At 42.8% G+C, this 576,716-nt stretch overlaps 8 protein-coding genes across 18 annotated transcripts; 5 read left to right on the top strand and 3 right to left on the bottom strand.

The window, feature by feature from the left end:
* Nucleotides 1–98,412: 98,412 nt before the first annotated feature.
* Nucleotides 98,413–363,823, bottom strand: lrp1bb (low density lipoprotein receptor-related protein 1Bb). Of its 2 annotated transcripts, none has more exons than XM_085250161.1 (92): nt 363,432–363,823; nt 293,345–293,464; nt 268,833–268,970; nt 252,267–252,386; nt 251,546–251,674; nt 248,688–248,945; nt 247,539–247,701; nt 243,830–244,052; nt 242,308–242,500; nt 242,056–242,199; nt 240,109–240,345; nt 239,716–239,896; nt 232,315–232,534; nt 231,478–231,667; nt 230,273–230,395; nt 229,840–229,983; nt 228,201–228,326; nt 227,271–227,384; nt 222,868–222,948; nt 222,419–222,589; nt 219,737–219,919; nt 216,856–217,056; nt 215,103–215,348; nt 212,465–212,662; nt 211,425–211,629; nt 208,012–208,176; nt 207,512–207,756; nt 202,648–202,779; nt 202,284–202,511; nt 201,360–201,534; nt 200,985–201,079; nt 195,055–195,204; nt 189,462–189,602; nt 189,255–189,380; nt 188,971–189,102; nt 182,604–182,738; nt 182,202–182,331; nt 181,294–181,420; nt 181,013–181,164; nt 180,237–180,361; nt 179,657–180,028; nt 174,742–174,931; nt 170,911–171,115; nt 159,758–159,950; nt 157,822–157,947; nt 156,947–157,075; nt 156,725–156,844; nt 155,998–156,111; nt 155,762–155,911; nt 155,424–155,546; nt 151,904–152,023; nt 151,117–151,245; nt 150,657–150,779; nt 149,289–149,429; nt 148,873–149,060; nt 147,617–147,800; nt 147,453–147,538; nt 144,704–144,826; nt 142,622–142,803; nt 142,106–142,305; nt 141,710–141,898; nt 141,483–141,631; nt 141,217–141,310; nt 140,918–141,034; nt 140,414–140,533; nt 139,512–139,631; nt 136,682–136,798; nt 133,305–133,411; nt 130,005–130,137; nt 129,650–129,756; nt 128,690–128,822; nt 128,236–128,358; nt 127,921–128,043; nt 126,691–126,834; nt 126,310–126,444; nt 125,716–125,835; nt 125,369–125,610; nt 124,989–125,212; nt 124,419–124,525; nt 121,307–121,423; nt 120,869–121,042; nt 116,001–116,126; nt 115,636–115,800; nt 108,017–108,178; nt 107,310–107,484; nt 106,913–107,017; nt 104,525–104,638; nt 102,893–102,969; nt 102,281–102,371; nt 101,863–102,013; nt 100,233–100,307; nt 98,413–99,560 (listed from the first exon to the last, which is right to left on the bottom strand). In XM_085250161.1, the coding sequence occupies exons 1-92, from the start codon at nt 363,520–363,522 to the stop codon at nt 99,420–99,422; spliced, it is 13,932 nt and encodes a 4,643-aa protein (XP_085106287.1). In that variant the 5' UTR covers nt 363,523–363,823; the 3' UTR covers nt 98,413–99,419. The 2 variants fall into 2 exon arrangements, with proteins under 2 accessions (XP_085106287.1, XP_085106288.1); XM_085250162.1 differs by having other exon boundaries at nt 126,691–126,831.
* Nucleotides 363,824–378,903: 15,080 nt separating this feature from the next.
* LOC146557294 (uncharacterized) lies at nt 378,904–379,530 on the top strand. The gene has a single exon (XM_085250556.1). It carries the CDS (start codon nt 378,904–378,906, stop codon nt 379,528–379,530), a length of 627 nt encoding a protein of 208 aa, XP_085106682.1.
* An 83,491-nt stretch (nt 379,531–463,021) lies between these two features.
* On the bottom strand, nt 463,022–471,509 carry LOC146557293 (eIF5-mimic protein 2-A-like). The gene is made up of 12 exons (XM_085250195.1): nt 471,357–471,509; nt 470,630–470,702; nt 467,683–467,859; nt 467,388–467,482; nt 467,245–467,310; nt 466,963–467,098; nt 465,406–465,515; nt 464,998–465,168; nt 464,556–464,702; nt 464,142–464,280; nt 463,755–463,877; nt 463,022–463,620 (listed from the first exon to the last, which is right to left on the bottom strand). Exons 2-12 carry the CDS (start codon nt 470,691–470,693, stop codon nt 463,589–463,591), a joined length of 1,260 nt encoding a protein of 419 aa, XP_085106321.1. The 5' UTR covers nt 470,694–470,702; nt 471,357–471,509; the 3' UTR covers nt 463,022–463,588.
* A 791-nt stretch (nt 471,510–472,300) lies between these two features.
* myo1b (myosin IB) lies at nt 472,301–526,069 on the top strand. Of its 6 annotated transcripts, XM_085250189.1 has the most exons (32): nt 472,301–472,592; nt 479,683–479,829; nt 484,656–484,771; nt 496,852–496,946; nt 498,244–498,348; nt 499,812–499,858; nt 501,337–501,400; nt 502,908–503,006; nt 503,769–503,872; nt 506,015–506,162; nt 506,751–506,869; nt 507,357–507,443; nt 507,543–507,608; nt 510,084–510,188; nt 511,886–511,948; nt 512,296–512,496; nt 512,683–512,909; nt 513,144–513,344; nt 515,053–515,146; nt 517,147–517,296; nt 517,381–517,449; nt 517,544–517,630; nt 517,960–518,046; nt 520,574–520,660; nt 521,444–521,530; nt 522,267–522,341; nt 522,425–522,559; nt 522,663–522,769; nt 522,888–523,020; nt 523,399–523,551; nt 523,764–523,894; nt 523,979–526,069. In XM_085250189.1, exons 2-32 carry the CDS (start codon nt 479,704–479,706, stop codon nt 524,109–524,111), a joined length of 3,501 nt encoding a protein of 1,166 aa, XP_085106315.1. In that variant the 5' UTR covers nt 472,301–472,592; nt 479,683–479,703; the 3' UTR covers nt 524,112–526,069. The 6 variants fall into 6 exon arrangements, with proteins under 6 accessions (XP_085106315.1, XP_085106316.1, XP_085106317.1 ...); XM_085250190.1 differs by lacking the exon at nt 517,960–518,046; XM_085250191.1 differs by lacking the exon at nt 521,444–521,530.
* Nucleotides 526,070–542,023: 15,954 nt separating this feature from the next.
* On the top strand, nt 542,024–544,968 carry LOC146557291 (uncharacterized). Its single transcript, XM_085249730.1, has 3 exons — nt 542,024–542,703; nt 543,522–543,682; nt 543,879–544,968. Exons 1-3 carry the CDS (start codon nt 542,238–542,240, stop codon nt 544,221–544,223), a joined length of 972 nt encoding a protein of 323 aa, XP_085105856.1. The 5' UTR covers nt 542,024–542,237; the 3' UTR covers nt 544,224–544,968.
* A 380-nt stretch (nt 544,969–545,348) lies between these two features.
* Nucleotides 545,349–558,867, top strand: cfap65 (cilia and flagella associated protein 65). Of its 5 annotated transcripts, none has more exons than XM_085249736.1 (35): nt 545,349–545,478; nt 545,611–545,693; nt 546,627–546,814; nt 546,891–546,993; nt 547,204–547,370; nt 547,500–547,705; nt 548,048–548,184; nt 548,267–548,492; nt 548,627–548,895; nt 548,965–549,159; nt 549,247–549,458; nt 549,572–549,728; nt 549,867–549,986; nt 550,112–550,363; nt 550,456–550,595; nt 550,737–550,821; nt 550,922–551,068; nt 551,233–551,398; nt 551,486–551,614; nt 551,729–551,942; nt 552,156–552,284; nt 552,444–552,534; nt 552,641–552,726; nt 552,853–552,919; nt 553,384–553,494; nt 553,584–553,775; nt 554,404–554,562; nt 554,646–554,807; nt 556,564–556,680; nt 557,348–557,482; nt 557,563–557,613; nt 557,706–557,923; nt 558,017–558,133; nt 558,250–558,618; nt 558,729–558,867. In XM_085249736.1, the coding sequence occupies exons 2-35, from the start codon at nt 545,613–545,615 to the stop codon at nt 558,775–558,777; spliced, it is 5,247 nt and encodes a 1,748-aa protein (XP_085105862.1). In that variant the 5' UTR covers nt 545,349–545,478; nt 545,611–545,612; the 3' UTR covers nt 558,778–558,867. The 5 variants fall into 5 exon arrangements, with proteins under 5 accessions (XP_085105862.1, XP_085105861.1, XP_085105860.1 ...); XM_085249735.1 differs by having other exon boundaries at nt 545,354–545,401; nt 549,250–549,458; XM_085249734.1 differs by having other exon boundaries at nt 545,354–545,401.
* Nucleotides 558,868–559,256: 389 nt separating this feature from the next.
* LOC146557289 (FAST kinase domain-containing protein 3, mitochondrial-like) lies at nt 559,257–564,695 on the bottom strand. Its single transcript, XM_085249739.1, has 10 exons — nt 564,683–564,695; nt 563,468–564,281; nt 563,144–563,294; nt 562,834–563,021; nt 562,564–562,732; nt 561,601–561,686; nt 561,268–561,436; nt 560,147–560,216; nt 559,845–559,959; nt 559,257–559,569 (listed from the first exon to the last, which is right to left on the bottom strand). Exons 2-10 carry the CDS (start codon nt 564,263–564,265, stop codon nt 559,420–559,422), a joined length of 1,896 nt encoding a protein of 631 aa, XP_085105865.1. The 5' UTR covers nt 564,266–564,281; nt 564,683–564,695; the 3' UTR covers nt 559,257–559,419.
* A 2,617-nt stretch (nt 564,696–567,312) lies between these two features.
* Nucleotides 567,313–573,544, top strand: LOC146557288 (uncharacterized). Its single transcript, XM_085250243.1, has 2 exons — nt 567,313–573,225; nt 573,446–573,544. Exon 1 carries the CDS (start codon nt 567,375–567,377, stop codon nt 572,691–572,693), a length of 5,319 nt encoding a protein of 1,772 aa, XP_085106369.1. The 5' UTR covers nt 567,313–567,374; the 3' UTR covers nt 572,694–573,225; nt 573,446–573,544.
* Nucleotides 573,545–576,716: the final 3,172 nt, after the last annotated feature.

Below are 576,716 nucleotides of genomic sequence, written 5' to 3'. Positions count from 1 at the left end.
CGGAAGCGACTAGTTGTAGCTCCAATTAAGGAAAAGATGCTCGAGTCTCGCCTGAGGTGGTATGGACACGTGATTCGAGGCGATGAGAACTCTGTAGCAAAAACGGCTATGATGATCGACCCAGAAGGACGCCGGCCTCGAGGCAGACCAAAGAAACGGTGGATGGACAAAATTAAGGAGGACATTAAGACCGTCAATGCATCACCTGAGGACGCCTTGGACAGAACCAGATGGAGAGACCTTTGCCGAAGAGCGGACCCTGCACCAGCGGGAACAGATGAAGAAGAAGAATGAACTTCCCAAACAGTTTCTCCCTGATCCTGAGATTAAAAATGCCTGTTTTTAAAAATATCAGATATATTGAAGCTTCACAGAAAAACAAAAAACAAACAACAGATGTTTGTACATGAAACTGGAAACATGGATCAGTTTCTTTTCCACAGACAAGAACCAGAGTTCAGTAATACGGCTTCACTAGTTTTCCCTTCTTGCTCATATATTTGAATAAAAGTCATTTTGATCCAGACACGCATCCGTTTTCTCGTATATGACGTGAACCGGTGACTGTCTTAGACCCTGATGTTAGAGTTTAACAGCACAGCCACCGGAGAGAAGACGTCTGGGCACATTTTGTTGAAGTGTCTCTTAAAATAATGAGAGCGGAGCATCCAAGAGGAGCTACGTCACATTTAGCAATGTGTCTAAAATTCAGAGTTGGAGGATGAGATTTGTGTCAGGATGGTTTGCTTGTAGTACCTTACCCTTAAATATTAGAATGAGCAGGTAGTGTCATTCTGCCATCAGCATTAATAGATTATTTTTCATTAAATATTCAACCAGAAGCCACAAACCAGAGGCAGTCTTCCAGGAATACAATTCAAAAGCTCTTAGATGCTATTAGAAATGAATACTCGGCTTTGACTGTGACGGTGTTTAATGTGGCACCAGAAGAGCCTGACAGTTTGGAAATGTATCTGCATATCTAGGGACCATGGTACGTGATCTCAGTGAGGACTAACATAAATGGTTGTAACCAGACCGAAAAGCAGCGCACATTTCGGTGCTTTTTTTTCCTGAGATGTCAGACACTTTGGATTCTAGCCAATCATTTTACCTTTGCAATGATAGTAACGATACCCATCCCTAATGAGGACTTTGACCAAAGTATGTTGAAATGATCTAAACAACAGAATGGGCTGATGGATGGATTTCTTCTAAAAACTAGTTCATGCATTTATTACTTCCAGGCTGGACGACTGTAATTCATTATTATCAGGAAGTCCAAAAAACTCCCTGAAAAGCCTTCAGCTGATCCAAAATGCTGCAGCAAGAGTCCTGACAGGGACTAGAAAGAGAGCAGATTTCTCCTGTTTTGGCTTCCTGTTAAATCCAGAATCCAAAATCCTGCTCCTCACATACAAGGTCTTAAATAATCAGGCCCCATCTTATCTCAATGACCTTGTAGTACCATATCACCCTATTAGAGCACTTCGCTCTCGCTCTGCAGGCCTACTTGTTGTTCCTAGAGTATTTAAAAGTAGAATGGGAGGCAGAGCCTTCAGTTTTCAGGCCCCTCTTCTGTGGAACCAGCTTCCAGTTTGGATTCAGGAGACAGACACTATCTCTACTTTCAAGATTAGGCTTCAAACTTTCCTTTTTGCTAAAGCATATAGTTAGGGCTGGACCAGGTGACCCTGAATCCTCCCTTAGTTATGCTGCAATAGACGTAGGCTGCCGGGGATTCCCATGATGCATTGAGTTTTTCCTTTCCAGTCACCTTTCTCACTCACTATGTGTTAACAGACCTCTCTGCATTGAATCATATCTGTTATTAATCTCTGTCTCTCTTCCACAGCATGTCTTTATCCTGTCTTCCTTCTCTCACCCCAACCAATCACAGCAGATGGCCCCGCCCCTCCCTGAGCCTGGTTCTGCTGGAGGTTTCTTCCTGTTAAAAGGGAGTTTTTCCTTCCCACTGTCGCCAAAGTGCTTGCTCATAGGGGATCATATGATTGTTGGGTTTTTCTCTGTATCTATGAAGCGCCTTGAGGCGATTTGGTGCTATATAAATAAAATTGAATTGAATTGAATTGAATTAAAAAGCAAGTTCCTGTCATGAAAATAAAGTTGTGTTTGTTTCAGAGACTTTAAAAAGATACGGCAGAAGGCTTTGCTGTTCCAGCACGTTCAAATCCCATCTGCAGAAATCAAGGCTGACCTCCATTAGCTGCCGCTTGATGCTAAAGCAAAGCACTAAAGCAAAAATGTTGGACAAAATAAGTGATAGTAATAGGAAACTGAACATCCAAAGACATCGGTGCTGATATTAAATGGGATATCTGGCTCTGTCCCAAGACTCACACTCGTGGTTTGTGGATTTTTTCCAGGTTCCGACCTGCGTTTCAGGTTTCTGGTAATTACCAACGATGTTAAAGTGATAAAGTGAGAGCTGTGGAGGTTTTTCAGAACAGGTTGGGACGCACCGGGACAATGAGATCAATCCTTCCCTTGGGCAAAAGCACTACTCACTGTCACATGATTTTTTTTTCTCCTGGAAATACGATCGGCTATGAATAATACATATGTGCAATTACACTCTTTGAAAAACATCCAGCCGCGAGCTGGACGCATGTCTCACAGTTTATAGTTCAATGCACTTGAACCTGAATTCAGACTAACTTCATTTTTTGGGGTTTTTTTTGCATTTTACCTCATTTCTTCTGCGTTGCTGCAAACACAGCTGTCAATCAGCTTTGTCCCCTTATGACCTCTGAGCTGACAGTGCATGGACTCAAACACAGTCTTGTAAAAAGTACATGTCCCTGAGTTAATGACAAACAACAGAGAAGGATCTGGAAGCCGTGGTCCTCTGGATGATGCCTCGTTGATGCCTCGTTGGTCCAGGAGAGAGGCTCCTCCCAGTCTGATCGACTAAATCTAAACTAAACCAGAGAAAGTTGCTGCACACAGTTTACAAAGCGTCTTATTTCCATTGACACGTCATATGAAGCGTGTCCTTGTGTCTGCTCTTCTGCTCCAACCCTCGACGTTTTTTGGGTTGACAAACAGGGATCGTGGGCTCCACCCCGTTTATTGGTGGCGGGTCAAACTGTGCGCCTAACCTCGCTGCACAAGGAGATTACTTCTGACTGGATCCCTTCCAAACTTGTCCTGCGTCTCTACACGACTTCATGAATCCTGATTGGGTCTTGAATCTCTTGTATCTCCATCTTACAATGCTGTGATTGCAGCCGTGCCCCACCTCGGTGAATGGTACTCATGGACACTGATCAATAATCTTTGATCAATTATCATGACAGTTTGCATATTAATGATCAATGAACTGACCTCCCAGCCCATTGTTCCCTCAGTGCTGGTTTCTGTCATTGTACAAATGATGATGAAACGTTTCTCCCACTGAGAACATCCAGATGACCAGAATCAACATTTTGGATTTCCAGAACATTTTCATGGTTTTTATTAGTCGACGACGGCGTGAACACGTGTTGTTGCTGCCGTGGGACGGGTCATTCACACTGAGCATGTGCAACAGCCTGGTGACGCTGTCATCTGAACATGGACCAAAATCTCTGAGTGGTTCACGTCACTCTGTGGTCTTGAAGGCAGTGGGAGGTCCAGCTTTATCAGTGCGTTCACGTCAGTCACATAACAAACTAGAATTCAGTTGTTTTAATGCTTTTTGAATCCCTGTGCAAAGTGCCATAAAACACGTTTAAAGCTTAGAGGCTCAATGGGCCATCTGGCACAGCAGGCAGTTTCCCGGTGGGCTGACAGACCTCAGGGACACATACAGCTATTTTCCTTTTTTTCGTTCTCTGAACAGCTGATAAAAACGTCACTATCTTTTTTCTTTTCATCCTTTTTGTTTCACCGACGTCAGTCTGGCCTCGTCAGCTCTGTAAAGCCTTACGCTTTGGTTTCAGTTTCTTTACGAGTGCCAGACGAGGTCAGTGCACGGGAAACTGTAGGGTTAAAAAAGAGAGCGATGGGGAATCCTGTTCAGCACCCGTGGATGCTGTTAGTCAGGCAGAGACGGTGAAAGCTGAGAAAATGTGGAAGCTAACGATGGGCCGACTGACTCAACAATATGAGGATTGATTAGTTAGATAATGATGATGAGGTTTACTTCACCAGAGTCCAGAAACTCACACAGATGAATTAAAGCGAGCAAAGAGACAAACTAGCAGGTGTTTGTAAAGGTGCGCTGAGGTTTAGTGTCAAACAAACTGCAGGCTTGGCTTCACGTCTTTGTTGCTCTGCGTGTGTTTGTGTGTATTTATCCATGCTTTTCTTGCTATGTAAATGAAATATTTTAACCGTCTCTCACAGGATGCCAGTGACTAGTTTGTTAAAGTGTAAAATCGCCCCGAGCTGCGAGTCCACCTCCACCCACTGCAGAATTTTAAAAAATGCTAAGAGGTGTGAAAAAGGGGCTGAAGAAGAGGAACTGATGTGTGAGGCAAGAGTTGTTCATTTTCCCTGGGCCAGAGGAAAGTGGAGAGCGAAACAATCACACGGCACCTGTGCAACAGAGGATAGATGAAGAATCCCCTGAAGCAGGCATTAGTGTGGTGGAGGACGCTGGTGGATCAATTTGAGCTCTTCTCTGCAGCTGCAATAATGCCCAAAGTCAAAGCCGCCCCCCCCCCCTCCCCCCTCTCGTTCTCTGTCCCCCCCCACCCACTATCAGGGGACCGTCCTGCATTTCTGAGCTGTATGAATGTGTGAAAGAACAGAATGTAGCCCAGCCGAGCTTCTGCAGCCACAGACAGCACACGTCTGAACCACTGCAGAGTCATTCGCAATCAGGACCAGGTTACTCAATTACCTGATTGAGTAACAGATTACAGTAGCATGTTACTGTAATCCGATTACTTTTTTCAAGTAACGAGTAAAGTAAGGGATTACTATTGCAAAAACGGTAATTAGATTACCGTTACTTTCCCGTAGGAACGCTGCGTTACTGAAACCGTGATTTTTTGCCAGAATGTCTCATGACAGTGACGTAAGCGAGTGCGACGTTCGTGACAACAGCTGTGTGCAGATCAACAATGGATCACATATCGAGTGCAGAGAGAGTATGAGCGTGCAGCGTTTAAAGCGTGGAAGTACTGACCTTACTTTGAGTTTGATTCCATAAAAAGTGACAAAAACATTAGTGTCCGCTGTGCGTGGGAAGAAAACTTCTTTTTACAGCGAAAAAAACCCCCTAAACTTCCGAGCAAGCACCGAGTAGCTACGACGTAATGGGAAACTCACAGAGAAACTCGCGGATTCTTCCACTGACCGCGGCACACCTGCACCAGGGTAAACCTCCGCCTACCCCAGTCCTGCTTTACAGGTGAAAATAGAGCAACAGGACCGCTGAGTCTTTGACTTTATTTATTTTCTGCTGTGTTTTACTTGCATCTATTTGAAAGACTGAGTGTAAACACAAAAAATATTTTATTTTATGAGCTGGAATGTGCAGAAAATAGGTTTACATGTTAAACTAACTTCTTCCAGTCAGAGAATGTTGCAGATAATTAAATTTTTGCTTGATGCATAAAGTTAAAAGATTAAAACTAATAAAACAAGTTTTAAAAAGAGACTTTTCCATTTGATTACATTTTGTATGATGATGATGCAGAAAAAGTAGAATTGGGCTGAAAGATCTATCGCTTTATCACCTCTTCAGGTTGTAAATCGGGTTTTTAAAAAGTAACTAAGTAATTAATTACTTTTGAAAATAAGTAATCAGTAAAGTAACGGGATTACTTTTTTGGGGAAGTAATCAGTAATTAGTTACTGATTACTTTTTTCAAGTAACTTGATCAACACTGATCAGGACACAGTTTTAGACGACTGCCTCTGTGCAGCCCAGCCGCGTCTGGATCAGGAGGATTTAAAACAGTTAACATGCAAAATGATATACTGTGCACTCGCTGGCCACCCACAGCGTCCTGTGAGATCCGGTGACTGTGGACGCCGCGTGAACACACTGTCACGTTCAAGAGAGCAGTTTGAGTTTCAGCCCTCCATCAGAGGACGGACACGGGCAGCTCCAACAGTAAAGTAGGTGGTGTTGTTCAAACTTGGTTGGTGCTAAAGAGCCTAAAGTGTGCCAGGAAACTGTCCCCGGCATCATCACACCGACTGCAGCCTGGACCGTTGATGCGAGGCAGGGTGGAGCCACGCTTTCATGTTGTTTGCCTCACGTTCGGACTCTACCATCAGAGCGCCACGGCAGACATGGACACTCTTCAGCGCCGCTGCTTTTTGTCAATGATTTGCTTGACTCTGGTGAGCCTGGGTGAATATTGCCTCCTGTTCTTAGCTGTCAGGAGCTGCACTCGCTGTGCTCTACATGCTTTCAGATGTTCTTCTGCATATGTTGGTTGTAATGAGCGGTGATTTGACTTACTGTCGCCGTCCAATCAGAGCAGCCTGGTCGTCTCACTGCTAGCATCAACAAATCGTTTTCAGAGAACTGCTGCTCGCTGGATGTTTTCTGCTTTTTTCTGCAACTCCTGAAAAGTCCGAGCAGCACGTCTGGGACCGCCAACCATGCTGTGTTCAAGGTCACTTACATCACGTTTCTTCCCCTTTCTGATCAGATTGGTATTCAGCAGGTAATCTGGGCCACGCTGAACTGCAGATTAGACATTTGGTTAGTTAAACAGGTTTTCCTAATACGTAGGTGGTGAGTGCACATTTTGAAAGAGTTGTCAATCAACACCGGCTTCATCTCATGGCAGTAGAGTCACTCAGGACTGCGTTTGACGGCGTGATGGATGCAGGTCTGACTGGTTCAGATGCTGAACAGGATCATCGTGTGTTCATTGTGTTTTTCATGAACGCAGGTGTAATCAAGATGATTAATTAAGGGGAAAATGAATTAAGTTTTTCCACAACAAAAGGCTAATATTACTCATTTATTCACAGATCACAATATTTCTCTTCTAAATATTAAAACTGATCCAACCAAATGCAGCTTATGATAACCTGACACTGCAGAGTGAGAGCGTGGCCACCTGCACCGCTGTGAGAAGCATGAAAAATCGTTGCATTGCTGTGAGTCTTTGGGACAGTAGGGACGTATAAGAAGCCGTACGATGCCACACGAGGTTTCCTCCACCTTTGGGAAGCAGCACTCGTGTCCCCGAGGTTTTCCAGTCTGTGTTTGTCACTGAGGCTGTGCAGTGAGGATGTCGTACAGCAGCTGCTGTGTTAAACACTTGGCCTAAAATATTATTCTTGGCACCGTACGCTGATCCTGCATCAAACTATTGTTGAAAATGTGTTAACTGTTAATCATTTGCAGGAAATCGCTCACAGAGGGGAATCTGATTACATTTAGAGGAAACATGGCGAACGTCTCTCATATGCTGGTCGCAGCTACATTTCTTTTACAGAAATCGTCTTTATCAGAGTCAAACACTTGTAATCTGCTGCCATAAGAAGCTGCAGGATATCAGGATAGATTGATGTGTGAGATTTGAATATTCCTGCCACAGCTTCCAGAAATTAATGCTCATTTTGGAAATCATTGTTTCCAGTGCGATTTTTGAATGTGTGCTTTTCAAAGTGAAAGCAGACTCTGCAGAATCTGCTTTATTTACATCATCAGCTACTGGTTCATCTCAGCATCCGCCCTGGACGCTCCCTTCAGTTCTTACTCTAATTAAGTGCAATTAGACAATAGGCATCTAAAATATTCATGCTGTGATCAACCTCAGCAGTCGTTTCAACATATAATTATTACTGCAGTGGGAACTGCGATGTGCTTCTTGAGTGTCTTAATGTCAACATGTATGAAACAGACCTGTAAGTGTCTTCGAGGCTCTGGCAGTATTATAGCAGCTGCTGACTGGAGTTTATGCATCATGTTCTCAATGATAATCAAAGGACAACATAAAGGGACAAGATGCCACTTGGCAAAGGCAGGACACACAGTGTATGATTGTGGACGCTCCCTCTTCACATGAGAGGTGCAGTGACCATCTGACAATTTTGGCTCACAGTGATGTGCTCCACTCCCACACAGGCACAGAATGGATGGATGTGTTATTAGTGTCCTCGTATTGTAATCCCATCTGTCTCGTGGCGGGCCGTCGACGGGTTCGCCACCAGTTTGACTGTGTGGGTTTTTTGCCCTTTGTTTTCTTTCCAAAGTTAAAAGAAATGTTTTAATGATAAAAGATTAAAGAGGCGAAAACGCCGCTGACCACGAATGCGTCTGACGTTTAGTAATATTCACAGCGTGACTGAGTCCAGGCAGCAGCTGCATGTGAAACACCTCCAGTCTTTGTCACAGAGCGTAATGAGAGTTAGAAAAAGGCTTAAAAACAGAGCTCACGTTGGCAAAAAGCTTCACAACACAAATGCAATAACTCACAGGCTGTTTGTATATTATGTGTCAGTGCCCATGTTTGTTTGTATTCTATTAAGAACCGCTCAGTGCTTATTATCGTGCCTTGAAAAGAGTAGAGGTCAATTTTTCTCCCTTTCGCTATTGAATTGAAAACAGTCAGATAATAGATTCTCTCTGCATATTCCTATAAACATAATTTATCACCAGGAAGGCAAAAGAAATGAGGTTTCTGTGCGGTGTGAGATAAACAAAAGAACCGATATTACATGAGCAGCACACACGGGCGCGTCGATAGGTCGTCTGAGGTCTGGGAGGAAATGCTGGTTCCCGGACAGCTAACACACATGTCCATTTATTATGTTTGCTTTACATCAGCTGATTTATTGTTGCGATTTGAGGCAACAATAATGCAGACACTTCTTGGCAAACGGTTGCTTATTTACACATCTGACGGTAACACTGTGATTTATTCAGAGTAGATTTTCTGACCATCTGGCAAATAAAGCCAATATTTATTCTGCCGCACTTTTGTTTCTGGCCTCTGAAACACTTTTTAGCTGCTAAATGCTCCATTATGTAAATAAGCTAGCCAGTAAGTTTCTCGGATTTTGGGTGCTGAATGGATAATGCAGGAAAACAGCAGCGCAGTGAGGAAGCTGAGGCTGGAGCAGGGAAGTAAAGTGCAGCTGAAATTTGCTGTAAAACTCCATAAAGCCCGAGGTTGATAATGACGGTTGGCCACTGCGAGCGACCCCTTTTAAGTTGCACGTTGTTCTTTGGCCTTTGTTACATCATTATTAAAATATTGATTTTGTCCACTTTAAAGCAGTTCAGAAAGTGTCTGTGCAGGAGGGATCTCACTGGACGGCTGACAGCGAAACGCTCGTCATTAGACCAAGTGGCTGCTTCACTGCAGACTCTCTGAAAGGAGACTCGCATACATGCAGATTTGAAGCTCTCAGCAAAGCGCTTATGATAATTTGACTTGTTAAATTGTCACAAAAAAGTCTGACATTTACAAATTAGTTTGAAAGATTATTTTAGGAAACTTGTGCTTTAATTTCTTTTCCCAGTCAGGTGTAATGAATCCCTCTGATAACCCTCAACCTTCTCTTTTATAACTTTCCCCAAACTTGTCACAGCACTGTCACAAGTCAACAAGAGTTTAATTAAACGGTGTGATTTCTGTGTTTCCCACTCTGTGTTCTGCCACTGATATTAGAGCAGTCGGGACTGGATGAGGCCAGATTCTGCCTGTAAGCATTAATCGTGCGTCTCACAGAGTCTCTCGTGACACGAGCAGGAATATTGCGAGTGGGAGCAATGGACTGTGTCATTTTAATTTCGGCTGGAGCTCAGACCTCCCGCCAACCAAATCAATTGCTTTTTCACTGCTGGGCATTTGTTGATGAGTTATGTCAGACAGAAGAAGCAATAAGCCTTAATCAGGAGCACATTGTGTTCGCCTCCGACACATGAAGACATCTGGAAGTCTACAGATAAAAGATATTTAAGGGTTAGGGCTCGCTCCGGCCGACCAAGAGCCCAAAATCCAGAATTCATTTAGAAAGAAAATATCCTCCGGTATGCCGTCGTCCGTGTGTCAAACCCAACCGGAGCACATCTGTACCTGTTCTGTTCATGGAAATGATGATCGCAGTAATGACACCTGCAGGGTTTTCTCTGATTTCGAGCAAACACTTTGATGCACATCGCCGTGCCCCCCAGCTCGTGTGCATGCACCACCTGGCCACTGACATGTATGTGTTTTATCCTCTAAGAACCACAAAATTAGTGCTGAGAGAATCAGACGTCTGAATTAAAGTGAGTAAAATGTCAAATACAGGAATTAAATCTGTCGCTGTGAGAGAGGGATGCTGAATACTACAGCCTGCAAGCTAAGTTAGCCCAGCCGAAGAGTCCTCGAGCAGCTGATGAAGCACAGAAGAGCCAGAACATCTGCGTGAACGTGGAGTGAAACAGGCTAGAAACTGTGCGGTGACCACACATGAAGACGTAACCTCAGACTGATGACTGTCAGCGCCCGCCTGCTCCGAGTGCCTGGAGCTGCTAACGTAAAGCAGTCCTCAGGTTTCCTCAACATGACATAAAAATCAAATGAATAATTCAGACTAATAAAAAGGATAGTAGCAGCAGAGCTGTGCTGATATTTCTGTCCTTTCCTTAAACAGCTGTCAGACAGTTTTTAGTGTTTATTATGAAGCAATCACAAATTCAGAACTTGCTAATTATGAACAGATGAAAGCAGCAGTAAGCTGAAAAACCAGAGCAGCTATATCAATATTGCATGTTATGAGGAGCTCAACATTTGGAAAAAAGTTTTCAATGAATTTTAATTAGACTCAAACAAACTTTATACGAGCACGAGGAACAAGCTGACAGCGCCTCTCCGTCATTGGCTGACGATTACCTCACAAAGATCCATTAGTGGGAACAGCAATGACAAAGTGCAACCGAGATCCAGTTTATATAAATCTTATATATTTGTTAATCACCACAAGTCCTCCTGTCTCCTTAAATTATCCTGAGAGTACGGCTGACGAGACAGTTTTTAATGATGGATGCCATATTGTCTCCATCTTGGCATGCTCATGGGAAGCCTAAAAACGATTTCTAATTTTAATGGTATCATCCTGTGGCAGATTTCCAAGTGACATTTATGAAATATTTAAAGAGGAACTAATGGGCTCATTGTTAAACATGTAGTAAAACTGAACCTGGCAACACTGCCTGTCCTCAGAACTGCCAAACACTTATTTCAGTTTATACATTATTATTCATTTAATTCACTTTTATTTATACAACAAAGTACAGAATACTATAGGATATGGAAATCTGTAATCAGATAATATGCTACAGTTGGAAAGTTGGGAAGAAAAACTCCCTTAAACTCCTCACAGTGTGTCTGGAGGCCAAGATTTGTTTGTTTTTTTAGAGATTTATAAGTCTCAGAATCGGCTCTCTGAGCAAAATAATGACAAGACCACGGAACTGAAGGTTAATAACATCATGGGAAGCTCGCGGTTCTCCAACGGGAGATTGAGAGACCAGTGTCGGAGTGTTAAAGAACAGCTTTGAAATTCTCATGAGTTATTGCAAAAGACAAATCACCATCATAATGCTGCTAGCCCTTCGGTGCCAGCTGTGGGCTCGAGGCTGGAGCTGAACAACAACACCCTGATAACGACTGTGTTGAGTCTGTTCCTTCCCATTCCCTACAAGGCCACCTGGGTTGGCTGGAAGACTGTTTACTTAGCCTAGCAGGGCGAAGGACACTGTCTCAGCTGAACTCTGGACACGCACACACACACACTGATACTGATAAGCACTCACTGACGCATCACCCTCTCTACCCCGGATCCAACGCCACCTCCAATGCTTAGGTGTGATCCCACATGTACAACAAGAGCATCTGGGCACAAGGATTTCAATAAAGGACTGGATTTCATCTTAATGGAAATGAAATAGCAGTAGATTTAATTTCATTAAAGTCCATCAAAATAAGCAAACAAAAAGACTTAGAAGAAAAACTTAGCAAAGCAGAAAAGGAAAAGCAGTGTGACATGACATCAGCAGCAAAGCTCATGTGGAACGAGGGAATTCTGCAGGACTAAAAAGTTAGTGTGCTCAAATTAATAAGAATAATTTGCATATTACAGGTAAATCTCTCAGGTGTTTCCAGGCCAAAGGCAGGTGAACAAAGCACAGTTATGCATAGCATTAATGTATTCAGAGTGTTTCACATGACCACACTGTGGACTCATTAACAAAAACAGAAGAACTGAATTTTTACTTATGCTGGAGAAAAATAATAAGAAAATGTGGACTTTGTGTTTTTAATATTTAAGAACATTTAATAAGAAGCTTGCAGAGACACACTCGTGTGAAAACCCTTACTTTGTATTCAGTTATACTGCAGCTGGACTGAAGTGACTGGCCCGGGGTCCATTAAAACCATCTCATGCTGATGTGAGAGTTTTAATTGGCAGCAGTGGTAACATCCTGCAGACGCGAGGCATCGAGCCGCAGGGTGTTGGTTTCATCCACATATTGGATGGACGGAGAGCTGTTTCATTAGTCACCAGAGCCTGACTAATGCCAACACATAGACCTGTCAATTAAACGCTGATATCGGTCCGACGAGATATGCATGAGAAAGGGCAAAGCAGGGGTTAAAGTGTCATTTGATATTAACCCTGAAACTCCTCTGACGAGGTAAGAAGTCACTGTTTGTAACTCAGCACCAACACCTGGCCGTATCATGTTCTCTAAGAGTTGTACTTCAGTAAATGTAAACATAAGACTGGAGTCTGTCCCAGCTGTGGAGGGTAAGAGGTGTCCCGTCCATCACAGGGCTAACGCAGACAGACACACAACCAATCACATGCAGTTCAGGTGACGCGATGGCGCCAACCACCATGACAGCGTGACAAAGAGTAACTGTGCAAAACTAACTGTCATTACAGCCGGACGTGAAAGTAAATGCTTGTATGGTAAGCTTTGGACATTTTATGAGTTAAATTTATAATGAAATGTTAACATAATGATATTCAGTAATCACATCCTTTGCTTTATTTCCACTAATTAAACAAAAATCTGCAGTGCAGTATCTCTCTTCAAAGTCCAGAATCACTCTGAAATGACTGCAGTCCTCTCAGGCAGATACAGAGGTGTAGCCTGCTAGCATGCTAGTGGAGGTCATGCTGCTGGTGTCATAGCTGTTCTGAGACCAGCTACCTGGAGTACGTACGTATTTTAAAATGTTTGGCATCTCACCGGCCCATCCTGTGCTTTTGGCTGATCTCATTAGTTTGCCACCCGCTGTGATGTCATCATGAATAAACACAAACATGTAATGCAGTAATTAAATAGTTACAGAGCAGTATTTCAGCTGTTCTGTCTTATTTGGCATTTTTCTTTTCCTGCTGAAACTCTGCGAGTTTTCGGCATCGTGCTGGTGGAGGCATCGCTTTAAAGGGATCAGGGGATCAAGCTGATGTGTTTGGTCACAAGTGATACTCTACTAGCCTCTAACCTGCCTCTTCCGCTGAGTGCGATAATATATGATAATAGATTCCTTCAAATCCCACCCTGTTTTCCGAGCACGACGCTGGTTTGCATCTACGCCTTCATATTTCACTCAGCTGTGGGTTCTGGACATAAACAACAAATCACGCAGGAGTGAACTCTAATTCAGGTTATTCTACGTCAGCATGAATACGATCCCAGAACAAATAATAATAAAATAACACAAAATGCTGTAATTTACTAAATTACTCCCTACTGGTGTGTTACTGGAGGGCACGGGTGCATAAAACCTGGTTTATCCGCTCCCCTTCGGTTTTGTCGGGGCCCAGCTTCCCACACGTCCCTTCGGTGCATAATTTCTGTGAGTTTGGACAGTAGTTGTGTGTTTACAGACCTGGATCAGAAACACATGACTGTTTAACTGCTCAGAGCCCTCCTACAGACATTAGAGAGAGCAGTGGGAGTGCTGGGTTTGAGCAGGCGGGAGAAGGGGTCAGGTGCTCGAATAAGACAGCAGCTGTAAATCTTTGTGCTGAACAGCAGCTTTTTGCTGGTGGCAAAATAAAACACACTGGCTGACTATATACATACAAACCGTGTTCGTCCTGCAGTGTGAGGAGATGATGAGCAGCAGACAACAACTAACTTTTAAAAACAGCCGTTGCTGCTCTTTGCTGTGGTTAGAATAAGGGCGGCGACATCGTAATGCAGGGAAAATAAGCTCACCATCACCAGTTTCCTACTTCTTACAATATGATTATGTTAAAAAGAACTAATGTGATTGAATTTAGTCGTGATGTTTAGGATTAATGTCAGAGCGGTTTGACCACACTTCTCTAAGCAGACCCAGTGACAGCTGGTTCAGTCAGCAGCATTAAAGAGATGCTGTTCCCTGTTAGCGCCGCGATCCTGAACAATTTACTGAGAATATTTTTGCAGCATCGAGATAAAGAGGACCAGAAACTCCACATCATTAAAAAAGTGCGAGTGCGCTAAGAGCAGGCTTTTAAGAACACAGTTAACTGTCATTACAGAGCTAACGTTCAGCCTCTCAGGGGAAGCCAGAACATCCTTTCCTCTAAGGCCACAGAGTCACAGAGGCTGCTGATAAAGCAACAGGAAGACTGCACTTGGATTACAAATGTGATTATCTGATCATGGCAGGATTGTGCTGGGTTGTTTCTTTCAAAGACATAATTGAATTCTTGCATATTAACTGGAACAAGTGAGTTTATTATCTGGTTGACTAACTGAAATATGTTGTTGTGTTTGCCTCTGCACCAGCAGACTTTTAGTAGCACAGTGACTGTCATTACAGAGCTAACGTACAGCCTTTCAGGTGTAACAGTGAAGCCAAAAACATCCTGTCCTCTAAATAAGGCCTCAGAGTCTCAGAGGCTGCTGATAGACGACAACAGAAAGTCTCCCGCGTGTGACTCTGATTACAAATGTGATTATCTGCTCATCTGTTCATGGTGGAAGTGAGTCGGGTTGTTTTTGCATTGAAATGATAATCGAATTTTTGCATATTAACTGAAAACATTGAGTGTATTATGTGGGTGACCAGCAGAAATACATCTCTCAGTTTATGTGTTTTTACATCATCAGTGTAAAGGACTACAAAATAAAAATGCTGTGAGTCTGTAGCAACGAGGCCCGTCTGAGATATACGTTCAGTATTACCCAGAGGAAGTAATATTAGACGACCAGGCTAACGCAGCAAATACAAGTCAGTGTCTACACAAGACTACACACCGCTGGAGTCACAAGTTCGATTCCCACCCGGTATCCAGTAAGGGTCCTGGCTAGACCCCCCATGCTAAAACCAAGCCCTGGAATGACGCAGCTATGTCTGCAGCCTGTCTGCAGCTCAGACACAAGAATTTCACTACGTTGTACTCTGTATAATTGTGTATGTGACAAATAAAGGTTGTTTGCTTGTTTTAACGTATCTATTGTAACAAGGAGATGATGAAAATCATATTTTAGCAAATGTGAATGTTCAGTGTTTATGTTAGCATAGCAGCTGTTAGCATAGCAGCTGTTAGCATAGCAGCTGTTAGCATCGGTCACCTGCGACGGACACGCAGGAGTTGCTGTTAGTTACTCGTTATTCACCATCGCAGGCTCTAGCAGACTTTGCACGTCGTTGTGACAGACAGGTTCATAAACATTCCGTCACACTGTAATTTCACCTGTCATTTTAATTTTCATAGTAAGACATATTTAATAGCTTCACATTTTCAGGGGCGGGGAACAGAGCCGGTGTGCTCCTAGTGCCGGTCAGTGTTGCCAACTCCTCAGTAAAGAAAATCACTATTGGCTGTCCTAAAAGTCGCTAGAAGTCGCTAAATGACGTCATCGCCTAATTTGCATATTTGGTCATGCTAATGTAATTGTAACCTACGTTGTTGGAGAGAGAAATAACATCGTGGAAGAGACATAAAGTGAATAAAAAACATCCTAAATGCATTTAGAGTTTATTTAGAACTACAAATTAAATTTCTTTTAGCAATTATTGGTTTTTTATTGTCACAATTCCAACCCTGCTCCTTTACCCGGGCCTGGACCGGCAAAAGTGACCCGAAATTGGCGCTCTGGTGGAGTTTCTCTGTGTGTGTGTTTATAAGTAGTTTTAAACCTTGTGGTTCACAAAACAGCATCAACGAGTCTCCAATAACACCAGAAAAAGTCGCCAGATTTGTCACTAGTCGCTTTTTAGAAAAAAAGTCGCTAAGGGGTCTGAAAACTCGCTAAATATAGCGACAAAGTCGCTAAGTTGGCAACACTGGTGCCGGTCCCAAACACAGACAAGTGAGCGGAGCTGCATCAGGTCAGGCATCCAGAATAATGTCTTTGTGTTCATAGAGGATCAGTCGGGATCGTGAGGTCTGACTGTGTCAGTGTGTTTGCTCCACGGAGGAGAAACAGGACTTCTGGAGTAAGCTGGATAAAGTGTTAGAAAGTTTCTTTAGCGGGGAGAGCGGTGGAGAAGACTTCAGTGAACATGGAGGTGACGTGAACAGAGGTGTTGAGTAGGTGTAGTGTTAGGAAGAGAAATGGACAGGTGGTTCTGCAAAAAGGAACAAAATGCCTGTGGTGAGCACACGCTTTAAGACGATGCGATGCAGGCAGGGTGGAGTGGGTGGAGGCGAGTGCTGGGGGATTGTGACAGAAGGATAGAGAAAGAGAGGCGTAGAAGATGGTAGTGAGACCTGCTGGGAGACGGTGGCAGTAAGGAGGCCTAGTTGAGGTGCTCAGTCCATCAGACGGACAGCTCAGAGTCAGAGAGGTGGAGGTGGGCTGGACATGTGCAGGGGGACAAAGGCTGTTAAAGATGGAGGTGCCAGGCTGGAGGAAAGGAGGAAGATCTCAGAGGAGGGTCATGGATGAAGGAGGACATGCAGAGGGTTGGCGTGACAGAGGAGGATGCTGGGATAGGAGATCATTCGCTGTGGTGACACATTAAGGGAGCAGCTGACAGAAGGAGAAATTTCCCAAAACAACACAATTACAATAATCAGGATAGAAAAAAGATGCATTTCTGATCACATGGAAACAAAAAAGAAAGTTAACCCAGACTGTGTGATCACACCTGCAAGAAGACTGTTAGCACTTATTGCACTAACGCTAAGTGGACCTGCATGAGTGTTATTAAAATAGAGATGTACAAGTTTTAATTTTAATACATTTTTAATAAATCTAATTCTCCTCCTGCCTCACAGGAAACTGAAAAGCATAATTTCATGCACAGTCGGTCAGTTTCTCCCACAGAAGCCATCGCTCTCTTTTATACTGTTGCAGAGACGAGCTGTCAAAATGAGACACAGCTTTCAGATTTCGGTCTTTGTTTGAATAAATTCCATCAGTGAAAATCTGTCTTAAAGTGACCTGCTGTTCTTATATAGTCTGCTTTGGTGCAAAATGTTTATGGAGCTCTTACCCACAGCTCCTTCTTCATTATGACAGCCAGGGTTTCTCTCCAACTGGGGTAATGGTGTTGCAGAGAACAACTCTGTTATTAGAGGGAGTGCTTTACCACACATGTTTTGAAATTAACGTTGAGATTTAATCACAGCTTGGATCAATTCCTTTGTATTGTGGTCATCATCCAGCTGTTAATAACGACTGCATTTGTTGAGTTAGACAGGACGCGTGCAAAGGTTAGACCGTAGATGCTGAGGGGATGCTTTTGCTTCTTTTTTGTGCGAGGGGAGTGCAGACTGTCATATGTGTTTCAGAAAATGCATGTGTTTAACCTGCAATATATATTTGTGTGAGAATATGGTGAAGCTTTTTTAGCAAACAGCCATCTTTAGACATCTGCACTGAGACAGTTGGTTACCAAATCCTGCAACATGTGGCACCAGCGTGGACACCAAGCAAGCCCATCGGTGAGTTTACACCCTTTTTTTGCCTAAATACCCCAAATGTCATCATAGCTCTCATAAAAACAACCAGAGTAATAGTAGTCCTACTAATGCATTTTAGTTTTACTTCCTGACATCATATTTGTCTGCTGGTGATGGTGCAGGTCAGAATAAATACAGGTTTAATGGGTGCACTCACACAGGGATGTTGCATGCTTCAACAGCAGGAAGACGATGAAGACGTAACTTCATAATCCAAGTGAGTGGTGCGGATTTAAAACACTCTTTACACAAAACATTAGCAAGCAACGGTCATTGCTGTTACTCAGAGAGTGTTAATGTATATGTAAAGTGTAGAGGTAAGTTTGGGCGCCTTTGATACACAAAGTGTTTGCAGGGGCTGCGGCGCTGGTACCCATTTGGTGGTTGTATCTTTTGATGTTTGCACATCTGGATGTTTGCACATGCATGGATGTGTTGAATCTACCTAGTTGTTTTCCCTGCATTGGTCCGAGTGTGGGGTTTCCCTGGCTTCTGGGTGGCCAGTGGGGTGTTCGTGAGGTCAGGAAGTGTTCGGTTGTTGTTGCTGTGTGCTGGGAGAGGACAGGCTGCTGGGAGGTTTGTCTCCATCTTGCTGTTTCTGGTCATTCGGAGAGATTCCAAACCACAGCGAGTCCTCACGTTACATATATTTGTCCTCTGAATAGCAGAAAAATGTTGAAAGTGTTAGCCAACATGGGGACTGCTAGAGGTTATTACAGTGGCTAATTTTAGCAGCTAGCTTTAGCAGCTGCCAGCCAGGTAGCTGCCAGACGTTAACGGCCAGCAGCTTAGATTCATTAGAATATTGTTATGAACTGATTTACATCAAGTTATGCCTGACAGCACAAAGACTGACAGACAGGGACAGACTGCAAAGAGAGAACAAGAGGAAACAAAGGGCGAAAGCAGACGTCCACACACATAATGCCAAGGAAGCATCCTCATCCACTCATGATGTCACCCCCCCCCAGTCGTTAATATTAACTGCAGAGCATTGTATGCTTGATGTTATTGTCGGGTCTCACCTGTAAAGATCTGCTTCTAGAATTTTCCACGCGACGGCTGAAATCACAAATCTGTAATCGCTGCTTGTTTTGTTTTCTTCCACCCGTCTTGGAAGCAGCTCAGCCTGTGAGTACGAGGTTTGCATAAAATCCCACCCAGTGACTTATTCTCTCACAACAGAACCAAGAAAAGGAAGGGTTAGGTTATGTGTTTCACATCACAACGAAATGCAAAAGTATCTGCAGTCAGACATTATCAGATATCTAAAAGCGTATTTTTACCGACATTTACTTTCATTGCATCATCTTATGAGCAGTCTTCGTATAAAAAGGTGAGTTATAACTCAGCTGCAGTCATGTTGAAACTGTAACCATCTTGCAGATGAAAAACAAAATCCACGACTTAAACTGAGGTCTTATCAAGCTAATCAAGTTCGCAGACGACACCACCGTCATTGGGCTCATCTCGGACGGGGATGAGTCTGCCTACAGGAGGGAGGTTGAACGTCTGGTGTCCTGGTGCAGCCACAACAACCTGGTGCTGAATGCCCAGAAGACAGTGGAGATTATTGTGGACTTCAGGAAGCACACAGCCCCACTCCCCCCCATCATCCTGACTGACACCCCCATCACCTCTGTGGACTCATTCTGCTTCCTGGGTACCACCATCACCCAGGACCTGAAGTGGGAGCCCACCATCACCTCCGTCATCAAGAAAGCCCAGCAGAGGATGTACTTCCTGAGGCAGCTGAAGAAATTCAACCTGCCAACACGGACGATGATGCAATTCTACACTGCAATCATCGAGTCCATCCTCACCTCCTCCATCACCGTGTGGTACGCTGGAGCCACTATCAGGGACAAACAGAGACTGCAGCGTGTTGTGTGCTCTGCTGAGAAGGTGATTGGCTGCAGACTCCCATCTCTGCAGGACCTGTACACCTCCAGGACTCTGCGGCGTGCAGCTCGGATCTCAGCTGACCCTTCTCACCCTGGACACAGTCTGTTTGACCTGCTCCCCTCAGGCAGGAGGCTCCGGTCCATTCGCACCAGAACCTCTCGCCATAAGAACAGTTTCTTCCCCTCTGCTGTTGGACACATGAACAATTACCACATGACTGTCCCCACCACTAACACATGACCCTACGCTGTGTCACTGCATCATTTCATGTTTGGCACTGATCACCACCTGCACTCATGTATATATCTTTCTACGTAGCACTCATAATTCTTATTCTCATGTATATATCTCATGTATATCTCATGCACATATCTTTCTTTCTACATAGCACTTTAATTCTTATTGTCTGCACTGAAGCACCGCAGCAATTTCCTAATGTTGTAAACCTCAACATCTGGCAATAAACCCATTCTGATTCTGATGTGTGACCTTCTGTGTGCTGTATGGGTGAACTACACAAGTGTTGGAGCCAGAGAAAGCAAAGGGAAATAATATTCGGAGACAGCCTGATGGGAACCATGAGACCATGAAATGGAACCTCAGTTCTAGTGTGTCAGCTGGCCAATTTTCCACCGCGTGAGGTCAGACAAATTCACAGAAAGCTTCCCGATGCCTTTGTGTAAAATTTCACAGGAGGGTAATTCTTCAGAAGATCTCTCAGGATTGTTGTGGCTGCACGTGTCAGAACCTTCACTTTCTTTTTCTGTGTTCAAATAAAACATGTTCAGTCTCAAACCAACACCAGTTTTATGTGTTTGTGTGTTTGTGAAATGCAAATGGACTGTTGTCGTCCTAATATTTGCACTGAAAAGAAACCATCTGTCTGATCCATGTGTGCTGGATCAAAATCTCGATGCATTCATCGTGTGCCAGACTGTGATTTCTGCTAGACATGAGAGTTATACCAAAACGCAGCGAGCGTCTCTGATTGTCCCGATATTAACTTGTGATAGAAACGGCAACATTTTGCACACAGCACAGGCATCACCACTGTGGAGATATGTGATATTTAACGTAATAACATGTTTTGTCCAGCAAACAGTCTTGTTTGCTCGTCATGTTAACCGGACACTAACCTTCAGCCTGCGGCTGTGTTGGTGAGATGAACGGATGCGTCGCTGCACAGGCTGATGGACGGTTTGCATTAACAACCACTGTTTTTCTTTGCCTTCATGCACTCGTTGTAATACAGTCAGTGATGAGTTTTCAGGTGGTTGCATAAGCTCCTTGTGCTGCTCTGTAGCACACACACACAGACACACACACCTCTACAGCACTCTGCATGTGACTCCTGTTAGCTTCAGCATCTCCAAACACGGGACGAGCTCTTCACCTCCTCTTTACTGATCAGTTATTTGTACTGTGACTCAGTCAAGATACATACAGGGAACAGCTGCAATGGCTTACTCAGGCATGGGCAGGTACTGTTGGTGGAGTATACATTTTCATTTAATTGTGGGAAACGACTGAGAATAAAATCACAACTGTGATATTACAGGTTATTACAGGTCATGTATAGAACACATGAAATGCTGGGACAATCGTTACTCCTGCTGCGTTCATGTTGACAGTGTTGATACTGACTTCTCAACTCTCTGATGAATATCATGTGATTTTTATTTAGTGTAAAAGTGCCAATGATATTTTTTTTAATTGATCTCAAAGTAGCATTTAAAGTATTACAGTAAAACTATGAAATGAAGGGAAACCTTTGATACTGGTGCTTCTTCTGAGGTCATTTCTGTTTGACTAATTAGGATTTCAAAATTGTTCCGTTTTCTTTTTTCTTGCTTGTTTATTTTCTAAACCAATGTTTGATTTCAGTAAAGATGAAGCTTGAAGGTCGGCTGTCAGATAACCAACTAACATTTCTGCAGAGCAAATAATTACTGGAAATGTCAAACGCTAAACTGACTTCTATTTATACAAGGAAGCGGTAACACACAATTCATAATTAATTACTAATCACACCCTTCAGAATGTGGAAAAGGCATGCGAGACAGCTTAAAAGGTAATTACACTGTGATGGGTTTTTTTAGTTTCAGTCACTTTGTGGTTGCTCGAGCCTGCAGACACATTTGGCCTCACTGCGTTTAGAATGACATCAATATTGTGCAAAAAGGTTTCGTTTGACGCTTTAAATCTGCAGGATTTATGGAGACAACCTACAATTTTCCTTCGTTCTGAGGAGCCACTATAATCCCAAACACACTGTCTAATAATTTACACTAACTTAATTATGAAATCACTTGGTTGGTATTTAGGAGGTTTTTCTCCTTGGATCCATCTTTTTACTGTTTGTGCTAATAACACGTGTTTTTCTTTATGTTTGGCTGTAGCGAGCGATGAGACTGATGTTTGCTACAGAGGTGCACCGAGTGTCTGTGAAATATCAATACTTTGCATTAAACCAGTGTGAACACAGTGGAGACACACAGCAACACAAAGGAAACTAGAGCCACACTGAAGTGTTTGAACATTGCATTAATAGTCTTCACTCACTGTCTTTAGGGATTCACTAGCTTGCGAAGCTATTAGCGTAGCTCTTAGCGTAGCTGAATCACTAGCAGTAAGGCTTCTTCATCCGTCCTCCTGCACTTTCCTGCTCAGTATGTTAAATGTTTAGCTGTTCCTTGGGCTCCTTTTGCAACAGTGATACTTATAATATGGCCTGTTTATAGCTGTGGAGGCCAAGCTCAGCGAACCAAGCTCTGCACCCTTGAAAAACCAGACCCTTGTTCAGGTTCAGGCAAAGTTAACCGCTAATAGTTAGCTGTGACGTTCTCCTTTATCTTATAGTGGACAGAAATTATTTTTTGGTACAAATAATTTGTCTGGCATCTTATTTGATGCAGAGCAACTATATAATTGGTCCTGCTTGTCTGTCTGTTTGTTTGTTTGTTAGCAGTCTTATCAGTTTTCAAGAGCTCGAGCTAATTTAATTTTGGTGAAAATAAGTCAAGGTTAAGTTCACATTAGCTGTAAAAATTAAAATGTCATATTATTATTTGTGTTGCAGCATCACTGCATATGACTCTGGATACTGTGGGTGCTTAAATTAAAAGTACTTGACTCCCTGGTATAACGCAAACAGGGACCTTAAAGCAGATCAACAACCAGCCATCAGCACATCTATTAGAACTCCTGATTTATACTTTGATGTTAAACATGATCAAGAAATGTCAATTATCAAAGACAGTAACCACTGATCATTACTATTATTATTGCCATTATTATCATAGTAGTTGAATCTATCATTCGCCATATTTGCTGTAGCATAGGTTGTGATAAATTGTTTCTTAGGGCTGATGGCTGATCTAAGATGATTCACAGTAACTAAAGGACGAGAGTAAAGAGCAGCATTCCTGTTCTGTTCCTACTGTGGATCCTGACTATCTGACATCATTTAAAGGCTTATTGGACAAGCGAATGGAAGTAAGACAAATAATAATTATAATAATAATAATTATAATAATTATAATAATAATAATAATAATAATTATATATATAATTATAATAATAATAATAATTATATATATAATTATTATAATAATAATAATAATTATTATTATTATAATTATTATTTCTGCCAAAATTCAGCAACTCAAACTGTCAGCTCTGAGATATGTTGTATTGAAATAGTATTTGTATAGAATATTTTTTAACTGTAATATTTTTTCTCCTGTTGTTGCAGTTTTTGTCTCGGCTGGTATCAGGCTGGAGTTTAGATCAGGCGAACTGTTTTCACATTTGAAGCAAATTATTGACGTGTTTTGAAAATGTTATTTTCAACAGATCTCTCTAAATTCAAACCGCAGCTGCTGCTGATCTTTTGGGCAAATCTCACCCATTATGTATTTATTTATTTATTGTCATTGTCAAGAACAATGAAATTGCGTTTGGGGCTTCCATACAACCCAAAAAAAAGAAGAAAATAATAAATACCCCTTAAAACCCAAGTGTACATATTTAACCCAGTGTGACTCCAATGCAATAAGACAATCCTTAGCAATAATGTTCGTAGAAATTCAGACAAAGACCTGAGAAACATGACAAAATACAACAATGCAACCCATTCAATATTATTGTACTGTGAGATATGATATCAGATATGATAGTTATCTATTTAAGAAAGAGGGGGGGGGCAGGAGGGGGAAGAGAATAAAGATATGATGCACCAATGCAGACCAGTTCATTGCTATTAAGAAGTTGGATATGGTTATTGTCCGTGAGAGGGGGGCAGAGAGTTCAGGAGCCTCACAGCCTGTGGATACAGGCTGTTGGCCAGTCTGGATGTTCTGGCCTGTATAGACCTGTACCTTCTCCCTGAGGGCAGCAGATGGAAAAGGTGGCGCGCAGGGTGATGTTGGTCCCGCAGGATACTGTGCACCCTCCTCAGACAGCGAGTGGGGAAGATATTACTGATCTCTGGCAGACTTGTTCCAATAATTCTGCCAGCTTCTTTCACCACCCGCTGGAGTGCTTGCTGATCGGCCTTGGTGCAGCTGGGGAACCACACTAGAAATCCATACGTCAGAACGCTGCTGATGGCACAGTTGTAGAAGTTCAACATCAGAGATCTGGGAATGTGTGCGCTCCGCAGTCTCCTCAGGTAGTAGAGGCGCTGTTGGGCCTTCCGTACAACTGAGGTGATATGGTTGCCCCAGGACAGGTCCTCGGTCACAGTTACCCCCAAGAATTTAAAACTGCTCACCCTCTCCACCGCCTCACTGCCAATGAAGAGAGGCAGATGGTTATTATGACCCCTCTTCCGGAAATCTACAATGATCTCCTTGGTCTTTTTGGTGTTTAAGACCAAGTTATTGTCGTGGCACCATGACTCTAGTTGTTGCACCTCTGTCCTATAGTTTGTCTCATCATTGTTGGATATAAGTCCGAGCACTGTAGTGTCATCTGCAAACTTAACAATGAGATTGGACGCGCAGGAGGAAATACAGTCATGGGTGAAGAGAGTGTATAGCAGAGGGCTCAGAACACACCCCTGAGGGGCACCGGTGTTGACCACAAGGGTGGAAGAGGTGTTCTTACCCACTCTGACACTCTGTCTACGGTTAGTGAGGAAGTCCACAATCCAGTTGGAACTACACAATGGGCTTTATTTTCACCTCAGACTTCCAACACAAGTTATAAAGTCAATGTTGTCGTTTTGCTTTTCCCGACTCTCAGCCTCTTTACAATCCAACTGAGGCTCTGACAGACTCACACACAGTCTGTGAGATTAGTTTCCATGGTTTTATCTCCTCGCCCAGCAATGCTAACCTGCACATTTTTTCACTGCCAACATCTCAGACTGACCTCTGCAGAATTTACATTTTTTTCATGTCCTAATGTTAACGTAAAAAAATAAATATATAAATCCTTTCATGGTCTGTGATTCATGGCAATCAAGAAACAACAACAATGTGACTTTGAATTTCATATAACATTATTAAAATGCTTTGTGTTTTTCCACAGTCACAAAAAATCATTGAGAAATTAGGTTAATAAAGGATAGAAGTGCAGCTTTATGTCCTCTTAGGTTATGGAAAGCAGGTGTGTGTGTGTGTGTGTGTGTGTGTGTGTGTGTGTGTGTGTGTGACCGTTTGTCTGATCCTATTCCCAAATATATCTCTCGCCTGAAGTCTCACCAAAAATAAATTAAGAAATTACATGAGGGAAGTAAAGGAAACAAAGGTTTCAGATGAGGAGCGTCGTGATTTATTACTGGTTTAGAAGGTGGCCCCAAGTTAAACCACGGCAGAGCACAGGAATAAATCTCCCTGATCTGACTGAGCCTGACTCAGATATAACAGTCTGCTTGGCCCCCGTGGTCGAGTCCACTGGCCTTTGGTCATGGCACTATTTAATCTTCACTCCTTCAGCTAAACTAAAGCTTGGATAATCCAGAGTCCCCTCACATTCACACAGGGTTTCTCCAGCAAACCAGTCTTCACGGTGAAGCTGGATCTCCATCTGTAGCTTTGGAACTATTTGGAAAGACAATGTGGGGCGAATTATGCTGAGCAAACAGAGCATTGTCTAATATCTTGGGGGAGATATGAATTTCTGCAAGAAGTGAATGACGATCCATCCAGTACACGCCAGGTTATTTCTCCAGAGTGCAGAGCCGCACATGTGAATTTGTGTGGCTCTATGAAAAGTGTGAGGATCCACAGTGGGTGTGGTGCATCGTTCCATCATGAATCAGATATTTCTGCCTGGACCAAGAACCTGACATCTTCATGGATAAACACTGTTGGCTTCATTGTATATGAAATGCATGATTTCATTTATGACACGTCGCTTTCTTTATTTGACCTCTTTAGATCAAACCTGAAATGCGTAAAACACCCCACCTTCTAATATTTGCTTATTCATGCAGTCATCTTTTCTTTGATGTCTCCTTCTAATTGCCATTTCCTTTTGAAGTCATGATAAATTAAATGCTCAGCTTTGATTTCAGCCGGAGTCATTTCATCTTTGGAGCACTTGGTTATGGTTATCTCCCTACCTCGGATGCACCGGGGAGGACCGTCCTCGGGGTATAGCATCATCTGACTTACATTTTTAGCCGTACTTTATTTTATGCAAATAAAGGAATCTGGTGCCTGACAGCATTTCTCTCACTGTCCAGGTGTTACTCACAGTTTATGACCCTCGTCAGTGTTTGGAAGTGTGTGTGCGACGGGGTCGAGGGAGCCAGAGCGGCAGACAGAGGACATGTAATTGAATTAGTAATGATTGAGTTCATTGACACACACAGTCCTAATCACCTAGCATTTAAAGGACCCTTGAGTAATGGCCATGGTTTGCAAGAGGGCAGTGGGCTAAATGTCAAAGGCAGACATAAACCCCCCGATGCCCACACGTATCTGCGTCCTTGCACAAGAACACTGTGAAGGACAAACCCCGGCCCACATTTAATTTAAAGTAGACTGTATGTGATATTTTTTACCAAACAATAAATAACAGTGATTTTCTCCATCGCTTTCTTCCTTTCAGCATTTGCTTGCATTAAATTTCATCAGCTAAATTCCCATTGCGCACTTACAGCAGCCCAAAGACAAAAGTCTAGTTTACAGCTGTTTACAGAGGTTTAGTGCAACACTGTAAATCTAGGGTGAGTAGTTTGACTAGTTTGTCCTGATTTTTTAACCTCAACACATCTCAGCTTGTTTAAAAGGCACAGCATCTGCCTCTGCATACCAATGCTCCCATAAATTAGTCTTTGTTTCCACCTCCTAATACTCGCAGCAGGTCTCTGAAGAATTTCAATGTTTTTCTTTTTATACGCCCATCACATAAGATGGTGAAGATTTGCATAAAATATTTTGGTTATATGTGCATCGTGTGCCAAAAGAGTTTCGTAGAAGAAAACAGTGTCGCGATGATCATCAGCTAAAAGCCGTCTTATTGCTCTTATTCCCAGCGAGCCTGACAGGAGCTGTAAAGGACAGACATGGCCGTTATATTCATGAGGAACAGAGGAGCTTCAGAGCACAGAGCATGAACTTTAACAACACAACTTTACTTAAAGAGCCACTGTCTTAACACCAAAGCTCACAGAGCCACAAAGCATCACAGAGCCGCAGACACAGAAGACAAAAAGATTCAATCACACTGCTCCAACACGCCATAACCGCAGCTTATTACAGGGGATAAAACGTTGGAGAAAGGGGAACAAAAGGGCTCAGCTAGAACAAAGAGACTTTGAACAACCTTTTATATGTTTTTTAATATGCGACTTATGGCGTTTCAACCCATTCACACAAACGCAGTGATAAAAGTATAATATCTAATAATTGATCCCTTCAGCAGAAATTGACGGCCTTGGGCTGAATCAGCTTGCTTTGGTGAGATTAGCTGATGTCCGCTTCATTTAACAAAGGCAGTCGTGGGCTAACAAACAGTCCAGGAGACAGTTTGGGGCGGCTGCTCGTAAACAACATATGTGACCTTTTTGAAGGTTTTTTAAACTAAAGTCCTCACAAACAAAACTTTAGTCTGTCTGTGCAAGTGCACGCAGTGAGTGAATGTCCCTGAATGTCCCTGGGGGTTCATCTCCTCCTTTATTTCCCTTCATTAAGACGCTGAAATGAGCCCTTCTTACACCACACGCTCCACCTACTGTATCACCTGTGATACTCTGTTGATGCCATGCACAGAGCGCTGAGGAATCCACTTCAACTGGCATTTTGTCAGCATGCAATTAGAAGAACAACAAGGACCTAATCTTGATGAACAAGAAAATCACACATTTCACAAACACACAAACTGATTTCCACACTCACAGAAGTGTGAAGGAGGAGGTGGGTGGGAAACAGCGACACCTTCTGTAACAAGTCTGGACAATGAGGATGGATCATATCCACACAGTGGGAACAGACGACACACACATAGACAGATAGATATATAAACTGAACTAACATAATTATTATTATATTTTTCTTTCTTTTCTGTTTTATGAACTCAAACCTAGATCACGAACAATGTTTAAATGCACATGGAGAGGCGTGACTTTAGGTATTTATTGTGTCCTCTTTTTTCTTACCTCTGACAGAGTTTTTTAGAGAAAGTTGTTCACATCTTTAGCTCAGTAGCTTTTTTCGGTTAAAGATAACGCAGACCTGCAAATATGCATTTCCTTTTCTCCAATTCTCCGCCGAGCGTCTGTGTTTCAGGTCCAGAGGAATTACACCGCCTGGCTGAAGATAGGAGTAGAAATCAGAGTTGTGCATGCATGTAGAGTTTCATCTGAATGTGTGTGTTTGCTTTGTGTGTGCATACAGTTTCAGTCATGGAGGTTTGGGCAGAAATCCCAGTTAAAAGTCGACAAATAGCAAACCAGCAATGTCACTGGGAAGGGTTTGTGCTGTAGAGGCATTTTACAGGCTGACATCAAAAGCTCTTCACAACATCATCAACAATAATAACAATAAATGATTACATTTGGTCGATCTCGTGTTCACGGTCGTCTCGTTGTGTTGTTTGCTTCCAGCGGGACTATTTTTACATAATTCATCCTTTTTGCACTTTCAGTGTCGTCAAAGCCACGCAGAGAGTTAACCTCATGTTCTGTTTCAGACTGACCCAAATTTCATGTGCAAACTTATATTTTTAGTGTTATTTATTTATTTATTTGTTTTTTCAGACACACACAGAAAAAGATTTTTTGTGGTGGATCACACTTAGTAAGACAGCAGAGGGGAGGTTAATGACTTTCCTAATCAGGGCATTTGCTCTTTTCCACACAGCACTTCCTGGTTCTGAATCACATGCCATATATCAGCCAATCAGAAGCTAGTAGTTCTTCACCTTAGGTAAATGTAACCAAGATACGCCGGTGGATTCAACAGATTACAGCAGGTATTAAAAATCTACTCATGCAAACATAGTTACTCCTGTAACCATCATAAACTAATCGTTTGTAAATGAACTAAATTATGAATATACTTAATTTGGAGCGATCTAAAAAAAAGCAGCCCTGCAGGACTTTATGTATATTTAGATCAGGTTAAGATTCTGGACCAACTCCCAGAACTTTTTTATATTCTTTGTTGGACCTGGAGAGCGACAGATGCACTTTGAGCATTAGTGGGCTGAAAGCGAACGGGTAGTCGAACGGGTACAGGGTTTTGCTTTTACTCTGCCCAAAATAAATTAGTTATTTAAAACATAAAAGTATACCACAAATAAATAAATGAGCTGAACGGAAAAAAACAAAAACAGGTGTTTCAGCAAACCGAACCCAGAGTATAAAATTTATGAAAGAGACCATGAAGGACCGTTGGCTCAGTTCTTCCCCAGAAGCAAAGACAGCACCAGCAAAATGTTGCTTACCTGCAGTTTTCCATAAAAAATACATTTGATTTATTTCTTTTCTTTCTTCTTCACGTCTGCACCTGCAGGTTAATTTCCTGCATCAAACTAACATGTTTGTGGAGAGCCTGCTGAGCCTCGGTATATGCCAGACCTTCCCAAAGTGTGGGGCCCGCCCCCCCGAACATGCCTTTCTACAACACCATTATATATTATAATACAATTATACAGACAAGCTTTTAATGGATTTGTTGTTTTATACTTTTATTGTGAAGTGTGTGTGATTTTTATCTGTGAAAGATTCTGTAAGTAAATTTGATTCAGTTGCAAATGTTGATGGTTTGAGACGTGTACTTTACAGGGATGTAAAAGTAGATTTCAAAGATTCAATATATTTACTTCCCAAAGAGATCTGACTCATATGGGGCATAAATAAGATGAAATATTAGATTTGGTGCTTGGTTACTTACTAATTTATTCTTCAAGTAACTAATTTCTGTATGACTTTTGCAGTTTCTCACATTGTTGTGGAGTTTTACAGTGTTGGAGTCAAAACCTGACTGGGCCAATCCAACACACTGTGTTTCCTGACACGTGTGGTTGGTTTTTGCCAAAAATGGTGCCGTGCATTATGGTTGAACATCTCTACTGTGCTGTTGTCTGTCCAAACAACACTGTTACACACATTTTGTGTTTTCAGGTGCATCTGTGCAAACCTAAGCTGTGCTGCCATGTTTCTTTTTAGACAGAGGAGTTTCTCTCCGGCAGTCCTTCCAAACAAGTCGTACTTGAGTGTTCTTCAGATTGCATAAACGTTAACATGCTAACCGAGCCTGCAGAGTCTGAGTTCTGGGGTTTGCAGTTTGCACGGTTTGACTTTAGGGCGAACGTTCTGGAACATTCAGTCCTGTGTTGTTTCATCAACACATACGTGAATGCTCCAAACCAGAAAACTGCCAAAAGCTCTGCTCTTATTACACTTGATGATCATTAATTAATCAAGTGATTGTGATTAGCAGCAACTAGCTGCTGCTTACCCTGTTAATCTGTATGGAAACAGTGAGATTCATATGTAATCTTCTCTGTTTCTTTTCCCCCCACAGACCTTGGATATATTATATTGATATTATGCAATAAAAGCAGTTCATGCTCACGTGTATAAATGTGTCTTTATCATGTGAAGGCTGACAGTTAATAGCATCACAAGAGGCACAAGCTCCAATATTTGTGTTCAGGCAGAAAGAAGAAGGCACAGCAGACTGTTAGCGATAGCATGCAATCAAAGTATGATTTGTTTTGAAGCATGACATCCTCTCTGTATACTAATTACCTGCACGTCACACTCGCTGCTCACTATCAGTGTCTGTAACCTCAGACCAGGATTCACACCTGGAGCTTGATGCTGCAGTCTCGTGCACTGAGACCAAAACTGCAACAGTGGAAGAACACAACACCCCGCTCCTCGCTTTAACATAACACACGCTGCACGCCGCGCATGCAAACAGAGAGTACCGTGGAATACATGCGGCAAAAAGCAGAGTCTGGATTTCTAACATTATGATGAAGCAACAGACAGCAGAGTTGTGAAAGCGCTGTCAGACATTAACTCGGACTTTGGGGCCGCTGAAAGGTCTCAGTCTTCCATTCTACCCGTGGCAGTGCCTGAGCCAATGAGATAAAAGCTTCTGTGTTTGTGAGAGCCAATCAGTAATACTCTGAAGAGACCCAAGCCAATTAATCTTTCTGGTGACACGAGCTTTGGAGGAATGGCCTGGTTAACTCCTGGTGGCGTGCTGAGTCTTCATCGAAGCCCCGCTGCTTCCCTTTCATCTCGTGACAGACAAAACCGACGTTCCCTGCAGCAGAGCGAACTTTGAGAGGTTTTGTCTCTGTTTGAAACTCTACCTGTTCTTTCAAGCACTGAAAAGACGAGCTCTATCCTGGAATCGCTTCAACAATCTTTTGAAGAATTTGCTGTCAGAATAATTTATGCATGGGGAGTACGCAGCTACTTACTGCATCTTTTCAGGTCTTTTTTATTTCTGTGTAGTGAATACTAGACTAAGTGGCAGACCAACATGTCTACTCTCAAACCTCCCGGTAGATCAAAGTGAAGGAGACAGTCCTCCGCTTCTGGATGTCACGTTGAATCGTGCCCTTTATCCTCAGCGTCTTGGAGATCCTCACAACAAGGATCCTGGGTCTAACGGTTTGAGTCGGCCCGAGGCAAACAAGCACCCTCAATATACAGTACTGTCAATTATAGTGACTGAATCAATGGAGTCTTTGGTGCTAAATGATATGAATAAAACAAGCATCGTAACAACGCTCGACACCATCTCGCTTCATAGCAAACACTGGGATTTCTTGTTTATTTATTTATTTCGTTTAATTATGTGATTTGATTGAAATGTAATTCATTTAGACAACGAAGCCAATCGCACACTTGAACTCATAAGCACCAATCGAGTACGTCTCTCTGCCAGCACAGCTGTGGCTCCAGCAGCCAGATTAGTGCTGTAAACATATGGTAATGTACACAGGGCTGTTCAAGGTGTTGGCTGTCACAACTGCACCGAGTGGGAGGAAGAAAATATCGCTAAGGCTCGTGGTTCGATACGAGACCGCACTGTTTGGAATAAGAGTGACTTTCACAGTTTTGCAGACACTTTTCTAAACAATGAATTTTAAATATTGCGTTTGGACTTCGACTGGCTAGACGGGCACAGGGATGCACCATTCGTCGGGTAAATACTAGGGGTGCAACGATACTCGTATCGATATTGAACCGTTCGATACAGTGCTTTCGGTTCGGTACGCATATGTATCGAACAATACAACATTTTTTATTTGTTTTATCAACTTTCCTTCTGACGATGCTGTCTGTGTTGAGCGCTCAGTGGATCTGCGCTCGACTACTCCGCCTAGGCTGCACTGTCCAGCGCAGTTCCACTGAGCGCAGCGCAAGCTAGCAAGACAGAAGCTAAGCTCCTTGCAACATGGCAAACTGAACCTCCCCCACCCTCATTCAGATCTGGTCTTTGGAACTATCTTGGTCTTCATGTGACGTATGACCCTGAAGGTAAGCGCGTCATGGACTAAAGTAAAACAGTATGTTGGATGTGCCACGCAATGCTCAATTACATGGTGGGAGCTAGTGTGTTAGCGCAGTTAGCTCGTTAACATGTTGACGCCGTCCAGCCCCACGCACGGGGCGATCCGATTAATGCTGACAGCACTAGTGGGAACACAACGAATATGACTGCACATTTACTCCGACAGCATCCTAGTGCAAAGACAAGTGGAAGCAGACAAAAACAACAAGCAGCATGCTACAAACTTTACCCGAGTCATTTAGACAGCCGTTAGCACAGGATTCTCCTTATGGGGACCTGATATGTTTAATATGCTGCTGAGAATATAGCCCAGAAGAAGCGGATAGTAGAGCTTTTATTTTGAAAGAGCCATTTCTCTGTAATAAACTCTCTTTTCCAAAGATGAGGGATTCCTCCATCAGATAGATTATTTTTTATTATTTTGTTGTTTCAGCAACAATAAATTTTAAAAACTGTACTTTTGAGTTAAAATATATATTTATAATTTTAATAAATGACAAATGAAAAAAGCATGAACATCTTTTTGTATCGAAAAAATATCGAACCGTGAATTTTGTGTATCGTTGCACCCCTAATAAATAGGTGAGTAATAGTGAAGTACTGTAAGGTTTTCCACCTTATTACGAGATGGTAATAATAACAAGTTATTGCACAAATCCTAGTGCTAGTCCTGAGAGGGAGGTGATCCTCATCAACAAGTGATATCTTGTATCAACAGCAGTCAACACTGGAGGCAACAGTGTACAAACAAACATTAGTACTCAGTATAATCTGTACACATATATAGTTTTTAATAACTTCACTCTGAACTGTAACCTGGTTAATTTTTTTTTTTTTTGTGTCCCTTTTGGATCTTTAGCATCAGAATTGTTGTCTTAAGGCCAAGAAAGATGCCAAGCGGATTTATTTTACCAAGTGGATCATCATGGCCTTGCCATATTGGTCCATTTGATTGACCTTTATTATAATTATGAATTTATTTTATTTTCAGTTGCTACAAACGGGACAGACATGACTGGGGGATAGGACAGGGAGAAAGAATGAAAGAAAGAGAGGGAGAGAAAGAAAACCAAAGGGGAGAAGAGACGGTGAGAAGGGGGGAAGAAAGAATAAAAACAAACAAAAAAAACAAAACACCTGGGTCACCTGTATGGAGAAAAAAACAGAAGAGAAAGCAAACAACAAAGAGCAACATAATAAAAAAAACGGCACCATCACAATAAACTAGCTAGCAGTAGATATCAGTAGATACTAAATAATAAACGATATTGTGCAGCACGCAAGATAGACAGCGCACAATGTGCTTTGAGGCAGCAGCCAAGAAAGCTGTAGTCCGCGTCTGTGAATACCCGTGTGTACACCTGTGTGCATACCTGTGTGGATCAGCATGCTTGCATTCCAAAGGTTTCTCCATGTAACGATCTGCTAGGGAGTGTGGGGGGGCCACAGCCCCGTCCTCAAATCAAATCAAATCAAATCACTTTTATTGTCACATCACATGTGCAGGCACACTGGCACAGCACATGCGAGTGAAATTCTTGTGTGCGAGCCCCACAAGCAACAGAGATGTGCAAACACAACAACACAAACGAGCAAAATACAAGAATGGCCAACCTGAAACTAATAAATATATGTACAATATATAATAGTGTATGCATTTCTGGATGTGTATACTAAATATTTTCCTACGTGTGTGTGTGTGTGTGTGTGTGTGTGTGTGTGTGTGTGTATATACACATTTTTACAAATTAAATAGTAAAAAAAAAAAAAAATAATAATAATAATAATAAAATATATAAAATATACAGAGTTGAATATGTGCAAAACAAGTGGCATTTATATACAGTGTGGAGTGCATAATGTTGAAGTTCCAGTAGTGAAGCTGAGGTGTCTATGAAGTGTTCAGCAGTCTGATGGCCTGATGGAAGAAGCTGTCTCTCAGTCTGCTGGTACGGGACCGGATGCTGCAGAACCTCCTTCCTGATGGAAGCAGTCTGAACAGTTTATGGCTGGGGTGACTGGAGTCCTTGATGATCCTCCCCGCTTTCCTCAGGCAGCGCTTCCTGTAGATGTCTTGGAGGGAGGGAAGCTCACCTCCAATTATCCGTTCAGAGCACCGCACTACTCGCTGGAGAGCTTTGCAGTTGTAGGCGGTGCTGTTGCCATACCAGGTGGTGATGCATCCAGTGAGGATGCTCTCAATGTCACAGTGATAGAAGGTCCTGAGGATGCGGGGGCTCATGCCGAATCTTTTCAGTCTCCAGGGCATGAAGCAGGTATGGAGGAGGTCAAAACTCCAGACATCCAGAGGCCCCAGAGTACAAGGACCCGAGGAGGACCACCAAAGGGTGGTAACCTGGTTAATAATTATATATTTGTTAATGATACCAGTGCATAATGTTACATGTGTGAGAGCCAAACCATCCTCAGAATCAGCCTGACATATGAATGAGAACGTGACATAGGGGGGGGCGGAGCAGCGGCGTTGTCTTCACGCACTCGGGGAACGTACCCGAGCACTTTGACCCCGCTGCTGCCCGTCAGGCCTTTCTCCACCTCTGCGCTCCGTCCTGGACAAACCTGCATCAAAGAGAGGATGATTGAAGATAATCTGGTATCCTATCATGTTGAGTAAGATACTTTGTGACACTGTGGAAGAAAATGAAATGCACGTGAAAAGAAACAAAGAGACATAAATGATGTTTAAACAGGAATAAAAGCCCCCGGCTCAGTGTGGGAATTGTCTCTAAAAGGGACGTATCTGCTCTCATAAGAGGTGTCTGTGTGTGTGTGTGTGTGTGTGTGTGTGTGTGTGTGTGTGTGTGTGTGTGCGTGTGTGTGTGTGTGTGTGTGTGCATGTGTGTGTATGGAGGCTCTGAAGCTGCATTTCACAAAGCGCAGTAATTCATCATCACACTGCCTCCATTTTCAAAGCTTTTCTTCTCAGCAGAAGATAACGTGCTGCTTGCTTTCCACACAGATGCTGTCCAGCTCAGCATCGTTGCAATCACAGCTCGCTCGTCTACAGCTCGACATCACAAAGCTTCTAACACCATTTTGTCACCAAATGTAAATTTTATTTTTTAAAAATCACATCTGATTATTTGCATATTACAAGTCTTTTTGTGTGTTTTCATTAATATTACGGTTAGACAACAGCTGTGAAGTTGGTCAAGCATGTAGAATAATATTAAGATTTACAAGCACAACCTCCCCCAGCCCAGTGTTATGAACGAGCATATGAATTTTACGAAGGCTGTGAAGTTCTCACAGCAGCTCCCACTTTAGGTCCAATAGACAGACGTGGCTCTGCTTTTCAGACGGGCTTAAATGCAAAGCTTTTTTGATAAAGCTTATAGTCGGGTCTGGGTGAGGTAACCCTGAACCAGTCTATATTAATACTGCTGTGGGCTCCAGCTGGAGGACTTCCCATGATGCACAGAGCTCTTCTCCTCCACATCCTGCTTTTATATGCCACTATTGCACGCTACCAGCTTTTGTCTTCCCTCTCCTGAGGTTGTATTTTGTCCTGTTTGTTGTTCTTGACATTTCCATGCTACTCGTTGCTCCTCTTTAATAACGTAGGTCTTTACCTTACAATCTAAAGTGCCCTGAAGTTACTGTCGCTGTGCTGCTCTCTCCAAAGTAGAATTAAATAACACGGCGTGCCATTTAATACTTTGTTTTCCACACCTTGACCTTGAATTTAACCCGAAGCTCTTTGTATGTCATTTAAAACCAGAGAACTGCTGTGCTTTTTATACACAGTCTGCGATGTGTTCAATGACATTCAAGCCTCCGCTCTGTGCAGAAGGCCGATCATTAATTTGTTGAAACAGGACATCAGCTCTCTCCTCAGGTGAGATTATAATGACGCTGACTTCAAAGCTCTGATGTAAATCCTCTCTGGCTCTGGGCTCAAACCCCAGCTGTCTAAATGCAGGCATCGGTTTTTCACATGACAGTGAATAAAACAAGATTCAGAGGTCCAGCGTACTTTGATTGAAACATATAAAAACAAAGCGATGTTTCCCAAAATCACAGCGGCTGATACGGTGAGTCCATCAGTCCAGTCAGCTGTGACGTGAGCTTACGTGTCCTAAAAACACACGTCAGCCTGGCTGATGGTGACATCATACACTTTATATCTGAGAGCTTATTTTTCTCTTTGGCGGTTAAAAGCTTGCTGCTTGTCCTGCCGCTGATAATTACTGTTGACTTTACAGTTGTGACATTTCAGCTGTTTACAGTGGGACTGCATGGCGCTCATATCCTGCACAGCATGAGGGTGAACGGAGATAACGTGTCGTGGTTCTCGGTCCTTTTGACCCAGCATTTAGAGTTTCTTGTGTTTCTTGATATTCTGTATTTGGTTTATGTTCATCTTAGTCTGTTTTGACTTTCTTACACTCCCTGTTTAGTTCCTTGATCATTAGCTTCCTCCTTGTGTCTTTGTCCTCTGTGTGTCTGTGTTTCATTCTATGTTCCCCATCATGTCTCCTCTCGTCTTCCCTCGCTCCCTCTCATCTGGCTTTCCTCCACTACTCTCACGTTTCAGTCCTGAGTTCCTTTGTTTCCTGTTTTATTGTGAAAGTCTTGCGTTCCTTATTCAGTGTGTTTAGTTTTGTTCCCCTGGTCTCGTTGTGTTCGTTGGGGCTAATTCGGCTCAGCTGTGTTCCCCATCTGTTCCCTCGTGTTTAAGCGCTCTCTCCCTCGTTCCCCGCCGTGCGTTCTGCCTCCCCACCTGTTTAGTTTCATGTATATTTCAGTTTTAGTTAGTTCTGTGTTTCTGCTCCATTCCTGCCTGCTTCACACGGCTAATTCATGACATCAACCCGTGTGAAGCCTGGTCCAGTCACGCCTTCGCTCTGAGCCAGTCCTGAGTAACACAGCTCTGCATCCTATCACTATCGCTGAGCCTCTTTGAGGAAACTCATTTCTGCTGCTCATCTTATTCTTCAGTCACTACCCACAGTATTTGCCCTCTTCAGGTCAATTCAGGCTTATTTACACGGCAGCAACAACAGTTGCCTCGAGGTTGTAAGATAAAGATGTTCTTTCTCTCTGTTCTCTGTTTATTGTCACACTTACATCATTCAGATCATCAAACACATTTTAATATTAGACAAAGATAAACTGAGTAAATACAAAATTCAGCTTTTTAATTATTATTTAATCAACTAATGGAAAAAGTTACCTGGCTGTGTGAAAAGGTGATTGTCCCCTAAACCTGTTGTTGTGCAGTTATGGGAAAACCTTTCAAATCAAACTGATGTTGCTGTGGAGGAGTTCTGGTCCACTCTTCTTTGCATAGTTGTTTGAAGTCAGCCGCATTGGAGGGTTTTCCAACATGTTTAACATCATCCAGTATCTCAAATCCTCACACTGATTCTGGTTTGTTTTTAAAACCATTCAGAGGTGAACTTGCTGCTCTGGGATCAGTGTCCTGACTCTCCAGCTTCAGCTCATGAACCGATAATTCGGATATTTTCTGACAGAGAGCAGAATTTATGGTTCCATCAATTACAGCGAGTCGCTTCATATTTCAGGTTCCCTCTGAGATGATTAAAGAGTGGTTGTGGTTTTGTGGTTTGTGCATCATCGTAACCGTCGCTCTGTGACGCGATGGACTCAGCTTCTCTGGTTAGTCTGAGATCACACTGATCACGCAGCTTTCTGCAGTGACTGAAAGACAACATCTGCACTCTGATATTTCTGCTTCTGTCATTAGACAGGATGTGGATCAAAGTCCATTTAACTATATTAACTATAACTTTGTTGTGCTCAGCTGGCACAGGCAGGAACCATAAATATGTATGTAGCTGTTGTTGTTTGTAGAGGAAAAAACAGACAACACAATGATTATTGGTGCTCTGCAGCTCATAAAACAGATTAAAACCAGCTGGAACAACATGAAGCCGCTGCTAACCTAATGTCCCAAAATGTGCTGTTTCTGGAGAACCCCTGTAGACGCTGTTACCTCAAAGACTACAACCCTGGAATTAAACCTAAAAGCATTAAAATGGATATTAAATCAACAATACAAAAACCGTCGCGGTCCTCCCGGATATCTTGTGCTAATAATAACTGTGCGCTGTTTATTTATTGATTTATTTTATCTATTTGTATTCTATTAAGGTTGGACGGTAGCTGTGCGGGTGCTGTAATCGATGGGTGTGCGTCTCCCAGTCAGACTCACTGAACTGGACTCAGTTGTGTTTGTGGTGCTGATGCTTCTTGGAGCCTTTTATGCCTCGGCTAATATGATTTTCTGTGCAGTAGGACTATTTGTGCTTCGGGTTTTGTTGCTTTCTATATTGCGTATCACATTAAAAACTAATACAGATGTGTGGGAAGCAGCTGTGGGACACTAATGATATTATTTTTAGAAAACATTTAATTTAAGAATAACTCCAACAAAGAAAGAACCACACCTGCAGAAGGACAAGTAAAGAGATGCTCAGAGTAACAAATGATGTTCAAGTCCCTCTGGCAGAGATGCAGGGAGCTACAGCCCACGGGGATAGCTGGGTGGGCGATAATGTCTTCCCAGAGGCCCCGCTGAGCCCAGCACCCGACTCCCCCATAGGAGAAAGGATAGGTTCAGTGCACGTACACAAACAAGTAGAGTTATTCACCCAAGAGACTCCCGAGCCATGCAGGTAAGACCACACGTGTATCACTTCAATTTATCATTCTCACAGGGCAGGCTTTGCACACACGGTGTAGCTGTGCTAGATCAGCTGATATGAAGCACGGCCAGACACGAGCAGCTCAGCGAAACAGCAAACGTGCCAAACGGGGATTAGGTCATCGTGGCTTACAGCAAGTATAAACAAATGCATAGTTTTGGTATGCGTCCATGCAACGTTTGTCTCGGTCCTGAAAGTCACAGTGTGACAATTTATTCTAAACATTATAGAAATAAATCTGAACTTTATTTGTTGGTGAAGTCATTTCAGACCAATTCACCACACTGATTCAAGAGTTCTCCTCACACTGTTGCTGCAGACACACAAATGTTAGCCTGTTTTATTTAATGTATTCATCTTATTGTTTATATATCCAGGAAACGTGAGGGTTTCTTCGTCAGCGAGCATTCAGCTACACGTGGAAACGTTTAGAAAAAAGGAATAAATACGGATAAAATGAGTCTATTAAAAAGACGTTTGCTGTATTTTTAACGGTGAGTTATATTTATTAAACGTCTGTGCAATGAGAGATATATTATAGACGTGTACAACAAAGCATTGCTGAAGACTCCCCCCACGTTACACATCACAGTTACTCTGAGTTAAGCTGAGCTTCCTGCACACTTACAGTCTGATTGCAGCGCGAGTGTTCAGGAGAAGGAGAAAATAGTAGAGTTCACCACTTTTGAGGAGTGGAGACATTATTTCTATTTTTATTGCACAAAAGGACGAGAGCATGATGGTTCCTGGGCAGAAACAACTCTCCTGCTGCTGGACCCAGAATCGAATTAACGCCGAGCGTTTGCCGGCACTCAAAGCTCGAACCTGAGACTGAGCAGTGGACTCACAACATTTTCTTTACAGGCTGGTTTTGCACACTTGTGTTATATTGTTAGCTGCTAATTATGTGACTCTCAGGCCATGGTGTCATGGTCCTGGGTCGTGCGACCCAGTGTTTTGAGTTTTAGTCTATTTTGATGTTTATTGTTTGTTTAGGTTCATTAAGTTATTCCAGCTCATCTGTAATTATATCACCCTTGTGTTAGGTCTCCCTTGCCCTTCATGTGTTTATATCTGTGTGTCTTATGTTGCCATGTTGGCGTTTCTGTCATCTTCCCCTGTACTCCGTCTCCCTGGTTCGTGCGTCTACCTGTCATGAGTCATGTCTGCGTGGTTATGTCTGATCTCCATGTTTCCTGTTTTACTTTGAAAGTCTGTATTCAATGTCAGTGTATTCAGTTTCACCTCTCCTGTCCTGTCTTTAGGTTCATGTGTGTCAGCTGTGCTCCCATGTGTGGCCACTTCCCCTGATCATCCCTCATGTGTATTTAGTCTCTGTGTTTCATGCAGTCTGTGTCACGTCGTCTGTGTCCCCGCCTCCATGGTTTCACGGTCAGTCTTTGCAGTTATCACCATAGTCTCTGAGTCTTCTTAGTTTGTCACAGTACTAGTTTTCCCAGTTTAGTTATAGTCTAGTCTAGTGTTTGTACACTTTGTCTTCAGCCATAATAAAGGCTCGCTTTCTGTTAAGTTCACTCCCGTCTACTCACTTGTGTGCGCACCTGGGTCCATCACACACACCACCACACGGCCTGTCTCCGCAGACATGTTGTGGTGTTAACAGCAAATACGTAAGGTAATCGGTTTAAAAAGAGAAAAAGCCGAGCTCGTGTACAACACCTGCATAAATGGAAGGGCAGCATCTGGAGTACAAATGTGTGCCAAACCAAAGATGCAGCTCAGGCTGCTGCGGGAGATACAGCAGGAGCTGAAAGCTACGCTTTATTTTACCGGTGCTGGAAATGTTTTGCTTACTCAGCAGGAGTTCCTGCTTTTACAGGTTGAAGTACATCCCAGCAAAGTTCGGATTTCATTGCCAACCTCACGGGAATGTTGCAATTATCTGAACAAGAAAATTCAAGTTTCCAGAACTCTTTTCATTCAAAGTTCACATAAAGAGTCTCCAATATTTGGAGTTTTCATTTGTTTTTAACAGTGATGCATTACTTTAAAACAAACGTTATTATATGTAATACTTTGTGTTGGGGCTGTTAACAGTGCCAACACTACAGGGAGTGCAGAATTATTAGGCAAATGGGTATTTTGTCCACATCATCCTCTTCATGCATGTTGTCTTACTCCAAGCTGTATAGGCTCGAAAGCCTACTACCAATTAAGCATATTAGGTGATGTGCGTCTCTGTAATGAGAAGGGGTGTGGTCTAATGACATCAACACCCTATATCAGGTGTGCATAATTATTAGGCAACGTCCTTTCCTTTGGCAAAATGGGTCAAAAGAAGGACTTGACAGGTTCAGAAAAGTCAAAAATAGTGAGATATCTTGCAGAGGGATGCAGCAGTCTCAAAATTGCAAAGCTTCTGAAGCGTGATCATCGAACAATCAAGCGTTTCATTCAAAATAGTCAACAGGGTCGCAAGAAGCGTGTGGAAAAACCAAGGCGCCAAATAACTGCCCATGAACTGAGAAAAGTCAAGCGTGCAGCTGCCAAGATGCCACTTGCCACCAGTTTGGCCATATTTCAGAGCTGCAACATCACTGGAGTGCCCAAAAGCACAAGGTGTGCAATACTCAGAGACATGGCCAAGGTAAGAAAGGCTGAAAGACGACCACCACTGAACAAGACACACAAGCTGAAACGTCAAGACTGGGCCAAGAAATATCTCAAGACTGGTTTTTCTAAGGTTTTATGGACTGATGAAATGAGAGTGAGTCTTGATGGGCCAGATGGATGGGCCCGTGGCTGGATTGGTAAAGGGCAGAGAGCTCCAGTCCGACTCAGATGCCAGCAAGGTGGAGGTGGAGTACTGGTTTGGACTGGTATCATCAAAGATGAGCTTGTGGGGCCTTTTCGGGTTGAGGATGGAGTCAAGCTCAACTCCCAGTCCTACTGCCAGTTTCTGGAAGACACCTTCTTCAAGCAGTGGTACAGGAAGAAGTCTGCATCCTTCAAGAAAAACATGATTTCCATGCAGGACAATGCTCCATCACACGCGTCCAAGTACTCCACAGCGTGGCTGGCAAGAAAGGGTATAAAAGAAGAAGAACTAATGACATGGCCACCTTGTTCACCTGATCTGAACCCCATTGAGAACCTGTGGTCCATCATCAAATGTGAGATTTACAAGGAGGGAAAACAGTACACCTCTCTGAACAGTGTCTGGGAGGCTGTGGTTGCTGCTGCACGCAATGTTGATGGTGAACAGATCAAAACACTGACAGAATCCATGGATGGCAGGCTTTTGAGTGTCCTTGCAAAGAAAGGTGGCTATATTGGTCGCTGATTTGTTTTTGTTTTGTTTTTGAATGTCAGAAATGTATATTTGTGAATGTGGAGATGTTATATTGGTTTCACTGGTAAAAATAAATCATTGAAATGGGTATATATTTGTTTTTTGTTAAGTTGCCTAATAATTCTGCACAGTAATAGTCACCTGCACACACAGATATCCCCCTAAAATAGCTAAAACTAAAAACAAACTAAAAACTACTTCCAAAAACATTCAGCTTTGATATTAATGAGTTTTTTGGGTTCATTGAGAACATGGTTGTTGTTCAATAATAACATTATTCCTCACAAATACAACTTGCCTAATAATTCTGCACTCCCTGTACAGACTGGTGCTGAGTACGACTGACTGAGCACATTTTAAAATCATGATTCGCTGGAAGGTCGACACCAAGGTCAGCAGAGTCTCTGCCGTCTGGATTTTAATACACAGCCTGACAAGATTAATAAGTCACAGTTATTAGTTTTGAACCACGAAGTTCCGTTTACACAGAGATGACCACAGTTTGATTAAAAGTAACGAGATTAACGTCATTAAAATTACAGGTGAGCACATGAACTTTGGGGAAAATCGAGGCAGTTAAAAGCTGCAGGCTAATAACGGGCTGGTTCCTTCTGCAGGGTTTAGGTGAAGCTGCAGGTAAAGCATGTCTAAGCTGCCTGATTTTTTACTCATCTTCAAAATGCTGCAATTGCCGCACCTCTAAATATGACTCGCAAGGGCACGAACTCAGGTAGCACCAGATCAAAAGCCCAGATTTAGATTAAATCAGCTGATGATGAATTTACAAGGAAAGCAATTTAAAAGGGCCTTAAGAGTTCAGCTTTTGTTTAACATCGGGGAGCGCGCAGACAGTTCAGTGCCAAACCCGAGGGACTGGATGTCTGACAGTCTTCATTTGCTTTGGATCGTCAAATTTGCTCTCATGCTTTAGATTTTAAAAGCTTTACTGGCATGGAGCGGGACTATAAAGTTCACTTCACTATATTAAAATCAAACATTATAAAGCCTGCTTCATGCACCAATTGAAACATAACAAATTCACCCTGGCATCAAGCCGTGTATTACCTTTAAATGAGGGACAATAGTTGGTCATGTGGTGCTTTTTGTGTTCTCGTATGCTGGCAGGTCCTGCTGTGTGCAAACGCAAACGCAGCACAAATCACTGACAATGACACGTCATACAGTCACATCCATGCAAGACAAATCCACTGGGGGGTGAATGGCGACCTTTGAACCCAAAGCTCCGCCTGGCTTACAACTGTCGCCATCAGCAAGAAACCCGACAGCGCACGCGTCACTGCATGGGCTTCCTGCACCACCCGTAAAAGAAACACGTGTTTAGATGGATGTGGTGTTAAACTATTAGTGTGGAGCAGATATTTATTTTAGCTTGTAGGCTTTTATTAGCCAACGTGTAGTCTTGCTGAGCTTGTGACGCACGCAGTGGGTTTGAAGTCTGGGCGCCAATGATCCTTACAAACTCCGTTCCATTGAAGAGAGCGTTTTAACCAAACGCCATATCTTACAAAATGTCGAGATTTTCTAATACGGGGAAATGCGAAGCAGTTAAAGCAAATGGAGGGTGATCAGTGTGTGCCTTATCTACCTCATACTGCAGAGTTATTCTTAAATTTCTCTTGTTTTCACTTCAGTGCTGCCGACTCACAAATCCTCTGCTCTCTCCGTCTTCTGTTGCCAGACACAGCTGAAGCCGTGTCTCGCCAATTAGAGGGATAGGAGACTCGGAAAGCCTGAGCATGTCTCTCCACATTTCAGTAATAGCGTGGATATGCCAGTGGTTAGGGAAGGGATGTCATATAAAGTACAGTCTGCCAAGAAAATATGTGCAGTGCTGGAAACATAATGATCAATAATTTGCACAGTGCCATCTGCAGATGATTGCAGTCAAAATAACCTATGTGTAAAGACACCATCACCGGACAGGCCGGCTCGCCATCAATCATCGGCATCCAAAGCTTTTTATGATGGCAGCCGCTCACATCATGCTGTCGGCAGCGACTGGAAATCACATGTTTGTTCAGACGATTAGAAATCTGCACCTACTGAACACTTTATATTTACAGCAGGGCAGCTCGACCAGGCTGACTTTTAACCACGCTGTATTTGGTTAGGCAGCACTCGTTAATGATGTTCGTTCCTCTTTAAATAAATTAAAGCTCATCTTTACCTTTGCAGTTTGATTCCATTCTGTGGCATCATCATCCTCACTGCACTGGTTTATATACCAGTGATCACAACATCCTCCACAGGGCACCAGGACCACATCTCCACCTTTGGCCAACTGGGAATCACACATGAACGTAACATGCATGGCTTTGGGAGGAAAATGAACACAGGCAGAGAGACAACATGCAAACCCCACACAGGAAGGTTCTAGCCAATCAGAACTCTTCAGTATGAAGTACTGAACGACTGCGCCATTTAGCAGCTTTTATTATTTCTATTTCTCAGGAGATGAGAAAAAGAAATAATGCCCTTTCCTCTCCTCTCTCCCTTCACACCCCAGTGACCGCCCCTCGCTGAACCTGGTTCTGTTCTTGGTTTCTTCCTGTTAAAAGAGAGATTTTTCCTTCCTGCTGTCACCCAGAGCTTGTTCTTAGAGGTGCATCTGATCGCCGGGTCTTTACCTGACAGTGTGAAGCACCTTGAGGTTACTATGATTGGACACAATAAGGGAAACACTTTACAGAACGTAAGCACAGGCTGCCCACGTCTTATTCACGGGTCGTGTTATAAAATGTTACCAAAGCTCTTTTAGTAACAGTTTGTTTGTGACGGACTGTGGCTGCATCTGCACCTTTATAATGAAGTCACCTGCACCCATATGGAAAAGAAATAGTAAAAACGTATAAAAGACTTAAATAACATGTGGCCTACTTCATACAGTGAATCATAGAAGCCTTATATGATTTACTCATGAAAGTGGCCACTTTCTCATTACTTCATGTATTGTTTTAGTATCCAAAACATACAAGTTTCATTTATATAATTTTTCAAGGGGTCTTATATGTGTTTTAACTCTTGTATGCTTTTTCATACAAGTTTCACACAGGACAGATACAAACTTTATAAGATTCATATAGATCTTTTCCATGTGGGCAGTCATTTGAATAATACTTGTGAGGTGAAATTAGGAACAGAGGTTGTTGCACACTGTTTTAAAGTGTAATGTGATTACAGTAGCCCCAACAGACGTGATGAAAGTATCTCAATTTATCTTTCAGACTATAGTTTTGAATTCTCCTGACTGACTCTAATGAAAATGAAACCAAGGACAGCACAGCCACTTAGGACGTATGTGCTTTCATCTGGTCAGTGGGTGAGGCAGAGGTTTAGAAGACACACTGTGGCTAACTGACCGCCACTTAGTGTGCTACGAGCTGTGACGCTGAGTGGGTAGTCAGACGCCAGAAGCTTCTGTGGGTCTCTTCTTCTGCAGTAGGATGAAAAAAAAAAGTCTGGACAAGCAGTGATAGTTGCAAGAAGTGCATTCATTGCGAGCTAGCATGTGTGCTAACACACAGAGGAGAGCAAGTCATCTACTAATTGGAAGGGAGGTGGTTTGATCCCTGGCTGCTCCCGTCTGCATGCCAAAGCATCCTCGGGCATCCATCAGTGAGTGAATGTTAGAAAGCACTGAGGCACAGAAAACATTAGTGTGTGAGTGGATGACTGAGTGCTGTATGAGCAAGGAACTGGACTGCTGTTACAGCCTTCTGTTTTGAAATGACATGTAATACAAATTGTAGACATTTCCCTCTTGAAAATGTCATTTCCAACGATATTATGGTACAAGGATGCAGTCAGTTTCAATATTAATGCTCTCGAGTCCTTTTCATAAATCAGGAATTTAAATGTCACGAAGTTTCCCAAAGTTTAAGCAGATGTTTCATGCATCACTTTCACCTGGACTATCAGGATGTTTGTTTGCACTATGGGCTCAAATTGTGGTCATAAATATTTTGTACTTGTAAATCAGTTTTGTATGTGTAAAAAGAATTTGTGTGTGAAAATACGTGTGAAACTCTGCAAGTTACAAGTACGAATTTTGACCCTGTTTTTCTTCCTTTCAGCTGATTGGTCAATGTCATGTCAATCACAAATGTAACAATCCAATCAGAGAACAGATGGGTTTGGCTGTTTGAGGGGTGCTTTTTTTGAACTGCAGGTCCTTGAAGGGTGATACAGTTTGAAGCTGGAGGATCTCTATATAAATATCCGATAGCAGCTAGGTCCCCTAACTTTCAGCAGCTGTTGAAAGGATAAAGTTGTGCTATATCAGTGGTTAGAAATGCCATTATTACTTTAGGATTAGTGTAACTCAAAGTCAGGGCTGACCTGGGACCATTGCTGTGAGTCACAGTGCGCAGCATAAAGGTCCTTTCACATCGGACGCAGGATGTGCTGCTAATTTGTGATTGACGTGAGATCGGCCAATCAGATGAAAGGAAGAAAAATAGGGTCAAAATTTGTACTTGTAACTTGTAACTTGAGGGCAGAGTTTCACACACAAATCTTTTTTACGCTTACAAATCCTGATTTACAAGCACAGAATATTTATGACCACAGTTTGAGCCCATACCACTGCAAAAAACTGAGTCATAACTGAGACTTGAGAGTAATTTTGTAAGAGTATATATGTTTTCTAAAAGAACTACATGGCATAAATTTAACATGAGTAAAACTGTGCTTACTGAAACATGTCTATAGCATGATGCCAGGGAGACGCTGGTGAGGAATCAGCAGTTTGTCGCACACTGTGCTGCAACAGTGATTCTCTTTGTTCAAGACAACCAGCAAAAGGAAGTGTAATCCAACGCTGACGCTCACTTCCTTTGTGGCTTCAGCCGTCTCTGTGCTGAAACTACAGCATGTTTTGACACAAAGTGCCACTATAACAATTAATATTTGAGAGTCACATATAATGACCTTGGGTAAGAGAAGACAAATGAGGCGTAGCATAGGTTGACAAAAGCCTCCTGTTTCCACATCAGTTACTTTCATATCTGGTAACAATAATGACAAAAGGATTGAAGCCTCGATGGAAAAAGCCTCGCTGTCTTACTGTAGCTCCTTGTCATTCTCCTCGAGTGCTGTGGGCAGGGCCGCCCTCTCTGCTGGGATAAGGTTATCTTGAATGGAAGAAACCCTCGGAGAAGCAGTATTGATCCAGCCCACAATTTCACACAAAGCTCTGCATTCACCATAAAAATGTTGGCAAGAATAATGTCGTTGCTTCTCATTTGGGGCTTAACACAAAATTCTCAGGAGAAGCTGCTCAATGACTTTCCTTATTTCCTATTCAGGCTCCATCATAAATGTCATCATATGCAAAGCAGGATTTCTGAATGCCCGGCTGCATGCACCAAGCTCAGAGGGCTGAACCCAGCGTCTTGCATTTCACATGATGATCACCTGCGCTGGCTTTTCCCGTCTACAGCAACTTATGACAGTAAGCAGTTTGAGCTGCAAACCAACCACCGCCTGGTGTTGAGATTTGTCTACGTTTACTTTTACTTGTTTCTTGCATGCTTGGTGTGCACTGTCAGCCTGCTGAGTGGCGAACCCCTTTGATGCACATTCATGGACTAATATGAAAAGTGCAGAAACTGTTATTCTCCTAAAGACAAAATCTTCTGAGTTTAGTATCTTCAAACCTTTTATATTTGTAGTTTTTCCTCACAGCAAAATACCTGCAAACACATTTTTATGAGCCTCATGTGCATAAAGCATTTAACACGCAGTGCTACTATATATACCTTCGAATGTCACCAATGTATTCATCAATTTCAAAGGAACGAGCACAAAGGATGACATTAACATCTGTTGGGTCAGAGATCGCACCTTAGAGCATACTGCAGACTCTGATTTCCTTCACATGTGTTTAATTGAGATAATCTGATCAGGTGCATAAAACCAAGGTCAGTGAGAACGAAGTGGGGCTCGAGGTGTGCGCACCACAGGCTCGTCCAGTAATGAAGCGGTAAAAACATGTTTGTCCGTGTTATTGAAGGATGTGTTGTCGCTATAACAAACACATCCTCCATATACACATACAGATCAGAAATCTCATCATGCTGTCACATTGTTAGAACTGGAAATAACTGCCTGCGTGGTGATGAGCAGGCGGTAAAGCTGCGAGACGTTTTCTAGCTGTCAGACAAATACAAGAGTGTCCTTGACCTGAACTGAATACAGAAGAAATGCTGTTTTCCAACCATATTTTCATTTTTCCACATTTACAACATCGTTTGACACAAAACATTCTATCAGGAAATAAACAAACTGCAAATATTTTGTTTATTAAATGGCAAACAAATTGTTTTTGTTTGAACCAAAATTCACTCATTTTTTTCAGAAATCTTCCTCTTTATGTTCAATCTAAACATGACGATTAAATAACACCAGCTAAGGTTTTTGTTTTTACACCTGTGAATGTTGGTTAAGTAGTTGAGTTTTAGGTGTTCATCCTCTATCTATCTAAAAACTATCTAAATAAAATGTAATATGTGAGCACAGAGAGAAAAAAATATTATATATATTACATTATACTATATATTATGCAATAATATTGTCTCTTGTGTGCTGTTGTGTTCAGATTGTGTTCCAGTTTCAGTAGCACATAAACTAAACAAGTAGATGTCACAAAAGTCACATCCTTTGCAATCTTCATATCACATCTAAAAATCGATGTTGTCGTGGTTGTGATTTGGATTACCAGTATAGAAACCAGTGTAGGACCATGCTGTCTGTGGTTCATTCCTGTAATTAGAAAGAAAAAATGTTCTAATGTTACTGTAACACTTCTATGTCCATTCAGAAGCATCTGTGATGCTGAAACTACACTGTGGACTGATGAAATGAACCCAGACTGACCGCGCTGCACTCAGCTGTTTGGATTATATAGAACTGAAGGTCATGTAAGTATAGCTGTCCTGTTTATAGAGCTTTGAGAAAGTCCTGCTGTTCACCAACTGTGATAAAAGTAACTACAAATGTGGCAACAGTTACTAGAGATAATTTGAAAAGGTGCTGATATCCTTTGTAAGGTTAATGATTGCTGATTATCTAATAAAATATCTAAAACATAAATGCACATTAGTCAACAGGGTCCAGCTCTTATTTTAGATAAGAGATAGTTCAAGATATTGATCTTCACTTCTCAGTAGAACTAAATGTAATTAAGCTCCTCTCTAAATGCTGGATACAAATCAACTACTTGCTGAATATTGGATCCATTCTGACAGAATTTTTTTGTCCCCCACCCCCATTCAACCTTCAAACACCCCGATACTGAAGTATAATTTGAGGATATTGTTGATAACACCTTAATACTTCCTTCATTGACTGTGGGAGAATCCATTCACACCTTCAGATCCTTTTAAAATTACATTTTGTGTATTTTTATCATCGTCTTTGTGAAGAACATTATTTTCAGCTGAACGCAGATGAAATAACAGAATGTTTTGCTTTTATCAGTTCATGTGACCCAGCTGGTCAGTTAGAGAGTTAATGAGTGAGGGTCTAAATACCCGACTGTCCTTTTTTGCAGAAAGTAAGCAACGCTGGCCTTTGAGATGAATTGAAACCTCCATTGTCGAAAGAATCACTTGAACCAAGGTTACACTGTAAACCAGATGAGCTACAGCAGACCATGCGCTATTTGAACTGTTTTTCTAAAGGCTAATTTTGTTCTTCATTCCTCCACCATCAGTTCATGACTGCTCATAACAGATAAGTGTAAGCCAATGGAGCTGTGTTTCCTAAGAAGCCAGTAAGCGCGCCTAATCCTATTTTAAAGAGCTCAACTGGGAGAAGCTGGTTAATATCCACTTCAGCCAGAACCAAGGCCTGGAGGTGCTGGTGCTCCAGTAGACCCGGCAGATCTGGACCAGAGAGACAAAGTGTAGCTGAATGGCAAGATGCAGATGGTCTCACGGGCTGTTCAGCACGTGCCACGGTGGAGCTTCACTGGAGGCATCAACAGTCTAGTTGTAAATACATTATGTGTGGCCAACACTGGAGGCGAGGATAGGATCATGGAAGGAACAGATGTGACAAAAATATAAAACTGCCCTTTAGGCAGAAGTGAGAAAGAAAGGACAAACAGCCAAGGCCAATTAGACTAAAACAGCTGGGGTGGCGGGTAAGAAAGTTTTAGGCTGCTTCTGATTAATAGCTATCAGCCCTCATCTGAATCCTGCCTATTAGAGAAAATGTTTTTATGAAGCAATGGTAAGCTATATAACAAAGATGGTGAACAAACATCATGGAGAAATGGCTCCAGTATGTGCTGGTTGAACAATGGGATGCCATCCCACAGCAGTGACCAGCATGAGGAGGGGCCAGGCTGTTGTGGCTGTGTGTGGTTCTTCCACATGTCATTGAGGCCTCTGTTGGTTAAATGGATAAACTGGTAAATTCTCAAAAATACTCTTCTCTCCAGACGTCAAGCATCCCATCCAACAAATGATCCAAACAACAAAAACAAATTCAATAAGTGAATAAGTTGTTTTGCATTCACAGAGAAGATCTGGAGATTCTCATGAACTCAACTCTGCTCCTCAACCCACAAATGCATTTTCCCACAATGTGGCGCCATGAGAGTGGAAATAACCAGGCTTCCTACGGCATAAGATTTAGAGCCAAGAAGGATGGATGGATACACAGATAAATAGACGGATAGACGGATGGATAGATAATATATACATATATATATATTAGGGGTGCAACGATACACAAAATTCATGGTTCGGTTCGATACTTTGGTGTCACGGTTCGATATTTTTTCGATACAAAAACAATGTTCATGCCTTTTTCATTTGTCATTTATTAAAATTATAAATATATATTTTAACTCAAAAGTACAGTTTTTAAATTTAATGTTGCTGAAACAACAAAGTAATAAATAATAAATCTATCTGATGGAGGAATCCCTCATCTTTGGAAAAGAGAGTTTATTACAGAGAAATGGCTCTTTCAAAATAAAAGCTCTACTATACGCTTCTTCTGGGCTATATTCTCAGCAGCATATTAAACATATCAGGTCCCCATAAGGAGAATCCTGTGCTAACGGCTGTCTAAATGACTCGGGTAAAGTTTGTAGCATGCTGCTTGTTGTTTTTGTCTGCTTCCACTTGTCTTTGCACTAGGATGCTGTCGGAGTAAATGTGCAGTCATATTCGTTGTGTTCCCACTAGTGCTGTCAGCGTTAATCTGAAATGACGTTAACGCCACAACACGGCAAATCTCCGTTAACGAGCTACCGCGGATCGCCCCGTGCCTGGGGCTGGAACACGTTAACGAGCTAACTGCGCTAACACACTAGTTCCCACCCATGTAATTGAGCATTGCATGGCACATCCAACATACTGTTTTACTTTAGTCCATGACGCGCTTACCTTCAGGGTCATACGTCACATGAAGACCAAAATAGTTCCAAAGGCCAGATCTGAATGAGGGTGGGGGAGGTTCAATTCGCCATGTTGCAACGAGCTTAGCTTCTGTCTCGCTAGCTTGCCCTGCGCTCAGTGAATCTGCGTTTGACTACTCCGCCTAGGCTGCACTGTCGAGCGCAGATCCACTGAGCGCTCAACGCAGACAGCATCGTCAGAAGGAAAGTTGATAAAATAAATTAAAAAATTTGTATTGTTCCATACATATGCGTACTGAACCGAAAGCACTGTATATAAAAAACACCCAGCACGCCCCTTCAAGCTCGGGTCCTCTACCAGAGGCCTGGGAGCTTGAGGATCCTGCGCGGTATCTTAGCTGTTCCCAGGACTGCGCTCTTCTGGACAGAGATCTCCGCTGTTGTTCCCAGGATCTGCTGGAGCCACTCGCCTAGCTTGGGAGTCACCGCACCTAGTGCTCCGATTACCACGGGGACCACTGAGGGGATATATATATATATATATATATATATATATATATATATATATATATATATATATATATATATATGCAGTCAACTCCAAGCCCATAGCACAAGTCACCATCAAGTGCGGGATCTACCAAGGAGATGCTCTGTCCCCACTGCTGTTCTGCATAGGCCTGAACCCCCTCAGTGAGATCATTAACAAGACTGGCTACGGATACCGACTACGGAACGAAGCAGTTGTCAGCCACCTCCTGTACATGGATGACATCAAGCTGTATGCCAAGAGTGAACGAGACATCGATTCACTGATCCACACTACCAGGCTATACAGCAATGACATTGGAATGTCGTTCGGACTGGAGAAGTGTAGTCGGATGGTAACAAAGAGAGGGAAGGTAGTCAGAACTGAGGGGATTGAACTACCAGAAGGCAACATTACAGACATAGAGGACAGTTACAAGTACCTGGGGATCCCACAGGCGAATGGGAACCATGAAGAGGCCGCTAGAAAAGCTGCAACCACCAAGTACCTGCAGAGGGTCAGGCAAGTCCTGAGGAGTCAGCTGAATGGTAAGAACAAGATCCGGGCCATCAACACGTACGCCCTGCCCGTGATCAGGTACCCTGCTGGGGTAATAAGCTGGCCAAAGGAGGAGATAGAAGCCACTGACATAAAGACAAGAAAGCTCCTGACCATGCATGGAGGGTTTCACCCCAAGTCCAGCACCCTGTACGCTAAGCGGAAGGAAGGGGGCCGGGGACTGGTGAGTGTCAGCACCACAGTCCAGGATGAGACAACGAACATCCAAGAATACATTGGGAAGATGGCCCCAACTGACCGAGTGCTCAGTGAATACCTCAGGCAGCAGAAACCCAAGAAAGAGGAGGGAGACGAGGAACCATCATGGAAGGACAGGCCCCTGCACAGTATGTACCACCGGCAGATAGAGGAGGTGGCTGATATCCAGAAATCCTACCAGTGGCTGGACAAAGCTGGACTGAAAGACAGCACAGAGGCACTAATCATGGCAGCACAAGAACAAGCTCTGAGTACAAGATCCATAGAGGCTGGGGTCTATCACACCAGGCAAGACCCCAGGTGCAGGCTGTGTAAAGATGCCCCAGAGACAATCCAGCACATAACAGCAGGGTGCAAGATGCTAGCAGGCAAGGCATACATGGAACGCCATAACCAAGTGGCCGGCATAGTGTACAGGAACATCTGTGCCGAGTATAACCTGGAAGTCCCGAGGTCAAAATGGGAGATGCCCCCAAGGGTGGTGGAGAATGACCGAGCTAAGATCCTGTGGGACTTCCAGATACAGACGGACAAAATGGTGGTGGCTAACCAACCGGACATAGTGGTGGTAGACAAACAGAAGAAGACGGCCGTAGTGATCGATGTAGCGGTTCCCAATGACAGCAATATCAGGAAGAAGGAACACGAGAAGCTGGAGGAATACCAAGGGCTCAGAGAAGAGCTCGAGAGGATGTGGAGGGTGAAGGTAACGGTGGTCCCCGTGGTAATCGGAGCACTAGGTGCGGTGACTCCCAAGCTAGGCGAGTGGCTCCAGCAGATCCCGGGAACAACATCGGAGATCTCTGTCCAGAAGAGCGCAGTCCTGGGAACAGCTAAGATACTGCGCAGGACCCTCAAGCTCCCAGGCCTCTGGTAGAGGACCCGAGCTTGAAGGATAAACCGCCCGCAGGGGCGTGCTGGGTGTTTTTTTTTTTTTTTTTTTTTTTTTTTTTTTAAATGGTATATACTAGGGGTGGGTTTTTATAATCGATTCATCGATTAAAATCGATTCTGGCTTGGATAACGTAAAATCGATTCATTAAAATCCTGAATCGATTTTTTAATATAAATTTATTTTGTCCGAAATGCCAGAATCTCTGGTGACATCTCACAAAATTTCAACAACCACCAAACAGTAAATGAGAGCAGGTACAGGGATTCTGCACATAGACTTAAACACACAGCGCGATATATATATATTTATATATATATATATATATATATATATATATATATATGTATATATGCATGCATATATACATATATATATATATATATATATATATATATATATACATATATATATATATATATGTATATATGCATGCATATATACATATATATATATATATATGTATATATGCATGCATATATACATATATATATATATATATATATATATATATATATATATATGCATGCATATATACATTATATGCGATAGATGGATGGGTGGACAGACACTCATTTCAATTTAGAAAATAATAAAAAGAGCAGGCCAAAATATTTGCAGACCTTGTTACCACCCAAACTGCCGCCTCCTCTTATATCGCAATGAAAGAGCATTCCACTCTTTGCAGCGCACTCGTCTCATAACACACTGCAAGGAGTACATTTGCATATTTCAAGGGGTGACAATGTCATTTGCATAAATTTAATGAGTCTTTCAAAGGAAAAAACACTGGATACCTGCAGAAACAAGCTGACATTGTTCAAAGGCCTTTTTTCCCCTTATTACTGACAATATTGGCCTTGGCTTGCAGACAAAGCACTGTTACACAGATTGTCAGGAGGTTTGACATCTTTGTTATCAGAGAGGCTGTTTTCCTGGGAGGGAAAACGTGCACAGAAGATGGAATTTCATACCCGCTAAATGGGTGGCATAGATAGTTAGCATGATATTGATACAAGGACTTGTTTGCTGGGAGGAGCTGACAATCACCAGGCACTAATACCGGTGTGTCATGGCGACGGAAGTCTGCGGCATTTTGATGAAAGCAGTTCAACTGTCAGTAACAAAATGGGCAAACTAATTACCAGTGTAAGCTGATTTCCTGGTTCACGCTCCCAACAGCTGGGAACGTCTCCAAGCGCACGGCATGATTGTTAAACTAAGAAAAGGTACATGTTCTGGGTAGGTACACCAGAGACAGTGTAAATGAATGGGACTGAGTGTATGGAAATGAAATAAATGTTCCCCTCTTACTGGGAACAGCCCTGTGAATTTCAATGAGGAGACGATGGTCTCTGTGGCAGTGAAAGCGAGGATTAAAAACTCCGAACTTCTTCTCCGTCAATCACGCTCCTAATGTGAATCTATGGCGTGGTGCCGCACAGGCTAGCAGAGGCCTTTTGTCTTCATATTGCCAGATATGAGATCAAAGTCTATGCGATCACTTCAAAGATGACATTTGCAAAAAAATAAACATGGCAATACTTTGCCACGGTCATTTCAGCAACTCCCCGTTTGTGCCGCTGTGCTCGGCCGTGCATCGCTCTCTCTCCAGAGTCATTTATTAAATACTGATGAAACAATGGTGGCACATAAGCTCTCCTTTGTCAGGCCTAAGCTAAGTTAATTAATTAGCAATCCATGCCACAGTGCCAGGAGGTTGTTGATTGTATCATCCTAAGCCGTCATCCTGTGTAAATTGACTGAGATTGAGATCTAACAAGGCTTTGACCTGGATCCCTTCCTAACAACCTGATGTGTGAAACATTGATGAGGGGATTAAGCTGGAGGAGGCTAGAGGACATGTTATCTTCAGCTCCATTATGTGGCAGTGGTCAGACACGCACTGTGTGGAACTATGCTGTTGATGCGCAACCTTGAGGAGTGTGTCCTTTTAGCTTCATACAAAAAGTCTCCACTACACCGAGTCAAGCACGATAAAGACATGGCATGAATTTCAGATGTCAGTCCTAACTCTGACTTACACAGCGACTAGTGCTTTCTCTTTGTTCCCACAGCAATAATATCCTGAAATTATTCACACAGCAATTCAACATCTTTGAACCTGTTCAATTGGCATTCATTTGCAGTATGTGAGCAATAATATTCAGATGGCGTCTTTTGACCAAAAAATGCATCTGGGTATCCTGCTACTGTGTCCTCAGTACAAAGAGTGACACTGGTGGTCACACCAAAGTGGTTTTTGAATTTCCACAGGCCGCCCACTGCTCTGAGGCGCGCTAACTGTTAGGTGAGCTGATCAGGCCCCGTGGGCCCTCAAAGAGGTTAGAAGACCACTCAGTCTCATTTCACATTAGCAAGAATAACGAGCACAGCAGCGGCGTTCACATGCCAGTACACAGCTGGGTGAAGATCGGTGTGCACAGCATCGTGTGCTTTTAGAGCATCGTGCCACTCTGTACAGCCTCACAGCAGCTACACAACCAGCAAATAACAACAACAAGCATCACAGAGTAATACAAGTGCAATGATAGGTCATAATATTGTGTGATGCATTTGTTAGCAGATCATAAACCTGACATGAGTGAACTGGTGAAGTTAGAAATGTCCACAGTAAATGCATCTTCACCAGCCTCCACATCGTGAACGTTTGTGACATTTCATGAACCAAACAGTGAGAGAAATAATCCTCAGCAGATCAATAATGAGAGTAATTGTCAGCTGCAGTCCTAGAACGAAACACCTTTATTCAGCGTCAGTCGTGACCTTTCACTTCTTTTCCCAGTTGTGCCGTAATTACTGGCTCTCATAAATCCACATTCAGCTGGTTCTGCTACAATTAAGTGCTGCAAAAATGTGGCACAAGATTGTGTTTTTGTTGCCTAGGAGAGGAAGTGTCCCTGATTTCATTCACATGTTGAGTTTGTCCAGCGGTCTGACATTATCCATACGCCCTTGTGGATAACAGGAGGCAGACCTCTGCGATGAATATGGAGGAAACACTTAATAGAAGCTTCTACTGCCATTATTTAACAGGCTTTGCAGTCTTGCAGTATGCACTTACATTGTATTATTTTAGTCAGCATGTGATTAGCCTCCCATAGGCCCCAGAGTCTAGCTGAGCTGAAAATCCCCTGTGCTTCCCACAGAGACACATCAAACCGAACTGGGCCTGATTAAACAGCCTGCTTGAAACTTCAGAAAACAGCAAACAGTTTAACCTCACAGGAGTGATTCATACTGCTCCCCTTTTACACTGCTGCACACCGGGCACACCATCATGCTCAGTTTAAAGCACTGCCATGGCTCAATGGAAGCCGGGCAGTTACTGTATGGATAATTATCACCTTACAGCACCCGTGTAGCGTAATAGTACGACATCATCTTTGTGTTTTGGGACGAACAGTTTTAGCTTAATTTCACCTGATTAAATCAAGCTAGAAAAAATCCACAATGGCTTTATTCATAACCTCACAGTGGTTTATGAGCAGGATGAGAAATGGGTACGATATTAAGCAATAAACATGATTCCTGCATGCCTTTGGTTCACTGACAGACCATCTTGTGAGAGAGAGGAATGTGCCGCTGGACTCGCAGGTGCATCATTTTGACCAGACTATTTTGCTTCTTTACCAGAGATGAAAACGGGGGACAGATTTAACGGCGTGGCTTGTCTGGCTTCATGACATCCTACACTGCAAAAGCCGAGGATTTACAGAAGCACTTGTGACAAGGTTATTGTAGAAAACAAATTGAAGTCACGACACTGCTGAAAGCAGTGTGTGTGCGTGTGTGTGTGTGCGTGTGTGTGTGTGTGTGTGTGCGTGCGTGTGCGTGTGTGTGTGTGTGCGTGTGTGTGTGTGCGTGTGTGCGTGCGTGTGTGTGTGTGTGCGTGTGTGTGTGTGTGTGCGTGCGTGTGTGTGTGCGCGTGTGTGTGCGTGTGTGCGTGTGTGTGTGTGCGTGTGTGTGTGTGTGCGTGTGTGTGTGTGCGTGTGTGCGTGCGTGTGTGTGTGTGTGTGCGTGTGTGTGTGTGTGCGTGCGTGTGTGCGCGTGTGTGTGTGTGCGTGTGTGTGTGTGTGCGTGTGTGTGTGTGCGTGTGTGTGCGCGTGTGTGTGTGTGTGTGTGTGTGCGTGCGTGTGTGCGTGTGTGTGTGTGCGTGTGTGTGTGTGTGTGCGTGTGTGCGTGTGTGTGTGTGCGTGTGTGTGTGTGTGTGCGTGTGTGCGTGTGTGTGTGTGTGCGTGTGTGTGTGTGCGCGTGTGTGCGTGTGTGTGTGTGTGTGTGTGCGTGTGTGTGTGCGCGTGTGTGTGTGCGTGTGTGTGCGTGTGTGTGTGTGTGTGTGTGTGCCTCCTCCACTTCTCACACAATCATGCTCAGAGAGAGATCCCTCCTCTCGATTGCAAATGGCAAGAATGCATCATGAACAAATATCTTAATCTTATTCTATATCAGAGACTGTTGGTTAGAAATGAGAGTCATGCAGAGTTCACTGCTGTGCGTGCCTGTTTGTTAATACTGCTGCTTTACTGTAGTTAAGACTTGAGACCAAACTATGAGACTGTGATCAGGAGTTCATGAAGAAGGAACCAGAAGGCTAATCCAGACTTTACACCTTCAGCAGCTGAAAGCAGAAAGAGCTGAAAGGCTGAAGACGCTGTTGGACACGTCACAGCACCTGTACATTAAATATATAATGAATTTGTTTTTGTGTTGATCTTTGTTACTCGAGACATGTAAGTAAAGAAAGCGTGTCAGTGCTGACCAGCAGAAACATCCAAAGGTCTGTACATCTTATATTCAGGAGGGACTGAAGAAAGTACTTGTCAGGTTGTCAAAAAGCATCTAAAAGCTTCTCTTCTCGCACCCGGTCGACTCTGACAGGCAACATTTTGAACCTAACAATTTAGCGAGTACATCCATTTCACACAGATGAGAAATATGCACTATGGGAACTTTCCTCTCACGTTCTTTTACTTTCTTTTGTTTTGTATTCTTCACACTTCTAAAGCTCGTGAAAGCCTCTGAGAAAAGCTCTTCGCCTGTTTTGATGCCATTTATCTTGGCACGCGCTACAAGCTCTTCTTCCAGGCTGCTTTGCAGATGATTGCGTTCACACGCTTCACACAAGGTGGATTTCACTTCAGGCTTATTGCCCCTTTTGACCAGGTTCAGATGTGATTTTGTGGAGAGCAGCAAAGATGTGCAGCAGACACGTCATTAGGAGCCATTGCTGGCACTGCATTTACTCTAGTTATAGTTTATGGTACAGATTTAGCAAAGGGCTTGAAACATTCCCCTGATAGTTTGATGACATCACAACTGATGCAGCTGTAACGTACTGAGATCTGCTGACTGCGGACGCACTGACCTACAGGGGACTCGCTGTGACCTTTGAACTTGTTCTGGAAGCAGCCATATAGTAGCCAGTAGCCATGTTGAGACATGGTTGGTCGCAGCAGATGGCCCCGCCCCTCTCTGAGCCTGGTTCTGCTGGAGGTTTCTTCCTGTTAAAAGGGAGTTTTTCCTTCCCACTGTCGCCAAAGTGCTGCTCATAGGGGGTCATATGATTGTTGGGTTTTTCTCTGTATGTGTTATTGTAGGGTCTACTGCACAATATAAAGCACCTTGATGCGACTGCTGTGTAAATAAAGTTGAATTGAATTAAATGGTCATCAACAATACTCAGGTTTGCTGTGTGATTTAAACAACAGTCAGCTGGTACTAAGGTGTGCCAAGCCGATATCTCTCACACGAACACACCACCACACTGCACTGCTGACACGGGGCAGGATGTCACGCTGATTATGCCACGATCTCATCCACCCGTCACAGCAGAAACTGAGACTCATCAGAACACAAACTTTTTCCCAGTCTCCTGTTGTTCAGTGAGCCTGTGTGAATTATAACCTCGGTTTCTTGTTCTTCGCTCACAGGAGTCACTCCCAGTGTGGCAGTGACTCCTGTGACTCCAGTGACTCAATTATTTGAGTTACAGTTTCCTTCCCATCAGCTCAAAGCAGTCTTTCCATGCTCCTCTGACCTTTGACATCATCAGGCATTTTCTCCCAGAGAACTGCTGCTCACTGGATGTTCTCTCTTTCAGAGTTTTCTCTACCAATTCCATTCTGGACAATTCCAGCAGATCAGCAGTTTCTGAACTCCTCAGTCGAGCCCATCTATCATCAACAACGACCAGAGTCGCTGAAATCACTTTTCCTCTCTATTCTGATGCACCTCTGATGAGTTAATGAACGGTTGAACAAGTGTATTTAATAAAGTGGCCAATGAAAATAAATTTTATATAAAGTAAGTACAATTACATATTCTAATAAAAACTTTTGTTCCTATTATGAGACACAATACTTAATAATTGAATTAAAAAACTTAAATTCTAAAATAACTATTAAAAGTGATTTTTTAAATTCAGTAGCTGAAGATTTCATTATATCAGCAGTGGTCAAAACACACTGCTGGCTGCAGGCTGATAGCTGAAACCTGTGAATGATCACAGCTCTGCACTGCAGCTCTGCAGTGTTAGCAACAGGTGAGTGGAAATGAGCTGCAGATTACACAGGCTCTATTTGCATGTGGATGAATGGCAGATTACTGAAGTGTGAAGTAGCTGATGGCCTTCCAGCTGGATGCTGTCACATGTGAAAGAACTGCTAACACGGTGCAAATTCAAACACTAATAACTTGTAAATAAACAGGATAACGCCAAGAAAGCATGTTTATCTGCAGAGTACATGCAGTCCCCATGAGCACATATAAATGGTGATGCTAGCTACTACAGTTCTTCTGTCGGTTTTGTTAGCCTAATGCATGTTATTGATTATGTTATTTTTGTTATATGTTGCTGTTATAAAAACCCTTTTCATTATTCTCAGCATCACAAACAATGATCTTCAAGTAATTATCAGAAAACGTTTGCAGTTTTATTGTTAATGAAAGACCCCACAGAGAGAGCGAGAGCTCAAACAGCTCAGAAGAACACAGACCTCACAGCCGCAGGCGACACTGAGACGCATCCTTAATCTCAAATACAGTAAACTAGTTAGCTAACGTTAATTAGTAACTCAACATTTACTGACATCAGCATGAGCATCATGTCAGTAGATTGAATTAGCATTCTAGCAGCATTAAGCTTCCCACTAAGTATATTTCATATTGCAAATTCTGTTTATATAGCTGTAAGTGTTGTAGTTCAACAGCATCAAGGTTGGGTATGTTTTGCATTCAGAGATGCTGTTCTGCATATCTTGGTTATAATGAGTGGCTTTCGAATCACCGCCTGACCGTTCTGACCTCTGGCATCAACAAAGCACGTTCACCCAGAGACGTGCTGCTCGCTGGGCGTTCTCTCTTTGCCAGACCGCTCACTGCAAACCCGTGCTTGTGTGGGAAAATTCCAACAGGTCGGGAATTTTTGAAATACGCAGACCATCCCGCCTGGCGCCAACAACCACGCCGTGTTTAAAGTCATGTAAATCACCTTTATCCTCTTTCTGATGCTCAGTTTGAATTACTGCCTCGGCGTGGCTGGCATGTCTATCAGTGATGGAGTTACTGTGATTGCCTGAGTGGATATTTGTGTTAACGAGCAGTTGAGCAGAACTGAAATAGTAAATCTTTATTGATACAAACATCACTGAGTGTCTGAGGGCTGCACTGAAAATCACACCAAAAACCAGTAAGTTCAACACATGACACAGATGTGGAAATGATGTCATAAATCCCCTCTGCCCTCCAATTAAAATCCTTTAAAGTATTAAATACATAAAGAGTCTGGACAAACATGGACGGCACATCAATGTTGGTAACTGTGTTTCCTCCTGAGACTAGTTAACTCTCTTTGTAACCTTGTATGAATCATTTGCAGAGCCAAAATAAATCCTGATGATCACAACGACAGCTTAATGCAAAAGGTTTAACAAAGAACATTTTTCACCTCCCGTAGTATCCATCGCCCCGCTGAAGCTGCTGGTTTTACTTTTCAAGCTTCAACATTCAAAGAAAAGTTGAAATATTTTTGCTTAACAATGAATATAAAACATATGAAAGTGTTTTTCTTTTTCATTCATTTTAAACTTTAAATGTAAAGAATAAATTCATGTCTATGATGGCTCTCACGAAAGTTGTTCACTTTTAAGCATTCAGTGAGAAACAAAACCGTCTCTGCCGAGTCTGCCGGTTACAACTCAAAGCTGTGAAGTACAACGCAGTAATTACACTCAATAATATTCTGTAATTAAGCATTTATTAACTACTTACAGCTTTGAGGCCCCACACTGAAACAACTGCAGCAGGAATATACAAATACGACCTTTGTGAAAGCCTGCTGCAGACACTCTGTTCACAATGACAAATGCTTTCAGTTATTGTATATGTCTAATCACACATGCACAGGAATTTCAACAAGTTTAGTTTAATATCTATCTCTGCCACATTAGATTAGATTAGTATTACTTGCTGTCTTCAGCCTCAGCGTCCCACAGTCCCCTCTGTTTCACCTGCAGGTGACTAATCCTAAATGACCCAAACACCTCCAAACTTTTATCGGAATAATTAAATTCCTTAAATTAATTCATTCAACCATTGACATTTTTTTTACTTATAATTAATAAATCAGTGGATCAAGTTTCTCACAGATCATTAACTTTAAAAAGCTGTTTGACCCAGTTTGAAAAAACAAACAAACATGGTCCTTTTATTGGGTTCCTCCCACCAAACCCAGCATGTGTCAGAAATGTGCCAGAATACCATAAACCCCATCAGCACTGCTCACCATGACCGGCCCACCTTGGTATTTCTGTTTGTGAGACACTATGTGTAATGTGAAAGTCTCTCATTGCCTTACATGGATAATTATGGATAATTACAAGAGAAAGACATTTTTCAGGTGCTGAGCAGTGATGATAGAGGAGAAATACCAAAATAAAATGATTCAAACTACAGTGGAAAAATCATTTTATATCACACAGAAGTTAAAGTGGGGCAGCACGGTGGCACGGTGGTTAGCACTGTTGCCGCACAGCAAGAAGGTCCTGAGTTCAACTCCATCAGGCCGGGGTCTTTCTGTGTGGAGTTTGCATGTTCTCCCCGTGTTTGCATGGGTTCCCTCCGGGTACTCCGGCTTCCTCCCACCGTCCAAAGACATGCAGCTTGAGGGGATAGGTTAATTGGAAACTCCAAATTGCCATTGTGTGAATGTGCGAGTGAATGTGAGTGCGAATGGTTGTCTGTCCCTGTGTGTTGGCCCTGCGACAGACTGGCGACCTGTCCAGGGTGTACCCCGCCTCTCGCCCTATGACAGCTGGGATAGGCTCCAGCACCCCCCGCGACCCTGAAAAGGATAAGCGGAAGCGAATGGATGGATGGATGGATGGAAGTTAAAGTACATAATATATGTTTTACCTGGTTGAGTTATTCATTCAGACGACTGAGTGAGATCTTCAGAATCATAGAGCTGATGTCTCAGTGCTGCCGATGTCACTGTCTGATTCACACTGTGCTGCATAATGAGGCCGAGGACTGGCTCTGTAAAGGTGCACATGCATGAGGCTACGTCCACACTAGCCCGGATAGATTAGAAAACGGCGTGCTCATCTTAAAACGCGCCGCGTCCACATTATCCTTTTCAAGCGTTGTTCATCCACACTGAAACGATCGAAAACGCTGACGTTCCAGTCCTGCGCATGCGTGAAACACAAGAAGATTCGGCCTGCCTCATTTCTGTCTGCCGCTTATTTATTTGAGGCAAAATGTTGAGGACAAGCAGCAAGTTTTTAAAATGGACTAACAAAGAAGTGGAGTTGTTGCTGCGAGTAACACAAAAGTACAAAGTTGCAAAAAAGAGTGAGAATTAAAAATGTGAGCTCTCTGGAGCACGTGCAGACTGATATTTAATGGGGCTGTCAAACAAAACAGCTGCTGTATAATGCCCTCCGATATCTTTGTTTAATTGGTCACATGACTGCATCACATGACTAACATGTGTCATTGTTTTCAAAAAGGCTCCGGGTCCGCCGTCCACACTGTGAAGCGAAAACGGCGTTTTCAAATGTATCCGCTTTGGGGAGCGTTTTGAAAACGCTGCGTTTCCTTGAGTCTCAGTGTGGACTTGAGGCCGAAACGGAGAGAAAAAGATGAATTTTCAAATGAAAACGTGTTAGTGTGGACGCAGCCAGAGGTTACACGTTTACATGCAGTGTGTTGAGCCTTTTTAAGCGTTGCTTTAACATTGTTGTTGTTGTTTCCTTGAACAGAGTGCAAAGCAGCAAAGCCTTCAGGCAGATTCACAGTCGTCATCAGCCAACAGCAAACTCTCTCATCTTTGAAAATGATTCAAATCAGCTGCGAGTTGATGAACCGTTTGTGTTCATTGGGTAAGAACTTCAGGTTCGAGCTGTCAGGAAGTCAGTTATTCCTGCTAAAGCTTATTTTGTCACTCAGCACATAAAGAATGGAACGAGCTGACGGCAAAGTCATTCTCTGAAAAGCACCAAATTACACAGTAATGACATTTAATGGTATAGTCTAACTTTGCACTTAGTGAGCAATTTGCAATTATTTGATTTTCAATTATAAAATTCTTAAGAGTATTTCAGTATGACTGAAATAAAAGTAACTTTTATTAGATTGTGCAGGTGTGACAGAAGCACATTAGCACAAACAGGAAATTGCAAAGTAAAGTGAATAAAACTACTTTTCACTTTAATGCTAAAATCTCTACAGGGAGCTTTAAATCTTTAATGTCTGTTTTGCTGAAATTTAATTTGAAATATAAATGTAGGCAGGTCAAATTATTTTCTATTTATAATAGATGACTTTTCTTTCATTATGCATTATCTTAAATATGTTGAGAAGAAAGCGCAGCTGTACGATGGGCCTTGATGTTCTGCAGTTATGCTGACCTTAGGTCCAGAGATGAGACGCCCTGGAGAGGCCGTCCCAGTGCAGACATATTCAAATGGTCAAGAGATGCCTCCGGTTAATAAAAAATTAACTACTAATGATTAATTGACACCCTTGATAATATCTTAACAGGCTTCCATTTATGTGAGTTGAAGCATAGAATTTCACCTCCAGGAGTCAATAATGACATCCACGAAAAGCCATTAAGGGTAGAACCATTTTAATAATTGATCATCCCGAGCTCCTTTTCATTGTTGCATTAGTAGAACTGTGACGCAGGTTTTTATTTTTGTAAAAAACAAAATGTGTGGATTTTCCTTTCAGTTTCTTCTCGTTTTCTCCGAGTGAGTGAGAGAGGACCACACTGTCAGCAAAGGTGACAGGTTAGGTTACATATGAGCTGGCAGGGAGAGAGGCTTTCATCGCGGTCAGAAAATACAAATAACAGGAGGCAAATACCTCATGAGATAACTCAGAATTAGGCTCTACGATGTCCTGAGTCTTTATTCCAGATCAGGGCTTCATCAGCAACCTGTTTGAAGGACTGAGCTCCAAGATCTGAGGAGAAGCAAGCAGTGCTGCTCATCAGGAGTGCTGCAGATACGCCTCTCGAATCAGCCGCTGCCTTCAGCCCCAACCATCAGTCTCAAAGCGGCAGTCACAGGTGAGAGCTCTCTGTACCTGTGATAGATTCTAGAAAATCCTGCCTGTTGTGCTGTGATAACACATGATATTGTCTTGAAAGAGGATGCTGTTGTCAAATCCATGAGCCATGGAATCCCTTAGCACCTTCTTGGCACCTTTAGAAAGGATCCGAGCTTTAACTGGGCATCACTAAAACCTGCTTCCTTGGACTTTGAGACTATTATTAGTTGAGGATCATAGACCCGCGGCTGTAATCTTCTCAACAAACTGTGCAGAGACACTGCGTAAAGGTCACGAAAAGCCCTCGAGCGTGTCCTGGTATGTTGGTGGGACGTCCATCTGTACTGTTAGAGTAAAAACACCTGGAAATGTGCTTTCAGATATGTAATCGCTGTGACGTTTGGTACCATCCGACTGCACCGACGTGTCTGTGGTTTGAGATATTTCCCCAGTGAGCTCAGGGTCACGGGCTCCTCGCCAAGGAAATTTGTTTGGAAAAGGCTGACATCTTCTCATATGTTCTCGCTTTTATCAGATGACCTTAAAGTCGTAAAATTAGAACACTGTCAAGAATAGAAATTTTCATTTTAAGTCTCATAGCGGGTCGCAAAATTGCAATATATTATGCAATAATGACGTAGATTAATTATGCATTCAGTCAAATCCCAGGCAGTTTGTGTTAAACACATTCTTTTGCCTTTTTTGAAACTTGTGCATTCAGTACAAATCAATATCGCTGCAGTAATTAGTTTTGTGGACAGAAGAAAATATAATCATACACTGGCATTAAGGTTTAAAATGTTTCCAATCTGTACTTGTCTTTGCATTTATATCATAGTGATCAATACAGCACCAGTGAGAATGTAACCCAGAACATTTAATGGCTGTAGCATTACAGTACTGAACCACAGTCTGATTTTAAGGTACCTGCTTAACTTATATATATATACCAAACCTGCTTTCTGCTATTTCCACTTTATTTTCCAACTGCAGGCCAACGGCTGAATATTAATTCTTACAGCTGCCTTTAGAATTACTACAGGGTCATTATCATAGTCTATAACCCTCTCAGACCCAAATTAAGTTTTAGTTGCTAATGCACAACCAAGTCCTGCAGTGGTACTTCTGAGTAAAAAAAACTCATAAAATATGTATGTGGGGGGAATCAGGTTGTTAGGTCTTAACTGTTGCAAATCTGCAACGTCTGCCTGGAGAGGGTTAAAACAGACTAGATGATTAAATAAAATTTGAACTTGAACGTCCCGTTAACCCTTTCACATCTCCTGTAGTTCTACCAGCCTGCTAACTGAAACTATGAGCAGAACCCAAATAACCACAGCAAAAAAGGCCCGAGAATGTAAATATAAAGAAACCAACAAGCAAGTACCTGTAAGAGGTACAAAACTAGGTCATTACAACCAGCTGAGGGTAACGAAGTGCTGCTGTTAGCCGCTGTTAGCTCTTGTTAGCCGCTGTTAGCTCTTGTTAGCCGCTGTTAGCTCTTGTTAGCTGCTGTTAGTGAAACTTTTTTTTAAAGTGGATCACACACTCATCCCCCTCCCCCTCCAAACGCCTTCGACGCTTATTCCCTTCCGATGCTGACGGTGGATCAAGGAGACCAGCGCACAGGCTGCAGGCCTGGATGTGCTGTCTACACTGGCTGTCTCTCACCCTTTACCCCCCCTGTTGCTTGTCATGTGTTTCTTTGGTGTATTAAGAGTTGTTTCATGTGCAGAGGTGTTTTTTCTGTTCTCAAACTGATCTCCCTGTTGGAGCTCAGTCTGAGGGGAGTTATTTTTTCTCCTTATCTTTCCTCATGTGGTGCATCTTCCATTGTTATACCTCTCTGACCCGTCTTCCCCATGTGATGTTTGTGTAATGTATGTATGGTCGGAGGGTAAGATGGCGCCGCCATTGCGTGCAATAGGTCGGCAGCCTTATGAAATTTCCCCTTGTGGGACTAATAAAGGTATATCAAATCAAATCAAATCTTGTAATTTCGACCATATCCAGCAAAAATAGGCATGTTTATGTACATTTTCATATATCAGAGCCCCGACTTCAGTGTAGGAGAGGTGATGTTGGAGGATGAGCTGCCAGTAAGTGAGGGGAGAGAGAGCAGCGGTGGAAGAGGAGAAAATAATGATGAAAATATGTAAAATGTGTATTGATTACTTCTAAGTTAATGGCACTAATTCTTTGAAGAGGTTGTTATTACACAGCAGTTATGTTTACTCTACTATGTACCCTTAAACAGTTTCTTAATGTGCCTTTAAACCAGTTTGTGTTTGTATGCAACACAACATTAAATACATTAAATAACGACATTAAATAAGCTTCTACTGGAATAGTGCTGGACTTTAACTCTGCTCATGTGCAATATGCAACAATTTGGACATTAACACTGGGGAGATTACTTGTCAGACCTGTACCCCAGATTTTATTATACATTTAATTCATTTGCTTTGAAGTTATTATCTGTTATTTAGCAACATGTAACATTTAACATCCAGTCCTGCAATGTCACCCACATTTCATAACTACTGAAACACGACTCAGACAAATGTGCAACATGTGCATGCCTCTGGAAAATCGCTGTAATTACATTTGCTTTGAGAGTAAAAGTGAAATGAAAAGACTAATCTTCAAGTTTATAAAAGTGCGTGCTGTCATAAATATTCATCAAATATTTATCAAAAGCTGTGAGAACTCAACTAGACCTCCAAAAGTCACTCATTAGCACCATGAAACAAAAGTAGCACCGTGTTTCAGCAAGCCTTCGGAAGCAGATACTTCCACCTTCCCCTCTACTTTACATCTTCATTGACAGGGTTTGAAGACAGTTCATTGCTAAGCAGCTTATTCAGTACATGGTCCCATATCCTTTCCCTTTTCTTCATCTATTTAATGATACCTGGTTATTGCTTTCACGTCAGAGATAAGGTGCTGATCAGTTAATCAGCACCTGCCCTTTTTATTCCAACGCAGCACAAGGTTAATACATTTCTTAGACACTCGCTATGAAACCAACCGCCTACTTGTCAGAATTCTACTTTCAATCTATCAATTTTAAATGAATGTCGCTGATTAGTTCTTACCTCTCTGCCAATGACATCTTTGTATTCGTGCCAGATTCAGGTCAGTTTCGTGGTGATCTGAGTTTCTACTAATGTGATACAGGTCAGATAGAAATAAGTATGCTGGAAGGAACTCGAATTTTGTTTAGAATTCTTGAGTCGTTGAAGCCATTAATAAAATAAAAGCCAAAGATATCATCTGAAAATGAAATGAAAAATCCAACGTTCACAGAAATAGTAACCTTGCTGGTGATTTCCACAGAAATGCTGATCAGTCCAACTGTTCCTGCTAAACACAGCACATGTGCATCCATAGGAGGAGGGACTAAAGAGTGCAAAGGTAAGAACGCATATGACACAAAATAAACTACATTTCTATTTGGTAATGTATTAGTATGTGGGCGAGGCACCGTCTTCTTTTGGAAGGAACTGCAAAGACATGAAAAATGACTGTAGGCACGCTGCCGTTGGTGGGTTCTCTCATCCATTTTGTGGTTTTCAGATCAATGATAATATAAAAAACACTTTCACAAAAAAGCTTCTGGGCAGCAAAAGCACCAAAATCTCTCAAGTTTCTGGTAGAGATTTCATGTGAAACCTCTACAGGACGATTTGTGTCGCTGTCACCTCGCAAAATCAGAAAACAGCATGTTGGTCGTTTCCAAACTAAAAGCTCTTCTTTGGTATTTTAAACAGACCAACTATTCATAACTGTAACGGTAAAACAAACGGCCTTTAGAGTCTTCTTGATAATTGCAAAATATGAGGGCATTCATTTCATCTCATACTGCCACATAGTGGACACACCAGGAAGTGCAGGCTCGACGCTGCGTCATTGTTGCTACAGAACAGTGCAGGTTGAAAAAAGTAATTAGTAACTGATCACTTGTCAAAAAAAGTAATCCCGTTAATTTACCGATTACTTATTTTCAAAAGTAATTAGTTACTTAGTTACTTTTTACACAACCTGAATAGGTAATAAAGCAACAGACCTTTCAGCCCAAATATATTTTTCTGCATAATCCATCATATAAAATGTAATCAAATGAAAACATCTCTTTAAAACTTGGTTCATTAGTTTCAACTTTATTCCCATTGCATTAAGCAAACATTTAATTAAATGCAGCTGTCTTTGACTTGAAGAAATGTGTTTAACATTTAAACCTATTTCCTGCATATTCCAGCAGATAAAATAAAATATTTTTTTACACTCTTTCAAATAGATGCAAGTAAAACACAGCAGAAAATAAATAAAATCAAAGCCTCAGCAGCTCTGAGTCCTGTCGCTCTTAAATCTATTGTCACCTGTTTAGCAGGAGTGGGGCAGGTGGAGGTTTGCCCACAGCGGTCATGTCAGTGGGGGATCCGGGGGTTTCTCTGTGAATGTCACGTTCCTGTGGCAGCGTGCTCGCTGCTCGCTCAGACGTTTAGGGGTTTTTCCTCCCACGCAAAAATATTATCCATTGTTGACTTGCACACAGCCGCTGCCACGAACGTCGCACGTACTTACGTCATTGTCGTGAGACACTCTCACAAACAAAATCACGGTTTAGTAACGCAGTAACGCAGCGTGCTTATGGGAAAGTAACAGTAATCTAATTACTTTTTTGCAATAGTAATCCCTTACTTTACTCATTAATTAATTGGATTACACGTTACTGCCGCTCAAATTCAAAATTCAAATTCAAATTTTATTTGTCACGTACACAGTCATACACAGTACGATATGCAGTGAAATGCTTGGACAACTGCTCGTGACCTAAAGAAAACAAAAAAGGAAAAGGCTATGAATAAGATAGGAAATAAATATGAAAAATTAAAAAGGGTAAATTTAACTATGAAGGAATAAAATATAAATTAAGGTTAAAAATGAAATAACTGTACAACACAAATTAGAATGAAGGGTAAATTTAACTGGGAAGAATAAGATAAAATATATAAATTAAAGTTGAAAATAAAATAACTGTACAACAAAATACACAATATAGAACTATATAAGAATGTATAAAGAAATATAAATAAATATATATATACACACACACAATAACAGCAGCTGTACAAGTATTAACCGGAAATGAAGAATATAGTGACCAGTGTTGTGCAAAACCAAAGTCCAGAAAGTCCAGTGTGTGTGTAAGAACCATATGTGTGGGTCAGTACTGTGTGGTGGTGTGATTGAGAGACCGTATCGCCTGCGGGAAGAAGCTCCTCCTCAGTCTCTCTGTGTTGGTCTTCAGGGAGCGGAATCGCTTTCCTGACCTCAGCAGAGAGAACAGTCTGTTGTTGGGATGGCTGAGGTCCTTCACCATCTTCCTGGCCTTGGTCCAGCACCGCCTGATGTAGATTGAGTGCAGGTCAGGGAGCTCGGAGCGGATGGTGCGCTCAGCTGACCGCACAACCCTCTGTAGAGCTCGTCTGTCCTGCATGGTGCTGTTCCCGAACCAGGTTAAGATGTTTCCCGCCAGGATGCTCTCTATGGTGCACGAGTAAAAGTTCCTGAGCACCTTGGAGGGCAGTTGGAAGTCTCTCAAGCGTCTGAGGTGGTAGAGACGCTGTCGGGCCTTTTTCACCACGGTGTTGATGTGACAGGACCATGACAGGTCCTGCGTGATGTGAACTCCGAGGTATTTGAAGCTGTCCACTCTCTCCACTGGGCACTCGTTGATGACGGGGGTCTGGTAGTTCCTCTCCTGCTTAGTGCTGAAGTCCACTATCAGCTCCTTTGTCTTACTGACGTTTAGAAGGAGGTTGTTCCTCTGGCACCAGTTCTCCAGATTCCTAATCTCCTTCAGGTAGGCCGTCTCGTTGTTATCAGAGATCAGGCCCACCACGACGGTGTCGTCAGCAAACTTGATGATGGTGGTGGAGCTGGTAGTGGCCACGCAGTCATATGTGTACAAAGAGTACAGCAGGGGGCTCAGAACACACCCCTGGGGGGCTCCAGTGCTGAGAGTGGTGGAGGCTGAGACATGTCCGCCCATCCTTACTGCCTGTGGTCTGCCAGTTAGGAAGTTGGAGATCCACTGACACATAGATGAGCTGAGTCCCAGATGCTCCAGCTTGGTGGTGAGTGTGGAGGGAATTATGGTGTTAAATGCAGAGCTGTAGTCTATGAAGAGCATTTTAACATAATTCCCCCTTCTAGTGTCCAAGTGAGTGAGTGATGTGTGGAGGAGATGAGAGATGGCATCGTCTGTGGAACGATTTGGACGGTAAGCGAACTGTAGTGGGTCCAGTGTGTCTGGTAGTGAAGAAATGATGAAGTCTCTGACCAGGCGTTCAAAGCACTTCATCACTACTGAGGTGAGGGCTACAGGGCGATAGTCATTGAGAGAAGCAGGGTGGGGTTTCTTCGGGACAGGAACAATGATGGACTCTTTGAAGCATGTGGGGATCACCGACTGAGATAAAGAGATGTTGAATATCTCAGTGAACACAGGAGCTAGCTGGTATGCGCAGTCTCTGAGGATACGACCTGGGATGCCGTCTGGTCCTGCTGCTTTCCTGGTGTTCACTCTCTTGAAGGCTCTCCTTACTTCATGCTCGGAGATGACGAGCACGTTTCCGGTGCTGGCAGTATCTTCCTGTCTGCAGCCGTTAGCGCCGCTAACACTAGCATTGTTGGAGACCTTAGCTGCAGCCTCGAAGCGAGCATAGAAAGTGTTCAGCTCGTCTGCCAGAGTCACGGCCGCGTTCGTCATACCGGTTGTTGGTGCTTTATAGTCCGTTATTGTCCTTAGTCCCCGCCACAGGCTCCTAGAGTCACTCTGTTGGAGTTGTGACTCTAGTTTCCTCCCGTAGCGCTGCTTCGCCTCTTCCACCGCCCTCCGCACGTTATATGACGCGGCTTTGTACGGGTCCATGTCCCCCGTCATGAGTCCCGTGTTGTAGGCAGCGGTGCGGGATCTCAGAGCGTCGCGGATGGTTTTATCCACCCACGGCTTCTGGTTGGGAAACGTTGTGATAGTCTTTGTCTCCACGGTATCATCCGCTAGTTTCCCGATGAATCCCACAACCGCTTCCGTAAACACGTTGACGTCATCGTCGGAGCTGTTTCTGAACATGTCCCAGTCATGTTCTTTGCTTGCGAAATTTGATGAACTATAGAGGTGAGAGATGGAAGCTTTGTACATGGTCACATTAAGAACAAACTCTCCAAATGAGTGTTTGAGTCAGCAAACAGTGCAGGAGGATGCCACCGTCCCTCAGCTGGTGCTAGCATGACTGATGCTGCATCGCTGTTCACGTTGCCTCCAATCCATGAAAACAAATTGTGGAAGAGCGCTCTTGTTTCGAAGCTGCAGAGTCTCCTTACACGTCAGCAGATGTTTGCCCAGGCAGGACTCTTCTAACCCCGCTCATGCCCATTTGCATAGGTATGTAAGCAGAGAGAAGGGATGGCACATGTGTAGGTCAAATAACGACGCGTTGAAAAACGATTGTTACGGCAGAGTTGATCATGACGAGGGAGAAGCATGAAAAATATCAGTAATTTTAAAAAAAGGATTTTGAGACTGCCCCCTGGTGGCAGTAAACAGCTACAACAAGTATATCTCCAAACGTGCTGTGCGTCGGACCAACACGCTGCCATGTAAAAAGGAAAAAGTTAGTTTAAACTGCTTAATGACAACAAAGTAGGAAGGTTAAGCTCAGCAATGTCTGCGGTAACTAGAACGCCCTCATGACTTATGAACCTGAACCTGGTGGGTGCAGGTTTTCTCCAGCTGCCATGTTTCAGGGTCAGCAGTCTTAGTAAACACAAAAAACAGCTTTATTTGTTTTTATCGTCCTCGTCCATTATTCCAAGTTTCTGTACGACTTCTTACACTTTATCTAATTTAGTGCTCAGCTCAGATGAAATACTTTTAATGAGTGATTTTAACGTGTGTAGAAAATCTGCTTCAAATCTATGATCGGACTTAACTGGCTTCTCTCAGAACGTCAGAGAGCCCACTCACTCATTGAACAGTGGTTTTTAGGAAACCCTCGTTTGTCTGATCATTTCTTAACAGTGGTGGATTACATCACACAGGTGAAATTATTTCAGTAAACTCGAATGTTTCCATCGTTGCCGTCATGGTGCGTGCCACACGCCAACACAGCGTGGAGCAGCTACCTAAACATTACTCAGACGTCGATTACCTTTTGAGTACTTTTACACCCTCCCTGCACATGACTGTAGATACTCAGAGGACTGACTCTCTGCTATAACTGCACACCTTAAAGCAGACAGTGGCCTTGTAGTTATTTCAAATGTTTTCATTTGGCATGAAAAAACAGTTTGTTGCTGTAACAAAGCAGAGCCGTCTGTAAAGCTGCGGTTGGACATGTTACTAAACAGAAACAGGTTTGTTATCTGCGTCGTCTCCAGGTCAGCGTCGCAGCTGTGTTGAACAACTATTCATTCAGGAATTTCTTCTAAAATAATTTTTTAACCTTTAGAGGAAACATATTTATTCATTAATCAGCTTTTATAAGAGCTGATATTCAGACTCTGTTTAGCCTATCGATCTTTACAAACTTCAATCATTCTTGAGATAATAATTTATCTCTATTGGATCACAGGCTTTCAAGCTGGCAGTAATTAAACCACTACTTAAAAAGTATGTGATCCAGCTCTGTTAGCTAATTATGCACTAATCTCCAACTTTCCTCCTGTTTCTACAATTCTTGAAAAATCAGTTTTCACAGAGCTCACTGATGACTCGAGGAATGTTTATTTGAAGAGTTTAAGTCATAGATAAGAATTATCTTATGTCCTCTGTCAGTGGACTCGTCTCTGTGCTCGTCCTGTTGGACTTTACTGCACCGTTCAGTAACACTGATCACGGTATTTTACTACAGTGATTAGAATACTTTATTGGTATTAAAGGAAATAAATGATCCAATGGTTTGAATCTAACAGACAGTTTGTTCATGTAAAGAGGAAGTGCTCTTCACACACTAAGGAGTTCCACAGGGTTCTGTGCTAGGAACGTCTACATGCTTCCCTTAGACAATACTGTAAGAACCCACTGAATGCATTTGAAATGCTATGCAGATGCTACCTAATTATCTATTAGTTAAACTACAATTATGTCTTAAAGATATAAAGGCCTGGATTTCTGTGATTCTCTACTTCCTGCTTCAGATAAAGCTTGGATCATGTTTGGCCCTCTAAATCGTAGGAACATGGTGTCCAACCAGACGTGACATTATTATGGTGTGCAGATACACTGTTATAGTCATTTCTGATCAGGATATGTTCTTTAATGCGCTTATTGATATGTAGGACTGCTTCCTTTCATCGCTGCAACATCTCTAAAATTAGAAATATCCTATTTCAGAGTGATGCTGAAAAGCTGGTTCATGCATTTATTACTTCCAGGCTGGACGACTGTAATTCATTATTATCAGGTTCTAAAATTTCCCTAAAAAGCCTTCAGTTGATCCAAAATAGTGCCACGAGAGGACTGACAGGGACTAGGAAAAGGAATCATTTCTCCCACGTTAGTTTCTGTTAAATCCAGAAGTTGATTTAAAATCCTTCTCCTCACTTACAGGGTCTCACATGGTCCCATCATATTACAAAGATCTCCTTTAACCTTGTTATCCTGACAGAGCGTTTCACTCTCAGGCTGCAGGTCGACCTGTGGTTCCTAAAGCTTTCAGGAGAAGAACTGGAGGCGGAGCTTCGGCTGTCACACCCTCTCCTGTGGGTTTCCTGTGATCAGGTGACCCTGAACCACCTGATCACTTCTTCTCCTCTCACCTCTTTTCTCTCCACACGTTTAAACACCGCTGCAGCTTGTCATTCAGTTTTCCTCCTCTCTCACTCAGTCCTGTCTCTCCGTGCCCTCTTCTTTTATCTTTCTTCTTTTCAACCCCCAACACGGGTGTTGAGATGGCCCCGCCCCTTCCTGAGCCTGGTTCTGCTGGAGATTTCTTCCTGTTAAAAAAGGAGTTCTTCTTTCCCACCATAAAGTTATGATTATTACATTAATATTAATTGTGTAACTTGAACTAGTGGAGGTGAAGCCTGCCAGACAGATCCTGGTTACAGCTGCCTCTAATCTGCACACCTGCCAGTCAAACTGGCCAAGTCAATAATGCTGAACCTCAATGAAATCAGCATGAATACCCCCCCCCCCAAACCGTTTTTGTAACAGCCTGCATACGTGTTAATTTCCTCCTGGAAGCCGGGTCAAGCTGGAGTGTCCCTTGGAGAAAATGCAGTTCTTGGCTCAAAGCCTCTGAATTTGCCACCTGGTCATCACAGCACAAAGAGTCAAAGCTGCCATCACATAAAAGGGACAAATACATTCATCACCGTCCGTGCAGTTCATCAAAATAAATGTCTGAGCAGACGTATTCACCAGCAGGAAAACTGCGTTTTTCACACGCTCAGATTTTGACTAGTGCATAGTGCGTACATCTTGTAGCGCAGTTATCAGGAGAGCAGGATACTGATCCTCAGGATCTGCACACAACACTCCTGGCAACAAACAGCAGCAGCTTGAGTGATTGCATAAAGGCATGACATGGAAAAGGCTTCCAGCCCATCTGGGAGAGGCTACTGTAAGGATGCTTCTGATAATATAATGATGATCTGTTTCGACAACGCTGTCTCTCTGTTAACACGTCATATCTTAACATTACACGTGCTCGATCCTGCCTGCGACGCTGACGGTACGAGCTGTGAGCCTGTGCTTGTTCGGGACTGTGACAGTGCCAAGTAGGCATCGAGAGTGCGTCAGAGTGCAGATTTTAAAATGTCACCAGCCCAACGCTTTCTGCTCAAGTTCTCCTTTCAAACACGACATGAGGCATGTCTTGTTTGGTCACCTGTGGAGGAATATGCAAAGTGTCAGCGCCAAAAAGTCCTGCTGTGATGTTGATGCACGATTCCAACAGCAATCTCATTTTAATTTCTGTCTCCACAGGTACTACACCCCGAAGCTGATATGGTAATGAGATTACAGTTGTCTGCTCCCATTCGATATGTGCGGCGTGATGTTAATCTGCATTCCATCTTCATCACAGTGATTCCACCGGCCTCACGCAAACTGACACAGAATCTGGAACACTGTTACTTCTGCTCACATTTTATAAAATCGAATCAATCCCAGTTTTTCTTCAGTTTGATATTGAAGAATTCAGCAGCGCTCAACTAAATACAGAAAGGACAACGCTCTCCTTCCTTCTTGGTGTAATATTCACAATAACAGCAGAAGCAAACAGAAAACCTTCCTAACCATCATCGATTTATTTCAGGTTACAACGTGTTCTGGTTGTGATAAAACGGCACTTTAGACCGAATCAGTCAGGAAACCAATCAAACAGGCAGATGTCAGAACGTCCTGACCTTTAACCCCTAATATAAGTCAGGATTTTCCATAATGTTCCCAACAGCAGCGTTTCCTAGTACAGTACCATGTTTTTGTCATTTTGGGCTTTTTGGTAAAGTTTGCAGAGGCTCTGCTGACGGGCTGCACTTTAATGAAGCTGCAGCAACAAACACCCACTTCTTTTGAACTCGACGCCCTCAGTTTCTAAGATAAGCTTTCTAATGTAAATTTGTAGTAACCTCTGCTCATATCAGCAGAGGTCATTTTCTCCAACTTTACAATGCTGGAGACCCACAGCAGCTTTCACAGGCTGTTAGCAATGCAAACCAGTGAATGAAGGAGTCAAACATCAAACGTTGCTCCAAACCTTGAAATGTGCACATCGACTCTGAGGGAAGTTTTGTAGATGTGAAAGATTTATTTATTTATTTATTTTAAATCAGAGGAGTTGCATACGCACATTTATGAAGATGGATTACAGAGTTTAACTCTGAGTTCTACACAGCAAACAGCACACGGAGCATCTACATACTGCACGTTACAGCTAGCATGATATTTCATGACTATGGTGACGATTTGTGTTTAAAAATTAACCACACGACTTTAAACGTGCTTAATTAAATATGAACGTCAGCATAAATAAATTGGTTGTTTTCCACTCGTAACATTAGATGAATCGCCACTTCACGTGATTATTTCTCTGCGACATCAGCACAAACAAAAATCAGTTTCTTTAATCAAACGCTGCAATCAGTTCGTTGTTGCCGTTCGTTTGTTGAGATTTACTAATAAAATTAAAATCATCAGAAAGCCAATCACTTAAAAATTAACTGAGTTTGGTTGTTGGAAATATTCTGAGGTTTCCACTGAAGTGACAAACACACAGTTTCTCACATGCATCTAAAAATGTTTTCAGAAACATTTCCATCCTGTAACATGTCACAGGAATCTGCATCAACTTTGAAGGTCTATAAACATGTTAATAATAAAGTGAGGACAGAACAGAAGAGATGATGATTCAAGCCTGAAATGTGTAGTTAGTTATAGATGTAAGTTTTTAGGTGGTGCTGTGTCACTATAGCAACACAATCATTGTAAATAATATTGCAGTAATTGTTCCACAGAAAGTTGACGAGTCACAACCCTGAAGCACAGTTACTGTGTTATTTCTGACCAGCTCTGAGCTCGTTTTCAGGCTGGAAGGAGACGAGCAGCAAAAAAAGCTTCTGAAAATAATAATTTCATTATTTTAATGTAACAAACACTGAATGTTTGAATTCGTAACTTTGTATCTTTGCAAACAGTTTTAACGTTGGTCGTGTTTGCTGTGAATCGTCTCTCTGATGGGACAGTAAACTCAAAAATATGCCCAGACGCACCGAGCCGTAACAGTGGAGAACCGGGAGCAGTCCATAGTGCTCTAATGGACTTACTGGACTGTGGACGTCCAGTCCTTAATCTCAACCCGTGACATTATCACTCATAAGTAAACCTACCATAACATAACCACACAGATTAAAATGTGTTGCTTTAAAATTTCAGTGTAATTTTTAAAGATATCCTAAATGTGAAATGATTTAATAGTTTTAAGCAGTATTAAAAAATCCTTTCTGTCCAAAGAAGGTTTTTAAACGCGACCTCCATTTGTGAAATACTTCAGAAATAGTTTGTGCCCCGGGCCATTTCACAGCAGAAACACTGGAAAATAGTATGTTCTCCAGACTGAAACTCGGTGTGCAGCATGACAAGTCGAAGTTTCACAGTCATTTAGAAACAAAGGAAACAACAAGTTAGCTTCAATCCTCTAAATCAGATCAGTTAGTTGTGATCATTGGAAACAGTAACCACATCAAAGTCATTTATTTGCTCCTGGAATCAGTAAACTGAGCGTCACAAAGTAAATCTGTGTTGAGCCTCTTTCTGCCTTTTGCTAACAAAAAGTCTAGAATATGGAAAATAGAGACAAACTCAGTGTGATGCTGTTTGTTGTGCAAGAGGCCAGAAAGTTCAGAGAGAAAGTTCCTCCAACTAAAACAGGACATGAGTTGAACATGAATCGTAGCAGAAATAATTCTTCACCCACAACTGAAACTTCTAATGAACCGAATCAAAGCTTTTAGATTGAAGTGCTGTTTAATGAGTCAAATTGAAATTCTCTCGTTAACACATTATTCTGAGCATCGATATCAGCAACTGAGAGAAATCTACATAACGACCAAGGATGGTTGTTTCAATACCAGCTGCTGCTTTTACTTTGTAGTGATGCACCAACGTCAGAATGAGTAAGTCGTTTTTACCTGTAATCAGAATCAAGAGTCATTTCTGATATTTGCCCAAGATTTCCCATCTTATTAACTGGGACACATAACATACGTTTCCTTTCATAGTTATGCATATGTATATATGAAGTGTTTATTAAACTGGTGGATCAACTGAATCATCAAACATCTCCATAATAACCTCAGCACTGTTTGGCCTAACAAACTCCTGTTTTTGACATTTCATTTTTCTTTGTTCGTCGTTACGTTTAGGGACCAAAACTGCTCTGCTAGGTTTGGGTTAAGCAAACATAACGTGTGTTGTGAATGTCACAGGTGAAAGGTTAGGCTTGGTTTCACCCTGGACCTCAGCTCGGCTGTTCACTGGCTACTAGAAATAAACTGCATCAAATGTCCTGGATAGTTTTTGTTATTCATTTAATTATAATTTGGCCTTTATTTGATTTTTTCAACTGTATTATCTACTGTACTTGTAGATAATACAGTTGATAATACAGGGTTATGACATCTCAACCGTTTCTATTGAAAACAAAATCTTGATTGTGGTTATTACTCACCCAAGTCAATAAGAAATGCAACCAAAAATGTTTCCATTGCTTTTTTCTTGGTGTGGACCTCAAAGACATCTGCAGTCACCTTCAGCTCCATCCATCCCACAGCACCAGCAGAGCACGCCTGCCTGCACCTTACGGCATCTCTTTCAGAACCTGAAGGATCTACTGAAGTCAGACTAACCTGTAGGTTGGAAGATAAAACTCAAATATAAATCCTGCATGTGAGAAGAAGTTGTCTTTTTTTATAGTCCACCACTTACATGTTTTCTTAATAATAGGCAGTTCCAAAAGTGCAGCCCAAAGGACCCAGTTTAAAAAGAAAGCCTTTTACCACGTCTCAATAATGGTTACCACATTTTGAAAATCTGCAATTTCCTTTAAAAGCAGCAGCTCTATCAATTTTCCTTTACTATGAAGGCCAAAAAATTCATTTCCATTGTACACAGAATGTGAAAAGAGCGACAGCGGTACATAAAACTGATAATAGACAGCTACATTTATAATAGGCGTCCTGCCACAGCAAAGGACAGAATACAGCAGAGCTCGTTTTTATTTCAGCCTCTGTTTTGGTCTTTTCCCCACGTGCTCCTCCTCTCACAGCAAAATCAAATCACAATAAAAGAAGAGCTCATGCTTTCCTCAGCGCTGTGCGCCTTCAGCACAGAGCAGCTTTGATACGGCTGAGGTTTGCTTTCTAAATCACATAAACACATTTCCTAAGTGTTTCTATCACACTGCAGTCTGCATTTCAAAGTTTTCCTTTAGTGGAATATTTGCATTACAGTGATAAATACTCTGAAACACAATTACTGGATCTCTGTCTGTCCGCTGGTTAGTTGGAAATGTTGCGTCAGCCGTACCGATCATGAAAGAAAGATGAGTCTCGTTACAAATTCAGTGACCTGCTGGAGACAGCAGTGGAAACGACGTCCAGTGTGAGCGATTGTTTAGCCAAACACAGGCTGTAGCTGTGTCCCAGTGAAGGGGCCGCATCCTTCGGAGGCCGCATTTGTAGGCTGATTACGTCACAGCGACGCCACAAAGGCTGTCCAACTTCATCGACTCCAGCCGACAAACACTAGTGAACCTCGAGCTCCCGGCTGGCTATCAGCTGGTGGGTAACAGACGCCTCCGAAAACATCGAAGCACTTTTGCAAATACGTGATGTCTTGATAACTCGAGCAGATATTTGAAGTTTGCACAGCTACACGCTCGCCTGAAAATAACTTAAAATGTATTTGGTGACCCAGAAAGAGTAATATTAAAACTATGTAGCTGCTGCCATTGTTGAAAACTGGAACTGGCTGAGCCGCACTATGCAATCTGGGATATGGTGGACCACGAAGGATACACCCGACCCATCCTTCAAATCTGGGGAAAAGGAGGACGCTTTGGCTGGAGTCTACTTATCTGGACAGCCTTCGTTGCATCACTGTGATGTAATCAGCCTACAAATGCAGCCTCCGAAGGATGTGGCCCCCGAGTTGAGACACAGCATGAAGCTTTTAACACTGGAAACTACTTTTTGTTTGAGTGCTGCAGATAATCAATGAAAGGCATGTTCTTTGTACATCGCAGATCCTTCCAGTTTCTCTGCTTTATGTGAGAGGATGATTAAAGACAGTAAGTGTGTTTGATTGTGAACAAATGTAAAAGGAGTCACGACACAAAGAGCTGGAGCACAGAGAAATGATTGACCTTGTGGGCACCACTCCAGTAGATGTCAGCAAAGTTGGACCACCTTCATACAACTGTGTTTTTTCTAGTGCCGAGTATGGATTTAATACTCTCCCTCTCAGTGGACCACCTGTCTGGCTTTTAAACACTTTGACGGCCACGTTCTGCTGTAGTCTTAATGGTTTTAGAAAAACATGGTATGGTTTAGCGAAGGCAGCTGGAAATCCCAGCAGACTCATTAGCCAAGTGATCCAGCGTTGAAGAATTTTACTACACTATCCTCCTGATGAATCTTTGACTCTGCGACTTGTACAATACTCATCCTCAAGCAAATAACCCTGAACCAGCGGCTTTCTTCAGCCAAACATGCCTCATAATCTGTTATGTTCAGCTGAGGGTGCTGCGTGCTCTTTGTGCATACAGCAGCTGCTAAAAGGCATAAAACTCCCAGAGACCATCTCCACTGATAAAATGTGCTTATTATATTTAGTAAGTGTGAGGAAAGGAAGCACTGATGCACCGATACGACTGTTTAGTAGGGGTGCAACGATACACAAAATTCACGGTTCGGTTCGATACTTTGGTGTCACGGTTCGATATTTTTTCGATACAAAAAAAATGTTCATGCATTTTTTATTTGTCATTTATTAAAATTATAAATATATATTTTAACTCAAAAGTACAGTTTTTAAATTTAACCCTAACCCTTGTGCGTGTTTTTTATTTTGACAGCGAATGCGCACCTGTGGACCACTTATGTGCAGCCCTGGTTATTTAGCTCGTCATATTGCAGCCACAGAAATTCTTTTGTCCATGAAACCATAAAGCTGCACTTTCTTTTTGCCTTATAGTCTGATTTGTCATAACTTCTCCGTTTTGTGGTAAGCTTTTCTTTGGCTGTCACTTCTTCACCCTGACCTGTCTTATTTGGCTCAGCAGAACTAAAATATATATCTGTCTGTGAAGGTTCTCAATCATCCAGGTCATCGTAGTGAAATATATATCCTGCAGCACTCACATAAGCTCAGCGATTCTCTGCGCGATCAACCTCTCACATGTTTAAGCTGCGGGAGATTTCACTTGTCATGTTTGCATAGTAAGCTAACGATTAATAAGACGATGTCAGAGGAATTGGTGCACAAATTATCATCACTCACAGATCAGTGCTGTCGCTCTCTATACACAGTTCGCACGATTGCAAAGTGAAAGCAAAAAAACAAGCGCAAATTCAAACACGACTTCAATATGTCACATATTGACAGTGGCTCACCCAATGACATAATTACCCAGCTACATTTCTGAAAGAATGCAAAAGCATTGACATATATTTTTCCTACAATAGCCCGACGGGCAGGGAAGAGATAGATTTTGGTAGCCCGACTGAAAAAAATCGCTAGCTCCGGGACGTCGGGCTAGCGATATTGCGAGCCCTGTATCTGATTGAGGAATCACTCATCTTTGGAAAAGAGAGTTTATTACAGAGAAATGGCTCTTTCCAAAATAAAAGCTATACTATCCGCTTCTTCTGGGCTATATTCTCAGCAGCATAAGGAGAATCCTGTGCTAACAGCTGTCTAAATGACTCGGCTAAAGTTAGTAGCATGCTTGTTGTTTTTGTCTTTGCACTAGGATGATGTCGGTGTAAATGTGCAGTCATATTCGTTGTGTTCCCACTAGTGCTTTCAGGTTAATCTCGTTGAAATGACCTTAACGCCACAACACGGCAAATCTCCGTTAACGAGCTACCGCCGATCGCTCCGTGCATGGGGCTAGACGGCCAACACGTTAACGAGCTAACTGCGCTAACACACTAGTTCACACCAATGTAATTGAGCATTGCATGGCACATCCAACATACTGTTTTACTTTAGTCCATGACGCGCTTACCTTCAGGGTCATACGTCACATGAAAACCAAAATAATTCCAAACGCCAGATCTGAATGAGGGTGGGGGAGGTCCATGTTGCAAGGAGAGCTTAACTTCTGTCTCGCTAGCTTGCCCTGCGCTCTTCCTTCTGACGATGCTGTCTGTGTTGAGCGCTCAGTGAATCTGCATTCGACTACTCCGCCTAGGCTGCACTGTCGAGCCTAGGCGGAGTAGTCGAATGCAGATTCACTGAGCGCTCAACACAGACAGCATCGTCAGAAGGAAAGTTGATAAAATAAATTACAAATGTTGTATTGTTCGATACATATGCGTACCGAACCGAAAGCACTGTATCGAACGGTTCAATATCGATACGAATATCGTTGCACCCCTACTGTTTAGCTCTGTTACGCGACCTCCAGAGCTTCATTGAATGTATTCACAGTGATGGCGGTTACTGTTACATCTGTTTTGTTCTCACCACGGGAGCTATATCACAGTTTGGCTGTTGCTGAGTCATTTTGTCCCAGAAACTTGTTGTTTGTTGGTTTCTATTCTGGTACTTGCTGAAAATCTTTTGTCTTTGAGCTCTTTTGTTAAGAATGACTTTGCTCCCAGGAGCACAGCAACAGAAATGTAAATTTGTTGTAAGATGCTAAAGAGTTTAGCTGTGATGCTGCAAAGTTTATTTTTACCCACTGCAGCAAAGCTCGTTTCTAAAACGTGTCCACTCAGGATCTGACGGCTTTTCTGTTTCCTGTCGGACCAGCCCGCTCTTCTTTTGATGCTGTGCAGATGAGGCTGTTTTAATCTGAAGCCGGTGGTTGTGCTGCACTGTTCAACAGCATGAGCGCGGTGCAGAAAATGGACAGAGCAATTTTCTGTTGACAAATGAACGCACGCAGTGATAAAGTAGAAGGACTGATGATGTGCATCAACCGGTCACAGCGTTTTCAATAGAAGGCCAAGAAGCAGGGACCATTTTTACAGCACAAAGGTGCTAAAAGCCTTTAGCGGACGACTCATTTGAAACATTATTACACGAGAGAAGTGAAGGAACCGTAATTACATCTTCCACAGCTGTTTGAATCAGTCTGTTATCTGCAGAACATAAAGGTACGGTTTTATCTACAAGTTCTGCAAAGGGTTATAAATTAAAACGTCTCTGCTGTTTCAAAATACAAGTCTGGATTATTAGCTCGCATTTCAGAATTATGAAGACGTGCTCATGTTAATGGGCTCGTTTATAACACCACTGCTTGTGTTACCATCAGTCCTTCAGTCAGTTTAAAGAGAGAGTCACAGTTTCCCTTTTTGACCTGGTTCAGCCCAGAATGAATCATCTGATCTGCACTGATGCAGCTTTCTCACAGTGAATAAGGGTGGAAGGATTTGAGAACATGCAAAGTTGACCTGTTTTCAATCATCAGTCATTCGATTGTTGGGTTTGTTTTCTTTGTGTTATTGTAGGTTTACCTTTCAACAGAAAGCACCGCAAAGCAACCGTTCTTGTGATTTGAAGCTGTGTAAATAAAACTGAATTGAATTGAAAAATTGAACTCTGTGTACAAACAAGTGTGTTTATGCTAGCAGTGATTAAATCTGTTAATATAAAAGTGCCTTGAGGCGACTGTTGTTGTGAAATAAAGCTAAATGAAACTGAATCTGTTGCAACATCACAGATTTGACTGTGAAATATACTTTTTTAAAAATCTCAAAACTCAAAAAACACAAGTTCATTCATGTTTTCTGCTCTTTAGGCATTAACAAAAGTTATGTGCAATATGATGAAACTTCATTTATGCAGATGGCTCTTTGCTACCATATGGCCTAGTTGTCACAGTTGCTAAATTAATTGCAGTAAGCCTACTTTTCCCTGTGCAGTGGGTAGATGTCATTATTGAGTTAGTTTTAACAGGGATGGATGTGGAAGCTGTAAATCGGCTCTTAGTATGATTAACGAGAGAGTTATAGGTTAAATTTAAATGTAATTAAAGGTTAAAGTCTAATAGAAAGTCATCTTGCTGGGAAGATGCTCATTTGACCTTCAACAGATGTTAGTTTTCTGGCTAAAATGTCTCTTCGGTCATAAACCTGTTTGTGCCATCAGAACAACTGATGAAACATGTTAATCATATCAATCACTGTTTTTCTGCAGCTTTTAGTGAGACCTGACTTCACCTGATGTGTTGCCGTGCAGTGGTCATCTACAGCATCCGGTCCAGGTTTGAGGTTATTGTTTTGTTATTACCAGTGGTGGTACTGGTGGAGGCTTTCCGTGCATCCTTTCCAAACAAGCACCTGTTCAGTGTTTTCTAATGGCGCCTTTATGGAGCTTTTCTCTGATCGTTACAGTCTGACCTTGAGATGAGTTTGCTCGACACCCACTCCTGGAAAAACTGTGACATTTTACTAAGAATCACCTGAATAGTTCAGACCAGCACCTGCCAGTACCTGTGCTGGTATAGATGGGGTCACCTTTGCTGATGACCTGTTAACACCACAAAATCAAATATTTACACTTTTTATCTTTGAGTATGTTTGTTTTAAATAAAGGAATAAGTCAGATGAATGAACATGGGTGTGGTCGGTTACATTTAACCTGTTAGTCTGATGATGAGTGAACACGCTGACCATGTGGAGTGATGCTCTTTGACTAGGTTCGTTTTGTAAAGACTAATCTAGTTCTCAGTTGTGCAAAAGTCAAAACAAACATATCAGCATTTCAAAGGGCGTAGTTTAGGTGAAGCTCAGTATCTGAGAGTCTGAACGAATGAAAGGTCAGTGTCATGTTTTAATTAGATACATATGACAGTTTGTCAGTGTGTTTTTAACTCATTCACTGCCATTGACGTCTATAGCCGTCAATGGCAGTGAATGAGTCAATGGGTTTAACTCATTCACTGCCAATAGCTGGCAGTGAATGAGTTAACTCTGCTCTGTTTTGGTCTGTCCCACTGACGGGACTAATGGTCATTTTGATAAGTTTGCAATATGTTATTGTCATAAGTCATTAAAACAGTCTATGTCTAATGACTCAAGAACTCATTATAAAACCAATGTGAGTGTTTCTTTTTGCGTATATCCAAAATACTGTCACGAATCTCTAACGTGCTCTAACTTACTATATCTATTAATATACTTTATGTTGATCCCAGCGTACTTTTACATACCATCACTGAAGGATTTGTCACAGCTGGGTGGGCAGGTGTGTTTGAGGTGTGGACCCAAAAGCAGACACAGGAGTGAAAACTAAAGCGTAACAAACAGCGGGCTGCTTATTGAGGCTGTACGCAAAAAAACCAAACAAAGGCTACGCAAGCGGAGGCCGAACTAGACTAAAACCTAAACTGGGACCACCTAAAACTAACCATGAAGACTATCATGTAGGGCTGCATGATTAATCGTTAGAAAATCGCGATCTCGATTCATACTTATGTGCGATCTCATTTCCAAATGACAACGATTTAAAAAAAAAAAAAAAAGACGACGATTGTACCGCATTTTGATCCAGGACGTACTCTGCATGAAAACAAGCGCTCACTCTTCCTGCTCAACAAATGACAAGGGTGGAGCCTTATACCACGTGATACAGAAGCTGCCGTGTGATGCTAAAATTAGCAGGGAAAAAAACAACGGAGAGCACGTCAGGGATGACGAGAAAGTGACAGGAGAAAATCCGTCCCGGTCAACCACCCAAACATCAATAACGGGAACCTTATACAACGCTTCCCTATACCCGTCGACCTCCCGCAGGCACAAAGAAATTACGGAGGCTATCACTTATCACCTGACCAAAGATATGGCTCCATCAACACTGTGCAAAACGAGGGATTTAGGAAAATGATCAACACCCTAGACAAACGCTACACAGTGCCGTCCCGCAACTATTTTTCTACTGTTGCACTACCTGCTCTGTACACGCAGCGTCGAGCAACGGTGGAGACGGAATTTCAAGCAGTACAACATTTTGCAGCAACGACAAAACGTGAGACATTTGTTGTTTTTATGTTTATTTATTGTTTTTATGTTCAGTCTCAACTGTTACGAAGTTGATGTGCAGTTAATAAGTGCAATAAATATTTATACTGGAAAAGAGAATCGTGAGAGAATCGTGATCTCAATTCTAAGCCAAAAATCGTGATTCTCATTTTATGCAAAATCGTGCAGCCCTACTATCATGTGAATATGAACCTGAACAGTGAAGAACCCTAAGACTTGAAACTGACACTGAGCAGAGAGGGACAGAGGACTGAAATACACAGGAGGGTGATGAGGGAAGTGGAAACACCTGGAAACACAGCTGACACAAATGAACATGAAGCCACAGGGGAAGCAAAACTAAACACAATTAACATGGAAACAAGACTTTCAAAATAAAACAGGAAACATGGAGAGACAAAAACTGGGAGACAAAGAGAGGGAGAGAGACACAAGTGGAACCTACATGACAAACAGGAAAAGACGATTTCCCCAAATATCAAGCGTGGTCCGGTGCACGCTTCGTGGTCCTATATATCCCACAATTCATAGCGCGGCGGTGGGTGTGGATAATTTTGCCACAAAATACAGCAGAAGGGAGCGGCCGAAGAGTGAACTGTCAAAAGTAAGTACTGAATATGACGTCACTTATTTATGTGCGAATGTTTAATAATGAAGAACATTAAAACATTGCTGTTGGCCACATGTCGGCAAAGTCATGTGACATTAGTGACGTTTGTACTAACTTTGTTTTAAAGCCTTTACTTTAAAGTATACGCCGTTCAATAGTCGACCTTAATCTGACAGAGAATGTGATGATTTATGGATAATTAAAGTCAGTCATATATCCACAAACACAACAGGCTGAAAGTCAGTGATGCTGCTCGGTTTGCAGTCCTGAACATCACGGCACAAGCAGGATCCACTGCACTGTTAATGTTAGCTATGTTATATTGCTGCCTCTGTTCGGTGGTGTCGAGCCAAACGGACTTTAACGTGTGTTTGAACGAGCTGACGGTTCACTCGTTAAGCTGAAAGAAAGATGCTTTAATCACAGCAGTCACACATGTGTCCACTGCACCATCTGGAACTCTTCTTGTTTACACTCGTAATAACACAAACACTAAATCCTGCTTCTCTGGTGCTGTTGTGTAGCAGTGTGTACACCTGAGACTGCCACCTGTCTGTCTGTCCTGCACTCTCTCTCTGTTTCTTTCTCTCTGATTGTGGAATAAAAGTATGAACATGTGTTTATAAGTTACACTTGTGTTTGAATCCTGCAGCTTATCACACATTTGATTTCCATGTGTGACAACTGCAAGTGTCCAGAGTGAGGACAGACTGAGGGACCCACTGCTGCACATCATCTGTGAGGCTTTGCACCCCTGATGATCCACCAGGACAAACTCAGCAGTGTGTGAGGAAGAGGAGGAGGAAGAGCCAGCAGCAGCTGACAGATGGAGAGAATAGACAGACTGTTCCCTGTTTGTGAAGGACTGCTAGGAAAGTTTAACAGAACTGTCTGTGCTGAATCAGTCTTATTAGGTAATGTTCAAATAATGTGATCCTCCCAGTGTTTCCAGTGTGGGAGAAAGTACTCAGAGTACTCAGGGCCTTCAAGTTACACACTATGAAAGGCAGCAACAAGTTAAATGTTCAGAAACCTAAAGTCTGTATCAGCAGCAGAATGGAGCTAAAATAAATGTTGGTTCCAGTTCTATGAAGCTTTGAGTATTTTGGATCAGTAGCTGCTGTGTTTGTTGCATCATATTGCTGTAACTGTTTATATGCTTTATATATTCTGAGCTAAGTTGATCTATAGTGTTACATCATATTCTATAAGGATGTTATGTGTTTGTAGACTTTCTGCCCAGTTTGACCCATTTAGCAGACGTCAGCCTGTTTAAGGCTCTGATATCTATTCTGTGTGACTTACAGCAGTTATGACATGGTCTGATTTTCTCACCCAATAAAGGAATATTTCATATATCAGTCTACTCTTCATTCTATCAGACACAGTTACCACAGCTCCTACATTTGCTTTTACACATGTATGTAAGCATTGAGCCAAATTTAGTAATGACAACATATTAAAAGAACAATATTTGTCTCTTATAACACATCTGTATACACACTGTCACAGATACTTGTCTTTGAGTGAAGATCTAAGGTGACAGGAAATATAAATAACTGCGACTTGAATCTTTGACCCAGAGTTCAAGCTCACTGCTGTAATATATATATATTTATATAATATTGTCCATATTATATTTCCATTACCACAGTGAGATGACTTTAGTCTCATGAACAACATCAGCTAATTGTTATTTACTAGCTAATCTTAAATGACTGTTCAGCACAGGAATGAAGCCCAACAATCATGTTTACAGTCCTGTGCTCTCAGCCTCAGATACTCAGCTAATCAAAGTGATGTCAGCACAAAACATTGTGTCTCCTTCTTTCTGTCACACAAAGCTGTATCAAACGTTAGTATCATGGTTGCTAGGCAACCTGAGCAGCGCAACGAAGGCCAGAGCGTCCCGTTTCACAAGCCTCTCACTTCCGCACTTCTGTATCGGCTCGTACTGACGTGGCTCTGCAGCATCACACATTAGGATGTTTTATCTAATGATCTATGACCTCAGCGCATTCAAAATAACACTAAAAGCCTGTTAAGAGACATCAATTTATTTAGAACTCACCGGAAAGAAAATGCTGCGAGCAAACCAACAAAAAATTGGGGATGGCAGAGAAGTCGATATCCGCTCGTGTGAGCGCTGCAATCCAAGCCTGACGTCTTCGTTTAGTAATATCGGATACATGAAATCCCTCCCGTTGCCTCCAGGAGGGGAAACGATGAAAAGTGAGCCCATTGTCCAGTATTGCCTTCCCTATCGTGTGATCTAACGTTGCAACCGACAACACAGCACGTACGAACCATAGCTGACGCTTCCGTGTGCTTTCTTTGGCCTACTGTCATGGCGGGAGGGGGCGTGGCCACCTTCCGTGACATCACAGCCATAGACTAGACCAGTGTTTCCCAGCCTTTTGGAGCCTCAGCACATATTTCACATTAGAAGAATTACACGGCAAACAAACATGTCACAAAAAGCATGTTGATCATTTTCCCCGCGCACCAGGTGCAGTGGAACTGGCTCGGTGTTTCCCCAGTATACCATTTCTGCTTTCTTCTGACCACTACTCCTGCTCGGGCCCACATCTGGGTCAGCGTTTTCTCCAGATCCCAGGTCAGATTGACTACTTATAAAATATATATTTATCTATTGCTCTTTTGTGCTGCATTGTCTCACTCACAGCATGACTATATAGTTTCTTCTTCATCTTCTTCTGTTTTACTGGCAGTTAGCAATATATTTCATTGGAGCAAGAAGTCGTACTGCCCCTAGTGCAAGAGAATGTAATTGTTCTGTCCAAGCTGTCCAACGAGTACCAATCAGGTGAAACCAGATAATCTTCCACAGCACACCTATTCACTTCTGCCACGGTACAGTGGTTGGGAAACCCTGAACCAGACTAAAACTCAACTCAATAACAAAAGAACGTAACATTACTCCAACATAAGAAGTCAAAAAATACCAAATAAGCTCAAGATGCTGTCTCACAGACCCAGCTCCCTGACAATAATATGTGATCATGCATTTGGTCATATTTGTGTGTGTTACACTTTTACACTAAACCTTTGACAGAGCAAAAACAGTTCTGTGGTTCACGTCACCACCAACATTTGTTTCTTGCTGTATGCTTTGCAGTCCTGCTGGTTCATTGCTGTTCTAACACACTGCAAGTAAAGTGAAACTGCGGCGTCTAGCAGAGTGAGAGATGATGTGACACTTTACGTGACGCATTTAGTCCTCGTTATGCATTTTAAAAGGCTGATCTCTGACATTATCCAACTGCAGAGTGTGAGCACAGCTGCAGCTGCTCTGCCTGCTGTGACTGGTGAAGCGGTGACTGGATATCCAGTCATTGTTTGGACATCTCCTGCTGCTATGGCTCGGTCTGTGGTGGACTGGATATGTCCAGCTGCAGAAGCTTACAGTTTGAACCTGTGAGACTCGTCTACCAGGTGTGTTACCTGCATGCATGATGCAAAGTCAGTGAGCGAGTGTCACTTCCATAGCAAACAGATATTTTAGAGCCATAATAAAACAAAGATAAAGCACAACCACAGCCAAAATCACTCGCAGCTGTGTGAAGTCATAATCAAAGACAGTCTTGGCAGCAGCCAAGATTATCCAAACCAGTGGTGGTCTGGTATAATGCATGATACTGCATCAGCTTTTCTCCACTGGCTATCAGATGAAAAGCAGATGTGACTGTGAGATAATGCTAAACATGTCTGGTAGACGAAAAGGTTCTCGCTGTCTTCTTCGGGTGTTTTTGATTTCCTCGGTTCTTTCTGCAGCCAGTTTATTAAAGGAAAACCACTTTTAAGCTTGTAGCAATGACAGCTACATCCAGGAGGCTACAAAATGAACAACCTGGAACAAAAGAGAATTCTAAACTCGCCGCGCTTTCAAATAAAAATGGTTATATTGGCATTGACAGATCCACAAAGATCAGAGGCAGAATACAGAGTTTCCCCTGTTCACTTAAGCCCACAACTCCAGAGACAGAGACGTGCACTGAGTGATATAAATCTGAGGAGCCAAGAGCAGGAATCACAATTATCTGGCATTTGTGCAGCCAGTTCACAAAGCTGAGGTGAACTTCCTCTCACAGTCACCTCGTATTCCTCACACAGCAGAACAGGTCAGAGGCTCTGGCGCTCTCTGCCATGCTGTGAGGCTCAAATATCACAGTCCCCATGAAGAAAAGAAACTAGCATATCATTTCCTCAACATCTGCTACGACAGCAGGATTTTGCTTCCTGTAAGTTGGCAAGGCCTTGTGCGACTGACATGAAGTGGACTTAACCCAATAGGGTGATTATTGCTCCAGCCGCACAGAGCTAGGACTTGCCAGTTATTGCACAGAGAGGCAGGCTGCTGGTCATTATCACTCACATGCTTGAAATGCTCTCCTCCTTCAGGCCACCTTAGAAGAATCGTGATGAGGCCGCAGACAGCCAGACGGTGATAAAGGCAGCGAGCCCTGAGCTGCTTCTGGAATCTTAAAATGATCGTTTGTTTCCTGCTTGCATGAATACATTTGCAGAGAGGAGTACACTTTGTTTGTTGTATATATTCATCACACACAACGGTCCATGGAAGCGGTCAGTCTGTGACCAATAGGGTAGATGTGTCCACTCAATGCACGCTACCTCCCACCATGCATATCTGCCTGCATCAGAACAAATACCTCTGTTCCAGTCCCCCTCTTTCATTTCTCAGACTCTATTGCAGAGGTGGGGAACAATTGTTCTGCTACATAACCCACCTCCTCCTCCTCTAATTCAGCACATCTAAAAGGAGGTCTATAGAGAGAAATAAGCCCTTTTCAAAGGCATTGCTTTGGCTAATGGCTCCAGCGAAGGTCCTTTGTAAGTAACACATACATATTAACATTTCTGCCATTTAGATGGAGGCACACAGTGTGTATTAAGACGCCTCACAAAGTAATAATGTAATTATGATCAAACAGGAACAGAGAAGAGATGTGATCACATTATCTTTCATTTCTGACTTTTTGCTGCAGTCAATTCAGTTCAGTTTAATTTTTCTTATATGAATAAAGTGACAGCATGTTACAGAAACAGAAGTAGTGACGGGACACTTAGTAGCAGCTTTGTATTGAACAGTCATTTGAATCAGTGTTTTTGCTGGATGTCAGCCAGTGAAAAACAGCATTTTCAATGTAAAATTAAATGAATAAAAGCCAAACAGGGATACTTTTTTGTTCCAAAGATTTATTTTTGCACGTTAAAAAAAAGAGAACTGTGCATTTTAGCAGGTCTCACTTACTCACCCTCAGGACATGTTGTCCTTATGTGGCTTAAGTAAGACTAACAGGCTCACTTACAGGCTAAATTAAATACTGAGCTCAGGGTTCAGAACGTTTTCTGCTTTAGGTTAAATATAACAGCTCAGTGCTGCATTACACTGGAGATCCAGGCTGTACCCTGCCTCTGGTACCTGGGATAGGCTCCGCCCCTGACAAGTATAAGTGATGGTTTTGGTGCATCTCTGTTCTCTTTCTTTCATCGTCCACCTGTCGTCACTGCTCGGAGCTCCACCCAGCTGTTACACAGCATTCCTCTGCAACCATGTAATTATTAACGTTTCCATTTTTGTATCATGATTAGAGCAGAAGGATACAAAGTTAATAGAGTTTCCATCAGGGTTTTTTTTATATGTTACCAAAGTAATTTTCTTCACTTTATGAATGAAGTGCTATAAGTTCACTTTACCTTTTGTCACTTTTCTTCTGTTCTCCGAAAATCTTAAAAGTTTTTAGAAGTGTTTTAAAGCCAATACAGGTGTCACAGTGTCAGGATTAAAATGTGCAGCATGTGGCCCTTTGTGCCACACGCTGCTATAATCAAGGACCGGGAGCAGGAGTGTTACATAGTCAGAAAAGCTACGAAGGAAAGAGTGGACCCTCCCACAGATTTATTTGCCAGGCTTATTGAAACTGCTGCTTTCACCAAGGGGATTACAATACAGCCTCATTTCCTCCGTCTTAATCCGGTCATTAGTCGGGTTTTGTGAGGATGCAGAACATTCCTCCACTTCGAGATGTCTTTAGTGTGTGTAAATCCGACAGTTTGTTGACCAACAACAACAAAAAAATCAGCCTGTAGAAAAACGTGGGAATATTTGGGAGCTACTGAACGCACCAGAGATCTTTGGATGGCAAAGCAGCCGAGCAAACTCACCTGCTGAGGAGACCCGTCATCTTATGTCTTTGCTGTGACTCCAAACCTACATGTCATCCACAGCCTCCAGCACCAAGATGAACGCTCTTATTATTTACTCTCATTTTCATATTGATCACGTTCATATCAGTGCTGTATTATCTAATCTTGAGCTGAACATGCAGTCGTGCTCCCTTGTGAATCTTTTCTTCTGTAAGTTAGTGTCAGCGGTTCAAACTGAAAGCAGCTGCTGTTAAAAGGTTAGATGGAAGTTTTCAGCTGTTTCCAGCAGCTCACTCGTCCTTGTTTTGTTACCTTACAGTTTCAGTCTCTCTCTTGCTTGCAGCACGTGGAGCAATAAGCAGCTTTTGGTGGTGCAGGCTGTAGCATGAGTATGCAGGACTTGTTGTTTATAATGTGAATACGACTCCTGCTGTTATTGATTCTGTCCGAGAGATGAGCCCTCTGGGTTTTTCTGATGTTTATGCAGGAGAATGGTGACGCTTGCTAAGTGGAAAAGAGACAAAAAATCAATAGGCAAGGTGAAGGGAGGGGAGTGCCAGGCATCTCTTGGTTTAGGGCTTTCTTTCTTTCAAATTCCTGTTTTTCTCCTGTTTTAATGCACTTCGAGGGCTGAGTGAGAGGCCCAGCAGCGTCGCTCATTGAGTTGGAGCTTTTCATCAGCCGAAGCCTTGCATATGCGAGATCATTGGGTGAATGCTCTCCTCGTCTTTATGACACCCCAGTGTAATAAGCCAGATTACACGCTGAAAGTCTTTTTACAGCGTATGGCTGGAGTTATTATTCACATCCAAATGTTATGCATTAATTTCCAGTTACAGTCCACCTTACGGCTTTTACCGCACATTTATTAATTTAGTAATCACCATTATTTGAATATTTCAGGAGGTGCTTGATATAAATACAATACAAGGACAATTCATGCACAGCTGAAAATGGGAGGATTCAACACGAAGGGTGAAATGCTTTTTATATGACATGTATCATCTGCTCCATGTGGTCTGTAGTCATATTGCAGCATCAGGATTAGTTCAACTATTGCATGAATTTCTGATAAATAATGTAATGATTTCACTTCTGGTACATTTAAAATAAGCAGTTCCCAAAATGCCAGGTTATCTGTTATCACAGCCTGTAAAATGAACACAACAACAACAGCAAACACTAATCGTGTGATCAGATGCAGACAAATCAAATATAATCTATAAAGTCTTATTGTCATGACAGGAGGTGCATGCTTTAACCTTCTGAGTTAGCCCTAACATCACTGTAATCTCACGTGCTCATAAACTCATTAGATTATCAGGTACACCTGTTCAACTACTCTTAATGCAAATATCTAATCATCCAGTCACATGGCAGTAACCCAACACGTGTAGGCATGTAGACACAGTGAAGACCGCCTCCTGAGCTCGAAGCCAAACATCAGAATGAGGAAGAAACAGAATTTAAGTGACACTGACAGTGGCATGGTTGTTGATGCCTGAGTATTTCAGAAACTGCTGGGAGTTTCCCACACAGCCATCTCTGTGGTTTACAGAGACTTAGTATAGTTATAGCATATTCATAACATACCTTCATACCGTGTACATTGTAACATACCATAATAGACCCATATTTTGTACCCTCATACCTATAACAGATCCATTTCTGTAATATATCTGCATCATGGCTAAAGCACTTCTGGATGGATGCAAACTGCATTTCGTTGCCTTGTACTTGTACATGTGCAGTGACAAGTTGAATTCTGTTCTCTTCTATTCTAAAAAATGTTTGAAGGAAGTTAACCCAGAAAGACTTCGAAGCATACATTTGATCTTGAGCAGTCGAGAGATCCAGAAATGAATTTACCAGCACTTTATGGGATGGAGAGTGTAGTTGGAAAGTTTTCCAGGCCATCGTCTCAGGTGATTAACTTTGAGAGCCGTGATACAAGCCCAGGCTGACATCAACAAGACAAACTGGCAGCAATCAGAGAAGTTTGGGACGAGTGTGTAGAGCGCCAGCTACTCGTCCGTATCCAAACGCCATGGTGAATGAGTGCCTGGTGGCTTTAGGGGACAAACAGTATATGTCAAGCAAGCAGCCTTCTTCTTGTCCTTTAGCGGGCGACCAGCGGCGGTGGTCGGCCGCGCAACCAGTACGCTGCTGTAGGTGCCGCAGGTTCTCTTGCTTGACCAACGATTATCTTCCATGCTTTTCGATCTATGGCAATGGTTCTTGCCTGCTCAAGGTCAAGTTGAAGGGCCTTCAAATCATCCTCGATGGAACTGATGGCCAGTAGTCCATTTCCCACCAGCGCCCTGGGTCCCCAGCGCTGGCGCATCAGCTGCCCCGGATGCGGTAGCATTGGTTGATAAAGCTGATCATTGGGATTCCATTGCTTTCAAGCCAAGTTTCCCCGATTTATCGGTTCTGGCGACCACCCTCCTCCTTTTAAAGCCGGGCTTGGGACCGTCCTTGGCGGAGTTAAGCAAGGAGCCTAAATATAGTTAAAGATATGGGCAACATGCGACACCAGGACTAGTTGTCCCTGGAACATACAGGTGTATATTGGGACACCTGAAAATAACCAAGTGGAATATGTCTCAGAGGTCTCAAGGGACATAAGATGATAATTTCTTCCTCTCCTGTGGTTCTGGTGAGGAGCTGTGTCAGAAGGAAGTGCGACTAATTTCCTCCATAAAAACATATTCTGTCATTTTTGACTGGAAACACAACTTTGTGTGTTTATGTTTGAAATGGTTTCAAAGCAAATGTTCATGGTAGTAGTTTGTGATACACAGGACACACAGTGTGTTTCATTGGGTTATTTCTTACAGTCAAAATAGAAATGATGCTTCTTTTTAACTCAAATTCAGTGCTTAGAAGATCAGATTAGTGAGACAGGCGGCCCATAAATAACAAACAGAAGTTTAAAGAACTGTAATGTTCACAGGAGTCAATGATAATACTGATAATGTATGTTTGATGAGTCATTTTTGATTAGAAACAAAATTAGAAACAAAATGAACCCTTAAACAGTTTCGTTTAACAACACGAGGGTTCATTGAGAAGTTTCATTTATGTCGAACAGATTAAAACTTGCTCCGTGAGAACAACGCTCCTGGGCTACAGGCTTATTGGTGCTTTAATCAAAGACCCGTATACAGTCACGTGGCGTCGTTCGTGCTCGACCTTGGGAACGACCTCGACCTTCTAAATGCCGCAGTCATAAAAGCTGAACATTTGAAATACGTTCTTCATCATTGCAGCTCTATTGATAAATGTTCTATAGCACAGAAAAAGGCCAGTCACAGCCACATTACTCTATTTCCACGCCGCGGTGCCGAGTGTGTTTGAGAGACTGTGTGTTGCACGCTCTCAGCAAAGCATGGAAACCTCTGTTCTCACAGCGGATGTCTCAGCGAAACAAAGCGCACGGGCCAATTAGGGAAGCTGGAAACCGCGGCATCTATTTGTACCGTCATGAAAACGCGGTGAGCTGGGCGTGCTGGCAGATCCCGCCGATGGCACAGCAGATGGAGAAAGGGCAGGAGTGCCGCTGCCTCCTCTGGTTGCTATGGTGAGAATGGAGGTGAAATGCGTGGAGACAGAGCCGCTGTAAGTAAAGTGAAAGGAGACTGAATTATCCTTCAGCAGGTGGCATCGACACCGCGTCCCCACATCCAGGTAATGAATAGCGCCGGCCTTCCTGTACTCACAGGCAGGGCAATAATCTCCCATCAGCCTCCTTCCTCTGCGCAGCAGGTAAAAGACCTCACGCTGCTGATTGACTTGTCGGGTCAGCAGTCATGTGTAACAACTGACAGTTTGATCATTGGTTGAACAATAGAAGTGCACACGTACTATCATCGACATCGTATAACAATCATTTTGGAGGATCAAGAGAAAGACACGAAGTGGAAATAAGCCCCCTTTATTCAATATCGATTTACATTTTATATAAAAATTACTTACATTTAATACATTTCTTCAAAATACAAGCAGCCAAACAACATACAAATCAAATACAAAATTATAAAATTTCTTATATTTATCATCTTCCTTTTCTGAAGCAACAGACGTGTTTTATAATAACTCTTAGTAACTGTTGTTGTAGCTGTGGTAAATCTTTCTTCTCTCCATCTTTAATCCATTTGTTGATATATGAGACCTAGAAAAATATGATATTCTGTCTTTTCAGCGTACAGTACGGGATCCGGGAATCTGATCGGAAAACATTCAGGGTGGGCTTCGATATCTCTCAGATACGTTTGTACGTCATATTACTGCTGAAACAGGCGACTGAAGATTGGAATCCGTGGAAATGAGAAAGACGGGAGATAATGTCTGAGAAACGACTGTGTTGATGTTATTGTGTCCAGTGGGACTGCCGGAGCAGAGCTGTCAGGTGCAGCGATGCAAATAAAAGGAATCAAGCTTGTCGTTTGTGAAGCTCTCCGGTCCATATGTCACATGAAATAACAAAAACAGAAAAACCCACGCTACTCTTCTCTACTATACATACTTTTTTTTCCAGATAAAATGAGCCGGCCCTTCCCCTCATCATCTCCACAAAGCCAAACTGTTTCCCTCTAGAACTACAAACAGGTATGGGTACAAATTCTAGCACTGCATTTAAGGTTTCAACTGTGCACAAGTGTGGCTTCAGGTGTTAATAAAGTTTTTGCAAATCAGCAGCTTTACTTCAGTGTCATACAGTATACTGACAGCGCTGTGTAACGGATCTCTGACAAACAGAAAGCAAACCCTAAGTGGAAAATTAAAGTCTTCAGCACAGCGACGAGGACATTATGCTGATGCTAAACCAGTAAAACCTAAGAGCCTCATAGGAAATAGAAAAATCTTGTTTCCTCCTTCATATTATACACGGTGGTAAAAAAAGAAGTACAAAGTGTAAAGTTAGGCTATGCGGCGGTTTCATGAATTGTCCCCTCGAGTTTCTTTGGGAGTAGCTCTCTCCTCTCATCGATACTGATGACTGGCTTCCGGCAGTTTTGCCCGTCGATGTAGATCTTTGCATACACTGGATTGGAGTAGTTCATGGGCTAAACAGGCAGGGGAAGAGATGCCAAGTACAAATGTTAATTTATGATATTTTACAACAGTAGGAGTCTCGAGGTTGCATTTTAATAGATGTTGTGGAATCAAGAAAGTCTTCGTGTCAGATTCACCTCATACAAACTATCACTTACATCGGCTTTAATGAAACCTGGGCTAATTTAAATTCATGTACAACTTCCTCTGTCTTGTTGGCTGAGTTCTGATCCAATTTGAATCCATTTTGATGGATCTGCGCTCTGTTAGCAGATTGTTTAACCGATGTTCCATCACACGAGGTTTGCTGGAAACAGATGGCGGCTGCATCTCAACCAAAAAAGTTTGCAAACTTTCCACGGTCCCACAGATATTAGCAAAATGAGCAACAGAACTGAACTTGGTGCCAATTGTCGTGCGAAACATTTGTTAATAAAAAGTTGATTATTGGAACTTTAAGGAAAGTTTGGTGGTTTTTGGACAGGATGTCACAAAATGATAAAGGGAGCAAGTATATACCAGATGTCAACATTAGCATGATTTTAATTTTACACAGTTTTTAAAATAGCAGAATGTAACTCAAATATAACCACACAAAACACACAAAGCTTCCTCACAGTGAATTTATGTAAAAATGGATATTTTTTCTTCTTCAGAGTAAAAATAAAATGTGTAACACTCACCTGTCCAGGGATTACCTCCTTGGGCACAGAATTCATGCCCAAGGTGTGAGGGTCGCTGGATTTTACACACCAGCCCTGCAACAAAACAAGCACCGTGCCATATAAATACAGATGAACTCTCACAGTCCAAATACGGGTTTTAAAACTGCGCTGGAAAAACAAACTAGCAAGTACCACGAGAGCTGGACGTATGGAGGCTGGTTTAGAGTCACACCAGCATGTCTCGGTTAAAAACACAGACTGGACTCACAATAGCAGATGTCAAAGTTGGCAGCTTAAGAAGCAACAGCATTAGGCTTGAACTTGCAGCAGGTGAGCTACATAACTGCATCTGTGAAGGTGTTAGGATTCATTTGATATGCTGGGAGTTCGTGTGGGGTGGAGAGAATAAATCACCACACAGACAGACGTCCTCCAGGTTCGTGGCATCTGTATATTTTTGTGCCCAGGCCAGAGAGATTGTAAAATCTCTGCAAAGCCTCATGTAATTCCACCGGATGCATCTCAATTCTAAATATCACATCCCAGCAGCTGCCGGGCCAGATGCAGAGAACACAGCACTGAGTTATTTTCCAATCTGAAAGACACATTTGAGCTGTTGTCCTTTCTCTACCCTTCAATTAAAGACGACATAGCTGCAGCATCAAGGCTAATAATTAGTGTGATAAGGACTGGCATCAATCAAGGTCTAAACAGATTTTCTCATGGCTTTTAAAACTCTGCAGTATTAACAATGATGTGGTAGTAAGGGATGTACACATATGGCAAATTAAAACAACATTATGCAGATATTTTACAATAAAATAGCCAAGAAACAGTCACTAGTTTGTTACACAAACTGTTTCTGTCTGTCTGTTCTCGCTCTTTGCAACTTCACTTCAAAGTGCACAATGCTTCACGACACACTAATAACTCCTAGTTTTCAGCTGGCTATAAAAAAACTGGCTCAGTGTTGTCACTGCAGACATCGAGGTAGAGCTCAGAGGACCTTGAAGTTGTTGATGAAGAGTCGCTGAGTAGGAGGCTGGACAGTAAGACCAGTTTCATATCAGAAGACTCCTGGTCGACCTTCTTACAGCTGGGCCACATGTGTTTCATAGACAATCTATGTAACTGTATATAAAATAATATAGTGATGACCATTAAGATTTCTCCTCTAAGTATCCTGATAAAAAGGAGCCAGCATCTGCTGTACTGTCAATTCAACTTATAGGAGATCAAATGGTACAAATTTGTTAAGGTTGTAAAAACTTTATTTAGTTGGAAAACACGTGCAGTAAGTTTTATATGTGCAAAAATGATTAAGCTTTCAGTATTTAATGCAGCAGAGACCTGCAGACGCTGCCCAACAAGAGTTACATTGAATCAAATATGAGATGAAAACTGAAAATGAATCACTTTAATGAGTTTGTAGCTAAATGTAATTACACTGACGTTTGTATGTGAGAACATACGAACAGATTCAGCTGCATGTTTAAGCCCCACTCAAAGTTCCTCAGTAACTTTTACTCCACACGTTTGACTTGGCAACAATCTGGTTTCAGCTCGAAGTCAAACACTGAATTCCATCCTATTAAAACAGGAATGACGTGTTGTTGAGCACACGTGACACACACACACACACACCCACCTTATGAGGGTCAAGTGTGAAGTTTGGGCGCAGCAGGCTGCCTGCATCAGCGTGGTTGTCGTGGTCCACTTCATACATGTTGTATGACGGGTTCCCAATTTCCACGTTTATCCCTCCGTTGGTCATGGGCTGCCTCTGCACACGTTTGCCCCTGAGCCGTGCAGAGCACATCATCATTAACGCGACACACAACATGCTGTTAGTGTGCTGCTGCACGATGCTACTTGGAGCATATCACTTTGTTAGATAGCCATGAACGATGGATTATTACCACAGGCTCAGCGTTCAGATCTACTGAAAGCAAACTTTTCACTCATAAAGCAAAAGCATCCATTCATCTTCAAAGCTCTGCGATGCTGGAGCTCTCATGTTACTGCTTAGAAGCTTCTTTTTCTTACATATTTCTTTATCGACGTACCTTTGCCTCCGGCGGCAGATATAAACACCTGCTACGACCATCACAATCAGGATGACCAGCAGGACCAGAGGCACAATGATAGCGATGCTTCCTGGGGAACAGAGAGAGGACGTGATGAGCGACCAGCAAAGGGGCTGAGATGAGTTCACGCAGTGACCGCGGCGTGAACAGAGCCACTTTAAATAACAGCGTTTTCACTTCACAGGGCTTCGCTGTTTGCACATTTCACTCCATTCACATACGTCCAGCACAGACAGGCTGCACATTTAGAAATGTAAGACATTTTACACTGACGTGCACGACTTCAGAAGATATCTTTTTTAAATCTTAAATTGAAGTTGACGACAGAGGAGTCATATTACTGAACCCTGACGGGCTGGCGACTACAGCCCCTCTAATTCAAACAAGGAAACCCCGCTGAGCAGAGCCCTTTGTGCTCAAATGATGCAAAGCGCAGAGGTTGGTAGGAGTTCGGTAGTTCGATGCCAATCTGTTGATGTTCAGATGTACGAGTTATCGTTCCACTGAAATGCAATAAGGTCAGTGAACCAGTGACACATGCAGGTATTTACACAGGACATGTTAAGGCTTCTTGACATTCCCAGTCCTCACCTCCGCTCATGTTGTCTGATCTGCTGCTTTTAGGGGCGGGTCTCTCACACTGTGTTCCTGCCCAATTGGCTGAACATCTGAAGGAGGTCAAAAGAGAATATAAATAAACTATCATTAGCATACTGTGGCTGCAGAGAGGCTGCTGAGAAAACAACTTTGCAAAATGATCTACGACATGATGTGACTGTGGCTTACACATACGGCACACGGCTTTGATTCAACACAAACAAAACACCACCTGGAGAGAGAGCACTAAGCACATACATGTTGTGTCCGTAAAGAGCTTAATGTGAACTGACGTGTTGAATATTCAGTGTATTAACAAAAAACAGGAAAGATCAAAGGATGACAACAAGTCGTCATCTCATGTGTGTTCCAATGGGATCCGATGGGCGTGATGCATGACCCTTGTTAGAGGAGGTGACGTCCAATTTAGCTGACGCTAAAGCATGTAAAGCATGAGTGATCTGGTGGGGGTGGCAGGGTGATGATAGGATGAAACTATCCTGAATAACATGCACTTGCAGAATCAGAACATCGGGCTTTGACAACAACTTTATTAGGACATCGGGCGTAACCTGGGTCTTCATTTTCCCGCCTTTGAGAAGCAAAAACCAGGATGGAACTGAGTCCCTTCAACAAAGAAACCCAGCTAAGCTGTAAAAGTTAAAGGCCTTAAATATGAACACCGATTAAAGATGACACGTTCTGCCGAGTAAATTATGTGCAATGACCGGTCAGGACGTATTTAGCCATCATGCACAGGCTGCAAATGCACTGATGCCCACATCACACACACAGTGTTATGCTGTAATCTTCCCGTGGTTCATGTGTGCATGAGATGGGTGGCAGTAAGAGGCAACAAACGCTATGCAGCAGCCGGTGATGTAATAAGTGCCCCTATATACAACGTAGTGGTGCTAATATACATTAGCAACATCTTTATCTACCAGGAAAGACTGCTGGTGCTGCTGCTGTCTCTGTCACTTATCATGGAAATAAGAACCATATTTGGCTTTAAGCAGCAGAAGCATAAATAGCATCCTGTACTGTTGCCGCTTAGCTTGGCCCACCAGAAACAGAGCTACAGCTAGCTGTGTCCTAAAGTAACTAAATGAGCACAGCAGCATGTTTCAAATAAAAACTATTTCCTGTTTTAAAGTCGTTGAAATACCAAAGGTTAAAATGAAATACATGTAACTACTTTCTACAAAACTCTGTTTTTGAAGCTTAGAACAGAAACAAGCTCGCGCCTCTAAACGCCATCAGCGCTGTAATCAGTGTTCGACCTCGCCACGTATTTTCTTTCTTACTGCAGCGAACATATTCAACACGTGTTGGTGCTAATGATGCTAATAATAGTCAGTCATGTTGTTTCCATACAGAAATAAATATAAGCCAACATATTCTAATAAAACAACATTATAGTATCTGTGTGATTCCACCATCTACGCTGAGTCATTGCTATATCCAGTACTTATTACATGACAAGCTGCTACAAGGAGGCACCATCACAGAGAGGCCTATGTGCTGGACTGAGGCTGAAATGAAGCCAAATGGAGTGGGGGTGGGTTGTGTACAAAAGGAGGTGAGTGGGCGCTGAATACAGCTGGAGAGGTGAGAGGGACCTACTTGCAGCGTGGTTTGTTAAGAGCTGTTAATGTGCACATCCCCTCATTCTGACAGAAGTAATCGCAGGGGTTGGCCAGCTCATCACAACGTTGGTTCTTGAACCCTGACGTGCAGCTGCAAAACATGTGTTTGGAGTGACAAAAGGGCCCAAGAACTGTTCAACTGTCGGCTGCCTCATGAGTGGCGACAGAACGCTAAACCCTGTTAGCAGCTTAAGTCATAAGATGCAACAAGACAGTGTGACGTCTGCAAATTAGCAAAACAGATCAACAAACGTCCCTGCTCAGCACGTGAGGGGGACGCATGTGGGGCCTGCTGCAGATTACGAAAACTGTTAAACAAGAACTTTGGGCCCCAACATGATGGTTGCTTGCATCCACATAAATGCATCTAATAAGCAAAAACCAGAAAATACATTTAGTTTGATTAAACAATAGAAATGACAGCTTACAGGGGAAATAATGATTTGATTCTCTGTTGAATTTGTGAACATGAAAAATCTCTCAGACTGAAAATTAACCTGAAACACAAAAAAGCAAATTATATAAAAGCGCTAAATGAATTTGCACGTCACTGAGTGAAACACGTATCTGATCCACTGGCTCTCACAGACTGGCTGTGTGATTGTGTGCCATAATCAATCAATCAATCAATCAATCAATCAATCAATCAATCAATCGAGTGTTCTGGTCCAACCTCTGCACCACCAGGTGAGACCAAAGAGTGTCAAAGGTCGACAGACTGCAGACCTGCACGAGGCTGGAACAGGATACCATCAGCGAGAAGCTTGGTGAGAAGGTGACAACGGAAAGAGAAGAAAAATAAATTTGTCCTCAGTCTGGAGCTCCATGTGGGAGCTTGCATCATGGGATGAGGACGATCACCAAGGTGCTGGATCAGCCCACAGCTCCACGGCACAGGCCCGTCTTCACTTTGTGAACTCGTAAATGAGTCAGAGAAGGCTCCGGAAGTGCTGTGGTCAGATGAAACCAGAACTGGCAACAGCTCAGCCACTGTGCTTGCAGAGGTGGAAACGTTATGTTTTTCTGACAGGATGACTTTGCCTCACTGAGTGGGCCAGTGGACAGGCCCACGCACCGTAACATCTCGGACTCCTTCCCTCGGCCAGGACACTGACAACTGGTCATGGACGAGTTTCCAGCATGAAACTGACTCGTGTCATGCAGGAAGGACCAAGTCAAATATTTATTTCCATCACTGACATGCAAATTCTTTTATACCTTTTATGTAATGTGTGTGTTTTTCTGGATTTTTTGTTTGATAAAAACTTACAAATTTAGGGATCAAATAATTGTTTCCCCGCTGCACAGCTGACTGATGGATATTTCTAACTGTAGATGCTAAAGTAACTTAGCTTTTGTGCAGAAAAGGAAAAGAGCAACAACATAAAGTCATACAGTACAGAGCTGCTTAACAGGAATGCTTGAACTTTGTTAGACAGCAGTGAAATGTTGAGGTATTCTCTTCGTATAGTTGAGGTTTTTAAAGCAAGAATGATTGCAGCCGTAGCAGCTTCTTTAGGTAGGCTTGATGAAATATACATTTACTCAGAGTATTAAGGTCAAACATTATGATTTCTTGACGCCGACGTATCCATCATCTCACATAATCTCTCATCTTGCAGCAATGATAAACCGCATTATCAGGATCTGTTAACCTCATCGAATAAGATGGAATCATTTGCATAGAAATTGATTCTATTCCCTGGAATCTGTGAGCGGCGCCTGCAAATTTCAATTTAACTACAGTGGACAATGGGCATTTAAAAAAATGGAGAGTTGGCCTTTGAAATGGATTTCCAATTTCCTCCTTGGACAGATTTTTAACACAGCACTGCGAGTGATTATAGCAGAGGAGGTATTCATCTACAGGGAGCCCTCTGAGTAGCCTTTCACGGCGATTTCTTCACGTGTGCCAGTCAAGCTTTTGTCTCGTGCAATTTTTCGAGCTTCGTGGCGGCTGAAGTACTGAGCAAACTTCTAAACCCTCTGACTGAAGAGAGCCACAGAGGCCTGACATCAGCTCTCAGCTGCAAGGAGGAAAAGTGTGATATGTTGAGAATAGCTGGCTTTGAAGGAGTCTGAAACCATCTTTATCTTCCTAAAACCTTAAGCCACAGCGAGGTGTCACACAGCACAGGATGCTGTATGGCACTCGGCCCCCTGCTGTTTCATGGCCTCCACATAGTGACATCAAACCTTCAACTTAAGGATTTCTTTCCAAAGGAAGACATCTATCTCACGCGGCGACTTTCAGTTTTTAAAGCCGGGCACAGAGCCGACGGCTGAACCGAAACAGTGATGTGAGTGTGAATAACAGTGGAGAACATTGAGTTTTCCTTACTTTCACCATTAGGCAGGGACTTACTGACAGAAAGGCAGGTTGGTGTCAGGGTCCAGGTGGCAGGTACCTCCATTGTAGCAATATCCGTCACACAGCTGACAGCTCGGTGCTATTCTGCCATTTGTGCAGCTAGAGGGTGAAGAAATAATGGATCCTAGTTACAACCAGAAGAAGCAGAGAGTTCAGCCAGCTTCAAATTCACTGACATGACCAAACCTAAAACGCTACAGGGTACGTGGCCTTAAATTATTGATTTAATTAAATCAATTCTTCCCGCCGGCAGCCTGTGGGTGAAGCGACTGAGCCCTGAATGAACATTATACTGTTTAACTCGTGTTTTCCCATGAATAAAAATCAACTATGAAGCCTCACAGCCAAAGAGATGATGGACAAGAGTGGCGAGTAAATACGGAGCGCTCACTTGCAAACCACTTCTCCCGTCTCCTCGTTAATGAGGCAAGGAGCTCCGTGGCATCGGAGACACTTGTCCACCTCGCACTTGTTCCCTTCAAACCTGGCGGGACACACACACTCCACGTAGCCGCTGCTGGATAAAGTGCAGGCCTTGGAGTTCACGCAGTAGTGATGACAAATGTCTGTTTTAGGTTTGCAGAGATAAACAGAGAGAGAGGATAATGTAGAAACACAGTCTAAGCTGATCTGATTACAACAGTACATGGTTTTAATGGGACTTAATTATCCACATCAAATGATATCTTAGCCACAGATGAAAACGTATCACCCTTTGGGCAAGCAACAGTGGGAAAAACTAATGATGTGCAGATGAAATTGTTTCCCCGCAACACATTATGTCAAAGCGCAGCAAAAGAAAATGCATTATCGCCCCGGTGCAGAAACACCCAAAGGTTGTTTGATGGTAGAATTTTGATTTTTGTTTATCTGCAAATTGAAGCAAATGTGGTGTTTTTGGAAAGAAGAGACTTTGAGGGGATTGCTTTTGTCTCTCGCTCAGAGTGGGAACTCTCAAACGCTTTGTTCTGTGGATTTTATGTGACATAACTGAATTCAAATCAATGATTTTCTTTTGATTAGGTGCTACTGGCAGCCACAGGCAGCCAGGGGAACATCAATGACTGTTTGTGTTTGTTTGCTGCCAACAGGACTCACGATAAAGACAGCGGTCCCCGGTATACTCGGCCATGCAGCGGCACACCGGCTGGTTCCCCTGAGTGACGTCGCACGTCCCCCCATTTAAACAGTAATTGTCACAAATCCTTTTCTCACAAAAAGGCCCTGAGAATCCGACAGGACAGCGGCACGTGGGCTTTCCTGAAAAGAAATATGAGCATAAAAGATTATTAGAGCACGGAAAGGTGGAAATCGGCAACGAACTGATGAATTCATCCGTCTCAGAACTGCTTTAGTTTGTTCCACAGAGCCAAAACTGCTGTGCACAAACATGACGCGTCCACGCGCTCCAAACTGCCTCGTGGCTGTAAACACACCTGAAAACACACCTACACAGATGCACTTCATATTTACATGGATATATAGGGCTGTGCAAAAGTCTTGAGCCTCACCTAATTTCTTTATAGAGAAAGAAATTATTCTTTTTTAACTTTTTCAAGTCATCTTGAGCAATAATTTCACACATCACATCACTGTAGCTGATGATTTTCAAAGGTGTATTTTCTTCGGTTTATTTGCTGAGCTGAAGATAAAGACGATAAATAACTGAACCCTGTGAGACCCAACACATCACGAAATAGCCAGAAAATTCAGATTTTTTGGAACTGAGATGTTTATGAACCTTTATAACAAAATCCCCTTTTTTTGCTGTATCATCTTGTTTTTGATATCTTTTTATTATATATTTATTATATATTTTTGTTTCGCATTTAATACATTGGGTGTTTTTGCCCATAACACTTTGAGCCGGACAACATAGCACGGGCACTTTGTTACCAGCAGCTTTTAAACATTTAATTTGTTCAGAGCGGCTGTCAGCTATTCTTAATGAAGGGAAACAGGCAGAAAAATCTGAGGTACGGCAACAGAAGTAAGAACTGGACTGAATACTAACGGCAGCAGGTCAAAATTTGAATGGAGTGAAAGAAGCCTGGAGAACGATTCCTGCAGGCTACACGTAGACATTACGAGAAAGCAGGCTGCTGGGTGGAGACAACCTGTATGCTGTTAAGGCCTCGGGCCATTTTCTGGGTCACTTCTGTTGGTCTTACATCCTGTCTTCTATCTACTGTCCTAATGCAATAAAGTCTAAAAAGCCCCAAAACAGATATAACAGAAAACACAAGAAAACAAATATCGACTTTCAAGCTTGTTAAAATCGTACAAACTCTATTTCTGCCTCATATGCTGTATTTCCATGCATGTAGGGATGGCCATCGAGAACAGGTTTTTCTAGTGAAACGGCTCCCAGTAGTAGAGTAGAGCCTGTTTGCCTATTGATTCTCCGTATCGATTCCAGTTGGTGAGTCGGAGCAGGAAACAGTGGTGGAGCCTGCAGTGTGGATATAAACATTACTTTTATTTTTATTGCACAGAGAGGCGAGAACACGATGGTGAAGTGCAAACTGCACCCAGGACAGAAACAACCACAGCATGCTGCTAACACAACTAGCACCTGCACAGACAGCATGCTAATGCTAAGCTAGGAGTGACTGCTGACCCCAGACCAGCAGCCACAGTTACAAAGATTGTATCAATGCCTCGGTGTGAAACTTTGTTACAATCCTCACACGTGGGTAAAAGAAAAAGCACAGACTGAAACGATCTTCACACAGACCGTACAGAAACACGTGCTGCACCTTCTGATTATTTTTACAATTAGAGACGTGTGAGTGTTGAGAATTGCCTCCTTGTGCGGGTGATCTGAAACAGTAACCTTCCAATCATGCTCGCCGTTTGTATAACGGACAAGCGAGAGCAGGAAACAAGTTCAAGAAAAGGTAACAATTGAACACTACTTACACAGCACACAACCAAGTTGCCATGGATACAGGTCTCGCCATGTAGGTCACACTACACCACTTGGTAATTTCACACTCTACAGTTCTGTGCCTGGAATAATCTGACTGAAACGTCCAAAGGAAATCAATCTCTCCATTCGGATCTGATAACTCAATAACTGATGGGTTAAATCTTTCTGAGAAGGCCAAACGTCACAGCGATGAACTCAGCTGTTCTCTTCATCTCTGGAAAACTAAAACATTAGTTCAGGTTTTCACAAATACTGATGCCAACTGGTTTTGGATGTGTCAGCAAGCTGTAAGTTTTACAGACTTCTTATGTTTCTTGAATATTGAATATTATCTTATTATGGGATGCACAAATCAAACTGTTTCAGTGCTGTTATTTAGTAATACTAGCAAAAACCTTATGAAAGACATCACTAAAATGTTACAGGAACACAGAAAGTGAATAATACTCTTCTTGCCTATTCTTCTTATTATAAATGGCCAATGCAACTGTTACCATAGGAACATGGTAGTGTAAACACTGAAATGAGCTCAAACTTCCTGGTTCACCTTTTGCAATCGTGTCACTGCTATGCAGATGACACCCAGCTCTATCTGTCCATGAAGCCAGATAACACACACCAATGAGTTAAACTGCAGGAATGTCTTAAAGACATAAAGACCTGGATGGCTGCTAACTTTCTGCTTCTTAATTCAGATCAAACTGAAGTTATTGTACTCGGCCCTGAAAAGCTTAGAAATATGGTATCTAAGCAGATTCTTACTCTGGATGGCATTACCTTGACCTCCAGTAACACTGTGAGGAACCTTGGAGTCATTTTTGACCAGGACATGTCCTTCAATGCACATATTAAACAAATATGTAAGACTGCTTTCTTCCATTTGTGCAACATCTCTAAAGTTAGAAATATCCTGTCTCAGAGTGACGCTGAAAAACTAGTTCATGCATTTATTACTTCCAGGCTGGACGACTGTAATTCATTATTATCAGGAAGTCCTAAAAACTCCCTGAAAAGCCTTCAGCTGATCCAAAATGCTGCAGCAAGAGTCCTGACAGGGACTAGAAAGAGAGAGCAGATTTCTCCTGTTTTGGCTTCCTGTTAAATCCAGAATCCAAAATCCTGCTCCTCACATACAAGGTCTTAAATAATCAGGCCCCATCTCATCTTAATGACCTTGTAGTACCATATCACCCTATTAGAGCACTTCGCTCTTGCTCTGCAGGCCTACTTGTTGTGTTGTTCCTAGAGTATTTAAAAGTAGAATGGGAGGCAGAGCCTTCAGTTTTCAGGCCCCTCTTCTGTGGAACCAGCTTCCAGTTTGGATTCAGGAGACCTGCCCGCCCCTCCCTCAGCCTGGTCCTGATGGAGGTCTTTTCCTGTTAAAAAGGAGTTGTTCCTTCTTGTTCATATGGAGTCGTTTGATGGTTGGTGTTTTCTCTGTTTTTTGTAGCACTTTGAGCTGACGGCCGTTGTGATTCGGTGCTACATAAATAAAACTGAATTGAATAGACGTCAACATTTATCTGCTGCACCAAGCATTTTAGACACTGACCATCTCAGGCCTGACTACAAACTGTGAATTCTGGGTAATTTAAGATCGTTTACAAAATGAAATAAATCCCTATTTATGGGATATTTCTTATTACTGTTACAAGTGTAATAAAAATACAAACAAAGGAGAATCATTGAAAAGAATACACTAAGCTGCAAACCTGCATCAGTGCTTTGATGCTGTGGTTTCTAGTTTCGGCGTTGCCTGCTTGTCCTAATCATTCACTCAGCTACAGGATGATTTCACTGGAAAAACAAAAACAGCTGATGATATCACTGACGTCCATACTGAGAGGGGATTTTCTTCTTACTGTTGTTTCATAACAATGCCTGCAAATCATAATTTATGACATTTTGTTGTGTCCCATTAGTCAAATTAGGTGTCACTGACTGTTCTCATAGCGACACCAGCCTGATCGTGTCTTCACACCAAATATCAAGTTTTGGTTTGCCAGAGATGCAGACTGATGCTAATTTGTGCAGAGCAACGCAAACAGAGGCAAGTGTATCTGCACGAGTTCACCTCATTGGGCTGCAGACACCTGCGAGTTCTCCTGATAGGCTGACAATCAGAAATGAGGAACATCTTTACTGTCACGTTCTCTAAGGAGCTGCACCCACAAGAAGTGCTTTCAAACAGTGGACGAACTCTGGAGGAATTCCTGGTACATTAGTAAAAACAATGAGGACACTTTATTCACATGCTGATTACAAACGTACAGAAAAAATTAATGTTTAACAGAACCAAAAGAAAAAAATCAGGAAACAACAAAAAGCAGTAAATAAATGCCAAACGCTACAAAAAGGTTGAAGCACAGACACCAGAAACACAGGAAGTCACAAAGGAAACAAAGAGCAAACCAGCGGATCAGACAGAGTTAATTATTTCAACATTATGTGCAGTGTTAGTACTGCTGCTTATTTCTCAGTTTATGGCTGCAGATTACAGCTGTGAAGCCCTAAACTGGCTCTACTTAAAGATCAGAAGTTACTGTCACACGGCCTAATAAAGAAGACGTGGAAACACTTTGTGTTGTCAGCAGATCAAAGTGTAATTAACTGTATTGATTGAACAGGTATTCTTGTGTTTTTGTTCCAGCATCCAAACGAGCACAAACACAGACTCAGCAGCTTCCTCCTACACTTCAAATTAAGAGCAAAAACATTCATACAGTTTTTTCTTCACCCAAAGAAAACATCATAACATTAGTAACTTTACAGCTGGCTTTCATTTGTGACGAGGGTAACGAGCTGCATCTATAACCTGCCTCCACCAGCACACGTCTGTGTTGCACTTCCAATATGCTGCAAAGTTGTGACCATGTTGGTTGAGCCACGTCAAAATTAGAGCCGTGTTTGTGGCACAGAAACTCAACCTTTGCACCCCTCAAACACATCATCAAGTTGGCCGATGACACGACTGTGGTGGGTCCCATCTGCAAGAACGACGAGTGAGCATACAGAGAGGAGGTGCAGCAGCTAACGGACAGAGTCAACAACCCGTCTCTGAATGTGGACAAAACAAAGGATTCAGAAGAGCATAGAGGGATCACTGTCCACTAACCCTAACACTTAACATCGATGGATCCTCTGTGGAGGTCGTTAAAAGCACCAAATTCCTTGGTGTTCACCTGGCAGAGAACCTCTCCTGGTCCCTCAACACCAGCTCCATAACTAAGAAGGCCCAGCAGAGTCTCTACTTCCTGTGGAAGCTGAGGACAGCCCATCTCCCTCCATCCATCGTCACCACCTTCTACAGAGGGGCTCGAGAGCATCCTGAGCAGCTGCATCACTGTCTGGTTGCTAACTGCACTGTATCAGATCGCAGTACAGCAGCTGAGAAGATCACTGGAGCCTCTCTTCCCTCCATCACAGACACCTATCACACCTGCTCCATCCGCAAAGCCACCAGCATCGTGGAGGACCCCACACTCCCCTCACACACTCCCCTCACACACTCCCCTCACCCAGCTGCCTTCTGGAAAAAAGTACTGGAGCATCCAGGCCCTCACTGCCCGACCCAGGAACAGCTTCTTCCACCAAACCGTATGTCACACACACACACACACACACACACACACACACACACACACACACACACTGTTGTATCTGTATTGTTCTGTTCTGCTCGGTGTTTCACTGCTTTTCATTCGTGTTTTGCAGTTTTTGCACACTTGCACTTCATGCAGTCCTGTGTTGACTGTCTGTTATACGTCATATGTAGCACCAGGGTGCTTCACTGTGCGCTGTGCCACTGCACATGGTGGAAATGACAATAATGAGGATTAATTGGTGGTTAGAAACAGAAGGGGAACACAGCACAGCTGAAAGCACTCAAGACTATAAGACAGAGAGGGGATATAACCTGAAACAAGAAACAGGAGAAACCCAACTATCCAAGTAAAACAGGAAACAGAAACTCTGCCTTAAAAACACACTAGAGTGAAGACTGGAGGGCACAGGGACAGAAAGGAGGTCAAAGGTTATCAATCCTACTCAAAGACTTTATCTGCAGCAGCACCAACATGACACAAAATCTAGCTGCTTGCTGACGATAACATGTTTTCCTGTAAACAAACAGGTTACAGTTTGTTGTCCAGAACTAGGAGCGTGCAGCCGCATGAACAGATGGAAAAAGGCCCCAGAACTCAAAAGAGATTGTTTACAATTCTATGCAGTAAATTTCTATCAACAGCTTGAGAAAAATATGCAAAATGTTTCAGTCAGAGAACCTGAGCCGCGCTTTCTGAACTGCAGATTCGAGTCATCTTCACGTCGTAGCAATTATCCAAACTACATCCTTTAACTGCATCCGTGTCCCTACTTTCCTGCTAATGGGCGGGAACACGAATCGTTGAGTTGACATCACTTTAAAGAAAACACTTTGGATGTTTGGCTTCAGGGAGTTTTGGATAACGAGAGCAGGCGAGAATCATAAAGGAAAGATCTGCCTGAAACCAACCGGCCTGACGGGGAGGAAATAAATGCAGCGGACAGTAACTGTGCTGGATCATACACAACCAGCTGGGCAGACAAAAAGTCTTGTACAAGTTACACAAATGTGTTTAGACAACTGTGATCCACAACTGTTATGATATATTTACTTTGTTTTGTTTGACACAGTATGAAGTTCTTTACTTTCATGTCACAGAGACACAGGTTTGTTTCAAACATGCTGCTGCCAAACCTTCCATTAAGATCCTGGTAAACCAGTCGAATCTGAAGGCAGAAATTCAAAGACACCTTCTTGTGTTTTTAAGGATGAGACTGGGAACGAATCCAGCCTCCAAACTGACCGAGTTTCCCTTTTTATCACCAAAGGAGATCCTGTTGGACAATAATCCATCCCTCTTTTTCCATTTAGAGCGATGCTTGCATGAGACGTGTGGTCAATGCAGTAAAACAGCACACAGTTAAATACAGCACACGTTTCCTCTGCCCACTAAAAAAGGAAAATCTCTTCACTATGTAAGCAGCATGAACGGGTCCGATCATCAATATTAACCATGAAAGACCCAAAACAATGTAACATTCACTACTTCATCTCTGTTACAGTTTTAATGAGCAGCAGTTATTTGACCATCTGCTGAAGTCACATTAAGCTGTAAGAAAACAACAAAAATACTGTTTTTGTAAACAAACATTTATTTCCTGTTAGATTATTAAATCCATGTAATTAATAAATATTTAATGAATTTAAACCACTGCAATGAGAAATCACGCCACACCTTTGTCACAGCTTTCTTTCTACATTAGGCCAATAAACATGTTTCATTTTTTATCTGTATCTTTTTTTAAAAGCAACTTAACTACTATGATGTGGGCGTGATATACAAAGGCTTTTAAATCCAGGAAAGCTTATTTAACAGGTCTGTACGTCCTGCTTCAGTTTCACTGCTGACATCTCAGGAGAGCTCCTCAAAGGAGACCTTCACATGAAGGCTGGAGGCTCCTTTCAGAGCCGCATCAATGATAAAACTGCTCAACTGGCTTTTGCAATGCAGCCGAATCTGACCTGAAGAGAGGAAGCTGCATCGCTTTAAATGAAGACAAATGTGTCTGCGTGCCATCAAGCAGGGGTTTAAATCAAAACTGGTAAACAAAGAACATAAAGAATCCTGCAGCATAAACGTTCATATGAATTATTCTCCGTGCAGCGACTCAGAAACACGTCAAACATGTGAATCGTCCAAAGGAATCATGCAGTAAAGAGTTTTTGAAAGCACAGACGTACCCAGCGGCGAGCCCATGCAGGTGCCTCCGTTTAGGCAGTAGTCTGTGCAGTGGTTGACCTCACAACGCTCCCCTGAAAAGTCAGGCCAGCAGTAGCACCTCCAGTCTCCTTTCTCATTGGCTAAGCAGCGGCCTCCATTCTCACAGGGGGGGCGGCACAGTTCACCTTCACAGCAGCAAAGTTTGTATCACTTACTGCAGCGCCATGTGCACAGTCACGTGATATTTAACAGTGTTATGGAGCTAATGTGAGACAGCAACATGCACAGAATGCAGTTATCACCAGCGTGTTCACTAAACACATCGTGACGCTTCAGAAAGCTGCTCATTGTTATATATTCAAAGTCAATATTACTGTTAAGATACCTGAGACGTTGACATCATTGCAGGTGCCGTTCACCAGCACCTTCCCCTCTGGACAGGTGCACCTGGCACCAGTCGGGTTGAGCAAACACATGAAATCACAGGACATTCTGGAGCATGGATTGGGTCCTGTGGAGAAACAACGGAGGAGATCATCTGTGATGCTGAACAAGAACAACTTCTCTTTCTGTGAAACATGCGGTTGTTCTTTTTTAATAGAGCTATTGAAGTGCTGTAGGCTTTAGAGGCACAGCACATGAATCATTTACACATGCATCTTCACATAGAATAATCAAAAGCTGAGAAATAACTGTATAACTGATGCGTCACCTTTAGAAGGGCTGCTTTTAGCAGAGAGGACGACATGTTCATGTTGTGAATCAAACTGCTTCAACTGAAACAGGCAAACACAACTCAACATAATGTTTGAATCAAGCTGCTGTCAGAGGTTCACATCCACTCATCGTGAGCATGAATGTCCTCTACATGCACCCTCATTAAAACTGGGTTTGCGCCACTCTTCTTCACAGTTCGTTTGAATTGGTTGGTTTTTTGGGTCGGACCTGGTCTTCACCCTGCTTCATCCCAAAACCAGCTCTGATCAGTGTCCTGTTCAGGTTTCAGCCGTCTCGCTGTCAGTCTGAGGGAAGCCCTTCAGGTTTTTTATTGTCATATTCACAGAAACGTGAATGAAATTCTTCTTTTGGTGCCAAACAGAAAGATGCATGTATAAAACTAATAACTATAATAAATGATCATTTAAAAACAACAGAAACAATTATAAAGAACTACAGTTAGTACAATAAAGGAAATACAATATAAATCGAAGATAGAAATAAAATAAGAAGAATCTGAGCTGCAGGGCAAATATTTATCCAATCTATGCTACGTCAGCGTGTAGGCGGGGTCTTTGATGGAGGCAGCTGTGGACTGATGGTAGATCCTCTGCAGAGAGGGTGCTGGAGTCCTAATGATGTTTTTGGCAGTCTTCAGCACTCTGTGCAGGTGCAGCGGTGTTACTGCACCACACGGTGATGCAGCTGGTCAGGATGGCCTCAATCATGCAGCTGTAGAAGCTCCTCAGTCTGCTCCGTAAATGCAGCCGCTGATGGCCCCTCGAAACCCGCTGTGTGGTGTTAAATGCTCCTCCCTGCTCAGGTAGGTGGAGAGCCCATGTTTGTAGTAATGTTAGCTGAAGTTACCAATCCTGGCAGACCGGGGCGCAGTTTGTAGACAGAAGACGGAAGCATCGGAGACACAGAGAGGTCACCCAGGGATGTGACCTGGTCCTGCTGACTCACGAGGGCTGATCTTCCTCGGTGCTCCCAATAACTTACTTATATGCAACTGTTTGAACTGACGATCATGGAAATGTCTCCAAGAGACTTTCTCATTTTGTGTGAATCTAAAACTGTCCTGACCAAATCCTGCTGCACACCGAGCAGAACGAACCCTGAGATCCATTTACTGGTTTAAGAGAGTTTATTTATATATTCAGTTTAAAGGATGACGATAAAAGAGAGAAATCAAAATCTCTGCCATCTCTTACATATCGAGCCTTTGTGTCTTAGCTACTTGCAAGCTAAGCACATGTTGTGCCCTCAGACTCCACAGTGTACACTAATCAGTCTGTAGGGAGGAACAGCTGTCGTTTAAGTGAAAACCTGACCGAGGCTGAGCTCTCTCACGCTTTCTCATCATTAACACCAGAGATGGAACCAATAACTGCCATGCTTTATCACCTGGAGGAAGTGAGAGGACGGACGTGGCTGTATTGATCAGAACAGTGCGACCGCTCTTGCTCTTGACGAAGGCGGTCACACTTTCCTCCTCCTCCTCCTCTCCCTGAGCTTCCCTGCTTAGCCTCTTATGTCCTTGTCTAGTCTCGTGTTTTTTGTATTACTTTCCCTGAACACTCTCTCACAGTCTGTTCTCTAAAACCTAAAAGAGGAATTATGGATTTGATCAACTGCTCCCTGAATGCAATCAACACCCCTTTCTCAACGAGAAGTCTGGGCTCGGGTGAGCCTGAGTGCTGAAGATATCTACCTATGAACCATGGTAACAGGGTTCTGGCTGATCGGAGCTGGCTTGGCCCTGACTTATCGAAGAATTAAGGAAGCGGAACCGGCTGTTCAAACCCCCCCAAGGCTGCCCGCTGGGATTGAAACGATGGGAGAGGCGTGAGTTTCTCAAAAAAAATTGGATGACATCTTGGGGAAGCACACTGTGGTCGTGAGTTCTCAGAAATTGGCTCCTTGAGCACAAGAAATGAGCGCAAGTATGGAGAAGCTCGCGGCTCTCCAACGGGAGATTGAGAGACCAGTGTTGGACTGTAGAACTGCTTTGAAATTCATATGAGCTGTTCGCTTTTTACCATCACATGAAGTGATGGTAAAAAGCACCATCACTTCATGTGGATATCCTCTCGGCGCCAGCTGCAGTCGCAAGGCTGGAGCCGAACAACAACACCCTGATAACGACTGTGTTGAGTCTGTTCTTCCCATCCATGCAAGGCCACCTGGGTTGGCTGGCAGACTGTTTACTTAGCCTGGCAGGGCGAAGGACACTGTCTCAGCTGAACTATGGACACGCACGCACACACACACACACACACACACACACACACACACACACACACGCACACACACACATATATACACTGATATGCACACACTCATCCCCCCTCCCTTTCCAAACGCCTTCGATGCTTGTTGCCTCCTGGGAACACGGCGGGTCTGAGCCCGCGCTGGATGGTAGCGCTGGGCAGGATGGCTGCTGTGTTTGCTTCGGATGACTCCTCACCCCCCACCCGACCCTGTGGCTGGTCACGTGCTCCATAATGTTGTGCTGTGGACATTTATGTGCTTTTCTGTGCAGAGGAGTTTTTTTGTTTCCTGTTCTCATGCTGTCCTCCCAGGAGCCCAGCATGAGCAGAGGTCTCTTTATTCCTCTTGTACTTTCCCATTGTAGTGTATATTTCAGTGTTTTTCTGTAACGCTACCGATCTCCGACCTGTATCCCCATGTGATGGGGGGGAAGGGGGGGTATGTGTCCTATTTCACTGCAGGGCAACCTGCACGTGGCGAATAAAGCCTTGATTGATTGAACAGGTTAGTGGTTTATGTTGCACACGTGAAACACGCAGCTAAATATCATTTATATCTATAAAGCATCGTTTCACAATATTAGTCCAGTTGTTTCGTTAAAATATGTAGAATTAAACTTTTTATCAAAAACCTAATTGTTCACTAATCATAAATTTATCTTAATCCACAGTCCTGCATACTGCATGACTCCAGTTTTCATCATCATCGTGGTTTATTTATATAGCACTTTAAAAACACACAAGGCCGACCAAAGTGCTGAACAATAGAAACATAATAGATACCATAAGAATAATAAATACGATAAAATAATAAACATAGCGAAAACAATAAAATATAAGTAAATACAAGTCAGTCAACCACTGAGTGAAAGCCAGTGAATAAAAATGTGTTTTCAATCTGGATTTAAAAACCAGCACTGATGTCGATCGCCTAATGTGAAGAGGAAGATTATTGCAAAGCTCAGGAGCCACGATAGAGAACGCTCGGTCTCCTCAGTGATTTGGGGACTGAGAGCAACAGCTGACCGGAGCGAACGAGTGGGGACGAAGAGCTTCAGCAGATCAGACAGATACGCAGGTGTTATTTAAAGAAACCAATAAAAGAAATGAATCCTAAATTCAATTGGTTTTGTTTGTTTGTGGCAAACTGCATTACATCCTAATATGTCAAATAACATTAATAATAAAACTGATACCAGATAAATAAAATGGATTGATCGATTTTTAATGAAATAATGACTTTTTCACTGTTGAGCGTCGCTCAGCTGCTCACAGTGAATAATATCATTTATAGTTTGCTCTATAAAACAGCTCCACATGTTTCACTCGGCACAGTTTTTAAAACGATCTCTCAGGTTTGCTGAATATTCGTCTTTAGCTTATTTGTCAGACGTGCAGCAGGTGGATGCATTTCTGAGCTGATGTCTCTTCACCACATTCATGTTACTTTTCCAGGGTCAACGTGTCGCCGTGAACAGACCAACGTTAGCCAAATGGGACATTTAAAAGTCGTCAGCCAGATGTTAAAGTAAACAAGCAACAAAGCATCCAGAGAGAGATTTTATCTGATAGTTTCATGAAACAGCACAAATAGAGAAACGTGTTTCTATTTGTTGTACACACACATTTCTAACCTTATATTTAATGTTTGATGACTCTCAGAGTTCCCTGAGGGAGGCTGGTTCCTCTAAAGTCTGTGTGATGGTCAAATTTAGGATAGTGCCTGGAGCCCTCTTATAGCTGTGTGGAGATGCAGAGGGAACTGGAACTGTACGTTGTTGTCACATTGTTTATATAATGTGGTCTGGACATCAGCGGCCCTTCAACATCCACACATCCATCACTGAAACCTTAAAGTTTTATTAAAACTCCTCCCGTACTGGTTGGAACAGCTGGACCTCACCTCTCACACACACACACAATAAATGATTGTTGTTATGTTTATCATAAACCTAAATATCGTGCTACTGCTGTCAGTCCAGTATGTGTGGTTGGTTACCAACTGCTGATGGTTGCATTTATTATTCGCCTCGTCTGCTGCTCTAGTCGTTCATTCAGAAATATGATCGGTGGCTGTTTGTGTGTGTTTGTGTTTATAAGAAGTCTTTAGAACATCAAAGGAACAAATAATAACAATAGAACTGAATTACAAACACAATTACCAAGTAAATAAGTAATCAAACTTCAACTGACTGAACAGCGTTTCCTCTTCTGCTCTAAAGGGACATTTTACAGATAAACAGTGAACATCAGGGCAGCTTACCGTCCTGCTGTTTGTAACGGTGGGAGATGAAAACATTAGTGGGCTTCTCCACCCCCAAACTGAGAAACTCCACAGCCTGTTTCCCATACTTGTGAATCTTGAAGACCTCGTGTTTTAACCCAGTTCCATAAATGTAGTCCTCAAATATATCGATTCTGTACGGCTGGGAGATTCCTAAACATCCAGCAGAGAAAAGAGAGCAGATAAAATCAGGTTTCTGCAGCTTTGGGATTATAAAGTTTATATCCTGAGGTGCCCAGACGAAGGACGACTGTGTTGTGTAAGAGGATTGGTGCTAACAGACACTGTTTAGAACCTTAACCTTGTGCCACATAAAAGCAATGTTAATCTGGCAATTATTTGATAAATAAAGTTGAGAAAAACAAAGAGAAGCATGAAACGAATTTGTGTAGATGAAAGTTTTCCATTTGTGTTTACCGTGTCTGTCGCTGATTGTCACCAGAGGGTCCGAGCCATCCAATCTCATGCTCCCTATCTGCGAGAGCTCAGGATCAGCCCAGTAAATACGCTGGTTGAAATAATCAATGGCCAGCCCTGTGGGAGGATGAAGGTAAGAGATTCATTTACCTGACAAATTACACAGAGATCACTGTGGAGTCCCTCAGAGGAGGAGACCTTAAGGTCAGGACGGTTCCAGCACCAACGTTTCTCCGTCCGGTTGTTTCTATTCAACAGCTTGTGTTTAAAATCCTGAGAAAGGACGGCGCCTTTTGATCACGATGAGCTTTTTTACAATTCTACTGTTTCCCAGAAGTCTGACCGTATAATTGAGCACCAGGCTGCAGCATTTAAATAGCTGATGATGAATTCCTCTTTGTGTGACCAAGACAGATCATAGCATCCTTGAATTTAAGGAGGCCAAAGCAGCTCTTCAAAACTAGATCAGCACTAAGTGCTTCCCTACAGGCGTACAACACATCCCGAGCAGCTGTACGCTGCTGCGTGTGCGCTGATTTGGATGGATATATATATATTTATTAGGGGTGCAACGATATTCGTATCGATATTGAACCGTTCGATACAGTGCTTTCGGTTCGGTACGCATATGTATGAACAATACAATTTTTTTCAATTTTTTTTTTTTCAATTTTTTTTTTTCAATTTTTTTTATTTTTTTTTGTGTCCCGTTTGGATCTATAGCCATCAGAATTGTTGTCTTGAGGCCAAGAAAGATGCCAAGAGGATTTATTTTAAGTGGATCATCATATTGGTCCATTTGATTGACCTTTATTATAATTATGAATTTATTTTATTTTCAGTTGCAAACGGGACAGACATGACTGTGGGATAGGACAGGGGGAAAGAATGAAAGAAAGAGGGGGAGAGAAAGAAAGAAAACCAAAGGGGAGAAAAAAAAAAAGAACAATACAAAATTTGTAATTTATTTTATCAACTTTCCTTCTGACGATGCTGTCTGTGTTGAGCGCTCAGTGAATCTGCATTTGACTACTCCGCCTAGGCTCGAGTGTGCAGCCTAGGCGGAGTAGTCGAACGCAGATTCACTGAGCACTCAACACAGACAGGATGGTCAGAAGGAAGAGCGCAGGGCAAGCTAGCGAGACAGAAGTGGACCTCCCCACCCTCATTCAGATCTGGCGTTTGGAATTATTTTGGTCTTCATGTGACGTATGACCCTGAAGGTAAGCGAGTCATGGACTAAAGTAAAACAGTATGTTGGATGTGCCATGCAATGCTCAATTACATGGGTGGGAGCTAGTGTGTTAGCGCAGTTAGCTCGTTAACGTGTTGGCCGTCTAGCCCCTCTGTATAGGGTAGCTCGTTAACGGAGATTTGCCGTGTTGTGGCGTTAAGGTTATTTCAACGAGATTAACCTGAAAGCACTAGTGGGAACACAACGAATATGACTGCACATTTACTCCGACATCATCCTAGTGCAAAGACAAAAACAACAAGCATGCTACTAACTTTAGCCAAGTCATTTAGACAGCTGTTAGCACAGGATTCTCCTTATGGAGACCTGATATGTTTAATATGCTGCTGAGAATATAGCCCAGTAGAAGCGGATAGTATAGCTTTTATTTTGGAAAGAGACATTTCTCTGTAATAAACTCTCTTTTCCAAAGATGAGTGATTCCTCAATCAGATACAGGGCTCGCAATATCGCTAGCCCGACGTCCCGGAGCTAGCGATTTTTTTCAGTCGGGCTACCAAAATCTATCTCTGCCCTGCCTGTCGGGCTATTGTAGGAAAAATATATGTCAATGCTTTTGCATTCTTTCAGAAATGTAGCTGGGTAATTATGTCATTGGGTGAGCCACTGTCAATATGTGACATATTGAAATCGTGTTTGAATTTGCGCTTGTTTTTTTGCTTTCACTTTGCAATCGTGCGAACTGTGTATAGAGAGCGACAGCACTGATCTGTGAGTGATGATAATTTGTGCACCAATTCCTCTGACATCGTCTTATTAATCGTTAGCTTACTATGCAAACATGACAAGTGAAATCTCCCGCAGCTTAAACATGTGAGAGGTTGATCGCGCAGAGAATCGCTGAGCTTATGTGAGTGCTGCAGGATATATATTTCACTACGATGACCTGGATGATTGAGAACCTTCACAGACAGATATATATTTCAGTTCTGCTGAGCCAAATAAGACAGGTCAGGGTGAAGAAGTGACAGCCAAAGAAAAGCTTACCACAAAACGGAGAAGTTATGACAAATCAGACTATAAGGCAAAAAGAAAGTGCAGCTTTATGGTTTCATGGACAAAAGAATTTCTGTGGCTGCAATATGACGAGCTAAAAAACAACACGCACAAGGGTTAGGGTTAAATTTAAAAACTGTACTTTTGTGTTAAAATATATATTTATAATTTTAATAAATGACAAATTAAAAAGGCATGAACATTTTTTTTTGTATCGAAAAAATATCGAACCGTGACACCAAAGTATCGAACCGAACCGTGAATTTTGTGTATCGTTGCACCCCTAATAAATATATATATATATATATATATATATATATATATATATATATATATATATATATATATATATATATATATATATCCATTTGATTCTTTAGAATAACAGACAGTCTGCATGCGGAACTTTATTTCATATATAACTGCAAACGTCACGTGACGCTGCAGGCGAAACACATCGTGTGTGTAAGTGTTACACATGTTGGCAGAACATTGTTAGTTAATCAGGTATTTATTAGCTGCCTCAATAACAAACACGAGTTTATATTGAAGCTCTGCTATGTGGAATTTGCACGTTGTGCATCAAATGTGTGTTTACTGCACAAATAAAGAAGGTGCAGATATCAGCCCAACGACACCGTGCTGTGTTACTTTTTATCTTTATTTTTATGATCGTTCAATCATTTCAGTAACTGGAAATTAAATAGTTATTGAATAATTATTGATGGACAGGTATTGGCCAGAGATATCAGAACACACAAAGTCCATTCATAAAATTCACAACATTTCATATGACTTCAAAATTAATGATGAACTTTTTAAAAAATGTGGTTCAACAAAAGGAATAAACGAGCCACCCACCAGTGGGTCTCCTCAGGTTTTTGTCCAGCATCACTCTGCGCAGTGAGCCATCCATGGCTGATTCCTCGATCTGAGAATGATCACCGATCACGCTCCAGTACATCATTCTGCGAGGAACCAAAATCAGCTTCAACAAATATGCATTTATTTTACAGATACATGCTCAGTATCACAGCTACTGCAACCAGCACGCTTCTGTGTTGATGTCATGTTTTACAGTTATAATAATATTAAAAAGTAAACAGGTTATTTTTTAACACAGCGTCAGGAGCTGAGACGATGAGGAAAACCAAAGACTCGTTAGCAGAGCGACGTGTCACAGCTGTGCGCCGCTTTGTCGTTGTTGTAACACCTTTGTTGGAGCAGGTCTGGCGAGTTTAAGTGATGTAAGAGGAAATGTAACCGATTACTCTGCCGAGCGGAGCAGCTGAGTAATTAATAACATGCTACTGAGTATTATGTAATGTGAAATTGATTACGTTTTCAAAAACAGCGGCTCGTTACAGGATTAAATAATGGTGCTCTGGCAGAAACATCTGTGAAGTTGAATATTGTGTGATGTGTACTTACCCCCTGGTGGGGTTGACGGCGATGGCGTACGGCTCTCCAGATATATCAGTAATCAGGCGGGTGCAGTTCGGTCCTTTAAGTTGGCCCACATTTATGGAATATCGTAATTTAGTCCAGTGGGCTGTGTAATAACTAAACCAGTGCATCCGGGAGTGATCGGTCCAATAAATGTTTCCTGTAATCCAGTCAGCAGAAATATCTCGGGGTCGCCGGAAGTCTGAGCACTGCAACCGATAAGAGTCACACCGTCAGGCGCTCGTGCACACGCTGATTCAAAGTGAGACGTAGCGGTGCAGTATACAAAACTAAAACACAGATTATTTTTAAACACATTTTCTTCCTAATAAGCACAAAATTAAAATACAATAAAAAATACTCACAATATTTCTGACATTTGTTTTGCTCTGACTTCTTTCCAAATTGTCTTTGTAAAAAATCCCACCAGGGTTGAACTGGGTCGCCCAGATAAACTTTTGGTGGTGAAACAGAACATCCATCCCAATGATTCGGGCGTTGTCCTCAATGTGCGTGGGCAGCCTGTATCCGAGGCTCTGGTTAAAGGGATACAGGAAGCTGCGGATCTCGGTGTCGTTGGACACGTAGAACACTCGTTCCTCCGGTCCTGCCGGTGAGTCGTTCACGTGTTAAAAGGTAAAACCATTCATTAAAACGACTCACGTCCACAGAGAGGTCACCACAGTGGATACACTCAGTTTTCTTAGCATACCTCTTGCTACACAGTTGCCGTTGATCTCCTTAAAATTCCGGTCACATGAGCATTTATAGGACCCTTTAGTGTTCGCGCAGTAATGAGGACAAGCGTCAAACTGCAGACATTCATTTATCTCTGCAAAGAAGTACAGCCTCATTTATGATGCTGCAAATGTAGAGTTTTCCACGTAACTGTGTGCATGTATGACATTTACAAACACGTTATAAAGTCACAGCAATCGCTTCCATTAAGACCGTTTATTTCCCCAGTTTTACTGAGGTTTGACTCACAAACTCACCTGTTGACACCTGGCAGGTTTTATCAGGACTAAACTCGCTCAAAATGAACAACAGGCACCAGCCAGCTTCCTCTAAACTAACTGAAGGAACAGATACGTAATAAGTAAATATGTAAAATGCTCTTAAGTTTATTTTTATAGCACATTTCAGTCAGTTTCATGTAAAACGCCACTAAAGTAAAAGAAATGCGCAACAATGATGCAGTAAAATACAGAAAAACAAATAAAAGAAGTCAATAAAAACAACAACAGCTAAGGCCGTCAGTGTGTGTTAAAAGCCAGACCATAGAAACTACATGACACACGGTTACCTTCACACTGGCCCGTCTTCTGATTCCTCTTGAAGCCAGGTTTGCACTGACATATAGAATTAGCATTTGTCTGGTTGCAGACGGCGTCCTCTCCACACGGATTGGTTTTCTTTCCACATACATCTCCACTGGAAACTACAAATAAAGGCAGATTACACATCAGCCCTGCTGGGCTCCTCCTTTCAGGTGCAAAAGCCAAAGGAGCATCTCCATCTTTTACAAAGCACACTGCAGGCGCGGGCGCACATGTATTAGCATAAATAACAAAACAAAACGAGGATAGCTTCGCTTTCTGATAACGCCGCGGTAACATTTGGTACTTTTCATCTCACCGACGGCTCCTTTGACGTGTCCGCTGAAGTCAGCTTGTGCCGTACTTACATGCCTTGCAGTCTTGCTCATCTGAGCCGCCGTCCCCGCAGTCGCTGAACAGGTCGCACTGCAGCTGGATCGGGACGCAGCGGCGGTTACTGCAGGAAAACTCGGTCTTCCCACAGGGCCGAGGTCTTCCAGCCACGACCTCTGCTTCAGTGCACACAGACCGAGAGCCGACATCAGCTCATGAGAAACAGCCTGTCCAGTCACCTGCGCTTGACTTAGCTGAACACTTTGAAATCATCATGAAGTCCGTTTAGTGTTTACTACTTTGAAGCGACGTCCCGGAGTCTCTTTATTTGCTGGCAGGTCGTTTTGCAAGTGTTTGAAATAAATCAGAGAAAGAGCTTTTTGACTGTATCTGTTAATTATTCAAACTAAAAACTGTTGAGGTGTTTCACACGTTTTGCTTTTGTCCTCAGAGAACATAAGCAAAAGTTTGCCATCCTCCTCCAATAACAGACAGAGATAAAGAATATCACACAGCGACGAAGCCGCGGATGAAGAGATTATTAGGATTAAGCTCAGATTGAACAGAAGGATAGAAGCGGAAGCACAGAATTCTTAGAGGTAATGAAGTGATGGAGGAGATGGATCAGTGATGGAACCAGAGAGGGAGATGAGAGAGCGATGGAGGAGAGCAGAGATGCGTCCTCTCCTTCCTGTCTGGGATTATTCACACAAAGCTGTGTGGAGGAAACAGGCTGGGAGCGCTCGTGTGTTTGAAAAGCATTTTCACTTTCACCACAAAAATCTGCAGGAATAAATTGTAAACTGTGTTAAGTGCACCAAACGTGGCTCCCGTTTAACATGCAGTCACAGTCCTTTTTCTGCCTTTCAGATTCCTCTGCAGCACATTTAGACTCCTGGTACTCGAGCTAAAGTTCAAAACCTGTGTTTGCAGGTTTGCAGTGCACGAGCACACAGCCTCACACGGTGTAGGACCAACAAGCCTCCTGCTCTGCAGAATGTTCAACGTTCGGTTATTTTAGTTAAACAGCATGAGAGAGAAAAAGAAATCTCTGTCATTCAACAACTAAGCAGACGCTGCTTCATTGTTGGTGCTTCTTTTTCTCCCAACTCCAATTATCATCCTCACAGAACGAAACAAGGACGGCTGCATCAGGGGCGCTTTTAACCTTCTGCACTTAATTTGATGAATAAAGAGTCGTTGAACTTTCACACTAATACTGCTCGAGGCATCGTTAGACCCGTGCTGGTGCGGTTTGCGCTCACCACACTCTTCTTCGTCCGAGTTGTCGCCGCAGTCGTCCACTTTGTTGCAGACCTGGTCCGTGCGCAGACACACGTGATCGTTTCGACAGCGGAACGGCCTCGTGGGGGGGCAGGGAAGCTTCGCTGGAGGACAAAAGACACAAACGGCTAAAGGAGGTGTCCTTCAGTGGAACTATAAATAAATTAATAAGAGCATCAAAGCTTTTATGAAAAGACAACGAAACGTTCCCTCTCGGGAGATCGAAAAGCAGAGGTCTATAAAATATGCATCGTCTGCTTCAAAGGAAATTCTTGAGAGTGACAATCTCAACCCACCACACATGTCCGCGTCCTCGTCAGAGTTGTCTCCGCAATCATCCTTGCCGTCGCACACCCACGTGTGGAGTTTGCATAAGGTGTTGTTGCAAATGAATTCATCAGCTCGGCAGAAGAAGGCTGCTGCAATCGAAGAGTGCAACGAGACTTTTAGCGCCGCGAACACGCCAACGGTAAAAACAGTGCATTCAAAGGAGAACAGGAGTCACAAATGGCCCATTACAGGATTCTAGTAACAGATGCTTCTACATGATGATCCTGACAATGTGGATCATTCCCACCAACACCAGCAGAACCTGCTTCTCTTCCTGTCTCTCCTCCCGTCTCAGAGTCGTCTTCCTCTCTGCTGTTTCGGCCCTTTTATCATTAAATGCTGTGCAGCCGCTCAAATCAATTCTCTGTTCAGTTATACAAATGAGACTTTTTTACCTTCAGACATCACGCTGACACCTACCCTGGCCGCAGTTTTCTTCATCGCTGTGGTCCATGCAGTCCAGCACGTCGTCGCAGCGCCAGCGCCGAGGGATGCAGTGGGCCCGATTCAGACACAGGAACTCGTCTTCTCTGCACTCCTTCACACAGCCGATCTGTTAGCAAAGACGCAGGCGCAGCCAGCAGGCGTTCTCATCAACACAGAGACAGGACAGAGGGAGCAGCACTGCAGAACCATGAAGGTTTATGTCACCGCAGCCACGCGAGCACAAAAGATGCTAAATGTTTTTAGTTCAGGAGCCTTTTTATCTCGAGGACCTCGACCAAACATATGCACAACTCTGCATAGAATCATATCTCTTAGTACGTGCTCCTCAATGAGCGCAACAAACCCTCAAGGATGAGCTGGGAAAAGGTCACGCGTATGCCACAAAGTCATGAGAGCGTTTATGCCATCTGGCTGCAGACTGCACAGTAACACAGACGGACATATTAAAGGCTTCAATCATTTCACTCCAGAACAAAGAAGTAAGAGAGTTAAACATAGAAATACAGTTTTAGTCTCTCTCTGCTGCTTAACTCATAAAGACACCATTCACTCCTTTTCTCTGCTCATTTGTCTATTTTCATCTTCATGGCCACAAACTGGGAAACTGTACAGTTCAAATTTAAAAACAGAGTCTAATGATTTGAAAATTATGTTGTTGCAACAGTACAACATGTGTTTTGTTTTTTAATTTGATGGCAGCAAAAAGCTTCAGTAAAGCTGAAACTGCACATTTTTCAAATGTTTGTGAGCAACACTTCGGCTAAACCATCGTCCTGCTTTGTCCTGAGATGAGTTGAGCTCATCTCACGCAAACACAAACCATCAAGTCTAGAAAAAGCACCGATTGGTCCTCGGTTCATGCATGAAAAGCAGCTTTCTGATTACTTAGTACTGCAACACTATGCTACTACAGTTTAAGGGGGATTCTCTGACCTCATCCGAGCCGTCCAGGCAGTTGTCGTGTCCGTCGCAGCGCAGGCTGGCCGACACGCAGCCGCCGCTGGTGCACACGTACTCGTTGACCGAGCAGGACGGCACAACTGCAGAAGAGAAGAGTGTTACAGGGGGATTTGTGAGACTGTGGTTGGTTGGAGACAGCAGTGACCTCACAGAGTGCACGCTGAGCTATTCACAGTGGACAAAAAGAAAATGTTTCTTTGACCTACAAAAGAATAATAACTATAAATTGAATTCTTCACACTTGCAATACAAACAATGTTGTGGACAACAAAGGTTGCACAAAGGAGGACGGCTCTGTGGTTCAGTGTGTGGTGGGAGCTTTCTTCACCTGTTTCCTGGCAGGTTTTTTCATCTTCACCCATCTTGCAATCTTCCTGCCCGTCACACAGCCACTTCATCGAGATGCACAGGTTGTTGTGACAGCGAAACTGGTCGTCTGAGCAGTGTGCCTCACAGCCTTTCTGCAATTAAACACAGCGAAAAACATCAAGGACACGTCCAGCGTCCAGCAGCCGGACTGTTTCCTGCTCAGCCCCCTGCTGGGCGGAAACAGAAAACGACATCATACATAGTAAAACAGCTCACGCAGAGGAGTTTGACACAATCGGTCACAATGAAGGAACGCAGCGAAGGGCTGACAAACGGTCACATGAACGCAACCGTTGTTCTAACACAAGCCGACCTACACTGCTGGAACCGCGCAGCGCCGCCGCCGCCACGTGCACGCTGTGGCTCAGGAGGCGAAGCGCGTCTTCAATCTGTGTCTGTGAGCACAGAGTGAGGACTACACGTGTGGTTTCAGAGAAGAGCTGTTTAAATGTGCATGTGGTTTATAGTGCAGAGCACTTTAAGTGATCGATACGAATACAAAGCTGTATAAATGCAGTCCATTACAAACTAACGATGTAACCGCTGTTAAATACTATTTCCAGAGCAAAGTCTGGTGCTCAGTGAGGCTTGAAAGGGACCAACAGGTGACGAGGTTTTTAGAAAGTATTTCAAATAGCGTTTAAAAAATGATTTACATTGATTCCAAAGCAGCCGGCAGCCTCTCCGAATGAGAAATAAATAAAAACAGAAATAAAGCCTCAGAGTTTTATCCCGATGGGACTGAAAATAGATGCATGCACTTTTCTTAAAAGCAGCTAAACTTCATGATGCATTGAATCCAGCATGAATGCAGCCAGCATTGTTCTTCTACGTAAACACAGGTGGCTCCTGTGAATGACTGACTTTAATAATAACTGCTGATTGAAGGGAAACTTTCTCTCCTCAAACTATTTGACTGCACTGACCCACAAAGCTGGCGCCGGGGAGCCACATAATAAAGGGTTAATTAGGGTTGCACTGGTTTGCATGGAGGAGGATTATATGTAAAAATTGCTGTGCAAATGTTGAACAGAGCAATAAATTAACACGAATAATGAATGGTAATAACAAGGCTTTGTCCTTGAATTATGCATCGTTATCACTGATGGAGCATTTTTATATGAATCCCACAAAAATCTCTTTACGCCATGAAATACCAGATAAAGCCACATTTAAGTTCTTCACACATTACAAGAGTGTAAAATTATAACAACTTTATGGACAAAACAGGCCGTCTTTGTGCTGCTGAAAGGCACGGGGAGGATTAGGATTTACAAAAGGTGATGCTTCCTGTCCAGCATTGTTTTGGAATATAGCGACCATGACGAGGAGATTTGGATCAGCGCGGTGAATTATGCCCACAATGGGATTATTTTCTTTGCAGGCGCCAATATAGCCATCTAATTCCAGTTCTCTTTTCCAATTTGGATATTTAATGCGTGCTTGTGCTGCACGCTCAGATAGTGACAGACATTTTCCAGGGATCAATTGCAGACTAAATTACACTATCCATATGCTATAATTTGGCTCATGTACACTGTGATTTGTACGCGTTAAGCCTCTGTGTCCTTTTGTGTGTGTCTACAATAGCACATTTATGTGACCTGTAATTTTTATGTTACTTATTATTGACCCGCATCATTTGACAGCATTAGCACTGATATGATGCATAGGGACCACTCACGCCTTGTTAGCAGCTCAATTTATAATGACTGTTATACATGAACTGATAATTAATTCAAATTCAGTGTGTTCATATTTTACTATATTTACAAACGAACTGATAATTAATAACGCCTGGTGTAATTACACTATTAAGGTAAATAATACAGTAAACGTGTGTTTATTGATTTCAGTGGTTTTTGTGCTAAAACTACGTTTGATGCATGGCTGATTAGCACGCTCTGAAGGCGCACGTACTCCATATATGTGGTTAATAATTAATGACTACCAGATGTTATTGCTGCGTAATAATAAAGGTTTCACTGGTGGCATCCGTTTAGAGTCACAGCAGTAAACCAGGCGGCAAACAAAACTACAGCTGGAAATAAAAGTGAACAGAGGATCAGTCCTCATACGCTCGCACCTTAAAAGTCCATTAAAACAAATGATATAAACTTCTAGTAACTTTATAAATATGTAACTGACCGATGCAGTTTAGCCTAAAACAGCGTGATTATTCATTTACAAATATTGACACATTAGTCCGTTTCTAATGTCGAGAGCGGCGGGACAGAGATGGGTTCACGTCTCCCAACGATCGGCTTCATCTGACTCAGCGTTTTGAGTTTTTACATATTTTGATGTTTATGGTTTATGTTTAATTTCTATTATGCCGAGGTTGCTGTTACGGGTCATTGTTTCTTAGACGTGTTTCATGTCTGCGTGTCTTATGTTGTCATGTTGTGTTGTCATGTCTGTATCTCATTACGTTTCCTGTTTTATTTTGAAGAGGTCTGGTGTCCCATGTTCGTGGTGTTTAGTTTCACTCCCCTGTGGCGTCATTATGTTTGTTCTAATCAGCTGTTTCCCTTCATCACCTCCTGTGTGTGTTTACACTCGTTCCTCGCTCGATCGCCTGCTTTGTTCCCGGGTTTACAGACACATGTCAGGTCTTCAGGTTTCTAGGTTCCTGTTCTTGTTCTAGGTTTTTATATTTAGCTTATTTTAGGTTATTGTTTACCTGCTGCTTTCAGTTAATATTAAGTCTGTTTGCACGCTTTGTTTCATCTGCATTTGGATCCACTCTCCACACAGTCTGCCTCAACCTGTGACAAAATCGTCTGAACATCCAGCCTTCTGTGCTAAAAGTGAGCTTTTCCATCTTTGCTGAGATACAATCAAAGTATAGTTGTGATTAGTGTGTTAAATGTAGATGAGTTTGTGTGTGTAGTTGCAGACCAAGTTTGACCTTGATGTGTGTGGGTGGCCACAGGAATGTGTCAACAGCCCATGGTTTAGGTTTGTATATATATAGGTTTGAATGGTTAAATTCATAATTAATATGTGACTGTGCTGACAGTTAATTATGCTTAATAGTGATCAGAATATAACCAGGTGTATCAGCGTTGCACTGCCTGCTGGGCAACACCCACAGCATCAGGGTTAGCACTTTTTTAACAGCTGATCCTGACTTCCTGTATTAGGTTGTTGGTCGCTCAGAATAAAACCAATGTCTGTTGTTTCCTCATTTTATGAACAACAAAAAGAAAAACAAACTAAATACATGAATGTTTCATAGCATAAGGTTAATATGAACCTCATCTGAATTATCCAAGCAGTCGTAGTCTCCGTCGCAGCGGAATCGGGAGGAGATGCAGTCTCCGTTGGCACAGGCAAAGTCCTTGTGGTTACAGGTGACAGGCTCTGAGTAGGAAGAAGACACAAAATCAACCATGTGATTCTTTCCCAGCGTCACTCTCAGCAAACTGTCATCAGCCAAACGCTGCGTGTTTAGGATCACACGCTAATGCCTCGGCAAAACCGCCGTTTTATCTAATTAGAGTCATTTTGTATTAGAAGTGGATGAACTGGCTGATCAAGATGTAAATGCATTCATTTCTACGCTGACAACAAGCAGAGCAGCTCTCTGAAGCCAACAATCTTGTATTTGCCGTTTAGTGCAAGTCTGTCCCCGAGGACGATATTAGGACGCAGCTAAACAGCTGCATCACATCCTCCGCCTGGGCCTCCCCCCGTTATCGTGGACTCTTAGCTAACTCTGGTGTGTGTTACGAGCTGTGCTGTAACCCAGACTCCCAGCAGGCATTGCAGCAAAATCTGATTTGCAGCCTCTCTATTGTCTCCGAGTCCACCTGTTTAATTCTGCACCGTCCAACACTTGACTGGCTTTTATTTGCATTTTAAGTGACATTAATAGGTTTGGAGAATAAGCATCTAATAAATCGCACACATTATGCACACTCAGCAAAGGCGCACGTCTAATGTGCAGACAAAAGCCTTCCCCTCACGCAGGCAGACACCAGGAAATTTAACAAGCTGGGTTTCCGGCATCATTTCAAACGGAAATAAAAAGTTTTCTCCCAAAAGTGATGATGAATATCCAAACAAGTCAAAAGAAGAAAGAACGTGTGGCTCACAGAGAAACAGCACAGAGCTTTCCTCAGATGGGCCTGGATGGTTTGCATGTGTGTGTGTTGGAGAGAGGTGTGGCTGAGTCGCCGGGAGCAGCAGTCAGCTGTCCTCAGAGAACTGCATTTCTTCTGACCCTCTGGGATTCAAACGACCTCTGACTAGGGCTGCTCAATTAATCGAATTGTAATCACGATTACGATCTGGGCTTTCAACGATCATTAAAAATGACTGAGCCGATTATTAGCCCCTCCCTCGTGCGTTACTCTCGCGCTGCTCCGTGTGGCAAATCGAGCGCACCTCTCTGCATTTCGAACACGCGTCACAACAATTAAGAGCAGCGGTCTCCAACCTTTTTTGTGCCACGGACCGGTTTATGCCCGACAATATTTTCACGGCCTTTAAGGTGTCGCGGATAAATACAACAAAATAAAACTAGTACCGGGACCGAAAAAAAGAAGATTTATTCATAACACACGTGGAAAGACCGAGGAAAACCGAGTAAACGATAAAAACGATAACAAAATAACGCTGAGAACCGATAAAAACCCTGAAAACCAGACATTTCACACCTGAGCCTCAACTTTCGTGGCCCGGTACCAAACGACTCACGGACCGGTACCGGTCCGAGGCCCGGGGGTTGGGGACCGCTGATTAAGAGGACCCGAGGGAAGCTGGGAAAGCTAAGCAGAAGTTATTTGGAGAGGAGAGTGACTGCCGTTGGTTGAAAAGAGAGGTAAAAAACTTGAGTGGTGTGGAAACATTATGGGTTCAGTCAGACGTGGATCAAGTAGACACAGTGTGTGAACTTCGCTACAGTGTAGCTGCACCACAGAGCAACACTGCAAAGTTCACTAAACACAGATGTTTACATTTTTCATTTGTTTCTTATATTGCAAACATTTGCACTGTTATTAGTATTTGCACTATTTTATATTATTTTTTAAAGTCATTATTCAACACGTTGTTATTGTTAAATAAATATCGTCAAATAATCGAGATCTCAATTTCAGTGAAAATAATCGTGATTATCATTTTTGCCATAATCAAGCAGCCCTACCTCTGACCTCACATGAGGCTCCAGTACAGACAGCTGGTACTGGTGTACTGGTCCCAAATAGCTCTCTACAGGTGTCACTGTCCCAGTTACCCTCAGGATATATAGCCCTGCCTTTTCTTTGTGCTTGGTTGCATTCTCTGCATGTGCTGCTTGGTGTTTGTGCAAGTCTCTGTGCCTTTCTTTGGATTTGATCCCAGGCTGTGAGAGTTTACTCTTTCTGGATTATAATGTTTATTGTGTTTTTGGACTTTGTGCTTCTGGGAGTTTTGTGAGCGCTGAGTTCTCTGCCTCCTGCGTCTGGATCCTCTAAATCTACGATCCACACAGCGAAGGATGAGGACAGGTCGTTCCACGACACCTCGGGTTAAGGTCAAGCCCCAGTGGCAGCAGACCACACGAGAGCTGGATGGGCGACCAGCTCTCGTGTCATTAAGTTCACCTTGATAATAAAAAATAAAAAGCGTGCTCTCACCCTCAGAGAAATGTAGTCTTAGATTACAGACGGAGATCGATGAACCTGCACAGCTGACTGTGAGAGCACAACGTCCTCAACACATTTCCATTTTGCAATTTAAAACAAAGCTTTAAAACCGCTGCTGGTGATGGATGACCTCTGAGAGATGTGAGCGGTCCGTCCGCTCAGCGTCCTGCTCATTCGAGTCGCTCCTCTCGTGGATTACAAAACTCCTTCAAGCTTCTCGATGATCGTAACATTTCCAGGTCATCAGGAAGCAAAGCTGCCCACAAACCTGCTCCACAGGTCAGATTTGATTATTTGTGCGGCGTTTTCTTTGTTTTAAACTTTAATCGCAGCTTCCTGTGTGACCTGCCTGAAGAACACTGCCTCTCCAGCTCTGTCCTTTTGGGAACTTTAGATGTGCCTGAGGTTCCTTCATGGCTCTGTCGTTTCCTTTATTGTTTCCTCATAACGGGATAAAGATTTAATACCTGTAGGACTGTCTGCAGGTATTCTGATGTTTCTCTTGATGTCTTTCTCACAAGTTTCCAGCGTGCATGTTGTGCTGTCGGTATGATCTTTGCAGGCAGCCTGCTACTAGCGAGAGTACTCTTGAAACTCTGCCATGAGGAGACAGTTGGAGCTAATATGGATTGATGAACACTCGGGTCTTTAGAAATGCTTCTGTAGGCTTTTCCAGCATCGCCATAATTCTTCTTCTGACATCCAAAAAAAGTAGTTGACATCAAAGCCATGATTTATACCAACACGGAGCAGACTGAGTAACCACACAGTCATGCTTTCATTCAAAGGAGGGGACATCTTTGCATTGCACGCTTTCATTTTGATCTCTGGCACACCTGAAAGCACAGCTCAGCTGTTAGCGTTCAGGCTCACTTAGCTTCTCAGTTATTTCTGCTGCGTTCAACAAGGAGTCAGAGCTACAGCTTTAACATTAAGTTACTATTCTGTAAATGTTCACGATCTTAGCTGTGAAACTGTAGAAGAACTGTAGTCAGGTACTCACTGCAGTTCTCCTCGTCCGAGTTGTCTCCACAGTCGTTCTGGCTGTCGCACCTCCAGTGGTCGGGGATGCAGTTGTTATTCTCGCAGCGGAATTCATGAGGTCCGCAGGTCTTTTCATCTTTTCCATCAGGAGCAAACAAACACTAAGATGAAAATGGCTTCAAAGAGCATGAATATTAATACTGCGCTCGCTATCACATTTTCAACCTGCAATCACGGCTTCCTCAGGGTTTCCCGACGCCGAGTTCAAAACATGGTGCACACTCAAGAGGCGAGCGAACCCGACTGTGCCACCGATCCCAACAAACGTGTGACAGGAAGTTGGCAAAACCGAACGTTCTGTGAGAAAACACCGGCGACAGCTGCCGAACGATGCGGCTTTAGTCGGAAACCGAACTCGCCGTGTTTCACTTCCTCTGAGACGTAACGCGAGCCACGACTAACTCTGATATGTTTGGATCTGTCAGAAGCTTCGACAGATACAAACACTCGTTTCACCAGAGCAGGAAACGGATCCACGGGTTGTCGTCACGAAACGTCTCAGCAGGCAGTCGCTGAAATATTCAAAGATAGGGAAGCAGTTCAGAGGTGTAGGCTTAAAATGCCTCCCACACATGCAATAAACAGCCTTTGAGAGTTTAACCGAGTGTCGACTCTTCTTTCATTTACTTTTTTGTTGGTTTTTGGGACGACTGTGTGCGTTCGTCGATATGAACGGCAGCTCGCAGTTCAGAAACGATGGAGGGCCGAGAGTTTGAGCCTGAAATGAAAGCAGACGTCTCGCCGTTAAACCTTAATGGCCAGAGCAAAAATTACTCAAAATAGCTGCATTTATTTTTAAAAGAGGAACAGATGCGCTGACATTTCCTCCACTGATGCTTCCTCAGAATGGCTTTCCAAAGTCAAACCGAGAGCTCCTTTTTAAAAAAGTCATTTCTGTGCAGACACCATCAGGGATAATGGCCAAGGTAACGCTGTTATCAGTTAGGGAAGAGATGTGTCAAAAGAGGAGGGTGGCACATTCTGCCTGGATCTCTTTCCAACACGACAGCAGGAGGAGAGAATCAGGAGGGAAAGCTGAGTGCAGCAGCAGAGGACACGAGGCAGACGTTCATTAGGAAGCGGCTCAGTCACTTACAGCATATAAAAGATGTGACACGAGGAAAAGAAGCAATATTTTTTTATATTTTCTTGTTAAGTCGGAGCTCATTACCAAGTTAACAAGCAAAACTTCCTTAAAAAGTCTCAGTAATTCAAAGTGAAATTACATTAGCTGCTGATGGAGCCCACCACGCTCCGAAGTGGTGAAAAGTGCTCAGATGCCACCGAGGAGGCTGAGAGGCTAAAGCCATCAGTGACGTATACAAAGTGGCAAAACATTAATTGGGCGTTACTTCAGGGTGCCTCAAGCTGACATGAAAAGCAGGGAAGCTGGAAATGAAACAAAGTGTAATTACAATCCGCTGCGGAGACGTTTGAGGCGTCGAAGCACGAAGGCACGACGAAGAGGAGGATAAGCAGAGCGCTGCTCACTCTCATCCAGGACGATCACCTGTGTCATCGCAGGGCGACGGCACCTGATGACGACTAACGCAGGAAATGATGCAACGCGCAACGTTTCAGAGCTGCAGCCAGAGGCAGATGGTGCAGTTTTATTTAACTTGTATATGTATGCAGCCACGAGCGAGGCATCTCTGCTGTGTGTGCTGCTGAGCTTTGTAGCAGGCTGCTGTCATTTGCACATAATTTAATAAAGGTAAACACAGACGGTTGTGCGTAACGACACCGAGGCCCTGCTACAATCACGACGCGTCCAGCTGCCTGCAGATGGCCCGATGGACGCTGCTGCAGCAGTGAATGAGAAGCTTTTCATGCATCACAAAGCAGCTGTGCAGGAATTTATAGATCATCACAGACAATTCCTCCTCTCACATATTTTTACAGTGAAATCAAAGTGAATACTGGCTGATAGGTGAACAAGTTAAATGGAGAATTTGCATTTTAGGCATTACTCCAAGTAGTGACGCACTATTGTCAGCACAAAGCCATCCTGAATGAGCACAAAACTCGTAAACGCAGGTCACCGTAAATCCCCTGTAACGCTCTGCAGACAGCAGCAACGCCTGTTTCATGAGGTCACCATGAGGTCTGGAAAATATCACAGCGTTTACAGGGAACTGTTCCCAGGACGGCATTTGACAGATTGACAGTAGCTCAATTTCAAGTTTATAGGACAGCAAAGATTTTATTTTGTCGTTTTATTGACGTCTATTATTCGCTCGCGGTTTAAAGCGGAACACAACGCCGTCCTTTCAGATCTGCAAATTAAATCAGAAGCTTGATGAGAACTGATTATCATTTCCCTCAAAAGGGAGACGAGTCGTGATTGATTAAGATTCAGAGACAAAAGCGATGAGATGAATAAGAAAGATGCATTCGAGTGCAGACAAAACGCGGCTAAAAGAGCAGCTGTCAGCTTTCATCATCTGTCACGAGGAAGCAAATGTTTAATCTTCGATAATTTCAGAAGCACCGTTTCTGGTTTTTCATTTATTTCCTCTTTTCAAAGGCACGTCATGCAGATTTCACAGCGCTGCATTTACCTGCCCCGGCCCTGCCCTGGGCTTCCAGCGCGCCACTGACAACACACCCACTTTGATTTTGTAATTGTGAGCTGATATTCAAGCGTAACGTCGGCACGCCGAGGTCGTGAAGCTCAGCTCTTACTAACAACGGGGACGGCGTCTTTCTCGCTCGGCCCGAGTTAAAAAACAACTAGAAGCAGCGAGTGAGAGCGAGCGAGGCCGAGTGAAAAACTGCGGTTAACTCACCGCAGTCCGCCTCGTCCGACCCATCTGCACAGTCAGGGTCCTCGTCACAAACCCACAGTTTGGAAATGCAGTGCATGGAGGCTTTGCACTGGAACTGGTCTGGGGAGCAGGTGCTTTCAGCTACGGAGGGAATGAAGTCGTGTGAAAAGGAGAAAGTAATCCAGACATCTTATGATATTATATTTGTAGAAGAAGCTGCAGAAAAGGAAAAAAAATGTAGTGCTTCAATAACATCTCCTTCACGCACATTTTGAATCTAGCGAGGTAGCAGCCGCCTCTTGTTACAGAGCCTGACATTGTTTCAAACGGCATTTTAATATCAGCGGTGTCACGTTCCTCACAAAAGAGTATTCAAAACCACATCCAATCACGCTGGAAGTCTAAGGCCTGAAAGTAATTAGCTTCACTTTCATTAAGTCTCTCTTTCTCCTCCTGACTGTCTTGCATTTCTCCCCCCTCCACCCCCTCCTGCAATCACATGCAAGACAAATGTGGCAATCTGAAAGAGTTGAATAGGGTATGATATTCTGATGAGTTACATCACTGCAGAGAAAATCTCTTCTTATCCTCTGCGTGATTCAATATCTAATCTCTTTCCACAGAAACAGGTCATAACAAGGGTTGTCTGTGGAATACTTAATGAAGACTATGTAAAGTTAACGGCTTCATATATTCTGTCCAAGCACAGAAACGCACTAACTGCACTGGAAAAAGTGATTTTTTTAATCAGTTAGATTATACCTCTAAACCAGAGACGCCAAAGTCCTTAAACCGTCTTGTTTTTCAGCTTGTTTCTGCAGCGTTAGGACGCTGGTCAAGTGAGGGATGCATGTAAGCTTCCCCCAGTCTAACATCCTGATTAAGCCATTCAAGACAATGAGTCTAAACGTAATGACGCTCACGGCAGTCTGTCTCGTCCTCTCCGTCGCCGCAGTCGTCCTGGCCGTTGCAGCGCAGGTTAAGAGGGATGCACTTCTGTTTGCCCGTGCACTTGAACTGGCCCGACAGGCAGATGTACGTCTCTGAATTAGAGCAAAGAAAGAAGCAAGAAGTCAGTTTCAGACAACAGGTCAGTTTATCAAAACAGCTTTAATTATGAAGCAAAGACTAAAAAAAGAGTGATTTTATTAATGATTACGTCTATAAAACGACACGAGCTGATGGTGACAGTTTGTCAACAATGACAAACACAAACACTGTGAGGCTGAACGCAGCAGAGGCCTGAAAGTGCTGTTAACGAATAACGAGTGATTTATCACAACAGTTTTAGCTCATTTTCTGGTGACCGACTAAACTAATCGCCTGATTAAGTCATTATTTCAGTGCTAATAAGTAGCAGCCAAACACACAAAGGAAACAATGCTGCCAGGTAACGAGCGACACGGGAGCGCCGTTTCCATCCTCACCACAGTTGGCTTCGTCCGTGTTGTCGCCGCAGTCGTTCTCGCCGTCACAGATGAAGGGTGGAAGAGCACAAAGGCCGGTGCCGCACTGAAAACGCCCAGGCTGACATTTGAATTCAGCTGTTGAGGAAACACGGTTCAGTCTATAAACAGTAGCAGCTTAACTGTAGCAGGCTCTGTGACCCGAGTGTCCTTATGGCCAAATCAATGTTGCTATTGCTCAAAGCTCACTAAAATAATGAGGCTGGCTTCCTCTGGTTTAGTGCGGCTCTAAAGCAACCTTGAAACAGCACAGCACTCACGGCAGTCGGCGGGCTCGTCGGAGCCGTCCCCACAGTCGTCCACGGTGTCGCACTTCCACCAGAAAGGGATGCACTCGTCTGTGCCGCAGCGGAACTTTCAAAAGCAAAACACAGAGTTTAAAGTCAGCGCGAACAGTCGGCGCTTCAAAGCAGACGTTTCCTCGGCCCCGAGGTGCACGAGGGAAGCTTACGACGCTCAAGCAATTTGTCTTCAGGGGAAAATCCTGATCAGGACAGAAGGAGGAGGGGGGAAGAGTAACGCTCACCTGACTGGACGTGCAGTTGGAGAGGCAGGTTTTGTTGTCGGCCGCCAAATAAAAATTCGTGGGACAGGCACATTTGTGTTCCCCGCCGGGGGACAGGAGACACAGGTGGCTGCATCCTCCATTCGCAATCTGACACTGGTGCTTGGGAACTACAGAGAAGACAGAAGCACGTGAGCGAGTTCAAACCGGAGGACAGAACGAACACGAGCGCCAGATGGACTTCATACCTTCGGGCTGGCGCAGGGAGTGGTAGACCTTGATGGATTTGATGGCTTGCCAGGAGTTGAGGAGCTCGATCCCTTGAGCGCCGGTTGTCTTGTGAGCACGTCGCAGAGATTTGGACTTCCCGTCAGTCCAGTAGACAAAGTCCTCAAACAAAGTCAGCGCCATTACTCCCTGGATGTGATCGTAGGACACTGGAACGGGACGAATAACCACAGCGGACCTCAATTACACTCTGTCCTACTCTGCATAGCAACCGCGGTGCCGCTAATCCTGTAACAGCTGCACTCATGTAACACAGTGTGAATAATGATCACATACCAGTGAAAACAATCTCCTCATTTAACTTTCATTGAGAAGATAAGCAGCTGTTCTTTAACCGAGCGACACCTTCGTCTCACCTTTGCGTCTCTGGGCGCCATCCATGGTGGCAAACAGGATGTGGTTGTCGTCGGCCCAGTAGAGCCTCTTGTTGGTGTAATCGATGGTGAGAGCTGTGGGGCTGTAGATCTCTGTGTCAATGATAACCGTCTGCCCTCGGCCGTCCATGCCGATGCGCCCGATGTGAGGAGGATCGCAGCAGTCTACCCAGAAGATGTACCTGGTCAGAAGGAGAGCACGGTTCAAAGAGCTGCTGTCATGAGGCAGCAGCTTCTATTGGCGTGGTAGCGTAGCGCACACGGTGATGAATGACGGCCATAAAAGGGTTTTACAAAGATTCAGATAAAGAATAATCAATAATTACATTCAACGGGAGAACAAAAAAGCGGGTGTGCAAGACACAAATGCATCTTCCAATTTCAACTTAATGTGAGATCATAAAAGAGCCTAACTGAAAACGTGAGAGCGGATCTCTGTGAAGCTGCGACGATCCTTCTAAGCAGGGACGCATTAAAGTGCAGCCACCACATGCTTACCCCGTCTGGGGGTCCAGAGCGAGATCTGTCGGGTTCTTGAGGCCCGAGCTGATCAGCACCGTAGGGTAGAGCCCGTTGGCTTTGGACACTTCCATCGTTTTCTTTTCTGCGTCGCACCAGTACAGATTTTTTCCGATCCAGTCCACGGCTAAGGCACTGGGAACCGCTGTTCTGTGGACTATCTGGGAGCAGAGATTGAGAAGAATTAATTTCGGTGCATAGGTTTGTCTGGCGCATATCTTAGAAGTCATTAACATTTTCTTTCATGGATGAATGTCAAGAAATATATTGGATTTCAGCTGAACTGGCGCGCACTATTGATAGGCCGGTGCTGTCAGATTTAATAGAAATAGAAAGAAGAATTGTGCCACTAAGAAGCCTAAATCCCTCACACGCCCTTCCACAATAGGGAGATATTAGATTAGATTAGATTAGATTAGATCAGATAGAACTTTATTAATCCCTCGGGTATTTGCCCTCAGAAAGGCTTCATCCTCCTCTTCTTCAGGACACATTAAACTGTTCTATTGTATTTAACAACTGTACACATCCAGAAGTAAAATTAGTGCTATTGTGGTTAGTAGGACAGATTTGTTTGAGTGTTTGACTGAGAAATGCAGCATCATTAACGGGCAGCAGAATCTGAGTTTAATGAACAAAACAAAGTGCATATCTGCAGCTACAGAACACTGATGGGCTTTTAAATGACCTGCACATACATCACTGTATTCATTTCAGAAGGTGATAGAATCTGCAAAATTAGGACATCCAGCAAGTATGATGGCTTTAAAACGTGCTTCCTTTATTATGGCCTTGATGAGTTCACAGCCCGGCTTTGTGTTTGTTCAGAGAACAGTGTACTCGGTGTACTCGGTGTACCTAACGGTTGCATATTTAATGGGGCTCGGGGTCCTGGTATCACCTGCTCTGCACCACATCACCTCCCATAGACTCTGTGAAACTAGTGCTTCTTAAGAAAGCCACAGTAGTTGATATAAATCTTCACGGTGTGTGAGCTGTGTGAGGAAAATCATGCCTGATGTTAAACTGCGGCATATCTACAGATGTTTTATTGAGTCAGTACTGCAGTGTGTAACAGGGCGCAACACTGTTAAAAGCAGTTCAGCAGTGATGACTTGCTCTACTTATGCTATAGGAGGTGAATGCAGAGAAATGATCCTTCAACTCTATGCAAACCAACAATTAATGTCACAGCTGCACTTTTCTATTTGCCATCAAATGCATGCATGTGTAAGTGCAGCAGCAGCGTGCAGCAGCGTGCAGCAGCAGCAGCAGCTCCAAAATCTGAAATGTTCTAATAAAGCAAAGCAATGCAAACATCTCTGAAAAGCAGAGAAAACCACAGAAAAAGCTTCTGCTCAACAGTCTCGCCCTCCTCGTGTGGCCAACCGTTACTATGAGGACTGGATATCAGTGACTCTTTTAATTAACCTGATGTGAGACGCTCCTGTATCTGTGTCTCAGACACTTTGTCCTCTTGCTAAGCGGTGGCAGTGGCTCAAGCTCACAGAGTGAAAGTAATTGAGCTGAATAAGCCTAATGCCCCACGCAGTTATTTTAATGAGAAGTGGCACGGGGCGCTCAGCGGGTGTTCTGCTTAAATCCCAGTGTCCATTGTGCGGATTTCAATCTCGTGGCCCGCGCGAAACCTCGGCCATGACACAAAAAACTCCATTGTATCATTACGCCCGCTGCATTCATCTAAAAGCCACTGATGATATTCCCATTATCACTAACATGCATTAATTTCTGTTAAACAAACAGGTCATCGAGTGCTGACAGAAAAAGAAAAACGCTGCTAAGGATAAAAAATAACCAGCATCATCTTAGCAGTGATAATGAGCCACTTAAGCAACATGCAATGACTCATCTTCCAAATAGAGAAAGGTTGCTGTTGAACTGCAGCTTGATGGCTTAAATGGATCATTGAGAGAGAACTCGGCACAGCAGAAAGAGAGAAAAAGAAGTTAACAAAGGGTTGGAGCAGGTGGAGCAAATGGATGTTTGACAGGGTGCTACGAGGCGCTGCGTGGCACAGTCAGCGCCGGAGGTCCGCGGTACCTTCAGGTCGCTCCCGTTCAGGCGCATCCTGTTGATCTTTCGACCACTCGGCCTGGTTGAGTCCACCCAGTAGATAAATTCTTTCTTGTAATCAAAATCCAGATGGATGATGTTGTAGAGGCCCTGAGAATCACACAAAGACAGGAAATGAGGTTTCGTTTACCGAGAACGGCTCAGCTTGAAATGCTCGATTTCTCCAGCATCGATGTGATTTTACTGTGATATTGATTTATGTTCCCATAGGTTCCAGTACTTTCAACCACACAAAGCTTTGGATAAGTGAGTCGAGACCACGTTGCAGTCTATCAAAACAGAAGATGGAAGTGCTCTCCTCCTCTGTCACGCTCACAGGACCCCTCTGTCAGTCACACAGAGCTGCTCGCCAAACAAGTGCCCCCACCCCGCTGTCTCACACTGTGGGTGCTGAGGAAAGATGTCAGACAATCTGACAGGAGAAACGAGACATCTTCATCAGACCATCAACACCCTCACAGACAGGTGCCAAAGCGTCCTGGGGGGACCTTTCTCACTCTAAACACCAGCTATAGAGATGAAGCCTGCACGCCCCTTTATCAGCGCTTCCACCGCCGCTGCATTTTCCCTCCGTTTCCCTGCAGACGCTGCAGAATCCAGCACTCGTAATGGATTCTTCGAACATGAAATAAAACTTTAAAGATGACTCTTTCATTCTGTTCCACGATTGTTGATGAATTTGAGGGAAAACATAACTGAAAGCGAATGTACAACATGACTGTATAAAACTGCTTAAAACTCGTCTGAGCAAAATTATGTTGCATCAATTTTGCAGCAAATCGAGTATTTTCACAGAGCTCAGAGGTTTAGTGTTAACCACAGACCGTTTGTGAGCTTGAATAGTTTTATGTGTGTTGTGAGAGCAGACTTGCACATAGTTAAACATGTATGGATTATATAATGTCCGATTCTGAATACTGTTTGGTAAATAAGGGGATTTGATATAATGGGGAAATAATCCTGCTGCTTTTCCAGCATAAACATTGTGTAGACACGGAGACATTCATGAAAACTTTTCTTATTTCAGATATATTTAGATTTTCAAAATAAAAATGAGTCTGATTACTTATGAGATAATGCTTCTGGGGTTATTATTAGTCAGTCCAACACAAATGAACATGATGCCACAGGCGAAGCAAAACTAAACACACTGAACATGGAACGACAAGACTTTCAAAATAAAACAGGAAACATGGAGAGACGTAAACTGGGACATGCAAGCTTGACACAAGAGACAGAGAGAGGATGAGGGACACAGAGAAGAGAGACACAAGGGGAACCTACAAAGACAAGGAGACATAGGAGACAGAAACTAGACGAACACTAAACCCAGACCAGGCCCCCTGACTCTCTCTCTGCAGACGTATCTCCTCTGCCAACGACAAAAACTGGTAAATATCTAACTGTAAATATAACAATTTAGTGTTGTTTCACTTCTGCTGTTTAGATTTTAACTCAGGCTCGATGTAGCCTCTTGAATTTTTCTGACAGAGAACAGTGACTCAACCTGAATTAAGCAGGCCTGCCAATAATCCTCCGGGTTGTTCAAATATTGAATAAAGCAGAGCTCCTGTAACCACACAGTGCAAAGAGGGGCAGACCTGTGACAAAAGCCGGCATCTTTCATAGTACAAGAGAGGAACGAACACAATTGCACTATATTAATTAGATTATTCTCTATGCAACACAGTACTATAACATTTATTATACTGTACTATTAATATGATTTATTTCACTATACATGTACAATAACAGGAAATGTTTCTCTGTATTTACATTTAATTATGTTGTTTAGATGTTTTACAAATGATCAGATTTTACACAACACGGATGTAAAAAAACAACATTTTTATAAAATCCGGGTACGTGAGGGTGTGGTGAAGTGAAATCAGGTCAGCTGCCGATAACAGGCTGTGATTAAAGCGAGCCGTGGCTAATGAGAACAGCAGTGCAATCAGCAGAATACAGCGAGTCAAGAGGTTAATATGAGCGTGACAGCAGACCCTCGGACGGCTGTCAGGTGATTTACAGTGAATCACAGTTAAACATTTGTGATGCTCAACAGTCAGATTTAAGCTTCGCCCGAAGCAGCAGAGATGAGACCTCAGCATGACTGAAATAGTGTTTCCTCCGGTCCCCTGGGCGATTTCTCTCATCGCCAATCAGAACTACCAACTGTCCTCTGCCTTTATGGGAGGTTGGAAGGTCAAGGTGGACACCAAATACCGAGAAAATAAGTTAGAGAGGTTTGTGCATCATGTGTAGGTTTGATGCTAAAGGTCAGAGAATAAAGTTTCACCTGTGCACAAACTCAATCTGGTTCAACCAGGTGACACAAAAGTGTTCAGAATAAATCATCAAACTGTGTTAACGCACATATTAGATCATTAAACGTTACCATCTTAGTGTCATTGCAGCTGTAGAACATTACACAGCAGCAGACAGTTTCAATCTTATTATGTAAAATAATGCACGATGGGGCAACAGCGTTACAGGGTCATTAGGGTGCAACCCCTGGACAGCACAGACTGATTAAAGGCAAACAAAGCACCAAAAATTATTTCTATTGTGTTACTATGGACTTCTCTCTGTAAAGGTATCAGTCCAACAGGGTTAGCGGACATTCAAGCACAAAAAAGAACAGGATGATTATCTGTAGCCTGCCTCTAATATCTAATGATCCTCTATCCAAGAGTAACATGCACGTATCACTTACCTGTTTCAGGATGGTGTAATTTGAGCCATCCACACTCAATTTGCGGATCTCGTGGTGGTCTGCCATAATGAGAAAGGGCTCTTCAGCTAAAATGAGGAACATGCATCGTTAGAGGGCTTCTGCACGCTGAGCAAACCTGAGAAACTTAAAAAAATCTGACTTACCTGACAGAGCCTTGCACGTGTTAGGATTACGCTCCAAGGCTTCGTAGCCATCCACACACAGGCATTTGTAGGAGCCGTACGTGTTTATGCAGCGCTGGCTGCAAGGAAGCGTCGTGGAGCACTCGTCAACATCCACACAAGTCCTGCCATCGTCCTTCAGATAGAAACCAGGCCAGCATTTACACTGATCACAAAAGCAGAAACAAAGAGTTTTGATCATGAGCGCAGGAAACAAAAAGCCTCAGTCGAGCTGTCGCGACGCTTCCTCTGCTGCAGTCAGACAAATTATTAACATGTTAACTTGTGTCAGAGAGACAGCTTTGTTATTAAAGCAACATCAAAGCCATTTTAGAGCAGCTGGCAGTAACAAACCATGTATCTCTGGGCCTCAGTGTAATGCAGGTCAGCAAAAAGCACCCAAACCAAGCACCAAACAGAAGTTGGCATCTAAGCCATGATTTAGACGTACTGTTCCTCAGCTTAAAAACTGCACTCCAGTGACCGAGGACCCCACAAAATAACTGAAAGTGCTTGAATCAGCTGCTCTGGAGCCGCTGCAAATCCCTTTCTTATCCAAAGTTATAACCTTGAGGGCCTTTCTGCTGATCTTCCTGTTCAGGCCACAAATGGATGAGCTAAGGGTCCGCATCGACATGCAGCTCTGCCCCTGCTGCGATCAGGAGATGCTTCCTGTGCTTCCAGCCTCTTTGTAAACCACCATCACGAGGAAGAGCAGGAGAAGAAAATTCAGAGAGGAAGCGATAAAACCGCCGCAGAACGACAACGGGCAAAGGCACCAAAACACTCCGGGGGTGTGGCCTTGAACTTTGACCCCCGCACCATTGCCAGGTACCGTAGAACCGCAGAGTGCAGTGAGGGAGCAGGTGTTGGCAAATCATTAAGCTCACCTTACAGTTTTCAAGGTTATTCAAAAAGTGAGAGGCAGCGTGTGCTGTATATACTCCCACCCATCTTTATCTGTGTAATGAAGTGCAAAGTTAGCCTTGATTTATTATCGGCCATTAATCATTCAGGTCCACCACTGCTAATATCAGCTCCATATTTCACCTGCTGCTGAATTGGAATTTATGCAAGTGCTTAAAATGTAGGTCACAGTGTTTGGCACCTTATAGCGTGACTCATGGTTCCAGATGCAGATGAAACCCTGAGACTCATTTTTAGGCTGCTTTGCATGAATTGCAAACTGATTTTGGTTTGCTGGTCTTTATCATCGGTGATGCCCACTGGACACTTACCTTATAGCCTACAGGAAGGTCCTGGCAGTCCTGCGTACACCCGCTGACTCTGCGGTTCAAGCATTCGTTCACATTGCAGTTCCTCTCGTCCGATCGGTCCCCGCAGTCGTCTTTGCCATCGCAAAGGTTCCCCTGAGAAATGCAGCGTCCGTTGGAACACATGAAGAAGGAGCCATTGCACAAGCTTCCTGAAAAGAGCAAGACATGGGTGTGAAGGCAGAGCGCCCTGCAATTCCTCCGTGAAGGCGAGGAATGACTTGAACCTGGGATCCTGGGAGATTAATCCCTTTAAGTAAATCTCTCCGGGATGCAGCGCCGTTTTTGTTTGCAGCATATATACGCACCAGCTTCCTGGGTGATTGGTGCTGCTGATGGCACTGACGAGAGTCCAGCTGAGAGCCAAACAGCAGTCTTACCTGCAGCCAGACATTTAAGGTTCAGAGGCAGTTCGTCAGAGTGGTCGGGACAGTCCGCGTAGCCATCGCACTCCCACTGAGAGCTGAGAAGACAGCGCCCGTCCCCACAGCGAAATTCCTCTGACCCACAGGAACGATAGACTGAAGAAAGAGAAAGACAGCCGCTCTCTTACTGCAGGTGGCAGCGACATCGTTTCAGATTAGGGCGCATCTTTAGCTGAATCCAAATCAGTTCTGTCAAATCAAGCTGCAAAAGCGAGATTTCCACGACTATGGTTCATAATGTCATTAGCATGGTGATCTGGAGGCGTAATGGCATTCAGCTGCGTTGGCCAACATCTCTACACTAAATGCACACGTTTCATCAGCCGGTAATCATAAACCACGGCTGCCACAGAGAACCCCCCCCCTCTGCGAGACAAACAGTCAAAGCTGCAGCGAAGCTAATAAACACAGAACGTCGTGCACGTGTTTGAAAGCAGCCCAACATACAAGGACAGGATGTGATTCACAGGCCGACGCTGACTTTCTGCTCGCTGCCTTTGGGCCTTTTTTAAACTTCCTGCTACTTTACATTAATAAGACGGTCACTCAGACGCCTTGCTGAAATACAGTAAGTGGTTTGGTGATGATAAACAGTGCAGTGTAGTTACAAGTATCACATCAACACAACTGCTGCATTACAAAAGAATCAATTCAGTTTTATTTACGTAGCACCAAACGACACCAAGTGTAGGTTTCCTGCGAATGGAGCCGTAGCTTAAATAGACAACAGTCCTCGATGTAGTTTCTTTAAAGTCCAAACAGGTCCACAGCAACAGAACTCCAAATTATGCAAACGTAAAGCTCAATTCAAAATGGATGAAGAGAGATTTCGAGGTCAAAAAACTACGTGGCTCCACTGTCCCCCAACTTCCTGTTTCTGCCGCACTATCAAAATAAAAGCATGCATTTCAAATTAAACTGCATGTAGGCTCCTACACCAAGAGTCGCCTCAAGTTGCTTCATCCTGGAAGGACCCTGCTGTAATCTTACAGAGTCTGAGCTGGCCCCGCCCCTTCCTGAGCCTGAGGAGTTTTTCCTTCCCACTGTCGCCAAAGTGCTGCTCATAGGGGGTCATTTGATTGTTGGGTTTTTCTCTGTATGTGTTATTGTAGGGTCGACCTTAGAATATAAAGCACCTTGAGGCGACTGTTGTTGTGATTTGACGCTGTATAAATGAAACTATTAATATTTATTCTTTTACATTATTCATATAACACATTTAATGTATAAAATACTGTTATGGAACTTGCCTGGTGCAGCTTTCAGCACGAGCACCGTGATAGTGAATATAAGAAAAATGAAAAACAAGATAAATCTACTTGCCACATTCCACCGACTCATCAGATCCGTCTCCACAGTCGTTATCGTGGTCACAGACGAATCGCTGGGGGATGCACGCTTTGTTGCGGCAGCGAAACGAGCTGTCATCGCATGTGTTGTTGGGTGCTGATGCATTAAAAGAAATTAGTTAAATTGCAAATCTGTGGATAAACACTGTAAAACCAAACATGCAGCACTCTGAGCAGATGACATCACGTCTGGGGCTAATCAAACGTCTGAATGCAGATAAAACAGGCTGAAACTGAACAATCCTAATCTATTAACCACTGCTTCACATGTTTGCTCTGAACATAAATGTTACGCAGAGATTAGCAGTGGGCGTTTGGTTGGTGGGTTCTTTAATTTGCTGTGGGACAAAATAAGTTGCAACAAAATGACAGCGTGCAAACACGCGTCGACTTGAAGCTTCGTTCTTTGAAAGAATTAGTTCTGAAGAATTTACCACAGCCAGCAGCGGAAAGTTCGTCACTCCCATCAGGACAGTCTCTCTCCCCGTCACACAGCCAGCGTTTTGGAACACAGGCATAAGACCCGGGGCAGCTGAACAGCCCCGGAGCACACGTCACCGTGCCTGAGAGCAAAACACAGACGCACTTTCAAAAGAGTGCATCCAATCAGAAGCGGACGTCTTAGGTTTAGTTTGGATGTTACCTTGGAAACGCTTTCAACTGATACTCAGTTCTGACCCCAGTAAACTCGACCCATCGCTGTGCAGAAACAACATCCTGACTGTGCTTTGGTGCATAAATGATGCACGTCAGCAATGAGACAAAGGTAAATACAGTCGTTCAATTAGCCGCGTACAGCTGAATGCAGATCTTGCTTTGGACAGTAATTGTAAGTGAGGAGCCTGTGGACCGTTTCTTCCTTGACACTCCATTACAACCAAATTATACAACCGGTGCTCACAGCAATTCCTGTCTCTTTATTGCGGTAGTATTCGTTTCATTTTATTGTAAAATTCATTACATACACATCTCATTTGCCCATTGAAATAGTTATGTCTCCGGGGCCTCAGTGATGAAAAATCTATTTGCCTCAGTGCTCGCTCGAATTATCAGAAACGCCCGCAGTCTCATTTGTTGCCTCATTAAGATTGTTTCATTCTCTACATTCATTTCCAGCTCGGCTACAGGACCACGTGAAGCCACGGCGCTGTAATGCGATCCGGCGAATGTGACCTTTTATAGCAACATCAGACTTTGCACGACAGCTGAAAGGGCACTAACCACAGATCTGCACGCTCTCATCCAGGCCGTCCTCACAGTCGTTCTCGCCGTCGCACAGCCACTGCTTGGCAATGCACTTGTTCTTGGAGCAGGCGAACTGGTTCCACAAGCAGGATGAGTCTGCAGAGGGCAGTGGACGAGGAATTTCAGTGCCATAAATCACACAAAGTGAGGAGGAAACAACAACAAATGTGCCATAGCCTACAGAGTGAGCAGAGCATTTTTAATCAAAACTCAGAAAGTGGGCTGACTCCTACTTGCCCCTTGGCTTGCTTGTTTTTCTCTTTAGCTTTTCAGCTCAGCAGCACACATACGTGCACATAGCTGCCACACCGCCCTTTGCAAACAGCACTTTTCCCAAAGGAATGATGGATTGTAGTTACAAGGCAATAAAATCACTTGAATATTGATTCAAATCATTTTTGCTCTTCGTGAAACGATACTGGAGTGGGACCGGAAACCAAGGATGCATTCTGCTGATTACCGTGTGCAGAAGGAAGAATTTGTGTCACTGAGGCACCTCGTTTCCCCGGCGAGATGTTCTGTGGTCTCATTCTCTCTGATGTCAGGCCCAGCAAAGTCTGCCAGAGCTTTGATAAGATACTGGGAGGAGGATACGGGATGCGCGCACCAGGTCAGACCGCAGCACGAGCAAATATGGATACGACTGAGGGTGGGGGGTATCTCACGCTGGGCTGCTTTCCTTTCTGTCAGACTTTGCACTAACTTTATGTGTTCTGATACCACGATGGAAGATAAGGACGAGATAAACATTAAACAGCTAAATCTGGAAACCACGATTATCCAGACTTTCCGTGTGCGATACCAAATTTGCACTTCAAATGCAAACAGCTGCTTCCTGTGTATGACAGAACAGCAGGTCTACAGCACGATAATCGTATCAAAGAAAGTCTTTCATGTCTCATTCTCAATAGTGTTTTGCACAGTGGAAAAGTGCACTGTGAATCGTGACGAGACAAACGAGTGTTTGGTCTAATCAGCCGTGGAATTTCACATTTCTGAAACGTAATAACGTTTTCCTCAAAGCACATTCCCGGTGCAGTTAGATTATCAGTGGATGGGGCTTTTTATATGATAATTAACTCAGAGGGATGGGAATATTGTCTATTTGTCCGGGAAAAGCTATTCAGAACTTCTCAAAGAATTCTGGCGTAATTCATATCAGCTCTGACAGAAGCACATTCGAAGCACGGGGACGTTATCGTTTCACACAAAACCACATTTCCAGTTAAAGGAATGGAAATGGTGTTGTGTGTTATGCATCTGCTACAACGTTCGCAGGCAATTTACAAAATAAATCTGATAACTCGGAAATGCATTAAACTTGAAAATTGCACTGAACTCCCTCTTCTATTGTTTGTGGCTGAAGTCCTCGGTAATTACACAGGAAGAAAGGCCACATTTGTGTTATCGCAGAGAAATGCTTTCAAAGACATGCACTTAAGTCCTTTGCTCGCATTTTATTTGTGTTTGTCTTAATTATGTAAGCTGCTGCCGAGCTGCTCGTTTAAAAATAAATCGCTGAGGCTGTACTCTGAATGACACGTGGATGCTAAATGCTAACTGTGTAGCTACTTTTGGCATCATGATCTCAGTTTAGCATGTCAGCATGCTAACATGAAGCTGTTTGGTTCTGCAAAGGTCATGTGTCACAGGAAGTAGAAGTTTGACAGTTCCTGAAATATTCATCAGTGACCTGTTTGTGGAGTGATTACAAAGATCAAGGAATCATAGAAGTCACAGGATGCCTTTCATCAGTCGCAGAAACAGCTGAATTAGATGCTAATGTTCAACGATGTGATGCTGATGCTCTGATGTGCAGAGCTGGAGTAACTGCAGAGGATGCAGCTGATCAGCTGCTGAAGCTAGGACAGGAAGAGAGGTGACGATGAGCAGAGGTGGCTTCATGCTGAGAAAGAGCTCCTCAGATGTGAGGTTTGATTTGAGCGTGCTGATGGAGACGTTTAGAGGAGGTCAGAGCTTCACTCTGTCTCTCAGAGAAAGCAGATGATTGGCTGAGGTGTGCAGTAGGAGCAGAGGTGGGTAGAATAAGAAAGTAGAATTTTCTGTACTTTCCTGGAGTATTTTTAAACACTAGTATCTGTACTTCAGACAGGCTGTACTTTTGCCACCTTTGAGTAGGCGCGACAGGTGGGTACAAGGTGGGGGTGGGATACAGGATGACTGCCTTCTTGTTTGCAGTGATGACGGAGAAGCGGAGTCTCTCGTGTTTACAGGTGACACTGTGATTTTTAGAGCAGGTGGAGGAATCCCTGCAGAGGGTAGCAATGAAAGCCAGTAGAAACAAAACAGAGTACTCGTGTGGACGAGGGGAGACGGGAGGAGAACATGTAAGGAGCCTGGAGGTGGGCGTCACAACTGGAGGGGATCAGGCGCGACACGAGCAGAGATGAGGGAGAGAGGATGAAGATGGAGCTGCCAAGCAAGAGGAAACGAGGAGGTTTGTGGAGATGCAGATGGTTGGTGCGACAGAGGAGGATGCTGGGAGGAGAAGTAGCTGACGCGGACCTGTGAGTGTGAAAGTGCTCGTTTACCTCACAGAGAAGGCAGAGCTGAGCACAGCCGACTGCTTAGCGACTCCGCCCACAGGCCACGCAGCCTGAGACAATGCAATGAACTGACAGCGCCAATCAAGTCAGCAACGGTTTCCACCCTGCGTGTGTGTGCGCATAACTTCATCAGGTCCAATTACCTACGACGCCGCGAACCACCACCCGCATTAAAGCACCCGGCTCGTTTTTCCCTGACGCCAGAAGCACTGACATGTGAACGGACGTGTGTACAAGCTTCTCATTTTGTGGGCAAATTACGTTAATCCATACCACGACTTAACTACGGTCCTCCTGTTTAATTGGAGAGATCTCGAGTTTGCATTAAGTTCTGAACACATTAGCATGCACGAAAGCAGAAGAATAAACGCTCTCGCAGCCTCTGGTGAGGGAAGCAGAGGAGTGGCATTGTACTGTGTAATCCTTTCATATGTCACCGCTTTCCAGTGAACCCATATTTCCATCTTCAGTGTAACCGCTTCAGTGAGTGATGGCTCATTAATTAATTGTTACACTGGAAGGGCTGTATATTATAATTCAAAGAGAGCAGGGGAAAATGGTGCGTCTACCACCGCCTCGCTCTGAATTCAGGGTCAGAATTAGACTTTCAAACAAGCAGCAACACCCACTTGAGAAATCTCAAACGCACAATCAGGCTAAGCAAAACAAAGTGAGAAGGAATTGCCTCATGGCGCGATAAACAATCATCTCATCTTTCTGCCTCCTATTTATATATTTAACGTGATATTTGTTGCAGGCCTGGATCTATTTAAATGACAAAAACATTACAACAAACAGCTTCTAGTTAATAGAAAATAAATATCCTTGCAAGCGCTGACAGCGTTGTGTGCGGGAATAAAATACCTCATCTGTTATTTCAGTTTATTCTGGGGAAGCTCTTCTGAGAGGGCGAAGATTTGTTGGCCTACCGCATTGGAATTCATCTGCTCCGTCTTCACAGTCCTTTTGGCCGTCGCACAGCCACACGCTGGAAATGCAGTTCCCGCTTGGACACGCAAAGTGTCCTTCCTCACACTTCTGCCCATGGGAAACTGGCACAAGCAACAAAACCAAGTCAGTGCGCTGGGCTTTAGCAGCGATTGAGATCATTATCTTTCCTAAGCTCTCTCTGGAGCTCTCATTCCTCTGTCATAATCGTCTCTGAAAACGAGATCTGTCTTAAGTCTTTTCTAATTGATGCCGGCTTCCTCGATCTGCCTGCGAACGAAGAGGCAAAATGTGTGTCTTTGTGCGTGCCTGCGCTCACCCTGGCAGTTGGTCTCGTCAGCGTAGTCGCCGCAATCATTGGCGCCATCGCAGATCCACGAGGCGTGGATGCACAGCGAGGTGGAGTTGCAGCTGATGAAATCTTTTTCTTTCACTCCCAGCTTGTAAAAGTGAGAGCAGTCGGTGTGGTCTGAATACAAAACACAGAAGCACAACTCGTCACAATGCCACTGCTGTGTGTGTCTGTGTGTGCTTTAACTGCGATGGAGGACTTACTGCAGTTTTTCTCGTCCGAGGCGTCGGCGCAGTCAATGACCTGGTTGCACCACGCTGAGCTGGGCACACAGCTCCCGTCTTTACACGACGACTCTGATGAGCCGCACGTGACATCTACGGTAGAAGATCAGCATTTCAAAGAGAGACGGGAACAAAAGCAGCACTCGTGCAGCTCGGAGCAATACTTGGACTCATCTGTGCAGGTGGAGTGCTAACAGCTACCTGAATGCCATGACCTTGTGTGTGCTTCAGTTTTCTTCCCATGTCCATTTCCTTTTTCTGCATCATCAATCTGCCATTTTCTGCTATTTTGATTATGTAAAAAAGTTTTTGTTTCATGTCCCATGAAAAGAAAACGCTGATGAAGGTACAACATGTAGTCAGGTAAACTCAGCTCTGTTATAAAGCTGCTACTGTCTGCTCAGGCAGCTTGATATAAACACCTCAGTATGTTTCTGCCTTTAAACTAAATACTCACATTAAATAAAATCACTGCGCTCTGTTGGAATAAAGAAAACACCGTACAGGCTCCCAGAATCAACTTTTGGGGTAAGATTCTTTGAATTTTTGCACTCGCTATGATCTCGTGGCTCATTGGAGAGCAAAGGCTCAGCACAGCATGGGGTCCAGCGTGAAACACTGACAGAAGCAGTAGTGTAACTGGGTTCTGCCTTCACGGATGGATAGGAGGATGGATGGCCCAGCAGGTCACAGGGCTGTAACTTACTGCTACACAATGCTTCGTCGGAGTTATCCCCGCAGTCATTGATCCCGTCGCAGAAGCGGTTGGTGGCCACGCACCGCTGGTTGTAGCAGGGCCGAAAACCCTTCCGGCAGCTCCGGTTGTCTAAACAAATAGAATTGCATGTATGTGTTAAACTCCAGTATGGTGACATTTAGCTCTTATAAGAACTCCAGACCAAGCTAACGTGCTTTTTGAGGCTCTTACCACAGTACTGCATCTTCTCATCTGATTTATCTTTGCAGTGGGCAATTCCATCACAGGTCAGCTGGAAGTCGATGCATTCTCCATTCCCACACTCATACTCAGTGTAGATGTTGCAGGAGGAATTCTCTGCTGCAAAGGAAGAGTGTGGAAATATTATTGCACAACTGTGTTCCAGCATGGAGCGACATTTACATTCGGTCAGTATGAAAACGCTGCGTTCAATAACACACTTTCAGTCGGCCGGCTGCGAATTGTGGAGAATATCATGATGCTGCACTGATGGTCGATTTGGTGTACAGCGCCATAACATGAAATGCCAACATTTGTCGTGATTTTCTCCAGGCATGAATTAAAATTCCAGCAACTTTCACAGACTTTGATCAGCCGTCCTCTGAACTGCTACTTGCAGCTTTGCAAGTCAAAAATGCCAAACTTCCTCCTAATGAGTCAGACTGGAGTGTGGGTAAGAAGCCTGCCATCGTCTGCCATGACATCCAAGCGATCGTCCAGCTCCGAGTCACTTGCCACGTTCAAGCTGGCCAAACTTTCCTCGTTTGAACAGCTCCACCCACCATATGGTCTACCATCACTGCATTTCATATTCAAGCAGCAATGTCACATTAGCCTCGTGACTCGACGTTATACGTGGAAAACAACCTGCTCCTCTCGACTTTTCTGATACTCAAATATTGTGCACGGCAACATGCAGTAGCTCATGCTGAACCTCTGCACGTGCTGTAAAAGCACAGCTGTTTGATTGTGTGTAGTTATGTAGCGAGGACGGAGTTCAAAAATGTCAGTTTATGTAAAGAGACGGGCAGAGGCCGGGTTACACCGAGCTCGTAAATGTAGGCAAAGTAATCCTGATGACTTACACACACATCTGTTGTCGTCTAAAAGCACACGCTCTCCACGGCAAGTGCAATTGACCCTCCCGTACGGGGTCAGCAGGCAAAGGTCGCCGCAGCCTCCGTTCATGTGTCTGCATGGGGACAGCTGACCTTCAATAAGAATCAAACAGAAGCAAGTCCGGCTTTTAAAGCAGTCACAGTGATGTTGTTTTAAAACACAATCCTAAAGTCGAGTGGCTTACCTTCAGCAGACTTCGCACTGACATCAGCAACAACATGACTTATTTCAAAACGGCTTCCAGAGCAGCTTCTTTCCCCCGTACTGTCTGAAGGTCTCTATCAATATCTATACCAGATGTTATCATCATGTTGCTTAGCAGCTGCCTAACAATATGGCTGACAGCATTTATGCAGCATTTCAGAATTACCCACAACATCTTATAAAGGCATGCATGTTTTATCTAATGACAACATCTATGTTATATCAGAAAACTTCAACTTTGGATGACTTTGCATATTATGACACATCATCTGGTTGCTTGGCAACTACCTAGCAATGGGATGAAAGCACCTTTTTGCCAATTATTTGGTATCTAATTTATATAAACAAAAAGTTAATTATTCATGACATATTATAACATCCTTGTGTTGAGCAGCAACCACATAGTGATGCTAGGTTGCTAATATTTATAGATTTTTTTCGCATATATACACATACAGCTTAAAACATACTTAAAAAAGGAACAACCTGCCTGATGCTGTAGCATGCAGCAGGAATTACAACGTGTTGTTCGCAGGATTTTGTCCAAAATAAGTCAAGAATGAAAATGTTACTTTGTGAGTCCGAGGTCCTGGCACTGAATATTCCAGAGTTAAGTGTAATTATAACTAAGTGGAAGCGATTGGGAACAACAGCAGCTTAGACTGGCCTGCACAGAGTCCTGACCTCAACCTGACAGGACGTCAGACGTGGCCTTCTCGTCCGACATCAGGGTCTGAGATCACAAATGTGCTTCTTAATTGTTAAAGAATTCCCATAAACACTCCTAAACCTTATGGAAAGCTTTCCCAGAAGAACTGAAAAACTCTTATAGCTGCAAAGGTTCATAATAAATCATATTAAACTGTGTGGATTAAGGATGGCGTGTCGAGCTCGTGTGACGGCAGACGAGCCGTTACTTCTGTCAGTACAGTGTGTGCGCGTGACTGGACATCATCCTGCTGTGAGTACGTCAATATTTAAAGTTGACAACACTCATCTGTTGTGTAACTTAGCTAAATATGTAATTATTTATAAAGAGGATATATGGTTATGATAAATGTAAAGACAAAAAAGTATAAAGTGAGTTTTAAATTCCTTAAATTTCAACCTAAATCTGCAAGTCCAGCCAATGGGGCGCACTCACACCCACATCCCTCTGCCCTACTTGGAAATTAAACTTTTTATGACACTTAAGAGACTCCCTTTATAACAAAAGTCACTTTTTATATTAATTACCTCTGAGGCTTAAGTTTCTAGCTGCTCTAAATAAGACCACTTTCATTTATCAGCCCTGGTGTTTTCTGCATTAAATTAAGATTCACTTTTACATATATGTTTTCTGTTGGGTATCTTCTATATATACACATCTGGGTAGAACACACGTGAAATGTGTACCTGTTGATTATTGATGTAATGTGATCAAACATTGAGACTGATCAGGATTGGTCTAAATGTTACTGAAGCGAAACAAACGTCAGTGTGGGAAGAAACTGTATCGAGAACAGACACAGACGCGCTCTGACTACATTTACCAGCCTCGTCTTTCAGTCAATGATCCAAAACAACATTAATGTGTCTAATATCCGGCCAAAAACACGCCACGGCTCGTGCAAACACACAACACACAAATATTTGCAGAAACGACTCTGCATACAGTGGCTATGAAATTCGCCGTATCCCAGATGTTCAAACACTCACAGTTGTTGGTATCCTTGGCCACAGTGATAATTCCCATTGGCTGGTGGGGAATATCTGCTCTAAGTACTTTGGTGTCGCCGCCTGTGTACTTGTTTGATCGCAGCACAGACCTGCGGGCCCAGTCTGACCAGTAGATGAAGTCTGCATAGATGGCGAGCCCGTAGAAGTTTCCAGGTCCTGATTTAATTATGACCTAAAAACGTAAAGAAAACACGGCTGTTAGATCGGAGATCGGTGACGTCACTTTGACGTCACCCCTGCCGCCCACTTGACTGCTTAACCCAGATGTTGGGGAGTAAATGACAGCGCCACTGGCAGAAAGGCAAGAATCCATCAGACGACACCCTCGGGGACTCTGCAGGCTCGTGGAGGGCCGAGGGGTGCGGGTGGTCGTGGTGGGGAAGCAGCTCTGTAGTCTCAGCTCTTAGCAGGACAGGTTTGTAAGTGACATCACATTAGCCCTCTGCCATAGTGGGATTAACAGGACAGGTGTTGATTAAAGCAGCGCAGCGTGCGGAAGCAACAACTGGCCATCAGGTAAGTGAGAGACAGAGAGAAGAGGGGGAACCGCCAGATGGGGCGGGTAGAACATATTGACAGGAAATTAGATTTGGGAGTCGTTCGCTTTACGGCCAGAAACGCATTCGTTTTGTGCCGAAAATGAGAATATTTCATAGCTTCTTATCAGATTCTCTTCATTCAACAATATTCAAATATAACGCTTTAATTGTCACGTCAGCCAACTCCCAGCTGATTACTTTAACAGGCCTCAGATTTACGAACGCTGCTGAAGTAAAACGACACAAACTGCTTCCATGGATGTTCGCTCTCTCGGGGGTAAAAGGGCATCTTGGTCTTTTTCAGCTAAACATGCTGACATACCCCCTCATCGTGTACTCCGCTGCCCTTTGTGAAGCATTGCCTCCGTTAATGTCCCCACTCTCAAAATGGCACAGAGCACAAAGCTCTGCAACTGATCTTGTTCTCGCCAACCGCTCTGCCAGCATGTGATGGCACTGCTGCCGTAAAACTAGTCGTACCCTCAAGGATACTCTGCTGCCATCAAAGTTTGCATGCATGTGAGTCACAATCAAACTGGCGCTTTGCAGAGTGTTTCACACTAGTTCTGGGACCTGTGCTGTTTTAATTCTGTGAATCCACACAGATTTGTTCTGCTGTTGATTTAAACACTGGTGCAAAAAATCTATCTTTTGTTTTCCTTTAAAATCGTCGGCTTCATGTGTGCTGTCTTCATGCTTTCTCTTCCATAACAACAGTCTGGATAAGCGCTGAAGTCGACAGTCAGCTATCTTTGTTTAATTCACACTTTTTAATTGGAATGGAGTACCTGCTCCCCGAGCAGTGTCACTGCAAAGCCTTCATTAGCAGGAGCACACTGCAGCAGGGGCATGTGGGGTCCCACAGGTGAAGACTCTCAGCCTGGTGACCTGGCTCATCAAACATATGGGTGACTAATTGAGATGGGCTAAAGTGCTGAGCAGCAGAGGTCATATTAAGGCGAACCTTAAACCCACAGCCTTACTGTAACGCTCTGCACACCTCGGACAGGCTGGTTCTCTCCAGCTTCTATTATATGCATCAAATTTTTATGGTCACAACGTGAACTCTTTTCACAGACTTTTATTTACTCTGGCTAAGAACAACTTTATCGGCGCCATCGGAGACGAGTGACAAAGAAAGATAAAAGTTCGGCTGGAATCTGAGAGCTTCATTTCAGAACTTTCCGTCCATGAATCCTTCCTCACACAAACTTCCAGGTGGAATATTTGAAGCACAGCTGTGTCTGTGGTCACTCTTGGGATCGGACAAACACTACGGGGGTATTAGAGACGGCGATAATCGCAGCCAATAACATTGATTCTTTCACTCCCTTTAAGCACAGGGGCTCTAACCATCACCATGCACGGGCAGTTTTTGTTCCTCTGATGTTTACGCATTAAAATTACAAATGATTTCGAATATGGAGGTGATCGTGCTTTTTCTTACAAAAACAGTTTATTTGTGATATCACACATTATCAGTTCAACATCACTGAAGTGGCAAAAGACACAAACTGAACAGAGAACTGCTGTTGTCCTTTATATCTTTAAATGTCAGTATTTTGCTTGTAAAAATCAGGTTTTGGAGGCAGGCAGGTAGCGTGTTTCATAAATGTGACTGTATGTATGATCCACACATGAATAAGTGTTCTCACCATCAGCCTTCTGTTTCTGGATGCATGCAAAGCTGAGTGTGACCTGTGCTGTAATTTCAGATATGAAACCTCTCAGACTTTTAAAGAAGAAGATGGAGCACATGGTCACTGACCCAGGTAACAGCTGTGGATGGAGAAAATGTGAGGTGACTGACAGGAGTGGACGGTCCTCAGGGTGAAATGAACGAAAGGATTAACTCAACTATAGTTTTCATTCGTCTGTGTGCTGCTTTCACTGCGTCAGTATCCAGAGTTCCTGTTGATTTGCAGTATAAACAGACGAATAATTAGACACTACGAAAAGCTCGATTTGTGCACAAGGATGGATTTTGGCTGCTTTGCCAGTGTAAGTAAGTAAGTAAGTAAAATTTTATTTATATAGCACATTTCTAGATAGAAATCACAAAGTGCTTTACAAGATATAACAGATTATAAAAATAAAAAAAAACAAACAAGATACAAACAAAGTTAGCAAAAAGCAATTTTAAAAAGATGTGTTTTTAGCTGTTTTTTAAAAGTAATCAATGAATCAGCGGATCGTAAGTTCTGAGGAAGGGAATTCCACAGTCTGGCGGCCACAGTAGCAAAAGCTCTATCACCCCTAGTTTTCAGTCTCGTATACTGAGTGACAAGTAGGCCCTGACTACTCGACCTCAGAGACCTACTAGGGGCACAGGGCTGTAAAAGTTCAATAATATGGTAATAATAATATTCTTCTTCTGGTTGGCACCAAACGACTGCTATCCAGAATTAACAATTTCTCTCTCACCATCAATAACTCGCTGGTCCCTATCTCTCCCTCTGTGAAAAGCTTGGGTGTCATTCTCGATAGCACATTATCCTTTAACTCGCATATCAATAAATGGCAAATGGTAAATGGCCTGTATTTATATAGCGCTTTACACATCCAGTCATCCACCCATTCACACACACATTCACACACTGGTGATGGCAGCTACATTGTAGCCACAGCCAGCCTGGGGCGCACTGACAGAGGCGAGGCTGCCAGACACTGGCGCCACCGGGCCCTCTGACCACCACCAGTAGGCAACGGGTGAAGTGTCTTGCCCAAGGACACAACGACCAAGACTGTCCAAGCCGGGGCTCGAACCGGCAACCTTCCGATTACAAGGCGAACTCCCAACTCTTGAGCCACGATCGCCCACAATATTACACGTGCAGCATATTTCCAACTCCGTAACATTAATCGCCTCCGCCCCTTCCTCACACCTCACGCCACTGCCATTCTCATCCATAATCTTGTTATCTCTAGAATTGACTACTGCAACTCATTATTATTTGGCCTCACACAAAAATCTATCAACAAGCTCCAACGTGTCCAGAACTCTGCTGCCCGTATTATTACTAGGACTTCTTCTACCCACCACATCTCCCCAATCCTGAAGCAACTTCACTGGCTCCCGGTCAAATTTCGCATCCATTTTAAAATAATTCTGTCTACATTCAAGGCTATTCATTCTCTCTCTCCACCGTACCTCTCTGACTTATTACAGATGAAGCTCCCATCCCGCTGCCTCAGATCTTGGCATCTTCTCTTTCTCTCTCTGTTCCCTCTGCTCGTCTGATCACAATGGGAGGGAGGGCCTTTAGCTGCTCTGCCCCTCGACTTTGGAATTCCCTACCCCCGGACCTCAGAAATATTAGTTCATTCTCTCTTTTTAAGTCCACCCTTAAAACTCATCTGTTTAAAATTGCCTATTCTTAAATTTCTGTATGTTTTAACTTTTATCTTCTATTTTTACCATTGTGTATATTTCCAGTTTTTATCTGTTGTACAGTGCCCTTGGGTGCTTTGAAAGGCACTATTTAAATAAAATGTATTATTATTATTATTATTATTATTATTATTATTATTATTATTATTACTGGGTCTATGTCTATCTGGGGCACATAAGAGGACTTCGGTTTTATTTTCATTTAGTTGGAGGAAGTTTTCAGCCATCCAGCCTTTAATGGTTTCCAAGCACACATTTAAAAGCCGCAGCTTAGAAGCCTCCTCCGGTTTAAAAGACATATAGAGTTGGATATCGTCCGCATAACAATGGTAACAAATATCCTCAAAAGGGCTCAGAATGTGCTGGAGAGGGAGTAAATAAACTAGAAACAGTAATGGCCCTAGCACAGAGCCTTGTGGCACACCAAAAGACAGAGACGCAGAAGATGATCTATACTTAGAAACTGCCACAGAGGAAAATCGGTCAGAGAGATACGAGGAGAACCATTTCAATGCAGTCCCAGAGACACCGACCCAGTGTTTCAGCCTGTTAAGTAAAATATAGTGGTCAACAGTATCAAAGGCCGACGTAAGATCCAACATTAAGAGAACAGAACATTTACCTGCATCGCTTTGTAACAAAATGTCATTAGAAACTCTAAGAAGGGCTGTTTCAGTGGAATGAACTTTACGAAAGCCAGATTGAAATTTGTCGAAAATACTATATTTATCTAAAACTGCTGTAAGCTGCTTAGCCACGATCTTCTCTAGAATCTTAGCAATTAACGGAATTTTTGAGATCAGTGGCTCTGTCGTGCATAATAGCAGCTTGAAAATGTGCAAATTCAATCCTGTTAGAGGAACAAATGGAATGAAAGCAGCGGCCTTAATATTGCCATAAAGACACTCATTAAAGTGAAGACCTGTTGTCGAGTCTACCTGACTAATGTGGATGACAGAGCTGGCGGTCGCTCATTAATGTGGATGAAAAAACATCCACCTGTTTGTGTACAAAGGTGAGAAAGTCATCTCTTCCCTGCATATGTGAAAACATGCACGCCTGGGCCGACAGTATCAAGCCCCAGAGGTCTTCATTAGTTTTAAGTAGACTTTTTTTTGGCTGCGTGACAAAAAAATCTAAAATTAAAATAATAAATAAGACAAAATACAGAAAAAGAATAAAAAAGCACAATATATATTAGATATATATTAGATATATATTAGATATATATTAGATATATATTAGAACAAAAGGCATCAGGCCCTGCTGTTACATGCTGCGTGACAGTCGGGGAGGCGTGCGCTCATTCATGGCACTGAATGGCAGCGTGCAGCTGGACTGCACTGTACCAACCTGCAGTAGTGCAGCGGTGTCAGTGACTCTCTTTTATAAAGCACTGTGTGAGTTACAGGGATTTGAAATGATGCCAGAATGAAATTTGATTAAAACAGTTGCTCATTTTTTGGACAACGATAAAAATATTATAATGAAAAATGAAATTAAGGGAGAGGCTCCATAAACAAGCACACGGTGCTCCACACAATGACACAGAGGCACTACTCACTGTAAATGTAGAGTACAGCGAAAAAACTCATTTCTTTATGTTTTACACAGAAGTTTTTGTCCTTTTTAAAGTAATCGTGACAAAAAGCTTCATGAACGTCTTTCAGACTTTGCCTCTGGCTGCTGCTTCACTCGCTCTTCGCTCCTCGGACCGTTTTCCGCTAGCGGTAAGCGTAAAGGAGGTGGGCTTGCTGTTTTAGTTAACAACCGGTGGTGTAACCCTGCCAACATAACAATCAAAGAAAGGATTTGTTGCCCGGACACTGAACTGTGTGCTGTTGGACTCAGGCCGTATTATTTACCCAGGGAATTCTCTCACGTCATCTTGGTGGCTGTTTATGTTCCCCCCTCTGCTAACCCCACAGCTGCATGTGACACTATCCACTCTGCCATAGCTCGGCTACAGACTCAGCACCCGAGTGCCTTTATTGTGATCTCGGGTGACTTCAACCATGTATCACTGGACAATACACTACCAACATTCAAACAATATGTGGACTGTCCCACCAGGGGAGAGAAAACTTTAGACTTACTGTATGCTAACGTCAAGGATGCATACAGCTCCTCCTCCCTCCCCCCACTTGGTAGGTCAGATTATAACCTGATTCACCTCACCCCCTGCTATGTGCCAATTGTGAGGAGGGAACCTGTGACCACCAGGACTGTCAGGAGGTGGTCAGAGGAGGCAATAGCGGAACTACAGGGCTGTTTCGAGGTGACCGACTGGGAAACACTCTGTGAGCCTCACGCCGAGGACATCAATGGGCTTACTGAGTGTATCACAGACTACATAACTTTCTGCACCGACTCCATTGTTCCAGCTCAGACTGTTCATTGTTACCCAAATAACAAGCCGTGGGTGACTAAGGACATCAAAGCCCTCCTCAACAACAAGAAGAGGGCTTTCAGAGGGGGCAACAAAGAGGAGGTGAGGAAGATCCAGGTGTTACTAAAGGACAAGATCAGAGAGGCTAAGGACAATTACAGGAGGAAGCTGGAGTGGAAACTCCAGCAGAACAGCATGAGAGAGGTGTGGAGGGGCATGAAGACCATCACTGGATTCAGGCCAACCAACAGCAGGGGAGCTGAGGGAGGTGAGAATAGAGCCGACGAGTTGAATCTGTTTTTCAATAGATTCGACACCACAGTGTCTGCTCCCACCCCCACAACCTCACCTGCAGTCAGCCTGGAATCCAGAGCCACACCACTGTGCCAGCCTCTCTCTTCACATGTTGCCTCCTGTGAGATTCCTGACACCCCTCCCCCACCCATCACCTTCACTCAATACCAGGTTGAGATGCAAATGAGGAGACTTCACTCAGGCAAGTCTGCTGGACCAGACGGAGTGAGTCCCCTTGTCCTCAAGGCCTGTGCCCCCCAGCTGTGTGGAGTCTTTCATAAACTGTTTATGCTGAGTCTGAGTCTGCAGAGGGTCCCGGTGATGTGGAAGACATCATGCCTCGTCCCTGTACCAAAGACGCCTCGTCCCAGTGGCCCCCAGGATTACAGGCCCGTGGCACTGACCTCCCACATCATGAAGACCCTGGAAAGGCTCATCCTGGACCAGCTGCGACCCATAGTAAGACCACATCTGGATCCCCTTCAGTTCGCTTATCAGCCTCGTCTCGGAACAGAGGACGCCATCATCTACCTGCTCAATCGTGTCTACACCCATCTGGACCAGCCGGCGAGCACTGTGAGGGTCATGTTTTTTGACTTTTCCAGTGCTTTCAACACCATCAGGCCGACCCTCCTGGGTGATAAGTTAGCAGCGATGCAGGTGGATGCTTCTCTGGTGTCCTGGATTGTTGATTATCTGACAGGAAGACCACAATATGTACGTCTCCCACAGTGTGTGTCTGACAAGGTGATTAGCAACACAGGGGCACCACAGGGGACTGTCCTCTCCCCCTTCCTCTTCACCCTCTACACCACAGACTTCAGCCACTGCACAGAGACCTGCCATCTTCAGAAGTTTTCTGATGACTCTGCGGTGGTTGGATGCATCAGCAGGGATGATGAGACAGAGTACCGGGCTGTGGTCGACTCCTTTGTCACGTGGTGTGAGCAGAATCATCTGCAGCTCAACGTGGCAAAGACCAAGGAACTGATCGTGGACTTCAGGAAGACCAGGAAACACTTGACCCCTGTTTCAATCCAGGGGGTCAGTGTTGACATTGTGGAGGACTATAAATACCTTGGAGTTCACATTGACAATAAACTGGACTGGGCTAAAAACACCACAGCACTTTACAGGAAGGGCCAGAGTCGTCTCTATTTTTTGAGGCGACTGAGGTCCTTCAACATCTGCCAGAAAATGCTGAGGATTTTCTATGAGTCTGTTGTGGCCAGTGCGATCCTCTATGCTGTTGCATGCTGGGGGAGCAGGCTGAGGGTCGCAGATGCCAACAGACTTAATAAACTGATCCGTAAGGCCAGCAATGTTGTGGGGATGGAGCTGGACTCCCTCAAGGTGGTGTCGGAGAGGCGGATGCTGTCCAAGATAAAGACAATGTTGGATAACACCTCCCACCCACTCCATGACATGCTGGCCAGTCACAGGAGCTCGTTCAGTGAGAGACTGAGATTACCCATGATGCACCACTGAACGACACAGGAAATCATTCCTGCCTGTGGCTCCCTGTACAACGCATCCACTTAACACACTGTTTGCTGCTACAGCTACACATGTTTCTTTTCCAACTATTTATTTATGAGTGACTTATGTATGTATGTATGTATATATATGTATATATTGTACTATTCTTAGTTAGTGTATTGTCTGTCTTGTCTTAATGTTGGTTTAAAATGGAGCACTGTAACAAAAAATAATTTCCCCCAGGGATCAATAAAGTATTCTGATTCTGATTCTGATTTCAGAGGAAAGCTTTTCTTTTTCGTGTTAAGCCTTAAAACGGCCCCTTGAACCTTTCAAGTGTAAAAACAGCATAAAAGCAGTCAACTAAATGAATGAACCAGTGTCATGTCCACACAGTTTCTCAAAAAAACAACTATGTATTACACATTACGCCTTGTTTTTTTTGTACTTTTTATATTTTACATTTATATTTATTATTGAAACTTGCACCAAGGGAGTGGCACTCCAATTTCGTTGTACTCTGTACAATGACAATAAAGGCTATTCTATTCTATTCTATTCTATTCTATTCATCTTCTAAAAAGTAATGCAGCATTTACATAATTACTTGTTGTACCCAATTATCAGTTAATTCTGTAAACCTGTGGCTACAGTCCCGTACACTCTATCATAATGAAGACGCATCTTTCTTTGCGGTTTTATGTATGATCGCAAAACTGACAGCAAGATCAGCCCAAAGACTCGCCACAGTGCTTCTACTTGAGAAACACGGCGTCCACGGTAAGTCTGACCACTCATCAGGCTCTGGCTGCTGGGCTCGGTTCAGCAGGCACTCACTACAATCTCAGTTCCTCACCAGCTCTGTGTTAGCATGCTGTCTGTGCAGACGCTTCTGTCCTGGATGCAGTTTGCATCACGCTCTTCTACTTTGGTGCAAAGCCAACAATTAGAGCCTATTTGATGTTTTTTTTTACCTATCTACACTGATCAGAAATGATCATCTTTGAAATTTGGCTGAGTTATGCCAAATGACACAAGAGTCTGTGGCAGATTATACAGAGACAAACAGAACGAGCGGTGGGTGATGGATGGCACAGTGCTGTATGTAAATGACACGTCTCATGAGAAACAAAGGTTTTGCGTGCTTTACACAGCTACTGAACCTTTACTTACTCTTTGAACCTGATCTCAGCCCTGACTAGGGATGGGTATCGTTTAGGTTTTATCCGATACCGGTGCCAAACCGGTACTTTTGAAACGGTGCCGGTGCTTAACCCTTTAAGACCTACCATAGAACCAAGTCCACCAGAGCTTATATTATATTTTTACATGCTGTGGAGCCGTTTTTGGGAGCATTTCAAGTTGCTATACATCAATACAACCATCATAGCCCAGATTTTAATCATATGTATTCATTAAGTGCATAGTAATTACATAAATTGCAAAAAAGTGCAATAAACTACAAAAAAATTGAAAATCGTTTTTGCTTTTTTAACATATATTTGTAGTTAGAGAAATTTAAGAGGCTTATCCCTCAAAACTGTAAATACAAAAAAGTTGCACAAAATAGTTTCCCACCACAGGAAATTTATTTTGAGTGTCTTCATAGTTTTATTTTTGAAATACACCAATTTTTATACACTGCAGGAAAAACGAAAATAAATATTATACTGCAAATTTGCAAAAAAGCAGCATATGCATCAAAATAAACTATTTCCAACAGTGCAATATGAGTCCTCAGCATCCCAGAAACGACACAGAAAGTCACAAAGTCAAAGATAACTTTTAAAAAGACGAGTATAGGCCCTGAGGCCCTGATAGTAAAAAAGACTACATTTCCGCGAAATGACGTCACTTCCGGTTTCGGGCAGGTAATGGCGGAAATGCAAAAGTTCGCGCTGACGTCTATTCCAACATAGGAAGTGTTATGAACAGCTGATCGGATCGGTAAAGCGTGTTTCTGGAATATTATGTTTTTGTTCCTGCAAGCGCTTTTTATGCAGTTTTTGCAAAGCTTTATGTGGAAGGAAACCGTGACCGAGGACAAGCTGATGGCATAAGATGTAAGTACAACTCCTCCGGTTTCATATGCAAAACAAAATATTTGCGCTAGCTTACGTGATTGCAGTGCTACTGGGATTTAAAAATAGTTACGCAAAACAGAGCGTGCCCGCTCCGATCGGCTGTAAAGGGTTAAAGAGTGCTCAAACCGGTTCTTAAAGAATGGAGAACACAGACTTTGTCCAAAAACCTCTCATGTTCAGCTGTTTTCCACTTTTTCTTTGGTCATTTTAGCCTTTTTGGCCAGGGTGAAGGGAGTATCTGCCATCAAACAAGAAGACAGCCGCATGTAGCTATGATGATGTTTGCTAGTTCACCTTACATGCATTAATGTAATAACGTGGTTAGCCTACTCAACGTAAATTACACACGAACAACATGAAGCTACTCACGCAGAGAAGAACGGCTGCTGCTGCATCATCATCCTCATCATTTCTGCTACACTGGCAGGGCTAGGGGCCAGGACTCTCCTCTTCGGGTTCTTGGGGATGTTGCTAACTCCGGGTCTGATAACAGGCACCACACCCGCAGTAGACGTGCTCGGTGTGAGGTCTCGCAGCAAGCTATCAAATACGGCGCATTTCTCGGCTTTTAAAAAACGCTATGCGTCGCCAGGTGTTTCATCAGATTTGAGGTGTTACCTCCTTTGACAGTATCACAGTATCAGCTTAAAGCACTTGTTGCTGCTGAGTTTGCATCTTTTGCTGTGAAGTACAGCCAGACTTTGACCGCTTCACCTTGGGCATTTTTAATCTGTAGCTCTGCTCTAAAAGAATGTACGTACCTGGCCCCGCCTACTATCCTCGGAAACGTAAAATGATTGGCTAGAATCCAAAGTGTATCACAGCTCAGGAAAAAAAAAGCACCGAAATGTGCGCTGCTTTTCAGTCTGGTTACTACCGTTTATGACAGATCGGATACCGGTGCCCATCCCTAGCCCTGACCATTTGAGTTTGTTGCTCAGTGGGATCGTACTCACGTATCTGCTGGATCCATCATAGTCGCATCGTTCAATCTTGCCAAGGGTGCCATCTGAGAAGTAGAGCTTCTCTGCTTTGTGGTCAATGGTCAGTCCATTGGGCGTTAAGATGTCAGAGCTGATGACGATCCTTATGTTTTTGCCAGTTAAGGTGGATCTCATGATGCTTGGCCTCTGCTCATTCCAGTTGGTCCAAAACATCAGGCTGAAAGATATGAAACACAAAACCAAACGAAGCTTTTTAACATCAGCAAGCAAACCTCAGTGTTCTCTTCCACAATTAAAAACAGTGGAGTAATTTCATCAGGGACTTCCTCCCTCTCCAAAAGATGCACTACCTCTCACACTCATTTAAAAATTCACACCACCTCAGCAAGAACGCAAAACAAATGTGTCACCTGAAGCTTCAGACGGGCTTAGAAATAACAGCTTTTTATAGAAGGTGGTGTAGAAGACTGTGCTGCAGAGGATCTGATGCCGTGCACAGACACGTGTACAGGACAAACCCTCTTTAGTAAATAGCTGGAGGTTTATGCAGTCGTGTCAGTCAATGATCAGCATCACTCCACAGCTGCCAAATCCTCATCAGCTTCTCCTTTTTGCCCTGAAGAGCGCAGCTCTGTTTCAATTAGATAAACTGGATTAGCATCAGAAATTCTAAGATAAAGGTCATTTATTCATGCTCTGTGATAATTAACAGTTATTTACAGGGAAGTAAATCAAAATAAATTACATATTGGTCTTTATAGGATTAGCTGTATGAGCCATGCAGCAAAGTCACAACCAGATAAAATGCTTTCAAATAGGAGAACGCGGTTTGCAAAGTCTGGCTTCTCTCTTCTCGCTGTAATGAAGTCATGGAAGTCCTCTCCAGTGCGATAATAAAGATTCAGGTCAGAAGTCACAACCAGGGGCTACTAATTAATCATCAGTGTTTGAATTCTAATTATCAGACAGTGATTCTAGAGTGGGATGGATACGGTGCCAAACTGCCAACCAAGGATAGTCTGAGGTCAAGAAATTAATTTAGTTAGTATAAAGGAGAGAGAGCTGTGCTCACTCTGTGCAGCTGTGCAGCTTTTATATGCATGAAATACAGGTTTTAAACACAACTTACAACAGAGGAGGAATAATCACACGTTACTTTTTGGAAACAGAAGATGCACCTGAATCTTTTCAAAAGCTAAGAGTTAAATAGATGAGATTTCAGTGCTGCTGCACTATGCACAAAACAACTGAAGGCTAACCCTGCTCGACGGAACGATCCGGAAGATCTGCTGCTGCAGAAACACCAGCATTCAGAGAGTTTCACCATCAGGAGGGAAAACAAGAGGAGCACCGACAACTACAGCAGCGTCAAGTAGTACCACAGTAGTACTACAGCAGTACCACAGTAGTACTACAGCAGTACCACAGCAGTACCACAGTAGTACTACAGTAGTACTACAGCAGTACCACAGTAGTACTACAGCAGTACCACAGTAGTACTACAGTAGTACCACAGCAGTACCACAGTAGTACTACAGTAGTACTACAGCAGTACCACAGTAGTACTACAGCAGTACCAAAGCAGTACTACAGTAGTACTACAGCAGTACCACAGTAGTACTACAGCAGTACCACAGCAGTACTACAGTAGTACTACAGCAGAGCAGAGGCAGCACATCAGTGTTGTAGTGCAAAGATCCAGGAAGCGACCGTTTGTGTGACCGCAGGTCTTCATGGCGAGCAGCAGCAGGCGCACTCTGTGGATTTCAGACTCTGTTTTCGGCACATCTTGGCACCATCTCAAGAGTCACCTCCATGCATAGATTTATAGACAAGAACGGGGGTCATAAAATGTGTCCTACAACTAATAGGATGGCAGTATATGGATTTTAAAACAGCAGTAATATGATCTAGTTAAAACTGGCAACAGCCTTCTGAATCAAGTGTAATTTATTTACAGACTTTCTGGAGAAACCTGAGCGCGATGCATTATAGTTGTCAGCTGTACTTCTAATGAAAATGTGTAACAGGCAGCGCTGGCATGATGGAGCAATGCATGACTGTACTAACTCACTAACCACATAACAGTTACGATTCTGTCATGACTTGCATTACAAAGGCTCTTCAATTATGATGATCGATGGATTGAAGAAAATCATCAATAATTCTTTTCCTTGAACAGTAATCAGCTGACTTCAGCTCGTGGACGTGGAAAAAGGTTCAGGTGTACTGTGATGTGGAAAAGTATCCCCCCTTCCTGATCTCTTCGTTTCCTTTGTTTGTTTTTCGTATTTGTCACACTCACACACTTGTTTCAGATCATCAACACATTATGTCGTAATCTGCTGAGAAACAAGTCGCTGGTATCTATCAGTCTGGACAAGGTTACAGAGGCTTTGTGTCTCCACTGAGCCACAGTGAGAGTCTTTATCCACACATGGAGAGAACCTGGAACAGTGCTGAAGCTTCCCGGGAGCAGCCGGCCTACCAAAATGACTCCAAGAGTCCATCAACGACTCATCCAGGAGGTCACAGAAGAACCCAGAACAGAGACCTGCAGGCCTCAGAGTTCAGGGTTCAATGATAACAAAGAGCAGAAATGACATCTAGCTGCCAAGAGCGAAACAACCAGTTATAATGTTTATTGGGTCATTACTTTTTCACATAGGCAGGTTTAATCAGCTTTTTTAAATTAATCAATGAAATTATTTATCAATAGAAAATCATATTTTTAAAACCATTATGTAAAAACTCCATTTTGTATTTACTGTTATTTTTGTCTAATATTACAATTTGTTCGCTGATCTAAAACACTGCAGCAAACAGGAAGCCAACAGGAAGCCAACAGGAAGCAAACAGGAGGCAAACAGGAGGCCAAGAGGAGGCCAACAGGAAACGAAAAGGAAGTAAACAGGAAGCCAACAGGAAGCAAACAGGAAGCCAACAGGAAACGAAAAGGAAGTAAACAAGAAGCCAACAGGAAGCAAACAGGAAGCCAACAGGAAACGAAAAGTAAGCAAACAGGAAGCCAACAGGAGGCAAACAGGAAGCCAACAGGAGGCAAACAGGAAGCAAACAGGAAGCCAACAGGAAGCAAACGTGAAGCCAACAGGAAGCAAACGTGAAGCCAACAGGAAACGAAAAGGAAGTAAACAGGAAGCCAACAGGAAGGCAACAGGAAGCAAACAGGAGGCAAACAGGAAGCCAAGAGGAGGCCAACAGGAAGCAAACAGGAAGCAAACAGGAAGCGAAAAGGAAGCAAACAGGAAGTCAACAGGAAGCAAACAGGAAGCCAACAGGAAGGGGCATGTACTTCTGAGCAGTGAGTTTATTGCACAAAAGGGCAAAACTCTGCAGAAACAGCTGCCCACTGCTCCTAATTCAACATCAGGCCTTTACAACCACCTGTAAAGATGAGTGATGTTGAAACAGAGCGCAGGCCGAGCACAGCCAGTGCTCACTGCCTGAGTCACAGCTCACAGTATTACACATAACACGTAACATAAGTAAGAGGTTATGTGTAACGCATAACTAGATGGTTGAGGTGCTGCACTGCAATAATTAAACTAGAACCGCTCACCCCCATTAAATACTCATGACTGGTTTATGTTGTTATATACGCTCTTGAACCATGAAATAGAACTGGGAGCGTGATAATGTGACTGGAATGCAGCGCGTGGCATGACAAGAGCAAAACTGTCCTTGAGAACAATCACCTTTGTGGTGATCAAACTTGGAGCACCTCAAATACCAAGCAGATAATATTCTGAGCTAAAGTCCCACATGTAAGTAACAGATGCATGAGCCAATGGTGAAAAGTGCATTATGGGAATGACGACTGACCTTTGACACTCATCCAGGGCCAGGACGTGTGGGTGGTCCTCCTCTGAAAGCGTCACCACAGCTTGCCTACTGATGGCGCCGGCTTGACTCTGGTCCACAGTTTGTCTGGTGATGGTGGATGTAGTGGAGCTGGTCCAGTACAGAGTGTCCCAACCTTTGTGGTAAGCCAGACCTTCCACTGAACCCACATCTGAAACAAGAGAAACATCAGACCACGGAGCAACAAAGTGACCTGAATGAGAGTCGGCGTTACGAGTCTGCCTTTTTATTCTAGCGAATAACTGAGTCACATGGGAAAATAATCGTAGTAGAGCAAGAGCGCCCATCTAAAACATCACATAGAGTAAAACGAAAGAAATAATCACTTTGGAGCTGGCATTCATTACGTTTATTGTTCATTTATTTATCTGTAAATGCAGATTCCAGCTATATGCCGCTGTCATCTCGGGCTCCAAACCTCAGAGTTGTCTGTTGTGTATAAATGTGTGAAAGTACTGACTTTGCTTGTAACAGATGGCAGGCTCCAATTGTGTTAGAATTGGGATCGTGTTTCTTTTCTGATTGACAGGGAAATAACTTCATGCCTCACTACACTGGACAGACAGCTATTTGTTGATGCTAAAGTCACTCAGGAACCGAATGTGTTTTCATGGCAAACCAATTTCCAAAACACAGAATATGAAAAGACCTTTGCAGTCTCTCTTGTTATTGCATGAATATGACTGACAGAGATGGAACCTCCAGAGAGACGTGATTTTCAGCAGAGAATCTGGTCATATTCATGTTTGATTACTCACTACAGTTTTCTTTTTCTACCCTTCGATTTATCGACTGAATATGACTTTCAGCGTTTCTCAATATCACTATTGTGGAGAAGTAAGGTCACAATAACTGCATTGTTGATCTAAGTTATGAAAGTGATGAGAAAGATTTTAAAAACAAACAACAGCAAAAGCACCAGCAGAAAATATCCACCCATGTGTCCATGAGCCCACTTCTCGTCAGTATATCCTGGATCCTCAACACTTGACACAGACCATATTATGGTGTGCAACATCCAAGGCACTAATGCTAGAGTGGTCAGTTTCCCTGGTAAGTCCCATACACATACCAAACACCAGCTATTGTTCTAAAGATCCAACCGTCAGGACTCAGGCTTCAGATCAGGCAAAGGTGCCCCGGAGACTGTCCAACACATAGCAGCAGGAAGTAAGGCTAGCTGGGACCGCGTACACATAGAGGCTGGGATAGTGCACACCAGCGGTCCCCAACCCCCCGGGCCACGGCCTGGTACCGGTCCATGACTCGTCTGGTACCGGGCTGTGAGAGTCGAGGCTCAGGTGTGAAGTTTATGGTTTTCAGGGTTTTTATCGTTAACTCGGTTTCCTGTGATGTAGTTGTTCGTCTTATTTTGAAAGAAATATTTCTGCGTTACCATAGCGACCCGAGAGGAGGAGGTTAGTCTCAATGTTGTTGGTGCATTTCTGGAGGACGCTGCTAATAAAGTTACACAACTACTCAGTGAATTCACGTTTATTATTATATTTACAAAATCCCACAGTTTGTGTCTCGGTCCTATCATTTTATTTTGTTGTATTTATCCGCCACACCTTAAAGGCCGGTCCGTGAAACTATTGTCTGACATTAAACCGGTCCGTGGCACATAAAGGGGGGGGGGGGGGGGGGAGCGCTGCTGTACAGAAACATCTGTGCCACATATGGACTATGTGTCTCTGATGTTCCCAAGTCCCGATAGGAGACGCCACCAAAGGTGGTCGAGAACAACAGTCCAAAGTCCCGGGGGGGCTTCAAGTTTCAGACAGATAAGCAGCTCATTGTCAGCCAACCAGGCATAGTGGCAGCTGACAAGGAGCAGAAGACTGTAGTTAATATAGACGTGCAAATCCCAGCAACATCAGAGAGAAAATAAAGGAGTACCAGGGGCTGAAGGAACAGCTGGAGCAGATGTGCAAAGTCCAACGTGGGACCAATGGTGACAGGAGCATTAGGAGCGACCGAGTTGGGAGTTCGTCTTGTAATCGGAAGGTTGCCAGTTCGAGCCCCAGCTCGGACAGTCTCGGTCGTTGTGTCCTTGGGCAAGACACTTCACCTGCCGCCTACTGGTGTTGGCCAGAGGGGCCGATGGCGCGATATGGCAGCCTCGCCTCTGTCAGTCTGCCCCAGGGCAGCTGTGGCTACAACTGTAGCTGCCTCCACCAGTGTGTGAGAGTGAATAAATAGTGGTATATAAATGCAATCCATTATTATTATTCTAACCCAAACAGTGGAAGTGCAGGTACGAGACCTCTGATGGGCTCCATCAAGAACAGCTAAGATACAAACATTAATTAAGTGAACATTAAAGTAATTCAGTTGTCAAACGATTGTCTCGTGATTTTTCCTGTCACGCTTTTGTCTGTCAGAGCCAATTCTAACTGTCTGAATGGCAAACATGTGGCCAGTATGAGTTAATCTGGCTGCACCCCAGTATATAAAAACCCATAAACCAAACTCCAGAATACTTAAGACTCTACCTGAGTCAGCCGACCACTAATTAATAGCTTGCAATAAAAGCCGTCTGGCAGCTTGGAGTTTCTCTCAAATTGTTGGCCAGGCGAGGGACTAATTAATGGGGGACACAGAGTTTAATTAGGGAAATATAGATGATTAACATCTTCACCTTTCCTCAATGACAGGATTCGGGCAGAAACTTTTAGAATAAAAGAGAAGATACTGCAGAAGTAGATCCACCGCTGCCTAAACGTGGTCCATGAAAAGAAGTATGGAGCAGGTGGATGTGCTGCTTTTAATCAACACACAAACAAACTCATTAGGAACCAGCAGGGCCACAGGATGGTATTTCTCTGTGCACTGTGGCTGCATCAAAAGAGCTTGTTTCCAGTGGTATTGTCGTGCATTATTATTATCATCACCACTTTCATTATGCATTTCACAAGTTTGAAGGTGTGAAGGACACTTACAAATCCTGACAGATGGTTCTTGGTAACGCTTGTTCATTTCTAGAAGATAAATAAATAAGCAGAAAGCTCCCTCAGCAGGAGCGCTAAAGATGGGTCGGGGGTGGGTGAGAGTGGCTCAGTAACACTGTGCCAGCCTCTCCGCGCGAGGGGGCGGTGGGAAGGTGCTGAGCTCTGCTCCCTGTCATGTTTCTCAGGTCTTTGTCTGAATTTCTACGAACATTATTGCTAAGGATTGTCTTATTGCATTGGAGTCACACTGGGTTAAATATGTACACTTGGGTTTTAAGGGGTATTTATTATTTTCTTCTTTTTTTTTGGGTTGTATGGAAGCCCCAAACGCAATTTCATTGTTCTTGACAATGACAATAAATAAATAAATACTAAATACTAAACGCCACTGAATGCCAGAGGACGCGAGCTGTGCAGAACGGAGACTTTCTGCTGCTCATCTGACTCCAGTCAGACTCCAGATCGATCCATGTTCAGTCAGTGTGCAGAAAGCTTGGAACATAGTTCATTTAACCCTTTACAGCCGATCGGAGCGGGAACGCTCTGTTATGCGTAACTATTTTTAAATCCCAGTAGCACTGCAACCACGTAAGCTAGCGCAAAAAATTTTTTTGCATATGAAACCGGAGGAGTTGTACTTACATCTTATGCCATCAGCTTGTCCTCGGTCACGGTTTCCTTCCACATATAGCTTTGCAAAAACTGCATAAAAAGCGCTTGCAGGAACAAAAACATAATATTCCAGAAACACGCTTTACCGATCTGATCAGCTGTTCAAAACACTTCCTACGTTGGAATAGACGTCAGCGCGAACTTTTGCATTTCCGCCATTACCTGCCCGAAACCGGAAGTGACGTCATTTCGCGGAAATGTAGTCTTTTTTGCGATCAGGGCCTCATGAGCCTATACTGCTCTTTTTAAAAGTTATCTTTGACTTTATGACTTTCTGTGTCGTTTCTGGGATGCTTAGGACTCATATTGCACTGTTGGAAATAGTTTATTTTGATGCACATGCTGCTTTTTTGCAAATTTGCAGTATAATATTTATTTTCGTTTTTCCTGCAGTGTATAAAAATTGGTGTATTTCAAAAATAAAACTATGAAGACACTCAAAATAATTTTCCTGTGGTGGGAAACTATTTTGTGCAACTTTTTTGTATTTAAAGTTTTGAGGGATAAGACTCTTAAATTTCTCTAACTACAAATATATGTCAAAAAATCAAAAACGATTTTCAATTTTTTTGTAGTTTATTGCACTTTTTTGCAATTTATGTAATTACTATGGACTTAATGAATACATATTATTAAAATCTGGGCTATAATGGTTGTATTGATGTATAGCAACTTGAAATGCTCCAAAAAATGGCTCCACAGCATGTAAAAATATAATATAAGCTCTGGCGGACTTGGTTCTATGGTAGGTCTTAAAGGGTTAAACCAGGCTGGTTTGGTCTTCTCAAAGGAGTAAAAGAGTAAAAAAACCGATTGAAGAAGAAATGACGTACATCAGTGCTACACTGATTTCTTAACAACCCTGCTTCCTAACTACAGGAGAAAGATGCACTATTTCCTCCAAGCAGACGGATCATCGGAGCAGCGTCGGCCACGGTGCCACTTTACAGTCAAACTACATTTTTATGGCTTGCAACCCAGCAGACAGCCAAAACAGGTACAGGTGAGGACGGATAAATTAGAGAGCGTACAAACATGCAGCTCTGTGCATAAAGTGCAAGCTTCCAGATGTCAGGCACATGAAACTGCCGACTGAAAACACACCAAGCAAAGACGCGGTGTGACAAATACGGCTAACCCACACTGCAGAAAACCACACTCTTCAACGTCTGTGGTGGACCTGCAGCTTCCCACAGAGGACTTGTTAGATGACATAAAATAACAGAAACGCTGTCAATATGGAATCCACTTACTTTCTGCGATGATGGATCTTCCTGTCCAGTCGTCGTTAATCATCTGGATATTTCCAAAATGGACATCGCTAAAAAAGATGCGGTTGGCTCCAGCTGTCTCCTGACTGTAGTCAAAGGCCAGCGTTATGACATTCTTGAAAAAAGCGGGATTTTCAAAAGGCTGCACGGGTGAGTTGAGGTCATTTTCATCAGAAAGGTGGATGCTTTTCAGGATAGTCCTTTCAGAGTAGAGTAGATAACCTTCATAGCGCTCGCAGGCAAAGCCATCCTCTGCCAAGCGCCCGTGTGCACAGGAGCAGGTCCGGCGACCGCTGCCCAGGTGGAAGCACAGCTGCTGGCAGCCTCCGTTACTTCTGGAACAGGGGTTGGTGCCTTCAAAGCACAACATGTGTTTGATTAGTCACTGGCAGCCGTTTCTGCTGTGAGCAATCACGTTTAAATTGGCCCGCCTATACAAGTCAGATGAAAATCCAATCTACGGTCTGGGAGCCACAAGTTTGCAATTCGATTGCATAAAAATCTGCGAGCATAATACGAGACAGGAAGTGAAACTGTGCGGCTATAATGTTTGAAAACGCACCTTTTTCTCTGCCTCTGGTGAAGACCGTCACATCTTTCAAATTAACCCCTAGACCGCTCCTCATGGTCTCAGCCTCACTTGGATCCGTCTTCAAGCCTCGTCGGATTGAACCGTTCGAGTGGGCCCTGAAAGTCAGGAGAGTCGGAGAAGAACAATAATAAGGTTCTCTGTGTGAGCGTGGCGGGGTGAAGGATGGGGTTGAAAACACTAAAACAAAACTCAGCACTGAGGACATGTTGTCAATAAAAATCAGAATCTACATCTAAATTCAGTTTTATTTCGCTGTCATCATCACAGACGCACCCAAACTGGAATAATCTTCCACTTGATATCCGCATGTCAGAATCCAATGAATCGTTTAAATCACTCTTTAAAACTCACCTGTTCAATGTAGCCTTTGAAGCTAATTAGTTTGGACTTCCACCTGGTCTGCATTTGTGTTGCATAACTGTAGTTGTTACTGTAACCATTACTGTATCTTCTTTTCTTTGTCTATTGTTGGAATTCGCCTGCAGCACTCGTGTGAAGCACTTTGATGTCTTTTTAAATGTGCTATAGAAATACATTTTGATTGATTTTGTTTTTAATTTCAGACCTTTGTCAAACCCTAAAACAAACACTAATACTTGTCTGGAGTATTAAAAAAAACAGGATTGCGCCTGCTGTGTAATATTTCTCCTTGGAAGCCTTGAAAGGAGGGGAAGGGCGCTGCCAGGTTACTATAAAGGCTTTGCAGGCAAATGCAAGAGTTTGCATTTGAGAAAATAACAAATTACCTGTCAGACCAGTAGATGTAAGGCCCAAACACGGCCACGGAGAACAGGTCTACGTTGGCCATTGACAGTACAATCTCCCGGCTCTCACCGGTCTCAAGGTTGATCCTCTCGATCTTATCCGTGCGTGCGTCGCACCAATATAATGTATTTTCCTGGAAGGTAATTTTAAAATGCATAACACAAACTGCAGCGCTTTGTATGGTTAAATGTTAGGCACAAGACTGTAAGGTGAGCAAGGAGACAGGTACTCTACATGATGTATTATCTGTGTGCGACTGTACCTCATAGTCTATGGAAATTCCATTGGGCCACATGATGCCCGAGCTGACCAGGGTAACCTGGTCTGATCCATCCAGGCGGGAACGGCCGATGCAGGGGTTCTGACCCCACTCGGTCCAGAACAGATATCTGCCCAGATACACCTCATTTATTATTTGAACTGTAGATTTTGAAAACATTTTTATCTTTGTTTAGGTAACATTTGCTTTGTAGGATGCTGCATATTAATGCTTAGAGCACATTTGGATACATATGCATGTTCTTATGTATTCATATAATTATCCTCCTGCTCGACAAAGCAAGCTGCCCTAAATGTCACTTTACTCTCCACCACTCTTTTAAAAGAGGTAAATTGTGGACAAGTATCTCTGAAATAGGTTGTATAATTAAAATAATGAGCGATCAGTATTATGAGGATGAACGTGAGCCACACTGGATGCTGGCAGCAGGCAGGACGGGTACAGCCTGCCATCTGCATGGCTCAGCAGAAGTCAGCACACTTGGCAACGTCGTGTCAGTAAGTGCTGCTTACTGGAGACTCTGACTGCTTTACTGTGCTGCTGTAAGTGAACATCCTTGGACATCTGAAGCTTTAGACGGATCCAAACAAGCCTGTCTGGCACACAGCAGCCACACCAGAGTCTAAGTCAGCCATTTTTTTCGCTCTGTGAATTTGATATTAACGGGTTCTGTGAGCTATGGTGGTATCACATAATAGGCTGACTGGATAAAGTGGCCACTGAGCGAATATGCGATGAGCCAGAATTGGCTTAATAAGACCTGCTTTGGTTTCTAGTTTTAGCAGCAAATGTATTTAATATATCTGCTGTTTACAGTAAGTGGTTTCTAAAAGTATAGAGACGGCACTGATTGTAGGCTAAACAAACACACGCACAGAGTCATTTCCTACCCCTTCTGTGGATGTACAGCGATGGCTCTGGGCTGATCGAGTCCTTCTGATATGACCACTGAGCGATATGCACCATTCAGGCGAGAGATTTCAATTAGATTGAAACCGTGGTCTGTCCAGTACAGGTTGCCTGTTTGGAAAGAAGCAATATTCATACATGTAATTAAAGTAGAATTCATCCTCCAGGACACAGAAGTTAAAGACACAGTTCATTAAATCTAATTCTTTGCCTGCACTTTGTCACCAAAGCCTAATGGCTTTTGGCAATTCAGAGCGCAACAATGACATCGACTCGGTGCTATAACTAGAGGCGTGGCACCTAAAGTGTGAATTTTCAACAATCGATACAAACTTGACAGCCTGTGGAAATGACTCCAGGGCTCCAGCAGTGACGGTACTAACCAGCGATCCAGTCAACAGCAATGCCTTCCACACGGCTGATGCCGGTGGTAATGACGTCCTCCCTCCAGGTCTGGTCACGTTTGGCTCGGGATATTCTGTTCAGTCCCATGTCTGTCCAGTACACAGTATCATTCCCTGCAAAATGCACCCTACGGTTAATAATAGGAGACGTGATGAAAGCGGCTGCCACAACAGTATCCGTGCCCTCAAACTAAGCAGCTCATGAAAGCACATTTTACTGTATCATGGCCCATTTCACCAGATTTTGTGTGGCACAATAAAGCATGATAGCAGAAGCGCTAACAACTCAGGCACAGGTCCTTGTTGACATGCAGCTGCTGGATGGAAAAGGCAAATGTTGGGAAAATTTTACAGGGCAGAATACGGCTCCATGCAAAACACGGTGTTGGTAAAACTGTAACGGGCCCGTTATCATTTTACGGCGCTGTTAAATAAGCTAATAAAATAGCGTGGTTTGCCTTTTTTATACCCTTGTCTTCAAGTGGATCTTTCTGCATGATTGTCAGTTAGGCTGCACAGGTTGTTAAGAGGGTAGCTGGCGTTATATGTTTAATTGCACGTTCGTATTCCCACCGCCTTTACACTCTGTTAACACAGAGATGATATATGACATAACACAGCTGCAGGGATTTCATCTGTTCTGCTCCAGCAACCTCCATTCTCTATAATGACATGTAAATGTTATGTGTGAGCTATCAACTGCTGTTCTTGGATGGGCTTAGTAATACATTTGTGTGTTCACCTGTCCAAAATAATAAAGGTGAGGACCATCATCAATCTTGTTCTGTCCTTTAGTAATATCTCATTTTATATTCAGGTTATTTCCTCTTTTCCAAAAGCCGTGGTCACACTTCAAGATTTCCAACGACCCCTGAGGTCTCTCGGATTCAGAACGAGGTTTTAGGTTTTCAAGATAGTCGAGGGATGAGTCACTGACTTGTAACTACTGTATAATGAGGGACCTGACTTGGCTTTTTCCCCGCACTCAGACTTTTTCTTAAGTCTGCGAAGGTTTGCAGTCGTCCAGGTCATAGCCGTCTGAGGCAGAGTTTCCCAAACACAGGTGTGCTGTGAGAAATGATCAGGTGTGCTGTGGGAGATTATCTGGTTCCAACTCATTAGTACTCTAAGCGATCAGCGTGAATAACGGGCAGAACAATTATTTTTCTACCACTAGAGGGCAGTACAACTACCTGCTCTAATTAAATGGGTTGCCAACTGCCAGTAAACAGAAGACGAAGAAGACAACACCGCCCATAATAGCTAATAGTAGGGGTGGGTTTTTATAATCGATTCATCGATTAAAATCGATTCTGGCTTGGATAACGTAAAATCGATTCATTAAAATCCTGAATCGATTTTTTAATATAAATTTATTTTGTCCGAAATGCCAGAATCTCTGGTGACATCTCACAAAATTTCAACAACCACCAAACAGTAAATGAGAGCAGGTACAGGGATTCTGCACATAGACTTAAACACACAGCGCGACCCGCGGATCAGAATCAGTTAGATGTCGCCTTTCTCACAGTCGGGGCTGAAAGCCGACAGCTCGCTGATCCGGGTCCGCGCTTTGTGTTCACGCCCTTTATGCGCTGATTCTAAAGCTGTTAGTTTGATCTCTCTCCAAACAATATTGACCGAATCAGCAGCAAAAGAAGATCCAAACGCTTCACATAAACATCGTCATGAATTCACTCTTTTACTGTTTTGCTTCCATTGCGATGCGCAGCTCTCTCTCTCTCCCTCTCTCCCCCCCCCTCTCTCTCGAACAGTTTCGCTTTCTTCATTATTCGCTTGCTTGTTACACAAGTCTACTGTTGCTTACAGCGCTGTCGGCCGCTGTTTTTTCCCCTTTTACATTCTTCCGAAAAGAAAACCTCATTTCTGCTGTTCAATACTGAACAAATTGAAACTTTTTAAAATTATTCAAAATGCAAAATGCTTAGCCATGTCTCTAATAAAACCGCTGTAACGTCAGAGGTAATGTTGATTAATTAATGGTTTTCTTTCGTTTTTGATGTACTGCAGAATATTTTTATAAAATCCCAGGCCAGGAAAATCACCTTCATGTTTTTCTGTGTTTTATCTTCAGCTACTTTGACACAAAGGCATCTGCTGTGATGCTCACACCTTGGATAAAGTCTTGAGAGTGTCAGCTTCCTTTTTATACATACAAAAATATGTAAATGTCCTGATCTGAATTATACTTCTGACTGTCAAAATTTCCCAGATTTAAATCGAATCGAATCGAATTAAATCGAATCGTGGATCGAATCGATTCGGGACCTTGTGAATCGGAATTGAATCGATTCTAGAAATCAGTGACGATACCCAGCCCTAGCTAATAGCCCCTATAGATAATAGGGGTGCAACGATACACAAAATTCACGGTTCGGTACTTTGGTGTCACGGTTCGATATGTTTTTCGATACAAAAAAAAATGTTCATGCTTTTTTAATTTGTCATTTATTAAAATTATAAATATATATTTTAACTCAAAAGTACAGTTTTTAAATTTAATGTTGCTGAAACAACAAAGTAATAAATAATAAATCTATCTGATGGAGGAATCCCTCATCTTTGGAAAAGAGAGTTTATTACAGAGAAATGGCTCTTTCAAAATAAAAGCTCTACTATACGCTTCTTCTGGGCTATATTCTCAGCAGCATATTAAACATATCAGGTCCCCATAAGGAGAATCCTGTGCTAACGGCTGTCTAAATGACTCGGGTAAAGTTTGTAGCATGCTGCTTGTTGTTTTTGTCTGCTTCCACTTGTCTTTGCACTAGGATGATGTCGGAGTAAATGTGCAGTCATATTCGTTGTGTTCCCACTAGTGCTGTCAGCGTTAATCTGAAATGACGTTAACGCCACAACACGGCAAATCTCCATTAACGAGCTACCGTGCGTGGGGCTGGACGGCGTCAACATGTTAACGAGCTAACTGCGCTAACACACTAGCTCCCACCCATGTAATTGAGCATTGCGTGGCACATCCAACATACTGTTTTACTTTAGTCCATGACGCGCTTACCTTCAGGGTCATACGTCACATGAAGACCAAAATAGTTCCAAAGGCCAGATCTGAATGAGGGTGGGGGAGGTTCAGTTTGCCATGTTGCAACGAGCTTAGCTTCTGTCTGGCTAGCTTGCGCTGTGCTCAGTGAATCTGCGCTCGACAGTGCAGCCTGGGCGGAGTAGTCGAGCGCAGATCCACTGAGCGCTCAACACAGACAGCATCGTCAGAAGGAAAGTTGATAAAATAAATTACAAATGTTGTATTGTTCCATACATATGCGTACCGAACCGAAAGCACTGTATCGAACGGTTCAATATCGATACGAGTATCGTTGCACCCCTACTAGATAAATATCTGAAAAGAAAAAGTAGTCAGTCCGACCTGGTCCTGGTGAAAACTCTGACCCAGGTGAAGGCCCAGCGTGAGTAGTGGTCAGAAGAAAGCAAAAAATCTATAGTGGGGACAAACCGAGCCATGTCTGCTATGTCTGGTGCGCTGGGGAAAATGATCAATATGCTTTTTGTCACATTTTTGTTTGGTGGTGTGCCATGTGATTTTTCTAATGTGAAATATGTGCCGTGGATCCAAAAGGCTGTGAAACACTGTCTATGGAGTTCAAAAAGAAGGTTCTCTAAGTTAAACTTTTACGAGTCCAGTCACCGTCTTTTCAAGCTTCTTAGAAGTTTTTCTTAATAAGAAATAAATGGATTTAATGAACCCTTTAAGACTTTAAATCTAATGGCATCACTTACTTCAGTTTCTTCACCAGGTTTGATGTTTTGGGAATTCTGAATATTTGTAAACAATTCGTTTGCACCATTTTCACATGATTCATGATTTACATCATATAATGATATCTTTGCTCTAGCAGTGAATGAGTTTATCTTTGCCAGCACGCAATAAGGATGCTGTCTGGGATGTGTCAGCTGGAATAATGATTTAGAAGCTAAAGATTGAGTTATTTTAACAGCCTCCAACATTAAAGTAGACATTTATAGAAGAAAGAAAACGGTTCTCACTGAAGGTACAAACAACAAACACGATTCACCACTCGAGGCAAAAACACAGCGTCAAATACAACCAGGCTGCTAAGGAGCTAACAGCTGGTGACGAGCGACCTAGATGTAAACAGATGACTCCACGAGCATGCAAGCTCCACATCCCAGGAAACGCTGCATGGCTGCATTTACATGATGGAAAACCAGAGCGTTAAGGAGCTGGTTAAAAAACTCGAGCAAAGGTACAACATCGCAGCCTGTGAGGATATTACCCAGGCTCCTGAAGACGTGCAAAGTTAATTAGTGAACGTGGTCCTCTGCTCGTTTACAAAGAACAGTCGAATTTTGTGATTTTTGATAGTTTGGCTTTAATGGAGGTGGTGGTGGAATCAGACTAAGAGTGAAAAGACTGCCAAAAGTCAATAAGGGTTTCCCATTGCTCTATTTTCTCCCTCCCCGTCACCTCCCCTGTCATCTGTCCTCCTCCACGACACCCAGAAATCAATCTTACACATTTTGAAAAATGTCCCAATTCCGGTCTATCTGGGAGAGACGATGGAGAGAGAAGCTGAGGATGCACAGGTGTGGAAGTGTTTTTACGCGTGACGGATGAAATATATCAATCATGTCAGGAGCAGGACTAAAGAAATGAATCAAGTGTTCCTTTGTATTTATAAGTTGTTTCATTTTTTATGATAACACCTTCCCTCCACCATTTGTGATGTGAGTATGACATCTAAGATCATCAAACAGAGCAGCAGGCTGTAACAAACCAAGACTCACATCACATTTAATTGACACGGCTTGGAACAAGGCTGAGAGAAAAGCACGTCTGCTGCTGCACAATGCCTTAACTCGACCCCTCATCTATCGCTTCCTTGTTTCCTTGCTTACATCTTTGGTGGGAGGGGCTAATATTGAGGAGATTCAAGGATTTAGAAAGTGAACAATGAGACAAAGGGTTGGATTCATCCTATCTGACCAACCTCACCTACAAACAAAATAACTAAGCTATCAAATGTTGGAATACTTCAATGAAAATGCAGGAAATGAGCAGAATTCCATGTGTGGTGTTCACTGCATCAAAAATGTTTCCATTCTATAAAACAATACTCACTCGGTAATTGTTTCCCTGCCAGTGACAGGAGAGCGAAATCACAGACTGCATGTGGAATTAGCCAAACAACATTTTCAGGATACAGTATGTGTTTTTTTGTACTTGTGGTTTGTTGTGCATGTCATCTCCTTTATACAGTTTCCCCACAGACCTGTTATCATGCTTCGACAGCACCCTACACGTATCGCAGAGAACAGACGTTTCCGGTCTCTGGTATGTTTCTAGCTTTTATTAGAATAATAAATCATGTGAGAGGAAACAAATATCAGCACAAGCTGCTGGTTTGTGCTTTGCAACGTGATGCTACCTTCATGTTTTGGTGCATCTTGGGAATTTCTTTGGATTAGGAGTGTTTACATGGAAAATGGTGGATGTTATTCATGAGGCGCTCATTCATCTGGACAAGTTAAGCTCGACCATTATTTAAAAGATACACAAAGCCCAGAGCAACAAAGATCTTTATCTTCTCTTTAATAACTCAAGAAAGAGGAAATAAAGCGAATATGAGAGTGTGGCAGCAGCTGTGTAGTATTTGTGTACAGGTGCTATGACTAATGCACGCCACTCGCCACTTGACATTATAAAGCACTGGAGCAGCACGTCTTCAGGGGTTTTGTGTCCTTAAGGCTTTGGGGCTTTAAGACTTGACTCAGTTCAGGGATGGAGTAATGCATTCCTCTGACTGAGTACTTAAAGACAAACCTTTATATTTACATAAGTAATTATTATTATTATTATTGATTCTGAATCTTTTCATCATTCTGCCGTTACAGATCTCACACTCCCAGAATCCTTCACAGGTTGCGGCTGCTTCGAGTATCAAACATACTGCTGAGCAGGTCCCTCTCATGCTGACCTGTTGGGGCACACATTTGGGTTTGCGTGCCAGGCACCACAGGGTCTGCATGTATGTCAGGAAGTACAAGTCCAAGTATCCACATCAATGCCAGGACTCGAGCCTCCCCAGCACTGCCTTATAATGGCATGCATAATGCTATCCACTTCACTTATCAGGGGTATTTAATATTGTAACACTGGTACTGATCTGATCAGAGCGGACAGCTGCAGCAGTTCCAGATAAGGACGACTTTAAAACAAGGAGCAATATAAAGTGTGTAGGTTTAATAAAATGTCAGATTCTTTAAGCTCTCAGCGTCTAACGTCGCGCTTTAGCGGGTCTCCACTATCTTCTTATGTGATTGCACGTACCTGCGTGAAAGTCGACTCCCACAGCAAAAAGCGTTCCTGTGATGGGCATGAGGGCTTCGCTGTTGTCATTCGGGTCAAGAGCAATTCCCCGGATTCCCTCATGGATGGAATACATTAGAAATGAGTCAACACCTAAAGAGTCACAGAGGGATCTATTAGAGCGCAGATAAAAGCATTAAAGCTCAAGAACTCACGAATGCCCTTTGACGCACGTAGAGATTATTCATTTATCCACAACCTCACGCTGAGGGTAACGAAAGGCTCAAAGAAACTGGGAATCGTACCCTCGCAAGATGTGCGATCGCTACGCAAGTTGTAGCCAACGGTGCAGGAGCAGCTGCGGGTGTTCTCTGAAGTCGGGAAGCACAGCTGCGAGCATCCTCCGTTGTTTACTTGGCACTGATTTCTTCCTGATTATTAAAACAAAACCAGCAAACGCACCATCAGCAGGCATGTCCATCTCTGTGAATCACGTGAGAGAGGCTGCTTACCTTTCTGGCTGTCCCTGTCGTACACCTTCATGTGAACCACCCCACCCGTCTTATTTCTCAAAACAACAAGGTTGCGCCCGTCTCTCTTGGTGACCGTTCCCAGCCGTCCTGATTCCTCATCTGCCCACCAGAGTTTTCCACCTGCAGCCAGCAAAGAAAATCTGAATTAACTCCATTTTTAGAGCAAGGCCAAAGAGCGTTTTCCTTTCTTTTTCACAACATGGTACAAATGAGTTCTTGAAAACACAAGCAGAGTCCAGGCGAATGCCATCCTTCAAAGTGCAAATGCTGAGCTTCAGCCTGCACTCTAATCTCCTAAAGCTGGCACACTTATTCATTAAGGCCTGTTAATAATTGAGGCCTTCTCTGAGCTGATTTCAGATTAAAAAGTGGGTTTCCTGTCTCGCTCGGCCCCATCGCTGTTGATGAGTTTCAGCCTTGAACTGCAGGAAGATTTTTAGCTCCACTGAAGCTTTTCCTTGAACTTGAAAGACAAACGTTTCCATTACCGACTGAAACGGGCATCGCATTCCTATAAACAGATAGAAATACAGCATGTGCTGTTTGACCAACGGGGCTGCTGACTGCTGCACACCAAGCCCAGCACCTCTGTCCTCAGCAGATATCAGTGACGCACAGTCCTCGCCAGGCGCTTTGCCATTTACTCGACAGCGTGACAGGAACTTCTCATTTTACAATCCCACTGAGGTGACAAGTAAAAAGGAGTTAAGTGAGTCCTCTCCTTCCAGGATAAACATCAGAGGAGGTGAAGATGACCTCATTCTAGAAAGGATAAAACCACAAAAATGAACAGAGTATCTACAACATACCCCATAATTAGGTCACACAAACGTGGCTATAACAGACTGTATGTTGTAAAAGCTTAGAGCAGCGGAGGCCGGAGGAATCACCTTTGCATTTTCATACAAACCCCCAACAGAGGAATTACTGAGCTGAGCAGCAGCAGCAGCAGCAGCAGCAGCAGCAGCAGCGAGCGCTCATTAAATGCCTCCTTCTTTAGAGCAATGTCAATTACCAGCAGATTTCTTTTTCCTGCTTTGTGCTAATGCAACCATTCAGAGCAGCGCTGCTCCTGGACACAACCTGGTGCAATTTAACACCCTCTTAAATTAGATTAGCAACCTAACTTAAATGACAGATGCATTCTCATCCAAGACAATATGTTAAGTACCATCTAGAAAATGTGCCCTGTACATTTTCCAGCATCACTTCCTGGAAGGCACGGCGTTCTTTAGTTCTCTTGCACGTTTTGTGTCACTGCATTCAACCACACACCCCCACACACACACACACACACACACACCCACCCACACACACACCCCCACCCACCCACCCCCCCCACACCCCCCCCCCACACACACACACACACACACACACACACACACACACAGAAACAATTCCCACTTCCATTAATAGCTTTAGGCTGAATGCCATCCTTAAAAGAAATGTAAAACTCGCTTCCACAAATCAGGTAAACTCCCATGAGTGGGAATGACAGTCTTCGTGCAGTTTACAAAACATTACACCCCGGAGGGCACGCTAGCCGAGATTAGCTTTGCACCCCGTGTTAATTTAATGCCGTTGGGATCACTGGCTAGGTGCGATTGCTCGCTTGTGGCACATCATATTCAATTTCCACCTCAACTGCTAGTTTGATCCCCGGCAATTCACGGCTGATGGATCACTCACACCTTCCGAAATAAGCCCTCTCTTCTCCCTCAAGCCAATCCAATTATTACAGAGCCTTAGGACCGAGTGGGTCAAACTTGTGTCACTAACGGTGCCTTCATTATACCTTTTCACAGCCAGCGCGAGCAATCACTAAGACATGAAGGCAAAATGAAAAGCCAGCACCCCATCATGGAGAAACGTACGATTCCTCCCTCAGAAGTGCGTTCCCGATTACCAGTGCAAATCTGCTAAACCCGTTTCATGCTCGTCTGCCTAGTTGTACGTCTGCATCTACCTCCCACTGTGACGGAGATACAGATTCATCATTTGTAAACAAGCTTTCATCGCTCACGCACGATGGTTCTTCGGAGTAACCTCAACCACTCAAATATGACTAACTGATCAATCAAGCTTGTAAACGACCAGAGATGAGAAGAAATGCTTCTCAGATTTATGCTCATTAATGCTGATTGCTCCACTAACCACAAAGGACACAGGTACTTTATCCCCACCAACGCAGACAATGCATGCTTTTAGTTGCAAATCCATATTACTGTCATGCTGGCATATGTATTAGTATATTTCTTCTTTGTTCTTTACTGAACTACAAAGACAAAGGAAAGCAGAACTCTGTGGTAAACACAGCAAATGGTCACCAAATGCACTTAACTGCAAATCACACCATGCCGACAAAACTAAAGCTGCAAAGGGACATTTTCTGTAATGGCCATTGTTGACAGGCTGTGCACTCGCCAACAACAAAAGAAGCTCAGGAGTGGAAAATGACCTGTCTGGCTGCTGTCCTGCTCTCTTCCACCAGCCTCATTTTCAGCTGACCCTGTAACTTTTACAGGTTCATGCTCAATGATCTACAGCAAAGGAGGACTGAATGTTGGCATCACGAAACACGGTAACATAAACCCTACAAAACCCGGCGCGTCCATAATGTGTTGCACAAACACACTATTTTGTAGATTTGTCTCTGCACAACAACAACAACACAGGCAGAAATTTTGCTTTAACTTTTTCATTTTTAATCAGAGCCTGAAAGTAAACTGGACACGTGACACGAGCACTTTGAGTTTCCTGCTCTGTTGGTACGTCGGAACAACTGAAGCGGACGCAGCTCATTCATGTTTTTACATTTGTATCTCAGAGCTTTTTGCAGTAATTTTAAATGTAAAAAGGCCAAATCTGTCACATTGTGACAGCCCAGCCCAGCAACACGGCGCCGATAAGAACAAGAAGGTCAGATTAGAGTTTTCCTAAAGCATCTCAAGAAGCCTGCGCAGTCCTGAAACAAGATGAAGCCAAGACTGATGCATAAGGTTAGACACAGCTCGTGATCAGAGGCAGACCACACTACCTGTCAAACATGCTGGGGCAGTTTAAGCCTCTGAAAATGGGTCATGAAATATAACAAATCCTGTAGTTGCTAAAAAGTTCATGTGACCCCCCCCCCCCACATGATTGACATATTGATTGCTTGATTGAAATCCCAAAATCAGGTAAACAGTAAAGGACATGTTTGATAGATCATGTATCAAATGATGTTAAAAAAGTGAAACATCGTCCAATCATAAATCTCTATTACTGGTGTTTAACTGGTGTTTAACCAGTACAATTCCTCTGTTTTACCAAACGTAATGGTAAAGCAGCAAAGTACGGTTCGGTCGACCAATCAGCTTCTTCAAGATAACAAAATGTGGATAATTGTGATTGATGGAGACTTGCAGACATCATTTCACTGTTTTGCTGTAGCTGCTGCTGCACTGGAGCGCAGCTATTAGTCTGTGTCACCTCACATTCTACATCCCATTTGTGAAATGCAATGATGAAGTCTCCAGTGTCCGTTCCTGCACAGCCAAAGTATTCACTATAAAAATGAACCTAAAAATTGTGGCTTACACTTGCAGAAAGCTGATAGTGTACAAAACAGTGGGACTCCATCCTGCCACTGCTGTGTTATCCTGCAACAGTAATTAATGCTCTCTGCACTTGCTGACAGATACCCCCCGCACAGAAAACGAAGGCCTGTCATGGTTAATAACATGCTTCAAGAACACGCTGAATCACTCTGACAACACTCTTCCATTTCATATTTTAGTTTATTTGTTTGTTTTTTCTTTTTTTCCCTTCAAATCACAGTTTGCTTCAGACCCCCACACACAAAACCAAAAAAGTCTCTCTTCAATAAGCCTTTGTTTGCTCTCTTCTCATTACCAATCTTGGCAAGTGTAATGCATTCACATAGCTCACAGGGAGGTTTCCCAATTGTCAAGGTGCAGCAGTGTGGAAGTGAAACAATTTAAAATTCAAATTCTGCTCTGCAGCTTCAAAGAATAAAAGGTGAAATAAACACATCAATGAAACGTGAAACGAATGAAATGGGACTGAAGTCTGAACCGTGGACACTGCAGTGGACGCTTTAGCATTAAAGATGCTGCGTGTGTAATATGTGTGTCCAGCACAGACACTGCGACAACGTGCAACAACGCAACAATGACCGCGACGATCATCGTGCAGCTATTATTTTTAAAACTTGTTGTCTCTGCTGGCGCTTGTTTTCTTTTCCAGTCAGTTTGATAAAAAATCCTTTTTGATACAGATCCAAAGATCACTGAGTCATGTCCATTAGCTTTGCTGCACATCACAGCCACCGAGATCTTTAGCGGTGTTATTTATCACTCCACCACAGTAGATTGCTGTACAGTTCGTGGCATCACGACTGTTTAAATAGATATATAACCATGGGTCTAATCCCGAGCTCAGCCCTGCTTCCACGATCAGACGAGATGGGGCGTGCTCAGGGCGCTATGCCCGTAAGTATCCCACGGTGGTTAGCACTGTTGCCTCGCAGTCAGAATTTCAATTCAGTTCAACTCCACCATCAGGCCGTCTTTCTGATTTTACATGTTCTCCCCGTGTTTGCGTGGGTTCTCCCCGGGTCCTCCAACTTCCTCCCACAGTCCAAAAACACGCAGTTAGACAGGTCAGGTTAACTGCTGATTCTAACATGCCCACAGGTTTACATGTGAGTGCGAATGGTTGTCTGTCTCTGTGTGTTGGCCCTGCGACAGACTGGCGAGCCGCCCAGGGTGTACCCTGCCTCTCGCCCTATAACACCTGGGATAGGCTCCGCCCCCCGACCCTGAAAAGGATGGATGGGTGGGTCTAATCCCATTTACACAAATTGTTTCACAAAAACCATTTCAGTCTCTTTGGATAAAACTCAAGGTTATCCAAGATTACACGTGTCAGTAGCTCCCGATTGGTCGAGAGTGTGGCGCGCACATGGCATCGCCTATAAAAGCATTCACTTACGTCAAGGTGTTTGCTTGTTTATATAGGTATTAGGGGCATAACGTTAGCAACATTTTCTGGGTTGTGGAAACTAATAATGTTCTTTATCTGTATCAGCTAATGAACTGGACAGGAACCCACTCACGCTGTACGTGCAAACTGGTTCTACTTCCAACTCGTCCCCTCGTAGCTGCCAGCATCATAGAAGCATCCGGTATATTCGTACAGATGTTTTCTGCAGGCAGGTTTTCATCTACAACATGCTGACGCAGATTTCAGGCGTTCAGAACGAACCTACTCGCTGATAGATGGTGTGACACGCTGGATTGAGCGCTGATACCAAGAATCACTCCGTAATGAACATCCTCCACCCTTCTCATTATGGAAAGGGTGAGAAAATCAATCATCAATCATTGCTCTGTTGTGTTTTAATTATCTAATGCTCCTAATTCTTCACATAGAGTGAGGCACAGCTGTTTGCATGCACTCTCTAAACAGCTTCATTTTAAAGCCACTTAACTGGTTAAACGTGTAATCCTTTCACACTCTGAGTAATCCTCGGCACCAATCTGATGCACTTGTGACAAGCTCCACTCACCCATCACGGCCAGAGCTGTGCCTTTGGCTAACTCCCTCTTTACAGTCTCGAGCACCTCCAGCCCACTGCCATCCAGATTGCACCTGTTGATGGTCCCGTTGGTCGAGCTTATCCAGTACAGCTTGTTGGCAGCGTAGTCTATCGAGAGGCCTGAGACACAGCGAGTCAGGAGAGGATATCGAGTCAGCAAAGAAAGCATCATTAGGGACAAAAATACAAAATGTAACATTTGAATATGTAAAATAATGATGGGTGTAGATTAAAATTATGTTGTCATTTGAGGTATTACAGTAAAAAAAGGACACTTGGACATTAATCCATCTTCACACAGCTCCTCTCACGAGCAGCTGAACTCAGAACCGACTTTATGAAAACGTTTGTGAGGTCAGTAAAGTCTGTGTTTCAAACACACTGAGTATTAAACACTTATAAATATTAACTTGTCCGGTGTTGCGCCAAAAACGGATTGTTTCCATGTGTAATGTCTTTACTTATATTGATAAACAGACCTTGTTGAACAGGATTTACAAATGCGATGTGTATAAAATGTAAAAACTTGTGTTACTGTAGCTACATTATAACCAGTCTGGACACTTGGAATATGTTTGCAGGACTTTTGTTATGTTTGTCGTGCGTTCTGCTGCCCTGTTGGCCAGAAAGCTTAAAAAAGACAATTTTAATGTCAACCAGATTTTTTAACTGGATAAATAAAAGATAAAAATCACCGACTGCAGCTTCGACCTTGTGACAGGAATGTTTTTGTGGCTCAAGATGACTTGATATCATTCATGACCGACACTTAAGACGTGTTTCACATATTATAGGTTATTTTTAGCAGTTTAAATCCAGACAGTTACTTTTTGTACTGGGATCCACGTTAACGTTAGCCACGTCACTGCTATCAGGTACCTGCTAGATTATCAGGTAGCAGCTACCTAATAGCAAAATGATAATGTTAATCTTGGAGCTACACATCAAATATTATAAGTTCTGTCCGTTTGTATCATTAATATCGTTATTAATTAATTTAACAGTTTCTTATTTGGTTATTTCCCCCCCGATATCAAAAATAATACCGTGTATCGAGTCCTCTCACTGGGTATTTCTGAGAACAAGTGCACTACACGGAGGTTAAGGTGATGCAGTTTTGAAACGTACCTCTGTGATGCTGCGTAAATGCTTTTCCTGCTGTTTGAGTGCGTGCTAATAGAAATGCTCACGTGTTTACTGCTGCTTGTTTGTGGGGGATTTGTTTAACAGGACTCCAGCTGGCTTGAAAAATGAACAAACAGGAAGCAGACTGCTTTTGAATCCATTTCCTGCCTGATGTAATGGCGGGAATATCACTGTTAATGGTGGGAGCTAAAAGCAATTTCAGTTGTGTACCTCTGGACAACTCAATGTCTCCCACCATGTGTTGGATTTATGTCTGGCAGATTCACAGTCACAATGCATCATTAATTTACTCTTGTCCCCAGGTCTGCCCCATAATCATAAATGAAGCCAGTGAAATATTGTGCAGCATCCTATCTGTATTGCTGACAGGCCCAGGAGCATGAAAAACCCTGTGAAGACGACGCTGCTGTGTGTGACAAATTGGGTGTTTGACCTTGAGCTGTGTAACAAAAGCGAGTCGAGATGAAGAACAGACGATTGTTTTTGCTAAATCGAGCTAAAGCTTATTGTCAGGGATGAGTCAGCATCACCTGACGCCAGCACAGGAAACATTACATATTCATACTAGAGATGGCACGATACCACTTTTTTATGTCCGATACCGATATCATAAATTTGGATATGTGCCGATACCGATATGTTTTTTAATCAATAAAACTGTTTTTTTAATATCTTGCTGCATTTTGTATAAGTTCATACTCAAGTTTAAATAAACAACAACACTAAAGCTATTCTGATATACCTGTATGTAAAAAACACACTCCACCCAAAATATTTCATAGTTCAGCAAAACTGATCAATCTAATAAACTTAAACCTGCACCATCCTCCCTATTCTGGTGTTTTAAAGAGTACTTAGCAGAAATATTTAGCAACCTGACTAATAGGGCTGCAAACTCCCAGCAAAAAAAAAATAAAAATAGGGAACCACACCCCCCACCTCATGATGCTTAATCGACGTAATCAACTTTGTAATCAACTGCTCTGCCACCTGAGCTACAGGTGGCAGAGCAGGTCAGCCACTAATCAGAAGGTCGGTGGTTCGATCCCAGGCTGCCTCCTAGCTGCATGCCAAATATCCTTGGGCAAGATACTAACCCCATGTTTGCCTACTGGTGGTGGTCAGAGGGCCCGATGGCGCCAGTGTCCGGCAGCCTCGCCTCCGTCAGTGCGCCCCAGGGCGGCTGTGGCTACAATGTAGCTGCCATCACCAGTGTGTGAATGCGTGTGTGAATGGATGTAGTGTAAAGCGCTTTGGGGTCCTTAGGGACTGAGTAAAGCGCTATACAAATACAGGCCATTCACCATTTAATTTGACACAGTGTGGAAAAAAAATGCACAGAAATAAATTATTTTTTTAAAAATAATTAAATAGATTCAACATCTTCCTTCAACAGAACTGCAGACTGCACAGATGCTACCTTCCCAAAGGAAAAAGTACTATAGCTTACTAGGGTATATTAGACTTAACAGTTACTATATGCAGTAATGGACTTTGGGTGTCAGATTCAGATAATTATTTATTAAAAGCTAGACATTTTAAATGAGAATAAGAAAGAAAAGTATGTCTTTGCCCCCTTTTCCCTGTTCATGCCCTATCGGCCCCCCTGGCTAAACTTTGCTAGATCCGCCCCTGCACAGTTACAGCCGTCAGCTGTAGAAAAAGATCCTCGAGTAGAAAGTAATATTAAATACATTCTAACAACAGCTTATCAAGGTTAAACGTGCTACTGTTGTTCAGCCGCTGGTTTCCTCTTTCTGGTGCAAAGTGGGCCAAAAACAAAGAAGACAGAAAAGCCGATCAGCTGATCATTAAGCAGTTTCAGATTGAAGTAGCAGCAAGAAGAGGCAGTCGCTCCAGGTATTGGTTGTTAAGCTTAACACTGGAATGCTTTACAAACATTCAGAGATGAACTTACACACTTGCTTTACTTCTCTCTGGGATCACTTCCTCAGAGATGAAATGCTGGTTTGGTAGCAGGCTTCAAAAACACACAGCCACTCTATCACGTGACCACACTGCTCCGACATGCTGAGGTTATGAGCCGAGTTACGCCGTGTCGCAAGTTTTGTGAGGTGCTTTTTTTATATTTAATGGATCGGATTACATTTTTTTATTTCTCTCCGATATCCGATCCAGTAATTTAGGTCAATATCGGACCGCTACCGCTACGTAATATCGGATCGGTCCATCTCTAATTCATACATCAGCTAAACATACTTCACATGTGGACCTAGAAATACATTCACAGTGACAGTGAATCCCGGACCCCCCCCCATGTTTCCTCAGCACTTCTTCAAAACTAGTTCATTCAGCTACAACAAGCTCACCATCCTGATTAACAAAACATGCTAAACTGTGTTTGTGGCAGCTCACAGCACGGTGGATGTTTGTGCCGTGATGTTGCACACGCATGCAGGCAGACAAACACAAGGCAGTCACAGCGAGTAATAACAGAAATATGAATCTCATGAACATTACGCAGGAAGCACTAACTAACCATCCAGTTAATGATACTGGTGTCATTTCTGAAAACCTGTGTTGTGTAAAAATACATCACAGCAGAGCGACAAGGTCGGCGCTGCCAAAAGTCCACGTGTGCACCTTTGGATGATGTCATGTTCCTTCTGAAAAACCGACAGGTACATTTTTCTACTGATCAACTAAAGAAAAGGAAGCAGTTATAGCCGAGGACAGCAGCTGTGCATGAGCCAGCGGCTCCACAACATCAGGCTGAAGAGTTCTAGAAATCCTGCTAATTACTGAAAAAAACATCTTAAACTCTTAAAAAGTGTTGGTAATATAATTATTAGTCTTTGAATAAAATTTAATCTTTTTAGTTTTCTAAGTTTTACTTTCAAGTATCTGAATTGTTCCTTTTTACTGTATTATTATCATTATTGCTACATCGTGTAAATTTGTTACATTTAGAGAAGATCTTTTTGAAACACTGCCTACATTTACAGTAACAGTGGTATACTTCACCCTGCTTCTCTTTTATTCAGCAAAAATCTCACTAATTCTTATTTAAAAAATCATGTTTTTAAGCAACAACAGTCTTTTCACAAGATTATTTCCCACACTCTCGAGTTTGGTGCCACGCCTCCGCCCTAAATGTCTTTGGTTACAGGATATTTGAAGGTTTCTTGGATGTCGGGCATGTTTCACATCTCACAGTCATTTAAAGGGAATCTAATGAATGTAATGAAATCATATTTGAATTAATGGCAATAAGCTTATTCTCTTCACATCTGAGTTTTATCTGCAGGAAAACCCGCTGCACTGTACAACACAACTCTATTTGTCCAGGACAAATATTCTTTGCCTCTCCCTCACACGTCACTAAAAACGACATAAACAACAGTATCTCCATATCTACACTCGAGAAGGAATCCGACAGCGGCAACAACATGATGACTGGAGCCAGAAAGGTGAACTGCTGTACAGATGTTCAAAGGTGACAGTGGTGCCCGACCAATGAACCAGAACAGAGACCTGCCAAATAACTGCTGTCTCAGCAGATATCACTGAACTACCCTCAACAGCATAAAACCGATTGATTTACATGTTGAATGTGTTGATGTATACATGTTTGCTTCGGTTGAATAAACATGAGCTGATTTTTATCAGACACTTTAAGACCTTCCGCTTGTCCTTTTCAGGGTCGCTGGAGCCTATCCCAGATGTCACAGGGCGAGAGGCGGGGTCACAGGGCCAACACACAGGGACAGACAACCATTCGCACTCACATTCACTCGCACATTCACACCTGTGGGCAATTTGGACTATCCAATTCACCTGTCCCCACAAACTGCATGTCTTTAGATGGTGGGAGGAGGCCGGAGTACCCGGAGGGAACCCACGCAAACATGGGGAGAACATGCAAACTCCACACAGAAATCGAACTCAGGACCTTCTTGCTGTGCGGCAACAGTGCTAACCACCGTGCCGCCTATTTTACTTTACACTTTAAGACCTTCACCCAAAACTGCTTTTGGTAATATTTGATGATTTTGCCCAATCAGATAACTCGACGAGTTTGTGTAAATGCCAACAGGTACAACTATTACATCTAAATCTGTCAGTAAAAGTCAGCACATGCAAACACAGGATAAGTGAGTGCAGATGTATTATAGTGAGATCATTGTGCCTTTGACATAGTACAAATCACTTTGAACACATCTGGAATGACGTAAACTCCAGGACGTCTATTTGAATTAAACTGCAGACACACTCAGATGTTATTTTCTTGGTGGATCTATAATGTTTGAAGTAGGATATCAGACATTTTTCAGACATTTGAGCCACGATTAAATATATTAGACTAAGCACATCTGCTATAAATCACTTCAGTTAATAATCTGGTTAAATATCTTTAGACCACAGACTGTTTCTGCTTCACTCACTATGTGTTTATGCACACTCTGCATTTCATTATTAATCTCTGGCTCTCTTCCACAGCACGTCTTCATCCCCTCACTTCAACCAATCACAGCAGATGGCCCCGCCCCTCCCTGAGCCTGGTTCTGTCAGAGGTTTCTTCCTGTTAAAAGGGAGTTTTTCCTCCCCGCTGTCTCACACGGGGTCGTTTGATTGTTTCCCTGTTTTCTTGTATTATTGCAGGATCTTTACAACATGCAGCATCTTGAGCGAACCGCTGTTGTCATTTGGAGCTATACAAATAAAGGTGAATTGAATTGAATCAAAGATCAGGTACAGCTTGACAGCATGCCATCCAAAGCTCTCTGACTGACCTACAGGGTCCCTCTGATTCTGGTGGAGCACCTTGCTGTTGCTCCCATCCATGCTGGCCATGTTAATGGTGTTGCCGTCTGTCCAGTACATTTTCCTGCATGAGAAGATGTGAAACGAATATGCAGTAATTCAAAAAGGCAAAATATCAAAGTATAACATCAAAGTTATACAGCGCAATCAATGACTGTTGTTTTCTAAACTGTAACTTGAATGTGGGCCAAAACATTTGCTCTGACAGCCTTGTGAAAACACCCGAAGCATGTAGAACAGTTTCTATACAACAGGCTGTGATCCCTCGTTTTTCCAGGTGAGGCTTCCTCACACACTGAAGGTGAAGTACTCATAAAGTGCACAGGCTGCTCTAATCTACTTACCCCTTGGCAGGGTGCACTACAAGGCACCTTGGCTTATCAATGCCGTGGATGATGGACGTCTTTAGGGACCCATCAAAGCGAGCCACATTGATTTGGGACTCGTCATTTTCAGAGCTCAGCCAGTATAAGTTCTTGGAAAGCCAGTCTAAAGCCAGACCGCGGCAGTTGACTATATCTGTCAGGAAGGGCGTGAAAAAGCTGTCAGGCTCGTGCTTCAATGAAATACATGAAAACAAGATACATAAGAAGCAACATAACAACATACACACATGCTTATATAATGCAGAACAGATGGAAACAGCAACACATAATCACTGTGATAATAATTAATCTCAGTTACCAAACTTTAATATAACGAACACCTCTAAAGTCTAAAGACGTGCACGTTAGCTCAGAAAAGAACATGGTGTACGAATCCACACCCAACTGTGCTGGTACACCTGCAATCTCCATACAATTATCCTTATGTCATATTTAATATATTGATCATAAGAATATACAAACATGTGCATAATAATGTAATAAGAGAATAGTAATACCCACCCATGTGTACTGGTATATACGTGTTTTCTGTAACAGTCGCTCCACTGATGAGCTCTTTAGCTGAAGATTTTTGTCGATATCCAGGAATTTTGAGCTCTACTGTTTTATAAACATTATTCAAACTTATTATTTTTGATTAAGAAACCAAATTTAAGTTATTTACTTGCATTCCTGAACAGAAAAATATTTAAAGGGAATCTTGACTCTGAAAACTGAAGTCAGCTCGTCGTTGTCCTTATAAACATGTTTTTGACAGATTTCTCAAATATTTGTGTTTCCTTGTTTTTAGGACAGCTTGTCTGATAAATGTATTGAGCCGTGTAAACAAAACAAAAACCTTCAGGGTATCTTTTCATTTACTAACGTCTGGAATCGACTCACCTAAGGAGATGACAGTCTCGAGCTGGGTGCCGTTGATGAACGCTCGTTTGATCGTTTGAGTTTTGATGTCGGCCCAGTAGATCCTCTCCTCCTGGGAATCGTAGTCCACCACGGTGACGTCATCGATATCTGGCACCGTCAGAGCCGTCATGACGTTCATGTAAGGGTCGTCGATGTCCACGCCACGGATTTCGGACCGCCGCACATACAGGAGGAACCTTTTCAGCGCTGGTGAGATAATTAAGCAACCGATCACTTGGCATAGTGCACCTTCTGTTTTCACAGACAGGAGTTATAATAATGACCGATATGGACGTTGGTGTAATCTAAAGAAAGAGGAAATATAAAAGGTGTTCCCACTCACCAAAGCAGGACTGTTTGTTGGTGGAAAGCTTCATGAGGTGTGGACAGGTACAGGAGGCTGTGCGGTTGTAATTGATGAGACACAGATGTGAACAGGGACCACGTCCATCGTTCTTTTCACACGGGTTAGGAACTGACGGGAGCGAGGGAAGGGAGGAAAACACAACACAAAGTAAAATGAGGAGTTAAGAGATCAGACGGGATAATAACTGGATGCGAACTCGACTAAAAAGCCTCGGTGACATTTACAGGTCCGTCTGACTGCACGTAAGGAAACGAAAGCATCATTTTGCACTCGTGTGGCATTAAAGCAGAAAATAAATGAGAAAGCATGAAAGTGGGGCACTTCTGAAGAGAATAAATGAAAGCTCCGACACAAGTTCTGAACAAAGGTCACACTCACGAGAGAAACGCTGAAAAAGTCAAATATGTTAGGACGTCTGTTCTTAAACACGGAGAAAACGTTGGCTTTGCAGCTGATCTTGACGTATCTTGATGAGTTTGGAGGTTTACAAATACATGAAATTATACAAATAAAATCGTCTTTCATATTCTGCCTCTCGCATCAAAGGTGACAGTATCACTTGTGCTTCTGCTACCACAAACTAAAATGGTAAATGGCCTGTATTTATATAGCGCTTTACTAGTCCCTAAGGACCCCAAAGCGCTTTACATATCCAGTCATCCACACATTCACACACTGGTGATGGCAGCTACATTGTAGCCACAGCCACCCTGGGGCGCACTGACAGAGGCGAGGCTGCCGGACACTGGCGCCACCGGGCCCTCTGACCACCACCAGTAGGCAACGGGTGAAGCGTCTTGCCCAAGGACACAACGACCGAGACTGTCCGAGCCGGGGCTCGAACCGGCAGCCTTCCAATTACAAGGCGAACTCCCAACTCTTGAGCCACAATCGCCCACTAAACTGAGCGGTGCCCTTGTAGGCGCAATACAAAGGACTGAGTTTGCACCATTTCTTACTGTACTCTCTTCACACTAAATCACCTCAGTCAGACTAAAGAAAATCACCCACAGTTCAATAATTTCTCATCATGCTGCAGTCATATTTCATGCATCAGAAAAAAGCATTTCTCTATCCACTCTGGATGATTCGTGTCAAACAAGCTCATTCAAAGCTTATTTCCCAAGCTCCTTCAGCAGCACACTGGAGAACCTCGTTGCATTACAAATGCGGCTCATTTAGACTGAAAAGAAGCATCTCTGTCTTTGCATTCTGGAAACAACACCCGGCCGACTCAGTATGCTAACAAGGAAACACGCTAACGGTGCTGCACTTGGCTGAATCGCCGTGTGGAGGAGCGACGGGCAGCAACATCGCAGCCAAAGTGTTGCTTTATTTGAAACTTTCAGAAGCAGCGGAAACTGTTACCTCTCAAAAACAAGAAGAAAACAAACACATTCATTTTCTGTTAAAGCCTCTGAATGCAGAACTTATATGTTTGTGTCCATCAGTCACTAAAGGAACAGAAGAAAATTAAGGTAGAGCTATCATCAGCTGTACGTTTCACGCCACTAAATAGATTATAGTGAAAAACTGACCCAACTGCTGAAAACAGAAACTCAGTGGAGACATTAATGTCTATGCAGTCTAATCACTGAGCTTAATGTAAGTGCACCATGATGTTACAGGAACACATCAGCATGTGTTGGTTAAACTGTTGAAAGTATAGATTTTTATGTTACTGCCTCTTTATAACGGCCAAATGAAAATAAGCTTCCTGTTGCTGTCATTCATTAGAATTGCCCCGATGCTCTCCTGGGCCCCCCTTCGGCCCCTGCTGGAAGCTTCAGAGGGAAGCTGGGTGTTGTGCTCATTTCTCCCACCTTCATTTCTTTTCCGATCCAGATGTTCAGGGGTCAGTGAAGCATCACATCCTGAGACACAGGTTCTGGCTAAAGTGACTAATAGTGAGCTCATCCCCACTTGAGCTTTTTCCAGAAAGGATTCGACGCGCTGTCTCTCTTCTTTGGGTGAAAGACCTGGCTCACACTCATCTACCGTGACTGCGAGGACAGAACGTCCACTGACACTGAGGTCCCTGTATTAGGACATGTCTGTTGTTAAAGACAACTTGATGCCATTTTTAACTAACCTGCTGAATTCAGTGAAGAGGCTGCCTGATAGCAGGCGTGAGGGAGAGAAATGATACAGCACAGAACTACAATATTGTATCACTATTGATACAATATTGTAGTTCTGTAGTATCAATATTGATACAATATCAATATTGATATTGTATCAACATTGATACAATATTGATACAATATTGATACAATATCAATATTGATACAATATTGTATCAATATTGATATTGTATCAACATTGATACAATATTGAAGTTCTGTAGTATCAATATTGATACAATATTGATACAATATTGAAGTTCTGTAGTATCAATATTGATACAATATTGTATCAATATTGATACAATATTGTATCAATATTGATACAATATTGATACAATATTGAAGTTCTGTAGTATCAATATTGATACAATATTGTATCAATATTGATACTACAGAACTACAATATTGTATCACTATTGATACAATATTGTAGTTCTGTAGTATCAATATTGATACAATATCAATATTGATATTGTATCAACATTGATACAATATTGATACAATATTGATACAATATCAATATTGATACAATATTGTATCAATATTGATATTGTATCAACATTGATACAATATTGAAGTTCTGTAGTATCAATATTGATACAATATTGATACAATATTGAAGTTCTGTAGTATCAATATTGATACAATATTGTATCAATATTGATACAATATTGTATCAATATTGATACAATATTGATACAATATTGAAGTTCTGTAGTATCAATATTGATACAATATTGTATCAATATTGATACAATATTGATACAATATTGAAGTTCTGTAGTATCAATATTGATACAATATTGTATCAATATTGTATCAATATTGAAGTTCTGTAGTATCAATATTGTATCAATATTGTATCAATATTGTATTGATGGATGGATGGATGGATGGATGGGTGTTGTTCAGTCTATCAGGTAGTGTTGTTGAGTGTATGAACTGAGATGACGTTAGCAACATTAAAACAGAAACCCAACAAGCACAGGACACACTTAGCGTGACCAAGGTGAGAAATCGAGAAAATAACACCGACTGCAAAGTTTTGGAAAACCATCGCTTTTCTTAAATACTCCAAACCCTGTAAAGCAGATCTGCACACAGCCGTACGCTGCATGCAGAGAAGCATAACGCTGGGTACGGTCTGACTAACTCAGATGCATGAATGTCACAGGCTGTGGATGTGACTGTAACAGCTCATGATGTCACAGAGGACCCGCGACTGTAATACCTGCAGTAAACACGTGGTCTACTCTCTAACACACACAGTTCAGTTTGTTAAGTATATGCAACGTTTATTTACTAATTTGGACATGTTAATCACGCCGTCTCCTTGACAACCACATTTTGCGGTAACAAAAATTAGGGCTGTCAGCGTTAACAAGCTGCCCCCGCTAACGTGTTGGCTCCGCCCAGCCCCACGCAAAGGGACTAGCCGCGTTAGCCGCGTTACTGCAGTTTTGGCGGTAACGTCATTTTAACGCGATTAACGCCGACAGGCCTGGATAAAATGCATACTGACATGTTGAAAGTTGCAGTGATAGTGTTAGAGTCACGGTAGCGCCTCTGCAGGCTCAGATGATTCCCAAGTCGAGCTTCTCCAACAGTTCAACGGCATCAGTAGAACTCACTGTCATCACCCTGTTGTGTTCTTACTCTCTAATATACAGTCTTAAAGAGGCGATAAGCTAAAGTAACCTTCTGCTCGGTCCTGGTGTCTCAGGTCCATAAAGCCTCGGCTCGTTCAGCGCGTGCATGCAGATTTACCGACAGGTCTTGGTGATGACAGATAAAACATCTGCATCACACATGAGGAAGGAGGACAGGGCTGATACTTGATGGAGACATCGATCAGGTTGTTGGCACATGTGACCAAACTGTCAAAATCCAGGTTTAATTCTGATGCATCTGTTTTACAAATAAATCAAAATTCAATGTCAAAGCACACGTTTTGGGCAAAGAAAAAAAACAGTTGATTGAAAATGCAGTCAGTGCTATTAATTTCAAGCCTGGCACTGTATCTCACAGCCCGATCTGCATATCAAATAAAACACGTGTAGGCCTCCTGTCAGATAGCTCATCAACTCTCCTTCTTTTGTGGTCAGGAACTTGGCTTCTTAGCGTCTCGCTGAATCGATTACCTGTTCCACGGCGATGCGAATACAGATCTGGAGTGAATATTAATGAAGTTTCAGAAGTATTTTGAATATTTTCTGCAATCACAACACCCCATTCACACTTTAATTGATTTGCTTATTGGACATGCCACAGTTATTCACTGGCAGATGTGCTCCTCACTCAGCAGCTTCCATTATTCACATTTTGTACAAGAAAAAAAGGGAATATAAGCCAATTACAATAATATGGATGATGAAAAAAAAACATTAAAAGGTACCATTAACTCAAGCTAGCTAATTCTCTGCATGACTACCTTTTCATTCAGACACATGCTCATTGACTGACAGGCCAAATTAAGGCAAAGGCAGAAGCTGAAATTAATTGCAATATGCTTCATTTTTCTTCCTTTTGCTACATGAGACTGAATCCACAGTAGTTCCTCTAGTACGACAGGATTAAACCCAAATTCAATTTTTTATTGGTGTTATAACTGAATGCTCTGATTCATTATTTCAAACTCCTTAAACACGTTGTACACATCCAGCCATCGAAGCTTTTCCCGTTTCTAACAGCAAAGCCAGAAATAACGAGCTCACCTTGCGGTTGCCTGCTGGGGTGGAAGATCTGCAAGTCAAAAGGCTGAGCACTCGTCTTCTGGATGACCGTCACATTTTGCCCGGTCCACTTATTGGCTCTTGCTAAAGTGTTCGTCCTCCAGTCCGTCCAGTAAACACTGCCCCCGAAGAGAGACACGGCGAAGGGGTGGGACAGGTATTCGTGGCCCCTGAGGATCTCGATGACGCCCGTACCATCGTAGAGGGCAGAGAAAATGGCGTCGGAGCTGTTCAAGAGAGGCCGACAGCGTATCAGTGCTTTAAACGACTCTTCAAACGCATCGAAGGGGACGAGTGGACACAGGGAGATCACAGTGAAACCCTCCAGTCCACTGATGGACCTACTAAATTGTTCAAGACCCACTTAAACCAAGAGGTGGCCATTGTACCAGATATTACATTTTCTCCATTATTTCATGCCTGCTGGGAGAATTTAATGCCACACATGCCTCAGAAGTCCTACAAAGAAGATGAAGACTAACCGTGCATCGGTCCAAACAATTCTCTTTTCCAAATGGTCCAGTGTTAGTCCGTTAGGCCAGGCTCCAATCTCCATGTCCTTAAACACAATGTGTCTGCCTCCTCCGCTCATTGATGCAGCCTCGATTCGGGGGAAAGTAGCATCCCAGTCGGTCCAGAAGAGGATCCTTGGAAAAGGAAAAATGTTTATACAACAGACCAAGAAAAAAACATACATCCACAAAACTGCCTGTTAGGCTTTACAAGCCATCATTTACTGCTGTTTGTCAAAGCCAGAAGCTGAAAAATGGGGTAATTGCTCGTAATAAAATGATGCTGTAACTGCGTGTGTTAACACAGACAGTGGCAATGATGATTGTCCAAGAGCAGCACCAGCGATCCGGCGCAACCCTCAACATCTGTGACAGGCCTGGAAATGGGAGGCCATCTGTTTTATTATGACTTTTCACAGCTCAATGAGGCCTGAAAATGAACACCATTATTGATGCGGCCAGGACACTACCCCGAGTCCTACTCCAACGCAGCAAACATCAACGCTAACGCCGGTCCACAAAGTCATCCAGAACGGACGGGAAACCGGGTCCTCGAGCTTAAATCACACACCGACGACAACGACACTGTGTTAGGAAGAAATATCCTCGAGCAGATCGATAGCCTTATTCACTTGATAAGGCGTCCCTGATCAATGACCCACTACTTTGAGTGGATTTGAGTAATTAGATTAGAATTATTGCCCTGTAATGGAAATGCGCCTTTAGGCACCAAAAGCAGCCATTAATCCTACTCTGCACAACCATGAAATGTACTGTAGTCATCCTCCCGCTATAGGGGGAGTGCATGAGCAGATTACTCATTTCTTAAGAGTGTTAAATTGATTTTTGGAAAGTCTGGCTTTGCTCTAATCTTAAATGCACCGGCCAAAATATACAACTCGTGGTTAGTTCTCAGTGAAATCCGAGCAGCACACCAGCGGCAGAGGCAAACCGATTCATGCTTCATTTGCTGATGATGGATGCTGTAGACAGACAGTGTAAAATTAACTCGACTTCCAGGATCGCGGTGGTTACGCACATAACCGATTTCTTACTTTTGCTCTTGGAAAAAAGTAACTCGTTTATTTTTAACATGTCTCGGGTATCATTAAGCAGTGTCGTCTTAATGGGTAGAGCTCTATTATATTTATTATTATTAAGCACTGATGCAAAGCACTGAGGGTAAATTCAGATTGTGGGTGTGTACATGTTTAGGCGTCCTTGTGAGGACAGAAAATTGGCATGTTGCGTCTTTTACTGCTAAATTTGAGCTCACAGTACACTGCCTGTGTCAACAGGAGCGAACCACACTGCACTGGATCAAACAGGAGCAGCCGGTCATATTTCTGACGGGACATTTTGCTCCAGACCAGAACAGAACAAAGAGGTTTTCTTACGCTGGCCTTGAACGCCATGTCATAAACGTCCTGGTGATTCAGCCTCCTAATGACTCCTTTGGCTGGTTTCCGGGTGGGATGATTGTACAGCTTTGAATGACTTTAACCTCCTGAGACCCGAGCACTTTCGTAGCATGCATCTTTAATTTCTCTTTGCTATTTGGCTTTGTAGAGTTCGATAGAACACCATAAAGTCACATCTGACTAACGATGTGCAAAACTCTTTATTTGGAGTCTGAACACAGCAGCATTTAGTACAAAAACTAAATGAGAAACAACAACTTTGCCCCTTTGAACAACATGGCTCATTGGAAAGAGCAAAATTTAGTCTTGTGGTCTAGACAACCCAAAATGTGACGTCCCCACATGTGGACGCCCGGTCCTTTTTGGATCGTCTCTAAACTACACAGGTCAAAAGTATACAGACAGGCTCACATACGTACACTCACTTGGTTTAATTACTGAAATAACCGACTACAACTGACGATGTCTCTGTGGCAGAATAAAGACAGCGCTCACTGGACTCACCAATACTTCCTCAGTAAAGGTCTCAGGACGATGACATGTTCCCACATGCTGGGACAGGTTTCATCAATTCAAACAAAAGCATGTAGATATAAAGATGTGTCATCAGTTTCTGAAAGAAGACCTAAACTGTCATCCTGGGATGTTCAGGAACAAACCAACGCTCAAGCTGCCATGAACTGGAAACAGCTGCAACACCAGTGTGACCGACCACACTGGAACCAGTTTTACATCGCCATGGACTGAGGAGGTGCCCGCTCTGAAATCCACACCACGCTGCTGTCTGGACAAAGGTTTTCTGGTCAGAGGAGACAAAGACTGAGTCGTTTGGCTAAATGACGAGAAAGGTGAGGATGAGAAACTCCGATATTCAGATCCAAGCCTTTGTTATGCATCGACGTCCTGACAGAAAACAGTCACCTGACTTAAAGCAGACAAACGTAAGCAGCAATCCTCACCTACATGTGTGTTAAAATGATCAAAAAGCATGATTGTAATTACTTTCAGACATTTACCAGTTTATCCGTCTTTTATTCATTTACTTTGTGTAACAAAGACAGCATGTGGACAATCTCCACGTATAGAAACATAACCTCCACCTACTTCACACTAACTGAAGAGGACTTCTGAGAAGATGTAAGATATTAAAAAGAAAACTATTATGCACGTAATAGCATCATTGTTTCACTAGCTGAGATAAATATATGCACATATATCCAGATGTCCTGAAGTTTGACTCTTCCTGTTCCCACGTGCTTGAATATGTTTCTTATAAAGGAGATTTAAATCACTCTAATCCAAAAAGCATTATTACAACAAAAACACACGTGAGGTACCTATAAGCCTGCAGCCTTTAAGCAATGCCTCGTGCATTTCAAGCTAAACATGACGAGCTCCCACTGTTCTCTTTCTCTTCAGGCACCAACAACATACGAAGTCTCCAGATGTGTCGTATCAGTGGCTAATAATGAGCTGGACCTGTTACGCTGCTGTTGCAGACATGCTTGCTGACTGCAGGGCACAGAAAAGTCATTCACTTCAAAGCCACAGATCATTCTGCAAAGACCCTCTCTGTGCATCTCAGCAGGACAAACAACAGCACGATTTGAAAACTGGGCCCAGAGGCGAATGATTCAAATAAGGACAAAGCTTTTGTTTTTAAAAACGGTGGTTAAAGTGTTTCAGAGAAAAACATTCTCGAAGATCAAGAGAGAAGTAAAGCATATAAAGCAGGAGGTACAGCAGCTCTTATTACTGGAATAAAGAGCAAAGCACTACTGACTGGATTTTATAACTGCTGCTTTAATGAACCCAACATGACAGACATGTTCATACATCAAGGCCGATGCAGACGTGAAGAGCAGACGGAGGATGTGCGTGTTTTTCTTTTCTCATAATTTTGGTGCCTGATGGAAAAACAGCTACCGAGTCTGTAAATGAGGGAGCTGGTGCCCAACGTACCCCTGTCCCGGGTCGAGAGCGATGGCCCGCGGATGCTCCATCCCTCCGGCTATGAGCGTAGTGCGCATGTCTCCGTTAAGCTTGGCCACCTCGATCTGGTCCAGATTGCTGTCGATCCAGTACAGCTTCCCAGTGATCCAGTCCACAGCCAGACCCTCCGGAGTGGCCAGGCCGTGCTGCACGACCACCTCGATTCCCGTTACCCCTGAAACAGCATTGGCAGCAAGACCGCATGACTTCACGTTCTTTCACATTCATTCAGCCCTGAACTTCTCTAAGCGTGCCAGAAGGCAAATGTCTGGATTTAACAGAGCCCTGCTAGCTCGTTAAGTCAGCGCGATGTGTGATTGAGTGCCTGTGAGAACAGACCCTAACCCTGGGCGCTGACAGCTGCGTGCTCTGCTCGAGTGCTGCACGTTCCCCGCACCAAACTGCATGTCCTCAGTACTTCAGAGGACTTCAGACGACGCTTAGACCTGATGCTGCCAACAGTTTGCACCCATCATGTGTGGAAGTAGCTCATACAGCACTGACATAACCGACAGTCAGCAGGAAGCAGTGGTTAGTGCAGGAAAACATTCATGAAGCAAACAAAGAAACTGAATAATCTGGAGGGAAGCTGTTTATTACAAAAAAAGGCAAATGGATTAGAAATATATGAAAATCCATCAGCGATTCTCAGATGGATGGACTTTTGTGGGTGTTTCACAGAGGGTGGAACAGCCACAGAGGTGATATCACTGCTCCACAGAGGCAAATAAAGGCTGGGGAACTCAGTGAATGCACTGCCACCCACAAAAATAAAGAGCGAATGAGAAATTCTGATTCATCATTTTATGAGACTTTGTACTACAAAAGCTTTAGACTTGTGCAGTATTTTTAAGTTTGCTCAACCTGAGATAAACTGTAAGGAGCCAATATCAGCCCCGTGCAGCAGAAATGAGTCTGTGTGACAGCAGCAGAATAAAACAGAACAACATCGTCGTCGCTGCCTGAGAGGAAAAATGAGCGAAGGTCTTACTGACAGTGTGAGAGCATACCTCCAGACTCTGAGAGCTTCCCCCTGTAGATCTTATCTTCCACCACGTCTGTCCAGTAAAGGAGGCTGTGGTTGAAGTGGAAGTCTAACGCGATGGTGTTCCTCAGTCCTGGCACCAGCAGGCTGTAGTCTCGTTTGTGAAGGTCTATTCGTCGTATCTCGTGCCGGATCGAGAAAATAACGAAAGCCTCAAAGGGATCTGGTGAAGGCGAGACAGTCGAAATAAGTATGTGTAAGTTATCAACGCACCATGAGAAGAATGAGACTCAACACTGCGGCCGTCTTCATCAGGATTTTCACCGTAAGGTATTAACAAAGACTCATTTCTGACTATTGTTACTAAATATATTTAAAAAACAGACAAGAAAAAAAATAATACTACCATGAAAACTAAAATAAACCACGACCCTCATGAATCACGTGAATAGATATTTGGTAAGACTTGCAGGTTTTTGTCTTTTTGTAAAGTCAAACCAAAATGATGACTCTGCAAACCGGATGCATACGTGCACATACGTGCACATCGCCGCTGACCTATTCTGCTCCTTTTTCCTCTCTGCTGTAATCTGACACCTCTCCTATTCATCCAGCTGAGGCCTGTCGGTGTGTGCACACTGAGCAGGAAGCAAATTCAATCTCAAGAACAGCTTTACTATTTTTATAAAGAAGTCCTGCAACAAAGTGGAGACACTGACGCGCACATAAGCAGACAGATGGATGGATAAGGTGGTCGTTGTTGTCCCGCAGTACCCACACAGTGCCAGCTCCTGTTATTAAAACATGTCGTCCACACCGAGGAATTAAATGATCTTGTTTAGCAAATATTAGAGTCGCGAGTCTGCATGGCTGCTGCCTTGTTTAGTGAAGTCACCGTCCTTCCCTGCTTTACCTAAAATCACACATCTGCTTCCCTTTTCCATTAAAGTGAATGTCAACCCTTGTGCTAACTGCTAGCAGCTAGCTTTAGATGATGCCATAGTAGCGTTGGGCTTAATGGCAGCCTGAGCTCCTGGGCTCTCAGGGCTGCATGCTGCAGCACATGCAGATACGTAGACGCTACGATCAGCGATCGAAGGCTCTTTTGTTCCCTAGAAGACATTTTAATAAGTCACACAGCACAGAGCCGCTGTTCGTGCTATTAATGACAACTGCTAAAATTTGCATAGTAATTAAAACAATTAAGCTTAATTTGCTTCCATATATTCCCTTCACTCGGCTTCCACTCGGCTCAGTGCGCTGTGCAGATGACACGCTTTTAAACATTTCTCATTGGCTCAGCCATAATGTGGCGTGCATTTATATGCATCGGATGCAGCCAAACCGACGTGTTGCCAAACACTTTGGGAACCAACGCGCGGCATTTTCCCGTTTCTGAAAAAAGCAGATACATTTGTAAGTCGTGTCCTTTGAGGAATAAATGCTGTAGGGTCTCTGAGAAGTGTCTAAATCTAGCGACAAGTCGTAACGCTGGCAAACAGCGCTCCCAATCCCAAACTCGGCCTCGCCCACCGAGGCTCCGGACGCTATTTCTGCCTCCAGTGCAGCTCGTCTCCTGAGAGGCGCACAGCTAACGCTTGTTCCAAGCGACACATGGACACTTGTACACAAACTGCACTTAGTATTTCAAAACTTTTGCAAGTCTTTTCTTCACAGCACGCTTTACTCAGTCACACTTTAGGGAACACAGATGTAATTAAAACTGTGTCCTTGCCTCAATGTCACATCTCAGTGCTGCGACCGAACGAGCTACAATGCTTCTGCAGAGACGACGCGTACTCGCAGCTTTTTCCCCCCATTTATTACTGCGATATGAAAAGGAAGAAAAGACGTGAGCTCCGGACTTTACAAAGCATCCAGCAGCAACGCTTCTCAGGATTCAGGTGCAATGCTTGTGTTTGCATGCAAAACGTGATTTATGATGAAGCTGTACAATTCAGATCAGCTCCCAGAGAAAATTGTGTATTTTCCTGCGTTAATGTAAGATTAGAGCTGCAACTGCCATCAATCTCGGCGCCAAAGAGAGAAGCGAGTAATCAAAGCCAGGTCCATAAATCTGAACGCGACGGTCCAACAGCATGTGTGCAACTATTGTGTTGCAGCGGCTTCAAAGCAGTCTAATCAAGTGGATTAGTGAGTCACAGCAATCACATTATGCGATGCCAGGCCGGTTAAACGTGTGTGTTTGGGCCTGAGGTGAGTCAGCTAGCAGAGCTGGCTCACTCAGCATCACAGGAGATGGAAACAGACGGCTCTCATGGAGCCGAGCCTCTTCACATTTGATTGGATTTGAATAGATAGATACTCTAAATCACCGTCTATTACTGTTCTTCAGACTACCTCCTCACTTTTTTTACCACTCACAGACGCTAACACGAGGACCTTCCCATTACGCGCTCGTGTTTCAGCCGCTACCGTCCGCAGAATCAATCGATTATACGTTTCTCTATAATTAAAACTCACATTTTTCAATTACTCGCTCGCACAGAAGCTGAGATTACAACTCAAAATCAAACGCGGTGCAGGTGCACCACGGCCAAGGACAAATGTATTATTACTGCAGCCACAGACCGGCAGTGCTGCACGCTGGCGGCAGCCTGCAGCATCACTGAAACAAACATTAGAAGGCTCGGGTCTGTTACCTGTGCTGTGACAGCTGTCGCCGTCCGAGTCGAGCATCCATCCTGGATAACAGGAACACTTCACTGTGGTCTTGTACTGCTCACACACTTGGCTGCACTTCAGGTGACGGCTGCAGTAGTCCACCACCTCACACGTCTTGTTGCTGGAGTCCAGGTGAAGCCCGGGGGGACACGAACACACAACTCCTTTGCCCGGTGCCACAGTGCACTGGTGACTGCAGCCCCCTCTGGCTACAAGGCACAAATCTGGGGTGAAGAAAGGTCCCGAAATCTTAGAAAGTACACAGAGATGAATCTGTGTCTGTCTGACAGGAATCCTAAAGGTTTAATATTTGCGCATAGGAAAAAAGACGTGGTCTTTTAAACTGTGAGCTGCTGCAGACATCATAAGTCAAGCATAAAGGTGGTGTGTAATGAGCAGGCACATAAACAGCAGGTGGTGCAGATTCATGAGGAGAAGAGTGGCGTCTATTTGCATTTAAAGCAAAGCAGGAAAAAACTCATTTTTTCCAGAAATTACATAAAAAACAAGTCTTAACTTTGTGCTCCTCATCCTGTCGTAAAGTTCTCGTTAATTAGCAGCTCGAGATGAAACATGGAGTGAAAATGAAGCTGTGAACGAGACCTGGACTTAGCAACATAAGGAGAAATGAACAAAACAGTCACAGTGGCTGAATGGTGTGAATCCTGCTGAGCTGGTGCACCTCAGACCCCTGAGGTCCCATCTGAACACAGCCTAATTTTCAATGAGGAGCCAGAAGCTCTTTTAGCTACAAAAACACTCGAGGGTCCTGTGAGGCCCCCACGAGGCTCGGCTAGTGACGCTCTCGAAAATGAGCCTCCGCGTTTACGCTGCTCACTTTTAAGAGATTAGATGGGAAGAGCTGCTCACATGAGATAATCTGTCTCATCTGAAGGCTGTTGGACAAACACTTGCAGACTTCATATTCTGTCCCTTTGGTCTCATCAGACACCAGTTACATGCTGACGGGACACCGAAGAGCTCCAGTGGGAGATTTTTGGCATTCCCAACATCACAACATACTTGCATATCATACGTGTGATGATGTGAAACCCTGTAAATGCAGATTTGCCTTAAACAAAGGCTTGCTTGTCTTTGCATCGACTTTCTTTGGTTCTAAACTGCTGCTACACATCAAGTTTTCATTAATCCATCCATGCACAAAGTGCATCGTTCAAAGTTTCCGTGGATGGAAGTCATTATTTATGACACTTTCTCTTTAGTCTTCCCACTTACAATGATTCTTATGTGAAACATTCTCTCGTGGGCTTGAAAGGTGGGTGTAAATGTTCCTGAGGAAGAACAGCCGTTACAGTCAGCTTGGATCTCGCCGTTGACAAGTTTTGTCATATGTCTAATTATCCGCTGTGTAACTTGTCAGAATCTGTTGACACTGGTATGACTCAACTACTCCGGAAACTTTTCCAACCTTTTTCTGACTGAGCGTTTGATGAGCTGTCCGCATTAGCTGTCCACAACAAAAGGCTGCGTTTGGAAACCTCAGCGCCAGAAAGGAAAACGAGAAAAGCCGGAATTTTTACAAAAAGTGTGACAGCGGACGGTAAAACGCGATAAAATAGAAGAAGCGCGTGGGTGAGCTTTGCTCTGGATGTAGGCGGAGCCATGTGTAGAACATTATGTTCACTGGTTGATCCAGTGTTGTGGGATTAGATCCTCAGTAATCACACACGACTCGTGTGTCCACATACTTTAGACATAAGACATCATTACCACAGATGGGTCCTTCGTCGGAGCGATCCGCACAGTCCACTTTGCCGTTGCAGATCTTATCGGGCGTGAGGCAGACCGAGGAGTCGTTGGCACACGGGTACTTGGGCGGCTTGCACGCAGCCGACTCACACGACTCTTCGTCCGAGCGGTCCTCACAGTCGATGTCCCCGTCGCACACCCAGCTCTTTGTGATGCACTTGCCTGCAGGAGCCGAGCAAACATTAGCACAAATCTTTCAAGCAGGTGAACGTTTGATGACCAGCTGATGAAATCTCCTTATTTCCAGAGGATTCAGAAATAAAGCTCCCTGCTGAGTGATGCATTCAGGGGGAGACGGATTTCTCAGTTCTTTTGTCATAACCTTAAAACAAACGCCATGTATTATTCCCAGAAGGCCACAGTCAACAAGCTGCCTCTCTGGTTTGTGTTTAAACCGATGAAAAAGTCCACATACAATCAATATTCCCTGTGCTGTGCAAAGGAGCCTGATTGGTAAATCCCTCATTGCGGGCAGGAAGATGTAGGTAGAACCACGAGGGGGGTGAATAACAGAGACACTGGGATGTATCAGCATCACTCAAAGCTTGTATGTTTTCCACATTTTCGATCCCACCGGCGTGTTTGGCGCCAGATCGGTGCAAACTGACATGGGATGGTGCCACGACTGCGTATGTTTGCTTTTAAATAAAAATGCATTCACACGACGCTGCTGATTTAACCCGTCAGGTTCTAAATGTCTCATTTAGTGGTACCGTAGTTGCAAAGATAAACACAAACGCTTCTCCGTGAGTAAAATATGCTCGACACTTGTGGCGCAGATGCTGTGTTGGGCTGTTTTTGTGCTAATGCACATGGACAAGGAGGTTAATCATTTGTGTAATTGAATTATCTCCATCCTGAAAATTTCACCTTGAACGACACAGCCTGAAAACCGCACAGTCTGCGAGCAGAGGATGGATCGAGGATGTAAAAGGAGGGAAACGGATTTTGTTCAGAGTGGGCGGCACGACGGGGAAACCTCCTCCTGAGTGGATTTATTAAACGTGGCTATTGCTTATTATTATTTATTTGAGGGTGAAATACTTTTTTATCTTCTTTCCAAATATAACCAACCTACTAAAATATCAGGTTTCATATTTAATTCAACAAAACGTTAGCGTAGCCACAAATGAGAGATGGCTACTCTCTTGAGATGGTCCTCAGTGTGGCTGCAAATGCACTTTTAAATAATAGACGAGTGCATTTACAGTGTTTTCTGTGTGCATTTGAACATTTCTCACCAATTAGTGTATAAAGAGCTTCATATTTGTAGGGTCGACCTTACAGTATAAAGCGCCTTGAGGCGACTGGTGTTGTGATTTGGTGCTGTATGAATAAAGTTGAATTGAACTGAATATTTGCTGATATCATCCACGTGATCCTGACTGCACAGCAACACTGTAATACTTAGTGTAATGCTAAAGGTAAAGATCCCTGATAAAAGCACACACTATATCCACTCCCATATAAATGGATGCATGGATTGTATACAGTAGGCACTGTAATCCAGATTTATTCCTGCAATATCTGGCAGTGATTCCAGGCTAGAAGTTCCTCATTAAACTGTCTCAGGCTAAAAGTTTCAAATTGAGAATAAATCCTTCCCCCATTTAAATGTCTGACTCTCCTCCCTGTGACTGAATACTTTATCAAACACTGTATTTAAAGGCCTGAGATTAGATATTTCATGCAAAAAAAAAGTGCTTCTGGATAAATTACTGTGCTTGTACTATTAGCATTACTTATTAATATGTAGTATTAATAGCAGGCACCACAGTCAAGTGAAGCATCTCACTGCATTATAGTAATGATCTAATTGGTGGTATATATCGTGCTTGCTTTTTATACTCACACATGGACAGCGTAAAAAAAGAGCACACGCTTCTGTCACGTGCACGAACTGGGAGCAGGAAGGGAAAGCTGGGCTGTGAACTGGTTTGCACATGTGCAGCACCAGTGGGGAAGCTAAATCTGATCCATTGAAGCATATCGACTGAGGAATCAGCTGATGTCACTGAGATTGTGCCTGAGCTTGACTTCATAGTTTGCTTAAGCTGCTATCACGCTAGATGCTGTTTTGTTGCATTGCTTCAGATTATCCTCTTCATCTCTGGCTCTCCTTCATCCGTCAGAGCTGCAAAGACCGGCTCTTTTAGAAAGGCCTTTTTGAATATTTCCAGAGAGGGCAGTGTGTTCTTCAGAGGAGGACAGAACAAACTGCATGAGTGAACAGAGATCTGACACGGCGCAACTAGAGAGAATAATAACTGTGTGCTTTAGCCAACCTGTCACCATGCAGCAAAAATGAAAAGGAAAAGCGTTTAGTGATAAGTGGAAAATTCCAGGACTGCAGGACTTTTTTTGTTTTTGCCCTTTTTCTTACATTTAATACAAGAAGGTAGATGCTCAGTCGGGGTGCGTGGACGGTTTAAACAGACTCTGATTGGTTGAAGAACCACACGCAGATGCTCAGATTCATTTATAACTCATTCAAATATTGTGGACTCTCTCATATGCTGGATTTCACTACATTCACTCTTGTTTAAAGGTTTACTTACTGAACTCAAATCCATGCCAAGTTTAATTTTTATGCCTCAGGACCCGATGTTACCGCAGTCAGACCCACAGCATCACTGTCAGCTGACTAATGAAGTGTAAACATTCAAAAAAATCTGGAAAGTATCTCAAAGCTACGAAACATCAGTTTGCATTAATTGTTGAGTTACAACAACAACAGGACCCCAACACAGAGGTGGCACCTCCAGGACCGCTCTGTGTGTTTCTACCTGTCACCTGCACATTAACTCACAGCTCGTTGCTAACACTGCGCTGTATTCACTACCTGTATCTTTGCAGGTGAACTTAGCCTTGGGGTCACACATCCTCTTCGTGCCCTCGCAGTCCTTCTCATCGCTCCCGTCCTCACAGTCCTTATCGCCGTCACAGCTCCAGCGCTCCGGGATGCAGGTCCCGTCAGTGACGCAGTGGAATTCCTCGGCACTGCACTCGATCACCGGCGGCAACACTAAAACAAAATTAATTTGACAATGAATGCCTTTGAGATATACAGCAAAGTGTCACGGGCAAAAACCTCGCAGTTAACCTTTATTTTAAAAGAGACGTATTGGTGGCAAATATTTATGATAGTGAGCCGGGCAGCGGCGTCTATAACAGGTCAGCACCCCGAGAAGAATGGAGTTATTTCACAAGTCTTTAAGGTTTATGTGTCCGAGATATTTCTGTCTTCTTTAATCGCTCTGGTTAGTATATCACACACACGGGTTTCATCAAACAATCGGGTACGACGGCTGCGTGTGTGTGTGTGTGCACATGTTTAGACATCCTTGTGAGGACAGAAAACAGGCATGCTGCTATACTTGTGGAGACCAACAGTCCTTATGGGGACAAAATGCTGTGCCCACCAGTTTGAAGACATTTAAGGACAAAAGTTTAAGTGTTCCTCTGTGGACCGAAGTCCACCCTGAGGTCCTCCTCTTCCCCCGATGAGCCTGGTCTTTTTTGTTCGTTAGTTTTTGTCCCTTTTTGCTTGTTAGGAATTTTGTGTAATTTCTTTGTCCCCTGTTGGCTGGTTAGGGTTAGGCTGAGGGTCAGGGTTACACATCCACTCTTCATGGTTAGAGTAAGGGGACAGGGAAAGCATATGTCAGTGAGAGGTCCTCACTAAGATATGAAAATCTAAACTTATGTTATTTGGAAATAGTGGTTTAAATACAAACGCAAAGATTCAAATAAATGGTGCTGATATTGGAAGAGTCAGTGAAAATAAATTTCTGGGGGTAATAACAGATGAAAAACTTAACTGAGAGCTCACATAAGAGATATTCATTCCAAAGTATCACGAAGCATTGCAACACTAAACAAGGCAAAGCAGGTATTTGACAAACATCACTTCATATTCTACTGTTCACTGGTTTCACCATACTTAAGCTATTGTGCAGAGGTCTGGGGCAACAACTATAAAACATTACATTCACTTTTTACTCTTCAAAAAAAGCAGTTCAAATCATCCACACTGCAGGTTACAGGAACGTACAAACTCACTATTTTTGCACTGAAATATTGAAAAATTGACGATCGAGTGAAATTCCAAACAGCACAAATTCTATTCAAAGCAAAAAATAAAGAACTGCCAGGTAATATTCAGAGTATGTTTGTTTTGAAAGAAGGAAGTTATAATTTAAGGGGTTTTTGTAACTTCAAAACAACGAAGGTACGCACTACAAGAAAAAGCTTTTGTGTTTCTGTGCATCGAGTGAAACTGTGGAACAAACTGAATATGGAATTAAAGCAACGTCCAAACATAAAACTGTTCAAAAAGAGTTATAAAAATATGATCTTCTCGAACTATAAAGAAAAGGAAAATATTTAAATTAAGTGAATGTCATGTAAAAATTCATGATGTGATATTACAGGATATAGTATATCAGAAATCTGTTCACTATTTTTATTACAAATGATATCAGTAAGGAAGCAACTAAATATTAACTGATAATTTATGGCAATAATTTAAATAAGTGTTTACTTCCTCCCTTTCAACATGTAAATTAATCAGAACGGTTTTTTGTATGTAATTTGTATAGTATTTTTTTTTCTTTCTTATTTTCTTTTCTAAATGTACTTGTATATTGTTCACATGTTGAAATAAATTACCAAAAAAAAAACGAGTGTGTGTGTGTGTGTGTGTGTGTGTGTGTGTGTGTGTGTGTGTGTGTGTGTAATTGTGGAGTCACAGCCTGTGTTTTAAGAATGGTTGGGTGGGTAAGCAAAACTCGCCCAACGATACACGACCGTGTTCACCGGAGGACCCGGGGATCAAACTACCAACCTTCTGTTGAGCAGCTGACCCATAGTCAGACATAGTGTCTGACTCACTGGTTCAAGCTCACCTTATTGTATATTCCGTGTGTGTTGATTTGGATGTGATGGCTTAATGCTTAAATGAAAAAACAGAAAACTATTTAACAGTAGAAGCACAGCGGAGACAAATTCAAGCCTCTGGGGCAGAATTAGACACAGGGGGAGGAGACGTCTGCAGCTCCCATCAGGAAATGGTTTGATGAATGGTGCACACATTCTAGTGACAAGCAAGCGAGCTGTGAGTTTTCTAGGAGCTTACATAAGGTTTGTGTGATAATTAGATTAAACGATTCAAGTCCTGATGGTAAAATTCCCGCGCACACAGAGCAGATAAGATTTAGTCACACAGCAGTGTGAACACAGAGTTAGTGGACTCGAGCTGATTAGCTGTTAAACTTGTAATTACAACACCTACATTTAAATGCTGATTCGAATTGCAACTAAAATCATTTGCACACTCAAATAAATATAAATCAGCGCTCGTGAAGGTGGCACAGGCAGCTCGTGTGTGATGATTTAATCTATGACGGTGTATTATAAATAAACAGGTTAACACTAGCTGTTTGAACAAATGGAAGACAGGATGTGTCGGTCATTTCAAAACCTGTTCATCAGCATTTTAACACGCTGCGCAGACATCGCTTACATGCAGGTCCACCTCTGCAGGTTAAGGTCTCGTCGCTGAGGTCACCGCAGTCGTTGTCGCCGTCACAGGCCCAGTGGTCGGGGATACAGCGACCATTGGAGCACTGGAAGTGGGTATTGGAGCAAGACTGGATGCAGCCCACTTCATCGCTGCCGTCTCCACAGTCGTCATCTGCACACATGCACAAAAGTTCAGTGACAGATTATTGTTATGAACGCTGGTGGGTGTAAGGTATATGTAATCCTGGTTATAACACTAAACCATGAGGGCTGTTGCCGTTGCACAATGCACTTTTTTGATGAAAAACTTGGGCTGTTTTCTCTGGGCTTTGTGTGTGTTTGTTTGTTTGTTTGTTTTTCTCTCTCTGTGTGAAGAGACTGCAAACCAATTTCCCACTGGGGACAATAAAGTTACCACTGGCCAAGGTTAGAGCCAGTTTATGCTTTCACCTGAATCGCAGTGCCACTCCACACTGATGCATCGTCCACTGGAGCAGCTGAACTGGGTGACGGGCTCACAGGTGGGGAAAACTGCACATAAACAAACATAAGTTCAAATTAAAGAAATATTTGCTTCACAAAGCCACAAACAATCAGCTGTGCTTGTAAAATGTGATAGCAAACATCAGGTTTGTGTCCTAAACTCAACACTGACCTAGACTCTGAAAATGATATAAAATAAAACAAAAACAATACCAATAATTTTTAAAAAGAATCCTATTACATTTTTATATGTAAAAAATAACAAACACACTGTATGGAATCAAAGACGACAGTGTGAGTGAAAGACTTGTGTCTCATAAATCTGTCGAATAATGAAAATAATCTATAAACTAAAAAGGTTTTTATAGGCAGCTGCACGTTTCAGTTAGAGGAAGAAAAACAGGAAAACAAGAATGATTAAAATCATATTTCTCACTTTATGGATGCACACATCGCAGGGAAACTCATTCATTAGTCCTGAGATATTTCAGTCATGGTGAAACATCTTCAATATAAATGTTACTATCATGTTAATTCTTATATGAAGGTTTGTTAAAGGTGTCCATGACCATAAAACTGAAAATATTAAAAATATTAATTACTGTTATACGTCTTTCCATACATGCACTGATAGTCTGGAGCCGACTTAAAGAATAACTTTAAATGATACTAACATTGATAAGCTGTAGTTTAAATATATCTGCTGACAGCTCACATTCGTGACTGCAGGATGTTCCCAGTGTCTCACAACGCTCAGGTTTAATCTTCCGTCTCCACCACAGATCCGTAACCGTAGGGATTTTTTAGTAATAGCTTTAACCTCAGCGACCTTCCAGAGATTCCCATTTGGGTTCATTTGGGACTCTTGGGTTAGCCGTTTCATCATTTTAGTTTTTTACCCCTTTCACACAGTGACAAAGTGCATTATCTGACAGAACAGAAAAAAGTTGTCTGATTAAAGTGATGTTAGGAAAGGAACATAATGTTTGAATCAAGAATGATTCCAGCATCCTTCTGATTCTTCTGCTGATGACACACTTACACTCTTACTGCTTCCATCAAGAGGGTAACAACATCACATTCACCTGATGAACTAATATAAAAGCATTCATGCTAGTGTTAACCAGTGTTGGTCAAGTTACTTGAAAAACATAATCAGTAACTAATTACTGATTACTTCCCCAAAAAAGTAATCCCGTTACTTTACAGATTACTTATTTTCAAAAGTAATTAATTACTTAGTTACTTAGTTACTTTTTAAAAACCCGATTTACAACCTGAGTAGGTGATAAAGTGATAGATCTTTCAGCCCAATTCTACTTTTTCTGCATAATCCATCATACAAAATGTGATCAAATGGAAAAGTCTCTTTTTAAAACTTGTTTTATTAGTTTTAATCTTTTAACTTTATGCATCAAGCAAAAATTTAATTATCTGCAACATTCTCTGACTGGAAGAAATTAGTTTAACATTTAAAGCTATTTTCTGCACATTCCAGCTCATAAAATAAAATATTTTTTGTGTTTACACTCAGTCTTTCAAATAGATGCAAGTAAAACACAGCAGAAAATAAATAAAGTCAAAGACTCAGCGGTCCTGTTGCTCTATTTTCACCTGTAAAGCAGGAGTGGGGCAGGCGGAGGTTTACCCTGGTGCAGGTGTGCCGCGGTCAGTGGAAGAATCCGCGAGTTTCTCTGTGAGTTTCCCATTACGTCGTAGCTACTCGGTGCTTGTTGGAAGTTTAGGGGTTTTTTTCGCTGTAAAAAGAAGTTTTCTTCCCACGCACAGCGGACACTAATGTTTTTGTCACTTTTTATGGAATCAAACTCAAAGTAACGTCAGTACTTCCACGCTTTAAACGCTGCACGCTCATACTCTCTCTGCACTCGATATATGATTCACTGTTGATCTGCACACAGCTGTTGTCACGACCGTCACACTCGCTTACGTCACTGTCATGAGACATTCTCACAAAAAATCACGGTTTTAGTAACGCAGTAACGCAGCGTTCCTACGGGAAAGTAATGGTAATCTAATTACCGTTTTTGCAATAGTAATCCCTTACTTTACTCGTTACTTGAAAAAAGTAATCAGATTACAGTAACGCGTTACTGCCCATCTCTGGTGTTAACACAGTCCCTCCAGGAGTGGACGTCCCAGGTCAGACTGTACCAGCAGTCAGAGAAACAGCAAAAACCCAGGAGCTCCGTCTCGGTTCAACATTACGTTTCATGACGATACAATTAGAAAAAGACTGAATAATCAAACAGTGTCCGGTGGACTCTGTGTGCAGGTGACATTGTGACAATGTCAGGTTAACGTTTTCATTCCCATCAGACACCAGCCGTGTTTCTGACTCGGAGATATGATTCCTGGATGCCTGAAGCTTTATTGACTTGAGTATAAAACACAGGCCTATATTTGAAATGATTTGTTGACTGAAATACTTTTAGGCGCTGCAGAGGAGACAGATAATATTTCTGTCCTACAGGATGCTTTCCTCAAAAATGTCAGGTTTCAGCGACGGCACATGTCTGGCTGGAATTTAACATTCGTTAAAAATGAAGACGAGACATACATAAATAATGAAGGTTTCGAGTAAACAGTGAGCGTTGTTAAAAATAAAACACCGGCATCCATAAATAATGCCAGCGAACAGAGCTGCGAGCGAACCGAGCGCTCAGTAGAAGACGGTGTGTGACAACTACTAAACTACTGACAAACAAAATCCAAATTAGTATCAATCTCTAAGGCGGCCACCACTGAGCTTCAGGTGTTCCTAAACCCACAGTAGCTCCACTGAAGCTAAGTGAGCTGCCAGAGCTGCACAGAGCAGCGCCTGCAGAGAAGTAATGCCTGAGGAAGCTCAGACAGCAGTACGGGAGAGAATATGTTTTGCTGCACAGCTTGATTATGATTGAATGAAGCCGAGCATGAACTTTAATTACTGCTTACAACCCGGCTGTTTGTGACTGCATATTGAAGCGGCTTAGGACACACAAAGGGAGGCTGAGGCGATACAGCACGCTGCAGCATTTGGCAAACATCGATCACTGTTAAAGGCTGATTTCATACAAATAGTGATTAAAGCGAGTCTTAAAACCTCCTTTTAAACGTATGCTTCAAATTCAGCATCGCTGATGAAAACGTATGAAATTTGTAGCTGCAGACATCCTTTCCCCTGCTTCAATAAAAGGTTAAATACATCTTCAAAGAGCTCAAAGCGCTCGGGTCATAATGGCATGCCATGTATTTTTATTATGCCTTCTAGGATTAGCCCAGAACACAGAGTACAACTTTCCCTAAGTGAAGCTGACAGATTGTATAATACCACTGAGACATGACTACAGAACAGTGAGCTACTGTACCCAGCACCACCCACCGAAGCTGCTGCCATTTGTGAGGACATGTCTAGGTCTTGGTCCAGAGAACACAGCATCAATAACTGAGTCTCTCTGTCCACTGAATGAAGCAGCGCCTTTCTAAAACGTCACAAAAATGCACAAGAATTTTGCAGTTGTTAAATGTCTTCTGAGCTTCTTCTACCTTCATGTTTTCAAACTGCATTAAAACTGTCCAGCAGATCAAAATCTCTCTACTCTCCTTAACTCTCCTGGACATTAAGCTGCTACTTTTGGGAAGCAGCCACACTAAAGGGATCGAACGAGGGACCACCGACCGGCCGGAGCCACTGACTAAAACAAAATCCTTTACCTCAGCAGGCAGCTGGCTGACATTGTTCACCTGTGCTTCCTGCTATCCACCCTGCATCAGTCTTCCTTTGTCTTTGAACCTCCAGCAGCTCCACAGGCAGCAGTACAAACATCCACACTGCACTAGCCGTGTAGGTATAGCAGCACAGACGCTGCATAGGTCTGTTAGCTTTGGTTTGATTTGTTTTACATAAATCTCTTTCATACCTGTCACACTAGCTGAGCTGTTTTGTTGTAAAAAGAAAACAACATTTTATTAATTTATTATATTTTTAAAAGTACTTGTGTGTTTTTTTATTTCCCCTATGCTGTGCTATTAAAGAGTAATGTGAAAACAGCAGAACTTGTATCATATTATGAAGTGAGAACAGCTTAGCACATATTTTTAGCTCCAAGTGGGAACTGCATCGTATACATTTGACATTTGTAAAGAGATTTTTGAAATTTCAGCATATTAAATTTACCCTGAAAGTGTAGAGTTAAAACATCTCACTAATATTAAATGTGAGAAGTAACAGAAAATGACCCCAAATGATTTTACTTGTGTTTAATGAAATCATCATGTTGCTGTTAATCAAACAGAGCCAAGACAAACGTACTCGGTCACACACAGAGTGACGTTTGAGTGACGTCTGGGGAAAAGCACGCGTGACTCACCACATGATATTTCATCAGACTTATCCCCACAGTCGTCCTCCCGATCACAGCTCCAACTGCGAGGTATACATCGTCCGTTCTGGCAGGAGAACTGCTCTGCCTGACAGGGCTGGGCTGAGGAAGAAGAAAGAGGCCACTTAATTCAATCGCACCTGCATAAGTCAGTGTAGCGGCTGCACAACAACTCTAATGGTCACTAGATCACCCAAATGTCAATGTAAGGCCGGCGCAAACCCTTTATCACTCAATTGCGCGGTTGGAGACGGGCGTGGAAAACGCGCTGTTGCTGATGGGCCGTCAGTTACGTGCTGGTGGTCACACTCGTGACAGCAGCTGATGTGGGATACGCGTGTCAATCCACCGACGGGGGAACATTCGTCATCTTCTGGCTAATGCTCATCGATCGATCCTCTGAGGATAAAAAGCTCCGGAGAAGTACGACTAATGCGATATGCTGTAAGTGTCCTCGTAGATGCTCCAAGTCTTTGATACTAGAACGCCCTTAAACAATGAGATTGATTGCACAGTACCGCCGCTCCTTCACAGCCTCAAAATATTACAGTGACGGCTGCCTTGACAGCACCTGACACCAGTGTTCAAGTCTTAGAGAATAAAGCACATCTGAAGTGAGAACATTTTTATCAAAAGACGTCAGAGACAAATGTTTCATGGCCTACTGTGCAGATGAGAAGTTTACATAGCTGAACGGTCCTCAAAACTGATCGGAGAAGCACCTGTAACCACGCTACGTTTTCCTGAAATCTCCGGTTTCACATCAGCGTTTATTCATAGAATTAATCATATTTGATAAAATGTGAAACGACTGAAAATGAGCCAGCGAGCACAGACGAGCAGCGCTGACAGATGGCACACGACTGACATCCAAAACTCCCCAAATCTAAACCCGACGTGAAAGCAGCCCGTGCGTACCTGAGCAGGTGTTGTTGGACTCGTCCTCGTTGTTGCCGCAGTCGTTTGTCCCATCGCAGAGCCATCGTTTGGGGATGCAGCGATTGTTGCTGCATTTGAACTGATTGAGGGGACAAGTGTGGTTGTCTGCAAAGAGTTCACCGCACAAAAAGCAGATCAGTCAATAAAATCAAATGAACGAACACAAGAATGAAAAAATGTATCTGACAAATACTGCATGTTGTAACATGTTAGTGTTGTAGTGTTGCAGAATCTAAACTGCAGACAGCACCCACTCAAGAACTGTCACGAAGTCACTCAGCGCTGACGTGACCTGCCTTCAGAGCAGTCTGGGTTCAAAAGGTGCTGAACTGTCGACCTGTGAGGTTTTATTGTGTTATTTGGTCTTTAATAAAGCTGGAGGGGAGGGAACTGCAAAAGCCAAGGTCATAATTATCTGACGCACGCCAACCAAACCTGAGACCGTACTGTGCCAGTCAAAAATATGCATGATCATCATTTTGTCAGGTAGCGTGTGCTTCACAAGCTGTTTACTCACATTTGATCAATGTGAGAAAACTTTAAAGTAAGACAAACCTCATCAGCACTGCAGCTTTCTTTGTAGTTTTGGTTTCATATGGTTTCATATTATTTAAGTTCACAAAGTATAAATATTAAGTCAAGTCCAGCTGTCAAACAGCAGAGCAGCGGAGCTACACTAACAGACACGGCTGGCCAAAAACATTTGAATTCAGAGAAGGAACGAGCAGATTGTAATCGGCTTTATTTTAGAACATAATAGATGTGGCTGCCATCTTTATGACCGGCTTGGGACGTATCCGAGTGTTTCACAGTCACAGAGTCTCAGTTTCAATATTATTTAATATCGGACCTCTTTCCTGTTTATACAGTATATCTGAAGCTTTTCACTGAGACTTAATTAAGGTCACAATGTAACTAATTTCATACTGATACAACAACAAGCCGCACTAAAAACCATAAAAGGAGTAATAATGTTTCAGAGTGTGAGGAATCTCATTTATGTTTCTCCTCGGTGGTTCGTCCTTTAATTGAGAGTAATGGAGTCTCTATATCATCTTTAGTGGTCTCAAGTGTATTTGTGGTTGGTTTTGGTTTTAGTGCCTGATTTTTGTTTTATTTGAGGCGACTTTATCATGAAAAAGAGAAAAAAATCAGTGCTAATATTTAACATTAACTTTGATAATTCTAACTCATTAAGCCTCACCGCTCATTAATCATACTAAAGAAATGAGTGTTTCTCTGCATGCTGTAACTCTACCCATTGCAAAGTTCATGGCTAACACAGAGTGGAGGGCTGGTCTGTATTTAAGATGTGCTGCTGCCATCTGAAACACAATAATAATAAAAAGAATAAAGTCCATGTTTAACCATCTAACATCGAGTTTACACGACTGATTTGTAGAAGGACGCACGTAGAAAGTGGAGGAGGGGGAGCACTTTACACCCCGACTTCAGTGACATTTAAGAACACAGCAGCTGACAGCCAGAGGGAATTAGCCCTGAAAAGCTGAGGCTTTGCTTGCTTGGCCGCATCACTGTGTACAGTGTCTGTTCAGACAGTGCATTTTTCATGCTAGCGTGCAGTGTGTTGCCTGCAGACTAATTCCGAGATCCTCACAGCAGCTCTGGATCTCCTCGTCACTCCCATCCAGACAGTCATCATCTCCGTCACACTTCCACAAGGCCCGAATGCACCGCTGATTACGGCACTGGAACTCATCACTTTTGCATCGCTGTGGCTCTAAACTACTGCTGGAAGCTTCTGAGAGAGACACAAGTGAGAAAACGCCATTTTAGCCCCGCACCTTCTAAGAAATACGTGTTAAGGGGAAAATATTGGCATATAAAACGAATAACGAGCATGCACAATGTGTTAATGTTTCATAACCTCATGTGTACATGCGTGGGAACCCACTGGGATCCTCCCTCAGCTGTATTTACTTGTTTATTAGCAGATTTGAAAAGAAGCCTGTCCCACAGGACGCGGCAGGATTACACTACACTGGGACAACCTGATCTTAGGGCTCGTCTGATTCATTACGTCCTCCTACCTGCACAGGTGACATTGTTCTTCTCCAGAACCTGGTTGTCAGCGCAGGCACACACTCTCCCTCCTGGGATGGCGAGGCAGAGGGTAGTACAGCCCCCATAATTCACACTACATGCGTTGTCACCTGGAGAAACAGAACCCAAACACAGCATGGTGTCTTGCTCATTTAAAGCGACATTTTCTAAGCTGACTTTAAGCTCCGTATTATCCTGGTTTTCCCCTTTTTTTCCCATCTGTGAAATAAAGATCAGAGTTTCTGGAAACCCTTTAAATGCAGCAAAATAAATCATTTCATTGGTACAAAAGCTTTTCCCCCCACATAGAGAGACATGCCAGGTGTATGCCGCGAGATCTATAAGCATACGTCAGGTGAATTATTGGGAACGGTGTGGGTGAAAGACATTTGACATTTTTATCATTCTCGGAGGAATAATTTGTCTTTCGGGACAAAGCTGACATTCTCCAATTGAAAAAAGTCACATATCAAGTTAAGGCATGAGACACCTTTGTCACTTTCATTTAACACAGAACCCAAAGGCAGTGCCTGAGCCAATGAGATAAAGCTTTGGGTTTTGTAAGAGCCAATCAGTAATACTCAGAGTACCGGACAGCCAATTAATCTATTCAGTGGCATGAACAAAAGAGAAACGTCTCTGCATGGCGTGAACGAGGCTGTGCATATAGCAGCCACTTTAATGTCCAAGTGAGAGTTTTTAGAGTACAGTGACTTTTAACTGCAACGGCCTCTGCATTCAGAGCAACACAACAGCATTGACCTAATGTGAAGCAAAAAGCAAGACGTCCTGTGAGGCCAGCGAAGCTCTCTGCTGACATGTTCCATGCCTCTGCTATCTCTGCTTTTCAGCATGCTAACAGCGGGAATCCATCATCATTTGTTACAGCAGAGAGCAAAGACATCCAAACCTTGGTCATCTTATTTAACTTCATAAAGTGGAGCCCAAAGTGATTTGAAAGCTACTGTCACTGCTGATCAATGTGCCGGTTTATACCGTGAAATTTGAGAGCAATAGGCATATACGCAACTTTCTGGTGTATATATCTTATAAAGTGCTCTCCATTAAGGAAAGTGCTATAGGAGCTATAAATGTCTGAATTCACAGGAGGGGGAGGTTCTATTTCCAGTGCAAAACAGCCACTTTCTGTGTCAGGGCGGGATGACGACTAAATGAAGAGAAAGCAGCCAACCTTGCTGACTCTGCGCATCGTAGACACGCAGGCCGAACAGCGGCGGCCTCTCGCTCCGCAACAGAGTGATATCGCCGTTGGTCAAGTCCAGCTGGAACACCGAAGCGTTCATGTACTCGGTCCAAAAGATGAAATTGCGGTAATGAGAGATTCCGAACGGATGGTTTAGTTCTTTCCCGCTGTACACCACCTGCAACATGAAGCAAACAGTCAGTAGGGTCACGAGGTCAGAGCGACAGACAGACACCGTCAGAGGAATCAGTCATCTCAAACGGGCGTCTGGCTGTTTGAATACAGGCTTAAAGATTATTTGATGGCAGTATATGATGAATGTGATTCAATTTCACTGCACAAATTTATTCACACAGAAACGTCTGCTTATAATAATGTTTGCTAGAATCTTGGCATTGATTAAACAGCATTTGCAAATAATTAATTAGCGTGATATGCCAGTAGAGTCGATGAGCGGATGGGGATGAAAGGATGCTTGTTGTGGGAAGAGGAGCAGGTTTCAGGCGTCGCACTGCTGCAAACGTAGACACTAACCCTGAAATGCAAGAAGCGTGTGCAGAAAACAGCCTTACAACTGACCAGAGGGGACAGATGCTTTCATCCGCAGTCGATCAAACCTTAACATGGCAACAATGTAGCCTCTAAATTAATCGACTGCCTTCCAAATGCTATTATTCTAAAAAATGAGAATGAGCTGGTCTACAAACGATCCCAATCTTGAACTTAAATCGTGATTTAAAGTCCACCTTCTGGCCCTCTGTTAAACTCTGTTAAAGTGGACTAACTCGGTTTAATAACCACCTGAGAAGAAAGCCTGTAACATACCATTCTTCCTGTCCCATTTAGGTGAATCTTCTCGATGTGGTCGTAGTAGGCGTCGCACCAGTACATCGTGCTGCTGCTGTGGTCCAGCGTCAGCCCGTTGGGCCACAGCATGTTGGAGGTGACGAAAATGCGGCGGTTGGATCCGTCCATCCAGGCCTTTTCTATCCGCCCTATGCTGTCGTTGACCTCATCTTCCTCCCAGTCTGTCCAGTACATCCAGCTACCACACACAGAATTGAACACATACAGTGCCAGCAGCGAGATAAAGCAAACAGTGTCACGGCATCGGTGGCATCTGTAGATCACAACTTGCTGTCGCTGACACTGATCACACCTCATATTCAAACTAAGCAGTTCATTTCAGCTGTCTGCTCCCCATTCATCTTTGCCCTTACTTTCTGACACGCTGATGTTAAATGGTTTTGCTCGCTGCTCCCTCTACAAGCAGCCTCCTGCTTTGATTACTTATCAATCAGAAGATGTGACAGCATCTGCAAGCTTCTCTCAAAATGATCTATTTCTTGTCACAGTGTCTTCAGAGGTTTGCTCCGAGTGCCCATGGGGAGGCTCCGGCACTGAATCTTTCTCATGCAGTTTGATTCATGCAGGCAACATTATAGGGAACACAAACTGTACTGACAAACACATTACAAAAGTATTTATCCCCTTCCTGTTTTTATTGATTTCTTTTTGTTATTTGTCACACTTGCATATTTCAGATCAAACAAATCTTAATCTAACACAAAGATAACCCGAGTAAACACAAAGTTTAAATCGGGATTTCATTTGTTAAGGGAAATAAAGCTTTAAACCTGGCTCTCAGTGAAAACGTCATTGCTAAGCTGAGTTTTCTTGCCACACCCAGCCCTGATTACTACCATATTTTCCGCACAATAAGGCGCACTTAAAATGCTTTAATTTTCTCAAAAATCAACATTGCGCCTTATTTATGAATTCTGGTTGTGCTTACTGACCTCGAACCGATTTTATGTGCTACACGGTGCTCAAACATCTGTCAAAAACGTTTTAGTATGACTTTGGTAAGCTACGAAGCCACCGCTTGATGGATTGTCAGCAGTGTTGCCAACTCCTCAGTAAAGAAAATTGCTATTGGCTGTCCTAAAAGTCGCTAGAAGTCGCTAAATGACGTCATCGCCTAATTTGCATAATTGGTCATGCTAATCTAATTGTAACCTATGTTGTTGGAGAGAGAAATAACATCGTGGAAGAGACATAAAGTGAGTAAAAAACGTCCTAAATGCATTTAGAGTTTATTTAGAACTACAAATTAAATTTATTTTAGCAATTATTGTTTTTTTTAATGTCATAATTCCAACCCTGCTCCTTTACCCGGGCTTAGACCGGCAAAAGTGACCTGAAATAGGCGCTCTGGTGGAGTTACTTTGTGTGTGTGTGTTTATAAGTAGTTTTAAACCTTGTGATCCACAAAACAGCATAAGAGTAAAAGAAGAACTGACTGCGTTACAGCACCCGCTGCTTGTTGAGAGTAAAAGCGATACGCGCTTTCACGTCTTTTTTTAGCGACTTTTTTTTAGAAAAAAAAGCTAAGTTGGCAACACTGATTGTAGGAGCATTATGGCTACCGTAGTCAGGAGCCTCACGGAGGAATCTGGGTCCTAAACTCTGTCACTTTCAGGTCCCAAAGACAAACGAACACTGCGGCATCACTGAGAGTTAAAAACTGTCTAAATTCTTTCATCTTTAATAAAACGATCAGCGTTGCTGCTTTACCAGGTGTAACAATTAAGTTTAACATCCAGGCATCCATGAAAACAGAATTTATTAAATGTAACTGAGTTAGAAGTTAGCAGGAAGTTAGCTCGCTAGCTTGATATAGCATGATACCTAAACATGATATAGCATGTTCTGACTGAGAGATTTCTGAAAAATTACATCGTATAGCTCTGCTATCACTTCCAACATAAATGAAGACAGAAAACTAAACAGCAGTGACGTTTGTAGGGTTACTGAAGTTGGGCTAGCTGGTATATAATGATGTGCTACGTGACCGCTAGCTACACAGCTATGTTAGCATAGCATAAACAGTGAAGCTGGAGGATGAACGCTAACTTTTTTCGCTAAAAGTTAACGTGAGGGTTCCTGATGGTTAGGGACAAATGTAATCGCATGGCAGGATGCTGTAAACGGACCAAACTTCAGTCAGGAGAACAACTGAGATAATCCATCCACAATACGAGGTTAGTCATTAATATACTGCTACAACATGGGAATAGAGCAGTTGCCAGAGAATTCAGCATTAATGAATCAATGGTACAGAAGTGGAGGAAGCAAGAAGAATGAGCTGAGTAAAGTTTGACTTATTTGATTGTTTTGTTTTGCTTAATGCGCCTTATGGTCCGAAAAATATGGCACTACTGTTAAGTAGATGTCTTCTTAGAGTTTATGAAGACATTTCAATAACATTTTTGGTTGCCTTCTTTTTTAAGATCTACCACAAGCTGGATGACTGAGAACTTAGACACATGGAAAATAAAACCTGTGTGATAAAGTGAAGTATGGCCAAGGATCTCAAAAAGCAGCCACAGTCTAAAGAAACAGCTGAGAAACAAAGTCAGTGACATCATCATTAAAAAACATGCAAGCATGCAAAAACCTAAGAAATCAGGAAGGCCTCCGCCAGGTCAGAAATCTGAAGTTTTCCCCGATGAAGACGAAATGGATACAAACTAGATTCTCCATATTTTAAAAGCAGATAATCAGACACGTGTTTGGACTTCAGTTGTCGGGGCTTAAGAAACATTTCAGGCTTCTCAAGCTAAGCTTTACTAGACGTCAAAGTCAGACGGTCCATATTTTCAACCAAAGTGCTTCAGTGTAGCTTCTGTATGTCGAGAAAACAGCTCCCGGAGGACCAGTGGTATGTGAAACACGATTGGGTCAATAATTCGACAGGTCTTTTCTCCAGTAACCGTGCCCGAGAGATTTTCTCTTTGAGGATTCCTGGCTGAGCCACGTGGCCCCTTGTTTCTCATCAATGATAGAGAGCTTGGCAAAGAGATGATGAAACAGAATCAGAGATGGGGCTGAATGAAGACTCCCACTGTCTCAATGTCATCTTTACGATTTCATGAATTATTCACAGCACCCCGGCTCCCCACTCAACATGCAGACACACATATGGCTACATGCAGAACGGCAAACACGGGCATGAAATCAGACATCGTGGCATTTTCACCGTTATAGTAGAAGACGGTTCACAGCTGACTTAAACACAGACCTGAATTGTCCACGTTTCATATTTTCATTTAAATCTGCAAGTTATCCAGAAGCAAACATGACAAAAACTAGAATTTGCAGCATTACTTTTAGTTTCTAATAATCTGTACTGTTTGCTAAAAAATGTATAGACCGTGCCACGTTATTACATAAGCCTCTAAACTATAAACAGGTGATAAATTAAAGCAGAAAAAGCTAAAAGCACCCACCCCTGCAGTGAGCACCTTCCTCAGCCCTGTTATGCTGTGTGTGTGTGGGGGGGGCTTTTCAATTCAGATGATAAGGACAGCTCCTCTCCTCTGGCATGAGGGGTCACTGGATAGCTTTATGAATATAAAAATGATGTGACTCATATGCCATGGCCTTCACAGTTTCTAGATCTCAGCCCAGTTGAATGCCCAGCCTTCATCGCTGTCATGAAAACAGCAAAGTAGGGAATCTCTTTTTAGCACTGCTGCTCCGGTTAATGCCCAGGCGGACCGGATCCTTACGAGACACCTTCATGATGGTTTTGTCCATAAATGTGTCGTCCATCTGTTTGCACACTCATGCAGTCGCTAAGAAGCTGACCAAGTGTGATTAGTAACATATTTTTTGCCATGTGTGTGCTTCATGAATAAATGTATTCAGTTTCTAGGTACGACACTATTAGTGTTAATCGTGTCAACACAGACTAGAAGCAGCAAAGTGAGGAAAAAATAAGGCATCGAGGATGCAAAAGATCAGAAGATGTGTTGGAGAATTGCTTCCATTTCACCTTAAGAGACTCTTCCAGCAGAGCAGATAGAGATCAAAGGGCTGTCGGCTTCAGGCTGAACGCTTCCTCAGAAGCCCAAAACTAGCTCTTCTAATCATTTGTGCTGTCAGTGGGAGGGTTGGAGTAAAAGTTATTAATCCTTATACAAAAAAAGTGACACGGTTATTTGCCACCCCCAACTCTGCTGCTGTGGCACATCTGTCAGCACTGAAACTCTCAGCGCCACCCTGATTAGCCTTAAAGTTTAAGGCCATGTTCTCATATCAGCTGTTTAACGTTTTGTTCTTTACACGTAACGCAAACATGATTTTTTTTAATAATCCCTCAGATAAACGTCAGTTTCCTTCCTGCAGCACCGCAACGTGACTCGTATAGCAATGCTGGAATCAGTTTCATTGTTGGAATCGAGAATAAGACAGAGAGCTAAAAATAAAGGCAAACTGTCTACTGGTAACTGTTTTCAACAAAGGGGGGAAATAAAACTAAACTAGGAATGAGTAAGTTTTGTTTTTGCTTTGGTGCGTGTCCCTAAAGCAGCGAAACAGCTGTGTATAGCAAAATGTTTGGAACAGTCCCTTGAGGCTTGGAAACTAATCTCTGACTGCAATGGATTTGGGGAGTGTTAATACGATTTAAGCCTTAAAGTATTAATCCCTAAGAACCTTAAGACACTCAATGAATTTGGGTTTTGCAGCATCAACTCTATATGATAATTACCAATCAGCCAGCAAAGTTCAACTTATAGGAATGTGCACAGAAATGCTTATAAGATTGTCCCTGAGAACTCCACAGAATTAGCTATTAAATGGTTTAATTGTGGCTAATGAGCTGCTTGGTGTCGTTCTTGGAACGAGATGAGTGAGTTAAAGGCTGCACAAGGGGCTTTCAGAAAAACAGATGTTCTGTCAGTTTAATCGTGCTGATGAAAATTATTCATATGTTATCATCAATCACAGGAGATGTCTGCTAAAGCAAACTGTTTCCAACACTTTCTGCTAAGTAATAGTTTAAGAAACTTTGGGAATTCATGCTAGTGCGAGAAAGTAGCATCTCACATGCGGTGTGTCAGCATATGTGCTGCCATATATGGGCTGATGTAAAAGCATGAGCCAAAGAAATCAGAGATGGTTTAATAAGAGCAGCTATATCTCTCTGCTTTATTGGTTTATATAATGTCACCAGTTTCTGCAGCACATACACTGCAGCATTGCAGCTATGCACACAGTGGTGCCTTCACAGTAAGCTGCTAATGAGCTTGTAAAATGCATGGTTTTCCTTTCCATGCAGTTCAAACATACAGTATACAGTAACCTAGATATAAAACGAGTATACTGAGACTGAACACTGAAAAAACCGTGTCAGCATCAGACTCAAATATCCATCGGACGGGCCTCACAAGGAACGGAGATGTCATTTAAATCAGGTTATTGCACATTACCTAATGTCCCTCAGCCTCTTACAAACACCTTGATAACAATCCCAACATTTTTCTCACTGAAGTATTGTTTTCCCACAATTTAGGGGCCTACATGAAATATTACTTTGGGCAAAGGTTAAAGGCGAAACTCTCCACAGTATCCTGCCAATTCTTCAAAACCATTTAATTAATCAAAAACAAACAACAACAAATTTGAGGACACCAATATTCACATTTAGGACATAGAAGACAGATGGTTTGAAAGAGAAGTGAAAGAAGCATCTATGTCCACTGAGAATGGCCATCTTTGAACAGAGGGGCGGGGCTTATGACATCAACTGTCTGCCATCTATAATCTAGTTCTGAGAACCTTCCCAGACGCCACCTGACCTCAGGAAATCACATGATAGGGTGGGGCTAGGTGGGTTCACCCGAAACCTTGGCTGATTTTCACACCTTGGCTCGTGTGATTAGGTAGAGGATCAACAAGGGGTTCATGACCCCCTTGGGGGGACACTCCCCTAGGACTTAAGTCTGGGACTCCCCACCATTTGACCTTAGAATTGAAGAAGCTTCTCGGATGAGAGATGAAACGTCTTCAAGCAACTTAAAGAAGTCCAGACGCTTTTCTTTCCAAGCGCCTTAGACTACGATGACCTGGATGACTGAGAAGCTTCACAGACATACAACAAATAAAACAGGGCGCGGACATTCATTCGTTATTTGAATTTTACCAACCAGGTCTAAAATCTGATGGCAATTTAAATTCTGTACAACACACTAGCGAGGCAATAAAAAGCGTAACATTTTTACCTCCGAAGTTGTTTAACCCTTTACAGCCGATCGGAGCGGGCACGCTCTGTTATGCGTAACTATTTTTAAATCCCAGTAGCACTGCAACCACGTAAGCTAGCGCAAAAATTTTTTTTGCATATGAAACCGGAGGAGTTGTACTTACATCTGATGCCATCAGCTTGTCCTCGGTCACGGTTACCTTCCACATAAAGCTTTGCAAAAACTGCATAAAAAGCGCTTGCAGGAACAAAAACATAATATTCCAGAAACACGCTTTACCGATCTGATCAGCTGTTCAAAACACTTCCTACGTTGGAATAGACGTCAGCACGAACTTTTGCATTTCCGCCATTACCTGCCCGAAACCGGAAGTGACGTCATTTTCGCGGAAATGTAGTCTTTTTTGCGATCAGGGCCTCAGGGCCTATACTGCTCTTTTTAAAAGTTATCTTTGACTTTATGACTTTGTGTCGTTTCTGGGATGCTGAGGACTCATATTGCACTGCTGGAAATAGTTTATTTTGATGCATATGCTGCTTTTTTGCAAATTTGCAGTATAATATTTATTTTCGTTTTTCCTGCAGTGTATAAAAATTGGTGTATTTCAAAAATAAAACTATGAAGACACTCAAAATAAATTTCCTGTGGTGGGAAACTATTTTGTGCAACTTTTTTGTATTTACAGTTTTGAGGGATAAGACTCTTAAATTTCTCTAACTACAAATATATGTTAAAAAATCAAAAACGATTTTCAATTTTTTTGTAGTTTATTGCACTTTTTTGCAATTTATGTAATTACTATGCACTTAATGAATACATATTATTAAAATCTGGGCTATAATGGTTGTATTGATGTATAGCAACTTGAAATGCTCCCAAAAATGGCTCCACAGCAGGTAAAAATATAATATAAGCTCTGGCGGACTTGGTTCTATGGTAGGTCTTAAAGGGTTAAAGTCCATTTAGTGATGTGAGTGAGAGTGGCAAGATAATTGCTTTCCTCACTTTCTGTCAGGGCGTAAAAAATGGAGCACACACCACGCATGTGCTGTTTTGGTAATGTTTTCCAGCATTATAGCCTGTCTGCATCTAACTGATGCTTAGCCATACCTGCACAGGACCAACAAACTATTTCTGCCACTGAATTCTGCTCGTGTAATATTATTTTTCTGACCTGTTCAGAGGATCCACCACAATGGCCCGGGGGTGAGACATATTGCCTTCCAGCAAAGTCTTCCTGGTCTGGGAAGCTCTGTCCAGCCTGGCAACACTGATCGTCTTCCTGTACCCATCGTTGGTCCAATACAAGTTATTCCCAATCCAATCCACTGAGATTCCTTCAACGTTGTCAAGTTCTACAACAAAAGAATTCAACAGAACTATCAAATATATGCCACATCCTTATCTATACACACAGCTCAGCAGGATTTATAAAAGACATCAAATGTTTTATAAATGTTGTCACATCATTAAAGAACTTTGGGGTTAGTGTTATACAAAGTGTAACAAATGTACATTTTAGGCTGTTGGAGTGTGTTAAATGTAACATGACTGCACTCGGACGCACCATCTTTCAGTATAGTCTCTCTGCTGCTTCCATCTATTTTTTGCCGCCCAATCAGGAAGCTGGTGGTGTCAGCAAAGTAGACGTGTCCCAGCTCTGCGTGGTAGTCGATGGCTCGAGGGTTGACCAGGTCTTCGATCGGCACCATGTGCTCGTCACTGGACTTGATGTTCATGTCCAGGCCTCGGATGACTCCCGGACGCCCCTTACCGTAGAACAGGAAGATATCGTTTTTGGGCTCTACAAAGCAAGAAAGGACAGCGCCCTTTTTTTACTGTTATTGTCAATTAATTGGTGTAATTCATCAGTGCTGATCCTAGCATTAAACCCTCTTACTGGCCACATTGTTCTCATATGTTTGCCAGAGCCTGGGCCATTCATTTACCCTAATGGAGCCAGTAATCAGTGCCAATGACTATACTCTCCCCCCTCAATCACAGCCCTGCTACGAAGCTGCCTTTAGCGTAAGAGAAGAAAAATGCTTGAGCAAACAGACAATTGCAATACTTACCCTGCGCTGTTTCTGAACTAAAAAAAACACGCCTGAGCAGAAAGGCAAACGGAAAGGCCCGGAAAGCTGAGGCAGCTCCTCGCCTGCCGCTCAGGGGACTTTATGTTCTCGAACCCTTTGGGATCCTCTGGAGACGCAAAGGGAGGAATGAAGGAGGGCTTCCATTGAAAGAAGCAGACCTCTCCTCACTCTTAGCCCCTACCCAGGAGACTAGGATGCTGAGGGTGAGGACCACACATGTCTCACTCCAATTTATCATTTCGTGGGGGAGATACCAACTACCCAGGAGACAATTAAGCATTGCAAGAGACCCAGATATCAAACCCCACTGTGACTGCTCTTTGAACAAGGACTACCATTTAACACTAAATCTCATTATGCTTAGGGAGATGGAAAGCACGAGCAAAAAGAGATAGTGTCATCAGAACATCTATGAGGGGGGCATAAATCAAACGTGTCACGCTTTGCCTCCCGATGCTTCGTTACCTCGATCGAAATGTGGCGGGCCCTAAAATTGTGTCATCAATTTGATCCCCTGCTTTTATTGTCAACTACACAATGTCCAGCGATTGATCAGACTGGCCGACAAATGCAGACAAACTTAAAACCTCATTATTGCAACAGTCAGTCAGACTCGCGACAGGTCGATAGCAGAACATTACTCTCAAGCGGGTGTGTATTCACCATTCGCTGTGATCGTCATCGCTGTCGGGCGAAGGCCGTGCATGCGTGGCATATGCTTGGCTCTAATATGGTACGTGAGCAGAAGATCCTTGGCTGACATTAGTTCAGATTCTTTTCAATTAGAAAAACTGCCAAAGAAAACCTTTTAGATCTGTGCTCTTTAACTTTGACTCCAATCGGCTCACAGTAAGTATTCTAATAATATTTCATCCGTCTTCTTCCACTTATTGAATTTGGGGTGCTGGCTGGGTTGGGGCGGAGCCTATGCCAGCTGGCACAGATTAAAAGGTAGGCTGTTAGCTCAGAGGTAACACGGATAACCTGGAACACCAGGACAGAGCCGACCTCCGCACAGATCCCCAGCAGCTGCTTGTTATGAGCACCTCACCCCGGCGTTCTAAAATTCAGCACGTGGACTGGAAGAGCCAGGGATCGATCCACCAACCTTCAGATCAGGAGACGCCACAGCCGCCCCCACAATGATACTGGTTTTTGAAATAACATAGAGAAACTATTTCTGACATTCTGTGTCGGTTCTTTCTCTCTAAGAGGAAGTGATGTCCAGCTTGTGAGAAAATGTGCCAGCTGCTGTATTTTGTCAAAACCAAACTTCTCCCACTGCAGTTTCCAAACTCAAGTATCCCACAGAGTGGTTTAAGTCTAATCCTATAACAAACACTGGGGGCTGGGAGGTTGCAAAAATATTAGCATCTTCATAAAACACAGTTTGACTCCGCAGCAGATCTTATACTAACTTTTACAGGACATTCCATCGAAGCCCAGGCTGTAGCCCGTACGACAGCGGCAGGTCCTGGACTTGTAGCTGCCGCTCAGAAGGCAGATGTGGGAACAGCCGCCCGGCTTTCCGTATGAATCCATTTCACACGCATGACTTCTGACTGTGAACGAAATGAGAAAGAGAAATGTCAGTACTTTTGCTTGTATTTTACTCAAATATATGACAGAAAATAAAAGATACTTGCAAATATGTAGAAACTGTCCTTTACCTTTGGGCTGAGTGAGTTTATGATAAACCCGCAGTCCTTTAGAATTCCCCAGGCTGGCGAGCGTCCTGCTGTCTGCTGTGATGTTGAACCTGTGGATCTGCAGCAGCTCTGCAGAGGAACTCCCTTTGGAAGGGTCAGAGTGGATAGCATAGAGGTAGTCCTCAAACACAGCTAATGAATAAATGTACGACACCTGAAAAACAAGAAAGACCCACATTCCTTTTTTTCATCTTTCATGAAACCAGAAACACACAAAACCACAACATGAAAATAAAATAAAAGAATAATAAAAATGAATGAAGGAAGACTTGCATGAGAGGGACGGGCGATAGCTGTGGGGCTGTTTGGCAGCCCGTGCAGAGTCAAAAGCCTGACTCCACTGGGAGGCTGCTGGCCCTGATACTGCAGCCTCCATGCTACATTTAGCAGCCCGACACCCACACATAGCGACATGGCTGGATGAGCTGTGTTCACAGGAAGTGCACCTAAGCTCACTGGCCCACACTTTGACATCAGGGGCACCAAGAAACACGCGTCAGAATAAAGAAATAAATAAAAAACAAACCACTCAACCGTCTCCCCCTGTGGAGTTTGACCTCAGCACTCTACTTTCACACGAGATGCTTTTTTAAGGAACTCTCACATACTGCTTCAAGAGCTTGCAGCTCACCTATACAGCACAGGAAGCACTCAGTACCATCTGTATGAAAAACACAGAAAATACCAGCAGGGTCAACTTCATATAGAGAAGTGGATCTGCGCAGCTAACTGTAATCTCCTCGGCTCACCACAACAGCAGAGAACAACAGAGGATATTTAGATATTTTCTGAAATGACAAATTTTACTCTGTGGAAGTTTAGAAACTCCTGACTGTCAAGTATGAAGAGCTTTAAAATTATAATGCAGCGAGCAAACCTGTGGGGAATCTTCTGATGCGAGCGGCTACGACATTAAAGACCAAACACGGGCTACAGAAAAGACAGACAGCGGCAACATCGCATTTGTAATGCAAATGCAATGACATGAAGATACTCCGTCTAATGAGGGCGCGAGCAAATGAATGAGGCAATATCATGCAAAGAACACCTGCATACAGAACACGGTGCTTGATGTGTATGTTCTTCTTTCCTCATAAAGCCCGAGTATCTAGTCCAAGTTGGCTGAAAGGACCTTTTAATGAATAATCATCGTTCGTGATGAAAGGACTCAAAAGTGTGCTGCAGGAGTGAGACTACCGACACGCTCATTTGGAAGGCAGCCCCACGTGTGACTCAATTTCTTCAATTTAATAAACCATTTATTCGCCACACAAAAGCCCCTTTTGTCCAAAATGAAGAGTGAATTAAAACAACAAGCAGTGAACACGCCACCTGCCTTACAGTGATAAAGCACAGTGCCCTGAATCGGAACATTAACCAAAGAACACCCTGTAAGTGGATCCAAATCCTGATAAGAAAAGCCCACGTTAGTCCACAACGTGCGGCCCGTGGAAGGCAAAAATCTGTGCAAAGTGGCACTCACTTGGCTGCCGTGGATAACGGTGTGCCTGTTCTTGCCCTGGTAATCCACCACGTCGATGTAATCCAGGTAGGCATCGGCCCAATACACCAGCTTCTTGACCACATCCAGCGCCACAGCAGTGGGTTGCTCGATTTTATAATCGACCAGCCGGGTCCGGTTGGTGCCGTCCATGTTACAGCGCTCCACCTTGGCCACGTTCCCATAGTCAGTGAAGAAGAGCATTCTGCAGGGGAGGGGGGGTTAAATCATTAAACGAGGTAAAGGATACCATCATAGTCACAATGTGACCGTGCATCATTTTAGTAGTTTGGTTGCATTTATCCCAGTATGACAGAGTGACACTTGATCCTTACTGCCAACAATCTTAGTCTAATCCAATGTTCGTTCAAGCAGTCGTCAGCAGTTTTGTATCCACCCCCTCGAACATCGACCGCGCACTCTTGTTGAGTGTTACTACTATTGCAACTAACCAGTTGAGGTCCTTGGCCAACATTAGGAGATTTCTCAAGAGTTTGGAAACAGAAATGCGAACATATTTCATCCAATAACTGAATCCCTCAGACGGGGTTTTGCAGGAAAGCCAAACAGAAAATCCATTCAAGCAAACAATATTCAAGCATAAAATGTGACTTTTTGGAAGATCCAAGTCAAAGTTCTGATCTTAATCCAACAGAGATGTTGTGGAAGGACATAAAGTACAAAATGAATACATTCACCAACCCATGCAAATATGTAATCGAGTTTCATGTAATAGTACAACAATCTGATCAAATACAAATACAGTAAAAATGGTACAAATAGGTTAAAACACATGAACGCATTAAATCAGTGCAGAATTAATTTTAATTACAAGAAAAAAAGATTTAAAAACAGCATCGCGCTGCCTTTGAAGGCCTTGTAAAAATGACTTGTTAGACTGCTTCTCTGATACAAGCCCATAACCTGGAGGCAAATGTAATAAAAGCAGCATTTTCCATTTCTCTTTGGGTAATTTTGGCGACATTTAGAAAGCTGCAGCAGACCTCGGGGTATGTGAGCAGACACAAAATGACAATGTGTGATGCAGTGAGAAGCCAGCTTCAAAATCAATCTAAAAAGACACAGGGAGCCAGAGTAACTACGGGAGGACAGGCGTTATACACAGTGTCATTTGATTCTTACTACAGGTACTAAATTACATCACCAGAAATAACTGGAATGCTCTTCAGCAAAAGTAACTGCAGCTCTGAAAGTTTTTAAAATTGCTCAGGTATGCACATTCAGTCATTTATATGGAAGGCTTGCCCCGCTGCCTCGCTGGGACTCTGTGAGGATGGATCTCTAACAGCTTCCAGTGATAACCAGCTCCAGCCAGAGAACGACGGGAAGCCGACTTAATCTGCACAAGTCAAACCAGAGGAGAGATGGGCTGCCCTTTGAACCCTCGACCAAGCTGTGCTGAAAAACTGCCGGCATCAGCAAACCCAGCTCCCCAAACAGGTGCACCTCCACGTGGCATATCAATGTCTGCTTTCTAGGATTAGGACGGAGCCGATGCTGTATTTGTGCATTCTGCAGCTATGATGAGATCCTTGTTGGATTCTGGGAATGAGCACCTGTGAAAAAGTAAAAAGCACGGGGGCAGCGAATAAAGGCAGGAGCCTCACAGCTGGAGAATCAATGAGCAGCGTATCGGCCAAAACTACAGCAGCGTCAGGACACGGCTGGTTTCTTTCAGATCCTCTTGCACTTGAAGGAGTGTAAAATCTGGAGGCTTAATTTAAAATAATGCTCTGAACATAATTCTGTAAAAAATTTATTTATAATAAATACAAAAAAAAGTAGCGTTGCAGTGTTTGACTCTGGCAACGGCTTAAAGGCTTCAACGTTGTTTTTGTACGACAAATCTTGCACAAACATTTGCCAGAAATAGATCCTGTTGACCTTTGATGATTCCTGACTTCCTGCAACGCCATCAGCAGGGTTCCAGTCGTGACTTTAGAGGTAATAAATGAAATATTTTTTACAGGATAAATCAGCATAATAACATTGGTGATCTTTTGTGCCATCAATGCATCTTTTTATTTCCAAGTTCCTGCAAAACTGAAACAGTCCCAAAAATATAAAAATGTCAGTAATCAGATTCCAGGCGACAATTTTGCTCCCCTCCAAACAAATTATTAGCATGTATAAATGCAGACTTTACTTCCATGGACGGGGCTGACAGTGTGATGCAACAGCAGGATTTTAATTATTTTATAATATCAAAGCTCGGGAGGAAACTTGCCAGCAGCGCTTCTTCATCACGGGTATACACGCTACACTAAAATAGGACTCGTGGGAGAGGACGCTTCAATTTTGTAGTGCTGATAAAAATTCTAGCTGATAAACAAACCATACCATCCATCAAACTCAGAAAAGCTTTTTAGAGAGAAGAAGAAAAGGCTGTCCATCAAGTTAAAATGCTTATCCAATAGCAAGAGAGGCAAGGATGCAGAGGGACGGAGTGCCAAACCAGGGCATATTCTATAAACACTGCTCCTCACGCTGTGCTGCTATCTAACACCTCCCTGATTTCTTTTGTTTTCACTCCATTGCTCTGGGCTGACAGACCTCTCTCAGGCTGTACCTATTTCTCACCAATTAGAGTCAGGAATAAGGCTCCGAGAGTCCATCTATCCAGCAGCCTGCAAAACCAGCTCCCTCGTGGGGCAGCGGACTCGAGACCACTATCCATCTATATCTACAGAATAAGGTTCATATGTGTATGCGAGTCATGTGTGATTACAGCACAACCACTTAAGAGCCAGCCTGACTTACAGCACATCACAGGGAGTGCAGTGTATTCACTGTAACACAAACGAGAACAAAGAGCTGCAGCCAGCCGACTCTCCCTGCCTTTAAAAAACCAGCTAATTATTTTGATGAGAGGTTTACGGTCGTAAACAGAGGTGCTGGATAAGCGTGGATTATAAAGCAGAAATCCCCAACGTGACAACAGCGTGAATGAATTACACGTTAGGTCAAAGGTTCATTTTGTCTCGGCCTTACGAGGTCTGTCGTGACAGCTTGACGTGATCGCAGACGATTGTTTCTACTGCCAAACAGCCAAAAACAGGACGGGTATACATCGAAAAATTAGCTTTGACTGGTCACAAATACTGGAGCTTTGCTGTTCCCTGGCGAGACCGGGTTGCTGATAATTGGTTCACCGGCTGGTACAGCTGGGCCATGCAGTGTGTGTTTGTTCTGCACGCTGACACAGGAAACTCCCGAGAAATAATAAATTCTCCAACATCGTGATCACTGAGACTGTCAGCCGCACGCTCCAAATGTTACAGTTTTCACTGAGAGCAGTGTGGGAATATGTTTTCTTCCACTGGTGCTGCGCTTTTTCGTTGATCTTCAGAGACAAAAATCCTGTAATGAAAGTCCTGTTGGGGCCTGTTCTTCTGTGGGATGTGAAATCAGTGAATACAAATGAATGTCTAGACAGTAGCATCACCAGTTATTCACCAAATTACACACAGAGAAAATGGCTCAGCTGAAGGACAGGAAATCATTTAAATCCCTTTATTGTAGCCCTCTTATACTCCTCCTGATAAATCTCTTGTTATCAGCACTGAAATGTAATTTTTTGTCCTCTCTCTGATATTTTTTTCCTCTGAAAAATGACACGCGGTGATAAATGAGACTTGCGTGGTGGCTTTCTGAGAAGGTATGCACTCACCCCATGAGAGGATCCAGAGCTATGCCTTTAGGATTGAGCAGGTCTAGCTGTAGGACGGTAACGCACGTGTCCCCGCCGCTGTCACAGACAAAGATCTTGTCAGTGACGCGGTCAACAAAATAAAAGTTTCCTGTCAGCCAGTCAATCGCCATCTGCTCCACATCTGCAGCGGGAAAGAAGGAGACGCGTTAGATCCTCGTGTAGAACAGATGCCATGTAAATAAAATAAGGTTTCCGTGGCAACCAAAGAGACAAAAATAATGATGAAACAGAAGCAGCGGGTGGCCTGGTTATCTCGACTTTTAGTCTTTAGTCACAGATCTGAGCTGATGAGGTTTGTGGGGCTTTGCGGAGAGTTTGATGCTTTAAACTCGAAGCACGAGTTCTTTCTTTGCACGTTTGTAAAGTATCTGAAGTTATGAAGCTTTGTTTGCAAGGACACATTTAGAGGGGGACGACTTTTCCTTACAGAGGGTCTGTCGCCACTCATGTCCAATGACCCTGCAGAAATATTACTGCAGCAACCCTGCAGTATTTGCATTAAAGACGTTTTCTCCACGTCCGAGCTGAGATCAAACTGACAGCAATGTTGTTGTTAAGATTCTGTGAACAGTTTCCTGACGGCAAAGGCAAACTCTGCTACTCATGATGAATAAACTAAATCTTTATTTGTGCAGTTGTTCCAGTGCCCTTTTAAAAGATACCATGGCCATTAATAATTCTGATTAGCTTGCAGGTTTCTATGAGACTTTAACAAATGAAAATCGAGCACATTTGTTATGAAATGGGCTTCATGGATTCATGGGAATCTTTACTAGAGCAGAAAAAGGTAGCACTTCTGAAGCAGCGCAGCGAGTGCAGCGAGTGCAGCTCGCAGGCCTGAATGGCGATTGCAGGATAAAGATGAATTCCAAAACTGCTGAGGCTAACCTGTCGTAAGCCTCGGTGATAATGAGGAGATAGAGCGAGACAGCTCGCAGGTAAGAGAGAGAGGGAGAGAGCAAAGTACAATGAGAAAACAAAGAAGCGTGAGCCTGTGTGCGTGAGCCCCGGATGATGCTCGCCACAGGCAGGAATACCTTTTATTCGTGTGGTTAGACGGCTGTTTATCAGAAAAATGAACAAAAGAAGGACCTGATATAAACATACGCTGCAAACTTTGTTGAGTTCGTATTTCTTGTTCCCGTGTGAATCCACGCAGGCTCCTTGTCACAGCACAGCGGAGCTGCCCAGAGGACTCTGAAGACAGCACCCAGCACACACTTTCCTGGTTCTGCTGGAAATCCAGAGCCAGCGTCCCATTTGTCCTCAAGGACCTGAGCGGCTGAAGGCCGCTTCCATTTAGATGGGTGACGACGATGCGATCTGAGCCACCGATGAGAAGCGCTGGCCGGCTGTCGCCAGGATCTGAAATAAACATACATAAATCTTATCGTGGGATGACTCAGCAAAGCTATTCTGCTAGCTCAGTAAAGTTTCCCTTAAAAACAGCGTGATATGCAAAATATATGAGCGGAAAGACCATCGGAAAGTTTACTGTCTAACTGTTCAGTGTTAACCCAACCAAGGCAAACACGCACAATATTTCTAATTCCACCACTGCACAAACAAACAGCAGGAAACACTTTCAGGACAGATTTCTTGAAGCTCAAATAACAGGAAACGCAGATATGACATGTGAGTGTTCACCAGCACACACTCCCGCCTGGACTCGTGGAACGAGATCTGCGGTGGTGGAACTGAAATAAGCCTCTTTATGGGCTTAATTGAGCGTGCACAGTCTCTGACATCAGGTTCACCCCCTGAAAGGGCCCTTATTTATCCCAATCTTCAGCACAAGTTCAAGTCAAGGGCTGCCCTCCTAATATAGGTAATAAATCAGAATGTCCACTCAAATAACTGCTGGTGCGTGACGCAGGGACAAGCGTTTTTCTCCCACACTGGGGGGTAGATGAGACTTTGACCATGCGAGGCTACAAACATGTATCATGGGAAAAGATAAATGTCAAAGTTATTATAAGGAATTAGAATCGTTTTATTTCAAACATGAAACAAGAGAAAAGAAAAGTTTTCATGAATATAATGTCTGCACAATGTTTATGCTGGAAAAGCAGCAGGATGACGTTCATACTTTGTCTGTTCAAATTCCATTATTTACAAATCAATATTCAGAATTCAACAGTATATAATCCATACATGTTTAACTATATACAAGTCTGCACTCATATACAACGCACGCAGCTGAAGCTCATAAACCAAAACAACAAACTACATTTTGACATAAACTAGGTGTCAGGTTACAGGATGTAGGAGCCAAAGGATGAACTCAAACAGGCAGCTTTATTACGCCGTAGCAAAAACATCCAAAAGCAGAAAACTAGAAACTAAGGACGAGAACAAAGACACTAGGAAACTAGAAACTGGGTGCAAGGATAACAAGGACCACAGAGGAAACACACAGCACATGGAAGTGGGCGAAGGAAAACACAGGGCTTAAATATACAAGGAAGTAATGAGGGAAACAGGAAGGAAACACAGCTGGACTAATCACACATAATGAGACAAGAGGAAGCAAAACTAGATGCACTGACATAGGACACAGACTTTCAAAGTAAAACAGGAAACACGAGACAATCACAAAGATGCAGACACTGAGACAGAGACACGACTGAGTGGGAAGATGAAGGGAACAAGGAGACGAAACGAGGAACACCAGAAAGGAAAAGTAAGAGAAACCAAAATCCAAGGACTAAAAATGTAACACAAGCAGAACCAAAACCCACGAATAACAATAATGAGAGAATGTAACTAAAACACACACAGCACTGTGACACCAGGCGCCCTGTGGATGTTTTCTTTAACTTAATGACGAGGTAAAGCCAATCCTGACACAGGCGGCGGTGTCCAATCACAGCTCATGTTCACACAACATTGAGGTTAAACAACCAAACATATCCGATACACCAGGGTTACATCTGACACAACCACGTGACACTAAATGTCTTTAACAGGTTCAACTATCATCTACAGAAAGTACCGATAACTGTATTTTGCATATATCAAATAAAGATGTTTTCAACATCATATTTGCACTTCAAACATTTGTAATCGAGTAGAAACGAAGAGCATACGGGTGTCGTCACATTTATGTTAGGAGAAAGTAAAACTCACTGAAGTCAGAGTCAAAGCAGAGATTAAACCGAGATTAAATCCCTAAAAAGAAAAATGTGCGCTTCAGAGTCCCGACTTCAATCTTACACTCGCTGCGTTAATATGTTTTTCATACCCTGCTGCTCCTCATCTCCTGGCCTCTGAGAGCTCTATCAGGAATTTATATTCATGAGCTTTTACAACTAATGGTAACCCCATAGTTATCCTTGTACCACTATTGCTCTCTGCTAAATTAATATTAATGCATGTGAGCATTGGGTTCAGTTAAGTTTATGGGTAATCATATTCAGTTTATTCTTGGTAGGACACCAGTCACCGTGATTAAAAGCTGCACCAGCGGCGTCTCCCCAACAAGACGTGTTGGGCCTCCAGCTATTTTCAACCCATATGCGCCAAAGTGGCAACAACCCTAAAAAACACGGGCACGGACGTGTAAACTACACAACTCAGGACTATTTACACACCGCACTCACCAAAACACAATAACTCTTTGATTTGTCTAATTTCTACAATAAGTAGCTTGCTTTCCTCACTGGGGCAGATTTGTTAGCAGCATCGGGCATTAACATAAATCACGGTGATGTCAGGTATTGTCTCTGCACAAAATACTCCAGACTGCGCCCACTTAAAATCTCATGCTCATTAATTTGATCATTATCCTGGGTTGACCACATCCAGCCGTCCCCGTGTGGTGATGGATGTGGTCATCGCTCAGTCCCATTAATCTTGCGCTACCAGTTCTTGTGAAAAGCGAGGAGACCATAAGCCGGGATTCCACGTCTGAACGAGACAGAACGCGTACGCTGTGCTAATTATGATGCAAGCGTGCCACTCACCTTGTTTGGCTTTGCACGATATCCTGTTGGGCTGCAGGATGTACCCTTCTGTGCAGCTGCATCTGTATGACCCGTAGGTGTTGGTGCAGGTTTGGCTGCATGCTCCATACATGGCACATTCATCATGATCTTATGGAAAACAGGAAGAGAGTCATTTGTAACAAATTAGGTGCTCAAACATGACCCAAATACATAAAGTATACTTAATGCGGCCTCACTCTGGCACCTCAGGTATAATTACTTTTATAAGCAATGCGCTGCGCTGTAACGGCGCTTTCTCACTCTGGCACCTCAGGTATAATTACTTTTATAAGCAATGCGCTGCGCTGTAACAGCGCTTTCTCATGCCTCCCCCAGCAGAATCAAACTCCAGCAGCACTCCCACTTTGTGAAACTTTTCCTTTCCATAATTATGCAATTCTACGCACAAGTTATGTGCAGAATTCAAATAATTCAGTGCAACTGTAGCAAAATCATGTCCTGTGCCCCACACCATGAAGAACATAAAAAAAGCACGAAGTATTTGTATACATGTGTAAGGATGTGTGTGTGTCTGTGCTGTGCATGAGGCCCAGATGGTTCTCATATAGGCAGCAGCTCCTGCTTATTCAACTGAAAGAAGTGTGGCCGAGGGCAAAAGGAGAGACTTGCACGGAGAGGAGGGAGGAAAAGGGGGGAGCGCTCCATGGCAGGAGGCCCCACCAGCGGTGCAGGATCCTACCTCTGCAGCTCGTCCCGTCCTCCCCAACCTCAAAGCCGTCAGCGCAGAAACAGAAGGTGCCGTTTCTAGTCATGACGCAGCCATAGCGGCACCGGAGCTCGTGGCAGGCTGACAGCAGCTCTGCAGGGGGGACAGGAAGAAAGGAGCAGAGAAGAAAGGCCATAAATGAGTAGGTGGAATAGGAACTTACTTCTTTGATTATTCAAGCTGCCCATCACAAGTTTGCTTCGATCATTCACTCAATGAATGTAAATGACAGAAATTACAGACGCTCCAATGTAAATGTTAGCTACGGTATCTCTACAGGAAGGAACGAGCTGAAACAAATGTCACTGTGTTGATTATTAAATGTCAAACAACACGGGCCGGAGGAGACTGAAGACATCAGCATTTAAATAACATTAAACTGCATGTTTCATAAGTCCGATATAAACGATCAGACTTATGAAACGAAAACATATTGACAAACTTTGTATTGTTAACTCGTCAAGTGACAAACGGGCTGGTAACGGTGCTCAGGAAGCCAACGCTGTCGTGTTGTGATGGGTTATGATGCTCTGGATGGGAGAAAAATGGCTAATTATGGCGTGATGAACATTCAGCAGAATAAAAACGAATAAATGGCACAGTGGGAAGAATAACCCTCGAAACAAAGCTTTAATAGGGCAAAGACAGATATGTCACTGCTGAACATTAATTAATGTCAACTTACAGCCCCAAAGATAAAGGACTGTATTGATTGTGCTCCGGCTTTCCTGCGCTAACCATTTCAAGACATTATGAAATGCTGCTGCAGACCGATTCATTTCGTGACAGGTTGCATCCACATTCAGTAGCATCGTGGGAACACAATGACAGTCGGAGCTCGAGTTATCATTACTTTCTAAATGATGGTCTTTGGGGGGGTTTTGTTGTAATTTTGTTATTTTTAAGATCTTGATGAGTTACCAGGAGTTGGTTTTTCTTGCCGGGGAGAGGGAGGTCTGGGCCTCTCTGCTGCCCCCGCGACCCGGCCTCGGATAAAGCGGATGAAGATGGATGGATGGTTTTTCTTGCTAGCTCAGTGACCAATTTCACAACACTGATTTCAAACAGTGGAGATAAATATCACCAAAACAAGCAGATGATCTTTGAATATGACATTATCATTGTCAGTAACATATGCAACACATGCTGAACCTGTAAGTCTTCAATGGTTGAATTGATTTTAATGAGGTCATAATAAAACGTCTCAGTGTTAAACTCGACTTCGGTGAGCAAAGAATAATTTTACTGACATTAAAATCTCAGAAATGGCTGCTGTGGTCCCACAGCGCTGAGCTTTCTCTGTCTTTGCTTCATAAAGCCTCAGAAAGTTTGACTGAAAGGCAGCAGAACTTAAAATGACTGAATTTTTATTTGGGGGCAAACAAAGCGAGCAAATACAGAAGTATTAAAATGGTGAATGCTCAGTGACCTTTGGACCTCCTCCCAGGCTCATGGTGGTGAAAGACTTCTGGGATAATAAATAAACAGCTGCATTATGAATCCAAAGAAAACAAAACATCTAAAGTTGCTTTTACGTGCTTAAAGGACGTGCGTTTGACATTAGTCGTATTTTCAGGACTCGACACACCAGAAGAGTGCAAGAATTCTAATTTGTGTTGTACAGTTATTTCATTTTTAACCTTAATTTATATTTTATTCCTTCCTAGTTAAATTTACCCTTTTTAATTTTTCATATTTATTTCCTTTCTTATTCATAGCCTTTTCCTTTTTTGTTTTCTTTAGGTCACGAGCAGTTGTCCAAGCATTTCACTGCATATCGTACTGTGTATGACTGTGTACGTGACAAATAAAATTTGAATTTGAATTTTGAATTTGAGTCAGTAAAGCAGTATTTTGCTGCACCACAAACACATTAATTGAAAACTGCCAAGTGAAGTTTAGCACAAAACACACTGAGTGCCGATCAGACTCGACACTCAATGAAACTAAACCGTGAGTCCAAGCACTCGACTCCAGATAAGGACGAAAGCTGAGAACTGATGCAGTGCAGCAGCAGTGTAGATTCTGAAAGACATCTAATTTTTCACAGGTGGTTTAATAAAGCTTAATGCCACAGAAGAACTGAGTGCAGTCTGGGGCTGTTGAACCTCGTCCTCCTCCAAAGCGCTGCAGACGTTTCCATTCCACCAAAATAGAGAAAGGCCAGGACGCCGGGTGTTACTGCGCTGAGAGAAGATGTCAAAACCCCATCGAGGTCCTGACAGGACCAACAGGTCTGAAACAACCACTGCAAGAAACTCTACGTATATGATAAAGGTGCTGTGGTTTCATTAGCAGGACGTCTTTATACATGTGACCTGTGCTGGCTGAGAACGTTTGCAGGAGAAGGAACGACTGTGTTCATAAAGACTGTTTACATGGTTGTACAGGTTTACAGTGCACTGACTGCTGCCTTAGCCAACACTGCTAAAAATATTGATGAAGAGCTGATGTATTTTAATTAAAGGATAGCTTTCGCATCCTGCAAAACAATCAACTTTTACTGATATAATCTAATTACTTTATTTAAACCAGGCTTTAAATTTGTTTAGATAAAATACTCATTCAACATTTTATAAATGATAAGCTATCTCATGAAAGAAGTACATTTGTGATGGAATCATTTTATCAGAGGCTACATTCAAAGTTCAGGTAGTCGAATAATTTCACAGGACCTCTTGTGTTTCAGCTGTTTTGGGGTTATACAGAGGTTATATATTATCCCTTTGTGCTGGGCATGAAGGGATCAAATATAAAGCAACACCACTGGCAAAACACAGAAAGGTAAAGCTGCACAATAAAACATCAAACAGCCCATACAAAAGGCACAGGTTGAAAATAACCAGAATTACAATCTCATAGAAAAAGCCACAGGCCAGTAAAATGTGCCTGCTTGGATAAATCCACTGTAACTGTATCCTATCTCACCGATCCATTAGCATTTGAATGGCTTCAACTGCCACTTCAAGCTGCCATTCACTCTGAATACACTACGTCACTGGACGCCTGATGACTCTGATCATCAGAGATTTTCCTGAGTGTGCAACACGTGCTGTACGCACAGCAATGAACAAGTTCACTGATTCTATTCAAGCTCTACTTAGATTCAAACGATATATCTCGTTTTGTGTGTAAGGCACCATTTCACTTAATTAAAAGGAACAAAAGCAAAAGTTTACTGAATACTGTGTGGATCCCACGCAGCCTGTGCATTATTCATCACACGGTGTGGAACTAGCACACTTCCCTGTTGCAAAGCAGTGTGCAAAACGAGTACACGGCAGACTTAAGATTTTCAACGCTAATCCTTATATCGTCTCAAAGACACCATGTGATCAGCTTCCCCTCGTGGCAGATACAGAGTGCTGTGGGGACTGTGTACGTGCCACCGAGCCTCCTAGCTGCCTTTCACACACCTAGAGCTGTGTGCTGAACATCAGTAAATAGTACAGTGAATGTAGTAGCCTTGATGTGGTGGTCATCCACTGTGCAGCGTGCCTTAAAATATGTGAGAAAGGCTGCTTTGGTTCTGCTCTCCAAAGTATCGTCTTTACAAAAATTGGCATTAACTGGAATGTAAAACACACTGCTCATCACTCTCACAGCCACCTGGCAAAGATGCACGAGCGGGACACGAGCGGCCTCAAATGAACAAAGCATGAATAATTTGTTATGACTTTACCTTAAAAGAAATTATGCTCACATGAGCAAAACTACTTGTGAGTTTGTCCACTTCGTTTCAGCTCTTTGGAAAAACATTAGTGCTTCATAATTACTAAAATATATAAATGTAAAACATGTCAACTGTCATCATTCTGAAGCACAACAGCAAGCCTGGTCTAATTTGCAGTAATCAGATGTACGAACACAATGATTCTAGCAATTGCACAAAATTAATTCCATCTGTTTTCACATCATGCTTCACTTAAAAACACTGTTTGCATCCCAGAGGAGGCTCAGTCTGTTTAGTTTGTTATGATCCTCTCAGATTCAGGATTTTTTGAACTTTTTCATAATTTGCAACGCTGAGGTGTATTTGGTGGAACGAGCAAATCACGGTCCAGGTTTAAATGGATTGTTTTAAAATAATTGAAAAGCTGATTCCACTTGTACGTCCGCTCATCAGTCCAACACAAAGGCATGCCTCCGCCCGCTCCGCTAGCCCAGCAGAAGTTTCTCACAGCCTCCACTCTCCAACACACAGATGGCAGAGTATGAATGGTGAGTGTGGCACTGTTCCTTTGCCAATACTGCCAACAAGTCTCACCACGGGCACGAGAAGACTTACCCGAGGCTGAAAGTCAGAACGCCCCATCTGGCATAATTACGGCCTCCCTTTAGGGATCGCGGTGGCCTTTCCCCGAAACGTCTTTGCAGTGAGGGCCTGTATGTAACGCAGGACCAAATGTAGACACGTCTAACGCAAAAGGTAAAAGCGTAGTTGGCTCAAGGACCTTTTCGTGATTTTCTAAGCTTAAATTAGGATCTTCGCCTGTTACTCGTCTGTCGCTGTGGTTGGTATCCTCTAGGTGGCAAGAGTGACAAGATTGATTCCACAGCAGTGAAATTGGGTCATATATTCTCTCAGGTTCAAACATTCAAGAAGCGTGCAGGGGAAATAACATTTGTGCAAGATGTGCCGTGACTGCAGTGACACGATTTATTGACAAGTCTTTAGAAAGTTATCTGGGAAGCTTAAGTGTGTCAGCTTTGATGTGACGTGGAGTTGTCCGGGTGGCGCAGAAGGTGGAATTTTCCCTAGAAATTGAGAGATAAATGCACTTACACTGTAGCTGCTTGGTTGTTTTATCCAAATGTAATCCTGCATCTCAAACTAGGGCTCAAATGTGACAGTAAACGTCGTTAATCCCTCAAAGCACAATTTGCTGAGAGATTTGGGAACTGGTGCGCAGCCAGGCTTCTGACATGCCCTTAAATATTGGAGGAAACGTCTCGGGTGTGGGTGTCAAAATCTTCTAGCAAACAATGAAATTTTAATTCTAAACACTCCTGAGGAAGATTATCTGCTGTAATAGTATTTGATGACACCAGATTGTTTCCTCGCATTAGAGGGAGCAATGATATGACTGACAATATCTCGCCAGGCTGTAGAATAACAAAGTGAGACGCATGAAATATTGATTGCAGATATCTGCAGTTGTTTACATATTGTGTTGTGGGCCTGACAGTCGCTTGTAACTAAAAAAAAACCCCAAAAAGAAACCTGACACGGGACTTGAGATTCCTTGAAGCCTCCAAATCATCAAATGCACGTATCTTTAGCAGATGTTTGGAGAGAAAATTACCAGCTCATATTTTCTGGTAAAGTGAGTACAGCGTGGCAGGGTAACACTGAAAGGACTGCCGTAGCACAGCAGAGAGGAAAGTGATCACTTTGACTACTTACTGCAAATGTTCCATCCATTAGAGGGGCAAAAATTTAATAAATATGCTAATATGTTACAGTCTATGAGGCTGGATGGCAGGACATTTCCAACCTACTGAGAAACGCTGAAAATATGGAGCCGTGTTGGTGGCGAGTCGTTTTGGAACAAGAGCATCACTTATCACAGACTCCTTCACCCTGGAGAAAAGTGTTTGTTTGTTTGTTTGGGTTGTTGTAATGAAAAGTTAATCAAGTGAGATAATTGAACGTTGTTCAGAAACAGAGGGTGGGAGGAGAGATCATGTTTGACACTGTTTATTCTTTAAAAAAGCTTCATCACCAGAAAATATAGGAAAAAAATGGATGCAAATATTTTCAGGATTAGTCCAAGATGCTGATCTCAGTAACAGATTTGAAATGCTCGAGAAAAGAGACAAAGAGGAGAGACGATACGCACGTTTCTTTCTTCTGCTTTCAGCCAGTGTAAGTCTGAAAGCAACATTAACTCAATAACTCACATCGGTGCGCAGAGGGCAAACGCATCGCCTTTGACAAGTTGTGCTATGTCACAGAAATCATCGCTGCATAAAAGTGCAGATTACCCTTACGTAGCAGAAATAGATTTATATATTTGGGAATCAAATGCATTAAAGAGCTTGTCAGAGCGCCGGGAGAGGCATCCGCACCTCGTCACTGTAACGCTCAGAGGATGATTCCTGCCGACGGACACAGACTGAGACGGGCACAGGTTCACTCACAGTCCAATCAAATCTGCACTCCACTGAAAGCAATTTGTAACAATGTTTATTAGTTATTACAAATTTAAATCATTTGACGTCATTTGTTTCCACAGACCAGAGCCCATATATCTCTGCCACATGCCTCATTTTCAGACAGAAGCAGGGATGTAAGGCCTGAACCTTAAAGTCTGGGTGCAGCCTGACCCTGAAATCATTCAAACTTCACCTGAAACCGAAGAAGCAAGGAGCCCAGGTCTGATTTAAACAAAGGATGAGAGGATTGGCAGTCAGTGAGGACGTAGAGCATAGGCGTCAAACTCTGGCCCGTGGGCCAAATTTGGTCCGCAGCCTAATTACATTTGGCCCACGAAGCCATACCAAACGACTATCAGAGCTGGCCTACTGGTATTATACAGCTAATATATAAATTGTTTAGTATTAAGCTTTGCTTGTTCCATATTCAGTTTTTCAGCAAAACGTGTTTGAGTCCATAAGAAAAGATCTATTCTTATATCTGGAGCAATAAATATATTTCAATAAATATTAACGTCAGCCCGCGACTTTGTTCCAGATTTGAATTTTGGCCCACTGTGTATTTGAGTTTGACACCCCTGATGTAGAGGGTTCAGTCTGCATTTAGATATTATCATATTAATAATAATTTGAAGGCTAATTTAAGTCTATAAAAATATTCTCAGCGTGGATAATAAAAGTGTTAGTTGTGGTTCTAACATTTCAAAGGTCTTATTTATAGGTGTCACTTATCTGGAAATAGTAATAAAAACATATTTTGCTTGTCTAAGTAACAGAGAGACTGCAGAGGCATTCAATCCCAAGAACGTTGTTCTGTCTCTTAATTAACTGCATGAGCTGATATCCTCGTGCAACCAACTAGTATATATGTAGCACATCTGTATTTTTGTGTGTATAGCAATACAAACATCTGCATACTTCACTTATTTGTACATAATCTGTACATAACTAGTCCCACCTTTTACATTATGTTTATCTGTACATAATCTGCTCCTATTGCACTTCTGATTAGATGCAAACTGTATTTCGTTGCCCTGTATTTATACATGTGTAATAACAATAAAGTTATTAAAGCTGTGCACAAAATGCACATTTGCAAAGAGGTAAAATGGCACAGCACAGCACACAAAGTTAAACGAAGCAAACTGTAAAAGTAAATATTATTTGATCCTATTTTCTGACACAAATAATGGATGGTACATCCTGGCAACCTCATGACTCACCATGGGAACTAGTGGGTGTCAGCTGTATCCATTACTTTTAATTGGCCCTTGGAAACAGTGTAATCTGTGTTATATACAGCGCTTTTGTATATGCCTGTGATTTCTACATTTGCAGCATGTTTCAAATGTACTTTTGAGTTTCTGTGCTTGACTTGTGTTTCTGTATTTCAAGTTTTTTCCCATCTGCATCACATTTGATGGAGTTTGCTGTATTTGCAGAGCATTTCTGCATTTGCTGGAGTTTTCTATGTTTGCCCCTTATAGCTGTATTTGGTCGTGCTTTCTCCATTTGATTGGATCCTCTCGAGCTGCAGTGTGTTGAGCACTCCAGGAAGAAATTGAGAGAAATCACTTCACCGCTATAATAATCACCAGCTTAACCCTCAGCCTACCACAGACTACAGTTTTTAAAATATCTCCCATGTATTCATTACAATGGTTTATACGTTTAATAAACCTTTTGTAAAGACTGCTTATTGTTGTTTTTAAGACAGTATTTTGGCTTTCTGGATGATCTCAGTCAAACATTAAGTCTAACTATAAACTGTCAGTAACAGGCAGGCTGTCAGTCGTTCAGTTCAATAAAGATTTATTTATATAGCACCAAATCATAACAGCAGCCGCACAGGTGCTTTATATTGTAAGGTAAGGACCTTACAATAATTCAGAGAAACGCCAACATTCATATGACCCCCTATGAGCAGCACTTTGGTGACAGTGGGAAGGAAAAACTCCCTTTTAACAGGAAGAAACCTCCAGCAGAACCAGGCTGAGGGAGGGGCGGGGCATTAGCCAAGGCCAATTAGGGGTCATGGCAGACGATCAGATTATTCAGGTAATCTGAATACATTTTCTTATAACCTCTCAGTCTCGCCGCAGTTTTATTGAAGTTTTTTGACAAAAGCAGAATCTAAGGATGGTAAAAAATTAAAAACTCGCTATAACAATTTTTATTTTAATGCAGATGACATAAATAACATGATACTAACACAATATTTTCTTTCTCGATAGACTGTAACCTGTCCAGGTTGTACCCCACCTTTCACCACCGAGGCAACCGCCACATATGATCACGCCCACTCAAGACGTTGTGTGAGATTCCACCGGAGGCGCCGTCTGAAGCCTCGCAGCAGCTCTTTGGTTAAAATAGCACCCAGTCTACTTTTTATGGAACCTGCATCACCTTCCACACAGCAGGTGAGGAGAGAAGGAAGAACGACGCAGGAAACGTATAGAGAAGCTTCAGAACTTTCAAAATAAAAGATTCTGGAACACTCCTGGCTTATCTGTGCGAGAGATGTGACGTTAAAGATACACACCCAGTGTGTTAGCCATCGGGGACGGGTTCATTTTTCATGGGAGAAGTTACAATAATGCATTAAGCTTAATGTTATTCTGTTGTCTTGATTGATGCAGCAGTTTATACATAAGCCTCGCTGAAACAGAAGGATTAAAATCTGCATATTTTAACAAATGCAGATTCATATAGAGATAATTACACAATATAAATATTGTACTACACATTACACATTATGAATGACACATGAGACAGATGACACAGAACGCTGATCTTTCCCTAAGAGAACATAGGCTTAGCACAAAGGAGAGAAATTGAGACCCGGCAAACTTTCCTAGTGGGGGCAAAGCTGAGAATCGGAGCCCACAGAAGGATGATATGGAAGAGTGAGAAGCAGCACTGTGTGCCAGCAGTGGGGGAAATGATTGAAGAAGCTCTTTCACTGGCAATGAGAGATTCAGCACATGCATGGCAGATTAAACAGAACGCTATATTAGAGTAGGGCCTGACTGCTGCATGTGTATTCAGTATGTGAATGAAGTTATTGGGGGACTTATGCTGTCTGAGCTAGCTTCACAGGGCTCCACTGAGACCGGGATCTCAACAAAGCATGAATTATATCTATTGTGTGCTGTTTTTGATATTCAAATTGACCTGTTTTCCGTCTGACTATTTTTTCTGCGCCGCACTTTGTTATCAACAAATGAACCGATTTGGCTGTAAATGTCAAGTAATGAGGAGCTATTACTAAATAAGGCTGTTGATGATTAATGTAATGGTGTGGGTCGAGATTACTCTGGGATAAATGTAGCAAAGTACTTGTTAATGTGTCGCTTAAATGTCAGTGGAAGTAAAAGACGTCGAGAACCGCCTGTCCTCCTATAGGCACATCTCTTTGAGAGCAGCTCAGATTATTTGAAAGCATTTATTGTAAAGGAACCTGTGCAGCTCTGGACAAATAGCGATATATTGCGTTATAACAAGTGAACTGTTGTCTAATACTAATTTGTACCACAAGATGGTGGCAGGTGTAGAAGAACAAGCAAACAATGCCCGTCATCCACAGCATCAACTCCCAGAAAGAAACCATGAAACTCAGAACTATACAAGAATGCATCACAGCAGCTTCCTACTGCTGGAGACAGCTGGAGACTAAAGGACTAAATGAGAATGGGAAGATCAAAGCTTTTAATGCTAATGTTTGCCATGTAGCAACAGCTTCCAAAGGGAGACCATTGTCTGTTATTACCGACTGCTCCGGGTTTCCACCAGAGGATTTGTTGAGACTGTAGCTAACCACTTGCTGTGACTTAGCTTACAGCAGTAATACAATCATTAGAGTGATTAGCATTTCATAGCTATCAACCAAGCTTGCACAGGGTTCACAGAGCTGGAGCCTATCCCAGCTGTCATATGGCAAAATACCAGGTACACTCTGAACAGGTGGCCAGTCCATCATGTGGCCAATACAGAGAGACAGACAACCATTCACTTGCATCCCCACTTTTAGAATCCCCAGTTAATCTGAATAAGATGTCTTTGTACTGCCAGAGAGCATAAACACTCCCCACAGCAGGGCTCCAGCCCACCACACATCCTGCACCCACAACCCTCCTACTGTAAAAGTGCTAACCTGTTAAATGCATTGCCACTTTAAATCGATATGCAAAATACTGCTTCAGGCTTTGTGCTGCTTTTGCATGAAGGAGGGAATAATAACAACTCATCCTAGCATCTAATTTTACTGGAGAGTATTGCATCACAATTTACGTGTATGCAAATCCCGTTTTATTGTATGCTCACGATGTGTACAGCCAAGGGCACATGATGGGCAAACACTGAAATCGATCCCATTACTCTGCGTCCGTGTTCATATGATTATTTTTGGTCACCTGTGTCTGAGTCATTAAACCTTCAGCTGATTTTGTCTTGATGGGAAAAATATGTACATTAAAGTTTTGTTAGGCAGAGGGTTTGATTTCTCAGAATGTTTCAGTCTATGGATCAATCGATCAACGCTGTCTCAATAAGCTACAAAAGATAACATCCAATTTAAAAAAAGCTCATCCTCAGAACTCAGACAATAGCTAAGGAAGGCATTAATCTGACAAAACAAGACTTTCTAATCAAATTGAAACCAATTTCAGAATTTGAACTCAAAATATAAACAAACTGTTGAGATGAATGGCAAACAAAGCGTGAGGAAAAGGTCGCTGTTAGAGTTTGTATTGTTGATTGTCATTTATGCTTAAAAACATTTACTCACATATGCTTAGAAGTATATAATCATTTGTAGATTGAAAGAATGTCTCATCCTAAGAGGTCTGTAACAACTCTGTGTAGCATGAAGAGAGGAGAGATCGTATCTTCCCTTGCTGATTTATGGTGGGATTAACGTAGCTATGTCTGTTCTAGTCTGAGTGCTTTTCTGTTTAGATGACCTGCTGGACTTCCTTACCGGGGGGGTCTAGTCTACCCTCTTCCTGACCAAGGATGTTTGCTTGTGTGCTTTTATGACCCTTTGATCAGCAGTACACACACACACACACACACACACACACACCCACATACACAGGCAAGGTACTCTTTGTGTGTATGTGGACGTCATATGTTAATGAACCTATGCATATTCATGTAACCTCAATAAAAGGACAGTGGTATGGAAGGGACGGACGAGACCAACTGGAGTCAAGCGGTTGTCCGGTTCTCTCCCGTGCACGAGTAACATGAAGAAGCTTGCCTACTTGTGTTTTGCTTGTGTGTAATTATATTGTCTTCAACGTTCCAGCAGATAGGTACAAGCTACAAACCTATCAGTCGCCGGCTGTTACTTTTTGGTTACGTTACTGTACTTTATGTAGACATCGACACAGCAGCGGCAGCACTGAGCTGGCATCAGTCTATCGATGATCTTTGATGACGCTGCTGTTAATGTGTCATCAAGTGTCAAATCTGCCTGCGAGATGAAACGCACCAACCAAAGAGTTTAAAAGTGATGCTTCTCTTAAACTGCTTGAAACAGGCAAAGACAAAAATAATCACTGTGATATTAAGCATGATTTCATTTCTGAATAATAATATTTAACATAAACATAAATGGATGGAACTTTACTTCGGCTTTAAGCCTTTTGTCTTTTTCACCACATTCATTTAAAGAAGAGAGCGTTCGCTTTCTGGGACCGCTCTAAAGATAACATATGAAGCCACAAGTTGAATTCTGTTTATTTAAGTCTGACATTTGTCTTCCTCAGTGCAAACAGCAGAGACTTTAGAGACTAACGGCACAACCGTGAGCATACGATTAAGAATGAGCAGGTTTCCTGAAGGTGAGCTAAAAGAGTTTGGTGGTTTTCCATATGGGCACCTTCATACCGAGGCCTCCCGGGACGTCGGCATGTATATTCATAAGAGGTGGGCAGGAAAGGCAGGGGAAAAAAGTTTTAAGAAACACAGCTGGCTGCCTAAAACTTCTCTTTGGTGACCTCAATTTCTCCTGCTTGCCGATGAGTCGGGTGTGTCCGTGTGGGACTGAGCATCCTGTACAGTGTAAACACAGACGAAGCATAACGGCTTATGTCATTGCAAAAAGGCAAGTTTAAAAAAGGAAAAGACAGAAGGAAATGTGAAAAATAATGAATGCATTAATTATTTAATAAATCGATGTATTTTTCATGCAGGACTGATTTATTCACTGAGAAAGAATCATTCTTTTTATTCCTTGAGGCCAGGATGTATTCAAAGCAGCCGACAGCACGGCTGCATTAAGAGGTGAAGTGTTTGTAGTCCGATCACACGCTCTTACACAAACTATCAGATAGTGCCTTCTGAAGGAAGTTACAACACAAAGATGCCACGAAACATGTTCACTGATAAATGATGTGCAGCATAACATCAGAGGAGAAACACTAAAACAGCTTCATTTGAAGAAAAGCTCCTTTCAGCTGCTCGCTCACTTTTGAAGAGGTCACCACAGTGGATGAATCAGCATGTTCGATTTTACAGCGCATGCTTTTCCTGACACGAGCTTCCCGTTTATCCGAGTTAGTACCGGGAATACTGAAGGTTGTGACCCCTGAGGTTTGTGTCTCCGGCTGGTCTCGACCCTGGGATTTGTCACGTGTAAGGTAATGTGTTAATAAGGTTTAATGTAGAATTTGTAGCAATAAGCAAATCATTTTGTTTTATATAAAAATATAAATTTTTTTATGTAATTTTATTTTTGTAGCGATTCATTTAATGTTAAACATGGATAACTCAAGACAACAATAACAAACAAGCATCATGTTTCATCATATTTGCTGATTTTGTATCATCAAGTTACCTGTTAACTCATAAGCAGTGTCGGTCAAGTTACTTGAAAATGGTAATTAGTTACTAATTACTGATTACTTCTCCCAGAAAGTAATCCTGTTACTTTACTGATTACTTATTTTCAAAAGTAATTAGCTACTTTATTACTTTTAAAAACATGATACACAACCTGAATATGTAATAAAGCAACAGACCTTTCAGCTGTTTTTCTGCATAATCAATCATATAAAATTAAATCAAATGAAAAAGTCTATTTTTTAAAAATTGTTTTATTAGTTTTCATCTTTTAACTTCATGCATCGAACGAAAATTAAATTACATGCAACTGTCTCTGACTGGAAGAAATGTGTTTAACATGTAAACCTATTTCCTGCATATTCCAGCACATAAAATAATTTATGTGTGTGTGTGTTTACTTATAGATTCAAGTAAAACACAGTAAAAAATAAATAAAATCAAAGATTCAGTGTCTCTTAAATCACCTGTTTAGCAGGAGTGGGGTTTGCCCGGGAATAGTAATCCCTTACTTTACAAGTTGAAAAAAGTAATCAGATTACAGTACTAGGTAATCCGATTACTTGTTAACTCATTAACTCACACCTCAAACACATCTTCTGGCGTTACTGCCCATCTGTGCTCATAACTGAAACACTAGTAAATCCAGGTGCATCGTGGGTAGTTCTGATGAGCTACACAGAAACATTCACATGTGCTGTATAAGATTCCTAAACACGCTTCACCTGTTTGCCATCTGTTGTGTTGATGGTGAAAGCAGGCTAATAAAATGTTCTCATTAATGTCAGAGAGAAATTGTGAGACATGAAAAACACAGTGGGAGTGGGGTTTAAAATCCCTGACATCCTGACTCCAACACACTGTTCAGAAACTTGAAATGCAAAGTAGTACATTCAAATTAAGCCACTGGATGAAAGAGTGTGTTTCCGTGCTTCTGGGTGCATTGCCACTTCATGTATCCTGCATTTTTAGCTATAGGAAAAAATAATGTTTTTTAAGTGTCCTTGAAACAATGATCTGTAAAACCACATAATGACTTGTGTAATACACAAAATAAAATAACATGCAGGGGCTCCTTCATATATATAGAAGTCTTTACTGAAGCCCTTAAAAGTTAAGATAAATAATAATTCGGAAAATGGACATAAAGGCTAATTAGATTTGAAATGAGCCAGAAAAGACCAGTCTAAGAATATTACAGGGACTGCTTACTGTAGGAGATACATGGAGTTAATGAATCAGGACCTCATAACACGTCTGTGTGACTGATACTTTCAATGCTTTGTATCTTTTTTTAATTGGCAGAAAAGCTGAATGTTTAAAAGTACTCTGTAGTTACTCTTTGTTCTGTACAGAGTTAAAAAAAGGTTTAAAGCTTTGTTCAAAATGCAGGAAAGTCAAACTGACCACACAGCCTGCTCATCCACTACTCCTTCCCTTAAACACACTACGCACAGTCGTAGAATCAAGTAGAAGATTTAGCAGCTGATAGATTTTTATCACCTTGTCCTCCCAGCATCGATGGATTAACTGCTATTTTTCTGCACTTGTTGACACACACACACACACACACACACACACACACACACACACACACACACCAAAACAGTATCAGACCAGGGGTTTCAGACCCCTCGTTTTAGTTTGCTGTGCAGATAATCGGCAATAACGTGTCATCCCTTAATAGCATTGTGTAGCTCAGAAACACAAGCCAGAGCAGCGAGCTGTGCTGTTACAGCTGGATCGTACTTTTGTTTTCAAGTCCAAACCAAGTCTTATTCTAGCATGAAAATTTAAGCTTTAATGTTAGGTTCCACCTTAAAGATGACAGGTTTAGCCGTTTGTACGACATGTATAAAGAGACAGAAGCTAGCATAACATTAGCTTATAACCAGCTCTTATAGCTAACATTACAGCAGCTGTTCAGAGGTGGGAGGGTTACCTGTCTAATGTGGTGACAACAACTAACTGCCACAATATCAGGAGCTACAACTGGTGGCAGCAGATGGCTGCTGGAAGTTTCTTCCTGTTAAAAGGGAGTTTTTCCTTCCCACTGTCTCCAAGTGCTTTCCCATAGGGGTCGTCTGATTGTTGGGGTTTTCTCTTTATCACTGTAGGGTCTTTACAGTATGATTAAATGAAGCTTCTTGAGGCGACTTTTGTGATTTGATGCCATATAAATAAAACTGAACTGAATGCTTATGGACACTCCCGACTTCAGTTCAGGAGACGAGATTTCAGGTGAGGAGGAAGAGGATACGGTGGAGGTGAGGAAGGAGAATTCAGTTTAATTCAATTTTATTTATACAGCACCAAATCATAACAGTCACCTTGAGGTGCTTTATATTGTAAGGTAGACCCTACAATAATACATACAGAGACAAACCCAACAATCATATGACCCCCTATGGGCAAGCACTTTGGCGACAGTGGGAAGGAAAAACTCCCTTTTAACAGGAAGAAACCTCCAGCAGAACCAGGCTCAGGGAGGGGCGGGGCCATCTGCTGGCACAGGTTAGGAGTGAGGGAAGAGGAAGATGATGAAAATTAAATTTACAAATCCTGCTCATATATAGCTTGAAAGAGCTTTTGTGTCTGCAGATTAAAATTATCTTATAACAGCAACTTATCAGTAGCTTTAGGTGTTTACAGTGTTTTTCCCATTTCCTCTTATTTCTGGAAAAATAATTCTAGCATAATTATGCTGAAGTACAGAGGGCTAAAAAGGGCTTAATTTCAAAAACAACACAATTACTGTTTAGTGTGAGCGTAGAGTTTTGTGTCTCGTGCCAACAACAAGACATTTTCAGTCTTCACAGCTCAGAGTCAGAAGCTACCACTTCCTTGCACCGAGCACTCACACAGAGACAAAGCCCAGCATGACTCTGACTGTCTTACAGGTCAGAAAAGGTGGTGTTTTCAGCCAGACAGCAGCTACTGTTGTGCCAAGACTGCACCAATCATGAGGCAAATGCTGCCTTATCACAGAAGCCAGGTGTCCATAGCAGCTTGGTCCTCTTGCTAAGAAAGTGAGCAACAACAAAAAACTTGTGTACAACACAACACCTGGTGTTACCGTCCCGCTGTTTCTCTTGCCTGCTCTGACAGCGTGGATGATAGAAAGTCACCTTGGCGCAGAGTTTCACCCAAAAAGTTCCAACGTGCCAGCTCGAAGCACTGTTTCACACATTCACGTCTGCAGTTAAAACTTATGGGTTTAACAGTGCACATCGGTTTGAATGTGAAAATTATCCTCAAACTTCCATAATGGAGGAAAAGCACATTTAAATGGCCGTAGTTTAAATAATTAATCTCTAATGCAAAGCAAATTAGCACGAAATAAAAGTGAAGCATTTTCCGCAGCTATTAGACAAATCCAATACTGACTCAACGGGTAAAGTAAATTCCACAATCTTAATAATCCCAATATGATGAGTGTGATCTGACTAATTACCGCGATAATGAGGATACTTATTAATTTATGTATTCTCAAACCCAAGGCAAAGGGAATGTGAAAACACCGTTAACTCTTACCTCGACAGTGAACTCCTTCATCGTAGCCGTCGTCACAATCTCGAGCTCCGTTACACAGTTTGTTGAAGTGGATGCATTTTTTTGTCCCGGTACACTGCATGTGATTCAGGGGACATCTGATCACCACCTCTCGTGCACCTAAAGCAGCGAGAACAAAAAGACCAACATTTATTTTAACATTATTAATTCATGCTTACTAAATGAACTTTAAGCATAAGGAAAATCATTTACAGTGGAGACAAAAAGGCCACAGTTAATTAAAACAGCATATTTCATTGTAATCATTTGCATTTCTTGCACGTAATCACTTTTACTGGGTGTTTTTTCCTGCGTCTCCCCAAAATGCTGATACTCCAAGACCTCTTTCACAGGAGGACGAGGAACCTATACATATGCAAATGTGTTTGCACTTCACAGCATTGTTCTTTACACACAACAGATGTTCGCCACACTGCTTTGCAGACACATCGGTGACGTCCTATAACAAACGGCCCGACTCTCGCCGTCAGCCAGCCAAACGGCACGGAGCAGCTGTTTAAGGATTCACGAGGCCCGTAGGTGACCCTCGTTCACGCAGCAGCCACCAGAGCACATAAAACACAGCTGACCAATACACCGGCACAGTAAATGTGTCACAGCACCACCTTAACTACATTGATATCAATTACCAGTGTGCTGTTGCAGGCACTTAATGGGAAGATTTATCGTGCATGTGATGAGATCTGTAACAATCCCCAGAGTCCCCCATCCCGGCACACTCGGACCGCGCTGACCGGATGATTATCTGTCACCTGTCATCCTGTAAAGTTACGAATGCAGCAATTAATGTGGTTGTTCCAAGGAAAGAGCCCTGCAGATTCACACAGGGAACATGTGGACATGTTCGTTTCTTCTCCAAGGATTTTATTACCTTGAAATGGTGACGAGCGATGTTCTTTAATGAATGTGTCTTGGCTTTAAGCCCTTCAAGCGCTGATGATTCCCACTCTTTATGCCACATTTAGGTAAGTCAGCTCTATGTGACCTTGTCTCTGAGAGTTTATATTTCACATGAACAGCAGCCGTGTCAGCTGGGACCCAGAATGTGTTTGGAACACGAGTCCTTCAGATTCAGCTGTCAGAGGCTTCATGGATCTGAAACCTAACTTCCTCTCTACAAGACGGATCTTGAATCTGTAACTCTTCATGTTTAAAACACTGCTAGGGGTTTTGTGCATTCTAGTTATGTACTGAGAAATATAAAATGCACGTACACCTCGTGCATTTGGAAACAACACACTCTCACCTCAAACACATCTCCTTCTGTTGGGCGTTAAATGTGAAGTAAAGCTTTGAGTGGAAACGCTTCAGGACACACGCAGAGAGAGGGACTCGCTGCTCCAGTGTCCATTTGGCTAATTTGCTATTTAACACACAGCTGTAAGGGTCTCTGACAACATATCAGTGTTGTCCTCCTCTGCCTTTCCTTTCTCGCCGCATGGGTTCTAATCTAATGCGATAAGCGGAGGGATGGTGCATGAATATTCAGCGGCTCTGAGCTGTCATACAGGGGAACACAGATGGTCTCTCAATGGCTGAGGTGCCACAACTCCTTTGTGGATTGGCAGCCTACTGTACTACACTGGATGATCGCTTGGAGTGGAATATACAGTAGAGGATTAGGCTTCATCATATATGTTCACTGTAGATTATTAGAAATGAAGACCGTCTCTTTAAGCGCCTGACATCGTCTTTGAAATCACCAAACTAAGTGTCTAAAGGGTCGAACTGAAGAGTGAGATCCACAGAATAAAGCACAAGATTAAAAATTATTAGCCATATTAATCTGTATAAAATAATGTCAGCTGGAATGAGCGTCTGACAAACATAAAACCTTAAACAGAGGAAATGTGCACCCCAGTCAGATGCCAAAAATAAATACAAATAAAAATTGTGTGATAAAGATTAAAGCGTGCAGCTGTGTTACTGTGAGCGGGGCCATACCTGCTGCCACACACTTCTTTCAGAGCAGATATTTAACGTTAAAGTATAATTCATATCACTGATTGATTTCCAGTTAGTGTCCCAATAAGCCACAAAGGTGCAAATCAGCACGAGCCCCCTTACTGACATTAACACACCCACTAAGACCTGCTTCCAGGAAAGAAAGGTTCACGTCTGAGCTTCTCACAGGTTTTTATAGAGCGACTGCAGAGCCGAGCGACTGGCCACAGGTTTGTATCATCTCTGGGACAAATCGCTTTAAATACCACATTTATTCACCACAAAAACGTCTGATCTGGCAAAATCATCAATGCATTTTTTCAGGCAACTAGTGAGAGGTGGAAAGAAATGTGATCATTTTCACTGGTCAGCATTACAGATCCATCGGGGTCTCAGCCAAAGACACCAACTGTATTGTTTATTCTGTCTAAGCTGTTAGAGGTTCAGGTGTTACAGGCCTATAAGCTCACCTGTGTGATTTTAGAAAAATATGACCAGAAAAGAGCAAAATTCAATCCCAACGCAAAGTAGTTCATTTAAAATGAAACCACTGCGCACTAAACAGCTGCCTGTGTTATTATATGTAAAGACACATACTACTAATAATGAACAGATAACAGATCTGTGGTCAGCATGAAGCTGGACACTCTGGTGACAGTGGCAGAGAAAAGGACACTAAAGAAACTGCTGGACATTATGAACAATGCTGGGCATCCTCTGCACACGGCCATAAACAACCAGAAGAGTCTGTTCAGTGACAGGTTGCTTCTCCCCAAGACAAGAACTAACAGACTTAAAAACTCCTTTGTCCCACACGCCATCAGACTGTTTAACTCCTCTCTGGAGGGGAGAGGGAGGGGAAACAGGAGGACAAAGGAGGGGGGAACAACTAAGCTGTAGTGCCTCTTCACCTCACTGTGCAATACCTTTGTTAATAGTCAACAGTGCAATAGACCTCAATACTTGAAATGTGCAATTCACTTGTATTTTTATTTTTTATTCCTATTTATTCTATTTATCCCCTTCGTATATTTTATTTATATATGTGTGTGTGTGTGTGTGTGTGTGTGTGTGTGTGTGTGTGTGTGTGTGTGTGTGTGTGTGTGTGTGTATATAATATTCTGTAACTCTGTAACTTAAAAAGATAAAAATGATTTTTAGCCAAAAGAAAAACATTTTTCAAAATTTCAACCTTGGAAAAATAAATAGCTCAAATTTTTCATCTGTTAAATTTATTCTCATTGACAGAATTTTCCATCTGTCAAATAATCGCGATCTCAATTTCAGTGAAAATAATCGTGATTATCATTTTTGCCATAATCGAGCAGCCCTAGTTTGTCATACTTTTGTTTATTTATTGGAGATGTAAAGATTCCAAATCTGGGGAAAAAATAACATAAACATCGCGAGTATTTGGCTAATACGATTATATTTGCATCCACACCTCCTTCATGTATACTTTTAGAAATACTCTCTACAGTCACACAAAAGATGCTCCGATGTTTTTAAAGGCTAAACAGATGCTCAGTGGTGCGTTTCCCCGGTTAACATATCAGCATCTAGCAGCTCGCAGTGATCCTTCATGAATGCTCCTGTGTGGCTTAATCCTCCTCCTCTGTTTGTGTTTCCATTAATGCACCGAGCTGCTGCACTGTTGCACCTCTCCATGCGGACACGAGGGGGTTGGGATGTGCAAGCTGCCACATATTTGACCCTGTATGTGTCAGACGTGTGCACCCACTTCTTGGTCATAAAACATGTCTCCTGCACAATCAGTCCAGCCTGGAAAAAGACCGGGTTCACACACTCATCTTGGGAACGCCCATAATGAGCGTTAATGTCAGCACGGTAACAATACAAACGCTGACATGTTGGAATTAATCGATTTCCCTTTAAAACAAACCCAAACAGCCTCAGGCGTATTAAAAATCATTCACAGTAGAGTTAATGCTGCCACCTCACAACCAAAGGGTTGCTGGTTTGAATCCTGGCCTGACCCGATCTCTGTGAGTTCACATGTTCTGCGTGGGTTCCTCCCGCCGTCCACAGGCATGCGTGTTAGGTTAATGAGTGAATCTGACGAGGTCAGAGGTGTTTGTCACTCTGTGTTACCCTGTGACGGCTGGAATAGCTCGTCTACAGCCTTCATTTGCATACACAGAAGAAACTGGATATATGAGGGTTTTTTATACACGTTAATTAAAAATCATGGTGCTATTTTCCTACTTTGAGAAGTGAATGAGGAGAAACCAGCTGGGCCAAACTAATACCTCTATTTAATGTAAAATGAGAGGCTTCTAGGGGGGAATTTCAGCTGCAATGTTCATTATGATAATCATGTTAATCTGAGCTGCTGCCAGTTTGTGTGGAATAATGAATTCATAAAAGAAAATAACACAGAGCCTATCAGCAGGGGAAGCTGCTTGAACTAGCAAGTACAGGGATTTATCATATCCCTTAGAAATAAAGATTTCATTTCCTTAATTTATGGTTAAAGTTGGCGATCAAAGAGGCATGGTAACGCCCGACCTGAGGCAACACCAATGTTGTTCCCATAATGGCTTTGTAACAGCATCGGGCTCTTTTGTAGTAAATCCTGCAATTACAGTGATATTAGCTATTGTACAGAACACATTTCTCATCTTTAAACTCGTTATCGTCTCTGCATAAATCTCTAATCTAATCATGAGCCGTGTAACATGTGCACATCATTTGGCTCAATCTGATCAAAAGCCAAAATATCAAGAACAGCAGGGACGGCAACAGCGTTCACTGCGCTGTGCTTTACCTGCAGGCCAGGCCAGTGCAGGCCAGTGCAGGCCAGTGCAGGCCAGTGCAGGCCAGTGCAGGCCAGTGCTTTCTCACTTTACTTGCAGAGAAAAACATCTTTGCATGTCAGTGAGACAATAAACACGAGCAGTGATTGGTTCATGGTTCAGACATGTGGCATTAAATGATTATTCTAGTTTATTTCACCTGCTGTGTTTCATATATGAGCGGCTGCAGTGAATCCATGTTTCATCACTGCAGATATACTGTACGGGGAAACAAGAAGAGTGACGCTGCTACAAATGATATTTGACACGAGTCATTTCTGTGTCGAGTCTGACTTTAAGTAAACACAGAACTTGGAAAAAAAACTTGCCAGCTGACCTAATCACCCAGCATATTCATCCACACGCACCAGCGTGCAGGCGAGAGACTAACTTGCCCTGTAGCAATAAGAGCTCAAAAAGCTAAATGCGACGGCGGATTACTCCGTGGACTAATTCTGTATGAAAACCAGTCATTTCACGCCGATGGGCGACCACATTCATGCAAACTGCAGTGAAAAAAGAGCCGAGCCGTGCAGACGGCAGACACAGAGCAGGAGCAGAGACACAGCTAGCTGTCCAAGAGAAACCCAGGGAAATATTCCTGAAAGGACATTTAGGAACGCTGACACGTGACACGGAGCTGAGCAGGTTTTACTTTGAATGAGAGTAAACGCTCCCGTTCTCTGCTGTGTTAAAATACTTTTTCTGCCACAGTAAACACAGGCTAAAACTAAAACAACCTGTGGGCTGTTGTGGGGCTGAGATGGTCAGTGGACCTCAGGAACCTGCTGGTATAAATGCTGTGGGACTTCAGCTCCAGCCAGCTTTGTGTTTGTGTCGTTAGCCACAGCCATCGTAGCTGATCTTGGTGTGTTGCACACTGTGACCCTGCTAATAGCAGTAGTAGCAGCAGGACTGACTCTCACAGGATTCACAGTAAAAAAGGTTGCAGCACGTGGTGGTAACATAAATCTCTCACATCGCTCATAAGCTGTGTCACAGGTGTGGAAGAATACCCTCAGTGTAAAGGGTGTATTCATATTCCAGTTGTATCAGCTGTGTGTTTGTGTGAATCTAGAAGTCCTATAAATGGCTAACCCATCAGCACATATATGATGTGAAGTCACTGCTGTCATGCCTGCATTATCCTGCCTGGCCTCCGTGATGCTGTGGCTGAACAGTATATTTCTACCATGTGAGAGCGCCGCTGACGAGCCTCCAAACCCTCAGCGTGATTTGTTTGCACCAACAAGGCAGACAAACCTTGGACGGCTTATGAATGTGCACTGCCGCTACTTGTCACAAAATAAGTGCGTCATCCAAAGCATGTTGCTGAGACTTCAACAGTTCCCTGGCAACAAAGTGAACTACAAAAATGCGAGCTGATTATGTGCAATGTGGTAAACATGAGTTTGCTGCCATCACAGCTACATCTGAACAAGCCTAAAGCACAGCTCTCCTCAGCATGGCCTCTTTATGAAAGGCCCAGTGGTAGTTAGGGCTATTTAAAAGAATTATTTTCCTGTGTGACCTTTACATCCTTGGTATTTGAAATGCTGCATTCAGCTGAAAGAGCTGCTTTTTTTCCTTCTGTGTTTGTCTGACCCCCCCCAACAAAGAGGCATTATTTCCCACTACTCAGAGCCTTCAAGGACTGCGCTCCTCCACACAGTGAAACAAACTTTCTGCGTTACAGGATGACTAAATGTTTAATCTTTGATAGATTAAAAGAAATATATGTTGTGCCTTATAACTCATGCAGACTTCCTCAGCATCAAAAGGGACAAAAGACCATCACTTTACTGCTGTGCAAGCGTTTCCACGCGGCCTTGTCCCTGTGCCATCTTCTCTTGAAGTGGCTCTAAAATAAAAACTGCTGTTAACATAAATACCGGGCTAAAAGTTCCTTTCGTTTTAAGGACAAAAGAAAACGTTGTTTGTGAAGAAAGATTAACACGTTTGACTCCAAACCATAATCTAAAGTTTTTATAAAACTTTTTTTTTTATTTTTAAATAGTGTAACCGTTAACAGGAAAAACAGGCCAGTAAGACGCGTATACTGGGCAGGCCATATGTAACTGGTAATATTTTTGTTCTTTTGACATGATCAATTCTTAAACTTGCAACACAACAGCTTTTTAAAAAACCCCAACAGGGTGTTGCACCTGATCCTGGTGGGTCACCACACTAACAACCATCACACAGTGAAACAGCCAAACCCTTAACCCTTTAAGACCTACCATAGAACCAAGTCCGCCAGAGCTTATATTATATGTTTACATGGTGTGGAGCCATTTTTGGGAGCATTTCAAGTTGCTATACATCAATACAACCATTACAGCCTAAATTTTAATAATATGTCTGCATTAAGTGCATAGTAATTACATAAATTGCAAAAATGTGCAATAAACTCCAAAAAAATTTAAAATCGTTTTTGTTTTTTTAACATATATTTCTAGTTAGAGAAATTTAAGAGGCTTATCCCTCAAAACTTTAAATACAAAAAAGTTGCACAAAATAGTTTCCCACCACAGGAAATTTATTTTGAGTGTCTTCATAGTTTTATTTTTGAAATACAACAATTTTTATACACTGCAGGAAAAACAAAAATAAATATTATACTGCAAATTTGCAAAAAAGCAGCATCTGCATCAAAATAAACTATTTCCAGCAGTGCAATATGAGTCCTAAGCATCCCAGAAACGACACAGAAAGTCATAAAGTCAAACATAACTTTTAAAAACACCAGTATAGGCTCATGAGGCCCTGATGGTAAAAAACTACATTTCCGCGAAAATGACGTCACTTCCGGTTTCGGGCAGGTCATGGCAGACATGCGATAGTTCGCGCTGATGGACGTAGGAAGTGTTACAAACAGCTGATCGGATCGGCAAAGCGTGTTTTTGGAATATTATGTTTTTGTTGCTGCAAGTGCTTTTTATGCAGTTTTTGCAAAGCTTTATGTGGAAGGAAACCGTGACCGAGGACAAGCTGATGGCATAAGATGTAAGTACAACTCCTCCAGTTTCATATGCAAAACAAAATATTGCACTAGCTTACGTGGTTGCAGAGCTACAGGGGTTTAAAAATAGTTGCGCAAAACTGAGCGTGCCCACTCTGACCGGTTAAACGATGACGTCATCGACTGAACCAGTCAAACCACACAGATCATTCAGTCTGTTACAGAATTTTCCAAAACCATTCATATTGACAAACAGTTTGTTTATAAAAAAGACTGAAATGTTTTTGTCTCTGCTTCTGAAACTTCTTCAAAACACAATAAAACTCCAGGAATGAATTTCCAAACACATCTAGTGCGTCTGACTGTCCAGTCCAGGCCCTGATCTACATGCAGACTGCATGAATGGAAAACATAGCTGCACATGTTGGCGTGAACATGTGACAGGAGCATAACCTTTGATGTCTTTATTATCTGTTGATCCTCTTTAGCGTACTCCTGAAACGTGGCTCTACTAAAAGTAGAATGAATGTAAAATTACACTTCTCCATGTGTTATTATAATGATAATAAAATAGAAATAAAATGTAATGCCTGTTTAAGTATTTGTGCTGATGTCAAAACCTTAAATCTTGTCTCACCTTTGTTGCATTAATAGTCCAGATTGAGTGCCTTTCCGCTGAATAAAACATTGTCCGGGTCAAAATCAACCAAATGAAAATCCCCATTATTTGCTACTTGCTACATGTGCTGGGTGCAGTCAGTGAGAGCCAAATAATAATGTTCACAGAGCCCCTCTGACTCATTTCCTGTGTGCAATGACTTATTATTTCCTGTAAATTATACTGAGTATTCCATCAAATCTATTCCCACACATAATTCCCAGTTTCATTCTGCTGCACAGAGGAATAAGGCAGGTGTTGGCATCCGTGACAGCCATATACTGTACAGCAAAGAATCAATACATCAGCCTCTGGAGAGAAATAAGCACTCGCAGGACAGAATAATGACACAGCACTTCACAGAATAAAGACAAACGAAGAAAAAGAAAAAACTGACAGTTTCCATTAACTGAAAACCAGTAAACAAATAAGTGAACACAGTGATGAGTAATATGGTGTTAATGTTAATAATGTCATGTAAATATTCCACAGTCAGTGTCACAGTATTAAAAATACAATGAACTGCATTTGGAGCTTAAAATGAGTATTCAGTGAGAATAATGATGCCATTAAAATCAGTCACTGTGTTGCAGTTTCATTAAAGACATAAATACACAGTCGTTTACAGCCTGAATGAATGGGACCAGTTATTATTATGGAAACGTGCTGAATTCACTGTCAGCTGGAAACCTGCACAGGATCTGATGCTGGAACAAACAGACACTTAATGTGTCTACAACACATCAAATAACATTATTAATCAAGACATGCATGAAAATGTTATTAAATATTTGCTGTTAATTATATTAATAATAAAAACTAATGCAGATGTTTACTTTGCACACAAACACAGTGTTTCTGTAGAAATGAAGTTTTCTAACAGAAATACACACAGAGCTCATTCATCAGTCACTGTGCTGTACATGGATCATACAAGCTGCTTCGATTAATTTCAGAAGAAGCTCTCACACTCGCTTCTGTGAGTTATATGAAAAGGTTGAATGGTCATGGGCATCTCCAACATCGGTTTACAAGCGTCTTCATTTATAACGTGTTGCTGTCAGTGCGCTCGTTTAACATCTGACAGTTAATCACCGCGACGCTGGATCACAGGATGGACGTGATGGGAAGACTGGCTTCTTCCCAGTGAAGTGAGCTTCAGCACGGCTGGAGCCAGAGATGTGTTTTAATTAGTGTTTGCGCTGAATTTGGAATTAAGATGTGATTTAACTCAAAATACAACAAATGAAAAATCTTATATGTGTTTTTGTTCACTGGTCTCAAAAATCATCTTAATATATCACTTCAGGGCCTCACACAGATACGTGGCTGTGAAACACAAGTCGATACAAAATGTCCTTAAAGCATTGTTTGAAGTGTGTGTGTGTGTGTGTGTGTGTGTGTGTGTGTGTGTGTGTGTGTGGTCCTGGCTTTATTACTGAAAGACATGTGACTTGTATGAATCTACAGCTGTATAACTGCCAGGGCCTCACATTATCCTGCTGCTGAACTGAATGCTGCTTTTGCACAAAATGGGAAGTGTGGATTTCACTTACACTGAAATTGCTTTAGGGAGGAATAACAACAGCAACAAATAAACCTCTCAGAGTACAGATGGGCATGTCGCTATTGTTTTTTTTAGAAAGAACTGGAGCTGTTCTTTAAAGAGATTTTCTGCAGAAGAAACACAATAGACGAGCCATTTGTCTCTCATCTTCTGTGGTTTCTTTTAACTAAACCCGTCTTGAAGCCTTGTGGCTGAAAACGTTTCTGTAAAAGTTTATTATAACAAACCTGCTGACACACACTTTATGAAACAATCTGTACATGACATTTAAATAAGATGGCAGTTTGACTTTTAATATTAACTCCTGGGGCACATGTGGTTAGTCTGTTTAACACTCCACTATTATTATTATGGAAACAGCACAGGAGCAGCTCAGGGGTGTGTCCTCTCGCCACTGCTCTACTCCCTCTACACTTCAGACTGTGTGGCCACCCATGGCTCCAACACCATTGTGAAGTTTGCTGACGACCAGTGTTGGGACTAACGCGTTATTAAGTAACGCATTACAGTAACTACGTTATTATTGTGGTAACGAGCACGGTAACTAGTTATTATGCCAAAATCAGGAACGCGTTACTCGTTACTGGGATTTAGATAGGCTCGTTACTCGTTACTTCGTGTGGTGGCATCGCGGAGCTTCCACAGATTCAGTAACATTAGCAAGTGGTGGAGGCCAGCAGGTGGATGAAGGAAAAGGGACGCAGAAGGAAAAGAGACCCGAGGCGGCCGCCGGTCCAAGTGTGAACTGAACTTCAGGTAAGAAGTTATGACCTGCAGTCTCTCTGGGTCAGATATGAACCAAGTTTAGGTGGAGTTTATTTTCGTTATGCTGACTTTTTCCGTACTGCGTGCTAGCTAGCATGACGGAGTTTCTATACAGCTGGGTGGGTGCTATGAAGTTAATGATGTTGAACTTTATTTTGTTCATAAGTTATTAGAGTTGCCAACCGTCCCGTCTGGTATTCAGAGAAAATATTACTTATTTCTTATTGAGGTGAAAAGGAACAGTTTGTCCCGTAATTCAGCTACAATGAAAAAGGCACAAAGCTGGAGTTATTCTGTGTCTTTACGCTGCACAGCTGCCTCTTCTTTTTTCATTCTCCCCCTCCCTCTCCTGTTGCTACTTCAATCATGAAACTGATCAATGATCAGCTGATCGGCTCTCTTGTTTGTTTATCGCCCACTTTGCGCCGAAAGAGGAAACCAGCGGATGTCGCGCTAAACAACAGCAGCACGTTTAAGCTTGATCAGCTGTTGTTAGAATTTATTTAATATTAATTTCTAGTATCAGCTGATGTTTGCTGGAGCCACAGCTGTAAAGCTGCTGGTCATGATATGGTTTGTATATGTGGTGAGAGGGAAACATGAAGATGAAACCAGGAGATGTCCTTACTGAATCATCAGAGCTGTGATGGAGAAACAGGTTTACCTTTTAGGTGACATGAATGAGTTGAAGTTATGAAGTGTTTCTGAGAGACAAATAACACCAGGATCCTTTTCTAAGTAGCTGACAGCTGGTAACTGTGCAGGGGCGGGTCTAGCAAAGTGTTGCCAGGGGTCCATGTAGGGCATTAAAAGGGAGAGGGGGGCACAAAGAAATACTTTTCTTTCTTATTCTCGTTTAAAATGTCTCGCTTTTAAAAAATAATTATCTGAATCTTACAACAAACGATTGATAGATTGATACATATATACCATCAGAACAGTGTACATCACTGTCACAACAGCGTTTATTATCATTCAAAGGCTTTATGATTTTTCCTATAATGGTGGGCCGGTCTCTAGTCAAAATGCCCGGGCCAATTTTCTGTCCCAGTCCAGCCCTGTATGCAGCTCATCTTCAGTCTGCTGTTGCCTACATCTTCCTATTCAGAAGGCAGAATTTCCGAGTTCTGAGTACAATCAAAGCACCACGACTGCAGTTTTTGTGTTGGATGTAAAAGGCGCACATGACGCTGTGACGTAGGCTAGAATCATGGCAGCAGTCAATGACGGTCCAGGCGTGGGATTTCTCTCGTGGAAATGTGCACATTATCTTTTCCTTTCTATTGGTAGGTGGCACAGTGCACTGTGGCAAGTAAGCAAGCTAGAAGACTGGCAAAGTTATGGAAGCAACACATTAACAAGAGAATTCTGAGTAAAACCAAAGTTACTTTCCCTAGTAACTAGTTACTTTGAAAGTAACGAGTAACTTGAAGTAACTGAGTTACTTTTGAGAGAAGTAACTAGTAATGTAACTAAGTTACTATTTTAAAGTAACTTACCCAACACCACTGGATGACACAGTGGTGTTGGGTGCCATCTCCAACAACGATGAGGCGGCCTACACGGACGAAGTGAAGAATCTGGCATCGTGGTGCCAGGACAACCACCTCCAGCTGAACGTCGGCAAGACGAAGGAGCTGGTGGTGGACTTCAGAAGGGGTCAGCACAGAGACTACAAGCCCATTATCATCAATGGAGCTCCAGTGGAGAGGGTGCAGTCCTTCAAGTATCTTGGTGTCCACATCTCCTCAGACCTGACATGGGCTGCCCACATTCAGGTCCAGACCAAAAAGGCTAGGCAGCGCCTGTATCACCTACGACAACTGAGGAAGTTCAGGGTCTCTCCAAAGATCCTCAGGATTTTCTATACAGGCGCTGTGGAGAGCATCCTCACACAGAACATGACATCGTGGTTTGGGAACAGCTGTGTGAAGGACCAAAAAGCTCTCCAGAGAGTGATCCGTACAGCAGAACGCTGCTGCAGGATTGCTCTCCCCCCGCTTCAGGACACCTACACCAGGAGATGCCGGACTAGAGCAGTGCAGATACTGAAGGACCCGTCCCATCCTGGCAACAAACTGTTCCAACTTCTGCAATCTGGTAGAAGGTTCCGCATCTTCCGGGCAAGGACAGAGAGAGTCAAGAGGAGCTTCTATCCCCAAGCCATCCGTGCCCTAAACACACACACCCGCCCTCTCACATCATCTATAATTGACTGAGACAGGACTCTTCCAGACACTAAACCAAGGCACAATGTACATTTCAATTCCTTTAATTTTAAATATGTTTATATTGTCTATCCTGTAAAATAGTCAGATGTCTATTCATATTAATGTACAGAATTCACCTGCTTGCTGCTACTACTGCACATTCACCCAGTGTATATACTAGGGCTGGGTATCGTCACTGATTTCTAGAATCGATTCAATTCCGATTCACAAGGTCCCGAATCGATTCGATCCACGATTCGATTTAATTCGATTCGATTCGATTTAAATCTGGGAAATTTTGACAGTCAGAGATATAATTCAGATCACGACATTTACATATTTTTGTATCTATAAAAAGGAAGCTGACACTCTCAAGACTTTATCCAAGGTGTGAGCATCACAGCAGATGCCTTTGTGTCAAAGTAGCTGAAGATAAAACACAGAAAAACATGAAGGTGATTTTCCTGGCCTGGGATTTTATAAAAATATTCTGCAGTACATCAAAAACGAAAGAAAACCATTAATTAATCAACATTACCTCTGACGTTACAGCGGTTTTATTAGAGACACGGCTAAGCATTTTGCATTTTGAATAATTTTAAAAAGTTTCAATTTGTTCAGTATTGAACAGCAGAAATGAGGTTTTCTTTTCAGAAGAATGTAAAAGGGGAAAAAACAGCGGCCGACAGCGCTGTAAACAACAGTAGACTTGTGTAACAAGCAAGCGAATAATGAAGAAAGCGAAACTGTTCGAGAGAGAGGGGGGGGGGGGGGAGAGAGGGAGAGGGAGAGAGAGAGAGAGCTGCGCATCGCAATGGAAGCAAAACAGTAAAAGAGTGAATTCATGACGATGTTTATGTGAAGCGTTTGGATCTTCTTTTGCTGCTGATTCGGTCAATATTGTTTGGAGAGAGATCAAACTAACAGCTTTAGAATCAGCGCATAAAGGGCGTGAACACAAAGCGCGGACCCGGATCAGCGAGCTGTCGGCTTTCAGCCCCGACTGTGAGAAAGGCGACATCTCACTGATTCTGATCCGCGGGTCGCGCTGTGTGTTTAAGTCTATGTGCAGAATCCCTGTACCTGCTCTCATTTACTGTTTGGTGGTTGTTGAAATTTTGTGAGATGTCACCAGAGATTCTGGCATTTCGGACAAAATAAATTTATATTAAAAAATCGATTCAGGATTTTAATGAATCGATTTTACGTTATCCAAGCCAGAATCGATTTTAATCGATGAATCGATTATAAAAACCCACCCCTAGTATATACCATTAAAAAAAAAAAACTAAAAAAAAAAAACACCCAGCACGCCCCTGCGGGCGGTTTATCCTTCCAGCTCGGGTCCTCTACCAGAGGCCTGGGAGCTTGAGGGTCCTGCGCAGTATCTTAGCTGTTCCCAGGACTGCGCTCTTCTGGACAGAGATCTCCGATGTTGTTCCCGGGATCTGCTGGAGCCACTCGCCTAGCTTGGGAGTCACCGCACCTAGTGCTCCGATTACCACGGGGACCACCGTTACCTTCACCCTCCACATCCTCTCGAGCTCTTCTCTGAGCCCTTGGTATTTCTCCAGCTTCTCGTGTTCCTTCTTCCTGATATTGCTGTCATTGGGAACCGCTACATCGATCACTACGGCCGTCTTCTTCTGTTTGTCTACCACCACTATGTCCGGTTGGTTAGCCACCACCATTTTGTCCGTCTGTATCTGGAAGTCCCACAGGATCTTAGCTCGGTCATTCTCCACCACCCTTGGGGGCATCTCCCATTTTGACCTCGGGACTTCCAGGTTATACTCGGCACAGATGTTCCTGTACACTATGCCGGCCACTTGGTTATGGCGTTCCATGTATGCCTTGCCTGCTAGCATCTTGCACCCTGCTGTTATGTGCTGGATTGTCTCTGGGGCATCTTTACACAGCCTGCACCTGGGGTCTTGCCTGGTGTGATAGACCCCAGCCTCTATGGATCTTGTACTCAGAGCTTGTTCTTGTGCTGCCATGATTAGTGCCTCTGTGCTGTCTTTCAGTCCAGCTTTGTCCAGCCACTGGTAGGATTTCTGGATATCAGCCACCTCCTCTATCTGCCGGTGGTACATACCGTGCAGGGGCCTGTCCTTCCATGATGGTTCCTCGTCTCCCTCCTCTTTCTTGGGTTTCTGCTGCCTGAGGTATTCACTGAGCACTTGGTCAGTTGGGGCCATCTTCCCAATGTATTCTTGGATGTTCGTTGTCTCATCCTATATATATATATATATATATATATATATATATATATATATATATATATATATATATATATATATATATATATACCGTATTTCCCGGACTACAAAGCGCACCTGAATATTAGCCGCACAAGCTAAAATCAGGGGAAAATCCTGTTTTGTACATACATTAGCCGCACCTGACTAAAAGCCGCAGGTGTTTCAATGTTGACTTATCATATGTAAGAGAATATGCACAAAGGGAATTGTCAGGAAAGAGATGGCTGTTTGGAGACACACCCCTTTTATTAATATTTTGAAAAACAAGTTATGGGTACATATTTGCACATGTAGTACATAACAATAACCTACAGCACACCAGAACAATAGATCCGGACTACCTTTTAGGCTCAGGTGCAGTGACACGGCTTTAACAAGAAGAAAAGTCAGTCATTCACCATCTTTCTCTTCTTCCTGCGCTCTAAAACCACCAAAGTCCTCTTCTCCAATGTCGGATACAAACAGGCTCAGGATGGCTTCGTCATCCACTCTCCGCTTCTCTCCTTCGTTGTCACTTTCAAAACCAAACAAATCCTCGTTGTCAGTGTCAGAGTCGAACACCCTCAGAAGGGCCGTGGCGGTGTCCTCCTCTTCATCATGCAGCATTCAGCCCTTCAAAATCCGTTGGTGATCGTGGATGTTTTCGCACTTTTCCACGCTGTCAGAATCCACCGGTGGAGTTGGGCATAACTTGCTTTTCGCAAGTTTATCGCCGCTCGTCATCCACGCCTCCCGCTGAACGCGTAGCGCTACTTTGAAGTTTGTTTTTCGCGCTACTTCGTACGGCACTATGTTGCCTGGCGGACGGACATGTGACTAACATACCACTCTTGAACCCCGATCCTTCCGCCAGGCAACGTAGTGCCGTACAACAGCGGAACAAACAAAACAAATCCTCTTACGATATCACAAAAATCATGGAAAATCCATAGAAAAGCCGCACCTGACTAAAAGCCGCAGGGTTCAAAGCTTGTGCAAAAAGTAGCGGCTTATAGCCCGACAATTACGGTATATATAATGTTCTTCCTCTACTCCCCCCCATTTTTTTGCACATGTCGAGGAGCGTGTCAGGCTACATTTCACTGTGTGTTATACTTGTATAACTATGCATGTGACAAATAAAGAACCTTGAACCTTGAACCACCATGCTGCAGCCCATAAACGTTTGATTCAGGTCCACAGTGCGAACAGCTCCATGAACAAGTGCAGATGGAAGCACCCAATCAGGACACTCCTTTCCTACCTTAAGTTTGAGCGACTTACAGAATTCCTTCATATTTTTCCAAACAGTTCATGCTTGAATGATTTCTCATGAATAAACACAGAAATCTTCAGACTCTCTTGGTTTGTGTCTCCAGCTGTTATCAGATTTAAAAAGTAATAATCCAAAGTGAAGGCGCGGTGGTGACACTGCAAACCAACCACACGCCCTTCAAAGAAAAAGGCTCTGGATAGATTTAGTGAGAAGCCTCGACCTTTGCATTTATGTATATATATTTCACACTATTTAATAAGTTCCAGGGCCCAAATTGGTGTGCTGGCCCACGGGGTAAATCAATTGATCATCAGCCTGTAAATAAGCCATTTTTTGCCTCGCAGGACACTTTAATGAGGACCATGGTTAAAGTATAATACACATAGCTGTTGGGAGGACATGTATTTGCTCTAACTATCCTCTGGCACTAACCCAGCTTCCCCTTGAGTAATCACTGAACTACAACGCCGGTGATGGTTTTAGCTCGTTCATTTCACTGTTAGATTATGCACAATTAAAAAATGAAGGTTATTGTCTCGGGTTCATCCGGATGCAGAAAGAAGTCCTGGCTGCCATCTAAGTGTGAGATAAAGCACTCTGAGCACAACGACTGGGATGATGTTCTGATTGGCTGTCACGGCAGGTACGTGCCTCTGTGTTTACTTTGACTTTAAGCTCATATCACACTGATGCTTTGTTCTCTGCTGCAGCAGCAGGGAGATAATGTAGCTTTTAGCACTTAAATGTCACAGCGGTTCCATGACAGCAAGCACGTCAAGTTTATGAAATGTTCTCTTTTCTTCGGTTTTGCAGGTGACAAGCTGGGACGCTGTCCTTTACAACACTTGTACTAGGAGGGAATACAAAAGGGGGAATGTGTCAGTGCAGCTTAGCTGTTGAGAAGGAGGTTGTGAGAGCAAAGACAAAGAAGCGACGTGCTCCTCCCAGTGCATCACTCCTGACAAGCGTGAGACATAGTGTGGGTACGAGATTGTCACCAGGCAACCAAAATTTCCCGCTAACGGTTTTGCTTAAGACAAAACGCTGCAGCATGTGGAAACGTGTTAAACGGCAGGAGGAAGGGCAACGCAGCGAGCGCAGAGCTGAACGTGAGCACATGACACGTTGAGGGCAGCGAAGACGACTTTGCCTTTATGCGCCGATTTCATTTTGACACAAAAGCCATTTTTAATCGCAGAGACTTTTAAAAGCATATCGTGGCTTCGTGGGAACGACTCTTTCCAAGTGCACAGGCGCGCGCGGTATTTGTTGTGTCTGTTTCCTGCCTACTGAGACTGCTGGTGAAACAGATGGCACAAGCCTGGGGAAGTGTACATAAGTTCTGCTCCAAATGCAGAGAGGGAGAGAAATAGTAAATTAAAAGTCTTATTTCGAAGCCTCGCGCCTCCTGCTACAACAAACAAAGCCAAATTATTGTGCCTGCCAACTAGATGTATGTGCAGCGCATTGTGCTGATAGCAAAGGACAGTGATGCCCGACTGACTTTTGTTTTTTGGGGAAATGACGACGTACTAATGAGCTTCTAATAACCTGTGGTCTGGTTCCAGCACATAAGCAGCTACATTTAAAATAATGGTATATGTAATTTTCTTTTTTCCTCTCTGATGAGTCAACACAAGTGTTATAACTCAGCAGGGAGGCAGAGATGAAGAGGAAGGAAAATAAACGTTACATAATGCAAAAGGCCCAGTCCTTCAGCTCGATAACAAGGTGCTACGCTACATTACCCCCTAAACCTCCAACCTACCGGCGCCAAGTCTCACGGTCCCCACACACATTTGTGATACATTTATTTCAATGCAGAACTTGCCAGATAACAAAGACCCTGAAGGTTGTTGACAGTCAGCCTGGAATGCGCGAGAACGGCGTCTGCAGCGCCGCCGCAGACAGACCGCACATCTAAGCAGCATTTCCACAGGCGCTTTGTCAGCTGCACATCCAGATGTGCAAACAGTCAGATTAGTTAATGAGCTTAAAAGTGTTATTTTTATTTCATTCAAGCTGAGATTCAATTCATTTATTGGCCCCGGGTGGAACTAGAACCAGTATATAAATATACCACCAGAGGTGATGCTGCTCATCTTAGTTAAATCAGCTGCTCACCTGAGCAGGTGTTACTGCTCAGCTCACGGTCAAACAGTGTCTGACCGTGCTGTGTTGTTCTGGCTGAATGATGATATTTGTTTGTATCTCTAAAGGAAGGCATATGGAAGAAAAGACTGCAGTGTTCAGTCTTACTGGGAAATGTGGACATTCCATACTGGTCTTTTCTTCAGAGGCACTTTGGTCAACACAGTCCTTGATCCTGCCTTTGTGCGACGCTCTATGCGCCAATTTACTTCTGGCTGTGCAGGCGAGACTTTGCAGAGTTCATCTTCGATATTTAAGAAAGTGATCGTGACATAGAAGAGAAAAGGCTGAAAACCAGTGCTGACCTTCATATCTCCAGGTGCCAACGCAGACTCGACTCACTGTCTGGCGTCGGGCACGCTGTTGGAAACCAAATTATGCACAAAAAGCACAGCAGCATGGCTCTACTGTAAAATATGTTTATGCTGCAAAACTGTCCACAGTCCAGATCTGTCAGCTATTAAAAATAATTGGCTTTGAAAATAGAAACAAATAGAAAAAAAGAGGGTTTAAATATGTTACAGCCTGAGAATGAAAACGTGTCACTCCCTGAATTATAACACATTATAACCATGTTGTAATAAAGCAGATATTATGCAGCAGAAAAAACTGTAAAGTATATGAAAAAATAAATCCTGCTTTCAGGAGCATAAATGATGTGCAGGTCTTTCCTGTGACGCTTATTAACACCTGACCCCGCCTCCACTCTGACATCACCAGTAACATCCAACCAGGAAATGCTGCTGCTCGTTTCTTTTCTTTATACGTCTGTGGACCATCGATCCGCTTATTAGTGATTAAATATTTAAACAAAGACTAAACACTCCATCCACTCATTCTCCACCTTTGAATTTACTCGTGGAGGTTTTGTAACTGTAAGCATTATTCATAGATACATAAAAAAATTAAATCCAATTTTTAGTCTGAACTAATAACTTGTAGGTAAAATAAAAGTTCTGTGTGTTTGGCTGAGCTTTGTTCCTAGAAAGACGTAGACAAAGTGGGAATGTTGCTAAAGATGAAAGGTTGCCTCTTGTGCAATCGATACATAAGACGTCAAGTGTTCAGGCGAATCCTTATTGGCAGGTGTGGGAATATTAGGAACATTACACATCTGAACATCCAGTTCATGTCTGTAACAATTTTACAACCGTACTGCAAACATAGATAAAACAAACGTCAGGAACTAAGTAACTAAATTACAGTCAGTAATATAACTACAAGATGAACACGTACTGGATCATGGATCAGATTTTATTTCATCTTTTCCCTTTTGATCACACGTTGTGTTCTAAGCTCTCTGTGGGCTGCTGATTAACGCTTTAGAAGAAGGCTTGGTAAGACGAGTCCTTCCTGTTGTTAAAGGGGAATAAGGACGGAGCCCTCGAGAGAGCCGTCTTTGAACAGCTGCCTCGACTCGCTGAGATCAACATCGGTGTGACTGGGTCGAGCCACGCTACAGTCATGAAACTGATTCTGTGACCATGTTTTTGAAGTCAGCCACTGACCCCTTTTATTGTCTTTTCCTCTGGGAGTCACTGTTCTATCACAGGACTCACAGGTCTGCACGTCCGCCACAATCACAAAGCTCCTCGTGGCAGCGCTACTGAGACCAGCCACAAGTCCATGAAATCCTTTCCTGAAGGATTCGCCGAGGATTAAAGTCCTAAGACGCTGCGTGCCAGCGTGTACCGCGAATGCAGAGACTGAGAGAGAGCTGCACGATGACAGCCATTAGCACTTGAAGTATTTATAAAATACATTTGCAGAAAGTGAATTAGGACTGTCCCACTTTATCACACATGCCAGCTAAGAGCAGATGCTGTGTCCTGAGACTGCCTTGACATTTTGACTTCCTTTTAACTGGGATGCACAAACTTGGAATGCGATTATTCGACTCTGAGCAGATACTAAATCTTTTCACGTTACCTTTCCCCACCCAGGATGCTAGCTGCCCTCGGAGCAAAGGCCTGACCACCAAAAACATTTGTTTCCACACTTACACATTTGGAGAAATGCCTTTTTTGCTCAGTATTCTTCAGCCATTCCTGAAAGCAGCCTGTTTTCACAGCTCCCTAAATAACTGTCATCATCTGTTCAATCCCGTGAGGCCTGCGGCTGATAGGATAAGCTGATGCCTCCTTCTTGTCTCTAGGTATTGCAATCCAAGGCCACCTTCCTCTTCCTTCTCCCCACAGACTCTGAAGTTGCAGTGATTACATCTCTCTCACTGAGCCAGAGGATGAAGGAAAGAGGCCATCAATGGCACTGAATTTTGTTGTGTATTAGCTATTTTATGTGTTAAGATAACAAATTCCTCTGTGTAATGTTCACTGCCCCCCCGCCCAAAATAAACTACACAACTTCAAATATCCTCTGATTTTATTTTAACTTGGTAAACATCGTCCTATATTGCGGAGCTTGGTTATTGCAGTCTCTGCTGCCGCTTCAGAAGGCAGAGCACTTTCCAATCGTGTGTCTTTGTTTGTAAGGCAAAGCTGATCTAATCCGGATTTAATCAACGGATAATCCACTGTAATGAGCCACGCAAAATTCCTTAGATGAATATGCAAGGTCTTATTTCTGCAAGGTAAAGCAAACAAAAAGTGCCAGCACATAATTGATTGTCTTTTTAGAGCACAAGCCTCGGCCCATGGCCACAGAGTAGGAACTATGTTGTATCTGTCATATTTAAGCCTTTGTCACACAGGGATCACAGGTGGCAGAGCAGCCAATCACACAAGTTATCAAACGTCTGCTGGGAGCAGCCAGCGGGGCCCAGTGTGCCCGTTTTACATGAAGTAAAACTCATCAATGCTCACTGGGTTTTCAGTTTAAAATCTATTGTGATGTAAAACACTTTGAAAGTTTTGTTCTGTTTTGCTTATTAAATGGAGGAAGCAGGTACTGAGTGGGGCCTTACTCAGTGCTGGTGGTTGGGTTATAAACATGACACTTGTTGGCAGAAGGGCTGCCACGATTAGTCGAGTAGTCACGATTATGTCGACTGATTTAATAGTCGACGCGTCGTTTGAAGCTTTGTAAGATCCCAAAAGACGCAGGAATAAGTAGCAGGATTTAAGAGTGTAATAACGGACTGAAACAGAAGATGGCAGCACTGCATGTACAAGGATGCCAGCTGCCGTTAAACCCCGAAGAAGAAGAAGAAGCTGTATCATAGCTGTTTCTAGATTCAGGCCGCATCCTCTCGAGGCCACATTTGTAGGCCAATTATGTCACAGCGACGTGATGAAGGCTGTCCAAATTCAAAGACTCCTCCAAATGCGTCCTTGAAGGATGGGTCGGGAGTATCCTTCATGGCCCGACCTATCCCAGAATTCATAGCGCGGCCCAGCCAATTCCAGTTTCCAACAATGGCGGCAGCTAATTAGTTTTAATATTACTCTTATTGCTCTTTCTGGGTCACAAAATAAACGTTTAACATATTTTCAGGCGAGAATGTAGCTGTGTAGAGTTGATAGCAAGGAGCAGACGGCTGAGTTTATTAAACCGAAACAATCTGCAAATTTCATTAAAGGTTTATTAAACTATCATCTTGTCTTTATTTTTAGTTAGCACAGACCTGAAACATTTCCCGCTGTAAGCTAATGATAGTTTTATAAGAGCAGATGCTGCTGGTGCAATAAGCTGCACGTTTTACGTCCAGTGGATCCATGATCTGATTAGTCGACTATCAAAATAATCGTTTGTGGCAGCCCTAGCTGGCAGCTTGTTCAGTTTTGTTGATGTAAAATATTTTGTTCCCCATCTTGTCCAATCATATGTTGCATTGAATCGCGACAGAGGTATGATTACAGGCTCTTGTTCAGTAATGAAGGAGAGTCTCTCATTACCCACCATTCACTCACCAACTCCTGTCATGATCTTCCTTCCTCTTAGGGACGCATACGTCCAGTCCCGGTTATTTTCCAGACAATTGCACTCACAGCCCAACCACACACGGCTCGCTGGGCCTCGCCGGCCATCATCAACAACGAAAGCATCTTTCAAATCACGAGGCAAGCGAAGGAACGAAAAGAGCTAACGTATGTGGTGAGGGAAGGGAACATTAGTCTATAGTTTCTGTAGCAGTCAAAGCTTCATGCTGTCCTACACGACTGTTTTTGGAAATAATGGTGGTGATGTGTTTAGAAAAAGGCAATAAGCCGCGTCTGAGATATTAAAGGTTGACTTATATATGTAGCACAGAAAACCCCACAGCAATCCACTTTATCAACAAAGAGACAGCAGTAAATGTCATGCTATCTGCTTTTACTTTTTCTATCTTGAGAAAGACAACCCATCCTACGAGGTCCCGTCTGTACTTTCTGATCATGTCTAATGTCAGAGGGCTGTTGCTTTATCTCAGCATGCACAGAGGCAGGGGAGTTTCTGCAGCAGACCACATCTCTGTTGCGTACGCACTGTTGTACATTAGCGAGCACGCATACAGCTGTGAACATCTGCTAAGTGTAATTATTTAATTTAGACGTACGTAATCAGGTCCTTCATCTTCCTCTGCAACAAGCAGAGCAGCTACGAGAAGCCTACATGATACATGACCTCTTGCAGGCGAGGGCATAAATAATTGTTGCGCGCTGTGGACAATTTATGCACAGATGTCACTGCCAAAACTATAAAGTCCTAATTATGCCCGATAACTCACACTGATGAGGAACCTGGGCTGAATGTTAATAATTTAGTTGTGCTACCTTTTTCATCTGCGTTACAGTGACAGCGTCGCGATCATTTACAAAGACCCATCTATGTCACAGTACTGCGAACGTGCTGCTGCGTTTCTTTATTAAAGATAATATATGTTTGTAAATAACAATGCCCCAGAGATTATACATAAACCAATCAGATGTGAAAGATAAATGAAGGTTTGCACGACTGTGCTGGGATGGGAAAAGCTGATTCTTCATATCCGTCTGCATGCAGCACTTGCAATAATCCCACCAAGTAATTGCTTTGTGATCGCTGCAATGTTTTTGTTTTAAACTAGATCAGACACGTCTCCATTAGCTCTTGAAAACATCATATTCCAGATAAGTTCATTGGACTGTCACTTCTGTAAACAGAGGTAATAATAACACACTAAAGACGGTGAGTAATCACAGCAGTGCACCAAGCACTCGCATATCTGCAAGACAAATGAATGTCTACATGCATTATTTAACTGAATCTAAAGGGGACGAGCGTTTCTGGTGATGTGTCGCGTTCATTTAAAAAGTACTCCAACTATCCCACTGTTGTGTGCTGAGAGAATGGCATGATATATTAGGTAAGAATTAAGGTACCGTGGACACGTCACCAGTTTATCACAGCCTAACACAGAAAAGCAAAACTCAGGCTCACACCTGTGTTCAGTGCTGCCACATCACATGCAGCAAGCAAGCCTGTTAGCTGCAGTAAGAGAGGAAATCGCAAAAGGCGCAGAAATCCAAGGAGGCACAGAGTCGATCAGCAGCTGTGGTCAACTTCAGTTTATCTCAGTCACATCAAAATGAGTCAAAGTGTCAAATGTGACTGTAAATGCTGCATGCATACTTTCACAACCCGTAGCAGACATCCACAATCGGATTCACCTGGATTCAAATCATAGATTTAAATCACATATTTACATTTTTTTCCTTTCATGTATTTAAATTATGTTTTGTTTCTATAAGTTTCGTCAGAATCACCAAAGCTGCATGAAGGAGGAAACCACAGGAAACAAATAGAAACAACGTTACCTTTTTGGGTAAAACACAGATAATGTTGTGTGCTGTTAGTATGAGTCTGCAAATATGAAACTTTGTATCAAATGAGGAATTATGGCAGAATTTCATATGGCAGGTGTTTGTGCATCAGTAAGAAATGGATGGAATGAGAAACTTACACACGTGATCAGTTTCGTCGGACTCATCGGGGCAGTCGGGCTCGCCGTCACAAAGCCAGTCCTCGGGCACGCAGGTGTCGTGGTTGTGACAGTGAAATTCCCCTACGTCGCACAAGATGTCTGGATGGCGTGAGCAGAGGGGTGGAGAAGGAGACAGAAGAGATGCAGCATGAGGTGATGGTACTGAGCAAACGCATGCATGAGCGCATGTTTCAGCAGAAAACATGCGCTGGGCGTCAACACAACAGGAGTGAATGGAGACGACGTGACTTCTGTCACTTTCAATGCAAATGCTTGTGTGCAGAGGCGTTGTTGCACGCAGAATTATCATCGTCAATGCAGGAAGTCGAGAGAAACATAGAGTGTATGCACATCTTCGCTTACAATCAGCAGAGAGCTGTCCTTAAGTCAGCGGCATGTCGTCTGCAGGCCGCAGGTCTTTATCAGAACAGGAGGCCACACATTTCTGTACAGGAAAAAAAACTGGCGCTGCCCGGGCATTGTGGTTTTGACAGCTACTCTAACAAAGACGCGATGTCCTTCGTGACTTGGAAAACTATTCCAAAGCAACTCGGCGAGTTTGTTCTTATCTTTTTGCCTTCTCGGTATTGTGCGGAGTTCAGTGAAAGCCCAGTCAACTAAAAAGTCATCATAGCCTTTCAATACAGCGAGCATCTATCAAAGCGTTGACACGTTTCCTGCCGGTAGCTGTCACAGACTCAGTTCGATCATACTGCAGAATGACACCAGCTTTATGACCTGCCGTTACTTCCCCTCAGCACAGAGCGAAAGCTGCAATTTGTTTCGAAGCTTAACCCACGGACAATCAGACGGGCTCCAACTCCCTCCTGCTCGCTCGCTCCATCTTTTTCCCAGTGTGTTCCTAACCCATTAGTGGTGGGAGTGAAGCAAGTGTGGGATCAGGTCTGGAGCGTTTCAACAGTGGGAGTGATAATTCAACGCACTGCTGCCCCCGGCACCCTCCGGCAAATGCACCACCCAGGGACAAATCTGAAAAGGTCAAACATCTCATCCATTCCGCTCCTCGTATTCCCTCTGATGCAATATTTCAAATCTTACTATTTAAATCAAGGCCTTTGTTTTATATGCAAAGTGCTTTTCTCAATTTTTAAAGGGGAACATTTTTAAAATTACACATGAAAGCACTCGAAACCTTAAACAAAAATAATAATTAAGATTCAGGTAAACGGTAAGTCCAGGCAGCACATCGGCTTTATTTTGTCCTTCTGAGCTCAATATTTCTCAGCAGCACATAATTTCCACGTAAGCCAGTGTCACTGAGCTTCTCTCAACATCAAACAAATTACATATTAGAGTCTTGGACGAACCACAGTTACACACACTTCCTGGTTTCTTTGGCTTTTCTTTTCCTCACATTTTCAGATCATCAAACAATTTTAAAAATAGAGTAAAAAAAAACTCATGTAAATACAAAAAGTCGTTTTTAAATGACAGTTTCGTGTATTAAGGGAAGAAAGCAGCAGTGGTGCGCGATACTGCTTATTCTGGTATCGATCTGACACCAGTAAGTACGAGCCAGTATCACCGATATCGATACTTTTGTCATTGAATTGCTGAATCTCAAATCATTTTCATGACCTTGAGTGTTTTTATGATGATTCCTTTTTTATTACTAAATAGTTAAAACCCAGGACAAAGTTAGGACAAAGCTTATGGTTAAATAGAAAATGCTTTATTATCCACTGATGCTTTTAAAAATCAGCTGAAGCCATTTTCATACAGGCAAGTTTTTAATTTGTTGTTTTTATGTTGTATTTTACTGTTTTACATTGTTATTTGTTGTATTCCCATTCTTTTCATTTGGCATTTCGTGATTTTTATCTGTATATATATATAAATACATTTTACTTACTTTTTTTTTTTTTTAGAAAAATCTGAAATAAAGTAAATAAATAAAAAGCAAACCAGTAAACAATTTAAAACAAACAAGTACTGTTGACAAACTATAATACAAAAATCAACAACAACAACTGGTGAAAATATAAATAATATCCAATATCCAAAGACACATGCCCCCCCCTCCCCCCAAAAGCGTCTAAGTCATGGCGCAGCATCTAAACACACGGGGTGAGGGGGGGGGGGGGGGGGGGGGGGGTACAGTGTGCCTGCTCTGCGCTGACACGGGAGCGGCGAGTGCGGCGACCTGGCTGTTTGGACGCGTCATTGAATTGCTAAATCTAAAATCATTTTCATGACCTTAAGAGTTTTTATGATGTTTCCTTTTTGGAAACACCCTTCAGGACCTTTTGCACCTCCACAGTCCCACTGAGCTTCTGATGAATGTTACTAGCACACTCTTATCCATGCACGAGCCAGTGAGTCGCACTCTTTCTTGTAGTGAATCGAGGCCTGGTCTTAGAGTCCTGCTGTACTGCTCTACCAACCAGGAGCCGGTGCTCTGGCTCTCTGGTGTTAGCTTTCTGAGCTGTGCTCTTGTATTGACTCGTGCATACTCAGTCATGGAGAGCTGTTAGCCTCTTCATCCTGCAGCTGTAGGATGTCTGCCTTTGTGAGGATGACTAGTTCTTGTTCTGGGAAGTCGCTGTGTTCTGCTCTTAGGTCCACCAGTCACTTGGTGCTGGTGGTGCGTCACACCTCTTTTTCCCAGTTCTTCCAGCACTGCTCAGCTCTCGGTGGGCTACCCCTGTGCTATTCCTCTTCCCTACTATTCCCACCTGCACTCTGGATGGTTTGTAGAGCAGGTCGTTTGTTCCCTGCTCCTGTGACACATCTCTTAGGCCTAGTGGCCACGCTGCGGCTCCCAAGGCCCCCATTTATGACCTCAGTTAACCAATTAACTGACTAGTTTCTCAGATTTGGGCTTCCACTCTTCTTCTCCACTGGGAGCTTCCTCTACATGCATTCTTGATCTTATACACAACTGCTTATAGGATTATTTAACAGTGGCATGTATGAGCTCGTTGGCTTCAGTGCACTGGAAAAAGAAAAACACTATATAAAAGCTAAGTATTGCGACGACATTATTTACATGAAATAGTAAAGCATCAATAAGCACATGCTGGGATTGAGGTTGGCAGGGACACGCTCACTTTGCCGAAGTCTCTAAGAGGATGTCTCCTATGCCTTCAGAGCTGAATTGATTACTCCTAAAAAGCAGAGGGCTGGTGACAGAAGGGCCATTTCCTCAGCTAGTGATGGAAACCATGAAAGAAGCTGTCCCTGGACCTCAGAGCAACCCAGTTACCCACTGATGTTCTACCTCCTTTCATGCCACTTCATCTTCAAAGCTAAGGGGCCAAATATGAGCAAAGCAAATGACCTCTTATGTCAATTCATCTTTCCCCTCTGCTTTTCCAAACAGGCTCTCCTTGACAGGCTGCTCCGTCCCTGCAGCTGTTAGGGGACAACAGGGGGACGAACGCACGACTGAAGGAAAGTAACTGCTCCACTTTTCTTTTGTTCCTCTTCTATTCTGAAGATTGTTGTATTTTCATAAGAAGCTGGTGGCGTAACACACACACACATGCACGCACACACATGCATGCACGCACGCACACATCACAGGAGTGATGACTGCAGGAGAACAAAATTGGAGCAAGAAGACATTTTGCAAAGGTGAGCTCCACCTTCTGCAGGTGAAGCACGCAGCCGTACGAGCTGCATTACCGCAGCAGTGGGAAACGCAACCCGGCACTCGGACGGCCACATTATTCCGAGCTTCATTCCCGACACCAGCAGCCGCACTGGCACAACACTGTGGCTCATTAAAGGCATTGAGCCTTTGAAATGTGCCAGTTTTTCAGAGGAAAAAAGAGTTATTAAGAGGCAGGCAGACAGGGAAGATGGTTTGCAAACCTACCCAAGCAAGACCAGCCAGCAGTCTTTTGTAGTATGTACCCTGTATTGATCATTTTCTTTTCCTTTTTGTATGTAAGAATTCTGGAGTGTTGAGCCAATTATTCTGCCTGAAATGCTGTAGCATGAGCGCTCAGACATCACAACATGTTTCTTCACCCTGCATGTTGCAATAAGGCATCCGCTGTCCTGTTTGCTCTCTCCCATTAAATTCAGACGCACACAAGAGCTTAGGCCTCTATAAATCTTTCTAAACAATATTATACTCCAATGAGGTAAACTACAAACTGCTAAGACCTCCTAATCCCCTCAGTTGCATCAGACACACAGTTCAAAATATGGTACACTGGATAAGTCTTAAGCCAGAGGCCTGTTCAACCAAACCTGTGTTATAAAAGCAGCAGTGCAGCACGTGACTGCAAAAGGTGCATTTAACGCCAGCTTTGCTGCACAGCTGAAACAGAAAAAGCTGATCTGGGAATATTTATTAGTCAAGAGGCTGCTTCTTAAATAAGCTGCTCGCAGCTCATCCGACTTACTCTGTGCTACATTCAGCAGGATGCTGTGTGGGAATGTGACAGGACCAGAGGTGGCAGAGTAACAGGAGAACTACCTCAACCAAGTTTTACTCAAGTAAGAGTTAAAAAGCTACTTGAGTACTGATCATAACATCTGATTTAAGGTTTAAAATGAGACAATCAGGCAGAAATATAAAGTTTAGTGCAAATGTTGGTATTTGAACGACTGAAAAGAAAAAAAATACTACATATAAATAACATGATTATAAATAATAATGTAGGTAATAGGCAAATATACACATATTAGAACAGAGTAAAGTACTTCCAGTGACATATATGGTGTTACTTTACTTCTCTGACAGGCTCAGCAGATAGAAAAAGTCTCACTGTGACATAAACTGCAGGTTTGTGTCTCCATCTTTGGTTAAAACGTGTTTATTGTTCATTCACTGGATTTACTCACACTGAGTAAAGTAGCCAGAAGAGTAGTAGTAGAGTTACTTCCTAATAATTTTACTCAAGTAAAAGTATAGTCTATTGTCATTGCACAGTCATATATAGTACAATAGTACAATGAAATTGGAACCAGTAAAATTACTCCCAAAAGTAAATGTAATTAGTTACTTCCCCCCTCTGGACAGGACAGGGTAGTGCAATGGGCCCTTGCTATACCTAAGGTGGTCGAGGTCATCGAGCAGCCAGAGAGAAGCAAACATGTCAGTGACACATGCAGATATGCTGGCGTGCACGAACATGAGCGTGTGGAAGATTCTGGTCAAACTCATCTGGAATAAGTACAAAGACCTGAGTGACTGTGACACCAAATCATGACGGCTCTCAGTCAGCAGCACACAGCCTGTGTGATATAAGAGCCACGTCTGCTTCCCAATGAGCCTTCATATCCGCAACTTCAAAAAAGCGATCAGCGTAACTGCTCTCGACAAACAGCAAAATCAGCACCGAGGAAAAAGAAACAGACAAAACATGTACACTCAAATTAGATCCATTTGGAGTTGGCGATACTGAGATATTTCTGTGCTTTATGTTTTGTTTGGCTTATTTTTAAAAAATAGCAAATCTTTGGAGGGATAACAAAGTCAGGCTGGTTACCAGATAGCTACAGAAATATCATGAAATTTTAAAAAGGGGAAGAGTCAGTGAGCGCAAGAATATTGCATCTCATATCACCAAAAACTGAATGCCTGTCTGAGGAAGAAAAACACGACTCTTTTAGACTCATCTATACGAACAGTGGGGGACTATAAAGAGAAGCCTGAGCCTACGCAGTCGAGGCTCTGACCTGGAAACTGTATTCTCAGAAGGTCGATACGTCAGCACTTAACAAGCAGGTAGTGCTCTGTGGAGGGACGAGCCGTGAAATGGTGACAGGGTGAAGGTGAACGCACTGACACGGGTTTGATCCGCAGTGGGCTGAAGTCACAACCGGAAAAGGTCTCCTGAAGTTTGTGCCTGATGTGCTCAGAGTGCGCAGAGTTATAGAGTCCACAGACGCGCACATACATCAGCGATCTCAAACGTCTCACAGCGTCAGAGTCCACTTGGCATCCCGGCCGGCTGCAGGTCACATGCATTATGGATGAGTGTGGGGCTGTGAGCCAAACCAAGCAGGTTATTAAGCATAACAACAGTATAATGCGGTCTCTGCCTTAATCTTCATATCTTTAATCTGCCAAAAGATGCAAAGTAGTGCGATGCATCTCAATGACGCCTCGCACCTGCATAATGAATCTTTATTACAAGCGTATCTCTAGAAGTGACATACGCCATGTGCTATTTAGACTTAAATGCCATCCGCGTCAAATCTGATCAGCATATGAAGACGAGAGAGTGCCGTGACTCTGCTCGCCGATGAGCGATTGCAGAATGTCGCAGCACTCCTGGACGCACGCCCGCCCGTTTACGGGCACGTCTGATCCGCTGCCCTAAATCTCTTTTTCTCGACTCCAGAAGTTGTTTTTCTCAAGCCAGCTTTGTTTGAGACGGGAGAAAATGATAATGTACTAAGACAGATACGCAATTATGTTTACAGAATCTGAGATACCACATAACTGTCTCCAGGAAACACCAGATTGTACCCGCGGCCATCCCCCGTGGCGATGCTGAGCAGCTCTGCATTCTCGACATGAAGCGGGTGAGAAATCAATGCTGTAGGCTTTGGGGCCTTCATTAGATACCGCCTGACCTTCACTACAGAGAGAGGTCACTTTTATTTTCGCAACAACAGCAGGGGCATGTCAACAAATTATTAAAAGGCAGCACCGTATGAAAAGTTTCAGGAGACAATGGTGGAATGGCCTCCTGCTCCTTGGCACAAATCCCTGCACCAGTAAACAATGAATGATTCATGAGAGCGATCTTAAGCTGGGTTCCTACCCTTTTATCCCACCGCCGAGGATGCATTTATGAAGAAATAACTATATTACAAGAATTATGTGAACAAGGCATGAATGATGTTGATATCTGACACGTTATCTGATACGTTACAACTTCAATAACATTAAGAGCGCGCAAGGGAAATGAATCCCGATAACAATCATTACTGTTCACATTATCACAGTTATTAAAAGATTCACAACGTATTAAAACAGCTCTCAAAACATTCTGATTTCCTTTGTGGGGTTTTGATGAGTTTACTGTCTTATTGCACAAACATTTGCTAACAGTTGTACATATATTTATTAGTTTCAGATGTAGCCATTCTTGTATTTTGCTTCTTTACATTACTGTATTTTGCACAACACTGTTGCTTGTGAAGCTCGCACACAAGAATTTCACTCACATGTGCTGTACCAGTGTACCTGCACATGTGATGTGACAATAAAAGTGATTTGATTTGATTTGACAGTTAGGTGAAGTCAAAGTAACCGAATCCTCGCTAATGTTAAGGTGAGCGAGGTGATTTCTAGCTCTGATCTATCAGACTGTGACGGGTCTGTGCTGGTCTCGCCAACAACAATCAGGATGAATTCACCTGATGCTGAGTTACAGAGATTTATTGGTTTGATTTTGGGGGATTTCTTTTATTTCCTGAAATTCTCTCAAACCCATTTTATTGATTTATTTATTTAAGATGAGCATGTTAAAGCTTTTACTCGGGTTAGCCGCCGCTCCGTGCTTTCTCATGACAAGATGCAATGTCTTATAATTGCCTGTGAAGATTTTACAGTAAATGTCTCCAATTTGAACGAGAACCGAGCTCTTCACACCTGATCTGACTGAGGTGTCAGGTGAATGTGTAGCTCTTAATTGGATCAGATGTGCAGCCGTCTGCAGGATGTCTACAGCGCAAAACATGCAAGCTAAGTGGGTCTTGAGGACTGGGCTAATTAACAGTAGTGGAAAGGAAACGCTTAGCAGATGGATCAGCGTGGCACTGCACCCACATGACAGCCAGAAGTAATCTTTTGAAATTTAAGAGCTTAAAGGATTATTAATGTCGTTTTCTGTCACCCTGGCTCTTGTTTCATGAGCGGCGACCGCAGCAGTGGTCACAAAGTTACAAGAATCAGAGTTCCTGCGTAGCTCCGCTGCTTAATGACAAAGACGGGCAACTTAAAGCGTGATCAAAGTCCACGCTGACGACACAGAGACGCACGCCGCTGCTGTTACACACGTTTAAATAGCAACGTTACTGCTGTGACTGTCACTTTGATTCTTCTCTCACATTGCTAAAAGCCACCTTGTTTACCCTGCAGGCTGCCTTGTTGTCCTGACTGACAGCGTCTGACTCGCTGTGCTTGTTGGTACAATATGCATGTGTCAAAAACATATATATGAATTTAAATTCAAACATCAGAAACATCAGAAACATATAGTAGATATTTCCAGTATTTTGAGTGCACTTCACTCTACTGCAAGGAACTTATAAATAGGACTCTGTGACTCTACCTCGGAGACGATCCGATGATTTTCATCACCTGAGCTGACAGACTGTTGAAATCTGTGATGCCAGTCGAGAAACCGGAGCATTAAAAAATCCACATTGCTATCTGTAAATACAACTGCCTTATTGACATGAACAACCTTATTTTGCTAGAATAACATGTTTACTAGGGGTGCAACGATACACAAAATTCACGGTTCGGTTCGATACTTTGGTGTCACGGTTTGATATTTTTTCGATACAAAAAAAAATGTTCATGATTTTTTAATTTGTCATTTATTAAAATTATAAATATATATTTTAACTCAAAAGTACAGTTTTTAAATTTAATGTTGCTGAAACAACAAAGTAATAAAAAATAATCTATCTGATGGAGGAATCCCTCATCTTTGGAAAAGAGAGTTTATTACAGAGAAATGGCTCTTTCAAAATAAAAGCTCTACTATACGCTTCTTCTGGGCTATATTCTCAGCAGCATATTAAACATATCAGGTCCCCATAAGGAGAATCCTGTGCTAACGGCTGTCTAAATGACTCGGGTAAAGTTTGTAGCATGCTGCTTGTTGTTTTTGTCTGCTTCCACTTGTCTTTGCACTAGGATGCTGTCGGAGTAAATGTGCAGTCATATTCGTTGTGTTCCCACTAGTGCTGTCAGCGTTAATCTGAAATGACGTTAACGCCACAACACGGCAAATCTCCGTTAACGAGCTGCCGCGGATCGCCCCGTGCGTGGGGCTGAATGGCCAACACGTTAACAAGCTAACTGCGCTAACGCACTAGCTCCCACCATGTAATTGAGCATTGCGTGGCACATCCGACACACTGTTTTACTTTTGTCCATGACTCGCTTACCTTCAGGGTCATACGTCACATGAAGACCAAAATAGTTCCAAAGACCAGATCTGAATGAGGGTGGGGGAGGTTCAGTTTGCCATGTTGCAAGGAGCTTAGCTTCTGTCTTGCTAGCTTGCGCTGTGCTCAGTGGATCTGCGCTCGACAGTGCAGCCTAGGCGGAGTAGTCGAGCGCAGATTCACTGAGCGCTCAACACAGACAGCATCGTCAGAAGGAAAGTTGATAAAATAGATTAAAAATGTTGTATTGTTCGATACATATGCGTACCGAACCGAAAGCACTGTATCGAACGGTTCAATATCGATACGAGTATCGTTGCACTCCTAATGTTTACATTACGATTAATAAATGCATTATTAGCACAATAAACTTTTTAATGAAAACATAGACACTGTTTCAGAAGCTCAGCTTAGTAAAACCTGCAAACTGCATGTCTAGAATCTGAATTCAGACCTCATATTTGACGTGTCAGCTGTGAATGAGCGCATCCACTTTACCCACAGGGTAACCTGTCAAACTAATGTTCTTGTTCTACACTATACATCGAGATCATCTCCACATGGAAGAGCTTTGTTGGCTTTTTCAGATGCAAATTAATTCCAAAGACCGTTGAAGAGGTGCTGATTTAAGCTGTTAGGTGTATTAACTCAGTGTGAGGCCAGATTTCCTTTAATTGTTTTTTACTGTGTAAACAATGCAGCAAACCTGCTGTTTGAGAATTTATCAGAAGAAGAAAAACTTTTTGCTTCTTAGTTTGTCCAAATTAAATCAGTAAGTGTGTGAGGATGGTGTGTGAGGATGAATAGCAGGGTAAGAAATGAAGATGAGCTTGGAGCTGTACAGTTTCAAGCTCTTAAAAATGGGCTGTAACCTACGTATGTGAATTTCATTTGCATGAGAATGTGTCATTATACCGCCAATAATAGAAAAGTACAACCCCCCAAAGCCGCTCCTCGCTTGGCCCCCTTTCTGTGCTCCATCCAAGGTCACCTAATCACTGTGTTCCTTCAAAGACCTCTATCTTAACCAGCTGCAGTGTGAGAGATTTATGCCCCACTCCATGTCATGATTACCAATCAGGTGGAGTAATAGCTGCTTAAGTAGACGAGGTTTTTGTCATCACTGAGGGGTGAAGTGCCAGTCAAGGTTTCCACCGCGAGGTTGTGGGCATGTCGGTGCCTTGGGTGTAGCCTCCGGATTAAACAGCATTATCAGAGTGGAGTGAAGCCGTTATGGTGAGGGATCACATCCTCCCGGCCTCCTCACGGTGCAAAGAGACGGCCGTTATTTAACAACTCCACACTCGACTTCAATTCAAAATCACCTCGTAAAAAAACAACACAAAAACAGTATGTTCACATTCTTTATTTCAGCTATAGAGTTAGAAAAGATAAAACAATGAGTGACTGAATTAAGATTAAATATATATTTACAGTTTGATTCTCCTCTAACACTGGAGCGAGTCTAAATATGGCATTAATCCTGCTGTGGGCACACTGCTTACAGTCAAAGCATGTGAGATAAATGACTGACGGAGGGATTTTCTTAAAGACTGACGTCCCATCTGCTGTTTTCAGTTTATCCAACACACTTTTTCCAACAGACACCTGATAGACAGAGAACAAGTCATCTTCTTCTTACACTACTACTAAAAAAATATTTATTACTTTAAAAAATCCTCTGAAAAAGGTCATGTTTTAAAAGACTGCAACTGGACTTTGAACTTTCTTCCTGTGCCACAAAGGGCCAAAGACATGCGTGTTAAATTACTTGGGTGTGAATGAGAAAGTGCGTCTCTCTCTGTGAACCCCACACAGCTGTATGTGGCACAAGTGACTATGGCTAAGTTAACACTGCAAGCGAAAGTGCATCAAATCCGACTTTTTTGACCCTATGCGACCCATATCCATCATGGTGTGTCAGGGTGAACGGCACAAATCCGATATTTTCAAATCCGATCTGGGTCACTTTCGTATGTGGTCCTGAATCCGATACATATCCGATGTTTTAGAAAGCGACTGCTGTTTGATGGTCATGTCGCATTAAATCCGTCTTTTACGTCACTGACACAAGACAGATGCCAATTATCAGCGCCGGAGAAGACGACGTGAACGCTTCCTGTCCATCCAGTGTAGATGTCAGTGAAACTGTTGGAAAGACAATGTTGGAGAAACGTGAACATTTTATTTATACTGTATAATCTGCAACTATCCTTTGAAGCACCGCCACTCTAAAACAGCAATAAGGATCATTATTAGGTTATTTACATTACTATTTAAATGACAAAATAACTTTAAAAAATTGGGAAACGTAAAGTCTGAAGTCTTTATATTAAGGGCCATCAGTCAACCAATACTGTTGCTCTGTGTCTAAACAGAGCGCGTTGTGTGTGACGTCTTCTTTTGTGCATGCGGCCGCTTTGAGCGTTCACACTAGAGCGCGTTTGCTGTCGCATTTTATTTGTAGTGTGAACACTACTTATTCGGATTTGAATAAAAAATCAGAATTGAGCATCAAGACCTGCGGAGTGAACGTAGCCTAAGAATAATAATAAGAGTCATGTGTAGCGATTATGTTGTTCCATAGTATCACATATTAGTTACATTTTAACCTCTTAAGTGGTCATAGCCAAAATTGATTATTTAATGTGAAGCCAAAATCAGCAACAATAGTTTGACTGTTTATATAGTAAAAAAAAAAAACACCCCTTCACTTGGCTAATGTGACATTTCTGTCTCATTGGTTGCCACTGGACCATAGAAACATGCGATTAAGATGGACTTGCCCTTTATTTAAGGTTTTCCACTTTAGTTATCAGTGAAATGTGCAAAGCTGCACAGCTGGGAGTCGGCTTACGCAGATCTGATTAGCCTCGTTCCAACATGTCCCTTCCAATGTTACTCACAACACAAACCGGCCTTATAAGCCATGATAGTGGTGTGATCGTTTCACTGGGATATGAACCAAGGGCTAAAGAAAATGCTTCCCGGGAGTATAGCTCTGTTCATGCATAAAGCTCTTTTTATAAAGAAATGTACAGTGTCATCGATCTATCTAAAAAAATGTCCTGATGTTCAGTATAGCTTCATCTATCACTACGGCCGTCCTCCTCTGCTTGTACAACACCACTATAAATATAGTTAATGTGCTTTGTTGATGTATTCGACACAGGAGAAATGGGCAAGCTGAAGGATATTGGCAGGTTCAAGACTGCAGCTCTTGTGGGGAGTTCCCAGTCTGCAGCAGTAAGACTCTACAAAAACTGGTCCATGGAAGGAACGTGGTAAACCAGCGACAGGGTCAGGTGTGGTCCGATCCAACAGACGAGCTGCTGTAGCTCAGATTCCAGAAAAAGTTCATGCTGGTTCTGGTAGAAAGGTGAAGAATGGCAGTTTGTTGTGTATGGAGCTCCATCAGTCAAGGTGCCCATGTCCAGGCAATGTTACGCTGCTGGGAACTGTGCTAATGCTCTGCTGGGAACCTTGGGTCCCGCCATCCATGTGGAAGTTTATTGATAAGGACCACTGCCACCTAAGCATGTTGCAGAGCACATACACCGTGCTCCCTCTTTCAGCAGGATAACGCATCCTCCCACAAATCAGGAAAGGTTCTGGAACAGTTTGAGGATCACAGCAACCAGTTTGAGTTTGAGGTGCCGACTTGGCCTCCAGATTCCCCAGAGTTCAACCCAATCAAGCATCTGTGGGATGTGTTGGACAAGCAAATCTAATACTTGGAGGCTCCACCTCACAGCTTACAGGACTTAAGGATCTGTTGCTAACATGTTGATGCAGAAACCACAGCACACCTTTAGGCGTGTAGTGGAGTCCATACCCTGATAGGTCAGGAGGAAAAACACTATATTACACAAAAGAAAGGAAATGGAAGAACGCAAATGAGGAAGTAAATGGTCTTCATACTGGTTGTGCAGTATGGTTTAAATAAAGGTTAGGTTAAATACTTATGGTTTACTGAGTCACTGTAGGGCTCATGATGCACTGTGTTTATCATCGTCTGCTATGACTCAACAAATTCAGGGAGTCAGAGTTTTCTTCATACAATAGAGCCAAGAAATAAAGTATTTAACTGTAACTTCTAACAGCCATAAAAGTCGACTGCACAGTACATATTAGCAAGGCTGTTATTATTGCAGTACATCCTGTAACCTTTACAACAGAAGCATTTCAATAACTCGTGAATTTATCTTGACTCTCTGTTATCATATTGCTAATGCTAATGCTAATGCACATGTAAGTGGTTTAGTATCTGTAATGAGTGTGAGGAAATGATAAGAAATATTTATTACATGTTAAACAAAGCGGGGAACGACGCTGAGTGCTTCTCACATCCCAGCCTCAAGCAAAAAACAAGCTGCCTCCATTAATATTTCCTAAACGAGACAAAAATCTCAATTCCTTTGCAAAGCTGTGGGACAGGAAAAGCAGCCTTCTGCCCTGCAGATATGTAGTGTGATCTGTATTATAGGCTTGTATGAAAGGCCCTGCAGAGTCTTGAATGAACCAAAAAAGCAAAGATAAAACAGCATTTGTGCTTTTGTAAACTGTGACCACTCGTTGGCCTTTTCCAGTATTTTTCTTTTTTTATGCAAACCATTTCCATCATCATACATATTTATGTGAAACTAATGTCAGGATTTACACACTCGTGCAACAATTTTATCACGTATACCCAGTATTTTTGAAGGGCCCTGGTTATGCGCACGTTTCCAGGGTAAAATAAATCTGATATGATCTGAAGCGCAAAACAAGACAGACACAGGACAATGGACCGGTGGACCAGAAGGGTGCGTTTGCCCTTTAACTTTGCATAAAGGTCACATTTTAAAATGGAAATTATTTTTCAAGGAGGGTCTCTGAATATCACAGCTTTGGGGATTTTATGTTGGTCTACTGCAGGCAAAACTTGGCAACTGGGTGGCAAGAAGAGAATATTTTCAGTTTTCATTCAGCTTTAAGCAAAATCTAAAAATGCTGCTTTTAGATATTTACAGTTAGATATCAGCATGCTGCTGTCAGATAATAGTTTCAGTTCAAATCAATTTTATTTATATAGCACCAAATAACAACAGTCACCCACTGAGCTTCGTATTGTAAGGTAACCAGTCTACAATAATACAGCCCAACTACAATTACTTCTCAATTTCTGTTTTAATATAAAACCTATAAAGTCCTTCTTGAAAGGATGCTCCTGCTGGCTCTTTAATTATTTGCCCCTTAAGCCTTAATTACATTTACACCAACTGTAAGAAGTACTAACAATGTGTGCAGTGCACAGATACTCAAACCAACGTTACACATGCAAAGTGTTCCAGCATTGCCGTAGTCATATTTTTCTATGCTTGTTTCAGAAACAGCAATTACACAAACAAAACTCAAACAAAAACACTTACTGTGACGTTATTAGACGTGCATTTTTTATCTTATCCATCTCTGGAGGACTGGATTAAAGGATCAAAGTATTTGAGACATAAACTATTGAAACCTCTCCACAAACACCAACCGAGCCCCAGTCTTCTCTGAATGCAACTGAAATGAAAGAGATTGTCTGTATTGATGCCGCTGTTGGCAGTTATGACTAAAATCCATCAGAGAAGTCGATCAGGTCGGCCTCTTTGGGGCATGAAAGTGAGTCAACAGAGGGAGGATCAGATCTACTTTATTGCCTGATTAAAATCAATTTGGTGTGTCCGATGCTGAAGGTGGAGGGATGGAAAATTGTTAAGAGTCTCCTCCTCCCCCACTATCGAGTGATTATAACGCGAGCGTGAAAGCTACACCTCCGTGACTTCAGGTGGCTCAGGGAAAATGGGAAAAAGGCCATCCGATGTGCCCCGTCATGCAAAACAGACAGACGCCACTAAAAGGTTACGAGACGCCTTTTTTTGATGTGTCGTGGTAAAAATCGTTTTTGTATTAGAACAAATAGCCCTGAGTTTGCCTTCTGCACGCAGGCACAACTTCACTCGATCCACTTTCACTCACTCATCGTGAATGATAATACGGCATGCAAGCAGTTTCACAGACTTATCACTACTGGTTTGAAAATAAACGCTGTAAACATACCTAACAGCACACCAATAAGCATAAATGCTCAGTCAATCGTTAAGCCTTTGACTTTTTCACAAATCCTTTCAGGTCAAATTAAGTGAGAAAATAAGAGTTCAGCAGTGCCACCCAAAACTGATGAGAACAAAGTCTAATTGTGGAATTGTGCAGCTCGCCTCATTACTCGATGCGTGACCTTTATGCAGCTAATGAACAAGGCTGGCAGCAACTTGTAGATTTGGGTTAATATGTGCAGGACCATACATGCTCTTTTTAAATGAAGCATGAGGATAGCTTATTAGGGGGGAAATAATAGTAAAACAACTTACATGACCTTTAAAGAGCCTTGTTACACATCAGCACAAACATAAATACAAACTTTACTGTCGCAAAGCTCCGAGCAGCAAATTAGAAATTCATTTGACAAAAATGGCTTTAAAAACAACTAAAAACAACAATGAAGTCAACAGTGAGGCGTGTCTGTGTGCTACGCACCGCTGTGGTCCTCACAGTCATCAATGAACAAAGTCTTTCATGTCTCCGTTTCCGAGGTCGGACTGTGTCATTTACAGTAGCAGTGATACGTTGTCACGGTAACATAGAGTAAGTATTTGTGTGAGCAGCCGCCGTTAACAATAATGATCAAAATGAGAGAGATAATCAATGTCAGCGCTTGAGATGCAGCTACAAACTACCTGCTGCGGACGTGAGCAGAAACTCCACAGCAGATCAGTTCATCTCATGCATGGACTCACTGTGTGTCAGCTAATGGAACTTCATCATACTAATTATCATTGCTCCCTTACCCATTTTACAAGTTCACTGGTTTTATAAATTAGGTTATACTGAAGGCGTTACTGCATAAATATTTATTTTATATACACTTCCTGCCAAATAAAGTGACAAGCACACACTCGGATTCTTCATCTGAAGTTCCAACATTAAGCTCGGTCGGTTATCGAATATTTTTGTTAAGGTGGCCGATGATCCAGCTGCATCTTTCTGTTACACACAAAGTGACCTTTGCAGTTAATGCTCTGACACCACTGGTGCGGCAATGCAGCCCACCAGCTGGGACCTTTGTATTTGCACTTCTTTTTAGGGTCACTTTAACTCAGTGGTTATGTTCAGGCACTACAAACAGCTTAGTTAGGTAAAGGAAAATATGGCTGAGCTGGGAGGGGCAGACCTCGCTGGCTCTGACACTAAAATCTACTCTGAAAGCTGCTAAACAATTTTCTGTGATGTAAACACTTTCAGTAGTGCATATGCATGTCAGCTAGCAACTCACAGACACATGACAGCAGATGTAGAAATGTCAGCATTGTTGAAGGTGGCTCAAAGATTTACAAAAAGACAAATGTCAAAGGAACATCAGCATAATTTAAATCAGGTATTTTTCTCTTACAGTGGAGGTTAGAGTAAGTTGGTTTTTTTACCAAACTCGATTAACTTAAAAAAGATGGAAAAAAAAGCATCTGAACGCTGTGGCTGATGTGATATGGAGAAAAATACTTTAAAAGAATTATATTAGGTTTGGAAATATCTCCTAGAGTCTCGAGCGATTTTGTTTGTAAAGATGAGCACAGTTTTAGTTATATTCAATTTTAGTTATATTTATTTATACAGCGCCAAACAACAGTCGCCTCAAGGTGCTTTATATTGTGAGGTAGACCCTACAATAATAACAATCATATGACCCCCTGTGAGCAAGCATTGTGGCGACAGTGGGAAGGAAAAACTCCCTTTTAACAGGAAGAAACCTCCAGCAGAACCAGGCTTCGGGAGGGGCGGGGCCATCTGCTGTGATTGGTTGGAGTGAGAGAAGGAAGACAGGATAAAGACATGCTGTTATTTTAGTAATTTTATTTGATTTCTGTTTGCCCGTCACAATCTCTATGGAAGCCCGTTTCCGCCACTAAATAAAAACAAAAAAGCTAGTATCCATAACTCGAAATTTCGAGTTACTTTTCTCAAAATTTCGAGTTAGCTCTGCCAATCAAAAATATACGTGAATGAGGTCGCTTTCTTGTTACCCGGAAGCATATGGCGCAGAGGAACGCACACTCAAAAACGGATCCCAACAAATTGGCGCTTTGGCGAGTACGTTTGCTGATAGTAACACCATGTGATTCAGCTAATAACACAGGGATTTCATCATTTGTGAAGCCAGGCTGAAAACACTCAGCAATCTGTGCATTCACGACTGGATGTAATACTGGTAGCTTAGCTGTAGCATTTGTAGCTGAGGGCTTCAGCTTCCGGGTAACAAGGAAATGACGTCATTCACGTAGTTACTGATTGGCAGCGCCAACTCGAAATTTCAAGTTGCTTTTCTCAAAATTTTGAGTTAATAAATCGAAATTTCAAGTTAATATGTCGAAATTTCGAGAAAATAACTCAAAATTTCGAGTTATGGATCTTTTTTTTTTTTTAGTCGCGGAAACGGGCTTCCATACAATCTGCTCTCTGTCATCAACAGAATTTTTCCAAATAGAGATTTTTTTTATTTTCCAAACGGTATTTTCTGTGCACATTCATCACAATCAGCAGGAATGTTCAAAACACACCAAAACTGCAGGACTGAAACATTTATGGAGCTGTCCAACTCCACTGAGAGGCATGATTATTAAACCCCAGCCACGTCATTCTTCGGCTCTTCTTTACTGTTTAATGAAAAACAGCTTTAAGCCAAACAGGTTTAAAAGGTTTATTGCAACATTTTAAAAGTGTACAGCAAATCAATACATGCAAATAAAAACGAGGAGGGAGCAGACGCCAAACAACCATCAACAACACTGTCTAAGCAGCTCAGACACATGTCTTGCAGCTGCTCATTTCTGCAGACCAGGTATTTCCACAGGTGTGGATTTGAAAGCCGTGTTTACTTTCTGCATTTTTAATGAAATACAGTCAGAGATGGAGAGTCAAACACAGTACGAGCTCAGAGCAGCAGAAGATGAAAACTAGACTACTTGACATCCACATTCAAGACAGACTTTTTGTCTCTTTCCCTTCTGATTTTTTTATTATCATCCTGTTTTCAAAAGTCAAGTACACTAGAGGGAGGATGAAGAGAAAACTCATGTAATATGAATAGTGAAGCTATTTGACCAAAAAGGGACGCTTCATGGAAGAAAACGTGCTGCTGTTTGAACAACCTGGCATTCTTAAGTCCACACATACAGGCACTGGCATACTTTAGCTTTTCTCTACATACAGTAACAGCAAATATTCAGCTTGTTTAGAGAGTTAAGGCAGTAGTATTAAAACTAAAAGCTACACATTACCGCTGCATTCCTCGCATTATCTGACGTAGATTCGTCAGGATAATCCGTCGACTTCGGCCTGTCTGCGATAACGCCAGCGTCTTATTTTCGTTCCTACACGTTTTTCTGGCATTTCTAACAATTCTGTCAAAAACAGCAGCTTTGTCTTGTTTATTGTCCAATGAATTACAGCAATTTCAGCTGAGAAAAGAAGCTGAAAGCTTTCAAGCTTTGCAAGACAAATGATAGCAATCCCTGCTCTTGAAAAGATGAGGAAGGCTTTCAAGCTTTCAAACATGACAGTTAAAGAGAGGGTTTTGTACTTTGCATGGTACTCAACACATTCACTGACTGGCAACCAAAAAAACCCCAAATTCTACAATGACATGTTTCTGCATACCGAAGGACGGCGTGTTGATGGGGCTCCTTTTCAGTGTTCTCTAATTAGTTTCCTAATTTAGGCCAAAATCCATGACAACAAACTTTGAACATGTCTAAATGTCTCATGTGGAACAAAAGAATAATCAAGCTTTTACTGAGTTTGTTTCTAAGGTGAGTCTTATTGGATAAAGTGCAGAAATATTTCAAAATCAACAATAAGGAATCAAATATTGAACTAAAAGGTGAATTCAGATGTCTTCCTCTCTCATTGCCTCCGTTCTTACTTATGCTTAAAGATTGGCTGTCAAACGTTCCCCGCTGGTTTTTTCACGGGTGCTTTTCAGAGGAGCGCGATAGCTGGTAGCTGTTTGCGAGGAGCGAATAAGGGCTGGCATTTTGCTATCCCTCCAAGACACGGCTGCAGTGCCAGTGAGGCGTGAGCACGGTGGGGTGCTGGAAAGAGACATGAAACATCATTGAAGCTGAAGTTGTTCAAAGTGAATCGGTGTGAGAAAAACCAGCCAGTGCCTGCGAGTGTACGTGTGGATGCGTCCTCCTAGTGGGTGATGCTGCCTCAACAAGACAGCGATGATGCAATCTGAGGGGGATTCAAAAGAACACAGTTCAGCATTAAACGGTTGGAGCACATTTTTCACTGAACTCCCAAAGCAACGCTATGTCAACACCTGAATCTAAGCTTATGCATATTTAATGAAAGACTGTAGTAGTGTTGCTCTGATAAAGACCTCATTAGGTACAAGATGTAAAACCTATGTTTCAGGTCTGGTGCTGACAGCTGAAATTATTATAAACGTCTTACTTACATGGACAGGGAGAAAAAAACGAGGTAAGCTTGGCTATTCGTCTCCACAGGAAACACGTGCGGCACCGCCAGACTCAACACATGACTTCATTTCATGAGTAACTGGTTTTCACCTCCGGAGTTTCCAACATGGAGACTCAAGAAAGAGCAGCAGGATTCATGGGAATAAAAAAATACAAGGTTTATTATTGAAACCATGCAAATGAAAATTGATCAGTTTCACCAGCCTTCATGGGTTAGAAACACACGGAAACTGAAACTTCCTTTAAGGTCCGAGTGCAGTGAAACTAGAGCACGAACATAATAACACTGTCCGAACAAGTGGCTTTAAATATGCATCCATTTTATTGCACATATTAACCGCACTCCGCTGCGTTTGCATTTGAGCGGAAAGAATTTGAATTCAAGTTTCCTTTTTCATTTTCATTTCTCGAGCATTTCAAACAAAAACAGCAGTTATGGAGCAGCAAGGTGGATCAAAACCAGTAATCTGATTACGCTTTAAGTTCTGTGCCAAAGCAGCCAACAGGTTATAAAATACTGTTAATCAGAAAATGCTGTTGGTAAGACTATTAACTCGAATGTCTGGTGTCCTTGTGTAATAAATCCTTGAGTCACTGCAAAGGTGTGCAGAAGGTTCATGTGCAATTTCAAGTCACGACTTTAAGTCAACTTCAGGCAGGTGAAAAAATGAAAGAAAAAATATTTCCAGTTCTTATCTCAGAAGAGAAATATAATTATTTGCAGCTTCCTGGGTTCGAGGCATCCAATCACAGATGAAATGGGAAACCTGCAGTATTGACACAGACCGGCGCCCTGGGACGAGGGCTGTTCATGAGAACAAAGCTGGATTACACGTCTAATTGTTTACAGAGCTGCTAATAATCTGAAGGTGTTTGACACATTTCACGTGAATGTTCTGAACGTAGTGTACGATGGCTGCGTGAGCGCACGCCACAAAAACTCTTTGCAGACTGGAAGAAAACAGACCTTCGTGGCTTTTGCTGCGACGCTGTAGTGTTCAGCTCTTCACGGTGCATTTGCATAAAACTGTGCCGAGCAGCTTCACACAAACCACACATCAAACACTCGCCTCCGACATGAAACTGGCACATGTTAATGGTTTTATAGGGAAATTATTACAAATCTGTTGATGGGCGAGAGCGGGGATGCAGCGGCCTGTATGAGTGAGCAGTTCCCAGGTTTCAAGCACATGGCCGCGCGATAAAGAAGCTGTTGTGGACACGCCGCCCTGGCTGAAATAGCAGGAAATCTGTGTCTGGGCTACACGCCTTACATACTGCAGAGAAATATGCAGGCGTAGTCAAACTGACCTGTGTTAGCTCACTGGTTAATAGCTGTTTTGGGAGCAGTACTGATTTAATGTTTCCATTATGTGAGAGCAAATAAAGCAGTGTCAGTAATTAGATCTTAGTTGACAAGCCCAGACAACACAGCCTCGTTAGCAGAAAGCAAACAAACGATTCATTCTTACGTATATGCTCCGGCACAGCTTTGTGATGTTTCTCCGTCACTGTGAAATGACCCAGTTTTAACAGACTCGTTCTTCAAAACAAATGTTTTATGTTCCAGCTCTAAAGAAAACTTCACTGACTATCCTGACGCACCCATTCGTGTGTCACTGTAGGTTTGGGTGGCTGCAATTATTCCTGGTACCCACACCGGATCTGAAGCTTTTCCCACTGGAGTCCAGTTGGAGGAAATGGGGAACAAAATGCACAGCTCTAGTTCAGAACACGCATGAACTCCAAAGTAATATTGAGCAGGAAATCAGGCCAGAGCCTTTAAGGTTACAAAATGTCTCCGTCTTTGTACAGGAACTGGATCCTGGCTGGGTTGTTGTTAGTGATCGGAGCAGTCGGGGGTCGTTTGAGTAAAGTGGCATCAAACTACCTACAGAACAGAACACGTGTGTCAGCTGCAGACTAGTGATGGGTCGTTCGCGAACGAAATGGCTCTTAGAGCCGGGTCTTTGACGTGAACATCGCGAGCCGTGGGTTTTTTTTGTTTTTCTTTCTCTCAGCCGCTCTCTCGCACTTTTTTCCGCTTCACTCCGCACGCCAGCCTTGTGCTTTACGCTGGGCAGAGGGGGGAGGGGCGGTAGTTACACTCAGTAGCACAGGAACAGAGCGGGAGGGAGAGAGAGAGAGCCAGGGACAACAACGTCACATTAGAAAGGTATAGTAATCATCCACAACTATTTTCAGTTGCAGATGATAAAGGATTCAGAAAGTTTATTCATGCAGGCCCATATGACAGAGAATGTGCAGCTTCTTTTTGTTTTCATATTATAAGTTATATTTAATTGTGTTGTGGTTTGCAGTGTTTTGTGTTGTTTCACTTTAAATTTGTAAAAGGAAAAAGCTGAAAACTTAAATAGTTAAAAGTTGAAATGTGACTAGTTGATTTTTGTATTATATGATTTATTTATTACATTTTATGTGGAGTGAATAAATAAAAGTATATTTACGGTGGCCCCTAGAGACAAAGCACATACAAACTTCAAATCACGTAAAAACACGTAAAAACTCCGAAGCACATAATAACTCAAAACACGTACAAAAGACAACAGAAGTGCTCCAGGATGCTAGGGGGCAGTGTTGAGCTTTTGTTAGAGGCTACACAAGCCAGCAAGTACCAACGACCGGATTTGGTGTGTGGTAGTAACAGGAAAATGAGCATTCATTTTTTTAATTATTTGACTATATATGAATGCTTGTGTATAAATACACAAACAATACACATATGCTTTCATGCTTTCAATTGTCAATTAACGCTAGAAATGTGTTTTGGAGTTTGTACGTGTTTTGTCTCTAGGGGCCACCGCATATATTTATATATAAACATATATAAATAAAACCACTTTTTTTTACATTAATAATTCCTTCTGTGCATAATTTTATATTATTGTTAATAATAAATTAATTAAACAACAAAACAACCTGAAGAGCCGGTTCAGAGCGGAAAGAGCCGGCTCTTTTTAGTGAGCCGAGCCGAAAGAGCCGGTTCTCTAAAAAGAGCTGGAAATCCCATCACTACTGCATACAGACGCCTATGAGAGGGCAGACTGTCAGAGTGTTGTAATAAATGACTGACTGTTCCAAGGACACTCACTGTGGAAATGCCACTGTGTAAAAAGCAGGCAAGGCAAAGGAAACAAGTTCATAAATAAAGCATAGCTGTAAAAAACACACAAGTTATTTTGTTATGATTTACTTCAAATTTAATTCAATCTATTTTATGTCCTTTACTGAGTGCCTGACAGTTTATCGTTTTGGGACCCGATTAACGAACACTCCCTCTGTGTCACATTGAAAACTTTATGTATTTTACATGAAAATTACCTCTGAATGTTTTGAGTTTGAGCAGCTTAACGGTCAGCATGCGAGAGCCTCACCAGCTCACACAGATACAGGTGGTATTGTGCTATTACTCATTTTTCAACCTTGTTTGAATTCACTTCATAATGGTGCAATCTTTTTAAAAAATAACCCTGCATTTAAATTTCTCCTACTTCCAAGCCAAGGATATTATAATTCCACTTATACTTTTTATTTTTTAACCACAAATGCAAAGACAAGGGGGAAAAAGACACGTCTAATACCTGATTGGATTTGTCAGCCATGCACATGACCACAGGCGGAAACACGCTGTTGTAATTTCACACCAAAGCGGGGCTGATGTTATGGCACTCTGTCACTGTGGAGAGGGTATAGTAAATTTCCACTTCTACAAGACGCTGCTCACAATGACCAGATCTGCCCTATTTTTCTCGCCTGATTGCACCGACCTCACATGATGAATGATCTCCTCAAGAGACAGAAAACAGGGCCTGTTGTTATTGATGATCTCAATTAATAACCTGCCACACCACCGAGGATTCGCCCATTCAGCTCTTTGCATAATGTCATAAAAAAAGACACTGTGCGGGCGACTTATGTAAACAAAGAACTAAAGAAAAAAGCATCATCCTGAACATTAAGTAAAGGCACATTTGTATCTATTTCACGTTGTTTCACATCGTTTCCCTCCACATCTACTGTGTATGACTGTGTACGTGACAAATAAAAAATTTGAATTTGAACATCTTTCGATCTAACGGGTCAAAGGTTAATAATGAAACTGTCACTTTCTACTAAAAGGCATCAAACGTCTCAAACATCTGTAATCAAAACTGCGTCCAGCCTGTGCTCTCACTGCAGCCTGAAAATACTGTGATAAGATTTTCATGTTTATTAAAGACGATGCCAAAAAAAGACATCCCTGCTGGCGTGTTTGTGCGCCACCTGCTCATGCGAGGCTCAGCCTGTGAGCACCAGCAGACAAAGTCTCTCCACCGACGGGCAAATGGCCATCTGAAGGTGACAGACTCCAGCGGCCCTGGGCCAGCGTGAGTCACTGACTTCATGTCCTCAGCAACAGCACTGACTTACTCCAGCAAGTGCATAAGTTTGCCCCCCAGGCAAGGTGACTCTAGTTCCCACTCTCCCTGCATGAAATGCTTTCCCACCTGGCAAGTTGAACCTTCATCACCCATTTGCCGCTCACGGAAGAGCACAGGGCCGATTGCCACTTGTCACAGTTTCTTAGTGACCACAGGTCAAAGCCCCCAAAATATCAGCGCTTATATAATTGCTGCCACACTTTGACTGCAAGCATCAAGCTGTTCCTGAACATTATGTGTTTATGCATCAACAGTCATGAGATTAGCAAGCAAACAATATTTATTTATATTTATTTCCACAGATGTGAGTCACAAAGAGCTTTACAGAAAATAACCTGAGACAATGCAACAATTAAAAAGAGGATAAAAGGATATAAATTTAATGAAACGCAGACTTAAAACTTCAAAAGCCAATAAGATGTTCTTTGATACATTTTGTATTAACTTTATTAAATGTAACTGGTTCTGATATGCATCCATTTCCATCAAACCCAGTAAGCAGAGAGCTTAGAAAGATTAATCCAGCGACGTTTCCCTGATGAATGTGCGCGCTGTGGATTTGATAAAAGACACAAACTAAAATATGCAAACGTCTTTTTGAACTTAGTGGAGTTTTCCTTGCAGTGATGCTAAACTGGATACGTAAACAGCTACAGTGTTGCACATTAGTAATAAAAAAGTTCTATTTTCTTGGATGTAAAACACTGAGCCAGAGTTACGGATCATCTTCACCAGAACAAAACGCTGCTGCTGACGTTCAGAGCCCAAACTCTGTGTTCTGGACGCAGATATTTGATGCTCTCAAAGAAGTTTTCAAAGTAAATATTCCACTAAGTCCTACAGTCGCAGCGTTGGGAAGGAACTTACTGACTGCAAAGCCAACACTTATCTGTTAAATATATAACTCACTGCAGCCCGACAATGCACAACTATCACAATTCATACATGGATCCAGAAAGTGAATGATGTCTGTCTGATGGAACAAATGACATACTCAGAGTACAGAAACCTGCCTTTGTTACCTTTAGTAATACAATGAAGAACATCACCTAATTTTAAGAGCCAGCAGACCAAAAGACTGCTCATGTTACGTTTGCTTTATATCTGCAGCTGGACATTCATGGCTGCTCTCTGCTTGTGCATACGGGTACAGTTTATACAGGACCTGTGGGATGTATCACTGCTGATTTCTGCAGCTGGCATTCTTTGGATTTGTGTAAAACAAACACAATTTATAAAAAAAAAATGCGACACATACAATAGTTTACTGAAAATATGCTCAGAATTTAAAAGAAAAGCGAGTCTTATGTTGCTCCTGATGCGATATTACCAGAGCGAGGTGGACGGCTGAAAGCTGCCAAAACCTCACCATGCTTAGAGCCTGGCCTCACAAATCCCTGCTGCTCTGTAATACTGATGTCTCTGCGTAACACAGCAAAACGCACCTGAACACACAGTGACGTCAGAGGGAGAAGAGCCCAACGCAAGGTGCATACAAGGATGCAGCCTGCAGCTATTACTGGGAGTCCAACGGAGGTGTGTTACACTCATGTCTGCATGTTACACGATGCAATAAATAGCTTCGTGCTCTTCTATGCAGAACAGTCCACCACCCTCACAGGTGTGTGTAGTTTGAGTTCTCTGCTCTGGTTGGGTCCTGCCTCCACCTCAATCTGAGGCCACGTATCGCCCCCGGCAAATTCTAACAGACGAGTTTGACCGTACATCTAAAAATCCCATCAGGTCCCCTCCGGGGGCCTCGCATTGATCTAAACTGCCAGGATGCTTCTGGAGACAAACACGTGCATGTGATTCCACTGCAATATTCAGGTTAGCAGGCAGCATGCTCCCTGTTTGCATCTGCTTGATTTCGACCTGCCCTTGGTTGAAAGCTGGTCACTCTTGAAATTAACTGGCTGTGTCTTTGTTTAGACATTAGCATAGTGTTAATAGATCGCCAACAACTCTCACAGGCACACATGCTAATTTGCCCTATTTAGAAAATCTCATCACTTTTGTGTTTTGTTTTATTAATTTCATGTTTCTGTTTATTTATGAGCTGCTTAATCACCTCTGAATGATGTTAACTAGTAACAGACAGGATGGAGAATTATTAGATGTGCGCTGAAAAAAGAAAGAATGGATCAATGGAGACTAAGGACATCATTTACACAGAGAGTGTGGAGGAGCCCAAGTTTGAACACTAAACAATTCAATTACCGCCCCACGTCAGACAGATGAGAAACGCTCTGCGATGATTCTAAATGTTTCTTGTTCATCCAGTTTTGCCTCCATCATAGGTGCACGCCGTGAAAACAGCGAGAAGCGTTTATAGACTTATCGCCTCGTGTTTTGTGTCTCCGGTGACGTACGGCGAGGCTGCTCTGGTGCGTCACGCTACTATGCACACTATTCAAAAATGAAACAACTATTGGGACATCCTCTGCATGTTAATGGTGATGCTTAAAGAAAGTGTGCAAAAAGAAAAGTGCAGTGTTCTTTTAAGTGTATTTTAATAATGCTGCTATACAGTCGCCACGGTAATGTAGCCTGAACACTGTGCAAAATGTAAATGGACACAAAATGCAACGACTTCTCTGTCGAGTCCATATTTTATTCAGAGAAGATGACAGAAAACATGTTTGTTTCTCATACAGTCCTGATCAAACGCTTAGGATCAGTTGAAAAATGGCAAAAAATCGTATTTTGCATGATTGGGTTAAAGCGTTGTTGTCAATAAATTGCATGCTCAAAAAAATGTTTTGTCTCACTCACATTTGTTCTTGTTGCACGTTGAAGCTCTACTCTGAACCTGGTTAAGATCCAACCGTGCAATTTTTTGCCATTTTTTTTATGTGGTGTAAAACTTTTGGTCGGGGCTCTCTTGGCTCATTTTGAATTTGACTGCAGCCACATGTCGTGAAAAAGATGGATTTGTAACTTCATGAAAGTTACAAATCATGACTGTGGAACCATTTAACTATTATTTAGTCCTAAAACAAATAAATTCAATGTGTGTTTCCTCAAATTGAATGAAAGGAGAAAAATGAAACATATTCTGAGATGAAAAATGCCCACAAGTCATATTTAAGCCTCCTGTCTGTCCATTGTTCACTGTCTCTTTTAGGCTTCGTGCCTCTTCACTCGTTCCTTGGTTAATGGGGTCTGGGATGCTGTCATATAGTTTGCATTTAGTCATCAGTTACAGGTTTTGTTCCAGCGTACGTGACAAGGAAGCGGCTTTGAGCGTCTGCACTGCTTACCTCCTTTAGCATGCCGAGCGAGAGGTGACCCTGTAATCTGCACACTTCGTGGGGTGACTTTTATAGAGACATTCACTGCCAAATGACAGGAGAATATCCTGGATGTCGCTCTACCTGATCGCGCACGTTAGCCAAACATAGCAGCCAATCTGTGGGATGTATTCTGTGTGAGAATCTGGCAGCATATCCAATTCTCTCTCAATGCAAAGCTCCATTTGGCCTTTCACTGCACATACATCAGGCTTACTCCAAATGTGCAGTGCAGGCAAGGCTGAGATGAAAGAAAAGCCCTCCAGTCTTAACAATAAAAATGTAGCTTCGAGGGTAAATGAGCTGTGAGCATCCTCAGAGGGACGGATAGGAAGGAACGATAGAGGTCTAGGTTTACTGTATTCTGCATGTTTTAGTTAATCTCTAACTGCTCTGGTCCTGTGAGAAAACTTGTGTTGAAAGTAAAATGACAATTCAGTAATTGTTTCAGTGCCTGACAATAAATTAGCTTGAATGTTTTCCATGGGCTGAAGGGACTCCCACTCACCGCTAAGTGACTCATTTGGACAGTTTTGCACAAAATGAGCGACGGGGTTGGTGGAGCAGGTCTGTCAAACATGAAGATGAAGCGAAGAGTCGACACAAAGTACGCCGCCCACAATCGCGCTCGTCCACTTCACACAAAGTCGATGAACGACGCCCCCCAATCAAACTGGCCTACAGAGACGTGAGCTGATAAAACTACCTGCTGATTAAAAACCACTGGATCACTTTTAGACTGTTTCTCTTTGGAAACACGTCCAAGCATGTCAGCATATGCACACCTCTAAAATACACCAGTTTAATTTATTATTAATTGATTAATTTTGTATTTTTCGCCACATGAAGAAGAAGTCAGCCCATCTGTGACAAAACATCTGGAGCACCTGTAAAAGCACCTATAAAAAAAACAAATGATTTTAATGAAAAAAACGATAATAAAAGCTCCAACTTTCTGAAAAGACTCAGAGTCTGCCAACCTCTGCTGGAACAGGAAATCCACCCGTGATGAAACACCCTCCTCATGTCTATTCTTCTCCACCAGCTGCTCATATCCATATATCTATCCATCTGGACCATTTGGCCACTCAGCAAAAGCTGCTAGTCACTAAAATTCTGTTACAAAACAAACGAGTTGGTAGAGTTTTATTGTCAATGTTGTCAGAGTCACATTTGGGACGAGTAAACGTTGTCTGCTGAACGTCCAAGAAGAATGAATTTTTTCTGCTGCCCGTTTCTAATCCGTGCGCCTCAAACAAAAGCCAAATGACTGAAAACTAAAGTAACCAAAGGACGACAATGATTCCATAAATAAAAGACAATCAGGCTGGCTTTAATTGGGCGAAACCTCGTAAGAATTCAGTTTATTTTTTATGTTTTTGCTTTTGTTCCGAGAGTTAATGAGGTCTGGTGCTGAGATCACTGATATTGATTTTATCTGCACGGAGCGGTCTAAGCTTTTCTGGTCTGCTTAGCAACAACAACACTATGGTAACCACAGAAGTCGTTTAAAACAAAGGTTAAAGCCTTAAAAACACCATGTTGGTAAATAGCTCACTCTTACTTCTTTATTTCAGTCGCTGCTGATGAGCCAGGCTTCACAGGCTCGCTCACCGGCCAACTTCATATCCTGTCTGTGTTTGATATAGTTCATCTGAATTTCTCATCCCGAGCACAACAAGGAGGACCACTGCCAAGTGCTCTCCAAGCACTAGAGACAGAGCTGGATGCTGAGCAGGAGGCGAGAAACTTATTGAAGAGGTAGCTCATTATTGCTCCATGGTTTGTTTGTCACAAAGATGGCCTGCTGACATGTGCAGAGCAGCAGGGTTGTTTTGGTATTATTTAATCATTCATACTGAAAAATACTTGCACAAATCCATTCAAATGGATTATTTTGCATCCCTAAATGTCAAAATATCAACACGTGCGTGTACTGTTACTGCACGCCAGTCACTGCTCAGGTTTGATGCCAAACAGGAAGCTCGTGTGAGCTTAATCATCACCTAAGCCTGTACCTCTGCTTGTGTTTGTGGAGATGAAATCTCAGCTGAAGGTTCTTTAACAAAACCAGCGTGGAGTTTACTGAAAGCTCGAGAAACCCTCGTCTGTTCAGAAAAATCACTTCACATAATTACTAATGACAAGAGAGTCCTTTTTAGCAGCCAGCAGCCGCTACTTCAAACTTTAATTATTGTTATCAAACTAATTACAACTTCCCACTTGTGTGTGATGATTAACGTTTGAACCGCGCTATGGAAAAACACATTGTTTACTCAGGTAGAGCAGTAATTAGCTACAGATGATTAGTCTCACCTGAAGGTCAGCTAAGCTTAGAGAAGGTAAAAGAAAGAGACGTGGGAATGATGAGCACGCCATTTGTAAACACATTGTTCTTCTGTGTTTTGGCTGTGATTGGACGTATCTGTGACACGTCGCAGATCAGTGTTTGGCTTTGTTTTGATGAGCAGTGCTGTGAAGTTTGCACTGTCCCAGACTTCCCAGTGCACTCGTATAATGCAATGCATTTCTGTGACAGTAATAAGAAGCCTCGTTGTTTCAACAAACTGCTGCAAAACAAACCCGTGTGCAGGATCGGTGCATCATCTGTGGGCACATGCAGTTCAGCTCTCAAACAGCTTCTCTTTACAACGTCAGTGCCTGGAGTGCAGCGCTACACAACTTCTGCTCCCTATGCACGGCAGGACTGCTTGCTCTTGATGTCTGAGGGAGTGATGGCAGCAGCATCTCCTTAAAATGTCTTAAAACCACTTTTACTTGACGATGATCAGATGATAACTAGCACCAGTGCACGAGAACAAGGAGCCTCTTTTCCCAGCAGCCCCAGTGTGGAACTCTGACAAAAAGATGCAAAGTGTGTTTTCAGCATCCGTTCAGGGAATCAACCATGTGCTGTGCAGCTAAAAGCCTCAAAAATACATAATTTTTCTACTACTGGAGTACCGTGGCTGTAATTTAGTCCATAATAATTCTGCCTTAGGTCCCCATTGACACATTAAAAATGCACCACACATCTAAAGGCATTTGCACAGCCCAGCAGGTCTACAGGAATCAGCAGCACAGTAATCAATCCCTGCCACGAGGCTCTTTGTGGAAAATGACAAAGGGAGTCCAGTCCAACTACTCAGATCACAAGTGTTAGGAGAGATGCACCTTATCTGGTTTTTATCTGTTATTTGAAATAAAACAACGACATCAGTGTGTCGAGCTTCTGCTTTGATTTAAAGAGGTTTGTGTTATTAGTGAAAGAAAACTGTATTTTGTGGGAAATCCATCAGCGTACTGGCCGACCTCTTCACATCTGAACATGCTTCTTTATCTTTGTGCTATTCCCAAAAGCTTTCACTGCAGGAGCCTTTAACTCCAGCTTGTTCTGAGGCCTCTGCATCATTAGTCTGGACCTTCAGCAAGCCAAAGGCAAAGTTGTGAATAAGCCAACCATTCAAAGATATTTATATCAGCCTGGAAAACTCCTTTGCTGCTTAGCCATAGGTGTAGGATTGTTGTTGTGTGGCTGAATGATCCTGGTTCTGCCTCTCTCTCAGCAGCAGTGCCAGTTCCATCTGAAGCCGTAACAGAACAGCCAGCGTGTTTGACAGATGGGAAGGTGTGCTCTGGCATGTCAGATGTTCGTTTTATTTCCACTCTTTCTACTTTTCGTTGTTTCATTTCTGCATGTCTGGAAGATTTCTCTTCTTAGGCTCGATGGCTTGAAGCTTCCCTGTGAGGAGCTGGCAACCTGTCCAGAAGCACCCTGCCTCTTAGACCGAGCGTCTGCATCTCACGTCGAATCCTTCAAGTTGTGCTAATGTCGTCATGAAATCTATTTTTGAGAGCTGATGAGGAAACATGAATGCCACGTGGAACCATTTTTGTTCAGCCTCTTTCTTATTGTTGAGTCTTACGGATCCATGTGAGGCCTGTGGTTCTGGGTTCTTCTGTGACCTCCTGGATGAGCCGTTCATGCACTTTTGCAGAGATTTTGGTGGACCGGCCACTCCTGGGAAGCTTTGTGGATAATCACGTAGTACATGTATAAGAACATAAATACTCCCTCTTAGAGCTGGGCCATATACCGTTCACAGTAATACCGGTATAATGTTGGGCAATGATAAGAAAATAAATATGGCGATAGAATATGGGTAAAACGCATATGCGCAGTGCCTTTGTTTACATACGCACATGGCAGAAAAAGCATGGAGGCGACGGAGAAAGAAACAGATGAACCAGAACTGGTTTGTAAAAATGCTGCAACTTCAGTGGTGTGCAACTGGTTTGGCTTTCGTCCGTCAGATACACAACAAAGCACAATTTTTGGTAGCGCATGCAAGCGGGCCGTCGTTATTACCGTGTTTTTCACAAAATAAGTCGCTCTTAAAATCCTTAGATTTTCTGAAAAATCGACAGTGTGCCTGTATGAATTCTGGTTGTGTTTACTGACCTCGAACCGGTTTTATGTGGTAGACGGCGCTCGAAAATCTGTCAAAAATGTTTTAGTCTGACTTTGCTAAGCTACAAACCCGCACCGCCTGATGGATTGTCGGAGCATTACGGCTATCGTAGGCGGAGCCTCGCGGAGTGATACGTACTGTGCTTCAACATAATATTACAGTATTGTGTGTGTATAACCTCTTTTTAAGTTTTGTGGATATTATACATGGTTATGCTCTGGATGGACACACACAGCTACCTCAATGTCCATTAAGAACTGCACTACATAAACCTCCACACAAATTAAAGCTGGGTTTAATGCCACTACAATGTACTGAAACGCACTAGTTTTGCCATATTTGTCTGTTTCTCTTCTACACAAAAGACAACTAGAATAAAACCAAAACCCAGAAACTACAAGAGTGACGTCATAAAAGGAAACACGGGTTCATCCTTACACATGCTACCTTTGCAGCTATGAAAGAAACTCAAAGCAAATATCGACGTGAGCTGGCATTTCGTGATCTCATTTAATGCAGCATCAGTACCGCAAATCACAAGAAACACGTGTTCTAATGCGCAGCCTCACTGCAGTCGAGTCAGGAATGTTACTGACTGAAACATAGTTTTTGCATTAACCTCTCAAAGCATTTCATTTTTAGAAAGACCAACAGTTGCACTCAAAGTAGCAACACATCAGCATCTATGAAGAATAAAGTGTCGCACCTTTTAGCGAGTCCTCTGGTTATATTGAAAGCGGTGCAGCGGTGCCTGGAGGGCGTGTCTGCAGGCTAGCTGGGTCTCAGAGGTTGCTTTAGGCGTAACTGTTTTATCCTGGCCTCCCTCAGTGCATCAGCATTAATCACTGCTCCGCACAGACACGAGCACAGCCCGGCTTCCTAACAGTGTGCATCGGTTTGTTTCTGGCTTTGCTGTGGTGCAGTCTTGATGTTCCTCGCAACAGAAATATCAATCTTATTGATCTAAGATGATAGCAGCAACACGGACTCGCTTGTTAGACAAATAAACCATTTAGTGCTATCATCCAATGATACATTTGAATATCAGGATATGATCTTCTCAACAGTGGTGCAACAATTAACTCGAAATGAGTGTTTTTAGTTTAGGAATACGATTTGATGAACAAATGAACAAAAAGCGCTGTGAGTGGATACACAAGGGGAGACGCTGTGAACACACACCTACAATAGATACAACACTGTAGGTAGACTGCGCTATTATCAAACCTCTCATTCACTAAATGTCTGTACGTTGAGAGTTTCTGCCAGAATTAGGTGGTGGGAGCCAAGATGAGCTTCCAATCATGCACCGCTTCAAAAAAGCCGAGTCACCTGTGTCAGTGGCAGGTGGAGCAGCAACAGGCAACACGTCCTTCATCATGTTCCCCGTTTATGCAGCAGCTGGCATGGTGGGCAGGCCATGTGCTGGGTTATAGGAAACTCATTAGTACGGTGAGTATCATCAGAAATACGGTTCAAAGCTGATAGTTCAAAGCACACACAGCCTGCTAGCATGAATCACCAGGTGCTGTGAGATGATGCTAACGTTAGCTAGACATGGCAGAGTCAGACGGGCTTTCAAAGATAAAGTAGTGCAGTGTGTATCTACTATACCAGCAGGTAATGTGACTGTCAGTGAGTCATTTGTTTTATATTTAAAAGACTGACACTTTAATGTGAATGTGAAATATTGAGATGACTTGCTACTCACTTTACTGCATGAAAAGAAACAAAATTCGACAAACACTGAGCTCTGTGTTTGGAGCAAGCAGCACTTAAACCTCATTCAGATACATAAACCTGTGATTTTCAAAACTAGGTGAGTTTTCCTGGGGGAAAAAAGATGTTTTATGAAGTAAGTAATGCAGACTCCACAGTAGTCAGACTCCTTTTATGTACAGGTAATTATACATATATATTAAGCTTCAAGACAAGCGAACTCCCACTATAGTCACATTACTGAAGGGAGTTTCAACTTCCTCAATAATTCAGGCGTTATCCTTCATCTTGTGATACATAAGATGAATCAAAGTGCTTGAACACATGCCAGAGATGTTCTTCTGAGACAGCTGCTTCACTCAGTTTGTTCTTGGTTTTGTTATTTATGAACAATCAAGGAAAAAGCTTTCAGTGTGCGAGCTCTACTATTGTTTTAACAGTACTGGAAAGAAACATCAACGCCGTCTGTGCACAGCAGCCTGAGGAAGGCTGTCAGGATTCAGAGTGGCCACGGTCGTGTAAATCACGTCTGTGTCAGCTGATGGAGGAATCCAATCAGTGTTTTTTCCTTCACAGTAACAACTGTTTCTTCCCACAGCTCAGGTTAAAGCCCCTGCAGAAAAAACATCAGCCTAGACTTCGTTCATTCAGAGTCCTAATCGGCTGACCAAGCTCGTCCGTACTGTTGTCCAAACGCCTCACACTCGTCGCGATCGCACATCCTGTCACATCTACAGCTACAGCCTCGCTGTCATCATTAGCGCAGCCAGTGAAGAGCATAAAAACCAAAAACCTGAATTAACAAAAAATGCAATTTCACCTTCACATTAAACACAACAAACAAGAAAAAATAATCTTTTTTCTTTTTATATCATGACATAAGTTAAACTGGTTATGAGTGTAACAGTCCTTTCTAGCGTAGTCACAGTAATTCTTCTTAACATGTAAAGTAATACATTCTTCTTTCTTTATCTCATTTTTCTACAGAAAGTTTGCAGAAACACTGAAAAGGCTAAAAACACAGAGACAAAGACGACTAAAAAGGCTTTTCTGAGACTTCCTATAAAACCGCTGCTTTACTGCAGTCTGTCTGCTCGTGTGCAGAAATGTCACACTTCCTGTAAATGTTCAATCCAAACTACGTAAAGAATTTAATCCACTTAAAGTAGAAACCTTTTCCACCTCAGTTTTAATATACGACCGTATTTAATTATTCATTTGTGTGCACACATCATGTAGGTGGGGATAATTAGCAATCAACATGTATTGTGTGGAAACGTCAGTGATCAGTGGCTCTTTATTCACGACTTCTTGAGTCATGTGTTATCTAAGCTTGCTTTGTTAGTTCTGGTTTTAAACAAAGTTCTGCAGACTGCACAAACATCGTGATCACAGACACATATCCACATGAATATTTTTAACTTTATTCTGGGGTCATAAGCATGCATGACCCTTCATGGCTACAGCTGGACAGAGCTTTTGCATTACTGTGTGACAGCAGAGGGTTTAGCCAATCACAGTAATGTGATTACAGGCTCCTGAAGGAAGTTCACCATCGAAATGTCAGAGCAAATGTCACCTTGAGTTTACAGCAGGTTAGACCTTTGTCAGTGACAGGGTGGTTTTACCTTACCGTTGTTGTTACACACATTTTCACGTCTAGGTTTAGTATTATCGATAATAAAATTTACTGTTGAAATTCTTTGGAAAAAGCCACATTCAAAGGCTCGTCTCTAACTTCAAACTAACACAAAGTTACTTTTTTAGAAATCACTCCTGTTTCTCCCTTTAAGAGTGAAAACACTGGATTTTCTTTACCTTTTTGTGCCGTCCCATTTGGGTCTTTAGCCATCAGAATTGTTGTCCTAAGTCCAAGAAAGATACCCAACAGATTGACTTTACCAAGTGGACCATCACAGCTTTGCCGTATTGGTCCATTTGATCGACCTTTGTTATTATTATTTATTTATTATATATATTTATTTATTAATACATCAGAACAAAATTAAAAGTCTTTTAAATACGCTGCCTTTGTTTCCTGGAATAATCTGCAGGAACTCTTCAGCTACGTGACCTGTGATCAGAACCTCGCTCTTAATGATCTGTTACTGTATATATTTTTTTACTGTTATGTAGTTATGTGACGCGTGTGTAAACGCCGGCAAGGTCATGTTACGCTTTTATTTTGAAGAGTACCTTAGCACGTCCTCTTTTATTGTGTCACATTTCCTGTTCTGTTCTCAGTGAAATGACACAAACACGTTGCTTCAGAGTGAGGAAACAACCTTTGTTTTGGAAATATTCACATAAAACCGTGGACTTCATTCACCTGTCGCACGCATAACTTGGAAGGTTCATACAATGTGGTTAAATTGTTTTTTTGTACGTGCATGTGGTGTTTGTGTAAAGACGTGCAGGGAGGAGGCTGCCAGCAGGGTTGGAAGCAGAAAGAGGGAGTAATGATTGCACACCGTTGCTTATTTTGTTTAAAGACACAGAAAGGTTGTCTGGTTATTAAATGCTGTGACATCAATTGTTTAAAGGTGCTGATTTACATCAATGTCACGATTGAGTTATCAAAATAATTTTCTATGAAGTAAAATGTGAACTTTTCTGCATTTTCTACTAAAATGTTATGATTGCATTTGTTTGTGCATCTTTATCGTTTTCACAGTGTCATATTGTTGGTGGTTTAAAAGAGGAGAGAATAAAGCTGCATCAGTCGAGGCTCTCTGCGTCACGAGTGGGCAGCTCTCTGATTTGATCTCAACGAGATTTTACCTGGATCAATAAAGAACTATTTTAAAAACATCAAATTAATTAATGCATTTGTAAATGAATGTCCAACCCTGATTATTATTATTATCAGTACAAAAACTGCATGTTCCAGTTAAGTTGCACGTGTGTCTTTTAGGAATAATCTGGGCTTTTCCAGTACGAATCCTTGTGAGTCTGTCGTGCATGCTAACCTTCATCTACATGAATGGGAATATTGTAATATTGATTTGCTAATTATTCGTACTTGAAAAGAGCGAGACAACGTCATCTATTTCCTTAGATTTCAGTTTAAAAGGCTATAACGATGTCATCGGTTAGTCAGCGCCACCCTGGCCTTTTCCCGTTAAAGTATTTGTAGAATAACCGATTAAGGTCAAAATCACGTCCTTCCTTTAACACCTTCATTGTAAAGAGGGCAACTATATTAAGACTATTTATACAGAAAAGGAGGGCTGCCTGAACACGTGGTAAATGTTCTGCTTATTGGCCTGAGGGTGCACTGACTGCTACCAAGAGAGCGAAGGGTGGGTGGGTAGTGAGGGGGTAGGAAACGAGGTGTGGAGGGGAGAGGAGGCACAGCAGGTAGCGAGGTTCCTACTGTTCAGCTACGTGACCTCTGGAAAGCCTCCAGCACTGCCTCTGCAAGACACAACACGACCTCACCTTTTGCATCAACCGTTCTCAGAAGAAATCCCACAACAACTCTCCACCGGCCAATTAAAAAGTAATGCATAATTTAACATGTCATTTGCCATTGCAGTCAAATTGAATATGATCTGCATTTAATTCTTGTGAATGTTCCTTCTGGAAGGACGAGAGAGGAAAAGTACGTCTGTTAACCGATTCAGTGTGATAGCACTGCCAATCATTCAGCGCCGTAACCCCGAGTTTCATCCTCCTTCACTTAAAAATAGAAGAAAAAAATCACGGTTGGTCACTTATCCTGAGATGATTAATGTAAGCCCTCCAGAAATGTGACGGCAGTTTTTAAATACCGGACTATTAATGACAAATCTGAAGAATCTCACAACCCCGGCGTGCACATCGAGCACAAAAGAAGCATCGCTGCGAAATGAAAGTAACCTCAATGGACAAACTATCCCCGACTATTTAAATTGTGGCCTAAAGGTGAAAGCACATTACCGAGATGGTTATTCTGTTCCACTCTATTCTTAGGGAGCAGGAGGCAGGTACAGCACATCGTCTCCATCCTCGCTATAAAATGACTCCCCTGTTCCTCCAATTAAAAGATAGCAGTAAAAAAAGCAGCAGACTCGGAGCTGCGATAGCGTAATTGCCTACTACAGTGTGCATAGGTGGAAGCCAAGCTTGTCCATTTAAGCCTGGAGGGGCACAGCAGACAGAGGCAGAACTGACACTCACGGGGACATTTGCGGACATCTCTTATGATCCAAATCCTCTCTTTTGCTTAACAGCCACAATTTAATTGTCACTAGCTGTGCCAATCATCCGCTGCATATGCTCTCATTCCTCCTTGTCCTTGTTAAGATAAATCCGTGGGACGAAAGCCAGACATCTCAATGACTAAACCACCTGCAGCTGTGCATTACTTGTTATTCTTCATAGATGGAAATGAAAACGTGTACGTGTAAACTCGTAAGTGTCAAACATCCCTGCTGCATGCTAATTATCTCCCAATTACAATTTGTGGTTACTGTGCCAAATAATACAGCAGGTTTTTTTTACAACAAGCAGTTTATTTCTATAGCGCTTTCAGACGACTCCCAGCTGAAAACAAATCAAAGCAAATAAATAATAGTAATTAAAATCAGGGTCGAACTGTGTCATTCGCCAAGACTGTCTTAAAACACAGCAAATGATGTCAGACCATGTGGCCGCACTTTCACTCAGCCAAAGTGGATTTGGGCAGAGCCTGGTGGGCTTTGCAGGCTGTTCTAATACAACGGCAGGAGCCGCCCACTGCTTAATGATCAGCAGATCTCACAGGAAAACAGTTAGCATGTTGCTGAAAAGTTTTATGCAACATTTTAGGTTTCAGAGGGCGATGGAGAGCAAATATCAGTGCTACTAATTGACTTCAAACACATGCGCTTTGCAAACATGACATCGATTCTCACTAATCTGCACCAGCGTGCAGGCAGTGTCTCCTCAGCCTGGAGAGGGTGGAGCAGCCTCTTTTCTTTCTCTAATCAGGAAGTTAGCAGCACATGTCAGCCGAGCTGCTTTTAAAGCAAGTTTTCAATAAAGCAGAACATCGTTCTCTGTTCTTCACTTCTTTGTAGGACTTCTCGCTGGGGAGTCATAAAAGTTTGCTCTTGAAAGGACAATCATCGCTGTATTATCCTTTTCAATTATGCACCTTAACGGAAATTACAGCCAAAAAGAAATTACATCCAAGTTCTAAATTCAATCAGGCGCTTGTTAGACGATGAGCCTGTACTGTAGTCTCTGCTCTAATTGTTCAGAGAGAAGCAGTGATTTAATTTGATTACATATAATGTACTTTTCCTTTATGAATGAAGACCATTAAAGTCCTGAGAGAATCGCAGTGTTTCTATATCTCAGTTCATTTCACAGGTTTTCAGACGATAGAAGAAGAAGGTGATTATGGTTGAACAGAATTTCTGAAACTAAATGTTCTTTTTCAATGTTTGTGGTAAACGTTCATGTCGTATACAGATAATCACGTAGAAGGTTCGGATATATGTGAAACATAACAGAGGCTGTGACCCTAACCCTTACCAATCACCTGTGTGGAGCTGAACTGTAAGCAGCTGGCCAGATGTTTTCAAAGACACGCAGCCTCGACTCTAAGACGAGAACTTTGTGACTGAACTGTAACAGAAAAAGTACCGAAAAAATCAAATAAAAAATGATAATAAAATAGAAACTGATCAAGGTCTGCAGCTAAAGAAAAAGTAGGGCAGAAAATAAAAGAGTGCAACTTTAATGCTGGATGATAAAATCACTGATGATAAAAAGTCATTCTCTGACTGCATGTTTATACAAAGTAATCAGCTGATATCGAGCATGTTGTAAAAGAACAAAGGAAAAATCTACGTGAGACAACACAAGCTGCAGCAAGCTGACACCTACATATGTGAAGCAAACGTCTGCTTTTATTTATTGAAATCTCAAAGTGAACAGAGAAAGGTCAGACAGGTGAGTCGGCACCAGCCAACATTCACTTTAAACCTGTTTGTGGGCCAGGGCTCTCAAACCCGCGGCCCGGGGGCCACTTGTGGCCCACGTCACCCCTACTTGCGGCCCATATATAGACGTGAATAAATATAATGAAATTTGGACTTCAAAGTAAATTTTCTTTGTTTGTTGTTGAGTGCAATGTTAAAGTTCTTTAAAAAGCAAAAAATGATTTAATATGAAGGCAACGTGAGCAGAGAGCACAAACATGCTGAGGGATGAGAGTCACAAACTAATGTGTACACTTATGTCTGCGCTTTTATTTTGTTAAATATAAACGCAATGATAGCAGAAGTGCTGCCGTGTGTGGACAGAAACAGAGGACCAATGTGTTCATGTTGTAGTTCAGTGAAAGGCTTCAGTTTGTCATGGTTGCAGTTTCGTCCTGTTATACAATATTTGATATTTTAAAAAACAAAATACTACATTTTAGGAAATATTTCTGGGTGTTTTCTTGTTTGTTTTTTTTGTATTACTTGAGCATTAAAGTGGCCGTCCAACGAGACGTCACTGCCAGCAGTGGCCTACAGCTCATTTTAACATGAGACCCCTGGTCTGGGCTCTCCTCCACAGCAGGGCCCACCTCATAACAGCAGCCTGGGGAAGGAAGGCCGTGCACAGCAGTGTGGGTGTTGCAGGAGTTTTGACTTTTTTATGTTGTCTCTGTTCATAAACCACAAAATAAAATAAAATTGTTCCTTTCTTCTACATAGATGGCTCAGTTTTGTGACTTACTTTCCAGCGATAACATTTCTTGTTAACACAAACTGGTAAATAATTCTCCCACATGTTGTCTGCTGTGTGCGTCTGCATGCAGTGCTGCCTCTGAGCGACTCCTCTGCCAGATACAAAGCAATCTGGCTTCAGTCTTTACGTAGTTATAGCCCAAGATGAAATTCTTCACACACACTATCCCCTAGTGTAAAAGTGCAGTCTAGAGCAGCTCTGCTATTAGGATGATGCTCAGTTTGAGCCATACGAGATACAGAGCAAATACTCGCGCACTGCTGTGATGCCCTAAAGCAAAATCTGAATCTGTGACTGGTGGGATCGCTCGGTGACCAACACGCAAGGATGTGGTTTTATCGACAGCGTGAGAAGGCGTCCAATGGATTTAGGAGAACAGGAGGTAAAAGGGAAGTAAATCACCGTGACGTGGCCACAGTTTAAATCTGCCTCAGCACTGAAAGACGAGCACAAGCTTTGAAGCAGTCACCACGAGCTGTAAAGCAAACAGCACTTTCTACTCTACGTTAAACCAACATGTCCTCACGGGAAAAGTGACAATCAGGCTTCAGTCACGCTACAGTTTAAAGGTCTGCTGCCAGCACCTGACAGATTCCCTCATATAATGCACTGCAGGTGGGATGAGAGGAATTTATAATGGAATTCAGAAAACCGGAAGTTTTTTAAATGTTCCTTATAAATTGAAAAGTACTGTGATTTTGCACACAAGCAGAAAAAGTATAACATTCGTGCAACAGAATAAGTGAAAGATAATCGTTTACGACCGTAGAAACAACACTGTGAGTAAAATAATTGCATCAGCTCATCTGCTGCAGGGAAAAGGGCTTATTCTCTCTGCTGTCCCTTTGTTTAGTACAAGAACGAACAATTATTCTATTTTCCTTAAAATAATAAACCCCCGACCGCACATTCATAGTGCTGATTTTTCAAGCCTTAAGAAAACTGGAAATTGTCTAAATATGGACTTTACTTAGGACTTAGTTCCTCCTACGCCGAGCGGCGCATCGGGCAGCTAGTGATCTCCATCGATGTCGGTCAGCAGCGACTGCTTCAGCTTCGTCCCAGGCAATGTCGACAGTTCTCAGATCGTCCATAAATGTTCGACGCCATGTGGTCTTTGGTCGGCCTTGCTTTCGCTTGCCAGTGCGTGGACGCCATGTCATGGCAATCTTAGCTGGGCGATGAGGGGGTAGGCGTAAAATATGTCCCGCAAAGCGGAAGCGCCTTTCTGCAACAACATCGGCTAATGGGCGGGTGCCTGCTCTTCGTAGGACCTCCTCATTTGTTATTCGGTCCCGGTAGGAAATTCTCAGGATTCGCCACAGGCCACGTTGTTGAAGCACGTTCAGGTGTTGAATAATTGCACTTGTTGAGCGCCAGGTTTCACTAGCGTAAAGTGCAGTAGGGAAGACGATAGAGTTCAGTAGTCTGATCTTGACCCTTACATTCAGGGAGGTCGAGTTCCAAATAGGTTGGAGACGTCGCAGGACACCAACTGCCTTCCCTACTCTGGCGTCGACATCCCGATCAGAGACCCCGTCATTCGAGATGATGCTGCCAAGATATGTAAAATTCTCCACCTCTTCAGCGCGTTGTTGGTTGATCATGACAGGAATGCGGGCATGTGCATAGCCAACTCGGAGTACCTTGGTTTTTTTGGCGCTGATTCTTAATCCAACTTTCGTTGCCTCCCTCTGCAGGGCCGCGGTCAACTTTTGGAGGTCTTCCTGAGTCGAGCCCAGCAGGGCGATGTCATCTGCGAAGTCCAAGTCAGTGAGATTACGCGCTTCGTGCCAGGGCACACCGATGCCAGCTTGGTCAACTGATCGTCGCATGATGAAGTCAATTACCAACAGGAAGAGGAAAGGGGATAGCACGCATCCTTGTCGGACGCCAGTATTGATCTTGAAGAAGGCTGTGCAGCCGTCATCCGTCCGGACGCAGCAACGGGAGTTGGAGTAGAGACAACGAAAGGCATCTACAAACTCTGCCATTGCCGGTCCCAAGCCCGGATGAGAAAGGAGGAGGGTTGGGCGTGGGGCTAGCAACCCCACCCTGTAAAAACTCCAATTGCTACGGAAACAGCAAGTGAATCCCCTAAATATGGACTAAACCGTAAAATATTTATAAATACTTAATAAACAAAACTGTGCATTAAACTGGACGTGACACTGTCGACCTGGTAGTTCCATGAAAACGTCTGGTTTGTCAGGAAAAACAGTTTATGACGTTCAGATCATGAAAGAGTCGTTTCCGTGAAGCAGTAGAAACTGATGGTGTGAAAGGAAGCTGTGTGCAAGCAACGTAAATAGATCTGACCTCCATATTTATGTGTGTCTAGTAACAAGAGCATAAAAGAGATGCTGCAGAGATAATTACTGTCCAAGTTAATCCCAAACCTGCCTTTGTCTCATGTAATGATTTTACCCTTCGTCCAATAGCGTCACGGTACGTAGGTGCTTCTTCATCAAGCTCAACATCCGTGAACGTATCAAACGCTGATGGTCTAGAGCAGTGGAAAACACATGCTTGTCTTTGCTCATCATCTGTTTCCCAGTGGCATGAACTGGTAACAGCAAGACAGATGAAAAATTGGCGCTGGGATGTTAATGTCAGGCCTCCCTAATTTTCTCTCCCATCAGAGACAATCTATCACTGCCCTGCTAATGACCTCTGACAGACTGACGAGGCTCCTCTCTGGAGAATTTTCATAAAAACAGGCCATGTGTATCGATCTGCAGGGCTACAAATGGCATCCGGCTGATGCATATTTTATTAGTTTGCATGAACAAAAACAGACTTGTAATGATCTAATTTCTCAGTACTTAGATACAGTGAAACCGAAATACGAGAGCTCACCCGGCACCCAGACAATAAATAGAAAGAGAGTTCTCCACAGTGTGACCATTTGTTCCCTTTTAGGTAAAACTACAAAGAACCCCTTTGTATTTTTTTAATTTACTACTTTAAAATGGCTTAACTGTTCAGGAAACCGCCCTTCACTTGGAGCAATCAAGTTCAAATTGGAGATAAAACATTCAAACTACATCTTCATGTAGTAATGAGATGCAGACGCTCCCACTCCAGGAGTAAATATGTAGGGTTTCCCTCCGTACCTTTACCTCAATAGCTGAGCAAAGTCAATTCAAGGTGATACCTGTGAGAATAGGATCCTGTGACCTACTGGCTTTCTTCATTATTAATTCAGCTTCAAGCTTGCAGAGCGGCAACATCAATTCAGAAGCAGAGATGAGAAATTGGAACAGCTGGAGGTGTAATACTGTGGCTTTTCTCTCAGGCCCACCTGTCAATACCTGCACCGAAAAAGGATGGAGATTGCAGGCCACGCGACAGGGTACGACTGCAATTCAACTCTCTTCTGCATCCACGACGACTACAGTAGTTTTCAAAAGTTAAAAGCTGTCACTCACACACACTCGGAGCTCAGGAGGGATCCAATTTTGTCACTAAGTGCACATCCTCAAGCTCAAACCTCTTCTTTTCCCCCCTTTTCAAAAACAACCCCTTAAAGCAAACCATGCAATATGGCCTTTAAAAGACCTCAGAGAAAAATATTCTTCTGCAGACAGATATTTTCTGTCTTTGGGAGGAGGAATTGTAGTCAACTGCCAGAAAGCTTGGTGCCAAAGTATTATTAAAGACTGAAGAAACAGCTGCCGCCACCAAAATAAATATTCCATGCAAAGCCACGGCTTTGATGTTTGTAACTGAAGTCTTCCTCTGGCAGCGCTGATTTCACATTTTATCTAGGAAAACATATCGCAAGATGCTGGTTCGATGCAACCTGCGACCATAATGCCCGCTGAACAGTAAGCAAACATTAATGCTATTTTAGCAGGTCGTGATAAGACAGGAGCAGTGTGTAATGAGAGCCTTGGACAGTGTGTCAACAGATCTATAAAATGTTATTACTGTCAAAGATAAAGTAGTGTCGATACGTCTGCCGCAGCCCTGCTTTACTGACAGGCTTAACCTTTCGCTGTGACGCAGCCTAAATCTGCCCGTGCTCCTCAGTCACCCCGTCGTTTCTTTACCTCCGAGACACGGCCAACGACCTCCTATAGCGAGCTGAGACTGCAGCAGAACATCCTGATAATAAATATAAGCTATGAATTGGTGATATACTGGAGATGCGCTGCAGCTAAGAAAGCACACTAAGAAACACAAGTGTCAGGACAATTATTCAGTGCTCTGTTAAGATGCAAAGACATCCAGAAGTCATTGCTGATGTGAAAATTACAGCCCTTGTACAAGGATAACATTTTTGACAACTCTGAAGTAACGCTTCTGTCAAAGCCGTCTCATAAATATTCACAAAATAACTAATCTCCTTTGAAAACCTCTCGACTACGAGCTGCAAGCCTGTGAACATTACGTTTAAAAGAACAAGATAACGGAGCTTTTATTGTTGTGGAAAATATTTTCACCTTCTCAGTTTTTGCTCTTTCTTTTTTAAATGCATTTGTTTTATTTTATAATTTTGTTTAGTGTGTAGCTTTAGGACATATCCTCACCGAAACATCAGTCTAAGTTAAGTCGTACAGGATGAGCTCCTCTACAAGGCGACCAGTTCAAACATGCGAGCATCTCGTTAGCCAAAAGTAAGAGATCTGTGGCCTGACGTCATGTCGTTCATTATCATTAGTATGCTGATGGTAAACAGTTTCAGATGGCATGCATGCCACTGCATTAAACGCTTAAACTGTAGCAACTTGTCGATCACAAAATAGCCCCGCCCTGAAGCATACTGTTTCTCATATCTTACAAAATGAACTTTCATGGTCTATTTAATAACACCTGAAAGCAGCGAGTGAGACCATAAACTTAAAGAAAGGGTTCACTCAGGCAATAAATCAAGTGAGTCATTTTTACAGACTTTTCTTGCTACCTGATGAATTCCTCCTTCTGGACACTAGAAAGACTGTGATACACTTTTGCTTTACCTTTGAAACACCCGTGTCCATCTTTTATATACTGTCTATTAGGGGTGCAACGCTACACAAAATTCACGGTTCGGTTCGGTTCGATATTTTTTCGATACAAAAAAAATGTTCATGCATTTTTAATTTGTCATTTATTAAAATTATAAATATATATTTTAACTCAAAAGTACAGTTTTTAAATTTAACCCTAACCCTTGTGCGCGTTTTTTATTTTGACAGCGAATGCGCACCTGCGGACCACTTATGTGCAGCCCTGGTTATTTAGCTCGTCATATTGCAGCCACAGAAATTCTTTTGTCCATGAAACCATAAAGCTGCACTTTCTTTTTGCCTTATAGTCTGATTTGTCATAACTTCTCCGTTTTGTGGTAAGCTTTTCTTTGGCTCTCACTTCTTCACCCTGACCTGTCTTATTTGGCTCAGCAGAACTAAAATATATATCTGTCTGTGAAGGTTCTCAGTCATCCAGGTCATCATAGTGAAATATATATCCTGCCGCACTCACATAAGCTCAGCGATTCTCTGCGCGATCAACCTCTCACATGTTTAAGCTGCGGGAGATTTCACTTGTCATGTTTGCATAGTAAGCTAACGATTAATAAGACGATGTCAGAGGAATTGGTGCACAAATTATCATCACTCACAGATCAGTGCTGTCGCTCTCTATACACAGTTCGCACGATTGCAAAGTGAAAGCAAAAAAACAAGCGCAAATTCAAACGCGACTTCAATATGTCACATATTGACAGTGGCTCACCGATGCCAATGACATAATTACCCAGCTACATTTCTGAAAGAATGCAAAAGCATTGACATATATTTTTCCTACAATAGCCCGACGGGCAGGGAAGAGATAGATTTTGGTAGCCCGACTGAAAAAATCGCTAGCCCCGGGACGTCGGGCTAGCGATATTGCAAGCCCTGTATATCTGATTGAGGAATCACTCATCTTTGGAAAAGAGAGTTTATTACAGAGAAATGTCTCTTTCCAAAATAAAAGCTATACTATCCGCTTCTTCTGGGCTATATTCTCAGCAGCATAAGGAGAATCATGTGCTAACAGCTGTCTAAATGACTCGGCTAAAGTTAGTAGCATGCTTGTTGTTTTTGTCTTTGCACTAGGATGATGTCGGCGTAAATGTGCAGTCATATTCGTTGTGTTCCCACTAGTGCTTTCAGGTTAATCTCGTTGAAATGACCTTAACGCCACAACACGGCAAATCTCCGTTAACGAGCTACCGCCGATCGCTCCCTGCATGGGGCTAGACGGCCAACACGTTAACGAGCTAACTGCGCTAACACACTAGTTCCCACCCATGTAATTGAGCATTGCATGGCACATCCAACTGTTTTACTTTAGTCCATGACTCGCTTACCTTCAGGGTCATACGTCACATGAAAACCAAAATAATTCCAAACGCCAGATCTGAATGAGGTTCAATTTGCCTGTTGCAAGGAGAGCTTAACTTCTGTCTCGCTAGCTTGCCCTGCACTCTTCCTTCTGACTATGCTGTCTGTGTGGAGCGCTCAGTGGATCTGTGCTCGACAGTGCAGCCTAGGCGGAGTAGTCGAACACAGATTCACTGAGCGCTCCACACAGACAGCATCGTCAGAAGGAAAATTGATAAAATAAATTACAAATGTTGTATTGTTCAATACATATGCGTACCGAACCGAAAGCACTGTATCGAACGGTTCAATATCGATACGAGTATCGTTGCACCCCTAGTGCTAACGGCTGTCTAAATGACTCGGGTAAAGTTTGTAGCATGCGTGCTTGTTGTTTTTGTCTGCTTCCACTTGTCTTTGCACTAGGATGCTGTCAGAGTAAATGTGCAGTCATATTCGTTGTGTTCCCACTAGTGCTGTCAGCGTAAATCTAAAATGACGTTAACGCCACAACACGGCAAATCTCCGTTAACGAGCTACCGCGGATCGCCCCGTGCGTGGGGCTGGACGGCGTCAACATGTTAACGAGCTAACTGTGCTAACGCACTAGTTCCCACCCATGTAATTGAGCATTGCATGGCACATCCAACATACTGTTTTACTTTAGTCCATGACGCGCTTACCTTCAGGGTCATACGTCACATGAAAACCAAAATAGTTCCAAACGCCAGATCTGAATGAGGGTGGGGGAGGTTCAATTTGCCATGTTGCAACAAGATTAGCTTCTGTCTTGCTAGCTTGCGCTGCGCTCTGGATCTGCGCTCGACAGTGCAGCCTAGGCGGAGTAGTCGAGCGCAGATCCACTGAGCGCTCAACACAGACAGCATCGTCAGAAGGAAAGTTGATAAAATAGATTAAAAATTTTGTATTGTTCCATACATATGCGTACCGAACCGAAAGCACTGTATCGAACGGTTCAATATCGATACGAGTATCGTTGCACCCCTAATGTCTATGGCTACAGCACACATACATACATTAGCAGGTACACAAACGTGGCATGTGTGCTGGCCTCTCTGTGAGGCTAGCATCTACTTTATGTTGCAATAGCACAAATGACTGGAGGTTATACAGTGACAAATAGGATGTATATGTATTTCTAAAGGAAAGAGTCACAGTGCTGCTTTTAGTGGAATGGCACATTTATGTTAAAGGTCAAGCAAAAAATGTTCAAATTAGGACATAAAGAAGTTCATAAACTGTGATTTATAATACAGATGGATAAATGTCCTGTAATGATGATGTTAGGATAGAAGAATGAGTGAAAAAGACAGATTAAAAAGAAAAGCAGGCTAAGGCTGCAAAGCGTTAGTTAGCAACTTTAAGATAAGATAAGATAAGATAAGACTTTATTGATCCCACAACGGGGAAATTTTTGCGTCACCTCAGCTCAGGTACAGATATATGAAGGAAATACAAAAATACAAATAAGTACAATCAATGAAAAAAGTAAGTACACTATATACTTTAGTCAGATATGTTATCACTGCCCGTGCAGGTAAATGTTAACTTCAGCTGCTGTGATAAAATTAATAGTCGACCAATTTAAAAGGAACATGAGGAGAAGAGAGTCTGACTGACGGCTGATTCCAGTGGGGAGCAGGCACAAGCAGAGAAGAGCGCAGCAATCGTGCAGGCGATTCTGCATGGCCTGACACTTTTAGTAGGAACAGCAGTATTAACAAAGCGTGCTATAATTTTTGCACACCCAAATCCAGAAGACAGGAATATATTTTAAAGAAAGCATTGCACACACTGTTTACGTGCAGACATACTCAGTGTTTAGCTTTTACCACATCAGATCAGCTTTTTACTGATAACAACACAGGTTCTTACTCTAGCTTTCTGCAACATGCCACATTCACCCGTTCACACACATTCACACTCCGATGGATGGATTGAGAGCAACATGGTGTTAGTATCTGACCAAGGATAACTAGCACGCAGACTGGAGAAGATCAAAACACCAATGTTACAATTAGTAAATGATGCTCTACCTCCTGAGCTGCAGCCACACCAATAAAGTACCAAGTCAGGAACTTGGGTGTGGCAGAGAGGTTGAGGTGGTGGTTCAGTACATGCATGAGGACACCATAACAGAGGTGTGTGTGAGGCAGGCAGACAGATGGCTTCAAGGTGGGGGTGGGATCTGCTCTGAGCCGCTTCGTGTTTGCAGTGGTGATGGACGGGCTGACAGATGAGGTTAGGCAGGAGTCTACATGAACTGACAACACTGTGATCTGCAGTGAGAGTAGGCAGCAGGTGGAGGAGAGCCTGGAGAGGTGGAGGTATGCTCTGGGGAGAAGAGAAATGAAAGAAGTAAGATAGAATACATGTGAGTGAATGAGACAGAAACAGGTGTAAGGGCGAAGCGGCGAGCAGTAGAGGCCGTGAAGGTGGATGAGTTTAAATACTGCGTCAGCCGTACTGGAGACAAAGTTAGAGAGGCGAGGCTGAGACGGTGTGGACATGGAGGAGGCAAAGATATCCTGGAAAAACTAATATGGAGCTGCCAGGCAGGAGGAACAGAGGAAGACGTCAGAGGAGGCTGATGGATGGAGGACATGCAGACGGTTGGTGTGACAGAGGAAGGATCGGGTGAGATGGTGGCAGATGATCCACTATGGCCCCCCAAAGACGACCAGCCAAAGAAAAAGTATGTGAAAGACTTTTTACTGGAATATTTACCTTGCAAACACAAATATGTTTTATATTTTTTGAACTAGAAAAGCTATTTCAATATCATCTTTTTGCCCAAAGGAAATCAAAACTCATTTTAAGTTTTTCCAACAAGGGGAAGCTGTAATTTACTAGAATACTCATTCTGGCATTGAAGCATATTTTCCCCATAACAATAACTGGAAGCCAGTTTATGCATAAAGCGCTTTAAACTTGCGTATATATACTGATCTGGACTATACGACTTATTTTTAAACAGCTCAAACTGATCAGGCAAAAATAAAATCTAATTAAATTCTTTTCAGTATCATAAAGAATTTCAATACACAGCTGCAGACTTATTACACACGATTAAATCAAAGCTAAACTAGCACCACAGGGTCACATGACCTCAGTGGCCATGTAGAAAACGGTATGACATGAGCACAGTGTAACATAAGAGAGGTGCTCCGTCACTATACGTCTGCAGATTAATGGCTGGAAATGTCACAGGGAATAAGGTCGTGCACCAAGAGACCTGACTATGAAGAGACATCTGAGCACTTCTGAGCAGCAGTTCCATGGTCCGCTGGGAAGCCAAATGTGCCGCTGTCAAGCCGTGCCTCGCAAACACGGATACACACACGTGCACACACACTTCATGGCGGCACAGCGTGGCCTCTGTGATGAGCAAGGACAGAGACAGGGTAGACTCTTACATGGAACATTAGACATGATTAGAAGTCATTCACTGAAATGCCCCTGTCACTATAGCAGGATGGCATTACGGCCGAGGTGCAGAACACACCGAGCATTTTCTTTACTGTGACACATGATCATAACAAACTGGAGATTTTGCTGATAAGGCCAAACGTAGACTTTGTGCATAATTTAACACGACACTGGGGCTTAACAGAGAGAGAAGAGTTTCAACCAAGAGATCACTGGAAGCAATTTCTTAGACTTTAAGTAGCTCCCTCTGGGGTTGCATTTGCAGTACTGCTCCTCAAGAACTGTAAAAAGACTCGTAATGGAATCAAGTGAAAAATTTGAGCTTATCTATAATAGTCAGTGCAGTAGGTGAGCAGTGCCACCTCATACATCTTATAGTGTCATACAGGCAGCTTTATCTGTCTCTGACACGAGACTATAATACAGCAGATTATCTAACAGGTCAGCATAGAGAGCCTCCAACCTTCCAACACTTAATTTTAAATCATATCTTTTGTGGCAAAGTTAAAGTGTGTTTGCAGAGCAGCAATGTTCTCTGTGTTATTCTCCACAAAACCGAGACAAGTTTGGAAGTTCAGTGTAGTAGAAAAGTGTGAAAGTCAGACCGAACTCTTCTCTAATTAATATGCATTTGTCTCTATGCGAGTGTCAAAAACTCCTTGCCGCCTGCTTTCACCCTTATGGCGTCCCACCTGGGAGGTGCTGTCAGCTGTTCTGGGTTTACTTCAGGAAAGCAAAACTGTGAGGAAGGACACAAAGACGGATTCCTTAAACCTCCAGTCAATTTGATCAGTTTCCTGCTTTTGAATTCTACCTTTTGTCATTGTCCTCCTGAGCTCCTCGTCTTTACTATCAGGGAAAGCTCCAGCATGTTAATCAAATCGTACACTGCAGACTGCAACCTATTCTACGGTCCTATAGCAATGCAGAGAAACTGAAAATCGCCTTCTTCCTCCCCCCACAGTGAAATGATTGTTTCACCAATATGCATTTTCTGAACCCATCAACACAGCTGCTAAAGAGCAAACAGATCCCAGGACAGGCCAATAGGTTTATCAATTGCTCTTCTTTGATTGAATTCCAGCCTCAACAACCTGCAATAAATCAGCATTTGCAGACACCCACTAAGCAACACCATAATCACGTTTGAACTGAGAAAATCAAATCCTGAGTCAATTATCTTAGCCTCACTGGAACTGATAACGGTTGCTCTTAGGCACTAAATTGGCAGCGCTCAAATGTAAACACAATGTTTCACACTGAATGTGTTGGCTCAACGTACCAGGTTTCCATTTCTAATCCAAGGCCACTTTTTCATAGTGGGCAGCGGCAGAGGTGGGAGGAGGGGCGCTGCTGTTCAGAGGGCTTCTTGGACTGCATTTACATTATCAGTAAATCCCATCACAGCCATTGAGCGGCAAGCTGGATGCTGCGACGAGGCCCCGGCCAGGCTCTGCTGGCACATCCTGCTGCCAGAGATGATGTGATGAAATCACAAAAGGCTGTCACACCACAGCTGAGGATGATATGTTGTCTTCCAGTCAGTCAAAATGACAGCGGTGTATACAGTGACACCTACACAGTCTTAAAATATGGTGCGTCAGGTAACAACAAATCATCCTGTCTGAGTTTTCTCAATGCAAAAACCAAACTGTAAATTTAACTCCGACATTCACAGAACAGCTCGATCAGGAGGTTGATCTCCTTTTCCCTTTAATTCCAATCATCCCCTTTAATAGATTTTCATATGTTTGGATGTTTTTAGTCAAAAGACGCAAACGCATTCATACCACCGAGCAGCATCCTAATCAGGTGACGAGTTTCTTTATCGGCTGTTTGCTGCTTCATAAGCTGTTTAGTTAGAAATATACTTTATTATTATATAATAAGCTCAATTATAATTTTCCAGTTATTATAAATCAGTGCCTATTATCCATTAGTATTATATCCATCTGTATAACTCCCAGAGAGCGGGCTGCTGTGGTTTGTTGGTGTAAATGGAAACATCATCAACATCTGGTTTTTCTTTCTCACTGCAGTTTCTGACTGTGGAGTTTTAACCATGTTTGCTGACATATCTGTAAACTCTGTGTCCGTGACTATTAATAAACCGCATCCAGCCCGCACTGCGTACAATTGCAGCAATCACAATACAAGTTGGATTTTAAAGACGCCGTTTTATGATGCGTGATGTAATTTTCTCATTAGGTCTAGCTCCTGTGCCGTTGCATTGTACGGATTTAATTTGCAGAATATAAAACACTCGGTGCAAAACACTCCAGCAGATGATTTCACAAACAACCCTGAGCTACAAACCACTATCTTCTGACTTCCTACCATCAGTATTTGCCAGAAATAATGATGCTTATATCTGCCGGGAAGATTGCCATTTGATAAAGTTGTCAACAGTGTGGCCGGAAGATCACTCAAACCTTTTTTCCATTCTCTCGGTGAACTCTACAACATAATAAGACATCCTGCCATGCATATGTAAGAGCCGTTTGCTATTTCAGCGACTGGGTCTTTGATTGTCTCCTCAGCACGACTACTGTTTTGTGCTTTTCATGAAACTGTAGGTAAATATTGCTCTCGTTGAAAGCGCCAGAAAGTGTGAAAAGTTTAGGCCGAGCGTGCCTGCTGTAGGTTTCTGTTATGATGCTATTTGTTGTTATCCCCGCTGTACATATTGCATCCATCTATGGGCGTGCTGGATGTGGAAGTTGCAGTCTCCTGCTGCTCTGGGCTGATTGAAATGGTTTACAATGTTTCGACTCTCTCTTTTCAGAGAGCCTTTTCATCCTCCACTTCTCCATTTTACAGCTCGATTCCAGCTGCTCTAATGCCTCCTCGCTGGTCCGGGGAGGCGACGGGCGAGCTTAGCAGGCAACTGTGCATCCTATGCAGATTATGATACCACCCTAGGGACGCGGGACTCTATCGAGCATTTTCACAAGTACAATTCAGACACACATCAATAGGCTAGGTGACGACCACACAGATGCAAGGCCTGAATCATGACACCTCTCCTCTGGTGCTCGTCGTCTATATTAAAGAGTCGGGATGCTAAAGAACACAGCAGATCGTGACATTTACCCGACAGATGAAAAACCACTGCGACTTATAACCAGGATCAGCAGTGGTAGGTGAAGGTGCTTTGCCAAATATAACCAGCTATTAAAAGGAGATATGAAAGCAATGCAGCTCCCTGTGGGCCCAGCGCCTCGAACACACTCTCGCATTCTCCTTTAAGACGAGTGCAGCGCGAGCAAGAGTTCACCAGGTAACCGCTGCCGCCCTGACAGCAGCACCACGCTGACCTTTAGCAGAATTTGATTTGGACTCCTTATCACATATTACTCACACGTTAATAAGAAAATAGAAACTCAGCACTCATTAAACTTGGGTGGCCTGAGTAAATAAATAATAATAAACGTATGACGGTAATTAGCCAGCGTTGCTGCTAAGTGTTTGGGTATGAATATTTACAAAGACCGAAGCCTCACGCGTGACAATTATGAACCAGCTCGTAGCGCGTTATGACGCTCAGACTTTGTTCTGTCAGAAGCAGGTCTGTTTAATCGTTGCTTAATGAAACTCTGTCTGTCTTCATGTGCTAACACTGCACCGAAAAACGAAGAAAATCTTCATTTGCTCTGCCTTCATCTGTTAATGATATCCTGGATAATTTCAGCACAAAACTACAGCTTATGCCTGCAGTCAGAACTGAAAATCAAAAGAAACGATTTCTCTGGAAATACAAACGCTTCTTTTTTCAGCTGTCGATGGTACAATAAACCGAACCATTAACCCCTCACAATCACAGGCGCTTTAGGGAAAGACGTGAAGTTCCTGCTAATTTCCAGTAAAGCACTGTGGCCATGACAATCTGAATTACGTTTGTTTTAAAAGCTGCACTGTTGCTGCCGTGCCTGTTTTCACATCAGCAGACTTGTCTGTGTGTTCAAATCCTCTACCTGAGAGGAACAATAATTAACCGCTCGCTGTTCACACGGCCGTCTCCTACAGCTTTCAAAACCACTTCATTTTAACCTCTGCTTAACAAATACAACTGTTCTGTCATCTTTAACTACAGACCGATTTCCTACCATCATTGCTCTTTTAATAAATAATCACAGATTAACACAAACACACTTAACAGTGCAAATATGTGAGTCTGAAGTTCTCAAAGATCAAAACGAAAATGAAATCCTTGCTAGCAGAATGAAACCCGAGGAACAATCACATGAAATTATTCTCACTCGACTCCACACAAATTTATTCCAGATCGATTTTTCTTCCTCAGTCATCTGTGTTTGTCCAGTGCTTTTAATTGGAAACCCCAATTTAAAAAACACTTTTAATAATCACACGTTTCAGTTTGTGGAACTTTTTTAAGGAACAACTGTGTGCAGAAAAAAATAAGCTTTAAATAAGTATGCAGTACACATGAAATACATGTGCATGTGCACGGGACTCTCCAGAGACACGACAGCTGACATTAAACACTGAAACTCTTTAATATTGCTTCATCCAGAGTCCTGATATTATATAAAGTCAATGCAATATAAGCAAAAACTCTCAGTGTCGGTCCAGGTATAAGAATAAACATTCAGCACACATGGTTAGGGTCCTGTGTATGTGTGTCTATGACTCTCTCTACTTTAGACTGCACCGTGACTCATAACAGCTCTGCCTGTTTGAATTGGTGGATGTTTTTATACTGGATGTCGTTCCAGAAAGATCCAAGAATTTTTCTCTCCATGTCACAGTATGAAAAGCAGAGCCACACGTATACCTCCTCCAACAGATCTGATTTTGTTTGCTAACATGCAACAAATATTTGTGTTACTTAACAAACCATGAAACAAAGTATTTGCATTATTTTCCATGAGTAGAACCACAAATATAACCTTATTAATAATAATGAGAATCAGCTCATTCATCTCTTTTAGCTCTCGCATAAATAAGACCGTCACATTAAATCAATTTAAAAACGGTGCACAGAAATCTGCTTCGATCTTGAACTGCAAAAGTATTTTACAATGAGAAAAAACACACTTTTCTCTGAGAATACACTTAATTTGAAGAAGAATCCTGTTTTATTCATGTCATAAATTGGAGTAATAACAACGACCTGCTGTTCAGGAAGAAGACCGAGGAAAAAGCAAAGAAAGGATGAGCTTAAACTGCGGTTCCACTCTCCAGAAAGTCATTAGGTCAGAGAAGTGTGGAGGATGTTCAGCAAGGGGCCTTCAATAATGAAGAGCTTGTTTCCACAGGGAAACATTGCCTGCAGCGTACATTCACACTTTGGCAACTATGGAAATGAAAGATTTTGAGGTGCAGAAAGGTCTCAGCGTGATGCTGGGAGAAGCTGGCTGTCTAAGACTCCTTAAATTGGTAGTTGTTTGATTTGGCAGACGGAATTTTAAACTCAGTGTACACAGCTTATACTAGTTATAAAAGTATAACAACACAAACAAAACACATCGATCACCGTGCAGTAAAATAAGGTTTTTATATTGTATGATGATGAGGCTACAGGACACAAATCCTGTGCAGACTCGCAGCCGTTCACTAAGAATACAGATTTAAGCAATGCTAGCAGAACAGACTCCCTGGCCGTGCTCATGCTGCGCGCCATGGTCTCAAACACAATCATACGCACCCTTCAAACTGTCCATTCAGCTATCAGGCTGGCCCTGCAATATTATCAACCCATCAAAGTATTCAAATCTGCAAAAATATCAGTGTTTGTTGTATTTTTGTCTCAGTTTTGATACTGATGTTGCACATTCTCTCTCAGCTGTAATACATAATCTGAGTTATTATCTAAAGTAATCAGACTACACATCTTTTCCCTTTTATATCTGTTCACCGTGTGGAACTGACTGCTTCGTATTCTATGATATAACAAAATGCACACAACGTTATGTTTGCATGCAAGTGAAAAACTGCAATAACACTGAGTGAGAGACTTTCAAAGTACTTTATGGTTGCAAATATGATCATACTGCCCGAAGGTCAAGAGACTAAAGAGATGATTACCGTGACCTTGGTTTTATCAGGTCACACAATGTGACTGCTGGGAGGTAGTGAAAATGTACACTTTATTTTTGTAGCCATTTATCAAAAGAGATGAAACGAGTCGCTGCCACATTTTTTAGACATTGTCCAGGTTACATGTGGCAAATTGAGTTGAGCAAAAGACATCATCCTGGTGCCTCCTTAGGGATACTGTAACCTCAGCGATAAGCAACATGTCCCGTGTGAGTATTGTCTGGGGCAGACAGATGCTGGAGCATGACCTCTGATAACTTTGTCAGGAAGCCTAGCGTGATGGCAGATAAAGCAAAAACCGGTGCACTCAGAACACAGGCACAGAAAGTTCATTTTTAGATTCTCGCTACTACATCAGAGACTACAGGGAGCTGATACGCCTTGTCCTGACCAGCTGCTATGAGTGTTGAATCAGAGCACTGTGGTAAATATGAGTCAGACATGAAAATGTTGGTTAGCTGAACAAGACTAAGGTCAAGAGGAGACCATCTAAAAATGAGAACTGTCATGTCAAGTTCGCCAAAACTGATGACGACAGCCCTTGAAGATGCTCTTTTATTAAGACTGTTTATTTTTAGAAACCTTTTTTTTTTTCAAACTACTGTAGTCGATTTCAAGTAGCTTCAGAGAAAAGCCCTGACACACCTGTCAGGAAGACGTACTTGTCAAGGCACTGAATGTGCTGCTGTGGTGAGCTCCATCTCCAGAGAGGTCGCTTAGTTATAGAAGCTACGCGTCAGGTAATTTCTACTTCTGCGTAAAAGATTAGGAGATGAGTCACACAGCCAATTACTGTCATTACAGTGTCTCGTGACATTAATTCACACAAGACAGAGCAATCTTGATTGTTGTACAATCTCAAAGGCTAATAACAGGTGGAAAAATGTAATTGCTTTCATCTGATGAGCCAAACTCACGAGCCAGGAGATGAGACGCTCTAAGAACAATCACCACTAAATCTACAGTCTGTCATATAAGTTAACTTTGGGCTTCTTGATTTACCGAGTGAAGTGAAAATGTAAATGTGGAGGCAGATTTATAGAATTATGAGAGTTAGTGATGTGTACAATAAACCAACACGGGAATTAGAAAAAATACAGAGTAGGCTTTCCTTACTCACTGAGGATGACCATTTGAACAGCTATTTAATCAGTTAGTTGATTAACAGGAATCTAATAAACAATCATTTTGATTGGTGATTAATCAAACCAGTAAAGCTGATGATCCATTTTCAGTTTTGAGGATTTGCTGCTTTTATTGTGATCAAACACAGAGTGTCCTTGGATTTGGACTAATCGTTGAAGAAACTGTGCTTTGATTAAAACACAAAATAAGTCCTCTAAAAATAAATTCCCTCCAATGAATATTCATCATTACTGAACATTTTTATGCCTAAAGCTGCAGGTATGAATTATGCTTGGGTAAAATGCAGCTCCAGGATGGCCTGTGCACTGTGAGAGTGTTTGAGGTTAGAGCGCCTACAGTCTGCTTTCTATTTACGCTGCGTCGTTCATGTTGTTCGTTATCCTCAATAAGTCTGTGTGTCAGAGATTTGTGCAGTACGTGTGCACAAGGCTGCCACAGACTCGTGTTCAGGTTCATCATCATATGCTCCGGTCTAAGGAAAACAATCGTATAAGCAGGTTATGTAGTTTTGTTTTAATTACAGGGTCTTTCCTGTTACTTTCTGATGTTATCAGTTTCACGTAAATTAGTTTATGAAGACAAATGATTTTATAATGTAAATGCAGTAAGACGAGAAGATGCCGTAAAAGCCACCCGAGGGAAGATCCCCACACTTTAACAAGGTCAGGAGTCCAACTGTGTGCTTCACTCTCTCCCCTCACAGACGAGCTCTGATAACGAGAAGAGATATGAAAAAAAGCATCAGCAGTAATTGCTGTTTGCACATCAGTTTAGTTCTGGAGAAAGCAAACATAGAACATCACCTATTTCAACAATGATAACACCCATGCCACCAAACGAGCAACATAAACGGCTCCTCCACACGAAGGCGTCCGATGCCCGACAGCGACAAACATTTCACAGACAATGTGCCACTTTCTCATCGCCGTGTTACGTCCCTAAAATACTTCCTAATTGTAAAAGCGGCACGAGAGACGTATTAATACAATAATAACCCTCCACTGAGTTTGATGAGACCACCAGAGTAATCATTTTAATTGTACTGTACTCTAATCACAAACTGGATGAAAGATTCAAATTTTTGGTCACTGCAAACAAAAATTTAAAATTTGTAAAGTTAAAGTATCCAAGCATGACGATGCATAGAGTCAATTTAGGACTCGCCTGTTTTTTTGTATTCATATTAAAACACTGGTGCAACATACATCACAAACACATTAATTTTCCATCTTTATCAAACACCAAATATTTGGATTTCCTCTCAAAAGAAGGAACAGCACAGATATGTGAACCACAGTCACAGACAAACCTCCACTTCGGCTGTGCTTTGCATAAAGTGTTTTAATATTAGTGATAAAGTGTTTTATGAAGGCTTTTCATCGACGTTCCTGCCAGAAGGAAATTGGACTGAAGTACCAACACTTCTATATGTTTCTGATCTGGGTTTAGCTAAAGGACACACAGAAACCGTTCTTTGTGAAATCAGTGGTGAGTGCTAATTAATTCTGTTAGCTAGATTTCCAATGTTTCAGGGTCACTGCAGTCAGCACTCTTGGGCCCCGGTGACGAGACAGTAATACTTTAGATTAGAGGACAAATCAAATCTTATTTCCAGTGTTGGAGGATGTATTGGTGCAGTTTGGCCTCCGAGCTTGTTTTCCAGGGTTAGGAGATGAGTGTTTGTGTCTGCGCTTTACTAGCCGCTCCAACTATTCAGGCTAAACAAATGCAGCATCAGGGAAAGCCTTGATTTGATTTATGCCCATAAGTGTTTCTATAACAATGTGATGCAACATGAAAACTATGAATTTCCAGAATTAATACCAGAACTTGACGACTGAGCACGACTCCCCATGAGGACCTGAACATGACCACCCTGCACACTTTGGTCACGTTGGTCTCTGAGAACCTCGTCCCAGCCAGGACACACGAGGTGAGGAGGACAGGAGTGCGAGATATAAAAGCTTCGGAGGCAGAGGTAGACCTGCTGCGGGACGTTTTTGGATGGTTTGTGTGTATTTGCTGAAAGTCAACCCACTGTCTATGCAAGTGCCAAGGTAGTTAAAGCTGCTAACACGCTACACTGTGTCTGTGGGACAGGGCCATCCTGTCTCTGAGTCTATGAGACGCTTCTTTGTCTTCACGTACTTAAGGTGTGATTCAATTCAATTCAATTTTATTTATATAGCGCCAAATCACAACAAAAGTCGCCTCAAGGCGCTTCATAGATACAGAGAAAAACCCAACAATCATATGACCCCCTATGAGCAAGCACTTTCGCGACAGTGGGAAGGAAAAACTCTCTTTTAACAGGAAGAAACCTCCGGCAGAACCAGGCTCAGGGAGGGGCGGGGCCATCTGCTGTGATTGGTTGGGGTGAGAGAAGGAAGACAGGAGGATACAGAGGACGGGGAAATAACACACTACAAAGCACCAGTTTCTTCACAATCGCAGGATACAACAGAGGTCATGTCCCCCCCTCAGCAACCTCTGTGACTGTAACAAAGCAAAGGGTTTATTACTTCGTGTCATGACCACGACACCAACGTAATGTTTCTCCAGTCGCCTCCTCTGACATGATGAATTCCACCTTTTTAATGCTCCATCATCAACACACTCACACACGTTTTCTACACAAACACGTTTATTTCTTAGTTCTTCTCATTTAAATCTGATTTCACTCGGTCATAAAACATGAACTTAGCTCCTGGTTCTTTTTGTTTGAAGTCTGGATGATTGTCATTTTGAAAGTGGTTATCATTTCCTACCAGGTCCACATTTAAAAGGTTTGGTGGAGCAGAGTCCCTGAACTGATTCTAGGTGTGAATAAGACGTGTGAGTGCGATTGCCTTTGTTATCGTATGACAGAGCTGGTTTTTGTTTCTCTGCTTCTTGAGTAATGTGCTAATGTGCGTTGATGTGTTCAGCTCAAGCTCTGTGCATGTTTAATATCTTGAAACAAAAGCAAATTTTAACGATTATTTATCGTCATCTGTGGACAAAATTTCTTTACTATATCACAGACGTTCGTACTGACACAACCCACATCCTAAGGATCGAGAGAATACTTCAATCATTTTAAAGGCTGTGAGAGCGTGCCTGATATCTCTCCTGGTTTGATGATTATTCACGACTGTGTTTTCTTGTCCTTGGTAAAAAATTAAAAAAGAAGTGCATTCTTCACAAAATCATTTCCAAACAATTTCACAGCTTCTCGTTCTTTGTCTTAAATTTCTCATGCAGACTGTTGGTAAAACACTTAGCGCGACATAACTTATTAAAAACTGCAGGTTTTTGCACCGTATGCATGTAAAATCAGGCAAAGCTAACATGAAACAGAAAGGTGTGATAAATCTAAAAGCTATCAGCAAAAAAAATCCAATTATTTTTCAGGAAAAAAAAAATGTTTGCACTAAACTTCAATTGTTGACGTGAACAAGGCCACAGAAGCAATCACAGGAACGTGCTTTCTAAGAGAAACATATTAAATCTCAGTAAGTCCAGAAGGGTTTTTATTTCTCTTGGGTTTTGTTCTTGGCATTGACTGTTTCAGAAACAAGTGGCCCTTATCAGGCACTGAGCAGCGAGAGATACCTGTGACAGCCGACATGTTTGAGGCCCAAGTGCTTAATCTCTGGTCTCTGCTCCGGAGCAGTGAGACACATCACTAGAGCAAGGAGGGAGTGACTGCGTGCATCTCAAACCAGCTGACACAAGAAATGGAAATGGAAAAAAACACCCTGCATGAGCTCGAGAGCACTCCTCTAATCGTATCAAAGACTTCTACAAACAAACATGGGTGAACTGTGATTGATGGGAGCGCAGTTAATAGGTCTCCCAATCCAACGCTGTGAGAGAAAGGAGGGTGCCAGAGACCAGAGATCAATAGCAACTCGGAAGCATGTTAGGGGATCATACTGAATCAGATTGATGACAGCTGGTGGTGATGCATTTGGCAATCTAATTTTAACACAAAGTAACTCAGTGATAGTGCTGCCACAAAACTGAACTCAATCCTTGCGGGCCAACAGCATCACAGCTGTAGAGAGACACCGACTCGTGCTGCAGGTGGAGGTAGGGGCAGCAGCACTGTTTTATCTTGGATTTTCAATTCGTGCTCCGTGCCATTAAAGTGCATTAAATTATTCACACTTTGTGGCAATCTCGCAAATATTTTAGTCCCAAAAAGCTCTTTCGGTGGAGTGCAGAGCTTGGACATACACGCCAAACCGACAGGGAAAAAATCTGACTTGTACATGTCCTAAATGCAGGCCCACAATTTTTACCGGCTGCACATTTGATGTAGCCACTCACGGCTTTGCACACAGGCGTGAAAACGACGCCAATAATTTCCTTTTCTATCCTCCATCTAACTGGATTGAAGCATAGTGAGCTCTGCCAGGGAAGGCAGCCACAACACAGACAGGTCATAGACATTCATTGTAGAAAGGCTTAATTTGTGTATATGCATGTGCTTCTCCGAGTGCTGGCATGTTGGTGTGTGTGTGTTTGCCTTTGCTGAGCTCGTACGCTAATCAAGAAACCATAAATAGCGGGTGCCCTATGTAAATGTCTCACACTGTGCACTGTCCTGGATCGTCACTAAAGATCATTTAATTCTCCGTATTCATTAATGGCTATGCTACAGGTCTTTAAGGCAATGGGTTGTGAAAATGACTGAAAAACAAATCAGGCAAAAGACAAAATATCATCTGGTTAGCCGTTTCTGCATAAGCATTTTATGTTTTAAGCCATAAAGGAGAAATATGGATTATTGCAGAGGTATAAAATGAAACACCTCAGTGGTTCAATATTTCTTAATTACTCTATGTGCCAATTTCTCTTTTAAGAAGGACACAGCGCAGCATCACCAACTGGCCTTAGGTTTGTCTGCTGAATGAAGCTTGTTGGGGGATGGATGAATCCCTCCCCTGTTCTGGTTTTCTGAGCCAAGTCTGCATGATGGGGCCCTGAGCCTTCGGCCTGTGCCAGGTGGCAGCTGGGAGAGAGAGTCCCCGGCCAGGCCTCAGCAGCCCTCTCTCTGGTCCTCTGGCCGCCACCGCTGCCACTCGCCGAGCTCGACGAGCTCGACACCAACTCTACTGACCTACTGATTGGTCGGGAGTACTAGTGTTGACCCTTTTTCCAGATTTCTTTTTCTGTGTGTGAAATAAATTCTTTGTGCAGAACATTTTTTTAAGACACGGTGAAGCGCTGTTCTTCGGTCTATTCCAGAGTCGTCACGAAAGTAGGATCCAAACTTGATACCGACACCCGGAAAATATTCAGTACTATTTTCAAAACCATGAAAGTTAATCAGCCTTTCTAAAAATAATGATTATAATAATACTGGTCTGAGTAAATGTATTCATCTACAGCCATTTGTCCTGGTTCGGCACTGATGGAGCTGCTAAGGTAACCTGCCACTGTTTCTGTCTAGTGGTCAGCTGAGTAGCTTCAACGCTAGCATCGTAATGCTAGCTCATTGATTAAACAGATGGCTGAAACAGCCATCGCGTAACTGGCATGTACCACCCAGGTTAACATTTATTACAACTGTTCAATATTTTGGTGCAGTTGAAACGGGAGCTTTACCGACCTCGTGTTGCTGCACCACTCTTCACGTGTTCAGCTGCTAGTGAGGGGAGGGGCTGCTCACCTGCCTGCATGCAGCAGTGATGTGAGAAGAAATGTTGTTTTTTATTTTAACTTTAAAAAAATGTCAAGGCTTCCACACAACTGTGTTAAGTAACTCTAAAGAAACTGTCTGACGCTTGTTTAACTTTTACTAAAACATTGAACTGACTCAGAGAAAAGCTATTAAGTTAACCAGCACTAAAAGAAAATGAAATATCACTATTGTTGGTTTTAAATATTCCTCTTTAGTGTACTCATCAAACAAATAAATTTTTTAAGATTACTTGAGTCATGTCTGGTATTTCAATGAAATACTGAGTTTTTGTAAGTCAATTCAATACCTCTTTGTTTAGTAATTTCAAGATTTTAGAGTAAAACAGTGAAATTCACAGGAGTTCTCTCACCTCTTTCCACTCAGTCATTTAATTCTGAGTTATTTTAATCTTTGGCTCTTTTCTCCTTCCCCTCACTCCCATCCAATCACAGCAGATGGTCCCGCCCCTCCCTGAGCCTGGTTCTGCCGGAGGTTTCTTCCTGTTAAAAGGGAGTTTTTCCTTCCCACTGTCCAAAGTGCTTGCTCATAGGGGGTCGTCTGATTGCTGGGGTTTCTATGTATTATTGTAGGTCTTTACCTCACAAAATTAGACATTTTTTGCACTAAATTGAGTTACTCAACACAGTTGGATAGAACTACTTGACTTTTTCAGTAAATCCAAATCAATTTTTCAGTTCAGTTTTTAATTGAAATAATATAAATGACACTAATATATTAAAGAAAACATAATTTGTTCAGTAATTCGGTGCTGTTACAAATGAATTTCATATCTGATAATAATTTGTCATTTTAGAATAGATATAATATTTCAGTCTAATTTTTTTTTTGACAAACCTACTCTGTACATGCTTTCATGTATCCACAGTACTAAAAGATACTAAATTTTTTTAATTTTGGTATCGAAACATACTGTAAATAGCAGTTCTGGTGACATGCTGACTCTGTTAATGTCTGATATGGTATTAACATGAAAAAGAAGTATTCTCTGCCCAGGTACAGTGATAAATCAAATCGTAAATCTTGTTGAAGCTGTTTGTTAACCAGGAGATCATATTATTAATTATTCATATTACAAGTTAATAATTCAGAAAAGATTGTACCACAAATATGCCAACATCTGTAACCAACAGGACATAGCTCTCCATACATGGTGAATGCTCTCGTCTGTAAGACCTCAAACATCCAAAAAATAAAATAGTTCAACATCATCTTAAATAGTTTGTAATACTAAGAACATTTTCTGTATCAATTTGTCATTTCTGGATACATGTGTGCAATATATAGCTGTTAGCTAACAGCATGCCTATAGTGAATCCGAGAGCGTTGTTTTTATCTAAACACAAATCAGTAACAATAATATCAGCCTGTCAAGTGTCGGGTTGAGCTAGTGATGCTGACGGGTCTTTCCTCCGTCATATTTGAGCAGCGCTCCACATACATCCTCTGTAGTGAAAGGTCCCAGTTATATCTCAGCACTGAGGGAAAGGTTTGTCTCGTGCACTCGTTTTTTCATGCATTTTGCCAAATGATGTCAAACGAACAAAGCACGCCGTGGTTCCTGTAGGCCCGTGTAGACATAATGGAGGAACTCGATGATGGCAACAGTATGATTTACAGCGTAAGAATCCACCGCTGCTGCATTGAACGTCTGTACATGCTGAGCACACAATTGTATCTCCTCAGGGTGCTGCCTCCATCCAGCTAGCTGTTCACCCTTTCAAACTGACAGACATACTTTTAGCCTGCGATGGAGGCACTTTTCACCCCTTAGGATACCTCAAGAAAGACGTTTGCTTAACTCAGACCTTGAGCTCCACACTCAGCTGCATACTAACTCTAACCTTTACTATACAGCTGGTCAAAGCTACACATCCCTGTTTCATTGTTCATTTTAGCAGATGGTCTCATTGGTGCATAGATTTTTTTTCCATGTTAAAAGTACATTACCTCACCCTTACATTTCATTTTATGATGTGTTCTATCGTGTCTGTCACCTACTGATGACCTCATACTTAACTCGACTTATGAGAGCAGCAGCGTATCCCACTACTGCTCATATGAGCCCTACTTTCATTAGCATATTTGGCAATAAAGCAGTAATGCTTTCCTGCATTAATAATTCATTCAGAAGTTTTTTATAAGAGGAACCATATCTGTATACAGCTGAGTTAAGTTCTTAGATTCAACGCCAGCATCAGGGGATTTCTCTAAAGACAAACTTGCTGATTCAATATTCAATATTCACCTTTTAAAGTGGTTGCCCCATGATCGGAAGGTCGGCGGTTCGAATCCACTTAACGGCTACCCTGAGGTACCCCTGAGCAAGGTACCGTCCCTACATACTGCTCCCCGGGCGCCTGCTTAGTGGGCTGCCCACTGCTTCACAGAGTGAATGGGTCAAATGCAGAGAAAAACAAGTAATTTCCCCATGGGGATCAATAAAGTATCCATTATTATTATTATTATTATTAAATTATGTAACATTTTGGAAAAATCTAATATCAAACCCCATGCCACCCACATAATTAAGTCTTCCCAGAACATTAACCAAAACAGATCATGTGGGTCAGAAATCTAGCTCCTCCTCCCATTGATAATCAATGCTACAAGTCAATTTACAGCCAGTGGCTTCCACAACCTGAGCCCACTGCATTACTTATTCAATTGTAGCCCATTAAGACTGTGAGAGCTGATATTAAAGGTGACACGAGCAAAAATCTAACAGCTTCCTTCAATAACTGTGTTCCATACGAGGCGTGCGGGGCCGGATCACTGAATTCGACTGTAGCTCGAGGCCATGCTTCACCTCTGCCCTGAGATAGATGTAAGAGCTCAATGACAGCAGCACTTAGCTCACATCACCAGATAGATGTGTCAGCTGTTTCAATGTCTTTACATAGCTCATAAAAGACTGAATGCCACCCTGTAAAAGTGCAGTCTAAGCACTTGCCTGAAACAAACCTCAGAAATCCTGCCACGACTATGATGTTTAGAGGACTTCTGGGAGGAAAAAGAAAATACAGAGGTTTCGAAGAAGTGCTCATATATACCTGCATCTGACCTTCCGCAGACATAACGAGCTGACAGGCTTTTTCTGACAACTTGTCTGGTTTTCTAGCCAAGACAAACTTATGAAGCAATACTCATGGATGCCAACAACAGCAGCAGCCAGTAACCACTTCACAAATGTCTCCTGGCTAACAGAGCGCAGGCTAATGCATTCGACGGCACACTGCGTCTGTGTTTATGTTTTTACCAGTATGATTTCTTAAATCATCAGAGCAGTCAGGTGATTGCAGGTTATTTCAGTCCTTAAGATCCCCGCTTGCTGAGCTGCACGCTTTTGCTGCCTCGTCAAAACAGGATGTGGACAGAAAATTGAGCTACAAAGGAGCCCTCGCAGCTGGAGGCCTCTTCTAGTGTTAATGGTTTCCAGAAAAAGACGTAAAGCAGCTATGAAAACAGAATTTGGTCCAACCTTTGAAGGTCACCTGCTAGTCTCTATCTAATATTTCTCCCCTAAAAACAACACCCTGATCTTCATATAACACCAGCTTCCAGAACGCCAACGAGAACATGGAACATGTCTGTTTATTTTGTTTGTTTGTTTAAAGGTGCTAAAACCAAGTGATTTACATAATATCCATTTATAAAGTCCACTCACAGTTTACTGTGTCCTAGCTGTCTGTTGAATGAGTAAGGGTACAAAGGCGACATTAAGCAGGGCGGACATTTTTCAAACAGTTCCTGTAACCCTACATTATTTAACCCTCGGCTTCCTGTCACAGTCGCTCCTGCCGCTACAGCCAAATCAGCCCCTTCAGGTTGGCCTCCGTCATTTCTGCTTCTGAGATGTGTTGCTATCCTCGCCACGTGTACCTGTCTGCCCACCTTCATGTGTGAATGTACAATATTAAACTGTTCCCTCCTGCAAGGTTGCTTTTTGCACTCATGTTCTCCTCCCCGCCTGTTTTTGTTAGCACGGTTACAGATAAAGTTTGTACATCACACTTTCAGTCTCAAGTTTATTTTTGTGAACTCTGGAATTGCTAATCAGTCCTGGAGCCTTCCTCCGGTTTGTGCCTGAGCAGGAGCAGATTCCTGAGGTTACTGATATGTTTGTGTGGTTTAGCAAATGGCCTCTGCATAATCCTGCGAGGTCTAGCAGAGCAGTTCGAAACGAGTCGTGCAATTCGACGTGAAAACGTTTCGGTAACAACTGCAGGTAGCAGTGCTTACATCAGCCTCCTCTTTTGGCGCTCTTGCCGTACGCGGTCCTCTTTGGCAGACTTTCTTGTGCCTTCTCGTACCTTAACCATCTCAGCTGAGCTGTCATGATCGTGGTGCTAATACTGGCCACTTCTGCCTGCTTCAGCACTTCAGAGTCAGGAACTTTGTCTCATCATCTTAAGCCCACGATGCTCCCTGAGAGTCACCTCAGGCAGTGGAGGTGAAAACAGTTCAGCATTTTGGAGCGATGACTATCAGTCTCACATGCATACAGAAAAGATGAGAGGAGCTTTACAGGCTTTCAGCTTCGTTTCTGAGTCATTCGCTGTTCGTATCGACCCGTCAGCCTGACAAAAGCTGCGCCTGCCTGCACAGTTGATGCAGCACGCTGTGGCTTTAACAGTTCAGTAGAATTAGAGTCATTAAACACTAAAAGTTAAAAAGTAAGAAATATACTGAAGCATAAGTTTGTATATTCATAGTTGCAGCAATATTTTAAAATGTACAAGAAGGAAGAAAATTTTTTCTGAATAAATAAAAATATATTACAATGATTTAATAATGAGAACATACTTAAAAGGATGCCGAAGACATGCTTTTGTTTCTCAAATGGTCCAAAAATGTTAGAATTATCTTGCATTTCTTACAGTGTGCCCTTCAGCACTATATTCATCCTGGTCACACGTTTTATGTCTTTATTGTCCAATGATGAGTGTTTAGACAGTAACATTTCAGGAGCTCACAACTGAGAAAATCTACAAAGTCCTTATCTCTGCTGGCCAACGAGCTGCACATAATGCAGACGCTGAATGACTTCTCCCTCATCGTGATTCTGGTGCTTGCCTTTGCACACACACACACACGGGCACTTACATACACTTCTGCGATGGTATCTGGCTATCGCACTTAATTAGCCTCTAAAGGCAGCCTCCCTCGTATTAGTGGATGTGCCTTGCACTATACTATCGTCTCTTAAATAGGGTATACGTTACAAACAACCTTGAGCTGTTTGCGGCTGGTGATGCTTATCTGGCGCTGAGGTCAGTGCATGGCATCCAGGTTTTTGGGGTTTTTTTAGACAGGTAGTGCTGCGGTGTGTCCAAATTTCCAAGCCTGTCCTTTTGTTAGATGAGCAGCGTACTGCCACACCAGCCGATCAGGTCAGTCTGCTCAATGTTAGATGGGCGCGAGCGATAAAAGGGGAAAAACAAGGTGGAAGCATTTCAAAGAGCCCGTGCCATTGCAGGAATGATTCTGGAAATGCCTTTTATTCATGCAGAGAAAACCACGGGCTCACTACTTGGCATTCAAAGTAACAACGCTGCTACCACAAAGCAAATTAATTTCAGACTAATTAGGATAAAAACCAGCTTTGGTGTTGAAAGAAAAATGAAACGCTATTATCATTACCGTCCATTTAGACACAGCTACAAGAGCTCCCATTTATCCTGGGTACAAATGGAGCAGGACAGCACACAGAGATACAGGGTCCAACTTTCCAACTCGGATTCTCTGAAAGTAAATTTGGAACCTTTGTGTCTATGAGTCTGCCCCATCCTATCTGCTGTCCTTCTAAATACTGTTATAGCAGCTCGATGAGCCATTATGATACCTGTTTTTACTCTGATTCAAGCCACACCTCCACCTCCACCCTCACAGAGCAGGAGGCAGAGAAAGGTAGCTGGTTTTTTGTTGGTTTTGGTGATTTACAGTGATTGGAAGGCAGGCTCATGAGTCTCCTTCGTGAAGGTCTCACAACAAGCAAAGCAGCCCTGACAAAGATGTGTCTGCTGGGGAACAGAAAGTGGGAGAACTATGAAGCAATCATGTCCACTGACAACAAATCGATGGGCATGCAAACATGTTCCTTACAACTGCATGTTACACTTACCACAGTTTGTCTTTGAGGGACGATTAATGCAATCAGCCCCTGACTCAACATGTAAGTACTGAAATGGGAGTTTTGAAAGGTTCACAGTAAAAGTTGATGTTTGACTATAAGGATAACTACTTCAGTTCAATCCAGTTTTATTTTATACTGTAAGGTAGACCCTACAATAATACATGCAAACTACTAAATCACAAATATTTTGTGTAATTAAAAAGATAACCTCCTTTGGGTTTTCAGAAATTCTCCGTCCTTGCATACTCTTAATAAATTCCTGTCTATGAATGCAGCTGTTTAAAAAACAGCACGAGCCTAATATGCGCTTTAACTCGATAAAATCCTGGCAGTGCCTGCTCGGTGAAGCTTCGTTCCTCTCGGGGATCCTGCTCTGTGACTCGGATTTTTAGATTTCCCCGAGCCTGTGTGGCGGAATTCAGATTCACCTAAAATGATTCCCGACATTACCCGAGCACGGAGCCACTGCGCCGCGCGTCCGCACGGCACAGGTATACCGGAGAGACAGCACGCACTCCGGCACCGGGCTCGGCTCTGGTCACCTGCTGCATTGGAGGATAGCACTGCTACGCACCTGCAGTCAGAGCCGCCGAGTCTATCCCGGTATATCCACGGGAACGTTCCTGAAAATGCCCACGCGGGAAAGCGGTGCAACACACACGCTCGGGGGGGTCACCGCACAGGTGGTATCGTTATTTGTGGTCCAACAGCTGGGGGGGCATTACAGTGAAACATCCTCAATTACAACACACAGAGACGAGCGGACTTAGTGAGGTATGCCACCGACCATCAACTCTCCATCGTTCAGAAACACATTCACATCCAGCTGCTGCTGCCCGTCACGGCGCCCACACTGCACTAAAGGCGGCCCGCGCTGCCAAGTTTCACCGGACTGCGCATTCCCGGCGGCCCGGTGGCTCCTTACCTTTCTCCTCGTCCGACACCGTCGAGGGCTCGGCGCACGGAAATAATCCCGAGAACAGGGCTAGAAAGGCGAGTAGAAAAAACTCCGACATGTTTTCGGAGAGCGGGCTGTAAAGAGCCACGGTGCTTCTCCTGCGCCTGCTCCGGGTCCGGGTCCAGTCTCCCCCTCCACCACCACCCGGTTGTCGAGCGCCGTTATTCGGTGATGTCCAGCGGAACCAGTGCGCAGAACAGTGCAGCGCTCCTCCGGCTCCTCCACAAACGCACACCGCCGCTTTTCAGAGCGAACAGACGCACCGGAGACGGCAGGAGAGAGGAGAGGACAGGAGAGGCGGGGTGGGAGAGCAGGGGGATAAGGAATGAGTACGTTTCCTGTCTTTTCTCAGTGATTAAATGCCGTCAAGGTGGCGCAGCTCGCCTGAAATTAATCAAATCCGTTCGCTGTGCAGTCAGTGGAGTGGGTGGGTGTCAGCCTGAGGTCCAGGGGTGCAGAGGGGGTCCTTAAAAAGAAGAAAAAGTCAGAGGATGTAGGATGAGATGTGAGCAATCTCGTCAGACCAGTGACTTCACTGCAAATACAGAGTTATGCAAAAGCACATCCAGGGGGAAAAAGGTGCATGACTAAGAAGAAATAAGAGCCTTTCTCAGGTGAAGCATCCAGAGTGACTGCACAGACACAGCTAAAACAAAAAGCACTGAAGAGACCACTGCAGTGAGGTGTTGTTCAGCATAGATCCAAAGCACAGGCACCTCGTTACTGTATATCACAGTGATTCAGGACTTACTCCGGCTTAATGTCAGAACGGAACTCTCTGCTGGTCCTCGAATTTGGGACCAATGTGATGCATGTTAACAGGAATGTGTGACATATTCCAGGCATGCATGGAGACTGATGCTTAGTAAAAGCAAGGCCGTGTGAAGAATAGCTACCAAACTTTCTGTGTTCATGTGATTTTATGTGTTCTTTGTTTTTCACAATGAACTGACCGAACCTCTATTAGGTCAGACACTGCAGTCTCCCACACCTATCCTGTCCTCTCTCCTCAACACGTCGGGATGTTACGCCTCGGGAGTGAGAACGGGCTCCTCTCCTTGTATTCAGGCTGACAGGCTAATGATGGAAATTTTGGAGGAAGTTTGTTTCAACTCTAAAGTATGCAAATGTGCAGGTAGTTCTTATTTTAGCTCCTACAAGGTTAGGAAGTCCCAAAGAGCAATACCCGTTTTCAAAATCTTTATTTGTTCTCCTTTCAAGTTTCTCTAGAATTAAAAAATAATAATAATGAAAGAGATGCAATGAACAGGAAAACTGCAGTGTGTGAACTACAGTAGGTCGAACCGCTCCAGTCTTTGCTGAAAGAAGCTGGTGATAATAAGCTTGAGAGGATAGCTGTATGTTTTTTAAATATCTTTTAGATTTGTTCATGAGACTAAATGTTGAGTGAGGAGGTGATTTTATCCACCTTGCTGCTGTCTGCTGGTACACTGGCAGGAGTCGCAGAATTTCTGCTCCTGTTGTTTGGTATGGATGCTGCATCTGAGCTGACTGTGGGGGATTTCAGAGGAGCGGGGTGGTGTGGCATCATGGAGAAGTGGTGGTGGGAGAAAGAAAGACCACTGAATGAAGCACAAATCAGGACAAACCCAGAATCAGGTGCAAAGGTGGCACTATTTTACTGAAGGAGTACAGGAAGTTTATTTAGTTGTAGGCGGTGAGAATATATCAGCAGTGGGTACACATATTGTACTCATAGGTACTTCATTGTAGTGTACCTAAGCTTTAACAGAAGCAGATGCAGCAACTGATCCTTTTAACACTGAGCTCAGTAACTTTCTTGGAAAAAATCATGTTAAAAGCATTATTCGCATGAGCCGACGTGGACATAAGTCTTCAAAGTGCTCGGAGAAATCTGGCTGTGTAAGTAAGAGCTTGGTGAAGAGCGTCCACACAGCACAGCCTGATCACGAGACACTGTAGTGCAGCCACAACGCCTCACTGTGTAATATTCATTCATTTACTGCATGTTGTGTAACACTGTGAGGAGCATGCACTGTTCACAGGTAACAGTTCCAATGCTAATCAGTAAAGGCTAGTGCTAACGAAGCCTAGCTCGTGACTAGGGATGGGCACCGGTATCCGGTGCCATGATGGCACCGGTTCTGACATAAACGGTAGTAACCAGACCGAAAAGCAGCGCACATTTCGGTGCTTTTTTTCTGTGCTTTTTTTTCCTGAATGTCACACACTTTGGATTCTAGCCAATCATTTTACCTTTGCAAGCGTAGTAGGCGGGCCCAGGTACGTAGGTTCTTTTAGAGCAGAGCTACAGATTAAAAACGCCCAAGGCGAAGCGGTCAAAGTCTGGCTGTACTTCACAGCAAAAGATGCAAACTCAGCAGCAACAAGTGCTTTAAGCTGATACTGTGATACTGTCAAAGGAGGTAACACCTCGAATCTGATGAAACACCTGGCGACGCATAGCGTTTTTTTTAAAAGCCGAGAAATGCGCCGTATTTGATAGCTTGCTGCGAGACCTCACACCGAGCACATCTACTGCGGGTGTGGTGCCTGTTATCGGACCGGAGTTAGCAACATCCCCCAAAAACCCGAAGAGGAGAGTCCTGGCCCCTAGCCCTGCCAGTGTAGCAGAAATGATGAGGATGATGATGCAGCAGCAGCCGTTCTTCTCTGCGTGAGTAGCTTAATGTTGTTCGTGTGTAATTTACGTTGAGTACACTAACCACGTTATTACATTAATGCATGTAAGGTGAACTAGCAAACATCATCATAGCTACATGCGGCTGTCTTCTTGTTTGATGGCAGATACTCCCTTCACCTTGGCCAAAAAGGCTAAAATGACCAAAGAAAAAGTGGAAAACAGTTAAACATGAGAGGTTTTTGGACAAAGTCTGTGTTTTTTCCATTGTTTAAGCACTGCTTCCAGCCAAGAGTGATACCATATATGCCCCATAGCTGCAGAAAAGGCTAACATTGTTATCTTTTTACAAAAAAACAGCTGAATATGAGAGGTTTTTGGACAAAGTTTGTGTTCTCCATTCTTTAAGCACCGGTTCGAGCACTGTTTAAGCACCGGCAGCGTTTCAAAAGTACCGGTTTGGTACTGGTATCGGATAAAACCTAAACGATACCCATCCCTACTCGTGACCCAACGCAGACAGAAAAAGTGCAAAGCTGTCTCCACATTTTCTCTTATTCCAAATGCAAGTTACATCAAAACATATTTTTATTCACTCAGTCATCCCGTCACACTGCTAAAAATCCAGCGTGATAATAAATGGTTGCATTACTAACATTAATGTGAAACAGTCACACTGCTAGCACTGCACAGTTTTCCAAACAGAGAGAAACACACGGATGAATAATTGTGGAAGATTTTTGTTTACTTCCATTTCTGAGAGCACTGCATCGTTCTTTCGGAATCGCAGCGGTGACATTTTGACTGAGCGGCTTCAACTTTTTCTGATGGCTATAAAGTGCTCTACTTGTGCTCTGAATGATTCATATGCGCCAACACTACAGCTGTGTTAGCTGGGAATATGCTGTACTTACCTGCCTCTTCATCTCACCTTTACCCTTAATTAGAAAGAGTCAACCATCTCTGCACAATCACACGAGCTTTAATGTAATGCCATTGTGGCAAATTTGAGACAAAGGAGGTACGCGCCTGTCGACAGGAGTAATGCTCAGTGTGGTCCAGCAGGCTTGGCTCGAGTGCAGATGTGTCAGAGGGGATCGAGAGCTCATGGCAGTTGCACTACTGAATGGCAGAGGCCGGGGCAGCCTAGTAGGCCACTCATGCATAGCGTGTCACTCGCTTGCAGTACAGGTCCTGACATAGAGCACTGGATGGAGCCTGTCCGCCTGTCACAAGTACACACAGACATGCAGCTACATAGTCGCACAGCCTGCAGCCCGCGTGACATCGGGGTCGTGCATCTGTGTGAAGTGACACACTGTGGGCTGTTTTGCCCTTGGAACTCCTCTCACTGACTGTCGTGAGTGATGGCACTGACGCTCGCCATGCCAGATCTCAGGCTGCGTTCAGCAGCACTTAGTGACTCTTGCTCTGGATGCCAGTGCCATTCTCCAAAATTAGCAGCCACTTTGACCCCGTTATAGTTGCAGGTTCAATACCAGGCTAATATCGCTGCCATTGTGGTTTTTACCTCAGCTCATACCGTCGGCGTCCTCCCAACCGCAAGATTCGGCTCAGAAGTCAAAAGCGATTTTAGAGAATGAGGAGATCAGATGACAAATCTGTAACGACAGGCGTTTTGTTTCCTCTGACAGTTATTAGTCGGAAAAGCAGGAAATGCACTGAACGGAGGTCGGTTCTGTCTTGTTGTGGAGGGTGAATGCAGTCTTCTGCCAGGATACACAGGTGCTCCCCGGGGTCTCGGTGCTTGTTAATCAAGCAGTGGGATGACAGGCCATTGTGCAGCATGAATCACAGCACTCTCATCATGCTGAAAATGACTTGCATTTTTTCTGGAAAGGTAAATGTGAATTGCACTTTTGTTGCACTCGGGGCAGTCAGTCTGTGATCGCACACCTTTGTCATATGTGTGTTTCAGTGGGATATACCACCATCCGACTGAGTCTCAGTCACAGTCAGTTAGCCATAACTCAATCAATAGCATGCACTTGTTTTTCCTGCACCAAATACGGGCGCTTGTTCCTTTGCTAAACGGCCTGCTGTTCAGCAGCAAATGTTAATGTGAGCCAACGTGTTATTGCATACAAGCTGACTGTCCCTCTATGCAATTTCATGCACATCTTCGGGGTGGGGGGGCAACATCATACGTTTAATTCTCACAAATCCAAAGTTGCTGTGATGCCATTTCCTGGTGTTGCACTAAGCTGTTTGTGGAGCAGTTTCAACAAAGCAATTTCAAGTTAATTCCCTTTGTGTGAGAACTGAAAAACGGCTCCTGCAATCTGTATTCATTCACGAGTGAAGGAGAAACCACGGCCCTGTAAGACGAGGATGGTGGGGCATGGGAGCTGTTTCGAAAATACTCCTGTTTTTGGTTTTTTTTCCTTTGGCTTATTATTAGATTTTGTTTAAATTTATTTTTGAAATTATACCAACACACTTTATCAACCTCAAGGGAAAACAAACAAGCAGACACATGCTCACACACATTTAAAGATGCTCTGTTTTCCACGGCAGGCAGCGCACCGATGTCTAACTTACTACTGCCATCTAGGGATACACAGGAGTCCTATTTGAACGCTGCCACATTTGTGCGTCTCGCTCAGCACAGTGGATAATTTATTTTAGAACTTTATGATTACTGACTAAAAAGAAAAAGCACGCTCATTGTTGGCCTATATATAAATAAAAATAGAAATAAAACCTCCCATCATTTAAAAAAAAAGAAAGGCCTTCACTGTCAACCAATTGTTTTTGCAAAAATGCCCGAGTGCTGTCTGTGTGTGACAGTGAAGTCTGTCTCCTTCGCATTATTTTCAGCTGGTTCCCAGTGGACGGCAGGGTTGGAGGAGCCACAACACAGACAGAGCAGCTCGCCATCTCTCTCTTCACACAGCTGGAACCCACTCCTACTGAATAATGAACTCAATCTCAGCCTTGCCTCGAGGGGGGGCCTGAGAACCACCCTCAGCTTAGCAGAAGGCTTTGTAGCCCATGTGCACGTGCACACACAGACGTGCACACGCCTGCACATTCTTACTGTCACTCTCTCCTTCCACAAGTAGCTGTGTGCAAACTGCTCCACTGATTGGCAGCAGAGCAGAAAAAAACAGAGGGGAGTGCAGAGTCGGAAGACATCGAAGGATTGTGATGGAGGAGGAAGATAGGGAGGCGGTAGGAAGGAGGTCGCGGTGTGTGCGTCTGCGTGAGCTGGAGGAGTACAATAGCAGTTTCCGAGCGGTTCGACCCCCCGTACCTCTGAGGGTTCGCGTCAAGTGTTGCTACTGAGGAACGGGAAGATGGATCGGAAAAGGAGGGGCAGCAGTTGTGTGTTGCTGAGGACATAAGGGGCGAGATGAAAGAGACAGCCGCTGGATACCGAGCTAATGAATGGCCACGCTTCCCATCGCTGATTGAGATTTAAGAGGTGTGGGTAGGTAGAGCTGAAGGGGGTCAGCAGCAGTGGTGAGTCAGCCGACCTTTCAAAAAGCCCTTCACCTCAACAGCCTCCACGCAGAGCCCATTAACCGCAGAAATATGGCAGCTTCTGATTAGATCCGCCATAATTACCGAAGACGTTAATGAAATTTGTGGGCCGGTGCTCGTAGTATCTCAAAAAACAGAACGCACAACTTCAAAAAACACTGCTAGAGTGGCAATCTGTTCAGCGAGCATGAACATACACAGTCTGTTTGCTTGGCTCTGATAGTTCCTCTAAGTGTCCTGTGCTTGCTTGTTTTTATTCTTTTAACTTGGTGTGCAGCCATCCAGTGTCTCTAACTCATAGTGACAGATCCACTTCATGGTGCTTCTTTGCACAAGCTGTGGCGACAGGCCAACAGACGTGTACACACACACACACACACACACACACACACACACACATCTCCTCAGCAACATCTAAATAGGTAATTATCTGACTTGTAAGATGGGTGAGGTGGCAGCCAGTATGCTCCACGTGATGAGCCTAAAACGAAAGCCTCTACTCAGCAAAGGAATATTAATTGCCTTTTCCAAGTCAACAGGCAGAACAGAGAAGACAGCGCCAGAGGGAGGGAGGGAGGGAGTTGCCTATCAACAAGCAGTGACTACCAACTTCCCAGCAAGGTTACTGAATAGCATCATTGTTGTCGTCTCCTTGTCGAAGGGAACAGCACACCGATAATGTTGGCAGCCACGTCCCATGTCTGCTTTAAGGTTGCTTTGTGTGCGTCGTACCTGTGAAGACGTGACATATTTGTGCTGCTCTGAAGGTAAGAGGAAAAAGAACACAAAAATAACACGGAGAATAAGGCAGAGAGAAAATCTGCAGGTTTTTAATGGCGAGAGGAAATAATCCATTATCCTGCAGGTTTTTATCATACCTGTGTGAAGGGTCAGAAATTGGTTTCCTGTGATCAGCCTGGAAAATCAAATACAGCAGTGATCTGGATGGAAATTCCCACTACAAAGCTCCCAGGTGCTGACGTGCTGACAGCCTCTTAATGAAGAATATTAGTGGTGCAGCAGGAACAGTGTCTTCTTTTTTGGGTTGGGGCTCATTGATATGCACCGTGGTTCTGTGCTGATAATTGCCTGCTGAGCTCCAGATCAATTCTGTAATTTGCTATCAAAACTCCATGATGTCATGTCTGTGCAGTCTTATCAGACGACCAGGAAAAAGAAAATGAAAAGCTGCAATAAAAAGGCAGATGGAAACTACAAAAAGCAGAGAGCAAACAAAACCAATCAACCTAGAAATGAGGACGTGAAACAGTTTGACCTCACAGTTTGCACAGACTGGAGCTGTCATAAGAACATATGAGCCAAAATGCTTCTGTCGTAATATTCATGTACAATCCAGTTACAAAATAAAGGAAACACGGTGTCTTTGTAAGGTGTAGAGCCAGCGCATGGCCCGATGGGATCAAACACCATTTGTTCACGAGCTATTCCTTCATTAACGCTTTGATGCTGGTGCTGTAGCGTGATGGTTAACACGGTGGTGTCAAATCTCCCACGGGTGATCAGCTGAGTTCATATCTCGCTGCCACGAAGGCCACGGCATATGCCTCGCATCATTTTCATGCACATCCAACCATTTTGTCAGCCTTGTACCCAATCGCAGCTCTGATGGCATTGTCATCCTGAAATAGACCCCTCCTTCCCATCAGCACTGCAATGTGAATCCAAAGCATGGCAGCAAAATGCCACCCACCGAGCAGAGATCACTGTAGCCCCAGGCTCCAGGTTTCCTATTTCTCCCCTTCTCCACACAAGTACAGCAGAAGCCTGAATGGTCCCGGCGCACTGTGAGATTGCAGTTTGCTTCACGCGTGGAGTCGGACTGAGTTTAGCTGTTTTTGCATAAAGTAATTAATTTACATCTTCTCACTAGTACATGCCCGTGCTACAGTTCGGCCAGTGATATTAGTCGACTGTTGCGTGGTTGCCAGGTTGATGTCACGATATACAGAAAGAAGATTTTGTGAATGTAAATGAAGTGTTGTAGATACATAAATGCTAGAAACGGCTCATTTTAACCCATCTGCCGCTGGTTGCTAGGCAACATGACGACTTCCTGAAATCTGCTATGGATAAGAACCATCAAGGGCCTAAGATGAAGATGGCAGCTCGTGTAGGAGTTCATGGGCAAAGACTAATACAAAGAATGAAAACAGAATGTAAATACAGTTTTTACAACAAGATGGCAAAATAATAGACAATAATAAATAACATGAAACAAGCTGAGGAGGAGAGAGCTTTGTTTTTGGACCACAAGTGCTCCTACTGTAGCTCACTTCTGAATTATAGCTGTTGGGTTTTGGCACTTTGGTAGGGGTCCAGCAATTACATGGACAGCTGCTTAATTCAAGAGAATGAATTACATGTGGTGACTTTCATGTCTCAGAGAGTATGCATATTTTTTTCAAATATGTGACCGGAGAAAGAAAATGTGAAAGACGTCTGTGCTAAAATTGCTCTGCAATAATCTCTGCAGTCATTTTGTCACTGCAGACACATTTATTTTGTCATAATGACGTACTTAATCCATCGTTTGTAAAAGATCATTGAGATACTGCAGTTTTATGTCCACATTCCAAACTAAATAAGGAAATGCTTCTGTACATGAGAATTTTTAAAGGCGGAAAAATCAAAAGCTGTTACTATTGACAAAAACAACTGCTGCAGCTTATTGAGGGTTTTCAGCACATTGAGCCATGAGAGTGTGGAAATGGGCCAACATACACTGACCTTAAAGCTGAAGCAGCAAAATGAATTCATAGACTGTTAGTTTGACTATTTACTCCTGTGGTCACATCGGTGAAAAGAGCCAATGGACACGCTTACCTTATCAGACTGCAGCCTCATACAGTAAACAAGTATGTGCACAGCATCGGTGTCCTTTACAGTCCACTGTACAAATCTGCTTGTAAGTCCAACATAGATCTTAATGTAACAATAAATAAATAAAGTCAAATATTTCAATCCTTTTTAATTTATGATTTTGTGACAGTGCGTGGAAGCAGACTGTGAGCGACGAGGTGGACCCAAGCGCAGACACGAGAGGACAGATCGTAATCTTAACATTTATTAAAGGACAAAGGCAAAACTAGACACTAACTGAAACTGGGTGAACTAAGGCTGAACATAAAAACCCTGAACGTGGACACCTGACAAGAAAAACCTGAACCGTGGAGACTGAAGACACGAGCATAGCAGTACAGCAGACGATCGGACGAGGGATGAAAACGCACACAGGAGGCGATGAGGGGAAGTGGAAACAGCTGATTAGAATAAACATAATGACGCCACAGGGGAAGTGAAACTAAACACAATGAACATGGGACACCAGACCTCTTCAAAATAAAACAGGAAACACAACGGGACGCAGACATGACACGAGCTTGACAACATAGGACACGCACACATGCAACATGACAGGTTAAGACACGCAGACCCAACATGATGAACCAACAACAGAGACTGAAACACAGGGTGATGACACAAAGGGATCTAAGAAACACTGAACTAGAACGGCTGAAAATTAACTTAAACATAAACCATCCAAATATAAGACAACTCAAAACGCTGGGTCACATGACCCAGGATTGTGACAGGTTTTCACTGGCACTGATTATTGTACATGTTTAAAGATAGTTTGCATTCAGGGGAAGTTACACAGAGGTTATAAAAGTTAGCTTGTACGATGCACAACGTCTTCAAGCGCTATCGTTCCCAAAAGGTTTCTGTTCATCTGGACGTGACGTTTCATCACTCATCCAAGTGACTTCTTCAGTCTCAGCTGACTGCAGACACTGAAAACGCCACGTCCAGATGAACAGATTCCACCTTTTGGGATTTACTTACCTGGATGATTGAGCGTGCATCAACACAGGCTATAGTGTTATTCTTTCTGTGTTATTATTATTTTTTGTATTGGTCTTCTTCTTCTTGGGGCTTCTTGGCAGCAGTGCGTGAGGACTCTTGTATTTGCTCCTACGATGGCACATTTGGCGTGCTCTGCTCAAAACAGAGACTAGCAGACAGCTGCTCCCAGTGTTGCCAGCTACCTTCAACAGAAATATTAAAAATGCATTCTGGCTGGAGACTCTACTGTATTTTAATGCAGTCGTATTCCCAATTAAACTGTAGTCATTTACTTTATGGTTTCTTTTATCAGGCAGAAGAACTCTTTGAAGGGCTACAAACCATATTAAGTAGCAGTCACATCCTAGCCATTTGAAAGCTGCAGCTAAAATCCATATTTTAAATATATTTATTTATATTTCAATATATATATATCATAAAATCCGTATAATATCCAATATGTGTTGGTCCCCGTTTTGTGGCAAAACATCCCTGACCCATAAAGACACACACATCTCACAGAGGCTTGGAGCCAGGTCAACTCCTCAGACTGTCGCTGTCTTCCTCAAACCATTTCTGAACCATTTTTACTTTGTGTCAGCGCCCATTATCCTGCTGAAAGAGGCCACAGTACCTTTTTCCATCAATGGGTGTACATGATCTGCAACAGTGCTTAGGTAGATGGTACTTGTCAAAGTAACATCCACATGGATGGCAGGACCCAAGGTTTCAACCCAAGGTTGTGGGAGTCATCTGTCCGTTTTCTGTCACTTATCTGGGGTTTGGGTCATCAGGGCAGAGACTTACAAAAACGATGCTCATGCTGCACTGGCCACAAATTATTCTGGGAAGCACTGGGACATTCCTAAAGTAGCCAATGGAAATCTTCGCAGCATGGTCTGGGTCTGTCCTGGGGCCTCCTCCTTTCCCAAGGAAGACATGCCCAAACCACCTAACCTACGAGGCATCCAGGAGGGATTGTAGCCAGATGCCCGTACCACCTCAGCTGCTCTTTTTGATGTGGAGGAGTAGTGGCTCCTCCACGTGCATAAAAACGAGTGCTCCTGATCTCTGGCTGTCTTCCATGGCGCATCACCCAGCAGATGGTCGTCCCTTCATGATGCTGTTTCTGCCAGGGGTTTCCCTCCAAGTGCTTTCTTTATAAATAAAGTAAAATTAAACTGGATTTTATGTTTTTCCTGTTACTAGTCGATAGTCCTACATTTGTACTACAATTGGCTTAATGTGGTGTTTCTCATTTATTACTATTACTCTTGGTATTTTATGCAGTTCTTTGGTGCAGAGAGGTTTAATTCAAGCATTTAAATAGTTTCTTGTTTCACAGAAGTTTGGACTCGAGGAAACGTGTAACTCAGCCTGCAATCTGGAGTTGGATTACATTGTTGCTATCAGTCAGAACGCCTGTACAGACAAGGACCATCTGCTTCATGAATATCATGTGAAGCTTGAACAACAGTCAGAAGCACTCTTGAGGAGGAATATGATCACCATGTGGCATCAGCAGCGGCTGGTTTGTACCTCAGTAACTTTATCTGTCGATGACTGCTTCCAGCTTCCAGCTTGACCATCAACGCTTTCAGTGGCTGTCTCATTTTGTCTTCTCTTTCTCTTGTTTATCTTGCATGACTTCTGTTGATAGCATTTATAGGAGCTGACAGATTGCGGTTGTGGCTTGCCGCCTCGCCTAATGGCCTACTATGATTGATGGATAGCTGGAAAACAAAAGTCGGCCATGTCTGGCATTCGCTCCACATTCTCACTGGTGATTTTCACCCTTTATGCAGAATTAACTCCACTTTGGACACGGCTGATGCTTCATAAATAGAGTAAGGGTAGCTCTATTTCCTTTCCCCGAATGCAACATCATGGAGTTTTTTATCTAACAGTTTTATCGTTAAAATGTGCTCACAGGAAGTACAAATCAAGCACCATCCATATGTGTTTTTCCTCTTTATAGTTCTCCTCCATCTACAGCACTGAGGTCAGACTAACCAGTCGTGACGAGTGCAGTTGGCACTAAACAACTGCTCTTGAGAAAATGTTTGTGCACGCAAAAAGAGCAAGTTCACAAAATAACTTTTATTATCACCGTAATTTTATTCACAACAGTGACCCATCTGTACAGAACAATAATACTGTTCTGCAAACAAATCGTACAATTAGTTCTTTTTCACTGGTGCAGAAATATTGTGTACACAGTAAAAACACTGTCATATCTTAATGAAGAAAAATGTCTCTTGATATAAATGCACAGACTGTATGCAATGATCATGGCACATTTCATCCTTTATTAGAAGTCCTTTTTTGAAAAACTGCAGCTTTTTCTTGGATGTCTTAACAACTGCAGACTCCAACTAACAGGAAAATCTCCAGAAAGCTTCCAGTAACATTTAATTGCACTTCAGCAGCTACAACTTAGTGTGACAGGTCTTTCAAGCTCCGCACATCACTTTTATGATACGTTTGCATGTATCAGAAATGACTGCTGGACTGCAAGTTACATTAAAAAATAGCAACTACAACACTTACTGTATTTTGCCACTGTGTGAAAAAACAGCACTGAATCATATTTTAGAGATGCAGGTTTGTACTCTATTACATAACTTTTACTCTCTTCCCAAGAGCCCTTTTCTTTTTTCTAACACACACACACACACACACACACACACACACACACACACACACACACACACACACACACACACACACACACACACCATGATATTTTCCTTACCATTTCCTTACAAGTCATTAAATTGTATGTATAATTTTATAATCACACAGAAACTCCAGCCTTTGTGTTTTGCTTCGTCCTGTTTGTTTGTTAAGATATCCTGCAGTGTGATGTTTCTGTTTTCACTACAAAAATGGAGAAAACGTTTCCACACAAACGTTGCTGTGGAAATGTTTTCATAATGACACTCATGTTACCGTGAATATTACAGACATATTATTCAGTCACGGCCATGGAAGTGGACACTGATACTGCGAAGAGATTTATTATTGCTACTATTATTATTGTTGTTATTAATAATAATAAACAATAAATGAGTTGTGTGTGTCCTATAGTGATGGTGATCAACCGAATAAATAAAACAACAGGTTTGTTTATTTGATTCTTTTCTATCTATTATTTGTATTTTCAGTGACAGATTTGCACTGGCAGGGCGAGATGATGCTTTTATTCCCAAATCTGTGGAGTGATTTCCTGCAGTTCTATACAGACGATTCTTTTCAGCTTCGTCTTGCTTTATCTCCCATTTTCAAATGCTCCAGGTGTTGGATTGAGGTCAGTGAATACCTGCCAGGTCATAATTTTTTTCTTCTTCAAATTGAATTTTGGCGTGTGCTTGTTTGGGATGAGCGACATTTTAGAAAATTCTGCTCTTTCAAAGCTTCACTTTTATTCCGTTCTCGTCCAGCATTAATATCACTCATGTCATCTCCTTTACTTCTGTTGCACTTTCATATGAACACGCTTCTACATTGTAGCTAGTGTAGGTTGGGCCTGATTGTCACTATTTTATTTTTGATTGTTTTGGCCAAATGTGTTGCCAGTTTGCATCCATTTTCATCCATGTTACTTTGTAAGTTTTGTGTAATTTCTGAGCAATAATTTTGTTTCTAGATCTCTTTCAGGGTTGACTTAATGCAGGGTCCTTTCCACATTTTGAGCAATCACTGAGAGAGCTGTTTCTACACGTCAGAAGCACTTATCCATCCACAAAAGGTGACTTATGCATGCAGCAGAGGACAGCCACTGTGCTCTCACAATTGATTTATTCAGGTATCACCATCACTGCATTCATTTGAGACATCCCAGGCCTAAGCTGAGAACACTATGGCATTAATAGGTTGTTGTATTATTGTATTCATGCAATAAATATTTTAGGAATTACATATATTCATACACTATAATGCCAAAAGTATTCGCTCATCCACCCAAGTCATTGAATGCAGGTGTTCACTAACATGGCCACAGGTGTATAAACTCAGGGACTTAGGTATGCAGACTGCTTCTACAAACATTTGTGAAAGAGTGGGTCGCTCTCAGGAGCTCAGTGAATTCCAGCGTGCTCCCGTTAGGTCAGGCCTCGAGGGCCGGTGTCCGGCAGGTTGTAGATCTCACCCTGGGTCAACACACCTGAATCAAATGATGACTTCATTACCAGGCCTCTGGAGAACTTCAAGACATGTTGAGGAGGTCATTTAGCCATTTAAATCAGCTGTGCTGGATCAACATCTAAAACCTGCAGGACTCTGGCCCTCGAGGCCTGGAGTTCCCCCACCCCTGCGTTAGAGGATGTCACCTCCATCTGGCAATCCCATGGACGAGTCTGGGTTTGGTGGTTGGCAGGGGAACGGTACTTGTCTGACTGCACTGTGCCAAGTGTAAAGTTTGGTGGAGGGAGGATAATGGTGTGGGGTGTTTTTCAGGAGTTGTGCTCGGGCACCTAAAAGGAAATCTTCATGCTTCAGGAGAGCAAGACTTTTTGGACAATTTCACGCTCCCAACTGTGTGGGAACAGTTATAGATGGTCCCTTCCTGTTCCAACAGGCAGAGCAGTGCTCAGGGCAGGTGCAGAAACACATGGACTTCAATGGCCTGCACAGAGTCTTGACCACAGTTTAAATTGAAATTTGTATTTTTTGTACAAAATTACATTCTCGCCTTCAGACATGCTTAATTTCAAGCTCTCAGTTTTGGAGGTACTGATTCACTATTATAATCCCGATCATCTTAAAATGTTAATTATTCTAGATTTAGATATTTGTACCGGTGCTGGTGTTTAATAAGTAAGCATTCTAACACGTAAAGGTAACACTAGGATGCAGAGATTTCTTTTATGCTCGCACTCCTTCAGATATCCAGCAAGTTTGCACTTTGGCGTCTGTGACAGAGGCAGATATTCAGAGCGAGGTTTTCCTGCAAAGAAAGTCATGGTGGTCAGAATCTGCAGGGTACGTTTGCCATGCATGGGTCAAAAGCGCCACTGTCAGCAATGTCACGGTTCTAGGTGTTTCGAATTCCCAGCTAATATATTTGAGATTTTATTGTATAAAGATTTTACTGATAATCTGTTTGCACTTTTTTATCAGTTACTTTTTATTCTGGAGTTTTTGGTTGTCTATTACTTTTTCTAAGGTTGGTGTCTTTTGGAGTATTTCATATTTTATTTCGATGGTGTTTTCTTTCATGTCTTGTTTGGGGTTCTCCTTCCTATCTGTCTTCATTACTTTAAACTGTGTTTCATTCATTTCATGTTTCTTTCCTTTTGGCTCTCGGAGGAGGCGGACGCACTTTTTCTCCTCTCCCTTATCTTCCCTGCTTAGTTCTTATGTCCTTGTCTAGTCTCGTGTTTTTTTTATTATTACTTTCCCTGGAACACTCTCACAGTCTGTTTCTAAAACCTAAAGAGAATTATGGATTTGATCAACTGGTCTCTGAATGCTATTGACACCCTTTTCTCAACGAGAAGTCTGGGCTCAGGAGAGCCTGAGTGCCCTGGAGGGACTTTCCCTGCCGGATACACGATGGACGGGTGGCAGGAATGGAGGGTCGTGTGCCTGGCGGGACTGTCGATCGAGGACGCTGAAGATATCTACCTATTCGGAACCATGATAACAGGGTTCTTGCTGATTGGAGCTGGCTTGGCCCTGGCTTATGGGAGAATTAAGACAGCAGAACCGGCTGTTCAAACCCCCCCAAGGCTGCCCGCTGGAATCGAAACGATGGGACGAGGCGCGGCTTCTCAGAAAGGGCTCGAAAGCAGAACGGTTAAGACCTTGGAGGCGCTTACAGCTGCTGTGAATACTCAGAATAAGACCTCTGAGCGTATATTGGGATACATCAAGGAGAGGCCTGCTCAGAATAACACCTTTGAGCGAAAGTTAGATTACATCTTGGAACAGCTGACTGCAGTCGAGAGTTCTCAGAATCGGCTCTCTGAGCAAAATAATGACAAGACCATGGAACGCAAGTTTGATACCATCATGGGGAAGCTCGCGGTTCTCCAACGGGAGATTGAGAGACCAGTGTCGGAGTGTTAAAGAACAGCTTGAAATTGTCATGAGTTGTTGCAAAAGACAAATCACCATCATAATGCTGCTAGCCCTTCGGTGCCAGCTGTGGGCTCGAGGCTGGAGCCGAACAACAACACCCTGATAACGACTGTGTTGAGTCTGTTCCTTCCCATTCCCTACAAGGCCACCTGGGTTGGCTGGAAGACTGTTTACTTAGCCTGGCAGGGCGAAGGACACTGTCTCAGCTGAACTCTGGACACGCACACACATATACTGATACTGATAAGCACTCACTGACACATCACCCTCCCTACCCCGGATCCAACGCCACCTCCAACGCCACCTCCCCTCCGATGTGGACATCGGGTCAGCTGGAGGCGCAGTCGAAGATTGCAGCGGTCCCAGATCAGCTGTACACACTGGAACACTTCCCCATGTTGCTGTCTGTGTTTATTGTGCTGTGGTGTGTTGATATCTGTGCATTCCTGTATTACCTGACCTGTCTACCCAATGTGATGTTTGTGTTGTATGTACGGTCGGCAAGGTCTGTCATCTCGGTTGTGGGCAAAAGACCTGCAACTGACAAATAAAGGCTATCTCATCATCTCATCTCATCTAATCCCAAATCAGTCCTCAGTGTATAGGAAGTCCCAGTTTCCTTTTGTGCTTCTTTGACAAAGCCTTATGTTCCTGTGCTGTGCATCCTTGTTCTCTTTGGGTTTTGTTGGGCTTTTGCCCAAATATGAGCCTAACTTTTGTTATTTAAGTCCGTCTTCACTCCCATGCTTCATTATGCAACAATGCAGCTAGTTCTTGATCGATCAGGCACATCCACTCGCACCGTATCTGTGGACGGTGGGTATGAGTCTGAGTTAGGGTGTGGATGTCATGCACTATGGGGAAAACGTGTGTCGGTGAAGTTATGATCAGCTCAGAAGCCTTTCACAAAGTAAAATAGACCCTGACACTCACAGCGTTTGATACAGCTGGTCACCTAGAGATTCAAAGATCACCTTCCATGGTCGTCATTGTCCACGTCCTCGTGCCCACGCTCATTCTTTTCAGTCTCAATCACCAATCAGATAATTGAGACAGTGCTGTCCAAATCCCCATGTGCTATCTGACTCAGGGCAGGAACACCTCCTCTGCCTCTCACCACGTGTCTGAATGTGGTCTAGACCCTCTTGATCGGTAACAAATGCTCATCGTCGTGGTTGATCTCTTTGCTGAGTTGAAATGGGGCTCGGCGAACGGCTGCTGGTCCAATACAATTCAAACAGATCGAGAAAAGGACTGGAGACGGAGTCCCTCTGTCCTTCTCCACTCAAGCATGTTTTGTCCATGCTTGTCAACCCTGCTGTGTGGAGGGAAAAGACTTAAAAGAATTCAATCTATAAACCCACCATTGAGCAGGTGAGAATCAGCTGGGGTCATATTGAGCAAAATCTCTTGTTTTTCTCACTTTTATACAGTTTCAGGAGGAGAAAGGCTCCGAGGGCCAATCATTTCATATCAAGCATAAAATAGCCAAAATGATTCAAATACAGCCTGACAGAGACATCACAACAGGTACAGCAAACGTTGCCACAGACACACACTTTTTGTGGAACTGGTGCCGATTATTTTCTTAATGGAATCTCACCTGAGTCAAATCTTTGTATTATCAAGGTGACAGTTATGAAAGCCAAGGGTCTAATCGACGATGTGGTGTTTTATCCGCGTGTAAAAGAGAAAGAAAGCACAGGTTTTTGCTTCACGTACAGGGAGCAGTGGTAATGAATAAATAAATAAATCGCTGGTTATTTGAAATGTCCCACAGTGGCATTTTTTGTGGTAAAATTAGCCTTTTGTGCTTCTCTTTGTGAATCGCAGCCACAAAGTTGTGTGCGAGGCAGGTGAGCTCCTGCGCACTACGTTCAAAGAAAGGAGAGCACAGCAGCGACAGAAATACCAGAGAAGTGGGTCCCTGATGATTAAGAGCTCTCCTGAGGCTTCTTCGTCTCCTGAGACACATCATCTTCCTGACAGTCTCCGGGCTGAGCTTCAGCCTCTAACAGATGATGGAGACAGACACCCAGCTTTGTCTGGTTCATGAGGCTGAAAATGTGCATACACATAATTATTATTATTTAAGTGCTTCAGGTTTGGGTGTTTTTTAAGCTGGCAGTCGTGACTGAGGTCACTATGCAGCTGAGCTCAAGATTACAATATGGTTTGCTGTAATGGTTTTGATTGCAGTTACACGAGTCTGATGACTTCATGTAATGTTTACATCTTCACTACTGTACAAGCTTTCCTGATGGGGACACATCGATCGGTTATTGTGTTCTTCAGGTTACATGGACATAATTGCAGCCAGACTTTTGTAAACTGAGGCATGACTTGCTGTGAGTTGACTTGGAACACATGATTATGGTTAATTTTAATAAAATATCATTTTAATTGAATTCATTTTAATCTCTAAACCCACCCATCCATGACTACTGTACTAACTTCTTAGGTTTGAGCAGACTCGCTATCAACGAGAGATCCACTTTCTGTAATCACGTCTGCTTTTGAGTGAGTAAAGTACTCATCTGGAGTACTTTTATGACCTTATAATATCAGAGATTAAACCCTAAAGCAAAATACAGCAATACTTTGTGACAGTGGGAAGGAAGAAGTCCCCATTAACAGGAAGAGCAAGAAAATGCCACGAATCAAAACAGAGCAAAACCGAACTACAGAGAGTACACAAAGGTAACATATAGCAAATATGCACGAGGAGTGTTGAGAGATGGATTGGAGGAGAGCTCGGTGCATCATGGGAAGCCACCTAGCAGCCTGAACCCACAGAAACAAAACTAGGAGATGGTCGGTGGTTATATGAGCCAGGCCTAACTTTAAGCTTTGTCTGTTATTTGGAAGCTTAGGTAAACCTGTAGGTGTGACGATGCCTGATCATTCTGGAGTTTGAATGTGAAAAGAAGGATTTTTTTTTACAGAATTCAGTATTTAACATGAAAAGTAGCCAAAATAAGAGAAATATGATCTCTCATCTCAAACAATGGAAACAGCTCTGCTCACTATAACAAGCGACTTTACTTTCTGTAAACACTCCAGGCTGGACTGTCCTGCTTTACAACACCAGTATTAAAGAGCAGAACTTCAGGCCTTTGCACTAAACTTACAGGTTGAGCCTCAACAAGTTACTCCGGGACAAACCCAAAGACCTCAAAGAAGACAGATAACATGTAACCCTGGTGAAAGCTATTGCAGCCACGTCAGTCACAAACGCATTAAGACTTTTTCTTCAGCATTAAAAATAAATAAATAAATAAAATAAATAATTTTTGGTCTGAAAAAGAAACTCCTACAATTGCTGTGCTACTCCCATAACACTGCCTGACCCTGAACACAGGCACAAACATAACAGCAACAATCCGTAATCATCTGCGCACCATCACTGACCTACATGTAAAAACAAGTGTAAAGCCAGCAATTGGTATTGTAACTACAAGACCCCTTCAGGGCACCATGGAGGAAGCAGACAGGAAAAGTAGGCACCATTGTTTGGTGCATAGCACAGTTATTCATTTTTATAGGATACTATGTAACCTGGTTAGAGCCTTAACTACTTTAACCAGGTTATCAAATCTTGCAAACACAACTAGAGTGCGTAGGCTCGACTCAACTAAGCTAAACAAATGTTTTAAGGTTATTCGAGGTTAATGCAGAGAGAGAAACATTTGAATTAACAAAACTTTTTCATTAGTGGGCTTTCATAACTGTGCATGTTGGCATTATGCACTCCAAGTGCAATTAGTTTAAACGTTAAATATCTTCTGACAGTTTTACCAATTAGGGATTTTCATCTGCAAATGAAAGCGCACAGTGAGCATGAAGCTGCAGAAAAGACCTGCTTAAAATAAATGTATGCATGTGTGTATTCAGTGTAGTAACTGTCCTTCACATACGTGATGTGTGGGTAACATGCTTTACTGGCTTATATTGTGTCAACATCATCCTGAGAACCGTGGGAGTCATTTTTGAACGTGATAATTATTAAAACTAAGCATCATGTATGTAATTATGAATTTTAAGGATACCTTTTTGTGAAAACGATGGGTTTATTGACACTTTATTGAGCTGAATATAGTAAATGTAATGTCCTCTTATGAGGATGCAAGGTTGCAGAAGGCATAGATGTACCTTGCCTTGGAATGAATCCCCTTCTGTGTTTTACAGACGTATGCACTGTAGTATAGCTCAGTCAAACACACTTGGTTTCCTGTGCTCCTGGCACCGGCACTCCATGTGGACACCTCTGCTGACAGCAGAGCATTGTTATGCTTTTGGACAGTGCAGTTCACGAGCTGATTGGCCGACCTCACAGCCGGAGCGCTGGATCAAAAAAAGCGCTGCAGCATGATGCATCGAGTTGAAAATCAAGGCTGGAAGGATGTCGGGGTTACACTGATTTCTATACATTTTTCATCACCCTTCTCCCCATTTCATTACAGTTAAGTTGACAGGTCTGCTGTGGGGATAACACAGCCATTCAACTGCAAAATAAGTTTTGAATTCCATCACGGCAGCATGTGAGAGATCAGGGAGCGCTCTTCTTCGTTGGTATCATAATTTTCCAACTCACCGCTGCTGTCCTGCGGTGCTGTCGCTGTGATTACTTGAGAAAGAGTAATCTGTCTAAAATGGTCACATCATGGGTGAATGGTCTCAATATTAAATATGGAATTTCTCCATGTGACATTTTCATGGTGTAGTGAATATTTAAACCTGGCAGTGTTCAGCATCTCTGACATCTGCAACGTGAAATCCTCAAATTAGAGTCCGAGGCTGCTATTGGAGAAAACCTGAGAACCACGACTTTTCTCTGCATCTGCGCTTCAAATGAAAGTCTTTTGGAAAGTCCACGGAGAGCTCAGCATACATAATGAAGAGTTACTGTATGCACACACCTTCATGACATTTGATGAACAACTTTCCCCTTGTTGTTGTGTAGATGTGAAAAGAAGAAGAAAGGTTTAAAGATTTCCTGCTCCCAGATGAATCACCTGTGCATTGTTTCATAATTAATTAGCCCATAAAGAGGCTGAGCAAAAGAAAGGAGAGAGGCATCGTCTTGTGAATCCACAAAGGTAATTAACATCCCTCCCTCACCTGTAACATTGCAGCTTTCTCCAAATAATTACCTCTGGAACCCACGGGGGCTTGGTAGGCCCGCGTTTGCCTGTTTATACAAAGAAAGGTAAGGCTGAGTGGGATATATTTAGACCTGGAATTCAATTTAAAGTTTCAGCCGTATTTAACTACCTTGAGGGAATAAATGATGAAACAGTACTACAATAAATCTGCCTCTTGGTGACCTAGAACTGGACATTCTTATCATGCACACACTATCACAAAACCCTTTATCGTACTGCACAAAGAACCATGTATTAAACATTTCACTGGCTTTCTTGTCTAATATGTTCATGTATGCAACTTTTCAGCCTATGAAACTTGTATTTGTCAGCATCCTGGGGAGAGTTGTCAGAATGAGATGGTTTAATGCAAAATAGATGCATCCCCCATGGTTTGTTTAAAATAGCAGCATCCATTACCACGTAGGATTCAGCCATGGAGTCTAGCCAAGCAAAGATCAAGGGAGTTAGCAAACTATCATCCACGTTCTCCGTTTGGATTCACATGGGGCACCACCCACTGAAATATGGCATAACAAATCTGATCTAAAAATATGAGCACCAAAGGCAAATTGATGTGGACGTATTAAATATTGATGGGTCATTGAACTTAGAAGTGGGAAGCTGTGGTTTCACATTTCTAAGTTTAACGCCACAGAATGTTATTTCTGTACCAACAATGAAATAAAGTGATAAATAATGTAGTTACTGGTGTTTTTGATCAGCAGATTAATCCAAAAACCCAAGAGCGATTCAACTTTTGTGTGTTTGGAGTTATTAGATGGGCACTCTTTTATGTCAGACACAAACGGCTATTGAACTAGGCCTTAAGGGAGCACTTAGATATTTTGGGAGATCTGCTAATTCATTTTCTTGCTGAGAGTTAGATGAAAAGGTGACGAACACTTTCATGTTTGAGCTGTAAAAACGGCCGTACAAGTAAGCACAAGGGAAAAGCAGCTTACTGGGATCCATCACATGGTATCAAAACCCACCAGCACACACCGAGCTCAAGCTCCTTTATATAGTTTGAGGTTTGTTTGTTTTTTGCACAGTCTTTGTTCAAAGCTATAGAGTGACATGATTTTCAAATGTTAAAGCATTGTTATTAATGTCTGTGAAGGTTCTCGGTCATCCAGGTCATAGTCTAAGGAGCTTGGAAAGAAAAGCGTCTGGACTTCTTTAAGTTGCTTGAAGACGTTTCGCCTCTCATCTGAGGAGCTTCTTGAGCTCTAGGGTCAAATGATGGAGTTAGTGTCTTTGAACAGAGGCGTGGCTTACGACACCAACTGTCTGCCATCTATAATCCAGTTTTCATATTCTTTCCCAGACTGTTAAGATATTCATCGTGTGTACTCGTGTTGTAGAACAGGGGTGTCCAACTCCAGGCCTCGAGGGCCGGTGTCCTGCAGGTTTCAGATCTCACCCTGGGTCAACACACCTGAGTCACATTACCTCGTTACCAGGCCTCTGGAGAACTTCAGGACATGTTGAGGAGCTCATTTAGCCATTTAAATCAGCTGTGTTGGTTCAAGGACACATCTAAACCTGCAGGACACCGGCCCTCGAGGCCTGGAGCTGCCCACCCTGTTGTAGAATGTGCATTATGGTTACTGTTGCTTAACACAGAGACAGTATTTTAGTTGTCACCACAAGGGGGCACTGTGTTCACTGTAACGGCACATATACTGCGTCATCACGCCCCTGCCTGAGAGAGAGTACCACAACAAATATGGCATCCATGAGTAAAGGTTTTACCGCGTGTTAACATGAAATAAAGTTCCCAAAATCTTAAGGGTATTTTTGCCTCCGTCGTCATTTTCCTTCGAGTTGATCGTTGTCGGTGCTGCAATACTCAACACAGACGCCTTAACGCCCACTCACATCCTGGGACTTCTGACCTCAGTAAATCACATGATAGGGTGGGGGTTTCACAGCGGGTTCACCCGAAACCTTGGCTGATGTGATTAGGTAGAGGATCAACAGGGGGTCCATGACCCTCTGGAGGGACACTCCCACAGGGCTTAAGTCTGGGACTCTCCACCTTTTGACCTTAGAACTGAAGAAGCTTCTCGGATGAGAGGTGAAACGTCTTCAAGCAACTTAAAGAAGTCCAGACGTTTTTCTTTCCAAGCTCCTTAGATCATCACTTATTATTGCAAAGGTTTTTCAGATTCAGTCTGAATACATTTACTGGCTGGAGTTACTCGTTGGCCTCAGTACGTACTGTACAGACCTTACCCAACATCTCGGCTCGACTCAGACTTTTAATGGGCAGTCATGTTCTTGCTCCAATCTCCAGCCACCCCTTACAATACACAGCTGAGAATAAATAGTCAAGGTCAACAGCTGATAACAGTCTTAACCTGAAAATGACCTCACGGTGGCTTGTTTCACTTGAGGGACCGAGCTGTAGTGGAGGCAATTTGTCATGTTTGCCACATAACCAGCAATTACCCCGGATCCTTATAGGCACTGTGAATCATTGACTCTCTGTAACTTTCCAAGGACCTCAAAAATCCCAGCTGATCCATACGGGCCAAACACAGCCACAGCATTACAGTCCGGCCTCAAATATGAGTTCCCCTTCTCTTTTTTCTTTTCTGAATAGAAATATTAGAAAACACGGCAGATTCAGAAGAATGTGTTCAGCATCACAACGCGCCCCACCAGTCATCATCAGCTCGTTTTTCTAATATCGAGTCTTTGTTATTTGTAACCACAGGGCTCAGTATTTGGTCAATAATTCACTGCTCAAAGTCATTAAAGTGTTACAATTTTATTGCTACTTTTCAAATAAATCCGTGTGTTAATGTGCAATAATCCCAGCGTGAGGGCAAGTTTTCATTGACTGGGCTTCTGATGAAGAAAGAACATCATCATTCTAACTCACAATAAACTTCAGCAATTAAATGTAAGAAGGGAAATCCCATCAACGCCTCACAGTGCCTCATCCCTCGCTCCACAACACTCTCCATACATCACCTTCACATACGAGTCTAAAGTAGGTCAGCCTGTGCTTCCCGGGCTCAGTAAAAAAGAGCATCCACATTCATCATTGTGTTGTAAGCTCTTTGTTTCAAGACACAATTATCCCTAAACAATGGCACTTCCACAAAGATTTCTTTGGGTTTGGAGCGTTTACAGTTTCCAGGAGACGTAAATGTCTCGTTCAGGGTGAGCTGCTTCTGATTTTTTCATGTGCTAAACCTCAGTAGTAACGTCCTCTGGTAAGTTTTGTGATTCAAAGATGGCTCTTTTAGTTTTCATATAGGGGTTTGCTATTGAACCACAGAATCAGTTTATGCCGTATCTCAAACCCCACACTTCAGTGCGACATAGCCTCTGTAAGGGCTGAACTCCAAAAATGTTCCTTCTCTCAAATGGTGAATATTTCTTAAAGAATTTGTTCTGTGCTTTGTGTGTTTTTTCTCCAAGGATTTGTTATAAATGATACCTCAGACCTCGCTGGCAGGATTTTGAGGGCGCCTGCACAATCGAGGCTTTTTAGAAGTGTCTCCAGTTGTGTCTATCAGTGCATTAGAGGCTTGCCATCGTCGCTGGCCTCTTGCAGTATCGCAACAAAAAATCCCTGCAGTTCTAAAACATATTGGCACAGACTGCGTGTAAAGAGCTCTGTAAAACTGCAGACACTTTTATGAATTTTTAATCCATGGTGGAGGGATTTTCATGTTTGTAAGACCCCTCCAGTGCCAAGAAATGTGACTTTTATTTTTGTGATATTACAACATAAAGTGGAGCCAGAAGGGAAACAATAATTTGCCAAAGCCAGCGCGTGTGAGACGGGGGAAAAAACGGCTCACGACTGAGCCAAGCAGTCTTCATTCAAGTGAGTGAGAGGCATCAAGTCCAGATCCTTAACAGGCCGAGACTGTGTCACTGCAGGAGCTTTCTGCTCTGGAAGCACAGCAGAGAAGCTGCTCTGCACTGTGAAATGTAATCTTAATGAATTCACCAAACATGGAATACTAAAGAGAGCCGACAGGTGGAGGGCTGTAAGACTGTGCTAAAACTTCAGGTCATAACTCACGTGTTAAGCTGTTGTTTGTAAATAAAAATGATTACTTCTTACACACTAACCTTTGTTTCCTTTGTTCATTGGTTAACATGAAGTTGAAACTGGTGTGGTGGAACAGTCCTCTGTGGTACCTGAGCACTCTTTAAAGATAATGGAACAGTTTTGCACTATCTGGGTTTTTAGGTGCACTCACACCACATGATTCAAGAGGTTGTAGAACCCAGCGGCGTGTGGTGACCTTTACAGAAAGGCAAGCAGAGCATGCACGCACGCACTCACGCACACACACAAACAAAAACATCTTCCTCCACTAGTTAGAAATTTAATGAGATAAAGCGGATCAGATTAAAATGTACAGTTTGTGTTGCCTGTCTGTTCTCTACATGGACATCTTCACCTTTCAGACATTACTGCTACAGTTAAACAAATATCTACTATATTACCAAAAATGACTCATTGTTAGCTGAAAATGACAAGTGGTGGAGGAACTTCTCACTGTGTTATTGGAAAATTGGGGATAAAATATCTTCTGCAGAAACATCTTCCTCATCAGCGTAATTAATATTACTGCTGCAAAGGTTTAAGACTGAGCTCATTATGAATACTTTATATTCTGTATTCATCCTGTTCTATAAATGATGTGTTTGTAGTGACTGTGGTGCAGAGAACCTGAAACTCAGGCCCACGTCTTGATTTTCTAAAGTATATTAAAATGTTTTAATGATTTTAAAAAATCTGCTAAATAAAAGGTTTGTGCAGTGAGTGACATGGTTAACTGTGAATATCTGTGGGTGGACTAAAATCTGGTTAAACATATGAGATTCAGACATTCCCACAGATGCTAATCTCTGAAAGTGCTCCTGAGCCTGAGCCTGATTTATTGGAGCAGACATGGTCAGAGCTGCCGTTCCCTCTCCATCATGGTTACAGCTTTCCTTGCTAATGTACTAAAGGAGTTATTAACAGCTTTTTCAAACTCCATCTCCTCTACATCACATACACTGGCCAAGTGTCAAGCAAGAGGAAACTGATCTCAGAGCAGTGAAAGCTGAGCCAGTGGCAGCTTGCTTCTTATGCTGGTGTCCAATCAGTTCACCCTGCAAAGCCAGCTGTTTGCAAACCACCAGAAACAGCTGTCTGAGGTTAAAGGAGAGAGATGAGTTTATCTAAAGGCCTCAATTTGAGTGTAAAATCTTTTGGTATGCAGAGTCAAGGTCGACTCAAGGTGCCCAGGTGGCAGCAACACAAACCCAAATTCATCGCCCCTCCACCACCGTGCTCGACAGTTGTGTGAGGTGTTTGCGCTCGTGTGCACAGTCGTGCGAAAGGATTTTTGGTGAACATTCCCTCAGCTTTACTGCTCCTTATAAATGACTCGACTGGACAAGCATGACTTGTGCAGGGCATTTAAAATCAACTTCAGTTTCTTGCTGTGACACAGTAAAACCAAACAGACTGACACATTGTATTATGTATAACAAATTGAGCATTTAAAATCCCGACCTGACCCCGATTTTGTGCAGCTTAGGAAAATCACTTCAGCCAAAACCACACATAACGAATGGGAATATACTTGTCTTCTCGATTTCATCAGAGCTGAGCCAGCAGGCTGTCTTTGTGTAGCTTCGGGTGGGTTGTGTCTTCCCCATGCCGTCGTCATGCCTCGCTGTGAGGGGACATTTAGATCCAATCTGAGCCACAGGAGCAAAGTCACCCTAAGGCTGCAACACTACAGATGAGGCAAAGTATGGCAAATGTGCATTCACAGCACAGAGCTAATGTTCTCCTTTAAAAAAACATACATATGTTAAGAGCAGGAGATTTTTCCCCAGCTTCCACCTCACACAGTCGTCCCTTATGCTCTGAGTTTCATATGTGACCTGTCAAAAGATCCTTCCTGCAAGAAAAAGCTGGAAAAAAATCAATTAAAGTTGGACTGTGTGTAAATGCTAAGAGTGTTTTGAAGTGAAACGTGTGAAAATGAAAATATTCTGACAGCTTCCACTCATGACCTTCCTGCAGCCCTTCTAGTTAATGACGTTCAGTCAACATTAACCTTTCTGAAAAAAAGACATGACATATTTCTGACCATTAAACTGCCCTGTTCTGTTCGAATACTGGGATTTAGCAGAAACGTTTCACCTGCATTCAAGGAACACGGGAGATGAAAACTCTTTTGAATCTTCCAGTTTCTTTCTTCTGGATGTTTTCCTCTGAAGTGTTTTATATCGTCTGTTAGAGAAACAGCTTTTTGAAACTCAAAAATAACTGAAGGGCTGTGAAATTAACTTTTATAGTCTGGTAGCATTATGGAATATAACATGCTGAGCTTTGTGGTGATGCATGAATCAGGAAACCCTCAGTCAAATGATTTGAGCTGAAAACATATGTAGGAAACTCTAAACTGTTGAGAATAAAAAATAACTCCTTTCTTTATTGCATTTATTCCAAAAGCCAGTGAACAAATAAGCTCATGGCCTGTTTATTTTTTGGCTGTTGGTGTTTTAAAACCAGATGTGATGTGGTCAAGAAACCGAGTGACGCAGCATCCTCGTGGGAAGCACTTTGGTATTATTTGACTGTTATTTACAGAATTCTCAAAGTAAATTCAGTAACAGTTCAAACTAGTGACTCAAATCATAATCTCATGAGGACGTGATGTCACAAATCAAGGGAGCTGGACAGTCATTTCCTGTTTACAGTGAAAAACTGCTCCCCCTTCCTGATGCTTCGTTTTTGCATGCGTGTTGCACTTTTATGTTTCAGTTAATTTTCATCATTTTTCCTTCTTAAACGGAGCTTTTTCATAGCACTGTATACAAACCAATAGCTACACTAATATGGACATCATTACTTAGATATCTGCACACTACAGAAGCTGCTCGACCATTAATGCACATGCCATGAAACTCCCGGTGCCAGTTTCTGTGCTGAGAGGAGGTTTGGGACTCTGCAGACATGGAGTCAGTGTTTCATTTTACACACCTGTGGCAATGGGACTGAAAGCAATTGAATGGTCACATACTTTTCTCCATAAAATGTATGCTGGGCATTAACATCACCAGGCTTAACTTTTTAGGGACTCAAGAAGTGAGAGAGAGACCCTTTTAAAAACATGTTTTTACAAAAACAGAAGAGTTGAAATAACCTGATATTAATTGTGTAGGATAAACGAGTAAAGTCCAAAGCCACCTGCAGGCTTTCTCATGCAAAGTGTACACTGATGAGACCTGGCAGTTATTTAATGTAACTTACTCAGAGCTAGAAAAACTTTAAATAGAATATTTTTCAAGGAGCCTTCTTTAACATATTTGCAGCAGATTGCATCATACCTTGAGTGACAACAGACTTGGAAAACACTCTGACACAGTGCATTTATTCCAAGAGGTCATCCATCTAAAATAGACGATACAGCTTGGGAAACGCTTCAAAACAGCTACTCAGGTCTTGAAGTTTGGTGACAATAAAGACCTTCAGCAACAGCTCAGTCAGCCTGTATGACATGTTAAAGATTCAAATCAGAATAATAACAAAAAAAACCTGTATTAAAACCAAAAATGTGAACTTCAGTTCTTAATAGAGTCGTGGCTCCCGTTCCTAAACAGCTCTGTACGCCTAGAATGGAATTTATTCAAACAGTCTCATTCAGCGCACACTGATTTGATGCAACACTGCAGCAATCATCCCTCATTGACTTTCAGGTGGTTTCACATTTCCATCTCCAACATCATTGGCTCTGACAGTTCAAGCCTATTTCTGTAACAGATGACATCATGTGACACAGATGACTTAACAAGGGAAGTTCAGCAGTCCGACACAATATTTATATTTGTAATAATAGTATCTTCTGTCCATTTATTTCAGCTGTAAACAAGTCAGTGAAATTCCACCTTAATGGCATGTCAGTGGGAGCCTGACACAGAGATGGAGTCTCACTGGAAATAAAGTGTTTGCCCATCACTGCTCTACAGCAGCCAAACTGCAACATAAAGAACAACTTTTATTAAGCTAATTTGCAAAAATGAGGGTCTGTCTAGATTCAGTTTTATGGCTATAAAACTCTCATTTATTTTCAGCCTGTCTGCTGCAATAAACTATCTGTATACGATGAGTGTATGTGGGAGCTGTAAATGTAGAGGATAGAAGATGTACAAGTAGAAAGCTTGGATTCTGAGTCAGTGAAGAAATGTGTTTGTACTGGTCCATACATTTTGGATGGGCCGGTGTGTGAAAAATATCAGACATTGCTTGGAGGTTTGTCAGTTCTTTCATCTACCAGAGTCAGACAGCAGACTTTATACTCACTAGCCTGTGGAAAGCCTGTAGAGAGACTTTGCCTAAACTCACAATAATACATGTAATCCCAGCTATACCAAAACCAAAACAGTGTCCATGTCAATCATGTCAGTAATACAGAAGTGCAAATTAAAATATGTCAAGCCCCAAAATGTAATATCATATGATAAATAAGCCATCATTTTTCATAAAAGTAGAAAAGTTATCACATTTCAACATATTTTGAACTACTTTTTATTGGTCAGCAATCAAATTAAAGTAAACTAATAGTCTTGTTAATCGTGCCAATCTTTAGGACAAAAGGTCCAAGAGTTGTAATTCTTAAATTGAAGCAATTTTGCAGATGAAACTTCAGATTTGATCTAATCAGAGACTTCTTTAAGTAAATTAACTTGCTGCCTTGTTGCTCTGAGATCCATCAGCTACACTTTCACCAACTTATTTTCACTGAGTAATCTCAGCAAACAGGTATCCTCTGAAAAATACACAAATTCCAGAACTGTGGACCCAAATGCAGACGTATGAATGTGTTGAATAACAGAAATGAAGCTGTTTATTAGAGCTAATGTTACAGTCTCGAAAGTAAAATGACAAATGCCAATTACCAATAAAGCAGGAAGTGAAAACAGTAACTAAGGAAGGTAATGCAGATACATGAACGAATTAAACTGAAAGCTCAAAATGCCAGGAATAACTAAGGATTCAAAACTAAAAAACAAATAAGACCAGCAAGAACAGCAAGTTCACAATAACTCCAAATAACCCAAAATTTCAAAATATCTCACAAACCCTCCACAATCTCACAAAACCAACGGACTATAGGAGAGCATATTTGTTGTAGCAGAAGCTTTACTCCCAGATCTACTGAGCAGTCGTACCAGAGCAGGCTTCGCTTGCATGTGAACACGTCTCGGTGCAGAACTAAACAGGGTTTGCAGGGTTTCTGAAAACCAGCTCATATCATCTAACAATTTCTTCGCTATTATCATGGCTCATAACACTAAACCATAAGGGTTGTTGCCATTGCACACTGCACTTTTTTGATGATAAATTTAGGTTGTTTCCTCTGGGCTTATTTTTGTGGGTATGTGTTGTGTTCGTTTGTATATCTCTGTATGGACAAACTGCAAATCAATTTCCCATTGGGGACGATAAAGTTCTCATTGAATCATTGAACCAATGACTTCAACAAACAGATACAGCACTGCTAACAGACCATCTACTACAAGCCCTGCAAAACGAGTCACCAGATTAGCCAGTTTTCTCAGACTGCACGCTAAGCAGCACCGTGACGGGGAAACGTGAATCAGATCAAAGTCAGGTTGTTAATTTCTGTCAAACTGTGGCTAGCCCAGGGGTGGGCAACTCCAGGCCTCGAGGGCCGGTGTCCTGCAGGTTTTAGATGTGTCCTTGAACCAACACAGCTGATTTAAACGGCTAAATTAGCTCCTCAACATGTCCTGAAGTTCTCCAGAGGCCTGGTAATGAACTAATCATGTGACTCAGGTGTGTTGACCCAGGGTGAGATCTAAAGCCTGCAGGACACCGGCCCTCGAGGCCTGGAATTGCCCACCCCTGGGCTAGACTGATGTGTTCTACAGGTTGGTGCATTGCACTTTAATATATGATTATTTAAGCTAAAGTGATCACACGGTCAACACATCAAGACTTGTTCTCTGACAGATAGAAACATAACTTTCTACCAGATATAGAAATGACTGAATAAAGACTGCTGGAGTCCTGTCAGCAAAAGGAAAACTACTGTTTGAATCTAAATCACTCCTCAGGAGCAAAGCAAGGCCGGCCACTTGAAGCGGGCTAAGAGAGCGTCCGGGTATTTCACCGTGGGTCACTGAGTGATTTTTTAAAATTTAACCCAAAGTTGAGAGCTTTGACAGCAAAGCGAGAATGTAGATAAGGAGGCAAATACACTACAAATATCAAATTGTATTCTTGCCAGTTGATTACTTTCTATCAAATATGTACCAGATTGCATGACTGGATAACAGCAGCTTCGATATTTTTGTTTCACTTGTTGACATATTACTCAAGAGCTTGTACTGAGGGAAATTTGAAAGTTGACTTTTACTGTTTCAAAAATGTACAAACCAGTGTCATCAGCCAGAAGGAAAAACACTGGTTATGCTTTCAGGAATACAGTGTTCTATAAATCCTGCTCTAAATCAGCCTCTCAGTAATAAACCAACACGACACTGACAGAGAACAAATCTGGAAATCCTTTACAAAAAGGAACAGGCTCACCTCAAAGCTCCATTTGCTCTGTTTAGAAGGCCGAGGACGTTTATTTGAATATTTCTGAATTCATATTGATGTATAAAAGCAAGATAACACATGTAGCCCACAGGCTCATCAACTGTTAGTAATCAAAATAAGAATTTTATTAGAAACATGTTTCAGCAGGTCTGCAGAGCACTGAGATCGACTCATCCTGTTATAGAGGAATCATTCTCACAGTCCAGGACACGTCTTTGGAGCCAGATTCTATTTAGGTGAAACAAAATGAGGCCAGATTTTATTTATTTACCGCCGATGCTCCGTTTTCTTTAGACATCTTATATAAGTGCAACTGATATCCACCTCTGGTAGAACACGACTGCTAAAGTGGGAAGCAGTCCAGCTGATACAGCTCTGGTACATCTTCTAATGTCACACAATTATGAAATGCACTGAGTCGTTTGTGAGAATCTGGAGAACATAATTAAACGTGCGGCCGGGTTAAAGAGGAAGAGGTGTTCATCGAGTTTGTTCTGTTCCCACACCGAAGATCTGAGAACATCAGGGACCATCAGGTACTGTAATCTTTATTTTCATACAGGCAGGCAAGCTCTGTGGGTTTTCTGGTTGACCTACAGGGCTTTATGCATATATATTAGTAATATGTAGAATTCTCTTATTAAAAAGGTTAAAAAAATTGAGGTGCTGTTACACATCCCATTAGCCCAAGAAATAGAAAATCTCAAAATATTAGAAATCACTGGCAGAGAACCCAAATTTAGACTCTAACACAGCAAGTCTGCAGTTTGATTGATTTTTTTATTTCGAAGATCTCAGTTCAATTTATTAATTGCATCAAATCACAACAACAGTCGCCTCAAGGTGCTTTATATTGTAAGGTCGACCCTGCAATAACACATACAGAGACAAACCCAACAATCATATGACCCCCTATGAGCAGCACTGTGGCGACAGTGGGAAGGAAAAACTCCCTTTTAACAGGAAGAAACCTCCAGCAGCACCAGGCTCAGGGAGGGGCGGGGCCATCATCCACACTCTCCCTCTGTTGCAGCGCCTCCATGTCAGAGATTCCCCACCACGTACTCTCGTCTTGTCAATGCTCATGTCTGTGTTCATAACAAAGCTTGTGAAACCTTAACGCTGATCCGTTCGTGGCTGCCCAAAGTTGCCCCTTAACAAATAATGAGCTCGGCTTCAAACAGTAATGAGCGTGAAGGTGTTGTTTTACTGAACTAAAGGGCACTAAAACAGGGCTCACATGACCATCCAGCTCTTACTTCTCAAGCTCTGGTTTATTTTCAGCATAGTTTTAATCACATGAGACAGAAAAGTGTATCTTTTGAGTTTGAGGCGCTCACTTGCTGAAATGCAGGGAATATTGGATTAATTGTTGTTTCCTGATTAACTGCTGATATTATTAGTTCGCCATGCTGTAGCTTATTACTTATGTTACACATTTTTGACAACCTGTCGCTGGAATTTCATTTTGGGTTATTTCTTGGATAACCTCAGACCTCCTTTCTCTCAGAACTCCTTTCAAGGTCAGTCCAGGTTTATGTCCTGGATCCTCTGAATGTGAAGCCTTGGAGCAACAAAAAGGACAGAAGTAAAGGCATAATGACTGCCCGCTGTTCCTTGGGTAAAATACTAATAGAGTAGAAGCTGCCACAGGCAGGCATCCATGAAGGCTGAGTTCAGAAAATGCACCATTTTATTTAGAAAGCTCTACAGCTGATTCAGTGCGCTCCCGAGGAAACATCCAGAATGAAGCTTTTGTTTTTAGCGAAGCTGGACAGTTTTTAAAAAATTATAATAAACATCAAATGTTTTTTCTGATGTTCAGAATCAGAATACTTCCTTATTCTCAGGAAGGAATTTCCTTACAGATACTCAATGAAAACATGATAATAAAATTGTTTATATGATATAAACAAGATATTTCAAGTGAAAACTGTCCAGGTGTGATAAGGAGGAGCTGTGCAGCTGTAAGGCCACAGATGGAAATGATTGGTTGTGGTGGAACGAAGCTTTTTGCTGAAAGTGCTTCTGTGACTGTCCAGCACATAAACGATTGTCCAATATTGTCCACATGTTGGAGAGCATCCTCCTTTCTGACATCCCCATCAGAGTCAAGCCACACACACACACACACACACACACACAACACTGCTGGTGTGAGGATCAGGCTGCCGTCCCAGCAAACGGCAGCATCGAGCACGGCTCCATCACACTCAGAGAGAATCCTGACATTGTCCAGCAGATATTAAAGGACCTGCTGTGCGCTTCTATACGCTGCCTTTACAAATAGAAATAACCCTTTGTGTGAGGGTTTTTGTCTTTTTAGTACAGTCTACTTTACTGTCAGTGAAAACTGAGGTATTTCCAAATATTCACAGTCTCCACACACACACTATGGACGGAAACTGTGGTCACCTGAGTTCTGGTCCTCCTCATGGTGCATATGAGTCTAGCATTTACATATTCAAACATGCAAAATACATAAAATTAACAGGGTCATTAACAAATTAACCTGAGCTAGTTCACTGAGGTGATCAGCACCGAAATACAGTGGAACCCCGACGAAATGAATTCGTTCCAGAGGGTCTTTCGTAAGTCAAAATGTTCGTAAGTCGAAGCACCAATGCTGTCTGAAGACGAAGTTCTTGGTGGAGGCTGAAGTGCATGGTGCATGCACATACCTACGTGTACATGCACATAACATTATGGATTCTGAACATTAAAACTAAAACTTACATTTACGTTAATTAAAGTACGTACATACACTGTGCAATGAAATCTTTTTAAACTCGCTCATATTTATGCCGGTCCCATTATGAATGAACGACAGGCTAATTGCAAACGAAAAGCACACAAAATAGTGCACTGCAACAACAATACGATTTCGTTACACGGGCATTTTGTCGTACTCCGGGCAAACATATTGCCATTAAGTGCCTTCGTAACTTGAAGTTTTCGTTAAATGGGGTCTTCATAAGCCGGGGTTCCACTGTATGGCATTTGGCTTCTGCTGATTCAGAAATGTCAGTGTGAAGCATTCATGCAGATATATTAAACCTCAAACCATCAGAGTTTACAGATGTGGACATAAGTTTATATTAGGGTTAGAGAATATCACAAATAAATCCAAACTTGTGCAGCAAATCTTGCTTTTGTTTTTCAAAGTTATTAAAGAAAGAGGTGTTCAAATATATAATTCAAATAAATCATTCAAATAAATCATAAATTAGGTTGCTGTACTTTTCAGGATTCGTTACTTTCAGCCTGTGTTTCGGACAGAAACACATGAAAGGCAGTCCTGGTCAGGTATTTCTCACCAGGAGATGTGACATAAAACGGGATGAAAGAGGCAAAAACTCTTCTGTGTTTTGTTTTTTGGCACAGCACCAGACGACTGCAGGGGTCCATTAGTTGCCGTTTGGTAATTTGGCACCAAGCTAGCCGAGAGGAGCAAACATAAAGGGAGTAACGTTTTTTTAAGTGTCAGGTCATTTGAAATGCAGCGTTTCTATGAGCTCAACAAACAGCAAACACACAAACTGTGTGTGTGTCTCACAGTGTGTTGCAGCTAAAGGTCCAGCTGCTGTAGAGCTAACTTCACTCAGAGATGGAGAAAGATAAGAAAGACGGGACAGGAAGGAGAGAGCTCAGACTTAAAGGTAAGGGCTGCTCATTTAAAGCTCACATGTAAGTCGTCACGTTTTTAAATCACATATTGGGTCTGAACATGTCACATGCGTCTTCATATTGTCAAACATGCTGCTAAACAAACTGAGGCAGACTGACTGTGTTATTTAAAGGCTGCATGAGAATCCGCTGCAGGTTAGTTTGCTGCACTGTGATGGTTTAAAATCAGCTGATCAGAAAGTCTACTGCAGCTCTCAATAGAAATTATTGTGCATTTTGATTCTTTTCCCCACACTGAGCCATTGCAGCTGATTTAAGGCATCCTCCACCTGCTGAATCCACTTTAACCTACTCCCCGCTGGTGATGGTAAATTTGATTCTTTTTACTGAATCGAGTTTTAATGAGTCACTCACCAAAGTGAATCGATTTTTGAGTCATTTGATTCACTGAGTCAGTTGACCAGAGAGTGCAAAAAATGTACATTTTCACTCAAACTTAATTTGTTTCTCTTTTCATGTAAATCCTACTGCTAAGATGAATGATTCTAAAAGAAATCAACTATTTTATAGAGCAAAAAAGAGCATGTGCTGTTAGCATGTTAGCAGAGCGATGCTACTGTGAACCGAGGAGCTATTTTCTTGATGTGAGCTTCTACTCAGGGTTTTTTCTTCCAGTTCAGAGCAGAAATTTCTTTGTTAATAAGATACTGGATGTTGTGTTTTTCTCCACAATTTTACTTATAAGCTAGATACATTGCTGCTAACAGCAACAGGGATGAGTCAGTGAGTCAGTTGGGCTTGTGAATCATGATTCATGAGTCAGTAAAGTGATTCTCGAGTATTGAACGATTCGTTCATGATTCGCACATCACTACTCCCCGCTCACTTTCCTGTTCAGAGGAAAAGTCGCCCTCCACAGTGTAGGCAACAGAAAACAGATTTAGTTTTTACTGTCCTTCTGCTCGCGTTCTGCCATCTGACTCAAGCTGAGAATATTTATTAGAATTATGTACTCCTGTCTACTATTATTATTTTATTAGTAATATATCTAGATCAGTTAGCTTTGCATAAAAACACTGGTAGAAACGACCTCCAAAGAGCTACTTATTAGCATCTTACTTTGAGTACTTTTTCACTTCTACTGGAGTATTCTCTGACCATAACTGTATATGTCAGATTATTTTTTCTTATCCTTCTTTCTATAAAAAAGATGTATGTTTAAGAGAAAAGACTAAACCTGCCAGCTGCTCTGTACTCTGTAATTTCCTGTTGAAAACAAGGCTGCATATCCTGATCTGTCTTCCCGTCTCTCTAATTTAAGATATCTTCAGCATCTACTGCACAAACACAGAAGATAGTTGACATCCCTGTGCAGTTTTGAAATGGCAAAATAGAGGCACAACCGTATCAAACAGTCTGAGTGTGACTCCATCCTTACGCAGCAATCTCCCTTCACCAAATCCCTGCAGCACAATTCAATTCCGTATCACCACAGGCCAGGGCACCCAGGACGTAACCTGACAGCCATGAAAGGCTGGCAGGGCAATAACCATGAGGATACTCCAAGTCCAAGAAATAAAAGATAGGCTTTTATATGTAGGCTTACATGTCTTATACAATTAAAAAAAGATAACTGGAATTTCAGTGTAGAACAAAAGACCAATTGATGACCTATGCTACATTAAAAGGATATAAAAAGACCAAAACACCATAATGAAACCCTGGAACACAAAACCAGAGACATGAATGAAAGTGAGTTTTGAAATGTGAGATTACACCTTGGTTGCTAACTAGTCCTCCTCAGGCAAAGCTTTCCTGAAGTGCTCACTGTCACATCTCACTTACCCCGGGTGTCTCTTCTGGGCTAAACTTGCCAGGGGCCACCCTCAGGACCCGAGCTGTGAATTAAGTCATAATATAACTGGAAGCCGTGACATGCACTGGCTTAAAACCATAAAACACAAGGTGTACACCTGCACTACAGCGAGGATACATTGTATTGAGTCTATTAATTTAATTCTGTTATTATTCTTAATGTTTTTAGTTTGCTATGAGAATTTATTAGTTACAAACTTTTATTGCAAGAAAAGTTTTAAAAGTTCTAAATGATTAAAATGTATTAAAACTAACCTTGGCTGACTTTGACCAGCAGCAACCAGTCACTGATGTGTCTGAACTATTTTAAATGGTAAAAATGTTCTATTATGCTCTTCTTGTATGTTCAGCTTTTGGCAATAACGTGCATCATAGTTATAAATTAATAGGATTTAATTTCTTTGTTTTCCAGCTACTCCCTGATGTCACAGAACAAATATCTATTATTCACAATGCAAACAAACATGTACACTGACTAATTACTGATTAAATACAGCTTATTTATGTTAAAGTCAGCTGGGAGGTCCAATATATTTATTGTATAAATGAGCATTCTGAAAACGTAATGTCCCTAAATGACAAACACTTCTCAAACAGCCTCCCCGGTGCATATCTTAGACTCCAGGAGCTGATTTCAGCTGAAAATATTTGAAGCATTTAAGTGTCTTTGCTAGTCTTTCGTACCGGGATCTCCCCCTGAGAAAGCTGCCCAAGGCCTAATAAGATGGGAACGTTATCAAGTTTGAGATTAAAGAATGAATATTTCATATATGCCTTCAAACTTAAAATTCCTGTCTGACCTTATTTTAAATGATGTCATGATATCATTGGTGACAGAGAGCATGTGCAATTCTCTCTCTCTCTTTCCTCTTAATTTAGCTTTTAACCTTTGGCACTATTTGTACTGTTAATTGTTCCCCATCCACATAATTTACCTTTTCTATGCAGGACGAAGAAATTCAAACAAAAACATGTCCGGATGATGTGAGTCAGCTCTTCTATTGTAAGATTAAATGTAAGGTTATTAATACAAATCATCGCACTTGAGCCAAAAAAAGGTCATTTGTTCCGAAAACAGACTCATGTGGTCAGTTTGTGAATCATAAAGCAGAAAGCAGTTTTATTTGTACTCCTGGAATTTTAATACAAACCTTAATATCTGTCGAGCTAAAATTTCAATAATCAACTTCTATTAATAAATCAAATAAGACATCACCAAAGTTCATCCCGAGAGGAACGTGAGAGGAACGTGATCAGTCACTGAAATCCATCCAGTTTGCTTGGTTAGATATTAATGTGACCAAACAACAGGAGTCTTTCCTGTTCTGGCACAAAGGCTTTTATGCAGCAGTGTTAAGGTTTTCCAAAGTAGCGTTCTTCAGTTACCTGCACACCAGGTGACTGAGTGTGTCTTTTTCTTCAGGCTTTCAGCTCTGCTTGTGTTGCTGACTTTGTGTTTGTAGCGAAACACTAAAAGAAGGATCCGCGTATGTCCAAATAAACATGTGGACTCGTGTTGGCGTCTGGGACTGTAGCCTAAGGATCATGCTGAAAATGATGCAACGAGTCGAGTAATTAAGTCATACACTACATTACCTTTACAAGTAATGTGTAATGCATTACTTTTTCTGAGTAATGGCCCCAGCACGGTTAGGAAGTGAGATGAGGTCATAAGTGTCATGTGAGGCTGTGGCACCCAGAAGGTGAACTCAGGGTAGCAGCTTTATAGCACAAAACACCCACAACTTGAAAACTAAGAAAAGCCCACTGAGACGCTAGAACCATAGAACACATAGCAAGGAAAACACACAGCTTAAATACACACTGGAGCAATCAGGGAACGGGAGACAGGAGGGAAACACAGCTGGGAGAAATCAGAGCTAATGAGACGAGGGGCAGAAAAACCAGACACACTGCACACAGGACAGGGACTGTCAAAATAAAACAGGAAGCACACAACAGGCACAGAGACACAGACTTGACACTGAACATGGAAACCTGACTGACCGGGGAGACAGAGGCTGTGTCCCAATTCAGGGTCTGCAGCCTTAACGGTCCACAAGGGCCGCGTACTCAAAGACCGCTAAGGCCGGAAGTGCGAGGCTTGTGAAATGGGCGGTCTAGCCTCCGTCGCGCTGCCCAGGTTGCCTAGCAACCATGATACTAACAGCTGGAAACGTGTCATACAGCTTTGTTTGACAGAGATGAAGGAGAAAATCTTTTGTTCATTTGTTTGTTTGTTTCTACATGAGCTTTGATCATTCTCTGTGAGATGAAGCTCAGCTATTGAACGACGTATATTTAAAGTAAAGGCTTTAAAACCAAGTTAGTACAAACGTCACTAATGTCACATGACTTTGCCGACATGTGGCCAACAGTCATGTTTAATGTTCTTCGTTATTAAACATTTGCACATAAATAAGTGACATAATATTCAGTACTTACTTAAAGTTCACTCTTCGGGCGCCCCTCATCCGCCGTTTTTTATCGGCAAAATTATCCACACCCACCGCCGCGCTATGCATTCTGGGATATGTTGGGCCACGAAGTCTACACCGCCACAGCCTTAAAATTCAGGGAAATGAAGGACGCATTTCAGGGCCGCATTTCGAGCAGCCTTCGAATTGGGACAGCCTTCGTTGCGTCGCTGTGACAGGTAATCAAAATGAATATGCCAAACATGCAGAGCTGGAGAGTTTGCAGGAACGATGCACTTTGTTTACTGTTACGTTCCCCTAAAAAGGTCCAGGGTCCACTGATTGTAATATTCAATCTGAATTAAAAGACTGAAGGGAAGAACAGCACGGGTCAGGAGAAGAATTACATGAAGAAATGAATGCTGGACCAGCAAGTACAGAAACAACGTGACACTGGGAGAGCGTGAGAGGCTGAAAACACCAGCAGGGGAAGACAACTAGACACAGATGGAGGTTAAACAATCACAGCAGCAGGAAGCCCACGACGGGAGAAAACAAGAGGTTATGAAAGGAAAGGTAGAAGGAAATAAAACAGGAAGTGGTGAAGATTGATGAGAAAGAAAAACAAATAACGTCACTGGACTAGACTGAGCGGAAAAGAAGTCTGTTTCTCCACTGTGCTGTAGACACACAGAAACATCACACAGTGCAAGTCAGTGAATCACAGAGTTGACCTGGATGAAATTACACACTGCGTGTACTATTCAACACTCCACAACAAGCAGCAGCTTAGCATTATGTCAGCCATAACAGACTCAGCCAAATACTCTGAAGTCATTTTAAACTCAACGAAGTTTTCAAAAGAAATCAGAAACGTGAGAAAAATATACACAATCTAGTTTCCAAAGACTGTTAAACAAGCAAAGACTGAGTGAAGAGCAGATTTCTAATATGTAATTCTGCAGATATCAGAATAAGCTGCTGTCAGCCAGTAAATGCAATTCTAGTCCGTCCACGATACCAAGGCAGCTGTGCGGTTTGGTTGAACACGTGAACGGTATTTTTCTGCACATGTAACACGTATGAGCTTTTCATGTCTGAGCGTTTCATAAAAACGACTTGTAGCATTTTAAATTACAGGCTTCGGCGAGTATTCTGCTCATATTTGTTCAGCTGGAGGATTGCTGATGCAAGCAAGATCCCATACTGTCAAAAGTTTCTTCGGTAACAGAAAGCCGATCTATTTCCACTCGGCACAGTCCAATTTATATTTCCCCCCCACACTGTGTCCTCTCCTTCCCTGCTGTCACTGCGCTGTCCATCATACGCTGCTTTTGAGCTGCTCATCCCTGTCATAATGACCTCCTGAGGGACCTGGAGGCTCCGTCTGCAATTTTCGGTGAAGGAGTTCACCACTTGATGTGAAACAATAAAGAGCGGTGATAGAGTGCAGTGCTGACTGTCCTCTTGTTAAAAGCTGTGATAGCAGAGTCCATACAAAAGCCTTCACATGGTGATGAAAATGACTGTAACTTTTCCTCTTTGTGTCTGAAGCCCTGAGTCTTAGTGGATCACTTAGGATGGAGAGCAAAATCTCTATGATCGCAGCTGTGATGCGTGCTCTCCGATACGTACTCTGCTTTTAAACATGGAGAAAAATACATGATGTTATATTCAGACAAAATGACTATATGAATGCTTTGTGGATTAGAAACAATGAGCTCAACTCCATCGCACTGTTGTAAACGACTGTCCATTACTTCATTATTCGCTTCTATCCAAATGTGTTTCAGTGCAGCTGAGCTGAGGGTGGGGGTTTGAAACACTGCTTTTCTACTGAAGTAGAGCAGCGTATGAAAGTTTCCTCAATTTGTGAAATGTTACCTCGACTCTGGTGCATGCAGATAAGCACCTTGGATGTGCAGTTATTTGCAAAAGTCGGTCTTTTTCCCCACAGCAGTGCCACGAAAGTAGCAACTCTTGCAAGAAACACACGTTTGTTTCCTCCTCTCGCTGCACTTCTGTGAGGGTTTAAATCCAACAGAATCATTGAAATCAATTAGAATCACGCAGGCTGTCATCTGCCTGACGCGTGGCAACCCCCCTCTGGCTTCAGCTCCAGATCGACCAGCATCTTCCACGGTAATAAAACGGTCTATTTCAGCGTGAGGTTATTAAAGGAAATCCTCTCGTGCGGGCCCGTTAGATTGTCGTCAATCTGCTTCAGCGCTTGTTGTTTGGTGAGCGTATTCAGATGCACAAAGCTCGATAGAAACGTGACAGTTTAATACTCCTGAAATTGTTTTTGACACAAATCCACATCAAACCTTTATGTCTGGGACTCCAAACTCTGAGAGCTGTGGTTCTGATGTTCCTCTTTTGGTCTTTCAGACAAAGAGGAAAGCATGAATATGCAGAAGGAGGAGGGGAAGCAGCCCCTCCAGGCCTCATAAAAAGCAGCATTAAGCTTCCCTAATTAAACTGAACTCTCCCCTTCTGAACGGTGAGCGTGACTTTGGGGACATAATAGAGCCTCTTCAGGTCCTCTTTCAGCTCGATGTTAGTCTCCTGCACAAGCTGCTCTGCTAGAACACCGCAGGCTGCAATAATCAATAAAGAGCAACTTCATGAATAAAGAATATTGTCTATCATAAGCAGTTACTGTTTTGAACAGGCTGGCAGTGGTAGAACGACTGGATTTAAATGCACTGAATGCTGAATGACACCACAGCGTACAGCTGGTGAAGGTAATCTGTAATCCTGCGTAATGGCTTGAAGAAAAAAACAAAACCAAGCATAAACTGATTAAATGAATTACACAAACATCCCGGCGCATGAAATAAGGATCATTTTTCAGCTCTGGCAAAGTAAACATTTTTCAGAGTGGCATTTCACATTAATATTTACTGCGTTCCCTCCAATGCTGTTTTCCATTCACCTCGTGTGCCACTGTTTTGCTGCAAGGGATAACTCAACGCAAATTGTGGATCGTTTTTCACATATACAAACAAAACTCTCAGAAACAGGATTTTAGTTGCGATTTTCTTGATATCTGTGTTTTGGTTTGTTTGTTTGGTCCGGTTTTTGTAGCTGAAGTGCAGACTTGTATTTTTATTTCATGGGGTTGAGCCATTTTTATACACAGGCAAAAAAAGAAACCCTTTTCACAACGTTCTGCTAAGTGGAGAGCATTTTCCACGAGGCAGGCAATACAAAAGTGCACATCGTAATTCAAGGCCCAGCACCGGTCTGAGGGAGGTTGAAGGGTCACGCTAATAGTCGCCGGGTCGCACTTGAGGCGACTGTGGGCTCTCTGAATGAAGACGTAGAGTCGAATCACAGCAGCCAGCTTTGAGCACCTCGGCCTTTCTTTAACAGAAGCAGGAACAGCCAATCTGCTCTGTCAGCACTAGGGATGGGTATCGTTTAGGTTTTATCCGATACCAGTACCAAACTGGTACTTTTGAAACGGTGCCGGTGCTTAAACGGTGCCCTAACCGGTGCTTAAAGAATGGAGAACACAAAATTGGTCCAAAAACCTCTCATGTTTAACTGTTTTTTTGTAAAAAGATAACAATGTTAGCCTTTTCTGCAGCTATGGGGCATATATGGTATCACTCTTGGCTGGAAGCAGTGCTTAAACAATGGAAAAAACACAAACTTTGTCCAAAAACCTCTCATGTTTAACTGTTTTCCACTTTTTCTTTGGTCATTTTAGCCTTTTTGGCCAGGGTGAAGGGAGCATCTGCCATCAAACAAGAAGACAGCCGCATGTAGCTATGATGATGTTTGCTAGTTCACCTTACATGCATTAATGTAATAACGTGGTTAGCCTACTCAACGTAAATTACACACGAACAACATTAAGCTACTCACGCAGAGAAGAACGGCTGCTGCTGCATCATCATCCTCATCATTTCTGCTACACTGGCAGGGCTAGGGGCCAGGACTCTCCTCTTCGGGTTTTTGGGGGATGTTGCTAACTCCGGTCCGATAACAGGCACCACACCCGCAGTAGACGTGCTCGGTGTGAGGTCTCGCAGCAAGCTATCAAATACGGCGCATTTTCCGCTATGTGTCGCCAGGTGTTTCATCAGATTCGAGGTGTTACCTCCTTTGACAGTATCACAGTATCAGCTTAAAGCACTTGTTGCTGCTGAGTTTGCATCTTTTGCTGTGAAGTACAGCCAGACTTTGACCGCTTCGCCTTGGGCGTTTTTAATCTGTAGCTCTGCTCTAAAAGAATGTACGTACCTGGGCCCGCCTACTATCCTCCGAAACGTAAAATGATTGGCTAGAATCTAAAGTGTATCACAGCTCAGGAAAAAAAAGCACCGAAATAAAGCACTGATACCCAGTACCCATCCCTAGTCAGCAACATCCACCGCTACCAGAGGAATGTATTAAGTTAATCTCCATCACGCTTTAAACAATGTGCCTGTTCCACTGGGATTCATCCAAGCACGCTACCGAAATAATTCATTATGAAGCAGTCTGAAAATAAGCCTTAAATGCATGTATATTGAGGTGTGTGCGTTACAGAGAAGTCTTTCTGCAAGTGCTCATACCTGTAGGTTAGTGGACTTTGCATCACATCAGACACTTAACAGGTGTGTAGTAAACACGCATCAGTGCTGGCTCAGGCTTTATACCCTGCCTCATTAAGGATAAGGGAGAGGCTGTATGGGTAAGGCTAAAATTGGACCCAAGGTTGCCATAAAGGGAATCCTAAAGAGCTGGTTTCTCCACAGGATACAGAGCTGTGATCCACATTAACTACAAACACAAAGGCCACGTCTAAAGAAGCCAGACCACTAAACACTCTTTGGAAAACCTAATGGACAGAAGATCAGCCGGGGTCAGTATCAGAAAAAGAAAAAGCACGAAGGAGACTTGGAATGACTCTCAGCATTAGTACATAACATCCATATAAGCATAGCGGAGATGAATGAGTGTGCACAGCTTCCATTGTGTCAGTAGTGTTTACTGGTAATGTGAAAAAAGGCACGAGGAGGTGGATAAAGTCTGACGTTTATGAAGTTTATATTTTCTGCTCAGATTTAGCCGAGCCAGCAACCAGCGGCCTGACATTGTTGCAAAGGAAGATGAGAGTTTTGAATTAATACGACTTTTCCAGCTGCACTAATCGCTCCAAACGATTCTGCAAAGTATTATATTTCAGACTTCAGTGCATGGCATAAGCCTGGTATCTTTGTGTTTTTTTTTTTCATCATTGTTTTTATTGCAGATTTTCCTTTAACACGACAGTGTCTCGACAGTAGACACAGAACGTACACAACAGCTCTTAAATAAGGCATAATACAAGATACAAAATACAAAATATAACATACAAGAGGTGGTGAGTCAGTCTTACAGCGCCCGGGTGGTGATCACGTGTGTAGTAGTCCTTTGAATAAGATAGCGGAAAGGTCCGGTCCAATATAGTCCAAAAAGGGGTGCCACATCCCGTAGAACTGACCCACACTGTGGTGTATAACGTGTGTGAGGTATTCCAGAGGAATCAGTTCAAAAACTATTTTGCGCCAGCCACAGACAGTGGGAGTCCTATCGTTGATCCATTGTAAGAGGATATTTTTCCTGGCTGCAAATGTTAGAGTGTTATACAATCTTTTGTTGGCCGCCGCTTTTAGACGGTCACTTGGAAGACCTAGAATCAGGGACAAAGGGTCCATCTCTATATCAACGTGGAAGATTTTCCCCAGTTCACCTGTAATGTCAGCCCAGTATTCTTGAAGCTTATAACAGGACCAAAAACAGTGAGTTAAAGTCCCTACATCAGTTTTGCACTTAAGACACACAGGGGAAAGAGAGCGGCTGAAGAGGTGTCTGCGGTGAGGGGATACGTGTAATCTGTGTAAAATCTTAAATTGGATTGCTCTTGTCCGAGTACAAATTGAAATCCTTTTTGCGAGAGACCAAACGGTATCCCACTTATCTTCATCTATGGTTACCGACAGTTCCCTCTCCCACACACCTCTAATCCCCTGCGCATCAGTGGTAGTCAAAGCATTAAGCACATGGTAAAATGAACTCAGAGACACCGTCAGCTGTTGCCCAAACAAAACCCTCTCAACATCAGATACTTCAGGGTGCTCAGCAAGGGTTGTATTGTGAGTGATATAGTGTCGTATTTGCAAAAAACGAAAGAAATCCTGTCTAGGCAAGCCGTAACTGTTGGTAAGCTGTTCAAACGACATGAGTTCACCACCCGAGAAAAGGTCACCAAGAGACTTAATATTCTTATCAGACCATCGTTGAAAGCCGGGGTCCAAAGAACCCGGAGGGAAAGCAGGGTTATTCATTATAGGGGTAAAGGTTGATGTTATTCTCGATCTTCCCTCAAGACGGCGGACAATTCGCCACGCTTTTAGGGTGTTGATTGTTACAGGATTTGTACAAAGGGCCTTAATTCCGTTAAAATTATTTATGTCCTTCAGTACTCTCTTAGAGAACAAGACGGGGATCATTTGGATAGGATACAATAGCCTGGGCAGCACATTCATTTTGATCAGGGCAATGCGTCCTAGCCAGGAGACAGGAAGTGACGCCCACCGCCGCTCTAGGTCCATCTTTGTGTTTTAAGTGCAATGCTATCTCTTTATTCATCGGTGCAATGAAAAGCAAAATGCTGATTTTAGTTAGATTTCATTTTATACCATTTGACGAGTTTCCTGGTTCTTCCTGCATCACTTCTCTGTCCCTTCCCGTTATCTAGCATCAGTGTTTTATCATATTAATTTGGTTATTCAGGGGGGACAAAAAGCAGACGTGCAACACCATCAGTGTCATGATTTTTCACATCTTGTTAAAAATCATTTTAGTTCCTCTATGTAAAAGGTAACTGAGGGAAATAAATGTATCACAAAATGGCTTCAACAAGGTGCACAGAAAGAAAGTGAAGCCTGGTTGATCATTCAGTTCAAATATTAACACCCAGGAAGCAGCTCGGCAGGAGAAACCCCCCCTCTCTGCCTCTCCTGCAGCTCTTGTTGTGATAATTCAGTTTGTTTTTTTTCCTGGTCACTTATTGGTCGTCCCATTTTGTGATTTTCTCTGTAATATTTGGCATTCTGTCTTTGTGTGGAGAGTACATGTAGACTCACAGAGCTGACACGCTGCTGGTCGTCAGCAGGTAACTTCACTAAATAAGCCGCTCGTCCTGCTGAGTTTTCTGATCTCTCCAAATAAACTGAGCTGCAATCAGTTTGTCTCACTCTGAACCGTTAGCAGTCACCTGCTCCACAGGTGAAGGTTATAGCAACTTACATCTGACTAAAGTCTAAAGTCACTACTTAGAATTATCCCAACTTAAATAAGAGTGATGCAGTGTTGACGCGGACTATGCGGAGTCTGAATAGTGGATCCAAATGCAGATGAAACAAAGCGTGCAAACAGACTTAATATTAACTGAAAGCAGGTAGTAAACAGCACAAAAACAAAAGAAAAGGCAAAACTAACAATAACCTGAACTGGGTGAGCTAAATATAAAAAGAACAAGAACCTAGAGACCCAAAGACCTGACAAGAATCCATAAACCTGGAAACAAAGCAGGCGATCGAGCGAGGAACGAGTGTAAACACACAGACTCAACACCCACAGGAGGTGATGAAGGGAAACAGCTGATTAGAATAAACATAATGACGCCACAGGGGAGTGAAACTAAACACAACGAACATGGGACACCAGACCTCTTCAAAATAAAACAGGAAACATAACGAGATACAGACATGACAACACGTGAAGGGCAAAGGAGACTTAAACACAGGGGGTGCAGACACAAGGGGGGTCTAAGAAACAATGACCTATAATGCTGGGCTCACACTGTGCGGTTTTTGACCCATTTTGAGCCGATTTTTGAGTCGTGCGACCGTTTTGGCGATCGGCCCGATTTTGGCCTTCATCGTGCGTCGTGCATCGTGTAGTATACGTGGGGTAACAAGACGCGATTAACACCTCACGACGAGCTCCCGATCATCAATTTGGTCACCTCAAACAAGGAAAATCTCTGGCTCTCACAGACCTGTAACGTCTTCTGTAAGAAGCTTTTCTGTCCCCCACTCGTTACCTGTATGAATGGCACCTGTTTGAACTCATCATCTGTATAAAAGACACCTGTCCACAGCCTCAAACAGTCAGACTCCAAACTCCGCCATGGCCAAGACCAAAGAGCTTTCGAAGGACACCAGGAAAAGTATTGTAGACCTGCACCAGACTGGGAAGAGTGAATCTACAATAGGCAAGCAGCTTGGTGTGAAAAAATCAACTGTGGGAGCAATCATCAGAAAATGGAAGACATACAAGACCACTGATAATCTCCCTCCATCTGGGGCTCCACGCAAGATCTCATCCCGTGGGGTCAAAATGATCATGAGAACGGTGAGCAAAGATCCCAGAACCACACGGGGGGACCTGGTGAATGACCTGCAGAGAGCTGGGACCAAAGTAACAAAGGTCACCATCAGTAACACACTACAACGGCAGGGAATCAAATCCCGCAGTGCCAGACGTGTTCCGCTGCTGAAGCCAGTGCATGTCCAGGCCCGTCTGAAGTTTGCCAGAGAGCACATGGATGATACAGCAGAGGATTGGGAGAATGTCATGTGGTCAGATGAAACCAAAGTAGAACTTTTTGGTATAAACTCAACTCGTCGTGTTTGGAGGAAGAAGAATACTGAGTTGCATCCCAAGAACACCATACCTACTGTGAAGCATGGGGGTGGAAACATCATGCTATGGGGCTGTTTTTCTGCCAAGGGGACAGGACGACTGATCCGTGTTAAGGACAGAATGAATGGGGCCATGTATCGTGAGATTTTGAGCCAAAACCTCCTTCCATCAGTGAGAACTTTGAAGATGAAACCAGGCTGGGTCTTCCAACATGACAATGATCCAAAACACACCGCCCGGGCAACAAAGGAGTGGCTCCGTAAGAAGCATTTGAAAGTCCTGGAGTGGCCTAGCCAGTCTCCAGACCTCAACCCCATAGAAAATCTGTGGCGGGAGTTGAAAGTCCGTGTTGCTCGGCGACAGCCCCAAAACATCACTGCTCTCGAGAAGATCTGCATGGAGGAATGGGCCAAAATACCAGCTACTGTGTGTGCAAACCTGGTAAAGACCTATAGTAAACGTTTGACCTCTGTTATTGCCAACAAAGGTTATGTTACAAAGTATTGAGTTGTATTTTTGTTATTGACCAAATACTTATTTTCCACCCTGATTTGCCAATAAATTCTTTACAAATCCTACCATGTGGATTCATGGATTTTTTTTCCACATTCTGTCTCTCACAGTTGAAGTGTACCTCTGGTGCAAATTACTGACCTCTGTCATCATTTTAGGTGGGGGAACTTGCACAATCGGTGGCTGACTAAATAAATCGGAGCCGCGGACCTGTTTTATATACGCGAGGAATAGTTTCTATACGAGATCGCTGCAAAAAGTGCAGCCTTACCTAATGTCCACCTACTGTTACTCATTTATATTAAGATTTAAACATCCAGTTGGTGTTGGTGTGGAGAGTAACCTTCAGTAATAGTAATAAATCACAGCAATAGGACATTCATGTAGTTGTAAACAGCATGATAATATATTAAGTAATCCAAAGTATTCAGAATAGTTACTCTCATTGAGTAACATAATGGAATACGTTACAAAATACATTTTGGGGCATGTAATCTGTAATCTGTAGTGGAATACAGTAACCTTCCCAACACTGCACATACGTTGTGATTTGCAAACATTAAACACATAACACAATATAGATTTAGCATCAGTGAGCAAAAATATTGGAATGGCTGCCTTCCCACTGTCACCAAGTGATGGTCACAGGGGGTCGTCTGATAGTTGGGGCTTTCTCTGTATTACCTTCTGGTCTTTACCTTACAATATGAAGTTCTATATAAATAAAATTTAATTGAATTCTTTAGTTTTCAGTATTCAGTCAGTTCATAACTCTTTTTTAATGAAGTTTTTCGTTCAGCTGCCTGGTGGGACACCAAGCTGGGTGTAAGAGTCTTCATCCAACATTAAAATTAAAAATGTTAAAATCATTTTTTTGTGCTCTGATGCTGAATCTCTGCAAAATAAAAAAAACGTGAAGTCCTTACTTCAGCTGGGGTTTATCTCTGTCCTGCACACGTCTCCAACTCAGCCGTCCTACACGTAACCAGAAGAAGAGAGGAGAGTGATAACACAACCGTTAGTAAAATGATGCCAAAGGCTGCTGCTGTAGCATGAACACGCAACGTGGTCTAGACAAAGTCTGTTGCAGTGCAGCTGTAGAGATCGGTCTTATTAATCTATCTTAGAGTTGTGCTGAATGATCCGTGTACAGGAATGAACAGAGACAAGCAGGCAGAACGTGATTTATTACACGTTATTGAAAATGCTTTACTGTCACATTTCGAGGTATGGAGAACTGACTTTTGGAGAATTTCATAAATAAAAATCATGCAGGAATCTGTTAAACAGGCAATCATATAATAAACGAACGAGGACTGAATCTTTAAATGTTTGTTGTTGATTCTAATCTGTCACACAAATGATTTCTCTGCTCCACCTGCTACACAGTCCTGCAAATAATCAAGAAAGCAGAAGAGCCCTGCCTGAAAGGCTTCGTGTTCTCCTGCTCAAGGATGGCATGAATTTTTCCGTAATCGTGAATATGCAGTTGGGTACATGGCCAACCATCTCCCACCTGAGGAAGCACAAGATCCAAGCCTGCGATCTGAAAGGTCAGTAAGACGTCGAGCCTGACAGGAGGACTCCACACACTGCATCAGCTCCACTTAGCTACTTAAGAGAGGTGGACTTAAACGAATGAGCGTTATTGTTTACCGAACCCTTTATTTTTTCCCAAACTCAGACCGTCGTTGACATGCCCAGTCGCCCAATTTTTTAAAAAAAGCATGAAAGCGTTTGTTTGCCTCTCTTTGCACAAATCCACGAGAAGCTATAGAACCCAAAGCTAACAATAACTATATTTCATATAATATTAGTCGTTCTTTATTCTTTGTTTCCGCTTCCTTTTGCATCTGTTCCAGACTAGCAAACATCTTTGGCCACCCAAAAACAAAAAGCACCTGAAATTATATTTTCCAGTGTTACAGTGCTGCTCTCCATGCTGACCACTGTTTCCAGCTACTTTCTGTCTTTACCTGCAGTCATGCAGCGTTCACCACATTAAAGGGAATCTCTGAGGCTCTCCACAAAATTAATTAGCACATAAGAAATTAGAACTGAGTTTATTACTATCATCATATTCACACTGATAATAACTTTTTACTGTAAGGAAGTGGTTTCTCTTTCCTTTGATCGTTATATTGCTGGATGTTTATTTGGCAACAGGGAATTCTTTTAGAAGTGCAAAGCCCATCATCAAACTATTGATTCTCACCTAGGATTGTTTTCTATGTGTAGAAGCAGGTTTCTGCCTAATTAGGGCAGACTAATTACCTCCAAACTTATTTAAGTGTTGCTGCTGAACGTATCGTCTTCTGCACAGGCTTCATTAAAAGCTGTTTGTGTATGAAGAGACATGACAGCAGACTGTACTCCACATGAAATCTGTCAACAGTTTAACTTTCTAAAACTTTTGTCACGTTTGAGTTCAGAAAAGGTGAAACATTTTCTTTTTTCTGGTATATAAATCATCTGAGCTACATCTCAGCTGTTACTCTGCAGTTGTGCTCAGACGTTCATGTATATCCACTTAAATCAGGCAGCAATAATCAAGAGAACCTCCCACCAGCACTATTTGTATAATAGCAAATAATATAATAAGATATAAAATTATACTGTTCTTCTTATTATAATAAAGTAATAAGAGGGCATCACTATGTGTTAACAGACCTCTCTGCATTGAATCATACTTGTTATTAATCTCTGTCTCTCTTCCACAGCATATCTTTATCCTGTCTTCCTTCTCTCACCCCAACCAATCACAGCAGATGGCCCCGCCCCTCCCTGAGCCTGGTCCTGCTGGAGGTTTCTTCCTGTTAAAAGGGAGTTTTTCCTTCCCACTGTCACCAAAGTGCTTGCTACTTTCCAAGATGGCGGCGCGTGAACAACGCGAGGCTCAGTGTCTCTCCAGAATCTGCTATTTAGCGGTTTTTTATCTACTTTTAACCGGATTATTCGTCCAGAATTGCTGTGCGTTGCTGACCTACAGCAGACAAGAGCTTCTGGACATCTGGACTCACAACTCCAACAGTTTTATCGCCGATCTCCGACTCATCCCAGAGATCTCCAGAACACCGGAGGCTGCCCACTCTCCCCGGCCGGGCGGAAGTGCACGCAGACGGCACCGAGATCGTAAACAAAGGCGAGGTAGGCGCGGAGGGCTACGGGCTAAGCTAAAGCTAACACCACACCGGCTGCCTTTACCCAGTATTTTCCTCGCCAATGTCCGTTCTCTGGCAAACAAAATGGATGAGATACGGCTCTCCATCTCTAACAACAGACGGATTATGGACTCAAATGTCATGTTTTTCACCGAAACATGGTTGAACAACAGCTGCCCGGACAATGCTATCGAGTTAGCAGGACGCCACACACACCGAGCTGACAGGCTAGCAGATGACTCCGGCAAGACCAGAGGTGGAGGTTTGTGCATTTATATTAACAATGCTTGGTGCATGAACTCCACTACTACTGAGAGTCACTGCTCACCTAATGCGGAGTTTCTAATGGTCAAATGCAGACCTTATTATCTCCCCAGAGAATTCACTTCGATCATACTCACTGCCGTGTATATACCCCCCGACGCTAATGCTAGGTTAGCCATGAAAGAACTTTCTGCAGCCATTAACAAACACCAGAATAAACACCCCGAGGCTGCTTTTATTGTTGCTGGCGACTTCAACCACACCAACTTAAAGACAGTCCTCTCCAGATTCCACCAACATGTCTCCTGCCACACCAGAGGAGACAAGACTTTAGACCATGTGTATTCCAACCTGGCTGGAGCCTACAAAGCCACACCCCTCCCCCACATTGGACAATCGGACCATCTCTCCCTGTTCCTCACACCTCGGTATTCACCACTCATCCAACGTGTGAAACCTGCTGTGAGGACAATTAAAGTGTGGCCAGAGGGGACAGACGCAGTGCTCCAGGACAGATTTAAAAACACAGACTGGAATATGTTCACCCACACAGACCTGGACCAGTACGCCTCATCTGTACTGGATTACATCTCCAAAACCACAGACAGTGTCACCACCCAGAAACGGATCACCATGTACCCCAACCAGCCTTGGATGAACCGGGATGTTCGTCTCCTCCTGAAGGCCCGCAACACTGCCTTTAGGTCAGGAGATGCACACGCCTACAGCACAGCCAGGGCTAATCTAAAGAAGGGCATCAAAAAAGCCAAACACCATTACAAAAAGAAGGTAGAAGAACACTTCTCCAACTCCAACCCCCGACGCATGTGGCAAGGACTCCAGACCATTACAGACTACAGGACCACCAAACCCTCCCCCGCATCCTCTGATGTCTCCTTCCTCAACGAGCTCAACAACTTTTATGCTCGTTTTGAGCGAGGGAACCCCACAACCACAACCAAAGCAGACATGACGCCAGACCACCAACCTCTGACTCTCTCCCCCACCGATGTAGGAGCGGTGCTGAGCAGGATCAATGTCCACAAGGCTGCAGGTCCAGATGGCATCCCCGGGCGTGTTCTCAGAGCGTGTTCTGGGGAGCTTGCAGGAGTGCTCACAGACATATTCAATCTGTCCTTGGCCCACGCTGTGGTACCGGCCTGCTTCAAATCCACCTCCATCGTCCCGATACCCAAAAACTCCAACCCATCTTGCCTCAATGACTACCGCCCAGTAGCACTCACCCCCATCATCACTAAGTGCTTAGAGCAGCTGGTCCTAGCACACTTCAAATCCTGTCTCCCCCCCACCCTGGACCCCCACCAATTCGCATACCGCCAGAACAGGAGCACAGAGGATGCAGTCTCCATCGCAATGCACTCTGTCCTCTCACACCTGGACAACAACAACACCTACGCCAGAATGCTGTTTATAGACTTCAGTTCAGCATTCAATACAATCCACCCCTCACAACTCATCAGGAAACTGACAGACCTGGGTATCAGTTCCCTCATCTGCAAATGGTTACTGGACTTCCTGACCAACCGCCCCCAACATGTCCACTGCTCATCTACCATCACAATGAACACCGGTGTACCACAAGGCTGTGTGATGAGCCCTTTCCTCTACTCCCTCTTCACCCACGACTGCAGACCTGCTGATGGTTCCAACACCATCATTAAGTTTGCAGATGACACCACGGTGATTGGCCTCATCAGTGACAACGATGAGGCCGCCTACAGGGAGGAGGTGGATCGTCTGGCTGAGTGGTGCGACAGAAACAACCTGCTGCTTAACACCGAGAAGACCAAGGAGCTCATCGTGGACTACAGGAGGAATGCTGACCCACATCCACCCATCCACATTAAGGGGACGGCTGTGGAGCGTGTGAGCAGCTTCAAGTTCCTGGGAGTCCACATCTCCGAGGATCTCACCTGGACGACCAACTGCTCCAAGCTGGTCAAGAAGGCTCACCAGCGCCTCTTCTTCTTGAGGACTCTGAGGAAGAACCACCTGTCCTCAGACATCCTGGTGAACTTCTATCGCTGCACCATCGAGAGCATCCTGACCAACTGTATAACAGTCTGGTACGGGAACTGCTCTGCCTCGGACCGGAAGGCGTTGCAGAGGGTCGTGAAAACTGCCCAGCGCATCGCCGGAGCACCACTTCCTGCCATAAAAGACATCTACAGGAAGCGGTGTCTGAAAAGGGCTGGGAAAATCATCAGAGACCCCAGTCACCCATCACATGGACTCTTCACCCTCCTGCCCTCTGGGAGGCGCCACAGGAGCCTCCGGACTAAGACCACCAGGTACCGGAACAGCTTCTTCCCCACAGCTGTCAGACTCCTGAACTCTGCCTCCTGACATCTGACCCACGTTAAACTCATGGACTGAACATACACACACCCACAATGGACAACTGTACCCTCAAACACACAATAATAACATGGAGTGAACCACCACTCACAACCACTAGCACTTTATATAGCCTCTGTAGAAACTATCTACACCCTCACTTATCTTAACTGCACTACTGTATAGCTCTGTGTAAATAATCATTCTGTACATTCAATAATCTTTAATCCTACAACTGTTTACAACTTGCATAGTTCCCATTTCTGTATAGCTGTATATCTCAGATTTCTGTAAAGTTATTTATTTCATATTCTGTATAGTTTTTCATATTTATATCCTGTTCATAGCCTGTACATAGCTTGTACTCACTACAGCCTTTACATACTTAGTTATAGAATATTCACAACATACTTCATACCGTGTACTAGAGCTGGGCGATAGAACGATAACGATATGTATCGCGATATAACTTTTACTCGATAGAGAAATTAAGCTATCGCGATAGACCTCGCCGCTCTTGTTCTCTTAAAAAAAAAAAAGGTCAGCCGATCCAAATTCAGTAGCGCAGAGCCGAACCAATCACAGCCGCAGCGTCACGTCGCGTGACTTGTTACGTACAGCACAAGTGCCAAGCCGCACGTGTGTTTGTTTGGGAAACAGCCAGCGGGTAATGGAGCCAGCGCGTAATGGAGGAAATGAGTGTGCCGACTAGAAAAATCAACCGAGCGTGACCGAAGAGAAAACAGATGATGGTTCCAATGCCGGAGAGATTGTCGAACAGAAGAGCCATAGAAGCTCCGTAGTGTGAAGGTATTTCGGCTATTTCAAGTCTGACAAAAAACAGAGTAGCGTGCACTGTAAATTGTGCCGAAAGCAAGTCTGGAAATACAATAAACTGGTGCATGCGTCACACTGTGCGCCACGTTATTGTTTCGGTGAAATGAATTTCTACAATACTGTTAATTCTACTCTCTGCAGTGTTTAAATGCTTACATATACACACAGTTACTGTCCCTCCACACATACGACTCGGTTCTGCTTCTATGCCCCAGCTTTGTTTACTTTTTCCCACTGAGGCTTCTAGACTTCTGATTGGCCAACATTTCTACACGGTTAGGAATCTAGCGCCACCTGCTGCTTTGGCATGTTCATAGCAGCGTTTTCCTTCATTTCTGCCTTTATGTGTGGACGGGATTATTTTTTAAAACGGAAACGGAAAATCTCCGTTTTCAAAAATACCCGTGTACATGTGGACGTAGCCTCAGTCTCTGACTGGAAGCGCTAATTCGTCATTCGGCTTTTGTCAGACTAAAGTAACTATTAAAACTGTTTGAAAAGCTCAGCTATACAACAAGGAGAGATTGAGAATTTCCTTTTAGTTCTCAGTTTATTTGATATTGACAAAAGTTAGTCAGTTTTGTCTGTTCTTCTGTAAAACAAACTAAGATTTATTTTTAGAATTAATATTTTGTTTCTAAGTGGAATTGACAATTTAGTCTGTTTCGTTTGTTCTATTTTGAAACTTAAACGCTTTAGCGGCTGCCTTTTGTGTAGTTTGCAATATTTGCCTTTATTTATCTGAAAAAGTCTCATGTTCCTTAAGTACATCTACCCTGTTGAACTTATTATGGGAAATAAATATTTAAATAAAAACAAGCTGCTGATTATTTCACATTTTACTTGTGAGCAACGGCACATTTAAATCTTACAAATAGTTATTTGGCTTATATCGTGATAGATATCGTTATCGCCTGAAATGAAAAAAACATATCGTGATATGAAAAAATCTCATATCGCCCAGCTCTACCGTGTACATTATAACATACCATAATAGACCCATTTCTGTAGTATACTTACATATCTATACTATTGCTAATATATATTGTAATATATCTATATCACTAAAGCACTTCTGGATGGATGCAAACTGCATTTCGTTGCCCTGTACCTGTGCATGTGCAATGACAATAAAGTTGAATTCTATTCTATTCTAATAGGGGGTCATATGATTGTTGGGTTTTCTCTGTATGTGTTATTGTAGGGTCTACCTTACAATATAAAGCGTCTTGAGGTGACTGTTGTTGTGATTTGATGCTGTATAAATAACATTGAATTGAGTTCAATTGAATTTTGGTAAACCACCAATCATCTGCCTGGTTCTTAGCTAGGATGCCGTCACTGTTCGCCTGCCGACGACAGACGAATGTTTGGCAATAGACGGTGAACTTATGAACACAGGCTGCAAGTTTTGGGTTTTTTGTGTTTATATTTTTTTTTTGAGAATGAGACTTTTTTTCTGCTAAAGTGCTTTCTGTCTAACATTCACACACGTTCATACGTTCATACAGCGTTGAACACTTCTGTGAACCAATGAAATGTCTTTTTGGGGGGTTTTCAGGTGAGATCAAAAGTTATATTTAACATCACTGCAAAGATAGTTGCAGATGTTTTAAAGAATGCAGTCATTAATAATTATTTAAGAAGCAGATTCATCTTTCCAGATATTCAGCAGTAGATCATGCAATTTGGGCTGTACTGACATAAATTTTGGGATGCCTGATGAAATACCTGTTTCTCCCTGTTTTCCAAGAAGTACAAATTTTTAGTATTTTATTTATTCCCAGCCTTCAGCGCTCACAGCTGCGCAGCTTTGTTGACTCTGTGAATAACCGTGTAGGGCTTTCTTAGCATGGCTGCAGTTTTTTCTGTGTTTACCTTCTCACTTATTTATTATCTCATTTTAGCAGCGGTAATTATTCAGCAACACTGTTAATTTATTAAAGGTTTACCAGGTAAGTGCTTAATAATTAGGGGAGTGAACAATAAAGCTTTGTCTGTTATCATTCCATGAATAACAATTTGGCAAATATAATGAATATCTTGCAGGGAAGATGGGTCCTTCATGCACACGCTGGGTATTTGTCATTGGCAAAAAGTATTTAAAAAATAAACTTGATATTGTTCAAAGAAGAAGAAGAGCAACCTTGAGGGGAGAGTCAGTCTTGTTAAGCCCCAAGGCTTGTGTGTTTTCTACTTTATTTTCAGTTTGTAATATTTTTACTGACATTTTCAGTCTCCTGTTTTTTGGTGCCTCTGAAGGACACGCTGTTCATGATGTACAGCCAGAGATGGAAAAGCCAGGCGCATTAACAACCCCAATACCCCTGAAGGTTTGAACCTGAAGATTTTATTTTTATTTATTTGTCAAATCAACACAGACTTCATCTGTTGCCATGTTCACAAACATTTCTTCTTATAGTGCTTGTTTTTATTTTGTAGGAGGAAACGGTTTTGGGAAGAATCACTCATTCATTTATTTACATTCCCAGTATGTGGAACATCTGTAGTAACTATTACGGGAGTAAAGCTTTAAAACACAGCACGTAGCCACTTCCTGTGTGAGCCAAAGAGACAGACGCAGCACAGGACATAAACACAGCAATTCCAGGTTACACTGGATAAGGATAAGACAGATCAGTTATGCAGATAATATGAAATACACAGTGAATACTAGTATTTGTCAACACTCTGTAGTTGGTGAAACAGCCGGACAACAAGGAAAAGTAGACCCACAGGCTCTATTTTGCTCCGTCTAATGATGATGAGATGGAAGAGTGCTTCAAAGCGCCCACATGCAAATTGATGGATGAGCTCCAAACCCCAGAGAGATGATCCAGTCTTCCACAATAATTCCCCAGTGAAACAATTAATTGATTGTTTTGTTTTGTTTTTTTGCTTGTTTTTAATTAATGGTTGTCACCAAGTGTGTTTTTTTCTAACCATGCAACACAACAAGAACAACAAAATGTAGCTCTGTCAAAATCACATCTATAAAACCGCTGTGATGAGATAAACTGTCCTAATGGCAGATGGTGTTTTTCTTTACTCATGTGGTTCTATCATAGAAATACATTTTTTATTTATTTTTTATTATTCCAGTTTCTGATTAGTGAAGCTGTTTGGTTAGAATAAAAAAGCAACTAAAGGTTTGACTTAAAACACACACAGATCAGAAATGTTGAACTTTTGACATGACACATGGAGTTATAAGAATATGGCCTTTAGATGGGTAAGATGCCTGTGTAAACATCATTTAACCCCGCCCCTCAAGCTCAGAGAGTGACACACGGCACAGTAGGATTTGACAGGGGCTCATAAAGGATCCTGCATTTCCAGGCAGGAGAATGACTAATCCTACACAGAGCACAAAGCAGTAATTATGATGGCAGATTGTACTTTTCGACCAGTCACAATTTTACTGTTCAAACAATAGTAACATTCAAAATGCAAAAAGAAGCATGACAACTTTGACACATCATCCATTATGCAGTTGACTCAGCCCATTGTCACAGAGGAAGCTCACTGTATGCATTACCTGGTGCAGTGTGCATGAACACAATCATATTGATGGCTGCAAACGCTGGCTGTGAATAGAGATCGTGCACTCTCTTCTGTATCCAGAGACTCTACCCTCAACCCATTATTTTTTCCTGCTTTTTCCAAAAAATATCTTTGTTTGGGTTTTTGTGTTTGTTTCATTTTTTCTGAGTGTCATCTGCTGGCAGCTCTTAACTGGCTGAAATCCTTTTACATAAAATAATGGACAGGAGAGGACAGTAATATACTAAATCAAAATGAGCAGCTTTATTTGTGACACAAGCGCTCACCTGTGTGATGCAAAATGATTTCTGTAAAGCTACTTTAATTAAGTCTGGAAGGAACTGGAAGGATGGATAATCCTGTGTTACTGTAATTCAAGTTCATCCAAGGATTAAAACAACAACATGATCACATACATTAGAAACAAAAACAACAAAACAAAACTCTGGTGAAAATTACTCTTTACTGTACCCTATTATCCAGTCTTTAAGCGATGACATATGAGCCCTGCTTCTGAGTCCAAACTACTCTGTGTTTTTAACATGTTTTGTATTTTGTTCTATTTGATCTTAACAAGCCCCTAAAAACAGTCAGTGATCACTGTCGGCCTGTCCCGGTTTTTACCACCACTGTTCATTTTAAAGCTCAGTGTTTAAACCCTTACAATGTAGCTACAGCCCATGCAGCAGTATATGAATGACTAACCTCGTATTGTGGATGGATTATCTCAGTTGTTCTCCTGACTGAAGTTTGGTCCGTTTACAGCATCCTGCCATGCGATTGTATTTGTCCCTAACCATCGGGAACCCTCATGTTAACTTTTATAGAGTGGAAAAACGTTAGCGTTCATCCTCCAGCTTCACTGTGTTTATGCTATGCTAACATAGCTGTGTCGCTAGTGATCACGTAGCACATCATTATATACCAGCTAGCCTAGGGTGACCATATTTTGATTTCCAAAAAAGAGGACATTTGGCCCAGTCATGAAGAACTTTAATGATACTGTTTGCTTAACCCTTTAAAACCGGTCAGAGTGGGCACGCTCTGTTTTGCGCAACTACTTTTAAATCCTTGTAGCTCTGCAACCACGTAAGCTAGCGCAATAATATTTTTTGCATATGAAACTGGAGGAGTTGTACTTACATCTTATGCCATCAGCTTGTCCTCGGTCACGGTTTCCTTCCACATAAAGCTTTGCAAAAACGGCATAAAAAGCGCTTGCAGCAACAAAAACATAATATTCCAGAAACACGCTTTGCCAATCCGATCAGCTGTTCATAACACTTCCTACGTTGGAATAGACGTCAGCGTGAGCTATCGCATGTCCGCCATTACCTGCCCGAAACCGGAAGTGACGTCATTTTCGCAGAAATGTAGTTTTTTGCCATCAGGGCCTCATGAGCCTATACTGGTGTTTTTAAAAGTTATGTTTGACTTTATGACTTCCTGTGTCGTTTCTGGGATGCTGAGGACTCATATTGCACTGCTGGAAATAGTTTATTTTGATGCACATGCTGCTTTTTTATAATATTTATTTTCGTTTTTCCTGCAGTATATAAAAATTGGTGTATTTCAAAAATAAAACTATGAAGACACTCAAAATAAATTTCCTGTGGTAGGAAACTATTTTGTGAAACTTTTTTGTATTTACAGTTTTGAGGGATAAGCCTCTTAAATTTCTCTAACTAGAAATATATGTTAAAAAAACAAAAACGATTTTCAATTTTTTTGTAGTTTATTGCACTTTCTTGCAATTTATATAATTTCTAGGCACTTAATGCAGACATATTATTAAAATCTGGGCTATAATGGTTGTATTGATGTATAGCAACTTGAAATGCTCCCAAAAATGGCACTACAGCATGTAAAAATATAATATAAGCTCTGGCGGACTTGGTTCTATGGTAGGTCTTAAAGGGTTAAAGAAGATTTTAACATATTTAATTCTTCTCTGTGCGGTTAATGAATGGTGAAACAAAAATATCATATAGGCTTTTACAAGTCAACAAGGGCAAAAAAAATAACTTAAAAACCTCTGGAATTAAATAATGGCACAGAAATAAGGCCTCATCTGTATAAGAAAAATTACCAGCACGGGGATGGTACGAGGGAAATTTCTTTTGCAGTTCGTCTGAAAAGCTGCAGTTGCGCTTTAGCATCTTTAAACATCACCAGGCGTGCTGCTGTGCGCTGTCTGTCCCGTCTATGAGTGCAGAACAACCACTCACAAAGCCACAGCTCGGGGATGACGTCACACATATGGGTCCTGTTTAGGAAAACCCGGACATTTTTATCGATCTCGAAAATCCCCCCCGGACGCCCCGGACAGAATGTGAAAAGTGTACATGTCCGGGGAAAAGAGGACGGTTGGTCACCCTAAGCTAACCCAACTTCAGTTACCCTACAAACATCACTGCTGTTTAGGTTTCTGTTTTTGTTTATGTTGGAAGTGACAGCAGAGCTGTACGTTTGAATTTTTCAATCTCTCAGTCAGAACATGCTATATCATGTTTAGGTGGAAACTAGCAAGCTAACTTCCTGCTAACTTCTAACTCTGTTAAACATAATAAATCCTGTTTTCATGGATGTTAAACTTAATTGTTACACCTGGTAAAGCAGCAACGCTGATCATTTTATTAAAGGCGAAAGAATTTAGACAGTTTGTAACTCTCAGTGATGCTTCAGTGTTCGTTTGACTTTGGGACCTGAAGTGGAGTTTGGACCTGGAAACGGCTAATGACATCAGACTTAAAGACCAGATACCATAAATGACTGTGTTCTTATGTCTTGATGATTGCTCAGTCATCCAGGTAAGTAAACCCCAGAATCAGCCTTTCGAGCTGTGTTCTTCATTCATTTTCAGACAGGAAGTTGTTAAAAAAAACTGTCATTCTTTACATACCACATACATATTATATGCAGTTCTCTTTCATAGCATTCGTTTCGTGTCTCACTATGGGAACGCGTCCTGCGTGACCTCATCAGAAGCTCAAATACCATTACGCCAGCCCTTACAGGCTGGCTAAGTGACGCCCATGTCAGGAGGGGCTAGTGCCTCCCTATATAATAGGCTGACAGAGCGTCAGATGTCATTCAAAAACCTCTTCTCGCTTCTCACAGAAGCCTGTAGCCTGTAGTTTTATATGTAAATATTAATCAGTCTTTTTAAAAGAAGATCCTTTTGACAATAAGGTCAGTGTTGTAATGAGGTTCCAAACCATTATAGCTTCAACAAAGCTTTGCTAAGAATTTGAAAACCATCTGAACTGCCTGTGCGTTCTCTTTCTCTAAGCCACCCTAGACTGAATTAATTGCCGTATTTAGTCTTGCTTCCGTTTTGCGTCATTTCACTTACATTCCTCACTCTGGCAACTGCATTGTCTTTATGAAGCCTAAAGGAATTCTACATGTAAAGTCAGACGGTTGTCTTGTTTTAACCAGGAATTAAAGTGTGTTCTTGTCTCCACTGAGGAGTACTTTATACGTCTGTAAGTGAGCAGTTCTTTGCTTCACCACAGTCTGAAAAAGCATCCAGGTATGACAGTGTCTCACTCTAATGTGCATGACCTCTGAAGCACAGTCCTTCCCTTTTCCTTTTGTCTTTTGCATAATAAAAGTGTCCACAAAAGAGTATCATTTATTTCAGTAGCTGCTCAGGTGTGTTATTATCTAACAATTTATAAAGCTGAGGAATGATTCCAAAAATAGAGTCAATTAAATGTAAAGTACAGCCCATGCTTTCACCTTCTCTTGATTGGACAGCTACAATTGATTTCACTGAATTAGTCAAGAAGAACTATATTCATGTTATCCAAAGCCCGCTGCTCTGAGCACACGAGGGCATTGCTATTCTTCACAGCACTAGTCTTAGAATTAACTGCAATTTCGTAACTTTTCAGTCTGTTCATGCCTGATTTCCCTGCTGATCGCTTTGTTTTTGACACATATATGATGACTGATGACAAATGCAAGAGTAGTCAACATTATTTACATCAATGTTTTATATATTTCCCGATATAATACAAATTAAGCAGACTGATACCACAATGAGTCCACTTTCTTTTCTTCTTTTGTCCCTAGCTGGCGGTCAGCAGGGGAGGTCGTTCAAAAAGCCAGTACGTCGCTGTGGCTGCCGTAGGGTTTCCATCTTGGTCAACGATACACTTCCAGGCTTTGCGACCTCTGGCCTTAACCTTTGCTTGCTCGAGGGTTAGACATCGTTGTTTCAGATGGTCTTCAATTTGCTTGATCCAAGTCTTGGGTGCGTCACGCTACAGTAGAAGGCGATATGGCAGGCGATGTTTGCTCATGCGGCAGACTTGGCCAAACCACTGCAGTCGTCGCTTCTGGATCAGCTCTTCCATCGAGGGCTGCCGGTGTCATTGACTACGTATGCTGAGACAGGGGACACTCGGAGAATCTGACGCAAACAGCGCATTTGGAAGAGCTGGAGCTTGTTGAGGTCGTGCTCGAGGATGACCCGGGTCTCTGATCTATAGAGAAGAATGGGCAACAGCAGTGTGCAGTACAGGCAGATTTTGGTGATGAGGGTGACGTTTGTCTTCTTCCAGACGCACAATCAGAGGGAGGTGAAAGCCGCAGCCGCTTGACCGATTCTTGAGTGTATTTCTGCTGTTGATGCCACTTTCTTTTCTTGCACCAGAGGTATTTGAATTCCTGCACTTGTTTGATTTGCACGCCTTCGAGATGCACGGTCGGTGGTGCTCATCAGTACTGAGGACTTTGGTCTTCTTGGCACTGATCTTGAGTCCACAGATTCAGGATCACTTGAAGAAAAAGCAACAGAGATACAGTCGTTTAGAGCATTATGTAATTATTCCTCATGTTATTTTTGTCACTTTGTCATTTAAATGTCCTGGCAGTCAGTCGCTTCTCTGCTGCATGTGTAAGATGTGAAAGTGCCTCTGCTAACTTCAGCAGCACACGCAAAGAGTAATAAGAAATAGAAATGACATGAGAGATTCATGTAGCAGTGGCACAAAAAAAGTGAGATGAATTCAGGTCTTTATTGTCTAACAAAGACAGATATGGTTTAAAATATATTATTATTAAGAATTATCTTTCCAGTGAAGAGCTGATATTGTAATACTACAGCACCAAACTGAAGTGAACCTGCTTTCCACCGATGATCATTAACACACTGGGATCTTCTTTTGTTTCCACATCCATGTGTAGACGTATCGTCCTGCAGTCAGCATCACATATCAGACACTGTAAATGTGACGAAATATGTAAATATGAAGGTAGAACTAAGATAATTTCTAATAAGCTTTTACTTTCTCACCACTGCCGTTACTTTCTGCTTCCCATGTTGACACAGTGCACACAAATGCATTCAAATTTAAATTGGCCAGTAGCAGTTGTGCGCTACATTGCATTCCTGATGACCATTTAAAACTGTGAGGAATTGTGTGATGTTTATTCTAATCACATTCTTTTAAAAGACAACAGGATGTCTCAGTGTGCCCGTGGCTGTAAAATTAAGGTAGTGAGCAAGCACAGTAAGACTGCAGCATACATTGTGAGTGTTATTCTGATGAATAAGCTAAAACTGGGAGTAGTTCTGTGAGGGCAGTGCTATCTCCCCCCGGGCTGGTTGGCCCCACATTTGGTACACAAGTTGTTTGGTGCACCGTGCTCCCTCCTGCTCGGGAAAGTGACACATCGTGGCAGTATTGAGTTCACACCGCAGATTCCCTGAGCTACAAGCAAAGAACACATCAGACTAAACCTTTTTCAAGAAGGTCATTGTCTTTGTCGTTTCCGTTTTAATGACAAAGGTCTGTCTTCTTCTTTGTCTCTGGGTTTCGCTCTTTAGAGCCTCCATCTCACCCCGTTCCTCTCTTCATGAAGCTTCTGCACGTCCTCCTTCACTACAGCCACGAATCTTCCCCCTGCCGAGCAGCTTCATATTCAACATCCTTTTTGCAATATTTTCTCCACCCGTCCTCCGCACATGTCCAAACCAGCTCAGCCTCACCTCTCTAACTTTGTCTCCAAGCTGCTCGACCTGAGCCGTCTCTCTGATGTGCTCATTTCTAATCTTGTCCATTCTGGTCCATCCTCCACGCAGACACAGTTCATTACCTTCTGACCTTCTCTATACTCTTCCATCAACAATCTGAAAATCTTTAGAGCTCTTTCTCAGCATGAAGCCACACCGCTGCTCACCGATCATCATCTCTCTTCTTAACGTAGCTTCAATAACTGTTTCTCGTATCGTCGGGGTGAGGCTCATCAGCTTTATCCCTCTGTATTTACTGCAGCTCTGCACATCAGCCCTATTCTTGAAAATCAGTACGAGTACACTTCTCCTCAGGCATCCTGACTGTCCAAGAGTGTGTTAAGCAGTCTGGCCTAAAAGTCCACTCCTCTCTCTCCTACAAATCTCCATAACTTATGTGGACCTGCTGCCTTTCCACTCGTCATCCTTCTCCTAGCTGCCCTCATTTCCTCTTCACTATATTCCTCTAATTGTTCTCCTCTCTCATTTTCTTAATAACAAAGACTTGTTTTAATATATATTTCAGACTTTGAGTGTTTCTTCTAGTCACCTTCACTCATCATGTGTTTATCCACCTCTCTGCATTAGTTATTATTAATCTCTGGCTCTCTCGAGTCTTCATCCTCTCTTCCTGTTTAATCCCAATAAGTCGCAGCAGATGGCCCCGCCCCTCCCTGAGCCTGGTTGTGAGGTTTCTTCCAGGGAGGTTTCTTCCTGTTAAAAGGGAGTTTTTCCTTCCACTGTCACCAAAGTGCTGCTCATAGGGGGTCATATGACTGTTGGGTTTGTCTCTGTATGTGTTATTGTAGCGTCTACCTTACAATATAAATCACCTTGAGGTGACTGTTGTTGTGATTTGGAACTGTATAAATAAATTGAATTGACTTTCAAGCAATTCAATTCAAGCTTCTCTATACAAGTAAAACTAGAACGAACCGTATACCTGTCGTGGTTTTTAGTTTTGTGGCTTCACGGTTTGTGTTCGGGCTTTATAGTCTGCTGTTAGTGGTTGGATCTTGTTTCCTTCAGTCTTGTCTCTGTGTTTGTCTTTTGTCTCTATGTCAAGTTTGCGTGTGTGAGTCTGTCAGCAGTTACTTCCTGTTTTACTTTTATGGTCTTTTCTCTTTTGTGCTTTGTGTCTAATTTCACTTCCCTTGTCTCGTTTTTCCTGATTTGTTCCTGCTGTTTTCCCGCCTGTTTCCTGTCCCCTCGTTACCTGGTGTGTGTTTACCTGAGCCTCCTCTTGTCCGTGTTGTGTCTTCCCTCAGTGCTTTGTGCTCCCTTGTCCTGTGTGTTTCTCTAGATAGCTTTCCTGGCTCCAGCCCTACTTGTATTTTGAAAGGAGTTTATTAGAACATATCAACATGGAAATAGTGTACAACAGTCAAAAACTGTTTATTTTTTAATTCTGAAAAGCTTGAAAGTCACTGATGGCTATGACTTCCTTTATCTCCAACCCAGCCTGAACTCTCTCAGGAAACTTTCTTTTACTTTCTTCATGAATCGTTCTGCGAGCTTCTTGAAGGACATTCAAAACTCTTTGTTGGATCTTTCTTCCTTTTGTTCTGTTCTTCATCAAGATGATTTAACACTGCTTCAGTAATGTTGAGGTCCAGGCTCAATCCATGACTGATAGTCTTTCATTGTGTGTTTCTGCCCAGGTGTGCTTTCACTGCACTGGCAGTGTGTTTAGATCACTGTCATGCTGAAAAATTAAGCCATTGCCAATCAGACGTTTTCTGGATGGATCAAAACCTGACAGCACTTTTCTACATTCATAATTTCATCACTTTTGACAAGATTCCCAGCACCGCTGGCTGAAATATAGCCCCAAACCACGACAGAGCCCCCATTGTGTTTTACAGATGGCTGTAGACACCCACTGTTTTACCTTTCTCCTGACCTCCTCCACACTTACTGACTTGTTAGTGCAGAAATATGATTTTCTGCCTGTCAAACTGCATTGTCCTCGGCATTTCTCGCAGATTCAAGTAAAAAATGTATCACACATATTACACATTATGTGTTTTGCAGCAGGCTGACAGTAAAAAAGCCTAAAAATACAAGACAAAATTGGTTCTCTTTGCTAAGTTTTCTGTAAACACAACACTGACTCAGGTGCCTTTTTATCAGACTTGATTTACAGGTCAGTGTTAAGTAGCTCAACAAGCAAACAAAAGAAATCTTCAGAAAATGGCCATGTACAAGGACTAGCGTGAAAATGAGAGGAAAAAAATAACAGCCAGCATCCAAAGAAAAACTTTAAAGACCTTCAAAATGTTGAAGAATTATCTCTTATGACCATTTCAAAAACTTTAACTCCTTGGAAGCAAAATATAAAGAAATCATGGTTGGCTGTAGACTTTTGCACAATGTGTTTGTATATTTTATAACAACTTTTGAAATGAATGAATGCCTGAAATATAATGGCTCTCAACTTTAGCTCTCACATGCACCCAAGCCTGCACAGCCTGCTATAAAAATAGCACATCACCAACGGCTTGCTCCAAACAGCATTTTGCCACCTTTCAAATCCCAATGCACAACCACAGCAGTTATGCATATAAGTGAAAAGAAAATAGAGCATTAAAAACCTGTTTTGGCTTAAGACTTTTTATTCTGTTTCAGCAAGTTGCTAGTTTGAAAGAACAGAAGATGAATAAGAGAGGTTTTAAAGTTTTACAAACTGCCATAAGGTTTGAAATGAGATGCATACGCTTCACACAGACACATCCCACACACCATAAAGATCCCTCTCCATGTTGCCTTGTAGGTAGAGACTTTTAAACAAGTATCCATCCATCCATTTTCTTCCGCTTATCCGGGGCCGGGTCACGGGGGCAGCAGCCCAAGCAGAGAAGAAGAGGCGCCCAGGGGGGGCATCCTTGTCAGATGCCCACACCACCCCAACTTGCTCCTTTCAATGTGGAGGAGCAGCGGCTCTCCGCTGAGCCCCTCCAAAATGGCCGAACTCCTCACCCTAAGGAAGAGGCCAGCCACCCTTCGGAGGAAGCCCATTTCCGAAGCCCATTTTAAACATCTAGTAGTAGAAAAAACAAATATCTTTACGTTGATATTGGGTCAGGTTTAAAAACTTTCGATTTCGGCAAACACTGGCTCTGAAGAATCCTAGTAAGAGTTCAGGATCTGAGCTCTCACAGGAGTGAGACTTGAGCGATGCAGACCTCACATCAGCACTGAGGCATGCAATGTGGCAGTTGACAAATGGTTTACATGCACTGAGTGGTAGCCCCCCTCTGGCCACATAGTGCTGAGGACACCAGAGAGTCTGCACTGGTGTCCTCAGAGCGCAGATTAAAATCTTTTGAATAGAAGGTTTACATCATTAAGTCCCCCACTGAACGACTCCTCTACCAAAACTTGCTCACATCCTTTCATAGCCCGAGATCCTTTTATCAGAGAACAGTAGTCATATTAGAGCGCAGCTCGAGAGTGAGCTGCATGCTAAATTAGAGAGCACAGTGACTCAGTGTTCCAGGTAGCTCCTTCTGTGTTGTGCTCATCCTTTTCATTTGCATTCACAGTGGAGCACATTCTTTGCCAAGCAGCTCACACCACGAGGCCAAGGTCAGGTATTGTCTTCCTCATACACAACAGACTTCCCAGGTCTATCCCCTCACGCCTGACTGCCACCGCAGCTAAATGCCTTTGAACGCAGCTGGTGCATCGGCCGTGACCGATCAACAAGTCTCGGCCGGGGCACAAAGACATCAGCGCGAGCGAACTCATTATGCACATGTGGGAACGTATGAATTTCGATAAATTGTCCACAGTCTGATTAAAGCACAATCAATCTGCAATTCCAACAAATACCTGCAAAGTGGAAAAGAAGTAGCCTGCATAAACAACAATAGAACCAGCCTGTTTAGCGTCCTGGCAGCAGGAGATAAGCACTTTGAAAAAACAAATAAAGCCATCATTTGGAAGTGTATTGCAATTCATCTTCCTCATTTTTTGGTCTTTTGTTCGAGTGCCTGATCAAATAGCATGATTCCTGACAAATAAATGAAACAAACGTCTTTTTCTAATGTCGAGCCTCATCACTGTAACCAAGTAATACTTCTAAAAGTTTCTAAAATTGTCAGAGAAACTTCCGATTGACCTTTGCACAAAGCTTTACAAGGCACATATTGTCAGGTAAGCTTCCCGTGGCATATAAATCGCACATTTAGAATGAATTAACGTCCTGAGCTGTTTTTAATGTCACATTTGCTTCGCTGTGACCTTGCATGAAACATTTCCTTCTCATCTCACTTCGATGATAGACTGCTGCATTTTGGTTTATGAGGATTTCATGCCCATCTCTTCCCTCATATGTTATAGCAGGTAGCAATCTGACAACTCAATGATTTTATCCCCATTTTTCAGTCCGCAATCGATTCGGCTTTCAGTTAATACTTGCCAACATCTTTTCCCGTCCTCCATAAAACTGTGATTGTTTTACCTTCCATTTTTCAGACCTTGAAAAATAACTGACCGATATGTACAGTCCTCAGGCTCATGATGTAGGAGACTGCACGGATGTGTCACTGTATAAATATGCTGCAGTGGTACTTTGCATATTTTAAGGGTTTTTTTTGGTTCTTGCATATGGCACATACTTTAGATGAAGAGAGAAAGTGATACAGACAAATTACAAAGTAAAACTGGAACATAGGCACTGTCGGAGAATGGGATGCATATATTTCTGGATGCAAAATGCCTCTTAGTTCCTTCGTACGCCATCTGGAATTGTTTTGGACAATGTGGCAAATCTCATTTTCTCAGCAGTAGGTGAAAATGAGAGTTTTTTTGTACTTGTGTTGTGAGGAGCTCGTTTAAATGAATGCTGCACAGCAACCAGAGCACTTCTGCATTCATGATCATTTACTGTTTTGGCAAACGGGTGCTGCTTCTTGATTATGTACATTTTTGTCATCCTAATTACATATACAAGTACAATCTGCACTTTTCTTGTTTGCACTGCCTATTATCAAAAATAGCAAATGGGTACGTGTATACTGGAAACTGAATACCAGAAGGCCGGTCATTCAATTCCAGCTTTTGTTCAACATTATATGAAAAGGCAGTATAAATGAATGACATATGCAACGTTGTGTAAGGAGGTTAGACGTGGCTTGTGAATATACCGGCCCTCTACACAACGCTGCACTAGGCACACACGCTGGACAGTTACACACAGACAAGCAAGCAATTAATTCATTAAAAGCGCTCACAAATGCTTTGTGATCAGAGACCTTATCAGATATTTTTTCAATCAACCATCGTGTCAGGGTTTGACCCACTGTTTTCAGTTTGTTCATGTTTGCTGTTTTATTATGTTAGCCTCGGTGTGTGTGCATTTTGTCCTTTTCCAATTCCTGTGTGTGCATAATTAGGTTAAGTTCACCTGTGTACTCACCGGGCTCCTATCATCATCATTAGCCTGGTATTTGAGCCCACACTTAACGCGCACGTTTTGAGTGCTTCCTTTACATGTGTGTGTTCCTTCTTTTTTCCTTCAGGCTTAGAGGGAACATGTTCTGCCCGGTGGTGTAGGCAGAACATGTTCCCACTTAACGCCCACTCACATCCTGGGCCATCTGACCTCAGGAATTCGCATGATAAGGTGGGGCCAGGTTTCACAATGAACACACCCGAAACTCTGGCTGATTGGGACCCACACCCAGTTTCCCACCTTGGCTCAGGCGATTAGAGGATCATCAGGGGGTCCTTTTGTCCCTCTGTGGGGGGAAACTCCCACTAGGTTTATATCTGGGACTCTCCACCATTTGACCTTAGAACTGAAGAAGCTTCTCGGATGAGAGGTGAAACGTCTTCAAGCAACTTAAAGAAGTCCAGACGCTTTTCTTTGCAAGCTCCTTTGACTATGCATATTTATACATAAACATACATGTCTGATATACACACACGAAAAACTGAAAGGTTTGTGGTTTCTACAGAGAAGAGCAGGTGAGTCACATCGTCATTTTGCATTAGCAAAATTTTAATTTTTAAGTGGGCCAAGTTGTTACTCAGTATTAACATGCAGTTCAATATATAATGAATAAACCTGTAATAAAGAATTAAAGAACAACTGTCATTTATTAATGAACAAACTCCAAACACCAAGCTTTCGCCCACTATCAAGTCTGGAAACTTCGCTGTACTGAATTTCAGTTGTTTTCTGTCGATGATTTTTGTTTTGCGTTTGCATTTTCTAATTTTTCTCCCAAACTATCACACAGTTGAATTTGTTCACGCTTGGCATTTGTTTAGAACTCGTTGACAGCTTAAACGTTTTCACGTGAAGTGACGTGACCTCCCCCCGGCTCCATACACGCTGTTCTCAGTCATTTTCCAAACATTATAAGCATATTTATTTTGTAATAATTATGTTTTCATTTCTAAATTGGGTTGTCATGAACAACATTGTCAAATTAAGAAAAAACCAACCTACAAATATCACGAGTGAAATTTTCCGATACCTGTGGTCTTTGTGTCAAAGTGTCCTTGATCAGGATACTGAAGCAGAAAAACTGCATCGCTGCTGTGTGATGGAGAAAGTGCAGCATGTATAAGATAATAGTCCTGTGTGGATGGGTGAATGCTGCTTGTGGTCTAAAGTGCTTTGAGTGGTTGAAAAGACCAGAAAAGTGCTATATAAAAATGCAGTCCATTTAATACAACAATATAAACACTGACAGGCAATTCCATCTAAATCGTATCTTTTTGTATATCAACCTGGAGCTGTTTTTATTGTCGGGCTGTAGTTTTGATTGAGGAAAATGTCAGTCCTGTACAGGTGTAGACAGATAATATTCCTGCCTGCAGTCTAAATCTTCTTCAAGTTATCCTAATGAAACACTAATCTGACACTAGTCTGGACTATAACCTGGAGTAAATCAGTCAGTGCATCATGGACTGCTGTTACTAGGCAAAGTTGGGTCTCCTGATTGGGATGATTTTAGAGGCCTGGTGGACAGAAGACAACAAACTAAGGTTTTAATATCCTGTAGGTTACAAGTTGAAGCTGCCAGAGAAATATCTGCAAACTACTGTCATTAAATACACATCACTCAAAGTATACTGTATCATTCCAGGAGTTTTACAAAGCACTTCATAATGTGTTTCTAGGCCCATTAGCTCACCAATAGCTGCAGTCTTGCCCAAGGACACATGGAGAGGCCAGAGATCAAACCACCGATTAGTTGACACACTTGTCCACTATCTGATTGGTTCCTGGCTTGTCCCACGGCCGACAGATGTTGAATGATAACCAGCACAGAGAGTAATCTACAAGCTTTGCTGTGTCAGATATCTTTGGAGTCCTTCGCATGGCCATTACAATTTGGTTCATTTTTAAATTGTTTCTCTAAAATCCAGCAATTTGAGAGCCAACCAGCATCCTGCATGTGATAGCCCGACCCTGTGCAGCAAGGCTTTGTCAAATAATCAACCTTTCCTCTGTGAACGACCGTAATAATTTGAGTTATTGTTGCTGAAATGCTCAATTTCATCTTTGCCGTCCACAACTGGAGGCAAGCCTATCCAATTTTGCCAGTTTCACAATGAAAATGTCAAAAGTTCAGCTAATGATTTGGATTGTTACCAGCCCGAGCAGAGGTCGAGTACTTTTCTCACCCTTGCATCTAATAAGTATTTATACTGTAGGAATACTGTATAAGATTAATCAGATGTACCTGTAGCTTTGACCTTATTAAAAAACTGCAAAACAACAAACAGATAAATAAAACTGCCACCTTTACACAAGTTTGATTTCTATGACAAAGACGTGTTTTCATGATTAAAAGATAAAGAGACGAAGCATGTTTGACTGGTTCTAGATGGCTGTTTAAGATAATCTGGTCAATACTGTAAACTACAGTAAGTATCAGTAATTATGAATCACTGCCTGGAAAAATGTGATTTTAAAAGAGTTACATTTGCTCGGTTGCCATGACCACCATTGTGCATACGGAGAATCAGTGGTCATGTTTTCTTTGTCTTATTCAGATTGTTTGCACTGCACTCCTGCTGACTTACCTTTATACCTTTGTGCAACCGATGTGGTACTTTATGCAGTCTGTGGACAGCTGGTGTTTTCATTATAGCCACTGTGTGAAATTCTTCAACCTCCGGTTAAATTTACATATAACAGAGTTGGAATCCTACATGCCTGCACAGTTTGAAGTAACTCTAGTTTCATAATGGCACGGCTTGCAGTATTTTTCACTGCATGTATAATGCATTCACAATTACATTTGTACCTGAGTAATCTGCTTGCCCTATTATTCAGTTATCTGCAGATTCTTTGTAGTTGCACCAACAGGAGGAATGATGTTAGTCACTGTAACCATTAGACGGCAGAGCTACTGTAGAGAGACGCAAAAAATCTCATCATATGCTTGGCAGCTCTAACTAGTGGATTGTGTCCAAGTTAACAACTTAATTACACAGCAGAGCTCCTTACAACTTCAGACCACATTATGTGGCATTACGTTAAATGGTTTAAATGCTTGAACGTGAAAAGATTTGCACTTATAGGCCAGCGAGCGGATCCATCAGAAAGTAATTTATTCCCTCGAGTCCCAAAGCTGAAAGCATAACGGTGACACAGGAAGTCGTACACAGCAGAGAAGAGTAATCAATGGTTATTATCGGTTATTTCTTTAACAGTGTCACGTCAAAGATATTGCTTGGTGGTTCTTTTTCCAGTGTGACCCTGTTTTGAATCAAAGCATCTTCGTTTGAGATTATCAACAAGAGCTTCAACGGTACCTGCAAATAATTAATTTTACCGCCACGGGCACCAGACAGTGTAATGTGTGGCCGGCTTTAATTAAGAACTAATTCCCATCGTTCTCAAGGGCTTTCACATTCTTCCCTTTAAGAGCACAAGAAAAAAAATGGCTGCACAATGAAAGGTCAGCACGTCTGGCGGTTTTAAATTTTGTTCATGTGTAGCTCAGAGCCTTTATTAAAATGAGCGTCATGCAGCCTTCTGTGGGGCTCACTGCAATCAGCGCTTTGAAATTCAGCAGAATTCTCAATCATTTATTTCTTCGCATCCTCCGAAAAAGGCAAAAAACCACTAATTATCAGACAGGATGAGGTGCCTGAACAGGATAGAATAGACATTTATTGTCATTGTCCATGTGCAACAAAACTGTAGGTGCTCCACACCAACTGTGCTGGAATAAAACATAAATAGTAGACAGCAGAATAAATAACAGGACGAATACATTGAAACCAGAGGAAGGCAGACAACAAGCTCACCCGTACGATTAAACACAGAGAGCGCAGCGACGCGTTCAGTCGTCAGGCTGAGAAACAGTGCGCCTGCTTTTTAATAACTGCTGAATTATGTGTTTGGGGGAAATGGCCTCAGCATTGCTACAATTTATTTTAAGTAAACCTAAAAAAAAAAATCAAACGATTCACTCTAACAATCATCAATCTGAAATCACATTGCATTTAATGGTTCTTGCTACAAACATCACCGCGTATTCAAACATCGCATCAAACTGGAGAAGATTTAACTTGAGCATGAAGTCAAAGTTTCCCAGCAGAACTGAGCCTCCTTAAGATGCTGTCAGCAGTGCAGGTGTCAGCATACACCACTTTCATCTCCATTTACTGCCACCAAATGAAACCGAACAATAGATAACAGCCATCCCGGCAGATCAAACGCCAAGCTGAGCTCTTGGAAGTTTCCTGTATATTTCCCTCAAGTATCTCACCTTTGCTGTGCTGTCTCACACTGCAGCCAGAAGGGAAAGTCGTTACTAATTAACATGTGAGAGCAAGCTGCTGCCAAAGTGGCTCCGAGACACTGATTGACTCGTGGCTTCGGGCTCCTGGCATGAACAATTCAAATTGCATTCCAACATGTCTTCAGGCAGAGGCAACAACGCCACACAAAGGCTCATCTGCTAATTATACTTCTTAAGCTATCTGTGTGCGTGTTATTGGCCACAATAGCTGAATGAATGAGAGAGGCTGGGGTGCTGATTCCACTGGAAATGTGGCAAATCCTCCACCTGCAGACGTGTTTGCAGGGCTAATCTTCAGGTGATTCTGGAAAACATGCATAATCTCCACACAATCTCTTGCTATAGTAAGGACACTTTGGTAACAAGCAGGTGGCACACGGCTTTAGGACGATGCTTAGAGACAGTACATATTGAATTTCTTAGCCAAGTATAAAATAACAAAAGTCCATTTTCTAATGCATTTTCTAAGGCCCGTCGTCATTACTTTATAAGGTATGTGTTAGTGTCTCAGTACCTTCTGCAACATAAAGCTAAACCATATTACTGAGAAAATGATCTCATCTGTTATATTTAAGTAATTAGTGATCAATACTGTACATAAATTCAGCATTATTGTGGAGTAACCCGGCAACAGTGGACGTTACAGCAGGCAGAAATCAATAAAATGGAAATCAATTCATGCCTATATTAAACTGGACACTTTCTATGTGCAACAGCAAAAAAAGCTAAAACTGATGAAGTGACCATCTCTGCAAGCACCACACTGTGTGCACTGTTCACTGTCAGTATTTATACCAATATGCATTCAGTATTTTTGTGCAGGCTTATTTAGGCTACATATGCTCCAACTATGCAGATGTGTTATATGTCATTTGATTTGCATACATAATGGATTTTTGCTCTGTGACACAGTTTGTCACGATCTCCAGGTTAGAAATGTAGATCCTAGAAACTGTAACGCACTGCAGCATATTAATGAGAGAGCTTTAAATGTTGATTCAAGTATGTGTAACTTCAATCATTTGCCTCTAGTCATATATAATTGAAAACATTGTTCATTTAGCTTGACTTGTTTTTCCATCACCTAATTCTATGTTTTGACCCGTCTGTAACTGACTCGCTTGGCTAACAAACTCAGCAAGGGGCATGTAAAAGAAAAAGAAAAGCTGAGGCATCCAATACTATGATTTAACTCAGTGATGTACTGTCAAGTATTGATTTTTTTCTTTTTTTCTGCAAGGAAAGTTTTGCGATTTTATGTCAGGACCTCTTCAGATGCAGCAGGACTAATTGCATGTGTTCTGGCAAAGATTCTTTTCTCCTTCTTCTTTTTCATCTTCTCGTTTTCAACACATCTTATTCAATCTGCTGTAAATCCAACAGAGCCAGCAGGGATGGTGAAGGTCATTGGGAGCAGCTGCGCCCATGTTAATGAGCCACAGTCATCGCTAATGGAGCTACAGTAATAAATATTGACACTATTGAATCATTGCGATGAATCCCGAGTCTCACGGCAGCCCTGCACTTGGTCAAGTTCATTTTTCCTCATCTGTTACTTTTCATCTTCTGTGCTTTCACAGTCCATTACAGCATGTCTGCGTCGAGCACACCGTGTCCTCGCTATTGTTCCTCATCCTTCACACACTGTAATCAATCAACCTCAATAGCATTAATAGCTGCTTACCATCAGAAGCAGGATATCAGTAAAATATAGAAGATATCTCAAAAAGCATCGTTCGAATTCAAAAGGCAACATTTGTTACACTGCTGGCCCTGGAAGTTTGGTCTGTGTACATGTCCAACGTTTCCTGCTCCAGTTGCATGACACATGTAGACACTGCTGTTATTGTGCTACTTAGCAGCAACAACGAGAAACTCCTGAATCTGTGCAGCCGTACGTGTTTCCATTGTTACCGGAGAACAGCTGCAGAGTTAAAGCACTTTGAGATCAGATGATTCGTTTTGATACGCCCAACAAAATGTTGTACTGTGATACTAAGAACACATGCTGTTTTCAACCTGTTGTCTTTATGCTTAACCTTGGAGCATGCATAAGAGCTGTAAACATAGTAATAATTAATACCATGTTGGCAATTGGCTGACCCATATACTCTGGTAACATTTATAGCTCATAACATCAGTGAGGGGATTTCTTTGATTAAGACGGGGTAATGGACAAGACAGAAATGCATTGTAAAGCACTATCGTGCTGGCTCCTAATTGCCTGATGACTTTAATTAAACTTCAGGCTTTTATTCGTGACTAATCACACAGCATCGCCGTTCCCAGCCCTCCTTTAAATGGTACTTGCGTGACTTTTTGCAGATGTCAGCGTTCCATTAATAGCGAGTTGCTTCAAAACGTGGCTTTTAGCAGGACTGGTGCGCTGTACACAGACGAGTAGTCAAGTGAGACAGTTTGTCATTTCTACCATTGCAATTTGTCACCAAGCTGTTACCATGAAGTATAAATCAATAAGCTCTTAAACAGCCACCAAATTACATATCATCTCTCATATCAATTATCAATTTATTGCACATTACCGTCACTCCATTATATCTCCCATAATATGTGCAGAAGCAGTAAAAGCCCTCTGTGCTGCTCAACCTATGTTTTAGCACATCTACTAGTAAGACTATGAATGCACGCTCCATATTTTACTTTTATGATTCAAATAAATAGTTCTCCCTGCAGTAGGAGAGAAGGCACTCTGAGAAGAAGCTTTTATTTCAAGGGGTTCAGAAGTTAATGCCTTACTTATATATTTTCTAACCTTTAAAATGATGCCAGCTTTGTCACAATTCTGCACAGAAATGCCTCTGCTCCGCCCGTAACCTTTAGAAAATTGCAGACTATGGGCTGAAATAATAAAATTACTCATCAAGAACAGAGCGAATGTTATAATAAGTTAGTACTAAAATACACAAGGTTCAGCAGGCCGAAGGATTATATAGTGTAACAGCATGTGGACATTGTGCTGTATGGTCATTTGTACTATCATTTCTAGTTTCTGTGGTGTTGGTGCACATGCTGTACCCTTAGCAAACAAGAAGTGGGAGAAAATAAACCGCACTTTTGTCATCTTGTACAGTTTCATAATAATGAAAATGAATTTACCGGACAAATATAATAACTGTAGTACATTATAATCTGTCTGCACCCGACACCTCCATCACATGGTCTGAGCATCTAAACAGGATCTGTAAAATGTGGTTTTAAAGAAGGAGAAACAATGAAGTTTGCAGGTCAGTGCGTTTTGTTAGGAGGGAGGTAAATATGCTTTTTATCTGTAATTTTATAAGTAATTGGAGTTCATAAAGCTCGACTGTGCATTTCTGTAAATCTGAGTAAAATAGCATCATTGTGCAGAGGTGAGCTCCGACACCAGTTACCATATTTAATTGCTCAAATCTATGTGATGTGCTCATTTGCTGTGCATTCAGCTGCAGAGAGGGTATTCTGGCTCTCGCAGCTCAGATAAAGAGGTGAAGGAAAATTCGTAAGACTCGCTCTTTCAGCTGGGAGTTCGGTGAAGATCTGCATGGCGATAGGAGAAGTGCAGGTTTATGCAAGACAGCTATGACATTTAAAGATCAATATCCACCAGCTGATTGGTTCATTGAACTCGGGAGGTTAACCGAGCGTCTGGAGCGTTGACAGCGTGGGAAAGCAGAAATGTCAGAGATGCCACATTTTTGAACTAAAAACTCGAAAGAGCAGAAAGTCAAATACAGAAGCTTATTTATTGAATTTTTACAAAAGCAACATGAACTCAAATTATTCTGATTTTCACAGAAACAGCAGAAGCTGTCTGTGACGCAGACGTCTCTGGCAGATGTGAGAACATAAATGTCTGACTTCACTTCAGCCTGACATTAAATGGTCTGTACCCTTTCTACCATGGTAACCGAGACATCTGATATCGCGAGCACGGGGCATCGTGATGCCTTATCTCTTCAGTAAGAGGTGGACTCTTGCTGGAGAGAGGAACGAATTGGATGATTTATTTTAGGGCACGACTGACTGCTTTGTCTCTGTGGCAGAGCTTCAGGTCTAACAAAAGCGTGCACCTCTGCAGAAGCCATGGCTGATATCTTACTTAAAGTGCATGAATCGTTTGTGCCGCAGCAACCCAGTACAGTGTTATACTACTGCTGTGTTCAAAGGAAAAAGGGGAACGCAGGGAAATCAGGCTTTAAAATGCAAACTTGAACAACAACACTGAAGAGCATCTGTGGTTGTCTCACTGCTGCCTAACCCTTGATTTCATGATCAACTGACTCAGACTGTTTCCAATCAAAACTGACTTAATTTTACAAAATGCATTTTAATTTGCAGAATCCAAAATGCAGTATTTTCAAAAATACTGACACGGTGTGAGAAAATCCAAGACAAAAAAAGAAAATATAAAAATATAAAATATAATGCAAGCTCAAATCCAAAGCAGAGCAACGACCTCCTGTATTCCCTTCAAACTGGGTCGTTCCTTCAACTCTTCTGTGGACGTTTCTTTAACCTCCTAGGACCTGCCGTCCACATACGTGGACGTCACATTTTGGGTTATTTAGACCAAAATACTCAATTCTGCTCTACAAGGGCCTGATATCCACTTACGAGGACATTATACTGCTACTGTTCTATCAACATTTTAAATGAATATCCTCATGTGGCTGTTTTTAATATTCATTGGGCCCCAATACGACCAAAAATAAAAACGAAATTAAAAATGCTGCCGTGGAAGAGTTCGGATTTTAGGAGGTTAATCTGGCATCAGGTGAGATGTGTTTCACAGGTATAAAAACCTCCTGTATTCTCTTCCTGTGCTAATGTCTCACTGATGCAGAAGGGTTTGGTTCACATCAGAAGCTTCTAGAGTGCTCTTTGGGGGCTGCAACCGAGAAATATTATTAATGAACTACAGGAGAAGTTAGAGAGTCGTGTTCAAATTGATGCAAAGAGAAAACCTTTCAACCTGCCTCAGCAGAAGGCTCTGTGATTTCATCGAGCCGGTGGGCCCCTGGAGGCTCACAGCGGCAGAAGAATGTGGAAGGAGGGGAAAAAAGGCATTTTCCAAACCTGAGTGATTATTCTCAGCGATTCAGTCATTACTCGGAAGGCTAAAGAAGAACGATGCATATTTATTATTTATGAAACGGCACACCTTTCAGCGTCTAGGAGTGACATATCACATGCAGAATATATACCCTGCAGCACTGGGCACACATTCAGTGAGTGAAGTCATCTGTCCTGTTGAATCTGACACAAGGTTCAGGTTATTGATTTTCAGAGGCTAGGCTTGGTGGGAGGTATCTACAGGTGCCATCAGAGAAGCTCCCACTGCTCAACATTTATAGCTTCACTAACTTACTGAAACTTTTTTTGGACAGTTTGAAAAATCAATGAGGAGATTTCAGTTATTACCGAATGGCTTCGAAGCCACAAACCTAACGAGCTGTTTGCTAAATTCTAATTGGTGCTTCTCACTGTGCAACAAGGAGTTTAATATGAAAAAAATCCAATATTGCTGTAAATCCTCTGCAGCAGCAGGCAAAGGTTATAATACAGGGATAAAACATAATCATTCAAGTAATGAGGAGAGCTTAACAATAACACAAGCAACACAGTTTATTCACTCAGACTGAAGAAAAAACTTTGTTATGTTCTGATTAACGTCTTTGCTGTTATCTGACTGCCACACATCAAATATGATATTCATTACATTTAATGTTTGGATTTTCCTCTCCTGCCTCCGGCTGCTTCAGTCCATCCAAATCAGAACTATAAATAAGTGTGAGATCATGACTCTGCTGTCACGCTCCATAAGCTTGATGCCTGGTCTATTTTCCTGTCGAACTCAGGGGGGACTTTGCAGGTGGGAACGTCAGAGTGCCTTTAAGCTGTGTGCGCGTACGCAGTAGACACAGTGTATCAGCCCTTCTTTATATTTTCCTTTCCCCGACCCTCGAGTCACAAACCTGTTAATAATACAATATCACCCGTTGCATTTTTTAAAAGCCCTCTTTAAAAAAAAAAAAAACGTACTTTGATATTAAAATCAGTAGGGAATAATTTCCCGCTCCCCACGGTAAACAGCTACAACATAAATCAGTTAAGCTTTCTTTTTACGGGAACGCCACAGGATTCGCTGGACAAATTAGAGCACCATTAAAATGATGAAAATAGAACCTGACAAGCGAAGGGCTACCTCAAAATGTTTAATGAGCCTGCACACTGTCAATAATGGGTGTTGTTGACATTGTGTGTAACACACACACACACACACACACACACACACACACACACACACACACACACACACACACACACACACACACACACACACACACACACACACACACACACACACACACACACACGTCTCAAGACTGTTGCTGGTAATTATTTGACAAGGCAGCCATTCTCATCTGTTGTTGTATAAACAGTGAGCTTTAGCATATTAAGTCCACAAGCCTGCTATCAATCAAGGCAGAGGGATTACAGTGGACTTAGTTTAAGCTTTGATTTCCATATACGGGACTTGAATGTACAGAAGCTCCCGTCTGCGGCGCTCTTTCTTTACCACATGTGAAAGAGGGATGAGCTCCCAGAGGACATTAGGATTTAGGTAAAGCAGTGCTTTCAGTTTGTTAACTTTAACAGTGATTCTGCAGCTAAAATGCTTATTAAAAGATTATTATTACTATTAGTAGCAGCAACGTCTTAAGTCTTGCAGAACTCCTTTTGTCGAGGTATTTAAAGATGTCGTGCAGATATAACTTAGGAGCTGCAGTCATCAGTGATAGTTTAAGATACATTTAGCTTTTTCATGGCATTCATGCTTTTTGCAGCCACTCTAGAAGTTGATGTTGACGATGGTCAGCGTTTGTTATGTCTGCCTGCTGCTACAATGACATGTTCGGCTGCACGGCGCGCTGTGGCGTCTTGGCTCGAGTGCCTGAATGTGTTCTGAAAGCACTGACAGAGTGATAGTTGGAAAACATGAATGGGACTTTAGAAGGCAGAGCATTTATCTGCATGGTGCCGGGAGATGCCCTGCCACTTACACTATTGGTAGTCACGCACTAAGAGGTTTAAAAATATAATTGAACTGAACCATTAGGCTGTCGGCTGAAGTGGACGAAATAAAACAAACATCTGGTGAAAAAAGGCTTTTTGCTTCACTCGTGCTTGTTAGTTTCAGCATGTGACCCCTGCTGCATCCACTGTCACGCTGTCACAGCCATTTAATAAACAGAAGGTGTTGGCAAACGTCCACAAGCTGTCTCAGTGTATATTAAATAAATACGTATTTTCCGCACTATAAGGCGCATTATAGTAATTTGGACAGAACCAGGTTAGGAAAGAAATGTTCTCTACTGGTAAAATACTTCATTTAGTACTTTTTAGACTAAACTGGAGGTCGATCAATAACCACTGAAACAGACGAGGAAATCATCAGGTATCCAAATTGGTCACTTAAATTGAAGATTCTCGTTCTCTTAGCTCAAGTGCTAGATCAGGTTGAGGATGCACTCAAAGCCAGCCCCCTTTCTTTGCATCACAGCATCACTCCAGACTGTCTTTCAGCTTCATGAATTCATTGTTTCATCACAGAGAAAGAAAGTTTCACCTCTCCTCTCTAATGGAAAAGTACAAAGAAATCTGAATCATACAAAGGGTAGTATAGATATATATATTTAAACTGGCTGCCAAATCTCATGTATGCATTGCTGCTGGTCCACGTACACACTTTGGAAAGAGAATATATTGAAAGCAATGGGAGTAGTCGTAGAAGCTCGCTGATGAGGCCAAACACTACATGTTTTATGTTTTCATCATCTTTCATTCGATATTTCCTTTTCTATTCATACCACCCAGGTACTAGGCTCTAGGGAAAAACGCTGCTTTTCTTCGGAGCCACTGTCGACATTACCAGATATTGTGTATTGTATGTTTTTATAGCAGCCACAAAATTTGCTTGCTCTACTTTCCCAGGAAAGAGTCTCAGTGTTGGAAAACAGAATTCGCTTTGGAGTTCATTATACGGTCAATGAGAGTAGATGTTTGAAGAGGCATTTCCGTCCAGCATATGAAAAAGCATAGAAACTAAGATGCACTGCCTCTGTTTTGTTTTAAAGCAAAATAAGCACTTAAATTTTTGCATCCAAACAAGACAGAAATATTATTAAGCAGAGGAGTTTTCAAAGTGTGGCTGTGAGCTCGCAGAACTGCACACTTTGGGTATAATTCATTCAAAGTGTAGATTTAACATGTTTCCAAGATAAACAGTCCACTGTTGTGCCGATTCTGAAAATAAATGTCTTTGCTGTACTACGTTTGATTGTGTGTGCGCGCATGCGTTACACACAGTTCAGCAATTTTATGCAGTGGCTGCTTTAATACACACAATCTGCATGACTTGGACCCACTCGCTCCTATCAGCAAGAGAAGATAAAGCTGAAGTTGTTGGTGCTCGCTGAGGCGCCAACTCTGCCACTTACTCTGATTCTCAGTACATTCACCCAGCTCACAACCTGCACCAATTATTCTAACTCAACACGCTTCATTCTGTGGATGAGCAGAAGTGGGAAATATTTAGATTTCTGTGTTTTGTCTTTGTGGTGAAATATACAGGGTGGGCCATTTATATGGATACAGCGTAATAACATGGGGATGGTTGGTGATACTAAAGTCCTGTTTGTGGCACATTAGTATATGTGAGGGGCAAACTCCTCAAGATGGGCGGTGACCATGGTGGCCAATTAAAGTCGGCCATCTTGGATACAACTTTTGTTTTTTCCAATAGGAAGAGGGTCATGTGACACATCAAACTTATTGGTAATGTCACAAGAAAAATAATGGTGTGCTTGGTTTCAATTTTTAGTTGCTTTTTCCTCTCCTACGTCTCCCTGCCTTATGGCTGTGACTCTTTTGCATCACTGTGGAGGATTTTTGGACACTTTTCTTTGCAAAATTGGTTTAATTCAGCCACACTGGTTTTGGTTTTCAGTCCAAACACCCTTTTTAAGGTCGTGCCAAGGCAGTTTATCTGATTTGAGTCCAGACTTCAACTAGGTCACTCCAAAGCCTTTGAGGTCTTCGAGGTGGCCCTGCTGGTCTGTTTTCAACCATTGTCAAGCAGCAACGCAGCCCCAGACTGTTACACTACCACCACCATGCATGACTGTTGGAGAGGAATTTTCACTTACATCAGATATGCTCCAGTGCAGTCTCCCAAGATCCTGAATGGTGATTGGTTGACAAGTGGGAAACGATTAAACAGAATGCAGCATGAAAGCAGAGACAGTGGCTGCAGTGACACTTGCTTGGTTTTCTGAAGTGCTGTTAGTTTCACACCAAATGTAATGACTGTAATGTTTCAGACAGAGCTGGTGGACTCATGATGATCAGTTTTAAAAGTATTTTACAGGAACTGCAACAGTACGGGATGACTCTGAGGAGGCTCTGGGAAACCTGTCCGATCATGGAAGGAGATACTGTAGAACAGCGGTCCCCAACCCCTGGGCCTCGGACCGGTCCGTGAGTCGTTTGGTACCGGGCCGCGAGAGTTGAGGCTCAGGTGTGAAATGTATGGTTTTCAGGGTTTTCAGCGTTATTTTGTTATCGTTTTTATCGTTTACTCGGTTTTCCTGGGTCTTTTCACGTGTGTTATGAATAAATCTTCTTTTTTTCGGTACCGGTACTAGTTTTATTTTGTTGTATTTATCCGCGACACCTTAAAGGCCGGTCCGTGAAAATATTGTCGGGCATAAACCGGACCGTGGCAGAAAAAAAGGTTGGGGACCGCTGCTGTAGAAGACAGGAGACGGGGATTATTCCAAACACAGACACTCCGTGAGGAAAGTCCAGCTGGTGAGTGTGAATGTGAATATCGTTGCTCACTTGGAGCGCAGAGAGTTGCTTTCTGAGTGAGAGGTTTGTTTTTCCACAGGAGAGGAGATCGGAGGGCAAGCAGGCTGGTGAGTAAGCGAGGTGAGTGTACCAGGGAGAGCCTCCAGGCGAGGTGGACCAGCTTGACAGAGACAGGAGAGTGATTTGAGTGGGTATTCCACACCTCGGTCACAGGAGTTCACACACACTGTGGAGACAGACCGTCTGGCAGAGACTGGCAGCTGGAGCTGGTCCTTAAATTCAGGTTGGTCATGAGGCTGATGAAAACAAGGCGTGGGAAGTCTGTGCTCCACAAGAGCCTCTGCTCAGCTCCTCCTGGACTCAGGGACTGTTACAGACTCCAAAACAAACTGAGCAGAAGTGGGTTTGTTTCAAAGAAAGAAGAAATATGCAATATAAATCATACCAAATTTTATTGTAAAAGTGAGATGTAAATGGGACTAGATATAAAGATATAAAGATTTCCACAGTCAAATTTCCATCTATTCCATTTTCCAAAGAAGAAAGAATTTGTGTGTTTAAACCATGAACATTTGCAGGTCCAGCCTGCGACCCTGGTGACCTCTGGGATTTCAAGCTTGAATTAGAGGCTTGAATAGGTCCGCTCAGCCTTTCAGTCTGTCTCCAGCCAACACTGTCAATTTAGGCCACGTCCACACTGTTGCATTTTCGACTAATGCGTCATCGTTTTCTCTCCGGTTTGGCCTCCCGTCCACGCTGAGACGGTGTTTTCAAAACGCTCTCGAAAACGCACACATTGGGAAATGGTGCGTTTGTGTCGCAGTGTGGACAGCAAAAACAGAGACTTTCTAAAACGATGACACATGTTAGTCATGTGATGCAGTCATGTGACTAATTAAACAAAGACAGCGGAGGGCATTACACAGCAGCTGTTTTGTTTGACAGCTCTATTAAAGATTAATATCAGTCTGCACGCGCTCCTGAGAGCTTTTCTTCAAATTCTTTAATTCTCACTCGCTTTTGCAACTTTGTACCTTTGTGTTACTCGCAGCAACAACTCCACCTCATTGTGAGTCCATTTAAAAAACTCGCTGCTTTTCCTCCACATTTTGCTGCAACGTTTCAAAGAGCCGGAAAGTAAATAAGCGGCAGACGGAAATGAGGCAGGTCGAATCTTCTTGCGCTTCACGCATGCGCAGGACTGGAACGTAATGTTTTCAGCCGTTTCAAAGTGGACGCACAACTGTGTGAAAAAGACCGAAAACACTAGTGTGGACGCGGCGCGCTTTCGGAAGGAAACGCCGTTTTCAAATCTGTCCGGGTGGACGTAGCCTTAGCATGCGACTTTTTTCATTTTTCTTATGAAAATACAGTATTTCAAATTTCCTTTTGTTTTCTAAGCACACAATAATGTTAATGATGTAGCGTGACTACATTTACCGTTAGCCCTATGATGCCCTGTCCTGTCCGGGGTGTAACCCCTCCCCCTGTTTCCTCCTTTTGAGTGACGATTCTAAACTGTCCATTTATCCCAAACTGAGTCATTCATTGAAAACATCGGCTAATAAATTGGTGTGTTTCAGTGATACTTTGAGCTACAATAAATGTACAAAGTGTCCACTTAAAGTGGCTCTCAGGTGTTATGGTGGACAGAGAGTCAGCTCAAGCTGAGATGCTCTTGCGAGCTCTGAGGTAACGTTATGACAGAGCAGTGAGGAGAGACACTCTTTAGAAAACACTTTACAATTCTAGGGGTGTCTGTGGGTGCTATCTATGCAACAACTGTCTTTTCTTGGATTCAGTGCAGCAACAGATGATGTGTGAACAGAGGCTGATCATTCCTCTGCAGCATCATCATGCTAAGTTTACCATTAACACAATACACGTCGTCCAACAGTGCACACATTGTTAAAGCTTAGGCTGTGTTTATATTAGAGATGGCACGATACCACTTTTTTATGTCCGATACCGATATCATAAATTTGGATATCTGCCGATACCGATATGAATCCGATATAGTGTTTTTTAATCAACACAACTGTTTTTTAAATATCTTGCTGCATTTTGTATAAGTTCATACTCAAGTTTAAAACAACAACTACACTAAAGCTATTCTGTTATACCTGTATGCAAAAAAAATATTTCATAGTTCAGCAATACTGATCAATCTAATAAACTTAAACCTACACCATCCTCCCTATTCTGGTATTTTAAAGAGTACTTAGCAGAAATATTAAGCAACCTAACTAATAGGGTTCCAACTCCCAGCAACAACAAAAATAAATAAATAAAAAATAGGGAACCACCCCTCACGCTCCACCTCATGATGCTTAATCGACGTAATCAACCTTAATTTGATGCAGTGTGAAAAAAAATGCACAGAAATCAATTATTTTTCAAGAAATATTAAATAGATTCAACAGCTTTCTTCAACAAAATTGCAGACTGCACAGATGGTACCTTCCCAAAGGAAAAAGTACTATAGCTTACTAGGGTATATATATTAGACTTAATAGTCACTATGTACAGTAATTGACTTCTATTCATTTTACATCAAATTAAAACTTTGGGTGTCAGATAATTATTTATTAAAAGCTAGACATTTTAAATGAGAATAAGAAAGAAAAGTATGTCTTTGTGCCCCCTTTTCCCTGTTCATGCCCTATCGGCCCCCCTGGCTAAACTTTGCTAGATCCGCCCCTGCACAGTTACCAGCCGTCAGCTAGAAAAAGATCCTCGAGTAGAAAGTAATATTAAATACATTCTAACAACAGCTGATCAAGCTTAAACGTGCTGCTGTTGTTCAGCCGCTGGTTTCCTCTTTCTGGTGCAAAGTGGACCAAAAACAAACTAGAGACACGGACTCGCGACAGAAAAGCTGATCAGCTGATCGTTAAGCAGTTTCATGATTGAAGTAGCAGCAAGAAGAGGCAGTCGCTCCATATATCGCTTGTTAAGCTTAACGCAGGAATGCTTTACAAACATTCAGAGATGGACTTACACACTTGCTTTACTTCTCTCGGGGTAACTTTGTCGGAGATGAAATGCCGGGTTGCTAGCGAAGCTCCAAATGCTATCCAGACCACCGACAGGTCCCGCATGCCACAGCCGCTCTATCACGTGATGCATACTGCTCCGACTGCTAACGTTCTGAGGTGAGTTACGGCGTGTTGCAAGTTTTGTGAGGTGCTTTCGTGATATTTGATGGATCGGATTACATTTTTTATTTTTCTCCGATATCCGATCCAGTAATTTAGGTCAGTATCGTACCGATACCGATACGTAATATCGGATCGGTCCATCTCTAGTTTATATCACATTCATAACCTCGTACTCTCTGTATAACTGCAGAAACCACAGCAGTAACCAACAAGGTGTCACGGCTGCGGGGCCGACGTGTGAGGAGTTTGAGACAGGATCCTGAAGCAGGCTCTGGCTTGGAAGTGAGCGAGCGTTTATTTACACAGGTGGTACAAACAGAAACACGGCGAGCAAAGCAAAACCTGAAGGTGACCTAAACTGGGGATGACTAACCAAACGAACCTGAAGGGAAGACTCCGGGAGAGAACGCAGGGAAGAAACACAGACGGACAAGCAACTAACACGAGGGAACACACACTATAAATACACAGAAGGGAACGAGGAAACTACACACAGGAGGGAGGCAGGGGAAACGCAACCTGAACACACTGGCATAACCACAGACTTTCACAATAAAGCAGGAAACTCCAAACACACGCGAAGACACAGACTCGGAGACGCGGGCTTTACACAGAGACCTGACTACACTAGTCGGGATGATACAGAACAGAGGGAGCACAGAATTAACTCTGGGAGGTCAAATAACAAAACCTAAAAATCAGAACTCAGGATGTACCACGAAACTAGGGAGCTAGAAACACTAGGACAGAAAACCCAAACAGTCACAAACCATTATGAAATCAAAGGTAAAAGCACAAAAACCAAAACCACTGGGTCACTGCCCCAGGACCGTAACACAGGGGTTTTTAGGGTAAGTTAATGTTGTGGTGGTAATATATGACTCCATGGCCTGTTTTGTCTAACACACAGTCAGATCTCACTTTCAGTTTAAATGAGGTTGAAATAAGTCATAGCTGGACCCTCGACTACTGACATGACTCGTCTTTCCCATGTTGAACCTGTTAGAGGTGCACATCTCTGTGAGAGAGTGCGATAGCCAACGAGAGCCCTCGTTCCATATTGTAATATAGTTTCACTAAAATATGTCGGGAATCCTTCTACTCTAAACAGTTTGCAAAAATCAAGGAGATGACTTAGAATCCAGATTTTAAAATTCTGAACTTGAACTTAATACATGTCTTGTTTTTGAGTCATAATAATAATGTAATTGTTCACATCAGGAAGGCTGACGTATCTGTGGTGCGCTAGGCTGAAGAGCAGCTTTCAGTGAGGAAGCCTTGAAAAATTAAAAACACTCTTTTCACCTCATCAGGTTTCTTTTGTCTAACCGAATAATGTTTCTAAGTACTGCTCTGATATTTGAGGGCTTATTTGAACATACACTGTGCCAGCACAGCACAGCCCTACACTAGCAGGGGTTAAGGAGCAATCAGAGCGCGAATCCTGCACACATCAACTTTGACTCGGATGACGCTGGGATGAGAACAAAGCTAAAATGCATCACAATGTCAAGACCTGCAATTTGAAGCTGTCTTTTCTTCAGCGGCTCTGTGGAATTGGAAGCAGCAATAAAAGATAACTGACATTGTTCTCATTTCACTGCTGTATTCCCCCTGATTAATTATCATCAAAGCATGTCTAATCAGACATAACAAACATGCTTAATTGGAACAGTTCTGACCTGTTTGCCCAGTGGTGTGCAGAGTATACTGTGGGAAACGGCCTGTGCAAACGTGCTACAGTACCATTATTTTTAATTGAGTTGTGGCGCAAACGCCTCACACGAGCTTGCAGACATCAAACAGCAGCACAGCATATGCAAACACGATCTCTATAGACAGACTCTACACATGAATATGGATCATTTGTAAGCAAGGGGTAATATTTCTATACCCTCTGCTTTCTGATCTCTGTTTGTAGTCCCAAGTGCTATTGACCAATCACATACGAGCAGATTAAATGTAGCCAAACAGTCAGTAAAACAGACCAACAAAGAGTAAAAGAGCCGAAAAGCTGAAACGCGTCTGTCAGCTATTGCCTGACAATTATGTCACTTTTCGTCAGACTTTTTTTAAAGTGCATCTGAATTTGTAATCAGTGACTGGCAGATGGAAATCCTGGCCTGCTGGCTGACAAACTGGACGTGTCACTGAGAGGCTAATTTATGGACTGACTGAGTGACTGAATTACCAGACTGGTGCAGTCATGACACTATTGTGAAATCAAAACTGGGACATGTTCATATTTGTATTCAGAAAATAAAACTATTGGCCTCAAATAGTGTGCACGGTGCTAATTTGATAAAATACAATATTGTAGACACACACACACACACACGCACGCACGCACGCACGCACGCACGCACGCACACACACACACCTTTATTGTGGTGGACCTTTGTTGTGTGGGGAATTTTGTCCCTGGTAGATTCTCCCAAGGCAAACTGGTAGCCCACACTGGGGGAGAGACTCATTTGAGACCGCCTATCGGCCGAGCCTTAACCCATGAGGTTCAACCAGGTTCAGGTTGAACAACGACGTGGGTCTTTCCTCCTGTGGGGACAGCCCCTGCATAAGGAAACATAACGGCCTGGTGCTTAATGTATTGGACAGCACTTGAAGGTGGAGACCTTGGTGCCCAATTTCTGGCTTTGGACATGGAGTGCCACCTCTTTAATGGGAAAGGAGCCCAAACCTGTGCAGGAGGCTAAGACGATACAGTTGAGCTAACCTCACCACACATATTTATATCCTGTATGTTAGAGGTTATGTGAATCAGGACACAGGTGCTGAGTAATGTTAGGACTTGGTGGACCTTTGGTCTGCATTCCAACCATCGAATTCAGGCTCAAGCTGTGGGTAGTGGACAAGTTATAAGCTCAGTAAGCTTGGTTATGTGCTAGAACCTTACTCACCAAACCCAAACGTCTTGGACATGTACCAAAGCCAAATGTCCACTCCAGTCACTTAAATTAGCAAAGGGAAGTTAAGGCCAACCAGACAGTGATTTGCTATTCCTCGTCCTGTTGACACAGCCGTCACACCACTGACTTTAAGTCTGGCTAGGACTCAAAGGTATGTCAGAACGAAGTTACTCACCTCTGAAGTCAACCTCAAGTGTCCATTAGAGCAGGGGTGGGCAACTCCAGGCCCCGAGGGCCGGTGTCCTGCAGGTTTTAGATCTCACCTTGGGTCAACACACCTGAATCACATGATTAGTTCGTTACCAGGCCTCTGGAGAACTGCAGGAGCTAATTTAGCCATTTAAATCAGCTGTGATGGATCAAGGACACATCTAAAACCTGCAGGGACACCGGCCCTCGAGGCCTGGAGTTGCCCACCCCTGCATTAGAGGAAAGTTGCCGTTTGTCTAAGGCAGGGGTCCCCAATCCCAGTCCACGAGGGCCGGTGTCCCTGCAGGTTTCAGATGTGTCCTTGATCCATCACAGCTGATTTAAATGGATAAATTACCTTCTCAACATGTCTTGAAGTTCTCCAGAGGCCTGAACTAATCATGTGATTCAGGTGTGTTGACCCAAGGTGAGATCTAAAACCTGCAGGGACACTGGCGCTCGTGGACTGGGATTGCCCACCCCTGGTCTATCCCCTCATTTATCTCATCAGCGACACACAAAATGTTCCGTGCAGCATAACACTGAGGAAAGTGGTAATGCCTTGTTTTTAGCAGAGGGATAAAAAAGATATATTTAGTGTTCAGGATGTTTGTGACTTGGTTCATAAATCCATTTTGTGCAGCACTCTGCCTCCAAGCAGTTTTGCTGCTGTGGCTTGGACATGTGTTTTGGTCCAATGCCTTTATTTAAACAGGGTTACTACTGAAATTACTATATCAGTATTATCAGAGTATGTTTTATTTAATTATTATGAATGAATACAAACAAAATTATGGCACCAAATCTGTTTTTGACACTGAGTAGAAATGGAGGCTGAGAATTTGTGCAGAATAATCTTTTTTTATAGAAGCGAGATGTTCTTCCAGTTTCATTATAATCGCCTTTCTCTCTGCTGCTCAGCTTCCTGTTGTTTCTGATTGTCACCACAGCTTGAAAGAGCAAGGCAGACAACCGATTCACTTCCTTCCATCTTCCAATCCTCAGTGATTTCTCCAAAACACTGAAATACTGCTAAACAGTTCATCATCACTGTGTTTCATTTGGATGCGCCTGCTATTTATGCTGTTTATGGTCTGGAGGTAATAAAAGCTCTGCTCGGTTCAAAATACACTAAATCCACCTACCAGCACCCAGAGATGGTCAGTAATCTGATTACTTTTTTCAGGTAACGAGTAAAGTAAGGGATTACTATTGCAAAAACGGTAATTAGATTACCGTTACTTTCCCGTAGGAACGCTGCGTTACTGCGTTACTGAAACCGTGATTTTTTTTTTTTTTGCAAGAATGTCTCATGACAGTGACGTAAGCAAGTGCGACGTTCGTGACAACAGCTGTGTGCAGATCAACAGAGGATCATATATGGAGTGCAGAGAGAGTATGAGCGTGCAGCGTTTAAAGCGTGGAAGCACTGACCTTACTTTGAGTTTGATTCCATAAAAAGTGACAAAAACATTAGTGTCCGCTGTGCGTGGGAAGAAAACTTCTTTTTACAGCGAAAAAACCCCTAAACTTCCAACAAGCACCGAGTAGCTACGACGTAATGGGAAACTCACAGAGAAACTCGCAGATTCTTCCACTGACCGCGGCACACCTGCACCAGGGTAAACCTCCGCCTACCCCACTCCTGCTTTACAGGTGAAAATAGAGCAACAGGACCGCTGAGTCTGTGACTTTATTTATTTTCTGCTGTGTTTTACTTGCATCTATTTGAAAGACTGAGTGTAAACACAAAAAATATTTTATTTTATGTGCTGGAATGTGCAGAAAATAGGTTTACATGTTAAACTAATTTCTTCCAGTCAGAGAATGTTGCAGATAATTTAATGTTTGCTTGATGCATAAAGTTAAAAGGTTAAAACTAATAAAACAAGTTTTAAAAAGAGACTTTTCCATTTGATTACATTTTGTATGATGGATTATGTAGAAAAAGTAGAATTGGGCTGAAAGATCTATCACTTTATCACCTCTTCAGGTTGTAAATCGGGTTTTTAAAAAGTAACTAAGTAATTAATTACTTTTGAAAATAAGTAATCAGTAAAGTAACGGGATTACTTTTTTGGGGAGGTAATTGGTAATTAGTTACTGATTACTTTTTTCAAGTAACTTGACCAACACTGCCAGCACTACATGCTTTTAAAATATTGTTAAAAAATAGACTAATTAAAAAAACAGAAATAAAAAGTACTTCCTGCCTTACTGGTTTCTTAGTTGTTCTTTTTGTCACTCTTACACGTTTCAGATGATCAAATAAATTTTAGTATTTGAGAAAGTTAACCTGAGTAATAAATATAAAATGAGTCAGTACTGACTATTTACCTGCTTCCTGTCTCTGTCCAATTTTAATATTTGGCAAAGATAACCGGGGGAATTTAAAATGAAGTCTATAAATGAAGATTTCATTTATTAAGGGGAAAAACAAGCTTACCTGACCCTGTGTGGAAAAGTAATTGCCCCTTCTTGTTAAATTGCTCACTAACTGTGATTAACTGGACTTTTTAGAATAAATGACGCTGAGCTGAATAAAGAAATGACTTAAATAGAAGCTGTCTGACAAAATGAAGCAGGCTGAAAGATGTCAGAAAGCAGCACATCCAGCCACAGTGCTGAACTGTTGCCAAACACAGACTCGTCCACTTCTCTGGAGTCCGCTGGCAGCGTGCTGTACGCCACTGCATCCAAAGCTTTGCATTGTCCTGGTGAGGAAAGGCTTAGATGATAAAGATGTTCTTCAGCTAATCTGAAGGCCACGTGAAGGTTGGAGGTCTGTAGCGACCGCCTCTGCTCTATGAGCCTGACCCTGCTCTCAATGGTCAATGGTAACTTTGACTCTGTGATTTTACCGGCCACCACGTCACGGCTCGGGTGCTGTCATTGCCCATCGCTTCCACGTTGGTAGAAAACCTCTAACAGCTAAATGTGCAATATTTAGTAGTGAGGAAATTTCAGGACTGGACTTGCACAGGTTTCATCCTATCACGGTACCACGCCGACACTCCTCGTGTCGTTCTTTCGTTTGTAGAAGCAGTCTGCAGCAGGTGCTTGATTTTCACACCTGAATTCAGTGACTTGGAGAGGTGACTGAATACTTTTTGGCTGCTATCTGGGAACGTTAGCCAGCTAATGATAGGATCTATAGTTTGTAGTAATCGACGTCTTAGCTGGGAAGCACAGAAAAAGGACAGGCACCCTAAAAGTATCAAAACACCAAGTTTATGTTAGGATACGTTAGCTAACCGAATGTATCCTTGATGACTGATCTTGCATCAAGACAGAAGCAATGTAGCATCATTTACTAAACTTAGCTTTTCTTCTGCATCCACAGGAAAAACTGTAACGTGAGAGCTGAGCTATTTTATTTGGAATCACTTAAAACAATGAGGATCGCAGCAGTGCAGAAGCAGCCTGAAACCAGAACACTGTTCATTCCTGTCCCAAGCTTAAAGATATATTTACATATTCATATGCAGATACCTGTTTTAGGATCATGTTTAATATTTTGGACAGTCGGTGTTTAGGTCAGCTTTGGTCTTCTTTGATTTCCTGCATTGACGACACCATTTGGAGGCAGAATTTGTTACAGTTAGCACCGTGTTTAGCCATTTTAAGAAAACTAGAGCTGGAAAAAGATTTTCTGTTGCTTTAGTCATCACAGATAATCAGCTACCTCTCTCTGTCGTACGTTATCCAATGTTAGGGTGCGATTTAATCATTTAGTTGAAGCATTTCTTTGTTTCGAGCGCTTTGCCTTTCATAACTCTGTACAATCTTTTTCTTTTCACAAGTCACTTAATCAAGTCACTTAAATCATTGACTTTGTTACTTTTGCATTTTTTCTGTTTCAAATTGTTTAAGGACATAAACTATAGTGAAAGTATAAAGTAAGGAAAATATGCAAAATGTGCCTCGAAACATAAGCTTACTTCACACTTCAAGGACAAAAGACACAGACCCTTAAAAATGCTCTTGATTAAAATCTGTTTTTGTATCTCATCAGTTAGAAAATGTCAGCATTCTTTATGTTTGTGTGAGTTTATCGATTTATATTTTCTATGTAACTTTTTACGAGTGATTTAACATTAAGTGGATTCCTCCTCCCGGCTCTGCCGTTCCTCACAGTTTTGTAGTTTTTTATGCCTTTCTGCAGACAGTCTGAGTCCCTTGAGCTACTGGTGCATAAACGGGCAAAAGAAAGCAAAAAGCTGCATGCAGACCGAACACATGCACTCTCTCTGCTTTCTCGAGTCACAGTCATTACGCGACACTCCAGGGAGACTCGTTAAAAACATTCTGGAGACGCAAACTTTCATTCCATTTGCAAGTTATCTGTGTGGTTTGTCAGAGCCAAAGTGTTGTGATGTAGCTTTGGTGTTCCCACGGGAATTCTGTCAAAGCACCGGCCCCTTCCCTCTTAAGTTTGTGCAAAGCTCCAACCAAAATCAGTTACTGCAGCTGCAGAAGTGTCCTGATTAACCGTGACAATGGTTATATGTTGGACTATTTGGTGCAAACGCCTGTGTGAGCCACATCAGCTCTACAAGATGCCACAAGCTTTATTCTGTGGATACAGAGCCACAGACCAGCACTTACCCAGTAAATGGCAATCCTCGAGTCGATCATTCTTTATCAAACCAGGCCATCCCTCCCTTTGCTTCTAGTCGTTTGTACACAGCTATCAGACCGGGGCCAGCGAAGAGGGAAAAGGACAAGCCAGGAGAAAGTAATGATGTTTGTGATGAGCCTCAGAGTTGACTTAAGTCTAGCTGCTAAATCCCCGGACTCTCACAGCCAGTCCATTACGCACACTCCATGTTTCCCTCACAAGCTGTGTGAGGGGCTTTTGGGGAATGAAGATGCTCTCATTTGAGGCTGTGGTGAACACTACATCACTCAACCCTGCGTGCACCACGGGCACGTTTCACCGTTGCCATTATGACTCCTTTCTCTCGGCGATGTAGCTCCGTCCAGATCGCACGCTGCGTTTAGCCGTCTCATTTTTGATTTTATAGAAGGACCACCTAAGCCTTTTTTTTTTACTGCGTACCCTTTATACTAAATGCTTCTTGGTTGATTGTGAGCTGTCTGAGTGTTCATTGTTTGTGCACAAAAGACCTCCCACTCAGAGATCATGACTGAGGATTGAATGTTGCCATAGAGTCTGAGGTGCATTTTATACCGTGGAGTGAAGAGATGACCGTATAATATGGTAATATAATAAATCTGTGAAAAAAGGAAATGGCAAAGCATAAAAAGGTACTGAAAGAAGGTGAGCACAAAAAATATCCAAAGGCAGATTAATGATTAAAGGATCCAGATTTATCTGGTATGAGAAGAATCAAATATGCAAAGTGAAGAAAAAATCTCTGACTGTGATTCTATGAAATTCTAAGCTGTAGCTGTATCACTGCTTTTTCCCTTTTGCCAGCAGGAAACGGACACATTTCATTGCTCTGATATGACTTTGGTTGTTAATACAGAAAAGTGAAATGCGAACGGAAAACGAGAGCTACAGTCAGGCGTTAATAAAAAGTCTTTATAGTTTATGATGGCACACCTCCCCGCTTCCTTTACCCACAGCGCATCAGCTGTGAATGAGTTATGTTCATCCTCTGTGACATAAAGAACTATCTAATCTAATCTAATAACTTTAATCTCAGCCAAACCGATTTACTCACGGACAAACAAAACACTGAAAAAAGCCCAACAATAACATTTTTAGGTTGTCTAAGTGACTTATATATTACGTTTAACTCGAGTAGCGAAAGTCCGCGGTGATCTGAAAATGATGTGCCGGGAGTTGTGCCGTTCTCGGCCGCATCAGTGACCCTCGAGCTCCCGGCTAGCTATCGAGCTGGTGGGTAGCAGACGTCTCCGAAAACGTGGAAGCACTTTTGCAAATATGCGATATCTTGATAAACCGAGCAGATATTTGATGTTTACACAGCTACTTTCTCGCCTGAAAATATGTTAAAAGTTTCTTTTGTGACCCAGAAAGATTAATAAGAGTAATTTTAAAACTTAGTAGCGGCCCACATTGTTGGAAACTGGAGTCTGGCTCGGCCGCGCTATGCATTCTGGGATATGGTGGGCCATGAAGGACACACCCGACCCATCCTTCAAATTCGGGGAAAAGGAGGACGCGTTTGTCGGCTGCATTCGGAGGAGTCTACGAATTTGGACAGCCTTCGGCGCGTCGCTGTGACGTAATCGGTCTACAAATGCGGCCTCAGGAGGATGCAGCCCAAACAAAAAAAAAAGAAAAAGGATGCAGCCCATGAATTTGGACACGACCATTGACTGTGCAGCGTTCTCAGTTAAACAGCAACGGTGGCCTGAAAGGTTCAAACCGACGTCGCTGTCTTCTGTAATTAGCTGCCTCTACAATGGGATCGTTATACATGATGAATAACCTTGAGAATAAAAGTGTCAGGCCCAGACATTAAAAAGGCAGCTATGTGTGCCTCAGTGAGACAAAGCACCGTTACATGCGGGTAACGGGACCAACAGCGCCACGATGACAAAAGCACGCCTGTAACCCAAAAACTCTTCAGCTGTCTTGGTTTCCCGACACAGACGCTCGCTCGTCTATGAATAAGAGCAGGCAGGATGGCCGCGTGCTTTAAAAGAGCAGAAAGCTGATGGGAGGACAAACAGTCAACATGTTGATCCTGGTTTCCATATTTCACCTGGTGACTTCCATAAAACGCAAAAAGCAACCAAACACAGGGTCATGTGACACAGCGCGGCCTCTTCAGGAGAGCGAGATGTAGTTTGTGACGAAAACTGAGTAATTATCTCAAGTCTGTCTCTTCTCATTCAAAATAACGGTTACTCTGTCTCCCCGTCTCTGTTGATTCAGATGAGTTCTGCACCGCGGTCCGAGTCATGTTTACCGACCAAAGCCACAGTGTGAAATCTGGAATAACTGCTCTCCAGAACTCCCCTGGCCTTCCCTGGCACATTGTTGCTCTGTTCACTTCAAGCAGGAAGTCCAACTGAGGCCGGTCTATTTTTCTCTCACTTATTTTTTTATGTGGCAGCAGAATCTTTTCTGTGTGTAACTGCTTCATGTACAAAGTCATGGAGGGAACGCAAACACGCCCAGCCTCGCTGTCACTGAGAGCCAGGATTTAAGCCCGTTTCAGCCAGTACGTTTAGCACCAGTCTTTGCACCCTGACATGCTGTGAGACACACCTGTGAAAAAAGAGCACGTGAGTACCTACTGTATATCCAGCAGCATACGTAATTGCTGAAAATGGCAGAGAAGCAAAACAAACAGATGTGTCAGGGTGTGCACAGCTCATTATGCTGCAGCATCCCTCAGTGTGCAGCAGTGCACATACTCAACGACACGCGGGGAGGAGCCCAGTGTGTGAGGCGTGAATAAATAAGATGATATATATATATATATATATATATATATATATATATATATATAAAAAATGAGCGAGTGACGACATGCAGCACTGGTAGCGAGCAGATAACAGTACTGCACAGTTAGAGGTGGAGTTGGGAGGCATCATTGCCATTCAGTGCTGCACACGTGCAGATGTGCAAATCTGAAAAGCAGTCGCGTCTCCCCCCCGCAGCACGTCACTCTCCCAAACCGTCTCATGTTCTTTACAGTGACTAAATAAAACTAAAAGGCAAACAAATCCTCCTGGGACACGCAGGCAGAGAAAATACTTTGGAGTGGAGCTGTGTCTAATACTTTCTAGTCTGGTTTCTTCAAAATGGCATTTCTATTTGAGCTTCACTCCAAAACTCTGGGAGGCTTAAACAGGGGCGATAATGTCTCTTAAGGATTTACTGCCATCTGTTGGCACAGAGGGAAACTGATTATTGGTCGATTGTACACAGGCTGCTCTGCTGTACTTACAGTATGTACTGTAATTCTCTGTACTACACGCATTTGAATAAAACAGCGAACATTACTAGTTCATCCTATGCAGCTTTTTTGTAACTCAGCTGTGAGAGCCAGAGTGCTTGTTTGTGATGTGATGACACGATCACTCTGCTTCCAACAAATCCACATGTATAGAGCTAAAATAACTAACGATCGAACACAAAGAGCTGGACACAAACGCATCCTGACCTCTCCTCGTCTTGTGCTAACATTACAATAAGCGGTCTGCTTTCTAGACTTTGTGAGATGACTCTTATAATGAATGTGGACCATTTTCATAACATCTTGAATCACCATCTCACTTTCATTCCTACATGCTTGACTGAACCATAATTACCATTTAAAGTGGGACAGGAGTGAAGAGAGATCTTTGTTTGCAGCTCGGGTCACGCATGGCAGCCAGCCGTTCTTGATTGCATGATTAGATAAGGCCAGCCGAGATCAGTGAAAACTTTAGTGCGATCTCAAACAAGAGCTCAGTTTCTACTTTTCCATGTTTATCTGTGTACGTACACATCTTCTAATTGCTCCTTTAATTCACCTTCAACTCCACATGAACGGATACGGCAGTAATGAAAACCATTTATTTGAAAATGTGCGATAAAGGGGAAAAACCCTACAAAGCTAGCGTGGTTGTTACACATGATGTATGGAAAAATCAAAGTTCTGTTTATGATGACGCGGCTCCATTAACAATAATGGATAAAGAATCTTAAAAACTGGCAACAAATTCAAAGTTGTCACATATCTGAGACGCAAATCAACAGTTTTCACTTCAGAGGACCGAATAAGAGCGATCAAACACAAAGACTGAAACACGCCTTCACATGGTCGAATTTTAAAGGGTCTCATGTTTAAAAAAACCAAAACGCTCTGCTTTGTCACATGACAGAGGTTTCAGTCTATCAGCTAAATGTGGCACTCTGATTGGCTCCTGAAGGAGTTTGAAGATGAATACGAGCATAAAAAAAAAACAAAAAAAACAACCCCATTAAAGCCCTTACATTGCAGTCGAACTAGATATGAAGAGGTAGAGAATAGAGAAAGAAAAGAACTAGAGAACAGGCGTCTGTTATAAATTCTTGTACTGCATCTGATTAAAAATACAAATTTCGATGGTTTTATAGGCAGAGGTCTTCAGTCTGCATCCTCCTCCTCCGACTCGGACTCTGAAGGAAAGGAAACATCCGTCACCAGACGCGTAAACTCGACGTGCATTTAGTTACTAACATTTGGAGACCATAAACACGAGGCGCGTTTTGGGGCGTCTCCCATCAGTGGCAGACAGAAACGAGGTGCTTACCTTCCTCTGCGTTCTTGAGCCATTCAACAAACTTTTTCATCTGCTCAAGGAAAACGCTTTTTCCTTTAGCTTGGTGGGCTTCATTGTACCACTTCAGAATCGCCTCCTCGCTCAAGACATCGGCTGGGAGAAAAACACACAAAGATAAAAACGAGAACATAAAACAGAAAAAGAAATCATTTCAACTCGACGCCAACAGCACAGATGCGTCCGCAGGTGCCGGGAAAACAAATGTCACCAGGCAGGTTGATGACATCAATCAAGGCAAAGTTTTGGCTATAATCTCTGGCCATCTGGCATCAGTCGCACAAGCCTGCGTCGCTTCCTGCCGCAAAGTAAACGTCTTTACTGGTGGGAACAGGAGCCTTATGGGCATAATTAACTCACCTTTGTAGAGCAGTACAACGATCTTCTGAAAGGCCTTCATGAAGTGGATGTTGTCATAGCAGTACTCCTGGATCTTCAGCAGCAGCGTGAGCTCTGAGAGGCCCTGGGAGGTGAAAGCCTTCAACAGCGGGCTGTATTGCTGAGGATGGAAACCAGGGAAAAGCTGGAGTAAGAGTTTCACACACAGAGTGGGAGGGGGAGATGCTTCTGATTTCTCCCATTACTTCCACTTTGCCTTACTAAATCAATTATCTTCTCTGCAGAGTTCAAAGCCTACAGCAGCGCGGATTTTCTAACATCTCCGAGGCACGATTTAAGAGCGACACCCGTACGTTTCTTTAGATCTCTCGGATCGTGTCATAACTGCCGTGGGAGAGAAGAAGAACAGGAAGAGCAGAGCGACGCAGGTGTCACCTTTAAGTGTTTGATGGCTTGTTCCGTCACGAGCTCCTCCTTCTTGTTCCACTCCACCGAGCTCATCACGCTGGACCAAATTAGTCCGATCATCGTCTGCTCAGAGATGTTGTTCTTCTTGATTTCCTCTCGGACGTAAGCAATGATCTATAAGATCCAAGCCGAGAGACGGAACAAACGTTACTATCAACGCAGACCAACCACGGCAGACATTACCTACAAGCACCCTGGCAGGGTACAGAGGTTGGCAGGAGCAGATAATATGTTCAGGCTGAGTGGATTTCAGGAATTTGCCATTGATCCACTGCATCCGTTTCCTCACCATTCCTCAAGACAAAAGGGTGACAGGTCAAGCAGAAAGCAATCTTAAGTGCTACTACACAGCGGTGTGCTGCGAGGAGCGAGTCTGTGTAAAAGAAGATGGAAAACCACGAACACTTACGTCTTTGAGGGGCTCTCCACATGACATCAGATCCTCAAGCTCTTTCTGCAGCTCTTTGCGAGCACCTATGGACTGCTGGTTCCTGGCAAAGTCGGAAATCTCCTTGAGCCCGGCGTCTGTGAAGTACTTTGAGAAGTGCTCGCAACTCCGCTTGTTGGCCGGGAAAAGTTCCTGCAAATTTACATAATCAAACATTGAAGCAGACCGAACAAGCCTTCATCAGCAATTAGGAGGCCTTTGGTGCAGTAGCTGCTGTGACTGCCACAATAGTTTGAAACTATTCAATTTATGCAGAGCCGTAATTAAGCAGTCATATTTAGAATACGCAGACAGGCCGCTGAGCGGCATGGGGAAACGCCGCTTCGCCTAAGCCTCGTAGAGATGTTGTAGCGAAGATGTCGTTCTCACCATAAGCCTGTTGTCCATGCCAACCTTTCGAAGACTGGCAGCAACCGAGTTGATGTCCTTTTCAGAAAGCCAGGATTTGAAGAGTTTTACAGCAAAGCAAGGCGAAACACCTGAACAAATGCACAAAAATGTGAGTCAGCTGTTACTGACAGACCTGCCAGGATAAAGAAAGTCAAAGTAATCCGCCGGTAAACACAACACCGAGGCTCTTAACTGGAAAAATGCCACAAACAAGAAAACATTCAAGTGTGGACCAACGGGTAAATCAAATAAACATCTGCATCTACAAGCTAAATAAAAGTGTATGATGATCAAAAAGGTAAAACCATCAGCATCCGTCGGGTCCTTTCAAAGAGCGCAGCAGTGGATGCTGATGGATTAACTCATCACATCTATTAGCTGTTGTGTTTGTGGTTAATCTCTTCTTCTGGTACAACACAGACAACCGGCTGACAACGCCCACTCAAAGCAAAACTTCACAGCACCATCTGCACCTTTTACTGCATTACACATTAATAATACTAGCATGTAACAAGAGCACTTATTTGCACAGAAATTAGCATTACTCCATTACTCTGAAGCTTTTTTTAAAATTGCCTTTTCATTAGGGGGGCTGCGAATGGAAAATATTAAGCATTCCCTTCATGCACGTGTAAAATGTAGTAACATAACGCAGGCGCATCTTTCTAGACTTTCACAGACTCGTGCAGTACTGTAAGACCTCAGGTTCTCTGTAGCCTGGCCATGCAGCTGCTATCAGCATGCACAAATATGCAAACTCTGTGTCAGAGGGACAGACGTTAGGCATCTCTGTGTGTAGCAGAGCAAGTCCACTGTGTGACCAATTACATTGACTTTGGTTACTCAGGGGTGGACAGCTTTTTTAGAATATATTTTATAATTTAACTATATTTGTAAACAAAGAGTGGAGCAGACAGTCCTGAAGCAGACGTTTGACACCAGCTGCTTTAATGGAGATTCCCCAAATGTTTTCTTTGTGCGTTCAGTTATTTTAAAGACTCGTCTTTGGAATCATAAAGGATACGACTTCCCATCGCTGACTTTCTTTCAGGGAAAAAAAGGGAGAAAATGGATTCAAATGTGACTGATGACAAGTAAATGACGAGAGAAAGAACAACTTCCACAACTCAAATGGGAGGATAACATTGCAGTGACAATGTTTAATATTGAAAGTTTAATAATTTAGTTCCACTCATTGAGTTTCGGCCCTGCTGAATGAGCAAAACGTGAGATTTCTGCAGCATTTTTTCCCCTGATTAATCCCAGCAGCTGAAAACAGACACGTCTGCAGGAATCAAAGGCTTTTCCATAGTCTCTGACTAAAATGAAAGCCTACATACTGTCAACACTCGTTTGCATGACTGCCCGTCCCTCTGCTACTTCTACATTAATACCTGCAAAGCATTCAGGCTGTCCAGATAAAGCAAACAGTGCGCTGTGTGTGTACAGGTCCTTAAAATGTCTGATAAATGGTGGCTCGGGAAGAGAAACCGTGAACATAATTCTGCACACAGACCGAGTATTAAAGCAGAGTACCTTCTTTGACCAAATTCTCATTGAAGAGGCTGCTGAGAATGGATGCAGAGATGTTCCCGTTGGCCAGCAGAATCCCTGTTAGCATGGCCAGCTTGTTGCGCTCAGACTCTGTGAAACCCTTGAGAAACAGCAGCAGCTGTAAAACAGTAAACATACAGGCTGAACCACAGCAGAGGCAAAGCTGTACTCTTTATATTTTAAACTGAAACAAACTGCTCAAGACCATGACCCGGTCAGGCAGGTCAGGCTACCTACGTGACCCGGCTATGCAGAGAAACAAACCTTTTTGATCTCCTCTTCAAATCCCTTCTCCAAGTATTTGTAGCGCCTAATGAGCTTGTTAAAGACCTAAAGGGGAAAAATTGCTTTATTATCCATAAAAACAAATGGATATTAAAACGTGAACTGAACACAGTGGTATTCACCTGTGCATATGCCTGCATGGTCTCCATGTCCTCTTGTGCTTTGAAGAGACAGAACTCTGTACAGGTCATGTCATCTGACAGCGTACCCCCGGGGGCTGAAATTAAACACATATTCATGTCTTAGGCGCATCACATGTTTCACCTCTGCTGATCACTGTATCGACATCAATTCAAAAACAGGGGGGACACTTGTGCACGCCAGTATTAACCTGAAGACCCAGAGAGCGCTCGACTGGGGGACACATTTTATTACCATGGTATAATGCAAAGTTTAAAAGAAATGCCTGCAACTCACCCAGCATTCCACCAGCCACCAGGATGTCGAACAAAGTCTCGGCATAGCGTCGGTAGTCAAGCTTTGCACCAGAGGCATCAAGGAACTTTGCGACAGCTTCCAAATCAGTGCCAGTTTGGTTCAGACCCTGCACAATGCTCTCCTGAAACTGGGAAGGGTCAAACCTCTCCTTTTCATCTGTGCAAAAAGAACAAAAAGACAAATTAGTTCAGTTCATTTTTTATTTCAAATGTATACATTCAGCATCATTTCGTGATATCATTCCATTATTTTGTTTGAAAGGGAGTAGGCAGAAGTATACACTTGTTTGGCTCTACCCCCACAAATTTTACATCTCATTCATTTAGTTTTCTTTTAGTCTTAAACAAACAAACAATGAAACAAAAGCAAAACAAAACAAAAATCATCACAATATAGTTACTTTCATATAATAAAAGACAGAATATGTAAATTAGCAGATTCACAAATACTGAAACAAATAAACCAAAACATCCCAATTACCGTCCTGGGTTGACCCCATTTTCTTCATTCTTAAATTTGTTTTTTATATTTTATTTTAAACTGGTATATGTTGTTGCTTTCTTTTATTTCTTATGTTAGACCAGGGGTGTCCAACTCAAATACACAGTGGGCCAAAATTCAAAACTGGAACAAGGTCGCGGGCTGACGTTAATATTTATTGAAAAAAAAAAAAAAAAATCCCTCCAGATTTAAGAATGAATCTTTTCTTATGGACTCAAACAAGTTTTGCTGAAAAACTGAATAAGGAACAAGCAAAGCTTAATACTAAACAATATATATATTAGCTGTATAATACCAGTAGGCCAGCTCTAATAATAATTTGGTATGGCTTCGTGGGCCAGAGTTTGACACCTATGTGTTAGACTGTTCCATAATTTAACTCCCACTATGGAGATAACTTACTTTAAAAAGTAAGTTAACTTTAATCCACCAGAAATTTGGAGTCAATAAATAACAGACAGACATTTAAAAAAAATATTTCTCTCTCTAGCTGGAGGCTGTAAAAAAAACTTTTTTCGAGTCATTTGGACTTGTTGGTGCGTTTTCAATCATTGTCCTGGTGTATAACACAAATGTGCTTGAGGGCATGAAGTAGTGGCTGAATGTAATCGTTCAGGACTTTCTGGTAGAGAGCAGAAGTCGTGGTTCCATCAGTTGAGCAGGTCCTGAAGTAGCAAAGCAGCCCCATGCCATCACACTCCCACCACCATGCCTGACTGTTGGCATGACGTTGTTTTCATGAAATGCTGTGTTAGGCCGGTTTTATGTCTCCACCCGCGTACATGATTCTGAGAGGACAGAGGGGGAGAGGGGTTTTCACCCACCCCAGATGTGCGTCTGTGCGGTCACCCAAGATCCTGGAGGACTGGATGACGTAAGCAACTAAGTGACGTAAGTGTGATGGAACAGAGCAAGGAGCAAAACCAGAGTTCACCCAAAACGGGAGGGCCATGAAAAAACTTCAAAGGCCAAAAAATAAAGCATGAAAAGCAGAGATGGTGGCTGCAGTGACCTTTTCATTGTTTTTAACGCTGTTTCACTTCAACTCTTTGTTTGTTAGAACTTCGCTCTTATCTGCAGCTGCCTGATGGATCAACAACAGCACACAGACTGGTTTTACCACGTACTTTGTAAACTACCTCAGTCTCACAAGAGAGCTCTCTGCAGGCATCTGGGCAGTCCTCAGATCAGAGCAGACAGCGAACGCACCGTCTGCTCAGCCATAAAAACAGCTTCAGTTTTACATCAGATGTAACTGAGCCAAGTGAGGCCTGCAGTTCTTTAGATGTTGCTCTGGGTTTGTCTGTGACCTCCTGGATAAATCGCTCATGTGCTCTTGGAGCCGTTTTGGTAGGCCGGTTGCTCCTGTGAAGGTTCACCACGGTTCCAGGTTTTCTTCACGTCGCTGACGGCTCTCACTGTGATTCACTTGAGTCCCAGAGCCTTACAAACGTCTCTGTAACCTTTTCCAGCCTGATAGATGTTTTGTTTTTCAGCTGTTTCTTTAGCTCATGGCATGATGTGCTGTTCTTTTATTTAAACCTGCTTCACTTACCAGACAGCTTCTATTTAAATGAGTGGTGGGCGATCGTGGCTCAAGAGTTGGGAGTTTGTCTTGTAATCGGAAGGTTGCCGGTTCGAGCCCCGGCTCGGACAGTCTCGGTCCTTGGGCAAGACACTTCACCTACCGCCTACTGGTGACGGCCAGAGGGACTGATTGCCCAGGGCAGCTGTGGCTACAACTGTAGCTGCCTCCACCAGTGTGTGAATGTGAGAGTGAATGAATAGTGGCATTGTAAAGCGCTTTGAGGGTCTCGAAATGAAAAGTTATTTAAAACTATATAAATGCAATCCATGAAATGATTTCTTGGTTCAGCAGAACTCATTTCATGGATTGAAATGATGTGTGGGTGTGGCTAGTGAAGCTGAACTTAGATTTCGTTTAAAAAAAAGAAAAAAGGGGGACTCAGATAGTTCAGATTTTTGGCATGATGAAGAGCCAAAAGTCTTTTAAATACTACATATATTTTTTTCATATTAAGTATTTGTTCCCAGTTACAAAACGTTGGCAGAGAATGTAAAAGATTAAAAACAGGCAAATTTTGGTACTGCCGGCCTGCATTATTGTAGGGTCTTTGACAATAGTTGTAAGTCAAAGACTAAGTGGTTGAAATTTGGTGCTATATAAATAAAATAGAATAGAATTGAATCAGAACTGAAAATTGGCATTGGTTATCTGCAAGATTTTTTTGTTTTAATTATGGCATCAAGGTTGGAGTCAATCCAGGATTTCACAATCTGTGCTTTTCCATTGCTGGTAGCATGAAAAGCTACAGGGAGGACAGGCGGGCGTGATCTGTATATCCTGATGAAACCACCTGTGTTTAATGTGACCAATACAAAGTGATGCTCGGCGGTTTCTCACCTCTTTTCCGAGTTTTGAAACGCTGGCCTGTTAGCGTAGGCTTCTGCTGCCTTTGATTACTCATAAAAACACTCTGCAAGAAAAACATAAATGAGCTCAGGGTGAGGAAACAACAATGGGATCCGTCCGCACAGTTCCACCCATGCATAATCAAATCTGCATGAATCATACAAATGTTGTGTGCATGTGGGAGCGCAACGTGAAACAAGCCAGATGTTAGCCACCCCCATTATTTGTTTGGGAGGGAAGGGCAGAAGCTGGTATGAGCCTTCACCCCTGGGGATGTATACACACACATATACTCATACAGGTATAAACAACAATGCTATTTACCATAAATGTTAGCGGTAACCACAGTTATTAGCATCGTCCACGTCACCACGCGTGCTAAATGTACGAGCAGCAGTGCATGCACAGCACCATACGAGGACATTTGTCTACCTTCGTTCATTGTCATGATACGAATCTATAAAAACAGCACTTTACTCTGTACATATTATAAATATCACACCAAAAAAGGCCAGCTGTGACAGTCTATATTTATCAAAGCCGAGCGAGCCAACTCTGGATATCTGACTTCAGATAACACAATAACACTGGGGCAGTGCTAGCTTGCTGCTAACTATAATCCATTTTCCTGGAATTTCCATCCGCAGTGTCGCAGTAAACTGAACTAGTGCGAGCAGCGCTCGGCTCCACAAAGAGAAAAAATTAGTCAGAAACTCACCGAAATCCTCTTTAAGAACAAAAACAGTCCGTGACAAAGAAACTAGTATAACTGGACTCCAGTACAACCAGTTCTAGGGAAGAGGAAGCTGTAGACGTAACCGCGCGTGCGCACTAACGCAGTCTATTTGGGTCGCCACACTTGACTGAAGAGCGAAATTTAAGCGGTTAAAACCAAATAAATAACATGCAGTGATACTGCAGGTCTTCTCTGGATGCAACGCAGGAGTGAGTGATATTTAAAAGAAAATCTGGTTTAAACCCCAAATACCGTAAAGTCCGAATCTGTAAATCAGTACAAGAAGAGACAAACACCCCCCAACAAAATCACAAATATGAGTTTCCTGTGCACAGAGAGCGACTTTAACTATTAAACTTGGCCCAGAGTTTCATTAAAAGCTCGTCAAATCGTCGTTGCTATGTAGTATTAAGACACAGGAGGGGGGTATTGTGCTGTCGGGTGGATGGAGTGTCTGTCTATATATAACGATGAAGGAAAACTTTAATGTTGCTTCACACTCACCTCGTAAATCTTGGTTTTATTCCCTAAAGTCGTGTGGGAACTTCTTCAAACAAGTTTGGCCAACTATAACCTAACCAGTTCGCCTTTTTACAGTTACTTATGTGAGAATAATTTAACAGATCATAATACCGCATAATGAAAGTTCACTTTTAAACAATCAAAGTCCAGTTTACTTTTTAAAAATTCTTCCAAGGCTCAATGTCTCTGCAGCAAACCGCCTCTTTCCTCCGCACAGGAGCCATGGAGCAGTTAAAATAGCTCACGTTGCCTGAATGTTTAGTTAGTAAATATGAGGAGGAAGCAGCTCGCTGTTTGCTTTCTGACTTGGATGTTTCGTTAAACTATTATGTGTGGGGACAAAAGATGAAGTGGCATTGTTTCCGACGACACCTGAAGGCACCACCTCCCCAGCGCTGGAGGTGATTAGGGGACTCACTGGACGAGCTGACTAGCCCAGAGCCGCCTCTCCAGCCACTCCCTACGCCCGGCAGTTTCTGCGCTCTCAAGTCCATCAGAGCTCCATTCAAAGTGCTGAGATTCGGATGAGAGCCTCTTCCAGCCTCATCCAACACAGGCAGACACTAGTTAACCCAAAGACAGCAGGAAGGGCTTCAGGAGCCTCTCCTGACTTGGAGAATCATCCCGGGATCTTTTTTTTCTTGTCCGTGGAGTGGATTTAGGACAAGAGGGAGCAACTTCCACAGAGCTAAAGCGGTAAGTTGTTCTGGAAGTGTAAAGCTTTTTTCTTCTCCGTTGGCTCTGGTTTATCGCTGTTAACTTTTGAAGAGTTTCCGAAAATGTAACTTTCCATTTCTTTAGATCGCCTGCTTCCCAACTCATTCATTCCTCCCCTCTCCGTACAGGAGGGGGTTGGGGGATAAATATATACGTTTTTATTTTTTGTGTCTGTTTCTCTCTTTCTCTCTGTGTGTTTCTTACTTTTCTATGACTTGGGGAGAAAGCGCAGGAGGGATTTCGTTTAATGTCTCTTTCTTGCTGCAAACCGCGGCTCATTCAGCAGTATTCCTGAAAACCGTTGTCGCTAATTGCCTACATCTGCGGGCAAGAACCGTCTTTGTGGCTGAGCGGAGCCAGAAACCCACTGCAGACCCTGAACCAGAGGACAGCAAGCGCCAAACGAGCGTTTTCAGGTGCTGCTGTCACCAAACGCTCAGCTCTGTGTGTGAAATGGCAGATTTAATGACCCATGCAGAGGACGATGAAACTCTGGAATCATTTAAAGTTTTTTTCCATTAAAATATCCTTGCATTGCCCCACTCTATGATCTGTGGAAATACCTGGATTAAAGGTATACAGAGACGGATCAATGCGAGATTAAATCCTGGATAAAGTGGGTGAAGGTGGGCTTAGCCCTCAGTGCGCCCCCGGTTTCAAGAGATCATAATGTTGCTGACTGGAAAACATTTCTGCTCAGCATGGATAAAAGTCGTCTCTGAGGAACATCCCAAAGTTCCTCCTGGACAAAGTGTTTGTTTTGTGCCGGAGTCTGCTGTGGGTTGGGAACCAGCCTGGAACTCGTAGAAGAAGCGAAATACCTCATAGGAAGGAAAAAACAGTTGCTTTAGGGGGAAAGCTGCTTGGGGTGCTGCTTCCCTTAGCACATCTGTAAATATAGTGTTCAGTGCCGCAGAAGCTGGAAATGAGTGTTAATGGAACAGTCAAGTCCAAACAATGAGCAACTGTTGCTTCACTGCCTTTGATGCAAAGTTGTTTTTAATTCCCGTCTTTTCTTTTTTTTCCCAACTCCTAATTCCACTGGTGAACTTGGTGTCCCAAGAGGATCAGATAAGACCTTTTAAAAGAAGAAGGAGGGAAAAAAAAGTTGGTATCTTTCCCTTTGTGGGTTGCCACAAATATGTCCCACCTCTTTTGGCCAGATTCTCAGTTGGGAAACCAGATGGGAACTTTATTACCCGCACTGATCAAACAAACAGTGATGTAAGCTGAGTGTGAGAGGTAGTGTGTGGTAAGCCTTCAGAGCTGCAAGAAAGACTCCTGGAAAGAAAAGTAACAACCGTTTAGCTCAGCTGGAAGAGGGCTGCGTGTCGGCCATTGGAGTAGCTCTGCTCAGCGTGAGCTTGTTGGGCAGCTTGCATCAAGTTGCCACAGTTTTGTAACATGTGCCAAAAGCCTCTTCATGAACACTGTGGGGCGGGATGCTGTGGCCTAATGCAGAATGGATGGCAGTTCAAAGTCCCCCAGCCAGCGCCATGGTAATGAATGGTGTTTACACTTCCCTGCCTGTGTAACCCGGTGTAGTGTGGCGTGTGCTTGTGTTAACCATGCATCAGCTGTGATAGAGGGAGGCCTGCATGCTCCGCTGCCTTCAGCAGCCTCTCGTGCAGGGTGGGGATCTGAACGCTTGAAGCATTAAAAGTTCCACATCCACGTCACGGCCTCATCAGCATGGTGACACATTGGAAGCCCATTATTGTGATTTTTCTCCCAGTTTTGCTTTAGGTGGGGAGGTTTTTTCTTTCACACTTCATCTTGAGTTTACTGTCCTAACAAAGAACTATTCTCAGTGCCGTGCAACTCTGAGAACTTTCCACCCATTTGACTTCGCAGCTCAAACTTCACTTCCTCAGTTTCCCAGAGGAGCCAGAGTAATAATGCCATACGTTTTTATTTCTCACCGCTTCATCAAGTCCGCTGCAGCTGCTTTCCCCATTCTCTTATTATAAAGGGAGGCAGACAACACTAAAGCAGCTAACTCAGAGCAGCCTGCAGGACGGTATATGAAAGTGCTGCCGTTCTCCTGTGCGCTTTTATTTAATGCCCAGAAGCGCTTATTTCAATACTGATTGAGTGCTCGCGCTGCGGTTTAACCCTGATGACAAAGTAACAGTAGTTGATCACAATAAATGCAAAAAGTAGAAAATCTTAAATCTGCTCCATCATAAGATAACTTTTTATTGTCCTTGCACAGTCATGTTGGCACTAAGCACAACTAAACACAGTAAACATTAGAGTGGATAAAGTTAGATAAGAGATAAGATAAGACTTTATTGATCCCACAACGGGGAAATTTTTGCGTCACCTCAGCTCAGGTACAGATATCAGAAGGAAATACAAAAATACAATAAGTACAATCAATGAAAGGAAGTAAGATAATAGGATGCCAGTGCTCTGTGTTGTTTAGTTCGGTTGTAACTGCCATTTTTCTTGTGATGAAATTTGAAATGGTCTGTAAAGGCTGGTCCGCTTCACCTGGTCAGTGCACTGTGTGTGAGTCACACCGAGCTCTTGCAGCGCTGACCTTTTTGAAGGAGCAGAAACTACTGAATAAAGTCCTCTATCGGAGCTTATTATCTGCACCGTTTACTTTTATCTTAGCTTCTCTGTTGGAATAAAAATGAATAATGATTTCCAGACACTCCGACCTCTCGGAGAATGTTGCAGATACTTCTGTTTAAGCTGTGTGAGCGTATTGTCTCATTAATAAACGAGCTGAGCTTCCAAGCTTACAGATGGTTCGTTGGGAAGTTTGGAAGCTGTGCAAGCTGCACAGACTTATTTAAATAACTTTAAGTACAACAGAAAGAAAATTTCAGTGGGGCTGAGATCACAGCAAATGAACGCAAAAACCCAATTTCAGGAAGTCTCTCGTGGTATTACCAGAACTTTGGCTGCTTGTGTCATGAACATGTAAAGCCCCATTGCTCATAAGAAGAAGCTGACTCCTCCAGTTCTCAGGGTTTGTGGAGTAAACATTGTGTAATACTTTGTCATCTTGATTTCCAGATACTGCCTGCTTCTTGCCTGACTGAACGTCCTCATGTCTGCCTGCACTTTGGGCTGTATTGTAAATAAAGAACAGCATTTGTGTGTGTGCTGCAGGTTCATGTTGGACCTGGATTGTGCGTTCGGAGCTAATGGGGTCACATTTGTGTGAGATCTCCTGTTTATCATCTAGTGTAAGGTTCAGTTTCAGCGTCTGTGCTGTCACAGCGGCTCTGGGCCGTCGGCGTGCCGAGCTTTCCTCACACAGATCTGCACCTGGAGTGTTGGGGACCCAGGAATTCCAGTTCAGTTTCCAGGCAGCTGCTTGTGTTGAGCTCCTGTAACCCTCGCTGCGTTGTCCTGCCCTGCTCTCTGGCACGGCCCCATGCCACGCTGCTGCTCCATTAGGGAGGGCTTTAATCTGCATCAGCGGCAGCAGCGTGCCATGTTGTGACTTTTCTGTGACAAAGCTGGACTGATCTGCGGGAAATTTTACAGAGTATTATGCTGCATAATGGATGTTTATTATCATCTGTTCAATGCCACTATATTCCCAAACAACTGCTCCAAAGGCAGCGTCACGAGACCCGTGTCTGCGATTATATCAGAGGCCACAATGCAGAGCCTAATTGGTCGACTGTCCTGGAAATACTGACATTTTCAAAACCGTTACAGGTTTCTCAGCAGCGAGTTCACTGGCTCCGCTGTGTCTCCAGCGTTGTCACTATTTGTGTTGTGCATGCCTGTGAGTGCCTGCACGGCTGTTGACCTTTGTTTGGACTCGTTTTTCTCTCTGAAGGGCAGAAAGAACATCAGGACCTGTAAATATTAAATGTACTTCTAATGGTGATTTTTGTATTCGTGTTTCCCCCATAGCGTGATCTGACTGAGAAATCTAGGTCAATGTCAGAGGCACAAAGTAGAGCACATCTCATATTATTGCTGCGACATGCATCCATTACTATCAGATCTCAGATGATAAAATCTCTCACGTGTTTTATTTTTCTGTACAGACACTTTGCTCCTTCTTAATGCAGCACTTTAATCTGATGGACTCGTAGATGAAATTCTGATTTAGAAATTAATTCTGAGAGTTGTGTCAGAGGCGGCCCGGAGTCGTGGGTGTGCTCTATCTGCTCCGCACATCAAGCTTCATGCTGCGTTAACAAGCAGGGGTTAAGGCAGTGCCGCTGGATGGCTTTGAGTCTGCAGCACGTCACCGACAGCTGATGATGAGTCATGAAACATCGCCGCCCCGAGAAGTTTTAGTAAAAAGTGGTTATTAGGCTTCAATTAGCAAATCACTCAAAGTCCTCGTGTTACATCTGCAGTAACGTCCTCGCTGAGCTCCAACCGTGGGAGACTTTAAGTTTTGATGTTTTTGGTGTAATACGCCAAATTGAAATGTGTAATCACAGCCACGTGCTGCACACAGGCGCTGTGCCAGTGTGAGCACACTCAGTAAAGGTGACTGTGAGATACAGCCTTGCATCGCTGATCTAGATTTGAGATGAATGACAGCTAAACCATACCGGGGCATTTGATGCTTAAACATGCAAAATTCAAAAAGCACCAGAGAGAGAGAGAGAGTGACAAAGCCGGGCACTACTAATCTGGTTACTCCGAGGAAATTGGCAGAGGTTAATACGAGGTCATTCAGGTTTAGGCTGATTAAATCAGTGTGTTTATATCAACCACAATTTAAAAAAACTTCTTTTCTTTTTTGCCCTTTATCTGTGACAAACCACAAAAGTCAGTGTTTTTCGTGTTTATCAGTATAGCTGATATAAGTTTTATCCCCCATTTCTCTCCCACACAGCAGTAAGGATAATCCCAGGAGTTTAATCAAAGCCGTCAGGTTTTCTCTCATTCTCCCTCTCTTGGATGTAGTACAACATTTAGCAGCAGGCAGCAATTCCCATTAATGGGATTTTTGTCACAGGCTGCCTGGAAACTACTTCTAAATGTGGGGTAGTGGGTTATCAGCCGAGGATGTCCAAGATGCAGACAGATGCCACATTTTTGGCACTCGGGCAGCTTTATCTCCCAGGTCAACACGAGGCGTCAGAATCTGCTTTTGCTCAGAACGAATAAGCTCCCTGCTTTAAACACTCGTGTTTAGTAGCAGACTTTCAGTGTGGCGTGGCTTTGCACTCGCTGCCATGACCGACCGGGCAATCAGTTTGCAGTAGATGAGTATTTAACTGGTTTGGTGTAATTGGTTTGACTAATATTGATTGTTGCAGGCTAGTACAAAATCCCCGATGCTCTGGATGCTCAGTAATTACAGAGGAGCTATTAGGTGTTTTGTAAACTTTGGTTTATTTACACGTGCAGGCTTTAGGAAGTCTGCTCCTCTCTGAAATGTGGAAATGATCCAAAATGATATTTATTGATTTGCAGCAGAGCGGCTGCATTATAAAGTCCTACACATAAGCAGCATATGGGCTGAGATCACAGAACAACTGACTGCTGTTTTTCATGCCTCCAAAGAATTTTGCAACTGTTTCAAATGTAAGTAATTATATTTTTAAAGTGCGCTACAAACCACTCGAGCAGCTGGTCGACTCGAGCCATCACTGGGGCTGCTTTGGCACGAGGCCATCAGGCCAAGAGGAAGTAACCTACTTATGAAATATATATACTTAAGTAATAACATATTTCTCCCCTTACTGGAGCCTGCTAAACCGAGATGGGGTTGATGACATCATTAGAGGCATTTCAAATGTCTTGGTTTCCTAAATAATTTTTCATCCATCATCGGTTTTTTTCTTTTCAGTCTTTAAAAGTTGTCTCCGTGCTGAGTGTGAGAGCGAGTGCTGCTGGAAACAGACTCCTGCCTGCTGCTAAGAACTGGGCAGCTTCTTTATGGGCCAATAATAGTGTGCCCTGCGGGGGAACACAAGCCAGGGAAAAAGTGAAATAGAAGTCTCCAGTTTTTTCCAGAAAGTCGTGCTGTTCTTACGCTGCAGCTAAAAGTCGGTTTGACAGCTGAAAAATCTTTTTTTCCTTTTTTGGTGAAATATCCGCCCCTTCCTTTTCCGCACCTCCAACAGTTTCCAGTCACGTATCGGATCCACGGTTGAAGATGCGTCTGTGTCCGTGAGGCACGACGATATTGTTTCTGTGTTTTGAGTGTCAGACGTCGCCTCGTTTTCGGGCTGCTTCTGATTGCCACCCACGACGGTTCATTCATTCCCAATGCTGTCTAAAACATCACAGTGCATTATGCCCCTGTCATATTTTCATTTGCTTCAGAGCACGATCCGTTCTGACTATTCAGAAAGAGACGTCTGTCCTACCGGCGAACAATAGACGACTGCATGGCCTCATCTATTGGTCTTGTGTGGGCAGTCTGTCACAACAGCAGACATTAGGTTTTTGGTGCAGCAAAGCCCTGAATGCATCCCAGGCCCCTCTTTTATCTCCAGCCCTATGGCGTTGGGATTACTCTCCCAAAGGAGACTGGACTGAAAACTGCCAGCCGCAGCACAGTCTTTGTCACAGCCGGGACTCTTTTCCAGCCGAATATTATATCACAGCAAGCAAAGCAGCACAGGAGAAAAGTACAATTCTCCAGTGGAGTTCATGGGACTCGTACGAAACCCCGAAACAGGAGGAGACTCCAGCTGAGCAGACACCCACAAGTCAGGGGCAAAGTTGCTTAGTTATGTAAGTTTCTATGGGACATTCTCGCATGCCACAGGGGAGAAGGAGACCTATTAGCCAATCAAAAGGCCCCGCTCCGCCTCTGGAGGCAAACTCTTGCCTTCCACACATGTGTACCCCTGCACTGAGTTTATTTACATTGGCTAAGTTTAGGACTGTTTGTTTTCTAACGAGAGGACGCCTCTGACGAGTTTGCTGGAACGTGATGCACACAAAGACAAAAAAAGGATCTGATAGGAGACACAAGGCTGATGCATTCTGTGCTTTTTCTTCCATATAAAACATGCAGTTCTGTGCTTCATGCACACTTTGGCCCACCAGGATTCCTCCAGAGCCTTCCCCTTTTTCTAAATGAGTCTCTAATGTATGTTTCCTTCTTATATCCTTGCAGGGGGGGACGACTACAGCCAAGATGGAGGTGAAGACGTCACTTCTAGACAATATGATTGGGGTCGGCGACATGGTCCTCCTGGAGCCCCTCTCTGAGGACTCCTTCCTTGGCAACCTGAAGAAGCGCTTTGACCACAGTGAGATCTATGTAAGTCTGCTGCTTCCTACATTAACAAGGCTTAATAACACTGACTTCAGATAACGTGGAGAAAAAGACGGGCTCGGTAGCAGAGCAACAACACTGCTTCACTCTCTCGCTCTGAACGCTACAGAAGGCTTCTCCTAGGAAATGCACAGATACTTTTCATAACTCTATTGTTCCTCCCATGCTTCACTTATTTCAGTGTTGGCTATACAATCAATAAATCAAATCACGGAGGAATGTAGTCGGTGCCCTCAAATGAGGCATGAAATCCAGAGCTTAGGAGGAAGGAAGGCCCGGCAGTCTAGCTGACGACTTATCTGTAGAAGAAGGGGATTGTTGAAGTGTATCCACCGTATCAGTCAATTGGTTCTGGGCTTTATGTTGTGGCAGCGATTCTTCTGCTTTGTAGGATGGCGGCCATGTTCAGTGTGAAGAATATGTCTGGTTATTCTCAATGCTCTTCTTCAGCTCTGTCAGTGGTGAAGAAGTTGGAAGTTCCCTGTTTTGTTTGTTTGTTTGTTTGTTTTCTTCATATTCGTTCCCCTGCATACAAACACCAGAGTGTTACTGTGAACACGGAGCTGTGAGGACGTCCTGGGTAAATGCACGGTACTGCCTCACGCTGATAAGCTGAGGATCTGTTGCTGTTTCTTTGTTTTCTTCCCTCTGCTATTCATCATTAACATTGTATTCCCAGGAGACGTCGCTTAGTTCGACTTTGATTAGATGTTGTGCACTTTTTGAAAGTAAATGGGATTTTACTACCTGTGTGTAACACTGAGCTGTGACACCATGAGTGCAGTTAGCTCAGGGCTGGGCAACAAGGCCTCGAGGGCCAGTGTGCTGCAACTTTTAGATCTCACCCTGGGTCAGCACACCTGAATCACACGATTAGTTCGTTACCAGGCCTCTGGAGAACTTCAGGACATGTTGAGGAGGTCATTTAGCCATTTAAATCAGCTGTGTTGGATCAAGGACACATCTAAAACCTGCAGGACACCGGCCCTCAAGGCCTGGAGTTGGACATCCCTGAGTTGGCTGGCTGTAAAACTAAAGAGCCATGAAGAGAAACTCAAACCTGAGATGAATGAAGAAAGGAATGACCGGCTGTCATTAAGTTACTTAATGTGAAAAGTAGTGAGTTACATCTCGAGTTATGTATTCCTCTCACACTCCAAGGAAGAAAAAATAGAATTCAGCTAAAAGTGAAGATTGGAAACCGTTAAAGTTCAGTAGATATCGCTGCCACCCTAACCTTTAAATGCTTTGTCCGCTAATCGTCCTTCTTCTGCAAAATAATTAGATTCAAAAAGTTACTGTGATTTTTGTGATCTGAAGATGAAACCTTTGTGGTGACATTTTGAAACCATAAACTCAGGTTTTCCCTGTGTGGTGCTCAGAGATGGGCAGTAACGCGTTACTGTAATCTGATTACTTTTTAAAGTAACGAGTAAAGTAAGGGATTACTATTGCAAAAACGGTAATTAGATTACCGTTACTTTCCCGTAGGAACGCTGCGTTACTGCGTTACTAAAACCGTGATTTTTTTGCGAGAATGTCTCACGACAGTGACGTAAGCGAGTGCGACGTTCGTGACAACAGCTGTGTGCAGATCAACAATGGATCATATATCGAGTGCAGAGAGAGTATGAGCGTGCAGCGTTTAAAGCGTGGAAGTACTGACCTTACTTTGAGTTTGATTCCATAAAAAGTGACAAAAACATTAGTGTCCGCTGTGCGTGGGAAGAAAACTTCTTTTTACCGCGAAAAACCCCTAAACTTCCAACAAGCACCGAGTAGCTACGACGTAATGGGAAACTCACAGAGAAACTCGCGGATTCTTCCACTGACCGCGGCACACCTGCACCAGGGCAAACCTCCGCCTGCCCCACTCCTGCTTTACAGGTGAAAATAGAGCAACAGCACCGCTGAGTCTTTGACTTTATTTATTTTCTGCTGTGTTTTACTTGCATCTATTTGAAAGACTGAGTGTAAACACAAAAAATATTTTATTTTATGTGCTGGAATGTGCAGAAAATAGCTTTAAATGTTAAACTAATTTCTTCCAGTCAGAGAATGTTGCAGATAATTTAATGTTTGCTTGATGCATAAAGTTAAAAGATTAAAACTAATAAAACAAGTTTTAAAAAGAGACTTTTCCATTTGATTACATTTTGTATGATGGATTATGCAGAAAAAGTAGAATTGGGCTGAAAGATCTATCGCTTTATCAGCTACTCAGGTTGTAAATCGTGTTTTTAAAAAGTAACTAAGTAATTAATTACTTTTGAAAATAAGTAATCAGTAAAGTAATGGGATTACTTTTTTGGGAAAGTAATCAGTAATTAGTTACTGATTACTTTTTTCAAGTAACTTGACCAACACTGGTGGTGCTTACCTAAATGATGTGGCTACAGTAGTTAAACCCACTTCATATATGCAATATTAGATGCAAATAAAAATAGACTGTTTATGGAAAGGTAAATCACATAGCCCTAAATCTGCTAAAGCTGCACCTCAAGAGCGATGACCAGGAGAAGCACTAAAACCTGTACTTACCCAATAAATCTGCGGTGTGCAGTCCTTGCTTGCAAATGTATTTTCCCTCATGTGGCATCATTCCTTACAAACGGGCCCATCCCCCACACCAAACTATCATATGACAGCTCATAGCAGAAGAAACATGGCTTTGTCTTTCAGAGGGACAGCACATCATGCGTCTGTAACTGGAAAAATGTCCCTGTTATTGTGTGGCTCAGAGGAACCATGAAGACTTTCATACACAATAACTTGATTAGATGTGATGGCGTCTTTTCCTTGCGTGTGGATTTATTGATAAAGAAATTCATACAGTGTCTTGACTGTGCACACATCCTACTTTCTTCATCTCATGAACAACACCAAAGTATATAAATGTAAAAAATATGCAGGCATGCAGATTGGAGCAGGGATCGAACCACCAACCCTCCGATCGCCTCCTGAGCTACAGCCACGCCTAGAAAGTAGAAACCCCGTGATCGTTAAGACGAATCTGAAAAAGCCTGCGAGTTCCAGTTTACGTAATGGATCGATGTGGTTATAAACCTGACCTGCGAACGCCGGGCCTGCGTCGTTCTGCATTTCTGCATCGCAGCTCGGCTTTGAAAAGGATCGTCAGAGACATCAAAAGATGCAGGAAGATGTGCTACCAACTGAAAATCACCACGGGCTCAGGTACGACGGTAATCAGGAGGTACAGAGCAAACTGCTGTCCCACTAATCAGAGCTGCATTTTTCATCCTTCTGAAAAGACGCTACAGATGGTGAGCTACCCACACAATCGAGCTCTGAAAATCAGCCTCGGCACAGGCGTCGTTAGAGGAAATCACGGTTTCTGTGACAGCTCATGCAGTGTGAAGGACATTGCATAACATAAAAGAATCACATCTTGCTTGATCTTTGGCACAAACATACAAGATAAAACTTTTCCAAAAGCCCACAAAAAGAAACCGGATGTGCAGCATGCCGTGTTCAGTCAGATGTGAAAGAGATGGAGGTCCAGTATGTTGGCCAGTACTCCCACTTGTAGAAATGGAGGAGGGAGTGTTATGCTAAGGGGATATAGTTGGGGACATGACGACTCCCAGTCTCCAGAAGGCTGACTGAGGATTTCAGCGTGACGACGTTAAAGAAACAAACTGTTGCCTGAAAGTAAAAAAGCATCTCCAGCAAAGTGCAGCTGCAAAAAAAAGGTTTTCAGGTTTTCCAAAATAATGAAACAAAGCTTCATGTTGAGGAGCGTGAATGTCTTTGGCTTCATCGAGGTCTTAGTATTTATAAAAAGGAAACTACGTAGGAGCAGATGCCCTGCTGTTCATCCCGGGACAAACACAGCAGACACTGTGGGGTGATGGGAACTTTTAGTCCCATCAGTTCAAAGCTCTTCGTACATCTTCTGATGTGTGAGCTGAACCACGAGGAAGCATGAAGCTCCTCTCAAGTTGTGATTTATTTAATGACTTGAAAAGGCCGAGTGGGGGAAAAAGTTTCAGGTTTTTAATGCTTCTCTTTTTTGTGTGCGCGCGTGTTCTGCTTTTGCTCAGAACACGTGACTTTTTGTTTACATTTGCAGCTCTCGTTGCCTCTGTGCACATCCTCTGCACTCTGGTGTGTTATTGAACGAGAGGCAGTGGGAGGCTGCGGTGCTGCCACAGGGAAGGCCGTGCTCCGCTCTCGTCAGAGTGGCTTATGCAACAGCCATTACCATAGAGAGCAGAGAAAATGTTTCAGGTTGATGCTTGAAAGGTTCTGTTTGCCGTGTAGGAGGATGATGATGGAGATGATAGCCGGTTGCGTTCGCTTTGAGACATTTCTGATGAGTGTGATTTGTTGGACTTGTTTGGATGTTACATGAATTTGTTCCATTTGATATAAAACACTGATTTTCTTTGATTTAATAAAAATGACTGAGGTTGGATGTTCTTGCATTTTCCTTTGATATCAGCTGACTGATGTTTTTGTAATATCAGAGCAGGAAGTTTGTCTCATCTGGACTTTGTCCCGGCAGCTGTTCCAGGCTTGTCTTGTATGGCAGCGTTGGGCACTAAAGCTAAATGACTCTGCTCAGCCCACAAACGTGTTTTTCTCCTTGTTTTCACACGTCTTCAGCTTTACTTCACACATCACGAGCTTTCATTAAGAATACCTGTCTGAGAAACGCTGACATTAGCAGAATTCCCGTCCTTTTGATTCAGAGACTGCCCGTCTGCACGGCGGCGTTAAGCTGTGCAGACTGAGAAAGTAACCTGTGGATTGGTGCTAATGCTTTCTGTCTCTCCTTCTCCCTTCAGACATACATTGGCAGCGTGGTGATCTCCATGAACCCTTACAGGTCCCTGCCCATCTACACACCAGAGAAAGTAGAAGAGTATCGCAACAGGAACTTCTACGAATTAAGCCCACACATGTGAGTCCAGCTCTAAGGTCCTCTTCACACCCGGCGAGCGTATAAATGTAAATTAAAGAGAGTGAGGTTAGATTTGGTTTGGAAAAAGGACTTTTTTGAGGCTTTGTTAGCCTTGATGTGGTGAGAAGAAACTGTCATCTGTCTCTTGAAGATGGGGTATTGAGAAGCTCTTTGCAGATTATCGGTTTGGACCCAGTGACTAATGCATTGGGATGGATGGAGGAGGTGGGGGTGCTGAGATCAGAGGGACCCTAACTAGTGTATGGGGAGTGTTGGCCATTCAGTGCCGTGGCATGCCATCTGTCCGCTGGCAACATTAAGTCAGCACTGCTGCGACTGTGCCAAGACAAAACAAAGCTCGGCACTCGGCAATTAGCCCGCTGTGTCTCTGGGCTGCGGCAGAAGCCCTCAGAGACTCCGACTGGAGGAGCGAGAGTGCTCTCGTCCCAGAGCAGACATACTCCCTGCAGACAAAAGCAAACTCTTTGGCTTTACTTTACAGCCGGAGCCGACACGACACAGTTTCAAGCTGCTTTCCCCCCTCCTGTTCGCTGGTCAGTGCCTGTCACGTCTCTCTCCTCTCACCGCACACAAAGAGGCTCAAGAAATCCTGCTGTCGACTTTTGTCTTTAACATTTTCATCATTGAATTCCACTTTGACTGCCGTTCAACCCCTTTATGATAAACGTTCCCCTGTATCCTTCTGTCATTATTTTGAAGGATGTTAAAGATGGAAATCATCAGAGCTGCGAGTCTCACGGTCAAACTGTGAAAGTAGCCAGAAATGTAAATGGCCAGCATGATTATCAGAGCATTACAAACAACAACACTGATTTTTGGCAGCGTGCAAGATTTTCAAAATAATCTCTTAACTGCATTTCCACTGGATCATTTAGGTCGTTTTCATGCTCTGCAAAAAGCATCAAAGCGTGCATCCCTGCAGAGGGAGCAAGAATAATATAACGTATGGATAATTGCTCACTAAAGATCATGGCCTCTTTAATGGGACAGACTCTTTAAGAAGAGCTCAAAGGCAGGTTATGTCAACATGCTTCATAAATTGATGTTAATCCTCGAGTCGGACCATCTGGACTCGGCTTTGCAGCACAGCATCGATCTCCTGTAATATTAAACCCTCAGTGTGGTCACATGCGTCCGCCCGGGCGACCAGCACTTGACAGAAATTTTACAAAATGTATGTAAATGTACTAAAACCTCAGGAGGTCAGTTTGAGTCATGCGATGCGTGTGGCTTCGTTCACTTCTTTCCATCTTGCAGCTGAATGTTTCCCATACTGACATTAGTTTTTTCCCCTTTTACACACAGAAAAGATGAAAAACGTGCTCGCTGCAGCTGGATAGCTGTGGTTTACAAATTCATTTGAATGTTGTTATTTGAATAGATTTGACTTGACTGGTATTCAAAGCAGAGCAGTGTTTCACAAACACAAAGCAAATCATCCTCAGTCACAGGAGTCGCCTTTTTGTTTTTAAAGAGCTGACGACACACTCGGCACGCCGCGTCCACTCAGTCTGCTCCTGGGTTGTTTTTGTATTTATTGTTTTTAAGCGTCGATCGGGACTCTGCTGTGATGTAGCCGTGCAGGCGAGGCCAGAGCGGAGCAGGAGAAATCAGCCAGTATGAGCGTGCATCATAATTTGCTTTGTTTCGTTTTTCCTTCTCGAATGCACAATATTTATGGACTCTAGAGAACCGAGTGTCCGGCTAATATTTTTAGATTAAAGATGACTCTCGGTTCTCTGCAGCATTTCCAATTTTAAAACACAAGTTCCTGTTTTTGGTAACTCATTTAGCCTCTGCAGGAATATTAGCACACTGACTGGGCGGGTCTGACGTCCTTCAGTGTTGAGCTTTAATTAAGCTAACTACAGAGGGCTGTATAATCGTCCTCTTCTCATCTCTGATCCTCATTAGACACTTGATACGGTATAAAGTCAGAAGCTCAGAACAGGCTGCAGCAGACAAGGTCGCAGTTCTTTGGAGGCCCCAAAGATCCAGAAGCACGAAGCTGCATTAAACACAAATGGATGGCATCATGCCGTGGTCACTTCTGGCTCCTCGATGGCTGATGCTGAAGTAGTTGTTGCAGTTACACAATGATGCGTATAAATGGCAGTTCCCTCGATGCTGGTGCGTTTGGGCGATGGTGGAAGATGTGCGACTTCAGGTGATTCAGGACAATTACGGATTTTGTAAAACTCGATACTATTGGTTAGTGCTGTTGTGTTGTTGTTGCCTCACTGTGTGTATACCGGGTGTGTGTTTGCTGTAAGAGTAAGTTACATCGATGGCGTGCAGGTGGAAACGTATTTCGCACCTGCTCCTTTGGTCCCCAGACAAATTGTGATGTGTGTACATCAGCTGGAGGCAGACCTGCAGCTGGTCCCCTATCTGTAATGTTGTAAGTAGGCTAATTGACTGTTGAGCTCCCATCTTAATTATAATTATTACGAATAAACAGTGGCTGATGCCAGGCCAGAGAGCCGTGCAGTACATATTGATCAGTTTAGGAGAACCCGCGCAGCAGTTATCGAGCAGCCTGCAGTCTGATTCACGACCTGCACATTGCTCTGGAAGATTTTACAATATCCAGAGATGCTTTTGAATATGTATGCATGTAAATTCTGCCCATGATGGCTCGTAACACCTTTTAATACTGAAGTTTAGGGGACTGTAAGTCTTTTTTGCTTTTTCCATTTTTCCTCTCTCAGTTCATAAAAATGGCTGAACGCAAGCCCGGATGGAGAGTTCGTTCGTAGTTCTGCGGAGCTGCACGGCCACACCCGTCTGCATGAATCTGTCCGCTCTTCTGTCTGCTGTCCAATTAAGTAAAATGCTCCCTGCCCAGATGAGGCACCTAATGATTAACTGGCAGGTGTTTTCCTCCTTTCAAAACACAGGCAGCCCATTAGAGATGAACTAATCAGTGGCCTTTCTTCACGCGCAGCAGCATGCAGATGGCCTGCAGTCCTGTATTGTCTGCCCCTTGCCACTTAGCCAGTCACAGATTGAGGCGTTTGCATGTGTGCATACGTTTCTGTGTATATGCACACACCTCTTTGGAAACTCTGAACAAACTCTGTCCTTGTCGTGTCCGGAAGTCCACATGTGGGCGCCGAGGTCGGGCGTAATGAGGTGAAACCTCGTGGATCAGCGTAGTCGGGTTACAGTTGTGTTTAAGCTTGGAGTTAACATTAAAGTCAGTGTCCTCTCTGAAGCCACCATTACTGTGTGCTGACAGTCAAGACAAGGATCACATTTTCCTAATGTTTAATAAAGTTTTGACTGAAGCGCTGACCACAGAGCTTCATCACCATGGTGTGCATCAGCACTTCCAGCTGTCACGTCTGTGTCTTGACGTCAGTATTAAGATCTGTCTCAGCATGAGGCGCTCAAAAGTTAATCAAAACAATAAAGGAATACAATTACACTTCAAGTAGAGTTGTTTGATTTGAGCTTTGCTCTTCATTATTATTATTTTCCCACTGGTCCAGGTCCAGTCATATTAAGCATAATGTGAAGGACCTGCAGCATCTGTTAGAAGCACTGGTGACATAAATCATTGTTATTACACTTTTAATAGAAAGACTTGTGCTCTCGAGGTCAAAGGTTGGGTATCACGTGTAAACTAACTGTACTGCCTGTCTGATAACAGTCATATATCAGATCTCTCAATGCGACCCTGTAATGTTTAATTACACTACGTATAACGCGTTAACCCTTCTCCACGAGTTTACAACTGTTTCATCCTTCTCACAGATTTCAGCTTTCACTTCCTTTTTTCACTCTGATCCAGAAATTTTCAGCTTCTGCTAGTATTTTATTTATTTTGAACAAGATATGGTTGGAAAAAATAAAGTTTACTCACTGGATGTGGACTTCAGAGTCATTTACTGCAGGATGATATCACACCTGTGCTATCTAACACTAACCAAAAGGCAATATGTGGATTTATGCATGTTATAAATAATATGAAATAAGGACACAGTACATATTATTGGATATTTGCACAGCTCGAGCTGTTGGGTAACAAACGAGTCACATGGACTGTTCTGGTGTTATAATACTGTGTTCAAGGACGCCTTGGTAAGTTGCACCTCAGAACCTGCATGTAGGTGGATTTAAGTGGGCACTTGTTGAAATGGCACTTTGACTCAGGTGGGCAGCGTGAGTCCTCTCCAGCATGTGTGTTGGCGTAATGGTGAGACGATAGAAAACGTGTGTGTGTTCCTTTTTCCACCCACCTCATCAACCCAAGAATAAAATGCAAATGTGTTCAACTGGATAATGCAAGAATTTCTAATCAGTTGCTGCATTCATGCATGCAGGCAGTACTCTGGCTGCTTATATCATTAGAAAAATGCAGTACAGTGTACACGCACTGATTAGGAGCCTGTAGAGCTTAAGCAGCCCATCAGGTTGAAACTGAAAAAATGGCTAACAAATGCAGAATAAACGAATTATTTTTCGGACGTCATGACGGTAATAACCTCCCGTTGCCCCTGAGGAGAGCAGTCCCTTACATCCTGCTTCTTGCTCACGTTGGGCCCCTGTTGCTTGTTACTGAACGTACAAACCGTGAGATGAAAAACGTGTCTGTGTTAAGTATGATCGTGCTGGTTTTGACTCTTGATTTGTGCTGTAATTCTACATGAGCAGTTTTCATCTCTTTGATGCCATGAGACTAAAAACCCTGCTGTCAGTGTTTAATTTAGAAAGCTTTAGATTTTCCCCGTCTTCAAAGACGATACGTTTACCTGCCAATAGTTTAACACGATACAGATTAAACACTGCTGCGGCTGATAGTTATTGCTTCGGCGAGCATATATTTTTTAAATGGATTTGCTCTGTGTGTCAGCGTCCAAATCCATTGTAAACTCTGCCTATTCATAGTCAGAACAATGGGTGCAGCTTTTATCTGTGTACATAGCTTGCTTAACAAAATATGTGAGGCATACCGAAACGCAGGCAAATAGATAAGACTCGTATTAGCTGCGTGCAATATTGTTCCAGCGTCCAACCTTATATCTCCGACAATAATAAGATTTATTTATATTATTGTGTGCTGAAGAGCCTCAATAGAAGCGAGCACACACTGCATGCTTTAGTTAATTTTTTGCAGGTGCTCAGTAAGTATTATCTGCCCCGAACAACACACAGACACACAAAGTAAACTCCCACAAACTGATGTCTTATTAACTGTCACACATAATAATCTCACTAAGACTGAGAGTAATAACAAACTGGTTTATGTGTTATTATGAGGCAGATCATTTATTTACATTTTGATATAACAACGACGTACATCATTATATAAACTCGTATTTCTAAGGCTACGTCCACACCGGCCCGGACAGATTTGAAAACGGCGTTTCCTTCCGAAAGCGCGCTGCGTCCACACTAGTGTTTTCGGTCTTTTTCACACAGTTGTGCGTCCACATTGAAACGGCTGAAAACATTACGTTCCAGTCCTGCGCATGCGTGAAGCGCAAGAAGATTCGACCTGCCTCATTTCCGTCTGCCGCTTATTTACTTTCCGGCTCTTTGAAACGTTGCAGCAAAATGTGGAGGAAAAGCAGCGAGTTTTTTAAATGGACTCACAATGAGGTGGAGTTGTTGCTGCGAGTAACACAAAAGTACAAAGTTGCAAAAGCGAGTGAGAATTAAAGAATTTGAAGAAAAGCTCTCAGGAGCGCGTGCAGACTGATATTAATCTTTAATAGAGCTGTCAAACAAAACAACTGCTGTGTAACGCCCTCCGCTGTCTTAGTTTAATTAGTCACATGACTGCATCACATGACTAACATGTGTCATCGTTTTAGAAAGTCTCCATTTTTGCTGTCCACACTGCGATGTATGTATGTATGTATGTATGCGCTTTTGAGAGTGTTTTGAAAACGCCGTCTCAGCGTGGACGGGAGAAAAAGTTTTCAATCGAAAACGCATTAGTGTGGACGTGGCCCAAATCTGTCTGTGAGCTGTGAGTTATTACTGCCAGTCACACTTGACAGACCCAAAGAGCCTGACCCCAGGCCCCAAAGGTCGAGCTGATGGCGTTACATGGAGAGATGTAGGGATGATTATCAGGGCCAAGCTTGATTTTTGCATGGATTGTAGACCTTGGACATTGGAATTAATTTATTGAGAACAAAGGTTGCATATTAAGCAAATGACTATGAATAGGAACATTTTATTATTGAGATTGACACCAGTGTATTATGTAACCTTGCTGTATTATGTATTATGTAACCTTGCTATGACACCTTGCGGCGTCATAGCAAGTAACAAAGTAGACGTGTTATTAGAGCACACAGACTCAAGAGAAGCAATTTTGTCGTGTTGTGTCCAACAAATCGAGATTTGAAATGACTTTGGGAAACCATCAACAATGCAGCTTTTGGGTGAAGAAGAGAGGGAACATCTGGCCTGCTGTCAGCTCCCGGTTCAAAAGCCCGCGTCCATGATGGCACGACATTAGCGACTTGCACATATGCTGTATGATAAACAAGTTTTGCAGCATATGCTGCCGTCCAGATAATGTTGCTTTCAAAGCAGCCTTGCTTATCTTAGTATTCTACCTTTATTACAACAGCATGGCCAGGTAGCAAGAGTCTCTGTGATAAACCGGCCGACCTGCAGTCCTAGTCTGTCGCCCACTGAAACAAAATAAATGAACACGTTTATCTCAGTACCAGCAGCCACGTACTTAAATACTGAGATTTGTTTTGCATTTAAAGGCCTCTGAGCCTGTAGTGACCAGGAGCCCTGAAGAGAGGAAGTCCTCAAACCTGACTGGACGGCGCTTTCGAAGCTATAAAAAGCTGTTTCCATCATGCTGTCTGCAGCTCGGCACATGTGGCCATCTTTTACACAATTGTTACTTTCAAGGTTCTTTTGCTTTCCTTAAAATTTTCCTTTGCATAAATTCTCATGACACCATTCAAACCTTTTATTATAGATTTGAATATGTGTGTGTGCATGAAAAATATGTATTAAAGCATATTCACAAAAGCCTGATGCCAGAGATTGATAAAATTCTTTGCTTGAATGCGTCTTTGAGGATGTTTGCTACCTTGCTCAACCTGCTGATTTCCTGCTTTCTCACTGATCGCATACACAGCTCGGACTGGTGTTTTCCTCGGCTCTGGAACACTAAATTGCTGTGTGGTAAAATAAATTAAAGCTGTAGATCCTTTCAAAGTTTGATGTATGGGTGGATGGTATCAATGAGCAATTTAGCCAAGGTCTTAGACGACCTAGTGTTGAATAAATTATAGAGCTGTGGCAGCTGTGCTTAACTATGAACTTTCAATTTAGTAAGTTATAGGTGTTCCTTATTGCACGCTGCACATTTCGAATCCTCCTTTGATTATGAGACAGTAGTCATATTCTTCTTCTTTGTTAGATGCTCGTCCTGTGAGCTGATCTTTTCCTTACCACCTGTTTTACAGAACAGCATTGTTTTACTTGGTGTGCAGATGGTGCACATCTGTTAGGATCAAGATCTTTTGTGTGCATGTGCGTATCCGCTCTCTTGCCCACCCACACCACAAGGTTAAACTCTCCAAGCATGTGCCACTGAATTTGCGCGTCCCTGTGTTTCTTGCAGCACTCACCCACTCTTCCACCTGGCCGTACAGCGTCAGGAAAGAGTTGTTTCCTTGGCTTCTTCTTTGGAGCGCGGCGGATTTCCTGTAGAGGAGCCAGGTCACGCTGAGATCACAGGCTACTGTGCTGCCCCCTCCTATGCATGGAAACGAGTAACAATAACTACCACTGCAGGGCAAGATATGAAACGATTTTTTGGAAAATGACTTCGCAAATGTGCAAAAGGCGGCACGATGACACGGCTAAGAGCCCCTGAGTAAGATGATCATTAATTGGGGACAGCCTTTTATCTTCCAGTAGCTGGGTGGGCTCCAGGCCATACATTACAGCTTCATCACCATCTATCCTGACATTAAAGTATGTTCAGTCTCTCCTCAAAGTACTCCACCCTTGAAATTCAGGTCACCAACCTCCTGTGCTACCAGAGGCTGGTGGTAAAAGAACTGAAGGCACTATTTTCTGCTGCTTACCTCATGCCAGTGTGGCTTTGTGTTCACCGCTGCCACGTGCACGTCCAAATTACAGCCTGCAGGCAGATGTCTAGGGGAGGTGCCAAGCAACGCTTACAGCCCAAGGCCTGATCCCAGCCTAACCCCCATCTCCACACACTGATCAGGGAGGCCTCTGGGGGGTTTTTAGTCCTCCCTCTCTGTTTTCTCTCTCAAGGTCTTGATGCTTCATCACTTCACAACTCTAATTGCTGTTTAGACTCATTTCCCAGCTTTATGTTGCTCTCTTATTTGTAAATATGCACAGTTTTATTTATTTATTGTCCATTTAATAAAAATACAGAATAATTATTATCACAAACTGTAAGTTGAGACAAATTACTGGTGATTAAATGTTTTATTTCTTCAATTTTAAGATGCAAATCTTGTGAAGGTTTGGGTGTGGCTTGTTTCTGCTGACCTCTATTCATATTATAATTACGAATATGAATAGCAAGTGTGTGTGTGTGTGTGTGTGTGTGTGTGTGTGTCTCTCACTGGGACAAGTCCGTGGCAAAAGACCCCCACTCTCCTATTTTACGCCCCCTGCCCTCTCCTGGTACACTCGCCCCTTCCCCCGGGCCCACAGGCTTCCTCTGGGGGGGATAATTGTGTGATGGTTTGCTCATTGTCAGGATCAGGTCAGGCAACAGGAGTGTTTTCACAAAGCAGACATCTGCTGTGCTCTGCTGCCGTTTTCAGCAGTGACGTAATGTCCTGTGGCAGGTCTCGTCCATGCAACCCCGTTGGATTGGTTGTACAGGAGAGGGCAGGGGGGTGGGCTGTGATCAGAGCTTGTGGGGGTGGGGATTGAATTAGAGGCTTATACTTGGGGACAGAAAAAAATAATGCTGCTAGCTGGAAGTTGGTTTCAGTTCCCTGCAAAAACGTAACATTCACGGTTAATTTCACACTCAGTGTTTCTGACCTGGAGGATGCGTGGAAATAAATCCACGGGACGACGAAGTGTAACCTTCAGATATGACTATATCTATAAACCTGTTTTGGCTTCCTGTTAAATCCAGAATTCAAAATCCTGCTCCTCACATACAAGGTCTTAAATAATCAGGCCCCATCTTATCTTAATGACCTTGTAGTACCATATCACCCTATTAGAGCACTTTGCTCTCGCTCTGCAGGCCTACTTGTTGTTCCTAGAGTATTTAAAAGTAGAATGGGAGGCAGAGCCTTCAGTTTTCAGGCCCCTCTTCTGTGGAACCAGCTTCCAGTTTGGATTCAGGAGACAGACACTATCTCTACTTTTAAGATTAGGCTTCAAACTTTCCTTTTTGCTAAAGCATATAGTTAGGGCTGGACCAGGTGACCCTGAATCCTCCCTTAGTTATGCTGCAATAGGTGTAAGCTGCTGGGGGACTCCCATGATGCACTGGGTGTTTTTTGTTATTAATCTCTGTCTCTCTTCCACAGCATGTCTTTATCCTGTCTTCCTTCTCTCTCCCCAACCAATCGCAGCAGATGGCCCCGCCCCTCCCTGAGCCTGGTTCTGCTGGAGGTTTCTTCCTGTTAAAAGGGAGTTTTTCCTTCCCACTGTCGCCAAAGTGCTGGGTATTTCTCTGTATGTGTTATTGTAGGGTCTACAGTAAAGCACTGTGAGGCGACTGTTGTTGTGATTTTACGCTGTATAAATGAAATTGAATTGGCAAACTGTTGTCCTGGATGCCTACAGCACATCTGGGTTATTATTTATTAGCCATATTTACAGGACTCCAGGGTAAATAAATGGACTGAATGGGAGTTTAACTGGAATCCTGTTCTTTGGTGTGGTATGGTTTCTCTGGGTTCCTTCATATTAGTTCACAATTATATTTACTACTCACACCAGCCTGTCAGTCGGAGAAATGCTGCCCTAGTATAGCCCATTACCTTATGGATTGTTTGCGGGCCTGCACTGGGGGCTGTTAAAGGAGAGGCCTGGCAGCAGGGCCCAATGAGGTCTGATCCAAATCAATGTGTGATGGTGCAGAACCTTGAGCTCCATTAGCCCGCCTGAGCTTTAACTTCATATTGTGGTCTGGAATACATTGACTAGGCGGTCTATCTCTGGCACTCTCTCTGTCATGGCTTCCTACTAGCAATCAAGTTCTTTACAAATCAGGGGTCAGTGTTAGTTCAGTGTGTGATTGCACGCTTTAAAGTTCGGCTCCGTGCAGCCCCGGCCTCACTAATGCATTCGCTGCTTCACCCAAAATTAGATTTAGGCAGGAGTTTCATTTTCCACGTCTTGGTGGATTTCTGAAAGCTGGAGCAGGAATTACAGAATGATGCCGGACAGCCTTTGCACAAACTCGAATGATGACACTTCCTTTAGAAATCGCTTTGAACCTAATTTAACTGGTTTTAAAGCCAGATGGTTGGAGCTCATTTTGATGTGCAGAGTACTTGAATCTGACAACAGCATTGCCTCTACAAATAAATGTAACCTCAGCAAGCGTTCAGAGTTCAGACCCAGTGCCCAATGGTAGTGCTGCGTGTCAGCATCCGTGAATGTCACATTCCTCCCTGCGTTCACGTCGGGTGCACTTTGTGCATACAAATTCTTGATTTGGGATATTACCGAGACCTGGGACTTTTCGAGTGTTCCCACCCTCCAGGCAGGAATAAGAGCAAATTAGACGCTGGGGAGAGGCTGTTTCTGAAGCATTCCTCCAAAATGACCTAGAGCTATGTTTACCCTTTACTCAATGTGAAATGTAAAACTTAAAGATGTTGATCTTTGCTTGATACTCGAAAAGCTGGGAGATTAAGACCTTGATGCTTTCAATGTTATCAGAACTAAGAGAGTCTTGTTGTATCTGTAGAGATCTTGGGGACTCTCGGGGTCACGTGAGCAGCGAGGTCGTCTGTTTGAAATGAGCTTAAGACAAAATTTGAGCAGATGTGTTATCCCAGTTTCTTTCCAGTGACACCCCCACAATACATCAGCCTTTACTTAATCCTGCCGGAGCTCATAATGGAGGTCTTAGATGATCCGATATTGCAAATCCACTCTATCTTTTCCTGCACACACACACACACACACACACACACACACACACACACACACACACACACACACACACACACACACACACACACACACACTGCTTTGGACCAAATTCCTGAATCAAGCCAAAGTACGGGCCGGAACAGCTGATTTGCCGTCTCGTGTCCTGTTGGAGGAGAAAGTTGGACGCAGCTCTTGCCGCGCTGTGAACGACTGTTTGCCAAATGGAAGCTGTAAAAAGTTGTTGTCGCAGGCGTCTCCTTAGCGCTCTGTCTTTGTGGGAATATCGTGTCAGAATTATAGACCATTTTGCCACAAGAGATAAAAAGCTGTCACTGCGATATGGCCCTCGTACATCCACACCCTGATCTCAGACCATCACAGGGGATTTCCTGCATTAAGAGAACAAATAATGTATTGTTGTGGAACTGAGTGGGGGCGAAACTGTAGTTTCACTTTTCCTTTGTGTTGTTGTCCCAGAATGTAAGACGTAGGTTTTTTTTTAACCTTTGTATCATTAATTATCCACCCAGGTCGGTTTCACGTAGACTGCTTTCATTATTCGGGGACCTCTTGAGGTTTTATTAAAGCAGGCAGATTCCTAAAAATGCATTTTATATGTAAAGGTTTCAATATGTGTATAAATATACAACAAATCAGAGTCGCTGTGACATCATTTTAATAATTAAGTTTTGTCAGAGCCAAATCCCGAGGACAGGCCAGCCAAATAAAGCTGCAGCTCACTGCACGTCTGTGCATGTCCAAGATGTCCCGATCCAAGCCAGTGATCCCACGTGCTGGTGATTAGTGTAGACGCCATGCAGCCTGGCACATAAGCGTGCAGCGTGTGTGAACGACCTCTAACTGCCCTCACCCACAAAATGTCAGAGAATATACGTGAACAGCAGTTAGCTGTGTGCAAATGTAACGTGGAGGCTTTCGGGTTTGTGCTTTTGCAGCTACGCTTTGGCAGACGAGGCCTACCGCTCGCTGAGGGACCAGGACAAGGACCAGTGCATTCTCATCACAGGGGAGAGCGGAGCTGGGAAAACTGGTAAATGCTCAGTTTTTTTTGTTGTGTCATAACTTCAGAGCAGGTAACAGGATCACCTCACCACACTGAACGAACACCTTCAATCAGGCTCTAACAGAGTGTCTAACACTTCATGTGCTCAGCGGTTCTTTGTTTTAAATGTAGTCATAACTTGTAAAGAAGCCGATAAGGGCTGTGGGATGTAATCCTCCATAAAAGGGAGCTGATGTCAGTTTTGTTTTGAGAACATCGTGTTGGGACATGAAACTAGATAATGACTCTGCTCACATAAAGTCATGGCGGTAGACATATTACAGCAGCAAACACACGGCTGTGGTTTCCTCATATTTGTGAAATTATGTATATTCAGAGCCAGTCAGTCACATTCACACTGTTATGAACACTTAAAGGCTGGACTTTCCATCAGACTGAAGCCTTTTTCCATATTGTGTGGTTTTTATGATGGTGTATCCATGTTCTGGAGCAGTTTCACATACTGTACAGAAACACAGTGTTGTGCTGTGTCACAGGTAACAGCAGTATGCATCTGACTGTGGCTTCTATAAAGGGGATGTGACCAAAATTATTATCAGATTCCATCTCAGTGTGCAGGAGACATAACAGTTTTTATTGTCTGCAGACGGAGTACGTTTACTTTCCTAACCTGAGAGATAACAACGTGAGGATTAAAGTCCTCAGCTTGTAACTCAGAAAAGTTTTTTCCTACGTTTAGATAAAAGTACGTGTCCCGAGCTGTTTGCCAGACTAATCAGGAATCTGTACCGACGACTGCTCTGAAGGTCTTTCCTGTCCTTGCCTGGCACGCCGCACGCATCGCCGGTTCTGGGTCACCGTCCGCTCTCTGGTCAGGAGAGACGATCCTGATGCCAGCCGTCGTCCGACGAGGCTTGTCGCTTGTTCAGACAGGACATGTAGCTTTTTGAGCCAAGCAGAGAATTATTTTTGGGGAAACGTGTCTTAGTTGCAGCACGCTGTGCTGGAGCATTTTTAAATCACTTTCAGCTCCACAGAAAGTTTTATTCCCGTGCTTTCCCCTGGCTTTCAGTGTAATCATAGTATGAATGATGATAATGTGATGCAATTCTGGTCACCGTGTAATTTAACAAAGCAAGTCTTTATAACGGGACCTCCTCCTCTGCTCTGCACCCTAACGAACGGTCCACACCCTGCTCTGATGGCTGTCGGGGGGGATGATGTAAGGGGGATTTTTATAGGGGATGGTGAAACAGGTCGACATCTCTGCACTTGTCCCTCAGTCATGTGAATCACATTATATTTATCTGTGTGTGTGTTTCAGAGGCCAGTAAGCTGGTAATGTCGTATGTGGCAGCGGTGTGTGGGAAGGGCCACGAGGTGAATAAGGTCAAGGAACAGCTGCTGCAGTCCAATCCCGTGCTGGAGGGTGAGTGAAGATGCCCAAGCTGCGTCCCAATTCAGGAGCTGGGTTGTCTGAAGTTCACGTTTGGAGGGTGGATGTGTGTTGAGGGGTTGCCAGAGCTGCTCTAATTCAAGAGATCTTCAAAGTGCAGCTGAGAAAAGCAGCTTTCTTTACTCGGCGTTTAGGAAACGAGAAGACTGTGCAGGATATTTGCAGCCCGACTGTAAATGCACTGCAAACCGCTGCATGAGAGCGTTTAATGATGGTCTTTGATATTTTGGCTTGATTTCCAAATGCACAATACACCAAAACAAAAATGCAAAGCTCCTGGCAGTTAGTCACACAACCTACAAAACATTTCTTTTAGCTAGCTTAGCTAATCTGTAAACACAGATGATTATATAACCATGGAAATGTAATCACAGGCAAGTTAACTCATCCGCAAAATAACTTTAGGGATCTTATAAATACTGTATAATACACTTTTTTATTTTCTTAGCTAAACGGGACGCTACACACACACACACACACACACTCATTCCCACAGCTCAGTTCTGGCACACAAACAGCTGTATTTTAATTGGGGGCAGTGGACAGGAAATGCCCATGAATGATGAAGCTGTATGCCCGGGTTGCTGCAGAAAACCCCGCACATCTGCAAGAGTTTAGCTCACGTCAGTCTAATTGCCCTAACACTGAGAAGGGGGAAAGGGAACAGAGTCACGCTTAACACGACGGATCCGTCACGCTCGCGCTCTGCGACACGATACGCGTTGGTTTCGTTCTTTGTCGCCCTCGGTTTCTTTTCATTTACGTCTCTTTATCTTCCTCCAGCCCTCTCCTTCCCCGTCCTCCTCTCCCTCTGGCTGCCATTGTGCCAGACTAGCAGCCCACACATTCACAGCAACCGCCGACTTAAATGCACATTAATCAGCTGTTATCAGCAATTAAGCAGTTATGCTAATAGCGCTGTGATGCGTGACACGTTAATGGCATCTTTATGTAGAAATGTGGTGTGAAGCCAATGGAAAGGTCGTAGCAGGGAGATGTTCTGAAAGGCCTGATTGTGCACGAAACACAAAGTTGTTTGTGTCAAAAATGAATATTTAATGAACCCTTTAGTTACGTTTATTTACAAGCAGGAGCCCGCATTGAAGCACTTTTTGAACGTGGCGTGACATCAAGGTTCAGCCCGCCCTAAGCCTGCAAAGCCCTGGTGCTTTGCTTAATCCACCCAGAATTATGGGGCCTCATCAGTACAAATGGCTTTGACATCCAGGCCATGTATGATTGACAGCTAGCTGGACTCTGGCACGAGGTTAGGGATCATTATGAAGGTTTTGAATATTCTTAATGGCCTCTCTGCAATGCATCGGCGGTAACTTTACTCTGAGGTTATTTGCACAAGCTTTGCATTATTTGTAAAGCTTTCTGAATCCATTAGTTTAATTATTTGTGTCTGATTTTTCTTTTTTTCCTCTCTTCAGCTTTTGGAAATGCCAAAACTGTAAGAAATGACAACTCTTCCAGATTTGTAAGTATGCAGGACGAGCTTCTGTGGTTTGGAAAAATGATCTCGTGACACACATTCTTTTTCAGAAAGCTTTTGTTTCTTGAATACTTGGTGTGCATGTCCTGTGTGCTTATACTGTTTGTGTTTATGGCAACATTACTCCAGAACGTGTTTTCATGCATGTGAGGTAGTTTGACTATCATGCATGTGAATATGTTTTTTCAAATACAGGTGATATTTCTTGGTGTCCTCCCTGTGTTCCCATGTAATCTGAGACCCTGGATCTTCCCAGTAGACGGGTCCACACGCCCCCTCAGTCTGAGCAGGCTTTGCACATTTGATATAGTACATGTGCACATGCCTCAGGAAATGCTCTTTACATAAAGCGAGCAGGACGAGGCCTTTCACCTACACTGCGCCGCCCGTTCCTCTGCGTCTCGTATCTCTCTGAATCTGATTGTTGGAAAAGCAGGAGAAATTTAATGCCTATCTCTAACATAGGTCTGGCGTCATAAGGGTGATTAAGTAGCTGCTTTGGTCCTTGGAGACACACACACACACACACACACACACACACACACTGCAATTTCAATGTTACAATGTTACAATGTAACAATGTAACTGCAGTTGTAACATTGCCTTTGTTTTCCTCAAACTGCCCAGTTCAGTATTTTGGGGACGTCTGATCTCCTGTGATTTCCATCGCTGTTCATTTCTAAATGTTTCTAACATGAATGTTTAGTTAGCTGCAGTTTCTTCAAAGAGAAAAAGTCACTTCATCTTAGCAGCTGGCAGTCCATCCCAAAAAAGTCTATTTCAGTAACACCCCAGCCCCCCAGGACTGAACTTTGTTCTCCTTCTTGTGCCTGACGCTCGATTATTGTAAAAGAAAACGATTCTCCCAGCGTGTGCCAGCTCGCAGGCGAACTGCCAACCTACCTGTCGTGTCCCAGTTTTTGTGTCACCGTGCACACGGTTTTTAATCATCCGCCTACTTTTAGATGGCAGCACATGCCGGTGCACGGACATGCAGTTGTAGCGGTGAGCGTTATAACGGATTATGACCCTGATCTGTTTATATTTAGCTAACCTTCGCAGCAACCTCAGGCCCGCTCACCAGATATCAGCTCATCAGAGCGCCATCAGTTGATCAGAAAACTATAAGTCAAGCTGGCTCTTCATTTTGCTGAGTGCAGCAGGCTTATTGAGTTTGGCTAAAACCCATTTACCAGCAGAGCTTGGCCTGTTCAGAGGAGCTGTCGGCTATTAATACATCAGAGGAGGGAAAAAGCCCAAACACAGGACTCTCTGTCTCAACTTCCAGGTTTCAGAGAGAGTCAGAAAAAAGGCCTGAATGTCATTTTTTAAAAAGAGGTCACGCCTCCCTGTTATCTTTAGGTGCTCGGAGTCCTTACACTTCTCCGACCGACTGAATCTATACGACGTTTTTAAAAATAGACAATGGCAATAAAATCTAACTGCTGCTCTTTGACCCTCAGGGAAAGTACATGGACATTGAGTTTGACTTCAAAGGAGATCCCCTGGGCGGAGTCATCAGTAACTGTGAGTAATAAAATGGAAAGAAAGCTTCTTTTTTTTCCCTGATTGATATTTTAAATATTTGTAAATCACATTCCTCCGAAAACGCCGTCATTCCAGCCTCGTCTTTCCCCCCTCGGCTCCTTGGCAGTGTTTTGGTTTGATCTCGCCTCTGTTCACATTGTTTTGTCTGAGCTGGTTTCCCCGGCAGAGGTCACAGAAACAAAGACGGAAGCTGACAGCCGAGGCACAAATGAACCTCTGTCTGCTCGCCTGAGTCAGTCAGACACAAAGATGGTCTGTGAGAAGCAGCTGCTGACATGTGACTTGGTCAGACCGAGCTGGCTAGCTACACGGCTGCTCTTCCAGGCCTGGATGGATTCCTGTCTGCTCATTATGTTTTAGACGAACCTCCTCTGAGCCTTCGCTGCTTCCTACGGCCGAGAATAGCTGGTTATGATTTATGAGAAGTTCTCAGTAGCGTTGGTAATGATAGTGGGGAGACATTTTTGGCATGCCTTTAGTCACAACATAACACAATATTGTTCCCGCACGGATGCTTGAATGTGTGTTTGCTTATCTGAGGCTGAGGGAACATTAAATAAACGCTGTTCAGGAGGCTTTGCAGCAGAAAGTGGAATCCTTCCTTCTCTTCAAAGTAAAGCTGAGTACTGAGTGTGGCTGGACATGGCTGTGCTCAGGTCACTTCGCTGCCCTGCCCCTGTGTCTGTCTGTGATGGAGGAACTGGTTTTCAGTGGCTTGTCTTGTCCTCTCTGTATCTTTAATCACAGCTCTGTATTGCTGCTGACAGCCACTCAGTTGTGGATGTTGTATTATTGATGTGCAAGCTCTCAATCCGCTGCTAACCCCGACAGCCCCGGGGCTGCAGCGACCTCTAGTTTGGTGCTTGCAGTGGAGCCACGACCACAGATCTGTGAGTCGGTGTTTAAACAGCCTTAAGTGCTGAAAATTGCCAAAAGCCGTTTTTATTTCCTTCTGATTTTTGGTCCCGGTCACTGTGGTCAGTTTGTTCCCCAGACTCTTCACTTGAGTACAACACCAACTCTTCAAGTTTCCTAAAATAAGCTGTTTTTTAAAAATAGACAAATTGAATGCTTATTCAGCCGGTGATGTTGCTGAGCAGCACAGTCGGGCTTTAATTAAATCGTACTCCTCCTGATGTGGTGAGAGGATGATGGTCCCTCTTTAATCAGGTGCACTCGGTTCCAGCCCCGGAGAAAGGGCTGACGTCTGATATCATTCGTGGGGTTTCTTCCTGTGGTGTTTGCACACAGAGATAATTACCAATATTGGTTTGGTCACCTTGGAGACTGAAAAAACCATCGCTGGACGAGGATCCCAGTCGAGCTCTATAAATACAGACCGGGCAGCTTTAATTCCTGAGGCTCGGCTCGATATTTACTGCTGGGGGCACCTGAGAGTGGCAGCAGAAGGATTTCCTGTGCAGGCTTCTGGTTCGTCTTTGTGTGTCATTGTTTCCTTTTGTTTTTTCTTTCTTTCTTTTTTTAGATCTGCTCGAGAAGTCACGTGTGGTGAAGCAGCCGAGAGGCGAGAGGAACTTCCACGTCTTTTATCAGCTTCTGTCTGGAGCCTCAGACGACACGCTCAGTGAGTAAAACTGCTGGAAAAGCTGGTCGAATGGTGACCTGGACAGGAACGTAGAGCTGCCGGGATCAATGCCACTTTGAGAATCAGGAGAAAGACCTCAGAATGTGCACGTCTCTGGATGCTCGCAGTATGAATTAAAAAAATAGGCCTGATGTTCTGCTTACTGTTACGTTTACCGTGTGTATACTAAATGTGCCAATCCCCCCATGCAGCTGCATGAACACATGGCTAACGCATTAATAAGTCGCCCTTCCTGCCTAATAAACACCACGAGAACAAAGAGAGTGAAACCCACTCGCTCTGTTTGCGTTTCTGCTGCGAGGGGCCATTGTTTAATGTTCTTCACAAAGGAGAACAATATAATGGTCATTGACCCCAGAGCGCACACATCACTGAGGCTCTAGCTGTTGTTAATACTGCTATGAATGAAATCTGACACATGCACCCAGAAGAGGATTTCTCTACTAAATGACAGGGAGGCCTTTAAAGAGGGCAATCTGATCTTCCAGCATGATGTTCACAGCAGCAGCTCAGTGTTTGAATACACCGTGTCAGAACTGAAGGAGGGCAATACCCCAGGGCTTAGACACATTTTTCTAAAATTTCTAAGGCAACACCATCAGTTGTGTTTCTTTAAACGGGAATTGAATTCAGCATCTTCTATCGGCTCACAGAGCTGTGCTGGATTTTATGGGGCAGCTGGCAGGAGTGTAGTTACGCTGCATGAGTCTAAATGACAACCACATGGTTTGTGTGTCACAGGGAAGCTAAAGCTGGACCGGGACTTTAGCAAGTACAACTACCTGAGCCTGGACTCTGCTGCGGTCAGCGGACTGGACGATGCGGCTAACTTCAGGACAGTCAGAGTGAGTAGAGCGCATACGTGTGTCCGTATGACTGGTGGAGCCCGACGCTGCGCCTCACCCTCGTGACGTTTGGCACAGACTTTCCTCTCTGCGGGATTTCTGTTAACTCGGTGTGGCGCGGCAGAGCGAGGAGGCGGTCTGATTGCCCTGTTATCTCCACGGCAGAACAAACGAACAAACGTGCTTTGGCGTCAGTATTGCTGGCTGTGTAAACACTTCACGCCAGCGGCCTTCCCACCTGTTGCAAAACCAGGTGAACTTTGATCTTGACGGTGGATTAAAGACTGGTTTGTATTGATTAAACACAGGAAAAACTCCAAAAACAGAGAAAGCCACGGGAGAAAAGAGTTTCCTCTTATTGAAGCTCTGCACAAATATGTGCTATTTTGTCTTTGCGCGTCTTCTCAGCCTTATTGATGGTAACACAGAGGATGTTGTGTCTGGGAGAAGTGCTCTGCTATCTCCTGTGCTGTGTCATTAGGCCTGTTTCAGCATGCTTTGCTCAGCTACTGTAGAAGCCCCTACAGCCTGCTCTGTCACTCTCTACTGTACTCATTCCCCCTCCTCACATCCTGCTTCTCATCGACTCCCACAGAGTTTTTAACGCTGTTCCTGCTGCAGCTGCGTTTCTCCACAGGAAGCACGAGACGACATTCCCTCCACACAATGACGCCGCCACACGGAGCTTTCTTTTCTTAAATGTTTATTTGTTGATGTTTGATTAAATGTTTGCGATTCATGAATTCTCCATCATCGGTCGTCACCGTTCACCGCTCTGTGTCTGTGATCCAGGAAGAGGAAGTTTGACTGTAATATGATGGACCGGGATTCCGTTAAAGAGATTTAAATATTCAAATTCATGATTTCAGGTGTTATGATAGCTTGTGCTGATATGTTTGATAGGATTTTGCTTTATATATATACAGTGTGTACAAGTTTGAGTGGATTCCACAAACCAGTGAGAAGACTAGATGTGTCTTTTTAATAAACTCATTGTGAGAGCACTGATCACAGAGCAGTGATATACACAACATTATCAGCACCTATTGTGTTGGTCCTCCTGACTCATCGAGGTATGGACTCCGCCCCTGAAGGTGTGTTGTATCTGGACCCAGATGTAGGTCCTGTAAGTCCTGTATGCTGTGAGGTGGGGCCTCCACGTGTGGGTCCAGCACATGGCTCGACTGGATTGAGATCTGGGGAATTTGGAGGTCAAGTCAACTCCTCAAACTGGCTGTTGTGCTCAAACCATTCCTGAACCATTTCTGACTTGTGGCACATTATCCTGCTGAAGAGGCCACAGCCATCAGGGAGCACTGTTCCCACGAAAGGGTGTAGATGATGTGCAACAATGCTTAGGTAGATGGTACGTGTCAAAGTAACATCCACATGGACGCAGGACACAAGGTTTCCCAGCAGAACATTGCTCAAAGCGTTACACTGCCCCTGCTGGCTGGCCTTCTTCCCATAATGCATCCTGATGTACCAGATGTTCATCACTTACCTGGGGAACAACCACCCAGCCATCCACGTGCTTCATCAGACCAGCCCACCTTCTTCCATCGCTCTGTGGTCCAGATCTGATGGCCACATGTCCAGTGTTGGTGCTTTCAGCAGCAGACAGCATGGAGACCCTGTCAGGTCTGCAGCTCCACACACAGCAACCTGTGATGCTCTGTGTTTTCTCACCTTTCTATCAGAACCAGCATGAACGTTTTCTGCAATTTGAGCTCATCTGTTGGACTGAAGAGCTGCTGTGGGAGTAAAGGCTGACCATAAGGGAGTCTTGGCCACCCATGAGCCCATCACTGGTTCAGCTACCTTGGATCACTGACCCCTGCAGATCAGGAACACCCCACAGGAGCTGACCCAGTTCTATCAAACGCTCCCAAATCCTTACGCTTGAAAACGATTCCTGCTTCTAACATCAACTTTAAGGACAAAATGTTCCCCCTCTCTGACACCTCCCGCCTGCTAACAGAGGCCATGATGAAGATATAATCAGTGCGATTCACTTTACCTGTCAGCTGTCAGGATGTTCTGTGTGATGTTTGTAGGTGTTCCCCTCTGCACCAAGTTGCAGGAACGTCGGTGCCTTAGTGACGTTGTTTCTGTCTTTTCCCTCTTCTCGCCCTCTTCCAGAACGCCATGCAGATCGTGGGCTTCATGGAGGACGAGGTGCAGTCGGTGCTGGAGCTGGTGGCAGCTGTGCTGAAGCTTGGCAACATAGAGTTCAAGCCAGAGTCGCGCTGCAACGGCACCGACGAGAGCCGCGTCAAAGACAAAAATGGTGGGCTTGGTGCTGCTGCGCCTTCATCCGACATATTTTACACGGTTTTGTTTTTTTATTCACAGGAGTTATTGTGAATATTTTCTCCTTTCATTTAACCCTTTTGACCCACTGCTCACTGGGCCTGGTCCAGAGTCACCGTCCCCTGTTGGCAGCTTGTTGTCCTCAAACAATATTTGTGTTATGATTTGCGTGACAAGAGTTTCACCCTCACAGCTGCTGTTTTTAGGGAAATCATTCATTTGCATTTTTCCCTCAGTGAGTCTTGGACAACCGTGCTTTCCTCTTTTTTTCCCCACATTTGAATCAAAGACTGCATTGTTAATAATCAGCTGCAACGTGTTATTCAGATGAGTCCTCTGTTTTTGCTTTTCCCTCGACTCTGCCGGTGGGAACACCTCATTGTCGGGAATAAAACCCAAACGCTGAGGAGGTTACGAGGGTTGATTCTTCCTCCTTACAGCTTCCTTACGACGTTACCCTCTGATTCGAATCAAATGTAGAATAAGAACCATCACAAGATGAGACCTGATGTCTGCAAAAGCATTTTCTGCGTGTCTTAATCCGTTTTCTGTGGCTACTTTGCAGATTTGAAGGAGATGTGTGAGCTGCTGGGGATCGAGCAGTTGGTGCTGGAGAGGGCGTTCAGCTACCGCACAGTGGAGGCTAAAATGGAGAAAGTCTCCACGACGCTGAATGTGGCCCAGGTCAGAGGCAGACTGGCATCTCTTTCACCTGCTTATTACACACACACACACACACACACACACACACACACCAAAGGGCCATTTCTTCCCGTTGACTTGCTTTACTGGCTGCCGACTCTGTGCCACTTCTACATGACAACGTCTGCATTATACATGTGCAGTATTCCTCCTGGAAATTCAAATGTAGGTCATATTTTCGAGGTTAGTGGGTTCATTCAGACTCTTCATATAACATTAATGCTGCAAACATGGGCCCTGCGTGCCCAGAACAGACGAGGAAAGGGTTTATTAGCCTGACTTTATAATCCTCATATTTCTGCTCATGTATGGCCGCTGCTCTGTTTCCTTTGAATCAGTGTAGCCACGATAGCTTTTTTTAAGGAACAAGTTTAGTTAAATTCTGCAGATATGTAATAAAATGAATCGTTGCCGATTCTGCTGGTTCGCTTTATTGTCGCTTCATCATTAACAGTGTCTTCATTCACAGGCCTACTATGCCCGAGATGCCCTTGCCAAAAATCTCTACAGTCGCTTGTTTAGCTGGCTGGTTACCAGAATCAATGAAAGCATACAAGTAAGCGATGTCAGGCATCTTTTTAATTTATTTATTTAGACTGACAAAACTCCACTGCTGTACTTTATTCCTAATGGTACCAATATTGTGTCCCTGCAGGCACAAACTAAAGCTCGGCACAAGGTCATGGGCGTCCTGGACATCTACGGCTTTGAGATATTTGAGGTGAGACAAATAGCAGCTCAGACCAGCCTTTTTTTATCCTGACAGGCCACAAGGACACAGTCGGACCATCCAAACATTTTTATTACAAGGAAAAGAATTTTGCCCTCGGCTGTTTGCGTGCATGTTTTGGTACCTGTGTGGAGCCTGTCGGCAGAAACGTAGAGCTGATAAAACCACACTGAGATCAGATTAGTTCAGTTTTTGTTGTTGCTCCTGGAGTTGAAATTATTTTTGTGGAAAAGTGGTTTCAATTCTCAAAGTCTGCATTTCACAGCAGGAAAATAGCCTTTGCACACTCTGCACGTCGTATTCATGCTGTTGTTACACAATCAAAGGTGATTCTGATTCTCAGCATTAACATCACATATTACAGCGAGACGTAGAACAGACGGCTCCATTTATGCTAACTGTATACAAAGTAATGCACCAAACGCCACATAGACAGCAGTGCATGTAAACATGTGACAGAGTTTGAACAGAATGACGGCTTTAAGTTTCTTTGTTGTGATGCACGATGCCCCCCGATCATGTCTTGCTCCTATCCCTGCTCGTTCACCCCACTCACTCTCGAGTCCTTCCTCTCCTCTCGTTGTTGTTGTGTCTGGGTCACCAGAATGGAGTAAGTAACACCTGCACCTGTTTGCTGTGGCCGCGAGCATGCTGTGATCTAAACTCCTTAATTCACCTCCCCGTTAAGGACGATTCAGGGCTCCTCGTGTGCAGCAGAGCCACGCGGCTGACAGGAGGCTGGACAAGCCAAAGTCACAGTCTGCTTAAGTCAGTTCAGTCAGTACACTTAACAGCAATGCACTCTAATGCAACAGGCCTGCAGTGAAGCCTACATGTATAACAGTTATGTGAAGAATGTGAAGCTCTCGGCCTTATTGCTTGTTGCACTAACAGGTGTTTCTATTATTAATATTAATGAGTGTAGAATTAAATGCTTTCTTAGAACGATCAGGTGTTTCAATAAGACTGAAAGCTGATTGCTGAGTCTTTATTTGGCTCCAGTTTTTAAACAGGATAACAGAAAGTGATTAGTTTAAAAATGGATCGTTATTTTGGAGAGATGAAAATGTATTTACTTTATTTATATCATGCTGATATTTGACACAGACCGTACCAACTTTAGCTCGCAGCATATTAAAAGCATCATAAAACGATCGTGTGTTAAATTTTAGTTTAAACAAAATAACATGGTCAACATGTCAGTTACTGAGCTTCAGAGGAACATTGTTCATCTTGGCTAAATGTTTATTATTCAAACGTGGAACCATTGATGAAAGTCTGTGAACATGAAGGCATTTTTATTATGTCCTTGAATGAATATTAACCACTTGTCATAAAAACATTGACTGTAGATAAAATAGTTTTGGTTTCTTTTACATGTTTCAGCCACGCATCTGCTGCCACTTTGGAGCCGACGTGTGTGTGTGTGTGTGTGTGTGTGTGTGTGTGTGTGTGTGTGTGTGTGGACAACCTTTTCGTTTCTCAGTAAAAGGAAATTGTTTTAAAAACTGCTCCACTTGTACGTGTGGATCCTATTTCCTGGTCACTGAGAACCTCGGTTTGTCCTCTTCTCCGAGCTGTTGGACTAAACTGTCTTTGAACCTCTAACCGTAGCAATAAATGTTAACCTAACCCAGTGTGCCAAGAAGCATGACTCACCACTAAACACCGTCATGATTGACGACAATAATAAGTGAATGCTGTGGGGATTAAAAGTGGTCGAGGCTGTTATATAGTCAACGCTCCATCAATGTTTAATGAAATCTAATCCAAGACAGTTCACAGGAACGTGTTCTGATAAGAATTTGTCATTATCTGGTATTATTACAACCTTCCTGGTATCCATTTTTCAACGTCCAGATTGATTAGGTGTGTGCTCAGTCGGAGAATGAGTTAGCAAATCCTCAGAAGGCGCGAGCTGCTGTTCAAACTTATTATCACTGGTGTCATTTCAGAGGTACGGTAAGTGTCAGTGCGTGCAGCGACATCAAGTGATGCTGGGTTACAGTCATGCTTTACTCTTCGTTTTCTAAAAGCAGCTGTGCAGCTGTTGAGGATATGAATTCACTTTCAGGATGCGCAGGTGCAACCGTACTTTTTAATAAAACACAACAGGAAATTATCTTGGAAAAGTGAATTGAACAGACAAATCCAGTGGAAATGGATATGAAGGATGAGTCTCAGTTAGCCAAGAGAAGAAGAAGCTGAAGCAGATTTGACAGATAAGCTTTTAATACAATGAAAGATGAGATGATCCTTCAGACGTAGATTCCTGAAGTGTAGTACTTACAAACAGCTGGATGTTGGATATCCAGATATGTCGATGGTCCACCTGTCCTACCTTCTTCTAACCTGTTATTAAGCCACTCAGCAGACCGTTAGTGGCAGGAATTCTCTGAAATGCAGATGAACCAACACATTAACAGAAGTCTGACTGTTTTTCTCCTCCTGGTGCTACACCCACAGGACAACAGCTTTGAGCAGTTCATCATCAACTACTGCAACGAGAAACTGCAGCAGATCTTCATCGAGCTGACCCTGCGTGAGGAGCAGGAAGAGTATGTCAGAGAGGTGAGCGTGTGAATGGTGAACTCTGGGATTCAATTCAATTTTATTTATATAGCGCCAAATCACAACAAAAGTCACCTCAAGGCGCTTCATAGATACAGAGAAAAACCCAACAATCATATGACCCCCTATGAGCAGCACTTTGGCGACAGTGGGAAGGAAAAACTCCCTTTTAACAGGAAGAAACCTCCAGCAGCACCAGGCTCAGGGAGGGGCGGGGCCATCTGCTGCGACCGGTTGGGGTGAGAGAAGGAAGACAGGATAAAGACATGCTGTGGAAGAGAAGAGAGACAGCCAAAGATTATTAATAACAAATAATTAAATGCAGAGAGGTCTGTGAACACATAGTGAGTGAGAAAGGTGACTGGAAAGGAAAACCTCAGTGCATCATGGGAATCCCCAGCAGCCTACGTCTATTGCAGCATAACTAAGGGAGGATTCAGGGTCACCTGGTCCAGCCCTAACTATATGCTTTAGCAAAAAGGGAAGTTTGAAGCCTAATCTTGAAAGTAGAGATAGTGTCTGTCTCCTGAATCCAAACTGGAAGCTGGTTCCACAGAAGAGGGGCCTGAAAACTGAAGGCTCTGCCTCCCATTCTACTTTTAAATACTCTAGGAACAACAAGTAGGCCTGCAGAGCGAGCTGTGCTGTGCAGGCCTACAGCTGTGCAGAATCTGCATCACTCTACGTGTTGGCGCTCTGCACACCTTTGTTGCGCTGGCGGCTTGGCGCTCGGCGCTCATCTGTTTAAGCTCTACAAGCCTCGCCCTTTGACCAGACGCATTATTACTTCACGTGTGTCTCTGTCATGAAAACCCTCTTCATTTATTCCCTTCACGTCTTCCCTCTGTGGATTCTTGGGGACGGAAATGGTCTTCCGCTCCGGCGAGAGTAAACACTCCCCGCTGCGGGCCTTTAGGCTCTGTTTGTTTTCCGAGCTCTGTGTATGAGTGCAGCGGTAGTGACCCCCACGCCACTTCCCTACTAACACCACCACCAATGATATTCCACTCCTGGCCTCTCTCCAGTATACTGCATGGGAAAATACCGCAGTGCTGGAGCAAGAAGGGAGGATTACCAATCAGGAATGCGGCCGGCCACCCGTCAGTTTAAGCTATGCCTCCTGTGCATCCGCCCCTCCCCCCTCCAAAATATCTGTCCAGTTGCTTACCCCGACCTAGGTTACCAAGCCGGTAGTAGCTATGAAGTTGATGGCTGCTAAAAAAAAATTTCAAGGCCCAGTGAACCTTTCTGAGAGGGCAAGATTGAAAGTGTTCCTCCTTTGAGTCTCCAAAGGGACTCTGGCCTCGACGTGAGGCAGACGGAGCCTGTAGGACATAACATCAAAGCACCGAGGACAATTATGTCTTCAGAACTGATGGAAACGCATCGGTTTATCCTGATTAAATCATTTTCAATAAACGCACTCGAGTTCAAGATGAAAGAAACAAGATCTGTGACCAACCCAAGTCTCTTTGTTTTTTCCTTCCCGGAGCATTTGTTCTCATTACGCCCATGTAAATATTAAGTGCTGCAACATGTGTCTCTGTAATTGCAGCACATGAATACTTGGTAAAGGCGATAGATGAGGTGCACGCTGAAAATGCACGTGCTGTGCTGAGCTCTCCCACATGCAGCGTACATCAGTCTCTAAAATGTACACAAATGTCTGTATACCTCTGCTTATGCATTTGTTACAGGGCATCGAGTGGACCAACATTGAATATTTCAACAATGCCATCATCTGTGACCTGATTGAGAACGTAAGTCCTGTGTCTGTTCTTGGCTTTTCATGTTCTCCACACTTGTTTCTCTGGAATAACTGAGAAACGCTAATTTTGGTTAAATCTGGATGATTTCTCCCGCTCTGTGACTCCAGAGGTGGCGTAAACCTCCTGTGTAACCTCATGATCGGTGTTGTTATTGAAAAGCAGTTCATCATTAAAGCTGATTTTAAGTCTGACGTTGTCTTAGCAAAATGAGATGATTATCCGAGCTGTTGTGAACAGATTGTTCAGCACTGTGAAACACATGAGCCATGACAGAATAATACGTTTCTACATTGAACCCTTCAGAAGTTTGACCCTAAACCTCCTTTTGTTTGTGCCAGAATCAAAACGGCATCTTGGCCATGCTGGACGAGGAGTGTCTGAGGCCGGGGACGGTCACTGATGAGACCTTCCTGGACAAACTGAACACCATCTGTGCGGACCACCAGCACTTTGAGAGTCGGCTGAACAAGAACTCAAAGTTCCTCAACGACCACAGCCTGCCGCACAACTGCTTCCGCATCCAGCACTACGCCGGCAAGGTACCCGAGGCAGCAACAATAACAGCTGACGGATATGTTAAAAAAGACATGTTAACAAATTAATAATATAATATTATGAATTTTTGCATAGGATAAAATCAAAGTGTAAAAAGAAGTAACCACTTTGTTCAACTTGTGTATGAAAATACCTTTTTGTGAATGGCTCACTTCCCTCTGTGTATCCAGGTGCTGTATCGTGTGGAGGGCTTTGTGGATAAGAACAATGACCTTCTGTACCGGGACCTGTCACAGGCCATGTACAAAGCCAACCACAGCCTCATCAAACAGCTGTTTCCTGAAGGCAACCCAGCCAAAGTCAACCTGAAGAGACCACTAACTGCTGGATTCCAGTTCAGAGCTTCAGTGGGCACGCTGATGAGGAACCTGCAGACCAAGAACCCAAACTACATCCGGTAAATCTGATCATATCGATTACACAGAAAGAGCAGTTTGTGCTGTTTGTGATTCTCTCAAAGTTTGCTTTGAAATCATTTTCAAATAGTCCAGAGAGTACAGCCGGCCTGCTGTTACTCTCACCGTCTAGCACGGTCTATTAATCTATAAAAAGCGCACTTAAGAGCTGCTGCTGTTACTGCAGCCGGCTCTACGCACCAGCCTAATATCTGCAACTTAATTTTGCTTTCCAGCTGCATCAAGCCCAATGATAAGAAGGCATCCCACATCTTCACCGACTCTCTGGTCCGCCATCAGGTGCGCTACCTGGGCCTGATGGAGAACGTCCGTGTGCGACGAGCAGGCTATGCCTTCCGCCAGCCCTACGAGCCCTGCTTGGAGCGCTACAAAATGCTCTGCAAAAGGACCTGGCCGCATTGGAAGGGGCCTGCAAGGTAATTGTTGTTTATACCCTGAAGTGGTGACATTAGGGAATAGTTGATTAGGGGGAAAAGAGGTCTTGGCCCTGGAAGCTTGCCAGAGCAAATCCCTTCAAGTTTTCAGTGGAAAATGAGAAATGCTCCCAGGTGTCTTTAGCTAAGGCACTAAACTTGACTCTGCTCCCAGTGGAGAGTGTGTGACCAGCACTAATAGACTGTGGCTAGAGCGGTCCACTCCCAGGTGTGGCTGTGTGAATGCGAAGCAGCCGTTGCTAGAAAGTACTCGGATGACACAGAAAGAGGCAAAAGGGAAAATAATTAGGGGAGCTTGACAGCAGTTTACCCAGCAGACCATATGATCTGTATATTTAAATATGTGGTCTAAAACTCTGAGCTATAAAGCAACACTTTTGGCTGAGTTTGGTATGTGTAGATCTAAGGATAAGGAAACTGGTTCCCTCCTTTTTTCCCAGCTGTTTTCATGCATTCCTGTCCCCACTGTGTGCATATGCATGGATTCACATGCAAGTTAACTAAAGACGTGAGTGATTCCAGGGTAAAAAGGTTTGGCTGGTTCGGTCATGTTATATAAAAGCAGTGTGTCAACAGAGATGTTTTAGGTGCGTGTCGTCACAGCGAGCTTTGTTTGAAGGAAATGAAACCTTATGTTTCGGAACCACAACATGCCCAGACGTTCCCTCCTTATCTGTCTCCTCGACTCGGCCAGACTTGCAGGTTTCGTCCTCTCTGCTGGTGAAGTCACTGATTCCTATCTGCCGTCTCACACATCTGGCTCCTGATGTTTCAGCATCTTTGTATCAGCTTTGTGTGGTTTTAGTTTTCTTCTTAGTCTCCTGACATATTTCTCTGGCTGTTGCTTTCATCATGGTTTCCATCATTTCTCAAACTCCATCCTCGGCGCTCTCTTCTGTTATTCCATGAATCCGAATCCTTCTGCTGTTTCTGTCAGGTGAAAAACTAAGTACACCCCATGATTCAGCATCATGTGCAATTGTTTTCTGTGTGGTTTTCATCAGTCTCACATTGTTGTGGTGTAATTTTGGCCCACTCACCTTTGTCTGTGCAGGTCACAGTAGTCTTAAGATCCTAAACACGAGACAACTACACCTTAACTTTTTAAGACATTTAACCTCTGATCTAAGAAGCGTGTTTACTTCTGAATGAAAACGTTGAGGAACAGATGTTTGCAGGTGTTTATTCACGCGCAGCTCCCATCACGTTGACGTCTGGACTTTAAACGGCTCCCCTGTTCAGACGGCACAGGTTGAACCTTTGCAAACATGAGCTGTGCTGCCCTGTTTTTTCTTTATTTAAAAAAAGAAGAGGCTGTCGTTCCAAACAAGCCATACTTGTTCAGTCTCTTTCTAATTGTACTGTGATGAACTTCCCAGGTTAGCATGCTGAGGCCTGCAAAGCCTTTTCTCTGAGCATTGCACAACCTGACCCCGGGGTGAACTTGCTGGAACGTCCACTCCTAGGAAGATTTTGTTGACACACACCTGAAAGCTCGAACTGACACAACCTGATTTTAAAGAGTTGTTATTTTAATCAAGTGCGTTTGATTAGCAGCGCACGCCTGCGACTTATCCTCTTAATTCCTATGGAAGCAGTAAGGTTGGGACTGCACTGCAATCCTGTGAAAACTGTATATATCTGCGCTCGTGTAGTGTAGGACCCTCTTGACTTTTCTGACTTCCCACAGGGAAGGAGTGGAGGTGCTGATGGCCGACCTCCAGATTCCAACAGAAGAGATCTCTTATGGCCGCTCCAAGATCTTCATCAGAAACCCAAGAACGGTAAAATCCACTCTCTAACCTGGCGAAGCATTTATTTTTTGGACAGCTGCTCGGTATTCCTGCAGATTGGGCTGTTTTGGAGTCGAATGGTTGAAGCCGGTGTGCTCAGCTGCCTTGCTTTCTTACAGCTACATGTTTGTAAAGCAGGGTGGGCTTTGCTTGGAGCCCCCACTTCAACAATTAGCTTGTAACCACCACTCTGAGAACACATGGTTTCATTTAGCTGTCCCATATAACATGGGAAACAGGCTTCTTTCCTCTGCGCTTGCAGACTCTTCAGCTGCTCGGGCCTGCAGCGTTTGGATGGACTTTCTCCCCCACCAGCAAAAGGCCAAACAGAGCCTGGAATAACATGATCTCACACTGGGAGAATTTTTCCATAATTGCTTTTTCTATCTGATCAGCTTATCTGCTTTACATATCTACAGCTTCAAAATCACTGAAACAGAGTTCGAGCATATTTATTCTGCTCCTTAATCACTGCAGTCACACCTTTAGCTTAACTGACACCATTTTTTTATCTATACAGAAAATAGAATAGTCGCGACGTAGGTATCAGTCAAGCTCTGTGGATATATGAACAAACCCAGAAACTTCCATATGTGGCGTTATATCGACAGGCCCAGTGTTCCTGAAGGTAAAGCAGTGACTTCCTCACTAGGGCTGCCACGATTAGTCGACTAGTCACGATTACGTCGACTATCAAAAACGTCGACGACTAATTTAATAGTCGACGCGTCGTTTGAAGCTTTGTAAGATCCCAAAAGACGCAGGAATAAGTAGCAGGATTTAAGAGTGTAATAACGGACTGAAACAGAAGATGGCAGCACTGCATGTTCATGATGCCAGCTGCCGTTAAACCCCGAAGAAGAAGAAACTGTGTCCCAGAATTCATAGCGCAGCCCTGCTTAGTTTCCAACAATGGCGGCAGCTGCTTAGTTTTAATATTATTCTTATTATTCTTTCTGGGTCACAAAATAAACGTTTAACATATTTTCAGGCGAGAATGTAGCTGTGTAAACCTCAAATATCGGCTCAGTTTATCAGGACACCGCATATTTTCAAAAGCGCTCCGACGTTTTCGGAGACGTCTGTTACCCACTAGCTCGATAGCTAGCCGGGGGCTAGGCTCACTAGCGCCGTGAGAACACCGGACTCCCGGCAGATCATTTTCAAACCCACCGCCGTCTTTCACTACTCAGGTTAAATATGATATATGAGTCACTTAGATAACTTAAAAATGTTGTTTGGCTTTTTTTAGTATTTTATTTGTTCCTGAGTAAATCGGTTTGGCTGAGATTAAAGTTATAGTTTTTACACAGCTGAATAAACGTCAAGCAGACAGCTGATTATCAGAAGTGTGAGATGCTGGAGAATTTACTCCAGTGTCCTGTTATATTTTAGATAGCAAGGAGTTTATTAAACTTCACCGAAACAATCTGCAAATGTCATTAAAATTTAATAAACTATCATCTTGTCTTTATTTTTAGTTAGCACAGACCTTAAACACTTAAAGCTGTAAGCTAATGATAGTTATATAAGAGCAGATGCTGCTGGTGCAATAAGCTGTATGGTTTATGTCCAATGGATGATGAGCTGATTAGTCGACTAATCGCAAAAGTAATCGCTGACTAGCCGACTATCAAAATAATCGTTTGTGGCAGCCCTATTCCTCACACCAGTGCAATAACTGATGCGGTCTCATCCTTGAGAATAAGTCGATTATCAAAAGGTCAGTTTTATTGTCTTCCTGGAGCAGTAAACTTTTTCTCCCACCTGCACTTTGTTCTTGTCATTGAGAAATTGGTGCTTCCTCAGTTTAGACCCCCCCCCCCAAAAAAAAAAGGTCCAACTCGTAACCTTTTCCCCTCAGAGTAAACTGACTTTCCCTGACATTTTACCTTCCTGCAGATAATTTGATGATGTTGATAACATCCAGCGTTCACACAGTTTCCCAGGTGCTCTTGTCTGGAGCTCTTAATTTTCTCCTCTTCCTGCAGCTCTTTTTCTTGGAGGAGAAGAGAAAGCAGTGTCTCCAGGACCTTGCCACACTCATTCAGAAGATCTACAGAGGCTGGAAGTGCCGCACGCACTTCCTGTTGATGAAGAAGAGCCAGATAGTGGTGGCAGCTTGGTACCGCCGCTACGCTGTGAGACCCTTTAATTACACCAAAATACAAAGCGGATTAAAAACCATACTCACCGATGCATAATGACACTTTTCCATCTCACAGCAACAAAAGAAGTACCGGAACATCAAGAGTGCTACCACCATGGTTCAGTCGTACACCAGAGGCTGGCAGGTGTGCATCTGTCTTTGAATTCACTCTGTTCATTGAAAAAAGTGTAGCAGCTGTCGTGTGGAAGAAAATGAAAGTGTCTGCATGTTTCCACCAGGCCCGCAAACTTCTGCGAGAGCTGAAACATCAGAAGAGATGCGAGGAGGCAGTGACCACCATCGCAGCGTTCTGGCACGGCACCCAGGTACGGATATCAAAGAGCGAGGTGTTTGCTGTACCTTGATGGCTTCTGCAGGAGAAGCCTGCTCCTGAACGCTTCAAACTCTTTGGTTTTTTATTGTTCGCTGTGTTCTTGCCTAAAGGCTCCACAGTATTGCAAGACGGCTGTTCTTTAACAAACCTGTCCTTTAATGTTATTGCTGCTGTTTTCCTTTAATCCTGCTTCTTGTGCTGATCACACAGCTCCCACTTATCTTTTCTCCCCTGCTCCTTTTTCAACTTTCCCGTCTCGATTTTTTTTTCTCCTCCTCACATCTTTAACTTGTCTTACCGAACGCCCACCACATCCACCAGGCACGGCTGGAGCTGAGACGTCTGAAACAAGAAGTGCGGAATAAACATGCTGTGACAGTAATTTGGGCTTACTGGCAGGGAACCAAGGTATTTCCACCCAGCGATAGTGTGTTGCTGTCCCAGCTGCCATCCCTGTTCATCACGTCTTGTCCCATCCTATGCTATTCTCACCACGAAACTGCCTGATAGAGTAGCAGCCCTGCTGAATGAACCTCGGCCAGATTAACGAGCCCGACTGTTCATTTCTTCCCGTTTTCTGTTGTGTGGCTCTTAACCCTTGTATGGTGTTCGGGTCTGTGAGACCCGTTTTCAGTTTTTCTCAAAAGAAAAATTAAACAATTAATTATTTTTTCAACCTGAAATTCATTGGCTTTGGCTTATTTTCTGTGAAGAACATAAATCCGAACTAATTTTCAGTGACCTCATACTGTACCTCCCCCCACGCATTTACATTACATACAAGGTGTTCGGGTCCACTGGACCCAGGTCTAATAAAAGTGTTGAAAGTGTAGGTCCTGTGTTCCCACACTCTGTCCTCCTCCTTTCTGGTGCTGCTGATAGTGTTTTCTTCCCCTCCTGCTCCGCACAAAGTTGCAACATTGTTGAAAATTCAACTATCAACACCGTCTGCTCTTACATCTCACACATTTTACCCTCTTTCTTGAGAGATCCAAATTTTATTTTCTCATACCCTGTCCCACCTGCAAATTAGGGGCATAATACTATAAATAAGACTTTGCCAGTGTGGTTCTTTATCACAACTGATCAAGATGGCAAAAGATTATCTGCTGCGAGGGCCATCCAATTGATTTTGGAAGAGAGAGGGGCTTCTGATGATGATGTTGACAAAGAGGTTTCAGAATATTTCACATTTCTGAAAATTCAGAGTCTGACAGTGACTTTGAAGAAGAGGATGAGGTTGAGCACCATTTAGTAACAAAACGAAGACGAGCACCCCATCTGCAGCCAGCTCCAGGACCAGAACAAGCCCACCAGAAGTGAAGAAATATGGATGTCAATAACTGGTGAAATTGGATGGTGTTCTTGCCAAGAAATGAGCCACCCTGCAGAGCTGTTACTGTGATAAGCCAGGGCCAACACGGCTGACAGTTACTCATGTGCAGGACATCAAGTCTTCATTTGAGCTTTTCATCCCAGATTCCATCCAGAAAATTATTCTGGATTGCAGTAATCTAGAAGGTGTGTTTTTGGAGAGAGGTGGAAGGAGATGGACCAAATTCATCTAAGAACCCCAAAGGCCTACTTTGGGGTTCTTATCCTTGCAGGAGTTTTCAGGTCCAAAGGGGAATCCACAGAATCCCTGTGGGATGCAGAAACCGGCAAGAACCTTTCCGTGCATCAATGTCTCTGGAAAACTTCCACAAAATTTCCAGGATTATCCGATTTGATAACCGAGACGACAGACCAGCTCGACGGCAGTGAGACAAGCTAGCTGCCATCAGGACAGTGTGGGATAAGTGTGTGCACCGCCTTCCCCTGTTTTACAACCCTGGGCCTAATGTCACCATTGATGAGCAGCTGATCCCATTTAGTTGTGAAACATATTGCTTCACGTGTAAATGTGTTGTCTTTCCACTCACTCCACTTGATTACAACTGATTTTTTTTTTTTTTATAACATTTTATAAAAAAAAAACAAAGAAAAAACGAGAAGCACATTAATTCATAACTGTGATCTAACAAAGGTAAAGGGAAAAAATTAACCATGTTTACTGTTCATATGGTTTGTAATTGGGATGAAGTAAACATCTGTTGAGTAATTTAACATAAAATTGTTTGATAGTGTTAATTTGGAAAGCCAAAACTCTAGCGGGTCCAGCAGACCCATGAACACTGGCTGAGTAACAAAAATATGAACACCACACAAGGGTTAAATGTGGGATTATCTCGACTTCCCCAACTAACACGCTTAATCCGGCGTCGTAAACGGTGCCGATCGTGGCTGCGACGTGCGGCTCAGGTGTTTTACACTTTCTGTCCAGTGTGCCACACCTCTGCTGCGATCTAAAATTACTTCCAGCATATGCTGCAAACATATGCTGGAAGTAAGAAATGTACATGTTGCCACACATCTGATTATGATTGTGGTTTTTACTCTGGTTAAAGTCAAGAAGCTTCTTATTAATCGATGTGATGATGTGCAGCAGGAAGCTCTTAAAGCTCAGCCTGATTCTGCTGGCATGCAGGAAACCATTATCCTGTCAGAATGTAACAATCTCTGTTATATCGAATATTCTTGGAGGTTGTTATTAGACTAAATTACAGCCAGGCTCAAAGCATTAAGACTTTAGTGTCTTAAATCTAAACTGTGGTTCTGGCTCTTTGTTAGTTTGCACCTTTGACGCTGAAGATAATTGAACTTTCTTGCTGGACTTTATTTTGCATCATTTCATACGATATTCTTTTAAAGCTGACCACACACAGCCTCATTGTGGGGAGAGTCTCCTCGTTCGCACGTTTTCTTGTTGTTCGTCTTTGTTTATCCGCCTTTTTGCCCCTGCTGTGTCGCCTCTGCTGTCCCCTGTTTTCGGACAATTGTGTTTTGATTGCCACTGAAATTAACTTCACCCACAACTGCCACCGCTTCTCATTAGGCCCGGAGAGAGCTGCGTCAGCTGAAGGAGGAGGCGAGGAATAAACATGCCGTATCGGTCATTTGGGCTGGCTGGCAGGGCACCAAGGTATTTGGGAAGCCTGTTGACTTGATTTGCCGTGACTCTGACTTGCCGCCCTCCATCAATCCCACTCCCACCTCGTCCATAACGTGTCCATCTGCTCGACTCTTTCCAAACACTTAAGTTGTATGTAAGACATCTTATTATGGAGTCTCTCAGAGGTGGACTGCTGGCTGCTAAAGCACAGCAGTCTCACCCATGTGACCAGAATGGTTATTTTCATCTGAACCTGCCTTTGCAGTGCTGTCATTTTTCCACTGTGAGTACTAGTCAGTGAAACGTAGGCGTCCAGTCTCCATACATCACATCAGGGACTGATGTCCTATCCTGGCATTGTTTTCAGCTTCTTCCTCCGAGGTCCATGCTTCACACCGCATGCTGCCTGCTGCCTCTGCATGACTTCCTGTGTAGCTGGTGCATGTGTAGTTTTTGCATTGCTGTGCTGTTTTTTAGAAGGATGAGTTTGGATCCTCTGACCGCCTGAGATGTGACTTTTTGTTTTCTCCTTTTGCACTCAAAGTTGTCAAAGCACCAGCTCTGTTTGCCTTCCAGAAGTTCCCCAGATAAATGCTCCCATGACCCACACTTCCATATTGGTTTCTGGAGGCTGGAGAAGCAGAGCTGTAATTTTACAGTCTCTCAGTGATCACACTGTGCTTGTGTGCAGTGTGTGTGTGCGCATTTGATGTTTCTGACCTCAGGCAAAACGGTGTCTACCTCCTCTCCCTCTCATCTTCTCCTGCTTCATTTGTTCCTACTCTCTGTCTCTTCCCTCCCACCCCCGAACAGGCTCGCAGGGAGCTCAGGAGACTGAAGGAAGAGGCCAGGCGTAAGCACGCTGTCGCTTTGATTTGGGCCTACTGGCAGGGACTCAAGGTACCTCCCAGCCCCACGGCGCAGCCATCAACAAGTCTGCCACCTACTCGACACCCCTGACTTTCCTCATCCTCCTCAGGGATCTTCTCTGTCATTATCCAGGCGCTGTCCTCGTGACACTTCTTGCATTTTGTAATTTTTTTTAAAATGCAATGTATATAAGACAAGTAGTTAAGAAAAATCCATTTTAAATGGATGATTGAGGATTGGAGCTTTCTTTCCTCCTTTGAGGCTTTTAATGTTGCAGATGTCACGCAGCGGCGTCTGACTCGTATCTTCTTTTCTCTGCATCTGTCACACTAACCCATGAACGAGCACTTTTTTTCTATCCAGCAGAGTTTCTCTCTTTCTCTCTAGGTGTGTGTCCTTGTCCCTGTTGCTGGTTGTTGAAGTAAACTTGTCCATACACCATTTATTGCAGTCCTAATATTGTTTTTTTATTTTTCATCACCTCGTGCATCACAGTGCACCCATTTCCACCTCAGTTTGTAGACTTATGGTCAGACTGCTTGTTGTAACCATCACATCCTTTCAAGTAAAGTAAATGTCAACGTCCAGCAGACTGCAGTTGTTTGTCACTAACCAAACGTCAGATGTTTTTTTTCAGTGTGCTGTTTGTGTTGCACTGTCATCCTGCTGTCGGTGTGCCTCCTTCTCTTTCCAAATACACACACAGATAAGATTTAAGAACCAACTGAGTTCGTTGATTTCATCTGATCTTTTGGTGCCGTTATAGGTCCGCAGAGAGTACAGGAAGTTCTTCAGGGCAAATGCCGGCAAAAAGATCTACGACTTTACCATCCAGCGAATTGTAAGTTGGACTTTTCGTTTTTAATGTTCAAGTTTAACATGATATTAAGAAACCAAAGATGATTTTCTTGTCTGTGTGTCCAGATACAGAAATACTTCCTGGGCTTGAAGAGCAGCATGCCTTCCATGTCCCCCATAGACAGAAAGTGGCCGGCCAGGCCGTACGGCTTCCTGGATGGAGTCCACACCGAGCTCCGGAAAATCTTCCATCACTGGAGGGTCGGTCACAAAAACCGACCACATTCAGCCACATTAAAGAACCATGTTTATAATAACTGCATATACATCAGAATGTAACTGAATGAATTTGTCTCTTGTTTAGTGCAAGAAATACAGGGACCAGTTCACCGAGGAGAAGAAGGCCGTGTATGAGGAGAAGCTGGAAGCAAGTGAGATCTTCAAGGATAAAAAGGCTCTCTACCCAAACAGGTAGCTGAACATCACTGCCATCAAGTGCCCTTTATTTTATTTTATAGCAAGATAAAAGCAACGTGTAGTCACATGATCAAGGTAAAGCGGAGTCTTGTTTTCCTGTATTGTGTGTCAGTGTGAGTCAGCCTTTCAAAGGAGATTACCTGGAGATCAGCAAGAACCCCAAATATCAGAAACTCAACAGTGCTGTGGACGAGAAGGTCCTGCTGGCCGACGTGGTCAACAAGATTAACAGGGCGAATGGCAAGGTCAGAAAACACACACGCGCACACACCACAGTATTTACAGTCCATTTAGTTTGTATGCAAACTGGAAAACCTAAAACAGGAAGTGTGATTACACAGCGACCTTGTGTGTTTAGAGATTTTCTGCAATTTTCCACAGTGAAGCAGAGCCGCCGTTTGTTGTTTTGATGTATATTTCAACACTTTACACGGTGAGCTGATGTTTTTTGACATCATAACAACTGACAGCGTTTTTCTTCCAGCAGACATCAGACATTTCTGCACAGGTCTGCTATGTTGTAGCTCAGAGCTTGGAGCTCACAAGCATTTAAAAATGCATTGAAAGAAAACATGTAGAGGGGGAATGATAGAGGGCTAAAATGTTAGCTTGCACGTTTGCAGGGAACGCCACGGATCTTCCTGCTGACCAAGAAGAACTTTGTCCTGGCTGACCAGAAAACGGGCCAGGTGAAGGCCAGCATTCCTCTGCCAGACGTCACTAGCGTGTCGGTCAGCACGCAGAAAGATGGCTTCTTTGCTCTCAAACTCAAAGAGGTGAGAAGAGACACGATTGTGTAGTTGAGTAGAATTATGAAGCTGCTGTGCTCTGGCTCGTTGAAGCCAAAGTCATTCAGGGAGTGAGCTTCTCATTTAGCTCGGCGGGAAGCGAATAAAAATGTCTCCAAGTGACGGACGATTACTGTAAGGCCAGACGAGACACCAAAGTTTATTAAAAGATCTTAATATGTGACTTTCTTCTACTGCAGGGTTCGGCTTCAGCTGTCAAAGGAGATTTCTTGCTCAGCAGTGAGCACCTTATTGAAATCATCACCAAGCTCCATCGCATCGGGGCGACCGCCGCAGACCGGGAGAAACTTAAAGTTGACATCTCGGATGAGTAAGAGCAGTCGCACTGAGAAAGGTGATATTTCTTCGGCGCCGTCGATGTTTTGTGACGTTGCCCATGTTTTCTGTGTGGCAGGTTCCTGGTGCAGTTTAAGCAGGACAAAGTATGCGTGAAGTTCATCCAGAGCAGCCCGAAGAACGGCAACAGCATATCCTGCAAGCGCAAGAACAACCGCCTGCTGGAGGTGTCGGTACCCACATCGCCATAGTGAAGTCTCCACTGCTGTCGTTGAGCGCTCAGTCTGGCGGCGACTAAACATCAAACCATCACCCTCCCCCAAAACTCTGGACTCAAAAGCCGTCACACCAGTTTCCCCTCTGAGCCCAAAAATGTGCAGTTATTTGGCTTTTTGTTCTTATCAAAGTTTCTAAGGCACAGGTACAGATGTAACCACATTGTTTGTTTGGCATAGAAAGCCCTAATCTGGGTTGCATGCCACAGAAAATTATTAAAATGTTTCACTGGTGTTTTGTGAACCTGACGCGAAGAGTTGACGCTGGTGCAAATCTTGTTAGTGCACAACAGACTTCTGTATACCAATGGTGACGTTGACAATGATTGTTCTGCCTGTATGGTAAATTAGAGACGTTTGTGACGAGCTCCACAGATCTCGACTCGTCTGCGTTTGAGCAGCTTTAGCTTTAAAAAGATGGCTTTTGGGGTCAGCCTGTCGGATTTTGTTCTCTGATGAACGTGAATACTGCACTTGCTTTCACCTCCGCATAACAAAAAGAGGATGACCTGAAAATGTATTTGATTGTATGTTGTATTCTTTTCTATATTTTCTTTCTCAGAAAAAAGGTGGACAGCTGCAAAGTCAAATGTAATGTGCTTGATTTATTGTAAAACCCCATTCGTATCCATTCTATGTGCCATTGAACAGGTCCTGTGACTTGTCACGTGTCGGCGTACAAACACAAACGTTGTTCCCGTTCATGTCGAGCTATTCAAAGGGTCAAAAACCTTTCCGAACGGGCAGTGTTGACCTGCAGTGCCACTGTATGTTTTGATGAGGCTGCACATGTGATAACTTGCCATTTCTCAACACACTGCAGTGTGCATTGATTCTCAGGCTTTGTTCTGTAGAGACTTCCTGCACTCATATCACAGATTTCCATATATAAATTAAAAGAAGCCCCCTGAGCATCATGTGGGACTGACCAAAACAGAAAGATGCCCGACCAAAGGACAAAGGATTCATTCCCCTCATCCAAAGCTTTCTGTGACGCAAACCCTTGAACTGAATATTTTTCGTGCAATAAGTAAAACGTTTTGTCTCAATTATTCCCTCTCTGGTAAAACAGCAGTGAGGACCCATAGCAGTTGCCCTTCCTGTGCCATAAGCTGTACATAAGCTTTGAAGGCCGTGGCCCCGACTCGGACAAAGGGCAGTTTAGTATCTTTATTTTAATTGCTGTATTTGTAAAATTGCTGTTTCTGCCACTGAAGTTTGAGTCGGTGTTGTGCTCCGCCCACTCGCTCCTAATATGTTTTTTTGTTGTTTTTTTTAGGAAAGGCCAAATATTAAGTGACTACAGATCCTTGATGAATCAAAGAATGGGCAAATTTGGGTTTTTTACAACTTTATAGAAGTCTTATTTAAAAAAAATCTGGTATTCAGTCATTTATACACGGGGAACATTTGCGTGTCAAGAAGCGAGAGCTCTATATTTTCAGGCACGTTGACTATTTGTCTGATTTTTCTGGTGGGGCGTTTTGTACTTTCGGTGAATGTGCGAGGGAATGACATAAATTAGCTCTTGATGGCTTTTGCAATCCAGGGTATCGTGGTCTGTACATGAAAATTGATTTTGTGTTTTCTTTAATGTAACGCACGACACAGGCACCTGAGAAATCAGCCGTTGACCCTCACGTGGGAACAGATGGGCTGAATTCCAGTTTTGATGTATTTTCCTGGCTACGCTGCTTTCAGTGCAGTTTTAGGGTTCTTCCTCCCCACTCTCTCTCTCTCTGAATCGCTGTTTTGTATTTGAACAGTTGCTAGAAATGCAAAATGATGTCTGCATTATTGTGTGCCTAATGTTAACCTGTGCTAAGAGACAGATCATGGAAATGCTTCAGTAGAACTCAATGTAACATTTACAAGTAATCTTTTTTTAAATTAAATAAAAGTCAGTAATTAATAAATGTTATTCTGGGACACTCTTTGCATTATTTCTGTATCCAGTTATTTTCAAAGATACTTGCCTTTATTATCGAAACCAGTATATGGTTAATACTTCAAATCAAAAAAGGCTTTTTTTATATATAACGTACCACGTGCAGGCAGCTTTCAGTCATCCGTACATCACACTATTAAGTCTCACATTCCTTTAAAGGGCCTTGGTTGCTGTTTATCATCAGTATCAACTAGAGATGGCACGATACCACTTTTTTATGTCCGATACCGATACCGATATCATAAATTTGGATATCTGCCGATACCGATATGAATCCGATATAGTGTTTTTTAATCAACAAAACTGTTTTTTAAAATATCTTGCTGCATTTTGCAAGTCTGCAAGTTCATACTCAAGTTTAAAACAACAACTACACTAAAGCTATTCTGTTATACCTGTATACAAAAAAAATATTTCATAGTTCAGCAATACTGATCAATCTAATAAACTTAGACCTACACCATCCTCCCTATTCTGGTATTTTAAAGAGTACTTAGCGTAAATATTAAGCAACCTAACTAATAGGGTTCCAACTCCCAGCAACAACAAACATAAATAAATAAAAAATAAGGAACCACCCCTCACGCGCCACCTCATGATGCTTAATCGACGTAATCAACCTTAATTTGATGCAGTGTGAAAAAAAATGCACAGAAATCAATTATTTTTCAAGAAATATTAAATAGATTCAACATCTTTCTTCAACAAAATTGCAGACTGCACAGATGGTACCTTCCCAAAGTAAAAAGTACTATAGCTTACTAGGGTATATTAGACTTAATAGTTACTATATACAGTAATTGACTTCTATTCATTTTACATCAAATTAAAACTTTGGGTGTCAGATAATTATTTATTAAAAGCTCGACATTTTAAATGAGAATAAGAAAGAAAAGTATGTCTTTGTGCCCCCTTTTCCCTGTTAATGCCCTATCGGCCCCCCTGGCTAAACTTTGCTAGATCCGCCCCTGCACAGTTACCAGCGTCAGCTACGTAGAAAAAGATCCTGGTGTAGAAAGTAATATTAAATAAATTCTAACAACAGCTTATCAAGCTTAAACGTGCTGCTGTTGTTCAGCCGCTGGTTTCCTCTTTCTGGTGCAAAGTGGGCCAAAAGCAAACTAGAGACACGGACTCGCGACAGAAAAGCCGATCAGCTGATCATTTAAGCAGTTTCACGATTGAAGTAGCAGCCGTAGAGCGAGAGGCAGTCGCTTGTTAAGCTTAACGTGGGAATGCTTTACAAACATTCAGAGATGGACTTACACACTTGCTTTACTTCTCTCGGGGATAACTTTGTCGGAGATGAAATGCCAGGTTGCTAGCAAAGCTCCACATGCTATCCAGACCACCGACAGGTCCGGCATGCCACAGCCGCTCTATCACGTGATGCATACTGCTCCGACTGCTAACGTTCTGAGGTGAGTTACGGCGTGTTGCAAGTTTTGCGAGGTGCTTTCGTGATATTTAATGGATCGGATTAAATTTTTTATTTTTCTCCGATATCCGATCCAGTAATTTAGGTCAGTATCGGACCGATACCGATACGTAATATCGGATCGGTCCATCTCTAGTATCAACTGGGCTTTATCTTGGTATACGAGTGTTTAGGGGGGTTAGTAGCACTGAGGCTGGATGGCCAAGCCTTGTAGTCAAGCAGCTGGCCAGATGTTTTCCATCACATCTGGGGAGAGCTGTCCTAGGGTTAAATTCCGCGGCTTTGGGAGAACTGCCGGCAACAGGTCTCTAGAGAGCAGCCCTCAGATTGAACACAGTGGTAAAAATAGCATACCATTTTGGGCTGCCTAGTACCCGGTTCCCACCACTCTGCAGGCTGGGAAACGAAGGCGGAGTCCCAGCCTCCCACTGAATATTCAACCCTGAGTGAGATCTCGGAGGAATTGGCCAGTGCACGATCCCATCTCCTGCAGAACCTGAAGCTGTTGAACACTGAGCAGGTCTGACCGGTTTCTCCGGTGGATTCTGGACGTTCGCTGATTTTGTCAGAAACGGTGCACAGGTGGGGAAATGTGGGACCCTCCTTCGTTATTTTTATATAAAGGCAAAATTGTTCACTGGTGGGAACCATATTGGGGCAATCGGTGTGTACAAGCAAATTATGCCAGTTGAGAGATGATAGTCTCTAGCGACATCCTGTGGTTCTAAGGTGACATAACCATGAAAGCTGTGACGTGCAGGCAGAAAATGAATGGTGAGTTATAGATTTTCACTGATTCATGAATCCATAATAACATAAATTCGAATGTCTGATTTTATTTGTAAGTTTTTATGAAAAAATGCTGATGTCCTCACAGACTTCTCTGTAATCAACAGAGTAACGCTTCGGTTTTGCTCACTGAAAGGAGAGAAATACTTAAATAACTTTACTTTATCCACCTTTAATGACGCAAACTGTGCAGGACTCATTAGCAAACCTGATGTCTGATCGCGGTGGCAGGGATCCAGTGGCAGCTCTAATGCTGCTGGCAGTAAATAACACAATTAAGTCTACTGTATAAACCTGTGCAGACACAAAAACTGACGTCCTGTTTTTTGTTTCTTGGCAATATGCTAAAGGTCCATGAGTCATTAGACTCGCATCATTTGATTAAGGGTAGACGTACACCACATTCCCAGCACTGATTGGATTAACAGTTGGAAAAGGTTTTATTATGTTGCTTACATTCATCAAATACAAATCTCAGTTTTCATCCAGTTAACCCTTCATTGTCATATGCTGTGCACTGACTGGGAAGCAGGTAAATAAGATGCTGACATTGGGATCTACATGGCACATCATGCTTAAAAAGAGCTGCAGTGGCAGCTGCAATGCTGCTGGCATTAAATAAAAAATGCAAGTGTAATGTGTTATAAACCTGACTCACTCCTGCACAGGTTCTTGCTGCATCATCATTCTGCTTTTTGTGTGCAACACTACATGCTTGCTAAGTGTGCTAAGAGTGTAACCACCTCATGATCAGATGTGTTTAAAGGTACATACTCGTCTCACACACACATCTTGTCCTGTGGGAGAAGTCCTTCTTGTCTGGTACTGGTCTGAGATGTGTTGCTCTCTCATACAGAATAACCACTCATTGCACTGCATGAGGAGAAAGCGTCTAAAACATGGTCTGAGTCCTGATGCTAAGATAGAGCTCACCTGGCAGCAGTCGAGATAAATGGGAGCCTTGAACAATGTTGACAGCGCTGATGATGCCTTGTCCTCTTTTCTGTTGCATTTGTGGCACAGATTTCTTTCACGTGTAGAGAGCTGACTCTTAAATATATCAGCTTGGTTTGTTCACAGCTTCTTCTCAGTCTGGCACTGACAGCTGAAACATCTCTGCCTCCAACTGGAGCTGTGCAGCTGTTTGGTAAAGACACTAGGGGGCAGTCAAAGCCACTGACTGAAGCCAAAGCTAACCTCTCTTGTAGATCTCTCACTGGTTTCTACCGATTTAACATTTACAAGTTGAAAGCAAAGAAAGTTTTTGAATCTTCGAGACTTTTTGAAGTGACCATGTCATTTAAGGTGGACCTCATACATGAGGTAACTCGCAACACGACATAATGACCATAATTAATAAATAGAGAATTGATAATGAACCTTCAGTTAATAGTTACACAGCAGTAAAATCATAACTAATAATGCTTACTGATTAGTAAATGATTCATAGATGATGTGTGTAATGCTTGTTTTAAAGAACAAATAATTATCCTTTGATTGTTTTTGCTTTTATTTTCTATGTTTGATTAGGCTGAGGCACCAAACGTATTCAAAAAGGTTTAGCTTAAAATATAAGCTCTTATGACTGAGACTTGTCTCACTGTTTATTTATTTTATTATTATTATTACATGAATTAACGACACAAACACAGATTATTAGCTACAGGCAGATAAAACATGCAGGTCATAGTTTAATGAGCGCCATCAATTTTTCTTTGTGAAGGGTTTCCTGCATGGCCAGTTCTCCTTCCATACATGGAAAATGTAAAATTAAATGTATATTGTTATTTTATTATTCAACCCGTTTACTAAGGTCCCACTATAAAGGTAGTATTTCAAAGGTGGAAATAACCTCATCATGCAGCCATTTATCCATGCAGCCATCTCTTGTAGTTTCTTGAATATAAATATAAAATGTAAACACTGGAATTAGTTAAATGTCATGGGAAGTCAAAGACAGCGTAAGTAAAATAATTATATAAGGACTCGTAATATGTGATGTGATTTGTGACTGTACTTTATACTTACCTTTATTTAACATCCTACTTTATCCATCATTTAAACGCTTATAGTCATATTTCACATATAATATCGTCATAAAGCCAATTATGTATTCAGTTATTTTAGGATGTTTTAAAAGGTTCTACTGTGAGACATCACCAAACAATAACAACTACAAATTAAAATATGTCATTTTGCATTCCTTGAACAAGATTTTCATACTGGGATGCTTAACCAGCTTCCCCATGAGAAACACTGGACTACTCCTTCAGATCTACAAACAGTGACTGCAGATTTAGCCAAAGAACGACCAAGCAGACTCAAATCAACCAGGCAGCCATTTTTATGCTCCTGGAACAATTACCAGGTCTTAAATTTACTGCTGCAAAGTGCCAATAAGATCAAAGTTGATCCAAAGAATTTCTAAGTTCAATATGCAACACCCCTCCTCCATTCCTCCTTCTTCCAACCTTTTTGTTGATCCATTAATTTAATGTAGCATATCATCGGAGATGAAATCGTCATAAATAATCCTCGTTCTGTATCGCAGGACCACGAGCTGTCGTCATATTGTGACCTTCTGGCTGTAACTCAATTAGGATAGCATCAAAGACATAATATCAAATACGATTAGATTAGCACCTTGTATGATTACAATTTTCAGAAATGTCATCATTGAAATGTTTGTTTTTCCCATTAAACGATTGTTATGATTTTGTTTGGTTGTGGGGTTTTTGTTTTTTCAAGGCAGTGGGCGTAAATTAGCCTGTGTGTGAAGTTGGTTCACCATATTGACACTATTGAGTTGTCAACGCGTCAAGGCTGATTTCATTATTGAGTTTAGGATGTAGATGTCAACATATTGGTCGCCAGCTTGGTGATTTATTTTGGCATAAATCGATACTGTGATTTAAATAAAAGCAGCCCTGAAGACCAGAAACAGACAGGGGAAAGTCATTTCTCTTTACCTTAAGTCCGATAGCTAGTTTTGGAGTTCATTTACTGATGTTCTTCTTTTTCTTTTTATAACCATCAATATAACGTCCATATAACCATCAATATAAAGAATAATTCAATGTATGATGAACTTACTTTGCAGGGGCTAATGGTGGCATGAACAGGAAGTAGAGACCCAGTAACAAGAAAATGAGGTTGTGCTAAAGGCAGACGAGGACGGACACCCACCGACAGGGACAGACACAAAGTATCACATTACTGCCTCTGGCAGCGTGTCAGGCAGTCTGAAGGGAGGGACTGGGGATGGACCAGATCTGATTAATGAGTGCTACTGGGTGGTGGAGACTCTGTCCCCACTCACCCTTGAGTCACCAGCACACTCAATGGCTTCATCAATTTGTAGCCATTATAGACAAGAATGGATCCGGGGGTGGAAACTAGCTTCTGCTCCACCATCTGTGGGTATCTGCGCGAGTAGTAATCATTTCTTTCAGATTATAAAATGACACATTTATGTGCTGAATGCAGCCACTAAGTTAAAGTGTCTGTTTGATAAAAGTTTGACTTTATTCAAATATTCATGGCTTTTAACTAAAACTGTGTTGTATCTGCACCATGCTAAAATGCTAATGATAACTAGGCTAACCTGCCAATGTTTGTGAATTTTTTCCTCTGGGAACTACAGCCTATCAGTCATAATTGACTTAAACAATGGTGATACATGGGAAGTTAACATAAAATAATGTATTTATATTGTAGAGATACTTCATTTCATTGGAAAAGTAATGATTCTCACAGTCTGCTAGTGGCCCAAAATCAAAGGTAGAATTCTCCGGACACTATCCAGTTGTTAAATGATGATGTGATAAACCCTGCTTCCTGCTCCAAACTACAAGGCTGTTGTGTTTTTAACATGTTTTGTATCTTGTTCTATTTAATCTGAACAAGCCCCTAAAAACAGTCAGTGATCACTGTCGGCCTGTCTGGGTTTTTATTACCACTGTTCATTTTAAAGCTCAGTTTTTAAACCCTTACGATGTAGCTACAGCCCATGCAGCAGTATATTAATGACTAACCTCGTATTGTGGATGGATTATCTCAGTTGTTCTCCTGACTGAAGTTTACAGCATCCTGCCATGCGATTGCATTTGTGCCTAACCATCGGGAACCCTCTCATTAACTTTTATCGAGTGGAAAAAAGTTAGCGTTCATCCTCCAGCTTCACTGTTTATGCTATGCTAACATAGCTGTGTCGCTAGCGATCACGTAGCACATCATTATATACCAGCTAGCCCAACTTCAATAACCCTACAAACGCCACTGCTGTTTAGTTTTCTGTCTTCATTTATGTTGGAAGTGATAGCAGAGCTGTACGTTTGAATTTTTCAGAAATCTCTCAGTCAGAACATGCTATATCATGTTTAGGTATCATGCTATATCAAGCTAGCTAGCTAACTTCCTGCTAACTTCTAACTCAGTTAAACTTCATAAAGTCTGTTTTCATGGATGTTAAACTTTATTGTTTACCTGGTAAAGCAGCAATGCTGATCATTATTACAGATGAAAGAATTTAGACCGTTTGTGACTCTCAATGATGCCACAGTGTTCGTTTGACTTTGGGACCTGAAGCGGCGTTTGGACCCTGAAATGACTGATGATGTCAGACTTACAGACCAGATGGATATGCAGTGAATGTGAATGTACCACAAATCCAGCTGCAATCCAGCTAATAATAGTTTCAAAATGTAAGTGCTAGACTGACCAACCAATCTTAATATCCTTATAACTTCTCCATTAGCTTAGCATGAGAAAGGGCTTGAGCTCACTTTCTGCCACACAGAGTCGCTTGCATTTAGGGTTGCCAACCGTCCCTTAAAAAACGGAATCGTCCCGTATTTAGAAACAAAAGTACACGTCCCGTATTGAGCTAATAAGGGACGCACTTTGTCCCGTAATACAGTGAGAATCAAAAGTAGTCTATAACTTTTAATGGAATTAACACTTTGTTTGAAAACATAATTCCCAGCCCCTCTCCTGCTTTGTGACCAATGAGCTGACAGCACACTTATGACAATTCGAGTATGACAATTCAGATTACCGCTCATCTCATTGGTCGAGGAAAGGTCGCTTACGGAGAAAATACCGGAAGACAACAGATGACCACAACAAGAAGCATGGCCAACAGGGAAACAAACCCCGACACTGCGGTGCAAGTCTCGGACAACAGTACACCTAAAGCTGGGCAGACACTGTGCGATTTTTTCAGTCACGTTATTCAGCTCCTGCTCAAACTGCACGATTGACTCGCAGGGGTTAGAAGTTGGTAGGTCACGATGCAGGTCTCACACTATACGGCCCGATGCTCTGATGCGACCTGAGTGCTCACACTGTGCCTCCATAAAATGAAGGTTATAACAGAAAATCTGTCGCTCCCTCTCTCTGTCTTTCACTCACACAGACACACCACCACCATCAACTTTGCTAAATTGCTAATGAAAAACATTGATCAGCTGTGATTGAGCAGCAGTGTAAATCCAACTATTTTCACGGTTGTTGTGGTCGTGATAATTTTGTGAGGCCACATCGAAAAGGCTCGGATGAGCTTTCCAAAGTTCTACAAGTTGTGCCTCCATCGCTTGTGTCCAGATCACACGCTGCACAGCCGTGCTGCTCCATCTTTTTCACCGACGTTTACGTGTTTGCGCGTGAGCAGTGTGAGCGGCTGTGTCACCACAGCCGCTTCTCGTTACCCCACGTATACTAAACGATGCACGATGAAGGCCAAAATCGGGCCGATCACCAAATCGGTCGCACGACTCAAAAATCGTCTCAAAATGGGCCAAAAATTGCACAGTGTAAGCCCAGCATTAGAGCAGCAATGTTTGTTCCCCTCAGAGAAAGAAAAAAAGGCTGCAAAAGTACTGGGAGGAATGGGAAAAGGAAAACACCTGGCTGGGAAAATGCATGGTAACACCTATAAAGCGCACTGCACTGTGTGCCGGCGCACTTTTTCCATAGGCATGCTTCTAATGGTGGGCACATGAAGAACATGAGGGGCGTGAAAGCTCGGGGAACCCTTAACCAATTTTTTGTCCACCAGGCCACGGCAGAAGCAGATATGGTATGTAAACACTGGTTGTTTTTTTTTAAACCCTCTGGTTAAGGTTAATATGGCCTGTATTGGCCTGTATTTATATAGCGCTTTACTAGTCCTTAAGGACCCCAAAGCGCTTTACATATCCAGTCATCCACCCATTCACGCACACATTCACACACCGGTGTGGACATGTGCAGTGAATATCAGCGCTATGTGGCCAGAAGTGTGATAATATAAATTTATTTTGTGTAATAAACAACTGCAAGGATAGATGATTGCAACAAATTGATGACTAATACATAAAAGTAATACATAGATGAATAATGATGATGAGTTATGATGCGTAATCATGGGAACAAGCGGGTTTACAAACAGGAGCAGCTGATTAGCTTTAGAAAAGCTGAAATAATACCTCAACTGAAGCCAGTTGTACTAAATGCACTAAATGTGCACTGTTACAAGAATATTTTTCTTTTCATTGTTTTCTATTATTTTAAGTTAAGCAGGACAGAGTTCTTTTAAAGAAAGATTTACTTATATTCTCAAAAGTTAAGCATGACAGGCTTCTGTTTAAGAAAGAGACCTGTTTTACTGTGTTAATGTTGTCATTTTGAGCTAAAAATAAATGGCTAAATGATCATTTGTTTCCCATATGGTCATATCACAAAGAATATGCATCTGCTTAAATCAAATTCAAGTCAAATGGTTAAAAAATAATTTCACACACAAAAAAAAAAAACTACAAAATTCACCACACTGGGAAGGGTGAACTGGGTTGCCCGGCCCTGGCCACGAGGTGTCCCTTATTTATTTTTCAGGGAGTTGGCAACCCTACTTGCATTGCATTACAAGTTCATGCAAGTGATAACACATCCTGTTCCCTGTGCAAGCAAAAGTTGGCGTGTTTGTGTGTGCATCTGTGTCTTTTAATGATCTTCACATAGATTGCGTGTGAACACAAGCAGCTGCGACAATGATATAGATAAGCAAATAGCTTCACACACATCGTTAGGTGCTCATTTACAGACATTAGGCAGGACGACAGGTAGCTCAGAAACTAGCAGGCATGTATGTGAGTGTATCTGCCTCAGTGAATATAAATTATTTGTAACATGCAAAGGCTGTGAATTTATACATTTTAGTGCAGTAGAGCACAGTTTTGGCAGCTATCCATCTTCCCAGCAGCTTACTGCGTCCGGTTACTACATCAGGTTGATTCTGTGACATTTTCCTTAAATTTCAAAAAGGCCCCAGGCTGCTTCAAGGACTACGATGAAATATTTGCTCTTCATGGTAAATGGTAAATGGCCTGTATTTATATAGCGCCTTACTAGTCCCTAAGGACCCCAAAGCGCTTTACATATCCAGTCATCCACCCATTCACGCACACATTCACACACTGCACCAGTATAATCATAGTATAAACTGTCTCGTGGAGGGTGAAAAGGCAGTTAAAACTGAGTTTCCTGATTGGTGCTTAGAAGCTGTTTAGAGCAAAATTGGAAGGATAATGACTCTTAATCAAGACATTATGGCCCCCAATGGTACTGATGATTTTAACGCTTGCTTTTTAAATTGCATATTACTGTAACTAACGCATTTGTTCAGACTGCCGTTAGATGAACAAAAATTGGCAAAAAGTGTGGAAAAAGAAGACAAAGTGAGGAGCAGAAGGTTGGGGGGAACAATAATGACAGAAGACATAACACATAAGCAAAAGGATCAGTGAGGAAAATGAGACCTCTTCCTCAGCGTGGCACGACATGCATCAAGCAGTGGCAGCCCCTCCTCTAAGCCCGTCAGTCCTAAATGACCAGTTAAACCAAAGGTTTTTCTCTTTTTAACGCTTGGAAACCTTCTGAAACACAACTTCATCCTTTAACCCGTCCCAGGCTGGAGATTCCTGCACGACAACCAGGCGTCATCTGCTATTAAACCAGAACTGGCTGCCATTTTTAATCGCACCTTTCAGTAAAGAGGTTGTATATTAAATTAATGTTTTTTGAGCAGATTCAGTCACATCATTGTTCATTGTCTCATTGCTATAAACTGAGTGTTTAGCTAAAGTACACGATAAAACTAAAATAACATCAATAAAATAAAGTGATGGGGACACAGATCTCATTATTTTCCTAAATACTCCCGAGTGTCTTTAGAGCCAGACGTTTGGCATTATGTATGTGGAGCTGTTACTGAATGAGTTTGGAAAAATATGCCGAGAGCATCATGGAATAATCATGAGCAAAGAAGACAATGATGAAGAGTTGCTTATAAAAATACTGTTTAATGCTGTTTAAACCCAGAGCACTCATGTATCTGGCATGTAGTGACAGAAATTAATTTGGAGGCATGTTGCTGACATGTATCAGTCTGGAAAGGCTAAGAATCCTTTTCTAAGGTTTTGGGACTTCAAGGTCAAGGTCAAGGTTCTTTATCATTTGTCACATGCATAGTTATACAAGTATAACACACAGTGAAATGTAGCCTGACACGCTCCTCGACATGTGCAAAAATTGGGGGGGGGGGGGGGGGGGGGGGGGGGGTGTAGAGGAAGAACATTATATATATATATATATATATATATATATATATATATACACTGGGTGAATGTGCAGTAGTAGCAGCAAGCAGGTGAATTCTGTACATTAATATGAATAGATATCTGACTATTTTACAGGATAGACAATATAAACATATTTAAAATTAGAGGAATTGAAATGTACATTGTGCCTTGGTTTAGTGTCTGGAAGGGTCTGGAAGTGGACTGCAGTGAACCACGGTGAGAGCCGTTATCCACACATGGAGGAAACTTTAAACGAAGGTGACACTTCCCTGCGTGGCCAGACAATCCCAATTACTCCAAAAGTGCATCAGTGACTCATCCAGAAGAGCCCAAAACAACATCTAAAGAACTGCATGATTGAAAATACTCGGTAGAGTGATGGTCTGCGATTGCTGTGGAGTGGCTTAAATCAGATTGGCAGGATCTTAAATTAGTTAAGAGTAGTAGTAACAGTTTTTAGGTCTATGGGACAGTTACTTTTTCCACGCAGGGTCAGGTAGGTTTGGACAACTGTTTTTTCCCTCATTAATAAATGAAATAATCATTTTACACTGAAATTCATATTTCCCTATGGAGTTTATATTTAGACATTTAAAGCCCATGGTTTAAATTAAGAGGAGGATGTGTGCAGAATATTTGCAAAATAAAAGCGATAGAAAAACATGAAGGCTGCTCCGTGTCTTCAGTATGAAACAGGCTGAGATTCCAGCGTTTCTTCATTTATTCAGATTGTTTTCAGCCCATATATCATCATGTAGGTCACTTCAGGATGCGCTTTGATAAGAATGCAACACCCCCACAGCAGCCAGCGATGCAATATTCTAAATCTGCAACCTAAACTCATTCCCAGAGTTACAAGCTTCTCCCTCTGGCCTTTTTTATTTAATCTGCCTCACTCAACAATAAAGGCATGTTTCATCTCAGCGTGTCAGGTACTAAAGCAACCAGAGGAGAAGGGGAACAAAATAAAGCTGATGTGACAGTGTCACACAAGGTTACTACAAAGAATTATGTGTTTCCTTCTTAACCTACCACTCACCCTAACACACACACACGCATGCCACTGATTAAATGCCACAAACATGGATTGGTGGGAGTGTCTGTGGATCACAAGGCTAATTGAACTGTCTCAGCTGTGGAAAGAACGATTATTAGTTATAGAAAAATGCAGGTAAGAGCGGACAAGAAGAGCAGATGTCTGTTCATGTCATATTCAAGCAAACATATAAAAGAGGAGATTGCTATTTTGATTCGATAAAAGTTTACTTTTATGTCTGTGTTGATCTGTCACTATGTTTATGGCTAAAATATCTCAGGAACTGGAAGTTCATGTTCCCTAAAGCATGATTTATAATGATTCTGGTGTTCCCTTAATGCTTTATGTGAACAAATATTGACAGCACTGGTGCAAAAATAGCAGTTTTGTATAAGAGTGGTTAGCACAGGCTTCACATTGTCGTGCTGAGGAACATGTGTGCGATGAGCGCTTTGAGATCCTCGCTCTGAGGAGCAGACTGGGTGTCCCACAGAGCAACAGATGTTTAACTACTCTCTCCAGCCACTCCTTTGTGTGCTAACCAGCTCTACGTGTGTCTGTCTCCTCCTATCATTCACAGACCTCTGTTTAGGAGTAATTAGCTATGTGCCTCCTCTCTTCCTCCACTTCTACCCTGAAGCCTCATTGTCATTGTACTGTCATCTCACCCTTAACTGTGCTAAGTAATAATCATCCAATCTCAGCTCTCCGCCTCGCCTCCTTTCCCTCTCCTCCTCCTCCATCCCTCCCTCTTGTCCTCCTCATTATCTCCCGGTCTGAGTTTTGAAGGCTGTCATTAATCAACTCATTTTGAACAATGTTGAACCTTGCAACCCCGAACACCCACCGCTGCTCAACTAGGAAGTGTTCCATTCCCCTGCGGTCCATTAGGCCAATCGGAGCAAAACGAGGGTACGACAAAAGATACAATAGAATCCAAAAGCAGATTTTGGACTAGATTCCACAATAGGACGCAGACAGCTGGGGAACAACAGGCTTTATTATATTCTATCTGTTGGGAATTTGGGGGAATTTTCTTCTCAACCCAAAGTCTCCTGGGATACACTGTCATGTCTTACTTTACTAAAATGCGTGGCGTGTTAATCCCTGTCTGACGCCCGTATCTTTCCTTGGTTGCGTGGTGTTGATGATGGGAACATGCTGCTGAACTCTCAGGCGCTACCTTGCAGCAATCATTAGTGTCAACTATTGGAAAATACCCACAGAAGCCTGCACAGAGTCTGTCCTTTGCAAAGTCATGAGAGTCACGAGATGATGTGCATAATTTCCACCCACATTGTAGCCAAATGTGGGTGGAAATTATTATTTTTTTAAATTGCACAAATTCTATTAGAGGTTCACTGCTGCACTAGACCCCGTTTAACAAACAGGTTCTTGGCATAAAATAAGTGAAATAAAATCGGCTCTGCCTCTGCACTTCAAGAATGGGGTAACCTTTTTGCCATTTAACTATAGAGGTCTGACAGAATCGCCCACCTTCTTTACATTTGTGTATGAAAAGAGGCGACATAAACGCTTCTTTTACAGCTGAGGGTAGAGGGGAGCGATGGGCTGGCTTGTTTTTCTATTCTGTGGCTTGCTCTTATCCATTATAACTCTGTGATCTGCATTGTTGCTCTTGTCAGACCAGTGTGTGTGTGTGCATGATAGAAAGACAACAAGAAAGGGAGGTTAAATAAAATGCATTAAATTGTAAATCATTTAATTTAAATCAAGGATTTTAACATGAATGGAAGAGCAGCCATCCTTCTGAAAGAATAAACATCTGCTCTGCTTCTTTCCTTCAGTTTCTTTTGTGTTAAATTGGACCAAGAAGGACAACTTTTTTGCCAGGAGAGAACACATTCCTCCTTAAATGTAATGAAGACAACCCAAAAGCCTACATCACAGCCTTTCACCTTAAAAACTCTTCTCCCCCCTGAACCGACGTCCTGTGTTAACTCTTAAATTTCAGTCATGTCTTCTAACAACACGTATCTGAAAACTGAACAACGACAAAAAGTTTGCAGCCCACTTAAAACCCTCACTCCTGATTTCCGCTGTTATAGCTGAAGATGAGTGAATGTGGTTGATGAATAATGTCTCCGTTTAACAAAAACAGATGTAGAACGATATCTTATAACAGGCCATCTCTGCTGTGCAATGAACAGAAACCATCTATGCACAGATGTTATATGAAAACAAAGACTTTTTTAAGGATGATTAAAATGGCAGTCTAATGACCATAAATCACAATTCTAATATATTACCAAACACGCTGTTTCTATTTGGTGTTAAATTTTAAATATCAATGTCATCAGCCTACAGAACCTTATCTCAAAGGTTATGATATTTATGCTTGGCCATCAAGAAATGTTAGACAGACTGTATTTAATGGTGAGCTATATCCTCGCTCTGCCTTATCTAATGCCCGGAGAAGAGATCACAGGGTGGTAATTATTTTACAGTCGGTTTTTACAGCCTTGGATCTGTCCAACATCACAGTGATGTATCTGACCATCAAAGACACCGAGAACGAGTCGCCCATGCTATAACATAAAGCATTTACTTTATAACAAATACCCAAGAATTTGCAATCAAATTGCTTGCTCTTGTTAAACCAGGATACATAATAAATGTTATAGAATATATGATGAACATGTACGCTGCTTTGTGGACTCTTCCTGTTCATGCACAGTTTTGTGCAGCACGCTGATGGGTGCATTAGCCATGGATAAGACACCTTGCTGTGCCCATGCTTTAATATTTGATCAGTGATGTAAGTTATAATAATTACACAACATTAACTCCTACTATACGCACAGCTCTTCCAGTCAAAGGAGGCGGCTGATGATTTACTCAAATATATATATGTATATGTAACGTTCCAGCACACACATGCAACTTTTACTTTAAACACGTAGGCTGTTTCTCTTAAATGCTGTGTGCTCAGTTCAGCAGGTGTTGGTGTATTTGTCTTGGACATGAGAACAGTTTGTTTTCCCAGGTCAATGACTGTCTCTTATCAATCCTGTAAAGTCCAGCAGGAAATCACACCTGGTGACTGTGGAAAATAGTCTATATAGATGAAGGCTGAACCCTTTAAGCGACGCTTAATTGCTCAGTTTCAGCCTCTAATTAAGATATTGTCTGTCTGTTTGTCTGCGACACGTAGGAATCAGTTTAGGTTGAAGGGAAGATCTCCTGGAAAACTATAACTACTTACATGCCGTCCTCTTTTGTGCACATTAATATATAAAATATACTACTGCATGCAATAGACGAAGAAGAAAACTGTCTTCCCTTTCCAAATCTTGGTTGCATGCACCGTGTGTATAATTGAAGAATAAATGCCAACTACTACGTGTTTTTTGTCACCTGTGTCTACTTTGCCGGTGTGGTTCTAACCTACAGGAGGGGAAAACAAAGAAAAGTTTGCTTTCTCTCAGTTTACTGCCCTTTTATGTGCTCTGTAGTGTGGTGATGACGATAATCATGGAAGCGGCTGCTGATAAGAACAGTTGGGTTTCTGTCAACCTTAGCAGGCTATAAAGTTTAATCAAGAGTTAGCTGTAAAATGATTAATTTTTGTCATAACTCTAAGTAAGATTACAGCAATTAAGGCAATATAGTCGTCAAGAGTGTTTGCACCTCACACATGTTGGATGTGTAATATAATGAGTGTGTAAGAGGTTGTGTGAGAAAACTACACCTCGACTTCACCTGAAACAGGGTTAAAGATAGAGGACGCAGACATTTAAGGAAGAAGAAGTTCACATTATTAATCTTTCTTTCCTTTTTACAAAGTTCTCCTACACAGGTTAATCTTTTCTGCTTTGAGATTTATTGACGCGTAAATGGTTCTAACAGGGGCTTACAGGAAGCCATTTCTGTGACCTAGTTGTATGCATAAGAAGGACGAGATCAATTAACACCAGAAGAGTTTGTGAGTTCCTGCCCCTGTGCTTCTGCAGAGCTCTGGCCAATCACAACAAAGCAGACTTTGAGTTGGGTTCGAGTAATTTTTGCGCTCACTGTCGGAGCGGTGAAGTGTTTTTTACACGCAGAGTTCGTGCAGTGGGTCAGAAAAAAGGCATTTCTTCCGTGAGTGGGAATGACAAGCTTAACCCGTGTATCAAGACCTTAGGGAAACATCGAAAGTTCATCAGAAGAGTTTATTTCATTATTGAAGTTTAGGTTCGGGTTTTAAAAACAACAAAAACGCTTCACACGAAATAACATCAACTGTTCAGAGGACACATCTCGAGTCAGAATGACAGCCAACATGGAGAAATCCAAAAACTTTCGAATTGATGCGCTGCTGGCGCACGACGTGGACCAGAGGACGGACACGGACAGTGCGTCCCCCGGGCTGTATCACAGCAGGAGCCCCGGAGACAGCCCGCTGTCGACCGGCGGCTCAGAGACGCCCTCCTCCCCTCATCCAAACTCCTCAAACTCGTCTCCGGCGCAGTCTGAAGTCCTCTCCAAGTCTCATCTCTTCAACCTGTCCCAGTCGGCATTCCCTGCCCTGCATCAGGTGGGTCTCATCGGAATGCACCCGAGCTCTGTGTATCCCGTGGCGGCCCTCGGAGGCCAGCACACCGCCTTCATGTACCCCGGCTTCACGCAGCTGGTCCATCCGTATCCGGAGCAGCTGAAGGGGGTCACCGGGACGCTCCCACTGGAGCCTTGGATCAGAGCCGGGATAATGATGCCCAGACTCAGAGAGTATAACGGTGAGTTTGCGTGTTTGTTTCCACAGATTTGCATTTTTCTCGCCTATAAACTTTATCATTGTTATTTTCGTACATGGTAAGAATTTTTCAACATCTTAATTTTTGGATCAAAGTTTTTGAATATTTAATAAAACTTGTTATAACATTCTTCTGCTTGGTATTAACATTTAAATAATAATTTAATAGTTGCAGTGTTTCTTTGTTGATCACGTATTTGGCCAGTGTGTTAATTTATGTAGAACAATAAAGCACTTCATAAATTGATTCTATATTTTTTCTTTAGTTATTGATTGTTTGGTGCACAGCTGCATGTGTTTTTCTCTGAGGTCGTTTATTGTAAAGATCACTATTACCTGTGTGTTCGTATTGAAAGTGCTTTGACATTGAGAAGCTGTAGTTTGAGGACGATTTATGTCATACAAATAACATGCACTGTTTATGGTAAAGGTAACACCTGATACAGACCTCAGTCAACTGATCACACTTATAGTGTTTTCATTAAGGTAATGGACCCCTGTGATGGTTTATTACTCCTCTGCAGCAATCCTGTTATCATGACCCTCCATCAAAGCAATAACTGTTAACTGACAGAAACACTGTGACACAGGTCGGCTGTGGCAGCAATGAGAAACCAGGATTTGGGATTTTGTAATATTTCCTTTCCTCCTTAATCCCATTTATAGATTACCTTTGTGTAGGCCGCCATATGATTTGCTTCCTTACAGGCCTACCAGTCATAACAAGTGAAATATTTCCACTTGCAGAGACAAATTAATATCATTGATATGTCATAAATAATTTGTCTGGTTTCTCCTCAGCACCATCTCAGACAGGTTTGTTGGGGAAGTGTCGGAGGCCCAGAACAGCTTTCACCAGTCAGCAGCTGCTGGAACTGGAAAACCAGTTCAAGCTCAACAAGTACCTATCCAGGCCTAAACGGTTTGAAGTGGCCACCTCGCTCATGCTAACAGAGACTCAGGTTAGACGCTGACAAAGTTAGTGAATGACCATATAAGCCAACAATGGCTATTTTTTGTGTGTAACATTAACAGCTCCCTGGTGTTTGATTTTTACTACATTCTTGTCAGCATTTCATATACCAACTTCATTTATTCTCAGTTCAGCCAGCTACATTACTAAATAGTCCAAACTGTGATGATTCCTGCCATTTCCAGGTTAAGATCTGGTTCCAGAACAGGCGGATGAAGTGGAAGAGAAGTCGCAAAACTAGGGAACAAGTAACTCCAAGCAGCCTCGCGGACAGAGAAAGAAGCGGGATGGATTTGAAGAGTATCAAACGTCACGGTGGCTCTCGCACCTTGAGCCTAGAGGATGAGGAGGAGATAGCAGGGGAACACGAGGATGAGAAAGAGCAGATAAAAGAGCTGAGAGAAAGTTCCTTTGGCTCTGTTGGGTTCACGAGGCATTCAGGAGGAGAAATGGCAAACTACAACTCTTACTCAGAGGAGGAGACTGAGGAGGGAGGCCCAGGAACAAAAACTGGGGCTTTCCCATCATAAACTCGTCCATGTTTTTATTATATGTCTTCTTATGCTCATTATTATTAAAATAGTAATGCCATTGCAATCCTGTGCACGAAGACGGTGGAATGAAAACAACGTTTTGTTAAAAGTTTTGCTTGGTTAGTTTGTTTTTTAACAGCCTGGATCATAGTGCTAAACCAACTCCAAACATCTCAGTCTGTTATTAATATTACATGAAATCAGAACTGTTCAATTGTTATGTACCTGAACATTTAATGCTTTAATAGCCAGCTATCCATCCATGAGTTATGACTTTAAAATCAACAAATAATTCAGACTTTTTGAATTTATCTTTATGACTTAAAGCCCACTTCCCTGTCCTGCCACCTGCAATAAACACATTTATCTTTGTACGCGCATGCAATTAAACTACATGAACGAGTGATAATGGCACTTTCATAGAAGGTAGTAGACAATGAGACAGACATAAAATAAAACTAATGGTGTCAGTGTGGATGGTAATATTATCCAGGTTTCCTGGTCCGTTACAATACGTGATTTACGTGAACTCAGCTGATGTTTCAGGGCATTATAAACACATAACAGGCACACTGTTGTGTTGCTACTGTATTTCCTTTTAGGAATTTAGTTTGTTTTATGATATTGAATGCTTTCCCTTTGTTTTAGTTTCTTGGAAATGCTTGTATTTAGTTAAAGCCATGGACTCAGTGAAATATCTGCATGCCTTGCTTTTCAAGTTTGCCTTCTCATCCCCCTTGTACTCTGTAAAAAATATATAATTTAACAGTTATAGAATTTAATATATTTCTTTTTTTTGCAATGCAGTGTCAGAGTTTTTGTTTGCTTGTTAATAAAATTTTCGAAATTACCTTAAATTCATGTGTTTTCAAGTTTGTTGAAAAAAAATGAGAAACTTTGGATTATGAATTATAATTAAAGTTCTATAATTTAATAAAGTAGACACAGTGTGGCTGAACCATTTAAAGGATGATTACCTGCTATAACCTAACATATCTCTGCATCCGCGTATTTACATACCGTAAAACTACGTCACAGCGTCACCACTCTGGTTACGTCCTCACGTAGCAGTTTGCAAATGACCCTTATCAGCCGCCGTAATTTCTTCTGGAGGCTTGTTGCTATGGAAACGACAACGCAACAACGCTGACCCATGTCTGTTCCCGGTGTTCCCGGTGTGTTCTTTCTTCTTCGTCTTCAATTTTGAGGCAAATAAAAAGTAGTTGAAGAGTTTGCTCCGCGTGTCGGTAAGGTGAGGTTGTTTTTTAGCCACCAACCAGTTCGTGTTACTGACCGTAAAATGTGTCTTAAACGGGAAAGAGCTACGTTACCATTCCCCGTGTTTCCTTCTGTGTCGAGGACTAAGCGTCTTCTTCCTTTACAGCCATGTTAGCGGAGACTCGGGGTCCTGACCCGCTGGTGTCTGCCGCTCCACGGGAGGCCTCCGTCACTGGCAACGATATCAAAGTAAAGTTTGGCATCATTGTTTTTTTCCTGTTTGAGATCTGTGAGAATAACCCTGTGCTGTGCTCACATTTACGAAACTGTGTTTGTTTAGTTTTGTTTACTTTATGTCAATAATGTAAACAGTATACAGAAAATAATCCAGTAAAAACTCTACAATGTCACAAAGTTATCAGTGTTTATTTATCCAGCTTCCCTGTTGATTTAAACCGCAATAACAGCAGTGAACACATTTCTAACTACACATAATACGTACGCTACATAAAATACAAATTATTCCCGTATTATCTTGTTTTCACAACTCCATAATTGTGCTCCACGCAGCAAAGCAAGTAGCAGCTAAAAACAGAAACACTGACTAAAATTCAACATCTTCCTCTCCTATCTGATGAAGATCATATCTTTATACTTCTTTTTGGTTAAATTTATGTTTGTTGCAAAAGTTGTTATTGTCCCAGACCTTTGAACAATAGCTTAAATAAGGTGAACATGGAGTGATGTGAAATCCTGCTCTGCTTTGTTTAGTGCTGCTTGTTGACACTGAAGGAAGAATATATTTAACGTGTCCTGTCTAACTATCTATAATGTCTTTTTCTGTATCAACACCATCTATCTGGATCTTTATATTTGTATTTAATCCATTTACAACTAACATCATTAATCATAATTTGTTCTTATCAAGCCAAATCTTTAATTGAAATATACTGTGTGCAAAAAATGTTCACTGAATGACTTCATCCATTCCTATTGGTCAATGTAAAGTTTGTACAAAAATGTATCATTTTGAAGATATAGTTGCCTTTTCTCAAAGAGACATTGCTGTATGACTGTTTCAGGTCCACTATAAATGTTAAAGATTGTTTTGAATTTGGAATAAATGTTTTGTTTTTTGTGTTTTTCCAAAACTCACATCTCCTACAACACCAAACCTGCCAGGATCCAGGGATTCCCCACAGGCAGAGGGTTGGGAAGTGTCAGCGACGAGCACCAAGCCAAAGAAACTGCTTCTTTGGAGTGGAAACGAGACCAGAGCTGGCCTGGGAGGACTGGGACCTGGGCAGAGAATTTACCAAGACATTAGTGTTAAAGAACGTCCACAACAAGCTAAAGAAGCTACACATAAGGTGTTTAATCTGCTCTGTGCAAAGCTAAGCTTTGTTTTATCCCTGCAGATAACACGTCCCTCGCTTCCCTTCACAGGCCTCCTGTGTCCAAGATTTTCTCCACCTTGGCTCCTCACATAGCTGTCATCAGCCCCGGGACTTCCTTCTCCATACAAGTCACCTTTAAACCTCTTCAAAGGGTAACACATGTCAAAATCAGACAGAATACTACTTGATCTTCACTGATTTTGAAATATGAAATGTACTAGTGCTTTCATGCTTATGCAGCAGTATCTCTGTAGTCAGTAACCTTACATGATACAAACTGATGTATAGAGAGCAGGTAAATATAAAAGTAATTTAACTGTTTCTGTCTTCTGCTTGTGTACTGCTGCGTGTGTCTGAGACAGTGTGAGTATGAGGACAGCATTGAATTTCAAGGGAAAGAAGGCAGCTTTCATGTATGCCTCCGTGCCGTCGTTCCCTCTCACACCCTGGAGGTTCCTGAGTCTGTGATGCTCCCGCTCTGTGCTGTTGAACACTCCACACACACTGATTTCCCATTAAAAAATGCCAGGTACACGGTTATGTCTCTGTGTGTATTTCATTTAACCTGTATGTGTGTTTTCTATGTTGGGAGGAAATAGAAAATAGAACGCTTGCTTTTATTTTACTTTAATCGCCTCTTTTTTATTTAATCCTGTAGTAAACTCCATACGTACTTCCAGTGGGAGTGTCCTGCACCATTCCAGCTCCGTCCAGAGCAGGGCCTGTTGAAACCCGGTCAGGAGTGTCACACCACAGTGGTCTTCCGGCCACAGGAGGCACTGGTGTACCAGCAGCAGGCTCTCTGCAGGTTTGGAGAGGAGGGCAAGCTCGAGAGCAACTGCACTGTCCTCCTACAGGGACTAGGTACTGTAACTAGCAAACCAAAGATCTGATCACAGTGTCAGTGGGTAAGGGTTAGCGTGAGAAACTGTCATAACTGTCAGCCTCCTCACTGTCTCGTTTACTTGTACGTCATGACCAAAATATAAAATGATGGGCTTGGCCCACTCCCATAAAGATAACGTTTGCAACATCACACGATGAACGTAAAATACAAAAGGAGGAATAGAAAGTTAGCCTAAATACTGTTTTCCCTGTAAAATTCCACTCTAGGTATTTTTAGATCTACTTCAAATAGTCAAAAGCTGACACATCGGTCTTTCAAGCATCTGTTTTACCTGCGACTTTTTATCTTGCTTTTTTAAGCTAAATATCCACATCTACTGGTGAAAAATCCCAGCAGCAAAGAGGGAGAAGATAATGGTGGCCCACTGGTGGACTTTGGTCCTGTTGCTGTTGGCAAGAGTTTGCAGAAACACTTTGACATTTTTAACCCGTCTCCGGTGGGTGGTGCACATAGACACGTAAGTGCAAAAGTTCACGCTCGAAGCCTTCTCCCACACATCTTTGCATCCTTTCCTGCAGGTAACGGCGTCTTTTTCTCTGTCACGGCTGCCTGGTGGGGTGCCCTCGTTTGGATCAGAGTTCAGCTGTGATGCCACCCGTGGTAGGGTGGCTCCTGGTGGATCACGGCGGGTTTCAGTCACTTACTCCCCTGCTGTGGTGGATACTGTTTCAGTGGAGTACTTGTCTCTAAACTGCAAAGGCACGCTCAGTGAAAGTCTGCTCAAACTCTCTGGGCGTTGTATTGGTAAGAGGCCCAGACATGAAGGAAAACTCAGTTTCTCTGTAGCTTTAGTAAAGCACATGTACACTCCCAAGAAAGTTGTATTTTCAAATAATAAAAGGAAGATAGTTTATAACCCAGATAATCTCCTTTTGCAGGTCCCAAAGTTGCCTTGTCTTCCTCTGTGGTGGATTTTGAATGTGTTGAAGCAGGAGGATCAGTTGTACGGACGGTGGAGCTCGTTAATGCTTCCACTGCTGAGGCTTTCTACCAGTGGGATATTGACTGTAGTGGGAACAGTGTGTTTAGTATCCTACCAGCAAGTGGCGCTGTTCTCCCACATAGTCACACCAGAGTGAAGGCAGCCTACAGGCCCACACAGCCTAATGCACACTACAGGAGAGTGGCATGTCTCGTACTGGACGGGGTAGGACATGTTAAACACGGCACGGAGACAAGCATTTCTACCTATGTGCTTACATAATGTCTCTTTTAGGAGCCGGTGTTTCTTGACCTGATTGGTACCTGCCACTCAGGGCACCAGAAACCTGCCATACTAAAACCTGAACACTTGGTTCTGCACACGCTTCAGCAGGACTGCAGACAGAATTCACCACATGCCCCGGCAGCCCTGCGGGGAGGTCATAAAATAGAGTCTGACCAGAAAGGGCTGCACTCCCCTGTGGAGGGGGTATGCTTCCATTTTCACATTTCTGTATTTAAATTTCAGCGAAGGCTTAGACTTGCCTCTCTGACTCGTTGTCTGTGTCATTTACAGCAGTTCATGTCAGCCACCGCCGTGGAAGACTTTTACCGGGCCTGCTTGGGGCACACGGATCCTCTCTGTTTGAAATCTTCATTGCCATTGCTACGTGTATCTGTGGCCCCGACTGAACTGCTGTTTAATCACAAGCATACATCCTCTTCATCTCCTTCATCTGCTTTTACGCAGTCGGTCTCTATCACAAACCACACCAGGAGGAAACTCAGGTACGTCTTCGTGTCCTGCAGCGTGGCTTCTTTTGATGTTTTTGTTTTTCTGTCTGAAATCTACCTTTAATTTCTGACCGCTGATGCTTATATTTCATGTATTTCCCTTCAAGTCTCGTTTGGACTGCCGCCCAAGAGTCTCCATTCTCCATCGCTCCATCATCTTGTGACTTGGCTCCACTTAAGTCCACCTTGTTCAGAGTGACGTACGCGCCCAAGCAGCTCAATACTCTGCACGGAGCACAACTTGAGTGCTTTGCATACGATAAGGTATTATTATTTTATACACTGCAGTAAACTGTGCATTACAACAGGCAGCGGTGCTTTTTTGACTTAGTATAACCTGGTCTTAAACAGTCACATGCTTTCAAACCTATGCTGTCAATCATGCGTCTTTGGACTCTGCAGCACAGTCCAGACACAGGTGTGTGTCCGCCTTGGTGTGTGACCATCAGAGTCATTGGCCACTCCTTTCAGCCAGGCAAAGAACACTTCACTCCACGCTGCTCCGTAAATCCCCCTCACGTGGTAAGAACAAAAAAGATGCACTTTCTTCAAATCCCAACTCATGAGGAAAATCTTTAAGATAATAAATCAAATATTCCTTCTTAGAAACAACATCTGGAGCTTGCTGAATGATTTTGTTCTACTAGGTGTTTCCAGCCCTCAGTGTCATTTCCTATCGGACAGTCCTGCTTCACAATGTTGGAGACTGGCCGCTCACTTTCTGTTTGGAGCGCAGCTCAAACCCTGCCCTGGCAGAATCGGCGTTTGTAGTTCCAAGCTGTGGTTTGATCCAGCCAGGAGATCACCAGATCCTGTCCCTCAGAGCAGTGCCAGCAGAGGATAGTTCTGAGCAGGGGTTTAAATTACACCTGCAGCTCAATGCATCTAAACTCACAAAGGTGCGGCCCTGCACGAGAGCGTCAGTCAACAGTCACTCACGTTTTTACGTTATTTTTATTTTACTGTCTGTTAATGTCTCTTTCTTCTTCAGGAACTGACAGTTGTCAGTGTGGTGGAAAAGCTGTGTGTGTCTCTGGAAGGAGGCAGCACTTTATATTTCCAGCCAACAGCAGTGGGCTCGCAGGCCCAGCGCACCCATCACATCAGGAACCGAAGCCTGTTGCCAGTGAGGTCGGCTGCCTGATTTGTTTCTGCGCTCTTATTCTGGTCGTGTTTTCCGACATTTTTCAGTGTATTGTTTGTAGTCTGGACTTACCTCAGGATCATTCATCTTGTCTACAGCTGGCTTTCTCTGATTTCCTTTCATGATAGATTCCAGTGGAGCATTCCAGAGCCAGACCAGGAGCTTATCTCTGTCAAACCAGATGCTGGTGAACTGCATCCCAATGAGTGCTGTGTGAGAGACTGAGAGAGGAGTGCACACTGCACATTTATGTAGACAGTAACTGTGGAACTGTGGAAAAAAAAGCTGTTTAATTTGTTTATTTTTACTACAGATGCAGACGTGGACCTTCAGTCCGCTGGCAGAGAACGCATACACACTAGAACCTACTCTAACCTACTGGCCTGTCCAGTCACATGGATCCATCAAGTCACACCTCACCCTTGTAGTGGAGGGAGTGGGATCCAGGGGCTGGATAGAGGTGGAACTATTCATGTGTTTGAGTGATTTCAATATGTACACATGCTTGTTTTTGTTTTTTGTGAGTCAGTCATAACCGTAGACAAATATTGCAAGAAAATTCAAGCAATCATTTCCTGTAGCTTTGGAACAGCAGCAGATCTTTAGAGGTGCCTTCCTTCCCAGGCAGAGAAATCCATCCTTGATGTGGGAGAGACTTTGGTTGGAAGCTGTCGAACTGTGGAGATTCCTGTAGTAAACAAGAGCCCCTGTCCAGTCTCCTTCGGCCTCTCTGTGCAGCAGATACTTCTGGATGATGAACATCACTCTGACTCTGCAGCTCAGCCAAGTGGTATCTCGTTTTGTGATACATGTATACGTTCATCTGCACTCTGTACTTTTTGATTCTACTAGTGAGACTGAATCTGTGTCCTTTTAGCCCTACAGCTGGACTTGGAGAGGGGAACTGTTGCCTCTCACTCCACCATGGTGGTCCGATCCACAATCAGACCGAACAGGCAAGCCGAGTACCTCTGGACCATCACATATACAACTCTGAATGCCAGTGGTAGAAAACATACACACTCCATACGCTTAAATGTTTACTGCAATTTAACTCCAAGTCATTATTAAGCAACACTGCCTGTTTTATCCTGCTCTCCCTGTCTCTCTCTCTCTCCAGGATGTGTGATGTCATCTCCCCAAGCGCTTTGTGAAGTGCGAGCTAGGGGTGTGTTTCCCACCCTGCAGGCGATGGATGCGTGGAGCTGTGGCTGTGTGGGTAGACTCAGCAAGACACACATATGGAAACTCTTCTCACTGGACTGTCTCAACGACCAGCTGCTGTCCAACCCGTCCTCTGAAGAACTGACCTTTCAGACTCCCACCAGGCACAGGTCAGCATCTGAAACAAGCAAAAAAACTAAACAAAACAGAAACGTAACCCTGGAATAATTAAAGTTTTTTGGTATTAATGGTAATTTTTTGTACTTGAATTATTTTGTATTTGTTGTAGAACAGTTTGTAATTCCTGAACGACAAACAGTCATTTTAAACCTGCAGTGTCTGGGTGTGGTGCGCACCACCCTGTTGTCTCCATCTGTCTCTAGACTGCACACAAGTCCTTCCATCTTCACCAAAACCATGCTGGATTTCAACTTTGGTTCGGCTCCTGTTGATTCAGATCCTTCAGACCTTATGTTGATGCTTCACAACCCTGGGTGTATTCCTGTACACTGGTATGTAAATATCATGCCATAAAGTATACTATTATTACAGACCAGTCTGCTCTATGCACCCTGTCATTTTTCATTTTTGTTGTTGAAAGTAGAGCGTATGTGATGGTTTGAAGGTAAATTCTACCATCTGCTGATAGTTGTCTTCTTCTTTGATATTAGGGCCTTCTTGTTTCCAGAGGATCAACAGATAGAGTTGGAGTACTGGGCAGTGACGGGAGAGTTCAGTAACACAGAGCTGTCCCAAATGAAGGTCTTACTTTTTTGTGTCTTTTGTTTATTCCATTTTGCAAGAAAAAATATCAATATTATGATAAGACAGAGATAAAAACAAAAGTAATGTTTCATGTTTTTCACAGGTTCAGGACAACCAATTGTTCAGTGTTTCACCTCGCGCTGGAACTTTGCTCCCAGGCCAGAAGAGGGCAGTACACTTCAGCTACAGGTCAGAGATCATGACTGCACATGTCCCATAATCATTACACACTGACTAAAATCTGAAGCAAATTAATTTATTAACCAATGAACTAATAAACTGATACCAAAACATTCAAAACGTTGTCGTTCACAGTCACGTCTTTGTTGGGACGGATCACTTTCCTGTTGTGTTCAAGCTCTCATATGGCAGAGAAATCTTGGTGAGGCTTTTAAAAACTTTATATTTACGCAGGTCTGACAGTGCAGTAAAAATAAGTCACCTGACAGTTTTGCTAGTGTCAAAGGTAAGCTAGCTTTGTGCTCCTTTTACATTTTTGACCTTTTTTTGTGATGCTATGTCAGATTAATGAATGAGGGGCATGACAAACAGATATTTATGAAGTCAAAGAATCCAGTTTTATTTATATAGCACCAAATTGCAACAGCAGTCGCTTCATGGCACTTTATTTTGAAAAATAAAGACCCCACAGTTATACGGAGAAAACCCAACAATCAAACAACCCCCTACGAGCAAGCACTCGGCATTCTGTAAGAAACATTTTTAACTTATTCATGTGACAGTTCACATTTTAAGGGATGATGTACTTTCTTTTAACATCAGCACATTCGCTGCATTCGATTGTTTTCATTGTCTTTGTGTCCATTTCATGTATTCTGTGTGCAGCTGAACTTTCAGGGGGCGACGGTAGAGAGGGATCAGCCACATCTCCACTTTGACTCCCACCAACACTTCTTCACCTCCGTAACTATTGGAGACTGCAGTCCTCCAAAGCAGGTGTGTCTCTGCAAGTGTGTGCAGCGAGAGGATGTTTACAGCCCAACGCTTGGAACGAAAAGATTTGTGATTGTTTGTTTACCACGCAGGTGTATGAATTACACAATGGTGGGGCAGTGCCAGTGTGCTATGAAGTGGACACAGCTGTGTTGTCACAGCTTCAAGCTGACAACTTTGACCATCCAGTGCTGCGCTGCCTCAATCCACAAGGAGAAATTCCTCCAGGGAAAACTGCAAAGCTGGAATGGATCTTCTCACCGTTGGAGGCGAAGACGTATCACGTACGACATCATACTCTGCACATCTTACCCTGTCGTCAGGATATTTACACAACCCGATTCCAGAGAAGTTGGGATGCTGTTTAACCTCCTAAGACCCGAACTCTTCCACGGCAGCATTTTTAATTTCTCTTTGATATTTGGGGCGATTGGGGCCCGATGAATGTAAAAACAAAGAATTACCAGATGTTTTTTACCTTATTTTTGTTTTTATGAAAAATCAGAGCCACATATGAGGATATTAGTTTAAAACTTTGATAGAACAGTAGCAGTATAATGTCCTCGTAAGTGGATATCAGGCCCTTGTAGAGCAGAATTGAGTATTTTGGTCTAAATAACCCAAAATGTGATGTCCACGTATGTGGACGCAGGTCCTAGGAGGTTAAAAATGTAAATAAAAGCAGAATTTATTGGTTTGCATATATACATGTATGTATTTATTTATTTAGAGTTTATGAGATTCTGTTTTTATTTACATTTTGCCTTTTTTGGAACTGGGTTTGAATTGTGTTTTGTACTTCACCAGCTGGCATTGTTATCATTTAGGTAATAATCATTTAGAAATCAAGAGGAATTAGAAAGATAACAGAACAGTAACGATAAACACACTCTGTCGTTTCTGTATCCCCAGGTAGATGTTCCTATCCACATCGGAGGTAGTGACTCAGCGGTCGTGAGGTTTGAGGGACGTGGGCTTAGCAGCCTTACACAAGACTCCTCAAACCACTGTAACAGCAGTGACTGTCAAGCTTTTGTACCCAGTGTTACGAGGGTGCCCTTCCCGGGACAGGTGAGACTACGTTCATTTGAATCTTTTTTGTGTATCATTCAAATATTATTTTCATTGAATTCTAACATGTTTGCTTTATGCAGGTGTTGTTCCTGTCTGAGGACAGCATCTTTCTAGGTGACATCCCTGTGTGCTCACAGTCTTCGAGAATCTTCTTCCTCACCAACGTGTCTTGCGCAGACACCGCCCACTATGAATGGGACCTGCCCCAACACACCAACCAGCAGGAAGAGGAAGGTGCAAAGGTAGCCAAAAAAAACATAGATCCGCCCTCTTTGTGTGGCTCTGTTTGACTGTCACGGATCACACAAACACGGCTTGTACAGTGGGGCAAAAAAGTATTTAGTCAGCCACCGATTGTGCAAGTTCCCCCACCTAAAATGATGACAGAGGTCAGTAATTTGCACCAGAGGTACACTTCAACTGTGAGAGACAGAATGTGAAAAAAAAATCCATGAATCCACATGGTAGGATTTGTAAAGAATTTATTGGTAAATCAGGGTGGAAAATAAGTATTTGGTCAATAACAAAAATACAACTCAATACTTTGTAACATAACCTTTGTTGGCAATAACAGAGGTCAAACGTTTACTATAGGTCTTTACCAGGTTTGCACACACAGTAGCTGGTATTTTGGCCCATTCCTCCATGCAGATCTTCTCGAGAGCAGTGATGTTTTGGGGCTGTCGCCGAGCAACACGGACTTTCAACTCCCGCCACAGATTTTCTATGGGGTTGAGGTCTGGAGACTGGCTAGGCCACTCCAGGACTTTCAAATGCTTCTTACGGAGCCACTCCTTTGTTGCCCGGGCGGTGTGTTTTGGATCATTGTCATGTTGGAAGACCCAGCCTCGTTTCATCTTCAAAGTTCTCACTGATGGAAGGAGGTTTTGGCTCAAAATCTCACGATACATGGCCCCATTCATTCTGTCCTTAACACGGATCAGTCGTCCTGTCCCCTTGGCAGAAAAACAGCCCCATAGCATGATGTTTCCACCCCCATGCTTCACAGTAGGTACGGTGTTCTTGGGATGCAACTCAGTATTCTTCTTCCTCCAAACACGACGAGTTGAGTTTATACCAAAAAGTTCTACTTTGGTTTCATCTGACCACATGACATTCTCCCAATCCTCTGCTGTATCATCCATGTGCTCTCTGGCAAACTTCAGACGGGCCTGGACATGCACTGGCTTCAGCAGCGGAACACGTCTGGCACTGCGGGATTTGATTCCCTGCCGTTGTAGTGTGTTACTGATGGTGACCTTTGTTACTTTGGTCCCAGCTCTCTGCAGGTCATTCACCAGGTCCCCCCGTGTGGTTCTGGGATCTTTGCTCACCGTTCTCATGATCATTTTGACCCCACGGGATGAGATCTTGCGTGGAGCCCCAGATCGAGGGAGATTATCAGTGGTCTTGTATGTCTTCCATTTTCTGATGATTGCTCCCACAGTTGATTTTTTCACACCAAGCTGCTTGCCTATTGTAGATTCACTCTTCCCAGTCTGGTGCAGGTCTACAATACTTTTCCTGGTGTCCTTCGAAAGCTCTTTGGTCTTGGCCATGGTGGAGTTTGGAGTCTGACTGTTTGAGGCTGTGGACAGGTGTCTTTTATACAGATGATGAGTTCAAACAGGTGCCATTCATACAGGTAACGAGTGGGGGACAGAAAAGCTTCTTACAGAAGACGTTACAGGTCTGTGAGAGCCAGAGATTTTCCTTGTTTGTGGTGACCAAATACTTATTTTCCACCCTGATTTACCAATAAATTCTTTACAAATCCTACCATGTGGATTCATGGATTTTTTTTTTTTTCACATTCTGTCTCTCACAGTTGAAGTGTACCTCTGGTGCAAATTACTGACCTCTGTCATCATTTTAGGTGGGGGAACTTGCACAATCGGTGGCTGACTAAATACTTTTTTGCCCCACTGTATTCATTGTTGTACAAGCCATTATTTTATTCTCTTTCTCACGTTGATGAGCGTTGATGTGCTGTGTCAGGTTGTGCAGATCCACCCAGACCGAGGTCGTCTTCGTCCGGGGGAGTGTGCCCTTTGTGTCCTCACCTTCACTTCTACTGATTACCCCACAGTTCATCAGCTGGATGTCGTCTGTCAGGTAACACAGACGCATCATCGTAAAGTTTAGATTTTGTTACAGGTGGCACAAAGGCCCAGTTCACACCACTGAGTCAGTACAATGAGGTCTTTGTCATGTTCCACAAACCATTTCTGTGCAGAAACTGCAGTGTGGTGTGGTGCATTATCGTTGTTTGCAGCAATGCTTACTGTTGGCCTAGGAAAGTCACAGGCCACCTTACCCATGCAGGGTCAGATGCATCTTCTCAGGGTTCTGTGCTTGGACCTCTCCTCCTTCCTTTATACATGTTACCCCTGCCACGTGTCACCTGCAGGCACGTTATGCAGACGACACGCAGCTCTATTTTCTTTTAACCCCACTGACATTCGTAAACTCAAAGCTTTGCCTGCTTTGATGCTGGATGGAATAGAACTTACTGCAGCTAAAATAAGTACAACAACAGAGCTCCTGTCTGTAAAGTTAATATGGTAAAAACCTCAGGGTCCTTTTTGAAAGCACCTCAGCAGGATTAAACATCTCACTTCAGACATCCAGTCTTGTTTTATGCAGCTCAGTTTTACCTAAAAGAAATGTTTTAAAAACATTTTATCCTTGTTCATCTTCTGTCTTGTGTCATAAATCAAGTTTTTTGTTATTATTTTTCTCATTTCCTTGAATTGTTGCGTCCTTTTCCTCTCTTCTCTAGGTTACTCTGGAAGCTGAACGTACTCGGTATAACGATGCTTTGCAGCACTGGGAAGAAGAAAGAGAAAGACAAAAAAACGAATTTATAATCACGGACAAAAACATCACAGAGAGCCAAAGAGTTCTGATCGACGAGGTCTGACTTCAAAGACAAATTATTAAATTTTTTAAAATCATGTAGAAATCAAAAGTATTTCACTCCTTGTCTCGTCACAGACACTCCCAGCAGTTCCTGTAAGAAAAGGTCCGCCACTCAGAAAATATAAGGTGGTCTCTGTGATTTTATTATTAAAATAATTACGAGACTATAAAAGAACATGAAGCTTTTATTCTGACTTCACGTTCTCTTTCCACTCTAGACCCTTCCTCCCATCTGTGCCAGTGGTGTGTATGAAGCAGCCAGTGCAGGCACTAAGCTAAGAACGGCCGAGCTGCGGGAACAGCGACAGATAGCAAAAGTATGGAGGCGCCCCGACCCCCCCAGACCTGCTCTGCTGTATCTCAGGGTCACAGCACACTCCCATGACCTTATAGAGTACCTAAAGAACTGTCCTGATTACTTTAATAAGCATTATAGGTAAATCAGATACAGAATATGTTCAGTCCTTCATCCCTGAGCTTAACTGTAGATGCTGGAGCGATGACATGTCATTTCTCCTGCTGTTATTAGAAGCCTTCAGTCAGTTCAGATGCATCATCCTGAACCCACCGTCTCTACTGGGCTTCCTGCTCCAGCACACAGCCCCGACAAAGAGATCCTCTTCCACATACTCAGCTGTCTGCTACGGTACCGCCCACGTGTAGAGTAGACAGCCTGTCTTATGCATTTATTCTAATTTATAGATCGGTGATATTTAAGATGACAACACTGAAAATCAATCATGCATGTTCTTCGTATTTCAGCGACATACTCGATGACTCCGCCTTCATCCAGCGTCTGATTTCTTCGGCCTCCAAGCCCGACACCTACCGGCCCGCGGGATCGTCCTCTCCTGACAGATCATCGTTTCCATCCTCCTCCTGTCAGTGTTTGTGTCCCAGCTCTTCTCCCCCCGCCAGGCCGCAGACTCGGGCTCTGAGCAGGGCAGTGGGCAGCGAGGAGAGTGCAGGGTGCTCAGGAAACACGCCCCACACACGCGAACATGTGTCTGCTTTCATGAGTGAACTTGTTTTGATGAACACCCTCCAGAACCTGATGATGGAAGCTGTCAGAGGAGAGCTCGTCCTCACGGCGTGCCCCCGCCCTAATATCTTGCCACCTGTTAGTACCAGGTGAGTACAGACACACTCACATTAGCCTTCGCAGCGTTTCCTCTTTCTTTAGTTTGTTGCACGAGTCAGAAATGGACTCTAATTATTTGACGCATTGTTTGCTCCATTAGGAGGAGGACGCCCAAACCCCCGACCGGGGAGGAGAAAACTCACCTCTGACACGAATGAGATGCTGAACAACTACATGTGTCGTCAACAGTTGTGTATTATTTACATCTCGTGTGAATTTTATTCTGAAATCTCGATCATCTTCAGTCTGTGAGGCATTCTTGTTCTTCCCTATAAAAAGTCAAAATAACACACAGAAGCTAAGGACGAAGGTTAGAGCCGTACCGAGTGCCATTTAATATTTCTCTTACTATTACTCACATAAATAGAAAATATAATTTTCAACAATAAATTAATAGCAGAATAGAAAATAGCTTTAAATATACATATTACCAAGAAAAGCTGGCAATAAAGGGAATTATTACCCTACCCCAGCTGGCAGCAGACGCTCCACAGCATCTCAAATATTACTTATAGGTTCTAACAATGTTTGAGAAAATCTTTTAATGGAAGGGATGTGTATAATTTAAGTTCAGGTAAAAGTTTGTTATATGAGAACAGTAAAGAAACATTTTTGGAATAAATCCTCTTATCCAACATTCTGACACCGTGTCCGGATGTATGAGAGTAACAGATTACAGAGTACTCCCCGTCAGTCTGTCCATCCTTGCAAACAGACTGCCAGCAAATTCAGCTGTTGTGTTCACGATCCTCAGGTTTTGGCCTCTTGGTATCGTTGGTACCCCGAGCACATTACAAGCTGGTTTGTCTCACTGTGGATTTTTGGTTTAACTGGTTCGCTGCTTGATTGTTAAACTTGGATACAGCAGGAAAGATCTTGTCGTGAAGATACTGGATCTGTTCCTCTTCAGTTTGCAGTTTCTCAAACTCAAAGTAAGGGATCTGTTAGAGCGACGAGACGAGGAAGAAAATAAATACAGATCAGCTTTGACATTTTTGACCAACACAATAAATATAAAACTTTAAAGATATGATGTTAACATGCCAAAAAGAGAATTTAACAGTTCATTTCAATGAGCAACAATAGCATTAAGTTTAAGTTGGTCCTCTCAGTTTACAAAGAAGAAACTTCTAACCACAAAACAAAACTCTTACATTTTCTATCCGGTTGCAACCGTTCAGTTTCACGAGTATCTTCTGGGGTTTTTCACACTTACCTCCACCAGCTCCACGCCCATCCTCTGCAGGTGTCGTCTCTTTGTGACTTCCTTCCCCAGCAGGTGTCGTGTGTTGGTGCAGAAACGGTTTGGATCATCCAAACACAACACAACTCTACACGCGCACAACACATGAAGAAAAGCTTGATTACTCACTTAATTGTTGTTTTAAACAAAACAGGGCTTCACATTTTCAGCTGATTCAAAATCTAAAGCATGTTTAAGCCTCACAGGTTGGAGGCACATTTTCTTACAATTTATTGGAAATTTGTTGAAACGCTCAGAGCCAGATCAGTTCTTACCTCTTGTAAGTGTGATCCCACTGAGACGGAGGCAGAACAAATCCACTCTCATCCAGGCAAATCTCCACATCTTAACAAAAAGGAAGAAATGGAAAAAACGAACTTCTCGTCACAACACGATCTATCCCAGCACGCAGGTAATACACTCACGGGCTACAGCTCTTATCTCACATATCTAATCAGCCAATCACATGGTAGCACCTCAGTGCTTTCAGGCTTACAGACAACTGCTAAAGTTCAAACTGAGCATCAGAATGAGAAAGAAAGGTGAGCCAAGGAGCTTTGGAGGTGTTATGTTGCTGGGGGCAGACGTGCTGCTCTGAGTATTTTCTATTATACATTTTCTCATCTCTAGTGTTTACAGAGGGAGGTTTGAAATAGAGGAGGGCGGAGGAGGGCGGAGCAGGTCTCTGCGTAAATATGTTTTATTGATATCAGGGGAGAATAACACGACTGCTCCTGGTTTACAGGAAGGCATAACTAACTCAAATAACCACTCATTCCAACCAAGGTGATCATCTCTGTGAAACCTGGAAGCTGATGGGCTTCAGCACCAGGAGACCAGACTGAGGGCCTCTCCTGTGAGAAACACAGGGCTGAGTTTGTTGAGTTTCTGCTACAACATCCAGAAATTTGAGTAAAGAACATGAAAGCATAGATCCGTCCTGCCTTTTATCAACTGTTCAGCCTGCTGGTGGCGGTGTAGTGGTGTGGGGTGTGTTTAAGTACCAACTGAACATCGTTTAAATGCCACAGCTTAGCCGAGCATTGTTGCTGACCTTGTCCATCCATTTATGACCACAGTGTACTATCAGGATACAAAGCTCAAATCATCTCAGACACGATGATGAGTTCACTTTACTAAAAAGGCCTCCAGTCTCACAGAGAGCCTTTGGGATGTGACAGATTGGCAGATTGGCATCAAGGACGTGCAGCTAAATGTTCAGCAGCTGTGTGGTGCTCACATGGTGACCAAAATCTCTGAGGAAACTTTCCAGCACGAGGGGGCCAACCCAGACTGTACCTAACAAAATGTCCAGTGAGCGTGTAATAAGCATGAAAGTCAAATACCTGAGCTGCAGGTACTGTGATGATGTGTCACGTGTCCTGTTGTAGCTTACCTATAGTGTATCCACCATGAATCATTCTGGTGGAGTAAAATGTGCCCCCCAGCAGCTGTGCTAGAGGACCTTTGACCTGTTTGTATAAAAGACGTTCCATTGGTGTCTCAAAGGCCTGGCCTGCTGAGGAAAACCTCTTCACGTGAAGAAAGAAGGGCAGTCTGGGACCCTGGCGAGGAGAGCAGTAAAGACGAATCACTCCTGTTATCGAGGAGCCAACGCCTTCTTTTTGTTTTCGAGTTAAATGAGAGCGTTGTGGTTATAATTCACCTCTGACAGTCAGAACTCGTGTTTACAGTATGAAAAATTATAACCCTGTTCACAGATTCTTACCCAGTAGTATGTGCACTCTAACATGGTGGAGAGGTGGAGCTGTGTCAGCTGCCCCAGTGTGTTTTTGTCCAGTGGCTCCCCCTGTGCTGCAGGACACAGAGAGCTTACATCAGAGACACCGCGTAGCCTTGTGGGTAAATACAAAGTCCATGCAGTTATATGTGCAATATATTCTTGTACTGTAAAGAAGTTGTTTTCTATTTTTTGACAGCTAGCAGAGAAACTAAGATCCATCCATTTTCTTCCACTTGTCTGATTCAAAGCTGGGCTGGAGCCTATCCCAGCGTGCATGAACCATTTACACCTACAGCCAATTTAGAATGAACCTAACAAGCATCAGGTGGTTCAGACTGTGGGAGGAAGCCGGAGAGCAGAAACTCCACAGACACGGTGAGAACATACAAACTCTGCTGTGAGCTGACGGTGTAACCATCACACCACGGTGCTGGGGGCGATCGTGGCTCAAGAGTTGGGCGTTCGTCTTGTAATCGGAAGGTTGCCGGTTCGAGCCCCGGCTCCGACAGTCTTGGTCGTTGTGTCCTTGGGCAAGACACTTCACCTACCGCCTACTGGTGGCGCCAGTGTCCGGCAGCCTCGCCTCTGTCAGTGCGCCCCAGGCCGGCTGTGGCTACACTGTAGCTGCCATCACCAGTGTGTGAATGGGTGGATGATTGTGTATAGCTTTGGGGTCCTTAGGACCAAGTAAAGCGCTATACAAATACAGACCATTTACCATAGCTGACACCTAACAGATACTTCTGCACTAAAATAAAGTGACAGCAACAAGTGAAAATGTTAGATTAAGGAAACAGAAGAGTGTTTCTCAGCCAGAGTGTTTAAGCAGCAAATAACAGACATCATCCCTCTCAGACAGGAAATATGGAAACACCCAAAAATGAACAGTGACAGACTTTTTCCTCTCCTCCTGCTTTTCACAGTCTGAAATAAAAGCCCGACGCGTACCTTGCAGCTTCTGTAGAAAGTGTGGGCTGAATACTTTGGTCATGTAGTTGAGAGGGAAGCGTTCCAGGTGGATGCAGGCGTGCATCACGTCAACCAGCGAGCGAGGCTGGAACTGTGAAAACCTCTCTGACAAGATGCTCTCCAGCTTCTTAAACATCTGGCTGGAGCACTGATGAGGAACAGAGCAGTGACACATTACAGCAGATTTGTAATAAATATGCAAAACATATGATCTGTTTATAAACTCTGAGAATATGAGAAAACCTTCACCTGTGGCAGGTAGTTGAGCCTCCCCATCGCAACAATTTGTTTGGCTATCTGAAGGGTGGTGTGGTTCTCAGCGTGGCGTACAAAGTTTTCAGCCACAGCCTCAAAGAGTGGCTCAGAACGCCACCTCATCTGCACACAATACTCCACGATGGCACCGATCAGCTCTGGATCGCACTTCTCCAGCCTCCCTGAGACAGAATGAAAACTTATTTTCTGGTCTTTTATTTTTTAATACACAAATAGTGAAATCTGATCAGAACAGTCACAGACGCACTGACTTAAGTGTATAATAAAACTATAAAAAACACACCTGGCAAGTGTTTCTCCATAGCCGCCACGAGCTCTCCATCATGCTGTTCCAGAGTCATTAAAGCAGTGAGTACCTTCATGATTTCATCATCACGAAAAGCTTTAAAGACCCGCGATGCCCTGTGACTCAGCCTCAGCACCAGGGAAACAGCCTGTGAAACAAGTATTATATGTTCTCACGTTACTTCGTGTAAAAGCATTAAATATTATTATTATTATTGTGGTTCTTAAATGACAGAGATTAAAATTTGTGGATGTTTAAGTGACAGCTGGTTTGTCATCACGAATCAAAGACAATCAAGGACGATGCTGCTGCTGTGTCTACCTGTGTCTGCTGTAACTTCAACAAGGACTGCAGAATATCACTGACTTGACCGGCTTTCAGCCGGTGGACCAGCCTTCGTGTGTCTGTGTGCAAAGCAGACAGGATTCGGGTCTGCTGCTGGCTGGCAGGCTCACAAAACCGCGTCAGCAGGGAGTAGACCATGACAGCCTCACTGGGAGAGACGACATCCTCCTCCACAGCAGCGCACACACAGTCCAACACCTCTGTCAGCACGCGTGACCGGCGGCCTTCCAGGGCGCACACCACCTCACCCAGGCGGCAGAGTTGTGCCACCCCGATGTCCCTGTTGGAGAGCAGCTCCAGGCACTCATTCATCAGTGTGAGGACTGGAGGGCTGTGGGCTTCCAGGCCAAACTCAACACATGCTCCAAGTAAAGAGGCCAGCCCCTCTGCCCCGTCACTGCGGGGGAAAGCTTGCAGCCTGGAGCACAGTTCAGCGATGACATCCTCTTCAAACAGAGACTGAATATCGAAGAGAGCAGCTGCTTTACTCTGTGGTTTGGTATATGGGATGTACGGAGAGAGGGCTGCTCCTGGTGCCTTTTGAGGTGCTGTGCATCTTCCAGTCCGGTCCCAGCTCGGTCCAGTATCTCTTTTCCTCAGTAGTGGAACCGCAGCTTCGCTCATCAGCTTCAAGTCTGTGCCGCGCGTAATTTGGAGACATCGCGCTGTGTTGCTGCCAAACTCCACACTTGTGCGTTTTCGCACTGAACCACAATTTAGAGGAAAAGGTGAGGCCGCCCTGACAGAGGCCAAGAGGCACATCAAGGACTTCATTTCCCCCCGAAAGATCCTGAGTCAGAAAACCAAAGAAACCCCTCTGTCAGTACAGATGACAACTTCGACACTCAACACACAATCATTATTGACCTGATGGGCGAATCTACTGACGGGAAAAACATCAGCGCAAACTCTCAGAGCGACTGCAGAAAAAACAGCAAAGTTAAAAGTTTTCAAAGAGTCATAAAATGTGTTCACTCTGCTGTGAGACGTGCTACAGAAACGAAATCCCTCCTGCTTTCTGTCTGATTGCTGATTACATACCGTCAGTCAGGACCACAGGCTGCTCCTGCTGCATGTTACAGAACTCCCCTTCAGTGTTTGGTAATGAGGTTGTGTAAGGTGCCATGTCTTTGCATGTGCTGCCACACCGTAGTCACACCATGTACTGCACGCTGACTGCACGGTACATACTCATATCGCCGGGTTAGTGGAAATCTGGCGGGGGACGTCCTCCCACGGGAAATTCATGAGCTGTGGCTGGCCGTCTACCCGTGGACACGTCCCAACCTGTCAGAAGATTTTATTCTGATATTTAACAACTGACCAACAAATCTGTGTCTGCTTGGAAGCACTTGTTAGTGTTGTTTCCTATAAACGTTTTTTGAAGTCTGAGATCCGTTAAAAGGTCTTACTTGTAAATGCCGGTGTTGTGCCAAAAAGTGATTGTCTGCCAAAAACTGATTTCCAGTGTTTCTGTGTATTTTTTATGTGTAATATCTTTACGTATGTTCGTAAATAGACTTCGGTGAACAGGGGATACAAAGGGGTTACATAAAGAATTAAAACATTATCTGTTTTTTAAGTATCTTTACAACTTGTACTTACATTATAACCAATCCGGTCCTTTATCCCCACTTAAAATATTTTTACAGAACTATTGTAATATTTGCTGCCATTTCTGCTGTCCTGTTGGGCAACTTACTCTTACAAAATACATTTTTAATGTTAATGAGATTTTTTTTACTGCATAAATAAAGGTTATATAAAAGTCGCTGCCAAAAACTGATTGCGGCTTGTATCTTGCTACACGAATGTTGTTTGTGGCTCAAGATGACTTTATGTCATCCATAAGGGATGCATTTGACATATGTTTAACATATTATAGCCCAACAAGTTACTTATAGCACTTTAAATATGAGCAATCGCTTTTTGGCAAATACCGGAAATCAGTTTTTGGCAGACAATCACTTTTTGGCACAACACCGGCAAAGCCACTTTACTTTGCACTTTTATTTTGAAGAGTACCTTAGCACTTCCTCTTTTATTGTGTCAGACTTCCTGTTCTGTTCTCGGTGAGGCGACGCAAACACGTTGCTTCAGAGTGAGTAAAAGCGTTTGTTTTTGAGGGTACTCATGCAAAACTATGTGTTTTATTTATCTGTCACATGCTATAACTTTGAAAGTTTACTCAATGTGGTTGAATTCGTTTTTTTTTGTATATGCATGTCATTTGTTTGTGGTGTGGAAAGACTGGCTAAGAGATGCGCATGGAGGAGGTTGGCTAGCTGATTCAGCATGATTAGCACCCTTGGAAGCAGAAAGAGGTTGGTTAATGATTGCAAACGATTGTTTATGTATTTAAGACACAGAAAGGTTGTTGTTAATTCATTTTATTAAATGCTGTAACATAAATAGTTTAAAAACTATTGATTTATGTCAATATCACTATTTGGGTTAATCAAAATAATTTTCTATAGTAAAATGCGAACATTTCTGCACTTTCTACTTGAATGTTTAATGGTATTTGTTTGTGGATCTTTATAGTTTTCACGGTGCCATATTGTCGGTGGTTTAAAGAGGAGAGAATAAAGTTGCATCAGTCGAAGCTCTCTGCGTCACGAGTGGTAATTCCAAGTGGGCAGCTACAGTGAAAACTCTTTCTGACTGCAAGAGACCTGCCATCCCTGCAGAGAACCTGACACCATTTCATCAGAGATCCAGCTACCAACCTGTTACCAGCCAGCTGATTCCACTCGCATCCACAAACTGCACTCGCAAGGTTAGAAAGAACAGCATACTAAAACTCAAGACTCCAGATACTGAAAGAGACATTGACTACCAAGAAGAAACACGGGACTGCTTACACACATGCACAAGCTTAATGCATAACTAGAAACTCTTTAAATAATGTTACGAGGCCAAATTAATTCATGGACTGCCAACACATAATATTCCTGAATCTGGTTAATGTTTCTTGGTGAGCGAAATGTGTTTTTTGTGGAATAATAATTCACAGGATGTCTGTTTATGAAAAGGTTTAAAAGGTGAAGCTCATTAGCTAATTTATGAACATTTGTTGTTGCTGTCTTACGCTAAACATACCTTTGAATGTCCATAATCAGTAAATGTTTGACACAGCGTTACTCTGTGGTAAAGATTAACTACAGCTTTAAAGTATAGTCAGGCAGTAAGGCAATCAAAGCTACAATCAACTTAAGGCAGCTACGGAAACAAAATGTCACTACCAGAAGAGCAAACAGACAACCCCACAAGCGCACCATGCGAATCCAGCTCATCAGAAGAAGAAACAGGCAACCCTATAAACGCACCATGCAAATCTAGCTCACGTGAGAGAAAATTAACAGAGAAAGGCCTAGAGATGCAAAAGCACGATATCAGAAAGCGTGAAAAATCATTCAACAAGACTTATAACTCTTGGAAGCTCGTAGCAAGGGAAACTAGAACAAAACTAAAATCCCTCTGCTCAGCAGAAGACCTCAATAAACTGCAGCAAAACATTGAAGCAAAGCACGACGCTGTAAGTTCACAGTATGAACCTATCCTGCGTAACAGTAACACCACACCTGACATTGTCAACAAAATGGACGCCTGTGTTACGCTAACAAAGGAGGTATGTAACCTCATAAGTGACCGTCTAAAGACCGTTCATGAGGAATATAATAACCATCTTGAGAAAGAAAGAGTAAGAGAAGTGTTAAGCAAGAACGAATATGGGTCTGTTTTTGGCAACAGCATGACAGAAACTGCAAGCTCTATAGAGTTGTCAGAGTAATTGAGCCGTCACTCTGGCTCATCCTGTACCCGCAACAGTAGAGTAGATGCAGAAGCAGAGCTTGCTGCCAAGCTGGAGCAATCAAAGGCTATGGAAGAAATTCAAGCACAGCAAGCACATCTTCACAAGTTAGAAAGTGAATGGAAACTCAAAGAGGCAAAAATGTTGTCAGAAATTAAACTAAAAGAGGTGGAAATGCAACAACAGTTGGAACAAGAAAGAGCAAAACTACAGCAGTTACAAGCAGACAAAGAAGTTGCTATAGCAATAGCTCGCGTGAAGGCGTACAACAGCCTTGAAGGGTTTGAGAACCACAACGGGGAAATTGATAGTAAAATTAGCTCTGCTTGCTACAGAAGGCAAATTGAACCTCAGCTGAATCCAAATGCCGCATCATTCCAACCCCACCAAGCAATTCCAGAAATGACAACGACCCAGGAGTCTGTCAGCTTAGCACAAGCAATCGCTAGCTCATTAAGTATGAATCGCTTGCCAGTTCCTGAGCCTGCCACATTCAGTGGGGACCCTTTGCAGTTCACCGATTGGAAAATGTCATTCATTAATCTGATTGACCGAAAACCCCTTCCAGCAAGCGAGAAGATGTTTTATCTGAAAAATTATCTCGCAGGAGAAGCACGCAAAGCGGTAGAAGGTTTCTTTTACCAAGATTCAGAAAATGCATACAAGGGAGCATGGAAGGTCTTAGAGGACAGATATGGGAACCCATTCATTATACAGAAAGCATTTCGTGATAAACTCATGAGATGGCCGAAAATCAGTGCAAATGACCCACTAGCGCTACGAGAGTTTGCTGATTTCCTCAAAGGATGCTCTGAAGCAATCCCACACGTCAAAGGACTAGCTATCCTAAACGATTGTGAAGAAAATCACAAATTGCTCAAAAAACTGCCAGAATGGATCGTGCGCAAGTGGAGTCGAATTGTTGTAGATGAACTTGACGAATGTGGCACCTATCCAAATCTTGCATGCTTCACAGACTTCCTGAGTAGAGAAGCACGGATAGCTTGCAACCCGATAGCTTCTCCACTGTTGATGAATTTCAAACCTGTAGATGATCGAATCCCAAAGAGAGCCAAAGTCTTCAACACAAACATGCAACCAAAGAGTTCCGCTCAGGAGAAACAAGACACAAACATTAGTAAACCAAAATCACCTTGTTCTGTTTGTAAAAGTGAAACTCATGGAATCTCAAAGTGTCCCATCTTTACAGCTAAGAGTGTTGAAGATAAAAGGGCATTCATCCATGAAAACCGGCTCTGCTTTGGATGTTTAAGAAAAGGTCATATCACCAAAGATTGCAAAAGGCGACACACGTGCAACATTTGTGAACGTCGTCATCCAACCTGCTTGCACGAAAACAGAAAGCGAAACCCTGCAGAAGCAGTAACAAATAGCTCCACTCCCAAGGAAGAACCTGTAAACCAGGAAACACACAAGGTCATGTCTCATACATCAACACAACGCGTTTCGGCTACCTCAAGTATTGTCCCAGTCTTTGTGTCTTCTGTACAAGAACCACAGAGAGAAATACTCACCTATGCATTGCTAGACACACAAAGTGACTCAACATTTGTCTTGGAGGACATACTTGATAAGCTGAATGTGGATGTCCAACCAGTAAAACTGAAACTCAGTACCATGACGGCTATTGACACAGTCATCTCGAGTAAGAGTGTTCATGGTTTACAAGTTAGAGGACTCCACTCTGAGAGTTGTATCCAACTACAACAGGCTTATAGCCGCGACTTTATCCCAGTGGACAAGTCGTACATCCCAACAAAGGAAACAGCATTACTGTGGCCTCATCTCAGAAGCTTGGCGGAAAAGTTGCCGCCTCTCCAAGATTGTGATGTAGGGCTCCTGATTGGATATGACTGTCCATCTGCGCTGGCTCCTCTTGAAGTCATCATAGGTGACAAGCATGAACCCTTCGCACAAAGGTCAGAACTAGGATGGAGTATAATTGGCTCATCAAACCCCCACCTAGACAGACAAGGAAACCAAAGCTTTGTGCATCGGCTCACAGTAAAAGAGTTGCCTGTTCCATCAGCGACAGATGTTCTAAAAGCCCTGGAATCAGATTTTGCTGAGAGAACCTATGAGAACAAATATGTGTCCCAAGAAGATGTCCATTTCATACAGTTCCTCAGTAATCACATCACACAAAGGAAAGACGGACATTACGAAATGCCTCTCCCTTTCAAAGGGAACAGCCCACCCAACCTGCCAAACAACAAGAGGTTAGCCACGGTACGTCTACAGTGTCTCAAGAAAAAACTAAAGGCCAACAAACAATACTACGATCAGTACCGAACATTCATGGAAGAAACCATCAACAGGGGTGATGCAGAGCCTGCTCCAACAGCATCTCAGGGGCAGACCGAGTGGTACCTACCACATCATGGAATCTATCACCCCAGGAAGCCGGACAAACTAAGAGTTGTTTTTGATTGTTCGGCCAAATCCCATGGTGTCTCTCTGAATGATACCCTATTAACTGGACCTGATCTTATCAACCCTCTGGTTGGAGTGCTTTGCAGATTTCGGAAAGAAGCCGTGGCCGTAATCTGTGACATTGAAAGAATGTTCTATCAATTCGCTGTCACCCCTGAATCCAGAAACTATCTGAAATTCCTCTGGTGGAAAGAAGGTGATTTGGAGAAAGAACCTCAGGAGTACAGAATGGCAGTTCATCTGTTTGGAGCTGCATCATCTCCAGGATGCGCCAATTTCGGTTTAAAGCATCTTGCACGACAACATCAAACCGACTATCCTCTAGCATCAGCCTTTGTGGAGAAAAACTTCTACGTTGATGATGGATTAGCCAGCGTTTCATCAGTTGAGGAAGCCAAAGAACTGATCATTCAGTCACAAGAGTTGTGCAGAAAAGGAGGCCTGCGCCTTCACAAATTCAACTCAAATGAAGAAGCTGCTCTCTCCAACTTAGACCCTTCTGAAAGAGCAGCAACCATTGAACCTCGTGGGTTTGACCCATCCCCTTCAGAACGCGCTCTTGGCATTCAGTGGTCGATAGAGGACGACACCTTCAGTTTTAACATCAGCCTGAAAGATCAGTCTTCGACTCGCCGTGGTTGTTTGTCCGTCATTGCCTCACTCTACGATCCACTTGGATTTATCGCTCCATTCAGCCTAAGTGGAAAACTTATCCTACAAGAGCTTTGTCACAGAGGCATTGGATGGGACGACCCACTCCCAGAAGATGTGAAGCCACGGTGGGAGAAATGGATAAATGGTCTTTTCAAGTTGAAGGAGGTCTCAATTCCAAGATGTTACCACCCACACGACTTCCAAAACATTGTCAGAGTAGAGCTACACCATTTTTCGGACGCCAGCTGCTTAGGATATGGTGCATGTTCTTACCTGAGATATAAAAATGACAAAGACGAGGTTCATTGCAGCCTTGTGATGGGAAAGGCAAGGGTGGCACCCTCAAAGGTCACAAGTATCCCGAGGCTTGAACTCGCAGCAGCGGTGGTTTCTGCAAAAGTAAGCGTCCTGTTAAAGGCTGAGCTTGACATGAAAATTGATGATGAGTTCTTCTGGACCGATTCCCAAGTGGTACTTGGTTACATCAACAATGACGCTCGCAGGTTCCACATATTTGTCGCAAACCGTGTTCAACTCATTAGAGACAACAGCAATCCCAATCAATGGTATTATGTGGACACCTCAGAAAACCCAGCGGATCATGCATCCAGAGGGCTTCATGTTTCAGACATCCACTCTACAAACTGGCTGCAAGGACCAAAGTTTCTCTGGGAACGTGAGTTACGTCTAACACCTAGCACTCCAGCTGAGTTACTTGTTGGTGATCCCGAAGTCAAGACAATTCAGGTGCTCGCAACTGACGTCAGTACCTTCAATGATATTCTCGATCGTCTGAATCAGTTTTCATCTTGGACAAAACTCATAAAGGTGGTTGCAAGAATCAAAAGACTGAGATCTCAACAAAAGCATACTGAACATGTGACGATCGAGGAGCGTGAGAAGGCTGCTGAAGCAGTGATAAAGATCGTACAGCAGCACGCCTTCCCTCATGAAATAAAAACGTTTCAAGCCAAAGGTGACCTTCCAAACTCAAGCTCTCTCTTCAGTCTTGACCCCATCTGGTCTGATGGACTCTTGCGCGTTGGTGGGAGATTAAAGTGGTCGTCTCTTTGCCACAAAGTGAAGCATCCACTCATCGTACCAAGCAACAGTCATATAACCAAGCTCATTGTGTCCCACTACCATGCTAAGACATGCCATCAAGGTCGAAGCCAGACACAAATGGAGCTTAGAGCAAATGGATTCTGGGTCATTGGTGGGAGCAAGCTGGTGGCCAAAATGATACACACCTGTGTGCTTTGCAGGAAACTTCGACGACCTACAGAGAGCCAGCGAATGGCTGAACTCCCTAAAGAACGTCTTGAAGCCTCAGCACCCTTCACATTTAGCGGCATGGACTGCTTTGGCCCGTTCATTGTGAAGACAGCACGCAAAGAACACAAAAGATATGGTCTGATTTTCACGTGTCTGTATTCAAGAGCTGTCCATATTGAGATGCTTGAAGATTTGTCAACAGACTCTTTCATCAATGCATTGAGATGCTTCATCAGTCTTAGAGGAGCTGTCCAACAATTACACTGTGACCAAGGTTCTAACTTTGTTGGTGCCAGGAACGAATTCAAGGAAGCACTTAAGCAATGCGACGCCAAGCAATTGGAGACCTTCTTATCTGAAAAACAGTGCGAATTTGTCTTCAACGCCCCTTCTGCCAGCCATGCAGGAGGTGTCTGGGAAAGGCAAATAAGAACGGTTAGGAATGTGTTGAATGCAACCTTCGCACAGTGCCCAGGTCGGCTTGATGATGCCTCCCTCAGAACGCTGCTATATGAAGCCATGGCTATTGTCAACAGTCGCCCATTATCAGTTGACGGAATCAACGATCCTCATGCACTGGAACCTTTAACGCCGAATCATCTCATCACGATGAAAACAAAGGTTGCTCTTCCACCCCCCGGAGTGTTCATGAAAGAAGATTTGTATGCTACAAAAAGATGGAGAAGAGTCCAATACCTTATTGAACAGTTCTGGGGCCGCTGGAAAAGGGAGTATCTGCTCAACATATCAACAAGGCAAAAATGGCACTTACCTCGGCGTAACCTCAAAGTCAATGATATCGTTGTTATCAAGGACGACAATCTCCCACGAAACCATTGGCAACTAGGTCGAGTTGTGGAGACCTTTCAAGACCATGATGGCTTAGTCCGTCGAGTTAAAGTGCGAGTTGGAGAGAGAAAGCCTCAAAGAAAGCAAGATGCCCCTTCTAAACCTTCAATTATTGAGAGACCAATCCAAAAACTAGTACTACTCCTTGAGAATTAAATAAAACAAAATATGTTAAGACAATAATAGTTATGTTTATACACTACCTCAATGCATAAAGTACACTTACCTGTATACCTCTAATAGTTCAATTCAGTCATCCATCTATTAGTATAAGAAATCCTGTACAACTCACTTGCTTTGGGAATTTGTTCGTTCATTGTATCAGGATTTGGTGGGAGTGTAAATGCCGGCAAAGCCACTTTACTTTGCACTTTTATTTTGAAGAGTACCTTAGCACTTCCTCTTTTATTGTGTCAGACTTCCTGTTCTGTTCTCGGTGAGGCGACGCAAACACGTTGCTTCAGAGTGAGTAAAAGCGTTTGTTTTTGAGGGTACTCATGCAAAACTATGTGTTTTATTTATCTGTCACATGCTATAACTTTGAAAGTTTACTCAATGTGGTTGAATTCGTTTTTTATTGTGTATGCATGTCATTTGTTTGTGGTGTGGAAAGACTGGCTAAGAGATGCGCATGGAGGAGGTTGGCTAGCTGATTCAGCATGATTAGCACCCTTGGAAGCAGAAAGAGGTTGGTTAATGATTGCAAACGATTGTTTATGTATTTAAGACACAGAAAGGTTGTTGTTAATTCATTTTATTAAATGCTGTAACATAAATAGTTTAAAAACTATTGATTTATGTCAATATCACTATTTGGGTTAATCAAAATAATTTTCTATAGTAAAATGCGAACATTTCTGCACTTTCTACTTGAATGTTTAATGGTATTTGTTTGTGGATCTTTATAGTTTTCACGGTGCCATATTGTCGGTGGTTTAAAGAGGAGAGAATAAAGTTGCATCAGTCGAAGCTCTCTGCGTCACGAGTGGTAATTCCAAGTGGGCAGCTACATTACTGACTGAAATTCTTCACAGTCTTAAAGAAAATGACAAATTCACTTAAATTCACGGGGTGAATAAAATGTGAGATTCTGGTCTCAGACTCTTAGTTCCTCTGACATCTTGAATTATTTCTAATTTAGAAAATGCTTAAAATAACTGACTTTGGCCCAAAGCCTTTGATACATGTTACTTATTGTTCGAAATTATGGCAATTTTATCACAGTCAGCATAAAGGAACACACACACACACACACACACACACACACACACACACACACACTTATGACCTCAGGTCAGAGCAGCGTTCAGGGCCAGGGTGAAAGCGCCCCCAGGACACAGATCTAATTCTGGGGTCAGTTAAGAGGTCCCCAGCTGATGACCGGAGAGGTGTGACTGGGCTATAGAAACTGAGCAAGTTAGCGAGGTGCTGGAAGCCAAACCACTGAGAGCTTTACGACCTAACAGAAGGATTTTAAAAGTAATTGTGCGTCGAGCTGGGAGCCAAAGAAGTGACTTCAGTAGGGGAGACCGGGGATGGTTGTAACGTGGGTCAGTTGTAACACTTCTAATTTCTCCAATCAGGGCTAAGTTTCAAATCATGTGATTCACTCTGTACATGCGCAATTCAGTTCTTCTATCACTGGTGAAAAATCAGCACCCTTCGACAAACACAGACAATTTTAGAAGAAAGAAACTAATTTGTATGCCAAAAAGTAAGTTTTTTGACTTTATTTCATTTTCTAATAGCACTAACTGCTTTGCAGTTAAACTCATCAAACTTAAATTATGTTATTTGTATGTCTATGGGGATATATTCTGTGCATGTCTTTAGTGCTAATGTTTTAGGTGTTAGCTGTAATGCGAGCTAGATCGTGGCTATAGGAGTCTGGGTCAGTTGTAACAGCAACAGCCTGGGTTAGTTGTAACAACCATGCAAATGTTACAACTTACCACACTATTACTTTAACTCATATTTTTTTGTTTTCTTTGAATTACAGTATGCCTAGGTCATGGAAAAGACAGACTGACCGAGGGGTGCCTCTCAGTATTTTGGAGAGAGCATCAAATGATGTTAGAAATCAGGGAAAGTCCACCAGATCTGTGGCAAAATTGTATGGCATTTGCCATGTCACTTTGCACCGATTTTGTAAAGAGAGGAAGAAGGTGGAAGAGCAGGGATCAATGGAACTCCCACCTGTAGGATACCATAGTGGAAAGAAGGTCTTCACTGATGAACAAGAGAAGGAATTAACAGAATACCTGATGAGAGCTGCAGATGCATTTTATGGACTATGTCCACGTGAGGTAAGCAGATAGGAAGCAATAAAGGATAAGACAAGGGAAAGTTAGAAATTTGTAATGGTAGCAATTTAAAATATAGTATATCAGAAATACTAACATATTTCGTGATTAAAATTACAGGTAAAAGAACTGGCATATCAGCTTGCAGTGAAACATGGATGCAAATATCCAAAGTCATGGGACAAATTCTCAAGGGCTGGACCAGACTGGTTCTCAGCCTACATGAAACGAAACCCAACTTTGTCCATTAGAAGTGCTGAGGCTACAAGCCTGGCACGGGCCACCAGTTTTAATCAACACAATGTAGCAATGTTTTTCAAAAAATTTGATGAAGTGCTAAAGAGACACACCTTAACAGCAAATGACATATTGATGAGACTGGCATAACAACTGTGCAAACCCCGGACAGAGTGATTGCAAAACGTGGCACTAAACAAGTTGGTGCAATGACATCGGCAGAGAGAGGTTCACTGGTCACCCTTGCATGTGCAGTTAATGCCATTGGCAACACAATTCCTCCAATGTTTGTGTTCCCACGCATACGTTATGCAGACCACTTTGTCAGAGATGGGCCAGTAGGAAGTATTGGCAGTGGAAATAAGTCAGGATGGATGCAAGAAACAGAGTTCCTCATCTTTTTAAAGCACTTTGCAAACCACACCAAGGTCAGCAATGAAAGAAAAGTGATTCTTCTCATGGATAACCACAGTTCACACCTGTCAATTGCAGCCATTGACTTCTGCAAGAGCAATGGAATTGTGATGCTCACATTTCCCCCTCACTGCAGTCACAAACTCCAACCACTTGACAGGAGTGTTTATGGCCCACTGAAAAAGATGGTGAACAGTGCAAGTGATTCCTGGATGAGAATGAATCCAGGAAAGACCATAACAATATATGAAATACCAGGTCTTGTCAGGACGGCACTTCCAGCAGCAGCTACACCAAAGAATATACAGGCTGGATTCCAGTGCTGTGGAATTTGGCCATACAATCCAAACATATTTGAGGACAGTGACTTTGCTCCATCACAGGTCACAGATCGTCCTTCTCCAGCAGTCCATATGGACATTTCTCCAGCTGACCAACAGTCCGCTCCTATTGCTGCTCATCTCACCAGTCCTACAGCTGACGACATGACCACTCCTCCAGATGCTCACATCTCCAGTCTCCCAACTGACCTCCAAGCTGCTCCCTCATCAGGCTGTGATGAAAACCCACAGACCTCCTTGGGCTTTAACCCAGAAGATGTGCGACCCTTACCAAAAGCTGGACCTAGAAAAACCCCTTCAACGGGAAGAAAAAGGAAACAAACAGCAATACTCACTGATACACCAGTTAAGATGGCCCTTGAAGCAGACCAGAGAAGCAGGAAAATAAGTTTTCCAAAGAAGAGGCTGTGCCAGAAACAAGGCAAATCCACTCCCACAAACCTAAAACAATCCAAGCTTTCCACATCACGAAAGAAAAATCAGAAAATGAATAACACTGAACAGGACAACACAGATTCCTCAGATGCTGCTGAGAATTTCTGTATTGTGTGCATGGAAAACTTCAATAACTCAAAGCCAAAAGAAGCTTGGGTTAAGTGCCTGACCTGTGCACTGTGGGCTCATGAGGCCTGCACTCCAGGACAGCCATACATCTGTCACCACTGTGATTCTGATGGTGATTAAAAACTTGACAGAAACACATACAGTTCATTTGATGAAGCTGGTGCACAGCTACATTTTTTCAGGTTAATTATTATGTTCAAATGTGGCAAGAGTTGTCGGTTATAATCCCCACCGAGCCAATGAAGACTCAATGAAGGCCAACCAAAATTATTGAAAAATTCAGTTGGTGAAAAGTTTTTGTTACAGTATGTTCAAAATCT

Source organism: Mchenga conophoros, linkage group LG16 (genome assembly GCF_057382185.1).
Source record: "Mchenga conophoros isolate Kocher_MC1m ecotype Shallow Benthic linkage group LG16, M_conophoros_male_GT1.1, whole genome shotgun sequence".
Classification (NCBI taxonomy): Eukaryota; Metazoa; Chordata; class Actinopteri; order Cichliformes; family Cichlidae; genus Mchenga; species Mchenga conophoros.
This window is presented reverse-complemented; position numbering and strand designations above follow the sequence as displayed.

Excerpts from the sequence above, each read along its gene's own strand:
- lrp1bb (XM_085250161.1), bottom strand. The coding sequence starts at position 363,522 with ATGTCGGAGTTTTTTCTACTCGCCTTTCTAGCCCTGTTCTCGGGATTA. Across the intron at positions 128,359-128,689 it reads TGAAGAAAACTGCGGCCAGG|CAGCCTTCTTCTGCCGAGCT; the intron begins GTAGGTGTCAGC and ends CTTCGATTGCAG. Across the intron at positions 107,485-108,016 it reads CGGGGACCGCTGTCTTTATC|ACATTTGTCATCACTACTGC; the intron begins GTGAGTCCTGTT and ends AACCTAAAACAG.
- LOC146557294 (XM_085250556.1), top strand. The coding sequence starts at position 378,904 with ATGGATTTGATCAACTGGTCTCTGAATGCTATTGACACCCTTTTCTCA.
- LOC146557293 (XM_085250195.1), bottom strand. The coding sequence starts at position 470,693 with ATGAGTAATCAAAGGCAGCAGAAGCCTACGCTAACAGGCCAGCGTTTC. Across the intron at positions 467,483-467,682 it reads GGTGGCTGGTGGAATGCTGG|CCCCCGGGGGTACGCTGTCA; the intron begins GTGAGTTGCAGG and ends GTTTAATTTCAG. Across the intron at positions 467,311-467,387 it reads CCATGCAGGCATATGCACAG|GTCTTTAACAAGCTCATTAG; the intron begins GTGAATACCACT and ends TTTCCCCTTTAG.
- myo1b (XM_085250189.1), top strand. The coding sequence starts at position 479,704 with ATGGAGGTGAAGACGTCACTTCTAGACAATATGATTGGGGTCGGCGAC. Across the intron at positions 507,609-510,083 it reads ACGGCTTTGAGATATTTGAG|GACAACAGCTTTGAGCAGTT; the intron begins GTGAGACAAATA and ends CTACACCCACAG. Across the intron at positions 510,189-511,885 it reads AGGAAGAGTATGTCAGAGAG|GGCATCGAGTGGACCAACAT; the intron begins GTGAGCGTGTGA and ends CATTTGTTACAG.
- LOC146557291 (XM_085249730.1), top strand. The coding sequence starts at position 542,238 with ATGACAGCCAACATGGAGAAATCCAAAAACTTTCGAATTGATGCGCTG. Across the intron at positions 542,704-543,521 it reads CAGACTCAGAGAGTATAACG|CACCATCTCAGACAGGTTTG; the intron begins GTGAGTTTGCGT and ends GTTTCTCCTCAG. Across the intron at positions 543,683-543,878 it reads TCATGCTAACAGAGACTCAG|GTTAAGATCTGGTTCCAGAA; the intron begins GTTAGACGCTGA and ends TGCCATTTCCAG.
- cfap65 (XM_085249734.1), top strand. The coding sequence starts at position 545,380 with ATGTCTGTTCCCGGTGTTCCCG. Across the intron at positions 551,943-552,155 it reads CAGACTCCCACCAGGCACAG|ACTGCACACAAGTCCTTCCA; the intron begins GTCAGCATCTGA and ends ATCTGTCTCTAG. Across the intron at positions 552,920-553,383 it reads CATATGGCAGAGAAATCTTG|CTGAACTTTCAGGGGGCGAC; the intron begins GTGAGGCTTTTA and ends TTCTGTGTGCAG.
- LOC146557289 (XM_085249739.1), bottom strand. The coding sequence starts at position 564,265 with ATGAAGTCCTTGATGTGCCTCTTGGCCTCTGTCAGGGCGGCCTCACCT. Across the intron at positions 563,022-563,143 it reads TATGGAGAAACACTTGCCAG|GGAGGCTGGAGAAGTGCGAT; the intron begins GTGTGTTTTTTA and ends ATTCTGTCTCAG. Across the intron at positions 560,217-561,267 it reads TCATGGTGGATACACTATAG|ATGTGGAGATTTGCCTGGAT; the intron begins GTAAGCTACAAC and ends CTTTTTGTTAAG.
- LOC146557288 (XM_085250243.1), top strand. The coding sequence starts at position 567,375 with ATGGAAGAAATTCAAGCACAGCAAGCACATCTTCACAAGTTAGAAAGT.